This window comes from Columba livia, chromosome 4 (genome assembly GCF_036013475.1).
Source record: "Columba livia isolate bColLiv1 breed racing homer chromosome 4, bColLiv1.pat.W.v2, whole genome shotgun sequence".
Lineage (NCBI taxonomy): Eukaryota > Metazoa > Chordata > Aves > Columbiformes > Columbidae > Columba > Columba livia.
The window spans coordinates 72,038,656-72,505,999 of record NC_088605.1 but is presented as its reverse complement, the minus strand read 5'-3'; the positions used below and the strand labels follow the sequence as shown (position 1 = coordinate 72,505,999).

Below are 467,344 nucleotides of genomic sequence, written 5' to 3'. Positions count from 1 at the left end.
ACTGAATTAACATGAAAACATTAATCAACTGACTGTATAACCTCTTGCCAGCTTAGAATTTCATGTTCTTAAAAGACACACTAAAGTTTTTTTCCCCAAAAAAGACAGAAAATAAAGATTCTTCATAAATGACATACTGTGGCAATGGCAGCGTGCACTTACTGCATTTGTCAAAGTGAGTACAGCGGAAGGGACCGACACAAGGTTTTGTTTCCAGGTTCCGTTCCATGCAGTCACCTCACCTCCCATCAGCACCTCAGCATTAAGTCACTAGGGAGGACTTTCAATAAAGCTTCTTTGTTCTGGAGAAAAGCTGCGCTGGCTTTCCTGCAATAAATTGGAAGGTCAAAACTGCAGGTTTTAATATATTAAAAGGTCAAAACATTGGGTTTAATATATTAATAGTTGGAGATTACCATAACCACCCTGATAAGAGCCTGATTAGTTATGGGAGGACAACCCTGAGCAGAAGAACGATCGTGACAGCAGCCTCCATCACCCTACTCTGTCCTCCAGGGAAAAGACACAAGAGGAGCACCTGCCTCCGATCTCTCTGTACAACCCGTTACGGGTTGTTCCTGCACCTGAGGCGCTGTCGTTGTCTCAAAGACTGCGAAAATCAGAGATCAAGCTTTGCATTGTGAACAGCACATTTAAAGACGTGAAAAAGGATCAACTATAGCTGTCTGCCTCTAAAATTTTACTTGTAAATGTTGAAAGATGAGCCATCAAACGTCCACTGACGCCCCGTTAAATCCCATGCAAATTTATGTGTATAGATCTATAGCTCAAACACCGCATTATCCAAGTTGTCCTGGTACTTAAAACACTTTCTCACCTGTTGTTTTATCGTGCTGTCCTGTTGTCACGCAAGGTTTTATGACTTTTGATTCTTCCACACAAACAAAAAATGGATGAGTAATGCATTGGTGTAAACCTGCACCTTCAGAAAGAAATAAGAGACATTTCAGTGGTAAGTTCCAGTAGTGGTTTGAAAGAACAGAGAGAACATGTCAAACAATGAAGCAAAGTGGACTTTTAATTTTCTGGATAAAGACACAAATAATGCCCTGCTCTACGTCATCACTTTTCCTCAGATTGCTTCCCAAAAGCTTTTAAGAATTAACAACATCTGTCTTTACTCTTAGTAATATTTAACCTCATTCCATCGTGGTGGATTTTTGCCACCTTACTGTTTCCCTGTAATCTGGATATTAAAGGATTCCCCAAGACCCAGGAACAAGGCTCCACTGCCACCGAACCACCTTCTGCAGGAATCACAGACACCTCATCCCCAGAGCAAACGGGCCATCTCTACAGCACCTCTGGACCCAGAAACAACCACATATCATTGTATATACTGTGTGTGGGCACACGCCTGTGTATGGCACCCAATAGGCTGAGGCCAGTATTAGGTGTTTGAGCACGGAGGCCAAGTATTGATCTGACGCACAGAACAAGGACACTCCTCTCTGCGACACAGAGATCCTACTGTCCCCTGAGCACAAGGTACTGCAGCACTTTGCCAGTGATTTTTGTTAACCTTCTACTTTGTGACTTTTTACCTTCTCTTCAGGCCAGGAATAGTCCTCTTCTCCCAGGTTTCTCTTTGTCATGCATTTCAACGGTCCAGTTATGCTTTTAAGTGAAGACAATAACAGGAAGGCTGTCTAAAGGCAAGACATTGGATTAGTAGGATCCAGAAGGGTGTCCAAGAGACACTGTGACTTCCATCCCTCTGAAGTTCTGAGTTAGCTCAGGAAATGTCATCTCACCTCAGTTTCTTGGCCCAGCCAGAGGACAGGAGAAGTTGTGATCCCACGGGGCTCTTCCAAGTTTCTATGTCCAGATAGGGCATTTAGTGTTCTCTCTTAAATACCAAATATGCATAACTCTTGTTAATAGTCTAGGAGATCCCTTTAGTGATGGTGCCTTGGAGTGTATAAACAGGGCTCGAAGATGCTGAAACTGCTCACTAATATGAAACCCCACAACCCTGCAGTGCACAGCAACTGACAGAAAAACCAGGCACCTTTATTGCACGGTTAGAGGTGTCATTACGCTGTCAGCAATTCAGTCACACTCCTGTCATATGCCACTCGTTCTATCCAGCTTATAAAAAGATATTTTAATTGGCTGAACTCTATTACCGAAGGCTGATTCCTAAAACCCAGTGATGTTTAATTACCCACGAGGTGCCCCAGGCAGTTTTGTGGGGTGTTGGGAGACCTCGGCCATCTATCAGTGAGCAGCCCTGGCGCACTCTCACGCTTGCTGGGAAACCCACTGTGAGCTACTCCACCAGCTTTTATTGGAGTAACTTGTTTGCCAAATAAAGATACGTGACTGGGGCTTGAAAAATATTTCCTTAATATGAAAAACAGGCAGAGAAAGGACACGGTACATCGAGGGATGCCTTCACCACCATACGGCATTTGATCAGCTTACGCAGTGGTTAGAGAGCTCGACGCAAATTGTCTGGGTTTTAATATGGCTCAGCCACGGAGCTTCAGGTCCTCAGGCTCTTTCTACCACTGTTCCTCATCTTCCATCCAGCCACCCTGTCCTGGATGCCACTCGGTCCAAAGAGTGCGTTTGGCATCGCAACACAGAACCAATGACTAACCCTCCGCGACTGGCTGGTCCCAACATGGGCAACTCTTCATTTGTCTCTCAAGTTTTGTCAGAGGTATGAGCTGTGCTAATAAAGACATCGGGCAAATTCAAACTTTCACGTTCCCTGATGAAGGTAAGGAGATTTTCCTTTCCCATCAGGCAAGTGTTTCTTCCTACCGAGGGACTCTCAGCAGGATCCACTCCCTACCACGACCTGCACCAGCTGGAATCCGCTGCCTTCTGCAGGTCCAGCTGTGCAGGCAGCAAACTGCACAACTCAAACAGGGCAACGTGCTGAGCATGTGGCAAACACATCTGAACTATGGCCCTTCAAGAGGCAACTACGGGCAAAACCACAGGAGGCATAAAACGGGAATGCAAACAATCCTGCAACTGCACTCACCAGTATGGGACTGCAAAACAACCGGACTCTATTTCTGGCCCTGAAATGCACTGACACGCTTCAGCTGGTGAGTTTTGCAGTGGCTGGACAGCCTGGGACAGCTGGGAACACGGCATCTCCAACCGCAAGGTAATCTTGGGGCAGGCAAAATAATACATGAGGGTGATTTTCAAACCTTGTTATTAAGAACATCCTTGGAATGATGGCTGCATCCTGATACCCCACATGGACAATCCACACATCACATCTCAGTGATGGGCACAACTCCCCAAGGGGATGTGAACGGACTACACGAATGAGCCCTCCCCTAGCCTAGCCTACAAAAGCAGATGGTTAAACGCAGCAGCACAATTAAAAGCCTCCATTATCCAGCATTACTAAATGGGGAAGCTTACCAACAAGTTTAAATTTGTCTATAACTTCCAGAAGCCTGGACCTCTGGCTCTGCCCTTTGGCCACTGCCACAGTCAGGCGAGACACGCTGAAGACAGCGTGTCTTTGGACCCAGCTGCCTTTGGTTTCTGCGGCAGAAGATCAGGCCCTTCATTAACAGCACACAAACCACCTTGCTTCTGATTAAAACGAATCCTCTTAGCTGCTCTGAGAAACACATCTGACTTTCTCTCCTGAAGGAATTGCTGAGCAGGGCGTGTAGAAAGGCCGCTGTACAGAAAGCCGAGAAAACCAAACACATGTTACAAAGGAACTCGGGCAGCCATGGGACAAGCAAGCGGAGCAGGCGCTGATGGAGTCACTGTGCTGCCTGGGCTGTTCCTACGCGATTTATCTCAGGTTTTAATTAATTTTTAACAGGCATTTCCCTCATTCTTTGCCAACCAGTTGGGAAACTCACTGCAGAAGCTGCATGTGCTCCAGTAACATGGAAGCAGCATTTCAAAGCGGAACTAGTAAATGGAGTTCTTACTCCAAGTAAGAACTGCTGTTTAATATCCCGTTTCCCCTGTACTCAAAACAAACTCTCTTGACTACATCAGTCATCTGAAATGCAACATCCCTCCCTTCTCCACCACATTCTGCTTTGTGCTACAGCTTTTATTCTTCCTACCTCGGTACAACATGTCATTCCTATTTCCTATGCAGACCGCTCTATAAGGCTCCAAACAACTGCTACCAACATGCCAAGTCTTTCACAGAGTGAGTTTGCGCCAACACTAAACCAGGGCAGCATCAGGCGAGACAAGGGGAGAACGAGCTCTTACAGCCCCACGTTTCAGCACATCCACAGTGACACCAACCTGTCAAAAGCTCTTCAACAGGTCTACCAGTAATTTTACAAGCACCATACTTGAAATACCAGCACTTCTACCTGCAAAATGCAAACCCTCAAGCCCTCCCTCTGGTTCCAGTAATGGCTGGCAGCTGGGATCCTGAGAGTGGGCACTGGCCTTGCTCCTAAGCACAACAGATTGAGCAGCAAGTAGTTATGGCTGCAAACTGAGAACTGGAGCATTTCTTTATCTTGCCCGTGGTAAGTGTGTGTGTGCTTTGGAGTCGGATGCACCCACCACAGCAAACCACGTGTGGGTACAGCTCCCCACCCCTGCACAGGTCGCTTCCTCTCCCCACCACCTTCTCCTCCTCCTCACACCTCTCAAAGTTTCCCAGCTGCACTTTTTCTCTCACCATCCAGTTGGCTCCAGGACCCCCCGCTTTCTTCTCTCCAGCTCTGTGTTGCTGCTGTGGTCTCGAGCTTTTGGTGAAAACCCGGCTATCAAAGCCTCCATCCTCAGCTGCACACTTTAAGTTTAAGGCCCGGTCTAGCAGGAAGGTTCACGTTAGGTATACAGCACTGCACCTGGCAGCATCTGCCAGGTCCTGCCCAAACAATAATAAAGTTTCTTTGCCTCAGGACCTGCTGAACCCAAAGACTGTTTTCTCTGGCACAAAAGGACAATTTACTCCTCAAGACAAACAGTTTTTTCTACTTCAGGAACTACGAAGCCAAAACTTTCCTGCGGCCACAGTCGCGCCCCTTGTGCCTGCAATGCTGAGCTATTTTTAAGAAATTAATTCCTGTGGTATTTTCCTAATAGCCATAAAGCAGCGGGGCATTTTGTCAGACACACATTGCTATTATTACTCTGTCTATGCCTTGTGACTATGACCTTCCAAATTCAGAAAGATTAGCCGGTTGTCAAAAGAAAAATATATACATCTTTTTTGTAGCCTTTCCTCTATCATTTGTTTTCCCTGGGCAGCAGCTCAGACCTGGCAGGGAACCACCTTTTAGGTCCTGCCCCAAGACTCCATCACATCTTGGAAATGTCCAAGTCCTGAGTGTTGCAATTTGGACCCTCTGCATACTAAAAAAAGAACAGAAAAACTTGTACCTCTTGCCAATGTTTCAACAAGACAAAACCCAAGCGAAGTACTCTGTTGTCCATCCATGTAATAGCGACACTTTCTATACCTGAAAAAATAACATTAGTAACTTAAACCCAAGGGGCGCCAACACCAGCCATTCCAACAGTCATACTGATGACAGGTAAACTGAGTTTGTGACTTTGCTAGTAATTCTAATAAAAGCACAAAGTCCATAATGCGTTATGACACGAAGTCATATCAGCTTGTGGACCTCTTGTTACAACAGCGCTCAGAGACACAGGGCAGTCAGCTCTTCCCTCTCCTCTACTTGTTCCCTGCTGTAAAATACAGAACATTTTTTTCTAAGACTATGTAGAGATAAACAAAGATTAAAATTAGGGCAAATATCTCCTTCCCTTGATTTCTTTGTCTGATCCCTCATTAAACTCCTCCGTAAGCAAGGTCAGACCCCATCTATTTTCTGTTCACACACACAATTGATTTCTGCTTGCCCACAGTCTGTGCCTGGGGAGAACAATCCCAAGTAATGAACCTTTCGCTCCCAGCTCCTGACCCCATTTCTTTTCTCCCATCCTTTTGCATTTTCCAGCCTTCTGGCCATCTCCTAATGGTGAAATCAGCTTTTTGCTGTCTGAGCCCAGAGAAGCAGCAGTGGCAACGTGCCCTTACGGAGAAGAAATTGCCTCTTGTCGCTGCTGCCCTCAGGAGGTGGGAAGCTCTGGAGCAGCTCCTGGTGGCTCCGGTTTGCTTCTTGTCACACTCCCCCCACTACTGCAAATGCACCCCCAGCCAAAAGCCTCTTTCAAGTCAAAACCAAACTTACTGACACACACCAAGTCCGGCAACGGGTCACAGCGGATTTTGAAATTTAAAAAAGTCTTCCCTGCTCGTTAATGCTCTTTTCCCTCTACTTGATGAGTCCACCTTCAAGCTCTGTCCTAGAGAGGTGTTGAAAATAAGATATGGTGAGATACATGCAGGTCACAGCCCATCTGTGCCACCTCCCTCCCAGACTGCAGGGACTAAGCTGAGTGTTACCACTATGATAGGAAAATACATTTACACTAATTCAGCTGATAGCAAAGTTATAATAGATGACTGAGTTCAAAGAGTGGTAAGCTGTTTTGTCAACAGCTGATTTTCTGGCCCATGAATGCCAGCATCATTCATTGACTCAGAAATAATATTTAATTCTCATGTACATCAGAATCACAAAATTTACTGTGCTTTTTCCGCATCAAAATTAAGAAAAAAAAATAGGTGATGAGTTGCAGAGCTCTCTAAAGCTCAACACAAATAATTGCTGGATGAGAAAACAAAGCAACAACCAAAAAGTTATCAACAACTTCTTGCTGATTTCACAGGGCAAAAGGGAAGGACTTCATTCAACAAATAAGGAGCAAAATCCCAAGAGAAAACAGTAAGCATTTTTTCCTCCAATCAATAATGCTTTCAATAATTCTGGTGGTTTATCTAGATTTCTAGACTCTTTATTTGTTCTCCCATACACTGGAAATAAAATCAACTTTCTCGGTCCTCTGAACAAGCTACACTGAAGTGCAAGAGATGACAAGCTGAACGTGACTCTAGCAGGCAGCCAGTTCAAAAGTTCCACCTTTATTTATATAAGAGGAACAACACACATACATAGGTATTTTTAATATATATGGCATGTATATATATTAAAATATATATGCCTGTTTATACATTCAGGTAGCGGGCACTACCTCGGAAAGAACAACCTCCCCTAGTGCCAATTGCTCCCCAGTTCACAGGTGCAAACCCCCAGCAGTTTGTCAGGCTCTGCTTATTTTAACAAAAGCCTTCAGCCTCCTGGCATTTTAAATGGTTCAAAGAAACATAAACACGAGCCAGTGAAAAACAGCACGTGGAGCGTGCGCACACACCCACCCCGCGCTAAGCCAAAACCGCAGAAAGCGAAGTTAGTACAGCCTTATCGCTCATCCTGCCTATCCCCCTTTTCCAACAGGACTCATCTGCTCGGCCGCCTTGCCCAGGCTGCGTCGGAAGCCCACGCTGCAGGACGCTTCCTGACCTCCAGCCACAGAACTTTTGCTTCAGCTAATTTGAAACTTCTCCCCTCAGGAGACCACCCAAAATGTCTTTGTACAGCTCAGGTCATGGCTTAATCACCTGGCCAGACTTAAGTCCTGCAGCTCTTTTGATCTCTCCTGGTTAATCGAACTTCTCAGTGGCTTTGCCCTGGTTGCTGCTGCTCTCAGGGCTCCTCTGACACACAGGGATCAACTCGTATTTCAGAGCTGCAGAGCAGCAGGCAGTGAGTGCAGACAGCGGCGTGTTCCCCCAGCTGACACCGGTAAGAGCAGCGCAATGCTCAGACAGGGCTCACCAGCGCACACAGGAGCCTGTGCCAAGCTCCCCGTTGCTAAACTGCTTCCGAAATTGCAATGAGATAAGGTCTGCGCTGTGTTACAGCATGTTCACATTGGATTCCCCAATCCATTCCCAAACATCAGCTCCGGGTCAGCTGCCTGCTTTGTTCATGGCACACACAACATCCCCTGCAACTGTAAATATCGGAGGGCTTAAGCACACCCAAAGCCGAGCCACACGGGTACAGCCCTGGCTCCCCTTCCAGTCTGTGATCAATCCATTCCCCACAGCCTGAGCTAATCAGAGGCAGGGACTGCTACAGAGAGAAAATGATCAAGAAACAAAGGGCAAATAACAACATCCAGGTAATGCAGATAAACCACCACCAGTCTTCTGGCTCTTTGCTTGGCAAATTCCACACGTCCCATATTTCCCCTAGCCCTGAACAGTTACACAGTGGCATTTTATATTACAAAATAATGTAAACTATGTCACCAGTCCTACTGTATAAAGTGGAGAAGGTTAGAGACTGTGCAGCGAGTAGCCAGGCAATGAGGCCTCCTGTGTGACAGTTCTGCGATATTTTGACACCGTGCGCCAGAGCCCGGCAGCAGCCCTGGATTAGTGCTCTCAGCGATGCCTCTGGGCTGCTCTTCCTACCGCGCGATTCGTCACTGTCCTGCCGTTAGCATCAGCACGCTCTGAGTGCCAAACGCTACGTTTTGGGTCAGGGTGTGTTTCACGCTACCTTTGTGTCGATGCAAAAGTGATGCCACGAAGCGGCGGGAGACGAGGCACCGGGCTCTCGGGCTAGAAAACAGCTAAGGAATTGATGGAGAAAATCCTGGGCCACTGTAAGAGAAAGATTGCTTTTGAGAAGTCATTAGTGCCCAAATAGGTGATGCTATAATAATTAATAAACTTTTACTCCTTGTCCTAGTGATCCACGAGAGGTCTTACACCAGATGCTGCATGAACAGGAAGATTTCTGTTCAGCGGAATCCCACCTATTATGTCATTTGCTTAAACAGACAAAACCCACAGAACAGCGTTTTCATCTCTTCTTCAGGGTCTTTTTCATCTGAACAGATTCCTTTCGGAGAAGGAGTTTTCTATAAAAAGATGACTTAACCCTTGCAATCCCCTCCCGCCAGTGGTGCAGTGCAGTCAGTCATCCCAAAGGAACTCGCCTCTCCGATGGGTTCGCACAGCCCGCTGGCAGCAATGCAGGCGTTGCTCTCTTCATTCCGCATCATAAAATTGTCTCCTGAGTGTAAGAGTTTCATTTCAGGTCCTGCCAAGGCTAATATAAGCAGGATAAATACTCTCCTCACTCACAGCCTAGTGGGAGCTCTCTTAAACACCTCGAGTTCGCCATGTAATACCTAGGGAAATATGACAATCAACATCTTAGAGGATAAATTATGTCAGACTTCAGAATGCAAGCAGGATTTTACTTCATCTACTCCGTTCTTACCCTCCCTCCCATATGAAGTGATCCTTTGTAAGCCTCAGACACTAGGAAAATAAATCAGTATTTCTTATAGGGATTTCTGTGAGCAGAGCTTTAGCTTAACAAGCACTGTCACACCAACCTCCCCCATGGAAAGTTAAGTGCCAGGAACTGAGAAGAAAAACAAAATGGATATATCTTTAATAACAACATTATCACTGCTTATTTTTATTATCACTTTGCCAGGGGAACTTCGGGCCACTTTGAATAGCTCATCTTTTCTCCAAACAAACGGGTAAGTTTTCATAGCAGCTCACGTGGAGTGAAAATGTGGCCTAGTAAAGTACAATGACATTCTGCTGAAATGCAACCTCTGTACATTTTATTTGGCAAAAGGTGGGATCTCCTTCTGGGAATTGTTTGTAATTCAGAAATCTACATACTCTATAAAATGTCTTGGTTACTTAATTAAGCTAATAATGAAAGAGGAGTCGTTCATAGAAATAACCTGTCAAGCCCAGAGCAGAAAATTCCTACCTGAGGAGACACACCAACACATGCATGAAAAGACAATGTGAGTTTATCTTGGTTGGGCTGTATCTGTAGAATTTGTGACAATCTGCAGAGTTTTGCAGTCAGTACAGCTACTGCTGCCTGTGCTACCAAGCCAGAACAGACTAATTAGGTCTAGTTAACTCTGAGTCCTGCCCCAAATGTGTCCAACAAACCTCCAGACAGGTAAGGAAAAACTTGCCCATTTCCATTTTCAGCAACACTATGTGCTAGTGAGACTTGTCAGAGATGCTGACATCTAAATAAGCTTCATGAACTTCTGAGTTTTGACTGCCTCACTGTATTTCCTGAATTCATTATGCCTGCAATCTCCCACCTTCTGAATCACACAGCTCATCCATGTCAAAATAAATTTATCACCTATTAATTTCCATCCTTCTGCTCAGCCACTTACTCCACAGCTCCAGCAGACGAGGGCAATGCAGCGGCAGGGCAGCAGGTGGCTAATCCAACATCAGAGAGGGCGTTACAGCATCTCCCCCTCTGCAGCACTCGGCACTCCTCTGGCTCTAGGTTTCTGGCAAAATATAAACCAGATATCTGTTTTCAGCTTTGAGAGAGCTCTTCCCTGAGCTCATGGACTCGTGTGTCCACTTTACCTCTTTCAATTTAAAGAGAGACGCAGTTTTTCTTGTTCTGCTGTAATCGATGAAGGCTTTTTCCCAAAAAACATTTCGCAGGGAGTTTAAACCTGACATAGAAAACATTTCATAAAGGATGAAAAGCTGTCATCTTTGATAATTCTGTTTTCAAGAGAAAACAACAAAAGAGAAAACAAGCATGTTTGAAAGGCACAAGAGACGATTCTTAAAGGAAACTAAATCCAGGGATCTGACCCAGCAGCGGTACAGCTGGCTAGAGCTCCACTTAGTGACCATCCACATCAAAAATGAGAAAATAAATAAAGAGGTTTTATAGTGTGGAGTAACTCAGTCTCTCAATCTGATTTAAACCACTGCATCTGGTCTCTCGGCCAAATTAAACTCAGTTTTGCTTTAACTGTAATTCTGTTTTATGATGCCTCCTTGTTACAACGAGCATGGGTGTATTTTTCCATGGGGAAGTACTGGCACAACTGCAAAGCAAATGTACTTAGATCACGATTCCACCCTAATGCCTGATTAAAGATAAAAATATATTCATCATTTGAACTACAACAGCATCCAGAAAACCAGCCACAGTAAGACCTCGCGTAAATGTATAGGAAAATACATACCAAATGGCATTATGTGCTAAAGAGTCAGGCAAATCAGGCACACACTGGAGAAAGAAACAAAGATCTAATGAAGTTAGTTGAGCATCCTCAACTCTGTGGCAGAGGCAGGAATGAACTTCCAGTCTCCCCAAACCGGTTTTGTATCCGCATGTTCACATTGTCTGAGCAGTGGTTAAAAGCCAGGGCAGGGAAGCGTGTCCTCCCCAGCCCCGCACAGCCCGAGACACAGGATTCTCACACAAACATCACAGCACATGAGGAAACTTCAACATCGCTCTTTAATGCCCAGTCCATTCAAGTTTTGTGCTCAGATAGCTCTGCCAAAATTGCGGTATCAAATGACAAACTATTGTATCATCCCCTTGACTCGCACTGGAATACACTCCCTGAAACGCATTCAAGAAACGTCACAAATGCGTGAACCCAGAAGTGGCAAAAATAATAACCCAGGAAACACAAAAAGGACGTAAGGGTGGCAGAATTCATTGCAGGATCAGAAGCGTATCAGAACAATGACAGAAAATCGAGTCCTAACAATGTACAGAAGTCATGCTGCTATTATTGTATTGAATTGCAGAAAGGACAGATAAATCACACACTGGAGCACAGTCAGTTTTCCTCCTACAGTTCAATATGGAAGTTTCTGGTCAGAACAATGTTATTTAGTACCAGCTTCAGTATCTCACCTCAGTGTCCATTCAGGGGCAGATCAGATTCAAATGGTTTTCTTTCTAACTGACAATTTTTTACTCACCATGAATCCTAATAAGAGACACATGGAATGAGACACATCCAGAAAAAAAACCCTGATTTATTGCTTCATTTTACTTTTCTTCTTCTGGGTCCAAATCTGCATTGCTGCTCTAGCCAGATGCATTTACCAACAGGAGATCGGGACCAGCCTGGTTCTCAGCTAAAAGTACATAACGATCTTTGCTGAGCAGGGCTATCAGAGTTGCTCCACTGTTTCAGCAGCAGACTGAGCTACTACTGTAGATGTCATCCTTGTTGCAGCTATTCTCTAGCAAGCTGGCTGCATTAATGTCAGATTTCCTACGCTCAGTTTTAACTGTAAAGAAATCATCAGGCCTGATCACAGGCTGAGTGGGAATAACATTGATATCCTCAGAGGTGGTAAAAGGAAAGAGGAAAGATAAAATAACTGGCATGGGACAGAATCTGTGTCACAGGGGAAACCTGGAGACTTGGATCCCCCAGGTTTCTTGTTAGCACCCTGCCTTTCAGCTCCCAGTGAATGCACTGACACTGGGCAACAGTGAAGTCTTGCTCAGGAGTTGTACACAAATCCCAAAGACAGTGATGGAAAGGGCAGGGTATGAAAGCTGTTTAAAACTAAAAACATCAGGCTTGAAAATCATACCCCGGGCTGCCATCATCTGTGATACATCTGGTAAACAGTTACTGGAATAGCCAATGGTTGCAAAAATGGGGGACGAAGAAATGGGAAGAGAGAATCTCCTGTATTACATCAAATAAACGGCTTATTTCTCAGGATAGCCATGTCATGAGTAAGTTATAGTACACTGGTCACATTAAATGACTGTCCACAAGATATAAGTGTATATCTGATAATCGTTTCTTCTGCATGAAATGTTCTGCATGCCACGTTTTGAATGTCTTCCGAGAACTGAGCTGCTCGCTGGATGAGAAGTGCACCTCGTTCACGCATGACTGAGCCTGAGACTTCACAAAGAGGCCAGACCTACCTGTGGGTCTCTGCAAAGCAAACACCAGCTTCAGCAAAGGCAGTAAACACGTGAATTCCTCTTAAACAAATAATTACACTAGCGCAATACTGGGAGAACGGATGCATTCCAGACTTGCACTCAGTCAAGAGTTTCTGAATAACAAATTTGTTCAGCAGCACTTGACATTAATCCCTTTGTTTTCTCTACATATTAAGTTGCTCCCATATGTTTTCTGTAGTTAACAGCTAGACTGTGGGGACTTTCTGTTACCTGCAAGTGCTCCAAATACTGAAAAAAACACACAATTTTTGTTTTTCTTTTAAAATGGTGAGAAACCTTCCATGGTGATAGTACATTCTGAATGCCTACACAAACATTCTATTTGACTTTGTAGGTCTCCCATGTTTCCCATACCCCTTCTTTCACCTCTGAATGGGTCTGAAGTTCAAACTCTTCCAGTAATACCTGACTGTAACTCCCACCTGCATGACCAATATTCTCCAGCTCCACTGATATATCAAGAGGCCCAGTGGGAGCCTGAAGACTCTGGATCTTTTGGATTAAGCTACAGAAAAATATTCATTTTAATTAAGTATAATTTTGTATAATTAATCTCCACAGAAAGCATTAATTTACCTTGCTATCTCAGATTTCCCCAGAGAAAAACTTTACCGTTCAGATGATCCCCACATCTATCGTTGTAAATCATCGTACCTTAATAAGGCAGCCTGCACGTACCAAGAGCTTCCCACACACTCGTTCTAAACAAAACAGAAATGCTGCTGTATACAGCATGCACACGAATTCCAGCCTTCAGCAAAAACAAACCCTGCCACCAGACGCTCTGCAGAGCCGATCTGTCAGCATCGCCGAGGCCTCTCCATTCACAGCACTGCGTGTTTTGCACGTGTCAGCAGCCCAGGAATCATCAGCACAAGCCAAGTCAGCCACAGCCCTGGTGACTAGGCAGTCTAGTCTCCCAGACTTGTCTCCTTTGGAAAACCATTCCCTAAAGTCCTGTTCTTATCTATTAAAATCAAGGCTGCCTCCCACTTTTACTAAGACTGCTCAGGATTTTGCCTGATGCATCAGAGAGGGAGGATAATTCAGAAATATTTAAAATGGGAAGGAAAAACACACCTCAGGCCTCAAGGCCATGCTGGGCACCACACACTTGTGCATTTTTAGGTTGTTTATACCCTGCAGACAAATCTGGGCACATGCGACACAATCACAGGTTTGCATAGCATCACAGGCAATGTTTCCCCAGCAGCTAATCTGTGTGAGCTGTGGACTGGACAGGCATGTCCAGACAGACTATTTTTTGGATAAACAGAAGTGAACTTCTGTCTGTGCTGAACTGCTTCTTTGTTCTTGCCACTTGACTCATCAGTCATGAGTTCTGAATAATGCTATACCATCTTCCCACAAAGTAAGTCTGGTCTATCTTATAGGGCACAGTTGCACAATGAAGTAACTATACCCTGTAGCAATTTTTACTCCCCAAAAGCATAGAAATTGCTGTCAGTTTGATCAGTATTTACTCTTAGTAGCTGCTATTTGTACAGATGAGAGGACGGTGTAAGGCTTGCTGCTTTTAGAGAAGGGCCACAGCCTGCCATCCACAGCCATGCTGCTATAACACAGGGGCAGCTGCATTAGGAAATGTGCAGAAATAGTCTTACACATCGTTACCTGGTTCAGCCAGGACACCAGCGTACCACAGATCAGCAGATTCGCATCTTCAGTTCCTCCAGGAAATGGAGTTCCAGCGCTGAGAGGACAATCCTGAAGAAATGCAGGGAATATAAAGTTCTGATTCCTCCTCTCTCCTTCTCCTGCAAGAGAGTTTCAAATCGCTCTTTGATTTCAGAGAATTTGCCATTTATAGTTAATTGTTGTGTCACCACGTCTGGGAGTAGCCAATTAAAAACAAAATAGTAATCCATTTGGAATAACAGATAACACCATGTACTACGCAGATTTTCTAAAAGCACCACTTGGAAAGTGAGGCAGGAGGAGCAGCAGGAAAAGACACCTGTGTGCATGTGTGATGAGACAACTGGGAGCGTGCAGGGCAGGTCTGAGAAGAAACCAGAGGCTGAGCAATTGGTGAATGATGATTCTTTTCCAAGTCTAAAGATTTTGACTGACTGACAAACCCGGGTAGAATATCTGTTGTACTCAGTACTGCTGTGTTCTGCATCTTCATCTGTTTCACTGACACGAGCTTTCCAAACTTTCAATTATCCTGATGGAAACAATATAAAATCAACTTCCTTAATACTTCGCTTTTAAAAGCTACAATAAAAAATTGCTTTAAGTCCAAATACTGTTTTCTTCTAAATATTCCAAAATGTGCGGTGATAATTCTTACTGCTTGACTGCAAACAAGAACAGCTTTGTACTGGATGTACCTATGCATGAGAAATCCCACGGTTTCCCAGCCTGCATGGTTATCATTTTAAAAACCCAACCACTCAAATAGGTGGTAAAAAAATATTAAAGAAAAAGAGAAGGGGCAGGGGGGGAAAGAAAAAGCACTTCTGGAGTGCATTAAGTACATGTGCATTCACACACAGAACCTGCCTACAGTATGATCCTTTAGGAATTTAATTATGGTTTTGGAGGGTTGTATATGACCAAAGGTTATGAGCCTCTATGCAGTAAGACTTTCCTGCCTCTCCTGTGGAGCTCACCCTGAACTGGCGTGGAGGATGGGGAGGATGATTACTTACTGCTTTGCACTCTAGGTGGGGATTGACAGGCAGGCTTTCAACATCAGCCAAAAAAGTAATCAGCAATTACAAACTGTATTGTGTGATGAAGCCCATGCTGTGCACACGTGGGGCGTGCTGGCTGCACACCCTCTCCTCGCCAAGAGTTAACGAGATAATTTTTCTCCTCGGAGCTACGCCACTGCTCAATCCATGAGAAAAGGCAGCCTTTGCACAAGCAGCACCTCCCATCGAGCAGGCCCCTGAAACAAAACATTACCTAATTGTAAGCTACAGCCAAGACAGGCTCCTCCTCTCTGACAGTAACCGCTCGCCGGTGGGATGTGTTATTTGAGCGTGAGCAGCTCCAGATCGGTGTGTGGACTCCCAGGGCTGTTTACATACCTTCAACACGTCTTTGGTGGGTGGCCTTCCTCCGTTTTGTTTTTTATTGCCTCAACCCTCTCCTTTTTTCCTCAAAGTACCGTCATTATTATTATTATTCTAACTGCTATTCCTTAGCCTGATTAAGGCTCTCTGGCCATAGGAGGTATTTTTAATTTTGGTTCAGTAAAACAAAACAACACAGCAGAGAAGCCTCGGGTCTTTGAGTGGATTCAGGCTTCATGTTTTGATCATCCCTGCTAATTGTTTCTAGCCAGATCAGAATGAAGTATTTAAAGTATTTAGGCCTACACCTAACTCAAAGCTAGGCACCATGACATTATCTTCAACCTGACGGTGCCTCTGATCATCTGCATAAGTATCTTGCTGAATCAGTAGAACAGTGCAGGAAAACAACCCTGCCTGCTAGTATTTGAACTCCTTAAGGTTTCTTATTAAAAAGCACTCCCCTGAAAATTAAATATGAGATAGTGTCAGCAGAGACTTTAAGAGGATTTTGCAGTCAGCCTTGGATTTCATGAGGAAAACAGAGGCAGAAGACAATTTTTTAATGAGTAAGGAAAATCTCAGCAGTGAATGAAACCCCATTTAGACACGTTCTACTGCACAGGCAGAAGGGGTGGTCTGCAAAGCAGGTTGCAAAACTAGAGGGATGGCTCCGCCAGCAGTTCCCATTGAACCCATTTACAGACTGTATGCAAATCCTGGCCCTTATGAGGACAAATTTTCCGAGGTCAAGTCTGAATTATTAAGTGTTTAGCAGTGAGTGTGGAGGCCAGATTTTCAGGAACTTGGGTCCCATTTAGACATTTAACAAAGGGCTCGGATTTTTGCCAGTCCTTTGTGTAAGTAAGTGGAGGCTTATGAATACTGGCTGTGTGTTACAAGAAGCAGCTCCTGTTGCGTGAATTAACCTTCACTTAACTTGGTTCACATCTAGTAGCATAGAGAGAAGTCTGGTGTTTTTCTGCACAAAATTGCAGGAGTCCGGTGCTGTAATAGTCTATCAAGATGTTATACCTCATGAATTTGCAACAGGACAACACAACATTGAAGCAAGTGAACAGGTGTACAGTGGAGATTACCCTAAGCAGTAATTATGCCCATCAAGTGGTTGGGGCAAGCATTCAGCCCTTTCCATCTGCTCCCTACATCACTAATGACAGCCAACTAGGCAAAAATTTACAATAAGGTGAACTCCTTCATGCACTTCAAGCAAATACAGGCTTAAGCCTAGCTCAGCATAAGAGCCTGGGAATCATTATTTGGACTGTCTGCTTGACTTGAGTTTTTGATGTGAATTGACACATGGAATGAAACACAACATGCACTTCCTCAGACAGGGTCAGAACTCCCAGTCCCTCCTGCCCAGCTTCCCACTCAAACTGGTGACCCATCCACTGCTGTGCTTTCATCTAAGTTGCTCGCTATGGATGACCAACCACTCCTGAAAACTGTGTGGGACATAATGCTTGGGGACTTCTCCACATAACTGTGTTCTCTCAATACACGTTTGCTTGTGCTAAAAGACCAAAACCCTGAAAACATCAAGCCAAAATCTGAGAAAAGTTGCTAGGCACATTCTTCTGTAATTTGTAACTTAGAACTAATAAATGCTTTTATTGCTTCAAATACAGTAGTAGTTGAAGGTCAGGATAAAGAAATTAGGGTCCCATATGCTAGTGGCAAAGGGCCAGGGAGGGTACATGCCAACAGCCTTACTCATAGGTAAGAGCTCCTTAGCAGTCTATGGTTCTTTTATGGTTCTTCAGCGATTTTCCTAAGCTCAGACTGAAGTTAACAATAGTTCTGAAAAGTTCAGAATCTGTTACCTTACACAGCACATTCAACAATGGATTTAAGCTCCAGTTCCTGCATTTATTCTGGGTTCAGTCATCAGTTCATTATAAACACTTAAACAAACAAAACAGATAAAGGGCTGCAGTTTAAAGGACTAATGCCTCTATTTTCTTACACTGGCTTCATCCCATTTTTAGGGACTTCTCCTTGGCTATGTGCATGTATATATTATCTTTGATATAGATACATGCCTTAAGTACTTCAAATTCTCAGCAAGTTTGAGGTCTATCCTACTGCAAGCTTAATAAGATTCATCCAGTCCTGGATTCACATGCAGGGGCATCACAGAGATGGGACAAAACGAGAAGCTTTAATAAAGTGGGAAGTGAGGGATGGCTGAGGTTCCTTTTTGCTTTTGGCATTCAGCAGATGCCCACCAGAAACACAGGATATCTCCGAGTTCAGTATAATAAATTCCTAATACCCATGTTCAGGTTATTTGCTACTGTGACCGATTATTGCACAACTTCAATGTGCAGCACATGTCATAGGGGTGATTGACCTTTTTTCACTGCTTGTTGAAAAAAAAAAGGAAGAAAAAGAAAAATAATGGCATCCACCTCGTCTTTGCCACAATGGGAGGTGACAGTTCATGCTGCTGTCTCAGGATGCGATAACCCAAGAGCGGCCCCAGTCCACGAGGGACACTGGTGCTCCTGTAACGAGCTGTGAGCAAGAGGCAGCAGTTTGAAGCACAGCCCTGGGTGTCAGTTGTTCTACCTTGTCAGAAAGAGTAATTAGAGAATAACTCCCTGTTGCCTTCAGCTCTCTCCTGCCACCCCCGCTGGTTCTCATCCATCATCAGGAAGACTTTTCTCCGTGATTCATTATGAGAGGGCTGCCTTTCCAAGGGACACATGCAGAGGAATTTTCCACTTCTCTCCCCGCTCTGCTTTGCAGGGCAGCAATCTCATTGCATTATGAGCTCAGGATCCTCCTGTCAGTGGCTTCGGGCATCTGCTAATAAGGAACAAGCAGTTTCCAGGAACAGAAGACACAATGAGTGCATTAAAAATCTCTTCTGAGAAAGAAAATCCATCACGTGTTTCTGATAGGGATGGTGAGTAAAAGGGGAGGGCCTGTGAAAAGCTGAAAATCCTGGAGGGGAGAAGGGTCTGTAAAGTTCAAGTAAAAGTGCCATCAGGCAGGATGAAAGAGAGTGAAGAACCCTGGGCAACTACTGGTTTACCTACAGGGCATTAAGAAGAAATGTAGGGCAAATATCAACTAGCACATATAGTACCAAGGGGCACAGAGCATTTCAAAAGGAGTGAGTATTCAGAACAACCGAACCCAGACATATTGCAACAGCACTGGGTTCTAACTGCCCAGTTTGCTGGTTTCTCCTTTAAAAGTAATTGCAAAGTTTCTCTCTGAGTGAAACAGCAAGAGGACCTACCTATTTTAGTACAGCACTCAGATCCATGAGTATGTGCATGCACTACATGTCTATATAAATATTGCAAAGGAGGAATTTTCGTTATTCCAGTTCCTTCGAGCTATTCCAGCTAGGTTCAGAGGATCCTCCAAAAAGAGCTGGAAGTTTTTAATAGCCTTGTCCTTTTAAAGAAAGCTGTTTGCTAGCTATATTGTTACAATTACACATATAGCATATAGTAATATGCTAAACTAAAATCTCCATGTCTGTTCTTCCAGGTATATATTGTAAATGGGGCATCTTTCCACACCTGGGGTAGGAGTGTCCCAGTTGCAGAAGAGCTGCCTTGAGGGCATGTAATACTCAAGAGAGCCACCAAGTTCCTCTCTTGAGAACATTATCCTACATCTGATGTCACCTATTTCTTTGAGGCTGGAGAAACAACACTGCTTGAAAAACAGCTTTACTTGAAACAAAGATTTAAAATCAGAGATACCAGCTCATTCAAGTTTCAAAGGGTTTGAGAAAATTTGCATTTAGGGTAGGAACTGAAACGAGGCAAATCAAATTAATTGACATAATGGCAAGAAAGCCAGGCTTTCTGTGAAAGCTGAACGTTGTGCGCTCACTCAAAGTATGTTCTTGAAACTTCAGGTTTGTACAATACTTTAAAATTAATACTTATAATGACACAGCAGAAGATAAGACTGTGCTAATCTTGTGCTCACTGGTGCCAGAACGACGCACTAGCCTCCCAAGCATGATAAAGTCCTCTCTATGGATGTGACTGATGAAAAAGTACAGCTCTGACTTGTTTTGAGTCAGCTTGCTGTGAGAGTGCCAAGTGAGAGAACATTAAGGCTAAAAACCCGTCTTTCAACAGCTGTTAGAACATGTCAGGAATACCCAGAGGATGAATGTATTCTGTTTGTGTAAGAACACTGACAGTCTGAAACTATGGAAAATTGAGTAACAGCAGGGTATCACATGCTAATTTATCTAAAACAAATTTAGCAAAGCCTAAATATCACATGATCGACTCCCTGACATTTAGTTCCAAAATTCTGGTCTAGATTTATCTCTGTTAATACAAATTACTTATTGAGTCCTTTTAATAGAGATCTGAAGTGGAGAAAAGGGGGATGGGATAGGAAGACAGATCCATCCAAAAAGCTCGACACTTGTGGTATTTTAGTGTACCATATAAACACGTCTGTGAGATCAGACCTCCCTGCTATCCTTTCAGAGAGGCCTCAGTGCCTGTATTTCCCTGTTGAGCTGTGAGAAAACTGTCAGCACAAAAAGCAATCTGGCGTTTTACTACTGCTGAGGCAGGCAGAGTTTTTACACCTTAACAAGCCATAACGGGACACAAAAGCACAATGCAAACTGATCTCCTCTTCTACGTGTACCTCCTGTGCACAGAACACAAAGCCACTTGAATTGCTAAAAGAGAAGAAAGAACTGAAAATAAAAAGTAAAAATGCTTTCTTATTATGCTCTGACACCTGCATTGTAAGTGAGGTTAGGATTTTATTGCTGGTTTTACAGGGTTGTAAAGCTTGATATTTGGTTAATTTTATGGCAGGTGTCAATCTTGATCAACATTTTAAAAAATTATGTAAGTATTGTAGTCATTGAAAATACATTATATTTTATTATGCCCTAATTGCACGATTGCTTGATATAGCTAACCGAAATTTATACCAAGCTTTGTAATACAAGGGCTTCTTCCTCACTATTACTATATTCTTGATAGATGCCATGCATTGTTTGTGGGAATGCTAACATTAGTTCATTAATAGCACTTACTAATAAAAGGATTGTCTACAAAATTAGTGATGGAGAACTCACGTTGTCAGGTATCTTTGCCTTCCCAAGGAAACAGCTTGTTCCTAGGAAAGAATCATTTAGTGCAGGGGTGTCAAACTCCTTTCACCAGGGGCCGTGTCAGCCTCACGGTTGCCTTCAAAGGGCTGAGTGTAATTTTATGACTGTATAAATGTAACTACTCCATGGCTCCCAGTGAAAATGAGTTTGACACCCCTGATATAGTGTCTGTGTTGTCCTCATACTCACACATTTTAAGTGGTCACAGTACTCACTATACTTTTTTCCTACACTGAGTAAAATTAGAAAGTGTTATTAGCCTCATTTTAGTGAGGGGAAGTGAGCAACCTAGATTATGCAAGACAGATCAGAAGTTTGTAACAAGGCACGTAGGAATAGCCCAATAACTCAAGCTTCTGCCATAATCACCATATCTCTTAAAACCCCACAATTATTCCATGTACCTGTTCTGTACTCACAGGTCACAGCTCAGCTGGCCAGAGCTGACACCATCAGATGCTACGAGTCTCTAAAATGATGTAATTCCAGATAACCCTAGATGGACAAAGAGACAAATTTAATACTGCTTCAGTTAGGAAATAGTAATTAAAACAGTGATCTACACTTTTTTTTTTTTTCCCCAGGATTGTTCCCACTGAATATGATTACCACATCTATCTCTTAGTTACTCCACTGTAGCTGTTCTTTCACAGAGATTACTGCGTCTGGAAAACTGGTGTCTATGCATTATAGAACATAGCTCCTAAAGCACATAAGGACCTACACCAGGGAGGTAAAACATGTGAATTACAAGAGTGAGTGCACTGGGGTCTTTCTGTCTTTACGTGCAAGACCACTACCAGAGGTTAATCCGAACATGGATTTACATCATGGTTAAACATGTTTTGGGAAAAAGCTTTATGAGAAATACTTAAAAATTGATTCAGTGGTAATAATATTCTACTGAACCTATTTCTTGGTCCAGATTCTTTAAGCTCTGCATAATACTCGTATATTAAATGCTGATACAAGAAGACTGCCACGCTGCGGTATTTAATTATGTTCAACCACATGCTTATGGTAGTACAAGATGAATTTGCCAGCCTCAATTAATGGAATACAGACTGTTGTCAGAGAACACAAACTATTGTCCAACAGGTATTTTGGTGTTACTGTTAACAAACTTCAAGCCTCATTGTTACTTGACAGGCAAACTAAACACTATTTCCAAAACAGAATGCACTTTCTGACATCACTGATCTACTGAGGCTGGAAATCAAAACCAATGACAATACTGGCATTATAGCTTGAAATCCAAAGGAACAGGAAAATCTGTAGTTTTGCTAGTCAAATATACAAATCTCATGTTGGTTCATCCAGCATGGATCAAGTTTCACTACTTGCCCTGGAAAGAAACACTCTTTTGGGAGGAATAATAATTGTTTCAGCCAATCTTTGCAAGTTGGGCCCAGGAGATGGAATTAAAAATAGCAAGATAAGAGTGATGGCAGTAGTTAAGTTTCTATGATAACAGTGGGAGAGGCCACTCTGACCCATCAGCAAAGAGATAACTGGAAATGGGTGATTAAAAGGCCACACTCATTCCCACATAATTCCCAGATGTCCTGGTAACTCAATCTGGACACTATGAAAGCTAAATATATAGCTAGCTTTTATATTAACTAAAAAACAGTTTGATAAGAAGGGATAGTCTAGACAACATTCATGACCTGCAAACAGGAACAGCCGGTATGTCTCAGGCCATAAAGCTAACAGGCTCTCACAGTACCTTTCTGAACAATAACAGGAGTGATGCAGCTGCTGAAGAGCTCATGCAATTTGGGTTGTTTTGTTTTGTGTGTGGTGTAGCTCTGAAGACCAGCTTAGAGATATCCCAATAAGCATCTTCCTTGGCTGGCTACAATAGCAAGGGAAGTCTAGATATTGATATGCAGAAGGTCACAGAAATAACATTGCTGTATTATGCTTACACAGGTTAGGTCTACACAGAGGCACAAAAGGCAATGAATTTAAGTGTAGTGGTCTTGCCAGCCTAATAACAGATTAAATCCTGGAAAAAGAAACAAGGAAAGGATGGTATGGGACTTTAACACCTTACCCACTCTGACAAATGACTCAGCCCTTCACAATTTCAGAGATCATTCAGGAGATTGGAAAAATTAATCACCTAAGCAAATGAGTACATACCCGTCTCTGCTGAGCTGCTATGGTTACTGTTTCTACTTCAGAAATATCAGAAAGACTATCAAATACCTGACTGTATCAAATACCTGAGACTAGTGGTGGGGAGCACCTAGATCTAAAGGGAAAACGCATTCTAAATAAAATAAACAAAGAAAAAGCCCCAAACAACAGCAGCAACAACCCAAACCAACAACCAACAAACAAACAAAACCAGAATTACCTGAAGTGAACCATAATGCTGAAAGCTAAAGTGAAGTAAACACTGCATCTTCTCTTCTTTTTGCTACACAAGGTGAGTTGTTCTCATCCTGAACTGGGAAGGTATCATGGTCACATATGACCTAGACTTAGAGAAACCAGGATGACAAGGGAGACAAGATGGGTCCAGGAAAGGAGGTCTCTAGGACAATGGCAAATAGCCTGAGTTTTTGCTCAAAAAAGTGGACCAAATAGGACAAATACCTACCTGTAAAAAAGCCAGTCAAACAACAACTACACCACCACAAACAATCAAAGCCAACAACAAAATCCCAAGAAACTTAGATGCAAAGTGTAATAAGAACCTCAAAAGACTGTGTCTGAAGGACACTCTAGTTTAACAGGAAATGTTTCACAGTCTGTCACCTTGGCACTGTTAGGTTAATGATTGGATTTGGTGATCTTAAAGGTCTTTTCCAACCTAAATGATTCTGTCACGATCAATAAGTGTGAGATTACCAAAAGAGGGTTTAACACTTTTGCTCTGTTCTTATTAGATGCCCACTTGGGTACCACATGGGGAACCTGTCTTGGGTGGGCAACAGTAGGCACAGGTGGCTCGGGCAGATTCGGGATGTTTTTAAAATATAATGGTAGGAAAAAAACAGACTGGAAGAGGCTGCATTTTCCAGGCCAAACAGTGGGAAATGTTTAGGTGGGACATGTTTCTGCTGGCAGTAGAAGATACTCAGCATGGAAGATGAAGAATTTTTTGGCCCTGCTAGATCTTTATGGACAAGCCATGGTGTAAGAAACGTACATGTTGGGAAAACCTGGCCTCCAGAAATCTTTCAAGAGCTTTAAGAAACCTGATGACTGCTTGCTCCACTAAAGCGGTGCCAGAATTGGTGGGGTAACAGAGCAAATACATTTTGATACTCTTAAATTGGGCAAACACTGCAAAAACTAATGAGAAATTACCACAAAATTCAATAATTTTCCTTGCCCACGGAAAATAAGATTAGAAGACAATTTTGTGACCGAATGCTTGTCCTACATAAGTCAATTAAAATAAACAGGCACAGAATGTCTATCTATAGGCACAGTTTCAAAATTGTTGACTAAAGTAGTAAGTGCAGGTACATCAGCACATCCAGCTGTTTGCTACAGAACCTTCCAGGTACTTCTATTTACATGGGGAAAAAAATCAATACTCTTTAGCAGTTACTGACATTTCCTGCTTTTAGACATCCTCTTTCATGACTTCTCCTGGAAAATATGTGTAAACTTTATCATATAAAGTTTTACTTAATGGCAGTTTTAAGTCTGTCAAAAGTATATCCATATACAAATAGAATACATAGCCTATGAATCTTACTCAGCTAAACCAAAATCAGACTGAACCTGTTAAATATTATTTTTCACGCAAAAGATGACTTCTTTAAGAATTAAAATATCTATAGGAGATATAGAATGCTTCCTACTATAGGAATTAGTGGCTGGGTACACATTATATCCTGTTTTCTCAAAGGCATTCTATTCTTTGTGCTTACAGCCATTCTCTGAGCACCTGTATAAAGAAGAAGTAAACAGCAATCTGGCATTAAACAAATAACATCACCTGAACTTATATTTGGTATAGACCAATATCCACTTTTGAAGGGGAAATGCTTGAAAATACAAGAAACAGGCTGAAGTCTTTCTCCGGTGTATTCTCCCAGCCTCTCTTAAAAACACATCAGAGAAGCCCTGATTTGAATATTGTTTCTCAACCACTGTGGTTAATAGTCAATCAGATGGAGCTCTTCCACAAAGCTGTCTAATCCTTCTTTATGACTATTTTTATGAACTGTTAGCCTCTTCTAGTGACAAACTCTACATTTTAAGGATGTACTTTCTGCAAAAGGCGGATTTCCTATTTTGGCTGCCTCTATTTCCAAACTGAAGAGTTTCAGTCAATATAATTAAAATAATCTTATTTTGACTCTAGTTTATATCCCTTCTAATCCTGTGCATATTTTTCTTTGTACTACAAAGCATCTGTGCTGTGTTCAAAATGTACCATATGGGTTAATTCCCCGATGGCATAACTTGTATTGTTCAGTTCTTTCCCTACAACCACCAATACCTTGTGTGGCTTTCTGGCTACTGTTAGGCATTTGCACTAATGTTTTATCTATTGATGATTTCACTGCTGAATATCATTAAGCCCCATGTGTACCTTTTCATAGTGAATCTCTCTGACACTGAGTGTCACAAGGTCTTTCTCATTCTCTGTGCAGTCAGGCAAAACTTTGATCACAGTAGATGATTTTGTAGTATCAGGAAGCCTGTTATTAACCTCAATGCTCTTCTCCATTTCCAGGTTATTTTTAAAGCCAGCTGAGCACCATGGGCCTCACCAGAGATTGTTATAGGGACCATCTGTTAACAGAGGAACCTGATAATCTGTCCCTAGATTTCATTTCCAATCCCTTACTTGGTCACTCTGCTGAGCATCTTGGATTTTTAAAGTCAAAAACTTCTTGAAAGTTTCAGTATATTATGCTGACCTTCAACCAAAGAAAGCCCATATATATATATATATAAGCATGTTGTAATTCCACAGGATTTTTTTAGCAAATCACAGCTGAGATAAAAGGAGGTAAAAGGTGCTTTTCTTCCCCCATTTTCTTTTCACCTGTCATACTTTTTCCAACACCGTTCTCAAAACCACAGCTGTGGCAACACTAAACCTCCTGGAGATGGCACGTAGTGCTAGAGACAAGCTTCTGAAGATTCAGGACAAGATCTTCTGGTCATTGCACACGTGAGAATGAAGCCTTCCTCTGTCAATGCCTTCCACAAGGTCTCATCTTCCATGGTTTCAGTTCAAAAAGACCTCCCAAAACAATAAAACTCAAAACCCACCACTGCTAAAAAAACACCAGTACACCCTAAAGGAACAAACAAATAAACAACCAAACAAAAAAACAACCCAAAACCAACATAAAAAAATGATCATTTTGCTTGTGATTTATAGAAACTTCACAGCCTTCTCACTGACCTCCCTGTCTCCTCTCACAACTGTCTCAGTTTTGGAAATCTCCTGTGACAGAAGAAACATGAAATAAAGTTAGTTGGTGCAGCTTTCTTTTTGTCAAACTAAAAACTGTTCACATTATAAAATCCTCAACTAAGGCACATGATAACCATATTGAGAGCAAATCCTTGATACCCTAAGAGTGAGCTTGTACTGTGTAAACTACTGTGTCTCAGATGATGCTCTAACAAAGAGCACAGTGCCAAATTCACAACGCAAGCTCATATGCGATTGTAACCAGGTGAACGCATCTTTGGTGTCATTTTGCTCATGTTATAAAACACATTTTAAGCCCCACACTTCAGTGATTATTAAGCCTCATTTCACACCAGTGTTTTCTAAACTTTAAAAATGTAGAAAGAGAAATCAAAAAGTTTCTTGTCTTCTAAAATAAATTCTTCCAAACTCTCATTTAATTTCAGAGCTATACTGTCAATCTTGCATTATTACAACTGGTTTTCCTGGATTCAAGGTACAACTTCAAGTAGCAATCTTGAAGACGGATTGTTTTATTTTCCTAGCTTTACCCCACCCCTTATTTGTAGAATAACAGAGCTGAGCTGCTAGCAAAGCTAACCTTGGATTTTGAGGGGCAGAAATTAGGGTAGGGGCTTCTTCGCATCTCCTGAGAAGTGGTACTTGTCTGATTCAAATTTATTTTTAGCTTCTCAGCAACAGAGATGCTAATTCCTGTTTCTGTTGGGACTTTCAATACTTTTGGCTTCTTTTCCAAAGTAATTTCCACATCTCTATGCACAATTCCCTTGCGCTCTTTGTGGAAGTCCCCTTTTACTCATCTACAGCATTTACATTCAGTTTAGTTTAGAAACAGGTTTGGTGTCTCCATCTGTGAGTTTTAAAGTTCATGTTTAAGAAATACGACTGGAATAAAAATTGACAGCACTAGCTGAAAGCGTAGAGAACCAAAGAGAACTTTGCACCTCCAATTCATACAGGAGCAATTACTCGATAATGTTTTATGTGAAAATTAAAACTGCATTGTTTCTTTCTAAGGCATGAGCTTCTATAATGGAAAAGCACTGTTAGTTGTGGAATGACTGATCTATAGTCATAAGACTTGGTATTGTCAAAAGCCTACCTTCCTGGTAAATGTCATTGTTTCAAAAGTTGTTGTATTTGCTGTGTTTACAGGAATAATGCTAAATTCTCCACAGAGGAGTAGGCTTTCTCCACTTCTGCAGGATATGATACAGTTTGGATTGACTCAGCAGCAGCTCTTACAGTGACTTCAAATCTGGGAGACATCTTTATTTCCAATCCAGATGAAAAAATGCTTTCTCAAAAAGAAAACAGGTCACAAGACACAGCAATTACTCTTTAAAATATTATAGAACACGCTTTTTCACAGGCCACACACAGGGTACAGCTTCGGCTTGCTACTTTCAATATTCACAGTAAAATACTTTTGAAAAATAATCTATTTAAGCGCAGCTCAGAGCCCTCAAGTGCCAGTTTATTTTGTCCTGCAGAAATACTTATGAGATACCAAATGCCAGCTGATTTATTCTTTTTGTGTTCAGACTTGCTCAACCAGTTGTGCACTACATCAGTGCTGAAGAGGCTCCTTGGAAAGCCTGAAGCTTCGCAGTTTTCATGTTTTCCAACTGAAGCTCTACATTAAAGAATAAACGCAAAGCTCCTGTTCTCTAGATCTGCAGGATAAGACACCGATCATCAGGACAGCTTGTATCGTGAAGAGGCTGTAATGCCCTTTGCGTTCAGGATATCCACATTGTATGGTAAGACTTCCCCATCCAGATGGATTGTCCCAAATGTTTACAGTCAGATTTGTGGAGAAGGAACAGTGAGGAGACCAGTCGGTTTGATCTTGTTGATTCCTCCATCCAGGATGCAGACCCTTGGGTACTTGTTTTTCACTAGATGAGCTGCAAACTGAAACAGATATATCATTAGTGCACTGCATATTATAGTCCTTAAATACAAATAACATTGTGTTAAGTAATGAAAGCTAAACAAAAAATTATTGGACCCTAGAAGTTCTTTCTTTGCACCAACTGGTCTAGCACAGGAACCCATGTCTGTGTTGAAACAGCTGGGATGAATTTGGTGGTCATTTTGTTGGTATAGTCACTTGCTTACCTGTCAAAGTTGTCCAACAGGACTTGATTTCACATATGTCAGATATTAATTTGGGGTCTGGCAGCTCCCCTGCATCCCCCCACTCCATATACCCAAGTCCTTCAGAGCTTCTCTCTCCCCAATTAATTCATTCCATAAACCAAACACACGAGTTGTCAGTTTCTGGGTAGCAACTCATCATGAAAAGTTGCTACATGGATGAAGAAACAATATTTTGCGTATCAAAATAATGATAATGATTAAAAAAATTAAAATAACCAATTATGTAGCAAAATATCAAAATTCCAAGCCAAAGGAATATTTTGTGTATCACATGAAAAATTTCCCTTCTAAACACTGATTGCAGTACATGAAAAAGCAAGCCACCAAAATGGATTAATCCGAGAGAAACGACAGTAGTTTTCCCTTATTTCCAATAGCGCTGAGAGAGACTGTCCTGCCATCCCAGTCTGCAGATTGTTGCTTTACACTTGGCTGACAAATTAGTACCAGTTATAAAATCATCGAGTGCTTCAAAATGGGCCACATAAAATGTTCATAATTATCTTTTTGACCACTGAAAATGATGTGTGATACAACTCCAGAACCAGTGCAACCACGATGTCCAAATAAGTAACTTTGCACAAACAACTTAATTACCAACTCAAGAACAGCACTAGGCACCCCATCCAAACTTAGTACATGGGATTTCTTTTTACATTTACATTCCTTCTAATTACCTTTGATAGTATAACAGATACTAAGGCAGAACAAGATGTACTACATGACTACCTTGAAATAATTACTCTCTAATCACTGAGAACTTGCTGAAGCAGAATAAGAGGTCAGTGGATCAGCAAGGACATTTTGGCTGTCATGTTTGTTTTAAGTACTTGCCTAACGAAGACCAAAAGTAAGTTCAAGCATCTCTTATTTGTTGAATACAATGTCCCATGTATCAGCAGAGAGATTCCACTCTCGGTCTACTGATCATTTCAGACTTCTGATAATAAACTGTAAACTCTACTCCAAGTTCTTGGATGCCCTAGGCATAATGTAACTAACCATTCCATGTAATCTGAAATGAAAATATACAAACAATGCTCTGTATTTAGGGTTTGAGCCTGTGTCCCACCGTATTTTAGAACTGCTTTAGATATGGTTGGAAATGTTATTCACTGCATATGACAAGAGGTTCTTTTATAACCGTATGGGGAGGAATCCTTCTCTTTCTCCGGGGCCTCTGCAGAGCACGCAGTGCAGAATCTGGGGCTGTCAGCAAACGACAGGCAGAAAGCACAAGATGATATACCACAAGATGAAGATGAACTGCCTTTTGAATTTGTTTAGAGCTGTCACAGAACTGTCTGCAGTTGTCTACATAGTTTCAGTGAGAAAAGCTGCAAATACAGCTCAAAAAACTGCATCTGGACATCCAGCCAGGGAAAACCCAGTGAGCAGGGAAGATACTCTGATACTTTTGGTAACTCACTGCTGTGGCAATTAGTTGCAAGTCAGGGGCCCAGGGGTATATACATTGCTATAAGCTGAGAGCTGCCATCCAACTCCAAATATTAGCCTCCAACAGCTTTGCACATACACCTGTCTCCACACTGCAAAGAAGAAAAGAGTCAAGGTTTAACTCCTAGGGTAATAGGATTGGATCTGGTTAAAGACATTCCTAGTTTTACCTTAGTGAAAGTAGAAACAGCAATTTTTGGTAAAGAGTAGATTTAGAACTACACATCTTAGTAGCGCTGCAGTCTTCCTAATTAAAGCTTTGAGTTTCTATAGTTCTGTTCCTCAGCACAGGCTTGTTCTTTGCTCTCCCAGACAGAGGAGTTGTCTGTCACAGACAAGAACTTGTTCACCGTGTTTCTGAAATGTTCCAACACCAGCCGGTATCTTTCTCTGCCAAAACCCACTGTATGAAGCCAGTACTTTAAAAACACATGAACGTGTTGTTTCTGGCATGTGCACTGATGGAGGGGCACGACAGGAAGGACTATTTGAAATAGCTACATAGATTTCCTCTCCAGCATGACCTTCATTTATGTTCAAATATCAGTAATTTAAATGCAAGAAATTAAGAAAGACTAAAAAATGTTACCTAAAAACTTGAAAAAAATCAGTGATCCAAAAAAGAGCAAAATTTCATGCATCTAAAAAAAACCAAAGGTGCCCTTCTGAATCGATGCCACAGACTTTCTACAGCAGAAACTGCCACCTTGGACTTCACACATGGGCTCTATTTCCTTTATAAATGCTATCATGAAGTGTCAACTCAAAGTTTAATAACAGGCACCTGAATATGTAATTTCTAGTCCACTAAATAACCTGATTTACAGAGGTGCTCTTAAGACAGGAGATAACACAGTGAGGAGATAAGCAAGTGGGTTAACCTAGTAAAGCACCTACATTTTAAAGAGAGACTTATTGAAACATATAAAGGTAGCGCACAATTAAATTTCCATTATCCTGGTTGATTTAAAACAGAAATGAACCTCTGTCATTTATAAGGTGATTACACTTTCTCAACTTTATCAGAAGCTTGTGTTGATGATACTTCTGAGATGTATCTGTTTCCCCATTTCACCAATGGATCTCAGTCCCCTGCGATGCTTCAGTTTTCCTTTAGACAACACTACTTTGGGGAAATGGAGTTATGCTTTTCTGAGGCAGAGGATTAAAGGGATGCTATAAGACTTCAAGCTTTTTCCTTTCTGCCTTAGGTGGTCTTCCCTCAAAATGTACTTCCCAAGAAGTTCTATCATTTTGTTTTCACTATCTGCATCTAGCACTTAAATTGAACCTCCTCTTGCTATTCTACTTTCACAGCAAATACTATATATGAAAGGATGAATATTGAGCAACTTGTTTAATGCCTACTACGTGATGGCTTTGGTGAGGACCTTGGAAACACTGTTCCTCTGTTAAGTACTGCATCAACACATTTCACATAAAACACCCATTCTGGGGAATATAACTGAGTCAGAAAATTTTCATTTGCATTTGAAAACAGACAGCTAAGCCTCTCTCATGCAGATATAAGAATTCGTGCTTGCAGAGACAGACAAGATCACAGCAAATTCATATCAAAATCTGAGCAAATATTAAACACGCTCCAGGTATCTGCCCTATTCAACATTTTTTTAAACTTCCCTTTTCAGACTTCTTTCTGCCGTGTTTTGTCACACCGATCAAGTTTCCTGACCTGTTTTTCTGCTTTTTAAGCTTTGAACCAATCCAGATAAGCCACATAACTACGTGAAATAATTGATTCTGAAATATACCGTGTCAGGAGCAGAAAGGAACAGGGAAGCTTCTTGTTTCTTCTCTATCCTTCTGAAGTAGGTGGGATTCTTCCAAATCTCAAAAGAAGGTTTGCTTTTAGGGAGAGGTTGCAGTCAGTACTTGCTCTTCTGAAGCAATTTCAAAACTTAAGTCCTGTGATAAATGCCTGATCTCTTGCATACAGATTCATAAATCACAAGTGTTTTTCTGTCACATTGCTGTTGCTCTCAATACAAACAGCACAACAGGACTGCCCCTTTAAGTACCATCAAGAACCTTAATAATCTGCATACTGCAGCATTTATCAAAATGTTCCTACTACCCTGTTCCAAGCAGTAAGATCACAGCTTTCAAGTAGGCACATCACATTCGCAGAGTGTCTACAGCTGAATCTCAGGCTGGAGAGTTGGGCGGGGAATAACCTAATGAAATTTAACAAGGGAAAGTGTAGAGTCCTGCATCTGGGCAGGAACAACCCCAGGTTCCAGTATAGGTTGGGAAATTACATATTAGAGAGCAGTGTAGGGGAAAGGGACCTGGGGGTCCTGGTGGACAACAGGATGACCATGAGCCAGCACTGTGCCCTTGTGGCCAGGAAGGCCAATGGTACCTGGGGTGTATTAGGAGGGGGGTGGCTAGTAGATCGAGAGAGGTTCTCCTTCCCCTCTACTCTGCCCTGGTGAGACCACATCTGGAATATTGTGTCCAGTTGTGGGCCCCTCAGTTCCAGAAGGACAGGGAACTGCTGGAGAGAGTCCAGTGCAGGGCAACCAAGATGATTAAGGGAGTGGAGCACCTCCCTTATGAAGAAAGGCTGAGGGAGCTGGGTCTCTTTAGTTTGGAGAAGAGGAGACTAAGGGGGGACCTCATTAATGTTTATAAATATATAAAGGGTGAGCGCCATGAGGATGGAGCCAGGCTCTTCTCGGTGGGAAACAATGATAGGACAAGGGGTAATGGGATCAAGCTGGAACACAAGAGGTTCCGCTTAAATTTGAGAAGAAACTTCTTCTCAGTGAGGGTGGCAGAGCCTGGACCAGGCTGCCCAGGGAGGTTGTGGAGTCTCCTTCTCTGGAGACATTCAAGACCCACCTGGACATGTTCCTGTGCGACCTCACCTGGGTGTTCCTGCTCCAGCAGGGGGATTGGACTAGATGATCTTTTGAGGTCCCTTCCAATCCCAAACATACTGTGATACTGTGATAACACAACCCAGCTCGAGCAGCATCGTTCCACAGCAGCAGGGTTGCTGTGTACACATCAGCCACTTTAACAGACATTCTTGTGACAGGCTGGAATTAAAGGGCACGTTGGGAGGGAAGGAGGAGCACATACTGTACCAGAATACCAAAAAAGACTCTGCTGCGACAAATGTTACCAGGGCATTAATGTTAAGAGCATACTATGAAAGAGCCAGAAGAAAAGAGATACTTTAGAAGCTGGGGAAGAAATATTAACCAAGCTTCATTGCATTCATCCATTACCTTAAGATCCTTATTAGTTTTTAGTTTGTAAACATCTTATGCAAACCTCTCATGGACCACTGTCTGTTTTGCTGTATGATTTCAGTCAAGAGTTCACTGCTCTGAAAGCACACCATCGTCCAGGTGATGGGTCTACAGCTTTTTAAATAACACTTTCCGTATGCCACAAAGCAGACAAGATTATACTTAGCCATCTACTTTTTATATTAAAAGGTTCCAGATAAACGAAATAGCAATTTAACACCAAGGGAAACACAAGCACCTAAAGCCTCCCATATCAACAAAACAGTGCCTAGTTAATGGTTACAGTATTAGCATAAACTAAATGGAAGTACAAAACACAAGCAGTGAAACTTTGTGCAAACACATACTATGTTAAAAAAACGGAAAAAAAATAGGGTACAAAAAAGAGAGAGCATGCGAAAGAGAGGAAGAGGAAAAAGAGAAAGGAGAAGAGGGAAGAGAGAGAAAGGAAAAGAGGGGAAGAGAGGGGCAAAGAGTGTGAGAGAGAGAGAAAGAAGCATCTTGCTCTAACAAGATCAAGGAAAAGTTCTTCACATGCAGACCTGGCCAAAAAGGAGCACTTTCCATTCCATCAGTACAAAAATACAGCACTAACTTAAAGGACTTGCATGGAAAGATTTGAAAACGAGCCTACACAAATAGGTATTTAATAGCTGATTTCAGAATAAGTTTGACTGAGAAAGAGTAAACACTCAAATTTCGCCAAGTTATAGGTTTCAAACACCTGCATTTTTAGCTGTCCACTTAATAATAATCTATTAAAAGAATACCCAGCTGAGAGTGAGCACTTGAAAATGAAACTCAATTGCAGAGATTTAGCTGTTGCAACCCAGTTAATATATACTGACAAAAATGTATCCAGTGCACCCAGTACAGTTGAATGGATTGCAAAATTAAAATGCAGAAAGCAAACCTAGTTTTGATTCAACAGAAAATAAAAAAGCTGTTAGTGAACAGAAATATGTATTTTTAAAAAATGCCTAAGAGCTGGCTTGAATATAAAAAGCAAGCACGAGTCTTTCTGAAAGATTCTACCCCCTCCAAGTGTAAAGAATGTCCCAGATGTTGAAAAAATGTTCAGAGAAACACTTGGTAGTGAAAAACTTTTTCTTTGTGATTTGCAATGCTTTTTATTAATGCTACCCAAACTGGGGTCTTTTTGTTAACCACAGAGACGGCTGATAAGGAACCCTCTGGTCAATCCATACAGAAACTACCAGATCTTAGATATGATGAGGAACCCTATGGCCAATCCATACAGAAACTACCAGCACTTGGATATTACTGAGGCCATGCCTACCCTGCCAGTTTTGTCCTGTTTCTTAAACTCCAGGACAAAAGTCCTCGGACCTCCCACAGAACAGACATTCCCTCTTGTAGGAATCAAATACAAGCTTGATCTCTTCCTCTTTGAAGGCAACAAAAAGGCTCCTGATGGTTTCAGTAGGCCCTGTATCTGACTGCAGAACAGGGAGTGATGCTGTAACAAAACAAACATGAAAAAAAGCCATTGTGGCCACCATAAGGAGCCCCTCCTTCCCTGCAAGGAGAAAATACCTTCAGTTTTCATTCCGCTCGTTCAATCACTTTTCTGCAGAATATTTCCAAGAAAGTGCAGAATCTAGAAGTTGTATAGTGGATACATATCAAGAAGTTCATTGCCTAATTTCTATTTAACTCCAGCAGTTTCATTTGGCCCTTCTAACTAAACCCATTTATCTTTAGAAGCACGAATGCACCTGCCCTTTAATATTCTCCGCAACACCTTATCTTCAGACACCCTATGAAGTTTCATGGGTATCCATTTGGGTTTTTAGGATGGGTTTATAACAAGAAACCAGCTTCAGCATGCAGGGACTTGCATCTCTGGCAATGTCTTTTTAAAAGGTCTGAGGAAGATGACAACAAAATCACACAAATTCAGTGGTAATTGGACACTTAAGTGTCTCAGCCTTTGTATAAGAAGAAATGCATCTTGGATAGTGTGCTGAGAGAGAAAAAATATTACTTTCACATATGTATGTTTTGGTTTTTTCTTTTTCAGGCTAGGAATACGCTATACAAAAAGAATCTTGAACTTGACCCTCTCCTTCTTGCTTTGAAAAGGGTCAGAAAGATCCCATGGAAAATCAGGGCTGCTTGTCTTTGCTTTGGAGTTAATTCATATCTTTTAATCTGTTAGCTACTGTGATGCAATAAGAATGACTACTTTGCTTCAGTAACTTGCAGAAGTTGTCTAGACAATGTATTTATAGCAACATACCTTACCTAGATAAAAAATAATCAGTGGAACAATCAGAAGTTACAATTTAGAATTTATTACCTTGTGACAAAGACAGATGTTTTTTAAGCTCTGACTACCAGCTTATCTTTTTCCAAGGCAAGAAATACACGAGTTGCTAATTATTAGACAGATGAAAATATCCTGTGTACTTTATTCTGTTATAGCATTCAACTGACAATAAAACACATATATTAAACCATTGGGGAAACATATATATATTAAACAACCACACCTCACAAGTAGAAGCGTGTCACTGTCAAAACTGAGTTGCTGGAGCATGATTTAATATCACATAAGGTATTTCTCCTGTTCTAATTTCAGTCAACACAGCAGCAATACAGAGAAAAAGTTGGGAATGGAAACAGATAATGGCTTAGCACCTCAAAGCTGATTGAAGAAGTAATGTCACCTTTTCAAAAAAATACAAGACACCAAAAAATCCCCTTCCTACACTTGCATAACTATTCTATGATCTGCCTTTGCACTTGCTGGCGTTGAAAGAGACAAACATCAGGAAACATGATATTTGCCATGCACCAAAAAAAGCTACAGCTGAGCGCTCATTGCCTATTGAAGTATCACACTCCCAACTGTAATAATCGCCTGCCCAGACTAGAATTTACAAGGTACTTATCTATGAAGGGATGTGGGAAAGGGGAATTTAATTCAGTTAAGAGATGCTGCCACTTAACATATTTAAAAGTTAAAAATCAAAATAGAATCTGTTTTATTAACTCCAGCATAATGCCTTTTATGTAGATGTCTCCTGCTGTTTTCAGAGACAAACAAGTCTCTGCTCTGTTAACAAGCACCCAGAATCTCCTAGGAGAAGAAAGGCTGGCACCAAGTGAGAACCAATCTATTCATTTAACTTCCAGGGTGGATAAATTAAATGGTTTAACAAGCAGGACTACTCTATTTTAATCCTGTCCTAAGGAAGTTTTCAACTGTGACACCGCTGGCTCCCTTTGCCTCCTCCTGGAACAGGGCTCTGGTGAAGTTCGCAGTTTTCCCTCTTGCCAACCAAGTTCTAGGCAGCATTTTCTTTCCAAATTTATGTTCTATCATCTGGCACCACATCAAATACAAAAGACAGAAACAGAAGTATAAGAAGTGGAAGAGGCTTTTTCTACACGTCTGTTCAGTACACTAAACTTTGCCTTTTTAAAAGAAAAATAAATTAATATATTTAAATGATGCCATGTAGGCTACTAATATGAAATGCAATTGAAAGATTCTACCTTCTGACTACAAACAGCCTCAAAAATAGTCATTGTTTTTCCACGCTTACCCCTACCTCTCTCAGTCCTGCATAAATTTAAACCAAACATCTAACAGTGCCAATCACCATATTTTTAATGGAGTAAATATCAGGGAACACTGCTGGAAAATTCTCCTTTACAGTAGAGGGTACAAGTTGTGGCTCATTCCTTTTCAGCTAGAAACACATAACTCTGTTTAGAAAACATTCATTTTAAGCTGAACATCATCTAACATTTCTTTGGACCAAAATGTTTTTGTTTCCATGCATTCACTTTGCAATTATTCATATGACTGGACTAGCTAGTAACATTTTTAAAGTAATAGCTATTTTCTTGTCAAGCCTCAAGCTGCACAGTTTTGGCTTGGTTAAGTTCAGGAATAGTGGCAGATAGTTCTACGCAGTCATGCAGAGTAAAACTCAAATTTGCCTTAAAAATAATCCACAAAAGGAAGGAGTTCTAAGATTTACCAACAGAGTCAAATTGAGGCTGGTTTCATATGTACTCTAAGGGTGTGACAGAGGTGCTGAGTCCCTACCAGTATTTAGGCTCTAGTATTCAATTAATTTGTGGTCAAACTGGTCAATCCAGTGTTTTGTTGCAATTTAAAGCTCTGCACTCTTTAGTTAGATTTTACAGAACTCTACAGGCAAATCAAGAAGCAAAGCAAGATTTGTCTTTTATGGAAAGCTATAATATCGACAATTCCAGGTAAACAGCGTAAACATTGTCTCAGTTGCAGAAAGTCTGTGTTGGAGGATAAGGCAGCATCCCCTCACATGACTGAAGTACTTCCACTAAGTAAGTACACTGCAAGTTTTCTTTAGCTGCACTGCAGAGGAAACATTCAATTTTCATTTAACAAAACATTTAAAAGCCAAAGCAAATCTAAGTTTGCATGAGAAGCGTCACTACATCACAGGAAAAATTGTATCTTCTCAGCTATGGTGTAACCCACAACCCACACTGTAAAGCCTTTGTCCTTTGTTTCCTTCAGACTCTTGTTTCAGGTAGTTTCTGTGTTCTGCTTTAGACATAATACTTACAGTGTTCCTTTGTTTCAGACAAAACAACTCCCAGAAAATTATTTGGTAGTATGTGGGATACCTCCCATAAAGATACTCATTAGTGAATACCAAAGCGTTTTCTTTTTCCTGTTCCTGTTCCTCAGGACAATAATGAACGGTTATGCTCTTACTGAGAAAAATTGTTATGTTCAGTGTTTTAAAATGTAATTGTTGAAAGAAGCTGCATAACCCACCATCAAACAAGTGAAGTGTCATTTAAATAATATCAATGAGGCTCTTAGCATTTTATGCATTTCACATTTGTTCCTTTGAGGGGGGGGATTAATGCATTCAGCATTTAGTGAGCTATTCTGATTATTCAAGTTCATTCATTTCACGTTGACATACTTATCGTAGACTTACCCGGATCTCATGCACAAACCTAGGTATTCACTGACTGAAACAATGAGATTTGCCATACAGTCTCTTTTATGCCATCTCTTTTACTATTTAAGAGACGTGATAGACATCACAAGCTCATTTTCTAAAAGATGAAATACAGGTTAATTAAAAGGATTTCTCATGCTATTTACAACTCCCTGTAAGTATAAAACACTCCAACATTCGTCATACTGATGCTTCTGCTGTCCATTGTGTCAAGACCTTTTAATGGTCCAAGCCCTCCTTGTCAGACCAGGGTTACAGTTCATGCTTAAGAAACTATGGTGTACTATGTACACCATACTGAAGAGTATGTATTTTTTGGAAAAAGAAAACCAAACCAAAAAAACACTTTCCTGCACCTCAGAGAAAGAATTGTAAAAGAAATACTTTGACTTGTTACTCTGCTGGTTTACAACACCACCAAATATTTAGTTATAAAAACAAATGTGCAAGGTTGAATATTCTCCCCGTCAAGTTAAGGGCACTGACAATAAAAGTATCATATGAAAGTTACTGTTCTCCATAGGAACCATTCTCCAATTCAGTGAGCACAATTGCATGAGCTAAATGATTCTAAAAAAACAATCATTACATTGTTTTTTATTAGCATGAACATGAATTATATCTTATTTCCTTTGGACTTCATAACATAGCTGCCCCCAGCCTACTTACCTTGTGTGTGATTGCTGACACCACCAAAAGTAAACACAAGTCAGTTTTGAAAACTAGATCTCAGTGATGCACATTACAAGTGCTGATGACACTTCTACAATATGACCCGCCCCCCCCCCAAATTAACGCCGAAAAAGGTAATGTTAAATAATTTCATTGCAAAATGTCAACTTTCTCAGTTGTTGATCACTTGAGGAGAAATACGTTTTTGTCTAGAAGCAGAAATGAATAACAACAAAAAAAATCCCCCAAACCCTGTCGTCATACCCAAAGTTACTAATCTGAATTATCCAGACTCCAGCATTTATTTACTACAGTCTGTATTCATGGCATTGGTGTATTTCTAAGTATAACGTATATGTTATAGCAATATACTTACAGCAGCCGTGTTCTTCACTGCATTTCCTACAATCACCACGACTCTTCCTTTAAAGCTCTGGAGCGTGGCTGTTGCCGGGCACTGGACGAGATCCCCTTCCACAGTAAATGCTGATGCAAAGGGGACGTTGATGCTGCCAGAAATGTGGCCACGGTTAAAGCTGAGGAAGATCAGTTAAGGACACTGGAAGGCAGAGAGATCTGTGGTACATGCACAGCTGTAGGATGAACCTGCTCTTCATCCTGGCTGTCATGACACAACAATGTTGGTCTTTTGTGCTTGTATGTTTTGACAAACCTCATTTACTATTTACTCACATGGAGAAAACAACTTCTGACACTACAGAAAAAAAAAAAAGACAGAATGAAGAGTTGTTTGTTTCATAAAGGACATAACACAGCACTACAGAAATCGAACTGCTAAAGGAAACACTTGGTGTTAGGGACCAAATATCAACAGTATACATATTTTTGTGGATTTTACGTCAAATGAGCTTTCATCTGATAACAGGAGCCAAATACTAACAAGCAGCTGGAGCACTTCTTTCTTCCAGAGGACTTTTATGCAAAAGGAACAAAGTACTTGCAATGAGAACCAAAACTAAATAGAGATTACTGGAAAATTTCCCTAAACCTTCTGCCAACCTCCACAAGGCTGCTGCAATTTTGATCCAAACTGAAATTTTAACGTACATGCACTCAAATTCCCAGACAATGAGCATCATGTACATTATCTGCAGTCCCACTTACAATAATTGTGTTTTGGGTATTGAAGAGAAAATAACATCCGAGTGCCAGCAATTCTGAGATACAGTTAGTTGTGCTTCACTTTCGAGGGATGATCATTCAGTGAGGTTTTATGAACAAATATGAATGGAAGTATCTCCAATAAAAATTAAGTTGGACCACTTCTAACCTCGCTTGTTATGAATTTGGAGATGCACCATGACCTTGACAGCCCCCTGAATTACCTTCACAGACTGCACACATGCCTGGAACACTCCCTTTCCCCAGCAATACAGAGGAGCAGCTTTGAAGAGATGGGAAGCAGCTAAATTCTGAAAAAATATACACAATATAAAATATCCAGATTAATCACTCGTTATTACTGTACTTGCAGACAGTTAGTTTACTGTGTAATTAAATTCTGGAATCCTTTTTAATAAAGGAGCTGCCTGAAATTGAGGTAAATTTTAATTGACTTAGGTTAATATTAGCATTCATTTCTCATGATTTATGTAACAGTTTCAGCTTTATGATCATCATTGCTATAGTGTGGGAAAAACATAGCTATATACAAATATTTGGAAGAACAAAAGATGATGACATATCATTCATTAATGTTGTCAGTTTTTTTCTATTTTGAAGGGGAAAATTACGGCACCCATCCTTCACTATTCTGTGCCAACCTTTATAACCACATCACTCTCATTGCTACTAACCAGGGTAAAGGTTCTGAAATGACCATCATTGAGACAGAAAATAACTTTGGACAGATTTAGCTTCTCACACTTATACCACTGAGTATGCTTAACTACTCAGAGAAACCTCACCTAACCTTGTAAGAATTACACATTTGATACCAACATTAGTACCAACTTAGATAGATCCAAACTGCATTTGCTGTCATTCACATTCTCCTTAATCTTAAGTGACCACTAAACAATTAACAAAAGGGCCAAGATTTTGTGCTACAGGCTCAGAGACCATAAGTACGCAGCTATAACTTCCATAACAGGGATGGAAGGCTGCCAGTATTTTTGCTAATACGCTTAATGACCTGAGCCTTAGAGGAATTGCTGGCCAGAGACACTGCTTTGAGTATATTACCTTCTCATTAGAAAGTCCTGTGTTACAAAGCTGTCTATGGGGAAAAAAGGTTGGTGGCTCTTGGTCCTGCAACATGAGCTTTGCTACAAAACAGTGCCTTAGCTTTCAAGTGCATCCTAGTATGAAATATGAAGCATGTTTGACACTTGTTGAAACTCCTCTCATGCTTTTTTTCAAATCCCACTGAAAACAAAGCGAGAGTGAAGTTTATTGTGACAGGCATAGACGACAAGGAACGTTAACAACAAAGCATAAGAAATGCTCGTATTTTTGAAACACCTCCCAGGGGTCTGTCTCATTCTAAACCACATGCCACAGTAACATACACACTGCCTGATCCTACTGTGCAGTTTGTTGAAATTTTGTGGCAAACTCTTCTTCCTTACTGCGAGAATAAACAGGACACTGAACACAGTATTCCTGTGGTTTCCCATGTGTATTCAGAACTGCTGACAGTTTAATAACTTTCTATATACCATACATTTTCTTCTGCAGCTGACATACAAACCAACTCACTCAAGGGGTAATTTTACTGCCTACCAAGCTGCCTTTTTAATGACGACATTCTCTACCTCCTAATACCAGATAGGTATTAGGATTTAAATCCACCCGTTATTTAAAGGACAAGACATTTCAGTCTACCATAAACTCCAACCAGACTGCGACAAGAGCAGCAGTGATCACTGCTCAAACATCAGAGATTTTCTCTCTCCAGCATACCTCTTCATTCAAAAAATATAAATGGCAAGGCTGATTAAAGCTTTCTAATATGAAAGACAACCTCATAAAACCACTTAGCAGTCAAACTGTTTTAATTCTGAATCCACTCTGCTGGAGTAGAACAGGATTAGTACGAGAGTAGAGCAGAACCTATTTATTATCAAGCCATTAGGAAAGCTATAGAAACATTAAAGCAAACACCCTGCCTTTGATCCTGATTATAATATAAATAAATCCATTATTGTACACAGATAAGACTCTTTCAGTGCAATGACCATGGTCTGGGCATTTTATATTACTTGCTCCTCCTCTTCATTTTCCTTGATGATTTCTAGGAAGTAGCTTAAATAATTAATAACTGAAGGATACGTGTAGAAATAGAAACATTATTTAGCTCCGTAGTATCAAAGCTTTCCATGCAGTAACAATAACCTTTTATAGTTTTTAATTCCAGGGACTTCTCTTTTAAACTAGAGTCTAAAAAGTCTTTTGTTATTACTATTTTCTAAATAAAGAGGACCGCATTTTCAACAATGTAGGTCCAGGAGTTAAGAAGCTGCTGGAGTACAGAAAAGAAAGAGTCAAACTAGTCAGAGACATGAATTTCTACTTAATTGGAATCCTTAACTGACGCATCAAATTATAATAATACATGCAAGCGAAAGAAAAAATACTTTTCTGTGTTCCTCTGACCATTGTGTTTTATCTATATAGTAGAATACATTACAGGTTCAAGTTTGGCAGACAATAAAATTATAATTCCTTAAAAATAACAGTTTTAATTTAGAATAGTCCACTTATATGATTCTGTTTACTATGTAAATAATAATTTTACATCTACATAGTAAAAAATAACATTTATTTTTCTGCTTCACCTTACTTTGTCATAAATATTGCTAAATATTTAGTAGAGAAAACTGTCAGTGGCGGTGTTTTTCTGCAAAAACCTTCTGAAAATACCTTTAAAGTGGTATTTAAACAAACTAGATGAAAAAATGAGGTTGAGCCATTATTTATTTAAATTTTACTACATATTTTAGCCCAAATATTGGCATTGATCCACCATTCACTTCATTGTCTCAAATTGACATTTTTCTCATACGCGTGCAGTACGGTAGTAACATCTGTTAGACACTGGAAGATCTTTTCTAATGGTAAAGGTGTTGGGAGCCTGCTGAATCCCTGTCTTCTGAGATCTTTAAGAACAAGCCAGACACACGTAAAAGGAATGATCTTCCTTTTTCAATGTAAAAGGTGGGCTAAAACTTATGATCCTTTTCTTATTTTTCTGTTGAGTATTGTTTGCCCACTAAGAATGATACCTTGTGACTCAAACTAAGATTACATCTACTGCAAAAACCACCACCTTCGTCATCGTTGCTGTTATGAAAGAAGCAATACTTTAAAAAATTATATAAAACAATAAGTATATTCCCAAGTATATTCAGTATAACATTAAGAGTTACCTCTAATAAAATCATGCCATTATTCCAAACTTTAGATGGATGTTGATGAAGACATGTGCTCCTGGCAAAGCACATCTGTACAAAGGACTCACCCGTCCAAAACCCAGACAAACCGAGGCCTGCAACTACTCTGCTTCAGAAAAAGAATACAAAATATTCCACACACAAAGAACTACGTATGTGAAACAGAACAGATGAGGAAGGTGCAGACAGAGTACCAACGCTGATAAAAATATAGCTTCAAAATACCTTCAAGACTTTTCTGATCATAAGCTAACTAGAGGACACAGGACAGCCATACGGCTGCATCACCTGGTAGCTGCAAGAAGACACTCAGTGGGAACTGATTTTCCACAGAGGGATTGGCAAAGCACATGAGCTATCAACTCTCCTCTCTCTCCCCTTCTACTTAATCGGAAAGCCTCACACTTTCAAAATATTGATCATATTAAATGGGGAAGGTCTGCCGACAACACCTGTCATAAAAAAAAGGAGCATTAAAGCACACATGCTACTTGTACAAAGTGGTGTCACTAGACCCACAGCTTAAAATGGGAAGGTAAAAATACATTTGTCCTCCTCTCTGCAAACCAGGCCCCTCCATTAAAAAGAAAACAAATCTGCCTTTGGTACTTCTACTGCACCTCTATCACATCCCTTTCCATTATTTACCATTCTAACATCTCCCTGCCTGCAGACAATGGGGAAGGAATTGATACAAGCATCATTTGGCAAGGCTGGCACTCAGATTTGAAGGATACTCTTCGCTGTTCCGAATGTCCACCACCAGCAGCTTCGGTTTGCTAGATTTTGTTTTCTTTACAGGTGTTTTGGAATGACTGGGCCCTGTCAGCTCACACAAATCAATCAGATCTTCTGCCGAAATTCGTGGGGACACCTCTGCCTTCAGGTCATCCAATTTGATGGAATCCCTAGACTTTAAAAGAAGAAAATTAATGTTAGAGGCGGTAGAATTATAGACATGGTGTTCTTCAAAACTTCTACTTATTTGACAACTTCAAAGTGTAACCCATTCAGATAGAAACAGATCTTCTCCTTATAACCTTGAACTAGTCCAAGTTAAACTATTCATACAGAAACACTCCAGAGCAATGCCAAATGCCTATCTGCCACTTATAGCCCTATTTTCTGTTGAAGTTTTTAAGGAAAAAGAAAAAGTTTGACAATCTGCGCAAACTATTTTAGATTGTGATTTATTAATGAATTATTCACTGTGGCTGACAGGGTCACAACACTCACAGAACATTTCTCAGCAGAAATTAGATGAATTGGCTCAAAAGCACTCTCTGGAAAGAGAAGCTGAAAGGCCTCCATGTTTGGAGCGGGAAAGAAAGGCAGCAGTTGGACCCTTGGCACAAAAACTGTGGGGATGGCTCTGTAGGTTAGAGCGCTATTCTAAACACCAGGTATTACCCCAGCCCAAAGACCAGGCACAAATAAGGACACCAGAAATGTAAGAAAGAGTCCTGTATTATAACCCAGAAAATTTGTTCCTCAGTTTTGGGGGACGGGGATTTTGGGGGACAGAGAAACTGGGTGACCGGATGACACACAATACCAAACACCTGGTAATACTCAAGCAACTAGTTTGGTCACACTTAAGTTGTTTTTCATAAGAGTGCCTTTGCTGTGAATTATCTCACATTCTTAAAAGCTCATGCGTATCTAAATTAACAACAAAAACCCCTCCTTATTTTAGTGAATAACAGAGAATGCAGAAATCCTGTATTTTCATTAGTTACCAACAGATAAAAATCTGTGAAGTGCAGCAGAAAAAACCCCACATGGACACTGTAAGAGTGTTGTGAAATGTTTGAAGCCATCCCTCCACCTTCCTTCAGAGATTGTTTCATACTGCTGAAACTTTCAAGTGCCATTACAACTACACTTTCACCCAAAAGAATTAGTTTGACTCACTCAAAGCATGAGGGAAACCTCCAGCTTGTCCAAGAGGGTCAAACAATAGGCAAAAGGATCTGCAGCCTGTCATTACTTAGAAAAGAGAAGAATTACCAGAAAGATACACACACATTTTCACACACACACCTACACAAGTCTACGCATGCTAAGATGCTGAGCTTACTACTTCACTTGCTTCGCCTGTTTTCCCGCAAAGAAAAGAGAATTATTTAATATATCCTAACTTCAAGCATGACTCTTGCTTTAGAATAGTCAGCTATAAGATGTTGTTCATCAGGGAAGACTGCTTAATCAGCAGGCTGGGAATAGGAAAAAGAGCACTTAAGTTCAAGTCTGGGGTCTGCTTGCCTCCCAGAAGTTTCTCTGACAACACCCTAAATTCTTCAATTTCAAAGTACTTATTCTTCTCACCCCATTAATTTTGAAATAGGTCTGGGAATTGCTAAGCCATATGCATTTACTGCAATTAGTAAGAAGCAACAGGCATTAAGATTTTTTTTTTCTAATATTAGGAATTAAAGCTGCTTAAGTATTCTCAAATTAGAAGTCAAGCATCAGAAAGATTAAACCACTCCAGAGCATCAGGCTGGCAAAATCATAGCTATCTATTTTTTCATTAGCCTGTAATCTCTTACATGCATTTCATCCTGGCTATTAAATGAATATGTGCATTTTTTTGATAAAATAAGCAAGTATCTTTAGTTCCGCTCAACACTCCCATCTGATAAACACAGGAGCTATAAAGCACCTTTTTATCTATGGAAAGTATAGCTTTATCTGAGTAGAAACAGGGTTTCCCTCCTTTTGTCTTTTAAGTTGGCAAAACTTATTGCAGCAAAGTTAATACAGAAGGATCTTCTGTCTGAAAGTCAGTATAGTTAAAATCTGGGGTTCAACCAAATAATCCATTCAAAGTACCAAAGTCCTTCATAAAGAAACGTGCTTCATGGAAGATGTCACCCCATATATTTGGAACTTAATGTTTTGTTTCTGGAATCAGTGTATGCATGTATATCAAGGACTAAGACGACAAAAACATTTTAAAAGCAGCTTAGAAGATAATGGTTTTAAAAGATTTCTGAAGAATTGATCAAACAGAGAAAAAAGCAGAATCAGACAGCAAACACAAACAGATTCAATTCCAAATCGAGGGTCACACTAGTTGGTAACAAGGACATTGCTGTTTGTGCTGGTTTTTACTTTAAATAACCATAATGGAAGAAATCTAATGTATTTTTTTTTACAGTGAATTCCATCTAAATATAATAGTTAATATTATGGTATCATCGTATAAGCTTTGGGATAAATATATTTGTATAGAGTAGCACTGTTTGACATCAATTAAAATACAGCAGTCAGATAGAAAGAACTGGTAGAAGAGGGAGAATAAGCCAGAAGAACAGGACACCTCCAAACAGATTTGTAGGCAAAGTCACTGTTCTTGTGTTTTTATCAATAAAGCCATTTTCATGACAGGTAGAGTCAGTTTTCAGGAAGTATCTGAAAACAGGACCAAATAAGAATATTGGATTTTAGCTGCATAATCTAAAAGGATTTTATGACCAAAACCAAGCATTACCAGTGTGTTTCCACCTAGTATTTTCCATGCAAATGGTTTTGTTTATATCCTTCATAATTAAGTAAATTAAGGTAGGGTGTTTTTCTTTGTTTGCTCTTAGGCAAACAGAATGACTTCCATTGCTCCCTTGACTTCTGATGGTCTGATAATTCTGATGGTTTGATAAGTGAAAAGTATTTAACCCCTGTACCAACTGAGAGAGAATGATGATTAAATCCACTGTTACTGACACAGAGGCCGATAAAAGCAGAGAAGTATTCTAATGATCATAAACAAATAAAAATGAATACAAGTCTTGACACACTCCCTAATCTCCCTTCCTTCTCCGCCTCCCCCCTCATCCTTTTTTAAGGCCATTATTAGGCAAAGGGTCATACAAAAAGTCTTCAATGTTTTCTGATGTTCAAGCAGGACTACTCACAAAGAATGAGCAGCCAAACCTCTGGATTTTAGAAAAGCTCTCTAAGATTTTTCAGACACTTGAGAGCCACTGTTATCTACACAACTTCGCTAGCAAACTCATTCTCACACTTACGATTTAGCCCTCCTTTGCCATCATATTCTGCTTCTCATACTTCCAAGTCGAGACACTGGTGCCTACCTCCTCGATGCTCCTTATCTCCCTCTACTTTCTATTAAGTTTGCTCTGTCTCATTTTGCAAATACATTTTGCAAGCTGTTCTCTTCTACCCCCTCCACCACCCTGACTGCCCCCACATTCGTAAACATCCTCCAAATGTCTTCATACACCATTGCAGGCAGGCTAGGAAAATGTAAGAGAGCTCTGCTTGTCGAAGTAGCTCATTATTACAGAAATCTCTGTTTCTTTCTCCCTAGAATAAGATAATTGTGTGAAGAAGCTGAATCAGTAGAGCAGAAAGGCACGTTATTCCCTGCACACAGCTGAGCAGACACGCTGCAAAGTCTCATTAGTGAGCTTTACATCATATTGTCAACAACCCCATAAATATTTACCAGTGGAATTATTAAAACACAGAGGTGTGTGACTGTTTCCTAACATTCTCCACACATGGGATGTGCATAAACAAAAAAAGGGAGGTGTTTGAAAAGCATCTTATTGCTACTGCTCTTCAGTGAGCCCAAACAAATTCCTCCTTGCTAAAACTTAGTTATAACATAAGGCTTTGCTCCAGCTGTACTTCTGGAAAGAAACATTCATTCAACACCAAGTTTTCAACAACAGAACCACACCAGCTCCTGTATCACAGGGATCACCCACCAGATACCAGGGAGGACAACAGGCATCAATCAGTGCAGACGGAAAAAGCTCCGGTAACGAACAACGTGCCACTTTGCAGAGCCCAGGTTCTATAGCCAGCTATGGCGCACTAACGCTGCCCAGAGTGACTTTGGAAATTCTGGTTTTCCTCCATTTTTCATTGCAATATTCCCATAATTTTCTTGGGCAAGAACTGACCTCAGACTACGTTACCAGTAAAACCATACGCATTTCAGACAGTGTCTTCTAACAGGATACACTACACAGCAGCCAAGATTGGGCATAGAAGGGAAAACCAGGAACTGGCTCAAATCTGAACTATTTAACAGCTGTCGCAAACCTGAATGCACTGGACCGTTGCGTTTACTACTTTATTATGGGTCCTTTCTTTATCTCGTCTCTTGGTAAATTCCACACCTTAAAGGGTGGTGATGACAGCTGCCATACTCATAATACTGCCACAGAGTGCCTCCTGCTTATGACTTTTTAAAGTAATCTTTTCCCCCCCACTAATATGGCAAAACTAGAAAAAAAGATAAAAATGAAACTCATAAGATTTAATTGATCTATCTATTTGATTGGCTATCAAACCACCACCTGATTTTAACACAATTTCCAAATCAGAAAAAAAAAAAAGAACATTCCCACAATAAGCAAACAGACAGAACTGGCTAGATTTTTATGTTTTTTAAATTAAATTTGCAGGTATAATTATCCTCTCCCCCTCCCAAGCACATTTGTTAATCAGTCTTGGAATCCCAATTGCGGGAGGTCAAAAAAGGTCAAAACCACCGAGATTTCAACTTCAAAGTGGGTAAATGGCAAAGGCTGGTGCGGAAGGAGCAGCTGGACAACCAGGCACCTGAGCCCAAGGCTGCAGCAGCGAGGGCTCCGGCTGCTCCCACTGCCACATCCACAGCACACACACGTCCCATGGAGACTCTGAGACCAAGTCTGTACCAAATATATTTACAATCCTGAAATATGAAGTAAATGAGTGTCTAACAGTCTCATCTAAATAATATTTATATTATTATAGTGTTATTAAGGCTCCGGCTGCTCCCACTGCCACATCCACAGCAGCCACACACGACCCATGGAGACTCTGAGACCAAGTCTGTACCAAATATATTTACAATCCTGATATATGAAGTAAACGAGTGTCTAACAGTCTCATCTAAATAATATTTATATTATTATAGTGTTATTCCTTTAATTCTGCCCCAACCAAGAAAAAACACATTTGTTCTAATGAGTTTACATTCAATTAAAATAATTGCTATTCATACTACAACTTAAAAACCAAGCGCAACATTCATTAGAGACTCTTAAATTAACATTTAACATCGGTTATTTCCTAAGCCAATATTTTCCTTGTTTTACCTACTCTGGCAATTGATTTAATGCCTTAATGTCTATCAGAAAAAGTCCTAAAACATAATAAAACACATTCCCATTTTTAAAAGCAAGCAGAGCACAGAAAATCCTAAAAAAGGCTTCCTTCAGCTAATTTAATCTGCAGAACCAAAGTACTGGAAGCAGAGGTTTCCTTACAGTCCCCACCTTTTGGTTGCTGGCTGCCTGGCTCATGAGTGTCAATAAAGCTTTGAAAAGCTAACAGACACATAGAGAACGTTTTTAAGCTTTCAAAAGTCCCCAAAAATAGTTGTCAGAATGTGACGAGCTTATGACATGCCTAATTAAGCAGGGAATTGTTTATTCACTCACAGGAGAGTGACAGAAAATCTATTTTAACCAATTCTTCTCAAAGATTACAAATAACCCAACTCCTCGCTCAAGCTGTTGGCAGCTATGATCAGAAAAACCGAAGCATCAAAGGCACATGCGAAATAAATTAGAAACGGTAACTCAGATCTTGATCAGTTAGTGCTTCACACAACATGAACAAACGACAAATTTGAGGAACGGCTTTTTGTTGAGTAGTGGAACAATGAAGGAAGGAAACAAAAACAAGTTCCCTATAAAAACAGAACACAAAACAAACCTGAAATGGGTCAAGGAAGTCCAGGCAGAAGACCCTTGAGGCAGAATATCTGTAACAACCGTTACGAATAGCACGGACATCGCACCATCGAACATTTCCCAGCTTGTACACTGAACAGAAATGCTGGTATCCACTGCTCGTCACGCTTCTTTTAGAAGAAGAGATGGACTTTACACACCAGTTATTCAAGAGCTTAATATAAACCCAGTCAATACATTTTACATGGACAAATATATCCTAGGTGCACACAGGAGATTAGAAGCAACTGAGCGGTGGCGTATTTATTGCAAATAGGCCTGAATTCCCACCTGTAAGAAGTCTGTCATGCAAGCTATCCTTGATTATATGCAAAGAAAAGTACTATTTAAAAGAAAAATAATAAGGAAAAATACAGACACAAATTTGAGTAGACTGTTACTAAAAGTCAGCAGTGAATTTAAAGGGTTTTTTTCTGTTCTTATTTTTGACATTTTATCTTTCTTAAAAACCCCCCATGCAAAACCACTTAAGATGTGCATTCATTCTCTCTGAAACTATTTCCTCCTTGAGATTTTATCTCAGTAGAAACATGCTTGCTGGCTGAAAGAGTAAAAGATTAAGCAACACATCAGTCCAGGAAGGAAGACAGCACCCAAGTTTCAAAGAGATGCCACTAAAATGAAAACTAAGCAGCACTAATGATAAAGAAGAGTAAAACCAAATTTGCTTTACTGGTTGCTGATTTAGGAAGAAAAGTGCTCACCCAGGGGCAAATACTTCTCACGTTATTATAAACCAAAGCACTGTAATATGCAGATACACACAAATATTTTAGTAGCCAATAAAGAGCACTTAAGAGACTTCTAAACTGAAGCAGCTTAAAAGGAAGATACAAATACAGGAGGAGGAGACAGCTGGTGTTTTGAATTAAATACACTAATCACTTCATGTTTCAAGAAGTCATAATTTACCTTCAGCAGCAAACCCACAACTTTGTTTAGAGAGGAATTGTTTCCTACCCTACTCGCCTTCAAATACAGAGGTGACACACAAATAGAGAACTGGAGATACAAATGCAGTGCAAAGTGCTTATCCAAATAATGACCAACTAAACAGCAAATTAATTTTTTAAGGGCTCGCCTGACCAGCAAGGACACAACAGTGTTTTAGAAAATCCATTAAAAGCTACTGTGTGTGCTAAAGATTGAACTCAAATTCCACTGCTTTCAAGAAGAAAAAAGATTCCCCGTGGCAACAAACAGCAGTAGAGGATATGTCTAAAGAAAGAGATAGAGGGTTCCAGGATTAAGGTTAAAAAAAACTCCAACAACCAATACAAAACCAAACACTTTTGGGTATAAACAGTGTTTTTCAACAATAATTTCAATTTTTTTAGCAATGTTGCTCAAATCCCTGAGAAGTGTCAGCTTACAAAGGCGAATACCCAGAAGCGCAGACCTGGTCAGAGTGAGAGGCAGCTCATCAATGCCCCACGTTACACGGGATTTTCGAAGTCTGAGCTACGGCTCCTGCCAAAACCATAACATACTTGGCTTGGATATATCTGTGTCAAAATCTGACACACAAAAATATAGCACATGAGGGCAAACACATTTGTAGACTGTAACATAACATAGGAATCTGCTTGTCATTCAGATGTCCATGAGGTTAGTTTCCTCTTCACTACAGGAAGAGCATGAATATATTCACATATTTCTGTATAAATCACATAATGCTGGTCTATATGATGAGCTAAAAACCCCCTACAGTAGCACCCAAAAGATCTGATACATTCGGGCTCCAAAAGAAGTTAAACCATCAGTTACACTGCAGCAAATGGAAAGTGCTTTGCTTTTAAGCAGAAAGCAGAAATGAAAGAGAAGGCAAGAGAAGTTCTGGTATTTGTTTTCTCCTCTGTAGCATACCAAAATCATTAGCTTAATTTCTTGGAAACTGTGGGATGTATGAGCCTAGTTACTGACATTATAAACAAACACAGCTTCCAGTATGAAAATAAAATTACTGTGCTTAAAAAAACACCCCCAAATTTCCCAGAAAATGGAAGAACACTGAAAGAAACTTTGGTTGACCCAAAATAATGGATTTTTATCCTTGCTACAAATAGACATCTTTTTTTCTATTTACCAGTTCTGTAGAGCATTGCTGCTTTTTCCTGTCTCCCCTCTGGCTATTTCCAAGTCCCTTCACTCTTGTTTGGACACAGAAAGGAACAAGCACATCCTTAGGACTGAGGATACTTGTGTTTTTACTCTCCTGTCATCATAGTATTAAGAAAACCTAGCACGTATGCAAAAACATGTTCACTATTAGCACTGTCAGGTATCAGACCAGGCTGCCAAGAGAGACTGCATAATCTCCTCCCTTAGAAATTGTCATGACCTGACAGAACAAACCCCTGGGCAACCTCATCTGAATTTAGTATTGGGCTTGTTTTCTGCAGGAATTTGTACCAGAATGACTTGCTAAGGTCCTATCTGAATTATTCCATTAACGTGCAGCCCTTAGCTCCTTCAGAAAGTCTCTCTACATCTGTCCAGAACAGTGCAGCAGCACTTGTGTTGGCTACAAACCCTGTATGACAGCAACCAGTATTCTACTGTCATTTCAGGTTTCTTCCCAATTGCCTCTCTACATCCACCTATTATTTCTTAAGTCCTGTAAGCTCTCTGGAGTTTCCTTTTGTTCTGTATTTGCATATGTAGCACTTGGAATCCTGGATTTACGGCTAAGACTTCCAGAAAATACAGCAACAGAAATAAAATCAACACTAAGTAAAAAACCCAAGAAAATGACTGATTATCAGACTCAGGTTTAAGGACTACTTAAACAGTAAGACACAATTGAGTAACAATACAATTCTTAGATAGACTAAAATTGACCATATAGATATGGCAGGTCTATATATCCTTCCCCTATTCATAGAATGTCCTGAGTTGGAAGGGACCCACAAGGATCATTGGAAAAACCAAACCAAAATAAAACTGTAAGTTTTAAGAGACTGACTACATATACACTGCTGAGAGGAAGGAAAGGAATCTTTTCAAATCACCATTCTTCAGATGGTGTATTTGACAAGAGAAACAACCATTACATTTTACTGGAGAAAGAAGGGAAAAGTGTGTTTGCTAAACCGAGTGTATATTTAATGCAGATATACTCTTAGCCACTAGTTATTCTTTGCCAAGACAAACACAGGCATAACTCACGTAGTACCTCTCAAAATAACTTGAGTCATACCTTTAACCTGAGATGCCAAACTGGAAAACGCAGCCAGAACTGTCTGTATCACCTTCCAGTTACCTATTTCTCACTGGCAAACTGTTCTTTTTACTATTTTTCTCCTGAGATAAAGCCTGTTTGCAGTTCTGCAGGTGAGTTGTGGACACTGGTCTGTTGTGGTAACAAACACCGCAGAACCAAAGGAGCAGGAGTTGGCAGAGGCAGAAATATGGCACAAGAAGAAGTAATTTTCTTGGCATGTACATCAAAGAAGCTGAAGTTCAAAGCAAATGAAACAAAACCCAACAACCTCTCTGTTAATTCTCCTTCACTGCATTGAATTGTTCATTGAAATTAATAATATGGCATAGGCTCTAACACCGTGTACCAGCTGACAAGCAAATCAGAACATCTGATGAATGTGTCAGACCCCTGTGCTTGGAAGTAACAACATAAATGCCCGTAACTGAGGTTTGGCGGGTATTTTCTTCCTGTCTGAATTTTAAAGAGAAAAAGAACCACCTGGGGCAAGAGAAACATTCAATCTGACCAGTTCCCCCCCCTCCAATTCCCAGGTCACTTACCAGGTCACTTCGAGGTGCCTCCTGATAGTCAGCTGAAAAGCAGGACATGGAAGTTCTGGCGCCGTTGCTCTCGCCGGCTGGCCGGGGGGGCTGTGCGTACTGCCGGTACGTAGCGCTCTTCGGGGTCCAGCGGAACAGGTTGATTGACTCACGAACACAACGCTCAATGTCAATCTCTGCTCAGGGATTTAAAGCAAGAACAAGAAACGCAAGCATGAAAAGAAGTCAGTAAAGCAAATGACCCTAGTTATGACATTACTAATTTACGTATAACCATATCTACCTCTGTCTCTCTCTCTCCCCTCCCTTAAAGGGCATGTAGTTTTCAAAATCATTTCCCATTAAACCAAACAAGACTTAGAAATTTTTAAATTAAAAACTAGCACAGACATTTTAAGCATTGATTTTATCCCTAGTTATGTATGGAAATCTGTTTAAGAGAAGTTTGACAGAACTTTAACCAATGCAAAGAGAGGATTACAATTGGCACCTGGTCATTGTAAGGCTTCTTCATTCAATGTCATTGCAAATCAGACTATTGACTCGAATATGAGCACATGCAGCACATCATCGGTACATTTCATGCTGTGTATGGACATGAGGATTTTTGGAATAACCGAGTGTCTCATTTGTCAGTTCAATAGTGCTATGAGCCAGACTGGAAACTTTCAGTTCTCAAACTTTGTGGGGTCTGCCATTTTGACAAAGCTACATGTTATTTGTTTGGTGGAAAATAGGAGTTCTCAACACTAATTTGTGCTTGATGGCAAACACAATGTGTGCATTTGTTTTAGAGCTTAAAAAAATACAGTACAAAACCCAACCAGATATTCCCAGTGAAAGACTCTGGCTGAAGGAGTGAAGTATTACTGCACTTGGGAGGAAAGCAGATACCTATTGAATGGGAAGCATCCTAAAATAAGCTGTGGTCAAATAAAAATTACCATAGCATAATGAAAAACATATGCAAAAGTAAACCTACTACCAATATCATTTTTGCAACACAAAGTATCCCGCATGTATCTGTCTTCTAAAAACCATTTACTTGTGTATTACTATAAAAAGACAAGTTAGTTTTGCATGTCCTGTCTGCAGTCTCATGAAGAGAAAAATCATCCTAGCTCGCATTTTACAACAACCGTAATGTAGCGCATCACATAAACAACAAGTGCTAATGCACTTCTTTCTCGTATCGGTCCCAAGCATCTTTGAGGATATATTACAGCACTCACAATTTAAAAGACTGAAGCATGAGCTTCTATGAAGAAAACGGAGGCACTGTGGCCAAGCTTTATCTGTGTATCTCAAACAGATTTGATGCATTGCCATCCATCATTCACGTCCATCAACAGATTTGATGCATTGCTATCAATCGGGGAGTTACACCAGAAACCTCAATCATTAGCAGGGTGGTGAGTGAAAAAAGCTGAAATTGAAGCTTGGGGCAGAATATCCCAGTTGGATGACATCATTTACTCTGTTTAAAATATGAATGAATGATGTGATCTATTGATCTCCCATTCGAAACGTTGTCTGTATTCAGGTAGGATACAACCTGCAGTATATGCTTTAATTCCATTGAAGCCAACATGCTTATGTGCTATCTTGCTTCTGAAATTCTGAAAAATCTGGGACTAAAACTGTGGTTCCTCTAATTTTAATTCTAGATCCAAAAATCTTTTTTTGTGGACGTGAAAGTAAATCCCAATTCTCCTTAACCCTACCAGGTTCCCCAGCTACTTGGGATAATACTTGCTAGAGATAAATGTACAATGTGATGTCTCAACAGTAAGTTACAACTTTTCATTATGTGATGAAAACATATTACATTTTTCATTTTGTATCTACTGTAATGGAAGGTTGTTATTTAATATCATTCCCAAGGAAAACCCATGCAACTGGAGAATTCTATACCATTTCTAAATTCAGATAAAGACAGCAAATGCCTTTCACTGGTTATTATTCCTAGAGGTCAGAAGAGAGGCTAAAGCACGGTCACTACGGTCACACTTTCTCCACATTTCTGAAGACTCATTTTATTTATAAAAAGTCGAGAATTTCAGTTCAAGGCTGTAGTCCATTTACAGTTTGTTTTTTGGTAAAGAGGCTGCTATAACTATGAGTTACAGCCCTGTCTCCTGAGATTCTGAGCTAAGGAAATGTTGGGAGTATTTTTGTAAAAAGTGAGATGAAAGCAGAATTTAGCCAGTAAAAAGAAAAACAATCTGAACAACAATAATAAATAGCATTAAAACATCCAGTTGTGAGAGGGCATGACAGCTTACAACTGTCTGAAATTGAACACGGATAATTGAAGGCCAGAATAGGAACACTAGGTGCACTAGAAAGCAGAAATTTATATAGACAGAATTACCTACTGAGACAGACTATAAAAACCTTTTTTCCTAGAAACAAGCTCTGTAATTCTAAAAGGAATCCATTTAGAGAATTGGAAAATGCAGCTATGGGTTTTTCCCTAAAAATGATAACCAGTTCTCACACATCACGGTGTAAGTAAAACATTTAGGAGTCTGTTCTGTGATTCTTGGCTGTTGGTTTTTCATTTCTTCCAAGCAGCATTTCAGGAGGACAGTGGCCGTGGCTGAAAACGAAATTCCATAGAACATTTTACATGGTTGGGGAGGGAGGCCATCAAAAGCTTAACACCAGTTTACAGTCTGCTGATTCATTGATCTGCTTCTAAGTAATGCAAAATAAAAATATAATCAGGAGACTGGGGTTTCCACAAATAATAATTAAAACAACCCCATGTATACCCATGTGTGCATATATGTGGAAATTATCAACATTTATCACCCCCAAGGGAGACGAGACTACTGGTAGTGAAAGATTGTATTCACATTCTTTTTAAAAAACAATTAGTTTCAGGATGCTGGAATTTAGGACTGGTGTAAATGTTTACAGAATATTGATTAGTCACATTGCATGAACATGCTTCACACTTGAGGAACCTTCAAGCCAGTGTTCACTCTTGGTTGGAATTTTCGGTTTAAGAAAAATCGTTTCCCGTCAGTAACTAAAACACAATGCAATCTTTTGCAGCCTTGAGGGATAAGATCTTTTCTCCTCCTCTTGGCTAATAAGTAAGAGTCTGCTGTTCTACTTCAATTCCAATTGCTTTCCATGCTCTTTCAAATATATGACAAATGACTCAGTCTCCAATTAATATCCACCTTTTGCTACTGCACCAAGACTTTGCATTCACACAGTATTAGTCCTGCTTGTCCTTTTCCTGCTTCCAAGTGACTGTGTTACAAGCCAGAAAACATTAAAGCTTACACATTATTAAATACATATTTTTGGTATGTCAGAAGTGTAAATACATCAAGTCAGCGCCCAGATTCTTGAGCAAGACTAAGAATAAATGAACAGAGAGTAACTCACCAGAATGTCAGACTATTTGACACGGGCAAACAACTCAGAACATCATCTGCACAAATCTCAAGGTGTCAGCAAGAAGTGAACAGAAACGTTTAGAAAGGACAGGGAGGGCCTGCTCACTCATGGAGATGTACATACAACATCTCTATGCTCTCCAAGATCCCAACACTGGGGTGTTTTATGGTTGCAAAAGCACATGCCTTTTCTTTGTATTCACACAAATTATTTTGCTGGAAAATCTGTAATGAAAACATGCTGACATAACACAGTGTCATTAACTGTGAGGTGTGTATGGAAAAAATTTAAGCCTAACTGTAAATGTAATATGAATAGTATAAAAATAACTTATCGTTTCAAAATTTAGTAGGTCTTCAAGTAGTCTGGTTTTCAAAAAGCACACAGCACCTGCATTTCAAAAAGCCCAAGTACCTATGAACTAAAAATCACGAGTTTCATTTTAAAAACTTGGGTTTAGGAGTTCTGGCTCAACTGAGCTCAAGTACTTCACAGTCAAGCAGCAATCAAGCCTTACGGGAAACAATTTTAAGGCACTGGCTAATTACTCCATTACTTGGACTTTTCCTGGGATATTTAAATACAAAAAAAACTACAGGAATTGAAATAAGCAGAGTAGGGAAGTAAACAAAAAATGATCTAACAGTAATCTGGTTTCGCCATGGCCCCATCCCAATATTAAGCCTATTTAAATATTTTCCTCCTTTTCTGAACAAAACTTCACAGTTGCTTTAAGATGTTATTAATTTTGCTCCGTTCATGCTAAATTATAACTCCCTACCAAGCTGCTGCTTCCCTCTGTCAATAGCTTCAACTGGAAAGGATGGCTCAGCCTGACACAGCTGCTTTTATAGCTACGTATATTTAGTGTTTATTATTATAGAAAAAGGAAAGAACTAGACCACGCTTGAAACAGAGGTTAAAAAGAAAGCATCAGTTTAAAAGCAATACACCTGTGACAAAAACACATAGAATTGTTTATGTTTCCAGTAAAAGCGGAGGTGCACACATTGCTCATAGCAAGTGAAAGCAAATAATGGAGAAAAACATAACATCAATGGTTCTTTCTTAATGAAAATGTACACAGACCAAGTCTTTGTGTGCAGTTAATCAACTCCAGAGCCTTTTCCTTGGGTAACAGGACACCAGTTAAGAAACCTGACCAAAATAAACTGCTTCTGCATTTTGGAAACAGCCCAGCATTATGGGCTTGGTTTGGCCTCTCCGTCACAAATACTTGATTACTACCCTGCCAGGCCACATGGAGCTTTCACCGCACAGCCACAGAAATAGGCCAGCAAACCTCTGTGCTACCAAAGCAGGGACGCTGAATAGGTCCATCAGTTCCATCTCATGATTTCTGCTCTCAGAAGAAACAAAGGCCATAAACGTCTTCTTTTCTGATGACATACAAAAAGATACACTAGGCCTAGGTATTTAAAAGGAGAAATCTAGGAAGATAAGTGACATTTCTATCCAACAACTCTATATATATCTGTATCTATTGCTGCTAGAACGTTACTATAAGAGAAAAGGTCAACACAAAATTATTCTTTTTATAGAATTCATTTCAGACATTATAGGATAGTTGTGTTATTTCACTGTTTTATGGATAGGAATTTGCTCTTATTTACAGACATCGGCATCCCCTTTGGTGCATCTTGCACCAAAATTTCAAAGGCAACACAAGTATCAGTCATTAATTTTAAAACTCTTCAGCTAACAAGATAGAAGTCTTTGTTCTTCTTTCTCCATGGATGCAATGTCTGCATCTTTCAACAGCTGCCAGGAGGACACGTGTTGTCAATCAAGAAGCCATCATATATTTATGTAATACAGCAGGCGTACAGAAGTTGCACTCGGCTAGAAAAACGACTGGATGCAGAAGCAAAGGAACAAACTACAGTCCTGTGCCTTCAGACAGATGGCACGTTGCACAGCTGCAATAAGGATCAATAATTTCAATGCTGCATTGACAGGCTACCTTGTGTGAGAGCACGTTACTCTGCAATTCTTTCAGTATCTTGGAATTAAAGAAAAAATCTGGACAGTTCTCCACAGTTAATATTGTTTACTATCTCTGGACAATATTGCCATTTTCAGTGTACATGCAACAGCTGCCTTGCTGTTGGAAAGACAACAATTTAAGCTATTCTTGAGCCTGAATGCCCACAACCAGCGGTTAGTGTATCAAAAATGAAGCGGTTCAGGCTCTTTCTTGATGAAAAATCAAACATCTGCATCAGAAACACCGGGGAAAAAAGGACTTTTGTTTTTATGTAATGAAATCACACGCAAAGTCTAAAGAGCAGAAAAAGAACTTGTTGGTCTGTTGTCTTAATCCATAAAGGAGATGTTTGAGGACTGAGAAATTTGGAATGTATCCAGGTCAGGAGTTCTATAGTGGAGGGTGTTATGAAGATAATAATTCAAGTGGAAATGACATATCTATGTGAGATACTGACACTTTTGCTGAGAACAGTGTGGATGTTTGCAGCCTGTGTATGAATAGGAGAAACTGAGAGGAGAGTTTTGTGAAGTACAATTCCAACAGTACCTGGAGTTCCGCACTGACCAAAGCAGTGAGCAATAGGGAGAAGCACCATGAGTAATTCCCCGAGCCACTAGACTGCATAAAGGACACACATGGATCCTTCTCTTACTTGTGATTGTAAGAATTGCTCTGTTTGGCAGTTTAGTGAAAAGGTTTCATAAAGATTACCTTCCAGTGTGGGAAAGCGATGTTGTCCTGCACTGATAAAGACAAGCAGGGAAGACACAGAATGATGAACGACAGTACGAAGAGTCAATGTTTACTGTAAGGGAACCACCAAATGCCACATGCTATGGGCATAAAGACTGTAATGTCAGCTGAGCTCTGACATGAAAGCATCTTAAACAGTTTTACAAGGTGCACCAGGGCTGTTTAACAGCAGACATTTCCACAAACTAACAAAATGTTAAAGACATCTGGTCCTGCCCTAACACCAGAATAAGACCCTGGACAATAACAGAAGGATATGGATTCACACTGTGTAATGGAAACGGTCAGATGGAGGCTACTATGCAAAACCTGAGACACACATAATAATAAGGGGAAATAAAGCAGATCTACAGAAGAACGAACATTATTTCATAACTCGATGATGACCATCTACTGAAGATGCACAAAACAACAGGTTTACAAAACTGCAGGGATCAGCTTCGAGGATAAACTTGTTAGAAACAAATGAAGGTGAGGAACTTGTGCCACTAACACCATATCCAACAGCCTCAAATACTAGTGAAACTTAGAAGTAATATGCAACTACTGAGAGCTCAGTATGCATCAGTAAATCCAGCTGAGTGGTAGATAGAACCCACTTCAGCTGTTTCCCAGGCACAACAGGTAGAAAACTGAAAAACCTCTACAACCAGAAACGCCAACCAGCCCAAATGCTGATACAATGGATCAGTCTCTCAACAGCCATAGGTAGAAGGCCTTTGTATTAGCAGAGCTCTCCTCTTGCTAGCCTTTGGGATATTTTTTGAGAAAATACCATGAAGTAGCTTAGAATTGCTGATTTTTGAAATAAGACAAAAATTCAAGTGACCTTGTTGGGTAAAGATTAATATAGATAAAGTAGCTAGATCTGCCTAAAGAGTATCCTGAACCACGTAACACCCACAAACTACCACAGAGCAAGAAACATAATATTGAAGACTGAAATACTGTTAATTTCTCACAAAGACAGCAAGTGTAACCAGGAAGGATAATAAGCATCTTGCTTATGTACCCATGCTTAAACTGCTTTAATTTCTTTAAAAAATGCTCTTGTCATTTGGCACTATACTAAATAACTTACTGAGATGCAGAACTTTCAGCATTTACCATTAGTCAAGTCTATGCTAATGTTTCACAGTGCAAAACTGGTAGCTTTAAGTAACTAACATCAGGTCAACCTTGTCAATATACATTTCTACATTATTTGAAGTTTGCTGCATAATTAACCTACTCGGATGACAAAGAAAAATTGTCCTATTCTTCAAAAAGGCTTTCTAACGTTCCCCCAAATTGAATCTACACATGAAAGTATTTAAGAAATACATTCCTAAATATCATATTTTTATAACAAAAAAACAACCAGCACCAGCCAACCGACTAGAAAAAGACCATCTTTAAGTCATGTTAAGCTTTGTGTTGTTTCAGGGTTACATTCCCAGCAGACAAGTTTCCTGTTTACACCCTATCAGTTTACATGGTTGCTGAGTATGTTTTTTAGATCTACGCTATGCGGGTGAGTAAAAGAAAAAAAGTTTTGTGAGCGTGTGGTTCTTTTGTTTGTGGTTTTTTTCTGTTTGTCTGCTTTTTTAGCATAAGGATTGAAGAACCAGCAAGACTGCCCAGCTCCTTGCCTTGCTCCGAAGCCAAATTCTATGTGACCGGCCTATCCCCTACACATGCTTCTCTAGACTTTTTAAACATTTGCAGTGACAGGTTTCACCTGACACACTCTGATGGGTTCTTAGCCCGTTTATCACCATTTTCAGAATACAGACAACATCCTTCACATGCAATGAGCGTTTCCCAGTTGGGATGCCTGTCCTTCCTGGTTGGGTTTTGCCATTCAACACCAACAATCCAGCCCTGAAATTTATTCCGAGCTTGCAATATCAACGAAGTCTGAGCTTTGGGTACAAACCTGCTCTAGTCCTCCATGTCTAGTATTAGTCTTTCTGTTGATTTCTTCTAAACACCAGCTCTTAATATATTAAGAACCAAGAAGTTTGGATAGACAGAATCTAATGCCTCATGCAGGCTTACAAAGGCAAGAGTTCAAGCTCTTTGAATATGAGAAAGTAGACGAAAGGGAACTGACAGCAAAGCCACTGAGAATTCACTTAAACTGAAACATTTTTCTAGTGCTCAGCCTACACTGCCATTCCAATTCTATATTTAAGCAGTTATGTGTATCTGTATTAACAAGACTGGATATGCACCCCCAAAATATATGTACAATCAGAGAGATCTGCTGCTAATGTACGTTTTAATCAAGGAATTTTAACATTGCAGTATTTGTGCATCTCATTTTAAAATCCTCAATTAACAATTGAAGAACTAAAGATTATTTGGAAGACAATTTACACCCATAAAGGCAGAAAACCACATTCAGCATAACAAAGATATAGACAGATACAACACCAGGCACCTTGCTCTGCCAGCAACATTTTTCCCAAGACACCTTTGTAAAGAGAAAAAAGAATAATTCACCACATCTAGCAGCAAAGCTCAGCTACGAACGGCCTGAATTTTCTCCTTCCTTGCCTAAAAAATATAGTATGTCTGATGGTCTACCTTTATGCATTTTGGTTTTATTCCAGGGTAAAGTACAAAACCCTACACAACTAACAGGTGGATTATTCTATTCTCTGAAGTCTCCTTTTGCTATGAAAAGCACATACAGGCTCCATCAAGAAACAGGAGGCGTAAGCTGTGCTGCACACTGATTTCAAGACATTCACTATGAAAGTTCTACTGATAACTCACTTTTTACCCTTTTTATAAAACACCATCTCTTGAGACAGTCTTTGCTAAAGGATATATATTTCATTTTATTCTGCCAGTAACAACTACAGACAGCAAGCACGCTAATATGAATAAAGGTTTTGGTATTTTTTTTCCTTAGGGTGTCACCCACCACTGCATTTCTCTTTAATGTCAGGATGGTAGAATTGAACCTAAAATTAGAGCTGCATTTTGTTCATGTCACTACAAATGGAAAATCTGAATAATCAAAGAACTCACAGCTTCAAGCAAAGTGACATCAATCTTACTGGGTTTGACACCACCAAACAGCCTTGGTGAACAGGTGTGCCCTAACAAATTGCTCCGCTTCTGTACTAAAGCCAGCTCCCAATGCACAGCTGGCTGCAAGCCATTGGAAAGAAAACATAAAACCCCCACTTACTAGCGGCTATGCAGAATTTCTGCTTCATAACTGCACTATTTAGCAACAATAATCTTCAAGCACTGCATTATAAAATACACCTGCCACTTCCAACTAAAAAGCCATCTAACATAGCAAAGGTGAGAAATATGGTCAGAAAAAGATGTTTCCATAAATATCAGTCAAACATACATCTTTCAAGAAGAGAAAACTAGAAACATGATTTCCTTTTCATTTCTGATGTCTTTGGATATTTCCAATCCAGGTTCTCTGTGTTACAGCACCATTATCATGTGCATCATGCAACAGAAACCAAATTGATGTTTTTCTTCAGATACAGCAGAGTTTGCAAAAGCAGTGCAGCTTCACTAAGTGCAGAACAGATCACCTTGCAGTGTCATCTGCCATGGGGGACAACAGTTTGGAACTTGGGCAAGCTACAGCAAAGCCAAGTGTCAAAATTTCATAGCTGGAGTTATGAAAAAAGTCTCCTTTTAGAAGAGCTATCACGACATATATTCCTCAGAGCCTTAATCTAGGCAACATGACATTTTCAACACTGTATGATAAAAAGTCAAACGCTAATCAAAATAGTAATTACATTTGTTTATCTGCTGCTCATTGGCACACAGAAAACCCCACTATATCACAGTATCACAGTGTGATCATTATCTCTTTCATTCTCTTCAAAGTTGGTGTTTTGATGTTGGAGTTTACATTGTTACCTGGGAAGTGGTGAAACAAATGGGAACAGGCACCAAACACCCACAAACTCAGCACTGGCTTGATGGCCAACTGCATTTCTTCCTCCTACCAAATCTTAATTAACTAAATGCTGAACCACCAGAAATTCTGGCGTGATAAGAGTGTATGAATCATGGATGTGGGCAGACAAAGGATTCTCAGGAATCAAAACAACAGAGAGTAAAATAGTAGCTACCTAGGGTCACATCTAGATGTTCTCTGATGTGCGGCTAATTCTGCTGCTGTCAGCAGAAACACATCATTCAAAACTGCACCAGACAATCTTAGAGGAGACTCTCCACTATTTCTTAATCTTCAGTCTATTTCTGAGCTGGATGTAATTCTTCCAAGCGTTTATATGGCTTTCACCTCCATGGGATTCAGAATTTTGGCATGTCTATAATGGCAACAGGTATAACTGTTTCTCTCACATTCAAGAAACTCTGTTCCTTGGAGAATCAGTGTGGTGTAGTGTTGTTGTTTTTTGTTTCTGTTTTTAACATACATTTTTAGAAATAGCTACTGTAACACCAAGTAATCTTAAAAAAGTGTCTTAAAAAGTTGCAAGATTGCAGTAAAACAGCTTTATCAGTCTGGAAAGCGAGTTGATATAAGCCTGAGATAAGTCATTCCAGTGCAAAGAAACCTCAAGAATAAAGAAAATCTCACCAGAGTTTCAGCCTGCTGAGCAACAATTGATTTTAGATTGAAATTACTGCAGATGTTTTGAACAACACAATCTCTTCCTCGGGGTGACGCAGTTTCAGGTGAAGGTTGGTTGTAAATTACTTTCAGAAAATTCTCAGGCATGGCACACAATATATTTTAACCAAAATAACAGAATTCCCATTTGGAAGACACAGGTGACCAAGAGCATAAGCAGTCAATACTTTTTAACCAGAAATGAGACTCAGGTCAGAAAGAGAAGGCACAAGACAATGATAATTATACATTCAAAGAAGTCACCGCTAGACCAATAACATTTAACTCCTAAGTCACACTAGGATCATCTTCCATCCTCACTTTTTTCCCCCGTAGTAATCAGTATATGATTGGCTTTGGATTAATCTTACAATATTCAGTTGTGCCACTGTTGACATCCAAAATATTGCAGACAACACCAACGTTAAAAAAATAATAATAAATCATTTCAGAAATACCATTCTACCAAAACATTTCCTAACAGAGTATCAGCAAAGTTGTCATAAACTACAATCAGCAGGAAGCACGTACATTATAATACTTCAGATTTCAAGTGGTTTAATTTTATTATATAAACAGACACGTATTATGAGAACTAATGTGTTCTTACCCATGACCTCAGTATAAAGTACTTCAACTGTCAGTAAATCAGCTGGTTCAAGATAAATTGGAATATATAATTTAGAACCACTCAAGGGAAAAAAAGGGGGGGAGAAATGACCGTAGGCAAGAAAATAAGTTAAATATTAATGAGTCTAAATTTAACTAAGACATATAGCTAATAGATGGAGGAGGAAGCAAGGGAGAATCTTTTAGTTTAGCACTGACCTTCAGACCATCTGAATATTTCCAGTTAAATTTAATAAGGGCATTTGAAATGCCTGAGCATATAGACTGAAAATCAAGAAAGCCACACCATAAGGAATGGCCGAATTCAATTCTTATAAATTGAGAAATACAATAGCAATTGCATAGCATATACTCAACTGAAACGTAGCAGAAAAGCGAAATTTCGAAATTGGGACAGATGTTCAAGGGTATGGAGTGAGAGGCAGAATTTGTGACAATCATATTTAGAGAAATCACAGAACTTGAGCTGTGAGAACCCACTGAACTTCTGAGAAACTGATTTATATAAGTATGAACTTAACCTCAGCCTACTCGCTGCGATATCCTCTGTAAATTCAGCAGTTGCAGAGACTGCCACATTTAACAAGAACTTTTAAGCTTAAATGCTCTTCCAAACTCGATTCTCTCATTTGGTTCTTCTGAAAGAGAATTACTTCTGTTTAACTGAATTATGGGTTCTTGAACTGCACACATGGTTTTCAAACTGAGCCCGCTAACTCTATAATTAGCCCAGGAATTAGCCAAAAGTTAAAGTTATCTTAAGAAAGGCCACACAATTAAACCAGTGTCATCTCTTAACCAAGACATACATTATGTTAGTAAGATCCTGGGTGGGAGAGAGGAAATTAATACAAGAACCTAAGTATATTCTTGGTGTAGTAGCCTTCCAATTCAAGTGTTACATTAATATCACGCATCTTTCAGCTAATGGGGCCTACTCAGTTCAAATGCATCCTACTGTCTCAATAGAAACTTGCTCAGACATAAGACCCAAACTTCATGGTTAACTGCAATTTTATAGTGTTTTTTTTTCCCCAAGATCCAACACTTGCTCGTGTGGACAGGTCAACAACTGGACAAGACACCAGAACTTCTGCACAACCACCATGCAACCTCCAATCAGATTTTGAGTGTTCTTTTGAAAGCTTTCCATTTCAAATGGAAACCGACTTGGCACAAAACAATTCTAATACTGCTTTCCCTAATTTTTACATTAATTGCTTTCACAGCAAAAGTTTAATTATTTTTGAAAGGAAAACAGGCGAGTACCAGCATCAAAGGGTAAAAGGACTGTTCAGAACAGCACTATTTTTTTTTTCTACTAAGAAATCCCTATCAACTGGATCGTTTCTATATGTGGCATATCTACAGTCGCTTATTAATCACTCAAAATCATTCTTACCCTCATCTAGAAATACTAACAAGCTCACCCAGCTCTTGCTGATGACAGCAAAAAGACTTCTACTAACTTCATCGAGCTGTAGTTAAGACCTACACACTCTGACAGTGAGTTTGCCTAATCTACCATGCTTTCAAAACACGTCCGATTTGTAGCACCTATTCACATACAAGCACATACTTTCTTTGGCAACACACCTGGGAAGCCAGAAGGAAGAAACAGTTTTTTCTGTACCTGGCAAGTCTGAAAACAGAAGAATGCATTCATTGAATCCATTAGCCAGCAGACGATCCCGCAGTTGTTGAAGTATCGCAACTCCAATGCAGAACGGGAAGGAGGAATTTCCAAGCAGTAACGTATCCCACAAGTGAAAAATTTTGTGCAAAGGAAAGACGTCTGCAGGATGAACAAGCACAATGGAAAGGAAAAGAACGATAAGCACTTCAGTTGATAAAAACACAGACACACATGCACAAACTCTTAAGGAGTTGCCTAGATACTTTTTTCCTTTCCCATCTTAGGGTTGCTTCCTTTTTATTTGGGAGCAAAGGGGACTCAAGCTGTTCAGAAAATGGTTTGTCTTCATATGAATTTTGATTATCCTGGAAATCATCAGATTCTTATTTCATTGTTAAATGCTCAGAAATGTGAAGGTTTTCAGATTTCAAGCTAACATAACACTGGCAATTTATTTTTCTGTTGGTAGGGTACAATTACGCACTAGGACATGCACATCAGTTTTTCTAATACTATGAAGACAGTAATAAGTTAATCAATCAGCTAAACTACTTAAAATTAGACAAGAAAACTAGCAGGATAGACCCAAATTGGCACAATAAAGGAAAGACAAAGAGAAAGGCCTGTTAAAATAAGGAACATATTATACATAAAGTTGAAGGTGGTTCTCCTGAAATAAGCTACCCCTCAACTCAATAACTGCAACATTTTATTGCCGTTCATTGCCAAGGAAACCATCTCCTTGGTTTTCCAAAGGTGGTGATTCTCACGGAAGTTTTAGAATGGACAACTGCAAGAACTGGTGCTTGACAGGCAAGATCTTGCAGTCAGGAATCTCATATTAAATTCTTTGATATTCCAGAGAAACAATCCATCCACTTTTTCCATTCTGCCCCTTTGTTTTAAATTCAAAGCCTGCCAATGTTGAGAGGAAATTAAAAAATAAATCACAGATATCTTTCAGGAAAGAAGATTTTGAATTTCTTTCTAGACTTGCTTTTTAACTTTGTCCTCTTTCATCAAAAGCTCAGCAAATTATAAAGCTCTTTTTGTTCCTAACATCCATGCAACGAATATCATAGTAAACCAGTGCTAGTAGAACAACAGTGTGTCATAATGCAATAAAAATAAGCTTGTTTTGTTGCCCTTCAAAACCAAAGTTACGCTCTTTCTTACATTATCTGGGTGAGGGCAGGGGAAGGTTTGGTGTGGTGGGTTTTGTTTTGTTTTTTTAACTATTATCATATCTTTTTCCAGTAGATAACAGCTTCCTTTGCACACTCCCTAAATCACGCATGGGTAAAATAATCCAGTTAAAATTTGGCACAATATTAAAAAAAAAGTGCCTATTATTGCCAAATAAGGGCAGAAAGTATGTGACAGGAGCTGTTGAGATTCAAATCACAACACACATTCACTGCAAATTACAAGCAACCTACTAAATGTTAGACACATCACACCAATTGCGAAGGCTTTAGCTGAAAATGTGAGCAAAATTAAGACTAAGAAACACAAGAACATTTAATCAGAGCAAAAATAATGCGTACTCACGTGTAAACATTGTAAGGAACCAGGGAATAGCATAAAGCTGCAAAAGGTAGTGGTGGGGGAAGAGAACAAAACCATATTTTATTAAGAGTTAAAGTTGTTTGTGACTATTGCCTACTACATTAAAAATTGCCTAGCTTAGCAGGAATGTGTTTAAAATTGCAAATAACTGCAGTGGCGGAACCACTATCACACAACTTTTAGCTCCTCAGAGAAGCTTTTTCCTCCCCTAGCTCCCCATTCTCATCTCTTTCAAATTACTGGTTTGTGATACTATATTGAAAACAACATCAAAATGAACTACTACACTTAGTAGGGCTTACGTTGGCACAAAATAGCCCCTGAAGTCTTAAAGAAATAAAAAGCTGCTCTATTAAACTGTCACAGTTGTCACTTTACATACATATACGGCTAAGTGAAAATTAACGAAGAATGCCTGAACAAGCATAAACCAACTTGAACCAATATATATTTTGATTATGGAAAAAAAACCCTGGTTCTATCCAAATAATTAAAAGTGCAAATCACAATTTCCAACAGAAAAACTAACCATATCTACCTTTTTCTCCTATGCTGGTATTTAATAAAATGTACACTCGTTAGTGAAAGGCAATAAGAACGGTTTCATTCTGAAAAGCATTTAGTGTTGGTTACCAACACCTTGAGCATTTCTGTTGTTCTCTTGTGACCTTTAAAGGCAGCATCACCTGAAGAATCTGAGGCTGCTTCAGCACTTGTATTACATGAGACTAAAGGTTTGTGCGACGGCTACAGAAAACTTCAGTGGCCACAAACTTTCAGACTTATGACATCACATAGACAAAATTCAGTATGTGTTAGAAAAGCTGAGCATTTATGACACCGTAAGAGCTTCTCAGTTTTCACTGAAGTATTTACTGTGTTGAGGGCAACAGAATCCATTTGCATGAAACATTGAATGGCACAGAAAGTCCCCATGAATTAGAATGCAAGAGTGAGATGGCCGTTGTTAAATTTTACTCAGATCATGTGCTTTGTTTGCCACTTCCGAAGATTTACAGTTAGACATAAAACTTAATATATTACTTTTTAGCTCATAAAAAGTGCAAATTAATCCTCCTATTAAGCTTTCCCTAGAAGTAACCAAATGTGAAGCAGTAAGCATAATCAATATCACGTTAATAAATTACGCCTTACTCCATAAACTCTTAGCAGGGTTATGGCACTGATTCAATGATGTACACATTTGCTGAAAAGCTCCTTAGCACAGCTCTCTAAATTTTATTCCTACATCTTCATCTGAGCATCTGATTGTATCTGCACCATACTGTCCATAAAACTAAAAAAGCTGCAATGCCCAGACTGTTCACCACTTTCAATAGTCAGGAGGGTTTTATAAAGCTTGGCCTCCAACCTGCCAATTGATTTTAAGTGTTCAAAACCAAAACAAATCAATTTCTATCACCATTTTCATCTTCTAATACATTCATGCTGTTTCCCTGAGCCCATCTTTGCCGTGCCTTCAATAGATGGCTCTCTACTGAGTAACGACATAACCTGGAATATTCCTTACAGAGGCTGTGATCAGCCTGGAGATATATATTATGTGGATGTAATTCTGAACTACATTGCTTCCTTCATATTTAAAAGCAATTATTTCCTCCTTTTCATATATTTGATTAGAGTGTTTTACCAAAGCAGATCCACACTTCCTCCTAATTTCACAAACACCTTTCATGCATCTATGCAGAAATACACAGGAAAATACATAACATTTAAAACATTAAATAGATTATTAAAAGGCAACCACAAGGCAAAACACGGCTCTACTCTAAATCATCCTCACCAGACCAATCAATAGTGGCATGAAAAGCAGGTCAAACTATTTAAGTAGAAGATAACGGGCAAGTTTTTATTGAAGGGGTTTTTCCTTCTGATTTTCACAAACATTCCTGAGACAAGGAGGTCTCATTAAACATGAAGAGGTTGTGATTACTGTTAATAAGTGAGCACAGAAAAGCCACAACACTGCTGGTACTATTCCCCCATGCTAAAGAAATGGATAAACACTAACAAAAAGAACTGCACTGATTTGAAGTCCTCCAATAAACAGGCTACCAAATTCTTTTGGTTAAAAGCTTGCACTTTTTCCATATTATTAGTAAATACTGCCCTCTAGCAATGCCCAGCTGGAACATCACTCTGCAGGGCTGCTCTATCAACAAGCTGCTGATACAGAGGTTTTCAACCCTTCACTATCGAACCCCGAAATAGAACGGGGTTGTGTTTTTGATGAACACTCTCTGCAGCTGGGAAGCACACCTAATGGTTAATCAAATTAGTGTTTGAAATGCTGGAATAAGTCACGTTAACATAAGAGCCTGTACACCCAATACTTCATTTTTCAGGGCAAGCTTGAGATCAGCAGTACTGTAATTATCACTTTGCTTTACTAGTAAAATACAAAGCTCTTTTGTGCTTTTAAGTAAGGACTTGGACATTTGTTATATATGAAGAACATAACAGTTCCTTAACATCAGTTACTGTTCGAACAATTGGAATATATCCACGGATTTAAGCTTGTCCTTCAGCTTGGTTTCATTCTCCATGTTTCCATGATCCCTAGCTGAAGCTTCCCTTCCAACAGTGCTCTGCTAGGACAAATTCTGCTGAGTACTTGAGCCTGGAGATGCAGTTCATTGTTTTTCAACGGAGTAAAGGTGTTTACTTGCCACAGATGGGCATATTTTGACTGCATCTCCCATCAGACATTCAAAGCTCTTCGAGATACTGGCTCAAATCTAGATGAAATTCTTTTCCGCAAGGATTTTTGCCTGTTATTGTTGTCTGGATTGGTTCATTATTTGACCATTCCTCTAGAAAATGAAAGCTTTTCAGCCCAATGCTATATAGCAAGTATTTCACCCTATTTTCAGTTGGAGCCCTTCCTTCTCAAAGCTGAAGTGACACTTAGAGGAATACAGGCACTACCACAATCAATGGCACCATGGGCAATTATTCTACATCCAACAGGGAGTAATTTGCTTCAGGAGAACATGTTAAAAACCCTGAAATGGACAGTTGTAAGAGAGCTTGTCTGCCATGCTAACTTGCTTTCTACACGCTTCAGGCAGGCACTAGTTTAAATGACAACAGAAAGGATTCAGAAAAGATATAATATGTTTATTTTCTTATTGAATTGTCCCATAACAATCCCAGCTATTGAAGATCTGTTAAGTACTTCAACTTTTCTTTCCAAGTTTAGTAAGCTAAAAGACCATTTAACACAGCTACACAGAAAGAGGGTCAAACAAAGAATGACCCTCAGCTTAAAGGATGATCCCCAGCTAAAAGGGATCCTCTTTGCTTTTGGAACCCCCCCTTGCATTCCTTTCCTCCCCCCTCCATCATGGTCATCCTCATTACATAGAGTGAACCCCAGCCCTGATCCCCCCAGCGCAGTGCTGCCTCCCAATAAATATAGGAAGGGATTCGCCTGTTAGTGAGGAAATAAACCCCCAAAACTTCAAGGCCCTGCTTGCTTTCTTAAAAGTACTTTAAAGGATAACCTATGTGAATTTTTTGATTACATTTTATATATATATATTTTTACATATTGTTCAGAGGTCCACCGTTTTTAAGTGATCTTGGATTGACCAAAATGGAGCCTTTGAAGCATGGATCTCCCGTTACCCATCTCTGACTTTGTGGTGTAACCTGCCCAAACCATGATCTCAAAGGAGAATAAAACAAATCCTTGTAAAAAAAGAAGACAGAAATGGAAAAAAAAACAAAAATAGAATCTTATTCTGTATCACAGATTGTGGGGTTTATGAGGCGGTAAGGCCAGAGATAAAAGTGTGGCAGTTTTTGTGTTTGTGGTTTTGTTTTTTTCCTTCTATGAAGTTGCTATTATATTTTTCCTTTTGTTTTCAGCCTGTTTGATGTATGTGTGAAACCATCTTTCCCAGCAATAAACCGGAATTTTATTTTGCAAGGCTGCCTCCTAACTGCTGCTTTTCATTTTCATTTCTTAAGAAAATCATTTTGTTCTCTACAGCTTTCTGAGGAGAAGTGAGGAGGGAGGTGCTGATCTCTTCTCCTTGGTATCCAGCAACAGGACATATAGGAGTGGTACAAAGCTGCACCAGGGGAGGTTCAGACTTGACCTTAGGAAGCATTTCTTTACCAAGAGGGTGGTGAAACACTGGAACAGCTTCCTAGAGAGCTGGTTGAAGCCCCAAGCCTGTCAGTGTTCAAGAGGCATTTGCACAATGCTCTTAACAACATGCTCTAACTTTCAGTCAGCCCTGAAGTGGTCAGCTAGTTGGACTAGATGATCATTGTAGGTCCCTTTCAAGTGAAATATTCTAGTCTATAAAACCCTGATCTTGCACCTTCATAATACATAAACACATACGTAGCTTCAAGCCTAAATGGTGCCTAGACAATCATACATTTAAATCTTATGGAAAGGTGAAACAAATCTTTTGATGACCGGTAATGCAAAGACAATGCAGAGTGAGTCCAATATTTAATATTACGTTCTACCCACCTATATGCACCTACACAAACAAAATCTGAAGAATCATCACTCTCCTCACAAGATAAAAATACCAGCAAGAAACCGCTCCCCCAGATTCACCACTAGGTAGTTGTGCAACAGAACGAACAGAGCTAAAGTACTTCCATTGCAGGATTTTTAATTGTCAGTTAGATGAAGCCCTCCTGCATATTGCCGAAGCAAGCTAAGATATCTACCTATGACAGCAGCTCCAGCACGATGATATTAAGTAACTGCAGCCAGACTTTGTCATCTCTGTTAATGGTCGGCTGACAACTGTGCCTAACTTTCATAATTTGCAGCTGAAAGCTCTTTAGAATAATTTATGCCTATAGTTACCCTTTTAGTAATGTAGCATACTTCCTTGTTTTTTCTCAGCTCAAAATGGTCTGCTCTTGATGTCAGAATTACTCAGTAAAATATAGAACATGTTATAAAGCATTATATAGGATGGAGGAGATTATAAACTTCGGGAGAGCAAAGAACTGTAGATTCACTGTATATATCCCTCTATTTACATGTAAATCACATAGCCACAGCAATGTACTTAATCCAGGCACCACATCAGCTAACGATATTCAAAACTATTCAAGCTGCAGCAGTGTTCAATATTCTGAGAGCTACACGACCCCAAGCAAATGGGAAGGGTGCCAGGAAACACAATCTTTCCTGCAGCGGAGCCTGCGTTTCAATGATGAAAGATTAATCAGGGTTTACTTGGATAGGATTAGAACTCAAGCACGAAACTCTGGTTCAGATCTCATTACTACAGTGCATATCCTTCAGCTTGATGGATCCTGTGCTGTCTTGTTACAGGTACAAAAACCACCTCTCTCACTAATCTAAAATGCCAGACAACTTTTATTTTTTCTAAAAAAAGACAATTTGGAAAGGACAACCTCTCTTCAGAGGTTACTGTGAATTTTAGAGCTAGCATTTGTATTCATTGCAAGTTGTTGTTTTTATAAAATATATCTCTGTTTTGTCATTATTTACTGCATTAGCTATCATCATGTCTAGACTGTAACATTGGAGAGGCAAGGCTCACATTTGACTATGTGCTGTCCAATGACTAGCATAACACAGAAACTAAAATATAGCAAACCCGGTGATTTTAAACTATTCCATCTGACTTGCACTTTGAAAGCTTTCAGTGAAGAATTATAACGGTGTAAGCAGACACCAGGAGCTACTGAAAGGTCAGCTAACACCCAAGACGGGTTGTTACAGAGCTCTCATGTAGGTTAGTTGCAGAAACGGGGACCTGTAGAGCGGTCAGTGAAATTACAGCCCTGTCTCCTCAGTGGGAAGCAGTATCCTGGACAAAAGACACAGAGGAATTGCTTTGGTCGTCCACAGCCTTTAACAAATAAATACCAAGTGCATTTACATAGTGATGCTGCAAGACTGATTCTCCCGCAGGAACTTAATGGTGCTGTCACCCACGCCCTTCATCCTCCCAAATATTTTAGGCTTTCTAAAGATTAATGCTCTCCCTTCTCCCCACCTTCATCTTCTTTGCACCCACCCTCTTCAGGTGCGGGTCATCAACAACATGTTGCCTTCTCAAACATCTCTATAATGCAATACATTGGCTTCCTCTTCTGCTCATTTTAATGCCGTAGCATCTTTTAAATTTGTATCATTCTTAGCATTTAAAACAGCTCTACAAATAAAAGCATATATTTGCTTTTCCATTACAGTATTTGTAAACAGTGATAATGAGTATCTGCCAGGCCCAAAGACACTCCACCACAAATGACTTTCAGAGGCTTGACCTTACTCCTTCAACTTAAATCACTTCCTAATAAGCATGTCTTTCCTGATAAAATGAACCTTATATATCAATTTTTCATTTATGAAATTTACATTTCTACATCAACATCACCTGACTTCCGTTTCCTTCTTCCGTTTTGGCCTTTCAGTCATCATCTGTTCTAATGATCAATTTGTAATTACCAAATTTCTAAACATCCAACATATGATGATATAGGCTGTATCAATGAATAATGCTCTCTCTATAGCCTGGCCTAAGTCTACTTTTCAGAAACATCAGTCATAAACTTTGATAATGTTACAGTAGGCATTTTTATAGAGAATTATCTTCCTTTCTGGGCTATACATGCCTCTCTAAACAAAGGGGGAAAGCTTCACTATTTACAGCAATAGCTTAAAGTGCGGCTCCAAAGAATGCCTTGTTTTGTTTTTTCCAACACGGCCCTCCCTGTCTCCTACATTTTGGCTGAGTTCTCCATTTTCATTTTCCTTCATCTTACAGACTTTTTCCAATGAAAGCATAAAACTTAGACACAAGTTATGCACTTGGCCATTGCGTCTGATAGAGTCCAAAACTGACTGCTAAGCATTTTCCAAGGTCTGACGTGCCTACAAATTAACCATCCCTTGCATATATTTTTTGTGCTACTTGCAAATTGATGTGCCTTTTAGCATTTAATTAATTTGTAGAAAACTTGTTATTAATCATTTATGGCCACATTAATTTTTGTATATAAATCCACACTTTTAAAATATAATTATATGCATCTTTTCAGATAAATCTGTAAATTATAATAACTGACTAGTAATTTTTTTTATTCACCATGCCAACAGAACGGGAAGGACTGAGGTACGTAAAACAAAACTTTACCATTTTATCAGCATACTCAGAAAGGTCCATCAATATGAAACTGCTACTGAAACAGCCTGGAAAGGCGTCTCATTCTTACAGCTCTCATTTTCCATTTTTTACTTTGAACAATATGTAAAAGAACCCTCAGCACTTACATCTGGAATAAAACCGATTTCATTAAGGTGGTTACTCAGCTCTGGATCGTGGAATGCAATCATCTGGGAAAACACCGTCAGGTATTCTGAAATTACAAGGAAATTCAAGATCAGTGTCAAAACCACAAACCACCACATGCTGTGAGCTCACAATAGAGCTGCAGAACATGAATAACATAACATAATGATAAACCAGCAAGTGAATACCACTACTGTCCTCCTTGTCACCATTATATTCAATACAGAGGAAGAAAGGTTTAATTTCTCTTCTTTAGTACTTCTCAATTTGGATTTTCAACAATGGTTTACTCGGTTCCTACTTAGGTGGTGATGTATGTTCACCATGCAAAGTTAAAGACTTTTCAGTATGAGTATGAGCCACAAGACATTGATGGAAGCCAATTAGAACAAGACTGCTCCAAAGATTTTTAAGACCCAAACTGTTTTAGTGAGACACAAAGTTTATGCTATTTCAATTATATTCTGTGTGGTTTCTTTTCTACACAGTTAAATTTCGTAATCTGGAAGTTGAAGTTTTAAGGCAATGAGGCTTTAAGGTTACCATCTTAACTTGTATTTTTTGCAACAGATAAGGAGAAATACTTATTGTAAAAGATAAAATTTATTACATCTTTAGCATGGCACATTAGGCTGATGGGTACAATTTCATTAAGTTGCTTAAATAACACTTCCTTTTAATTGGAAGAGAAGCAGACAGCAGAACAGACACTGATAGATTTCTCTCTCTCTGTTCTGCCCCCTCTCAATTTTGTCTGTGCTGTCACATGCTTTGTTAGAAGGAAGATGAAGATGCAATAATATTGCAGTTTTGTAACAGATGGCAATATCTCTTCCTCCATGCTCCTGAGAAGAGAGTAATTAGGACCCAGACTGCTAGTTGAGGGAAGAGGGATAGAGAATGTCAACCCTGCTCCCAGATCAGAATGTGCTGAAATGTCATCGCCGCTGTCCCCAAATATAAGCTCCCAAACACCAAGTCCACACAGCTCTACAAATTAGCCATCCAGAATTGCCACTGCTTCCTTTAAAGTCTGTTGTAAGGAATAGATGCCTCCTACTGTCTCTCTTGGGGACAGCAAATACCTCCCTGTTACTCAGTTTGTCTTCAGTCTTGAAGCGGTGAAATTAAATTCCAGTTCCACTGCTAAGCAGCACAGAAATGGCTCTGCTGGGATAATTCCACACATAGGCACCTTTACTTAAGAACAGAAGTGGGTCCAAACATGCAGTTGTTTAAAGACTCCTATCTTACATACCTTGATTATCTGCACTCAAGTTAGCTCCTCTCGGTTAAGTCAACAAGTTAAGAACAATCAGACTGTAAAATAATTATATTTGGACTTGAAATTTTAAAAGCCGATTCTGCCTCAGGAAAACTAATGAACAATTATCTTACTATAAGAATACAAGGGAAGCAAGCCACAGTCCTACTGCAAACTATACTTGAAAGGATGCTCTGCTCTGCCACAGGCGTCTGGGCAGCGCTCAGCTGGGAGTTCAGTGTCACCAAGACCAAGCTACTTCAGAATTACTCACATATCACACATTTTCTCAGCTTCAAGCTTCATGCATACAAGTTAGGGAGATAACTGAATCCATGCCTTAAATTCATACCACACAACATAATGATTTTTAAAAAGTGTATCTCTAAGGTGCGTGTTACATCAGTTTTATTTCAGGAAACAGCCAGTAATCACAAGTCAGTTATAGCAAACCAGTAATCCTACACATTCAGCCGTATGCTGATGAAACGAATTTCACAGTTAGCTTCCCTGAAGCACATTTATTTTAAAAATGAGGATTCGTGCCCATGATGGTTTTCTACAGATATACTACAGTTCGGTAAATGTCATTTTTATTTGCTTAGCCGGTCTCATGAGACATAATTACAGTGGGGGATTATATGGTTAATTAATGGTCTATAAAGACACACAAATCTTCACAAAAATGTATTGCTTAGGTCCAGCCAATTGCTGTTGGTTGGAATTTTATTATATGAATTTTTGTTTTACATAACTGGGCATTCTATACCCAAACCCCTTCAACTGCTCTTGCTTCCTATTTCCTGTAAGGAAATACATCTGATAAGTTTAAAAAAATGCCTTCATTGTACAGGACAAGCTCAGAAACATGGTATGTTGAACTCTGCAGCTCAAAAGATGCCTCCCATCTACCCTTAGGTGGAAGACACAAAGAAGCTAAAATTGCAGTAGGTAGTTAAATGACACATTGTTAACACTTTCTTCCAACACAACATGGCAGCGAAATTACAAAGAATTTTCTTTTAAAACTGTATTTACATATTGGTATGTAAAGATGACCCTAGAAAGGATTAAATCAGAATACCAAAAGAATCCTAAAGCCTCCAGTCTCCCTGAGTCCTTGATGATGCCAGATGTTGCACAGGAACTTAGGAATGCCTCTACTACTTTGGTTTACAGAATCCTACTGACCTGTATTTCTAACTTTGGCTGATACATATTTTTGTAAAGCCCCTAAGGAATAACATCAGTGAACTCTAGAGAGCAAAAGTATTATTCAACAGAAGACTATACCCCTTTGAGAAAAGTCTTGAAGTCTGAAGTGTCTGTCTCCATCTGGTACAATATACTTACTCTTTTAATCTTTAGACCTTTACTGTCCTTATCTTTTTTTCCAGCAAGCACTTTTTCTTCACAGACTCAAGGATGCAAACAAGTTCTCTTGAACAGTTTTTCCAACTGTTATTTTATATATTCAGCTCACAACACCTCTTGCCCACTGCCCTTCATATGCAAACTCTCCTAACCACTGTGTTCTCTCTGTACGTTAGCTCTCTACCTGTTATCCAGCATGTAACTGCTCTATGTCTGATTATTTTTTGTTAATTAGTTTTTAATTTACTTTTTCCTTTGAAAATAAAAAATGCCAGACACCATTTTTAAGTTGAAAAGTTTCACAAGCTATATACTAAATAACTCCTTTAAAAGAAATACAGCGAGAAGCTGCCACACTGAAATGCAATATTTAATAAACACTCATAACTGCTCGCAATTAAAAGCATTCATTACCACCTGTTTTTTTAAAATACTGATGGGTTTTCAAAGAGCTTCATTTGGTTTTTAAAAACTGTCTGCAAGACAAACTATCTTTCCAACACAGACTGTGCCAAGGTGGCTTTCTAGCTCTAGACAATTTCTTCTTGTTTCCTTGAAATTTACAATTAATCTTCAAGTAAAACAGACATTTACCTCCTAGGTATTATTTTCATTTCCCTGAGCTACCTACACAGTTGTTGAAGACTGAACTACAGACCATTATTCCTCAGGGTTCTCCAACTTCTGTCCTGTATTGAACACCATTATCTTTGTTCAGTAAGAAATTCCCCTCAAATCCTTAACTCTCAGAATAACATAATTTCCATTTTCTGAGGAGTTCCTAGTTTGTACTGTTCCTCTTCATTTCCCCTCATTGTCAAAATAGCTCCTGTAACAGTACGACTTTGATCACCTGAAGGGCAGCTCTTCACAGTCTAACACTGGGAAGAAAGACCTCCTCATTCTACAGCTTTGCATGATCAGCTGGCTCTGACCTCAGATAACACACTGAAGTTTTTGTGTGTGTGTGTGCAACTGTTGTTTTGTTTGTTTTCCTCCTGTCTGAATCTTTCCCTACTTATTTTGTTCCTGTTTTTCTTGCACAGCTGTTGTTCTTATTTACCTAAAAGAAAGCTTTTGAAAGAAATAGATGGGTATTGCTACAGTGTGATTGCATTCCAATTTTACAACCACTTGAAAAAGTGCATTTATATATTCAGAAATAGTTTTACTTCTCTAAGAACTACAAAAAAAAAAAAATAAAGGGACTTGCTTACCTTGAATAACATGAGAATTATCCTTCAGAAAGAAGTTATACAAATACTTGGGGATAAAAGCAGACATGCAGGCATATGCCAGAGCTGAAAGAATTAGAACAGAGGTAGAAACATAAGTACACCTAAAAAGGTTCATTATTAAGCATAATAAGCATAAATAGAGAAGCAGATGATAAGCATTAAATCAACCTATACGCAAAAAAAAAAAAGTAAAACACATAAAAAGGGCACATTACTCATTAAAGAATTATAAAAGCTCACAAAAAGTCTCTTCCTGTCACTGAGTGGTCAATATAAAGCCGGCTGAACCTGATTTGCTCCCATTTTATTTCCATGCTTCGCAGTAACAAAGCAACGAAGTGATGTTTGGAAAGCTAGAGTGAGGTTTGTACCAAGAAGTGAAGGTTCTTGGCTGAATACAATTTTAAAAGACAGTTTCACACAACTGCATTGTTGCCGTCTTCTAGATTTTCTCCTATAGAACTCACACCCAGTTTATGCCCCAGACAACTCGCATCTCCTCTCTTACTTCAGCTCAGAGACTAAACACAATAGAATTCGGAAGAAAAAGCAGAGTGGGATACAACTAAAAATACTCTCTTTTGACAAAAATGGACAAAAACATCTTAAATTTCTCAATGGCTCCTCACATACATATCAAATAGAGATTAGAGGGTAAAAACTTGAATGTTTAACCCCCTGATCAATTCCTGGGAACTTGGTTGAGAGACAATCTATTGTAATACAATTCTTAGTCATGGTGGTAGACCACAGATATAAAAAAGAAATAGGAGTTTGTCATAAATAGTCTAAAGACAATAAAAAACATTTTGGAAGCTTCCAAGCAAAACATCAGATTTACAACAAATATGACATAGGATCATGTTATACACAAATCCTGTGTTACAGTTTTTCTAGCATTGAAACCACTTTTTGAATACCTGAGCTAAATAACTAAGTTCATAAACCAGAACAGAAAGTTTTACATAATTCACTACTACAATATTTTGCTTCAATGGGAAAGAAATCAGGTTTTACAATCAAACTGCATAGGAACATGCCAAACAGCAAGAAGACTGAATGTGCTTCCCCTTCACCCTCAGAAGAAAAAGGTGCTCACCTTCATTGTTAAAATTCAGGTACAGAAACGGTGCACAAAGGGAGTCAAGACCTGAAGAGAGAAGAAATGACATAGAGAGCTCATTTATTGTAAGGCACAAGATCAATTCATTAATTTATCATGAAAAAGTGCATACCTGATACTAATGCTGCAATGTCAGGATTTACATGTAATACTGAAAACAACTGTGAAATTAACACATGAAAACAGAGAGGATTTCAAATTTTTGAACCACAATGCTGAACTGATTATTCTGCAAGGCTTTCAAGAAATGCAATTTACCATCCCAAAAACTCGCTTAGTAACTCCTGCAGTTTTACCTTACCAGTAAGCAGACTTCTTTTTTTAATAAAACGACTGAAACTTAAGGAGAGTAAATCTATAAGAAAGAGTGGGGCGATTCTGCATTACAAATTAAATATCAATGCCTACGATTTCAACTTGCAATAACCCACATATTCATTTTTTAAAAGAAACAGAATGGGAAAAAATAAGCTTACATTGTGGGGGGAAGAAGGAGAGGTATTTTTAAGTCAGCCACAGCTTTCCAGTTAATTATCTGATCTTGCGAACTAGTCAAACTCACCTTGCCAGTACACCAAATCAGGATGGGAAACAACCCAGGCCTTCAATACACGTCTAAACTTCGCGTGACCCTCTGGTGATGACAGCAACTCATCATACTGATGGCAACGAGGAATATCAACTTCAATCTGCACCACAGCCAAGGACAAAAGAGGAAATCAGGATAAATGGGGTGGTACTACAGCAATTTTGCAACACTAGAGATAGAAGTCAGCCAAAGAACATAGGTCAGACTGTCATCATAAACACAATCTGCTTCCTCCATCACTCTCAAAACCAAAACTGAAAGGGTACAGGGGACCCCTAACAGCTCTGTCAAGGATTAAAAATAGGTATTTTTTTCTTTTTCCATATTCATATTTCTAAACACTTGAAAGCAGAGTACAGTTATGGTTTTCTTTCTGACTCAACTTTTGGACTAATTTCAGGTGCTAATATCTCTTTGCTCTAAAGGACAATCAAATTAGAGCTTTCAGAAGATTGTACCCAATCTGATGGAAAATATTTCTTCACCCAGCCAAAAGGAACAGCTGTTGCTTGTGATGTCTTTTTAGATCTGGCAAGACTTCTTGGAGAATCTCGTTGCTCTGGAACCCATTTCTATGAAGCACGGCTCACCTTACAGGATCTCAGGGTACTCAGCACAGGCACAACAAATACTCGATAAAAGAAGGACTTTTAACAATACATCAGTAATATTCTTCACTTCTGCTGCTACAGAAACAGCGATCCTGAAGTAACTGAGGATTACTTGTTACAATTTAACTACTGGTTCCTATCTGTTTGCAAGGTTCTTGCTATAGCATGAATAAGGTTAGAGGATGGGGAAACCCTCTTAGTATTATCAGCCACATCTGCTGTAATAGGCAAATGACTGTGACTGGTAGAGAAGACCTTCGCATTATTTAAAGTGACAATATTTGATAAAACTGGAGGTCTTACCTGTCTGTCAGTTGGAATTGGTGTGTCTTTATCAATAGCATCATATTTTGCTTCAATGGCACCCTAATGTGGAAAAATAGCTGAATTTAGAAAGCCCCTACTAACATAAATGCACATTACAATGTACATGCTGAGAAGTTGACTGGTTTTGTCAGGTGCCCTAGTTAGCAACTTCTTTTTCCTGAAAAAAATCCCAAAGAACAGAAAATTCTAACAGCTGAATTTTAACAAAACCATCTTTATTCTGTTATAATTCAGGACATATAGACCTTTCTGTGACCTCCTCAGTACAATCTGCAGTGATTTTCAGTGTGTATACACCACTTTTAAGTAGCCTGTCCTTGCATGAATCCCAGGATAGACAGGCTAACAAGTCCATCTGAATGTTATGGGACAGGGAACCACTACCCACATTGTAAGCTGATGGAGCATGAGAACTCACACATCTCCCTGACAACCCTGACCAGCCGCTGTTCTTTACCTTCACAATATAACCAAAAAAGCCCTGTACGGCACTCAGTCCTAAGCTAAATATTCTATAATAAATAACCTGGGACGTTTTCTATAAGAACCTCTTTGCTGCACTATTCCAGACTGCAAACAGGGTAGATGCAGAAGCTGGGTAGTCAAGCAATCTCTGGGAGAAATCCTCATTTCTGGCACATTCTTTACTAGCCCTTCCTTTGTCCAAAAGTGTTACATTTAATTTACTAATTCTCTAGTCTTTGGAGGAAGTGCATTGATTGGTGAGAAAAATACATTTTGTGTGTTTCATCCTGTTTTGCCCAACTATTGCTGAGTGGAGCAGAAGCATTCTAACTGCATTTGTTAAAAATATTAAAAGTATTTAAACAGTCTAGCAAAATTTGGCTGCATGGGTAGTATTTTTCCATTGCATAATCAAAATTAAAGGCAGTTAAGTTTACATACTTTCTCTGAAATCACATAATGTTAGAGACAAGAAGAGAGTTTGTCTGAACACTGCCTTTGTTCACACAATTTCATTACTCATTTTGCTTAAAAATCCTGCCAAATCTTCAAATCCATTCCACTTCCCTGTCAATTCCATCCCTACCCCATTCCCACCCCAGTCAGCACTGGTACTTCTGCAAGTGCCCTCCCACTACCCATTACCCATTATCCCTTACCTCAACACCCAACAGGGCAGCCCAGGTCACTCCTCTCAGAAGAGGAGGGATGTCAACCCTGGCTTCTTTCCAAATTTGGTTTTTCTTATATGGGTAGGCCTTCAAAGAGAAGGAATTAACAGCGAAAATTGTTACCATGTAACTGAATCCATTGGAATCCCAATCCTGGGATGGCCTTTCCAAATGCTGGCAGCCTGAACAGTGAAGGCAAGTTTCAGAACAAATGAATTTCATTCCTAACTGGAAAGCCCGGACGGAGGATCAGTGTTTGATGTTACAATATCTGTTCCTTCTCATAAATGTATTTATGTGCTTTGGTATACACTGGATATATAAATTCACAAACCCAGATTTTTATTAAAAGCTTTTTCTTCATTATGTGTTTCTTTTCACAATATGTATCCAACTTTGTTTTACTAAGCATTTCTAGTTTACGCCTTCCCAAGTACTGCACCTAAGGATGTGCATCTCCTCTCATTCTTAAGCTAGTATCCATCTCCCTGCATATCTGTAAATCAGAGACTGGTATTTCCCGCCTGCAGTATAAACCCCGTATTTCTAACATGGCACTGCTACAGTAACGACTGGTATTGTTTCCAAGCACCCTACTGCTTAGAAATGCAGAAATGTTCCCGGCATGTTTATACCTGAAATAGTCTGCTATGAAATACAGGATACAGAAGTATTTTCTGCAGTAAATAGCAGGTATTAGCAGCAGCTCTATTTTCACGTGTGTACTTTAAAATCTACTTTTATATTCATCACTACTAAAAAGACATATTTCTCATATTTTTATTTTCAATCTTCTCATGCTTCTGTAGCATTTTCTTCCCCTTTTCCCACTGTGTTTTTTTGTATCTCTGCCTCCTTTTTCAATTACCCAGTCCTTTAAAAATACTCTAATTAACAGACCAAATCCAATTATCCAGCATCAGAAAGATTCCATACCTTCAACAGCCTGTCAAACAGGACAATTCTATTTAGCTGGTACTCTGTGTCCCTCTCTCGGATGATCAGAGGAAGACTAGCAGCTGCTGACAGCTCATTACTACTATTTGAATGAGGTAAAGCCGACTGGCTGAAAAAAAAGAGTTAGGGTAGTAGTAGTGAGCAGCAAGAAATACAAATCATTGTGAAAAACTGAACATATTGCGATGCATTTCTGAATCAGAAACAAGTGGATAATTTTGAATATTCAAAACAAGAAATAGTTTATTTCCAGAACAGGGAAACAGGCCAGGATCTTCAGAGTGGTAGCAGGGCCTTAAGGCCACCAGTGCAGAGCGCTACCAGCTCTCACTGACTTTAAGAGCCAAACAAGGACATGTTAGGTTTGCTTTCGGAAGACAGTTGTGTCTAGCAGTGCAGTATGCCACTCAAATGAAACTAATAACTCAAAGGTCAGTCCCTTGTACACGCACAAACTTACTCATCTTCAAGCAACGGGTAAAATGCTTCTCCGCCAACATCTTTAAGTCTCTGAAATGAAGAATAATTTGTTATCAGAATGCTGCTCAGAATTCAAGTGGAAATACTTAGTCGAATACGAAAACTATTTATTAGCAATTCATTTGCCAAATTTAGCAGCTTTTCTTGAGACCTAAACATTAGCTCAGTCCTCCATCAGCAAAGAAACATACAGCCTTTAACACTTTTGCTAATACAGGCTTTTTGAGTTGACGGAAATTCTTCTGCCGGAAGGTAACACCCACCTCAATCATAAACCTATTTTCACACAAAAAATAGCTGCTATGGGCCACGGACTAATAGATCAATAGTATGACATAGTTCTTTTTCTCTTCCTCATTTTTGTACATGGACTTCCTATCCAAGTAGCTACAAAGCAACTGCACAACTTGGTTTAACATTTTAAATCAGTTCAAGAGCTACGCAAATTTGATTTCCTTTTAATAGCAGCATCTGAAAGCTGCACAGAAATACAGACGCTCTCTGGAAAGGTGACAGACAAGCATGCCTGGACTTTTGCCTGAAGTTTTCAGACATCTTTGGTGCATTGTGATTAATGTTTAATACCATCCTCCCCGCAGTGCTCTGTTTTGCAGTTCAGTCCCTAACTTAAAGGCATATGGCACACAGCCTGTTTCTCCTGGGACTGACTGAACAGTTCACTCTCAGTTCATTCAGTACTGATCCTCTTTTGATTATAAGCACCATGCTCTGCTCTAGGAAAGGTGTTTGAAGAATTGCAAAAGTCCAAAAATTTATTTCAACTAACACTGCAAGGTTCATGCTTGCATCTTCCCCAAAATAAAGCTTCAGCATATACTTATTTGCTGCTGTATTTATAGAAGGAGGTAGCAATAACCAAAATTACAGATTAAAAAGTTTTTTAAAAGCCTTGAAAGCTCCCTGTTTGTAGGAAGAACAGTAGGAGCTGCAGTGCAGATCTCCTTTAAAATAGCTATTGCATACTCTTAACCTCCACCCCCAGCCCACCAAAGCCCACCAACCAAACAAAATAACCCAGTTCTTTGGTCAGTTTTCATGCATTTGTGTGTAGCAATGCAAAATTCTGCTGAAGAAATAGGTTTACACAGTATTTGCCACATTGCCTCCAAAATTAAGGTAATGCTGGCAGAGATCAGGAGTCACCTTCCTTTCTGTATTAACCCCTGTAATCATCTGGAAAGGTTTTATATAAAGCCCATAACAAAATTGCGTTAGCTACTGTAATAAGCAAGCTGCAAAGAGTGCAGCATAGATTTCTAATTCTACAGTAATAAAGCTCTACATGTGCAAAGACGTGAACAATTAAAATATTACATGCAGTAAATCTTGTACTGATCATTACATCAGGCAAAATTACGAATTCTCATATGTTGATTTTCCCGCTGAAGATGGAAGAAAACTGCATTACAGCATTTTGGTAAAATGCTTTGAAGTGATCTTTTGAACTAGTTGTTAATGGATAAATATTCCAAAGATCTGTAACTAACTGCTGGAAACTTGGTATCCAACTTTAAGGAACTGAACTGAACCAAGCTGATGTTTCTTTTACATATTGTGAGCCCCCTACAGACAGGAATTAAAGAATGCAGGAAGACACTGTCCAGTTACTTTACCAATCGTGGAGATTATCAGGTACTACAGAACTATTTGGGCTATACCAGAACAAAGCAGTTACACAAAAATAAGGAAAGGGAGGGACACAGGAAGGGGATGGAGTGACAGTAAGTTTTTGCAGACAAACCAATTTAATAGCATAAATCAGAATCTGACTCGGAGGCCAATAAGTGTTCTCTTAGAGTCAATAACACCGTCACTTCTAGGAACGGCAGTAGAAGTTGCTGTTCCATATTCCCTTTAAACAATGTTTTTGCAGTGAATACAGAAGAACAAGTGTACAAAATTCTTCTTACGTTTCGGAGCTGGCACAGAGACAAAGTCACAGTTGTGTCATCTAGGAGGGAACTTCTGTCTCGTCCTTGCCCAAAGCTCTCACCGTCTTCTAATAAAAAGCTTCAAAAGGGAGGGAAAAAAAAAAAAATCAAGTTCTTTTATAACATCAGACTTGAGCTGGAAAAACACAGAAAGTTCTTACATCAATCAGTTTCCTCTTCAAAAAAAACTACTAGCTGTTAGAAGTACAATGTATTGACTCTGCATGGTATGAAACCTGCTATCAGGGGAACGTACAATCACCTTCATTTATTCAGATTTTGCTATAAAAAGGGCACATTTCAAGTTTTCTAATGAGATATGGGTATGAGATTAATATTCCCTTTTACTCCTTGATCTGGCACAGTCCAGGACTGCCATTTATTGTGAAAGGCAAATATAAAACATTATTGGCATATGAAAGCCATTTCCCACTATGACAAAAACAAGCAAAAGTCTGAACCAGACCTTTTCTGCTGCACTCCATCGAAGGATACAAATGCATCCGAGAAACAGTATAGATACACAAGTTGGCTATTTAGTGATGTTTTTAAAGCAGACAGCATGAAACTAATTTCCAGAAATGGAGCTAACATTCTCAGTATCACTTAGAAGATGGAGTTAGATTGTATTTTTGAAATTACCACCTCATCTTCAAGGTATTGAGCATGATGAAAAATGTTTTCCCCTCATAATTCAAAAGCACATGCGTTCACCATTGGTACAGAGACAGGCAATCTCCCAAAATCTCACACTAATTTTACCACCAAAATATCACTCAAAATGTGGCTCTAGCTTTTTTCTTTTTTTTCCAAAATATTGCATATTTTGGCTGTACACCGACTTCATGTGTATTTTAAAACCCAGAACCAGCAAACTGATCTATACGAACACATAATTAGGCTTTTTAAGATCAAAATGTAGAATTAAACATAAATGAACCACATAAATTGCAATACGTGCAGGAGTAAGATAAAAGTAAGTATTGGCTAAAATGCTGATACAAAATTATAAGTCACGAAACTATGCATTTAAGAAAAAGTAATCAGTTGATCTACTGAATAATTGGTTTGACCCCTCGGCATTGCTGCTCTGTGAAGGGAATTCAGAATGTGAGAATTTGCCACAGAATGTATAAAATTAAATTACAATTACAAATATGCTGTTGACGTAGTGAGGCGTTTTTGCTTAAAGCTATTGGAAAGTGTTTTAAATTTAAGAACGTCCAGCTCAGTATTTTGCACTTTACTTGCATTTCTTCAAATTTCAGAAAGCAATATAAAGTGCATGTAGGCAACAGACACAAAGCATACAATAATGCCTTAAATCGGGGAAGAGAGGAAGTGACGTGATTTCCTGCTGTTCAAGACCGCTATTTTCAATATTTTTCATACGTATGGGTCTTGAAACTAAAAACCAAAGCAAAACGTTGTCTCAGAATCACTGGTCTTCTCCATCCATCTTTCTTTCCCTTAAAGTGCTTCTCCTTCCTTACTTGGGAAGTGTGCAGACTGGTGGCTTTGATCGAATGATTTCCTTGTTGACAAGTTCTTTCTCCAAGTCTCCTCCAGCCAAACACCAGAGATAATAAACCTCTTCAATTGATCTTTCTGCTAGGTAATCATTCTCTTCATCTATTAGGAGAAACCACATAAAAAAGAGTTACAGGTTTTTAGGCAGCTTGGATTTCTTTTTACCGCTCTAAATACATATTGTTGAAAACAAAAACTGTTGTGCATGAAAGGCCCTACGGCTTAATGTGAAGTTAGAGGAAAAGGGATCTTCCCTTCGCAAGTGCCCTTTAGGAAGATGTAAGGAAAGAACAGATGGGCAGAAGTCAGAAAACAGCAGATACTTCTGCAGTTTGCCTTGGTGCCAGAAAATGGAACCAATCAGCGATACAGGTTGAAGTGTGGGCTTCCTGTGTGTCTTAAAAACCAAAACCAAACAAAAACTAGTGCATTGTAGCGAGTAGTTATAAACTATCTTCCCCTCACACACAATGCCCATACTTACAAGGTATAAAATCTTAGTCTCCAAAAATTGTATAATGAGATTTTCTAAACATGCAGGAATCTCTAAGTTATTCACAAAAAGTCAAGGAGGACTTAAGAATGGTAACACTTTCAGCATACTGTCGTTTTAAAACTTAGAAAAGTTGTCTTTTATTCTAGAATGTGATCTCTTTCACAGGATTTAGTTCTCCAATACTTCCAAAAATCATCTCATGCTACGATCCAGCAGAACCCAGTTACCAATTCACGACAATTTCGTGAAAAACAAACTACCTTGTACATGGACATGTCCAAATTCCAAAGGCAAACAATTATATTGATATTCCGAGCTGGACTTGAATACTAATAGGTGATAATTCCCTGAGGTTGAAGCACAAAATCAAGTTGCCCTCCTTTGACCTGCACACATCCCTCAAAACATGTTTGCCCATATCTCTGCCCATTAAACAACTTATTACAAGAATGTAGTATTATAACATTTAATAGTTTCTCTCCAACAAAGCACCCATAGAAAATGCAAAAAACACTTCAGTTTCCTTCCCCCTCCAATGGCATTTATCCCACTACCTGCTTTTACCTTTACATAATTGACTTATGTCTTCAGGAAGCGTTAAAGTAGCACACCTTGGAGAAGAGGAGAACAGACCAGCAGGTTTGTGGAAGGGAGGATATACTGAGGATACTTCACTGAACAAACTGTCATGTAACAGTTCCTCTGGAGTTGGCCTTGAAAGAAGAAAAGAGAATAAAACAATAAGAGTAAAGTGTTTCCAAAAACATTACACTTCAGTAAGAAATGTCCTTGTCCTCAGTAACAAATTATTTTAAATTGTATTGGATTTCAGAAAGTCTAATAGCAAAAATGTCTACTAGTTTTGTAGTCTACTAGTTTCATGATGCACAACACACCATGCAGTCTGTTTACAGCCCCAGTTCAGATCTCACCTTCATTTAATGTACATAGCAACTATTTTATTAATTCCCCTTTAATTCCTCTAAGCAGAGATGGAAAAAATGCAAATGCAAAGCCTTGATTAAAGAACAGAAGAATACTTCAGTTTTCAAAAGGAAGTTGTGGTGGAAGAAGGAGATTTGAAGAAAGCTGCCTTAATTCTGGCTACAACAGAATTAAAGTAACAACCAGTAACATCCCGACAGGGAATCAGGAAAAGCTGTGAATGTAGAACTACAAACGCCTGAATAGTTTTTCCCCAAAATACTCAGATTCGATATCAAGGTTTTGCACACTTGATTTCCACCCTCCCCAATTCTTCCCTTTAAACACTGAAAAGCAACAAAACCAGGAATTTCTTATAGGTAGCACAAATCAGTATTCCAAAAATGTTCAGCAAACAAGTCTTATAATTTCCTGGTATCACAGCAGCATTTCCTGGGCATTTGAACTGAATACTTGCCTCTTAGAAGGCTGGAATGTAAGGCATTTCTTCAGTAGAGCTACAATATTTTCAGAAAGGTCCTGGAACATAAGAAAAATATGGAGGAATTCAGTTTATTACCATCTTAATTCAGGAAGCCACTTAACTCATGCTTCACTTTTAACATACAGGTTATTCCTTTGAGGGCAATAAAATTTCACACCTACAACTATGAGGTCAGCTGTATGACACCAAAATGATGGGAAGGAGTTCTCGCCCTCCATCCCTGCATTTCCTTTGGGGGGAAAATAATAATAATAATATTAATAAAATATCAAAAAAGTTTGCAATGTAAGCAACTTTTTATTTGTTAATTTAGATGTTCTGTAGCCAGCTTGATATAGCGCAATACCTGGGAACTCCCTTCTGCGAATGGTCAGAATCCTTTTACACGCTGCCTCAGAAATATACAGACACTACAAGTCAGTGATTACTTCTGGGGGTGGGAAGGATTTGAACTGTATAAACCTACTTTATCAGAATGTGTAAAGTGGACCAGACAGAAGAGGAAATTTCCAGAAGAAAAATACTTAAGCCCCCCACACTTCAAAGAAAATTTAGAACTTATTGAACTATTCAGAGAGCATAAATATTTACTGAGACTGACCGTAATTTTAAGAAAGAATGAATATTACCAATACTAGCTATTTGAAAGGATCTTTGATACATAGTTTAGACTTCAATTTGTTTTCCTCATACAACAGGTGACCAAATAAGTTAAAATATAGATATACATGTGAAATACAATGCAACAATAACAAAATGTATTGGATAAGGCAGCATGAAAGAGTAAATTAGTTCCACAAACCTTAATAATATCAAGGCAACCATGTTCTTCAGCCAATACAGTTACAATATCATCTACGCAGCCTTTGAAAAACAAATGGAACAATAAAAGACTATGAACAAATGATACCAATTACACAGGATATCAGATGAAACCCCACTCCAACAAAAACACACTTAACTTTGGCTTTTTATTGACATTGCCAAATTAGAAATAAAAATTATTAGTATCACCTATGCAGACAGAAAACTGAAGTCTAAGAAAGTTAAGCAGCACATCTAAGTGAAGAGTGAAAACCTTTGCAGGCTTAGGAAATCCAGAGCATTAGTCTCTGCCAAATAAATTCTTACCACTTATTAAAAAAATATCCCTGAAAGAACTTAAAAAATATCTGCACATGGAAGCTCAAAGCAGTTTTCACTTTGTTGCTACTTGCAGATAATACTAGCAGTATTTTATAACTTGTTTTCAACACATTATTGAAAAAAATAATCCCCAAGCTGGGACATGAATGTTTTTCAGTGGATAAAGGTTACCAATAACTTGCATTCAATTTGAAGGGGACTGAAATGCTTCAGGAAGCTTTCTTAACAAATCACTTACCAAAACAGTCAGGATTTCAGCACCCAAGCACTAACTTGAATGAAAAAGACGATTCTACTGACAGTAACTAACTTCAACAGTGTTACTATTCTCTCTGGTTTCTAACAATTTACTGATAACGCTTCAAATTGCTAAATCATGCCCTTCCCTTCCATGGTTCATACGTAAACCCCACAAGAAATCACGTTTGAAAAGCCACAAAATAGTCCTGCTTCCAGATTCAATTACATTAAGCAAAAATTCCAAATCTACAGTAATGTTTTATAATTTGTAGGTGGAGCCAGAAACAAAAGGCTGTATCTAGTAAGAGGCTTCTCAGCTCTCTTCTTGTTTTCTGTCTTCCTATTCAAGTCCTGCTTCTCCCTGCTTGGATTTGGTGCACAAGCACAGCCAGTGCGGGACACAGTTTTCTTTAGTGTCACACAATTCCTAACTCATTTCAGAAACCCCCTGCAACACAAACCAACAAATAACCATCCAAATGACTACCTTTCCTGAGCCTGTTTTTTGACAGTTTGCCCTGACTCTAAAATACTCAGAGTTCTTCTGGGAAGTTATTCTTCCTGACACCCACCTCTGTATCTTCTCTAGACAAGTAACCATGCTTCAAATATCTATTTAATTCTAGAGAGGAAAGCTGAAGAAGGTAAAGTGCCTTAGGTCTGAGCATCACAAACTGACTCATCTGTAATGTTCTTATTACAAAACTGCTTGGAAAATTTAAAAACTGATTTTGTGTTACTTACCTAACATAATAATAAATTTCAATCTTTCTGCTATCTCCAAACTCTGGAATAATTTTCTCCCCTAAATGAATAACAAAATCAAATCAACAGTTGAATGGTAATACGTAAAAATATTTAAATAACATACATACCCATCCATATACAAAGACAGTGAAATAAGCTTCTACACATGAAGTTTGGATTTAGAAAAAATTGTTGGAAAACACTATTTACCCCAACTATAGTAGAAATAGTTTCATGCCATCACAAAAAAAAAAAAGCGTGATAACATCTTTTAACCGGAACAAATGAAACCCCCCCCAAAATATGCAACACAAAGCCTCAAGCTGCCTTAGCAAACCTGCAGGTTATTAATTCAGTAATAGGCTTCCAAAAACCTTATTTTTTCCGATTTGAGCATCAACAAAGGTAATTAATTACTAAATACGGTAACCACCATAGCTTGTATTATTGCACAAGGGCTTTTGAAAAGGCATCTGAAAATCCCTTTGAATGTGTTTCAAAAAATAGCACTATCGCATTTTTTTAAAATGTACTTTTTCAAAAGAATAAATAATGATCTGTAAACAGTATGCAAATTTCAAAAAGAGCAGAATATGCAAAAGAAGACTATTTCCGATGCCTTGACCTAATCACTGTATTACTGTATTAGGTTTTGGTTATGCAATTTTCTGACAATTCAGTTATCTTACGTAATGAGACTAAAGATCAATATTGAAGTATTTGCTAGATCACACCTCCCTACAGAACGTTGCTGTCTTCAAATTAAAGAAGACAGCGTTTTTAACGTATATATGAATAGTAAAGATTATGATGTCATAATTTATTTCAACTTCTAGAGTCAAATCAGCATTTTCCAAATAAACCCTTAATTCCGTACAGAAGGTCTTTAAACTCTGGAGAGAAGGCAGATTCTCCCTTCTATTCTTTTCCATGAAACTTGCTTAGATACGCATCATTACCAAGGAGAATGAGGGCATGACAGCAATGCTTATTTCATGTTTAAAAGCGCAATTAGAACAACAAATTATCTAGAGAGACTTCTTAGTTCAGAAGCTATTCCTTGCTAAGAATTTGATCATGTAACCGCATCTCTGTGTCTGAACAGGCAGTTACCCTTCATGGTTAACACACACTCACACCAATATGCATTGTGCTACTTAAATCGCCACCAATCCTGTAGGTAGGAACGCTAACTAACATATTGATATTTGGACTCGGGTGATGGGCAAAGTGTCATTAGCTCCACACTCAAGAGCAATCAAATTAATGTGACGATTCCCCAAGAGTCACAATCAAGAGAATTATCCTCTTACATACCACGCAGAGCTCAAATAATATTATACCAAGAGACCACAGATCTGATTTAGGGCCAGAAGGCAGAGGCTTCTCACACTGAGTATGATCGTTTGGTTTGACTATTCCCTGTGCAATCACTTCAGGTGCCAAATACGATGGGTACCTAGAAAGATGCAGCAACATTAAGTAACATCCTGTCTGTCCAAAACCCCTTTGTTTCAGTTACAAATAATCAAAATAAATTTTACATTCTGAGAAACTAGAATTCATAGCAATGCAGATTGTTCTATTTTATTCAGTCAAAATCTACATGTTGTAGCAAAGTTTCACTCCAATTCCAAAATACATAGTGCTTACTACATAAAAGGTCAAATCCCTCCCTTTTTCACGAGAGGAAATAACAGTAGCTTTCAAAACAGCACACCTACATATCTCAAAGAAAACGTATATTGAGTTTCAGCACTAGTATATCAAACAAATGTATCCTAGGCCCATATTTGGGGGTGCTGGCCATATTCCCCTCCATTGACAGTGTTGCATCAAATAACTTTTGAATTTGTAAAAAAAGTAACAAAAGGTGTTGAGGACACATTTTACCTGCTCCTACCTCATTTTCAAATAACATTGTCACTTTTTCTGTCAACAATTCATTCTAATACTTTAAAAAAATATATCTAAAAATCCCCTTTTGAAGGGACACATCATTATTTATTTTGAGGATGTCTTTAAGAATCAGTTCAGAATTTCCATTGTAAACAACACAACTCCAAAACAAACAAAGAGTGGCAAGGAAACACTCCAACGAAATATGTCACTTTAGCTAGACACCAAGATCACTTGAAAAGAAATCACAAAACGATAAAAAGACAAGAGGCCTACAGTGGTGTGCAACAGTGAAGTACTGATTGTGCTTTTTGCTAAATATGAAATCAGATTGTACCTCCAGAATCCAAGACACAGGCAGCTATTAGCATTTGAAGACAAATTTAGGCAATAAGGGTCAACATCACATAGCTACAGTAACATGTTTGCATGGTCCCAATTCTCTGTCTTTCATTCATTTCACTTAGCCAGATGATAACTTCTTCAGAGACATTATCAGAAGTTTCTGTGTAAGGTGTATATGCAACACATACTAATTAAAGCCACAAGCTGTTAGAACCCTGTGCATACAACATATTTTTAAAGATTATTTCTCAAAACATAAATATATTTCCTGAAAAAATACACCCCCAAGACATTTGTATTGTGTAGCTACATCCTTACCCTATAGGAAAATCAACATCAACACCTTGACCAGTCATATGGTAGAGGCCAAATTTAGCCAATTTGACATGTCCCTGGAAAGGAAAAAATATATAATCAACAGCAGCAGAATCCAATGTTGGAAGAATCTAGGTTTAAATTAAAAAAAAAGGCATTTCAAGTTACATTATCTGTCAGAAGACAGATACCGACAAAATACCTACTGCACAAAAGTCCACTGCAAGTTAATAAGGTGCTTATTTCTAATGCCTTAAGTTTCGAAGAGCATTAAGTATTCACGTTGTTTGGAACACACATGGAAAGCAGTACTTTGCCAGTTACAGCACGTTTTCAGTAAATTAAAATAGAATATTTTTCCTGTTTCAAAACTGTTCAAAATCCTGTTTGAACTCTAGAACTCCATAAGCATCGCCACTATTCCCTCACCTTTTCTGTTTGCCTTGCTCCTCCAATCCTTTCTGTCAACTCATTACTATCTTGCTCTCCTTGACTGTATCAACACTTATTTCAAACAATCAAGTTTTTCAGGCACTGGCTTTTATTCTGAGGAGTCTCCATATATGACATACAAGAGCTTGCTACTTGGTGGCAGCAAGAGGCAAAAGCAAAAACCAAACCAAACCAGATTTATTCCTGAAGCTGTACCTTTCGATCCAAAAGAATATTGCAAGGGGAGAGTGCTCGGTGGACCATTCCATGTTTGTTCATATATTGCAAACCTTGCAAAACCTCATACGCGATGCATAAGATCCTTGAAGAACTGCAGAAAAAACAGAAATATATATATATATATATATATATATAAAAGAATGTGCTATACTGAATACTTTCCTTTTTAATTTGTTAAAATGTAGAGAGAGTTGCACAACTATTCCAAACGAAAGTGAGACATTTATGACTCCAGAACAGTTTAAGAGATAAACAATGAATATGGTAGGATATGTTCAGTGCCGTACACAGCTACTCAATACTCCACAACTACATTTCTTCACCCTGAACTTGTCCTTAAAAAACAGCAGAAAACTGTGACAAAATATAACATATTCTCTGTGTCAGAAACTATGATCTATACCTCAAACAACTGGGAAAAAAAATCCCAACCTTCCCTAATTTTTATTTGTTAAGTCTGATATTGATGTTCATAGAAAAGTTCAACTGAACAAAAGTGTTTGAAACTCAGATGTTAACTGGAGCTTGTCCAGAAGATGGTGTAGAGACTCAGCTACATCACACTTATAGTCTTTGGTCATCTGAAAACTTCACTTTCTGCTTTAGAACCTTGGAAGCATCAACCTTACCATCTTTGGAGAGAAATGACCAAGTTCACCATCCAAACCACTTTGACATAACTATGTATTTTGACAAAAGTTATAATTTACCATAAGAACCGACAGCCCTAGAGAGCAGTTTCTGTGAACAGGAATTTGCATAGAGACCAGCAGTATTAGACTTCCACAGTGCACGCAAAATAAGAACAAAAGGCACAGATGTAGTGTCCCCTCAACGAGATTCTTTTTAACTTTTTATCCCCTTCATTTCCCACCCACTCTTCCTCAGACCACATTTCAGGCCTGACTGGCAACTTTATCTCTGAAGACACTCGTTTACAAAATGTCCAGAAAACAAAGAAATACCAAAATTAATTTCTTTATTAAAGCTTTATTTGCTGCTATTCATACCAGTTTGAATGCCAAAACTTTGTCACAAGAGTAAATAGGTAGATTTTAACAAAAGCCACAATTCCAACAAATTCTGTGGCTAGGGCAACATAGAAATACAGTTCCATTTTCAGAATAGTCTAAGGCCACCGTTAAGTTACCTTACATGGAGCTCATCTGCAGACTCTAACCTTTTTCCTAGGAGAGCCCTGTACTACTTTATACTAGTTGCGAATATACACATTTAAGTTAAATTTTAAGCACAAAGAGAACCTATTCTAACACATTTCCACACTGCTGCATCTCAGCCCACAGGATTTGGAAGCGATTCTCAAGGTCTCAGCAATTCAACCAAAACCACAGGGCTAACAACCACGAAACCAAAGCAAAATCCCACAACTATCACGCTCCTCCCTCACTAGCACTTTTCCTTCCCCATCCCTCCCACTCTCACCACAGCATCAGACACCCCTGGCTCTGTGGCGTTTCCTCCCAGTCATTCTTGGGCAGATTTATAACTGTAGCAAAAAATGTACCTTACAATCCTTTGGTTTCTGCGTATAGGTTTTTTTTTTCCCTGCAATATAATTATTAACAATAATGGTTGCAAACAGAATCCTCTGTCTCTCACTTTTTGCACAGCTTTGCAAAAGAAGACATGAAAAATAAATGATGGAGAAAGAATTCATGTTTCCAGTAAGGCAACAGCTATATGGGAACGAATAGCACATCATGAGGTATTTTAGCCTAAAAAGTGTTTCTTTGTTTTAAAAAATAAAAGTAAATACAAAGTGCAATTTTGTGGCCGATGTGCCTGAGGAGTGCAGTGTGCTCTGGTGGCACTAGGGGCCCTCAGCTACCCATTTATTCTCCATGTTCTCTTACAATTCTTACAGTTTAAGATAAATCCTCCATGGCATTACAACAACCAGCAACACACGAATGATAAGTATTTTTTCATTACACGTAATCCTCAGTTTTCCCAAGCTCTTGATGCCACCCTGCTGGGCAAAGCCTTCAGCCATGAACCTCACCCTCCAGCTGAAGCACAGACACCACCTCCCAGGAGAGAGGGGACTCTGCACAACAACCTCTTCAATACTGCTGCTGCACATTAACTAGTTCTTATTTAATTCATTAGGTAAAACACACTGTTTGTGGTTATTACCCATGAGATTTTCATTTCATTGCCAAGGTCCTGAGAACTTAGCAACACTCATTACTGTTATTGAGCACAAGAGACCTCCTTATGTTAAACTCCCCAGGGCCAAGTTCAGCAGCAGTCCCTTGCATCCCCCTCTCTGGAGATGAGCACCAAGGCTACCCCCTCGCTTTAGTGGGGCTCATCTCTCTCCAAGTTTCTACAGCCACCAGCAATGCTGCAGTTCTCGGCCTCTCAGTTCCAGCAGGACAGGGAACTGCTGGAGAGAGTCCAGCGCAGGGCAATGAAGATGCTGAAGGGAGTGGAGCATCTCCCGTGTGAGGAAAGGCTGAGGGAGCTGGGGCTCTGGAGCTTGGAGAAGAGGAGACTGAGGGGTGACCTCATTAATGGTTATAAATGTGTAAAGGGTGAGCGTCATGAGGATGGAGTCAGGCTCTTCTCGATGACAACCAATAAGACAAGAGTCAATGGTACAAACTGGAACACAGGAGGTTCCATTTACATTTGAGAAGAAACTTCTTCCCAGTGAGGGTGGCAGAGCCTGGACCAGGCTGCCCAGGGGGCTGTGGGGTCTCCTTCTCTGCAGACATTCAAACCCGCCTGGACACCTTCCTGTGTAACCTCATCTGGGTGTTCCTGCTCCAGCAGGGGGGTTGGACTGGGTGAGCTTTCGAGGTCACTTCCAATCCCTGACATTCTGTGATTCTGTGATTGCAGTGGGGTTATGCAAATGAAGAAACTGCGCTCTTGGAGCTGCCTCCAGGCTTCAGGTTAAGCTGAGCTTTAAAAAGAAAAAAAAGAAAAAGAAAACACAGCCCTAAGTAAGGATGAAATTTACACCAACCCATGTTGGCAGGGAGCTCTGAGCAGATTCAGAAACTTTTCCCCTGATTATCTGGAAGTCTGTTTTTCAATAGACTAGCCAGTGTCAAACTATGACAGATTCAGAGGAAAGGTTTAGCCACTGGGGCTCCTGAGCTGCAGAGGCTTCAGCACCCTCATTAACAGGAGGATAAAAACAACAGCAAAAGCCCTAGAAACTACGCAGGAGAAAAGGCAGCAAAATGGAGCCATAGCAGCAGCCATGCTGCACCACTGACTAATGAGATAATGACATTTGTGTGGCACAAAATACCCTGTTCATCTCCGTAGCTGATCATCGTGGTTGTGACTTGAAACTGTTGTGAAGCAAATCATTCCACTGCTCAAGGCAGATACGGGAGGAAGCAGTAAGTGAAACCATGAAAGCGAGATGCACTTGAAGAACTGGCAGATCTGACAGGGCTCTACTTACCTTCGGCTTCCCACATCTCCTAACAAGACAAAGCTTTAAGGCTCTTTTCCTCTTCCCCAACAGGAGAAAGAGGAAACAGGAGTTTCTCTGCAAAAGGAACACTTAGCAGTAAAAAGGCATGATCTCTCTACAACTGCCAACACTCTTTCAAGGACCAGGCTCCATTTTAACCTTCAGTCTGCACACCAAGAAATCTACTTAGCTGTAGCCTACTTAGGTAGGCTTTTGAAAAGGGGTTTTATTTAAGTGAAAGGATTGCACACTGATATAAAATCAAACCAGTTGGATTTAATAATTGTCTAGTTTTTCCTGGATTGGAGAAGAAAAAAGAAGAAGAAGGGGCCATTTTATGTTCCTTCATTCTAGAAACAAAGAATTAAAAGCATATAAGGACTAAAACCAATAGCAAGTTGATATGAGCCAGTTCTGCCAGCTTATAAAACCAGCATGGTTAAGAGAGGCATGTGCGTGGCATTTGTGGGTGGAGGGAGAAGGGAAGATGACTTAAAAACCCACAAAAATGAGGATTGTTTTATTACCTCCAGAATTTTGCAGACCAAAAGCTATACCAGACAAATGACTAATTTCCACACTGTAATAGTACACAGGTGGCTGCATTGTGCCTTCACAAAAACCATTAACTTTTCCACTTAGCAGTCAGCCTGATCTCCAGCCTGTTGAATTCTTACTGGTACGGCCACAAAACTGTTTTCTGGAAGTTTACTTCAAGAATAATGAACCTAACCTGTCAGGAAACAGATGTTTTAGTGGAGTTTCAATCTCTTGTGGTGCTGCAAACCCACTGATGAAATAATCTGATTGCTTAGGACACTTTTGTCATTTTTTGACCAGACAGAGGAAAAAATAATATATTCTTCTTAGTATGCTCGCTAAAATGTTACATCTGACTGAGAACAGCTTCTGGACAGGGTGAAAGGGGAAACTGTACCAAAAGAAACTAGCTTACTGAGAGTCTTACCTTTCTCCAAAAGGAGCAGATATTAACAAAGAGAAAGAGGGGGATAAAAGGTTTTATCATGAACCAAGTAAAGAAAACAAGCCCCTAAAATAGTAGAATGGAGAGCTAAGAGTGAGCATACTCACCCACTAGTGACAGCGCAGTACCTGGGAAAAAACATCAAGAGGGAATTGTCCAAGCCATAGGTCAACATAAGCACAAGATCAAATAATAAAGGCTGGAACCACATTGAGAAATTAGAAAGTTTGACAGAAAGGTGGGGTTCTGAATTTAAAACAAACAAAAAACCTACAAAACTCCCCCAACAAAACAGCAACAAACAAAACACAAAATCCAAACAATAATATTACCTATGTTTTATTCAGTTCGAATGGTTATTTTTTAATTTATTAGTCCTGATTATTAGTTGGAATGATAATTCAGCTGCTTGTAAAAGTAGGAAGCTGGACTCCAAGATAGGATGCTCTAGGAGCAAACCACTTTCTGCAACTGATTCTTTACATTTTAGGTAAAATTACTGGTCTTCTAAACCCTACAAATGGTCATACTAGGTCAGACCAAAAACTATTTGAGATCAGTATCTTGTTTCCAAAAATGATGACAGGCAGATGCCAAGGAGAGAGGGAAAACAGAGCAAGCAAATGCAAATGTTCCCTGATATTCTCCTGGCTTCCAACCTCTTTAATCCAAGCTTGCATCTGGATACAAGAAACAAACAAAAAGTTTGGCTCCTGAGCATCACATCTGATAATGTCAGAATGTAAAGTAATCCCTGCAAGCCTCAACAGCTCTTTTAACAAGATATCAGTTATTCCAAGTCTTTCATTCGTGTTCACAGAATATGACCCATGAGTTACTGCAGAAATTCACAGCCATCAAGTATTCTGTTGGTAAGATCTCATTACTCTTTTATCTCTTCATGGTGGTCTGTGTCTCCAACTTCCAGAAAGCCAACTTTAAATTTCAGTTTCAAGAAAACAATTGCTTAACACCAGAGTAAGAAGTGATTTTGGAAACAATGCATTTGACAGCCAGCAGCAGTAGTCCCTGCATATACCACAAAGTGCTGAAGGGAAAAGAAAAACTACTTGATGCAGAACATCTTGAAGAGGTAAAACAAGAGGACTGTACATCATACAGTTGGAAATTGGAGATGCGTGGGGTCACAAGACTTGACCTATTGAACTGTTTGAATAGAAGAATTCCAACAGGAGAAAACAAACAATGAAGAGAGAATTTCAGCATTTATGCCATTGTCACAGAAGTTACAGGTTCACACAAGTTCCTTTTCCTCCAGTTTAGAGGAAAATTAATGCCAATCTGCACATGAACTCAGGGGATCCATCATCTTTAACAGAACTGCATTAACTGGAAATACATCTTCTCCATGCTTCTTCGGTGGTGCAGGAAACTAGTTTAACATGAAAGAGTAATCAGGTACCTCAAAAGATCTTCCCGCCTGTGTCCTGTCTCTAGCCCTACCCTCTCCTAGACAAAACAATCTCCCTTTTTGATGATTTTGATCCAGGCAGCTGTCGCTATTATAGTGTAGTTAGCCAGAATACAGAGATGTACCTGGACAGCAGCACAGGAGCAAGGAGAACTGGGGCTGGAGGCAAAGTGGAGGCAGCAGTAAAACCCTGGGGAGAGCAGAAGTATTTCTGGTAGTTACAAATGCATTGGTGGTATTTTTAACTGGTTATGGCCAGTCATAAATTTCACTCGCTTTTCCACTATCGTAACAGTCAACATGGAGTACTTAATCCATTTTGTAGAAGGAAGAAAGCTGTGCCTGGAAAGTACAATCGATACTTAATGGGCTATTTTGAATAAGAGTGCTTTATCTAGTGAAACAAACAAAGGCCCCACTGGAAGTCTCATAATCTACTTAACCGTGGACAGCCCTGTCATTTTTCTACCTACTGAAAACATATATGTAGATTAGTGTGGCATATGTAGATCAGTGCAGCATATGTAGATCAGTGCGGCGGCAACTCAAGGCAAGAGGAAATTGATAACAAAAACTGGAACTAGAAATACTTTGAATGCCATCAGGAAGGCAGAGCAACACCAAGCAGGATAAGACTATGCTGATGACAACATGTTCCAGAATTCCTTTCCTCAGGCTTACAACTCATGGGTACACACAAGGAAATGCACGCTTAACCAAGTCCTTAATCAAACTTGTACACCTCGGTCTAACGTTGTATTATTGCTGTAAACAAGTAAACTCTAGAGGACAAGAATCTCGGCAACCAGGAGGCTTAAGAAGCTTATGGCACTGATACACAGGAGCAAAAACACGAGTTCCTCTTCCAAAGAGGAGTGTCAGACAGGGTCTGCCCTGAGGATGCACACCAGAGCAACACAAACCAGCACTGTCATCAATCACTACCCCAGAACCTGGGAAACTAACGCACATTTGGAACTCAGGAAGGAGATTCATCACAAAAAATTGTGTCTGTTCAAAGTGGAACGGAATCAGGTTGTGAACAGATGTAATGTTTCTGACCTCATAAAAGCGACAATATTTCAAGACAAGTAAAACTATAAACCAAAGAAAATGACATTTGCAGTTAGTTCCATTACCGCCAACAATGCAGACAGACTGGGTAGGAGTGGTGTGGCCAAGTGGTTACAGCAATGGATGAAATTTGGGTATAATCCCAGCTGAGACAATCACCACACTACCTCAAGAAAGCCATCTGACCTCCTTATGCCTCAATCAACCAGCTGGAAAACTGGATGAAAAGCAGGACTGGGTTGAAAACCAGATGTGCAGATAAATTGGGTCTTCCTGGGTAAATAAATTACAAAATACCCTATGCAGAACATAAAGAGTTTGATGCAGGTGGGAATGGTTTATTTAGCACTTTATTATGTGTTTGATTAAAAAATGGCACTAGGGACCAAGACTGTAAACACTGCCAATTTACTTGGAAATGCATTCACATTATCAGAATGAAATGAACTGGAAGGGAATGCAACAAGCAGAGAATACAAGACAAAAGAATGAATTTTATAGGCAGAGTCCTCAGGAAGTCTTTAGCTCACGCACAGAGGTATTTCACACAGGATATCTTCAACGAGTTCATATTGCTCATCTGAGGAAACTCAAGAAGTCTTTTCATTCCTTCTTTAAAGTTCTAAGCTGCAAGCATGACTTTAAAAGCAACAGAAATGACGTTACATTTTTATGAAGGTCTCAACTCGTAATGCGTGATAAAAAAGTCCATAAAACAATGGATGAAGCACAGATAAAGAACAACTTCATATACAGAGCAGATTGCACACAAAGATTTTTAATAGACAGGTGATTTTTCAGATCATTATCACTCTGAATGATTTAAGTGTATCTGCTCCTCATAAAGCAAAGTTTAAACATCCCACCTTGAACTCCTTTAAGACATCCAGTATTCGTTCCATTAATTGAGGGAGCAAATGAACAGTCCTTTGGAAAAGTAAGCACACCTTATAAAACACTGTCTTAATGAAACCTCCAGTGCCATCTGGTTTACGCACAGAAGAGGAAAGGCACATGCACATTCCCAGTTTTTGATCTTGCCACTATTTAACTTCTGAAAAGTCATTTTTTGCATCTTAGCCTCAGATGGCTCATATGTAAGAGGTATAATACTAATACATTGCATTACACCAAAAAGTGCGATGAAATAAACAAAACTTAAATCCTCGCATATAAAGATTGGGTAAAGTAGCCTTCATTTAAAACCAGATCATAGAATCTTGCATTCTTATCACAGACTATATGTTCTGAGATAACTAACACAATAGAACTAGATGCACAGGTGTCAAGAAGAGAACAGGATGAAAACCAAGACAATGATCCCAAAATTTAGAATAAAGAATTTAACTTCAATAGCATTATATACATATACCAAACACCACATTGCCAACTTTTCATTAAAGGAAGCAACACATCTCACATTCTACTGTCCATCTCCAAAAGGAGTGAACTGGTAAAATGTAGGAGCAGAATTAAGAACAACTGAAGTCAGGTCTCCAAGTAGCAGCGTTACCAGAGCCTTAAACCACACAATCATTGAAGGAAAAGTGACTTCTAAAGACGCATGATGAATGGTCACACAGTAGGTAGCGCCTATTTTCTTACTTTCCACTGCATTAAAGTAAAATATGTCTCTGAAAAACAATTGCTTTTTGCATGCTGAAATGCCAGCTGGCAACCACAGATCAGTGTCTGGCTCAGAGTCCGTGCTTTGGAAGACACTTAAGTTCCTAAGAAATCTAAAAGTGACTTTTGTAGCAAGCAAACTTTGCTTGCTTCCCAAATCCTACTCTGTCACAATTCTTAGATACTAACAATCTTTTCAGGCTTAAACATCTAATTTTATAAGTTTGAATAGAAAATAGATGACAGAAAACATAATAGACCTAGCAAAGGTCAGTCTTGGATATCTCAGTTCAGAGAGTCAAAGGTAAACTAAATCATAGTTTTGGATTCTTCACCATAACCTTTGTTAGGAAAACAAAACCAACAACTTAATATAATGGGTTCCATTAGAAAAGGTAGATGCCCAATTCAGAATGGCAAATAAATAATAAGACACCAGGTCCACATATTCATGAGGCTGACTTCACAAAAGAACAGTTCTACTACTACAAGGAGGGGGTAGGAACGATGACAAAAGCTCATGGTTACAGCTACATAGGTAAGATTTTTCTCTCACAGATAAAGAAAATTTTCTGAAGTAATCAAATCTAAGTGATCAAACTGTACTAATCTGGCATTTTAAACCCAACAAAATTATAGTCAAAATACAACAGCAAGAGTTGGCAACACTGACTTTGCAGTAAAAAATTACAGAAAGAGAATACTAGGCATTTTTGATCCCTGTAACTCAGTGATGGCACCTTCACTCAGCACATGTGGCAGTATAAGAGGTGGTTACAGACTTGGGAAAGTGAGTATCAAGCACCAAAACAAGGTGCTTCACAAAACATTTTCATTATCACTCACCCGGCTACTCTCCACCTGGCTCAATGCAGCATTGCACTGCTGAGAAATTCTGTTGATGCACTCGACAGATTCAGGATTTTTGCAACGTAGGGAAATCAAATTAGTTGAGAAAAATCTATTTCCTTTTCCTACAATAAAACTCTGAGGAACATAACAGCAAAATGAAGTATACTTGTCGTTTTGCTATCACTTTTACACCAGAAAAGCTAAGATTCACTTAACACACGTTAGCCAACTTCCAGACAAGCAAAAGGCTGTGGAGATCTGGAATCCCCTCATATCTGAGAGCACAGCTGTTGTAAGAGTCAAATCCTTGCAATCTCCCTTTAAACCAACGATCAAAAGGTGAAGTTCTCCTTCATCTGTATGCTTCACACATGCTGTGAAGACATTGTTTCCAATAGCTGAAGTTGGCGTGTTAGACTATCGAATCCAGGTATCAGTCAATGCACTCTCTACACAAAAAAGTATTTTGAGCTGCAGATCTCTATCCAGAATTCACTTAAGAGAACATAACCTGGCCTATTATTCTTTTCTACCAGAACATATGTTTTGAGACTATTACTAACACAAAATGATTACTTCAATTAGACTAAATTTACAGAACACGATACTGCCACATTTTTCCCTCAAAAAATACATTAATGATACAGGAAAAAAAACACCACATTAAAAAAAAAAAAAAAAAAGCTTACATTACATTATGTATTCTCAATTACATAATGTAATATAAGTAAGTTAGGTTTTTGTTTTAAAGTATAATTTTTAAGTATAAGTGTTGACCTTATGTCAACTACGGAAACACTATACTGATCTCAAGTATGTTTAAAGTGCTCTTTCAAAGAGAAGAACATAATAAAAAATCATTTTTATAATCATCACAATCACTCACTATAAAGGTCTTAGAAAATATGATTTCCATTCTCCCTGTTTATAGTCAAGTGATATCTTTAATGATTGCTGAATCCACACTGAGAAACAAAAATGTGCAGGCATTAATTTCTATTTGAACCAGCACAGTTATCAGAAATAATTAACCCAAACTGCCCATCTTGTGTTGTTAGTCCACCCAATGAATCTCTGAAAGTTACTCAAAGCTTTCGATACTACACTTAAAATAAACAGTACCATCTGCTTGTTCAGCAGCAATTCTGTAAAGTCAGCAAGTCTCTACTATTTCCATTAGTCACCCGAAATTACTTCTTTTCAAAGGTTTGCTGACAGGATACTGCTGATTAATTTCATCACTGCTTTTCTGCCTCCTCCCATTAGGAAAAGATGGAATATCGCACAGAGTTCGCTAGTATGGTCTTTGCCAGGAAAAAAGCGAAGCGGGGTGGAAGGGAGGATATTATCAGAACTGCTTTATTCTGCTACAGTTAACTTGGTGCAGCTTCCCTCTATACACCAAGGCCAGAAGGAAAACATTTCCTTAATCAAAGGCACAGCCATGTACATGTGAAAGAATGTATCAATGGGCCACCTCAGACTGTACTTTTGAAGCTCTGTCTTAATAAAACAAATGTTCATGTGCTTGAGGTACGTTATTTTGGGATAGCGAAGTAGCCTCTTTTCGCCCTGAAGTGCTATACCATTCAGGCTTTGCTCAACAGGATGACAGAGGATTTTTCTCCTGCCACCACTGGAGGAATCATTACATCTTGAGATATCACAACTAAGAGGAAGCTTTCTAAGAGGTTTTTGTTTAGAGTGACATTACTCACAAGAATAAAAGTTAAAGATATTTCATTTGGAAACAATGCTTTTGGTTGAGTCTTTCAGCAGGGGCTTTCATTCCTGTATTACATAGTCTTTGATTTATAGCAAATGGATGCATTGAAATAAATGAATTGGGCAATATCCACAAGTCTGCTTTAAGCATTCTCTAAAAAAAAAAAAATAAAAATAATAATATTTTCCTAAAGCCAATAGTTTGCATATTATAAGAACATGTATTTGTGCAGCATACACAGAGCACTATAACAGTGGTTTACAGTGCTAAACATTTTTTTTTCTCCATTAAAAAAAACCCCAATATTTCATTACATTTGTAAATGCCACTCTGGCAAAACAGCTGAACTTGGCTTATACCAGTTGTTTATCATCTTTGATAAAATTACAAGAGCAGAAGAAAAATGGCATTTCAGAAATCACTAGAAAATGAAATCAAAATAACGTTCTCTGCTCAGAATTTGATGGAAATTTTGTACAGAAAGGCACCAAACGGTAGCGATAGCCCAAGCATAGGAAAGAAACACGTCTCCAATGCTCATCTCATTTTTCATTGCCATCATGTTAAGTCTGCAGATCTCTGAAGACTAAAGCGTCTGGAGAGTTAATAATAAAAAAACCAACCTTCAACCCAAGGCCTAGATTTCCCTTAGTGAGCTTTAAACCTGAATGACTGCTTCTGGAGACTACAAATTATTACTGAGAGCAGAGAGGAAAGAATTCACGTGTCTGCTTTTATATTTTATCACAAACTTGCAAACTTCAGGTATGTCTGGAAGCCAAATATAAATTAAGCACAGACCAAGCAGGTACTGCACAATCCAGGGTCTTCCTTATCTTTGAACCTCCCTCAGCTTGGATAGATGTGCCACTTCACTATGCTGGAAGAGAATAAAATAGATGAGATTCTGGAAATCCAGCCTTCATATTCAGGCAACCAAAGCAAGCGGCTCCCAACCATTAAAATACTGCCCAAATTCAGAGATTATGTATTATGAATTACTGCGGAATGTGATTAAGAAAGAGAACGTTAGTAATAATGGGATTCTCAACATCACATCTTCTGCTTCTGAATAAACCCAAGATTTTTTTCCCTTTGTTTGAGAAGTGAAAAAAAACAAGTCCAAAAATCACACTCCAGTACACAAGAAGTTAAAAGAATTCTTAAAACACTCAGGGCAGGAAAAGCCAAAGCTCCTCTTCTTCAAAGACCTAAATGCTGGAGAACTGAGCTCCCCTAAGAATTCAGCTTCTCTGAGCAGAACAATCTTCTCGCGCACACATAATTCAGTGCAAGAGGCAGCCAAGGAATAGTTCCTGCAGACATGAAATATGAGCTTGTGACTATCACTCAAGAGTCCTCAGATGAGGAGAAGGAAGTCTGCACTGAAGGCAGGAATTACCTTTCTGTTAAAAAAAACCAAACACACAGACAAAAAGGTTTTCTAGAGTAGCTAATGGTCAAGAAAATAACACAAGAATAAGTGTTCCGAATTTTAAGAATTTGCATGAGGGCTATTAATGTTATGCCATCTTACTACAGTGGCTCAGAACACAAAAGTGAGAAACCTCACAGGTGCTCTATTTAAAGCTAAAGAATGTGTAGAGATTACTGAGGACATACAGAGGAAAATATTTTTTTTTCCCTCAAAAGTACATGCAAACACAAAAATTCATCCAAGAACCAACCATCCTTATCTTCTTACAGCATCTTACCTCTAATTCAAGGAATATAAAGTAAAGCAAGAACTATATACCACAACTTGTAGCTTTCCTTGTTTCACTCTGCACTGAAACAGTAAACATTCCATCTTTGGAAAAATAATGATATCTGTCAGGAATTCTGAGAAACTAAGATAAAAAGGGGGGAGACTTGACTCTACTTACAGGTTACATAGATAAACAGCAAAGGGGATACATAAGCTACTTACTTAGGATCAGCTCATGGCTTTTCTGCAGCTTATGCAAAACTGATTTTTATTTAAGCTAAATAAATGAGAACAGCAACCTAGAGTTTTGTGTTTGCAACAGCGAGATCAAAGCAACTTAAGGAGTTCTACATTAAGACCTAAGTTCGGATCAGAGCGTACCTTTAAAGCATGCCCTCCTGATCAGCTCCTCCTACCATGCTCAATTCAGAGTGGTTTCAGAGCACACAAACTGGATCCCTTTTATATGAACCAAAACACAGGATCCAGAATCTGCCTATTGCCTTGCAGCTGCTAATGGGCATTTGGTTCAGAGCAGACTGGACCTATATGGACTCGTCACCCTTAAAAGATGTATAGCACACCTTGCTTTACACATCTGTTCCTACTGGATCACATTACTTGCCAATACGGGCATAGCCTGAGAAAGGTCCCTTCTCTTAGTATAGGTCATCCAAGGTTTTCTTTACTTCATTCCGTCCTGAGGTAACCTGTGCTCCTGGTTTCCACAAAGACACTCTAGTACTGTGGGCCAAGGGGAGCACAGCCAGTCTACAAACTGTCCCTGTGACCAAGCCCACCTCAGCCAGCACTCCCTGCAGCAGCCCCTCCGAGCTGCGGCACCAGGAGGCCACAAGCAGAGGCAGAAGTCTGAGCTGCAGCTGTCCACAGCTTCTCCCACCAGTGAGAGCATGTGGTTGACCTCTCAGGGCAGAGGACTCTTGCCCTACTGCAACTGAGGGCCAGGTATTGAGCAGACATTGTAAGATCATAGGGGTGCTTTCTCCCATTTAAGGTTACAATGGACAACTGCATATTTTACTTTATGTTAAGGAAGACCTGTATCTATGGCATGAGAATAGAGTTTTGCTTAATGTTAGCCATGCTTCTTCCCACTGCAACAGAAGTGACGGGTCCCTAACTTCATTATACAAGGACACGGATTCTCTCATTCTTCCCGTGGTGCCCCATGTGAATTAGAAAAATCTCATGAAGAATTTGATAAATTAAATCTTTTAAAAGAAAAGCTGAAAATGAAGTGCAGCTATTAATGCAGTTCACATTATTGCAGCTGTGTGGCAGTACAAACTGAACTGACAGATGTAGAAATCCTGACTAGCTAACAGTAAGTAAAGCCGTCCTTGCAGCCAGACAGGATCGACTTTTTGTTATTAATTTCTCCAGTTCTGTGAAGCACTGCCAGTTATTAAAAAAAAGGAGCAGGGCAGTCTTGTTGGCTACTTCTTGATAGAGTAGCTGCAGATTTAAGACTAGAAGATAATTCACTTTTTAAAAAATAAATTACATTACAAAAAATGAAACTCATTTCAAAGAAACAAGTATAACCACTATACCCACTAAGTACAGATATTAGTAGGAATGACAACTGAGCATGCTTTCTTTTTTATGAGTTACCAGGAGGAAAGGCACCTAGAACTTCATAAAATCACACAAAAGCAATCTCTCTACTAATTTCTCAGCCTTTGAGATAAAGACTGCACTTTAGGCATCTCTGCATCAGAGGATTAAGCATTAGCAACAAGCCACATTCCTAATTAACACTCTGACCTCTCCCCCATTTTATAAAGGTGCAACAGAATTTTTAAGGCTATAAATAAAAGCTGCAACAGTGCACAGCTCTTCTAAACCCAGGCATTCCTGTAAATCAGTAGACTTTGCAACAGTGTTCTTTTAACAAACAAAAAATTCTAAATATCTATGGTTAAAAGCCATACTTAGGTACTCTTTAGTAGTTGGCTCAAAAAAATCTGGATCCCTATATCAACAGTACAGATGCTATTCAAAAGTGAAACAGAGCAGAAAGTTCCAAGAGAAGAACAGTCTGCAAACGCAGGTGATCAAAGGGACTTTGCAACTAGGCCAATAAGCAGCGGTGCTGTTAGGAATTTCATAGCTAACAACCAGTATTCCAAAAGGAATTAGATGTGCATCGCTTTGATCTATATCCCAGTATGTGTCATCACAACAGGCAGGAAACACCTATCAAGAGAGGTAACGATAAACTTAAGTGTAGCCAATGCAGATGCCTGTAACTATAAATTAGGAATGGATTAATCAGCATATAATTAATATTAAACTTCCTTGGAAGTGATATGACAAATGTGATCACCAAAAGGGCAAATAGAGATGGATATAGTTGCATGTAGGAGAAAACCACATAACAAAAGTTGCCAGACAAAAGGACAAGAGAGGCAGACTGTAAACATGCAGGACATACTCCCAAATACACACACAGGATAACTGGTAAAACATAAACCAAAACAAGCCCTGCTGGGTGTACAAGAGACCAGCCCTTGTGGGGGCTGCAGAGTGGTGGTAACATAAAAATATCAGGCATTAGATAATAGTGGAAGAAAGATCAGTTCACACCAGTTCTTACTTCACTTAATAAGCTCTCAAGCCTGATTACAGCTACCACTGTTAACTGTACATCACCAGCTCTGTGGTATTGTATACTCAGAGCTAATTTACAATGTGTTAACGACTAACAGTTTTGTGTACACAGTGATGATTAATAATGTCCACGAGTTTACCTTTAGCAAGGTCTGTGATGTTAATGAACGAAAGTAACAGTTTTAAACCTTACAACTGGCCTGATCTGCCAGCCTTCTAAACACTCCTATCATAGCAGTCTCCAGTACCCTGGTATCTACCTAGCTGTAAACCCATATATTGAATCCCAATCCAAGTTCCTTCTGTCAGCACATGTATCTGTCCATCTGAAGGTCCTTTTGGTTCAGGAGTCAAGCAACTTTATCAACTTAGTGCTGTCCACATGACATGGTGCCCATAAAATTGCAGTGTGGGGAAAAAGATGCTACACAACGTTTCCTGTAACATTATGTTCTATAAATCTATAATTTCAAGGCTGGCACAAGACTGATGTAGGGACAGTATGGGACTAATACAGCTTCTAGGTAGGAAAGCAGTTGGCTTTGAGTGAAGGCACAAGTCTGCGTCTGTGTGCATCATAAAATAAGGAGCTTGAGCCCAAGGATAGAACATCCATACGCACAGAAGAAATTATCTCAAACCACAATGACGTTAGAGATGTTTGCAAGCATATCAATGCATCTACATAGACTGACTGTCTGATCCCTAATTAGTGACAAGAGCCTCCCTGAAGACATTGCTCAGTAGTTCCAAATGTAAGAACATGCTCTTTAAAATTACAATCCATTTTTAGAAGTACACACTGTATAGCAAGTTTAATGAGTGTTAGCTCTGACTTTTTTCCCATCCTAAAAGCAGGATGAAGTGCCAAACACTGTACTAAGTTAGAATAACCATATACTAACCACATCTTGTTCTTGCAAGCCTACAGACAATTTTATTCTAAACACAACTATAATAAATCAACATTAAGATTAATGATGTGGCTTAAATCCGGTTAGATTTGCACAGTACAAATTTGACATTTGGTTTTTCAGCCATTAGCTCATTAGTAGTAGTTTGCTTATTTATGCAGAATGGAATTTTAACACTCGTCCTTACACAGCTCTGCGTAGAAATATCTCAGCAGAACGAAGCCACCCTCCTGCTGAGGACTGCGTCTGGTCTGTTCGAGAGAACCTCAACATCCTGTTTCACAAGATACTGAAAACTCAAAACTCTCCACTGCTTTTGTTCCCAATTAACTTAGCATAACTCATCTTCCGCTCAAGATCCTTAATACTGCTTTTAGCACGGAAATCTGCATGAAGCGTCTACAAGCAACTACAGAAGAAGCACAGAAGAGCAAAATGTTGAAATATAATTACATACTTTTTCCACATTTACAGACTTTATGTTGTATAAAGCTATCATATCTACTTTTTAAGAGCATGATGCAGAGACTATTATAATCTCAAAGAGTAGGATTCCTCTGCTTTTTTCCTAGAAGAGAGGAAGATAAGAAACAATGTGCTCTCACTGTTACGTTTCACATGTAAAGGGAGATGTGGACATGTGTTCCAAGCTGTCTTTCTGCTGCCATCGTACAGTGCAGCCAACTTACACAAGCAAAGAATTTGGTTCTGTACCTAGAAAGGTCACTCAGACATGAAGAGCAATAATGTTCACCTTGACTGCCTCACGAAAGCCATATCCCTTTTCCATTCCAAACAATTGTTTTCTCATTGTGAGGGGAGAGGCAGTCAGAGGAGACAACCTATGCTAAAAGGAATGCTGCAGGAAGATTTGAAGTCAGACTACAAATTACTTATGGAAATAAATACTTCTACATGAAGAAAAGCATCATTGAATGATATATAAACACGTCTGGACTAATGGCTGATCTTTCATCATAGCTTTGGAAGTAAAGCATTGGCAAGAAACTAAGGCAAAACTCTACAGACTCTAAATGCCCAAACTATAGACTCTCACACACGCTTAGGAAAATAAAATAATTCTAAGTTTGTTTATTAACACTACTTCATTTTAGTGCCTCATCATTTATCCTTGCTAAATGCAGCCTCATTATGACATATGGATTTCTCATGTGAAATTCCAACACAGACTTGATTCAAAGCAGAATACACTCAGCCCTTGAAGTGCTGCTCAATATGCAGCTCTTGGAGTCAAATCATGTAAAACCTTCAGCCTTTTGATGACTTTCACCTGTCTCACAATATTTTTGATGAATCCCTGGCTACTCAATAATTGCTTTTTTCCCCCATCTAATAATCTCTTCTATACCGTAGTTTCACTTTGAGTTTGCCAAAAGCGCATTAACAGCAGGGATGGCATAAAGAAATCTAATTCAATCAGTAAGCAGACAACTCTTTAATATAGGCAAATAAAACGCACTCATCTGAATCGGTCAGATCATGTTTTCTCCAAACTAGTAAACAGCTGTACAGTCTGCTTCCCATCAAATGTCCCATGTATAACAAACTATACCTTGTATCTCTGATGGTTCACCGGGAATTTTGCAAAACCATGACTTTCAAAACATATGACAACTGTATTTTATTGAGGAAAGGAGTAGGCTTAGACTGCCCAAGCCACGAATTGAAGACCAATCCAGAAACTCTCCTGTAGGTGCCAAACGTCTGCTGAATGTCAGTATTTGCTGGCATTTTTATTATTATAAATACAAGTGCAGACCGACTTCTTCAAAGAAGAAACACAACCCAAGCATGACACAAAAGGAAAAGCTCACAACTCCTATCATAACAACACAGGAGCAGAGAAAATAACTCCTTTAACACTGTCTGGAAAAGGTATCCCAAAGGAATAGTTGTAAATGTGTTTAAAAGATGGAGAACCTTAAAAACAAATTCACATCTTACATTCTGGTCTGTGGTACCAACAACGCTAAAATAAATACCAACTTTGAAAATCTAGTAAAATTTTGACTGCCACAAACACGAGAACTACCCTAAGTCAGACTACTGAAGTACAAAACTTCTACCACCATCATGTTTTGTGACTTATTTTCAATTCATTCCTAAGAAAAAAAATCCTTGCAGAGCAAGAAGACACAAGGAAGTCAGCCAGACTGAAACACATTTTCAAATCTCTGAACAGCAGTAAACCATTACGAGCTTAAATCAGGTATTCAGTATTTTTGCTTGACTATGTACATATATTCCTACCCCTTTAAAAATTTAACTGATTCCTATACATTCTTCAGAGAGCTGATTTTACACTGATGTGACTGTTATAAAACAAAATAAAGTGCATACTTCCTCTGGCTCATAGTAACAACAAAGAGGACAACAAAGCGGGAATAATCAAAGAGGAAATAATGGCCCAGACTACAGCCTCTCACAGAGAGGACAATGGAGACTGGTCTGGTAAAAACAACAGGACATCAATGCCTAAAATTCTTGTTCTATCCTATCCTAAAACTCTTATCCATAGCCGCAGCCTGAGTTCCCTGTGGCACACAATGCCAGAAGAGCTCCCCCGCTCTTACTGTGATGCCCTGTGGAAGTACAGTAAAGAAAATTGGAATTAATGTCACTCTTTGAAGCATTAATTGAAGTTATGATGTCTACATGTCTATCCCCTGAATAAAACACAGAAAACACTAAAGAACTACATTAAATTTCATTTCTGCATCTGTTTACCGATAGTAAGAATTGCAAAGAGTCAACTCCTTTAATCCACTTGAGAGTTCTTGAAATTTACCTGATAGAGTTCTAACAGCAGCACGTGCTCCTTCTAAGATCCTAAATATGCATCACTCAAAAGAGAAGATAATCTGGCCATAAATTACCAAACACTTATTTGCATCACTCTTTGAAAGGGATGTTGAGCATGTTAACTTCATAATTCCTAGAAACTGCTGTCAAAGTATTGTTAGGCAATGGATGAGTTATTGAATATATCACAAATTCAATTTCTAGAAAAATTCTGGTGGCATACTCAGTAAAACAACTTACTGCACTGTGACACAGCAGATAAGGTAAATGGTTAAAACTCCTATTTCCAGTATTCGGCCCCTATGCGCAACCCATTCACTAGAATTAGAACACTTGGTGAAACGCTCAGGTTAATTGAACAAAGAACTCTGCTACATTTCTTTTTTCAATCTAATTCATACATTAACAAATGTATGCTACACTTGATGCATGACTTCAGGAAAGATTAACTGCAAATAACTACCAAACAGCTGTATGGCCTGCCTTCCAGTATGTATGGGAAGATGGACAGTCCATAATGTAATGGCTTGAATTTCAGCACTAACATAATAGAAGATTTCCTGCTGATTTTACATCAGCTTGTGGTACAGGTGCAAAGGACTTAGATTACTGGCAAGTATAAGGAAAATTAATCTAGAAACCAGAAGGGCAGCTTCTCACATTCCATAAACAGTTTATAAAATTAATTGCAATAGCATATACACCAACTCCGGATGTGTAACCAGCTATGCTATCATTGACCAATACAACAGAATACATGGAAAAAGCCAAATACTTCCCTCCAAAGGTAACTGATATAGACAGATCATGTAACCTATAACTGGGAATTGATCCACCCAAATTATTTCTGGAAATCTATGGGTCTCAAATAAGAACCAAAAATGTCTGTTTGCATTTAAAACAATAAAAGTAAAGGGAAAACGTCGCTCTTGCAAGAAACTTCATTTGAAGTGAACATAATTCATCTTTAGGTACTACTGCAAAAGCTGTAATTTACAGTAGACAAACCACTAATGTCTCTTAAATTTATGAACATACACACAGGCTATATTTTAGCCCTATACCTCAGGTGTTACAGCTTCCTGAAGAAATCCCAATTGGCTCATTAAAAGAAAGATCAGATAGTAGAATAACTTATTTCAGTAAAAACTTTCTCAATTCAAGAGGAAAAAATAAAGCCAGGCTTTATGCATCGACTCTCCACAGAGCCACAGCCCAAATAGCTGAGGTAACTGTTACAAACTAAGTAACTTCTCTCAGCGTGTCAAAAAAACAAAGTTGCACACCTTAGCAAACTATCTAAAAAGGTCTCAAAAATATTTCTGGATGCCACATAGCATAGACAGGCATAACGGATGCACGTACAGACCGCAAAAGTTATTTGAGAAAGTTTTGTTTATAGAATTATGACAGAGAAATACAAATTTCCTACCCCTCAGAAAAGGACAACTTTCCCCTTGCAAATTTGATCAAATTGCAATTGAAGTTGTCAGAAAATCTATGTAAGTATACTGGACAAAGCAATTCAAAGCAAATTAAAATAGCTACACGCACGCTTTTTCAGAAACAGTCAAGAGGCACCAGACAGCCTGGGCTGCTTCTCATCTGACACCAAGACACATATGTGCAAAGAACAGTGTCAGAACTGGATGAAAAAGGAAAGAAAAGAGCTTCTGATGCTTTAACTATTTCTGGAACTTTGCACAATAGGAACCTGGTGCAAAACTGTGAAGGGCTTTAATATACATATCACACAGGAGAAGCCCTTTACACCTAAATATCTCTCTCTAACTTAAGAAAAAATGGAAGCCATATTTGCCTAACATTCCTCAAGCTCTAGCCCTCTGCAACACATAGGCATACAAGCTTAAATTTGCAGAAAGCTAACACACAGGGCATTTTGCATTTAGATTTATTTTAGATTTATCTGTGCCAGACGACACAGCTAGCATCCTATTTAGGAGCTGCGAGGCTCAAAAGGCTACAGATCCAGTATTATTCGCTTTATACAAATTCAATTTGGGACGAGTCACAGGAAGTCTATCTGGATAGTATCTTATCAAACGCAACCCACCTGAGATGCCTAATGTTAACTGCTGTTAACCAGGAAGACACATAAAAAGTTGTCCATTATTTTACTGAGTAATCATCATCTCTGTGCTTGGATGAATATCAAGAGAGACGAAATCTAATGCTTGCTACAAAATTTTCAAAAACTAGAATGAAGATACTTCGGATATCTAAATATGTTTTATATTTATGTATTTGCACGTTCTGGAAACAAGCAGTTAGCCTACAATCCCTTGCTGTTCCAAATGAAAATAATGTTTATCTTCTTCCACTTTTCACATGTTATGCGCTACGCATTCTTTAGCACAAGAAACCACTTCTTTACTCCAAAGGTAACAGTGATAGACTTAAAAATTACAGTTAATGCTTTTAGTAACAATGATGGGGATTTTGTTAATTTGTTTCTTTAAAGATACAGCTCAACTATTCTATACATCCTAATATGAAAGCAAATATTCTTGACATCCAGCCTTTGGACTTGGTTTTGACCAAAGCCCTGCTAAAGGGACTATACTAACCCAAATTCAAATCACTTACTAGCACCCTGGCATATGTATCTGACATCCTGTCCACTTTCTCGTTAATAAATTAATACATTTCCACACATGAAAAACAAAAACCAAATTCTGTCCTATTTAGTAAAGGTTGTATTTCATCATCTGGTACCCATACAATCTTCAAATTAATTCTTAAGAAGATACTTACCCTGTCATAGGCCTGATTTTATTTTTAAGAAGAAAACCCAAAACTACTGTTACAAGACAAACAGGATTTTATGAGTTACAACGTATTTCAGTTGTAAACAAGTTCCCCATAACCCTTCTGGCTTTTAGAATCATGCAGCAATAAGTACTTGCCTCTCAGGCTCGTGTTTTTCTGACAAAAAATGTCTTCAAGTTAAACTTAAACAGAATAAAATTTATATAAAGCAGTACCAGTTTAAAAAAGGTCTGGGACTTTGCCACAGATGATATGTGACATTATGGTGAGTGGATGTAGGCTTAGCTTGCCACCTTACCTGACTGGCTTTCTTTCTCGTAGCAAATCTTCCAGACTCTTTTCACAGTGTTCAGCTGCCACAACCAGTCTCTCTAGTAAAAAACAAAACCACAAACGTGTAAGAGGACTAGAATGAGCCAACGGCAGTAAAGACTTCTCAGTCTACGTATTTGGCAAATATTACTTTGACATATATTGTATGGAAAATTACACAGAATTAAATGTTAAAGATGTACAACTTCTGGATATCGCACCATTTTAATTTATAAGATACAGCAAATTAACTTTTCCTATTTCCTCATGCAAAGAACTGTCAATCCATCCATCCAGTAAGCTCCTATAAATGTTGAACCTCTCAGGTAATGTCAGTCAGATTTTATTTAAGAGTAGGGGTATCAAAGAAGGTAAGCATCTACAAATTTGCAGAAATATGTGGCTGGGTTGATTACTAAAAGTAACACCAGCTTTGAGAAAAGGGACTCAAAGCAAGAACAGACATTTCAGTCCTGAGGGGCCAACTAGTCCATTACTAGCTCTAGTACCTCTTACCCAACAAAAAGCAATAGGACCTGCAGGGGTCCAATACGTTCTGAAGACTGATGGGCTGGCTCTGAACACACAGGAAAATACAAAACACTTGTTGCACTGAAGACAGCGATTATGCAATAGGAAAAGACAATGTTACATGCAGGTGTGAGATAACTCCTAAAGAAGCCAGGCTTTGCTACTTCCACTACTTGTAGAACAGCTAGTGGTGAATGTTCGGACTCAAAACCAAATCAAACTAATCTATTTCAAACATATTTTCACTGTTAGAGTAAGATAAAGGTGGAAAATACTTTGAGGAACACAAGTAATCACATTAAAGCTGGAATGCTTGTTACTTAACTCTTTGTTTCTCCTCTTTGAAATCAAAGGACCACTCAAGATTTCTTTGGAAGAAAAAATTCTGGGATTGCTTTCTATAATACTAGCAGAGATTTACACATGGTTTAATCTTACAAGAAAAAAATCAGTTTGAATGTTTTTCTATTACTTATATATTCCTTTTTCGAAGGTCTTTGGAGGTAATGCATATATCTTGTTTTGTTTTGTTTTCCTCGTCTGCTTTCATATTTCTCTGTGAGGGTAGAAAGTGACATTTGCAAGAAAAATAACATTAAATCACTATGCATAGGACTGACAAGTTAAAAACTCCGTCAGTGTCAGAATGATTAAATTTGCCACATTATTTGAAAGTGATTAACTGCTATTCTGACAACCAGAAACAGAACAGTCTCCTGATTATGTGGTTAGAGATTTTATTTGCCATCCTTCAAGTTACTTCAATTATCAGGAGATATTTTCTCCTTCATGTTCATACACAGTCGTAAACCTTCACGTCATTGACTCTTCATTATAAAAAATTATATGTTTTCCTATTTAACCATATATTTTATGTAATAAATGTTATGTTAGGTAATGTTTCTTAAGCTTTCATCTCAAACTGTATTGCAAGAAAATCCCAGTTTCTATTTCAAGAGGTACTAGCAAAACCAAGATGAAAATGAATAGTTTCTAGATCTCCTGACTGCAGAAAATGAAAAATTTACAAGTTTGGGAGCAAATGAAAACATACAAAGAACCTGCCTCATGGAATACTTCAGCATTTGGAGTGAGCAACATCCTCCTTTTCTAAAAATCTGAAACATCCTATCATATTGCATTCTAAACGAGAAAAAAATGACTTGTTCTACTGTAGATATTCAAACAAATACATACAATGCACTTTTATATAGGAACACTGCTGATTTAAAAGTTAAAGCTGGCAACCACTTCAATTGTCAGAGATGTTGCAGCCTTTTTGCGTAAATTAAGTGCTGTAGTCCTGTTGAGCTTGCAACAGAGTAAAAACATCTGGAGCAGGAAAAAACAACAAGCCTTATCTAAGCCAACCGTAAGTGTGAGAACAGTTACCAAAAAACCCCTCATATCTGTACCAGAACAAAGTAGTTGTTAGTGGAAGAGATCTTAAAGAGCTAGAATAAAAACAAATAATAAGGAAAGCCTGCAGCCAAGACACGAGATGACTGAGACAACAAGAACAACTGCAAATCAAGTACAAGAAACCTAAACATCATGTGAAATGTTCACAACATTAGAACACAGGTGTAGGAGCTCAGCGTCAAAAATACATGTATTTCCATGTCCCCCACAAAGACACGGCACAGTGATCAGGTACAAGAATTTTGCAGCAAGGTATAAAAAGTAAGTTCTTAGCTTTTACACAGCATATCACAAAAAGAGGACAAACAACTGACCTCTGCCTTAACTCTGCAGAGAAAAAACAAAAGCACCAGTACTTCCAGCCACAGCAAAGGCATAGAGCCATTTTGAGACTGAAAACAGCCACCTTCTGGTGCTATAAAGGCAATATTCTGTTCAGTCACCTTTAGATCTGTTGTCACAAAAACATAACTGTAAGCACACATAAAATTTCCTTTTTAAACACATACTCACCATGTTTACCTCGGGTAATGTCAACGTACTGGCAAAGCCTGGGATGGGTGATTGTTTTAAGGATTTGAAATCTCCCCAAAATTTTGATGGAGTTGGGTGTGAGAGGAAGGCCATTACTTCCACAGACATCATGTGGCAGAGCTGAGGCGAAAAAGGTGGAAGCACCCATCTCAGTGTCTTTTAAAGGAAACATCTTCTTCGCACAATCTTAAGCCCTTCAGAGCAATTAGTGTTCCTTTAAATAAAAACATAGAGTAAAAATCTAGCTGTAAAATCTTGTGACTCAGCTTACTAGGTGTTTACTAAAGAATGCAATTAAAGTGGCTTTTTTCTCTGTTATGGGGAAAAGGGAAGTTTTTGCGTAATGAACACAAAATAATAATAATACAGTGCTGCTGCATGATAACACTACACCTCAAGATTAAAATATAGTGATAGTTTTAAGCACAGATTTAATAATTAAATAAAAAGATTTTTAGGAGCAGATAAGTACTTTGATACAGATGATACTCAGATGAGTACTGCAATATAGTAGTTTATTTACTAAAAAAAAAGTAAAGGCACCAAACAGAAAAAACTTCTTCTAAAATACCACCTTGTATCAGCAGACCACAAATCCAGATTTAGTGATAATCCATACACATACTTGTATATCAGGTTACATATACAAGCAGATAAAAAGGCCAGTATTATTTGCTTTTAAGTGAGCTCTGGTCCAGAAGTTTTGATGGTGAAGTAGATGGCACTTCTACTTAACCCGGGACAAGAGGTCGTAGAACAATAAAAGCTTCATTAACAAGCCTATGCAGAAAAGCACCATCCAGCTCACTTCGGAGACATTATGGCACAGAGTCTGGTGGCATCTGCACATACAATCAACAGAAATAGCCCACTGATGTGGAAAGCACATGCAACTCTCTTGTCAGCCACAGAATCGCAACTAGAAGCTCTTAAGAGCAGAAACAGAGATGCAGTTGATCCAGGAAAAGAAGAAGAACCCTCAGGATTTCAAGCCCATAAAAGAAATAATACAAAAAAGATTAAATTATAAAACCAACATAATTCTTTCAAACAAGATGTAATAATTTTTTAACACCTTAGGGGCTTTGTGAAACAAAAATGAAGTAGAACAAGATTATGCAGAGCACTAAGGAAGCTGAGTGCTACTTTTTAATCATTCTTTCAGCAAACATTGACCTGCTGCTCTCATTTATGTTTGGGGTTGTTTTTTGGTTTTGTTTGGTTGGTTTTTGTAGGGTTTTTTTTTTTTGGTTGGTTGTTTTTTTGTTTTGTTTTCCCCTAAAGAAACACGGACATGTGATATGTACATTTAAATTCTAATATACATCATCATATTCAACTTGAATGCATAGCATTAAGGAATCAAACTTAAAAAAAGGAAGAAAATAAATACAAAACAACACTGAACATCAGAATTTTTAGAGTAGTATTTTTGTATTGAAACCCTTATTTGTAAAGATACAATGCTTTCATATCTCTTGGATATTTAGTATTTTATGAAGTAATTAATTTTAGGATGCCAACAATGCAATATACAGTTAAAATATTCCATTGGAAAGACATAAATTGGACTGAGTGCAAACACAAGGATTTATTGGCATGCAGTGAGTTCCAATTGGAAAGCTTTAACGGTGTGTTTATAACATGACCCATATTCCTGTAAAAAACATCAAGTCTGCCAAATGAACTACCCGGCCTCAGAAAGAAAATATTAACCCTAAAGAAAAGGGTCTTCACTTAGAGAATGAATTATAGTCTTTCTTGGCATAACAGTACTCTAATAACTGCTCTACGATAAAAAAATAAAGTTAAAACAATCAGGGTTGAGGGGAAGGTGAGTAAAATTATGCCAAGCAGCAAGATGCATTATGTCTCTAAGAAGTTAAATATGTAGTGCACAACATACTTGCTCAGATGATGAATGTTTTCATTTTTACTGTAGAAAAAATATCTGGTAGATAATGCTTCGCTAATACATTGTATCTGCATTCAGCTGACATTTAGAAAGGAATTTTAATAAAAAGAATTGTTAAATATCATCAATTCAATAATCACTTCAAGAGATTAAACTTTTCTTGTGCTCTAGATCACTTGGCCTACAAGGATGAATTAGACCACCTGCAATGCTCTCAACTAGACAACTGCAGATTTATCACTCACTTCCTCCGGTTAGGAAGCACACAGACAAAACAGATGACATGAGAAAAGCAAACAATATTTCCTGTCTGCACCTAAAGGTATCAATAAGGAATTTTAAAATGTATGCATTAGAATAAATTCTCTTACTATGGAGTTAATTCTGTGGAACCACTAAAGCAATGAAAAAAATGTTCTCTGATGATGGAAAAGAGCTAGTTCTGTCAATATCTGCCTTCGCAATTAAACTGATCTCTGTCCTTTACTCTCAACTTCCATAAATTCCAGGGACTGACTTGAAAATAAACCAAGTAACTCCAAGCCTAAAAACTTAATCCTTTCACCACCTTTAAAATGACCACACATTATAGCTTAACTGAAAGACTGTTTAAGTAGATTATTTCAGTACAGTCATTACTCCTGTAAGTTACTGACATTTCTAAATTCAAACAGAAGGGTTACATATATTTTAAAAATTCATTTGATAATTGTGGGTTCTGTTTTTTTGTTTGTTTGTTTTAAATCCTCATCAAGGTCTGGCACAAATATAAACATAGTGCTACAGATGTCCTCATGTTTAAGGCACACAATTTTACACCTCAAACACATCTCCTGTATATAGAAACAACACGTAATGCATTAATTTTTTTATTTGGAGGAATTATATCCTGCAGAACTTCCCCATATCTTAGGAAATAAAAAGAGGAAGAGAAAAAGAAAGGTTTGTTGTTTTTAACTAACACCAGAAACAGTTACGGCAAATTGAATTTCGGGATTGAATTCTGGAAATTCGATTCAGATAATCCAAACCAGTGAGGATGGAAGAGGAAGTGAAGACTTGTCTTATTAGCGTAATTTAAAATGACTGAGTCATCATTTCCAAAGCACCATTTATTCTGTGTAGGAGAAACTGTCTATCACATCTGCAAATTACGTCTGGCATAAAGATTAGAAGTCTGGAAACAGCTTGTTTTGCATCCCACCCCTGAATGACCTTCCCTCGTCCACCACCCCATCCAAGTCTCCCATAGAAACCTTGACAGTGCACAGAAACACTGACCAACATTCTCAGCAAAATCCACCAAAACCAGAAGACATTTACAAGTGCCTATTTAATATTCAGATTAGCACTATTTTTATTATCTCTCACTCCATAGCTTTCCCATTGCCCAACACTGAGAAATAAAACACAAACGGAAGACCCTCATCTACTGAGCAATTTATTTGTTCATCTGAACACCTGCTGCTCTCAAAGAACAAACTATTTTTCTTCAGAATTTTGCACTTTCTAGCCATCATTTACAGCTTTTTTACCGCAGCAATGCCAAGGCAAGTGAGTCAATGGGCACCAAGAGCTTTGTCCTTAAAGAAAATGAATACTCAAAACATAGAAATTCGACTCTCAAAAGCAAATACTGAGCATACAAACCAACCAACCAGAATGAATCCATCCTGGGGAAACACACCTATGGCTTCTAAAGCATCCACATGCAGAAATAAAGACAACGAACTGTGTGCTAACATCCATTAGTAATTTGAAACTGCTAGTTATTTAATGCCTCCTGAGTATTCAGGTGTAAATGTCACTTGCCTAATGAAGGCAGCTTTTCAGAATTAAAACTTAAATTATAATCAGTATGGGTACTGAATTAAAGCAATTGAGAAAAATTTCAGGAGAGCAGGTGGCCTAAACATCCTGTGCTTACATTGTTTTCCATTAAATCACAGTATTTTCAACAAAGTAGCCCATTTCATAAGAATAAATCATTTCACAAAATACCTTCTGCTCTTAAGTCTTAAAACATTCCTCTTGCAACTATAGCAATTACTAATTTGATAAAGTAACTGAAATAAAAGGTGTAATTTTAGCTAATGTTTCTACTTCACAAAAACACACTATGTGATTTCTCTCCCGCTGTCCACTGTCACTCAGGTATTCCTAAAGTTTATTAAAATGCATAAGAGTAACTGAAGAAAAGCTGAATTCTAATTCTTATGGAATGGAGCACAGAAAATACATAAGAGCTTGTTAGGACAATCACAATAATGAGCTGAGACACAGTCACTTCATAATACTAAAAAAATATTAACTTATCAGCTTAATTTATGCAGAGAGTGGGAGGACTGTGGATTAAATTTAGTTCACCTTACAGATCTTTTTTATCTGCAGTAAACATCTACTATAAACACCACTTGTACTACAGACATTTCATAAGATTTCTTAGAAGTCTAAATGTAAGCAGTATTGTATTTAACCAAATGTTTCCCCCTTGGCATAACATCAAAACATCCACTTCTACAAAATTTCCTAACTTCTGTAACATTAATTGAAGTAAGAAGTATTATACCTATAAATAAAGAACAGCTATGAAATCATGGGAATCATACGGAATCATAATTACAGACCATACACACATAAGGCATAGTTAAAAAAGAAATAAAAGAAAGTTAAAAAAGAAAAAATTAACATTGTTATTCTGTCCAAACTAATAAATTCAGTGCAGAAAAGAAACACTTTGCTTCAGACTCCAGCTACACCAATTCAGCAACAGACAGAATAAAAAAGTGTGCCAAAATTTTCATTATAATACCATTACTCAAGATAAACAAAAAACGCAAACCAGATTTTGACAAGGCTCCAATATAATTATTTTGTCTTCAACGAATACACAAATTCGGGGAAAAAAAAAAAAAAAAGGCAGGTATCATGGTGGTTTTGGCACAGGTAACTGACAAAAAACGTTACTTAATTAAAATGCTAAATAGTAATTCCTTTCCCTACTCATGTAGGGATATTGAGGCACCATTTAACTCAAATGCAATATAAGCATCAGCAAAGATTAAAAAATGCTGTGTCTCAGTAGTATTTGGAAAAATTTGTCATGTATACATGAAAACTTCTGTATTATATGTAGGTATTCGCACAAAAAGAGTTACTGGTGTTGTCTGGAACATTTACAAAGTTACTACATAGATTAAAATGCCGCTCCTTTGAAAGTCAGGCAGAAAAGTCCGTGACGCTTAAGGATATCTCAAGTTTAATATCTGCAGGTAGAACATCTAGCTAGTGGAAAAAAATAGCACTTGGACAGCATGAAGTAAACATACAACCTAATTTTGATAGACCAGGATAGATTTTTAGTGATATTTCTTTTATAAACCTGTTATTTCTTTTACCTGTTTATCAGTGTCTTTTGATTATAGCCTGTCTGCCTGTTCTGCTACGCACACAAGGATGGGGGTTTGCTATCATTTGTTCAATAATTAAACCTAGAAAAGATAAATCAGTTTTAAACCGCTTGCTAAATGACCGCTAGAAATGCTGGTAGCCCCGGGCAACCCCGGTGAGCTCTAAGGCCCCTTACGGGCGCTCCTCACAGCCCCCCAGCCCTGAGGCTCCAGGCCCAGGCCGGCGCTCACACCTAGAGCCCAAAAAGGCGCCAACCGGCCCCGCGCCCCTCACGGCGCTGCCAGGGAGCGCTCGCCCCGCTCCGCCCCGCTCCCGCCGGGCCGACCGCTCCCTCAGCCCCTCCGCTACCCAAAAGCCACCGGCGGGGGCGTCCCTCGGCGGGGGATCCGGGCTAGGAAGGGGAAGGAACGGGGCCGGTTCGGGGGGACCTGCGAGCGCCAGCGCCCCCGCCCGCTCACCGTCGCCCTCGTCCCTCCGCGCTGTCACTGCAGCCCGCCGGACGCCGGTAGGACCCTGGCACAGAGTCGTCTTCCGTAACGCCTGAAGTTTCGTGTTGTTTGGGTCTTTTTTTAAAAAAACAAACCAAAACAATCTTCCCCCGCCCCTCACCGTGTCTCTGTGCGTGTGTATACTCTATACTCTCAGAACGCCTTAGTCTTAAACAGAATGTTCGCCGAGGTTAGTGAGGCTTTCCCAGGCACACCCTCATAAACCTTAGGCGCTCGCTTGGGCAGCCCGGAGAGGGTCCTTTCCCCTCAGCGGACGGAGGCGTGTGGCGGCCGCTCGGTTCATGTGAGTCTCTCGGCGCGGCCCGCGGGGCCCGCCCGGTTCTAACACGGGGCGGCGGCTTCGCCCCCCTCGGCGTCCTCGCAGCTTCATTCGGTTGTCCCTCGCTGCTGGGGGGTTGTTGCATGGCGGTCTAATAGCCGTGCCCCATGGGCCAGGCCGGGGCGGGCAGGCGGAGCGCGGTAGGGCCTGTCGGTGTGTCCCGGGGCGGGGGGGGTTCCCTGCGGACTCGGCGCTGTGGTCGGGAGGCCGCTGTCGTCCCTTAAAGGGGAACTGCCCCGCAGCGGAGGTGTAGGAAGAGTGTCTCGAATTAGAGGAGACTGCGTTATATTCCATGTTGTTTAATCTATATAAGAGATTTAATCACGGGGCTCAATGCGCGCTGCAGCTGTAGGGTGGCATTGCAAATACAGATGCCACACTTTGCAGGGAGAAAGCGTGCAGTTGAAGTGGCTCTGCCGAAATCAATTGTGTTCTTTAATTTAGCCCATCGACTGAAATGACATTTTGAAGTGGCGTAGTGGTGGACTGTTGGAAGGAAATGCTGTAACAGCCTGGAGTGTACAGGCGTGGAGTATCTACTGAGCTTTGCATAGGAATGACTGTTACTAATTGAAAAGTAGATGCTGCCTCAGCTTTGGTAAGGGGTATATATGTTCATTATGCTTTTGCAAAGAAGTCCATAAGTGCAAACCAGTATAACTAAGCATTTGGTCTATTCTCAGTAGAGATAATTGTAAGATTTAACATACAGCACATATTCTGTACAGGGATGCATGGACTGGATAACTGGGATGAGCTTATGAGTTGTTGCTTGTTAGGTTATCTTACAAGTCCACGGCTAAACAGCATATGCCAATGGTACTGGAGTACTGTATACCTTGAGCTAATCAGTAAGTGGTTTTGTGTTGGGTTTAGCAGCTGGTAAAGTGACAAAAAAATGCTACTGCAAAATGAGTAATGCGTGCATTTCCTGTTCTTTCTGTTAGATTCAGAGATATTTTTTTTTTAAATACAGTCATTGCTTTTCACAAATAGTTTTATGATTCAGGATACTTATATGAAATCTGTAGTAAGGTGGGGCACTAGTGATTAAACATAGTGTCCCATTTTTCTTTACCCTTCTTGTTCTATTTTCCAGTTTAAATAGTAATACATTATTTGGCAGACCTATTGGAAAGTAAGCTCAAAATCTGTAAAATAAACCAGAAGTCCTAAAACTTATTTTTTAACAGTGGATACTATTGAAAGGGCTAATGCCTTAGAATTGACTAAAAGATAGAACTTAAGTAAATCTTATAAAATAGTCAGTAAAGTGGAGTGGTTTGGGGTTTTTTTTTTGGATTGATTATTGGTGTGGTTTGGTGGGTTTTTTGTGTGTGTGTGTGTTTCTCTTCCCAGCTACCCTCAAGGATCTTTGCTTGTCAACACAACTTTATCATGATATACTCTTCCCACTGTTTTGCAAATTAACAATGCATTCTTGTTATGGTGATTTTGACTTAAAAGAATTTTAATAAATATATTGGTGAGTTGCTTTCCTGTTTAAGCAGCACAGAATCCTAAAGGTGCAAGACATTGAAGGCAGAATGATTTAAGTCAAAATGGTTCTTAAAACCTTCAGCAAATTTGGGCTCCTGAAAGTCTCTTTCCAGTTGTAAATATGAAGACTGTGCATATTTTATGCATATTTTTGTGCATATATTGCTATACGTTTTATTTATTTCATTTACACCTTTAAATGTAAATAGAGAAGGAAACACTTCTCTTTCCCCAGACTGCAAGCAGTGGACAGTCTGGCAAGAAGTTAATTGTATGCCATGACAGGGAGAAGCAAGCAAGCCCCTAGGACTTCTTATGCTTTGCAGAATCCTTTAAAGCAATTCATAGTGTTTTCTTAAAATTGTTTCTGAAAATCAGTGAAGGGATTCTAGTCTGCTAGAGTCTCGGACTTTCTACTCACCTGGAATTGGTGGGATTCCTCCCTTTCCCTGCTCTTGTTCTTTCTAAAGTTGCCTGCGTATTTTCTTTGGTAGAATCACCTTTTTGAAGAACAGAGTCCTAATTTAGAGAATGTTGAAATAATGTATATTTAATGTTTATCGCTGAAATTCCATGCTATGTGCTTGACACACAGCTTAAACTGAGGGGTCAGTATAGAGGGCAGCTGCTAGGAACATCAGATGTGAGCAAAGTAAATAGTGTCTTTTGTTTCTTGTAGTGATATGAATTATATTATTTCAGTCCAGCAGAGACCCCCAGAAGCCCCTGTTTATTCTTGTTCTAAACAGTTATCTGTATGGTTCTTATTACCGTTGCCAAGAAACATTTCCCTTGTTAGATTTCCTGTCATACTGGGGGCAAGGGGGAAATTGATGTTTAGTTTTCATTTCCATGGTTACATTAGTATTAAACAGTGTAAGGCGTGAAAAAAAGTCTCTAATGGCTTTTTTCCCCCAGTGTGGTGGAAGCCAATCTTACTCATAATTTAATAAGGTCTCATAAAGATTTGGATACTTCTTAAAGAAGCCTTCTGCTTTTATTGTTTTGTGTTTGTTAGTTTTTTTCTTTTGGCAGGGGGTGTGGTGCTTGGGAAAAAGTGCTTTCCTTTCAAAAAAATAATTTAAGAAACACTGAGAAATGGTTTACTGACTAAACTTCATGACCACAGATCAGTAAGTCATCAGTTGAAGTCTTCACAATTTTCTTTTCTCTTGGAGAACAAGAAAATGTAGTACTGACTGTGTTATGATGTTAGAGGTCAATTTCTTCAGAGTGAGTATAAAATTAATAGGTTGGTGTTTTTCTTCACAGATGGTTTATTTATCCTGCCTTCACAGTTAGCAAATCTTTGATGAGTTCTTTTTCTCCCAAATAATTACACTTTAGTATGTGGAAATGTCACAATTGGAAGGGTAGGTTTTATTACATGTTTCTTTAAAGTTAAATAAATGGGAGAGATACAAAAGAGAGAAATATTATTGGTTTTGTAACACTGGGTGTAATGAAAAGACCTTAGCAGAGGAGCAAAACATCTCAAGTTCATTCTCATCTATTATACCTTAATCACCTTTGACAGATATTTGCCTAACCTGTTTTTAAAACCTTCTAGTGATAGATGTTCCACAGTCTCCATAGGCAGCCTGTTCAGTCCTTTAGTCTTACTTGAAAGTTTTCCAAATGTCGAGCTTAAATCTTCCTTGCATTTTCCTGTCTGCAATAGACCTGCTGAACAGTTTAGTCCCATTCTCATACCAACTCCCTCTCTCCCATGTATCTTCTCTTCTATAGACTAAACAGCTACACTCCTTTCAAGCTTTTTGATCTTCTTTGAAGTGTCTTTTAAAAGTCAAGAGACAGGAAAGGAGGATCTGAACAAAAGTAAATCTCTGTGGCAATTGTGGCAGGCCTTGAGTATGCATGAGTGCAATGTGAATATTGCTTGGGAAGCCTCCTGAGCAGCTGAGACAGTGGCCTATAATGTGGCTAGTCAGGCCTTTCCTGACTTGCCTCTCCTTTAGGTTTCCGCCTGCCTCTTCACACTTCTATTCTAGAGAAATTAAAAGTTTGAGGATTTGGGGGTTTTGTGGTTTGTTTTGTTTTGTTCTTTTTTGGTTCTTTTTTTTTGTTTGGTTTTTCCCTCCTTTAAGCTGGAAGGGAGAGGCATGGCAAGGGAATAGACTGCCTGGTGAGAAGTTGTTCTTCTCTATAATGTGTGTGGTGTTGTGTTAACTAATTCATTAGTTAATTGCCCGTATGCTTTTTGAGCCATAAAGTGTTCTAATGGTGAGGTCCGTAACATGTATGAAACATTTTGCAAGCAGGCATTTCCCTCCTGAAAATGTAGCCTGTGGTTTCAGTCAGTTACATAAATCTGACAGACAGAACAAGGGAAAGCACTTTTTGAGCACAATAAAAATGCGCTCATTTGCTTGGGGGGTAGCGTGACGGCTCCAGATGTTTCGAGATTGTCACCATATTCATTTGAGTATTCCTAAACTGCCCAAGTGTACATGCTTATATTTAAATAAAGAAAAGTTCCTTGCCCGTGCATGATCTGTGCTTCTGACAGATGCTTATAAATGCAGTATGGTTAGGAATTTGTAATCAATTGTAACGGTGGTTTTAGGCATGGCATTGCTGGCATTCCCGATGACAAAATTCAGTGTGCCAGATCCCTGTTCAATTTTCTAGGGGACAGTTTTTTGTGATGCGAATAATGGCCTGTCCCTGGGTGATACTCTGTGATTGGCCAACACGGGAAGAGATCAGTTTAATTTGTAGGGTTTTTTCTAGATGCTGTCGGGACTTTTTGTTGTTTCTTGGGGCCTGTTGTTGTTGTGTTTTGGTTTTTGGTTGTTTTGTGTTTGTGGTGAGTGGTTTTTTGTTTATTTGTTTTTTTCCCTCTCTCCCTAAAAATAAACTATTTTTTAAATGGCATACGTTTCAGGACTGGCAGAAGGTGACCAGATCTTAGTGCCCTCTTGCTTTCTTATTGCTGGTTTGTAAAATAGTTTGCAATTTTAGGTTTCAATATCATATTTTCAATGGAAAAACAAGAGGAGTAATTTAGTTGCTCATTTGTTCCTTTGTATGCTATTTATTTTGCTATGGTAATTAATTGACTCTCATAGCAACGACCAAAGAATTTGTTTCTCAGTCATGTATATTCTTCCTTTTGAATGTCTTTGGGTCTTTTTCTCTTCTGTTACTCAACAAGTCTTGTCTCCTACAATGGGATCAGGGCAGGAATGGGGGTATAAAAGTAACTAGGAATATAGGTCAGCATCTGAATAATCTCTTTGAAGCCTGGGAGTAGAGCATCTTCAAGTTGTTCACTTGCACATTTGTGGTTTGTTCTGCTTCGTGCTGTTTTGTCAGAATATTGTCAGTTGGTCAGTGGTCTTCTAGTAGGGGTAGATTACCCATTTTGTCCATAGAAACTGAGGAGGGGATGTTTGGCCAAAAACCCTTAACATTCACACTATGTATGGACAACAGTTAATGAAAGTATTAATCACTTTTAAAGGGTGAGAATCATCTCTGCCTACTGAAATGAAATATAAGGTTTCTCTTAAGTTATATTTACAAATTAGAGTCATGATAGTCTGAAATTAAAAAACAAAAATCTATCTTGATGATTAAATGCATCAATGGGGGTCTGTAACAGCAGCTGTAATCACTTGATGCTGTTTCTAAAGAAAATGGCTTTGATGTCTTACTGAAATGTGAACTGGATAAATTCCTCTTTACCATGTACAATTTTCAGAGAGAAGTTTTGGAAAAGAGATATCTTCTGCTGACCTAGTTTTTGTTACATTCCACAACTTTGTATGCAATCCTTAAATTCTTATGCCACTTTATATAAGTTAACAGCCTAGAAGCTGTTCCTTGACTTCAAAAACTCTAGCAAGGGAAGCTTAAATTAGCATTCATATTAGAAAGCAATATATACTGTATTTAACAATCACCCATTAAGCGTAATTCATGTAGATGAACCCATTCTTCTTAAAATGCTGGGAAAAACCTGACAAAGAATCTATGCTAGATTAGAGGAAAATTGAATTCCTCTCATAACTGCTTCCCTGGTGTGTTGTCTCACATCGTAATTACCTGAAAGGAGAGAGATGCTTTTTACATTTGAAAGCAGCTGGCAATGCAGAAGACATTATCAAAAATTGCCTCGAGTCAGCAAATCTCTTCTTGAGATCATTTGGTACAATCTTTTGGCATAAAGCTGCCCATTATAGAAGACTCTTACTTCCATTTCCTTCTCATCGGGAGCTTTCCCAACATAATTTCAACTGAGTATGAATTAATAGTTTAAAGATTAGTGTCTGACTTCGGGACCCTCTCTCGGAAATGATCTATAGCTATTGGATCTGGTTTCTATCCCGGAGCGTTTCTCAGTTACAGTTGAATATACAGCTTTGTAGTGGCATCTTGTTCCAGACTCCGAAGGTGAGTGAGCAGATGGTTTCGGCAGCTCTGTTGGCCAGGAACTGCTGTTCACACAGGAGTGCAGGGGGCGTGCGAGAGGCACCACGTTTGGCTCGACAGCAGCTGCTCCGGGGTGAAGGCTGTAAGTTCACAATCGTGCTCGTCCATCCTACTGTAAGGTTTGAAACCTTCTATCTGGAGTGTTCTGGTAATTGGTAACAGTCACACACAAAGGAAGTCACCGTTGCCAACTGGGATATGACACTGAATTGTACACTAGGGAAATTAACCTTAGGGGTTGAATTACCCTGCTACATCACAGTGGATAAGTAATTTCACATCCATATGACCATGTATCAAAAAAATTCTAATGATAAGAACTAGGCACAGATTTTTCTTTTTTTCCTTTACATATAGCTTATCATTAAATTTAACTGAGAACTTACCTGCAAATTCACACTTTTTGGAGATGCTAAACCAAGATATTCTAATTGAAAATATTTGGTTTAAAATGGTTGTATTTTTAATAGACTAGTTTGGGACACAAAAAAATCTATAATTTAGCTTGATTTGTCTTCAACTGTGAAAACACAAGAGACTTTGGATCCATAGATGAAGTACAGCTTAGCTGATGTCAGCCCTCTCAATGTCCAAGATGATGCACAGGGGTTGGTTTGTTTGTTTCTCTTTTTTTTCTTTGTACAGGTCTAGTATTCAAAGAGGGGAAAGTCATTTTCATTCCAGCAATTTTGAAAGCAGTGAACCTCAAATGCTTCTTTCTCCATACCACTACAAAGAAGGTTCTGAAAGACAGTTACAAGACTACTTACTTTTTTGGTACCATTAAAAGATACAAAATCACTGTGCATTCTCTCAAGCAGTGCTTAGGTATTTAGAGAAGATGCGATCCAGAAGTTTACGTGGGCTAACGTGCTATTAACTTAGTAACCATGTTGCTATGCTGGACTGTGCCCAAAGGACTACTGACTATACTTGGGTTATCACATGCACATAAAACCAGGTATTTGGTAACAGTGATGTTCCTAACTTAGTTCTTTTCAGTTAACATTTTTGTGAGAAGTTATTAATGAATGTAAGAATGTTAAATTAGCAGAGGGAAGAAGGTGGTGAGGGCTCTGTCCTGTGGCAGCTAGAGTTTTGCAAGGGATGTTAAAAGGTAACCCAAAAAAACTCCTGATGTTCTTCTCTAGTTTAGAATATAGACAATAGCTCAGGCCAAAAATAACCTTTTCAAGATTGCCCTCTTTGGTTTGGGAAGATCATTTCTGTCTGCCAGCCAAAATAACTACAAAAGTATCTTTTGTTTGCATGGGGTTTACCGTTGATTTATCAGTCTTGGCAAATTGATTTGGTTTTCAAAATGTGAAATAAGCTTATAAAATCTGAGCTGTGGTTCTCAGTTAATAAAAATCAAATGATTTTCATTTTAAAAAGAAAAAGACCTGTTAAATATAAGCAGCTATTTGCTGTACATGAAAAAGCGTTGGGGTTTTGTATACAAACGACATTTTTCTGTAAAAAAATATTTTGTTTCAAATCAGTAGAAGATCTGAAATAGCTCCATAATAATATAACCCTTTGGATGTTCATGTCTGTGCAGAAGGAAATCTGGCATTTTGATTTCAAGTAGCTTTTGAATTGTTACTTTATGCACTTTGTTTAGAAATGATCGACAAGTAGTTGCTGTAAAGTCTTGGCTCAGAAGTTAGTTGGCTTAATTTCCTGCTCAGGATAGCAAAGTCTTCATCTACAGAAATGTAAATCTACTGAAAACTCTTTTCTTCAGGGTTCCTTTCTTTTTGTGCCAAAGGGCAAAAAAGTATTCTGCATGTTTCTACCACACAAGTTAAAATCATTGATCCAAAAGGTAGTTAGTTACAATACTTGATAGTTATATCTGGAGATTTTTCCAAGTAGATGAGATGCTTGCTGGGATTTTAAGTCTCTTCACTCTGTACATGGTGAAAGGAAGGACCTGTGTTTTGAGGGTGGTGCCAGAAATATGCAGTGGTAGATAATACCGGCATGTGGTTTTGAAGTGACATGTAACTGCTTCCGACTGCTGAGGGTTAGTTGCTGTCAGCCCACTTCAGATGTAAAAGTTAATTTATGCTTTTCACCCCACAGCTGAATAAATGATTTTCTCTGTGCAGGGTAAGTTAGTATCTGTATAGAAGATTTTCATTAAAATATTGCCCTCCTGTGTTCTGTGAGTAAATTCAATGCTGCAAAGTACAGTTATTTGTGTGATGAATGAAACACGGTCATTAAATGTGCGTGGGAAGGTTTTGCCTGCGTAAATAAGATTCTGCAACTGCAGGCTCAAGGTTCGCCAAGGACTGCTTTTCCCTTTAAGCTTGCTTTGTCAGGTTTGTTGCTCCCTATTAAGAGATGTTTGCCATTATTCTTCGACTGATTACACACAGACGCATGCGCACACAAACACGCAGATTTTCAGGTTTCATTTTCGTCAGCTTTTTTTATTTGGACCACATAAAAGAATACCTAAAGTTTCTGCCTCAGTAAATACCAGCAGTTGTTAATGTGGTTGTAGTTAGAGAACACTGATTCTTTTGCTGTACATCTGCATGTTGTCTGCTGAATGCTTTTGTGAATAAATAAGTTATTTTTAATCTTAGCCCTTGCTTTAACTGAGTGGTTAAATCCTGTTTTCCTTTAGCTGTACTACAAGATGTTACTTTTATATGTAGGAAACCCAGTTTTAATGTAAAAGTAATAAATGCCAAGATTCTTTTTTAGCGCAGTTCAATTATGTAGGATAACTAGTAGGCAGGTTTCAGACATTAAGAATATTGTGAATTAAAACTGAAAAGGGGAGTAAATTTTGATGTGAACTACCTAACTAATACTATTATGTTGCAGACCATTGCTGTCATAAAATACTTATTCTTACGTCCAAACTCTTCAAGTTTCTGAGGAGAAGGTATCTTTAAGATGTTTTTTTAGCAGGTAGGGTTCTTGACAAAGAGTAGTTATCCTTATTGCCCTGACAGACCCAGAAGAAAAATATTGGATTTTGAGAGAAACTTTTAGAATGTATTGTTGTTCTCAAGTGAAGGGGTAAACATTTCTTTCTTCTCTACCTTTTTATAACTGCTGTGCCTGTTCTTAATTAAGGAGGTAGTGTGAATGCTCAATTTTTTTAGAATAAAGTTACAAAATCAATAAAATACCTAAGAAACAGTATTCTACTTGATATCGACAGGTAGAATGCAGCTCTGATTATTCTTCTGCTGTCTGACTTGTGGGTAGTTTACTGTAGTTACAACAGTGATCTAAAGCTTTCACTCCCCAGTAAAACTCCAGAGGGTGAACTGCGGTACAGATTCTTCAAGTTGTTGCTGACCTTGCACGCTTCTCTTGATGTAGATGAGTCTGTTTATATTTCTGAATTTATAGGCATATGTGTGTGTCTGTAATTGTGAAGTCCATCACCTGTCGAGGAACTTTTATGAGGATACTTAGAGGTTTGAGCAGCAGCTGTTTGTTTGTTTGTTTATTCAGTGATAGCTAGTGGATACACCATGGTTTAGAAAATTAAGCTTTGATAAATTAACAAACAGGCAGCCAATTTTTGTTGTAAGCTTTCTGTTCCAAAGAACTGGATGTGTTTTGGATTTGAAAATCAGTGCTTAAGGTCAAAGAAACAAGGTAGCATGTTATGGGTGTTGCATCTTTTCCATTGTAGGATTTATGTGAGAATACCTTCTGCACGTGGAGATGGTTTACCGTAAAACCCTGATAGTACTATTAAAATATGAATGCAGTGGGATCCAAAAGATACACAGTGCTGAAAAAATATATAAGTCTGCCCAACTCTTCTGGGATATGAGCTGCTACTTAAATTTGAAGCTGCACTATAAAGCACAACCAGATGGATCTCTGCGGAGCTTCCAGGGGAGATGGCAGAGGTAGCACTGGGTGTGGAACCTATCGAGGTGTAAGCCAAGCAGTGCAGAGCAGTTGCTCCTCTTAAGCTGTGTTGTGAGCCATCCGTGTCTATTATATTACTGGGCAGCCTTCTCAGATTAATACATCAAGTTACACATCATTTGTATAGAGTCTGTGTTACTGAAAATTTTTGGTAGCTCTGAAGGCAAAGAAATCCAAATTACTTGACTTTTGTCTTAACCTGGACAGAACTCCTTGTAGTCCTGTGTCTGCTTTGTTTAGTCCTTGGGGTGTCTGCTCAAAGGTGGATAAGAGTACAAAGTTAACTCAGAACTGGACTGAGACAAGCATTAGTAGAAACTTCTCCCTGAATGCAAATTTAGCACAAGTTTCCAGCCAAGATAGGAATGAAATTTCAAGTACTCTTAACTTACCTTGACCTTTTGAATGTTGCAGCTGTAGTGTGTTAAGATACGATGCAGTTAATTACTATGTTGTGGTATCTACTAAATCTTGAAAAGCAAAGTTGAACAAAATACTAAATAATTTTCACTTGTGACTGTTAACTTTCTTATGATCTCTACCATACAGATCCATGAGATGCATTTTAATTCAAATTAAGCCTGTGATAATACTCTTAAAGTTTCATGCTTCTATTTTTTTTGTTCTAACATATGTCTGTCTTGCTTCTTCATTCATTGCTTCTCGCAGATTGGATTTTTGCCTGTCTCAATAATGTTGTGACTTACTTGTGACTTTGGTACATTGTTCCCTTTCAAGACAGACTTGTCTTCATGTTTAAAAATAATCTTTACTCAGTAAACTTATGTTGCCTCAAAATTGATACCAGTGGATGGGCCTTTTTTTTGTGCAATGTTCCATCACATTTAAAAAAAAATATATCTTTCATGCTGCAGCGTTTTTCAATATGAAAAAGTTTGGTTGTGTGTGTTTTTACTATTTACAGCCCTTTAAAATAGGGAGGGGTGGGCTCTTAGGACTACTAAAAGGCCTGTCTGCAGCTGGGATTGAGCCTGATTTATCTGGCAGCCAGAAGGGTTGGACTGTAGGCTCCAGAGCTAGCAAATCATTCCTTAAAGTTGGCATTGCTTCTTGGATGGACTGTATCAGACATGTTAGTTGTTTGGAAATCTTGCAAAGCAATTATTCTGACTCTCTCAGTGCAAAAGACGCGAGTTGAAATAACATATGGCAGAAATGTACAACTTTGCCTGATAATTTGATGCATGGCAAATTGCTTTCAATACTTACTACACCGGAGTTTGTAGTTTATGGATACTTTAAAAATTGCATTTAAGTGCTCAAAGAAAAAAAAATCAAAAGAATAGTAATTGGGCTGTTCAACTGTTTAAAGCTCCAGTTGTAGAATCACTTGTTTGGGGAGAATGAGGAAGATAGAATTATGGTTTTTGCAATTTTTAGTCTGCAAAGCTGTATTGCCATACTTTACAATACCGTTGACATTTTAGGCTGTATTTCCATTTTGCTCATATTAAAAAGAGCATTTTTTCTTGAGGAAAATACAAAGATAATAGTTAAAATTTCATTTAGTCTTTTATATAGCTGCGTTTCAAGTACCTGGTAGAGGATCACTGACAGTTTATTTGATAATAATTTGTAGATTTTTACACTTTACCTGCAATTTATCAATATTGCTCAAAAGCTTGACAAAAAATACAGTGTTTTTGTGTTTGGTTTGCCTTTTTTTGGTTTTTAATTGTGTTCTCATTGCTAGCTATTGCTTTTCAAGTGTTTACCATTGTTCTGCCAAAAATATTTTGATAGGTCTCCTTTGCTGTATGCACAGAAGGACCTAAGGCGAGCATATGTACATTTTGATCAGTTACATATATTTTCTTAGGGCTTTAAACCATCTTTTTAGTTCTGCAAACTTGCTTTGACAATGTGAGATTCAGGAAAGCTACATTCTTCCCTTACAGAGCTCACAATATACTTGATTCTGAAAGACAGGTGAACTCAAAGTTAAATCTTACCTGAAATGCACCTGTCTTTTCAACGTGGGTGAAGTGATATTGAAGTGTAATGGGCTGCACTGTGTCTTTTTGCTCTGTTGCAACAAGGAAACGACATCTTCGATTGCGATTAAGTAGTCTCAAGCAAAATTGAACCTAATATGGAAGATACATCTGCTTTCTTATCATTACATTACCGCTTACTGATACTTAGCCTATTTGTATATAGCTTTAAAAGGCATATTTTTTGAGACCTGTTTGTGAACAGCTTTGTGTTTTACACTATTTTACCATTGAGGAATTATGTTTTTCCACAGAAAAAAACTGTGGAAAACCTGTGTTTTTGATAAGTAAATATGATTCTTCTCTGTCTTTTGAAGGCTAGAATTATTTAATCTTTTGAAATTGCATCTCCTGAAAACGAATATTTCAGTGTTGATGCCGTGATTGCATTTAATGATTTGTAACAGGTATAAAACCAGTGAAATGCCCAACCTTTTGTGATAGTGATAGGTAAGTGTATGAAACTTACTGAATATAGCTGATTTCCAAAATGTCCTAGCGATAGAATTGTATCACTGCAAATTTTAAACTGAATGTTGTAGACCGTTACCTCCCTAATGACCAATTGAGAGCTGCTGCTGATCTTCTGTGCTTTAATTAGTGTGAAGTAGGGACATGATCTAGCCAAAACTAATCAGTCATAGGTGTCCTAATTTTTTTTAATAGTTGAAATTTTCATAGTTTTGAAAATTAAACCTTAAATTTTTCTATCAAATATGTGAGACCAAATCAGATATTGTAAATCTTATCTAAAGATGTTGACAGCATCAGGACTAGAGTAGTTTATCAGAAGTTAGAAGAAATGATTTTTAAAACATGAATCCTGATTCTCCAAGACAGGAGAAGATGGGACAAGTTAAAATAATTTTCTAGTTGCACTGATACTTTGGTTTTGCAAAAGATAACGTATCTTTGCTCTTTTCCTTCTGTTTTGATCTGCTCACTACTGTTCCTTACTTTGCAGAATAAAAAAGGTGTTATGTGAGATTCTTAAATCCCATTCACAGTGTTCTGACATTTCACAGAAGTGCAAAGCATAGAAAAGCGGAATCTGGCAAACAGCTGGCATGTTTTTTTGTATTTATGGGGTTTTGTAAGATTGTGTGCCAGAAATGACCATACTTAGAAAAGGTGCTCGGATAGAAGTCTTTGAACATGTCTTGTACAAACCAAGTGATCATCGATACTTTGTGTTTTACTTTGCTATAAAGTTGGCCACAGTCAAGCATCTTGAGGCATCTCATGGATGAAGAAAAAGAGTTTAATTTAAAAGCTTCTTGAGATTTAAGACCAAAAGCTTAGGGAGAGGAATTGCCATTAACTATTTTTTATAGTTTAAATTAATGAATGTTATTTAGCATTGGAGAAATTACCTGTCATCCATAACTTTTAGAATAAGGCTGATTCCACTAGTTCTGCTTCATAATGATAAACTTTTAATTTTAGCTGAGCATCTCAACTGAAAAGCAAACATGTCCTTTTTTATAGACTTTTATTTTCTCCTGTAGTGGCCCCTTACCTGATCTTATGTCTTGCTTGGCAGCTATTCATAAACATGGCATTCTCTGTAAGGTGTGTGTTTATGCTGTCTGGGCCATCTTGTGATTGCTCGTTGCTAAAGATCAGTAGTGTTGGCTTTGCTGTAGAGATACTTGATTCTTCCATAGCTGGCACCAAGCGAGGAGCAGCGATGGGTGGGAGCGAAGCAGCTGTGCAATGAAGAATGCTGCCTTGGGTTGGCGACCTGTGCAAGTTCAGCCTCTCATCGTGGAGGAGTTAGTGTATATGTGGGAGAGGAAGAGAGGAGAAGCAGGCAGTTGTGGTGATTTTCTTTTGGTTTACATCATTTGAGACAAAACTTGGCAATTTTTTGTGTCAACATGTGCCCAGGGTGACCAACGAAAATACGCATGTGTTGCATTAAGGGGCCTGTGGGAAAGAATGAGAGCAAGACGTGAGTTACCTGTCACCTAAGAGAGCAGCAGGGAGCTTTACTGAATTGAAAAAGCTGAAATAAGCTGCGTATCTGCCATAGATGTGCTTGATGTACACATGGAGAACGTGCTGATCTGTGGGCAGCCTGCAGGTCAGATCTCGTGCGGTTACTCATCTTACGTTGTGTGTTGACATTAACAAAGTATTGCAAGAAAAAGCTGAGAACTAAGTACTGAGCTTTTTTAAACATCCAGCTGGAAAAATGAATGCTTACAGCTAGTTATTTTAGATTTTGGGAATCAGTTGGCTTCCAATTCCTGTTTTTTTGATGAAATGATTGCTTTTCCAATGGTGAAAAGTAATTGGTTCCATGTTCGGTCTATGGATAGATTCCAAAAACATTTTTTAGAGTTTAAGTTTTAAATCTTGTCATTAATTGTATAGGGGTTCTTTTGACTTTTTCTTGCTTTTAAAATCAGAGAGTATTAATACTGAAGAATAAGTTACAACAAGGTTAATGTTTTTAGCACCTTCTTGTTTTGTTCACTTTTCGATCTCATATATTCTGATGTCTAGGCCAATGTTGATAAACCAGTATTCGTAAAACATGTTGAAATGTTGGGGCAATTTGTACTAGATGAGAAGTCTTGAATTATTATAGACAGTTTGCCACTTTGTGAACACTTCCACGTTATGTGTTCTTGAGAAGCAAAGTAGAATAATGCCCATTTTCTCCTGTGAGGGGACTGCAGGAGCCTGTGCTTTCTGCTTACAAAATAAAGGTAGGCAACTCTTTTAATGAACAGGTAGAACAATGCGAAATTAAACCACTTCTGTGTGCTGATGGGTAAATTCATGGCTAACTGCAGGACCCGAGTCTTTGGGTTGAAGATTGAGTTCTATTATAGTGGAGCCAACCGCGTTTTGGAGCAGTTCTCAATGTCTTGCAAGCAACAAAGTAGTTTGCAGAGAGCTGAAATTAAACGGTTTCTCTTAGCTGAGCAACCAGCTAACTTCAGCAGCTTATCCTTTGCAGAAGGTCTGAATATATCTACTTCTTCCTTGTTTTTCAGAAGTATTCTTTGTTTAAAGGGAAAGCAGCTTATTAGGCACAATTGTATAAAGTGGCTTGACTTTCACTTGGCCTCTGGAACATTTTCAACAAGAGAGGTCAGAAGGTATCTGTAATAAGATATGATTTTATTTGTTAAATGATGTTATTCATGGTTTTCTTTCCTGTTTTTAGTTTGTGTATCACCAATAGGAGTTGGTTGGTTGAGTTTTTTGGTTGTTTTGTTTTGGGGGAATGTCAGGGTAATAGAAGGCAAAGGAAACAGGGGAAAGGTTGGGACAAAAAAAAGTTAAATGTAACCTATGATTGTTGCAGTGCTAATGTTTTTAAATGTGTTTTCCGTTTCATAATAAAAGGTGGATCTTAAAAAAAAAAGTTATGTGCCCTTTTTAGATGCAGTTTTATCACTCTGCTGTGTGGATTCCTGTACAGCAGTTCATTTCAGCCTGTTGGCTCTTTATGTTACTATCGGAAATACCTATTGCTTTGTGTTATTGTTATAATACGAGGTTTGCAGAAATTTATTTGACAAGTGGGAAAATTTCTACCCATTGTAATAATGTAACTTCATTTCCAGATCTTCAGTTCATTAGCCAACTTGGCTAGAACCTATAAAATGTACCAATTCTATTCACTTTGAAGTTTTAGTAGCATTTCTGTTGTTGTTGGCAAAGTTTCCACTGTTAGTATTGTGTTCCCCTGAGAGAATATGTAGCTTGCAAGAAATCTTACTGGTATGCAGACAGTAATACCCCAGGCTTTTATTATGCTGTGTTGTGCCATAATACTTTTATGTCTATTTCCATTTGACATCTAAATCCATAACTTATTGGCATCACTATTTTCCTTTTTCAAACCCTCTTGTTTTCAGCCTGCACGTGAAAAGAAAATTTTCTTATTAGCAGAGATTAATTTGGATATTAAAATTACTGTAGTTGTCCTGGAGAGATGATTTTACTGCTCTTCTCTCCATGAGTGTCTTTCTTTTAAAAGAAACAATCTGTTGTGGATGGGGGGAAGGTGTGATGGCAGTAATGCTCTTGCATCTTTAAGCAAAGCAGTGTGTGTAAAACAGACTTCAGTTGGATTGGATCGCAAAGGCGGCGAGATGTTTGTTCATTCATCGCTTTTGCAGGAGTAGTATACCCCATGTGTCATCTGACTACTGTATCTCTCTCTCTCTGGCTTTGTGAATTTTACTTTGAGAACTTTTAATTACACTATTCCTGATGCCTTTTTTAAGATATGTAGCTGTGGAGAATCGAGTTCTTTGTAACAGAAAATCACATATAAGTTGGTACTGAGAGAGCAGCAAAGGTGCTGTGTACCACTGGCATGAGCATCATTGTCTCTGTTTACCTCTCAGTTATTCCTAAACCTGTTTTGTCTTCAGTATGGCTTTTGTTAATCCTAATAGACAATATTTGTACGTTAAAAACAGATAGAGGTTGTAGTGTCAGAATAAGCTTGCAGTAAAATGGGAAGTTTTCTGCCAACTTGATAAGAGAAGAGGAATTTTTGGGCTCTGATAAAGTTGAGGACCCAATGCATGCATCTCCATTGCAGTTTTCTTACCAGTTCTTTCCTTGATTTCAGTAGGTGAGCAAATTCACAGGAATTACATCGCTGTTTCCTGTAAATATCCGCAAGGCATCTTTTCTTCCCACCTATAATCGTTTTTCTTTCTTGATTTACAGCTGAGGCAGCTGTTAGTGCATTTACCCTCCAACTCTGTATCTAGATGAAGAAAGAATCAGAATCAGTACTATCTGCTGCAGATATAAGTGACTCTAACTGTATTTCATCATTTTGTTGCTACTATTTAAGCTTTTACGGTTGGACACAAATGTTACAAAGAAGGAAGGAGGCCAGATTTGGTAGCTTTCAAGAAATATGTATATATACAAGGCATAGCTAGTTCCTGGAACGTTAGAGAAACACCGTAAAAGAAGTTAACATTTTAAAAGAAGTTTAGACAGCATTTCTTTGTGCTCTTGCCTTTACTGGTCTTCTGTGTTTCCTGCTTCCTTAGTTTGTTACCTGGATGCCTGGCCTTCTATTTCAGTGGAAACAAAATAAGACAGTTGAAATCAGTGCGAAAATAACTCTGAAGATGTAAACTTGCAATAGAAGTTGTATTAATTCGAGATGAGTAAAAATATTGATGAATTCTGCTTAAAGTAAAATAAGAGTAAATTCTTAATGTATGAAGTATTCAGTATATTCTGAATAAATTTATTTTAAAATTTTGAAAATTTTAGTGGGATGTTTCTGTTTTCTTAATCTCAATAAAATTCTGTGTATGCTTAGTTTTTTTGGCTAAAAGCAGGATACAGGGTTCTCCTGTCCAAACTTTTCCTTTTTCTTTCTTTCCTTTGTGATTTATTCAGACCCTTCTTTCTGAGAAGGTGGAATTTTTTCTGTTTCACGAAGGAAGAACATGTTTTCTGCAGCTGGGAAGAGTAGCTTTTCTTCCAAAGTGCTTGAAAGCAGCTGTCAAACATCAGATTCCATTTAATGTTGCTTTTTGTTTGGGCTTTGTATTAGGAGGTGGGAGCCCAGCCTGTTCACTTAGCAAATTTTCTTATTCAGCAACTGATTTTAGAACTTTATGTGGTAAGAGGTGGCAGCATTTTAACATTATGAAGTATTAATTTAAAAATGTCTGTTATTTGTGTAGGTTTTTAGCCCGTTTCTTGGTAAAGATGGCAGCCAACAATGCAGTGCTGAACAGACTGGAGCAGAAGGGTGCGGAGGCCGAACAGGTTATTGAATACCTCAAGCAACAAGTTGCTTTGCTCAAGGAGAAAGCTAGTAAGTAATTACCTATCTTACGATAAACTTATTAACCAGGTGGTTAACATTAAATACTCATAGGGAAAAATGAGAAAATGGACAACTTCATTGGTGCTGTCAGCCTTTTAACGTGTGTTTCAAGTTCCCCAAGATAAAGTGTGTAATAGTAGCACCGCTTTGGTGTCTTGTGGTTTGTGGGTTTTTTTTGAAGCTGCTTATTCTAAAAAGCTATGAATAGGGAAGGATTAATGACACAAACAGATTATGGAAATTTGATAGGACATGGTTCCATTTGAGAGGAGAAGGGAGTTGGGAAGAATGTGAGACTGTGTATTTGTCTGAATGTGTTGCTCCTTTTTCACCGCTATGGGATTCTCTCAAAACTATCATACATTCAACGTAGATATTTTGTACATGTCTATATCACTCGATTAAGGTGCTCCACATTACAAACGTTCAAACTTTTTCTAATTTGTTTCTTGAAATTTTTTCCTCTGAGTCTATTTAGGGGACTGAGAAGCTAGTATATTGAGATGGGACTTAATTATTACATACTTAAGTATGTAATACTTACATAAGTAATATAAATATGGCTATTTCAACAAAAAAGGATTCCAAAATATTTATTATATACTCCTTGAAAGTTTCCACTTCCTGGTGTTTGGCTTGCTGTGTTTTACTTTTGTCTAAAAACAAAACCTCTGTTTCCCAAATGATGAATGCTAATTGTTGAAGTATGTTGTTTTTAATATGAAGTCAACTCTAGTCTTGCAGGCATCTCTCCAAGAAGAGAAGAAGCTCCGTGTGGAAAATGCTAAACTGAAGAAGGAAATTGAAGGGCTGAAACAGGAGCTGATTCAGGCAGAAATTCGAAATGGAGGTGGGAAAAAAATCCTATCGTCATACAACTTAGTTCTACTTAGTTTGGATCATGTTTTGTGCTATCTCTGGCATGTCTTACAAACTCTGGGTTTCCCTGGTCTCCATGGCTATGACAAGTTACTTACTTCCAACATCTTAGTTAGCTGCAGCAAGTTAGCTGCAGGTACCCTTGCCAAATCTTAATCAGTCGTGGAATTGGTTGTCAATGTGTTTTTGTACAGTGCCTTTCATAAGCCCCAATTTCGACGGATGACAGTAACTCCTTATACTACCTTAGAAACTGCTGAATGTCTAACTTTTCTTGATACTCTGCGTATTTGATCTAGTATGACTGAAAGGTCCCAGTGGAAAATCAAGCCATAGTACAGATGGGCGGTGACTTATTAGAAAATCTGTGGTAATATAAATTAGAAACAATGTGTTTTGAATTTTGATTCCATGCCTTAGTAAGACCAGCCTTTCATGGCACTGTTTTTCTTTCTTTGCACTCCTCCGTGTAGCTCTATACAGCTGGTACCATCATTATATAATTAATGTTAAAATAGAAAGGAGAAAAAAGCAAAGCTGAAATGTTTCAGGTCCAGCATGTGTTCTTTAAAATTATTTCCCAAGAAAGCCTCATCTGCTCTCAACAGCTATTACTATTTTTACCTATACTATCAGTATAGTAAGTTGAGGGAGATATAGCAGTCAACCGTACTGAATGCTTTACTGCTAAAACAACACATTCAGTCTTCAAAAAGACCAGCATTTTTAAATGCAAAGAATCCTTTTTCTCCTTTGTGTATGAATAAAGCCCTTTCATGTACTAAACCAAACAATCAGTTTATATTTCTCCACTATCTGTTAGTTTGCGGCAATTCTTGACAGGTATAGGATTTTTCCCAGGATCTCCGTGATGCTTGAGAGAGAACGAGAATGCTCAAGGTATATAGATTTTTTCCAAGATGGGAAAGGACTATGAAATTAATGTTTGGCTTGACATGTATCTTCCTTTATTTAGCTCGCTTATCTAAAACTTTAGCTTTAAACTGAATGAGGGTAGATCTAGATTAGATATTAAGGAAGAATTTTGAAGATAATGGGAGAATTCGGGGAACAGAAGTGAGGAATCGGACTGTTTTTAGGGCTGCAGATAATTTCTTAGAGTGTGATTATTCAGGCTCAGTTTCTTTAGTTAATCAGAAAAAAAGAGTTGAGGAGTGATCTAACTGCAATATGAAAGTGATTTTCTGTGTAGAAAATCATGAAATAGTCTCCAGCTTGACAAGATCTAGAAACTGAAACTAGACAATCACAAATGAGAAATAAGGAGTTCATGGCAAAGATAGCTAGATGTTGAAATAAACTACAAAAAGTAATGGTATTTGCTTATTTGTTTTCTTGTATTTAGCACTTCCCATTTAAAAAATGTGTAGTCAAGGGCATCATTCTTAGCTGATCAGAATAATCATATATAGATTTGGTTTTGATACATGTTTTGTAATGTTGTGTGTCACTACTCAGGAGTTGTGCTTTAGGTGTTTTAAGCAAAACTGTCAGTTCTCTCTACTTTCTCATTTATGTTTGAAGCTTAAAATGTCACAGTGTTCAAAGTTCTGGTACTTCTTCTAACTTTTGTGGGTTTAATTTCAGTAAAGCAGGTCGCAGTTCCTCCTGGTACAACCATTTCTGCAGCTTCGTTTTCAGATGATGTTTCACAACCTACAGTAGTTGCAACATCGCCTGATTCCAAAGATCAAATTAAAGGTGAAGAAAAGAAAAAGAAGGAAAAAGTAGAAAAAAAAGGTACTTACATTTTCTAAACTGTGGTAGACAGTTAAGGAATTTAGTTTATGCACATGATTTTGCATCATTTGGGGCACATAAAAATCAGTTTGTACAGCTACAGAGGGAAGAGTCATGTGCTATCTATCTCCTAAAATCTTGGAGGTAATTGAAGCTAATGAAGGCCATCTAGTAAGTTATAGGTTCTACGGATTCCTAATTAAATGAGAGATATACCAAATTTCTTTTAACGTGACTGAACTCTTATTGGGGGAAAAAAAAGACACAACAACCCAAGCCCTCAAAGACCCCACAAGAGAAAAAAGCATAAACAAGATACACACACACACAAAAAAAGGAGGGAAGAAAAATGGGAGTGGGGAGAGCAAGAGGAGAAGAGGAGGACACAAATTTTAGAGAAGTTTTTGGCAGACTGGATGGGTTTCTGTTCTGGGGCTTAGTTAGGCTGTTGTTTGGTTGTGGGTTTTTTTTGTTTTGGCCATGGAAACAGTACAAGCAAAAGGCAAAGACCAGCTCAGAAAAATACCTTGCAAGCAATAGTAGCATGACATAATACTAAAGGAAGAGTTCTAAACTGCAGTTTTCTGCATCCTCTAGGTATGCCACCTTTTTATTTTTATTTTTTTTTTTCCTTGGAACATAGTTAGAGGCAGTAGAGTTTCATCAGGATTGGTCATATCTGTCCATGTCAACACTGGTGCAGTTGTGTGGATTAAGGGGAAGGACTGGGTAAAGGGCATAGGCAGATAGTGTCATCTGGTTCTGGCAACAGGGAGGAAATGTAGGAGGAGGATATGTTGGTTTCCCAACACTTTTCTTCCTGTTTTTCATTAATAGCTGTCTGTATTGATTTCTGATGAACAAACTCTCTTAATAGAAGAAAAGACCTGTCTTATACACTTACACAAAAGCACAGGTTCACCTTCAAGGGTCGCTTTGCAATTGTAGCAGTGCAGTTGCAATGACTTGGCCTTGTCCACAGCCAGGAGCTGTTGTTAAGCACTAATAACCTGATGACTTACGATTGTCTAGTTTCTCTTTACTGGTGAAACACCATGGCAAGACTTACTGGTAATTGCTAATTATTAAAACGGTACTCTAAGGCTTATTAACATGACCTTTGGCAGATTATATGTATCACGTATGGGTTAGCTACACTTAACGTTCAGGTTGATCACTTTACAAGCAAAAAGCATTTCTGTCCTAAGGTGGTAATTACTTGTAGTAACAATCTAAATTGGAGCGTATATGATGATTGTCTGCTAGAAACTAGTGATAGAGGTGCGAACTCTTTACTTTTCATTTGTGTTTTACACTTAATTCTGAGATTGTTGCTTGCTTTTCCCTTGCAATAGTCATATACATTATTTAGACTTTTTTCAATGCTTATTTCATGAACTAAACTTTCTTTAATAGGTGAAAAGAAGGAGAAGAAACAGCAGCCAGCTGCTGGAAGTAATGATGCGAAACCTGTAGATGTTTCTTGTCTGGATCTTCGTGTTGGCTGCATTATTACTGCCGAAAAGCATCCAGATGCAGACACTCTGTATGTTGAAGAAGTGGACGTTGGTGAAGCAAATCCAAGGACTGTTGTCAGTGGTTTAGTGAAGCATGTTCCACTGGACCAGGTATTGACAAAATTATTTACTGATAGCCTTTCCCTTCCTGAAGTATCTGAAGACCTTAATCTGTTTATAGGATGAAAAACACATCCTATTCTGCTAAAAGATTTTTACAGTCATTAAAAGAAAAATAAAGTGCAAATGGAAGTAATGCTTAACAAAATTTGCCAGAAAATGGAGAAATACCCTTAATACAAGTCAGTTCCTTTCTGCCTGCAGTGCTTCTATCCTAGGGTCTGGTTCTGACTCCTCTGTGATGCTATTGGTACACAATGGACTCCTAAACCAAACAGATATGACGCTCCCTTTAGGTTTCCTAGTCTGTAGTAGAGAACTGTAGTAAATTTTTGCTGTCATCCAAACTTTTAAAACCTTTGTCTTCCAAGTCTCTTTATAGACAATTGAAGCATTTGCCGTGGAGTAAAGCAAAGAGCATGCAGGTTTAACTTAGCTGGCAGTGAGTGGCTTAAACAACAGTGGAATACAGAATGCAGGTTTTTACTTCCTTGTCCAGAATAGGGTCTGCCTCTGTGCTTTTTCAGTTGATACACTTCTATGTTTGATATGCATGGTTTATGTATGTCTTGGGAACAACCCGAGAATTAAAGAGTGTTTTCCTTTCATGCCTCTTCTAGAGGGTTAGTGGAAAGGAGGAATTGACTGAAGGCTGCTTCAACATTCAAATGCAAGCTTGGCAATTAAAACAGTGTAGTATAGAGCAACTCTAAAACAGGTCATGAAGGAATTGATGTGTCATTGAGACAGACAAACGACACAGACAAAGTTCTTCCAGGATGAAAGTAGTAGATGCCATTTATTGCCACAAGTACATTTTTATACAGTTTTACCAATTTGTGTGTCTCTTCACTATTGGTTACAAGTTACAGCAGTAACATCTCATTGGCTAATTTTGCTATCATCAGTGTGACTCTTCTACTCCCTTCTCTCTCATGGGTACACCTTAATATCTCCAGATACTCCTTTATTCCCATCTTTCTCATGGGTAGGCCTTAATATCTTTGAGGCTAATTTCTGTTCCCATGCCCTCCATCAGGGAATCCACGGACCCACCGTAGTTCCCCACATTGATGTTAGTGGGGAAAAGCTACATTTTCTCAAATGCCCTTTCAGTCCCTATTCACGTTCTGTACCAATGGTAAGACTGCAAATATAGGAGGCGATCAAAATTGTGATTGCAATTTTTATGATACAGAAAGTTATTGAACTGAAAAGAGTTACTGTATGGTAACTACTCTGCACTGATCACCTGGTAGTGTCCAGTTACTGCACAGTTTTAGCAATCCGCTGTCAAGTAAAAGCAAATAAGCCTTTCTTAACAAACTTATGAACATGAAGTGTACAGAACACAGCAGTAGTAGTGGTCTTTTCTCTTTAACCTGCTTTCTCTCTAGGAAAAGTAATCCAAAGTGCTCATTAACAGAGAATTGGGATTATTCTTGCACATTTGTTGGGAACAGTTTGTGTGTCTGGTTTTGGTTTTGGCAAGTCTCTATTAGACCATAAATTCTTAGGGGCAAGCTTCCATCTTTTTGTGAGTGTTTTTGTTTTATTTTCCTAAAGTGTTCAAAAATGCGACTGCATGGTGTGTGACTACTGCCATATATTTAAATGTATACATCAGATCAAGTACTATAGACATAATTCACCAAAAATGCAGCTATTTCTGACTGCAGTGTATGATGTGGTAACTTAATGTTTGATGCTGTAGTATTTGTATAATCTGATTTTACTTTTGGTTAGGAAACACAATGTATATCTTCATTAACGTTCTGGTATGCAGTGCAGGTTATTTATGGGTGTGAAAACTTCTTGCTTCCTCACTTTATATCTGGTACAGTGTGGGGTTTTTTGGTGACTGGTGGTAAAGCCAAGTCAGAAGTTGCACCCTTGGGTATCATACATAGACAAATATGTGTTTCATCGGTGACAGGAATGAGGTACTGAAACATAAAGTGTAGCATGCCAACATTTGGGCCACCGTGTTTGGAGAGAAGGGAATGATCTGGTTTGGTTTTCTTTTGTGTTAGTTTGATGAAGACTATGACTTCCATTTCTGTACTGATGCAGTCTGGTTTTGTCAGGTCCCTGAGGTCTAGAATTTTTTCCAGTTAGTCAAGACCAAAGCTGAGTACCAAATGCAGAAATCTTGTTTATTTTATTCTATATATGTTTGCGAATTGTTATTCAGTGCTAGGTAATGTCTACAACTCGCATTTGAGTCTCACTGACATCTTACAGCAATTTCTTGTGTTTTGGGCTATTTATATCCATAGCAATAACTTGAGAATTTTTCAATCAATGGGGTGCCTTGAAGCTTATGCAAGATCAACTTTTCATTATAACTTCTTCATTTTGGAGGTTTATATTTTTGCATTTTAAAATGTTCTACTTGGAAAACGTGCAGTATTTAGAGTACTTGATCATATGTGTTTCATTAAGTATTAGTCCTGCAGTTTTGTTTAAAGTTTTATTGTAATGCACAGAGACTGAAATACAGAACTAGATATATAGTGCATTAGGATTATGGGAATTAAGGCTTCCATACTTCCTGACTGTCTCCTAAGAATGTTCTGGGTTTAATTTTCATTCAGTTTGGAAGAGTGGCTTGTTTTCTAGGCTGAAGTGTGGCAGTTTCCTCTAACAAGCTGCGTTTTCTCTGGTTTACTATATACAATTTTTACTAAAATAAAACAACAAAGGAAGAAACCTGCTTTTACAATTTTGCTCTAACAAATTGCAGTGCACAGTGTATCAGCCATTTCCAATGGTTAAGCAGAGTTCAAGCATTTGGGTTAAATAAGATAATATTTAAGAATCAAGTGAGCTAAGCTTCCAGTGCACAGATTGAAATTTCAGTCTGTGAGTTGGCCTCAGCTGGAGAGTGGTGTTTGTGGTTTATTATTATTATTATTATTATTATTATTATTATTATTATTATTATTATTATTATTATATGGAAATTGTTTGGTTGATAGTGTTATATTGAAAGTGGGCTGAAGTGATCTGGAACGGGGGTGAAATGCATCGCCTGGTTTTCGGGTTTCTGAATCGCACATTTTGTATTTCCTTTATAAGTATGTTAAAATTTGCCATTTACACCAGTATTCACTGGCCAACTGTTAAGTAGTTTAAATGTTACCTGTTACTGATGTGCATCTGTTGTCCGTGTTAAGGTCTCTTTATTGTAATTATTTTCTTAACCTGAGATAATTGAAGTCCCAGAAACACGTGGCATTAAGTTCTCATCCTTCTGTTTTTCTCCCTTTAGATGCAGAATCGGATGGCAATACTGCTCTGTAACTTGAAGCCTGCAAAGATGAGAGGAGTCGTATCCCAAGCAATGGTGATGTGCGCCAGCTCCCCAGAAAAAGTGGAAATTCTGGCTCCCCCAGCTGGGGCAGTACCTGGCGACAGAATCACTTTTGAAGGTTTTCCTGGTAAGTAGATATTTGGGAAAGTGTAGGGAGCAGGTATGCCAAGGTGACCACTTTCTTTCAGTCTGAATAAGCATATCTGCTTTTGAAATGTATGGACAAATGTATTTGCATTTTGCAAGTTACGATAAATCAATGTTCAGTTTGAGTCCTTGAAATTCAAATAAGACCCAGCTGTTCTTTCTATTTTAGTTTGAAGTCTGAAAGCCTGGAAAGCAACAGAAGCAGCAGGAGCAACACTAAAGCAACCCTAAAACGCACACAGCTGTCTATCAAGCAGCTTGGAATCAAGTTATCTTTAAGCCTATCCTCTCACCATACAAAATATTAATGAGATACATGCTAATTTTGCTTGGATATTTTAGTCAAACAAATGATATCTTGATTCAAACCACTTGAACTTCTTTGTGCAGCTACTTGAGTTTTCCTAGAACCGTCTTGAGTGTCATACAGGAGTGATTTGATAAGGAATGCTGTTGTTTGGAGGAGTGTTCTCTTTTGTTGATTTGATATCTTTGCCCTTAGGGGAACTTCAACACCGTTTTATATTCAAATACATGGAACTAAAAGATGCTTGAATCTTAAATTGCTTTCAGCAACCTGGTCTAGTGGAAGGTGTCCCTGCCCAGGGCAGGGGGCTTAGAACTAGATGATCTTTAAGGTCCCTTCCAACGCAAATCATTCTATGTTTTTGTGATCTGTTTGGCCTTTTTTTGTGCTAAGAACTTCATCAAATTTCTATCCATCTTCAGTGGAAATGGTCCAATTCATAAGCCGTAGAAAAATTATTCCATTGCATGTCTGCAAATACTGTATCCTCCATCACAGCAATTGTTATAAGACAGCAACAGCTCTCAGGGTTTTCGCAGCTAATTGAGAGACCTTGCTTCTAATATCAGTATAATAGACACTTTGGCAAAATTCTTTCAAAAAAAGTGCTAAAACTGGATTGCAGTGGTTAGTCTGTATTTAACGGGTTTCTTTAATGAAAGCTTTGGTGTGTGGTTGCTTTCCATCAGTTGCACAGTTACAATCCACAATGGGCTGAGTGGTGTTACGTTTTTCTAAGGTCACACTTTACCACATCTTTTTGCCCCTTCTTGTGCTGAGATATATTCTTGCAATAGTTAACCAGCTGTAACTGAGTGGAAAAGTTTCTTGCTTATTACAGTTACTTCCTTTGTAATATTTAAACAGCTAGACTGAATGACATGTTTAACAAAAATTGGGTCCTCTTATTTGGTTCTTTTTATATAAAAGAGAGTGGGAAGCTCATTAAACCATTAAAAAATTAAATATATTTTATTTATAGAAAACCTTCTAAAGAATATTTTCTGGGAAGAAGGAATGCAATGAGGACAGCCTAAAGCTCTGGTAGTATTTAAAATCGGTGCCTATGCTAATCTAATCTGAGCTCACCACAGATCCCAAGGGAGTTTGACGCAGGATTCCAAAGGAACTTCTTAATATCCAAAGTGTGTTCTTTATAATAAGAGTCAGGTTTTTTTTCTTACTGAAATAATTCCCTTGCTTTTTCTATTTGAGGAGCGGGAAGGAAATGCACAATGGATCATTTAACATTCTCTTTAATGATTTTATTAGTTCGTGTGCATTCACTTTGGTCTAAATCCAAGTCTGTCTTTGTTCATGAAGTTGAGCATTGACCAGGATTTTTATTCTTCTGAAAATGCACGATTAGTGCTAAATGTTTAAATTATTAATGGTATTACTGATTTTATTATTAAATATTAAATGTGCTGTGGTTGTGAATTAATTCTGCTGCATTATTGAATCTGGCTCTGGCAAGGCTCGCCTGCTTAACAGAGAAATCTGGCCTGGCCGGCGTCTCTTGGTGCAGTTACGTGTATAGAATGTGCAGAAGTTAAACCTGTCTACATGCAGAAGTAACTTACTTCTGCAGTAATTGAGAATGTAAAGAGATTCAACCATTGAAAACATTTTAAAAGAGAAAAACAAGAAGGCAGGCTGGAATGAGAGTAGTTCATTTCCCCACCTGTTGGTCAGCCAGTCAGGAATACACCAAGCAGTAACAAACTGCAACCAGCTACTAGAAACACCTACGATAAAATCCCTGTAGACTTCATAGTTTTTCTCCCTGAACTTTTGGGGACACTGCGTAGTGGAAGATGAGAGCACTTGACATTCAGCTCAGCTGGAGAGCTCCTCATTTGCCTTCAGGAACTCCTGGGTCCTTTGAGATCCGTTGAATAGGATTTGGGTTTTGCTTCTTACTTCTTCTGGAACTTCAGATTTTAATAGTTTGGGCAGAATGTTGCCAATATGCCACTCCAAGCAGCTAAAAAAATACCTCTATAGTGTGTCAACAAGGAAATGGCAAGGGCATTCTTTTCAGCGTTTAAATGTGCTCTAATTATATTTAAAACAAACCTTGTGGGGTTTTTATTTGTCCTTCCTTTGTTACACACAAGAGGTAAAGAGCACCCAACAGCATTATGATTCAATCACTTTCTTAATGAAATCTCTTTATTTCCTTTAAGAGAATCTGCATCGTACTAGAATTAAGAAATTAAATTTACTTGACCTTTGAACAGAAAATAATAGTACAGTGAAATGTTTGTCTTGCTTTATCTAAATTATGGCAGCAGGCAGCTGTTTATTCAGTATTAATCTTTACAGCAAGAGGGCTGCTTTAGTTCAGTTGTTTTGTTCCTGTGCATTGCATTTCATGCCTATTTAAAACCAGGAAAAATATGACTCTGTAATGCTTCACTACTCTATGTTAATAGTATTTCAAAACACTAGTAGAAGAAACCTGCATTTTGTGGTTATTAGAGGTACTTAAATAGTCAGATTTGCTAATACAGTTAGAATGTCAGTACTTGTAGGGGGGTAGGTAGCTTATCATGGTGTATACATAGGGACGGGGAACTGAAGCTTTCACAGGCTGAGGCCATAATTGCTGAAATACAAGCTGACCTCTAATGCTTCAGTTATTTTAGACACCAGAGCTTGTCTTCAAATACTCCAAAAAGCAGCAGAATAGTGTTGAAACTTGGGGCTAAAATTATATGTCTGTACCCCAATTTTGGCCTATTCTTATCTAAATACAATATTTCTCAACTGTAAGGGCACCTGCCAAATTTATTTAATATTAATTTCTTCTAAAATTCATTAATTTCTGAATATAAGATGCCAACAAACCCGTGTCTTGATGAGTAGTGTATTACTGTGGTCCACGTCTACTTAATTCTTAGGAATCCTTTTGGTCTGTAGTAAATTTTGTAAACCAACAACTAGCAATGGTTCGATTTCTTCCTTTTGACAGTATTTGTGGTCTGTTACTTACAACCTTTTTTACCCTGAAAGATCAGCCTTTTGAGAGAGGCTCTGGTGACATTTCCTAGACAATCCCTAATTCCGATTCAAGTTTTAATTTTGAGAATCACAGGTAATGGTGTTTTCCCTTAAGTTGTGCAGCGATGTGACAGATGTGTACATACATAGAGATCTTGCTCTGCCTTCTGTGTTGTGTGCTATTATGTTATTCTTTGTTTTGAAACAGGGGATCCTGAGAAGGAACTTAATCCCAAGAAGAAGATGTGGGAGCAAATCCAACCTGATCTTCATACCAATGACCAGTGTGTTGCTACGTACAAAGGAGTTCCGTTTGAAGTGAAAGGGAAAGGAGTCTGCAGGGCAGAGACCATGGCGAACAGCGGCATTAAATAAATAAGTGGCTCTTAGAAGCTTTTTTAGATGTCGAAATGGAAAGTAATGCAAGCAGAATAAAAAACATGAATATGTTACCCCTCTGAAATGCGTGGCTAATACCTTTTTTGTTTGACTTCTCTTCCAGAGGTACAGTGTGTTACACCTCCAACATTTTCACAATTCTCTTATTCACCATGCTTACTGTCCTTGAGGTTAAGTGTTGTCAGCAGTCATTAACCATTTAGTGCTCAAGACTTAATTGCCAACGCGTGTTCATGGTAGAATTAAAGGCAGGCAAGCATATTTTCTGGACAGCTCAAAGGTTTAGAGGAGCTATGGAGCAAGAGCATCTTGATGCGGATAAACTTCTTCCATGTTCCTGGTGTGCTCACTGCTCTTCAAGAGGTGCAGGACTAGCGGTTGGTCAGTGAAGACCACGATCGTCTTCATTCTTCTAGCCACCTTTTAATAGTTTTTCTCCTCTTGTTTCAAGCAGTTTTCAGATATATTATAAGCCCCTGCAACTTTGTTCTTGGCTGTGTTGTCTCATTAGTCTGCAGACAATTGTAATGGGAAGGCTGAACTATGGCCCTTCATGCCCTCAGATACACAAGTGGATGTACTTCCATGTCCCATGGTTAAGCTGTTAAAATGTCAATAAGATCAAAGCTGTCACTTTGTTAAAATAATTCTTCATCTAGTCCACCTAGATATTTCTTTCCAAATGAGAGATAGTACTAACAAAAAATCAATAACAAATAGGTTGCCGGGGTTAGTCAAATACTACCAGAAAAATATGTTTCCAGTGCCCGAACAGGTATTAAATTGGTTGATTTGTTTGTTTGTTTTAATGTTTTTTTTTGTGCAGTGATATTTTATGCGAAACATGCTTTGGTTTTAACAGAGATAGCTTCTTCAGTTTTTACAATTAGAATTATTCCCTAATAATATAGTATAAGTAGTCATGGTTGCTCTGGTGATAGCCTCAAATCACTTCTTTTAATTCTTGTCTTTTAATAATCTGAAAATAACCATTTTAGATCCATTCACAATAAGCCTTTTAAGTTACTATTTAGAGACACTTCAGATGTTTTGGCATAGAATATTTAATTAACTGGTTACTTTTTAACCACTGGAACAGTAAGTGGGGTTTTTTTAAACACTGAAATAAAAAAAGATTTAGCCACTGAATTTTGAAGGTTTTGAACTTCACCCAGTAAAGTGGGAGAGAAAACAAAATGAAAATGATATAAAATTAAAAGGAACAAGCACAAAAGAAGAGACAAACAGATTTATTTTTCGAATGAGTTTTGTATGTGCCTATAAACTGTTAATTTTTCATGCATCTGGGAATAAGCAATAGTAATTAGTTCTTTTAAATGTGCTGAATAGCGTTAAGCACATGGGAGCTATTTTATCTGCCTTGTAAACTACATTTCCAATAATGTCTTATTAAACAAAGTTCTTGAAGTTCAGAATCTCAATTCTAACTAATCCTGAATCAAAGTAAGGAAACAACAGTAGATATATCTTAGCTTTTACTACTGGGATGCTCTTCACAAACTTTGGGATTCAGAGGAACTTCTGAAAGCTTGAAGAACTGAGCAAAGAGGCTCCCTTGCACTCTGAACTCATATGTGGTTTTTTCCTTTTATTTCTTTTTTCTTCCAGATCTCTGTTCTGTGTGAACTGCAGTATACAGTCTGGTGTAGTGCACAATCTCATTTATGACTACATATATATTAGGAGCATGATCTAGAGCAGTAGCTTGTTCTGATTTTGTCGTTGAAGCTAGGATTTGGGATGCAGCTGTGTGATGTGCTCTATGAAAGGCAAGTAGTTTGATAATCTAGAGACACCAAATACCTTTGAACACACAGTTGGAAGTATGGATGTGGAATTTTCCAGTTGATGGTTTCTACTCTTTTATTTCTGTTAAATTTTACCTACCACAGAAAATAGACAAATGAGCACCTGAAAGTTAATTTTATTCCTTGCTGTGTTTAGGTAGAAGCACTTGGTAATTATTTTTTCTTATAAAATTCAAGAGCTTTCTTAAGACAATAGCTCTTTCCTCTTTAATCACGCTTTTCTGGTTGTCCAGGAAAATGTATTTATGCTGTACTGAGCTCAAAAGTGACAACAGGGTACTTGAGGCGCTGTGCAAGTATGATTCCTCGCTGAATCCAGCCTCTTCTGCCTTGTCTGCATGTGTAAGTAGAACTGCAGTGAAATCCTTCCAGGTGGGACCCAGAAGTTCCTGTAATGAGAAACAAATCCTTAATAGTTATCTTTTCTTGGTCCTTTTCCCTGCTCCCACCTCAGATACCTGTGCATTAACAGACCACTTATGTTCTTTTCCTGGAGTAATCCAGTTCATGCTGTTTGAGTAGCTGAAATTTCTGGGGGTTTTGACCTTCCAAGACATTGACATCCACTTTCTGTGGAAATACGTGCAGTATTGGCAGTTCCGTTACTACAGATGTTCACCAAATTTCTCCAGTTAAAAAATGTCTATGTAAATAAGCAAAAATGGTGGTTTAGCCATGTAAAGTAAAATGCAAGTAGTTTACATCAGTAGTTTCCACATATCCATATTTCTACACCTTCTATAGCTCTTTGAATTTTTCTTTAATTGCCAAGTCACCCTGTGTTGAAAAAAATAAATGACAAATTTCTATGTAATGCCAATTGCAATTGTGGCATTATCCCATAAAGCTGAACTATTAGCGATTCAGGAAAAACACAAATAAATGCATCAACGTAAGTGATGGGCCAGGGAGATTGCGCTTAACTGCTGTGGTTCACTTGATGGAGACAATGCAGAAAACAAGCTGCTTTTTTGCTGATGGGTACAGAAAATTATAATACAAAAAACAGATTGGGCTTTCATTTACAGATATAAATGAAATGACAGCTGTAGTGCAATCATGCTAACTACTGTGTGTGAGAAGAAGCCGACTTTGGTAATAAAGTCCACTTTGCAATGATCTTAACTCTGTAAACTAAATAGCAAGATGTGTGAAACTGCTTTAAAGAGTATCTTTCTGCTGCAAGATAAGCAGGGAGTTAGGATAACCTGGTGTATTGATAGCGATTAATCTGTTTTAAACACTAGGGATGAAAATAAACCTAAACCCATACAAAATTTTGGCATGAGATATTTAAGGAATTGTTTAGTTGTCAGTTTTAGAGAGAGAGAGGACAGTGCCTTGGTTTGCTGAGGACTCAATGTCAATGCTGTTTGTTCTGAAATCAGTATCTGCTACTCTGAATTCATTAGGCTGTGTTACTGAAATTAAAATACTCCAGAGAGATTTAATTGCCAATAGTCTTCTACTGATATACCATCTTCATCGATATGCGGTCTCTAGTTCACAGAGGATTATTGTGAAAACTCCTGATGCTAAAATTAGTCTTCACAATAGTGTCTTCTTGGAGTGACATATTGAAATGTAACTCTTGCTGTTCATATTCCCAGCACCCAGGCAGCTGTCCTGCCCCATTTGTTTGTGGCTGATGAAGTCGTAGCATCTGGTCGTTTAAGGGGAAAATAACTAAAAAGCCAGCCATTATATAAGCCAAGAGGTAGTTGTAATCATTAAACAGAAGTCTTGCTTTCTTATTATTTTTAAACATCCTTCATTTCCTTTCAGGTAGGAGTTTTAAAGCTCCCTTTAAAGAGAAAAGGCATGGCAGCATCTCTTAAGCTTTTAATGTCCGTATGGACTTGATCCAAAACTGTCTCAAACTACAAGCATGGTGATTTTTCATTGACTTAGAGTAAAAATATTTTGAGTAAATACTGCTTTCATTAAATACCATGAAGTATAGAGAAATTGAGAACTGTATTAGAAAGAAGAGTAACGCTGAAAACAAGTATATGTAAACTGACAATGAGTAAGAGTGTCTTGAAATGACAACCAACTCTCAAACTCTACTGGAGAAGTGAGGAGTAACCTACCAGTAGAGAGTAATCAGAAAGAACAGGAGGGTAAATCAAACACATTTTGAAAGCTGTTTTTCTATTCATCTATTTATATATCAGCATATTTTTATCTACATATATATTGTGTATTTATGTAATACCAGTTACAGCAGATAAGAGTTGATGGAGCAGGAAGGTCCCTTCCAGTCCTAAAAATTTTCAGAAAGTTCATTAGTGTAAGACAGATGCAAAATGTGATGTGCAGACTTTGCAAATAACTGAAACCTTTTGTTACTTCATAAATCATACAAACCTGGTTCATTTGATCAGATAGATCAACTGAGGAATATCAATTCTGTCCTCTTTTTTTTTTTTTACCCAAAAATATGTATGCATGGTAATAATAAATTTCCAACTGAAAGGAAAGCCATGCATTTTCAGTGTCTCTCCCCACATATCTTACCTACTTGCAAAAAAAATTTTGCCCTTAGGAGGTTCAAAATCTTTGCTTCAATTCAGTTATGCTGGAAATTTTCCTTAGCTGTAGAAAATTTGTGGCAACTTCCTAGTTATTTTTCTCTTGAACAGACACAACAGTAGTGACAGTGCAGGACAAAGCTGAGCATCCTTGTCCCTGGCCAGTCAGATTTGCTGCATGATTTTGAACCTGTGGCTCTTTGCTTTGGTCTCTATGCGCAGGAGAGTGAGGTAACCTGACTTGCTTGCTTTAAACAGCATTTCTCTTCAACAAGCCAGATCTGTCATGATAAAGCATTAACTGTAAAGAGAAAAGCTTACTTTGATAGGGAAATTTGGTTCCTAAATTCCCTTGTGCCAAGCCTGCATAAGAAAGAGAGCAGTACTGCCTCTCACTTCTTGGGTTGCAGTGTGATAAAAGCCGCAATGGTACCTCATTAATGCTTATAAATATGTAAAGGGTGAGTGTCCTGAGAATGGAGCCAGGCTCTTCTTGATGACAGCCAATGATAGGACAAGGGACAATGGATACAAACTGGAACACAAGAGGTTTCACTTAAATTTGAGAAGAAACTTCTTCTCAGTGAGGGTGACAGACACTGGCCCAGGCTGCCCAGGGAGGTTGTGGATTCTCCTTCTCTGGAGACATTCAAGCCCGCCTGGACACCTTCCTGTGTAACTCCTGGGATGTTCCTGCTCTGGCGGGAGATTGGACTGGATGAGCTTTTGACATCCCTTCCAATCCCTGACTTTCTGCGATATGGTGGTGGAGTTGTGAATGGCATGTTTTAGCTACTGAACTGGGACCCAGTGTTCCAATTTTCAGCTGCACTTCTCTAGTTCACTTTTGCAGTCAATTCTTCCACAGCTACTGTCACCTGAAGACAAGAGTTGCCGTTAGCACAGAGGCTTATATTTATTCATTTATGTATTCATTACCTGGATGAACTGAATTGCATGATGGCTTTCATCCGGACACAGGGGCAGGTCAGCCCTCAGAACCAAGAGAGCGAGATGCAGGCCTTCCTCTCCAAAGTGCTGAGCCAGGGCTGATATCACCATGTCTCTCACCTGCTCTCTGCTCAGACCACTGTGAGGGTAGCTTGGAGTGTCGAGTACTCGGATGCGGAGAGAGAACTCGCAGCCATTTCTTCGTATAATCCCTAAAATGCGGCAGCTGCGTCCAAGGCTGCAGCGGGTAGTCACAGAGCTTGGGGAGAGGCGACTCTCGAAGTCTGAGCTGCCCAGCAGGCTGTTCCCTGCTGCGCTTTTGCCAGCCTGAGTTCTTCCAAGGACAACAAGGTTGATGGTAATCTCGTTGCTGTCTGACATTGTCTAGGCTTTCGTCCATAAACCTGTCACTGAGTGAAGAACAAACAACATGAGCTGTTTCAGCTGACTTAAATCCAGCAAAAATCACAAAATTCAATGTCTTCAAGGAATCACACAGAATCACAGAAAGTCAGGGATTGGAAGGGATGTCAAAAGCTCCTCCAGTCCAATCCCCCTGCCAGAGCAGGAACACCCAGATGAGGTTACACAGGAAGGTGTCCAGGTGGGTTTGAATGTCTGCAGAGAAGGAGGCTCCACAACCTCCCTGGGGAGCCTGTTCCAGTGTCTGTCACCCTCACTTTGAAGGCGTTTCTTCTCAAATTTAAGTAGAACCTTCTGTGTTCCAGTTTGCACCCATTACTCCTTGCCTTACCATTGGTTGTCCCCGAGAAGAGCCTGGCTCCATCCTCCTGACACTCACCCCTTCCGACTGTCCTTCCTTGCCTGGAGTGTTTTAAGGAGTGTGTGGTGTAGCCAGACATTTGGTACAGCACATATACCTCTGTCTGATCCAAGGACGGATCTTTGCCGTCCTTCCCAGTCTGCTGCTGAGAAATAACAAGACCCCATAGAAGGTGTCACAGGTACATGGGCAATCCAACAGGCTGCACTCCTGCACTGGCAGAAACTGAAGAGCTGGAAAAAGCAAAGCAGGTAAAGCTAAGGGAAGGCACCAGAGAAGGGAGGGAAGGGGGAAGTTGGGAAATAACAGTGGAAAACAGCATTGGCATGTAGGGAGAGCAGGTTATGAAAAGGAGGAAAACTAGGGGAGGAAAAAGAGAATGGTGACAAATATGTGCTGCTGTTATTAAGTGACCATGTTTCAGGAAGTAAATATTTGCTCGTTTTTAGGAAAAAAATGGATAGTAAGGGAGAAATAGCTTTCCAAGGAGCACTTTTTCACAGCAGGGGACATCTTGGAATACGTCTTTCATCAGCTGCCACTGGAGTCAAAATAGATGGTAATCGAAAAGGACTTTCTGATACAGGTAAATATAAGAAGTGTGTCATAGTGTAAAAAAGAAGAGCCATAACGGGCTCTAACCCCATGTGAACTCGAGACTTTGGAAGTGTACACTGTACAACCCTTTAGACATATGGCACAATTGGTGGAAAAGAGAAAGCGCAGGCTGCTGGATGGCAAAGGGAGATGCTAAGTATAGTTTCTAGTTACTATAATTGCTCATAAAATAAGCCCCCTCTTTCTCTTTGTACTTTTCTGTAATCCAGTATCTGAAGGGGTTTTGGTGCATTTTAATAGTCCAACAGGAATATTGGCTGATAAATTCAGAGGTGTTGTAGATGGAAAACCATATTGGCAAATAAGTAGTTGATTTTAAGTTAGCAGTGACACCTGAAGTTCAGAAAGACTTTATTTTTTTAAGATACTATATTTAGGTACTCAGAGAGATCATGGTCAATTTTAGAACGGCATTTCCTGTGGTTAATTTATTTACATTCTCGCATGTGCAGTTCAGGCTTTCTCCCTCATATTAAATCCATGCCAAAATCCATCTTTTGAAATGACTTCAGCATAAAGTCAAACATGCAAGACCTGTTAACGTACTAATTTTGTTACAGGCAACACTGAATTCACAATGAGGTTTTCATGGATTTTCCAATGATTGATTTCCTTTTTTTCTAAGAATACCTGTAGAAAAGACATTATGAAATGAATAACTGATGACAACCACCAGTCTACACATGCAGTGTATTCTTTCTCTGTAGCATAATAATATGGTGGACACGCATTTGTGCGTTCCTTTATTAAAATAATGATCTAGCGTAATTTTTTCTGTAAGCAGTCTACAGTTAAATACTAAAATTTATTTCATATTATGTCGCTTACCTTATTTTCCCTTAAATGCTTCTTTCATTCAGACTTCATTAATAAACCACTCGTGCAGTGTAAAAAGTTTGTATGTGACCTTTGAAACTGCCATGGGCACCGTACCATGCTGAGACTGTTACGTACACACTCATCTGGTTAATCTGTTACTGATAAATCCTCATTCAATTGAATATGTTTGGTCGCCAATTTGCCCTGTTGAATTTTTGCAACTTAGTTGTAGGTACAGTTTTTGCAATCACTTTAGTGATTGTATGAAGTTGGTATTTTTGAAATTGATTCGAGTTCTATCAGTAGTTAAATGTGAGAGTAATAATGGCAGTACTGGGATTACTTTGTGTTGCATGTTCTTGAACGTGTGTTCATATGCATGTGAAAAGAATGCGCACGTTTTCTTCTTGCAATAAATTAATAATTGCAATAATTTCAAAGCACAGTGGAAACCATGTGCAGATGAAAAGCTGTTTGCCGAACAAAAATGGATTAAAATAATGAAAAAATGGATTAAAAAAATACAGAAATGATTTGTGAAGCAGAAACAAAACTGAAGGCTTACACTGCTGCCAGTCATGTGCATTAGCTGTTGGCTCAATACGTTGATAGGTTTCTCTTGCAAGCATCACTCTTTGCTGTGCTATAGTAGCATTAAAACCAGGGATGAAGAGATGGTCTAAAAAACAAGTGATTGGTCCTTTCTGGATTTGAACTTTTATGCCTTTGTGAGAAATAAATACAAATCTTTGTTCTAATGGTGAGGTTCTAGTAACAGAATGGAAGAGTGGAGTTCTTCCTACTTGCCTGTTCACAAGGAGAGGTTTAGATAAACCACCCCAGTGGCTGTAAATCCCAGGTGGGTGAAGGCACATGTTCACTCCGAGGGTATTAATATACATGTCATGACAGTGAGAACAAGGATCTGGTATGTAGGCTGGCTGTGGTGGGAGGAAAGGAGGAAGGTGCTTTGCAGAACCCGGTCCTGCTGGGGACATTGTCATCCCATGGGTGTTGGTGTACCGCAGTTCCGGCCCTGTTCTGCCTGCCACAGCAGCGGAGCGAGGCTGAAGTTCCTCCAGAAGCCTATTGTCTGTCTCTGTGGTGCCACAAGCACAGCCAGTGCTTTGGCAGAAGGTAAAGAGCTAATGATGCCTTTGCAGCCTCCTCACATAAATTCACATCGTTCACCGTGATTGAGTCAATGGTTTGTGTTACTCAGCTGTAGACAGCTGCATAATATTTTTGTTGCTGTATGTTTCTAAGAGCCCATAAACAAATTAGTTGCTGTCCCTGCTCTTGAGCCTGCCTGTTCTGGTGAGAGGTGAGACACTAATGTTGTGCACAGCTTTTGTGTCTCAGGGCATATTTATGTGCAAAGTGTATAGCAAGGTTCCTTTGTTTGCTAGTGCATACAAGCTCAAAGACAGGATGGGGGTTGACTCATTTGCAAAGCAAAAGGGTAGGTCAGTCTCGCAAAACTATGGCTGTTATGAAGATAAAATCCAATGTTTCCTTTAATTTGCCCATAGGTCCTGACTTTGGTTAAATTGTCACAGTCTAGCTCTGTACTTTTCACTGGACTATTCCTATGCACTGTAATACCTCCTGTGACATCTGAGGCAGTATATGTCCTTAAAGTCACATCCAGCTGAGCCAGTAGCCTGCCAAGGAGATAATTTAAGCTGTGCAAGGACAAGGATTTAAACTACCAAGAAAGCCAGAATCCTAGAAGGAGTATTGTATGTGAAATACTGCTTGCCCAACTGGATGCAGAACAGGGCTTTTGTGCTGGCAAGGTTAAAAGTGGTGTAAATGAAGCACTGCTTAAATGATATCTAAAACTTGGCTAAGCAAACTTCACCACAAAAATAGGCATTTCTTTCTAGTATTATTCTGAATCTAGTACAGACTGAATTGGGACACATCTGGAAGGTCCTAAAATAGCACGGGCAGAGGATTTTAAGAAGTTGTCTTCCTGGGAGGATATGACAGGGAAAAAAATCAGACTGATTTATGTGACACTTGCCTATGGTCCTCAAAGTATGTGGAAAGAGTCCTCCCCAAGGTGGCAGCATCAGCCTTCTCCACAGGTACTGTGAAGCTCAGCTGGGGTCCCCTTGCTGGAGAGTCCTATGCTGAAAGAAAATACCAGGTAAGAAATCAACTAAAGCATTAGAATAACTATGGGAGTCTTCAAGCATCCCCTGAAATAAGAAATGTAAAAGGTGTTTGTCTCCCCTTTGTCACAAAAAAGATTTATTTATTTATTTGCTTTATATATAAAAGGCAGACAGTACAGCACCTCAATGAATTTGAACAGCAGTAATAGAAAGGCAGCAGTTAAGAAACTGGAGGTGTTTACTGTCTCTTACATGATTCTTTTTCTAATCAAGACCTTTGTTTTCAGTAGCTTTTAAATTGAGTTGGTGACAGTTACAGGGCTTTGGATATGACATCTTAAAATCTACTATCAGGGTATGAATTTGCAAGGAACAAGTTCAGAGTACAAAATTGCCTTGGATGCTTTTTAGCACTGCTCACTGCCGGTGGGTAAGCTAATTTTTTGTTTTCTTCATATAACGATTTTTGAAATGGCAAAGAGAAAACCAGGGCTGAGCCTGTTACAGACTGGCAGGCAGGGAGGTTTTCTGTAACCAATGAAGGAAGCCTTGTACTGCTCCCATAGACATACTGAGCAAGTCTAGTGAGGACAGAACACTGGACCAGGCTGCCCGCAGAGGTTGTGGAGTCTCCTACTCTGGAGGCATTCAAGACCTGCCTGGACACCTTCCTGTGTAACCTCATCTGGGTGTTCCTGCTCCATGGGGGGATTGCACTGGATGAGCTTTTGAGGTCCCTTCCAATCCCTGACATTCTGTGATTCTGTGACTTTTCAAGAATACTCAAGGAAGTAAGGCCCCTAATCTAATTGAAAATAACTGGTGTTTTGGTATCCAGCTTATTGAAAAACCGAGGCTAAAATCATTTGCAAGTAACCATTGGATTTGTGTGTATCTATGGAGTACTTAAAGTAGCAGCAAAAATTAGTCGCCTGTGTCAGCTGCTGTTCTCTTGTGATCCCTGTGATCCCCCAGTTGGTTTGCACGCACCCTAAGCAAGCTCACCGTGATGCTTGTTGGGGTACACCAAGCAGGCTAGATCTCGGAAAATGAAATAGCATTTCTTTTTAGGCACATGACATCTCTTACCATGTGTCATCTTGCAGTTCCCACGCCTTCCCATCCCTTACAGCTTCTTTCCTGATGTGGGCTCGCATTTTAGCCTAGGATGATGCCATAATAAGTAATTTAAGATGTGCTTTGATGAATTTCTCTTACTTAGAGAAAACTGAGTGAGTTTATGGATTGCCACACACAGAGGCGGGCTCTTACCCTTCCCAAACAACACGAGAAATCCAGGAAGGGATGCAGTCCATGGAGTCAGTGTGGCTTCGCTTCTGTTAGATTTGTCATTTGTAGGAAATACCAGGCACGTCACTGCTGAGAGACAGGCCAAGTCTAATGATGCTCTGCTCATTTTGGGCTGCATTCCCAACAAAAGCTTCTGTGCTGAACCTAAAATGCGCTAATGTTTCCTTAAAACATTATTATTTTATATTAATATTTTATTATTTTACTTATTAATTTATTATTATTTTTTTCATTTGCTTAATCCAATCCTTAGTATCTTCAGAATTTTTTGAACAAAAGTAAGCAATTATCCGCCATCTACAAGATGATGTTTCTCTTCGCAGTCTAGGTGGCTGTGTAGGTTATGTGCGTTGCTAAGGAAAAGGAGGTGGGTATAGCTGCAGACTGAGGCTGCAGTTGCACCAGCTTTTGGACAATCTGCTTGTGCAATAGTGGAACCAGCCTCTCAGGTTCACACTGTATTTCTTACAGCAAATTAGGGCTTCAGGGCAATTATTGCCGGCAGAAGGGCAGATCAAGGACCCGCCTTGGGATTGATAGGAGATTGAGCAGAACTATCAGCACAGTGAGAACATCAGATAGACTTTTTTCCCCCCTATACTCCCACTAAATCACCGAGGTTTACAAGATATCCTTTTCCTTCATCCATCCTCTGCAAACAATAGACAACTTCAAATTATAAACCAGTATCTTTGATATGCTGATCTGGTAAGTCTCTGCTGTGGAAGTTTTGTCTGTCTTCACTTGGCAGGAATTGTGTTCTTCCAAGCACGCTGCTTCTCGGGGGACTGAGAACAGAGCTCTGTAACAAGCCACAGGAATACAGTCCACTCTTCCCTGTTAGTATGGCTTGCTGTGACATGGCTTTTCAAAATGCTGGGGGATGCTTTATAAAATAGGGCGTGTCACAATTACTGTCACAGGCTGCCAGTTTCTTAATTCTTTTACTAATCCCCACCTTCTCCATTTTAACTAATGATTTTCCCCATGGCACCATATCAGGTTTTTTCAATAGGCAAGGAATATTTATAGTATACCATGTTGTGCTATACTGTCTCTTGAGCAGATTACTTAGAGATATTTAAACTGTCTTGTTTTCACCCGTGTTGCCAGGATGTGTTTTCTGTAGTGTAAAGTCACAAGTGCACAGGTTGGGCCATAGGACTGTGTTGCAAGGCTGACAAGGTTGTTCCCTGCTTCATGTGAAATATGTAAAATATACAAAGAAATAAAGGTAATACTGCTATTAAGACTACACATACATAAAAAATAGTTTAAAAAATCTGAAACTATAAACTTTTGATTTCAAAGCTTTATATTTGGGAAAGAAACAATAATGAAAAAGTATGAAAATACAGACTTAAGGAAGAACCATTTTTCCCTTACACACACTTAACTGTATGAACTGTGACTGGTCCCACACATCTGTTGTGACAACATGAGTCAGGGTACCATCCTCATTCACCTTCTTGTCATTAACCTCAAAATTCACCTGTGTGTGTAAAAACATTTTGCCCCTGGGGCAAAAGTCCTGTGAATTGAGAACAGATCTGGAAGCTCAGGACACCCAAATCTGGCTGCTATTTCTATAACACTCATTCCCTTATTCTGAGAAGCTGTGCAATTTCTCAGTTTCCTCATCTAAATAGTATGGGGAGTAGTCACCTCTTTTGAAGTGTGTACGGGCATTGAATTATCTGAAGGCAACAGATTTTTGGATTTCAGGTAATAACAGCATTGATTGCCTTAAAAAACAAACAAACAAACCCCAACCACAAAACACTGTTTTTATCATATTGTAAAATTCTCCATCGGGACCTAAATTACTTAAGACTTTCCAAAAATATTCTCATGTTACCTGGAAAGGTTATAGCTGTTGTAACACTGATAACCACAGAACATGCACTGATACACAAGGTTGGACTGGTCACGCTGCTACTCTTATGCACTCGAATCCTTGAGAGATGTTTCTTAGAATGTCAGGAATACAGAGCATATGAAGTTTCAACTCAAGGATGTGTGAAAATGACACCTTGCTAGTCAATAACATGGATATCTGGTGTGAAAATGACACCTTTCTACTCAATAACGTGGATATCTGTGTGTATTCAGAACAGATTCAGTGCTCAGTTCCTTTTTTATTTATTTTTTCAGGTTAGGCAGGGTATTTGTCTTTCTATAGATACAACAAACCTTGAGGACTTCTCTTAAAATAACCAGTAAGTAACAACTTGATATCTTTTATATTCTGATCTTGAATCTTTCCTGTCTTCATATACCTACACTTCAGAGGCAATAGGCTCAGTTGCAAAGAGCATTTCTTAAAAATACAAGTTTAAGAAACTGGAATACTAGTTAGAAATACTATGCTTTCTTCATTTTGATGATCATGATAGCTTGTGGACATCAAGCCTGGAGAGATGCTTTTTATATCTTAAAACATTCCAAACAGGCTGAATCTGAGGACATCTTCCAATGTATTTCATGTCAAGCCATTGAACATGTAGTGTCAGAATTGTGCTGTAAAAGTCATCGGACCAACTAGTGTGGCTTACTTTAGCAATACAATTGTTTAGCAAAGGGGAATTGCTGTAGGTGGTTTATTAAAATTCTGAACATTGTGTATAAGGGAGCAAATCATATAGTTATAAAGCTGGTATGTGGTTTGGTAGTGTGAGCCCCAGACTTGGTAATTAACCCAAATGGTTTAACTTTCCAATACCAACTGTCTCAATATACTGTGAAGTTGGAGCTTTTTAAATCGGTGCCCTTCCTACATGAGTGAACAAAAGGGGCAGGATCCCCAGCCTGCCCTTCACGGCGGAAAGGATTTCAGAAATGGGAATGCCTCCTCTCTTCAGTGCTGTGCGTGTTGCAGCATCCGTAATGTGCTGCGTTCAGGAATGTGGTGCCTCTATTAATAGTGGAATGTGTCTAGGATCGTTCAGGGCTTGAAGTGTGATAGAGTATTTATTACCTTATTCAGTGGTGGGAAATCTGCCCGTTAATGCAAAACACAAATCTGCATCACTGCTTTCTCTCCTGAAACTGAAGTTTTGTAAGTATAGACAAGAAAAGCCTTTGCGAACACTGCAGACCTGAAGCCTGGTCCAGGCGAGCACTGACATGACGAGGATCTGTGGAAGTCACACTTGAGCTTTAGATGCAGCAGGACGCTGAGAAGTTGCAGGTTGATGGGATTTTTCCCTGGGCTCCTCTGTGGCTGTTCCGTCCCCGCTGGCACATTCCATCTGCACACAGGCGGCCTCCTGCCCAGCGTGGCCCCAGCCCTGGCATCCTGCAGAACACACACAAAATGTGAACCCAGTTCCTCCTGCTGTCATACACCCTACCTGGTTAAGTCACCAAAATTTAAAGGCTGGAGATTTTAAGGGTATTAATGATACATGAAGGAGCGAATAAGAACCTGAAGTAACTTTTCAGAAGTCGTTTTACATTGCTTGTGGGTTTTTTGGTTGGGATTTTTGTGGTTTTTGTTTCATTTGTTTTTTCTTCAGGTCTGCAAACCTGTTTGCCACTACAAATTCTATGAATACACTCTGCTCCTCCAAGTTCTCGGAGTGGTGATGAGGATACCTCCTCCCTCCATCTGCCTCCTTCCCTGTCCAGGCTTTGCTTGTTCGCTTCTCCAGCCAGGAACAGCTGGGTATAACTTCCCATCCATTCGATTCCTCAGTTGATAGCAGCCTCTGTGCCACAAAGAAAGTTTGTTTTGATTTGTTTTGGTTTTTTCTTCCTCTATCAGACATCTGGCATCCTAGAAAAAGTTATTTCTTGCTGGTGCTTCCAGATTTGATGCAAATATGGGCTCCTTGTACGGAGGGGGGTAACTGGGGTCTGAAGGAAATGCTAATGATTAGGTGGCCTCACCAGCTCACTGTTAACTTCATGGTCTCTGATTAAGTTAAAAAATGTCTCCCCTTCATGTAGTAAACTGTTTTTTATCCAAATAGCTAAGTCCCTGGCGTATGTTACAGTACAGTGCACTAAACCATGAGAGGAGTTTTAAATGTGGTATCATGCTGTGAATAACTTCCATGGGAGAGATGAGAGTATTCCATTTGTAGCACAATGTAAACGCAACACTGCTGGTGGCAATTCAGCTCTAAGTTACTGTCACCATGTTCAACAGGCCTTTTCTCAGAACAGAGGTGTATGGGGCCAGCCCTGTACCACCAGTGGTGGCTCCCAGTAAGTTAAAGATTTCTGTCTCCAGTTAAATGAACAAGCAGGAATAATTCAGGGCCTAAAGCGAAGTTCAGTTTTGAATTGGAAAAAATAAACTTACCTAGTGAGTTGATTTTTTTCCACTAGCTTCCCTATAGCTCAAGCAGGGCTTGCCCGTTGGCATCAGCTGAGATTTTACTAAACGTTTTTTGAAGTCAGCACTAATTCATCAATGAGCCGTGAAGAACAAACAAAGTACTAATTTCTTTCAGTCTACACCCACAACTCTTTCTTTAGAAATGGTATTTGTGTCAGATGAGGCAATGGATTTTTTTAAATAAAAATAAGGAAACTGTAATGCAGGAACAAAAACTTTCGGCTGTCAGCGTTTCCGTAGCCTCAAAAGACCCAGTTTTCATGTCTTTATTTATAATCTTCATGTAAGAGAAAACATGTTTTTGTTTTTCTTGTTTCAGGTTTGAATAACTGGATGATTATATATAAATTTATGGCATTTGTGTGGAAGATCTGTTGGTTTTAACATCTGTAAGAGAGCCGCATCTTAAATTCCTTTCTGTGATCTTTTGGGTGTTATTTTCTGGCAAATTTGGGACTTTGAACTTGTTTTGAGAATGCTTATTCTAGCAAAAGGATAAATCCATCCTGATTCAAGGAAGAACTCTCTCTTTAGCACGTACGCAATTAGGATTCAGTGGCTACGTGCTCAGTTTCCTTAGAAAAGACAAACCTACCATGAGCACCAGAGTTCCCTGGGCAGCACATGGGGCTGACGGGCTTTGTAAGTGGATGTGTCAGGAAACGTGGATGTCTACCCCGCGTGTTGAGAAAGCATGAGAAATCTTAATATGGAAGCAGTTCACAAAAAAATCTGCTGTAGTCAATGGGAGATTCAGTTGCTTTTATCACAGAATCACAGAATGTCAGGGATTGGAAGGGCCCTGGAAAGCTCATCCAGTGCAATCCCCCCATGGAGCAGGAACACCCAGATGAGGTTACACAGGAAGGTGTCCAGGCGGGTTGGAATGTCTGCAGAGAAGGAGACTCCACAACCCCCTGGGCAGCCTGGGCCAGGCTCTGCCACCCTCACTGAGATGAAGTTTCTTCTCAAATTTAAGTGGAACCTCTTGTGTTCCAGTTTGTGCCCATTACCCCTTGTCCTATCATTGGTTGTCACCAAGAAGAGCCTGGCTCTTATGCACTATATCATACTGACCAGTGCTGCATTGTTTGATGTTAGTCCAGAAAATCTGGCAGGCTGTCTCACTCCCCGTGAAAATCACTGTTACGGATGACTTCACACTGTTTAGAATTTCTGCATTTGAGGAATATTACAGAACTGCTAACAAATTGGGGTTTTTTAATTGTAGCGTCATGTATGCTTTTCGTGTCCCAACATCTCCATGCTTATTCATAGCACACCAAAAGAATCACGGATTCCTTTTTTTCCCTTTGAATACAAATGGTATGGTATTTTCTAGGCATCAAAGAGGATGGAGTCAAAATGACCAATTCAGACACAGAAATCTGAACAGAAATCTAAATATTTGCCTGGTTCATGCCACTTAATGATAACAAGACCATCTATTAAAGAAAACAAAGAAAGGAAAAATAAAGGGAAGAGGGGATTTGCCAACCATTTGTATTTAATCATGGACAAAAACTTGGTAGAAGAATTGTAACTTGGACTGTAATGTGGTGACAATACCCTTTTTTGGACCTTAGTACAAGGATGATGTGGTAATTCAGATTGTAATCTGAATAAGACATATTGTGTACTCAAGTCTGCCCTTGCACGTGAGTGACCTCTATTTATAGTGTTGCACCTTTCCGATTTAATGCGTCTGAATGTACCTAACCTTACTGAAACACAAATGTAGATGTTGGAGTTGCTTAACTGCTGCTATGTCTACAGCGAAACACAGCAAACCAACAGTTTAGAGTATATACCAGAGGGAACTGGAGAGTTGTACAGGCAGGGGGTAATTTCTAATATGGAACATTGCCAAGAAATACCAACTATCTGTTGGCAAAAATGTCATATGAGCATGTTTTTGTTACTCCTCCTTCCCCGATACCAGGTTTACATAGTATAAAACAAAACAAAAAAGAGGCAAACAACCCCCCCCCCAAACTGCAAGGGAAGAGATATATATCGTTGTCTTCTATGAGGGGGGGTCCTGCATGTCTCCAGGCCCAGTGGAAAAGGGCAAAGTGGGGAAAAGCCACCACAAAGTGGAGCAGAAGCTGTTGGACTGAAGGACATTATTAGACTGGGTGATACAGGAGAAGGACTCTGGTTTGTTCATTTGTTGGTTTATTGGTTGGTGGAATCTAAACTGGGCCTAAAGAATATGTAAACATGAGGAAACAGCCTTGGTGAAACAAATAGCAGCTGGAACTTCTGAGGCTTAGGACAAGTCCATCACAGAAGGATGTTCCAAGTGGGCTGCTCCTTCAATATCTTGCCCCCTAAGTAATGTCTCTTATTTCCAGAAGCAGTCAGCATCCAAGAGTTCTCATTGAGTCGGTAGGAAGGGGCAAATGTTGCAGTTTTGAATTAGAATTATGAATTTAAATGCTTAAACATAGATGTGACATGCAAACTGTTTGTCTTCTTCTTTACAAAACAAAACCCCAAGAAAGTCCCATGTCTCCATTCAAGCTGGTCTGAGATAACAGTACGGGGCGGTCTGTGGATGTTGGAACCTGGCTGCAGCTCCAGCAACCTGTGCGTCTTTCCTGTTGGAAGGTTTGCAGAAATGTGTTTCAAAGGGGAGACTTCCTCTGAGTAAAAGGCCATATGATTGCAGGAACCTTGATCCAACTTCCACTGGCACTATTATTAAGCTTATCAAGAAAAAAGCAAATATATTGCTCTTGCAGTGAGCCACTAGAACATGGCAATGGTAAAACGCCAATACAATTAGTTTTATTTCCATGCATAACAGTAACTCATGACTCTTGGCAACAGGGCAGATCAAATTCCTTTCTGCTTTACCCCAGAATAACTCTTTTGGGTTCATTCGGTATAACGGTGCTCTTTTGGTTGGGTGTGCTTATAAATCGTTTGAGTAATGCTGGTTAAAACTGAAATAACATTGATGTAAGTGAGACCTTTCACTTCAAATTGAGATGGCAAAATATGTTCAGCCTCCTGAGAGGAAATGACAGTGAGCTATGACATACTAAAGGAAAGCTGAGCATGTAACTCTTGGGATCACATTGAGAAGCTCTTTGTAAGGCCATGGCCTCTCACTTCGTATTTTCAAATGTCCAAACTGACTTTAATTTTGTTCAAAAGGAGGACACTCCGACTTTTATTTTTCCTGCAAGTTTGCTTTTTCATTCCTTTTGCTTTCACAAAGAACGTTACCTCAGAAACATAAAATGGGAAACATGTGCTTCAGGGCTAATGGTATTGCTGCTTTGTAAGGTCAGCTCCAAAGTCTCAACATAAAGGCTCTGTTAATCTAAAGTGAAATAAAAGCAGCTGTCATAAAGCATGTGATATATAAACTCTCATTTAAAGTTGTATTATATTCCTCTTATTATTTTTAATAGTCTGAATTGAGAGAGAGACCAATATTTATTGAAAGGATAAAAAGCAGCGCTTTTCTAAACTTCTCAAGAGAGGGGAGACAAATAGTTTGTCACTGATAAAAAGACACTATCTCTAAGTGCCTTTCACGCCCCCCCCCCCGCCCTCTGCCCCAGTACTAATTTCTCTTATGTCATGTATTCTGTCTACAAAAGGAGTGTTTCTATTCTGTAACTGAATAGTAGACAAGACAGATAAATTTCATAGCTTTTCCTAATTGATGGAAAAACATTTTTCTTCTTTCTTGTTAAGTTCTCATTCTGCCACTGCCGGTCAGGGATTTAATTGTGATTAGTGGTCCCAAGGCAGGGAATTCTGCCGTGTTCTACTTCATTTATCTGAGAGTTGCAGTTAACATCAAACAAGATCAAGCATTGCCGTTCACATCCTGAGACCGCTGTATGCTGATGAATACTGCTGTTCTCTCACTGCAAGTTTAAGTTGCTTCTGTCTTTTACCGACCCCTCCAATCCCAAGCTTGTATCTCACTAAGACTAGTGCAATTCATGAGGTTGTGTTTTTCCTTGCCACAAATGATAAATCAGTCTTTATTGGAACAACTTGAGGTGTTTGAGCTTGAGGCCCAAAGAAAACGGTTCACATCACAGAAGCTGCATGTTGGGTACGCGATGGGGAAGGTGTTGGCCTTGCTGGGTTGCCTAACAGGCAGTTCCAGCTATGAAATCCACGGATTCTTACCTGTGATCAGCAGTTGCTAGATATGAACAGTTATCCTGACCGTTTTCGTTTTGGGATTGTATCTGTACAGCTTTTAAGAGGCAAAATGTTTTAGTTCTGTATAGATTTTAAGAGAAAAGTTGCTGCTTTTTAAAAAAAGCATGGGTCATTGTGCCCTGTCTCCTTGAAGTTTCCTTTGCAAAGGCACGTATTAAAAGCAGGATGCTCAGACATAACTTGGGAGGCCAAACTATTTCATCAAGAAACTAAAAACTCCTTGACAAAGGTAAACTACAACTGAAAACCAGAACTGTGTGCAAATGCTGGGTATGAACTTTTTCCGAGTCTATAATAATCATTTGGCTATATCGAATTATGCTATGGAAAAGCATACAAATGTGTGAGCAGTTTAAAAGATGTTGGTTTGGAAATGTGCCTTTTAATGTATTTCAGTAAGAAAAGAAATAACTGAAGAAACCTTAAACTACATTTTCTTCACTGCTTTGCTTGTCCTCATCAAAGCTATTACCTTGGCAACCAGAAAAGTTGGAATATCTGTAGGGAAGTTTGGTGGGAGGGCGTTGTGTTTGTTTGTTTTTTAATGTATACGTGTATTTCTCATATGTGTCCTTGATGTTTATTTTTCTCCTCTTGGATGTTTTCTTCCTGGTGCACAATGTGTAACCAAATTGTGATACAGATATGGAGTCTTTGACAGCTTAGTCAGCAAAAATAAAGCAACAATTTTGACACTCTATGGAGAAAAATAAGAATAAAAATGCTATTAGTAGAAAACTAAGCTAACAGTTCTGATTTGTAAGCCACACAGTGCTTTTGCTCTCAGTTTCAGCCGCCTTTTCATTTTTTAACTTCAAAATTAATTTCTGGGTTTCTTATTTAATATCTGTTTAATGCAGTTCATGTTTTCCCTCCCTACCCTCAGTAAATCTTTCTGCATTCATTGTAGGTCTTTTCAACTGAATATAATTTTATAACACTGTAAAAAGCCTTCATTTTCAGTGTACACTTAGAGCTGTGCCTTACAGAACCTATATCCATTTCATAACGTTCACCTTGAGATACTTGTTTTGGTGAACTTTAACTGGAATATCCTCAAATCTCTTTTATAACTTTTGGATATATTTCTTTTGTTCTTTTTTTTGTTTTCTTTCTTTTTTTTGGAAATCACAGTTTCTCTTTTTACAGTTCATCAAGGAATCAAAAACCTTATTAAAAACTGTCAAAATGGAAAAAACATGTTCTGTGAAGCCAGAATATCTAAGTGTTTTTATGGGCCATTCTTCCTTTTACACAAGATCAAAGCATCAAGGGACAAGAAAATAGGGTGAGAAAAGTAAACTCAAGCTTGCAGAAATTATGCTCAGTCCAAATATTTACGCAGTGATTCATCAAAAATGTTGCAAAATGTAGTATTGAATTTTTAATGATCGCAGGTTTCACTGCCAGTTCTTGTAGGACGTCCTGTTCTGGTGCAGTGCTTGAAAGGAAAAACATAAAGTAAATACATTAGGTCAAACCATTATTCAAGGACAAGTGGAAGCCACTAATGGGATGGATATACCTCATTTTGAAGCGGTGGTTTTTAAAAGAATGTAAATACTTACAGTAGTGGTGGTAGAAGACTTGCATTTAATTTGATGGTAGAGAAATTCCTTGTAATTGAACAAGTTCCTGTTGCTGCTCTCAGAATAAAAGGATTCCTCAAGAGTGAGGCAAGTTCAGAAAAGAAGTGGTACAAGCATAGCAAGTCATCTCTCTCCTTTCAGTTCTGCTGAATTAAAAGGTGAAATTTCAGGATTTCAAACCATGCGATGGTGAGCCACAGTTTACTTTTTAAAGGTCACTGATTTAGTTTATAGGGATCCTTGATGTGTGGAACGAAAGGATACACAGGAGAAGCAAACAAACGGTCATCTCTATTGGCACACCAGGCATTGTTGAGCAAGACACAGCGATAGTGGAAAACAGTAGAGAGAATGAGGTAAAGCAGAAAGATGTGAGTAGTATCAAAGAACTTGAAGTACAAAATAGTTGTGAATTCTAGTCAAGGTCTACGTAAGAATTTATCAAGTACAATTGAAAGATGTGTGCACGAAATCTACTGTTTTGCTGAATTTTAACATGTACAAACCACTAATACAACAGGGTTTGTTCCAGCAGTTTTTTCCTACCAGGAATTGCTATATTCTGGCTGCTGCCCTTGTTCCCTCTGGCGGTGGCTATATTTCAGATATAGACCTGTTCCTTTTATGTGAGGAGTAGCACTGCAAGAGGAGCTTAGTCCATGGAGAAGATGACTGGACTTGGGAGGCTTCAGGTCCTGAGGCACTTTCCTGAGTGCCTTTCCATGGTGCTCTGCATAAAAATAAAGCCAGTCTAAACACCACTGTTTTTTCAGCCTAACCACAGGTACTTATTATTGAAAAACCATAGAGACAGCAGAACGCATGTACAACCAAATAACCTATAGATTAATGAGATAAGCCAGTCTAAACACCACTGTTTTTTCAGCCTAACCGCAGGTACTTATTATTGAAAAACCATAGAGACAGCAGAACGCATGTACAACCAAATAACCTATAGATTAATGAGATAAGCATATCAATAGGAAGAGAAGTAGATGCTAAGAGGTAGCTTCAGAAACTCAGGTTTCTGTTTGCAGAAGCAGAACTGCTACTGAAAATAAGTTTTGCTAACAAAGCATATAGGATGCCTGCTCTTCAAACTCTATATAGTGTGTCCATATGAATAGCTCACACTACAATTTATTTTAAAACTGATCCATGGCCTTTTATTCATATGGTTGTCTTAAAAGTGAGAATATGTAGTTCAGTGCAGTGGACCATAGTGTACAACCACATGTAGCCACAAAGGTTATATACTAATGAAGGTATAAAGTAGAGAACAAACTTGGAATGAAGTGCATGGGAAAACTTGGGCTCTCATCCTACACGGAGAAAGGCAAACAGAATTGTCTCTTGTGAAACATGAAGGAAATTATGTAACTGAAATTTTAAACATACAAGTTTCTTGGCTTTTTCTCCTTCCAAGGTTACTGAGGTAATGAAGATGGGACTCTACTTGTACTTTTCAAAATGTTACTAATAGCCTTCCTGATCGCCAATGGAAATATCTCTGCTGACTCCTGATAGACTGTATTAATTTCTTTTGTAAAACGCTGACTGTTCCAAATAATCTTAAAGATGCCCCTTCTCAGTCACTCCAGGAGACATTTTCAAGTGAAAAACAACACAGAGTATACACCCGTGTACGTGTAAGCAAGGAGAAGTGCCCAGCCTCTCTAATGTGACGAGAAATGCAGAGGAATGTGGCGCTCACCCCCTTCTTGGGCAGCATTTTCACACCCATCATAGAAGAGCAATGAGTATTATAGCCAATGTGACATCTTCGTTCTGTTGTTAAAGGCATCAATGCCAGCAAAACGTGCATTTTAAGGAAATGTGAAATTCTTACTTTACCGTAGCTTTCCACATCAGAGAGAATGGAGAAGTATAAGGAAAGTGGCTCAGACTGGGTAACTTGGATGGGAATTGGCGTGCAGGAAGAAGAGGGCTGATTTGCTCTCTTGGGCTAATCCTTAAGACCAAAAAGTGGAGAGAGAGTAGAAAAGATTTCACAGAGAAGGGAACTTGATTCCCACAAGAAAAGCTACAGCATTCTTGCATTGTTTTACTTCAGATCATGTGCCAAGAGGATTCAAGGAAAGGTTGAAGAGTTTTAGAGCTCTGGGAGGAAAGTCCCCCTCTCTTCACATTTTTTTTTTTTTAAATAGTTTTGTTAATACTCTTGCAAATAAAACAGCAGAAAGAAAAGATGTGGTTTGTTTAGAGCAGTGCACAGAGGTATTTATTACAGCTGTAAAGTATCAGCAATGATGCTGTTACCTTTTTGAACCAGCAAAAATGTGGCTGAGTGGTGATTTAGGCTTTGATTCCTACCACCTGTTCTACACAGGTGATCACATCCAAACAGAGGGTGCACCTGTGAGCTGCCCGCGTGCCTTGGGAAGCCTTTGTTCCCTTGTTTGAGGATGTGCGTGGGTGAGTTTAGGTCTGCTCTGCGTGGGATTATCTTTTTCTAAAGAAGCACAGTAGCCATCGATTTACAGTTAGTTATTTTAATTGTTTCACACTGCACATCTAAAAGAGAAGCTGACCTCTGATGAACAGCAGCCTCTGGTTCTCCGCATTGAATAATGGAGGTAAGTGGTGCGCTGCTGGAGTTGAGTGTTGAGGTGTGGGAGTTAATTATTAAGTGATAGGAATAAGGAGTTTTCTAAAAGTAGGTTGGAGAAAAAGAGCATATGGATGGTGATACTGGAGAAGTGGTGGCGCTTGATAGGTTAAGTGGAGGGTGTGTGAATGAAATCCTGTTCCCTGCTTATAGGTGCACAAAAGAATCTATCTCATTATTTATTTCTCAGTACTTGGTGCCTGTGGAGGAGACATTTCTTCCTGTTTATCTTAATATTTCTTTGCCTTTTTGCACCTCTGTTGAATGAGTTGGGATTTAGAGGTCTTACTGCCTTTTTCAGGAGTGTCTGAGGCTCTGAATCTGATTAGTAAAGCTAGTTCTCATCTAGGCTTGGGAGCATTTCGGTAAAGCTCTTTCTGTGCATGTCTAGAAAATTCATTCACTCTCTGATTGCTACCAAATAGCTTCAGTCTCTAGAGATGTGTCTGAACTTGTGAGCTTTCTGGGGAAGCAATTGTCAATTGGGTTATTAGTTGGGCTGCTATGGAGAGATGCAAGTTATTTGAATTTGGATCCCATGTGTATGCGACCGGCCTTCTGGGGGAAAGCTGGAGGAGACAAAAGGTACAAGAAGCAAGAGAGTTTAATGCTTTCTGGAAAGGCTGGTCTACCTGAGAGCCTGGCTGCCATAATGTTGAACTGGGATCAGGTAGAGAGAGTGGAATATGAGTAATAGTGATTTATTCCTCAAGCTTTACAGCATTCTGAGGTCAGTTGTATGTGCTGTGTAGCTTTAAGTCATACACACGTTTTTGTTTGTGGAATCTTGGATAACCTTCCCAATATAATTAAATGCCTTTTCTCAAGTTGTAGTAACCCAGAGATTAATTCAGTCCTGGAGATATGGAGTGGAAAGGGCTTTGTGGTCAGAAGTATCTGTAGCTCTGCAGTGTGTTTTGTATTTGCTGGTGTGTAGGGAAGAGAAATCTGGCTGAGTTGTTGAGAGGAAAGAAGTTAATGGCTGCCACTGTAGTTCTTCTTGGTCTCTGTCTGTCATGGCATCTGGGGAGGTGGAGGAAAGGAACTTGTGTGTGGAGATTAGTACTTTTCAAAGACTTCATCCTTGTCTGTTGGTGCTGATCTTAAAATGCCACATATGAATGGGAAATGGTTAAAGTACTGTATTAACTCCTATATTCAGTACATTTTGAATGTATGCAAATAGGCCAGCCCCATAAGTAGTTTTTCTCACAAGGAAGAAAGAATTTCACCAAGTTTAAAAGAAAAAGAGAAACGTATATGGAAAACTTTAGACTGGAGTGAATTAGTCCAACTGTTGCAATGGTCTTTATTCTGGATGAAGTAGCACCAGCTTGAAGACCAGTGCCAGACACTGGTGAAAGGCAGGTGTGCTGGTGGTTAGACTGTGGATGTGAAGTGTGATTCTGCTGCATTAGTGGATCCCACTGACTCCGGGAGGCAGAGAATTGGCTGGTTTGGGTTTGCCATTGAGACATCCACCTCCAGCTGGCTGGCTGCCTGGCACATGGCTGGGCAGTAACCAGACAGGCAGGATTTAGGGTTACATTAGGAGACAATTTGACACAGAACCGAGCGGGCAGAATGGAAGATGAAACAGAGACTTCTAGAAGAAGGCATAGAGTAAATTACCAAAGCATTTCTCTTTTCCATGTGTTTAATTTGAGGTTAGGCTTCATAATAAGTGATTCCATGTGGTGCTTCCTTAAAGTAATACTTACCTATTGTAATCCTTTAAACATTCTCAGATGCCTGAAGTGTGAGGTCATTTTATTCTATTACCTGGAATTTACTAATCGCATTCAATGAATTTTTGAACTGCTGTTAACTATTTCAGTATCGTTTCCCCTCCTCATTCCGCTACTTCCCCCCGTCCCCTCCCCGTCCTGCCAGAGCTGAAGATATTACTGTTTCTGCAGTAAGCCTGGCATAGATACAGCTGTATCACATGTAACCAGGTTGGTGGTGAATGGTGGTTAAATAGAATATTTTAGCTGAATGTCTATGTTTGGACAATATAAATCAATGGTCTAATATAGTAACTTCTCAGTTCTGGTATTTTTTTTGGAGAAAGCCTGACTATCGGGGTAATTTCTTTCTATTTTTTATTTATTTGTTTTCCTTTTTCTATCAAATTTATTATAGACATAGTGACTTGCTTTTTATCAGACAACTTGTATGGCCTTTGCTTGACTCTTGATAGATGTCTTGAAATCTCACTGGGTTGGTTGTACTCATTTTGGTGATGCGAAATAAAAGGACCAATCTTCCATACGAGGAATAGGACTGAGAATCTGAGGAATGCAGGACTTCTCCAATAAAAACATCGTAGTAATTGCATTAAATGAGTGAATCAAACATGTAATCTTTGAAATATGTTGGCACGGATTTTGTTAAGACTGACTGACTTGGTGCTATTCTATAGAAACATACCGATCTGATCAATAGAATTAAAATATTTAATGACTTTTGATTGGTGAGGCTGTAGTATCTCATTCTCCACACTGATGCATATGCAAAACTGGCACCCTCAAGGACTCTTTCAATTGAGAAGTAAAACTATCACAGAGCTGGCTCCTTTCAAGGCTCCGGGGAAGGCACAGGTACGATAAAATCATAGGCCCTGAAATTTACTGGTTCTCAAGTATTTCTTAAAGTGTATTTATCAAAGGTAGTTCTTAACTGCTGGTCCTCTGTGTATATGGGTCTAGTACTAACTATCAAAACCTCCTTCCTCTTTTCCCCTCAAACCCCAAGTTTTGCTCTAGATACTTTTGACTTGGTGAGATGCATCAAACTATCCTACTGCTGACACTTGGGGAAGGAAGGAAGGACAGTTAAACACATGCCAGTGTAGGTGATTTTGTTTGTGTTGGAGGCTTCTTTACAGTAAACCCCAAAATGTATTCTGATTCTTTATGAATGTGATGGCTATATAGATGCTTCATGGTCATGATACAAGAACATATTCCTTCTGAATCTCCACAACGAACGTGTGGCTAGATTATAGCTTGGGCTGCCTTTGTCCCTTGCAGAGTAAATAATTGCATGTTACAACACATTGAATTGTGGCAGTTATTGCTTATTAACCTTGTTTAGAAACTGAGATTTAGGGTGACTTGCAGCATTTTTAATAAGGTAGAGAGTGTATTTCTTCTTGCACTGTTCTGGTGCCAAGTACTTTATATGGCAGGGTAGTTGTTGGAAATTGTTGCTGTATTTTAGCTGAGGTATGCAGTTGTAGAGCAGGTCAAATCAGGGGTAGTTGTCTGTGAGCTGTCTGCCAATGTTTGGTTCGTGCAAGTACTTACTCACACTGGCTTGGTTCATGGAGTTCCCTGCTCCCTGAATAGTTCAAAGAATTTCAGTGGCTCTCTAAATTGCCTTAAAGAATGCTGGAAAAACATGTCAAAACCCCATGTTAAGTAGATTGTCTTTGTTCTCTAGTCGACATCATGTTGTTTTTAAGTTGTTCTATAGCTATGCAAATAGGTTGGTGCTTAGAAAGGGAAAAAATGATGGGAAAAGTTAACATGACTTTAGCGTTCAGAAAAGATGGACTTTAAACATTTGTCCGAACTCCGCAAAGACTATTCTGCATTCCAGTGAACTGTCCAATAGCGTTTTCCTTATGCTCTTCTGTAACAAATTCTATTTAGATTTTTTCATTTCTAGATATATACAGGAGAATTAATAAGAGATCTGTCTAGTTATGAATAAAGTAAAGCTGGTGAGAGACAAAAAGAAGAAAGTGTAAAAAAAGTGTTTTCCTTCTGAAGTGCCCATGGCTTTGTTTGTCTTGCATAATCAAAACAGGATGTTGGTTTTTTTAATAGGAAATTACGAAAGCAATCAGTGCATAATATGATAAATTGCTTTAGGACATGTTGAGAAATGCCCTAAGAATGGGTGAGGTCTTGTTGCTCTTGAAAAGCAAACAAAAGATCTGTCCCCTCTTGCTCCAGAGAACCAATGCAATCAGTTGCTGAACAATGGAGAGCTAAGATGTCTGTAAATTGTGGATTCACTAAAGAATTCCTATTCCTATAGCTGGGAGATGGAGTAGGACTGCGACAGCCTCCTGAGTGCAATGCGAAAATGAGCATTGCAGTGAACAAGAGGCATAGGAGGGGCACTGGTATTTTTCTGCTGGTCAGACTGGTTCCAGAGTTCTTTGGGCTTTAATATGTGGTAAATTAGTATTTTTTAAGAGAATACTGTCTGGTCATTTTGACCACCCGGAAGGAGAGTGACAAGAATCCTGCAGTTAAGTGGGTTGTGGAGACCAACAGTGAACCTTGAAGAGAGCTTGGTGTTGACCAGCATGCATGAGGGTGGCTTGGAGCTGTGTACAGAGCCCTGGAAGCACTTCTGACCATCTAGTTCCTTGGGGAATGGAAGGACAGAGAAGACAAGATAAAGTTAAGAAAAATGAAATATTAACTGTGCTTGCATTTTACTGTAATGATTCATTGGAAAGTCCTGTTGGACAAAAAGACATCAGCAGAAGTGTGAGCCTTCCTGAGTGGGAGTCGGGGTAATGGTTCCATCAACTTCATCTCTTTGTAAAAAAACACTAATTACATTTGTTTGATAATAATTTTGAGGGGGAAAAGAAAATCCCCAAACTCATATACAGGTCTTCCTCTTTTATTTTATTTTTTAGAATCTTTAAACCAGCCGAACCTCACCCCCAGTAACTTGCATGAATCCAGTTCCTGAAAAAATTAATATAATTGCAAGAAAAAGAGGCTTGTCATTCTTAAATTTGCCGAGCAAATTAGGTCAATGAAAACCTGGCCAGTGTTACACTCTTACATTTAAAACTCGGGGATGTTAAAAGTAAAATGAGCCTTTAAACTATGCCAGATGCAGTATAAAATTATTTTACCAGTTTGGCTGCTAACCTGAAATATCTGAAGTAAATAGGTATATATTTTCAAAGCAGCAGAAGTGTGTTGTGAGAGTGTGTTCTTAGCACTGATACACTGGGCTGTGTGCCGATGTCTTCTGGGGGAAATGCACCTCTAACCTTTTTTCTGGTGGCTGCTATAGAAGGATGGCTTCAAAATGAACACAATTAATTGGATTTTTATCAGAATATAAAACACTACTCAGTTTAATTTTAATTAAGTAAATGAGGTGGCTTTAACTGGTGTGTATTGGTTCAGCAATGAGTTAAAGTGGTGTTGGCTGATGAGCCAACATTTAGTGGAGTGAACTGATCAGGGAAGTTGCAGGTGGTAGAAAGCAGCATCCCATATAGCTGGTGATCACTTAAAGTATTTTTTTACAGCTAGGTTGAGATAGGAATCAGCCTGCTAGCCCACAGCGTATGTACAGGTATGACTCGGTATTATAATGTCTCTCTCATCTAAAAACCACAAAGAACAAATGGATGAGGTCTCCCAGTAGCATTGCCTTGTATAGCAGCATTATGAGTTATGGTGGAACAGCGGGTTCCTACCTAAGAGTCACAGGAGTGTTGTGTTGCTACATGACAGGAATAATTCCTGAGCTTCCACTAAATTCTTGGTCATTGCCACAGGCAAATTCTTCACGTTATCGCATATGAGCTGAACAGACCTTGCTTGTGATCAACCCTGATAATCTGTATAGACTGAGTCCTCGCCACAGGTTTGCTTTCTTGAGGGATTTGTGTGTTCACGGAATACATCCACTCCACCAGAAAGAAAGGAAATGCAACAGATTTTGAAGGATCCAAGCTGCTATTGAGCAGCTTCTAGAAGAAAAGGGTAGCAGCCTGTGAGAAAGAGATGTTTGGAGCTGTTGTAGAAACAGAGACGATGATCAATGCTATTTCAGCAAACTGATCAAGTAAGAGCATGGAAAGGAACCCTACTGTAAATACCGGATCTCTGGGAACTCTCACCACCCTCTGATACTAAGACAAGCTAATTAGTTAGGAAAAACAATGCAATTTTTGATGCGGTTGAAAGCAACTTAATGTCAGTTCCAATGTTGACTATTGAAAAAATCATCATTGGGAATAATATTTTTGCTTTATATTGATAACAAGACGGGTTTAAAAAACAATATAGAATTTAACAGTGGTGGGTGGACAGTTTTAACCACAACTCTTTCTTGAGTTGTTCAGTGGTATAGATTAAAGACTTGCTTTAGCAGCATATGACCTGTAGATGAAAAAGGTTTGCTACTTCAACTGAAATGTTGAGGTGTTACGAATTCTGAATATTACTCTTAACTCTGGTGGCAAATCTACTCATATCCAAGTTTCAAAAGAAATGTATGTCACAAGCAATGTTAATCAAGGCAGTCATAGCCACTTGGAGTCTCATCTGAGTTTAAACAAACAAACAAACCCCCCCACTAAAATGGCATTTTAATTTTGAAAAGCATGAAATATTTCATAGTACTTGGGAGAAGAAAAAGCAAGATGCCAGCTGATTCCAAAAAGACTGTCACAAAGACTTGAGGTTTAGTAAATATAGTGAGTGTTTTCAGCAATGCCTTTGAGGTTCACCCACTAACAGTACTTTTGAAAAATGTCTTTAAAGTCTGCATCTTATTCTTTTGATGGATTACCAGAATCTTAGGCTTATGCCTGAATTTAGCGCAACATAAACTGCAGCAAAGGCAGCGAAGGAGGAAATGAGATGAGAATGCCTGAAGAAACTTTGAATGTCCTTGCTTTGATGTATTTCACAATCTTAGCGTGACTCATAGCTGGCAGTATACAATATATATGAGACTCAAAGAGCCAGCGCAGCACGACAGCCTGAAACAGAATGATGTGTTACGTATCGAGAGAAAAGTGAACTGAAGATGTCAGGAGTAATGGCAAAGTTCAAGTGAATTTGTTATGAAAGTGCTGATTGTGGCTCCATAGTTAGGAGTTGACTTGTTTATCATTTCTGAAGATATTAAGACCCTGTGATATCTAGACAGAATTAGAGCACTTTCACATTGTCTGATTATAGCAAAGGATAAATAAAGGTTCTGTTGCTTTTCTGTATGGTGTGTTTACCTGCCCGGGAGTTCTTGTGCCTTCTGAAATAACATGAGTTACTTATTGTCAGACTTGGGAGATTTATTACTTCATGTACGAACCTCTATATGCAACTTGTAATTAGATCTAAGACTAACTGGAGATTTTGCTAGACAAACATGCTACAGACAGAGATTGTTAGACATCCTAAATATCATAGGAAGGAGAGTAGCCAGCTGTAATTTATCTTGCTATGTGAAAAAGTGAAATTGTTGTGAAATTAATGTTAAACAAGCATTTGGTACTACTTTAGGGGCTTCTTTCAGGCATACATTGCTGTGATGAGCGCCCCAACCAAGTGTTTTGCTAATGAAATTGTACATCAGTAAGCAGTAGTAATGAGCTTTGAATTTATTACATAGCTACCTAATCCTGGGATGGCTGTGGACATTGTGCACTGTGGCCATTTGCTGCCACTGGTAAAGCTGGGGTAGTCATGAAAGGTACTCAGAAAGACTTCTTTGTGACTTGCCTGAAGGGGGAGGGACAGGCAGAGGCGTCACTGCTTCTGCTGCCAAGTTCAGCAGATCCTTGAGTGTTCAGGGTGCCTAAAATTCAGCTGTTTTAAGAGCAATCCTGGCACATCATGCAGATATTGTTTTTCATCTGTACTTAGATCTGATCGCTTCAGTGACAAAAATGTTGATGTTTTAACCACTCTTCTAAAATGTTTGCGAACACTAGAGAACTGGCATTCCTAAGTGGCAAGAAGCGGCTTCTTGACTATCAGTGTCAACTGTTACAAAATCTGTTAGCTTGCTTTTGTGCAATAAGATAAATTCTGGGAGCAGCTTTGGAAATGGAACTAGAAGAAAGGCAAGAATTTGACTAGCAGAATTCTTATTTGGCATATAAGGTGGATGATTATTTTTTTGTTCTTTCTGCTTTCCTGTAAAGCTGACCAGTAGAAAATACAACTTTATTTGGCAACTTTAGAAATCTGCTCTGGGATTCCTGTAGCTTTTTTTACTTTCCTCTGTGTGTGTGTTTGTGCTCAAATGGGTGTTTGCAACTTACCCACCAAGTAGAGAGAAACCTTTTAATGGTAAAGGAAAGTTATGTCTGTCCTGATGACTGAAGTGGGTGCTTCAGTTATACTGAAAAACAAAGGACTGAGATCTCTGCTGGTTTTACTTTATGGCCTATAGTTCTGTTTTGTCTGTATACAATTTGGCTCCAGGAGGGAACGCGCGGTCCTGAAACAGCACAACGCGGTCACCAGCGCAAAGGGCTGAGGCGCGGTCTCAGAGGCAGGTCTGCTATTGCACTGTAAAGCTGGAATCCTCTTTTGCTGAAAGATTAAGATGCTGTCTGTTACCTCTTAGAGCAGCACACTGTGATTTCCAGCCTCTCAGCCAAGTATCTGTTGTCAAAAGCATTCATGACTAAGGTAAAAGAATGAAAGGGTTTTGCCAAACAAATAGTGAAAAATGAAAGACTATCTGTGTTCATTGTTGCTCCAGATGAAGATTATAATAAAGACATGTTTAGGTAGCGTGGTTAAACTTAGCTTTGGTGTTTTATTTTAATTTCAAGTGTGTTTGTGTCTGTAATACAGCTTTTTTAATTAGCTGATTGCACACTATGTTAGTTGTTTAAGAAACAATGTATGATCATTTAAGACAAGTATATGTAACATCTTGAATGAAGCCTCCAGTCCCCTTACTTCAAGGTACTCTAATTCCTTAGGATCCAGTACATATATACTGTTTAGTGGGGGAGATGCTGAGAGATGCACTGATGAGCAAAAAGCTTTCTCTCAAAGTTTAGTCTGATCCATGTTATTCATACTTCCAAATTTATAGCAAAAGTAGGTAGAATAATGTTAAGGTAAAAATGTAGTCACCTGATACACGAGCATGGGCAGATAGTGAAGAGGCCTCGGCCAAAGAGGAATTTCTGTTTCTCAGAGGAAGGAGGCCTTGTTCCCTGAAACACAGGTGTTCCTCGTATTTAAAAATCGTTAAGAATGCACTGAACTCATAGTTTAACACTACTGACTCACCAATTGAAAATCCAGCTTTCTGCACTGTGGCAAATATAGGAAGTGAACTGTGTTCTGGTGGCGAATAGTAGATGTGCCATTCCAAGAGAACATCAGAACAGAGCTCCCTTTTACTTGCTTTCAAAACACATCATAACTAATTCTTCACCTGCATAAAGTCCTCGAACTCTGTTAGGTTTAGTGAATTGTGTGTGATAAGCAAGCAGTGCTGAGGTCTTTTCACGGAGATGAGTTGATTCTGTGGCATTATAAGCTCTTATTCCTCTTTCCCTAGGTTATCTGATCAAGCAGGCAAGCTTGACATCTATGAGGAATGCAGAATTTCTTTCCTGTGCATTTCACAAGTTCATTGAAAAAATTATGCTAATAAAAATTTTTGGATTAATGCAACAAAAGAACTTGACATCCAAAGCAGCCTTTGCTGGAAGTGAGTGAGGCAGGTCTCCCTCCTTTCTGCTTTTGCCTGTACATCTATAGGACTTAAAATACAATTGTTTTGATAATGGACACTGCTGGGTAACTAACATCTGAGAATAAAGTAAATGATTTGATGGATCTGACATGGACTTAGAGTACAGACAAACCTGGGTCCAGCAACCCAATTTTCAGTATAGCATCTCTGGATTCATTTCTTGTCTTGATAGTGTTCATTCTTGCAACTAATTTCTCATAAATGACCATAAATTCCTTCCTGAAACTTTAATGTAAACTAAAATAATACTAGACAATGGTGGCCAATTTGTTGGTTTTGTAACATTTTGCATGTGCAATACTACTTTAGGATTTCCAAACTGACTCAGCATCCTTTGACAAATAAAATGCAGACTTGATAAACGAGCAGCAAATCAAAACAACTATCCTTTCACTCGAACATCCTCTGTTAACTCCTTGGCACTGATGTCAAGTATTTCACTGACCCACTCAATATGAGTAAATGGAATGTGCTCAAAAGAGAGGAAATAATTTTGGAGAAAAGTCCGTGAAAAACTCACGAGAAAGCGTTGAATTATCTGACATGCAGATATGACTTGACTGAAGAGATAAATTAAACAAATGGTTGTGTTATGAATTGATGAAATGTCAGGATACAGTCTAGAGTGGTGGGAAAGAAGGTTTGCATGCACTCTGAGAACTGCTAGTTGCAGTTTACAAACGTCTGTGTGAAGAGCAAAGGGCTGAGATGATCTCGGAGCAGCCTGGTGACTCTGAAGTGATGTGTGTTGGGTCTGGAGAGGCTGTTGAGCGGACGGTCTTGGTATGAGATGCTATACTGCTTTCCAAGTACTAGTAGCTGTGAATGGTGTGCTGGCAGAGAGGGTTTGCAGTGACGGATCCACCAGAGAAAGCAGTGATGCCAAAAGTCAGCTTGGAAAGAGTGCTTGAACCTCTCTGGAAAGTTTGCTGTAAAACTCAGAGTTAAAATACTCTGCAAATTTGGGTCGCTATATTACTATTAGCTTCCCAGCCTTCATCATAATACACCGTTTTGTGCACCTGGAGTGTCTTGTATCATTTCATATGGCTATTTAGTATATATGCCCTCAGTTCATACCTTGACATACCTTTGACATCTCCCTTTCCTCCGTGCTCATACTGTCTGATGTCTTAATCCTGTGTTCTTTCTCTATCAAAATGTAAAACCTCTGGTGGCAGAAAACATGCTGAAAATTGGAATGGGGCATTGTGTGACCCCACATGCAATATTTGGCAGCCTCAGAGTGACTATAATCACAGCTGCTTTCAAACCTGCTTGCTGTCAGAGGATCTCCCATGGGCCCTGCGAAAGCCAACATTAAGACCAGAGCAGGAGCAATAAACTCCTGTCTTCCATGGTTATAGACATCCCAAAGCCTTCTCAATGGTGTCCTTAAACTGTAGCCAAAATCGTCACTTTTCAGTTGGAGTTGCAAAGGTGGAAAAAAATATTTCCCTTGATATTGTTAAAGCATCAGTGTTGAAGAAATCTACGGTGCAGTGATTTACTTACTTGGTCTAGCATCTTTCTTCATAATTCTTGTGCTTGAGAAATACTGATTACAGCTAAGACCCTTTTTCATTCCATTAGAGAACTTTTTGGGAGACCAGAGATTTCTGTCTGTAGATGTTGGGCCCCCTATTTCCATGCTCATACTTTCAAAATTATCAGTGCTGTCACCCTGTAGTAATTTCACCACACAGGAATGTCATTATTAGACCCGTGTATAAGTAGGACTCTTGCAACACATTAAAAATATAAAACAAACCAGTTACTTTATCTGAAGAACTTGTAAAGTGCAGACCAGGTCTTGAGAAATGCGTGCAAATGTTTGTCCTTTTTTATGAGTCTCGTTTTAAAGTTGTTTTCTTTGAAGTAATAATAATAATAATAAAAAACCTAATGAAAAGAGATGTCTTTCTTTACAAGTGGTTTATCCCACTGCTAGAGATGATGTGATCCAGATGACTCTTTCGGGGGATAGGAAGGACTTTTGCCAATATTCCTGTATTGTTGAAAGATTCACCAGGCAAGTCTTCCTAGCTGGGAGAAAATGTATTACTGCATCACTATTAGTTTTACCTCCATCTCCCCCCCTCAATCCCCCTCTCTTAAGTCTTTTGAGAAACAAAAAGGCAGCAAGTGTTCAAGTGAAGACCTTAAAAGGAATTCGTCATTAGTTTTAAAAGGTAGCTTTGCAACCCTCTTGTAAAGTAGTTAACTGAAAAGTAATATTACATCACTAAATGAAAGTAAGTTGTGTAATGATGTGGTGATAGACTGTTGCCATTTTACCAAAATGTGTCTTTAGCAAGAATTCCAATAGTTTTGATTTGAAGAAATAAGTTGTCCAAAGCTAACATTTAATAATAAAGATTTTGAATAGCTGAACTCCTATATTCATGTGATGTTACTTTATGGTTTTTTTTAATGCCCTGATTTTATATTTTTGGCTTTATTTGTTCTGCACATTATTCTAGAGGTTGGAGGGGCCTTGTGGCTTCAGAAATTATACCAGATGTTGCATCTTTCAAAAATCCACCTTTTCTGAATCCCTTTTGTGGTTGCATGAGTTGTTCAAAACATTGTTTTTAGCATCATACCTACTGATTATAAAGCACAGTTTAATCATCAGGCATTTCTTTGCTTGCATTTGATTTATTTATCATTGAGTATTGCCAAATTTTAGTAACACTGTGAAAATGTGCCTGACTAGATCTTCTTCTCTTCGAAATGTAGACTTTAGACTAGTTGAGCAAAATGTGAATTAATACATAAGTAATTTTGATTGCTTCACAAGTCTTTTGCTTCAGAGTTAAAAAAACTAACCAAAACAAATAAAAAACCATTCTGGTATCATTCATTTAAAAAGGAATAACTTCTTTTTACTCCCTGAAAGGATTCTCCTGTGCTAGGTACCTGCTGCCATAACAGTTGACACGTCAACAGTCATCACAGCAGAGTCTTATCCAGCATCTGTTCTAGAAAGACCAGTTCTTTTTGATGTTATCTGTGTAAATCTGGATATTGTGCTTCAAATAATCGGATTTTATTTCATTCATCTTTGTTGTAGTGTGTATGTACTTTCTCATGTTGTATAGCATTCTTTCCCGTGAGCTAATCTGTTGGTTAGCAATTAGTAAAAGTAGTGTTCAAATGAGTGAACACTCATAATCTGGTCCTCTGTGTAGGATTAGCACAGATGCATATTCTCATATGCCCATCTCTCTACAAGTAGGCATTATATGAAGTATAGGAAACAAAAATGTAGCTTTTGAGTGGTTCTCCACAGACATCAAGTAGAGTAGCTGGAAGAGCACTGGCAAATATCTGCTTTCATTCTGCTATAAACTTGCAACAGCTCATGGACTATTTTAGGAACCCCCTTTGTATTGCTGGGGCTGAGTTTCAAATAGTGCTGCAATGTATTGAGTGTTGGCAGGCAGAAAGCTTCTCCAACTTAGAAGTGAAATTACACTAGTATAATAGTGTTACAGCAACAAGGTTAATCAGGTATGGGGAAGGATCATTAAGACATCAATGCTAGAGATGTTCCTGGACTGCACACAGTGTAGACAGCGCTTCACTGAGAAGGAAAGAATGGGAAAGCCTGTTCTTCCTCAGCAACTGGAACACAAAGCACTGCTGCTGTTGTGCTTGTACATCCTTTTTCATTTAGCAGCAAGCTTCTTGCTGAAGATCAGAAAACTCTTCAAACAACCACTTCCTGGTGTGTCCTTGAGTTGCTGATAGCTCAAAGGAGAAGCTTTGTTTTCAAGTGTTAATACGCTATTCTTGATCATGGCTTGTGTGGGACTTTTTGTGGCTGATTAGTATGTATAAAGTGCAAGTAAAAATCTTAATGATTTGGGTATGTACAAAACTGCAACCAAATGCCTTTTTCTGCTTTCAGATGTTGTCATGCACTTAGAAATGACCACCTGCCTTAGAAAGAGACTCTCTTTAGCCCGATAATCTGTATTCATTTGTGACTAATACCAGACTTGAGAGGAAGATACACAAAATTTTGTGTATGCTGAAGTAGTTTCCAGTTCCTGTAATAATTCATAAGTCCTTTTCTCAAAACCTATTCTAAATATATGTTATTTTGAGATATAATACTTTTATTTTGCACAAGGGTGTGTCACTGTTTTATATTAAAAAAATTAAAGCAACTTGTCTTAAGGGACAAAGCTTCATTGGTTAAAAACAGTGGGAATTGAATGTGTGCAGAACTGCTGGCACCACTTCAGCTGAAGTGTCAAAGCACTGGTTTGATAATTTTATCAGGCTCTACCCCTGTGGTTTTTCACCTCTCTGGATGAACAGCTGAGGAAGAACTGTACCTGTAGCACCCATACCCATGCTTGGATGTGTCTGGTTATGGCTGCACTGTTTCTTCCTTGATGAAATTATCCTTCTGTAGTGCTAAAAGTACACCTAAACTGCAGGTCTTTGAGGTGCATTCAAACTACCATGCAACAGCTTGTAGTTGGCTGATTTCAAGTGCATTTGGGGTAGAACGGTACCATCCCTCCTCTCTCCTTTGCATCAGAGAGTCCAGGCACATGGACCAGACTTGAGGCGTATGAAGTGTGTCCAGATTTAGCCTAAAAAAAGTCACAGAATCACAGAATGTCGGGGGTTGGAAGGGACCTGGAAAGCTCATCCAGTGCAATCCCCCCATGGAGCAGGAACACCCAGATGAGGTTACACAGGAAGGCGTCCAGGCGGGTTTGAATGTCTGCACAGAAGGAGACTCCACAACCCCCCTGGGCAGCCTGGGCCAGGCTCTGCCACCCTCATTGAGAAGAAGTTTCTTCTCATATTTAAGTGGAACCTTTTGTGTTCCAGTTTGAACCCATTACCCCTTGTCCTATCATTGGTTGTCCCCAAGAAGAGCCTGGCTCCATCCTTGTGACGCTTGCCCTTTATATATCTGTAAACATGAATGAGGTCACCCCTCAGTCTCCTCTTCTCCAGGCTCCAGAGACCCAGCTCCCTCAGCCTTTCCTCACATGGGAGATGCTCCACTCCCTTCATCATCTTTGTTGCCCTGCACTGGACCCTCTCCAGCAGTTCCCTGTCCTTCTGGAACTGAGGGGCCACAACTGGACACAATATTCCAGGTGTGGTCTCAATCGATATCCTTTCCATGAAATGGGATTTGTGTCATCAATAACAAATAAAAAAAAGTAAATGTAAGCCAATTGCATTGAACTTTTAGCAATCCAGAAAATAAATGCTAATTTCTAACCAGCATTTCTGTTGCTAGCTTGTTAGAATCCCTGACTACTATTGCACGCCAATGTCAGGACCTGCAAAATAGCCAAGCAAGATTGTTTCTTCTTTGCATGGTTGTCAGGTAGCAGGGGAAGATTTAAAAGGGCCATTTCCTTTAAAGAAAAAAATCTGTTGGGTACTGGTTGTCCTACAGAGGCTCCAACAGTCCGTCTGGCAGAGAAGCAGGGAGAGAGACTACAATAAAATTAGCGAGTCATAGAATAAGAGATTAAAGTTGAAGATAAGAATAATTTTCTCATTATAGTTCTTCGGCTTCTTGTTTATCCATTTCGTGTCTCAACTGTAAAACTGTAATATGGTAGTGATAGGGATTTATGTTCTCTGTTAATGTGAGTCGCAGTTAAAACCTCACAAGAGTTGAAGGACAGATATAAAGGAAAACCAAACAAACCAGGAACCTATTAGTTTTCATAATACAGTGGGTCGCTGTAGTACTTGACAGAGGATAAGCAAATGGAAAGCCAGGACTGCTTTCAGCAGACTGAGCATGGGAAGGGTAGAAAGCTACAGGTAACATTGCATTTGATTGTTTTATTCTAAATTTGTGTGTTGGCCAGAATCCCTGGTACAAATTCTTCACACTGGAAAAATGTTTCTCAGGGGAATCTATCTTATTACTTTTTTATTTTTCTTTTTTTTTTTTTTTTCCATTTTGATGAAAAAATAATGATATGAAATGGAAAATGTCAAGTAAAATTAATCTAAATATTGGGCTTGTGTAACACAATAGAAAACACATTTTGCTGTGTGGTGGTGTTATTCATTGAAGACCTCAAGTAGAGGTGTGCCAAACTGTCAGGACAATTTTGTACAATTGATCCATTTTCTTTTGCTAGAAAATGGTTCAGGCCCTAGGGCTTGTTCTCCCATCAGACCATGACCTTTTAAACACTTGCTGCACAAGACCCATCACTCCATTCCTTTTCATACCTATACACAGTCCCAAACGGGGATATTTTCCACCTGCGTAGCATGGCCCTATCACTGCAGTGCCTGAGCATCTCACCTGGACCATTTCTGCTTTCTCAAAGACACCAGTGTGAAAGTGAGGGACTGCCACCATAGAGCTGTGGCGACTGCATTCTAAACACAGACACAGTTTGCTTTTGTTGCAAGTCTACAGCAAATCTGTTCTGTGTGTGGCCTGTCCCCCGCGTCTGGAAGCGGAGCAGGAACCGGAGCACCAGCTGGAGGGATCAGTCAAGTCTGCAGCTGGAGTCTGATGGCTGGGCTCCCTGAGGGGTCCCCGGGGACCTCACTAGAAGAGTTGTTTGTCAATGGGAAGGCTAAGATGCTATTGTTGTACTCCAAAACAGAGGGTTTCTTATTTCGTTAACTGGAAGGTAGAAAGCACATGTGCTGATGGGCTTAGATGCTTCCAAGTTAAGCAACTACTCTTTGATGAAAATTTGATGCTAAATTTGTTACCGAGCTTGATTTTTAGATTTTTTTGAATCCCTTTGGTAATGTAATTCAAGATACACTGGAAACCCTTGTGAGAGCAAGAAATCAAACCCATATTTGCTAGTCTTGGCCAGTTTCCTAAATGCTAGAATGTCCTCCCTATTGGAGTCTATTTTTCTGAAACGGAGCACTCCTAATTATGTGCTGTTTGGATGACAGCTTGAGAAATTTGTAAGAGGAGTGAAGGGTGACCTACTTGCATCTTAATTTTTTTCTGCGTTCTAAGTGAAGATGTTCCACTTTAGTAGTTGATTTTAACTTAGTCACACATTGCCTAAAAGCTCTTTGTACCACAAATAGCTCTTTTCCAAGTACAAATCAAATAATTCTTTAAGTAGAATATGTTTATATGAAAACAATTGTGACTGTGTCCTGCAGTGCTACTTAGCTACTGCTGTTTCTATACAGTTTTCCATTGTTTTGAAGAGCCATCTTGTCTCTGGTCACCTTCAGATCTCACTTAAGCATTTTTTGGCCTTTCACTCTGATGGATATCAGTCTTTCTTAAATTTTGAACTTAATCACATCTATACATACACATATTGATTGGGGTCAATATCAAACATGTATTTTAAGAGTCGAAAATAGCATTGTGGCCAGAGTGGTTGATTCTTTCTGTATTAGAAGTATATGTACTGCTTGTCAGTGAAGTTCTCTGAGGTATCTTTGTTTTGAGGTCCGTGCATTTGTTCATAAATGAACATCTCTATGTTTATTTATCTATGTCTGCAGATTTTGTCTCCCATTGGTGAGAACAGTTGGCTTACCTTCAATACACAACAAGCAATCAGCTTCAATACATCTCAAATTTGCTTCTCTTTCTTGCCGCTAATGAGTAGCAAGTGATTTGCCAGCCCTAGTTATGACATTAATGTGTTTCGAAGAGACATAGAGAGAATAAATGCCATTAAATTCTACAGTGGCTTAAAGCAGTTTGATGTAACTATACGAACAAAATGAAACGCAGCCTCTCTTTATTATGTGTAGTGGCTGCTGAGGTTTTTTTGTATGACAAAAAGCAGGCAAACTGTCCTGCAGGAAGCCAAAGCAGTAGTTTATTTTTATTTGATAATTTTCTTTTACAAGCTCTTCAGAAATGCACATGCCCGCTCTCTGATGGTACATGATGTTCAAGGTTGTGCAATCAACTGAGGGGGCTGTGTAGAAAGTAGAATCAAAATCTGAGGTTCTTTGTTGCCTGTGCTCAAGTTGAGGACCACAAGGAAGTGGGCAAAGGTGAACGTGGGTCTTTTTAGTTGGTTGTTTTTTTTGGTTTGTTGGAGTTTTTTTAACACACCAATGCAAAACCGTACCAACTGACAATCCCATCACCTGCAATTTGGTTACATGGCATGTGAACAATAGCCTGTGTAAGTACAGCAAATCCTTTCAGAGGGCACAGCTGGCTTGAAATGAGCTGCTGGAGAGGATTGTTGTATGGGCTGTTGCATACAAAAGTCTCTTTTCCTCTTTTTATCTCTTCTTTTATTGAAAACATATTATAAGCACTGAGTTTGAGCTTTCCTTGAAAGCTTTAAAAAAACCCTTATGTTCATATAGAGCAACTTATGTTTTCCTTATGTAGCTCCTGGTGCCAGAGGAATTTATAAAGTGCTTTTAGCAACTTAAAAGCCCACAAAGTGTAGGATAATCCCTCTTTGTCTTTAACACAGTCCAGTATCCCTTCATCAGCTGTCCTAGTGGGATGGCTCCTTATGGTAGTAATATGTCTTCTCCACTGTGCAAGTATTCAGGCTTGCAGATAGGTTGAGGCTTGTTCTGACAAATGTATCTTATTTTTTATCTTGCTCTTCCCTCTAGAAGACTGAAATCAAAAGAACTTGTAGGATCTTTGAGACTAACCTGGTAGTACCAGTGTGATAAAGCCATTTGAGCGTACACACCTGTGCGTGGATTCTCCTTCACTTGTCTCCTTTTCTCATGGCAGTTGACAGGCTTATCAAATGCATGATTTGCTGACGTGTACAACACAGAAGTACCAAGTGTGCTGTGCTCCTTTGAGCCAAGAGCAGAGACTCCATCACTCACTTCTTCTACAGGTGATTTTTGCTGCTGGTTCACATTATCTTGGTTTAGCACTTAATTCTCTGTCCCATGCTTAATAGTTCAAATATCTCTAGAAAGCCACATAATTTTTGGTTTTTTTTTCAGTATTTTTCAGTACTATAGTGTGGATGGCCATAGAAGAAGCTAATGGTAGGGTAGAGCCACACTTGAAGCTTCATCTCCATCGGTTTAAAAAAAACCCCTAAGAATAGAGTTTCACAGAAAGTATTTTTCCCAGTCTTGTAGGAGTTTCTTTTGCCTCCTTCTTACATGTTTCTTCCAATTTTCACAGACAGAAAGTAAAGCAGGTAAGGTAAAATCCTGGTCCAGCAAGCCAGGATTATATATATATATATATATATATATGTATATATATATATATATATGTATATAAGTACTGTAAAGTACTTATCTGGATTAGGATGTGAACCCTTAACTCCACTGAAAGTTTGGTACTCGGCCGCCTTTTGAAGATCATGATATGACTGACCTGTCTGAAGATGCTGTTGCTATAGCACCAGGATCAGAAGTTGGAAGATTCTGGTTCATCTGTATCTGTTGACAGTAAATGATAAAATCTCTCCCCTCCCTGAAACTGAATGGTGATGTATTTGTCACTCCATATGGAAAACCCATTTCATGCTTTGTCTTACCGTGTATTCCATACAGTGGCTGGGGAGAGACTTCAGAGTGGAAAATGCAGGAAAACTGGACTCTGATAGTGATCTGAACTGAAAGAGTCAGGAAATACCATATTCTAAGCTTGGTGGGCGCTGACATTTTTTTAAGAGATCCTTAGTCCTTAATATGACTCATATTAAAAAAATATCCTGTTAAATTCATCAGCTGTTCCCCACATGGACTTAAAACACTTTCCAAAAAGGTATCTATGAACGTAACTTTTTGTTTGAACAGATTATTTAGTATTTTCTTTTATACATGTCTCAAAGTTGGATGTTTATCTGGAAAGAAAAAAACCTTCAATAGCAGGTGGTATTCCCAGGTTCAAATAACATCTCTTGATTTGAAACTTTATTCAGCCATGTAAAATATAAGGATATTTACTAGTGTCAGATTTAGTGAATGGAACATTCTCCTTTTCGAAATTTAAGCATAAACCATAATGTCAGGTTTTTGACAAATGAAGTTTCTGTGATTATTTGGAAGCAGTGTGTTCTCCTTTTGTCATGTTCAACACTGATGGAAAAAAATCCAGTTTCTGAAATGAAATCTAGTTTTATTTTAATAAAGGGTTGCATTTCTTTTCTGGCTCAGGAAATCTTTAGGCAACAGATACACTTCAATGGAGTTACCTCCAGTTTACGAAGAAAGTAGTGAGTCATGGCCAAACAAGTTATGCGGCTGCTTTTTCTTACAGCTGTCAGAGGCTAAAAATCAGGAATAAAGCACAAATCTCTCAACTCCTTTGTGTGTCACTAAACCACCGTACTACTGTGTCATCTACAGCATCTTCTCTAGCACCTTCCTTTTCACTGAGCAGGGACATTAACCATTACCTGATCATCTGTTTGGGTGGTCCTTCTACACATGGCAGAGAGATAAACAATGTGAAAGTTTAGCTGGTTCGAGGAACTATATTATGTTACAATGCTTGGTTAGTTTAACTTTGGCACATGATCGAATACAAGGGGTAATTATATTCTGGAGCTATTCAATATTTGAACAGCTTGGAAAGAGCAATCTTCAGGGAGGTGGAGGGCTCAGTTTGATTATGGAGCTGCCTTATTTATGCCTTATGGGACCACATTGTTTTCTGGCTTGTCTCTGATTTGAGGTGCAAAAGAAATAAAATACTGACATAAAGATTGAAGATAGAGTAGCTGAACAGCAATAAGAGTATTTTGTTGCACAATAGGTTTGATGAGTAGTGCTTAGCCAGTTCTGCAACAGAAGGCATGGTCTCGCTGTTCCACATTGTGCAGCTTCCTTATGAGCATGTGTAAGAATAGTGAAAACCGCATACTGGTTTTACATTGAAAAATGATACAAGTGTTCATTCTGAGTGTATTGCCTGCCACTCAAGGTCAGCTTACCATTTCAGCTCCTACTGTCCTACTATGACAACAGTTTGCTGTAGATCTCAGCCTTGATCCATCGCTAGGAATTTATGGCCAGCATTTGACACATCAAACGCATTTGAAAATTAATGAGTTTCTGAATCATCTGGGCATCTCTGAAATCCCTGTTCTTATTGTTTCTGCATTATTCATTATCTTAGATGTTTTAGACGATTAGATGATCCATTATCGAAGATGCTGTAGTGATGAGTGCCCGAGAGCCTAAGATAGATATCTGTCATTATTTGTCTTTCATTTTGCCCACATATGGTACATTGATCTGTTTCTGGAACTGTGTGTAATATGTGGTAATGTTCACTCCACTCTCCCAAGTTCCCTGAGGTAATGCTGTAAAAAAAACAGGTTGTCCCTTAAAAAGCCAAGGCAGATGACTGTTTGAGGGACACCTGAGCCATGTGGTGTGTCCCGCAATGAACATCTGTCTCAAGATTCCCGGCATGCTGGGAATGATTGAGTGTTTTTAAATGTATTTCACTTTAGGAGTATCTGACTGAAACTAAATGACCATCACCTTTTGTTCAAAAGGTCTCACAGCATATTCCTGAGCTCTGAAGTATTTACCTTGTTTTTTTTCTGTCTATCTTCTAGCAACATAGTAATTTGAATATATAAATGCATAGCATAGAGCATTGTTTTTCTCCTTGGGACTTCTGAACACAAACTTTCTGTGGATGTGCAGGCTTGCAGGGAATCATTGAGTATAGAATATGACTTTTCAAGAAGGTCTGACATTATTGAGAAATCAAGAGAAAAATATTAGATCATAATTTGTCCAGGGATCCAGGTTCCCGAGAAAACAGAGAGGTTTCCTGACTTGATTGCAGGTAAATGAGGATTTTCCCAGCACCTGAGCAAGTCACCAGTGTATAGCTATGGACTGCTCTTGATGTGAGGAAGGGGCTCATTGGGGGTGGGTTTGCATGGTGCTGTTGTGCAACCCCAAGGGCCGTATAAGAGGTTAATCTCTCTGGTCTGGTTCCATAACTCTACTACAGATCTTTTAATTCCAGGAGAACGAATTAGCTCTTAAATGCTTCCAGGGATGGAATCCATGTTCTTGCTGTTCTCAGACCCAGTTTTGCTGTAACGCAAGTGTGTGTAAGTGGCCTTAGGCTGCTTGAAATAGAGATGGGTGACGCCAGTTGATATGGCCCAGTTGCTGAACTAGCCATGCGGGACTGGCAGTAGATGGATCCCTTTCCTAAATCCGAGGGCCAAGTCCCATCACTGACACAATGAGGACAACCCTTTCCTCCCAGGTGATGCTTTGTTCTCTACACAGTGGATCCTTTCCCACTGCAGGAGACCTTTCTGTGCTGCACAAATAACATCAAGACTGAGCCATCAAAATCAGCTTAAAGCTCTTAAGCCCAGGATGTCACATCTGCTTTACAGGAATTACAACAGGGAAACAACGTGATTTAAAAAAATAAAAATAATTTCAAAATAAACATTGTAAAAACTTAGTGGAAAAACATCTGCAGTTTTCAGACCATTACAACAGTTGGTCAGGAAGGTCATGGAGAATTTTTGTTTTGTTTTGTTTTCCTTGAATTTATTATTCTTGCTTTCTATTTCTAAATAACATTTCCCACCAAGAAAGGCTTAATTTATGCTGATGTCAGCAACAGCATGTAGCTGTTAGGCAAGGTATACAGGGTGTCTGAAATACTGGGAAGCATGTTTGCAATAATTTGGACAGCACAATCAATATGAAAGAGGCGACATTTACAAGGGTTTGTTGTTGTGAATTGTCTTGGAGGATGGAGATTCAACAACAAAAACAACAAACCCAAAACAAAACACACAACCAAACACACTTTCCAATCTGCTAGAACAGTTATTAGAAGAAGCAGTGTTGCCTTTTTACATGCAAATAAAAATGGCAAACATAGCCACTTTTTGGATCAGAAAAAAAGTGTTGGAAGTGTGGATACTGCCATGTCTAGTATGGGAAAAAATGTAGCCAAAGCTTCCTGGGACTGGGAGAGTTGCATGTGCCAACTAACTATGTAAAGAACCGGAGCTGATCTGATCACACTGAACTTGCCTGCTAATGCTTTCCCCAAACTACTTTTGGACTCGCTTACAAAAACTAACAAGGTGTCGTACCAGAAATGCTGAGCAGGATCACTCGGGTGCTGACACAGCTCATGCAGTTAAATGTTGGCCTGCTCGCTGGCAGGTCTTTGGTCCTGCAGACCTTCCAGAATGCTTTATTTCTTTATGACCTGTTGGCCAGCTCTGCAGATGTGATCGAATGGCTGATTATGTCACCGTTATAACAGAAGTGTCTGCTGTCTCCTTCTTTAATAGATGCACAAAGGGAAAGATTCGGGGAATCTAGGGTTCGCAGAGAAGCCTGAACCAGAAAAGTAAAAGCATAAGTCACCCTTGGTAGAATCTCATGTCCATTCAAAATATGCTTTGTTGTCATTAGCCTTTAAATAGAAATGCTGTTACTGCAGGAGTTGAGTTAGTTGTTAAGAGACAGTGTTGTAGTGACTGGCTTAAATCAAGTCTTTAAACTTACGGTGAAACTGAATGCAACCCTGGCCCCGAATAACATTAAGCAAATCCATCTCTTTAGTTGTGATGTCCTGAAGTATCTGGTGTAACTTCTTATGAAAACACAAAATTTGTCTAATTTCCGGTGCCCAATGTCACATGTGGCTTTTTGTAGCTGACAGAAGGCAGATGCTATTTGTACATCAACTACAAAACTAAACAAGGATTGATTGCAGTGTGAAGGACCATGTAAGCTTTGCGTAGGGCCAGTTTGTGAGGGTGTACTTTGGGATTATCTCCTGGTTCTTCCTCAGATTTCACATGGCAAGTGGAAGGCCTGTAATAAATCTAGTAGGCTGTGCTTTAGTTATTTTGCTGCAAACAAACAAACAAAGAGCTGAGCCATCAATCAAGCAAAACATGTTTGATGCTAGTGTTATATTCTATTGCCCTGTAATCAGCCTACACCCACTGATGCAAAGCTCTGACTTGGCATGTGCAGAACTCGTTCAATATGTATCTGAGAAGTTCCCTTCAATTCAAGAGCAGGTGGGCCTATTGTGTTTGCCCAGAGTTACCCAGGTAATGCAAATGCACTCTGCAAACAGTTTGTGGTAGTCAACTTCCATACCAAGTAATGTAAATTAATGGAAATAGATGGTAGTTCAGTCTGGATAATGCTGCTCAGACACAAAGAAGTTTCTTAGATACTTGCAATATGGCCAAATTCAAGCAATTGCTACCAGTTATTTCATGATTGAGATGCTGAATTTCTCTGTGCGTGAGCAGGGGGGAGTCTGTACTCTGCTATTTAAAGTAGCTATTTAAAATTAAGTTAGGTTAATATATATTTACAATCTGTGAACATGCAAAGATATTTCTTTGGTGGACATGGAGTACTTTATCCATTGTCCTCTTTTCAGGTATATGCTGCAAGCATTTTGCCCCTCTGATTTTATGTACTTGAACCTATTGTTAAGCTAAGTGGAAAACCTGTGATCCACGTTCAGAATGGTGAGTTAGAAATGCTTCCAACCATGCTTAATGCATGGACTCTTTTCTCCTTGTATTAGAACACAAAGTAGCCCCTTGCTGTATGTTGGAGCAGGTGACCTGTGCCACCTGTGAATGCAGTGCCAGTGGGCTGGGGACAGAAAGGCTGTACCATTGTAGGACAGAAAGAATTACCAGCACTGCTTGGTGCTAATGGGAAACTCTGGGGCATTTCCCCGGAGCTGACGAGCAGCTGTTGTTCAGTGACAAACCAGCTGCCGAGAGCCTGGGCGGGATGTGCTGGGACGCAGCAGCAGCCGCGTCCAGACAGGTCTGTCTCCACTTGTAGTGCCAGTAAATTCCGAGGCGGAAGAGCAAGAGGGCAAGTTGATGATATGTGTACATGCATATATGAGAGAGATGCGTATAAAGGCTGATTTTGGATGCTCTGTGTATAGGGACAGACTAAGAACTTGGCTTGTTTGAAGAGTCAGGCAGGAAGGCTGGGAACCTGGTTTTGTTCCTGCTGAAGCTGGGAGAAAGAGCCATTGAGAGGGGGTTGAAAGGAGAAATGGGGAACCAGAGGAAATGAGAACTCACGCATACTCCAAAGTACATATTCATATCATATGTGTGTCTTGGATTGCTGAAAACATTATTGCTTCCAATTAGTTTAACCAGTGTTTACTGGTTTACAGTAAAACATTTAAGTGTCAGTGCCTCAGATATCAAAACCCATCATTGTGGTGTGCATAATGGTACAAGCAAGCTAATGTTGTTATGACTGTGAAGAACTAATGGCCAAACCAACGCAACCAGAGATCCATGTGCAAAGTCAGCAATGCAAACAATCTCTTTCCCAAAATGATCTAGAACTTAAATATTGTGGAAAAATCCCAGAAACTGCACTGAGTTGGTCTAGTTGTCAGGAAATTCTAACACACTTAACAAAATAGTTTTATCTTGATGCTGATAATCACACTCCTGCCAAAGGACAGACAATATGATGTCTATATGGATGAAATTTAATGACAACCCCAAACGGAATAAAATATCACTTCGTGGTAAGTCAGGTGTTGGTGAGATGTGGTTAATCTAATTTACAACCAAGTCTTCTCATTTAGGTAACAGGATTTCCCCTCATACCAATAATGCCCTATTCAATCTCCCCACATCTACTCTCATGTTATTTTTCAATATTTGATATCCAGAGTTTGAATGGTGTAGAAATTGGGAATGGGCATCTGCCAAATTCTCTTCCTTGCTTTTTCTCCTCTTTGCATCTCTTTTGTTCTCTGTCCTGGACCGATAGTGCAATCCACAGTCAGCAGTAGCTTGTCATGTTTTCCATTTCTGTGGTTTGGAAGTTCCCCTTAAAGGGATGTTCTGGAAAAAACACAGTCAAGGAAGAACCTGGAAAGAGTACTTCAGCAGTGTGCTCTTCCGGGGGGTAACAGATGTAGCAAGCTGTAGTGCAGGTGATCTTTGCATCTAGTGATCCATCTGAAGTTGTAGGATGGAACTCTCTTGGTCTCTTTGGGAAGAATCAAATATGCCCTCAGACAGAAAAATCACAGGAACACTCCACAAGTCAAAACTGTTGGAGTTTCCAACCTGCTGTCTGTGAGTTATTCCAAATGGAATGCAGATTCATAAGATTGCAGTTGTTCAGATTTTTTCCACACACAGTTATTCCAGGTCCTTCATAGTACAGATGAAGCTGGGCCACCTGAGAGTATCTACTCAAAGTGAACAGATTCAATAATTGGAAAAAAATGTACTGGAAACAATGCAGCTACTCAGTGTTTCCACAATTTACCTTAAATAAAGCAAACAAACAACATAACAATAATAATAAAAAAAAATCTAAGATCTAATTTATGGTATGGGGGGAATATACCAGGAACAGCATTGGAAGGTTAGTCTTGAGTAACAAAACCATCTGATATTCCACGTTATGTCTTGGGAAAATTATTTCCATGTACTCTGGGTGTAGGGAAATGCTAATATCTTAAGATTCTTTTGTGGGAACTGTGAATCTTTAATTACATTCTCTATGCAAGGCCTATTAGTTGGATCAAGCTTACAGTAGGTGCTCAGAAAAATGTCACAGGGTCCTGGTGAGCTCTTCTTGGGATAGAGGTTATTGAAACCATAAATAACATACTAGCAATGAACTGTACCGCTAGGGACTTGTGATTGTCAGGTTGGGTCTCGGTGCATGAACAGGTCAGCAGAAACAACTTCGAATCCTTTCTTGCCTTGCGAATCTCATCGTTTGTCTCTGGCTGTAGAGCAGTTTCCACATCTGTACTTCTGCAACACGTTGTGCCAAGTCCTGTGCACTCTGCTCGTGTGAGTCATCCCATTGACCTCAGCTGGATGGCTCCTGTGAGTAAAATGAACGCTATTTGGTCCCCTGCCAGCATGAAAACTAATAGCTAGTCACTGTATCTGGACTTCAGTTTCCTTGATATTTCAAGGTATCTTATTCCAGCTGCCAAACATGGAGTATCTGAAACCATGTATGTTTTTACTTGAAGGCCAACAACCAGGCAGTTCTGAGGATGGTTGCACCACAATGGTTGTCCCAGAAAATGTTCCCTATTAGGCAAAGGCCAAATATTCCATGACTTCTGTTGTGGGCTCTGTTTCAAAGTGTGTGTTTTATTTCAAGAAGACTGTGTTTCCTAAGGAAGCTTTTAGTAACATGTTTATTTGTGTCGGTCAAATGAAAGCCACGTGGCACACCTCCCTTTCTGCTGTGGTGAGCCACACAGTGTTTGGTATAATTCCACTATCTTATATGGAGGGAAAAAAAAGCGCCATGTTACACAAGTTACCACAGTGCTCTGTTTTTCTTTTGGAACAATCCTCCCTTCAACTTTTTCCACTCTTTTTTTCTTAGGCATGGGGTTAATCCAGGGCCTTTCTTGAAGTAACTGTATGAAAAGAAGGCATAGGTACCAGGAAAGCCACCTGAATGCCCCGACTGTTCACGTGGCTTCCCATGTTTCTGGGATTAGGTGTACTGACTGGTTACCTGATTTTATACTCTGGAGATACATGAACATGATTTCTGTAAGGGACTGTTCAACTGTTCTCTCCAATATGGGAAAGTCAAAAGTCAAGTAAAATGCCATAGCTCCAAATAAGTACATGAAAAATTAACATAATTAATTGCCTTTAAAAATAAGTATAAGACTTAATCAAAGTTAGCCACTGCCTCTAAAAAGAGAGAATTTGAAGACCTTTGCATTAGCACAGGTAATGAATTAGTTGGGCTATCCAGCTTTGCTTCCCTGCTTCCTTCCTACCAGCAAGAGAACTTAGCACTGAGACAATAAGATCCTTTTTGTGCACATGCAAATACACACATAGTTGTTCTTGTCACCTGGTAGATGCATCTAACAAGCTAATGAAGAAAACTGACAGGACAAGATGCACTGTGATATGCTATGAAACTGGGTAATTGCTGAGCTGATGCTGTTTATCAGCTTGATCTGTTACTGCCTATTTTATTTTTTTTTCATGTGCATATTTAACTAATTCTCTATAAAGTTAGACATTCAGTATACTATTCATAGGGGTGTCGTGGGGGTGATGAGAAGTTCTGAGTGCAGCCAAGTGGCACCAACATGGAAATAAGTTGTTGGGTGAGTAAAACTGACCAGTGAATGTGAAACAAGAGTATCCCAAAATGATGGCTGGTCCAAATGACTAAAATGTAGAGTGAGAGGGGCTTTTTAATGAGAGTAGGAGAAACATGCCAGGCACATGAAGCATAATGTTGGAGAAGTGCATGTACGCAGAGGACAGTGATGCATATGCTGAAGGGGCAGAGAATGTCTGTAGCCTCAACCATCCAAATTGCTCCACTGGTGTCTGTATTGGAGGAACAGCAGGGGAGGAACAAGGCCTGTTTGTGGCCCCACTGCCTAAAGCGTGTGTCACAGAGGGACTGGATGAGCTGGTCAGGCAGGAGTGATGCTTGTAGATGTAGTAGTTTTGGTCACCCCAGAAATCTGCATCTTTCTCTCAGTTATTTCAAACAAATTTCATCATGTTTCAAGCTCTGTACTTCTACAAGTGAGTCCATTTAGTCTTGGGACATAGCACAATATTTATTTCTGTGCAGAATTTGTCCAATGAGGTTTATTTGTAAAATATTTGTTTCAGACTTATTGCTGCCTTGTTTGCAATGGACATCCAAGTCTGAAGCCAGCAGGTAACAGTGCTTGGCAACCTAGGGCACAGATGGAAAGTGCATTTGTTTGACCCACTGCAAAGATGAGTTGGAGTTAGCAAAGAAAGAAGAGCTGTGCCATCCTGGTGCTGGGAGCTTCAGAAGAATCAGATGCAGACAGAGGAACAGGAGAAGGAAAAAGGAGGCAGATCATGGGAACACTGAGATTCTGGTTCTGAATCAAGTCTGTTTTATTTCCTTATTCAAACCATGCCTGAAAACTTGGAAGTTTTCAAGAGAACAAAGAAATTAAGTGAACTTAAATACAGCTGGTACTCTAGGTATCATTGGTGAGACCACATCTGGAATATTGTGTCCAGTTCTGGCCCCTCAGTTCCAGAAGGACAGGGAACTGCTGGAGAGAGTCCAGCGCAGGGCAACAAAGATGCTGAAGGGAGTGGAGCATCTCCTGTGTGAGGAAAGGCTGAGGGAGCTGGGGCTCTGGAGCTTGGAGAAGAGGAGACTGAGGGGTGACCTCATTGATGTTTATAAATATGTAAAGGATGAGTGTCCCGAGGATGGAGCCAGGCTCTTCTCAGTGACAACCAGTGATAGGACAAGGGGTAATGGGTATGAACTGGAATACAGGAGGTTCCACTTAAATATGAGAAGAAACTTCTTCTCAGTGAGGGTGACAGACACTGGACCAGGCTGCCCAGGGGGGTTGTGGAGTCTCCTTCTCTGGAGACATTCAAACCCGCCTGGACACCTTCCTGTGTAACCTCATCTGGGTGTTCCTGCTCCGGCGGGGGGATTGGACTGGATGAGCTTTTGAGGTCCCTTCCAATCCCTGACGTTCTGTGATTCTGTGAATACATTTCAGTCTAATTTGTTATTAAAAAGTGGAGGATGTTTTGTTTGATAGAAAACAGACAAAAAGAGAGAATTAACATCATAAGTGAAAGAAACGTGCCCCATCTTAACCATGGTATTGGGCTCCTGCCCTGTGGACGGGACTGTTGCAGTGTGTGGTGTTCCCTGTCCTGAGCAAGCCCTGGTGAGCTGCCTTACAGCTGACCTTAGAGCCTGGGATTTTGGCGGGAACCGCTGCCTCCCTGACAGGGGATGGGATATGAAGACTGGCCAGGTGACTGCTGCTCTTTAAACATGTTTTCTCATTGTCTTATACCTGCTTAAGCCAGAAATCTTAGGTGGTTAGCAATTTGAAAACACTTTTCTTTATGGTGTTGCTGCTTTCCTGTCCTCTTATCAATCTGCGTAGGCCGCAATAAGTATACTAGTTAGTGCCAGTAAAGTACGCAGTTTTCTTCTTCTGTGAGAAGCAGGTGCTGACACCCTTACAAAGACCTTACCATTAGTTTATAACTGAGCAGCCATGGGCTTGTGCTTTTAGGACTGGGTTTTTTTTTCCCCTTTCTCTACCAGCCCCTTCTGTATGCTTCCTTCATTGGGATTACTCCCTCAGTGGGGCTGTAGGGGGAGGGCACTGTACTGTTTGTGCAAAACTAAGCTATAGGCTGTTTTTTCTATTGAGCTCTACAGGGGTAGAAGTGAGCTGATATAGACCCACTGTAATATTTGAAGTACAGTACTGAGCAGAAAGATAACTTTAAATGTGAACCCGTCACTTGGTCACAGAGCCAGGACATCTCCAGGTGGTTCTGTGGCACTAGTGCCTCATTGTGTGGTTACTAAATGGAGTAAACAAGGTGCACCCACAAGCAAAGTTACCCAAATCAGAGGATTTTTACTATTTTTCAAATTGGAAAGCTACACTGGTGCAAAAATCAAGTGAGAAGATGTTTTATAGTTGGAAACATATCCAGAGCTGGATGACCCAGCAGCTCCATGAAGTCAAAGTTGCTGGTCCAGTTTGGTTAATTCTGGAAATTCCCCCTTTTTTTTTTTTTTTTTTCTTTCCTCCTCCTCTCCTCTCCCTGCACACTTCATCAATTTCTAGTATAAAACCAAAACCATTTCCTTATTTCCATCATCTAATTTGGAACTGGATGTGACTTTTCTCTGTGTCCTCAGAATGAGAAGGGCAGAAAGCTCATTTATCAAAGCTCTGCAACGAACAAAGCCAGAGCGGAGCAGCATAGGCGTAATTAACAAGGAAAAAATGGAGCTTGTGGTTTGGTGTTGATGGATACAGAATGTGCCACAAAGGAAACAAAGCTTTGAGAATGCTTTGAACATAAAGCCATTCTCACAGGATCAAGAATCCCATGCCACAGAGTAAATTCGGGATAAGGTTAAGCTCTACCGATCATGACCAACAGCCATACTGCTGTAGTGGTGGAGGATCTAGGGGTTCCTGGACATGTTTTTGGGGTTACTTGTGGAGGGAGGAGCTGGTTTACTTATTTATTTTCCCTAGGAATGCTCTAGTTGGATTGAACATTATTGTTATTGCTAGATTTATAATGGCAGAAGTGTTTGCCACAAAGAGATTTGTCCATAGTGAAATAGCACATATTTGTCTGAGCTGTCATCGGCTTCTCTCTGTTGAAGACCCCGAAGACAAGACAGATTGGGTTAGAGAGGCTCTGTTTGCTTATATGATCACAAACCTACTGCAGCTTGTCATGCAACTGAGCTCAGTGTTATGGGCAGCACATCTGTCTTCTTACCCCAACGCTCCTTAGGAAAATAAAAAGTAAAAGCAAATTTGGTTTAACCACCTCTATCAAAAACACTTCATAAAGGATCCCAGGAAACAAGCTTTTAAAATGCGTGTCTTTCCCTGGAAAGTGTGTCTTTTACCACATTAATGTTTTTGTTTTCCTGTTGACTTAGATGTCTTTAATACTCAGGTTCTGCAAAAATGTGCTTGTGTATTCCTAACTCTACAGTCAGGTGTTGGACTAACTAGTAACAGAGTTTCAGCACATATAGTGAAAATTATTTTGCATAAGAATGAACAAAACTCCTGTCATGAATAATAGGACAGAAACATGGACCTGCAGAACAGAGCTGGAGAGCAGGTTGCCAGTCCTGGAGCAGCCCTGGCAAGATTGGTCAGGGTTACGATAAACTCCTGTGTTTTAAAGATTGGTGGAAAGATTTAAAGCAACAAAAAGGAAAGGAAATGGATCTGAGTGCTGCATCTATATGAAATACAGGTGAATGGGTTAAATATAGGGCTGTTTCTTAAATGTTGTAAAAGGTGAGGGATTAAATTACCCTACACTGCCTTATTGTTGGTGTCTTATTTTATATGGGTCAAATCAACAAAACAAACATGATTTAATGAGCCTGTTCACATTGTTACGGACAAAAACATTTCATGATAGTGCAAGCTGGTTGTGGGTTGAAATGTGTGTACAGACAATCAGAAGTGATTCTGTTACTGACTTTTTGGGAGTTACTACTACTCAGCAGATTTTTTTCATTGGCCACGTACCTGTTCTTTGGCTAATGTGAAAACAAGCCGATATTAATTAATGGAGTTGTATTTGTAGCATCTTAGGCCAACATATTTAATTCTGCAGTTTCAGTCAACTAAAAATTTCCAACTTAAAGCAGTAACATGGCACATTATGGAACTTTTCCTGCTTCTGAATGCTTCTGAAACAGGATCCATTTTCAAGATAAATTACCGGTCAACTTTTATAAATATTCTAAGCATTACAATGTTTGTGTGTTACACGTGTTGATTTGTAAGTATGTTTACAGATTACATGTGTCATGGAACTCGAATTCTGATTAAATCCCTGAAAGGAGCTTGTGCAGGGCTTGATGATTCACTGAAGTCCAGAAATTTTCTTGATGGCCTTAATGATGTAACTGCGCTGTCTTCCTGCCTTTTTTTTCCATAAATGCCTTTAGGCTTTTCATCTATTATAAATATTTGTGAAACGTAAGCTTTCTGTATTTATTCGCAGCTATCTTGCAATTGCAAATCTGACAGTCTATTTTCTTTTGCCATGTCTCTTTATTTCCAATTCCCATCAACAATTTCTTAAAAATTTCATAATGGTTTTCCTAGTGTTTATTTATGGGTTTTGAGAATCAATGCCAACCATATGTTTCAGTCATGTTATGTGATAGTATTCTCTTCCTTTATACCAAGCCACACAATTTTCAATTTCAGCACATTTCCACAACTAATGCTTTGCTTAAATCTGAATTCTAATTATTATGAGGAATATTCGGAAAATCTAAGCCAGGAAGGTGGGGAGGGGGGGACAGGGAGAGAGGCAAAACCCAAGAGGTAATATCTGTCTGGTCACAGTTATTGTGCAAGCCATGAAATGTGAACTCTTCAGTTTTTCCTTTGCGTGCCTCTGACCTGGGCAGATGACCACCTCTTGGTGAAGGAGATAATTTAATTTCCATTCATGTCAGCTTTCATTTCTCTGTAAAGAAGCAGCAGAGATATGTTTCAGATCCTGTGGGATCATGTGTTTTGCTTTGGCATGGGACTTAGTCTAGACCACCAGGTTTCCTTTGCTTCAGACCCTTGGGTGGGCATGAAGCCAGACAGTGTAACTTAAACCAAGGGGTCTTACCTAGTAAACTGTCCAGGTACTCGCTTAGTTTTCAGTTTGATTCTTTTGTAAATAAAGTAATATAACAAAAGACCTCAGAAACGGTGGGGACTAGAGGAAAGGTGAGCAGGGTGGAAAAGAAAGGGGATGCAGGCTGGGTTTTCTGTATTGTAGTCTATGTGCAAAGGAAAGCACTAAAAATTGCTTATCTTAAAGGCTGGTGTTCAATAACTGGAAGCTGTTCAGAAGTGGTGTATGCTCAACATGATCCTGAAAGAAGTGAGTTAGCTGAAATTTCTTAGGGAAATTAAGATAATTTCATTACCATTCAGAGGTTGCTTGGGGTTTTTTTGTGTGGTGGGTTGTGTTGGTGGGTTTTTTTTGGTTGTGTGTTGTGTTGTTTGCTTGTTTGTTAATCATTAGTCCCTGGAATCAGTAAACCTCGCCAAACTGAAAATACTGCAGGCTTCTCAGCTGAATTGTTGGATTCCTGGAATTAATGTTCATAGCTCCCTCTTCAATAACCTGAGGCTTTGCTTCCCTCACTTAATAAATGTTTTTCTAAGTACGGGGAACTCTGAATTCAGTTTAAGGACTTGAAACCCCTTCCCCATAATAAAAATGTCATTTTCTGCATGAGTATGATTGTCTTAGCGTTAAAACATGCAAATAAATTGCATATCTAGAAACACTGCTATTTCTTCTCAATGAGACCACTGTTCCTCATTGGGCAAGTCACATTTACTTAACTATGATTCTATAATTCTAACTAGTGTGTACTCCTGTACATGTAACTGCAACAGTTCTGAGGACATGGAGTAAACATCCTGCGCTTTGGTCAATATACAAGATATGTGGGGCTTTAGCAGAAGGATAAGTGAATTCCTTACTCAAAGCACCAAGTTTCTGTTGGGGAAGGCAGGAGGAACCCAGAACAAAAAGCCCCAAACAGCAGTTCTGTATTGCCTCCCTGCTTCCCTGACCAGTCCTGCATCTCTGTGGCAATTAGCACATCTGCAGGTGAGAAGGATGAGTGCAACTTTTGGAGCTCACCTACTGCCTCGTAGGTGAGGCTGTAAAGGTGGAGACAGGCTTGACATGTGTAAAATATCAGATGTGGCCATGTGTTGGGCGTCTTGCAAGTGAGCTCAGAGTGGAGATAGAAGTGAAGATATGTCCATGGTCTTCCAGAATAGCTTGGAGATATCTGGTTTGCATTTTCCTCAAACTTAAAACCTATTGCCTTGCAAGAAATATGGGCACTTTTTGATTCGCAAGACAGTTGTCACAAGGTGATAAGCAGTACCTGAATATCAACATTGACAGATACTGCAGCTTTGTTTTGCAGAGCTTTTTGTCTTTAACTGTCACTTCTTTAGAAATAAATGGTTTTCTTATCTCTTGTAGTAGAGTCTTTTCCTTAGAGTCATTCATGTAAAATAATAATCTAATCAGCCTTCAATACATAAATCTCTGGCTATTTTTTATTGTCTTCCTTTCATGAAGCACATTACTTTACCGACTCAAGCACCTATAGGTGCTGTGAGCACATGTCAATGCAGAAGACCAATTTTCCCCAGCAAATAAGCGTCTCCTGATTATCATCTACAGGTACCTTTGGGCTAGTATAGCTCTAATATTCAAGAGTAGTGGAGCACTAGTGAGCATATTGATGCTATATTGTATATCTGATCCTAGAAAATGATGACCTGGGCTAACGGGAACAATAGCCAAATTCTAGTTATGGAAATAAATGTGACTGCTTCACTGTCTCAGCTTTCCATGGGTTCTAAATCTTGAAGGGGATTTTATTGTTACAGAAAACTCTGTAAGGTGACCAAATTGTCATCAGTGTGCAGCTTTATCCTGGGTGAACATTTCAGCCTTCCTGAGAGTTACATAATGTACCCTTAATGCTATATTGACAGTAAGAGGCTGAGGTGCACCTGTGGGTGTTTGGTTTTTGGTTTTTCCCCTCCCTCCCTCCCCCCCACCTCTTTTCTCCCCTGCAAATTTCCTGGGAGTGTCTTGAATGGTAAATTTCTGAAGAGTTCAGAAAATATGTATAAAATCTTATTAAAATGCTGCTGGAGACCTATAACTGCCCCCAGGCACAATGCAAACATACAGATGTATTAGCAATCAGCCAGGAAGCAATAACTTGCTACGTTTGGAATGCACAAATATGCTGAGATCAGGTGTTCAAAGCTCTGGCTGTTGTCTACCACTCCAATTTCTGGCTGTACCTGAACAAGCTTGCTCTGCAGGATCATGTTTTTGAGGGCCCGCTAGTAACTCCAGGGCTGGGACTTCTTGTCCGTATTCACACTGAAGGTCGTGCTGCAAATCAGTGTGGGCATAGCACTGTTCTGTTATTTGGGACAAAGGAGGATTTTATCAGAAAACTCTGCTTTGTACTGGGGAGAGGCTTTTTTTGGCTTTTAGTTTGAGTTAAAGACTTTTACTCCAGCAGTTGTAAGCCACTGTCACTCAGCATTTCTCCTCTACAGGCAGAGGACTCCTAAAAATTGACTTAAGCTTTCTTTGTGTAATGTACAGTCGGGTCACTAAGTCCTGTGAAGTTTTGCTTTCAGAATTGCCACAGAGAGTGACAGCAATACAAATAAGTGCAAGTGGAGTGTTATCTTGGCCTATAGTCCCTCAGAAAGGAAATAACTGATATATAAATTAATTAGGGCTGCCAATACTGAAATTGGTTTAGTGATGTTTCTTTGATTATACAATGGTTTGATCAAAAGATCAGATGTTTTAGTAGCTCAGAGGAATGTAGAAAAAGGATATGAGTGACATTTTGCTTTTGTTAATGTAATTACTGAGTGCCTACTGAAGTTAGGTTTGATCTGTTTTGATACTATTGTAATAATGAACAGAAACTGGAGTTGTCTTATTAACTTTTTAATGAATATAAAGCTGTCAGGCCAGTAATTATTTGGGAAAGATGTCTTCTGCTGAAAATGGCCAATGAGATGCCTGATACTGTATTAGTATCAACATTAGTGTGCAGAGCACATCTAGTTTCACTGACATTTCAAGCTGTTTTTCTCAAACACTAGATAGGTACTCTCTAAGCCTAGGAAACAAATATGTTTTATGGGTTTCTCGTTTTTATGTTTGTTTTTTCATTGGATGTCCTTCCATAATATTATTAAACAATGAAAAGTGTGGGAGCTGTAGCAAGAAGAGTTTGAGATAAAATGATCTAGCCTTGCAAAAGTATTAAGCATGGGACACTTCTGTTGGGCATTTGATCACCTTACTTTGAATTATTGAGGTCCTAGACCCATTGCAAAAAGGTGGGAGTTCCCTCTTTCCCTTCTCCCTCACTCCTGCCAAAAAAAGGACACGTTGCTGAAATACCAGTTACAGCAGGAGGTCAGAAGTACTTGGTGTGTATAAATCCTTCATATTCATCTATGTATTGGGAAATGCAAGGCTGGAGCATAAAACTTTTTAGTGCTGGCCAAGCACGCACAACACCATTGAAGATTACATATTCAGGTGTGGAATCTGCAATAAAGGGGGAAACAAATGCACAAGTAAAACCACATGAGACCGGGCTGTCTGTGCTCCAAGGCTGGCAGGACCGTAACTGCATCAACTGAGCAAGGTGCCTTTTAAGTAGTGGGCTGCCATCCAGGTTAAGATGTAACCCTGTTCTACATTAATTGAAATGTCATATTTTTATGGCATAGAATATTGTAAGACAATCTCCAGGCTAATGACAGAAATGCATCATAGCTGAGAAATGGCATGTTTGTGTGGGTTTTTTGTTTGGTTGGTTTAGTTTGGTTTTATAGTTCTTTGAATTCCACTGGAGTGCACAACATCAGTCCTTTTGTCAGCTCAAGTGGTAGGAAGTTGTTTTGATTTTGGTCTTGTTAAGGCACCAAACACCTTTCTTGCAGTCACTGCCATAGGTTCACTGATTTGGTGCGTTAAAAGCAAATAACTTGGATGGCTTCACTTGCTGGTTCAGTTAGGTGGAGGAAATGGCATGTGCTCCGGAAGAATTGTTAAGGGGTGATTCAAGTCCCCCACTAGGGTGGAGTGGAAGGACTGCAGGACTGGATGTGCTCCTGTGAGCACAGTTCATAGTCATCCTGCTGGCTCTGCAGAAATGTTGGTTAGTGAGCAGTACCCTGGACAGCTTTGGTTCTGCCCAAGTATTCGTTCTCCCATCTTTGTTTAACCATAATATCTTAAAACCCTGAAAAAAAGATCAGTTTAGCAGCTTTTGCTCGTAATCCACATACTTGATTTACTTTGAATATTCTTCCATCTTTTTAACCTGTAAATGAAAACTATTCGGCTACAGCTTGTTAGTGTAGCTACAGCATTACAGTGAATTCATTTTGAAGATGTATGAGTGTGTGTCTACAGTATTGACTGCACAGTAATAAGGTAAATGTATTGTGAAGTTAACTAAAGGGGGATTTCTTAAATTGGCCTGAGGTTTTTTTATACAAGAAAAAAAAATATATCTAAATATCAGCAAACTGTCCTAGTGTGGCAAGGGACTTTCTAAGCAGTATGAAGAAAGATCTCATTGAGACCATACAGGGTCATGTCTTATATCAAAGAGCCTTCCCAGAGCATTTCATCTTGTGAATTGCTCTCCAGACCTCGCAATGTTTCTTGCTGACTGCCTCTCTTATTCCTGCTTGACAATGATGATTGAAGGGTCTGCAGCTTAACTCAGCAAAGAGGGAATTACTTGAGCACAGTAAATTTAAATAATGTACTCCATTTATCTTCTCCCTTCCAGCAGTTTTAGGTTGACTTGTATTTTGATGAAGCCATGTGTATTTTGAGGAAGCACAAAGATAAATTCAAGTACCTAGAGAAACTACTGCAAGCAAGCATGTGTTTGACTGCAAGGTCCTTGGAAGTGATATTTATTTCCGTGTTATTGTAGTTTTGTAGTCCTTAGTAAAATGAATACACAGTGATGTGATGGTGATATAGAACTGATGATGCTCAGTTCACCTTCCATGATTGCTAAGTACAGAGGTGGTTAATAGGGGAGAATAGTAGTGATGTCAATAGAAGTTTTCTTAATTAAGAAATGAGGAATTAGGCTATGCAAATTTGATAAATGTCCTCTTCAATGCTAGTATTATATTGTTTTCACCTGTGATCTAATTACATGACTTCTAAATAGCAAAAAGTGCATTCATTCTCAAGACAAGTGGTGAGCGCAGACTTTCAGAGCCATGGGTGTGTTCATATCTCAACCTTCTTGTCCTATGGAGACAGCAGGGCAGCAAAGGGAATGGCTTTGCAATGGATCCAGGGCAGATTGGGCAACCACCTCAGGTGAGACTGTCCTCCTTTTGAATAAGAAACATAACTTGTGCAGTTCCGTACTCTTACTATAAACACAGGAGTCTGCTGGATTTTTTTTTTCCATCCGTGTTTAAAATTATGGGGCATTGCATGGAGGGGTGTTTTGGAGTTTGGAGTTTTGTTATTTTAAGTTTCTAGGTTGACTTTTGCTCCAGAGGAATTGTGTCTGAGACTTTCAATTATTGAAAAATATTGGGTATTTCTAGTCTGTCCCCTTGGACAAGACAAACGAGATTCTTGCCTCTTTTTTTGTCCATCAGGAAATAAGGCTCTTGAGATTTGTTGCTGTGAAGCTTTTATCTTCTTTTATATTCTCTTCATGGTTTCCATAAGCAGGGATTTGATAATATCCTTCTTCCATCATTGTAAAATTATATTTTTTGTTTTTCTCTATGCTTGCAAAATAAGTCTTCTCAGTAATGCTTTAATGGTTAACCTTAGCAGCAGCAAAGCACACACAAAACCTGGTTTTTAGAACCTGTAGCTCGCGTGTTGCAGCTCTTACAGGGTGTGCTGGCCACTCTTTCCAGTACGAAAGCATAGCTGTGAAGTTCAATTAGTTTTTTGTGGGATGTACTCAAATACATAGATTGTAACCACTTTAGCAGAGTATCTGGCTAATTTCTCAGAGAAAGAATTTTTACAAACCCTCATAAGTAATGAAAGACACTACAGAGAGATCTTTGATAAAAAGTAGCCAATAACAGGTTTCTGAAAAATTTAGTGGAATTGACTTTAAAAATATTCACAGGGCATGCTACAATTTCTTGTCAATGTCACAAGCACTGTTTCTTCATTACTCTGAAACGATGTCTCTGTCCCTCCTGCAGCTGCTTATATGGAGTCAAAACCCAAATGGCTCGAGCTTAATGGTAACTTGAGGTCTAAAGAAAGATGCACTATTAGGTTTTCTGGCAACTCCTAGCCAGTCCTGCCATCCTCAGAGCTGGGAACAGGGTAGCTGTTTTCCACTGGCTGCTTCATTTTAATTCCTGAGCTAAGCCTGGGAACCAAATAACCAGTTGAAGCTGTTTTTTATGTCTAACACCTGATATGTATGTCATGCATTTTCCTCAGGGGTAATGGCTGCTTCTTATTTACTGCTTAGGAGTGGATAATTAATTAACAGGGGTGAGAATGTGCACGCTCGACTAGACACTTAAAAATCACATAGGTGATCCTTGGGATTGAATAACATTTTTTTAGTGTCATGAAACAGCCTTGAACTGGAAAAGTTCTACTGTCAAAAGTATGTGCTAAAAGTTTTGTGTATGCCATAATTTATTTTTATTACAAATAGTGCTTCTCTTGCTCTATTAAGAAGGATATTGAATGTCTACCAATAAAACAGAATAAAATCTATGTTTATTGATGGCACTTTATTGCATTGAATTGTTGTTTTCTCACAAGTTCTCTTAGTAACTAGTTTAGGTGTGTGGAGTTAGGTACATGAATAGATGTTAAATGCCTTTTGTTTTACTAACTCTTGTAAGAAGATCTTGCTGAAGTGTGTGGCTATTTAGCCAAGTGGACAAGGCCATCGGTGGTGTTCCCTTTGGACTTACAAGAGGTTAAAGTTGACTATATTTAAAATATGGGTACTAGAGCATTTATTGTTTACCAGCAGAATCATTGTCTTAATTTATAAGTAAGGCATCTTATGACTGACCGACTTCTTATTTTATTTGGTAGAATGCTTTGGTGATGTTTAACTTGAAAGCTACTGTATGGGAAATCAATGGAGGGTCTTTCTGTGACTGCAAGGCTCCTTATCCTGAGCAAATTCACAAGCTACCGGTAATTGTTAATTAATATCCAAGACTCAGGAAGTCAGAGTCTGTGGCTGAAGGCTAGAGTTCCACCAGAACACTGCGAATGTTGGTTTTAGTTAATTAAGCATAGTAAAATGTTGGTTTTAAACCTCACTGTTCTTGCGTGATCATGTTTCACTGTTGCACTCTCGAAACATTCTCCAGAGAGCTGTATAGTGAGAGCTCGTCTGTGACACTTCTCTGGCTGCGTGTTTCCAAACAGCCTGCTTGAGCACGCATAAAAAAGCCGGGGCAAGCTTGCAGGGCAGTAGGTCAAGCACCATCAGTCGTGGACTTCTGATGCGAGAGTGCTCTCTGGGTTTGATGGTTCACGTGTTGGGTTCCAAAAGGATCTGTCGCAGATGTTGCAATGGTGTTTATGACATAATATTTCTTCCCAACGCAGTCAGATCACTGAAAGTGGCCATCAGTAAGCGTATGTGTGGGGAACACTTGCATGTGTGATTTCATGAGGGAGGCAAGTCAACCATCACATACCGGAGGAACTTGGCCAAAGTAATATACATAAAACTGGACTATGTCTCGGTGCTGTCCCAAGAGGAACTGTATGCAGATGTTAGTGGGGCATTTGCAAAATGAAATCCCATCGAAGAGAACTAAATCAAAGCTGGACTGCTGAGACATGAAGCTCAAGTTCTTTGTGGCACGGTTTCCTCAAGCAGTTTTTATAAACACTTCCTAAACATTTTATGAGCTATGAAAACAGTTGGGGAAACTGTGGAGCCACAGAAAGGTCACATGCTAAGTACATTGCTGGAAAATGTTTAGTAATGTTTGAGAACCAGCAATTCACTGATGTTATGGACCTCTGACAAACTTCTCTGCATTGCCTTCTGCTTAACTATCTTTATTAAGACTTATCTATTGGTAATAATTTCTTCAAAAAACAATGCTTCACTTGATACGCACTTACCTTTATTTCAAGTTCTTTTAATTTGACACCATAAAATGTTCTGAATGAGAAGGTGAAAACTGATAGGTTTCTGTCTGTGCCAGTATATGGTCTAGATTGAGGAAGTATGGTTTATTAATAAATAACTGATTTTTTTTAAGTGCTACTTTCTGTATTTGATTTATGCTTGCAATTTCCGTAAATGCCAACAGCTTATATTGTGGTCTCCCACTCTTTAAGTTACTGCAGTTTCTGCTGGCGTCTTTTGCTTTGCCTGTGAATATTCTTTGATGTAACTGTACAGAATTTATTCAGTGTGCCAAAGCCTTCTATGTGCTCAAACTTTGCTACTTTTCTCTGCTGAACAGGTGTCTTCTTCTAGACATCTCACTGATGGTCTGCCCATATCAGACAGGTCCAGTTCATTGAACTATGGACAAAGCTGTACCAATATATCTCAGAAGACTGCAATGCTTGGAGGCTTCCAGCTTGATATCTTATTGCAGTGCTGTCTGTACAGCGAACCTTGGCAAACCAAGCCAGCTCACCCTAAGCATAAACTGAACTTAGCGTTATTTTATGTGTCACATTTTATTTTAATAGAGAATAACTTAAAAGCATCCAAAGCTAAGTACTAAACAGAGAGAACAGACTATGTGCTCATCTGCCCTGTTTTCTTGAAGATAAGGCTTTGAAGTGGTGGTAAGTAAACTAATGATAAATCATCAGATGTTGGCAGCTTCAGGAGCAGCGGCTGTTAATTGTAATTTTAAGAATGCTTTATATTCATGAAAAAAGTTTATACTGTGAAGCTTGTGTGGTTAGCCATCACTTTCTCTTCTAATTTTTGGCCTTACTGCAGAAGCAGTGATGTTAGTTGTGGTCTTTCTTCACCTACAAAAAAAAGGGAAAGCTGGAGGAGGGCAAGTAAACTGTCTTTTGGAGTGATGTGAGGGGAAGTGTAATCATCTTCAGATCCCCACATAGCTTGGTGACTGCTATGTCAGCCTGTTAGTGATTAGGACAGACCCCACTTGACATGCAGGATAGCTTTGGAGTGCCTGCTCCCCACCCCTGAGGAGAGCCGGCGTGGGGCCTGACGGATGCACAGCCACTCTACTGGATCTTTCTCTGAAGTTCAGATCACAATAGAGGAAATATTTGGGAAGGGAGGGGGCAGAGCCCTTCTCATAACATCTCTGAGGCAAAAATGCTGTCAAAGAACTATGCGCAGCTATTCAGGAAGTCATATATTTTAGACAGCTTGGTCTCAATATTAAGCCCAAACAATACTGAATTTTTCAATAAGCAACTTCTGAAAGAGTCTTGTCACACCGAGGAGAAAGATGACTATACAACAAAGGCAAACTGAGTAGAGAGACTTAATTCCCTTTAATGCATAAACCCTATCTTTTTCTTTGATTATTCTCAAACGTGCATATGTGTGAGAAAGAAGGGATATTTGGTCAATATGCTCATAGTTGCCTTGTTCCCTGTATGCTTCCTTTGTTCACTTTCCAGATATTGTAGTCCTTGAGACTTTTACTCTCTGAACAAGCAGCAAATGTCACATACTGAAACAAATGCAAGTGTATTTATGATATCCTCTGACTTTCTCCAAGATGTTCAGGCTTTACTTCAGCTCTTGCCTATTGGAGAGACTCATAAATCAAAGGAAATAAGACACTCAGTGGAACCTTGCTGAGTGGTTGGAAATCTCTAGGTGAATGCATGTGGGACTGAGGCATTTGGGAAAATGATTTTTGAAGCTGTGACTGTTGAACAGAAATTGAATATTGAAGATGTGCACTTGCACTTAACTTGGTCTTCAGCATCTCCGTAAAATCAATCCATTCCAAATCATCCCTTTTGGGCCATGAGGCACCACCGATACAAACTTTTGAGAGCCCAACTGTGCTTCAGCAAAAGTTGATGGGAGAAAAGATCCTTAATCCACATTTTCAGTGCAATTAATAGGTATTGATGGGAACACATGCTAGCAGGATTTACAGAGTTCTGTAATCCTACCCAAGGAGGTTATATACCTGATTTCTTCTGAAATCAATGAGGGATTATGTATTCATGTCCTTAAATGTTTTTGGAGGATCTGAAAAGACCCCCTCCTGTAGCTGTGGGTATCTTAGTGTCTTTGAATGAAGTTCTTAAAACCATAAGGAGAATTTATAGAAGCTCTCACAAATATTTATGGACTCTGTCTCCTGCCATGTCCACAGGCGGCTTACAGTTTGAATGTGCTACCACTACTTTTGCAAGTATGAGGGAAATGAAGAAAATGAGCAAATCCCGTAGTGGCAGAAACCACCCCTGGCAAGTCCTGCTCTTCTCTAGAGTCACATAAAATTAAAATCATGCACAAGTCTGTGTGTATCTATAAAGAGCTTGGCTGCTTGGATCCCACCACACAGGGAGAGGCAGGAAGCTGACAAACATGAGAATGATTTAGTGACAATGGAGCTGTTCACTTTTATAGAGAGGGTAAAGGGGAACACAAAAACTACTGCTTGAACACTTCGCTTCATATTTGACCTAAATTGAGGCTTGAATGTGCTCCCATTGACGTCAGTGAGTGTTTTATCATTGGCTTCCCTGGGAGCAGGATAGTGTCTCCTGTTTACGTGAAGTGTGGAGATGTTTCTCCTCACTTTATAAGGTTTCTTTGTGGTCCTTCCCATAGCAGTCTGAGCAGCTCCATCAATGCGACTGGAGTGGTTCCTGTGCTGTGCCTGTGAGTCAGATGTGGTGATCTGACACTTCAGAAGATGTGAAGTGAGGCACAGAAGGTTTGTGATTCTGTCTCCAGTAGACTGCACAGAAGGGGCCTGACTGGCTCCACTTGCCCTTTTGCAGATCAAAATTGGCAGATTACTATAGTTATCCTCAGTGGAATTTAAATGTGAAAGCTGAACTTGGAGGTGAGAAGCCCCGAATATTTTCTGTGGTAAACTCTGGACTGTTCGCTTCATTGCTTAACTGCTGACTTCATTGCATAAGGAACTCACTCCAACTGAACCAGGATTTCTCCCTAAAGATTTTGTTCTAAGCCCATTGAAAGAGATTTTTGGTCTGTTCAATTAAATGTGGGTCCAAAAACCCAATTTCATTTATTAGTTGGTTATGCTGTTTGTGCTCAGGCTGACATTTGCTTCAGTATATATAGTCTATATATATATATAGTATATCTTAAATTGAAAAGCAGCTTGTACTTCGAACTTTATTTGAGGCATCTAATTGAGGTCACTGAGACCTGGTGGCTTGGATAGGAGAATGCGAATTCGAAGACCCAGGCTTCGATTTTAGATTTTGCTCCTTGTTTTAGACCTATAGAGAAGTTAACTTCAGATTGTTTTCTCTTCTGTAAACATTGTAAGGTGAGAGTTAAGCTTGATGCAAGTGTTGTTTTGATGGCATTTCCTTTCTCCCTGATCACTTATTTTTGTTGTGGTCTCCTCAGTAGGAAAAGGCACTTGGCTCTTTTGAAGTTCAAATCCTTATAAAGCATTTAGCAAGACTCAAAGGTCTAATCTCAGCTCCGAGAAGGTGTTTCATTGCTAATGGCTGTTGGAGTGTGTATTCACGCAGGAGATTCAGACCGTAGAAGAAAGTAATAGTTTTAGGTGCTTTGCAGAGTTCTAGATCTCAAGAGACTGAGCCACAGTGGGAATATTTCGGCATTTCCTGGTTTCCATAAAGTCAACCATAACACAAGGGGCAGTCTCTTTTTGTGACTGATTTACAAAAGGTGTTTCAAAGAATATGGACCCAGTGGCCAAGAGGTATACAGGGTATTTCAAAAACATGGACCCAATTTGAAATCACTGTATCTCTGCAACCACGAATTGCCCGTGAATGGAACGCCTGCCACTTGAAAGGGGAGGGCATAGAGGTTCAATTGATTACCTCTAGATGCCCCTCCCAGTGCACAGACAGCCCTTAGCTTCAGGCATTCGCAAGATGGCAACCCCACAGCTGCTTTGAAATTGGGTCCATCTTTTTGGAACACCCTGTACTTCAACTTCTGGGGGAAAACAGTAATCCACAACCACATGAAAATGGCTGGAAAAGATGAACAAGCTACTTTGATGTTTGTGGGGTTTGGAGAATAGAGAGGGAGATATCTTGGATTTTGTTTCATTGCTAGATGAAGAGTCTTTATCCTACTTGCTTGTTTTGGCTGAAGGGTCTATAATTTTTTATTTGTTTAGTATTTTTAATACCTTGGAAAGCACTGTGGCAAGACTTAATGCTCATTGGATGTATGGTCGAATAGAATGCATATATGGCAATGCTTTACAGCTCCTTCGTGTCTATCTTGACGTGAAACATTTATGACCTTTATTTACAGCTCGTAGTTAGTTGGTGTTCCAGACTCGTAATTCAATTTATCTGAGTGTGAATCAGAAATCACAATTCACCACTGCTCAGTTCTTTTTGCCTGGTTTTTCTTTTGCCAGGAAGCGTCATTGCTGAACGGTCCTTGCCAAACCCTGGTAGCTGCAGAGAAGCTGTTTGGGTCAATTGAAGGGTTGTCTGGTATAATGTTGGATGGGGTTATTTTGTGTGCATGGGGATATTTTAACTAAAAATATTTACAATTGGTGCAACCAATATTCTTAGCCAGTTGGTGTGGTTGTGGGTGTTCTTTTTTTGTGTGTGTGTTTGGTTTTGTTTCCCCCCTCCCCCAGTAAGAAATGGGTGCAAAGTAGAGGCCTTATAAATTCCTTGCCCTTTTATATGGGCTTTGAATGCTTTACAGCCCATGTGGGAAAGTAAAAAGTGTTAAGATATCAGGATAGTAAAAAGTATTAAGACAAAGCATCTAGTTGCTCTCCAGCCCTTCCATGAAAGAAATATTGTGGTTTTCCATCTGAATGTGAGATTTTTCAGCTACCATAAACTATCAAGAATGTCAACACTTGTTTGTTTTTTAAAAACAAATCACTGCAAATGTAATTTTTAAATGACTTTGAAGTATCAAATAACAGACACCCCCACCTCTCTCAATACAGTTATTGATTTTTACTAGGGAATTCTTTGGTTGTTGCCATATATATATATATATATATATATATATAATTTTACTTTTAAGCAGAGAGCAAGCTCACCTATCCTAATCTTGACTTTTTTAACATGTTGGCCAATTAATCTCTTAATTGAAAGAAGACATTACACAGAATTCATCACAATATTATATTCACATAAGTTATAACATATGCTGAATTAGTAACAGTTTTGAGTGAACACTTTCAACTCTTAAAAGCATTTAACACTTAAATTAACAGTGTCTCCAACATAATCCTGCCTTATCCACAGTATTAGAAGTTTTTTCTTACAAAACCATACCCTGTTTAAGATAGAGACACCATCTGTGGTCTAGTCTACTTGGGTAACTTTAAAAATAACGAACAGGTTTATTAATATTGACTTTAATTATATGAAAGCAAAAAATATCTAGATATTTGCCTGTATTCCTGAAGAAAAGGGATTTTCCTCTGTGTTCTGATGCTCATCTCACATTGATTGAAAGACAGAATAATTCCACCACTATCAGCAGAAATGCCTCAGTATAAACTTGGTGCAAGTCTCAAACTGGACCTTAAATCTTTGAATCAGATGTTTCATCTAAAACCAGAAGACACTTTTTAGAAGTCATTTATGTAAGACAGGTATGGTGAGGTAAGGGTCAAGTGCATTCTTTTTTTGAAGTGAAAACTGTTCCGTGTCATACATGTCAGCTGAGCTGAAACACACTCATTTTTTGGTAATTATTCCCAAAATAAACACCAAAACATGATGAAACACAGCCTTAAATAGGTTTTTCTCAAGCTTGACAAAACAGTGAACACTCGCTATCAAAATCCCCCGTGAACTGAGATGTTGTCATTGCCATCTGTAGCAGAGGAACAGAAAAGAAGGAATTCCCCAGTGGGAATTGGCTGGTTCCTAAAAAATGATTGAGAAAGATGAGCAATCAGACAAACGATGAAAACTTGCAAAGACACTGGGCACAGATGTTCGTGGTGTGTTTTAGAAACCGTGTGTCGTTCTTATTGCCTACCTGTGAGACTGTTAGTGAGAGCTGGTCTCCTGAAAGCTCTATCTATCAATACAAACATGCAAGGGTAAATGTCACTGTAACTAGGAAGGAAATTCTGCAGATGAATGTTTTGGCAGAATGCCTTATGAAGAAGGTATTAGCTGAAATATTAGTCTATAGAACTTCCTTTCCTCAGCTGTGTTCAGCCTGTTAAAGTCACTGTTCAGAAAATATCCAACCCACGATTCGCTGAAATCGGATCTGGAGACCTGGTAGTTCTATCTGAGTGGGTGCGGGGGGTGGAAGCTTTAAAGACTTGAAGAAAATGGAGGATCATGTTGACTTGCTTAAGAAAAATTAGTTTTCCACAATGAAGAGCAAACTTGGATTACTTAAAGGAAGCCAGAAGCAGTAATAGAAGTGTTTTAAAGACATGCTGGGAAAGTGAAAACTAAAGACTGACCCAGTCGTAAGACAGAACCTAGGAATAATGGTCAAGTTTACTTGCTAACTTTGCTGCATTCGACTTTGTTGATAGCTAACACAAAACCTGAGAAAACAAATGTTAGGAAATTCAACATTTCCAAGAAAATGCTGTGACATTGTAATATTCTCCCATCCCCTACTTCAAGAGACTAGTTAGAACAGAATAGTGGTGACCCTGGGGACTCTTGGTTGCTCCCAGCTCCGACAGTGTACATCGTCACTCTTCTTACGGTACAGCTGGGTTTCTGAAAGCTCAGACAAAGATATTAGAGGAATAAATGATTGCTGGTTAGGTTCAGAGGTTAATTTGCAGGATCATACCATTTCCTTAACCATAAGAGAAATCATTAGCATGGAATGCTTTCCAAAGGAACCTCCCCTTCTTTGTGCCTGTAACACCACATGCCTCTTCAATACCCCCTGTATGGGATTTCGTTCAAGCCTCCTCCCCATTATCTATTAATAGCCTATCTTTAAAACCATTGAATACCAAGCTAATTATTTTACTGCACCCGTGGCCCACACAATCTGAAGGATAAAGGGCAAAGGGAAAGCGGGGTGGGGGGGGGAAAGGAAATCCTACCAGGACTGTGGTTACGAGAATGTTTGCAAAGGTCTTAATAACTGCACTGACATAAAGCATTCTCTCTGCACTCACTGCAGGTGCAGCGTTCCTGCTCCCCAGAGAAGCCTGTCTTGAAGTCTTTTCTCCTTGAGTCTTTCCACTCAAGTGAGAGGTGGGAGGGACAGACTGAAAGTGTTTTCCCTTAAGATTCCCCCCCAAAGGTACCAAAAATGTTCTGTCTTCATGTTTGTCAGATGTTTTCCTTGGGCTCTTCCTTAGCAAGTTAACTGTAAGGTAGGACACCTGTTACTATGTAGAATAGCAATATATCAGAAGGTACACAAAGTGTAATGGAAAGGGGGAGGAAATGAAAGAAGATTTGGTTTGTCATCCTGAATAACTGATGGAGGGGAGTCAGTTGATTTCCCTCTCTAGAAACAGGGCTTTTAGTAGGAAAGGGACTATTTGTCCCTTTAAACTCTGACCTTCTAAACTTCCTGTACTAGATGAACTTTGCCAGATCTTGGCACTCTCCTGTGGATCCTTTTTTTTGCCGCCCACCCCCCAGCTCTTTAGTACCAAAAATTAACAGAACTCTTCCTACTCCAGGAAAGGCAGTGGGCATGGAAAAAACTTGTACAAAGGAGTAATATATCTTACAAGATGCAGAATTCTTATGATGACTTGTTAATGACAGTTTTCCCCCTGATTACTCCTTGTCTACCACAATAGCACCCCCTTTGTGAGACGATTTTTAGAATGAATCTTCATGCCTTTTTTCCCCTTAATAATACAGAACTGCAGAAAAACTTTGTCTTGTTGAGTAAGAGTTCCTGATCTGTTTGCAGATTGCCTTAAACAATGTGAGAAATGAATGGAGAAAGATAAGTTAAAGCAGAAGATTTCCTGTAACCTTTGGTCACTGCAGACATGAGAAAAGAAAAAGGGGCTTAATGATTAATCCAGGAAATCACTAGTTTTTCACTGGATATTGTACATATTTATAAAAGTTCTCATATTTAGTGATGATATTAGATCACTGGGAATTCCGCCATGGGGAATTTATCCCTAATTTCTGTAAGCTACTCATTAACTGCTACCTTTAAGGAACAAACTTCACACCTTTCATCTTTTTATTTGTTTGTTTGTTGTTTTGTTTTGTTTTACCTCTCAGTAGAATATAAATAATTTCACTGTTCGCTTGCATGTTTAATCCTCTTTTTGTTTTATCAACCTTCAGACCCCTTTTTAAATTATTATTGATTAATCTGTTTTAAAAGAATATGCTGAGTTCTTTTGCTTTGTACCCCGAATAACCTGCCTATAAATACAGCCCTCAATACCAAGCTGATTGCAATCCTGAGTGTCTCCTTAACCTGTCCATACGCGTGTGGTGAAAAACTCTTGCAGAGAAGGATTTAGGAAAACCTCATGCAGAAAACATGAGACACAATGGGCAACATTTTGGAAGCTGCCTCTGTGATTTCATAGGTGCTAACTTGTTCTGCATGGTATGTTTATTTTTAAGAAAAATTGCTTGGATTAAAAGTACTGGTTTCCTGCGTGGTGTGTATCAGTATCTCCAGTAGAATACACCTGTGCAGTTAAAAGGAGGGTCATTATAGTGCAAGAGACTTTGTAGTGGTATGAACCTGTTAGTAGTGTTTTCCTCCCTTGTGGAAGTAGAGCACAGAGAATAAGGAAGGTGTTTTCCTCCCCTCCCTGCTCTGACTGATGCTCATGCCCTGTTGCCATCGGCAGCTTTCATGAACTACAGAAAGCGGGTTAGCCTTGAAGTACATCTCCTCATTCCTGGAACAGCAATCTTTCTCTTTGCTGTCGTTTGGCAGGTTACTTCGTGGTCTTGCAGGCTAGAGGGTTTTGCTATCCATTCTGTGGTATCAAGACTTAGAAGGCGAAGTATTTGAACACTTTAGCTTACAATCTTTAGATCTCTGAGGTATTTATATACTTATTTTTAAAGAATACTGGTAAATAGATAGGAACAATTATAGAAGTACTTGAGGCAGAGTTGGTAGGAACTCCAAATAGACAGCAGTGATGTTAAATTGCAGCTGGGATGGATTTCTAACAAGTGTGGAAGTATCAGATGAGGATTATCTTTCACTGGACTATTAACCACTTGCTTGCTTTCTTGTGTCATAGACTGCAACACCTCATTTGTTTCGACTCACTTATCCCTGCCAGGATACAGGTACTCTGTGTCTCTGCTGCCTGACATGCAGTAGATAGCATTAGGACTCCTTTTGTAAGGTGACAACAAGCAAACAGGTGAAAAGCGAAACAGTTAATGAGCACTGATGTCCCTGGAAAACAGGATAGTGAGCACAGCTCACCGTAAGTTTTATCCAGTTAAAGCTGTGCGTGGCCTTCTGAGCTACTTGCATCCCCGGAGGCTGCAGATGCAGGTTCCCCGGCCAGAGACACGGCACAGTGAGGTTAGCCAAGCCCCCCACCGCTCGCCCTGGCTCTGCTGCCTGGCTTTGTACCGGCTTTCGCTTTCACAGCTTCACGCTGATTGGGGATGAGTGAGTTTTAAATGCTGCCAGCCTAGTAATCTGTTTTCCTTCTTTGCTTTCAGCCTTTTTTTTTTTCCTCCCCAGTATAACAATAGCTCCACACAGCAAATGCTCAGAAAGTGCATCATGCTGACACTTCAGTGGGTCTTTTCCAGGGTTCCTACATTTCTACAACAAACCGAAGACAAGGGTGACAGGGCTTCAGGATGCTGTGACAAAGGCTCTAGGTCTTGCTGGCCATCCAAGCGTGTGTGCAGCACCACGAGCTTCTGAGCCTTTAGAGCCCTGCACTGAAGTCCATGCTGCTGAGTAGTCGGTGCAGCTGCTAACTAGATCAAGTTATTGCAGCAGCAAATTCTATACTCATCCTTCTGTTTGTCTGTATACAGAGTGGAAAATAATATTCAAGAGAGACGCAGCGTGCTATGCCATGGTCGTGACATTAATTTCTACTGGTGCCATTTCATTTCCAAATATGAGATTTTCTTCAAAGAGTTGTTATAGTCTCAGCAAATCCATAAAATATCTGTAAATTTTTTTTAACATGGACAATAACAGCAGCCAAAGAGATTATCTTCCCATGCTGAAGGAGACATTCTGAATAAATTTATGCCGGAATAGCCCAGCTGTTTCCGAAAGTAAGTTGCAAGGAAAAAAAACAGGGGTAAAATAAAACAAAAACCACAAACAAAACAGCACCGCCACCAAAAAAAAACCCAACTGACTTTGGATGTTTGTGAACTGGAGTAAAATTCATGACTTATGTACAATTAACCTGTGCTTTTTTTAACGTGTATCTAGTTAAAATTTTCTTTTTAAAGAAAAGGAGGAAGTAAATTCTTTTGTTTATTTATTTTTATTGCTAGTGTATTCCTACATTCTATAAGCTTTTCTTGCATGATTGAGAACCCTGCCATTCTTCAGACTTTTCAATCTTAAAGTAAACGTTAATGCTTTATATTTCTTTATCCAAATTATATAACTTGGATAACATTCCATGTATTTGGAAATGGGTCATTCTTCAATTTCTGCCTTAAAAATGACATTGGGTGCACTTTTGGAGCAGAATAAAAGTTGATAGCAGGGTGACATTTTGAGGCACAGGACTGGAGCATAGAGCCTTCTGGATGTCTTGAAGGGGGTAATTCAGAGAAAGGCAAGTTAATATTTTAAAAATATGGTAAAAGCCAAAATGTACATATTAAACCTTGTTCTTGCTGCATTGAGCTCTCAGCACTGTAGCAAGTGATTCATTCCTCAAGCTGCTGGAGCCCGTCTGCTCCAGCCCCAGGTCTGTGCCCTGTGTTGTGTCTCAGCCACTTCTTACCTGTTGCGCACACCCACCACCAGCAGCTCCTGATAGAAAACATGTGGTGGTGGCTGTGTCCTTGCTGAGCTAGCTCATTATACTTGCTCACAGCAGTTAATGTGGGCATCTTGTGCTCTGACCACCGTTGTTTTGGCCTCCTCTGTAAAAACAAAGAGGAAAAGCAACCAATAACCCTGTTCCTGAGCCAGGCACTGGCAGATATTTCTGGGTGATTTCTTTGGTGTTCCTTGGCCCCCAGGGATCTCCAAGGCTGTGTCCTCCTGTTTGCTGTGTACCTGTGCCAGAATGGTGGAAGTCTGGGGAGTTACATGTTTACCTCAGGACATGTTTGTCCACAAACACTTGAGCCTTCAGAAAGTCTGTTGGGACTGTTGTCCTTTTGGACTCCTGTGCCAGCAGAGTCTTCATACCCGATACTACTGTGTAAACTTTATCAAGGGATAGGGAGCTATAGGCTAAAGAACTGCCTCTGCTTACTCTTGTGCATACCCAGAAAGTCTGGAATTCTCCCCTCACCCCCCAGTTGCTGCCCCCTCAACAGAGTCTTCAAATAGGGCACTTGCCTGACAACGTAAATTCAGAGTGTCAACTTGTTTTTCATTTTTACTGTTGACATGTGGAAGTTTCATTCCAAAGCTTAAAAACACATCATTCTGAGGTCACATAGGTATCCTTTCCAAAAATATTTCTTACTGACATTAATACTTCTACCTGCATTTTTGGAGTCTCAAGATACTTCCATTATTTATTAATTAATGTTGTACTGGGATGTAATGCTTCTTGTATATCTCCCTGGCTTTCCCTCCTCCCTAAGTTCATGTAAATCTTGATGTTTTATAACTTGGGAGAATTAAATCTGCTATTGAAATAGGCTTCCATCCACCCCTAGGAGTGCCATAAAATTTCAATGTCTTTATTATTTAGTGTGCTGTATAAGTCAGGAATGATTTTCTGTTTTTCACAACACTGGACAATTTCTTCAGCTCTGTAGGATCCCTACTCCCTACAGTGCTCCCATCTCCCCTAAATAAACTGTTGCTGTCTTGTGGCTACAAAGCTATGCTTCTGGAGACAGACAGTTTCACGAAGTACACAGTGTGTGTGGTTAATATTCATGGCACATACTTCATTCATAATTTATCATTAACTTATTTTAATTTCTTCCCAGTGGGGTCTGTAACACACCAGTGTTATCCAGTTTCTTTTCCCTTTAGCTCTGGCCATCTGGAACAGTCTTGCTGCATGTCTTCACCTCCATTACACTTTCCCATTTCTTAAAACATGTCAATAAAAATTATCAGACATAGAGTCCTAGAATTAGATACCAAATAAAAATGGATTAGGTTTCAGAGTGAAGGCACTCCTGAAGTTATCATTGAAATCCATAAACCTGCCATGAAGTCCAGCAAGCAGTGAAGATGAAAGCTGCATATCTTGTGGCCTGGAGGTTTTAAGCCCTAAAGAAGGCTTAAGTTGATGCTTGTCTGTGCTTAACATTTCCACTAGTGCATTAGCAAGCCTTGAAGTGCACACCTTGCTCATCTGCACTTAAAACACAATGGTGCACTTTGTGGAACAGTCTGACAGCATATGAGCTGGATTTCCTTCAGATGCAACTAAACCAAAAAATGTACTCCAACCTGCTCCTGGGCATTCAGTGCACTGGACCAGACTGCTGGGAGTCACAAGTAAAAGCCCCTGAATGCCCAAAAGTTGGAATATCTCATCTTCACTACCAGCTGCCTCACTCGATGGATGTATTTTTACTGTGCTGCACCACTTGCTAAGGTATTCTTAGTCTATATTCTTATTCCTACTATGAATACCTTTCAATAGAGCTTTGAACACTGAAGAAAACTTGGAGAAAAATATTTAACTCCCTCTTTGCTCATCTAGCTAAAATAATCCATGTTGGTGCCAAGAGTGTTTAGCTTTAAAGCAGTACAATTTCTGCTTGCCTTCAGAGTGTGTTTGTTCAGCACATCTTTCCTGATTTTCCTGTCAGCAGGACTAATTAAAGGGCACTTGATTTCTCCTCAGCTGGTAGAATGACCAGTCTGATGACAGTGTCTTAAAGCTATTTTCAATTTCTGCCTTAAAAATGACATTGGTTGCACTTTTGGAGCAGAATAAAAGTTAAAGTCCTCACTTCTGGCAGGGGACCTAGAAGAAAAAAAGATGTATCAGAAACATGTTATGAAGGATAACCGTGCTTTGGCTTAGTAAAGCCTATGACAAGGTGCTGCACTTCTTCACCATCTGTAAAGCGTATCTGGTTATGCAATTACATGTTTTGCTAAACTTTCTCTATGCAATTTGATAATTACATTTGGTTCCTCAAGATCTTCCTAGGTACACGTGTGTAAATCCTACTAGGAGTTGATGCCACCGCACCTGTGCTAGTTCAAAACACCCCAAAGACTGCTTGCTTTTCCTGCATGGCTCACCCTGCCTGGGTTTCCTCCCAGCCCTCCTGTCACATAGATGGACTCCAGGTCTTTCCTCCCCAGGTCTGCAGAACAAAAGATTTTCACAGACATCGCGTTGTTGAAAGTCCTGTAGTGGGACCTGAAAAGGCACAGTCACAACGCTTCTTCAAGACGAAATAAAGACTTGTTTGGATGTGTTTAGGAATGCTCTTGTAATATTGGCCAGGAGATTTCATTCTTGAACCTCTGAAATATACCCTGGACTTTCCTTCAGTGGCTAGTAACACTATTCATAAGTTGTGCATAACTACCTTTTGTTTTCTCTTGCTGGCTATAATTTTGTCAGCATAGGATCTCTATTTTAGGGCTGTTTTTTTGCACATGTGGAACTTTATTGGATGATGACACATCTGGGGCACACTTTGCAGTGTTTCTGTATTTTTTTTGTAAAAATAGAGGTAAAAATAAAGGTCTCTAAAAATGAGAAAAGGAGACTTTTTCTCTCCTACCGAATTGGAAGTAGGAAAAGAGGATTTTAATTAAAAATTTTGCATGACTGTTTTTTTGAAATGTGATGTGTTTCATTTTTAAGGCACTTAAAATGTGATGTTGCAAAGGTACAGAAGAAAGGGAGTGTACTTGCAAAGGCTATTTCAGCCAATACAGGCAAGGGAATGCTTCAGGGATGCTGAGTAATTGTGGACCATGGAGCAGCTGGTATTTTCAAAGCATCTTCAATGCAAGTTTCCTTTCAAATTATTCAATGGAACAAGTGAAGGAGGTTGTCCCAGGGAGCGACCACACGCTGCTGTATGAAGACACCCTGAATGATCCCATTTAGTTAATGCAGTTTAGCCAGAACAGGACCAGAGTACCTAGGCAGGAAGAGGATGGGAGCAGTTATTCGAAACCTGGGGGAGGATACAGCATTAGAAAGAGAAACGATCAAACGGTGTTGATGGTACACAAATAGGAGAGAAAAACGGATGACGTATAAATGCCAAGCTGTAGCCAGAGGAGGTCCTCAGAGACTAGTAAGAGCAGTTGAGGCAGCATAAGGAAGAACTATAGTGGAGTTGCTCTTCTCGGATTTCAGCCTTCTAGTAATGACTTAGGCATTAGGTTAGTCTGCAGAGGAAAAGACGACCCTCTGCAAGTGGGATTAGGACTGTTTTTTAAGAGGGAGAGTTGTGGTTGCAGCTGGAAGAGGAAGTGCAATGGTTACTGGCTGCTCATCACATCCTTCCTCCCAGAGGTTTTCATCCTCTCGCATCTGCCAGCTGAGTTGGTCATGTAGATGACCCCACATCTGGCTAAGCAAAAAGGATCTAGGGCGGGTTAATTAGTTTAAATTGCATGTCTTTGGTAACCTGTCTCATGTTGATTGAAAGTAGCTGGAGAATGCTCCTACAGGCTGATCAGCGGGAGGATAACTTCTAGCAGCAGCAGGCTGGAGGAAACAGTAACCTCTTCAGGTGCAGTGCTGCTAAAAATCCCAAGCAACTAAATGGATCAACAGCTGCATGGATGTTTATAGGCAAAGCAAAAGAGATGAGTTACTAGGGCAGGCAGGGGATGTAAAGAACTTTTTAGGGTAGTGTGAGACAAGAGTCATTAAGGGAAGAAAACAGAGGTTAAAAGTGGGGAAATCAACCTGTGTTCTACCAGTGTGGGGTTTTGTTGTGTCCTCTGCAGGGACAGCTGTGAAAACTAGGATGTTCTTGTGACTCATTGTAGATACACATATAAATTATTTTCCTTTTTGAACTTGTTATATTAACGTTGTCAATACTAGCATGACAATTGAAAACACTTAAAGACTTGCTTGAAAATGCCATCAGATTTACCTGCTGTCATCATCTGAAAACTCAAGTTCCAGATCAACTTCTCAGCATTTGACTGTTACTGTTACATTGCTGTCTACCTGCTCTCTTTGCTAGTTGTGGGAAGCTGTTTCTCATCCTTCGCCTGTTCTGCAAAGCCATCCTCTGTTGTAAAAAGGCACGTAATGTCATAAGCCACCTATCTAGTCATGGCTGCTCAAGAGTTAATTAACTCTCAAATATAATGAGCCAAAAAGGGGAGCCAGCACTGCTTTGCTCCATGTGCACACCTTGGTGGGTTTGAATCATTGCAGCGCATCACAGGGGAAATGAGCAAAGAGCTGAACGAACCTTTTCTCTAAAGCTACAAATCTTCTGTAAAGTTTTAATCAATTTCTGTTCTGTGTTTTCCCCTCCAAATACCTTATGCACTAATGGGACCTATTGTATTTATTCAAATTGGACATTTTTACAAGAAAAGCTATTAAGGGGAAGGACTCAAACTCAGTCCAATTTACCGTGTATCCAGAGGCTTAACCAAAACTATTACATGAAAGAAGGGAGGAAATTAAGAACAGGGCCTTCGGAATACCAAATGCCAGTACAATTTTTTTTCCTTAATTTTCTTTCTGTCTAATTAACTCTGTCAGGAATTTGAAAACAATTAGGCACTGCAAAGGAAAGCGGGTAAAATACTCTTACCTAACTCTTTTGTGCGTGTTAAACACTTCCATGCTGCATTGCAGGTATCTTCTGGATTGAAATAAAGTAATTAAAAAATGGCTAACATGAACTGTAGTGGTGATTCTGGAAAAATGCTGTCCTCAGTTACTGAAAGGTATGATGAGAGCCTTTTAGATAATAACATAGACCACGGCAAAGGTTAAGGAATGATCTGGTTTAGATGGTACTACTCTGAAGAATACAGGCTTAAAAAAGAAATACTTGTTTGGGTGATTTTTTTCCCATGGGTGAGAAATGTTTTTAAGAGACCTAGGGTATTCTCTTTTGAAAGATTAAGCAAAAGTAAATTACATTAGATAGAAATGATAGTATCTAGAGAGCAGCTAACCTCTGTGTCAATTGGTTACTAATAACCTGGTTTACTTGGTAGTTCTGTTGTGATTTTCCTCCAGACCCTATGCCATATTTGCAGTCCGTGCCTCATACAATCTCAACATCTGCACCCACTTCGATCATAGCATAAAGATTGTGGACTTAATCTAATTTAGTGAAATTGTAGGGACTTTTGTGTAGATAATTATGAGAGCTGGTTAAAGAAAAGACTGTATGTTATCCAGGAGCCAAAACCGTGCAGTCTGTTTGAACGCCCCTGTTTTTAAGCTTGATATAGTATGTGAAAAATCTCATTTCTAGCAAGATTTTAATTACCTAATGAAAATTTGTCTCTTTGTATGAAGTTCCAGCTGGATATTGAAAAGCACAGTCACAACTGCATAGTTCAGAGGCAGTGCATTTAAATTTGCTTGTAACCCTGTGCTTATTCCTTTACCGCAAGAGCAACTGAATATTTCCATCAAGACATATATGTCTCTCTTCTAAATAAGGTCCAGTGACCTCTGTGCCAGAATGCTTCCTATAGCAAGCTTTTTCTGCTACTGTTTTCTGGAGCGCTTGTGTGAGGTTCTGGCACGTGGCCTTGAGGACAAAGGAAAGTGTCAAATGTATTAGTGTTTACCTGTCAACAGAACTTCTCTTTTTCTCTACATGTTGAATAGCATCTCGAGTATACTTGACACAAATATGACACTTTATTTTTTGCTGCTTACAAGCTCTGTTTTTTTTTGCCTTTGGCTGTTAATTTGGAGTATTATTAGTATTCTATTTTGGCTGGGTTCAACCTGCTGTTCCCAGGCCACAGTGGGTTGAAGGTTTACTGAGAAGAATTCTAGGGAAAATACGAAAGATTACAAATTGCCTCAGCTGGCAACCTAACAAGAGCAAGCGAAATGTGATGGTAAGTCTCATTGCAATGTCACTGTGTGTTGAGTGCAGTCATTTTCGTCTCACTGGATGTCTTTTTCTACACACCTGCTTTTTTTGTGTCAGGAAGACTGTAAAGCTTTGCTTCTTGGACTCATTTCTACAAAGTCTTTTTATAATGTTATGGACTGAGAATGTGCCCTGAATAGATGATGCACTATGAAACGAAACAGAGCGGCATCACCACAAGGGTCACCATGTGGACCCAGTGTCTTTGCTGGGTTTGGTGTAAAGGTCCTGACCCATGTAGTTTTTTCTCTGTTATAATGAGTCTTTATTTTGATTCTGCCTCATGGCACGTCAGAGTTATGAATTTTGCTAAGCTCTTAATAAAATTAAGAGGATGGCATTCATTTCATTCCCTGAAGGGTTTTACAGCCTAAATGGGAGAGATAAACAAAGGGAGGGATAGGAGATAGAAATCAAAAGCAGATTGATGGGATGTTGACAATCATGGGAGCTCCACGATTGTTCTCTTTTAATGTTTTGGTTTTCAAGTTTTGTACGTTTTGTGTGTTAGGCTGAGGGTTAGAGCAGAAAAGCAGAAATTTGGGGGAGATGAAGGGGAACTGCTCAGTTCTAATACTTTATTCTTTGGCTGAGACGTGCTGAGAAAGGCTCTCCAGCTAATTAAATAGCTAATGAGAAATGTTTATCCTGTGCTTCCACTTCAGAACACGTACGATATCAACCATCTGCATATGTTTGACTTGGAAATTTATTTCAGGCTTGTGATTACAGCACAACTGTAATCTTCAGCACAACAAGCTATTACTGCTTGGACTTGCTTTTGGTGCATTTCCTTTGACAGTGGAGTCCTGAAAAATCCTCTGCCAAGAATAGATTCACCTAGCAGTAAAACATAGTCTTTGAATAAAACCAAATAAAATCCAAAACCGAACAGAAATGTCCAGCTCAGGGTGTACAAACATGCAGTGTTTAAATACATTACCTCAAAATTATTGCCTACAGCTACACACCCTTCATTAATTCAGAACTAGAACCTGGTAGCAGAATGAAGAGTGGAGATCAATGATCTTATGAGCAAATCCCTTTTAAAAATAATATCTTAAGGTAACATGGTCCTTGACAGTAACCAGTTTTCCTTCTGTTTTGGTAGAATCTTTGTTTTGGCTTAGCAAATAAGTATTTAAAACAGTATTTTTCCATCTTCTTCATGTTTGGCAAATAGAGTGTTAGTACATTATTTACATGAGAGAGTTTGGTTTGCTTAACAGAATAAATGTGATCCTGAGTGAACATTGCTATTTAAATGTCAACAATCTTCATCTAAGTTTGAATAATAAAAGAAAGATACTGACAATTCTTAATTGTCTGGTAAGCTGTACATTTTCCTTTATTGTCCAGTAACATTTTTATTGCTGTTTTAGTGATCAGTTTATTAATACAGTCCATCAAACTGAGAGCAGTGCTTTTCTGTTGTGAGGTCTTTGCTGACTCAAAAGCAAAGCCTCCTTACAGATTTTCCCACTCTTCTCTCTTCCCTGTATGTTGTTTGGAGCTTGCCCTTTGAAATTTCAACTGTACATGTTAGTAGCCCATATGTCTAACAGGTTGATCTACGCTTTTTGAAAAATAAGGAGAAATGGTAAAAATAAACAATCAAATAGGCTCAAGAATTAAGAGAGTCTGTTATGAACCCATAGTGCTTCTCAGCCGATGAAGTCAGTCATTACCGTCCTTTAACTGTTAAACTATCCGTGCTTTATGGAAAGGAAAATCTTGTCGTCTTGAAGTATTTGCACATCCACATAATATGTGAAGGTTCAAAGTATATTGCCGAATTTACGATGTACCTCCAGTATCTGTTTCAAAACTGTCACAAAAAAATCTTTGCTCTTGTGGTTAGTATCCAAATAAAAAGTACAGTAACGTTTATCACCAAACCGTCATTATTTTCATGGTCTATAATGTTCCAGATTAAGATGATTTAAGGTTCTTGGAAGAAGGTCGTCATTATTGTGGCTTCTACAGTAATAATATTTATTGCATGAATTCCTAGATTTGATTCCTAAAACATTTTAGAAACTTGCCAAATCAGCTTGGGGTGGAGGGAAGCTTTCTTACTACATCAGTTCCAGCTGAAAGCTATGGGTCAAAGAATAGAGGGACACCAAGGATCAATTATTGATGCCTGAATTGGATTTTAATTATCTTTGCATCTGAATGTGGACTAATTTCTTAGTCCTCTGTACAGATATTTTCGTTGGCTGCTAAACAACACTGATTTAATTTATGAAAGGTCGTAAAAAATTGTAGCAAAGAGGTCACAAAATGCTTCTGCAGCTAATTGAATAAAAAAATATTGTCCTTTCTCAAGGTATATCTGGGAAAGGTATGTTGCAACATTTAGTCTTTTAAAAGTATATGAATATATATGAATATATACAGTAGTGTGCATTGTGAAAATCTTCATACATCTCACTTAGCATATGTGATTTGGATGACTTATCTATGTGCGTGATGTGATATAGATTGATGTGTGAGCTCCGTAAAAAGATACAAAGGGATAAAGTGAAACTCACAATAGCCAAAAGTCTTCCTGAGTGGTTATGTGTAGAAACACATCCAATAGACTTCATTTTGCTCAGTTTCATCACCAGTACTTCTAAAAAATAGATCAAGGATAAATAGTGTATGCCAGTGAGGATGAATTTGAGGTATTTTTTTTTAAATTTACTCAGGCGGGTATTTCTCGAGAATAGGGATTGTGTGTGTTCTGACCCGTAGGGAGGAAAATGTGTGTTCTGTAAAATACTCAAAAGTATGAAAATTTCTGTTTTCCTCCCAGTTCTGCATGCTGGATTGCTCTAGCATATTTTGTACCCCCTTTCTCTAAATAATCTCCATTTTCATCAATACATTTACTCAGTAAAAGGAGACCAGGAGAACCCAGGAGAGTGCACGTCGCGATTAACATTTGCCTTTTTTCCCCCAGAGCTGAAATGGGTTACTAATGAAGTCCTATCAAGTTATTCCAACTTAGAGGTTCCTTTTCACTGTGTCCCCATACATAGAAAAATAATTTAGATGCGGGTCTAATAATTTGTGCTGATATTTTTACAATAATCACAATCTGATTGCAAAGGACCCTGCTCAAAATCTGAAATACAGAAAGCCATTCTGATCCACAAATCAGAACGTAAATATGTAATCTCCTTCTTTTGTCCTGGTAGAAAGCGCTCAGCAGCTCCTACTAAATTATTTGTCAAGTAGGTTGTTGGTTTCCTTTAAAAATACCTGCTGGCTTGGGTAAATTAGCAATGAGCTTTTGAACACATACTGAAGTTCTTCACTGTATTTGCTATTTTAAAATATTTCCTCAAGAGCTCTCATGACGGAGTGAAATTATTTCAAATATTTTCTCTAGGAACACTTGGTTTATTTTCCCCGGCAGGCAGAGTTCAGGGGTTTACCTTGCATTAAAGTGATAGCGTAAAGCATTGATGTGATACTGTATTTTTGAAAAATAGAGGAGTCATGCCAAGTGTCGGGATGAGGGACAGAAAGTTCCTCAACCAGAATTCATCAACTGGAAAATAAACTCTGTCTGAGCAGCTCTAATGGAGAAACAATCCTTAAAAATGGAAAATAGTCTTTGTTCTTTTATTGCATTTAGTTTACAAGATGAACAAGAACCAACAGAGCAAATAAGAACTCTTAAGCGATTCCATTTGCTTTATATTTATAGTTCTGTAAAAAATACAAATCCCTTTTGGAGGATTTACATAGCCTCTTGCCATCCCTTGGGCAGCTATAATATATTACACACTATCTTACCCTTTCTTGGCAAAATTTGCTCTGCCTTAGTCCAACAATAAAACAAAGGGTAAAAGCAAAAGGAGTGATTTCTAGAGAATTTTATTCTGCAATTAATAAAGTCTTATTCTTTTAAAAAGCCTCCAAAATTTAGAACTCCCACTCTGAAATCAGAACTAAATCTCATGTTAGATATTAATTTCCACTGAAGTTAGGTTTTATTGTTTCTGGGGATTACAGATCCATATTTTCCAGTTTTTTCAACAAACTTACTTATGGATTCAACTTCTTTATTCTTTCTGCCAATGACATAACTGCAGGAATTCCACTGTTTTGAGATTTTTTAATTGGCAACACCTGATGTGTGGTATAAAATCCTGGCAAAATGGTAAACCGCCTTTGACTTACTGAGCAGGGGCTGAGTTTTGAGGTGCTAGGTCTGGCCATGTTCTCTTGGTGAAATAACTTCACAGGTGCTGTGTGGGATGACTGCCCACCCTGTTTTAAGGAGGCTGGAAAAATCTGATAATGATGTTTAGCCCCAAACAAAGCAAAGGTGGTGCAAAGAAGACATGGGTAGGCTGACCTCTCTGTTTCAGGCCCTGACATTTGTTCAGACGTGTAGCCTTGAGGAGTTCATGAGGCCCTTTCTGCTGTAGCTTGAATGTGTTGGAAACAGCATCATTTCTTTACCATTGTTCACAGTTGAAACTGGCCAGGAGACTGGTGGTTTCTCTTAGGTGTGGATCTTGTTACTGTGATCCATATGTATGATACCTTAAGACAAGATAACTCCATGTAGAACATAACCATAAACCTCTCCAAATATGAACTGGTAGTGGTACAGTTTATGAGCACCATATGTTAATGGTGCTCTGTGATATGTGTCATCTGCCTGGGGTTTGAGTGCTGTTTGATTTGGTGCTTTGTATTGATTTAAAATCCATCGCTTTTGAAATATCACTGTTTCTGAGGCTGTAAAGCTGCAAAAAAGTTTGTGTCAAAAGTTTTACTCCTCTCAGGATCATGTTCTTTGTACTGTTGTAGATTAAATACTCTGACTCATTGAAAACACTCTTGCTCCTTCTCCAAGGAAGAATTAATCTGAATTTGACAAACCAGTGAGCGTGTTATATTTAGGAAATTGTTGCATCCCAGTCACAGAATAGGTTCCTTGAATCGCCACCAATTTGTCACATTGTTATAGGCAAAAAGGATATATCTTATATGCAAAGCCAAGAATTTACCATTAGTATGATTGAAATGTTAGTTTTCTAATTAAAGGATTATTATTATCATAGTTACAACAATACTGACACATACTTCAAAGTAAATACAACTAAAATGATGCATACATGTATTTTCTGTTATGTACCCCTTTCTCTATCGTTTTACTTCCCCTTACACTGGCACTCGGGGTCTGGAGGGTCAGTGTTTGCCCGCTGGGTGGAAGGTGAAGTTTCTGGTGAGTTGTGTGCAGCCTGAGTATTCGGGGGAGTTTTCCCTCCTCACTTCAGGATCTGTTTACAAGCATTTCTGTGTTTGCTAACATGGTCTGTACAAATCTCGTTCTTCAGTGGTCTGTAATTCCGCATTAAATTTGAATTTACTATATATGGTGGTTTTGCTGTTTGATTGAGACTTGTTCTTTGCCCTCTTGGTTACCCCTATAGCTGGTTTTACCCAGTTTCCAAGGACTCATCCCTCTCCTGGCTGGTCACTGACCACTGGTTGCCAGCAGCTTATAGTCCTGGGACCTCATTCTGTGTCTATACTGACAAGGCCCCCCTGCTGTCCTGCGGCCTCCGTGTTGCTTTTTGGTTTAGGATCCCGAGCAGTACCTGCTATTGTTGTCTACTCCCTAAAAGTAAGCCTTGTACTGTGCAGTTGTACAAAGCTAAGCTACAGACTAAAGGCAAAGCAAAGTAGGTAATAGTCATGTAATAGTTGTTAGGTAATTGCTCTTACAACTAAACAAGCTCAAACACAGCTCCAGGCAGGCCCACACGGACATGTCCCCAGGTAGCATAGTGCAAAACCAAGGGTAATGCTTCACCTGTTACAAGCAACGGTAACACCGTATTTACTGGGCAACAGGGCTACAACAGAGTTAAGAAAAGACAGAAGCCGTGGTGTTTGGGATTGCTGAGAGGGAAAGCTGGGTCAGGTGAGGAAGGAGAAGTATGGGGCTGATTCAGCATGTGAGGGGTGACCATGGTATGAGGAAAGAAATAAGGCATATAGCTTCAGATGTGAAAGTATAAAGATGTAAGCAAGCATCATCTTAGAGCAGAAGCTTTTCTGGTATGACCTTGGCTTTAGAAAACAGGGGTTTTGATGTGTCTCAGTTACAGGACTGTGGGTTAGCGAGATATGGACCAAATACAGCTGGTTCCAGAAGTTTTTAAATACTGCCTTCAGCATGGCTTGTCACCACCCAGTGCTTCTTGGAGAGCCTCCCCTTTGTGTTTTCTGTAGGAGACAATAGCAGGTCTGTGATCTGCTGAGACTTCATCCCATCTAGGCAAGGAAAATGATCCCCACGAGTCCTGTCCCATCGATTACACCAGAAAGCATGCTTTGCTTAACAGAAATACTTTAACCAAAGCAATCACCAAGGGGCTGAGACTCTCAAAAGTACTGTAGGTCTTTATGACCTCGGAGTATTATTGCTCTTCACCTGTTTTTTTCATTTTATTATATTTTGATCATAATACCAATTCCACTGAAAATTTGGTTAATATTTGTAGCAAATTGAAATATTTTCCTTGAAGTAGCTTGTCCACCATCTCTTGGGTGAAAAAATCTGAAAACCCGTTCACCATATTGGGTAGGGAAATCTCTTCAGCAGTGTTGCCACTGGTTTAATCAGTCCTAGTTTCCAGAACAGCTTCAGCCAGAATGTGGTTAGCCTGAAGTTCTTTCTATTGCAATAGTAAACCCTATTGCAATAGAAAAGGGTTGTCGGTAGTTTGAAGAGCAGCTTGGTATTTAGGAGACCAGGCTAAAACTCCCTGTTCTACCACAGACTTCCAAAGTGCCTCAGTTCCCTATCTGTAATGTATGAGAAACTGTACTTTTTTTACAACAATTTTTCTTGTAGGGAAAAATAAAATTATTAAATATTCTGAAAACTGGGGTGGGAAAAGAAACCGTAAAACATATTTGATTGGAATAGCTTTCCTTTTTTTTAATTTAAAAAAAGAAAAAAACACACCAAAAAGCACAAAAACTCACCAAACGAAACAAAATATCATCAACAACAAAACAAACAAACCAACCCACCAAAAAAACCCAGAAGAAAACAACAGCTTCTGATGAAATTAGTAGTGCTGCTTCTTTTTCTTGGTGCTTCTTTTTTCCCCTCCCTCTCAACCAGTCATTACGTCAATAGAGTTATGGCCAAACTTGGACCCACTAAGAAGAAACTAGTAGGATGGTGGAGTTGAATTTTTTTTTAGAAAACCAGGACCTGGAATTCATCATCACTAAATTATAACCCTTTCAAGAAATACTTTGAGAAACATGGGAACTGATGAGGCTGTTCTTTAATGAAGAAAATCAAAGATGACGAGTTCTATAGGCAGTATTGAGCTAGTTGTCAGTAATTAGCTTCAGATGAGATAGTTGTCTTTAATGTGTCTTGACTATTCTTGGATGAGTTGGAACATACGATGAAAGTGTAATTACAGCCTTTGATATTTTGTTGGATGTGCCAGTGCTTCCTGGAAATAGTCCAACAGGTTGTTTGACCAAGTGGTTTATGGAGTAGCCAGTTGCCTATACAAATAAAGGAAGAAAGGGAAAACGGTTTAATTGTTCGTGCAGTAAATGGTGTCCTCACATACATTTTATGATGTGGTATTTAAATGCATCTAAGGAAAAGTCAATCTAATGAAAGAACAAATGCTTTTTGTCTTTTATGTGGATTGTGTTACTTGTATGCTTATTGTCTTTTGAAAGTTCAGGCTTTTTAATGCTAATTATTAAAACAATAAGTTCAGTGTGTCTGGAGTGGGGAAAATGAACGTTTTGAAGAACACAGTATGTGAAAGTGGATTCTAATTGGATGTATGTTGGTTTTGTGCTGGTGTAAGGACTGCTACTCTGGGATTACATCAGTATATTGCAAATATGAATCAAGGCTCTAGTGTTTTAAAAAGAATTATATATAATTTCAATCAATGTTTACAGTTTAGTGAAACTTTAAGCAGTTTTAAAACAAGGTCTTGAACTTAGAGTCACTTATAATTTTTAATTTCTCTGTCAGATTCACATTTAATGAGACTTCAAATAGGATATCAATTGGAAAGTGTGGACTAGGTCTAGTAAGCTGTAGAAAGAGAAAAAATATTTCAGAAACTGGGAAAGATAGTAGCAGATGTAATACACAAATAGCCTTGTATCTGCTGTGATTGGGTGGAAAGGAGCAGGGAGTATCGTCCCAGATTCTCTTCTACAGAAGATCTACAAAGGCACAGAAGATATAAGAAATGTCTCCCCTGGGTGAGCTACCTTAGAACAGCATAAAAATACTTGGGATGTAGATGTCCCCACTGAAACACTCAGTTGGCAGACATCACCTCGTTGTGAAGGGCAACCTCAGCTCTTCAGGGGTCAGTAGATGGACATCTGGAGAAAAACCCAAAACTTAGTTATAATTAAGGTACAGTAAGTGGGAACTGTGAACCCACCTGATGCCAACATGTTTGAAACGGCATTCTGGAGACCTTTACTCATGACATGTTTTTCTTATGCTTTGCTGAATGTCTGTGGAGTAGATGGAGTGAAGGTTGTCTGGTGCAGGCTGTTTTGGGGCTTTCACGGGTACGCTTCTTGTAATACCCAACACATACAGACAAGCGTGCCTTGCACATTCATCTCTCCTCACTTTCTCTGGTGGCCACACCTTACACATCTTCGCACTTGTACAGAAAGAATAGTCAAATGCTGAAGCAACGTGTTTAACCTGCGTCATGTAATGAAAATTTCTGCTCCTTGTTGCAATAAGCAGCTTAATCTTTGTGATAAAGCCCTTGTCAATAGAATTAGTGTTGCTGTTTTGAATTATGCCTGTTTAAAACAGTTGTCCCCTAATACTTGAAGTCTAGGTCAATAAGTCCTAGAGGTTTATTTTTACAACATAAAATTTAGACAATTTTTCTTTGTCGATTTGAACAAAATTGGGTGACCTCATGGGAATCAATCATAAGCCTTAATTTCATCTGTGATTAACTACATTTTCTTTTCACAGTACCTTTTGATAATTGACATACCTGAGCTATTTGGAACAGCAGATCCCTTCCCACAGCAATTCCCACTTCCATCTTGCAATTCAGGGGGAGAGTGCAGCACCGCGCATTCCTCACATTATATTTGCAGGTGGCAGTTTGTAGCTTCAGGAGTACGGATGAGTATCTGGGGTCAACAGCTCATGGTTACATTTTCCATTCTAAAAAGGTCAGAATTTTTCCAGGTCTGTTTGGTAAGGGAATTTACCTAGGGTGGATTTGTGGTAATGGTTACTATTTTAATATTTTTTTTAAAGGATTTCTCTTTCATTTCAAAAACTACATCATGCTACTTTCATTGGGCAACATCTTGTTTCTTGCAGTAATTGCCCAGGCACGGGGGAAAGAAAGAGGGAGAAGGGTTTGTACCTGGAAATCTTAGCAGAAAATGGAATTTCATGTGGACTTAAGCTCAGCACGTCTTCTCTTCCTTCACTTCTCTACCTCTTATTTTTCAGATAAGTTTTGAATACAGTATTTTGGAAAATCTGTGCCCAGTATGTGCATAGCTCTGAAATGAATTATCTTTGGGTTTATGTTTCTTAGATATTTGAAGTTGTCATTTCCTCAAACCGACCCCAAATCTGAAACTTTTTGTCTGTGGGTAAGAATGACAAATCTAAAAGCATTCAGATAAGATGCAGAGGGAAGAAATAGGGAGAACAATCTACAACTCAGTTTTATCTGTAGAGGCTGAATCAGCGAAACGTGTCAAATGTCACTTGTATAGGAAGAAATCTGTAAAGTTCTAAAAAAACCTCTGAGATGCCATTTTCAAGCATTGCACTTCAATTGACATGGGGAATGAAGTGAGAAATGAAAATGAAGTTAATAGTTGTAACATTTTTGTAAATATTTCAGCTAATGAAAATAGGAAAGTGTTCTATATGTTTTGCTAATTATGCTTATTGGATCTTTTGTTAAATAACATCATGTAACCATGGATAAATGTGTACTATTATATTTTTGTTTGCTCATAACTTTACTTTTCCTGTACACATGAAACAAGTTTGTTTGAGCACACAAGTTTGCTGATGAATGAAAGACCTCTAAACTCGAATTAGTGATGAAATCAAACAGACAAAGCAATTTAAAAGATAAGACCTTACAGTATGTATAATAGTTTAATTCACAGCAAAAAGAAATTCTGACAGTAGGAGTAGTCATCAACGTTACATTTGTCTTTGGATGGGACTGGGAGGTCTAATAAATGAGTAACTATCTGTTTTTTCTTAGCCATGTATATGGTGGTGTCTGTGCTGGATGCCTTTCATTTTTCTTCCTTCTTGGACTGGAAGATGATAAATAATGCACCCTCTTGTATGAATTTCTATTTCTGTGTATTTGGCACAGCATAGGAATCTTAGAAATGAGTGATCATTTTTCACACGTCTGGAACGTGTCTAAATTATCACCAATAATGTCCCCACTAGAAATGGCCCAACAAGACAGTAAGGCACTGTGCCAAATTTGGTCTAATTCCTTCTGCTGTTAAATGAACAACCACCAAAAAACTGAAGTAGTTACTGTTCCTAAAGTCCTATTTAAAAACAAAGCAACCAAATTTGGAATAATGGCTAGATTTTAGCTATAAGTTGGCTTGATTTTAAATTGGTTTCAAGAGAGCCTTATCCCCTGTGCTCAAGTCCATACATAACAGATTACGTATTCTGTAATAACAGCAGCATTTATACCCTGGTGTTGTTTTGCTAAAATGTGTCTGAGATCTCATGGCTGTGCTTAGTTGAAGTCATTCAGTCCATGGACTTGCTTAGAGACAAAAACATATTCCCATCTCCAGAAGCACAGAACCATGCCTAGTGTTCCTCCTACCCTGCGAGCAGGTGGCCAGCACATTGGTGCAAAATGTCCAGCCACACTGCTGTCTTCAATTAGGATCTGCTCAAAAATGACTCATCTGTTACTATGAGGCTCTTGTCAACCTGGCTGCTTTCAACCCGCAAGTGTTAATGTGTATTTACCGCAGTGCGGTTGTCCATCATTCACACCGACACCCTCATGGCAAGGATTTGCTCCATAGGGTTAGCAGTGGTGCTGTGGGGATGGGACTGCCTCATCCAACCTGGAAAACTGAGGGCCACTGTTTTGTTTTGTGCATCTGTTCCTTTTATTTTCTGTGGACTGAGTAACAGTTTACCACCCAAAGAGATGAAGGGGTATATCCCATGCCTGTTGTGTTTGGATACCAGCACAAAGATGAGATGGTCTGTGGTGAAGTCTTGTGGTTTAGGAAATTGTACTGCCTATTTTATTTTTCCAGCAGGGTAAATCAAAGAAATAAATAGAAAATAAGTTGTTATTTTTTCAAAAAATTCATTTTCCGTAACCAAGGTCATACTTGGAGTAATTAATGAGCATTCTGTAATACTATGCCCTCCACTCCCTCTGAGGTTTGCTGCTCTGTCTCATTTTTAAGGAACAGAGAAATAGGGGCTGGTTGATTTTGTGGACTTAAACCCATTCTCTGGAAGCCTTTTTACTACTGCTAGCACCCCCTCTTTCTGGTATAGATTCATCACAGCTGTTTGTGGCACAGCATCAGCCGCTGCTCAGCCCCTGCGGTTGAAAGCATGCCCTTCTGCAGCCCAAAGGCAAATTAGTCCATCAGCTTAATTCTTATGGGATTGTGGCTCTTGATTACTGGGCTCCTGCCACAGAGGTGATTTAATATCTTTTGAGTCTATGTGGACCAGGGTTGATGGAAGGTCATATCCCAGCTCAGTGAGAAACATGTTTTTTTTCCTTTCTCCCCCCAGTTTCAGGCTCTGGTGACACTGATGCAATCCTCACCTTTTATTTTCCCTTCCTGTTCCCCACTTCTGGCTCTTGTAGCTTTGCCTAGACTACAGATATGGATGGTGTGGGAATAATGGGCAAGCGTGCATGTGCATGCATGCACACATTTTGTGTCCTATAAACTTTGTATTACCTATGTGAAGTACTCCTGCCTGAATGAATAGCGTTAAATCAAAACAGGCTGTGAGAGGGGAACAACAGGAAATGAAAGAATGGCTGAGATAAGGTATTCAGCTGCATCAACTCATTTAATAAAAATGTCGCTGGTACCTCTCTCCATATATGCTTTGCCTTGCTTCTATCCTCAGCTCATCACAACTAGGACAATGCGGTGACTTCAAAGCACATTGGGAGGTGGATTTAGGGGGAGGGGGTTGCACAGCGAAGGAAATGTTACCTAAGCAAGTCTCTCAACCTACTGAACCCCTCAGAAACACCATGGCCCGTAGCTGCCTGCTGTGCCTTTATGCCCAAGTGTCATTTTTACTTCAGCACAAGTGCTCATTGTGGCTTTGCAGGAAGAGGGACTCACCACAGACAACGTGAAACGGCCTGTGGGCCACCACTGTGTGCTCCGTGCTGCTGCTGCTGCTGAGAGCGCAGGGTTGGCCAGTTGGTGCAACAGGGTTATTCACCTGCTGAAAACAACCAGCGGTTTTTCTGCTGGCTTCGAGGGCTTGTCCATAGCCCTGGTTTCATTTCTATGACACCTTTCCTTTACTGACTGCATAAGAAATAGCATTCAGATAATTTTCACCTTGCTAGATCACTTGTGCACATGCGCACACAGACAATATTGTCTTCTCATTTTCATTTTCCATAGTATCTGCCATGATTATGCTCCTGTAGGTCTAGGTCTCTCAGAGACATAGCAAGTGAGATAATCTAGTGACTCCCAATTAAACAGACAAGCTATTTTCAAACCCAGAATTTTTAGTGGTTTATACTTAGATTAAGGCATGTGCTTCAAATACAATTTCACAGGAATGTGAAACTTTCATAAGCCTCTGCATTTCTGTTGCAAAGTTAAAACGCATTTCTTCAGCTGGTTTTGTCTTCTGCATTGTGTGCAAGGGTGGGAAAAACCAAATCCTGCTAACACAAAACATACCCTACACACTCACTTGTTCCCCTGGCAGCAGGATGAGAGTATGAACTGCACATGACTGGTATTAGTCACACTGATTACTGTGTCCTACTGGAAGGTATATTGCTCTGAAGAGGCCATGGAATTACACCCGCACAGAGCAGGGCTGCTCACCCCAAAATATGAGGAATTTTGCCCAGTCTAAGAGAAACAGTAGTAGAACCAAACTAGTAAGAGCAGAGTAGTTAGGACTGATGGACAAAAATAAAAATGTTTGTAAGTTTTACTAGGTGCTTATGCTGGGCTTCCATTAGTTGCCTTCTCCACTTCCACTGTTCTTCTTTCAGTAGAGCATCTCTCTACGGCTGCTTCTTTACTTATTTTTTTCTAGAGTTTGCCTCTCTGTTTGGATCTGCTTTATCCCAGTGTAAATTATTATTGTTTAACTGCTCTCTCTGATTTTCTGCAGTGCTAGTTTCTGTCCAGAGCCATTTTTACTCTGTTAGTAGAATGCCTTGCACAGTGGGGTCCTCTCTAGTAGTGGGGCTCCAGGGCTCAGTGGTAATGAAAATAATAATGGCATGATACTTCATCATCATTTGCTTTTATGTTGTTGTCAGTAGCAGGGCAGTGTACTGAGCAAAAAAAGTAGACCAATTGCCATGTTTTGATGCTTCGAGTCTGGTTTGTAACAATTATCTGGCAAAATAGCTTTATTAATGCAGGTTATGTGGAAACCACTTGGCTGACAATATTATCAGACCCAAAGAAGCCAACCTAATGGTACCCAGATGCTCCACAAAATCATTGGGCGATCTGAGTATGATTATACAATAATTTCTTCCATCTTAACTAGCCTGTGACCGAATATACTCTTCGGTGATCTTCCTTGTGGCACGGCTACATAAAAATTCCTGGAGTCTGAAAAGTTTTTCCCTTGGTGTAGGAATAAATCACGCACAAGTGGGGCATTATCGTGCTGTAGGTGAGGCTGCCAGGCTGGATTCTTTACTGTGGTCTGGTTGACTTGCCACAGCTCAGTGTTGTCAAACCAACTCTTCACATGGTTGTAGCCAGGTGACCTGAGAGAGGTTTATGGCTGCCTTGTGCCCCCAAAGTGCTGTAAATCAGGCATAGTGAACTAATATAGTAGTGAATCTAACATGAAATTTAAAAAGAGACCACACCTGTTGTTCCACCTGCTCAGAACTGAGTTCAGGTTTTTGATTAAACTGGCTAAGAATACCAAGCTTACACTACTATAGGTGGTAATTATACTAAAAGCTGTCAGATGAGAACAAACATCAACATGGTTATGGTCAACATTTTGTCATGCTGTGGGGTTTGCGGTGGTTTTATTTTTTTGTGAAACGTAACCATGTTGATGTTTGTTCTCATCTGACAGCTTTTAGTATAATTACCACCTATAGTAGTGTAAGCTTGGTATTCTTAGCCAGTTAAATCAAAAACCTGAACTCAGTTCTGAGCAGGTGGAACAACAGGTGAATTGATTTTAATTACAGGGCTTTTCAGTTTCATTTAGGTTTCACTATTCAGACGTTATTTACGGTCCTTTAGGTCATATTTAGATTTTTAAGCAACTAATCTAGAATAGTTGATTAGTCAGAGATCTAAATGTAATCCAAGTTTACTTCTAATTTTTAGAAATCTCTTAATCTCTGTGGCACTGCAATTTGGAGGGGTATTTTATTTTAGAGTTTATTATATCATCTGGGTTAAAACAAACTTTGTTTTAGGTAACTATGAAAGTATATGAACATGTGAGTGACTTGAAAGTGTGCATTAGTTGGTCATGTCTTTCCATCATTCTGCACTGGTATTCCCCAAAGATTTCATTTAGAAATTGGTGTCTTGGGGGGTCTCCATTGACTCACTAAATCTTTGTTTTCATGAGTGCTTAAACTGTCAGTGCGTACATGGAACTGTTTACTTATTTGAGTAAAGGCTCAAAAAATAGTTGGCTGTAGGTGTTATTCTGTTTTGAAAATGAAGAAAAAACAATCACAGTTTTGTCAGACGCCATATAAAAAACTAGTATATACTATTGAATTTCTTCTGCATCCCTTTGGGCATCTGAACCTGCTACTAAATGAGTAGAGTATCATATGAGAAAAGACTGCAAAATGAGATTCCATGTATTAGGGCTAGATAGATATAATAAGAATAAAACACAGGGAACATAAAAAGAAATGGGAGGGGCAGGATGTTACGGTCCAAAAGGGAAAAAATGCTTGCATTTCTTTAGGGCCTGACAGGACAAACTTTCCTGAGCCTAAAATGTAGAATGATAAAAAAGCAATCAAAGTAGAGCTGTTTTGTGGGTTTATCTCTAGCTGTGCTAGTCGGATGTGAAACGGATTGACAGAACATGAGGAAATCCCAGAAGACTTCCTGAAGGTGCACAGTTTTCTTCCCAGCAGGATCTCTACCACTTTCTTACCTGGACTATGATTACGTGGTCTTTCTGCTGTTTGTTTTTTTTTTTTTTACAACAAGGATGGTGAGACACTGGAATAGGTTGCCCAGAGAAGTTGTAGATGCCCCATAATTAGACATGTTCAAGGTCAGACTGGAGGGGGCTTTGAGCAACATAATGTATTGAAAGACGTCCCTACCCATGGGACATTTGCTGGCTCCATAAAGATGAGGACAGAGTTACATACCAGGTACAAGGTAGCAGGTTCTTCAGAAACCTGCATCTTTTCCATGCCTTTTTTTTGGCAAGCTGTTCTTAATATTTAGTAGCCTGCAGGCGATGCGAGTAGCTGAGGTTCCCGTTATGCCCATGAAGGATGTGGGCTCGCTGGTTTGGCCAGGTGAGGCTGAGTTACCAGCCCTGCGCTGGCCTGAGGCAACTGAAGGAAAAATGTTCATATGGGAGTGGGATATTTTTTAAGTAAGCTGGATAAACCACCCTGTTTTTTGACATCCTCACTCTATGTTCTCTTATTTGTTCTGGTAGCTCTGTTCTGGTTTAAATAAATGTTTTATGAGCTTGCCTGACTGTAATTGTACGCAGTCTTCCAAAAGAGGCCTTGTTAGTGTTTTGTACCCAGACACAAATGTTTGTGCCTGCTGGAAATTCCTCAAGGCGCATCCAGAGTTAGATGGCATAAACCCATGAGATTCACCCTGTGTTTGCAAAATGTAGCCAGATCATTCTGCCCTCTGCCATTTCAATCTGTGCAGCTATCACAGTAGAAATCTAGTTATCCTGTTCCTGATTTTCTGCTTTTTTGCCTTTTTTTTTTTAATCTTGTCTATCCTGCACCTATGCTGCTAGAAGGCTCGCTAGTCAATCATTCCTGTTTGTGAAAATGTCACTATATGAAACCAATCAACTCTAAGACTGAACTCTTGGGGAGTTGTACTAGGAACTTCCTTTTGGCCTCATAGTTTCAATACTTGACAATTAGTAGTCAAGTCCACTATCTCTTTTACAGTGCTAATCTCCACTTTTACCAGCTGAATTAGTAACTTCCCCAATGGCACCATATCAAATGCTTCCGTGAAGTCCAGTGGATTAGATTTTCTGTGTCTCTTTTGTCTAGAAAATGAATTACCTTATCAGATAAGATAAAGTGCACTAGCTGTCTGAAACGTTTGTGAGCTTGGCTGAGGAGCCACAGGGACGGTGCTACCACCTGTGGGATTACGACTTACTGATTTTGGAGACTTCTTACTGTTTTTTTGGATAAGAACTGTCTTCAAGGAAAATACTTTGCATTTTTGTTATTGCTATTGCCTAAACATTACCTGTAATCTGCTTTTATTACATTGTTAATTTTTTACCCTTACTAATATTGGTTAACCCCTTGAGTTCATTTTCATGGAGTTTTATCTACTCCATGTTAAAATTGGATATCCAGTGGCAATATGATAGCAACTGCTGCTCGAGTGGAGGAAAAATACGCAAAAGGTTTAGAAGAGTTTCTCTTAGTTTACTATGCGATAGGAAATAGTCTTTATTGTTATTACTTAGACTATAAAATAACTACTGAAAACTACTTGACTCCATCGTTCTGGTTTAGTTTCTCTGATACTCTTTCTAAAAAGAAGATCTGCATTGTTACTTCTGTATCATCTGGTCTAGTCATCATACCCTACTATTTACTATTTACACTGAAGTGTTTATCAAGGGGCACATTAGTTATTTGTCCTAAGGCTGCACAGTCTTGGCTCTCAGTCCTTTAACAGGGAATATCAGTCTGGTAGGTCTCAGTAACAGAGACAAACTTCTATGCAAAATAAAAAGAAATTATTTCCACTGTATAGCTGGGATTCCTTAGTAGTTGTTTGCAATTATCAGCTTGGCAGTAACCAAGGATCACACTGCTTATTCTTTGAAAAACAAGTGTTTATTCATAAAGGTCTGAACAGAGTTGCATCAGTGTAATGCGTGCAAATAATGGAAATACTGCAAGTATATTGAGCCTTCCTTCCAGGGATTGATAAAAACAGTATTAACCAAAAAATCCCAGAAAACATCCTATCACACTTCAGTGAACAAAACAAGAATTCCTTTGAATAAGTGACCATCAGATAAATTATCTATTATACCAATAAAACCACAAATTGAAGTGGCCTCTGTCACTATGATTTTTCTGAAGAAGAATGGAGCCAATTGTTATATTGGTGCAAATTAGGCTGGAGAAATTAGATTTCAGTGATCATGTCTCATTTTTTCATCCAGGATGAAGTGCTATAGTGTTGTCCGAGCTGCGAAATCCATTTTCAAAAGATTGTTACATTCTCCAACATCTTTCCAATTTGTTTTTTCCTTTTAAGATCCACATTTTCCTGGGAAAACACTAATGGTTTGTGCAGAGAACTAAAACTGGATGCGATAGAATTCTTGCAAATACAGCACTTACCTCTCCATGTGCATCAGCTTCAACAATGGGAGCATTGAAAGCTCCTTGTACAAGTGTTAAGTGTGAAAACCTACTTGGCTTTTGCAGAAGGTCCCCCCTACATCCACCTCCTGAGATTCAGAAGCTGACATCTGGTTTGGTTCCTTGACGGAGTATTTGGTTGAGATACAATCAGTAAAGAATATCATTCTTTATCATTTTTTCCTTGTGGTAGTTTGCTGAATACAAAAGCACATGCAGTCGTCTGTATGACTGAATGCTAAAATAGTTAAATATTGAACCACAGAGAATCATTAAACATGAGCAGATGTAATACCTAGAGGTAGACCTGCATATTTGAGGCTGGAAGGTATCTCCTTGTGTGGATGTGGACGTATGTTTGTTGCGGGGAGGCAAGTTGTACTTCTCTGGACAGGCTCCTTACCAGATGTTTCTTACTACATCAGATGATTGAGGAACCAAAGTACATCTGGCTATTAAAATATTTTTATATGGTTACATGATTTATTCAGAAAACATGGTTGAAACTAGTAAGATTACAGCCATGTGAATAGCTCTTACCAGTATCTGGATAGAGATAGTATGCTTTGGAACTTAAATTAGACAACAGTGCTGTTCTGTGCTTACTTACGAGTCATGTTTGTTTATTTTTAAGTTTATTACATTCAGGCAGCCTTCTACGTACTTATGCTATTTTGGTATTTTTGCTGGGAGTCAAGAGACTTAAATAAACCCAGAGTCTCTATGGATTATAGTTATGTACTGTTTTGTACATGCTGGAAAGCCATAAGCCTTCAGGCTGAGATAACTGCATAATAAACATATATTTTATGAAATAATACCTTTAACACATGTTGCTTAAAAAAAAACAGAAGAAGAAGAGGAAGGGGAAGACAGTTCATCTCTGTCTGCCACAACAGGCTTCTCTCAAGAATAAATGTACAAGAGTTCCAGTTGTTCTCCTGGTTTTGGAAAAGAGATGGTTTTACTTGAGGCTTCCATAAGGTAGCAAGGAGCGCTTTTGAGTACATTTGTCAAGCCCAATGACACTGTGAGATCCAAATTCGAACAAGCTGTCACTCAAAGGGGAAAGAGGAGGTGTCATTGGGAACACAGAAAGGATGCTTTGCATTTAAGACTTTGCATTTTACCTGTCAGTGATTGCCACTGATGAAGCATCAGGTATTACTGGATTTTGTGTTTGCAAGGATGTAATGTAATTCAGTATTCTGGCACAATTAGTGGGCAAGTATTTGATCAACAGTTAATGATCATTAACAGAGTGGCTGTAAAGATGGTTCAGTGCTCCGTTTGCTCTGAAATACTCACTGCTTCAGTTGCCAACTCTGGACTTGCAGATGTTCAACTTCCTCAGCTTTGCTCAGTCTGTTTGAAAGGAAAATGCCAAGTCCTCGTCACCCCCTCTGAGCAATTTCAAATATTGTTCCCTTTCTGATATCCCTACACTATCAACAAAATAGCCTATAGTAATTATATATAGCATATCGCAGCTTGTGTGGCCTCGTATATAACAGCATTGTTGCAGCTGCAAGGGTGTTATTTTGCCTGTCTCCAGTAAATAATTAAATGAAAATGTTGACTTTTACGTTATTGGTCATCTTAGCTAAAATTCATCAAAATGAGTCACTAAAGTTTGCTTTTCAGAGCTTAGTTTCTCTGACAGATTCAGGTAAATCTCAGTGGGGCTGTTCAAATTGAGATTTTCCTTTAAAGTGCTTGATTATAAACATAATGGCCTGCAACAACTCCTTTTCTAGATGCTGGCTTAAATATTGAAGGAAAAAACTCACTTCTTTTTTGACCTTATTTGCTTTTGATATTATATTTAGCCTTTGGCATTAATATTCACTTGCATTTCTTTCCTTCTTTCATCTTGATATGGTTTTAAGAAATTCTAAGTTTTGAAGCAGATTTCCTGTCCCGCAGATTAAATTCTACTGAGTAACTTAAGAGGTAATCTTTTCCTGAAAGAAAGGTGAGATTTTACTCTTCTGAATCAAAATTTCCTTTAGCTCATATAACATGGCCTCCAACACAGTCAATCTACAACTATAGGAAGTAATTCAGTCTGTCCAAAAAAAATGAAGTTTGTCATTTTATTGCCAAAAGAGAAAATAAAATAACAAAGCTGAGAATATTTCATGTTTTGACTAATAGATTTTTCTGAAATAATGCCCAATTCGCAAGTGGAAAAAAATACTTTGGCTATTTCATGCTCTCTTCTCCTTTATGGATTTGGTTTCTTGGTCATACTACAAAATTCATGATAAATCAGGGCCATTCTTCTTGGTGAGAGGAACAGATGTATCATGAGCCACACAGCCCAGCCTGGAGAGGAGTACGGTTGGTACCTTCCGCAAGGCACAGTTACATATATATGAACAAATATAGATTTGCTTCTTGATTTTCATTTGTTATGTGTTCTAGACCTATCAGTATCTTCCCTGGAAAGATGATGGTTTTTACAGAACTGTGTCCATTACTTGGAAAACCAAACTTTTGTCAGTGAGACTTTTAAGGCTGAATGAATGCTTTTCCATAAGAAATGTTGGTCTTTTGGAGTCAGTATACTAAAGCAGATAGCTACATTTTATGCTGGCTGGAGCTTCTCTATACAGGTAGTCCCAATGAAGGCATAAGGCTAACATATATTCACACAGATCCACCTTGATCTATAGCTTTCACAGCCCTCTCCAACTAAACAAACATTACATTTAATGTAGGATTTTCTTAGTTTTAGTGAATGTTAGACTTTCATGATTTATTTTTTTAAGTGGCTTTTTATGGTCTTATTATTTTGTTTGGTTTATCTGGATATACAATTTTTCTGTTAGTTTGGGTTAGCAATTAAGATGCGTGTTTAACAAAAACAGAATTTGAGATGCGTGCAAAAACCTGTGGTCAGATGGTATTGAGACATCCAGAATTGTACACATTGCCATTGCATCTCTGTGGCTTTTTGGCAAAGTGATTTCAGAGTGGAAAATGCTTTACGCTGAAATCTAGACTTTATAATCTGTGTATTTTTTCTAAAAATGCACTTTGATTGACATAAAGAAAATAGACACCACAACCTGTTAGTTTCTGCTTGTTTCTTTAAACTGTCCTTTTTCTCTTTAAGCATTTTTTACTGAAATTTTATTTACCTCAGTGTTCTAATGTCATCTTGATTCCTGGCATAGCAGCTCTGTATGATCACGCTCTAGACCTGCATGCATGAGCATAACCAAAGACCATATTATCCCAGGCTATCATTACTATGGAATTGTACATACTCATTCCATTCCTATTTACCATGGGCATCTTGCACTTGAAGTTGTTTTTTGGGTTTTGTTTTGTTTTTCTTATTTCTTAATGGTGTAGCAATGTTACCAGTTTTGGTTCCTTTTATGGGAAGGGAAAGGAAGGACTAGCTGGACTCATACAAACATCTGTGCAGGAAAGCAACAAAAAAGTTGCTCTTCAAATTTGTATAGCTATGTATATCCCAACTCTCCTGATGTATGAATATATTTATGCATGCATACTGAACATTTGGCCTTTTTTTTGCACAGGAGGAAACATTTGCTGCCGGTGCCACCACTGTATCTTACAAAGTTATTTCAACTCCACTGGTGAAGAGCAACTTGGTTGCCAGTATAATGAACTATTGGCATAGTACATCCCTAAGCTCATTAACTTTGCTTGGAAAACATTTTATGTAGACCAGGTTTCAGATGCGTAAACATTTTGTGATTGTGTGTATTAAAAAACAACAAACAACACACACACACAAAAACCAAAACAAACAAACAAACCGACCTCAAAATCCAACCCCACGCAACCCTACTGGTTAAGATGTATTAAAATGGCTGTAAAAATGCAAAGTATGAATGAGGGCTAGGTAGTGTTATGAAATGCTGGAAATACTTAGTAAAGTACAAATTCCGTGAAGCTGCTTTAGCTCCTTTTACAGTATTTACGTCCACATGGGGTGGCTACTTATTGAAACACTCCTATTTTGATTGGGCTGAAAAAATGATGGGCCCAGACAGACTGTCAATAGCCACGGGGAGGAGATATTTGCACCTCAGCTCTGCACTGATGGCTTTGCCAGGAAGGCCTGGATGATGACAACTGACCTCCTCTTCCCCACTGGTGCCCCCTTAGAAGGGACCCCGGCTTTCAGCATCCAGCCATTGCCTTTGCAATGCAGTGTTGTCTTCTCCGCTCTGAGTTTTAACCTCTTGGGACTGGAGAAACATCACACGGCGCGCAGGCGTGGGCTCAATTTAAACAGTCCATTCATTTTGCATTGTAATAACCTGCTCGTGCCCTTGACATTTGCAGTGAATAGAGAATTGGGACATTTGCAGTGACTAGCAAGGATGAAAGGAAATACTTCACCTCAGCTGTGGAAGCACCAGCATCTGTTATATTTTAGCTGTTATCTTTGGCCGGGGGACCTATAACTGATACCACAGCTGAGACAGGAACCATATGCATAAAGAAACTCATTTTAACCCTCTCCTCACCTGTCACTCATGGGTGCTCACTGCATGTGTTAATGTGAGAGCCATTAACCCTTCCTTCATCAGGAAATGCCACCTAATAGGCAAAGGGTTAATGACTAAATACAGTATTTCTAGTGATGATGCAGGAAGAGATGTGATCACACATCTGTATGTGATCACACAGCAGTTCGACTGAAAGATCTCATTTGAATTAGTCAGGTATCTGACATATGCTACACCTGCTTCTTCCCAGCTCTGTCTATAGTTTCACCTGATGTTTCTTCTACTCTGAGGACCAATAGTAGTCAATGAATTGACCTGTTTAAGGGAAATTTGGGTGAAAGGCGATTTGTCAGTTTTAATGCTACATTGGTGGTTTAGCAGGTGGCTGATGTGTTGATAAATTGGCAAAGTGTTTTAAATATAAGAAAATCCATGATTTTCTGAAAGCCACAAATGTTGTTAGCAATACGTTGATGTTGCTAGTAATTTCTATATGCTGTGACTGTCAAATGAGCTGTGAAATTAAAAAATGAAAGCAAAACATCACAACACTTTCCAGTTAGACTCGAGTTTGTATGGTTTTGTACTCCCATTCTGTTTATCATTTCCCACACCATATAAGCAAACAAATAGAATCTACTCACCTCAAAATTACCTTGTAATTGTCAGTCAAGGAGTTTTCTTTAGCTTTAACTTGATGTAGCCGAAGCTAACAAACCAGCTCTACTAGAGATGCTGCCAAGAATTCATTTGGGAAAAAGAGAAGGGGGGAAAACCAGAACCAAACCAAACCACCTGAAAGCTCTTTACAGGGCAAACCTGATTAGCGTTGATGGGATTTTGTTTCTTTCCGTTGTAGTTTGAGAGCAGCGTTGCACGCTGGCTTGAGGCGACTCTGTACAAGTCTGTCTTAAATGGTCAGGGAAAACAAAAACAAAAGCCTAAGGCAAGCCAAAGTAAATATTAATTTTGAAACTATGAACTGATATCCACAATGAAGTAACTTCTTTGGCAAACACCTGCGGTTTTGCTTATAGTGTTCATGCTTGTAGTGAATAGGGAAAGAAAGGATATTTGATAATTGGGATGAGAAGCAGTGATATGAAACACACTGTAAAGAGTTTTCATGTGCAGTGAATTAAAAAGTAAACTTGTTATATTTCCAGTATTATGATTGACACATTCTTTGGCTTGAGTGTGTAATCTCTATTTGTACGAACACTGGATTAGATACCTTCTTTGTGAATGTTTGTAGCGCTTTGCTAGCTCTCACAGCTCTAAGAAAAAATTGCAATGCCAATGGGTAAAGTTGTTTCATTTAGAGAGTAATACCAAGCATTTCCAATATATTGTTTCTTCATGTGGCTCGAGAAAATATCATTAAAATTGTAAACATTGTACAGCCTATGAAACTAGTGCTAGATAAAGCAATAGCCTATGCATTGCACTAATTTTTTTAAGTTAAAGCTTAAGGCAAAATGTGCTTTCCAGGTGTGTTCCTAGTAAAGCAATAGAGCACACTATGTGGCATGCTAAATTGCTTTTTGATGATTGAAATTCATCACCAGTTCCTAGCATTTAGGAAATAAATTAGGCAGTTTCAAATGGTACAAAAGAATTCTGCTCCTGACATTCCTAGTGTGATGTTAACAGTAGTAGGGAGATGTGCCTGCCTTTCAAATAGGCTGTTCATAGCCAGTTTCTGCGCACAAGACAATAACCACATGAGAAAATGATTATTTAAAGTTACGTTTCAGTATCGGCCATATGTGAAATGTAGTGTGTCAAAGAAAACTTAATTTCTTAAAATCCTACAGGTATTGTGGATTCAGGGAAAGGAAAGATGCAGAATCTGAGGAAAATAAAACAAAACACATAAATAGCCTAAATAACCAGTTTTCTGCTTCTCTCTTTCAGTTTGAATAGGCAAGGAGGAACAGGCTGCCCAGGGCAGTGGTGGAGTCACCATCCCTGGAGGTGTTTAAAAGGCGTTTAGACGATGTTCTTAGGGACGTGGTTTAGTGCTGAAATTAGGTTGGGTTATAGTTGGACTCAATGATCTTGAAGTTCTTTTCCAAACTGAATGATTCTATGATTCCTGTTAGAACATCCTTTTGGTAGAGACTCTTTGCTATACTTAAGACTTCTGAGTTGACATTCCCAACCTGTTCCTCATTTGTGACCTTCCAGCCTCCTTTCTCAAGAAAAAAAAAAAATCAGGAAAACTAATTCATTTGTTCCAAAACTTAATTCAAGATTTTCAAGACTGAATGTTTTCAAGGTTGAATTAAGGTAAAACACAGTATTTACTTTTGTTAAAATGACTGATTCAGCTGCCAACCAAGCTGCTGAGAAGGATGATCTTTTGAGAAACTACCAGACATAAAAAATGAAAGCAGAACTAGCAAACATTTGCTCTGCTGACACCCAGGCAGTCTGGCAGAGAAGATGGAAACTGCTGTACTGAAGCCCAGACAAGTCAGGGGGCAGATAGAGACAGAGTCTCTGGATAGCAAGAATATTCCTTCTAAAGATTATTTTTAAATGACAGGAAATTTTAATGTGCATTTGTAATTCAGCAAGGGAAAGGGGCTGCTGTGTAGAGGTATCAGTGTTACATCATGTTATTGCAAACCTTCGTTATTCTTGCCACTATAAATAACTTTTAGAAATTGATCTTACGTAATTAAAAAGAGACTCTGAGATACTGAGCACAAAGGCTAAGGTTCAATTGTAGAAGGTACCCAATACCTTTGAAATCAATGACAGGTATTTCCAATTCACACTTGTGTCCCACCCTGATTAGTCCTAGAATTGTACCAAGGGAACAGACAAGGATTTAATTTCAGCTTATATTAAAACTAAATGAAAAATGTAACTATTATTTTCAGATAAGTTTGTTTCCTTTGTTCACTGTGCCAATATATAGCTCAGCTAAGCCTTAGGATTAAAATAAGTGATCCATGATGCTAATTAACAGATTTATAAATCATTCGGTATGATCAAGCCATTCATAATCTTCCTGTCATATGTGGGAAAGCATGTGCAGTTGCCAGAAATGTATTACAAGCGTAATGAAAACAAATAGTCCAAAATGCTGAGAAATCAAACAAAGTCTTATTAAAAATAACTTCAGTCATGGATCTAAAAAAGTAATACTTTGTGCAGTTCCTATACCCCACAACACCTGAAAATTAGGTAATGTTTAACATATGTCAGATTGTAGGCCCAAACCCAAAGTCAATTGTTGAAGTCTTTGCCCTGGAGGTAAACCATAAATCAGACAGGATATGAGAAATGGCGACTGACTTAATGGTGCTCAAGGATCAGGACAGACTGAGGTGTTTCTAGCTGGTAAACTTGGCAAAGTGAGTTGGTCAAAAGTCTTCTGTAGAAGTGGCTCCACCACTCGTAGCATAAATGTCACGGTGAGTATGTGCACTTGTATACAGAGAAACGATCAGGCTTTAGAGCGAGGTTTGGATTTCTTAAAAAAAATTAATAAAATTGTTAACTCAAAATAATCTCTTGCTGAAATTCAGCCTATTGCATTTGAAACAGTTCTCCAGGGGTAAGTTCATTAAAGGGCTGAAATATTTTAAACTGTTTCAGTGGGAATTTTTTGCAGTTGTTCTCTGTGATTCTCGCTTTGAAGCTAGTGACCCTCGATGTTGGAACTGCTAGATTGCTTTTGAGGCGAAGATTGAAAGAAACAACTTTACTCAGCACTCATTACACCACATCTGGAGTACTTGTGTCCTCCTTTGGGGCTTTGGGACAAGAAAGATGTTAATAGACTAGAGCAAGTTCAGCTGAGAGCCACCAGGATGATGGGAGCACTGGGGCAGGTGCTCTGGGAGTGGCAGCAGAGGGACCTGGGCTTGTTGAGCCTGGAAGAGGGGCAGCCCTGGAGAACCCCATAGCAGCCAGTGCCTACAAGGAAGCTACTGAGAAAATGCCACCAGTCTCGTGAAGGAGGTGCTTGAGGAGGAGAGACAGTGAGCATAAATTGAAACAGGACAGGTTCCCATTTGCCACAGAAAAAAGGCTTTTACTATGAGAGTCAAGCACTTGACCAGAGATGCCATGTGGTCTCCGTCCTTAGAGGAGACTGAGTTGGAGAAAGCCTTGGGCAATGTGATGTTAATTCAGAGCTGGCACTGCTTTGTGCAGGAGGGTGACCTCCCAAAGTCCTTGCCAGACTGAAAGGCTCTCTGATCCTAAATGAGGACAGCAGAAGAGAGAGGGACAGCAATTACGGGGTGAACAAAATGACTAGTAAAACTTATGTACCTCATTAAAACCAAGTAGTTTGATCTGTTTATTTTACTTAATAACCAAAAGTACAGAGTGACATGATTGATTCTGACCATGACAATCCCCAGGCTACCACAAAAATTGCAGCTCAACAAAGTTTTGCAGTATGTAATGTTGTAACGCCTTGCACTTGTGCAGAACTCCTATCCAGTGATCTCTAATCCTCTACAAACTCGACTAATGAAGACTCAGCGCAGTCCTTTGAGGCAAAGAATATATTGCTGCTAATTTCATTTCTGCAGATGCAGCTTGGAGAAAGTTATCTTGACTGAGATTGTACTGGGTTTGACTGTAAATTTTTGTGGGGTCAGGGGAACTGGAACACATTAGATGTACTGAGAGCACAAAGCAATGGTCAACTCTCCACTTAGCAGGCATGGAATACATTTCTTTTTCTGTCTGTCCTGGAGCAGCTAGTAAATTGACATTGAGCTTTGTTTTACTGGTGAATGAGTAGTGAATACAAAGTGTGGGTCTCTCAGCTTCCTGCCCACTGTACTTGCAGTTGGAAATAATGGGTATAACCTTAGCGTATTTCTCAGTGATGCTTGACACAGGCTGGCTGGTGCTGCGCAGAACAGGTGGAATTACGTCTCCTTTTCCTTTGGAGTCAAAGAAAGGAACCAGTGCAGTTTAATCTGCAGAAAGATAACGCCAGACCACACTTTCTAGATGTGAGCTTTTACTTTAAGAACAACTTGTGCATTACTTGGGCAACAGCAAGTGAATGTTTTTATCTTTATCCACACTTTCTGTATAACAAAGACATCTACTTCAGGTATTAGTAGTTTGAGGATTTATAATCTCATGATCTGTTTAGGTTATTTTATGTATATCAAATTACTACACCATCTCTTTACATTATGACAGATTGTTTAACCACTTTGGGAAATCTTTTGCTTAGTCCAGTGTACCCACCTCCACCCAAAAATATAGTATTGTGAAAAAGCATAAAATACTTATGAAATATCTTCTGTTTAACTATGAAAAGACTTTAGGTACTTTGTTAATATTTGCCTGATAAACACAATTTGAATCTCATCTCGCTTGGCTTTCTTGTTAGGCTTAAAAGAAAAGTCCAGGAAAAAGATATTCCTGATTCATCCCCTGCAAAAGCAATGGGTGCATCGTGACAGGTCTTCCTCTGCTGGCATGCTCTTCCTCCATGCAACCTACCAACATTAAAAGAAGCACAACTCAAGCAGGCGTTCCCCACCATTCAGAGATACAGGTCCCCACAGACAGGCATGTGAGCCCACCCAAGAGACCACTGAGGTTTGGGTTTGGTTTAGTTTTTGTGTCTTAGCTAATCTGACTTTATTAAGCGGGGGAGGTATCATTAGATGAGCTAATAAGGTTGGAAGAAACAAACAGTCCTCCTGGGTGCACAGTCTATTCTCAGAGGCCAAGGTTGATGATAGAGGTCAAGGTTAAAGCAGAAAAGTGAAAAGTAACTGACTGAAGAGCAGCGCTTTTTTTGATCCCAATTTAAAATGCGCAGAAGGCAATAACAGCCTTGGCATTTGCTGAAGTTAAGGATGTAATAGTGCTGTTTACCTCTTCTCTTGCACCAAGCAGGAGACAACATGGGCTGTGTTTTGACTCAGCTCTCATGGACGGAATTTCTTTTGTGACTTCAGAGTCTGAGTGATTCTGATCTTGCTGAAATTACCTTGTGCTCCAGTTTCAGCTTTGTCAACCATTACATTAAAATTATATTGCTATTTGGCCTGGAAAAGGCCTAAAGATGAACACAGAATCCATTTGCTTTGTTTTTTGAAGAATAAGACTGACTTTAAATGTGTAGCTATGTAGATACAGGGTGAGCATAGCTCCATTTCCTGCTGATCCTTCTGGTTATCTCAGGCAGATTGCTGCTTCTGAAGCTGGATCAACCCTAAGTAGGCAGTGCATGGAGCTGAAATTTGCTGTTTCACACCTCAAGTTACTGTCCTAACCACCAACCTATTAGATTCAGTTCATTTTGAAATACAAAACCTTAAATGAGCAATGTCCATTTTGTACGTGACTAAATGAAATTTACACAGAAATGTTCCAACTAGCGCTATTCATTGAATGATAACGCTGTGTAACCAGATTATGAAATGCTGGCTGTCCCCCTAAACTGACAATGAGAAGGCGAATAAAATCACTTAATGGCTCTTTTATTTCCCCAGTCAACTTCCATTCCCTGAAAACAGCTAAGCGGTTTGGGGAACTTTTTCTTAGAGCTGCAACTACCTTTTTAGAACATGGCTTGGGTGCTTGCTTGTTGTCTTAGTTATTTTTGTGATCCTCCTTGAGTAGGAAAATAAATCAAGCATTTAATACAGTTTTAAAATTTCATTTATTTTATAGACGTGTTGTGATTTGCCTCAGTTTCCTTTTATATATAGAAGGGTGTAATCCACGGAAGACAATGTAACAGTCCTCAAGTCTTATATTAATAAAACAGTGTTAAGCCCGAGTAAAGCCAGACTGGTGGTTTCTGTGGGTGGGCTGGCTGAAGCCTGTGCTGGTGCAATGGGGGCAGAAGTCTTTGGGGCTGTTCCAGCCGAGAGCTGTAGCTGTGTTCCCATCTTGTTTCCTTCCTCTTGCTTGCCCAATTATTAGGCTTAGTCTTAGGCCTTTGAGAATAACCCTCACTCTCAGCACAAGAGCATGGTGCAGTACTCTCGCAGGGAATGTTACCATCTGGTGTCAGCAATTCTTGTTGTCCCAACTCGTGGAGCAATTCATATTTTCCGGACACACGGGTGGCAGGGTTTTCTGTGGCGGATTTCTTTTGTCTCTTTAAACTCTCGTTCTTCATTGCGAGCCTCACGGGCAGCGGGCTCGCCAGCCAAAGCGCATAAACGTGGAGGGGGACTTTTCCACTAGTAAGCTTTTTACAATAGATGTCTATTATTCAAAATAAGGAAGGCAGTTTTATAAGGCCTGTGAGTGCACATTTCCCAGTCTGCTGCTTCTTAAATTACCAGGAATGCAAAAATAACCAATAGTTTGACCTCTTAAATCACAAATTGGATAGGCTTACCATTAAAGGACATTGTAAATGTGTTTCCCATTATTTAGTTCATTTGGTGTGTTCAGCAGTGAGCTTTTGGATGTTTTGGGGTTTTTGTTAATTCTTTACAGAAATCATATGATAACTTTCTTTCCTGGAGTTTGATTAGGTCCTATGGACCTACAATAAGAGAAACTGAAGACTTTATAATGAAGGTTGGGTGGAGTTATAATATACTTGCTATAAAAACTGATAGGTGCATGTTATAAAGTATGGTTATCATGAATATAGCGACCTTCATAAATAAGCTCTACATATCTTTCATATTTGGTGACTGGAGACAAAGATTATACCAGAGAACTGTCCCAAATTGAGACGTACCATACACAGTTTACCAGTTTGCCTAGGAAAGAAATAATTTTCTGGGAAGTTTCTGCAGAAGGTGGGATCTGTAAAAATTCTGCATGTCGGTCTGATCTTGTTCCCAATTTAAATTGATGATGATATTGTGCACTCCCTGTGGAAGTCCTGTCTGAGCAATGCAAGTATGTATCTGTTTTATTGCATCCTGTAAAGTTCCTGTTTGTCATCCTTGTGTCTCTTCTCATTTTTATTCACTGATTAAGTTTTATCTTTTAGTAGATCTTCATAAGTCATGATTAGCTTCTTAAGAAGCAGAGGTCCATTCATTGCGGACATTGCAGTATGGAAGTAATGAAAGTGAGGGCATTGTCCGGTTTTATAAAGTGTTTGCAAAAAGCTTTTTATAAGAGTGTTTACAAAATTTTTCTGTCTGACACTGGGCTTGTTTGGAAATATTTTCATTATTTTTATCTTTTAAATCTTTTTGCTACTTTTATTTAGAATTTTCCTATCTGCAACTGTAATTAATTGCAAATGGAACAGGAAGGAATTTTACTGGAACAATAAAGTTTCAAATATGTTATTAAAATAAAATTCCTGTACTTCATTTCAGATTTATCAGGCTCCATATAAGGAGAGAAAATGTGTGTCTTCTAAGTCATATCTGTATTCGGGGTGTGACTTGGGAGGAAATAAAGGTCTGTGTATTGTTCAAACTGTGGTAGGCTTGGTCCTGTGCACACTGCCTGTGGGTAGATTGTGATCACGTTTTGCCTGTAGTCAGCCCTGATCCTGCAAAACCTCGAGTAGTTGCCTTTGGTTAGTTAGACACGTGCTAAAGCATTTGCAAAGTTAGAACCTGATGTCATACTTGTCTTTCTTGCAACTCTGTGTTGGTTGAGAGGGTAGGTATGAGGTTCCCAACTGACAAGGATGGTGACCTTCCTTACCATTGCACCCCTCACATGGAAGAGATGTGGCCAGCAGCTCTTAGGCTTGAAAGGAAATAGGTGGCGACATCACAGCCATGACTACACTTTAAAAATATTTAACTTATGTAGCTTAATTGCTACCCAGTTGTCTAGAGGGGCATCAGTGCAAAAGGTGACCTTCTGTTGGTTGATCAGGCTTTGAAAGTCCAGTGCATAGGAACATACAGAAAATTGAGTCCTGATTTTAAAGGATGAAAACAGTTTACCTTTATTTTTCTTCTTGGGGGCATATGGAGTGGCCTGCTGTCAGGCAGAGGAAATGAAAGAAGGATGAGATAGACAACTGGAAGTGCAGGTGGTTTTATGGCTTTTGTGGTGAAATTGTCTCCTGCCTTTGATTCTTGTAAGGGGAGCACGCAGCACAGCAAACCCCTACTTGATTTCAGTGCATGCAAAGGTAAAACGTGTTTCATTAAAATGCGCCTCTAAATGTGTTTCATTAAAATAAGATTTTGAAAAATACTTAGAGGATGACGACTAGATTCTCAAAATTGGTTAAAGAAACGTGCAAAGCATTCTGTGAACAGATAAAATGTCATCTGCAATTTTTTTGATATACTGCCTGTAATATGCACTGTCATCCTCTGGTTTAAGTCTTATCAGTAAAACATATAGAATAAAATTGTTATCAGTAACAGAACATTGTTCTAAAATGGCTTTGTCTGTCGAATGAAAGCCAGGACCAGAAATAGATAATATTTAATGGTGCAGCTGCTTTTAATGGAGATATGCAAGCAAAACTCACATAATCAATGTTCCTGAAATTTTGTTGGGCTGTTCCTAACTTTTTTAAGAGAACATATTTGTAGAAGTTGTAGCATAGATAAACCTAAAGATTCAGGATTCCACCTTAAGTGGTTCCATAGGTTGAAAAGCTACTGATATCTTATGGAGTAGACAACTCTATATAACAGATCTGTGACCAATTCAGTCTAAGATACTGGATAGAGGAGGCAAATCTCTGAGGTGCATTAAGGAAAACAGCAGTTTATATTCATATACAACACAAATAAAGGAGTTTTGCTGTCACAGCCTTCTGACTGGGTTTTCTCTATGTGTTTTTTAGTCAAACAACTTGAATTTTCTATTTGTTAGTAATTCATTTGGCCTGTACACCCTAGTTACTCAATGTGTTCCCATTGCTTGAAGTACAGCAAAATACAAACCAAAAAGACAGTCTGTGACTCTAAGATCTTATCACCTTTGGAAAAGGCAAGGAAAAATGTATGTACACAGTAGAGGAGAGTAATAAAAGCATATTTGTCTAAAGGACAGCAAGTGGTCTCAGCATGCAAGCAACTTAACCCTTGTCAGATTATTTTGGAAGAGTCATCTGTAAAAGAGGGATATGAGCCTTGTGATATGCATATGCTGAAATCCTGTGTTGGAAATACCAAGGTTTCAATGCAGCCTGGCTACTCAGGTAATAAATCTCACTGGAACACCTTTTTTAGCCTATAATAGCTCTGCCAATGAGTAGAACTAGAGTTTGCTGGCAGCTGCTGAGGACAAGTCTGTTGAAACTAATGACACATGGTTAATTAATGCCAGATATGTGCATTGATTCAAATTAATCACACAAGCCTGTAGCTGTATTTATATTAGGATGTATTTGTTGTTTTGAAACTATTTTCTCTTTATAGGATCATTGCCTATGGGAGCTTGTGACATACCTGTCTGTGCCCAGTTACACTGCGTTTCAAACAATAAGGAAAGTTATGCAGCAGGGTCCTCACCAAGCTGGTTTCCATGCAGAAGGAAAATGGTGAGCAATGTAAAACTGAATGTGCATATGTTGTTAAAATCACATTTCATTAGGGTATTGGCTAAATATCTCCAGAAATGTTTGTGGTTTTTTGTTTGTTTGTTTGTTTAAAAAAAGCATTGAGGCAAATATTGCAAAAATAATTAGGGTGGTGGGAGGAGGGCCAGGGCTGGAATTTACAGTAGGGAGCCCTAAATAAAGGCATTGGGAATTAGGTTATTGCAGCATCCAAAAGAAGGACAAATGGAAATGAGTTCTTATGGCCGCAACAGGTAAGTGCACTTCAAAGCATGGCACTGATTATGGAAAGAGTAAAAAAGGCAGGCTGAAGGTTGTCTGGTGAAGTAGAGAATTCCCATTTCAGCCTGAGGAGACCCTTTCTGGTAATATCCCTGGTGGCCTCTGAAGCTTCTCTGTCAGTGGAAATGACAAGAGAGGTGAATGACCTACAGCATCACCTGCCTTTGCTTTCAGTAACAGATGCTAATGCACAGCATCTTGGTGGATAGAGGGAGGTGTAATTCACACTTCTGCCTCCCAAAGTGATTTTAGCCAAATGTCTGTCATTATCAATACAGCTGTCACACTGATCCTTGTGGGTAAGAGCTAATGGTGGGTCTTCGTTTGCTTTATGGAACTTGTGGGGGTTTTACTGCTATGTTTGTTTTTTATTTTTTAAAGAGACTACTCAACAATTCCCTTTATAGCCAAGCAGCACATTAGTGTGTAGAGTAATAGTGCAATCAAATCCTTCTATGAGGCAGAGGAAAGCAATGCTGCTTTTTTCTAGGAATTTAGCAGCATCCAGTAATCACAGTGATATATGCAAGGTTCATACGTTCTCCCAGGGAGATAAGCAAGGGAATAATAACAGATGCTAGGCTGGGTATCAGTCTCTTGTGATAATAAAAACAACATTGAAGATTTCAAGTGGGGAAGGTCTAAATGCAGCAAGTGTTGGAAGATCTGGTTGAAGATTAGTCTTAAACCTTGCGTGGGGGAAAGGGAGGTGAAGTCTTTTTCATAAATCATCCAGATACTTAATTCGATATCAAACATGAACCTTAACATGTGTCATATAATCTGGTTTAATACACATGGGTCTTATTAAAATAGTGTGAGCCAAGGACTGTGCTGATTTACACAAGTTTGAACAAGTCCTTTGCAAGGCAGAAAATGTACCTTAATCTAGAGTGCTTTCATTTAGAGATAGAACGTAGGATGTTTTTAGAAATTCTAGTAGTTTTCCACATTAAGGGGCTGATCCAGTGCCTGATGGTGTTGTTGGAAAGATTCCTATTGCTTCGCAAAGGGAAACTCATCCCCTGAGAAGCGGGTGGTTATCTGAGGCATGGCGATTAGGCAGAAAGAGAAGCACTGACAGAGCACCTGAGATCCCTGAGTCCAAACCTGGAGCTGCTTAATACTGGGGTATAAAGCTGGATGCTGTGAAACCCTGTCCCTTTCTTCCCTGTCCCTTTCTTCCCTGTCCCTTTCTTCCCTGTCCCTTTCTTCCCTGTCCCTTTCTTCCCTGTCCCTTTCTTCCCTGTCCCTTTCTTCCCTGTCCCTTTCTTCCCTGTCCCTTTCTTCCCTGTCCCTTTCTTCCCTGTCCCTTTCTTCCCTGTCCCTTTCTTCCCTGTCCCTTTCTTCCCTGTCCCTTTCTTCCCTCTTTTTCTTTTCTTCCCTTCCCCTTCCCCCCCCACCGCCTGCTTTGCCCTCTGCTTTGCCCTCTGCTTTGCCCTCTGCTTTGCCCTCTGCTTTGCCCTCTGCTTTGCCCTTTTTTTCCTTTTCCTTTTTCTTTCTTTTTCTTTTTTCTTGTTTCAAGCCAGATGTCAAGGGTTTGGTTCTGAGTAGAGACAAAGAGTTGATGCTTGGAGTAAGCACACCAGTTGTGTTGTAGGTTTGTGACTGGTACCAAAAATCAGCAAGCCGAGCAGAGCCCCTCCATGGAATGAGTCTCCTTGGTCAGGATTATCAACCCCACTTCTCCTGCTGTGCACTCAGGGTGGGCTCTAGGCTCTGCTTCATCAGTACATCATTAGCTGTCACTGGAAAGATACCAGTAACTACAGTGTGCTTAATAGGCTGGCAGAGGAACAGCAACACACAACGAAAGTGAAGGAGGCAGGCAGCAAAGCATGGTTTGAACTATCAGCTATCAGGCAAGCCTTAAAATAGCAAGAAGAGTAACTAAATCAACGTATACAAAGAGTCCATTTTTATCTTACTGAATTTACATTGGTTTTCTTGCAGCAAATTTGGTATCATTATCCATGATTTATATGGTGTCAGTTAGATCATACTTAAGTCCACTGTGAGATGTGGTGGTTGGGGTTTTTTCCAGTTAAATAGCTCAAAAGTGTATTTGGGAAGCTAAACAAATAGGCATGCAAGAAGACGTGAGAAACTTCTGAGGCTGAGTGAAAGGGGAGGATTCAATCTGCAGAACGTTCTGAAGCACAAAATGCATGTAAAGTATTTGTGAAGATATGTCAGTTCATAAAATAGTATCTGTAACAGCTTAAAAATGAAGTGAAATTAAGGAATACAGGATCTGCAGGAATTCCTTCAGGAAGAGGATTGCTGGTTGTGGTTGAATTTAGGAATTTTCAAGCTGCTCTGCTCCACTCAAAGGACAGAAATAAACTTTCGTTATACTCTGACATTTTACAGAATTCCTACAGGAATGCTCATTTAAGCAAACAACAAAAAAAAAGAAGAATGGATGATGATTCTGGCACACTAGAAAAATCTTAATCTGACCTATGAGAAAAGATTCCTGAAGAAAGCTGGAAATGACAAAGATCTTAATTTAAATGCAGGAAAATTCTGAACTTCTGTGACCGAGGCAGAGGGAACTCAACACTTTTTAAACCATTTCTGTGTTAAAAATACGGATGATTTATTGCCGTTGTTAGACATACAGAAACTTTAATCTTCTGGGATACCAGATCTTTGTTTCTGATTAACCAAAACAAATACATAAAAATAAGGTTGTGTCTGTATGATATACCTGATCAGCAGTATCTTTGTTCTGTTTAAACCTTCATTTTTTATTTAACTCCGTACATCTTGAAAGTATTTCACTGCTTTGTACAAATTTTTATGGCACTGAGAGAGTTGTGTTTCCCAAGTGTTAATCATAGTGAATAATTTGTCTTGTGACAGGATATGATCCCACACTTAACCTAAGGAAAGGGTGCAATTTCATGGAATTTTGCTCCAGCTGAATCAGGCTCAAAGCATTGCAAAATTGAACCTTCAGCAAACACCTCACAGTGGCTTTGAACTGGGAGAAAAATAACAGCTATATTCTGGTATCTTTCCTCCAGCAGAACAGTTTTCTTTACTCCACAAAACGTGGCTTTAATGAGACTTTCCATAAAGCGAAGTATTAACATCAGGATTATAACAATGTCTCATAAATTTGATCAAAACATACACACAGAACAAAGGTGTGTGTGTTTTTTTCAGATTTAAAAACAAAGCCTTAATTGTTCTACAAAAGGGCTGGAACTGCTTTAATCATATCAGTTACTATCGCAGGGAGTCTCGCAAACATCATTCATGTGTGGCTCAAAAAGGCCTGAATGGTACCATTTGGGTAGAGCTAATTTTTCGCCATTTCTTTCTGCTTAAGTATTTTCATTGAAATGGCAACAAAACTAAGTGTACTGTATTTAGCTGGAAGGTCACTGCCTCAAATAGCTGATTAAACAATCAGTGTTTTCCACCAAAGAGACTGAAGATGAAAATGTCAGAACACGAGCATAATAGATTAGGACACATTAATTTTAGAAACTTCATTTCTTTTGAGTTAGTAAAAAGTGGGAGGAATTACAAGTTCTCCTAAGTAGGAGAGAACATCCATGTAGTACAGGGGTGTCAAACTCATTTTCACCTGATTTCACCCTGATAGAGTAGATTGACCTTTTAAGCAAAATTAAAACTCAATATAGCTTGCGTAGTTTCCTTGATTGAAGGAGAAATACAGCAGGTGACTTTTCCCTCAGCTCCGTGGCTCCTTCATTGAACCTAGTGTGCTGCCTGCTCTCTTTCTGTGTCTGCATCCCTGTCCAAAATATGTGCAACCCCCTTCTCTTTAATTCCTTCACAAATACTCTATTCAATGTTAGTATATAACTCCCACTCCGAGTCACTTTACCTGAGAGGCTTTTCAGAGACCTTTTTTGAAGGGGTGGGATACGTGCTTGCAGTTTTGCTTTAGAGGCTTAAATTTTCTGAAAATGCTTAATGCTTTTCCTTATCTGGAAGCAAAGCAATCTTTACACACAGCAAGATCAATGGGAGAACTTTGGTGAAAGCACAGAAAATGCAAACATTTGGAAAAAATAAAGCAAAAAATAGACTGAGAAGACATAATAATATTTAATATTGTCTTAGAAGTTCTTTATTTTTAATAGAGGATTTGTAGTACACATTATTTCCAATACCTCTAATTCAGCTTCTGAGAGGTGTTTTTGGTTTTAGGAGGAGTGTTAAGGCTCTTTTAGTAATTATTGTCTTTGTAATATCAAGCTCAGCAACTGGTGAAATCTTGTCTAATGAATATTACATATGAACATGAAAATATATGACAGCTAACAGTTGTAATTAAGGCTCAGTAATTTTTTTTCCACTTCCATTCCACAGTTAAACATAAAAAGAAACAAATACGATGCTGAAGGTATTCTATTTTATGGTGGCTGTTAAAGAGCAGGGAACCTTGCAGATTTTGTTTCATGGGATGAGAAGACTCAACAGCAGTGATTGCCCGTTTGCAAATAGTGTGTTCAGACACTGGTCTTGGTTATTTATTCATGTTGATTGTGTACCCAGTTAGGTCTGTTCAGAGGATTAATTCTTAATTTTTATGAGTGTAAATATCTGAAGAATCAGATCCACTGAATAATATTTTTACTTTCCTAAAACTGATTTCATTGGTGACAGAGTTTAGTTTATCTAGGTGATTAATTTCACTATTGGTTGAGGGAGAGAAAACAGCTATATAGTAAAAGTACAAGCTGATCTCAATTGATCTGACTCTTATTCTTACAGAATACCTTGCACAGGAATTTGATTTGTGTAGAAATTCTGTATTTTCCTGAATGTTTAAATTAATTCTAAATACGTTTCTCTTTCCTTGTATTTTGAAAGGAGTAATTATGTGCTTAATGTAATGCCCATGCTTAGTTGCACTAAATCCACATACTTCAGCTGACTATAATTTTAAGCAGTAAGAAATATTACTCAAAAATTCTTTATTTCAATATATCACTGAAAAAGTGATCTATAGGAAAATATTTTAAGTGGTTTACTGTGCGATTTCTACAAGTCCATTATGTTACAACTGTTACTTACCACCCTAATCATGCTGTAATGAAACTTGACAAAAATAGCAGAGAAAAAACAGTCCAGTCTTTAAAGATGCTCACTGTCCTAAGTGTAAAGATTTTCTATTTATAAATCCACAGAGTTACCATTTTGTACTTATTTCACATTCAAATATCTAACTTTCAGACCTTGCAATTCTCAGGCAAAATCTCATCAGTTAAAAAATCTTTGGCTACAAAATACATTAAATCTGTACATATACTTTGGGTGTTTATGTGTAAAAACTACTACAAACACACATACTCATACAAAGAAAATAATGCATAACTTGGGGAGTCATACTATAGAAGCCATTCAAAAAATGTAGGTCCTTTCTTGAAAGAAAAAAAGGTTACAAAATGTAAGTTATTCTGGAAGTCTAAGTTCTAGGACGGGGGAGCAGAGAAATTGCTTCTTGTGGATTTATTTTTCTTAATTTGCGTTCACTGTTGAAGTATTTGTCAAATATAAAGTCTAGATAACTCAGGAATTTTATAGCAGAGTAGTAATCTCATTGCATTTTTATTAGTGTTTCTTACTAATGCTGAAATTAAGGCATATTAATGTTGACTTAGTAAGAATCTGCATATGATATTTTAAGAGATATAATACATTCAAAATACAAAGCTAAATAATTTGGTTTATTTTAATATTTTTTGTTACACATAATCAAAATTCCTCTCCATAATTATACTCTTGAACACTTCTTTTATACGCTTAAATGGTTGCTGGAGAGATTTAGGTTTGTTACTTATATTCTACATACTTTTCCTGAATTGTTTGTCTAAATTATGTTAGATGCAGTTTAATATTTTCAGTGGGGTAAGCTGTGGCATATATATATATATATATCATCAATTCAGTAAAGTTAACAGTTACTTTGTTGGTTTCACAGTGGTTCAGCATGCAGACTAGAGAACACTAGTTTAAAGCACAATTTTACCATGAATGTGAGCAGCTAAAGTCTTTATCACATAAATCAATTGCGCACCTTCGGAGCTCATGCTTCAGCCTCTTTTCCCACTCCAGCAACAGTTTTATTCCTGCTTCTAATCCTAAACTGAACCTCCGTTGATGGTTGATTGTTGGAATTTTTATTTCGCTTAAAATTATCATGTTGGGGGAATATTGTCAGTTTACATGAGCTTAAATGTTAACCTGTGGTTTATGTCCCAGTGTTACTACTTTTGCTTGAGGCGTAGAGCTGAGGATTAGAAAGGCCTCAACTGGGAGGGAAGAACATTCCTTTGGACAAGTAGGTTGTCCGTCTTTCTGCTTCTCTTATTTAACTTGCAAAAATGTGTTTGAAAGCACTTAACTCTCAAACTCTTTTCAAATAGCACTGTATTAAAACATTACTTTTAAAAATGCAGCATTGAATCCATTTGGGCTCTGGACGTCGAGCCGGCCAGCAGTTCTGCAGCAGGGCTTTGCTACGAAGCCTTCCTTTACATACGTTATGTTGCAGCACAAATGAAGCTTTGCATAACCATCCATTGGTATATATAGCAGCACAGAGCACTGAAATAAACTTTTCTCTAAACTTGGTAAGGCAGTAAAAAATACTTTTCCTGTAGCTGCTTCTGCGTTGGAGGCATTTGTAAATTTGGAACAAAAAGCTTCCTTAGGATTAGATCCAAACAGATAACAGATTATAATGTTGCTTAAAAAAAACAAACCCATTTGTAGCACAGTTGCCAAGTCTGAGAAAGAGCCCAGTTAAACCTATTTAAGTCCTCTCTCATATATCATTAGAGATTTCCCATTCAGAATCTCTCCATTAATGTTATTTATGGACCATTCAAAGTAATATTATTTTATGTTTGGGGGAAATAAAACTTTGGGGATTAAATATTTTACTTGTCAGTGTTCATTACAGTAAATGTATTTTTCCCTACCTAAATCCTAGAGTTCTTAAGATAATAGCTTGCACTTGTAAATACTTGTATCTGTGACCCTGATCTCTCTTTTCTCATCAAAAATGAAATAATTACATTTCACAAATAGGTCAGCCAGCCAACCTTTGCTACATTGTCCCACCATTTCTGTTTCAGTTTTGCTGTAACCCGAAGCTGACATTTTATAGTAAAAATCAAGAACACAGCTATGAAGAATTGACTCCTGCTAGCAAGTTGCTGGCTATGACTTTATAAAAGCAGACTTAGATTTGATTCAGTTACATGCCACTCACACTCGATCAGATCCTGTTGGAGCACAGGTTCACTCGTGGGTGGGACTGGTACTACTGAACACAGTTTCTCCTGGTCTTCACAGATTTCAGAGCAGAGTGGCTGGCCCGGCTCCAGGAGTCATCATCCAGCTCAGTGTTTTTGTAGGGAAAATCAGTTCTTCCAGCTCGAGCCCTTTCAGTTATGGTTACCTCTGTTAGGGATTGAGTGACAGTTTTTGTGTGGGTTTTTTTTTTGCCTGTTATGTATCATCATTTTTTCTTTCTGTCAGAGACACCCTGAACAGAAATGTAGGTGCTTGTGGTGTGGGGGACAACACCAGCAACCTTTGTGTGTCTGATGTACGTAAGAGTTATTGTATATGCATGACTTTGTACATGCAGATCATCCCTGCAGGGTATTTCTGATGAGTCCAACAAATCCAGCGTGGGACTGAGTCTCTTGTCACTGTGTGGGGTTGGTGTTGGCGTACGGAGGAGCCTCAGCACACGCGGTGTGTGCTGCACTCCCTGCACGGTGCATCGCGCCCGTGCGTGGTCCATGGTGCTGGGCTGTTTGTGAGCAGCAGGGATTTCTTTAGGGCTCAGTCTGACAGCGGAGAGCCAGCTGAGCAACAATGTGCCTCCAGTTTCAAGTTCAATTTTTTGTCCATTCTGTAGTACAACACATTTATCAAATAACAAGTAATGAATGGGGCAGAAAAGCCTTTCCAAACTACATATGCAAGCAGAGAAAGCAGGTATGTTTAATCCCACGATTAATCATTCAATGCAAAGAACCTGTGCTCAAAAACCAACAAAGTGCACGTTGCTTTATTGATGTGAAGTAGATTTGTGACGGTGCACAGTTCAGGAACAGATAAATATAAATTCTAGATTGATTTTACATTATGCAGGTTACTGGGAGGAAAAACTATTTGAGCTGGATAGAGATCTTTCATCTGTTATGTTACTATATATAAGACTTTTTTTTCCTTTGCATACTGTGAATGTATTTTGCATCATGACATAATACATTTGCGTTACTATGGAAACACAATAATGTTATTTTCGTCGTCCTAGGAAACACAGAAACAACACCTGACAGCAGCTGTCATACCAGTTTGGATGAATGATTGTTTTCTCTTCTGTCCAACAAAATCTTCCATTCCCAACCATACCTGAAATAGCAGAAGTTCTTGTGACTATTATCATTACCTTTAAGTATCCATTCACACAAAATGGGACATGCATTTTATGCATGAAAATAGTCTCTACCATAAGGGCTTTTCAGTTTATGGCACTGGTCCAGCAAGTCACTTTTGCCCTTGCTTAACATCAAACCTGTGAGAAGTCCCACGGAAATCCATGGGACAGCTCATGTGCTTAAGCTTAACTACACACATAAGTGCTTTGCTGGACTGCTGCCGAACTAAGAGTAAATGACTGGTCCGTGGTTCAGAATGCATGTTTGAGATCTGAGAAATCTTGCGGCTATTGGTTTTGCTTTTAAAATGAGAGACGATGTATTAGCTATCTGTGAGCTTCCATGTTTCGAACAATGTAGTAGTGAAGGAAAGTTTTATCATTTGGGGGTGAAAAAAGAGTTAGAAAGTAAAGCTGAGGGGCAGTTGTACACAGGGCAACAGGATGCCCTATACCATGGGAATAATGTGTGCGTGTTTGTGGGGTTGTGGTGGTTGTTGTCTGGGTGTTTTGGCAATAGTTCAGCTTTTGTCTTTTCTGCTGCTGTTCTGTGAAAAGGGAAGCAACAGGCTAACGTTATTATGTTATTGATTATCAGTCTAGTTCCATGTGTAATTTCTAGCTTTTTGACAGTGTGCAAAGGTATAGACAGAGCTTTGATTTTTTTGTTGCGTGTATCCCTATAAAATGTTTTCATGGAATCTGATCAGTGAATAATTATCCTAATTTTATAAAGAAACTTGGATTGATTTTATAATAACGTGTGCAAATGTCGAATGTGTAAATATAACTTCTCAGTAAAATCAGGTTCATACTCTGTTACACCTGGTTAGGAAACAATTTCTTTACTTGGACCATAGATCTGTCTCTCATATACTCTTGCTCATATGTCCATATACACTTATGTTCATTCTCTTATGACTGTATTTGAATGCCTGTGGCAAAAACAAAAGTCAAGCATTTCAGCATGTAAGAATACCTTTAGTCTGTATTTATATATGGACCAAAGCTCCTGGAAGAAAAAGTTGATAGGTTCAACCATGAGTCCAATATAATGATAAATTTTGACTCCTTATAGATTACTTAGTGCTGAAAGAAAAAATACCCTGGAATCCTGCTGACCTTTTTCCCAAGGGGCCTGGCCCCAGTTACTCCCAGTTACTAGCTCCATATAGTACTGTCAGGAAGAATAACTGCTTTTTATTCTGTGCAAAGCTTTGCAGTTTACCCAAAGTAAAGTCTGTGTGTGTGAAATAGAAGCAGGCAGCAGGGAGAGGGAGCGAAGAGGAGCGGCGGGACTTGCACTTCAATAAATGGTTTCTTTTTCTTCCTAGAAGTCACTTCTTCCCTTATTATTGTTCCAGTTGTTCTTTCCCCACAACCATCGTAATTTCTTGCTTACTCTAAGATGAGCTGTGTGCGAAACAAAAGATGGACCCATGCAGTAGCCTGAGTGTAATTCTTGGAAAAAATGTTAAGTGTTTTCAAGAATAAGTATTTTTCATTTGAAACAGCGTTTGGTGGGGCCTTCATTCAGGTGAACTGACCTTGAAAGGGAAGAAAGGAGAAATGGAGAAAGCGGTTAATAAAACCTGTAATTCTTACATGTTTTATGCAGTGGAGGAAGGGCATAGTTGTCTAATTTTTCAGAGGTGGCTTGGGTGTGGTGGACGCTTCTGGCTTCATTCTTGGTGGATGCAGTGTTGGGTGTCCATAGCACGCAGAGCAGCACATCTGCATTTTCTGGCCCGGGATAGTTTATTTCATGACTACATCCATTTGGGGGGAGTAGAGAGAGTGTGAATCTGCTCTTTGAGGGTGGGAATTCAATGAAACACTCGTGCCAGAGTTGTTCTGCACTGAGCACACAAGCTGCATAATGCTCGAACCATATAACTGAGAGCTGACTGCAGTTCTCTTCCATATTAATTTATGTAGGTTTCTTCATTAATGCGTTTTAATTTCTTTTTTTTTTGGGGGGGGGGGTTGATTCTGGATGACGTTTCCTAGTGTGGACTGAGCAGTTTGCCAGCAAGGCTAAATCCATTGTTAGGCTTATGATGCATGTACCGAAGTGGAAATCCTGACAGCCCTGAAGCTAAGGGCAAAATTATTGGGCTTCAGTCTATGCTTCAGTTACACTGAGACGAATTTAATCTCCTGTTAACTTCAAGGGGCTTGGGGAACACATCCCTAGAGATTATTTACTTGCTTTTCCCTGCTGACTGTCAGTAACTTCTGATATGTTTTCTCTCTTGTGTAGCTTAACATCATTACTGCGCTGTCCCACAGGATTCCAGCACTTTCAGTTTATCAAGAAACAAGGAACTCCCTTTGTGTCATTCAAACCTCTCCTTGAAACAACTTTCTTCTATACAAAACTTCCACAGTAAATCTGTTTTCATCTGTGGTCTTATACTCCTACTTTTTCAGGGTTTCTTTGCATGTTTATCTAGTGAGTGAGATGTGACAGCAGTTTCGATTGTAGTGTCTTGAGACATAAGTCTCTATCTTGCCTCTTGTTGAAATACTAGGTACAGTTACATTTCTCTGCTCTTTTTATTTCTTGTTTCTTTGATTTTCCATAAAAGCAACTCCCAGTGTCAAATCATGATGACAATCAACACATAGTCTATAAAAAAATATATCCTAAGAAAGGGTTGATTTCCATTGTAATCAAAGGAAGTCTTTAGTGCCTTGTATGGGCATGAATCAAGATTTTTATGATCTATAACCTTTATAATAGTGATAGAGGGTGTCAAAAATACCATTTTATCCTCTGTAACATTTTGCTTTTGTTTTTCTTTTTTGAGTGGATGACAAAGACTATAACATTGAGGACAACGTAAGCATAAAACTGAAAAAAAAACATCTTTTTAATGGATAACCAACACCTGACACATAGTTCTGAGCTGCTGCTGTCAGAAAAGTGTCAGAAAATTTGGTAGTTGTATTTTGTTCACCAAAATTACTGTACACCTATATCATACTTAAGTGCATGCTGGTATCTTCTTTGGCTTCATGAAAAGGTGTGTTTCCTTTGTGGGTATTTATTTGTCCTTGAAGTAGTGAAAACGAAGAGTGCCTCTTGGGTAACTGATTTTTAGCAACTGTGATCTTACTCCCTTGCAAGGTTCCTCCCATCTCTGTTTCTTTTCACACTGCCAAGTAGCGTGTCCAGTGGAAGTGGACTTGTAGAACAAACCAGTGCTGAGGATCTGATGGCCACAGTTTAGGGGTCAGAGTTACTGTGAACAAGCTCTAATTGGCTCCTATAGACTGACTGCCCATTTGCTGCTGGAGTACATCTGCCACTTCACTGTCATCCAAAAGGAGTCCAGGTTGTTCTCAGATGTGAACTGAAACACAGGTAAATGCTTCAAAAGCCCGCTCCTGAGTCAGACCATGTAATGGATGTGTGTATGAAAACTATGCAGACACACCACTTTTTGCCTTAGAGAAGTACCTTCTGGTAGGATTTCTTTACTTCCATCCTGTCTCTTTCTCTTCCCATCCCCACCTCCCGTGGTCTTTTCTCAACCCATTTGGGTAAGAACTTTATCCTTTATCATAAAAAAGGAGGCATTTGTAATGTATGGCAGAAGATACATGATCTGTTACATCATTGTTGCTCATGCAAACACATATTTCTAGTCTGTAAATTGACCTTCTCAATTAGAAAATCATCTGTTTCCATTTGCATGTGTTCACTGAATTTTTTTTGCTATTAAGATCACCATTAATCCATACCAGAACTTGACTAGGTATTATATTGATGAAATACAATCAATTTACAGGCACTTAAGTCTCATCCTTATTGAGGACAAGGTTCTGTTATGATCATAAAGAAGGTGGATGTGTTTGCTAGGTAAATGGATAGGAGTACAAGACACCCTAAAACTTTGTTGGATATTTATTAAAATTGATGAAGTGAGTAACATAACATATTATTAAAATAGTTTATTAACCTTAATGTCGTTTAATATCTTATGCATTTATTATCTAGAAATTAACATAACACAATATATTAACATAGTTTATTAAACTATCATATATTTTATGTAGTTTATATAGTCTAACTGTGAGCACAATACAGAGCAAAAAGCAAGTCTGCAATAAAATTTAATGGTGGTAAGCAAAAGGACAAGTTTAAATGAAGTAAAACATTATGATTTGCACATGTAGAAGTGAAGTAATATGTTCGGTGATCAGAGAATATGAAGGACAGCTTAGAAAAGTGCTGTTGCTGAAAGAAAACTTAAGCAAACCAACAGACCCCAGTGCCTCAAGCCTGAGATTGATGGGAGAGCTGCAGCTTGTCTTCATTTTCTCTGGCTATCTCTTTCTTTTACAAGGTCGTGTTTTCTTCTGTCCCTCCCGCACGTTGGGAGTTAGTAAATGAAGTATCAGCTTGCCCAAGGGAGAAGCAACCTGACATATCTAAAATGAAGAAGAGGGGATCCTGGATGAATTAGCAGTGGTGAGCTGAAGGCATAGTTCTTCCAGATGAGTTTAACATTTGGGCTACTTACCAGCCTGGATGTGCATTTACAGAAATGCAGCTAGAGGCATGATCACCTGGGGACTTAACGGGGTTTTACTCATAGAAGTTTGGACTGACAACAGGTTGATTTGGGTCAAGTGTTTGTCTTGCAGGTCATACAGGTAACTCATCAGAGTGACAATGACCAGGCTTGCTAATTGGAAAGTTCCAAATATGGCAAAGTGTGTGAAGGCATGGGTCTTGCCATCCTCCTGTCTCAGGGTACCCATCTTCGTGCTTTGGGGTACCTTGCTGGTCTCCACCTAATAGCCAGGAAGTAGCTATTAGCTTATCATTATAATGAATAAACAATACACTGTGGGACCCATTATTTGTCTTCCAGATGCAGGAGGTGAAGAAAATTTGGGAGTTACTGTTTACCTTACAAATACTTGTATTCTAATGGCCACAGTCCAGGCCCTGACTAATGTTTTTGAAATGCTGAGGACAGAAGTTAAACAGGCATCTAGATCCTGGACCCCACTAGGGAACCCCTGATTAGCACGTGGAGGGCAAAAAACAAGGGAAGCGCTGAAAATTGAAACCTGGCCAAGAGCATAAAACCCACAGGACTTGTGGCTCTTGCAGGTACTAACAAAGGGATGGTGTCTGTAGGAGGGTAAAAGAGACAGTTGAGAGAAGGCCAAGTCAAGAAAGCAGAAGACTGAGGGGGCGGATAGAGGGGTCTGGCACGGGTGGGTTTGCTGCATGTTTCAGTCCTGGCTTAGGGAAGGCGGATGGCTGAGCGATGGATCTGCACTGAGACTCGCTGATACCGGCACCTCAAGCATTGCTGTGTAGAACCATGCAGGAGAACGATGGTTGATGCAAATGGAAGCCCTGGAAAGCCGTAACTGCCTGTTCAGAAAGCTAATGGGTGAGAACATTACAAAACCTGGCAAATGCTGCTCAGAGTTTGTTTTACAGCTTTACTGAATGAAGTTTCCCAGGTTTCCAGAATGCTGTGCTCTTCATTATATTATGCGTCTTCCAGAGATTTCTCCAACCATCTGGCAAACTCTGGTGACTTTTGGGCAAAAGCTCTGTAGCACTCTACTAATCCTTGACTTTACTCCACATATCTTAAAAAGCAGGTTATTTTAAAGTTTCTGTAGTAGAATAATATGCGTATCCCCAGCAGAGCTGAGATCATCTGAGGTGTTGCTATAATTGTATCACAAAGATTGTATGGATCTTTGTGTAATTATTCAGTGTAAAAACACCAGAGAGCAACAACATGCAGGAGTTTGGGACAAGTGAAAATCTGGGTTGTATTCTATTTTTTTAGGTTTGTAAGAAACCCAAGTATTTTAACTGTACTATCTGAGTAGTAAGGAGAAATTCAAAGAGAAAAGGTAGTAAACCTCAAAAATTGAAGCGTCTTACTAGGCCAGGAGTGAAGAATTACAGCATGTGTTAGGAGTATAGACAGCTCTCCCATTTAAGTCAAATGACTAATGGTATGAATTTGCTACGTGGTGAGACCACAATACTTTCTGTCGGAGCTCAGCTTGAGAAAATATCTCATCACTGTCAAAAAGTCCTGGAGAGAAATTTTTCTTGCTTTTCTTCTTGCAGAGGTTTTGCTGATTGTGTTATTTATGAGAAACCAGCTGAAGTCAGGCACAGTTTGGTGGATACTGTACAAGTGGTAGGGGAAGAGGCCATCTCGCTACCTTGAAGAGACAGTATATAAATAGGGGAAGGGAAGGGAAGGGAAGGGAAGGGAAGGGAAGGGAAGGGAAGGGAAGGGAAGGGAAGGGAAGGGAAGGGAAGGGAAGGGAAGGGAAGGGAAGGGAAGGGAGAGGGCTGGTGCGTAGCTGTCAATGTTGAGATGATAAATAACATGTTAATTCTCTCTTTTTGGCAGAGGAATATTATTCAGGGATTGGAAAGACAAGGAAAAAGGGAGATTTGTGGGAAACAATAGGGGAGGAGAGGAAGAGAAGAAGGGCAGCTGTGGAGCACAGCAGAGGTGAAGGGGCTGAGATGAGAGTAGAACAAGCCAGTTGTCAAAGGCTGTTTAAGTACAGTCAGAATCAAGAAAGTATTTTCAGTATCAGCCATCCCTGCTTTGGCTTTTCCTACAGCTGCTTTGCTGGTGTCAGTGCCTGATTGTTACTCCATTGCAGTTTCTTTCCCAAAGCTTGTGTGGCTGGAGTCAGAGGAGATCATCTCTGTGGGATATGTGTTGTATCTTGCACTTGAGTAAAATGAGTGGCATGGTATGCAGGACTTGTAAGTGTTACAAAAGTAAATGGACTCTTTTTATATGCAGCGTGTCAGAAGCTTATAAATGGGATTTAAATTTGAATTGTAATTCTGAATGTATGCTTACTAATGACATGAGAGATGCAAGTGTTGTGACAGCAATGTAACAGTCACAGCAGTCATAAGAAGAATCTATTTTATGTAAATTGTTGAAAAAGTCAACTCAAAAGCCAGAAAAATTGTTAAAAAGTCAACATCTCTGAAAATCTCCCTTGATTTGTCCTCATTAATCATCTTATTCTAAGGCAAATGAAAAGTGTTGCCATTTTAGGACTGGCAGCTTAGGGCTTTTGAATATATATTAGTAAATTAAGAGTTTTGTCTCTGCCAAGCACTTATAATGTAGAAATTAATACTGGGAAATTTGTTTATTTTCCTAGAATTGTAAATTCAGTTAAATCATTACAGTCATTTTAATGTGATCTCATTCAGAGGCAAGATTAGTTCAACTTACTACATATACAGAAAAAAGCCACAGTAGAAATATAGACCTTAACATTTGATATATGAGGTTAAATTAATTTAAATGCTTAAGATTTTTTATTAAGTTCAGAATACAGATAATCGATTGGTAGATCTGTATTTTTTAGATTCTGGCCAAGAATGTGCCTTGCTTGAGAACAGCTATGTAGCAGATCTTTCTTTGCCTTGCATATTGTCTAGTGTATTCTAAAAATATTTGAATGTATAATGTTGAAATGGTTGTCTTTCCCTTCACTCTCTTCACCACCCCAGCACTGACCTTCCCAGGTCATGAGTCTAAACACCCCTTCCCTTTCCGCTGAGGAATCAACCAGACAGCAGGGAAAAAACTTGTCTTTGAAGCAAAGCAACTCTTCAAAACCCAAAAATAAAGCCATTTCAGGGAGTGACGTGATAGTTTGTTGAGACTTCTCTGGTCTTTATGGTTTGTTACTGGATGATAAAGGAAACACTGATAATGTTAGGAAGAAGGGGGAGGGATGTTATTATTCTACTTAGAAAACAAAACAAGCAAAAAGAACCCAACAAAACAAAAACCACAAACAACCAACAAAAAACAACCAAACAACTAAATAAACCAAAAAACCAAACATGACAGTCTTATACAAAAGATGTTTCCCTGTCCAACTCGATAATCATTTTATGCTCAAAAGACATATAGTGTTCACTAATTGATGAGTAGCAAGTATTAGTTTTCTTTAGGTCTTATTAGATTTCATATAATGTAATGAGTTCCTGTATTATAGATCTTATTTTGACTTATTTCCTTTTCCTGAGTTGGTGGATGAACAGCTCTTAGTAACCACATGAATCAGCAGTAGGTGTCATGGCATCGGTCAACAGTGCCCAGTGTGCCCACCCTCCGTGGGTTTATCCAGACTCACACCCATGTGGGTCTGTCAGTGTCAGAGTTGTCCCTGTCTGAGCAGGGAGACACATGGCCATAACCTCTTCTGCATGCGGCAGGCACTTGCTCTTCTCCCCACGCCACGCAGTTCATCCACCAAGTGTCCTTCAGGGCTGCCTTGCTTTGGCTATGAAGGAAAACTCTTCACCTTTCCACATGGGATGCACTGTGCTCCAGGGGGCCTGGTCAGGGTTTTTTTTAAGACTGCAGGACCTCTTCTCCAGCTTATTTCCACCTCAGGCCTCATAATGACAAAACAAGGATTGCCAGTTGGACCCAAAGCTGAGCTGAGCTGGGAACTCTACTTCTTGTAATAGGTCCAAGACCACCAACCACCATGTGTGGAGAGCATTTTACCATCACATCATCAGGACAAGCCGGAGTCCCCTTGGCGATGGCTGAACTTGGACCGGGGTGCTTCGGGTGAAAGGTCAGGGGTTTTAAAACTGGCTTGACAAAGTGCCCCATTCTTCCCCCCTTCTTAATTAACAGTCCTGTCTAGACCCATCTCACCATCAACTCCTTCACCTCCTTAGCTGGCCAAAGCCTGCGCCTGTCCTCACGCCCCTTAGGAGGCTGTTTTTAATTCACAGCCCTGAAATCTGACTTCCATCAGTCCAGCACTAGGTTGCTGCATTTTCCAGGCAATAGATAAAAAAATAAGATTGAAAAATGAGTTTAGCATATGACTGTCACGCATCATTTATTTAAAAAAAGAAAAAGTTAAATGCAAGGTCCATCTACTGCTTGTTTGCCTTGCCCATCTGGGAAATGGAATTTAAATTACGGCATCAGTTTAGGAGCAGTTTGTAATCCCAGTATAGTGAAGTCATACATTTTTCATGCGATGGGAACAGCAGATCATAAGAGTTTCTGCAGTTAGCGTGATATCAAGTGTGATGGCAAGGTATGCTTTAAAGTATTGTTGTCATAGCTGGAAATGCACAGCCACAGCAACAGCAGCTCTGCTGTGTCTGGGAGAAGACACTGAGGCGCTGTCATCCGCTTGCTTGCATTTGCAGCTTGAAAAGATGGAATAACTTCCCAGAGCCTGTAACAGGCTCATTGTTACACAGAGTGTGTGGGTTTTCAGTCTTGGTTTCATACAGAATTTTTCTATCCTCTCTTTGATTTGTAAACTCCTATTTTTTTCCCACCTTACTGATAACAGGTATGCTTTCTAGTTTAAGCTCTCTGAACATGGGGGTTCCACGGACCACATGCTAAAAACTGTTTTGTGAGGCAGGACAGTGCTGTGTTTTCTTCTTGCTTTTGTGTGACGCTGATAACAAACAGAAGAAGGAACATTACAATCTGTTTCTCATTGCCAGTGTCACCCTCCTAAGAATGGGAAACCATTTCTGTGATGGAAGCTTAGACAGGGAGGGCTGCAGTCTACACTTCTCGCTATGGCCTGAGGACATTTTCTAAATATCAAGGCTGCGTTGTTATTATTATTATTATTATTATTATTATTATTATTATTATTATTATTATTATTATTATTATTATTATTATTATTATTATTGTTGTTGTTGTTGTTGTTATTATTATTATTATTATTATTATTATTATTATTATTATTATTATTATTATTATTATTATTATTATTATTATTATTATTATTATTATTATTATTATTATTATTATTTGCAAAAAAGATGCAGCACTAATAGTGAACGCTTTGCTATTATAAAATATATATTTTATCTAGACCTGACAAAACATTAAAAAAAAATGACAAAAACTATTTTCTACCCTCAAATAGAAGCAGAGAAAGAAAACTAAACAAATGTTTCCACGGGTGTTCCTACCAGCTTTAGTTCTGATGAGCTTTAAACTACAGCATTTATTTGTGTGTCTCCACAGGTACTAATTTAAATGTCAACAGAGCTGATACAGGCATTTAACTGCTGAGCACTTTAGCAGTTACTGTGTCTGTCCCCAAGTCCCAAACACTCCCATCAATTCCCCTGGATGCAAAAGCCCCATGTGTCCCTAGTACAGCTGTCAGAAACCTCCTGCTTCTTCTCACAGGCTGTTCTATAATGCTAACAAGTGCTTTCAGCAAAAAAGACCGCGATACAAAGGCTGATAAGAAGACTGAAAAGCTTTCAGTGTAGAAATAGCTTGATGAGGAGCAATTAGTAGGTACTAGAGGTCTCCTTCATCTGCCAAGGAAAAAAAAAAGATAAGCCAGATATATTTAAATATGGAACATGCCATTTCAAATTCAGATTACTTGGAGGGAAATATTTAATGTCAGGCAAGTGTTGGAGACTGTGTTAAAAAGGGCTAAAGTGGGTAAAATACAGTAGTTCACTATGCACAGGAGAACTGTGATGACCTACCAGTTTCTTTCTGATACGAAGAATTTTACATTTTTGCATCAGTTTACCTTCTCTCAAGCTCTCATTATTTTATAGTACTTCATCATCACCTTCACAGTCATCTTCTTTCTAAAATAGCCAACAAACCCTCAACCCCTGAACCAGCACTCTGTTAATCTCTTCCTGCACCTGTTTCCCATTCCTGCAGTGTTGGCACTGTTGATCTCTGAAGTCTTTTCAGTCCTTCATTGAGTGTTTTCTGGTTTTGCTTTTATTTTCAAGGAAAGGTGACCTGTGCCACACAGCGACACAAGGACATTTGATAACCTGCTGCCACTGACTTCTGTAGGACTTTCTGCCTATTGGATCGTGTGCAAATCAGCATCTATAAACTCCAAGTGTTCATGTTTCAAAGAGATATTTAGGAAATACGTAACTGTACTGAAAGAAGCAGGAATTTAAACATTTATTTCAACCTGTTGCAAAGTTCATCTCATGTTTCCTTGATAGTTTGTCTACACGATTTGTTAGTGCTCAGTAGATATTACAAACAACTGTTCAGTTCTGCTTTCTTTTACATTTCATACGATTACTTTGATCTAAATTCTGCAACTGGGCAGTTAAGAGGTGGAATATTTCTGAAAGAGTCTGCAAATTCTAGCAGTCTATTTTTAAACAGGCAGAAGTGTGAATTAATAACCTAAAACAGAATTAGATTTGAATTCCTGAATGAAAACCAATTTCCTGTGTTGTTTCTAGGACATCTAAAATTACTCTGATAACACAGCTGAGGAGTTCATGAAATGCTTTTTGTCATGTACCAATGAACCTCTTCAGATGGGGAAGACAACACTAGGGGATCTGCCCCTTATTAAAGGTAAGACACAAGTAATTCCATCTTTTGTTAAAACGTGCATGCAAAACGTGATTTCTTCATGTGACTGTCTTCCTGTTTGCTTATTCAGAGAAACAGTGTCACCAGTGGTGCTAAGGACCATCAATATAGAAATTATACAGCCAGATTGATGGCACCATGATGGAAATAGCCTGTTTATAAACACTTTTTTTTTTTTCAATAAGTAATTATCACAATGCATTTGGGGTGAAATCCTATTGCTGCACATGCTGAAAGGTATAGAGCAGTGCAATGTGGAGCCTGATGACAATATTGTAGTGTTGCTCAAGCATTGAGGTGAGTTCTACTGAAGCACTTACGTATTTTTAGTTTGAATCATTAAGATAACAATACCTGTGCCACACAAGTGGAGTGCTAAATGATTGCGCTCTGTTGTGGGTGACTTTTAGTCTTCAGCATTAAACTTTAGAGAGAAAATTTCTTCTGTACTTATTCCGTGCATCGCATAATATGGTAAGTAATTGCAATTGTATAATCGTGTAATTCTACAAGAGTTTTTAATAAGTGAATCTCAAAATATTTGAAAGTCGGTACTTAAATAAACACAATGAATTTTGGATCCTGCTTCAAAGCTTCTGAACCTTTTGAATGTATGCTTTGAGCTGCAAATCTCATAAAATCAACCTCTGCAATGGGAATTATTATTGTAAGATTCTATTTGTTGTCAGGCAGCAGATAGTGTGAGAGGCATTTCCCTACCTTACTATGGCAGAACTAAAAATCCAGAAGTGCAGAGAAATGACAATTAATCTGATAAATTCATAGGTTTTGGTACATCTTTCGATCTCACTGGATGCCGCGGTAGCAGAGGAAAGGTCGCTTGCTTTACAATTATTGACAGTTATCCTGATGGATTTCTAATGGAGATCGTTTAAGGCTTGCAGACTGTTCCTCCCATAAACATTGATCTCCATGCAGGTTAGAAGGCAGCTCCAGGATAAAGAGCACTAGATTCCAAGTAATGATGATGTTTTTATAACTTAATCCCGTAGTTCTCTAAATTCAATATTCGCCAGTTAACAGTGTGCTGCATTGGGAAAGGCAGCATCACCCTCTTCTGAACTTAACAGAAGAGTTAAATATTACTTGAAACAGAAGAGTCAGCTGTTCCTTGTGAGCACATAGATGAGGATTTTATTTTGTCCTCCATTATTCTAAAGTAGCATTGCTACGATATCCTTAACTGCTCAGATAGAGACACAAAGACTTTGCCCAAATAATTTGGGGTGGATTTTTCTAACGCTTTGGGTGGTCATTGGATTCATTAATGTGATGCATTCCAAAATTCCTGGCAAATTTATTCTAGAACCATATCATTCCTGACATTGTATATATCTATATACCTTGATGGCTCCATTAAAAATTACTGTCATTAAGGAAAGAAACAATATCTGTGAGCACTATTCTTACTATCGTACAGTATTATTGAAGGTTTGATTAATTTTTCTTTTAAGTTTGCAAACCTATTGTGTGAATATTGATGAATAACTTGCTCTCAGAAATAAAGAATAATAAATAATATAAATATATATTTAATATAAATATAAATATAATAAAGAATAGCTTATAAGGAATAGAAAACAAGAATATACATGCCACAGCAGCCCCACAGGTATATGTTTCTGATTTGTTGACTACTCTTTGGCCAACTTTGATAACAGCAGTTGAGAATTATGGCATGAGTTTTGACAAAGACTAAGTAAGATTTGTGTCAGGAAATCTTTTTGTATTAATTATGTATTTTTCCTTCTCCTTTTCTAAAGTTTTTTCCTAAAGAGAGAAGAGGAAGAGAAGAGGAAGAGAAGAGGAAGAGAAGAGGAAGAGAAGAGGAAGAGAAGAGGAAGAGAAGAGGAAGAGAAGAGGAAGAGAAGAGAAGAGAAGAGGAAGAGAAGAAGAAAAGCCTGTATGTTTTAAAATGTTATTTTCCTCTAAAAATTATTTCCTCTGTTTCAGGAAGTTGGTGTGCAGCAAACCACTTCTAAATCAAGTTGCAAGCTGGTACCATAAAAAACAAACACTTTATTGGTACCAGACGTTTGTAAATAAGTAATTGACACTCATACTCTAACAATAAGCAATTCCACAAAAAAACCAGGGAGCTGCCAGAATAAACAGGTTTGCAATGATCTCCATCCAATGCTGCCTATCCATCGGGGTCAGCCCCATCAGTGGTGGTCGCAATAACAGCTCTGGGGCCAGCTGCAGTTCTCCTGCTTTTGTCTCTTCCTTCTTTCTCTGCAGATACCAGTGGGATCCCATGCATGGGCAGGCTGTGAGCTACGGCCGTGTGGTCTGAACAGCATCTGAGGGCTGGCGACAAAACCAAAAGCCTCTGGAATTACTGTGGTTTGGATGCACAGAGGACCAAGGTGAGAGGCACGCTGCTGCCAGGGGGACGCAGGCTCAGTGCTTTGGCTTTTGGGGGACCAGAATCACTGAGTCAGGTCTCCCCCTTTGGGTCAATGCTGTGGGGATGTGGCTCGGAAGCACCCAGAGCACGTTTGCCCTTCCTCCATTCTTGGTAATTGGGTGGGACACAATGAACATTAATGGTTTTTGCAATGGCATCTTATTACATTTTTGAGGTAGATTACTCCCTCTTTCCATCATTTCAAGCTGGTTCTCTCCAGTCCACCCTTCTCACCCCACCAGTTCTTGTGCTTTACCCCCTGCATCGATGCCTTGAGCAGCTGACAGAGCAGTACGTTCAGAGGGGACATTTGCCACAGTTCAGCAACTGATAAGTCAAGTACAGTGGAAGACAAAACACGAGGTAAGAATGGGTGTAGCATCTGTGTTGAACTGTGAGCACACTTTGGTAGTGGTGGGCATGTTAAAATCTGTACTGGAGAATAAGGCACTTGGGCAGAAGGTTTCTGTTCATCTCAGTGAGGTGTTATGATTTAAATGAGGGAGTGGAGACCTCTAGGGTAACTCTGGTCCTTCAGTCCTGTCTCATGCAGCTTCAGAGGCCATATATCAGACTGGTGAGCTGGGTAAGGAAGCAGAACTCTATTATTAGTGTGATTTAAAACCAAAATTAATGATGGTTTTGTGTGAAGTGAAACTGTGCCTAGTGCAAAAAAAACCCTGCCTTCTCTTTCTGAGGGACTACAGTTTAGGTTGGGGGTGGGGTGGGGGTGTTTTTTTTGTTACTCCTACACACACCCCGTGGACAGTTATTGACTGACAATCCAAAGAGCTAGGTTTATTTTTTGTAAATGCGGTCATATTATCTATTTAAACCTCTTAGTAATGAGGTTTTTGAAAGTTAGCGGAAATACATCTCAAGACTCCTAAAAGCCTTGGCCTAGAGTAGCTGCTACATGAATTTCTGCTGGCTTTGACCTTCAGGATATCTTTTTTTTTAAATGGCTTTCCTAGAAAGAAACAAAACTTGAGAAGGGGCAAAAAAAATACACATTTTCTTTGATAGCATTTACCTTTCCTGTTGGGGTTGATAATGCAGGGCTTGGGAGCAAAACCAGAGAGGGCTGGTGAGTTGGTGATAAAGAAGTATTTAGTAATGTATCATCTTCTCAGCCTCTCCCCAAGACAGTTCATGGTGTTTGGTGGGTTGGTTTGTTTGTTTGTTTTTGCTGTTGTTGAGACAATGAGCAGGAATGTCGGAGCACACAGAAGATGGCTTGAATTCCAGTGATTTGTGTTTTAGGTGTCAGATGTATGCTGTTGAAAGTGTTGTTATATAAGTAAATGCATATATCTATTATTTCATTTGCTTTCTTTAAAAAATTGTTGAAAGTCATAAATATCATAGTTTGTAAGCAAAAAATAGCAAATAACAAATAGTACAGTAATAGATATTTGATATAATTTGATATTGATATAATTTGATATTGTACATCAAAGATATGCTGTTATAGAGTAGAAATTCATTATTTTTAGGAAAGTTAATAATTATTTCCAAAGAGATGTTCATTGCTGAGGCTATTCTAGAGTAATAGGAAGAGTATTTGAATTGTTCAGCAGTGATCTCTTCAGTACTTGTGTCATGACAGATTTCTGAAATGTTACTGAGCCAAAGTCACTCTTCATTCCCTTGATGAGTGAGACAGTGAGAGCAATTCTCCCCAAATTTAGCTGTTCTTTTATTCTCAGTGATGTATATTTTCCCAAAATATTAACTGAATGGCTTCTAAACCATCAAACTTCAGTCTTGCGAAACTCTTTGCATGCAATTCAGTTCAGCTGTGTTGCTCAGTGTTTGTGGTGTGCAACGAAGTGCCTATTGTTTTCATCCCCAGATTAAATCGCCGAAGGCTTTGGCAGTCTTGAGCTCTGTTGAAGTTGTTGCAATCTGAAGATGCTCACAATTATTATGGTGCTGGTAAAAGTTAGAATTTTCAAAGGCCTACCCACCAGATGTTGCATATAACAGTAGCAAAACCTTTTAATTTTGTACAAACACTAGTACAACTTAGAGACAATTCCGTCCTCCCAATGTACATCTGGTTGAGCAAAGGGTTACTAGAAAGAAGACACAAGGTTATTGAGACCCTTGCTCAATAACCACAGCCATTATTTTGCAATATTTATTGAGCTCTGCAGTGGTTTTCCTGGGATCAGAACTTGGCTGGTTTTAGTAGCAATATTTTCAGTTGTGTCATAGGGATTGTTCAATGTTATTAGAGCTGAATACTTTGATCTGCCATTTCAGAATTGCTAGTTATAGATCTTGCAGCTATGCATTTGTACACTGTAACCTATAGCAAAATGTCATGTAATTTGAATACCAGCTTCACCCCCAGTGAGTCCCTCTGGTTTGTATCACCATCCAGAAAATGTGTCTGGGCACCATCCCTGTTTAACCTGGTTGACTGAACAGTATGTACATCCATATAAACTTGTTCCTGAACGTTTAGGCGTAAACTGTCTCAAGAGAAACATATGGATAATTGCCACTTAAACCAGCTTTGCAGAAATAACACATGGGGATTTTAAGATGAACTTTCACTCAGCCTACATAGTGCTTTGACACACAAGTGTACAATCAGATGCTTTTTCTTGTACAGCTAAAATATATGTTTGGCTTTTTTTCCCAATAGATTTGCATATCTTTCCAGAAAGAACTACTCTTCTTAAGCAGCAGGTAAGGAGAATAATATGGATAAAATATTGGGGGAGGAATGGGAAAAAACATTTAATATATTTCATCTTATTATACATTTTTCTACATTGAAGTCAACAGGCTGCAAATATATTCTGCTACAAAGCTTTGTGTAAGAAATTTCTCTATAAGAAAATACATCTCATTAAACATTTCCTGTAAATAAATTATCCCAAATAACTGTTTTGCAAGAGGAAAATGAGGGGTTAGCCCAATGCTAAGAAGAGTTAAAAACAGCCGAGAGCCCCTTTCTGTAACTCACCTGCTCAGACCAGGTATCATTTTCTTTAATATAGAGCCACAATGAGAGCAATAGTGTTCCTCTGCTGACTATGTGCTGTGTCAGTGTACGTAACACTTGGAAAGCTGGTTCCTGTATTATTATATCTTGAAATTATGCTATTTCTGAGCCTTATTCCTGTTTTGGTGACACTGGAAAAACTCTGAAATAAGCAGAGTTGGTATGACAGGACTGCAAGATAAAACTCTGACTTTTTAATAAACAGAAGACCCTGTCTGTGAGCAATCTCTCTGGGTCAATAAACACTAATTCCAGCAGGGAAAGAGGCATATGAAATACTCATGTAGACTCTTACAAAAGATAAAGGCAGCATAATTGAGGTCTGTGTTCTAATAAGGAAGTCTGAGTCAGGTGGTGTGGCTAAGCTTTTAACCACTGCTGGAAACACGTAAGGGGAGAAAGGTGTCTTAGGTAAGGGTGACGTGGTCTTCAAAGTTAAGCTACATACTGGTATACCCGCATTGTTCAGAACTGATTAAACAGATAAGTCGTGTGTATTACAAAACATGAAAATGGGTAATTACAACTTAGCAGTAGATCAATTATAGAATCAGACTTTAAAGAAATAGCAGTCTCTTTACCAATGTCTATACAAAAGAATACTTGCAAATAAGTAAAATGAAACAAGTTTGAAAAGACCTGGGAGATGAGTGAAGGGATAGAGCCTGTCCATTTTTTAACAACTACACAAACGATGTAGAGTTTTGAGCTGTTCCCACAGTCCATGTACCTCCATCATTCCTGGCAGAACAGGCTGGCCTGAGAGGACACTGAGTTCAGGCTGAATCCCAGCTGAGGCTGGTATGCTGTGACATCCCGTGGTGTTTAACAACCCACTTGCGGCCGTACCGTCTTCTTACCTCCTTTTCTGCAGGAGAGGAGGTGCTCCGAAGAGCCAACTGCTTTTTCTTTGCTGCCTCTAAGAAACAAATCCGTTATACTTGTGCAGAGTGCCAGCAGTAGCCAGTTGCTACTAATAAAATGTCAACATTTGAGTTTGTAGCACTATGCTCTAAACACCTCAACAACTGTCTACCTCATCTAACAGCAATAATGACCCAACTTCATAGTTCTCTGTGTTAGTCACTCTGCTGTTTCTTTTGGAAACATCTATAATACAAGTCTGCTTAGGCAAAGAAAGTATATTTAGGACTAATGAGCAACTGCCTGTACATAATTCTGGATTCAGCATACACATATTTGCTTCATCTGTTCAACCCAATGTATACTAGCAGTAAACTGAGGCAAATACAAGCGATTAAGAGCCATACTATGACATTGAACTACATAAAGCATTTCAATTTACCTATGTATAGGAAACAAAATCCTGTTTAAATGCCTCCTCTTACAGAAAGTGACGCTTTCTTGAAATTGTGAGATGGGAAGTTTCCACCTGTCTTACGAGGGCTGCAAAACGTGGCACTCTTGTCCTGCAGGAGTGCTTTCTTTGCTGAAGTGTCAGCCCAGAATGACAAGGGCATGTGGACATTCACAGTAACTTCATTTCCATTTCTCACACCTGCAATGTGGCCAAAGGTGTTAACAGATGGGTCTTCCTGGCATGCACTGCTTGCTATAGGAGTACAATGTATACAATTTATTTAGCAGTCATTACCATGCTGGAAAACCCCTGCAGCCCTAACACTGAACCCCTGAAACATCACGGGGCAATGCAGCAAGGTAAGTGACATTAATTTCCACTGGACTTGTTTGCATACTAGCATTTGCCACAAAGTGTAGAAGTTATTTACAGAAGAGCTGCACAGTAGGAGAACTCCAGCTGCACTTGTTTTTACCACCATCTCAAAAAGAAATGCATTTGGTGTGACTTCTACTCCCACCCTGTTACCTTAGCCATTCTGCTTTCATCTACAGTCCGCATTTCCCACCGTGCCATAATGCATTAAATACACAAAGCCGCAGTCACTTAATACTATTTTCCCAATCCTCGTTCAGATTTTCTGGCACACGTGAAGTCTTGATTTAGAAGAGGAGGTTGCGTCTTTCCATACTTTGCAAGACAGCCCCTTGGCACAGTCACATCGTTGGAAAATCTCCAGTCCATGGGAGCCTTTCTTGCGCTGTTTGGTGCACACCTCCCCCTGATGCAACACAGGCTTGCAAATTTTGGTCCAGAAATGGCGAGCACAGCAGTGTCCCTCAATACAGTCTGATGACCGTAGGCAGGGGTCGCCTTCGTGTCCTAAAAAGAGCAACCAAACTATTTTACCTCATGGAAAAAATGTGAAAGCACAGATTCAATGCAGATTGATGCAAATGAAGCTCTGAAAAAGTAGAGATGGTTTTTGCATCTGTGGCTATTTGAAGGATGTAAACACAAGGGAGGTTATGAATGAGGCAGGTTCAAGGGGGTAATTAGTGACACCTGCCATAAGACTTAGTAAGCAGAAATTCAGCTACGGGATTTTAAGTAGAAATACAATGCTTAATTAAATGACTGTTACAAGAGGAGGATGTGTGCAATCTTGCACAACTGAAAAATGGATTGTCAGTCCACTTCTGATACAGAGAAAAAAGTAGATGCTATTTCAATCACAGGAACTATTGGTTGATGTTACATCACTTTCTGAGTCATGCTGTGAATTCTCATGACAGACATCCACTCCCTGTAAAACTACCACCTATTTCTGGTTTGCATTGCTGTATCTTAACAGCAATAACATGATTCATAGGATCATTTAGGTTGGAAAAGACCATTAAGATCATCAAGTCCAACTATAAACCATTTATAACATCAAGGAACAAAGCAATGTAATGCAAACATGAGCTTACCTTTTAGGTGTGACAGCTTGGAGCGTGGCCTCCCCAGGTTTTGCCATCCCAAATCCTTGCTGGCATAATGACTGTTCTTCTTGTTGCGTGGTCCTTCCAGAGCAGGGATGTGAGGTGTAAGGATGCTTTCAGTTACTGGTATGCAAATACCTGCAAGGCAAAGACAGTCAGGGATTTGAACAAGAGGAAGAGCAACCAAGAGACATACACAGATCAGGATCAGGACGGTGGAAGTGCTGAGGCTTGGCCCCAATTCACACCTCCATCCCTGATCCTTGGCACTGAACTGCACCGCAGCTCTGATTCACTCATGGTCAGACTGTCTTGCTGTCCCTCTGGCTTTATCATCTGACCCCCCCCCCCCCGCCTTGTTGACATTTCTCTCTCTGCATTCTCCAGAGGGGAGTAGGGGAATGCAAGCATGATGGTTATAACACCCTCAGGCAGAATAGATTGATTCATGAAGTCTCTTTTGCTTCCTTAAAAATGTGGGTTCTGTGCGGTCTTCCAGTGAGTCAAACCACACTGAATGTAGTGCTGTGAGTTCAGGCAGCAGCATTTTTAGGTCTCCCCACCCCAAAAATCAGAAAATGTCTGGTAGTACACAAGCCTTAAGAACAGAAATATTATTAAAGAAAATGAAGTGGAGTGGAATGAAGTAGAAAATGATGTTTTCTTGGCTTACAAAAACAATGCAGCCACCCAGAAAAAAAATACTGTTGCTGGGAACACTCAGAGAAACAGATGCTATCAAAATGCTGATTTTTATGAAGGAAAACTAAGAAACGCCTGACGTACCATTGTTGCAGCGGTTCCCGGGGCAGCACATGCCATCCCTGTGGCAACGCTTCTTCTTTCTCCTGCACAGCATGCATGCAGACATTGCTTGATGAGGACTGTGACAGTATCGCCCAACTTCACATTCTTTATCATTGGTACAAGGATAGGCCTGGTGGGTAAAAGAAAGGTTTAGAGCGAAGCACTGCTTTGTACAAGGTGTGTATGCAGCCTATTAAAAAACATACCACAAAACACCCTAACCAACCAATCAAATAAACAGCAACCAACACCACTACCATCAAAATCTTCAAACAAACAGAGAAACAGAGTTGAGATGCCGTTCACCAGGGCCAGGAGGTGCAGGCAGGGACGCTTCACTGCAGCCATATAGCAATTTTAAAGCTGTGTCTGCTTAAAGAATCAGGGAGATACAACCAGCTCCCTGGCAGTTTGATCTTTTCTTGCCTCAAACATATATTGGTACAAAAGAACGCGTATTTTTGTGGGTTAAGGCTTCTGAGTCATAGACAAGAGCTTAAAACTTCACAGTGAAAAATCATCAGAGCCAGTAAAAATAATCAGAGACAGTAAAAATTGTGAAACACACCCCGCAATAGGTAACATTTTAGTTTGAACTCCAAGGAGGCATTTTCCTTTGATAGTTGTCAAACACACTGATGGATAATAAGTTCAGTGTTCTCAGGGTGAATATTTACACCACACTGGTACAAGTTCCTCTGCAATTGCACCACTCCCCACACCAGTCAGACTCCTTGGAAGTGAACTAATATCCTGGTCAGTATTTCACTTTGATAACCTTCGCTTACAGGCTTTATTATACACTTTAAACTTGCCACTTGCTAAACACCACCCTACATTATGCAGTACAGAATATATTATAAAGCACAAACTGTCTTGTGCATATAATTCCCTATAAGCAGAGGCACACATACACAAATTCTCTTATATTCATCAAAACCAGCATTCTCTTCCAGGAAAAGGGGTTTTTAAAGGAAGGGAGTGAAAGCACTGTGTCCTCCCATAACGAGGGAGAAAGAAGAGCTTATTCCTACAAAAAGACAGGACTCGATGCTTTAAGGAGACAAAAACACAAACTGCCACATTCCAGGATCCTTTCTGCTGACTCCCACACAGCTACAACTACGCTCCCTGTCTGCATCTAATTTTACTGCCTATTAAATTAATCATAGATTTTTTTTCATTCCACAAAATTATACTTGAGGTATTTCTTTAGATAAAAAGATGAGAATAAATTTGGTGCATTTTCTGGAAAATCATGTTTACACTTCCTCAACTAATTTTCTCCAGCATTTTCAATAAATCAAAGTATTGCTTTTACGGTTTTCAAAATTACTCTTGCAGCTAATTATTCACCACAAACAAAAATCTCAACTGACTAATTTTCAATGTAGGCTGCTTGCTTTACTAGTAATATTTTAAATCAAAGCTTGATTATACTGTTCTCGAAAAACAAGCAAACAAACCAACCCCACCAAACTTGGAGGCTATTGAGAATTTGCTCTGAAAATTGTTCTTTAGATGGAGAACTTGTTTCTCTGTGCCATTCTGTTGAGAATTGCAGAAGAAACAAGAGGTCTGATAATAAAATGATACAAGTTTCTCTAGTGCCATTACTGGGAGGAAGGACCATTCCATTTCCCATGTGATTTTATTACTTGTTTTCTTTGTCAAAAATTACTTTACAGTGCCAAAAGTGCTGGCTGGATATTCCCAAGTGCTGCTGTCCCATTACTTCTGCCCTCTGAATACGTGTCTTTGAAGAATGATTCCAGAGTGCAGCTGTTTGGAGTAACCTGACGTATGTGTAAGTCTTTCTCCTTTAAGAATAAACATTTCCTCTTGAGTTCAACCTCAAGAGGATGAACATCAAAGGCTGCCAGATCTTTTAAGCAGGAGCAGCAATAAGAACAAATGCAAGAGCTGCCCTGTTCGGTATTCTTAAATGGTTTCTACCTGTTCTAGCAAAGTGGAACTAAAGCCTTCCCTCCTCAATCACATCACTTCTTTCCCTCATTGTTCCAGCAAGAAATCATTAACGCTGACTTATGATTCATGATATAGTCACCATAAAAGTAAGGCTTCCCTGACTTAAATGACACCTCACTAAACTAAGGATCTTACAATACAGAAAAGTGATTTTATATAGACCTGTGCATGGTAATACTGAGTTTGGAAAATACTAACACTACTAGCTGGGGGAAATGCAAATAAAAAACAGATGAACTAGCTAAAACCTGGAGATGAAGGCATTTTAGACCCTTGTCTGTCATCAAGACCTTCACAACCGCATCTTTTTTCCAATATGGGCATGTGGTATACACCTGCAACTTGTCAGCAAGAAGCCTACTTGCAGTTTTCTTTTGGTTCCTCAAATAGTTCTTAAAAAAAAGAGTTCCTTGATCCTGAATGGTGCTAATGAATGCTCTCACATACTATTTCTAGCGTATGTTTTACTTTTGGCTTTTAGGCTGAGTGATATGTAAAAGATATTTTAAGATATGCATCTAATTGCCAGCTCTCAGCTCTGTCTTTAAGAACAGTAAAAGCAACCAAAGACAATTTGACATGAAAAATTGGCAAGGAAAGTGACGTAACTCAGCCTTTATTCCCACTCTAGACACTCATCCAAATAAAGATGACACTTTTGAAAGGAAAAAATACACCAAAACATTCACCTACCTAAGGCAAATGACTGTATCACATCACATTGTGTTACATGGATCTCAAACAACAACTGGCAAATCCAATCAAAACCCCAAAAGACCAGCTGCCAGACAGCTATATGAAAAACCCTCTTGCAAATGCCTGATGCTGCCAATTGCCTTGATCTTTCTTCCAAAACCACCATCCATTTGATATCCTAGCTATCAATCACAGAGAGCTTGAAATGAAAGTGCCTACATTGCTTTGTGTCTGCCTCGAAGTCACTAGACATTCATTGCAAGAACTCCTGCGCCCAGTAATTTCTATTACTGCACAGCATTTAGTGTTAAAACACAAAAATAACATCATGTGTACATAGCCCTGGCTAACAGGAAGGAAAATGTTCTCATGTTTGTCCCATTGTTGGCACCAATCTATGTATAAATATGTGTATATTTTCAAAATACAGGATAAAGAAAAGAGACTTGTAAAAATGTACATGTTAACAATTGCCTATGCTTGAGTCAAGGTTTTCAAAGTCTCTTCCACTGCAGTGCCTGAAACACAGTCCTTACATTTGGAGAATTGCAAAGAACATTTCCTATATACAATGCAAAGACACAAATCAGTCCCAGATGGAGAGGGGAAAAGCAAGCTGTAAACCAGCTCCACTTCCCCAGCAATGATAACTAATTCTACAAGGCACATCATCCCTTCACATTCTTCAGCTATACATATCATTTTCTGGTCGTAAATCTTTATCCACTAAACACAGCTTTGATATTATGGGAAACCAGATGAAACCAAGATAAAATATGTAGCACTCCCTGAAGCTGCATTTAAACAATCTTATTTAATTTTTTTATCCCAGATTATGGGATAAAGTCACCCATAGCATGACAGAAACTAGATTTGCCTGTGATAATGAGTTGCATTTTCAGAATTCATTGTCTGATTAAGAGCATTGCTTGCTGGGATGTTTTTCTTCTCAGTCGTTCCAGTTACTTTTGTACCCTTGTTGAATGCATGTCCAAAAATATACAGCAAATATGCAATTTTTTCACAATATTGGAGGATTTGGGCTAGATGTTCAGATGAGTGCTGCTCATGCTGTGCCAGGATGTTCCCTGCATCAGTCCACCAAGACTAACCTTGGCCAGCCAAGTCACAGCATCATCTAAATCTTAAACTTATCTTTTTGGGAGAGAGAATATGAACCTCCGTTCCTGCCCTTCCTGAATTTACACTGAAAATGACGAGAGTGCATGATAAAAATACTCAAGGAAAATGATACGGATGATAGAGAAGAAAAGCTGGGGGGGGGGTTATAGTTGAACAAGCCCTTCCAGGAATACTATGGAAGCTCTTCCTTTTGTATTAACTTCACAGTGAGGCTGAGGAAGGGGCAGACTCTCAACTGTTTTAAGTGGCTAATTCCACTCCCTTGATTTGAGGAGTGTAGAGGAATGAATTTTATTTCTACCTTTGTTTTCCATTTTTGGCAGAGGAGATCTAACTTAGCAACTTTTCTTGGTGTAACTAGGTTTTCTTAATATTTCTGCTGGAGTCATTTACTATCCCGCATATTTTATACAGTCAACCTGACCCACAGAGCTTCACCGCAAGCTGGAGCCACTCTAAGTGATAGGACTGTTGTGCTATGGAGTCAGAGTCTCTCTGTCTGGCACAATAAAACATATTGGAGAAGCACTCCAGTGGAAGGGTGAGACAGATGCTATAATGTGCTGAAGGCTGAGCAAGTAGACTGATGGCAGACACACTTCATTGAGCTTTGGGAAATAAGGGCTTGAGTTTCACCACAGCCTTCAGCAAATACTTGAAGACAATATTCCCGGCAAGTGCCTTAGTCGCTAGGCTCTCATTTACTCATATTATCATGTGTCACTCGGTTTTATGCTGAAGCTACTCCACGCCGTACTAGCTACGTCAGAGAAAGACAGGAAGAGCCACTGGCATTTTCGCCAAGGCTGTGTCATCACTTACCCAGCACAAGCCGTCCTAGAAACTGCTGGCTGCAGACTCACCTTCAACGCTGAGAGGAGCTGTGTCTAAATAGATGGTTTGGTGGGATATCAGTAGTGACTCCCCCAGAAGCAGCTAACTGTTTTTTTTTTTAAAAAGAAAACACATCATAAGGTCCAAGTGCAGAGTCAATCCTGGCAGGAGATCATGGCTACTACCACTCCCAGCAGAAGAAACAGCATGGAGGTTATTCATTACCCTTGCACTGTGGATTCTGAGCAGCACTCAAGAAGAGAACGGAAGTCTCACATACCACATAAATGATAATATCACTGCGGTTCCTGTACTGGACACTTGGCCAGCTTCTGTCCCATACAATGGAGACTGAGCTGGAGAACAGAACAAAAGCCACAGTCAGCTGTACAGCCAGGAAGTAAGAGCATGGTGGAGCTACCAGGTCAGTCTTTCATCGCTCACTCTCACCTGGCAAAGAGGCAGTAGCTATTGCAAAGGTGAGACAAGTGTCTCAAGAAAATGGACACGTATGTTGCCCCAGAAATGGTCTTGTTTCCTAGGTACCGGTGTGTTAGAAATCAAATTTAGGCTACTGCTCACAGTCTTGTACATACAGAATCCTTAGTTATTAATATCCTATGCAAATACCTGTGCCACTAGGTCATGCTATCACATCCAGTAGAAACATCTGTTTCTGCTGTCCAAGGACTTCCCTTTGAAATCACACCTTTGTAATCTTTCATGTTCACACCATGCCTGTGAGACAGCTTACCATCAATGAATTGGCACTACAACTCAGTTTATTACTCACTACATACAGAAAAAGGTTATTTTCTCTATTTTAATTAATTATACTTTCATAGATTTTAAACTGAGGAGGTGGAAGCTGACATCTCTATGGCCTGTGTGCTAACTACATCAAAACTGGCCTGAACTATAGGCAAGGGGACAGGAGTTTCCACCCTCCACATCAGAGATGAACAATAGAGCTTGTTTGCCCTTTAGTCTTGGGACTGAGCATATTGCTTAATATTCCACAGCCATCAGGCACGATGAAGCAACCAACTGGCTCAGTCATGGTGAGAGCCTCTCCTTCCCATCATCCGGCTTTGGACAGCACAAAACTATCGTTCTGAGCAAGGACTGGGTCCCCATAGAGCAAACATATGAAATAGCCACAGGGGTGCCAGGTCTGCTTTTGCTTTTCTCTCTCTCTGAAGAATTAGTTAATCCAAAGTAAAAGCATGCCAATAAATTAGGAAATGCAAACATATGCTTTAAGCAAATAGCCTGCTGTCAAGACTAATTACAAAGAACGCAAGTCATTGTTTGGCTCCTTGTTTGGGCCTGATTCTGAGCTGGGATCACAAATTTGTTTTGGCTTTTAGAAGATCAACATTGGTGGGACAATTGCATGCAACATGTGCCTGTAGAGCTAGATGAATACATCACATGTGGGATTTGTTCCACTCGCCTCTTTGGAGACAGAATGAAGATTCTCTCTGTGAAAGTCAAGAAGAACTAACATCATCTCACAGGACACAGACCTTCGTAACAATGGAAATAAGAGCTCTTCATTCAGAACCACATAAATGTGATATGGCAAAATGGAAGGGGGAGGGGGAAAGGCAAAGCTTTTTAACAATCGAACAAACAAGCTCCCAACTCTTCGTGTTTTTTACTTTCTGATAGCTTCTCGAGTGTATTCAGACAAATCCATGTCTAACTGGCAAACTTCAGCTTGGCTTTCTCCTAGCAAACACATACATTAAGATGTGGATGGGAAATGACTGTCATTTACCACTACTTTGCTTTTAATCGCAAATGAGAAAAGAGTTTATCAGCAGCCATCTGGAGCAATGCAGTTTTCCCACAGCACTGCTGATGTTGCTTTTTTCTATTCTTAGCTCGACACAAGCATAGATGATAGCGAGGGGTCTCACTGTGCACAAGCAGAAAGCCATGGTTAATTTATCCCATGGAGGAAATCATGCTGTGCTCTCAGACAGCTCCAGACATGGATCCTGTCTCAGACTGATCTCACCAGAAACTCTCAACTCTCAGTGACTGCTGTGGCACAGACCATTCCTGAAAGGAAAATTCACAGTAGTTGCAATGAAACAGATTTATTCTGTTCAGTTGCCATGACAAGTTTAACGATTCAATTTTTCTCACCAAGCCTCCTACTTGTTAAAATAATACATTTCTGACCCATTTCTCTGCCAGACACAGAGAAAAGCAGCATCTTCCACCTCTAGATTAAGCACAGGCACTTTCTTCTAGCAATAACTTATTTTTAACTCTTCAATCTAAACCACTGCTGTTCATGAGCTCTGATTCACAGAGTGCTACATTGTGGATATGTATCCTGCAATCTCCAAAGATCATGCATTCAAACTGTGCGGCTATTAGCCCCAGAAGCCTGCATTATTGAGACAATAAATACTCGTGTTTCAAAGTAATACTCAATCCACTGCTAGACCACCAGGGGAAGAACATTTCTAAAACGTGCAACAGTCCAGCTCTCTTGATTCGCTAGAGCCAAAGAAACCTCAGATCTTAACAACCAAAGAACAAACCTCAATGAGGTTTGTTTCACCCCTCAAACCGACAAGGCTGCAGGACTCATGTGGGTCCTGAGTCAGGCTTTCCTCATCCCAACAAAAATGTAACGGAAAACGGCTTCCTGTTCTGTAGGCTTAGTGCTGGATTTGAATGAGCATTTTAGGTCTACTGCAGAACATCTTCTTCAATAGCTTACAATTCAACACCTTTTCTCACAGAACTACCTACATTTTGTGTCCTACTGGAAGGAGGCAGTGTCTCTTTAAAGCTGGCCTTGGCTTCAGGAGGACATACAGAGAAAGGAATCTGAAAGACTGCATGTGGATCAATTAAATTCCTAGGTAGGCACTGTTATCCGAACTAAATTTGCATTAACTTAGTGCATTTTACATGTGTTATGAAAGTATAAACTCAAAAGTTTAAGGTGCTTAAAGTAATCCATCCTTACGAGTTCATCCAACTTGATTCACCTTCTATTCCTCATCTAGCTAAAACCCAGAATGAGTTATATTTCCAACCAAATGACTTAAAGGATAGCACACTCTGCTCAAAATACACACAGACGTATGTTGTTGATACCACAGAACGGCACAAAAGTATCACTAGGACACAACATTTACATTGTAGTTCCCAAGGCGGCACAGCTACTGGTGTCCCTGTACTATCACACCTTTAAGGCACATTATCAACCTGAGATCTGTATTGGTGTCACTCTCCTGAATCCTGCCATTTCCAAGGAAGCTTGTTATGCTTCCTGCCCCATGCACACTGTGCACACATGGGTGTCAAGTTTTCCCTCCCCACCTCTTATCGTGGCCATGGGATTACACAGCAGAGCTTCATTCTCAATATTTGGACATACCATGAATCTCCTACACTGCTTGATTTTGAAGGAGGTTTCCCTGCTCCATAGACCTGGTGCCTTACAGAAAATGTTTAAAGAAGGTTCAAAAGTTTGGTGAACAGTCAGTTTGACCCCAAAATTTTATGGACTTTGTGTCAATGTATATGATTCATATTGTCTGGTGAACTATCAGCAGCAGCACTACAACAGAGAGCACCAAAACAATGTTAGGTAATCTTTGAAGTCGACAATGTAGTAATAAATCAATGTGACAGGAAGCCTCTAGGTCTTGATTTTATGTCATTTTTGAATGCATCACCAAAGACTGCTCAAAGAATAAAGGTTTGTTAACATGCACTTTGTTCTATGTCCAGCCTTTTCAGCAGACTGTTCTTGCCCTTTTATCTCTGCCTTTTCCCCACCCCTTTTCTGATGGTCTAGCTTTTTAGTTTTGTCTCAAATTGGCTATTTATCTTCTGTTCCGAGTAAGATTCTTCTGGCTTTTTGACCAACATGTTTACTGCAATGGATGAATAGTGAGTTACCAAAATCGGTTTGCCCTCTGAATCTGTTAACTCTAGATGTAAGAGGGTTTTGTGGGTTTTTTTTAATCTACGAATACTATCCAGATGGAAACAGCCAGCAGATCCTATGGCTCACACAGCACCAAGCATAAAACCACAGGTAGACACTCAAATATTGTGGTTTGGAGTAGAATAACACTACTGGGAACTGGCAGTAAGTTACTGTTCTAACACCTGGGGCTGAACACCCCCAAATCATGACACACTTTCAAGGTGGGGCTTCTATTGGGAACCATCTCTGCAAGCTTGTATTCACAGCAAGAAAAATGAGATGACAGCTTTACCTTCTGTAGTGTAGCCACTAAGGAAGTAAATTTCCTTTGCTTTTAAACATTCACAAAATCTAGAAAAAGGGGCAAACCCTGTCTTATTGAAGTCAGTGCAAAACCTCCCTTTTGTCTGCTACAGCGCCTGGAGAGAGGACGCTTCCAGGTTATAAACATTTGCAGTCCTCACCCTGGAAATTACTCTAAGGTATTCATTGCAGGATATGCTTTGCATTGCAGAATACAAAGCATTTAAGACTCTGGCCCTCATGTTTAAAAGGACAGCCCTGAAAACATGAGTTCGTGTCAGCCGGAGAGACAGCCAGATGTCGTATGTCTGAGAAGGATGAACCACAGTCTCCACCTCAGCAGACTGCCGGCTCCAATCTAACATTGTTACCGAATGTCAGCATTATTGTCTGTCTCCCTGATGGTCATTTATGTGAGAACACCTGGCTCATACCGCTCTTTTAATCCCCAGTTCTTTCTCCAGGCATCAGAAACCACCACTGTCATCCGATATTTAAAACACTTCCCTTCTTTTCCTGCTCTACGTGAGCCCCTCTGCAGCGTGACGGCTGTGACTGATCCATTGCAAGGGAAACTGAGAAGGACCAAGTCCTTTCAATTCCAAAGCACCTACAGAATATTGTAATCAAACAAAATCAGCCAGCCCAGCTTTAATATCAGAACAAATAATGCCAGGGCACCTGCACCAGCTTGCGCCTCCCAGTCTCATGCACCACAGAGAATTCGGAGTCATGAACACAAAAGTTCACGAGTTTTAAGGACAAACGACAGGAAGAATTACAATATGAGAGAACAGCACCTCATCCTGACTCATTGTAGGTGCAGTGATGATTGTACAAGGAGCCAGTGATGCTGATGCAGCGGGACCACCTGCAAGAGAGCAGCTGTTCTGGGAAAGGGTTGGTCACAGCCCCCTGAGGGCACGGGCAACCTCTGTAAAGTGGTTAGATTCATATTGCTATTCAGCTGATTCCTCGGTAAAAGGAAAAATTATAACAGTAGGTTATTAAGGCAAATTATCACACTTTACTCAAAGAAGGTCAAAAATGACATAAAAGAAAGGACCCCTAACAGCATCATTAAAAAAGTCATTGTACTTTTATTATATGATTAAGTTAGAGCTGCCTTCCCAACTTCAGTCTGTGGTAAATAACGTAGCAATCAAGGTTTCAACACTATTTACCCCCTTTTTTTTTTCTTTTTCTTTTAAAATGCTCCTGGTTAATTTTGCACAAACAAGACAACAGGACCAACACAGCAAGGCAAGAATAACTTGTGAGTAAAACCAGATGAACGCTAATATATTTACATAGTGTAATGACTCCACTATTAATTCCAACGAACCCAGGCCCCAATTCTCAGAAGAATGAGCTGAACACATGCAGTCCAGGAGGCAAGAACAGGGTGGCTTCACACTACATTTGTGTCTGCAGCCCTGAGCTAGCAGGGACTGCTCTTAGTTTTAGTCTGCAATAGCCATGGAGGGACCATCTCTCATTCCAGACGTCATACTCCAACTACACCCTCTTCTCAATCTTATGAGCCCCTTTCCACTTTCAAGCAAGACTTCCTTCAGTGCTAGTCACCATAACACTGAAAAGACAACAGGATTTCCAAAAATATCTAATTCATAGGAAAAACAAACCAAACCAACAAACACAACAACCCAACTTAATGTCATAGAAATGAGAGAAAAAAAAGAGAGGGGAATAAAATCCAGACTCAGGCACACTACCCATAGTGGACAGTCATTTCTTGATAAACGCACCAAGAAAAAAATAAAAGGCCAAAGAAACAGGAATAATCCTTTACAATTTCTGATTCAAGCCAAAATGGACATTGTGTTGTTCTAGTCTTTGTCAGCATGCAATTACCTAGGATTCTGGCATTTAACACTGAATTAACTATAAATCCGTTCTCCACCTTCATAGTAAGCTGTTCTGCATCTGAGACTTGTATTTATCCTCTTCCCTGCTACGTTTTACCATATCTTCTGAACTTATATTTTCAAGCACTCTCTTCTTGTCTGAAAATAATATTCTTTATGTGGAGTTACAGAACTTCTTCTTTGTTCCTAGATGTCTTGGATGTTGATCAACAAAAAGTCATTAAAAAGTTTAATCCTCTGTGCTTGGCACTACATCAGTCTGGGAGCAGTGGCTTTGTAACAGCCTTTGGAATAAATAGCCATTAAAGATTTTATTTTTCCTTATACGGGTCACCCACACTTTATAGTGGGTGGCCCTTTCATTTATCCCATTACCGTATTTCCACTTCTAAAGATAGGCCAGATGCAGCAACCTGATACTACTTTTTAGTTCATGCAACTTTACTGCAATGAAAACTTCAGTGTATATCTGATCCTTGTCAGGAAAGCAAAAAAACCAGGAACCATGGTAATATTGCACCACCTTCTTGACAACTTTTATTCTGCACGAGTTGGATTCTCCAGGATGCTCCATGCTTCGTCAGCAAGCATTTCTCACATAGTCAACGCATATCTGAACTCCTCTTCTTGGTATTATATCATTTGCACTATAACCATGCCCAGAGGCAGTGTCTAGGTGCTATGCTTTCTTATAATGCTGCATGATCAGTTCCTTAACTGCCAGACAGGCTACATAAGCAAGACCGAACAAGGGCAGAAAATATTTTAAGGGTTTTGGTTGGTAGGTTTTTCTTTTAAACAGATGGACACAAGCTAGTGGAGATTAAATGACTTGGCTATTCCAAAGCCAAATAAGAAGTCCAGAGTACACAAGTCATTTTCTTCAATCTTCAGCAATTTAACTGTATGTCTTTCCTTTTTCTGAACTTGTGCCCTTCCTTTCAGATGTCCTAATTGTGACTGTGTCTTTAAGCATTACCTCCTTTATACAGGGCAACAAACACAAACCAAGGCGGCCACATTTACCAGACAAGCATGAACAAATACAGTCCTGTTTTCTATTCACACTCGTGGAAGCATATTTTACATAAATAAATAGATTGCCTAAAGCATGTTTTACAGATGAACTTAGCCTATTTACCAACAGCCAAACAATTCTTAGAGCATGGATATGTGAAAAACTCTCCTTAAACCCCATGCTGAAACCAATAATTGAGCGTGGCTATGTGATGATAATGGCAAAGGAAGGTTTCCTTCCTTACCTTTTTGGTAGAGCATTTGCTGGAAGATGAAAAGGAGGTGTCATTTATTGTTTTCCCTTTACTTCAGGAAGGAAGCTTTAATTAGGCATCTAAATATATTTATAACTAAGTCTCAGGTAGTTCAACTAGCAGCGGTGGAATTATTCTAATTCTTGATGTTATTTATATGTTTATGCTTCTGAGAATATAAGCATATTAGTAATAGTTTACTGTACACAAAGCACAATTTACCTCTTAGGCAACAGATTATTTTCCTGGTTACATCGTAAGGAGGCAGAAAAGCAGACTCAACTGACATGAAAGAACAGTACTTCATCACAGAAAAGTCATATGGAAACATTAGATGGCTTTCCTCAGTCAGGAGGAGGGGATTTCCCAAGTCACCCAATTCTTTTCCATTTTCCAGCTCTTCAAATTCACCAGGAGACAGGACTGAGCGCTTGGAACAAGTGAGACAGCGCATCTCCCCAGCTGGGAGCCCTCTGCACCGTGTCTGTAGCTCTGTGCTCTGCAGAGCACTCGGGCTCAAGGATTCCGCTCCACCTGCACTGAACCAACAGCTACGACAGTGCTGACCAAACACCTACTCTGCCGAAAGAGCTGCAAAAACCACGAGGTCGCTCTTTGCATATGCAAGTGTCTAAGTTTACCTGCCTCATTCCTTCAGGATTTTAGCTTCCTTAGAGTCATGCAAAATGGTCACCAGAGTACAACAGATAGGGGCTAAATGTCAGGTTTTGCCATAATTTCCTAAGCCAGTCCGTTGCCAGCCTTCCTACAGGCATAGGAAGGGAAGAGAGGAGAGAGTACAAGGCCTCTGTACTTTGTTACTGCGACTTCACATTTTAACCCCACCCCTCTCTGGAAACGCTGAAATACCATTTTCATTGCTATTGGCTTTCCCTGGTATCAGTGGCACAGAAGGCAAGAAAGTGCTCTACCTTAAAAGGTCAACAATTAGGATTTATACTGTAGAGAGGTAAGCTCTGTCACTAAAGGAAAAGCATACATTTTCATCAGCATCATTAAAATGGTCAGTCAAAATTCTTGTTTTGAGGGTGTCGGGCTATCTTGAGCTGTAACAACAGGCCAAACGAATTACTTAATACTTAGTTTAAGTTTTGGATAGCACATAGTTTACCTACAAAGATTTCCTTTAGTTTAAGTACCTTTATCCAGGTTTATTCAATAGAAGACATTTTTTTCTCAGTTAAGCCAATGCAATCATGCTGAAGCCTACAGGTTGAACGTGTAAAAGAGCACTGGGATCACTGATATCACTGTAGACACTGAGAGAGTCCCTCAGTAAGACGTATCATACAGGTACTGCTCGTCAGTTGAGCCTCTGTGTACTTCAGAATATTACTGGAATGTGCAAATACAACTACATTGTTATTTTGACATTTTTCTAGAACAACCTGAGAGAACATAACCACTCTGTTCCAAAACATCCTTCTCCAAACCGTTTTGCATTTTTCATCATCTTCTTAATAAGATTTGCTATGCTTGATCATGAGATCTGGAAAAATAAGGGAAGAAGTACATGCTAATGCAGTTTGCCCATTTTTGTTTGAAACAAAGGACAAGACTGTCTACACACACACACCTTTGCAATCGTAGACCTCACTATTTCTCTTTTGTATTTTTAAGTTCTCATTATAAAACTCAGTGAATGGCAATTGAAGGCACTGACAAATATCAGCATTAGCAGCAGTGCAACAATCTGTTACACCAAGAAAACCCAGCTGTTTGCAGAGCGATGGCCAGTAGGGACTGTGTGCTAGGAGCAAAATACAAACGTCTGGATCCTCCCCAGCACCTCTTCTAGCTATTCATGCAAACCTTTGCCAACCTTCTTTCCTCCTTCCTTTTCAGAGTCAGCTTCTTTTTACTCACAGCTAAGCCACAGTTGTTTAGCATATACCAAAAAGTTCAAGTTAATTTTCTTAAAGTCTTCAAGTCAAAGTACATCTGGATTGGAAATGAGAGTCTGTCTTAGGCCCATCTTTCATGTAAATACACACACACATCTGAATGGAAAAGTGCCCGCGTGTAACAGATTTACTGAGGAACGTGCAGTAGTACCATTATCATTCCTATCGGGTGTCAGTCAAGAAAGACTCTTGAAAAGTTCAAAAGAAAGCAGCAAACTGTTGTTTTAATGAGACTCCATTAGGCAGAACTCTGTTCGTGCCTCTCCCAGATCATTGTTTTCATTATCGAGATACGTGAATAACAGCAAAGCTATTTGTGGGGCGCTGGTTGCTCGGGTGCGGGCTCCCGCTCTGCCAGAGGGCTGGCTGTTAGATGTTCCATCCAGCACTGCTGTTATCTGCTCCGGGAGAAAAGAAACTGATGCAAATGAATGGAAATGTTGTGGCTAGCCAACAAAAGAGCTTCCCCAGCCAAAATCAGAACAAAGGCTTTAATTTATTTAGGAAATCAAAAGGCTAAAAAGGCATGATCTTGCAATCTCTCCCTAATGTGAGTAGTCCTCGCTGTGATAAAGAATCTGATGGTTTCACTGAGCTTCACAACCGATCTACTCACTAAAGACTTAGAACATGAGTAAAGACTTGAAGAGCAGGTCATCGATACACGACAGCATTGAAATATTATTAAATGTAAATTGTGCATTGGTTGGGAGCATTCACTTTAAGTCGTTTTAGAGCAACTTGGACAAAGTCTTGAAAAGAGGCATATAAATGGTCTGGTTTGTTCACAGAAAAGCTAAGACTGTGTGTCAATTTTTTTGAAACATCTCACCCACCCATTTACACACAGAGTAATATCATGGTCTGACAATGCTGTCAAAAATCAATTTTGTACGTCTGAAATGAAACTCTTTCAAAGCTTAAATAATCTGCTTTTGTAAACTAACCAGGTCTATAAATATTTAAGTCATTAGACACATTTGCAAATCTAACAATACTTTAAAAACCATTACTGCATTCAGAAAAAGCAGCTGCAGCAGAGCACTCCATAAATCTACTTTTTCTGCTTCCTCTGAGCAAAACCTGTTCCAATTCCAGAGTTAAGACTTCAGTTCAATACTACAGAACAAACACATGTGAGAGAACAAACCAGATTACTTTTTGATCCCAAGCCTCTTTCCACATGTAACTATGGCTTAGACGGCTCTTACATTTAGGCTTCTCCACACAGCCACCAAACCTGCTCTAGAAAACAATCTAAGTACCTATAAAGTGACCTGTACATGCATGGCCCCATCAGTTCTGATGGGATTACTGGTGGCGGGTTTTGTCCTAAATGAGGGAATATAGGAGCTCTATACTTCGAATATTAGGCTGCTTGTAGTGAAACAGAAAGGACCCACGGGTTTGTAGTCAAGCCCCAGCTGAGAAGGGTGGTGGGTCTCTGCCACCTAATGTCAGCTCTAACTTCAGCACACGGTGTCTAGTCCCTGCTGGATGCCTTCCCATGGATCACACAGGAAGTCTGGACTACAAACCTTTTAGTTCTCCATCTTCTACCTAAGTTTTGTCCAAAAAAAAAAAGGAGGCCTAAAGTGACTGGTAAAACTTCTGCCATTGTTTGAGAAGAGTTAAATCTATGCTTTTCCCCAACAGGAGCTCTGGGGCTCACGCTGGCAGGTGGCACCTCCCAAACATGCACACAGCAAACAAACATTGCTAAAAACACCTCATTTCCCCAAAAGTGAAAAGCTGTGGGTAAGGTACAATGACTCTTCCTTGCTGCCTTTCAATTAAATGCTGAATCCCATTTTCAAAATTCAGGAACTAACACACTTCAGAAGACAAATATATATTTTAAAAACCACACTGCTTCTTACCAAAGAATTTGCAAGAAGCAGCGCCACTGAAAGGCTACCAACAGTCCCATGTGGAGTCTTGGAGGAGAACCACCAAGCAGCACTAGCAGGAAAAAAGTTGTGGTTTTTTGTGGGTTTTTTTGGTTGAGGTTTTTGTTTTTAAAGGAAAACCACAACAAAAAGTGCTAAGAAGCAGATTTGGGTACCATTTAGAGACTGGTGTGCATCTGCAACCAGGACTAGTGACTACCATGAGGCAGGCCATCACAGATTCTATATGAATTCTGCCACGTTCAGGATTTTAAGAGAAGGTGACACACGCTTTCATGCTTGAAAACTGTACTGCCTACTTACACCACATACACAGGCTAAAACCTATACAGAGTTGCACTGATGATTTAATTTTTAAAATCCTTCCGCTTACCTAGATATATGTCACATAGCTGTATAGCAGAGATACAACATGGGACCATGCTGGCATATGGCAAATGATAATAGAATATAAGAAACAACTACATCATTTGCAAGTATTGTTATAACAATGTTACATACGATTTTCTTCTACCAAGAGGCAGCAGAGGAACCTCGGTTACAGACAAAACCTGCATTGTTCTAAGCAAGGCAGAAATAGGAATTCCAGTGTAAATGCCAGAAGGGTTCAAATCCAGCTCTGTAGTGGATTTACAAAGGGCTGAATGAGGTCCAAAGTCTTTTAGGATATGTCAACAAATCAAATCGAAAACACAGCTATTCCAACAAGGGATCTGTACGTACTTACATACCTGCCATGTAAGAACTGGGTTTAGTTAACATAGTTAGGAAACTCTTCATTTAAGTTTTATTTGCTTCTCCCTTTTGAAAACAGCTTACTATTTTCTTTTTTTCTTTCATGGGCCACCAAATTACATGTGACCAAATGTACCTATTTAGTGAAAATGGGTTCCATTAGTATGTAATCTTATCCTTGCATTGTTTTCTTCTGAAGAAAAATAATGGAGAACAGGTGGTGATGCTTAGCATCAAGCTCTTGTTTCTAGAATTACAATCTACTGGGAGCCACCAGCAATCTCTGAAAGCTGTCATAAGCGCTCAGGAACTAGTATGATCCAGAGCACACTCAATACATTAAAGCGTCTTTTTGAAAATTTAAGTAGGTGTGACAGGAGAAAACTGGCTGAATGGCGCAGGGATTCTAACGTGTCCCTGCAAAGGGTCGTGATTTCCTTCTGCAGCCCACAATAAATAACTCAAGCTGGCCTCCATTTCCACAGCAGAAATTAGACATTTAAAAAATTCAAATAGGTACCATATGTACTATAAACCTTTCTGGTTTAGCATTCAAATGTAGCCGCATTCACGTTGTTGGAAAATATGGCATTTGAATTCTCCTAGAAGGACATTAAAAAGTTGTTCCTTTACACTTATTTATTCTTTTCTCAGTGTCACACACAAAAAATTGCAGTGTTGATAAATATCTCCTTGATGTAGTTTGAAAACATACTGATGTCACACCATATGAACAGTTTTATCCAGCAAGTCACAAACACCACAATTCAAATGGATATTTCTTTGTTTCCTCATCTCACCTTTACCTTACCAAGTAGGAAGATGTTTAGAACTAATTCTATATAACCGGCAACCGTGTTTCTCAATGCATTCTCATGATGAACAGGAGACAGAAACAACAGAAGCCAACAGACCTATAGAAGCAAACAAGCCTTATGGCTGTTTTAAAATTTGGCTCCAAACTGAGGAGTATGACAAAGACAAAATATATTTATATGGCAATTTTAACTGGCATAAAATTTGACAGAACTGAAGGCTGGCTGATATCCCGAACTACTGGTTTGTGCCAGATATGCCAAGACAGACACACAAGGAAATAGTTAATGCAAGTTTGTTTTGTGGCATTATATTTCAAGAAGGATAAGAATTAAAAGATTAAGTTATTTGCAGGGCCAGATTTTCTGTTGGTGGAAATTGGCAATCTCCCACTGATTTCCACAGGAATGTGTCAAGTTGCACCATGTAGTAAGATGCTACTTCACATTCCAGATTTCTTGCACAGCTATTTGAGATCAATGTTTCTCTTATTATTACTTGGGTTATTTCTTTTGGGAGATCTTAGTCAAAGTGGTCCCTGCAAGTTGAAATCAGTTGACACAAGGTGAACTTCTACAAGCTTTGGGGCAGAGTATACATATTTTAGCCACCTTCAGTCTCACCTGTGTTGACTTTCCTCTAAAACAGCAGCCAGTGCAATAAGCTGCAATTCTATAGAAATGATATTCTGACTCCACAGTGCTCAAGAAATTATTTTACTGCTTCTGGTTTTCATCAAAGTCTTAATGCAGAGAAAATGCCCAACTCCAACGAGTCTCGTGTGTCCCTCCACTTGAAGCCCTGTGGCTATGACAAAGAAAATGAGAAGCCGCCCAGTGCTGTGAAGATGGTACAGAAGGAACTCCACCTTACAGGGGCAAGACAAGCCCAGCCCACAACACTGGGAGACATCACAAGAAAAAAGTATTAGGGGAAAGATACTGGCAAATATTATTTTTTCTTTTTGCCGTCATACTAATAACAAAGTTGTTCTAAGATGAAAAGCACAACTGTTAACACAGGTTTGTTTTTTTGGTTGGTTGTGGGTTTTTTTAACCTAACACTGTTTTTTTGCACTACAAAAACTCTTACTCTTAATTAGACTTTCCACTTGAAATCACGTTGCTGAAGTAAGGGATTGTGTTAGATTATCCCATCCAATCCATATAGAACCATCTGGTTCCTGAATTTCCTTCCTACAGTAAATATTTCCCCCCATTTATCACTCTTGTTAACTGGGATCCAGCTAAAACAACCGAGAGAGGAAAAATTCTTGAGCAAAAGCATTTTAGCGATGAGTGAACCAGAAAAAGTACACAGCCCGATCCCAGCAAAGGTTTCATCTCCAACAGATAAAATCATCCTCATCCTATTTGTGAACGGACTACATTTAAATATTGGAAAACAATACACATGAAAGTGCACTGTGCCACTTTTAAGGAATTTGTTTCACAATAATTTTACTTTAATTCTGAATTTCACACTTATCTCCAAAAGATATTTAGAAAAGGACATTTTATATGCTTTCAGCAGTGAATAAGATGGAATAAGGAAAAACAGAATAATTAATAATTTCATTTTGAAGCAACCTAATTTCTGGAAGGTTTTTTTCCCCTAAAAAGAAATGAAGGTTTTGTGTGTTTATCAAAATTTCTCAAGAAAATGTTATTTTATGACATTTTCCCTTTTCCTGGTACTAGAGATTGCAAAGAAGTTCTAAGATCAAAATGTTGGTTAAAAACCAACAAATTATAACTTTCCTGCTTAACTGACATACTAAAAGTCATAGTATTTATAGGCATACGTGTGCAGATATATAAATCAGACACATTTAAAAATAACATGCAGGTCCACATTAGGATATACTATTAAAGTAAGAAAGCCAGAGACATTCTCCTTACTATATCATCCCTCAAATTATGCCATTGGCCAAAATCCTGAAAGGACTTTAAAGGCAGAAATGCTTTAGTTACTTTCTGGAAATCCTTCTCCACAGCCTGACTTGCTAAGCTGATTGCAGCACAAATTCACCTTAGCCTGGAGCTCAAAGATTTTGGATTTAACTCTTGCAAGTATCACAAGCAAGTATTGTATTGCTGAAATTTCCTTTCAACTCAGAGGACTTGCACAGGGGGAACAAAATCAGTGCAACTCAGGGAGAATGAGGTTTTCCAAGTTACAGCAGGTTACAGCGATTATTCTATTCAGAAAGAGAACCTTGGATTTCAAATACACACTGTTGCTTGAAGAGTCAGCAGAGTTATAACACTGCATTTTAATAGGATAACTGGCCATTAAGTCCCTACATTTCTTTCCTTTCTTCCATGCTTGGATAACTTACTACTGCTACTAAACTTAGCACCATAGTAGAAGCAAACTATTTTCCATGTGAAAGTAGACTATTAAGGCAATGATGATTAATTTAACCAAGGAACAACTATGTTAGATCAAAAGATAAACAGGCAACTGAATGCTTGATTTTCTCAAAAGTCTCATTTTGTGCTCTATTTTTGTTTCCTTCTAGACATAATGTTTTTTACCATCTTTCTTCAAAGAACAGAAAGCTTCATTTTCAAAAGAATGTGTTGCCAGATGAATCTGTCCTGAATTGTCTCATTCTGAACTACCTGGGAGCTGGTACATATACATGAATTGTATATATTACATGAGGGATAGTATTCATGGCACCGTGATTCCAACAGTTCACTGATAAACAAACTATTTACTTTTTGTCCAGACTGCACTTCTCCGTAAGCAGAACATTAGTACCTTGGGGCAACACACTTTGCAGACAAACTGCATTGCCCTGCATTTGACACAGTTGTTCACCCTTCTCAGTTTGTAAAATCTGGATCCAATTTTCAAATGAAAGATCACTTTGCTCAACATTTATTTTTCCTGTGGAATTACTTTGCCAATGTTTGGTGAATAGGCTCTTTTCAACCTTTGGGGTTATTTATTTAGATTTTTATTCTCTTCAAAATGTTGGTGGAAAATGTTTGTCTGCTGGAGGGGCACCACATGCTTCTGATCTGAAGGTCAACTGACTTCCACTGCCTAAAAATCAACGAGTCAGCAAGTACAAATGCAGACAGGAGGTTAAACCATCATTAAGTATCTAAATGAACTGGAAATTACAGCCTCAGTTTCAAAAGTCTGTCAGATGAATTGAGTTCCAGCCTAATTCAGAGTGCTGGAAACTTAGATTTCTATACATTCGAGAGTTTACTAAGCTGAACAATATAATATCGCAAGGAGATAGATAAACGAGCACGAAAGCCAAGAAGGATCAAAATGAATGCAGCAGCAACCTGCTGACTCAAGAGCAAATGGAGGTTGCCAAAGCAAATACTTTTCCTATCTGTAATAAATGGTGATATTTTTCTGCTTAGAAATTGTACAAATTGTGACTAAAGCACTTATTTTTCACTGAAGGATTAAAAAGAATAAAGCAGTGTTTTATTTCAAGGATTTTTATGGGAAAATGGAGCAGTCCTAGTGAAATCTTGTAGAGTCCATTACATTTTTTTTAATTCTCAAGCAGTAAAAGCACTAAGTTCTAATGTTTCCAGGAATTCTACAATCAAGGTAGTCTGTCAAAAAATGGAGTTCCAAAAGCAGAAAATATGTTGGATGTGCAGCTTTTCAAAACAAATATTTCTAAGGCAGGTTTAGAAAAAACACTGTTTAAAGGAATATTGATTTGAACAGTATCATTTTCAACCTATGTACTTCCTTTTAAACTTCATGACATTTAGCACCATTCCAGATTGACTGCATTTGTCTTTTTTCTCTGAAAATACTCCGCATTGTATAGATGTTTGCATTTATTATCTTCCAAATGTTTTGAGTTCCTTGAAATATCATCTAGTTGTTTCAGAGAGGAGTATTTCCACACAATGGGGAAACTCAGATGACATACAATGACCGTTTTTTGGAATCAACGCCATAAAGGTTTAGCGTTAACTGATGACTCATCAGACCAAACATTAGACTAAAAATGGCAGGTTCCCACTCACGGGTGAACCAAGTGGTTCCTTCACGCTTTTGAATGAGACATTAATTTATTGAATAAAGCTCTTACAGCAAGTTTCACTGCATTCAGTTTAATTTACACCTACATAACAGTGGACCATCTTGGGAAGGTAATCTCCACTCTTTCTTCAATACTTTGTGCACTTGGAGTTTTTGGAATGACTTGGTCCTTCTATTTCACTTTTAACTTCTGCTTATGCACCCTTTAATACTAATAATACAATGCTCTGAGGCTAATACAATACTCTGAAGGCAAGAAGAAATATTTTAACTATGCAGGAAGTCTTGATGAATCATAAGGAGAGACTTAGACAAGCCTGGATACATACCAGATAGATAGATGTCTTTGGGAAAAATAGAGGCGGGATTCTGCTCCAAATGCAGGGAAATTTAGTGCCTACTTCCTATTTCAGATTCTGCATCATAAAACCATACCTAAATTGTCTTTTTTTAAGCAAAGAAATGCAAACCCAAAACCTATCTCAAAAAAAAAAAACCAAGCAAAACCAAACCCAAACACACAAACACAAACCCAATATGAAAACAAATCTCAAACAAACAAACAAAAAAACCCACCAAACTCGAAAAACCCCCAAATCTATATTGTGCTCAGCAGTGCATTTCTATCAGCAACAGCAACGCCATGGCCTCGAGGTGCAAGTAGCAAACCTATGTTTTTATTATCCACGTCCAGCAAACCTCTATTAGTTTGGGTGGCTGATAGTGCCCAGGCTAGAAACACGGGGAACTTCTCCATTCATGAGCATATCAATATAGACGAGATACTTTATTTTTTATTAGATATCTAATACAAACCATGATTTTTTTCTTGAATGTATTTGCGTAGTGTTGGTCCACACTACTGGACTGGACTTGGCCATATCTATCAAAAAACATGTACTGCATTAGACATAAATGTTTCAAGACTCATCATGCCAGTCAACTAGTCACAAGATGTCACATCTTGCTCTCAAGGGCTGTGGAGAGGCAGCAGCTCTGCCAGGCTCTGAACTGAGACTGGGTGGTTTGGAATCCAGATTTGAATGTCAAAGCATTTTAAACATTTGTACGGACCGTGGCTTTTAAAGAGTTGGGAGCTTGCAGCTGGAAGAGGAGGTCAAAGGAGTGTTCTTAAAGATTTTTTTAATGACAACGATATTCCTGAAACAGAGCTGGTATCCACAGACTGAAGCTAGGGGGAGCAGCAGAGGGAACACAACATTTTTAGACTCTGTAAATTCCTACTTTTGCCTGTTGTGGAGGGAGATTTGAGGAAAGACACCCTCCCCGCCCCTTCCCCAGCACTTGTAACACCATGACTTTTATTTAGGCTCCCTAAAATCTCTGGTCAAATAGATCTGAAAGTTAAAGCAGGAGATTCTTGGGTTGACTGTAGTGCTGAGTTGCCTTTTGTTCTTAGCTGTCTGTATATATTTGCACATGGAGCTAACCAACCCTGTTTTTCTCTGATGTGAGAGTAGTTTCCATCAAAACTGCATCAACTTTGGAAATGTTAGACTTTTCAAAAAGCTGTAAGGTTGTTCTAACAGCAGAAGTGATAAATATAATTTCCACTAGTAAAGTGTTCTATTAACGCATCACTGAAATACAGAGTATATTTAAAGGAGAAAAATCTCACTTTTGTCTTTCAGATTAATGTATTTTCATCAGCTTGGGACAGACTTCACCAGGAGTTGGTACCAACTGCTGCTGTTATGAACTCGCAAGGAAGTGACACCAACTCAGCTGTGAAGTCCAAGCTTGCTGACCTTGCCTATGGTGAACTCTGCCTCCAAAGACATCTGTGCATACAGAGGGGCTGAGCAGGAAAAAGAAGGCAGATTCTGAAGGTAAATTTAAGTCAGTTCACAGAGTTTACCGTAGAAGCTCACTACAAAATCACAGAATGTATTTATGATGTTTCTACAAAGTAGAAATACACAGCCTGATATATAACGATAATTTGGGAGGGAAGGATTTACTCAGGAGCAGAAGTAAGCCTGAGGAAGTAACAAAGGAAAGCAAAAAGACCCCTCAAAACCAAAAACCTTCATTCAGAGTGATGAATGACTTGAAAATCTGACCGTTTTTTGAAAGTATTTACTAAATGGTAGCAAAATTCTTTGAAAAGTCTCCCCTGACTTGTGCGTGCTACATACTTTGTAAATCTGTCCTGAGCCTCTTTGTCTATTTCTTCGTTTTTCCATTTCCTTTTCATTATAGTCATGTTTTCCATTTGCCGCAGCAATCTCTTTGGGATATTTAACATTTTGCCTAGAAACCTCTCTGAATAACAAACCCACACTGAAGTTCCTGAGAGTATTCACACTGATTTCAATGGGCATTGGAGAGAATATGAAAATCCATGCCCACTGTCACAGACCCAAAGATTGAGTCCAGCAAAGTACTGAAATATTTGCCTAATATTTATATATGCACATCCTAACTGAGGTAAGCAAGATAACAAGACTGCTTATGTTGAACTACATGTGCTTAAGATTTCTGATAAACTGAGGTAACAAGCTGGGTTATTATTGATTATACTGATAAAATATAATTTAATAGTCATTTATTATGTTGATAAAAATAATAAGTTATTGATAAACTACGTAAGTACACAAAAGTTGCCATAATGCAAAGTGGCCAGTGTCCTGCTAGTTGCAAATTCTCCAAGGAGTAAGAAAATAGTCAAGCACAGAAGGATTTCTCATTTCTCCCAGCTACATTCTCCCAGATTCAGCAAACAGCAGATCAGACACATGTGAAGCTGAAAGTTCCACCACTGTTTAGTACCTACCAGGGCAGCGTCTCGTCTCTGCGTCGCTCTCATCTCCTCTGAGCAGTTCCATATGGCTCCCACAGCATCGTGGGGAAATGAGCTATACAAATGAAAAAAATAGTGCCTGGCTGTCTGATGATTTCACACTGTTTGCTCTTGACTCTTCTTCTAGGGCAAATACTGAATGATTGCTCCCCACTAGCCCTTTGTTATTTCATATATTTCTGACCTGTTCTCTCACAAACATCCCTTTTCCAAAGTGTCCTATTTAGTTTCTTCTGTGTTAAAGCAGTTCTGCTGCTCTGATTGTTCCTGCTGTCCTCGTTCTCCATCTAATCTTGACTGCTTCTACAGCCTTTTAGCAGGTATTCAGGATGAGCAGCACCATGAAATTAGACGCAGTGTAAAAATGCCCCGTTTTGTTCTCAGTTCCTAATATTCTGCTTGGCTTATTTTTTCTTCCTCCTCTCTCTGCTGCTGCTTCAACATTAACTGATAGCTAAAGTGACTCTAGTTTAGAAGTTATCACTCTATGTGCCTAACTGCCGTCACATTATGCCACGTACATTGCTTTATACCTAAAGAAACTGAATTTTACTTGTGGGTTTTATTTCTCAGGTGCTCAGTATACAGAGATTTGCTGCAATTCTTTGTGGTCCATTTAAGTTCTTCCTGTTCTGAATACATTTCATTAAAAACTTCTGTGCCTCAGTAATACCCAGACAATTTACCAATAAGTTGAACAGCATCAGCCTCTAGAAGATTTGTGTGAAACTTTGCTTATAGCCTCCCTGCATTATGAAAGCTGGACATTTAATCCTGCTTATTTTTTCTGTCTACTGATCAGTTATTGGTTATTCTAATCAGTTATGAAATGGGTTACCCCTTGGCAACTCAGTTACTTTAACGTTACTTGAGCTATAGCTCCATTCACAAACATCTGAAGAGCAGTGGTAAATTACTTGCCAGAAATGCTGCTGTTTGATTTTGTTCTGTCATTAGCCTGGTAAGAAAGGGCTGGTTTAAAACATTAACCTTAATATTATCTTTACAAATATGATTAAGGCTGAGTATTGAGAGAGGGTTTTGTGAGGCAGGCTGGAAGGAAGAGAGAAGCCTCAGCCTCACACATGTTATCAGGACAGCACAGCATTGAGGTTTTTTGTTCTGGAAGATATTCAGGTGGACACACTGTGAAAATAAACTTTAGAAGAAGCAAATGTTCACAAAATGTCTTCCAGTAGCTACTGGTTAAATTAATTTCCTGCCAATAGGCTCATTTAGGACCGAGTGGGATCAAAAGTAAAAGCAGTGTGAAATTTTACTAACAAGTGGTCAAAGTTTTCCCAGCATATGATCCCAAAGACTTCCAGTGAAATCAACAGCACCAGAGCTCCGCGTCCTGCAGTAGCACAGACACGTGTTGTGCGACCAACAGCACACAGACCGTGTTCGTGGCTGGTCCCATCTGCTCGTCCTGTTTCGGCAGCACAGATCACCTTGGATGAAGTTCAGCCCCATGCCACTCAAACAGCCCTTCAGGCCCCCCAGCTGGTATCTCGCAGAAACTGGTCTGCCCTTCAGTCAACAGGTAAAACTCCAATTTAAGGTGCTGCATCACTGAAGTCTTACATTTAAAAAACACCCAAACCACACAACTCCCCCCAAACCCCAAATAAAAACCACCCCACACACGCAAACTCTACAACTTGAGAACCGAATACTGACCAACAGCCAGAGGGAGCACGGAGGGTCAAACCAGGGCAAGAGAGGAAATCAAATCCAGAAACTGAGTGTCAGTCTCTGTTGTGCAATCTGTTTTCACAGAGTCAGCTAAATCTGAATTAGTGAATTCCACTTCAGCTTTTGCTCCTACCGCTGCTCTATTCACCGTATCTGGGAAACGACTTAGACACATCTCTGGAGAACAGCATGGGTCCGGTGCTTCCAAAAGGCCAAAGTCAGTACATTCATGTGTCAGATACATGTGCCAGGGTAGCCATCCCAGCTGCACAACACATGATGTGTCAACTGCCTTACACAGGGTGGGTCAGGAAGAAGTTCATTAAAGAAAAAGGCTACAGCTCTGCTTGCAACATCTCTGCATCCCTGTCCAGTTTTACACTGAAAAAGAATTACACTGCTTTAAGAAAAGGGTTGCTCTGGATGGAAACCAAAACCCATACAGAAGGGCTAGAGGAACTGTGTCTGGTACATTAGATACAGATCTGTCACCAATTTTTCATATCGTTATTTCATCGTTGAGGGAATAACTTACATTATTTTAACTTGTTCTGTAATAATAATTATAACAAAGTATTCTGATGACCACATTCTGACTGTCTTACACAGGTGACCAAAGAAAAGAGATCTTCTTGTCCCTGAGCATGCTTGGCAGCAAGGGAGTCTGAGCTGAACTATTTCCTTGGAGCTGAATTTCTCTCCTGCATGAAAAAGGCCATGATCCCACTCCCTAAAGGCTTGTAGAACCTAGTTCCCACTGAAAACATTCCAGAGTTAGGTACATAAATACCCTTCAAATTAATCCTGACTGTAAAATAGGGCCTAACCTTTGACATGGCTTTCTGCACAGTAGCGTGTGGCACCTCCTGGGTAAGACAGACAAGACAGCACATTTTGCAGAGCGAGGAGCTGAAGTATGGCATTTCTGGGCTGCGTGAACTTGCATCTGCAGCCACATTTTTTGGTGCATCTGCTGGGAAACAGTGCTGGATGGGAGTGACTTAGATCACTTCTTTGGGTACTGAATTGTCACCACCATTATGGATGTTTCCCTCACTGGACCTGAAAGCTGTTCCTAAATGAGTGGAGAAATCATCACATGGCTGCTACAGAAGACAACAGGTTTTCTCTCATTTTTCCTCATCCTTGACCCTTCCATTCTGGCCTTTTAGCTATAAAACAGAGTTCAGTCCCACCAAATTCGAGAGTGACAACTGCACCCCAGACCTGGAATTCATACACTGCTTATCATACTTGTTCGTACAATGTGTGCACTGGCTTCTATTCATGTCAAATCTTTAAAGCAGAGGTCAGGCAGTGCTATGCTACTCTTCGTCTGTGTGTTCCTATTGGAGGGGGATTTTGTGGGTAACTCACTGAGACAAGAGCCTGAAAGTGGATTCCCCCTCCAGTGTTGAATGGCATCTCGGCTAGACGAGCCTGTCCATGGGACATGCGGGCTCAGATAAACGAAAGATTTTCGCAGTGCTAATCCTTGTTACACAGACAATCTGCAGCCCATTTGCTATTTCTTTTTGGCTTTATTTTTAACAGGGCCTTAAAACATATTTTTCCTTAAAATGACAACATTCTTTTCTGCCCTCTTTGTTCCTGGGGCTCTGTGTGCTCATAAACAGTTTAAGAGTTCCCTTCACACCTGCGGTGCACATGTGTGCCTGTAGTGAAGACTCTCTTATCTATCCTTTGCTGATAACTTAAGAGGACAGTGTTTAAGAAAAGGCACCATCCTTGCAACTGTAATGAACAAACCCAAATCCCAAACCTACAGCAGTGACAGTAAGGCCAGTGTGCCTGCGGAAGGAGGACACAAGCATCTAATTAGAAACCTGCTTTCCCAAGAACTGAGGAGTGTCTCTGGTTTTGCTGTCCAGTATTTAAACCCTCCATAACCTGAGTTCATTCAAGCGCACCGATAACAGACATTGCATTTCAAATTAACATCTTCTGCCTATCAGGCATCTCCACGCATGAAGGTCTTTCAACATTTTACAAATGTTTGTTGATAAAGCCATTGAAAATCCCTGTCAAGCACAGGGCCAAATATGTACTTCCCAGTTTGGCAAACCAGGAAAGCAAGCAGGGAAAAGCTAGACACAAAACTCTGACTTTCAAGCTTATTCTTCCAACCACCCGATAGCCGCCCCCCTACAGTGCTCCAGACAGTTGTTTCTTCTACACTTCCAATGAAATCAAATGATAAAAAAAGCTGTTGCATTTTCAATAATAATAATGATAATATAATGCATTTTAATTTATTATCTCTCTACCTCTGTTGTTGAGATACTCAAACCAAGATTTTCCTATGCATATAGACAAATGTAGGCTAAGAAAGACTGAGTTCCTCTGAAATCCTTAGAAAATTTTTCACTATCCAGTACATTTTATGTATGTGTGCAATACCAGAACTTAGAAGCTCCTATTTCCCACATAATAAAAGACGCATCTTTTTTTCCCATTCTAGTCACTTCTCTAGAGCAATAAAGGGACAGAGTCTTCTTTATCCTCCATGCTGGCCCTGACCTTGGAGCAGAGAGGCTGAGTCACCTTTCTAGCTGGCAAACCCTGCTCAAAGACACAAGGAGACAGCCTGTACCATCCCATGGTTTTGCTCCATCCTTCCTTGGCCTCCCTGGGCTCCGCGTTGCTTGTTTGGAAAATTGTGCTAAAAATGCTTGCCAATTAGCACAATCTGAGCTATGCTAAAGCTATGCTGCTACTCAACAAACAACTTGCTCAGAAAATGCCCCCCCGGAGACTTGTTTACGCAGCAGGGAGTGGATCAGCACGCATTAGACTGCAGGGCTGAGACTTCTCGGCTGCCTCGTGCTGGTTTTACTCTGCTTGCGCTGACTTCGCTGGCCGGGGCCCGGCACTGAGGTCTCAGTGGAAGGAAAACCTTAAGCCAGCCTAACCACAGGACAGTTTGGGATAAGCACGACTTTCCCAGCCTTGTTCAGCTTAAGCACTGGTACGAAGTCTGAGACACATTTCCCTCCACAGAGAAAACCTTAATCTTCTGGTTAGACAACACCACACACTACAATTTGATACTTAATAAATTGTCATGAAGCTATAATACAAATATTCACTTGGTCACTTATCCTTTTAGCAATAAAAAACAACTGGGACTGAAGTTTGGTTGCAATTTATTGCAGCTGCTGTGGCAAGGACCCCCTCAGAAAGCAATTTCCAGAGGATTCTCCCTGTTAAAAAGCCATTTCCTTGGCGAGGAGTGGGATGTCTGGAAGATAGCAATGGGGAAAAACCAAGCACAGAAGTTTACAAGCATTCCTGAAAAGCCTTTTTAAAACCCTGTATTTATTCAAACAATTACAACAACATTTTATACAGCTAAGCAGTTTAGCCACTCCAGCAAAATATAAAGTACACTTTTCAGCCTAACTTTTGATAGGCAGCTTTCCTCATTAGCCCTAAGACAACACATGAGGCAGCACCAACACCTGGCTCCCCCCTAGACAAAGTGTGGAGAGAGGATGACAACCTCCTCATTTCACAGTATCACAGTATGTTTGGGATTGGAAGGTACCTCAAAACATCATCCAGTCCAATCCCCCTGCTGGAGCAGGAACGCCTAGGTGAGGTCGCACATGAACATGTCCAGGTGGGTCTTGAATGTCTCCAGCAAAGACATCTCCGGCCCATCCACAGCTCCCAGGATTTTCGTTCTTCAGCTCTGACCCACACCCACTCTCCCCACCACAGGAGGTTGTTGAACTACTTGGTTATGAATAATATACATAATATACATTGCAAATTTAGCTGTGTTGGGAGAATCAGGAACTGAGAGGGCCTGGAAGAACAACTTCCAGTCTCTCTGGGCAACCCCATAGTGTTCAGCTCACACATGTGGTTGGTGATGTGGGTCAGATGGTATCATTATTACTACCTGAGTGGATGTTAAACTGAAATTTGAGAATGACAAGTCTGCTAAAACTTACAGGCTACACTAAATATGTGAAACAGGCTTCACATTTACTTGGTGGCTCCCATCATCCCAGGGAGTTGAGATAATCCTCTCGCAAAGAGAAGACTAATGATGCCAGTTTGTTTATCTCTGTGAACTTTCACGAATTTATCATCAGATAACACACCAGCCATGTCACCTTCTCTAGGCTGCCAAGTGGTCACCCTGTTCCCTGATGCAAACACAGGATAGTAGCCAGCCTTTTCTTCCCTTCTGCTTCTTCCATTATTATTTCTTCATGTTACACACCATATGGTCTCTCTCTATGTAAAAACTCTATGTTAACTATTTAATCACAATTTGTAACTCCTTGGTAAGGAATGCAACTGTCTCATCTACCTCTAAAAGAGGAAACGGCCCTTTGACACCTCTCTCCTTCCCTCCTACCTGAAGAATGACAGGGAGATTGTGTTTGAAAAAGAAAGTGTCTACCCAGTACTCCTGCCAAAGAGGAGGAGGAGGAGACTCACAGCTCAGTCTCTATGTCCTGGACAACCTAATGCCCCACAAGACAGAGAGAAACACAAATTTTTCTTTTTTGAGGTAGAAAACGGTATACTGAGTCTCTCAGGAAATTCATGATGTACTGGGGCACAGGCTCTGCTCTCTTGTTTTCAAGCCAAAAGAGAAGGCACAAAGAAATATGGCAAGTTCTGCAGGTCAGGCCAACAGAAGCTTCAATTGGCCATTTCTCACTCAGCTGCTACTGAAGACATGCTGCAAAGACAAACCGTCTGCCAAGGCCGAGGCTCCCTAACACCATCACTTGCTTGCAGCTCTATATCATATTGGACAGAGCTTTTTCTCCTTTTAAACCCATGCTTTATAAACACTCACCCTGAACAGCGACCCTATAAGGCAAAGTACCACTGTGTTACACTCCACGTGAACACACCCAGGGTAAGAAAATCACAAAATCCCTCAGGTACACCAGTAAATCCAGCCATAAAAGCAGGTGGAGCCTTCCTTAGAATTTGCAGCATTGGGAAGCCCAAAAATCTATTTTTAGTAGTGGCTTCAGAAAACAATCTAAGTTATTTGAGATGGGACCCAAGGCCCAGTTAAACACAGGCTTCTTTTGAGTTGACATGGATAATTAGCACTGGCCATCCAAAGTACCATTGCTGTACTTCATGAAACACTAGAGTTTTGCTGTAAAAATACTAAAAGGAGGGGATAAAGTCCCATGAAAGCAAAAATGTGAAATGGAAGATGGCAGCACATCCATCAGTACCTTTTTTTTTGGCACAGCCTAAATCTATCAAGACACTTCTGAAAATGAATTGAACTAACTTAACCCCAACAAAATTAGTTAGGCTTAGCATTTTGTCTTTCTGTTAGTGGTTTTACATACGGTTATCTCCCCTGCCTTCCAGAAACCTTGTTTTACAGCAAAAGGTCCACCGTGAGGATCTTTTCAGACTGTCAAGAAGAGGTGCACTATTTTCTGTAGGAATACATAGCAAAATAATAAATTCTGGAAACTACCCTGCTCTATACAAAAGGAAAAATAAAGGAGCTTTTCCTCAATCAGATGCATTACTTTTGCTGATGCCGTTCTATAGTTAAGAATGAGATTCCAAGAAGAAAAGTTTCCTGCTGCAACATAAACATATTCTGTTTGCAATTCCTTTTAAGAGATCTCTACTTCAGGCATTTCAGACGTGCGAGAAGAGATCACACTGACAGCAAGTCACTGCTTCGCTCAACGCACGCTGCCAAAACACGTAGATCTGAACCTTGTCCTCTCTTTCACTGGACCGATAAATACGCGTTTAAAAGCATGCACAGCCTGGTTCACACTTACATGATGCACAGAGAATGAGGCAGAGGGCTGTCAGAGTGAAGCAACACCTCATTCCCGAGCATGTGCAGAACAGTCCACCTTCGCTTGCTGCTAAAAATGCTAAACCCCTGCCATTTGCGCTACATATGTGCAACTTGCATGTCTCCAAGATTCATTACTGAGCATAGGAAAATTCAGTCGTATCAAAGTTTAGCTTTAAGAAAGTCCCAAGGGGCTGAACCGTGTGATTGTGTGCTTCGATGGGGAAAAAAACAACTCGTTTTTTCCTTTTTTTGTAGCATTGCCCCAGTCTTTCCTTTAGTAAGAAGAAAATAGCTGCTAAATGAGTGAACCCCACATTCCTACTGTGGACTTATAGCCATTCATTTTCATAACTCAAGTTTTGTGTGAACACAAATATATAAATCAGGGATGGATTTAGGGTTGATCCTAAGAAAACTGTAACTAAGATGAACAAAAATCACTATTTTATTTGAAAATTGCTGTGCTTTGGTCATTTAGTATGACCACATCTGTCCTTCTGTGCCTCTAACAATCTTTTCTGTAGCTCATTCAAGAGCAAAGGATTCTACAATGAGCCTGGAAGTATAATGAATTTACCTATTTTCACACTTCATTGCAATTTGAAAATTGCTTTGTGTTCATGAAATTTTCCATTAAAATAAATCTGCCCTTCAATGAAAAAGGCAAAAAGTATCCTGAAGAAAAGTGACAGTTTGGGGACACAAATGGGCATTGCACGTCCTAGACTTGATCAAAAAAGAAGAGATAAACGTCCATGTTCTCTAATGAAAATAAAGACTTTTGCAGGCAGAAAAAGTAACAACAACAACAAAGTAACAAAACAAACCTCCTGCTCTTCTTGGCTTTGGTATGGGCCTTTCACATCCATGGATATCAAGATCACAGAAGCTAGTTTCGACTTAAAGGTACCAGAAACACAGCCTAGAACATAGCACTGAAAGACAAGGATTTCCAGAGAATTATCCTCAGCTCTCTAAAAAATAATATCTAAATAGACTTGGATTTTTATCGGTGCAGGAAAAAAGAGGCGGCTTCATGGGCTCCAAGTCTGGCCCATGGTGCCCTGACCCTTGCCAACCATGACCAGTGTGTTGGCAGGAATTCCCCAAGCCAAGTAGCAAGGGAGGGTCTCTGCTTTGAAGGTGTTCTCCAAATTAACTCTTTTACATATATATAAAGCTTGTTTGGATATACTTTTAAAAAATCCTCAGATACACAGAACCTGAAGAGGAAAGCAAAGCTTGAAACAAACAGAAGCAGGAGCTTCACGGGACTACTTTTCAGAGTTAAATTCCTCCTGCACAACATTTGCAGGGTGAGGCATTTGTAAGTACAACTGTAAAAGGACCAAAGGCTCGACTGACAAACCATGAGATATGAAGTGCTTGCAAGATACATCCGGTGTTGAGATAATTAAAATCAAAATTAAGCTTGTGCTATATTTGCATCTGCAAAGCATCAGTTAATCAAACATAATGAGTTAATCAGACTCCTTTTTTTTCTGAGGGCAAAATGTAATCATCCTTCATCATCTTTTGTCTTGTCCTTAGATTCTGACAGACTTTCCAGACTCTTCCAAAGTATGTGCACACCCAATAGCAAATCAGAGTCCTGGAAGTTTTCTAGGCATTGTTGCAACATTAATAGGAAATTGTTGTAGTAAAGCCACTTCATAGGAGCTTTTGCTCTATATTAAGAAGTCAAATAATAATTACAAATTGAAGAGGACACCGAGCACAACCCAGGAAGGAGATAATACTCTGCATCCCATTTTTGCAATCGAGAGACAAGCCACTTGGCTATTTTGCAAGACTGCTGCCAGTAAACCAGTGTGTCTCCCAGATTCCTTACAGCAAGAGCAAAGAATACATTCTCTGGTAACCTCTGAAGATTTAGCAATTCTGTACTTACTATTTATTTCATTAAAAAAAAAAAAAAAAGAAGGCAGCTGTTGCTGGATGTAATTTCTAGGTATTGTAATTAATTTATTTTCAATCACATGGAAAAATAATTTACGCTGTTTTGGTTGCTAGCTATTTGAGATATTGTGGTTACATTTTTGGTGTCTTTTGTACATTTTATTGTAACATTCTCAGGGCATTGCAGTCAATTACTACAGCTCATGCTGTTTTACTTCTACAAAGCATCATCCAAGCATTTTCTAGCAAGTCCTTGCGGGTAACTGTGTCTTGTTCAAGAAACACATGCATGTCCCTGCACTGACAGGTATGAGATCAGTGTCAACTGAGCCATTTGGATTAATACCTTTTAGTTTGGCTTCTGTGGTCTGAAGCCTCTTAGCTCAAGCCGGAGTTTAAAAAAAAAAGGATAAAAATGCATCAAATACATCTGGAAAACAAAGGCTTATCTGAGATGTGTCTATTGTGCCTCTGCAGTGCTAAAACTTGTTGCAGCTTTTCGCTCCTCTATGTCTTTTCCAGACCTCATTATCTCTTCTTCAGCCCCCCAGTTGTGCCGGTCCCCTCTCTTGGCTGTCCCAGTTCTTCCCTGCGTTGCTGCTGCTCCTGTTGTGCGTGTCGGGGAAGAGGGAGGGATTGTCCCAGCGGGGAGCACAAACCCAACCAGCTACACAGCAGCGAAGGGAATGAGAGACACGTCTTACTGGGGAGAGAGCCAAAGCAAAGGCTTGTGGCCAGGACTCGGAAAGGGCAGAAGATAATAGCGCCCACAGATTAAAGAATGAAAATGGCTGGCAATAAAGTTTGGTAGGTCTCAGCCTACCAGGTTGTTCAAGGTGGTTGGTGTGAAGGAGTGCAAACCCCAGCACTAAAGGAGAGGACAAGCCTCAGAGAAGAGAGTGGACTATAATAACCTAGAGGCAAGAAGTCAAAAAGACAGTGAAGTAAAGAGGCTACAGATCCATCACGCAGGAATCTATGGAATAGCTATGCCTTTCAATCACAGCTACCATACATGGGATTTTCCCTTTTAAGTTGCATCTCTATAGTTGAGTGAGAGCACTCATGTGGGAGAGCTTGCTCTACCACAGTGGAAGCCATAGCTAACACGCCGAAAAATTAATTCACCGTCACTGCTAATCTGGCTTTTTTCATTTACGACTCTATTCACTGTGTTGTATTTATTTAGAGAGGTGACATATTCAAAACAATTTCCCAGAGAGGCTACAGTACTGAGGTATTAGTTGTTCATAGAAGCCATTTTTTAAAATCAGGTTTTGAAAGGAAATCGATGGCAGACAGTATATAGTACTGACCCCCCAAAAAGTAACCCAGTCTAGCATGCACTGCGTAGTCCTATTTCTGAGCATATTTTCCCATTGCACAAATGCTGTAGATACTTTCCGACTCCCTGTGAAAATGGGAAAACATTACCAGTCTGCAGAAAGGGGAAAACAGGAGTGACAGTGAAGACAGTGAAATCTCACCGATTTAGCACGTCAGTGTTTCTCATTCTCTGCTGATCCAAGGCAGTAAAGGGAATAAGAACAGAAAATAAATAATGTTCCTCAGAAAGACATAAAAATGTAAGTCTTACTAAGATCCACGTTTGCCCCGCCAGTCCCTCCAGGAGCCGATCAGCTTGCTTTGCTCATGTGAGTATTCTCATTAATTTGAACTGGAACTTTGCCTGACAAAGGAGCGCTGGATCTTCCCTTTCTGGGCAGAAGCACTGTAACTACCAGCTGAAATACATCAACACTCTAGATAAGCCATGAACTATTGTATCCGTTGATTTATTGCTGATTAAAGACTCCCAAGTTGCTGCTAGTCCCGAGAATTAACATAATTGAAAGTGTTGCATTAACATATTGGAGAAATATGCTCAAAGTGCATTAGTTTACCAAGCTGAATAAGCAAATATGTTGCTGGCTGATAGTCCTTTCATCAGTTTTGGTGAGAGCCCCCTGATTTCTACTACATACATCTGCAGAGAGCTGAATGAACAGCTTAGAACAATCACAACAGTAAAATTCTATTAATTTTCCTTTAAGTTACCTATCCTTAGTCCTTACTAAGATTGTTTTCTAGTTGTAAACAAGACACTCAACTCACAATTTAATGTTACCAAGACATAAAAAGCACTCCTACTTCTGACACATCATAAGTTCCATTAATGCAACAGATTACTTTAGAAAGAAAAGCACAGGCCTATTTTTTTAGCAAATAACATGCAAAACCTCAGCACAAAGTCCCATTATCTAAACAAATCAAGTACTAACCTAACAAGAGAGTACTTTAAAAAATTATGAAAATGTTATGTCTTCATTGGTTGAGATGTGTGACGCTGCTGTTAAAAACCGTAGCAGCTTATCAATCCTGCAACAGGAACTATCACCAAAGATAAAGCATTATCACAAAAGTCACATTTCTTTTTATTGCGATTCTGTGTTAATTGTGTTGCTTAAGGCAGATGGTTGAAAGTAGAATCTACAATTATTGATAGCAAAGCTGAGCCATTTTGAGGGACTACATCTTTATGCGACTGTGCAGGAGCCAGGGATGGAGTCCCAGGGAGAGAGGGCGAAATCAGCACCGACAGCACTGACAGGAGGTCCAGATTTGCTCCCTGGAAGCCAAAGTCATTGATTCTCCAGGGATCTTTGCTTGTCCTACAAAGAGGACGTCTTAATGTGCATGCCATCTCTGCTGCCATCACAGATACATACACTGTTGTCTCTAACTTGAAACGTACCTTGTGAGTTCATGCCATTAACTAGATGTCCCCAGTCAACAATCCAGGTTGGCAAGTAAGGGGCAAATCTTACAAATGCAACCAGTGGACAGTGCAATTTGTTTTCCAGGAACTGGGCGAGTTATAATCAATCATTCTCAACATTGCACAGAATATACATTGAAGTGCTAAGGATGTTGTACATAGGGAAATGTGGCAAGACTTCCCCAAAAGGCAAAAACTGTATATTGTGTTTGGGGCTGTACAGCGCAGCCCCACAAGTACCTGCACTGAAACTCATGAGACTGAGATAACGCTCAGTGGGAAAATAGGTCCTATATATTGCCTTTTTGCAAACCCAAGGAGAACATAATAAGAATATCAGCGCTCCTATATTTCCTCAAGGTGATTTAACATAGTAATTATTACAATGTGCAGTAGGAAAGAGCACAGTACTTCAGTAATATGAAACTTCAGCACAGCATCTGTTACTAAACTTTGCTCAGAGGTGAGGAGAGGCGACCAAATTCTGGGTAAATTATAAAACAATTGAATGGCTAGAGAAAGAAAGCTTGGAGAAGTTTAAAACCAAATTTCTCACACGCAAAAACCAAAACTACCACCACTGTTATTATGCCCACATGCAAAACCAAATTATAACATTCAATTATTAGGAAGCTGATATGAAACACTTGAGCAAATTCAGTGCTTAGCAAATTTCAATTGCTTGAAATAGCAGTTTCTCTGCTGCTTTAAGAAAAATGTAGGGAAGATACAGACCCTTCAGGCTCTGGGCTTTTGCCTTTTTAGTGCTAAATGGTGGTAGCTCCCTTGCTGCTATGCTGTTTGTTGCTTATGAAAAACAGCTGTATTTGGAGGTACTAATAATACACAACAGTATAAAATCTATATTTTCTGAAGAAGTCTGCCTCTTTCAACACCACAACACACAACATTCATACCATCTGAGACTTGATAGGGAAGTAAAGGACTGATGGCTTAAAATGCTGCTTTACAGTTTACAACAAAGATAGTTAAATAAGTACAATTTTCTATAAGACTTTGAGGTTTCCAAGCAGGATGGAGAGGAAAGAAGACTGCATATGTAAGTCAGGGTCCTTTTTTTGTAAAATATCTATGACCTTTTCTTTCTTCCTTGCACTCAAACTTCATATTCAGGGCTGTTACTCCCAGCTTATCTCAACTGGATGTAACCAAAACTTCCACAACCACTGGAGCATATTCTGGACAAGAAACCTCGATTTTCTTTTCTGTCATATTAAGCAAATGAATGTGCCTTAAACTATGCCACTGGGACAGAATGCTTTTTTATCCTCACCATGGATAAAGATATCAGAGATCAACTTGCTAGGTGTGATTTTTAAAACCAAGTTTGTTTCACGGCTGTAAACACAGTTTTCACTTCAGGCTCAGATTTTCCTCCCTTATTCAAATTCAATTCATTTAATGTCTGAGAGTTAACAAGAAATTTCTTCCTTTATTTCTAGCAGCCCTCTGAAGAAGTCAAACAAAGAAATGCTGAAGATGATATATTTTTACTCTTTCATCCACCACTTATTAATCCTTCAGAGAAAAATGAAGTGTTTAAAACTTTCCAACTCCCACTTGCACAATTCTTAACACCAATTATGAGATGACATTGTCCCAGACAGCCCTGATGAAGTAAATTAATTAATTAAACACAGTACAGCTTTGAACACAATATGTGGGGAAGACTAGCAATTATTTGCATGTAACATGCAGACGGACAGACACTCAAGCAATGAATGAAGCGGCGTCCTACCTCTCCTTGGCGGTGATAGTGCTTGGGAGGCTTTTTTCCCATCTGCACTAGCATTTTGCCCTTCTTACTGCTAGCAAGAGTCAGTCCCTGGTGGATGCCTGCGGATCTGTTGGTTGCCTGAGTTGGAGCCTCCCCCATCAGGGTGGACTTGATGGAGTTCACCTTGGAGCTGGCGCTGTCTAGCTGGGAGCTCTCCACGATCAGGACCGCGGCTAGTAAGAGGAGACAGCAGGAGCACTTATTCCACATCAGCACGATCATCTCCCCTCCCCCCAAAAAGAATTGTCTTTTTTCTTTTTTAAGGCAAAGAAAACAAAAGGGGGGGGGGAAGTTTTAAAAAATATCTCCCAAAGTTGTTAACAAATCAATGGATTTCAATGCCACACACTCAAGGAGCTGCTGTTCTGAGAAACACGGGAGAAAAATAATTTAAAAAAGAATCCCCTAGACAAAAAAAAGATGTCAAGTCTAGAGGCACTGAGCATCTATCGGGTCTGTGAAGTCTCCTCCGCGTCCTCGAGAAGTCCAGGCAGTTCTTTAGTAACTGAGAGCAATAAGCTACGAGACAACTGCAGCCGGGGCAGCTCCCCAGCAGCACGTTTCCCCAGCTTCAGAGGCAGAGCGAGTGAGTTACTTCCCCCCACTCCTCCTCTCTTGCTGCACAAGCCAGCAGAAAGGAAACTCAAACCAGATCCAATCCAAGCAGCACCGGCAAAAGCTGGGCTTAGTTTTCATTCACTCTCTCCCCCCTCTTTACTTTATATTCCCCTCCTCCTTTTTCTGTCTTTTGCCTCAGCCCCTGCAGCCAGAAGGAGTGAAAGCGCCCGGTCTCCTCCTCCTCCAGCCCGGCCAGAGGGGCAGACCCCGCGATGGGCTTCCCCCGCTGCTCCCCTTGCACTCGGGGGTCCCCAGCAGCCTCTCGCTGCCTCTATTATAATTTATTTTTATTATTATTATAGCTGTTGGCAGCGCGTGTCCCTTCGCCCGCCCCAGCCCCACAGAGGGACATGCTGTGCAGCGACTCTCGCCCGCTCTACCCCCCACCTCTTCGGGGCCACTCTCTCCCCAGCCTGGAGGGGATATCCATGTTCTGTCCCTCCGGCCGGGCCACGCACAGCCCTGGACACGCGTGCCACGCTTTGGACCGTCCCTCGCTGCTGCTCCGGTGTCCAGCCCGCAGAGGGAGGTTAAGTCTCACCAAAGGGGACAGGGACCGCAGGCTTGCACACAGGCTCCCCAAATTGCACTGCCAAACTGAAGCATGTGTCAAGGCGCTCCAGCTCCCCGAAACACTCAGAAGTGGAAAGCACATTAGTCCTGCAGTGCTGTGAAAGTATGGGGCTGACACACAAATCCTGCCAAATGTTATGCCTGAGCCTCCACATCCCACTGCCCAGGCAAAGAGCAAGTTCAGCCACTAGTGCTGCACCACACTAGTCCTAAACGTGACACTTCTGAGTGCCACAGTGCCACTAGCAACCCGAGAGACTTGTTTTGTATTCATCTTCTCAATTTCCTTGGCACAGGCACACATCAAATTGCTGTGAAACATCCAGGTGCCACTAACTACACCCACGCTCCGAGGTACTTCCAGCTCCCTGCTGCAGCACCAAAACACTGTGCTTCAGAAAACAGAAGGTAAACAGGGCCACAGAATGCAAAATCAGCAGAACTGGGGTAACCCCAGCCCTTCTCTTTTCTCTGTTACCTGCAGAAGATTTAGTGCAGAGAGTATCACCATGGGGCACTGCAGTGCAGCAGCTGCAAGCCCTTTTCCTTCCCCTGGACACGTTAAAGTGGGCTGAAAGGAACAAAATGGGGTGAGAGGAGCAGCCTTCTTGCAGTCCCACATGTTCTTGTACAACTGCTACCTTGTCAGGGAAGATAAGAGAGAATTTTCACGTTTCTCCCCTCTGTCCTGAAGGGTCCCTCCTCTGAGTTACCAATCCTTTCCAGTTATTCTACCTCTTTACACAGCAGAAGGGGTGAAGAAGAAATGCATACTTGAAATTTCATCTTTTAAACTAACAGCTGTGCAAAAGGAAGTAGCTAAAGCAAAAAATACCAGGGAGGAGTAGCATGCTTTTTGTCCCCCAGCGCTCCCAGTCCCAGTGAGCAGAAGCCTTCCTGGGACACAGGAGCTCTCTGCAGGGAATACCCTGTGGACCACACCACCTCGGATAAGCTCTTTTAAATATTGTGTATCGACATGTGGCTGATAGCAGTGTGTCCTCTACTGTATTAAACAGAGCATCTTGCAAAGAGTGGATTAACTTAAATAGTTTTCCACAGCAAAAACCTTAGACTTGTTTGGGAGGATTTAATCTCATCTCACAGGGAAGGTTGGTTTTGGCTGTTGTTGTTTACTGTGTTTGTTTTATTAACAACTGAAATGACACATCAGCCCCCAAGACTGGATTTTAAACTGTTCTACAGAGCATGGCATTTGCTCTGACTTGTGTTCCAGATGAGTTCATGTTTACTGATCTTGAAGTTGGAAGCAGTTTTAGTAGCACTTAATTTCAGCCTTAATTTTACACAGCCTTAAATGGATTTAAATTATATTTCTGTCTTCATCCCTGAGAATTCCTGAAGACATTTCTAAGGAATTGCTAAAAGATCAGAAAGCAATCTGCTATTTCACAAGAAGCTGCTAAAAGGCAGTTCTCTTTGATTGCTTTGAACACTGAACTCCTCATGGTGTTTCATCGCTCCTGAACCCAAGAGCAAACAGCTATCAGGAACACAGGGAAAGCTCTAACAGCTCATTTCATAGAAAACTGGCAGAAAGCCATATTAACACCACATACACAGAGAAAATGGGTAAAATCACAGCCATGGAGAAACACACTATCCCCTCAGATGTTATACACAGTGAACAACCCCAGGTTCCAGTATAGGTTGGGAAATTACATATTAGAGAGCAGTGTAGGGGAAAGGGACCTGGGGGTCCTGGTGGACAACAGGGTGACCATGAGCCAGCACTGTGCCCTTGTGGCCAGGAAGGCCAATGGTACCTGGGGTGTATTAGAAGGGGGGTGGCTAGTAGATCGAGAGAGGTCCTCCTTCCCCTCTACTCCACCCTGGTGAGACCACATCTAGAATATTGTGTCCAGTTCTGGGCCCCTCAGTTCAAGAAGGACAGGGAACTGCTGGAGAGGGTCCAGCGCAGGGCAACAAAGATGATTAAGGGAGTGGAGCACCTCCCTTATGAAGAAAGGCTGAGGGAGCTGGGGCTCTTTAGTTTGGAGAAGAGGAGACTGAGGGGTGACCTTATTAATGTTTATAAATACATAAAGGGTGAGTGTCAGGAGGATGGAGCCAGGCTCTTCTCAGTGGCAAACAATGATAGGACAAGGGGTAATGGGTTCAAACTAGAACACAAGAGGTTCCACTTAAATTTGAGAAGAAACTTCTTCTCAGTGAGGGTGGCAGAGCCTGGACCAGGCTGCCCAGGGGGGTTGTGGAGTCTCCTTCTCTGGAGACATTCAAAACCCGCCTGGACATGTTCCTGTGCGACCTCACCTAGGCATTCCTGCTCCAGCAGGGGGATTGGACTGGATGATCTTTTGAGGTCCCTTCCAATCCCAAACATACTGTGATACTGTGATGTGCATGGGCAGCCTGATGCACAAACACAGGAGGGCTGACGTCCACCCACCCGTTCACATCGGATCAAGCTGAGATGGAGAATCACAAACTGGTAACAGCTCCCTGATTTCTAATAAGAAGTCAATGCTGTGTTGCCTTTTCCTACTACCATGGGCTGCCCTTGTCACATTTTGTTTGCTTGCTGGGGATAAATACCCTGCAGAGAACACTGAAGTTACAAATTCACAGCTCTCTTCCTGGTATTTTCCATTAACGCCACCAAGAAGCCCAAGCTCTGATCTGTCCTACTTCATGGATGGTACCAAATTTGTAAAAACATCAGGTCAGCAGGTTTTGAAAGATTACCACAAAAATTGCACAAGCAAAATGTCATTTTCTCACCCATAAGAGACTGGATAAAATTATAGCTGGGCCTGGACTGTTGGTCAAAATATAGGGGAGGCTGCATTAATTCACACTTCAAACAGCCCCCTTCTGCAAAATGCTTTATACAACTCAGAATTTACAGTCTATTTAATTGGGCTCTGATTCTATCAACTGACTTGCTTGTTAACTTTGGTGACAGCAAGAGCAACCCCCACTCAGTGATAACTTATCTCTCGTGTGCAACGAAGAAATACCTTCACCCGCCTGGCTTTTCCTTCACTGCGGGCTATAAGATGACATGTTGTGTTAGTATTCGGCTATGACAGATACTCTTTAAAAAAGCCCACAGAAAATACCCACCTGTGTTTCTCTTACACAGGAAGGAACAGAAATGTATAAGTCATTAATGGAGTATTCTCCACCAGAGTTGCTTTGAATAAGGGGTGATTACAAAGCGAACAAAATAAACTGATGATACATGCAAAGAGAATCCATGGCAATAAAATACACAATATGATGATTTCACGTGAATATCATTCAGCTCTTCTTGAAATAGATGGGCATGTGTAGCATTAAAGACAGACACACAGCACCTAAAGGACCAGATTGTAAGTAGACTCTATCTAAATTAATTAACTGTATATCTATTAAAATATTGTTAGAATAATTACTTACTAAATGTAAAAAGCAAGCCACATTCTAAGCCCTTTAACATAAATAAGTCCCCACGTATTCATAACCTCTAGAAATTTGAAGAAAACTAAGGAGGAATGCTCAAAGCTTTTCAGATATTTAAGCGTAGATGCCCAAACTCATTGTTTAAGATCAGTCTGGATTCAGCTAATATGAAGTTCATCAGTCAGCTGGATTCAACTAAGTTTCCAGACATTAATTTCAATTTGGTGGGAGTAGAATTGGATATCGTTCCAACAGGGCAAGACCGACCTTGTCACTCACTGAACTAAAGGAAAGACAGTCTGCAGCATCTCTGAGGAAATGGAAACAGGTTTTGCTTTGCTTCCCTGACAGATGTTTCTCTCCAAAGGAAGCAACAACCCCCTTCACTGCAGGGCAACTGCTGCCAGATCAACCTGCTGCTCCAGACAAATGAAATCTGAAGCAGAGGGACAGAACACTAAACGTCTGTTGGGGAGGTGATTTAAAAAACCAAAACACCTTATTTAAATAATCATGATACAATGATATACTTCTAGAGAAAAAAGATATTTGGTATTTTTTTGGTTGGTTGTGGGTTTTTTTGCGTGATGCTTTGTAGTTTGTTTTGGTTTGTGTTTTGTTGTCACTGTGGGGTTTTTGTTTGTAGTGTATTTGTTTGTTTGTTTTGTTTTTTCTTTGCGCCCTTCAAACTGATCAAACACAGACTTCCAAACCTAGGTGCAGATTTCCTACGCTCCTCATTGCAGCAACTCTTAGGTCCTTTAAAAACACATATTTACTTCACAACAGACGGTATGGAGGCAAAACCACCAGGAATCATCTCTGGTTTTCAGATTTATGACTGTGCCACTGCAACCTGGATGTTGAAAGACACCAAGAACTTCTAAAACACTTAAGTGCCATGGGGCATCTAACAGAGGAACCAGCTACAAAACGCAGTGGTTGTTAAGTGCTTGTAAGCAGAGGCTGTCACACTGCTCGAGATCAGGCAGAAACAGAGTTGACCACTAAGTTCACCACTATGTTTGGGTGCCCAGTTTGGAGAAGCTAAGTCAAACATTTCAGAGCAATACAGTATTTAGCAGCTAACCATGCAGAATAATGGAAGAAGAATTACCCCAAAAACCACAGTCGCTGGCAAATGCCACCTAACACATGGGGTGCTCAGTAGAAATCTCTTGAGTACCATATTGCAGTGACCAAACCTGTTCCAACCCACACACACACCAAGCACCACAGTCAAGAAGACAAATGCTCATTAAACACCAGTGAGACCTCCAGCTGTAAACACTGAGAACTACACCAGTGAGCCGCAAGTACTCAGTCCTCATTTCATCTTTAAAATATATGTATTTCAATAGAGAAATATACATCTCTTTGGGTCTAAGTTAGCATGCTTCATGTAAAAACAAGTAGGTTTTTCTTTTGTGTTACTTGCACTCATAAAGAGGGGACACACAACAGAATAACTTGTATTGATTTCTAAATCAGGTTTCACAAATGTTGGACGTTTAAGTGCTCCGAACACAAATTTCTGTTTTACAAATTCTTTGGCCAAAAAAAATCAATTTGTCAGTATTTTAATGGAAAAATATCAACATTTTAATTTATTTTCTACTATCTCTTTATTTTTCTATCTACACTCCCCCCTTATATTCTTTGACAGGGAGTTCCATTAGATTAATTGTAGCCCTTTTTTATTTGTCTTGGAGGAGAGGGGATTTTATGGAGGCAGGAAAGGCATGGAAGAGTAACCTTTTTTATCTTGCCTTTTTTGTTTTCCCCTTTGTCTCTGAAATGGAACTGTTTGGAAAAGCCAGAGGCCAGCAGAAATCAAGAAAAAAGGCAAGAAATAAAGGAACACAAGACATTAATATGAAAAATTTAAGCACAAAAAAGCCAATACAATGCAAATGGGGAGATGCTTCACGTAACTTTCTCCAAAAGGCCACAATTACATACTGTAAATGCAAAATATTATGGAGCAGATTACAATCCTGTGTATTTTACAGCATCTATTAAGCCCCTTGACTTCAGTTGAGCCGTTTTTGATTTATACCAGCTTTAGTCCAGTCTAATCTCCTATGTTTTTCTTTCCCTTAAATAAACAAAATTACCTGTTCTGCAAATTAAATCTGTTTTTAATTCTATATAAAGCATTTTAGGATACTTGTTGTATGAACGACTTTCTATAACACAGAGGTGTATTGGGTTTAGCTATTATTTTTTAAGTTCACCAGCTGCACTGAATTTCCATTGCCCTTTACAGCAACTCTTACAACTTGGATATGACCAAATCTCCCTTAGTGCTGCCCCTGGGGCCTACTCTGCATTTATTTAAATTCTGACCAAAAACATTCAATCAGGTCCATCAAGCAATACCTAGTTCTGCTACGGTTGCAGCTCAACAATACAGCATTTTCTTATAAAAAAGCATATTTAAGGAGTTCCTTCCTCCCTTCTGTCCTCCAGTTCTCTATAGGGACACACTTTGGATTAGCTTCTTTCCTTTGTCACCATTTTTGCATTCATCTCACATCCAAACCCCCTCAACCAACTTCTCCCACCAGCACAGAGAAGGCTTTACGTGGCGGCACAAGGGCAAGAGAGTTCAGGCACTGCTTGTAGGATGGGGACAAAGAACAAGGGAATCCCCTCACTCCAGCATTTCCACCAAATGCTTCATGTCCTGGGGCGGTGGTCCCAGCAAAGCACCCAGAGGACAGGTTGGGGGATGTGATACCCAAAATCAAAACAGGCGTGTGTCAGCTCCAGAAGTCCACACTGAGGCAGCCTACAGGCACCGCAGAACTCTCTGCACAGGTAATATTTCTACGTTACCAGCAGAACCACTCAAAAGAGCTTATGCCATGTTTCTACCAGCACTAAAGTCTGTAGGCGTGACCGCTGCCCCAAGAGCTGGACACGTGAAAGTCGCAGCCTTACCCCTGTGACCCAAAAGTGTCAGACACCCCTTGCTACAGCTGCTGGGGGGGGCTGCCAGGTGTGTAAGGCTCTTCCTCCTCCTCAGCCTTCATCCCTGCGTGCTGTGGGACATGCTGCCAGCACAGCGTGGGATGGCGCAGCATCGCTCCTGGGGACCGCACATCCCCTGCAACCAGAGCCAGCCAGCACCACGCTCGCCACAAACAGCCCTGCCAGGAGTCTGGCGCTGGCTGCAGAGCATCCCCGCGCTGACATCGCGCCTGCGTAGCCCGGCCACATCAAGACGTTCCAGCCCACCTCTCCCTCTAAAGGTTTCCCTCTCCCCAAAACTGTCAGCAGGCACAGCCGCTGCTGTAATTGCCGCCTGGCCCGGCTGAGCCGCCACGGGCGGCACGACCGCAGCGCAGGGAGAGGCAGGATCGCAGCGGGCAACGCGGCCATGGAGACAGGAGAAGAAATATCACATCCTTTGATTTCTGTTTTTGGGTCTAGTTCCTAATGCCATGCTCCCTCATGAGCAGGAAGACAAATGATGGAATAAAACTGTTTTGAAATCCATATTTATGATTTTTCTCCTGCTGAATTTTTTTTTTTTCAAAAAGAGTACTGAATGTTTGTGTTATTTGTCATAAATAACTCCTTTTCCTGATTAAAACAGTGCAGGATGGTGTCACAGTTAATTAACAACACAGTGTGCTTCAAATGGCTTGGTTGCTCATAGTTCACGATTTGAATCAGCCCCTCTGACAACAATTAACCCTTCAGAGTGGGAATCACCTGCTGCTCAAGAAGACGACAAAAGCAAAGGGAAACACACCTAGCCCACCAAAATTAATAACCACTGACAAACATTGCTTCAAAAGCCAAACACAATAATCAGTAAATTTAAATTACTCTAAGACACTTCATTATTTTCTATGAAACATCCTCACTGTGCCACTGAACTGAACTCAGTTCAAAACATGAATATGCGGCAGCCCAGAAGGATGGCTGACTTGATATGGAAATAGCTGGAATTTCAGCCTCCCTCCCCCAGCTGCCTATGGTGAAAAGTTGTTAAAACAATAAAAGTATTTATAATTAGCAAGTCTACATACACCCATTTTCTTTGCAATATTCTTGGCAATATTGGAGCCAAGTTACTCAAACTTTCCAAAGAAAAATAACCGTAAGGAAAATTCCCTTCTCAGGAATGAAAGCAGCAGAAAATTATGAGGCTGAAAAGGGAGTTAGAATGGAAACCATTGTGCAACCTTAGCTATAATAAGTACTGAAAAAGCTGATTGCTGTTTATTACATTTATCTTGTGTTTTCTGATAAATGCTGTCACATCTGAAGAATGTATAAAATAGCAAATATAAAAATGTTTTAAAGCCATTTGCTTTGGTTTGCAAACCTACCTTAAACAAATGGAGCTACGATGGTGTATCTACAGGCTGTGATAAATACTCCACTCTCAGAAAAGGAGTAGATCCTCTCTTTGCAAAAAAGGGAGTTAGGGAGGTTGTTTCCTTCACTATATGATTCCTCAATTCTATTCCCTGCCTTTATTTAAGAAAACAACTAAAAGACAAGGAGGTAAGTCTTCTAGAACAAAACCCCCCACACCAGTGGGTTTTTTAACACAAGTATATTGTTATAGAATCAGGAGATAATACAATATGGCAAAAATTCCTTATCCACAATCTAAGAATATAAGCTGAATAATTTGTTTATTACATAGAGTCAAAATCTATCTTACTAATAGGCTAATATAAGTGCATTTGATAAAACAAGAATCTGGTATTGATCACCTAGGACCTGGCTCTCCAATTGAGTTGTGTGCTAAAAAAAACCCAAAACTGTAAACTTCATAAATAATTGTCCAAAAGAAGGGACATCACACTTCTCTTCTCAACGAAATAATGTTTAGAATGTGGTTTCTGATCAACTCAGTCCTTTCATTCCAATGTGCTTGCTTGTTCCTTTAAAAAGGAACATTTTGGTTTTCAAATGGATTTCATTTCTGGGACTTTTTTTTCTAATTCTGTTTTGTTTCAATTGAAACAGTTTTTCCATTGAAAAGCCAACTGAATGACTGCTTTCTGAGCGCCCACAAAGGTGTGCTGTGCAGGGGACATGAGATTTGTTGTGAAAGAAGAAAAATGACATTCCATATGCATTTTTCGTAAAAGTGGGAAGAGAACAAATTAGTATCCCCAGTCTTGCATAGTGGAGAAGAAGAACCTCAAGCTAGCACCAAAGATCCTCTCTCTCTTTGCTCAATCTGTTGTTGAAAGCTAACAGAAAAAAAGAGGATCAACCCATATTGTTTTAAATACATTGCCTACATGACTGCTAAGCAAAGTAGGAACAAAATCTGGAGTTATGGGTCTTTCCACCCCCCGCTAAAAATCTTAAACTTAGGATAGCCATTCCACAAGCTATGCAGGCTGCATTCCTGGCTATGTGTACAGGTGATGGAGAGCAAGTGTGAAGCTCAATAGTTACAGGCAAGAACAATGTGTTGGAGTTTTCCTCTTGTAGATGAATGTTCACATGCTGTTCCCTGGTTGCAGTTGTTTCCCCATTTTTCTCTCAGTGTAAGAAGATGACAAAAATGACCAGAAGGAGAAGGAAGGGGAGGGAGAAGGGAGCTTGCTTCCCTGCTCAACACACAAATACCCCAGTGAGCATCTGAATTTACTCCCATTTTGCCATTTGGTAACTCAGCCCCACTCTGGCCTTTGGTAATTCAAAGCCAATAACTATGTAAACCTCAGTTTCCTTCCCAAAGCCTGGCTTTTCCTAGCACTGTGCTCCAGGGCCTGCTGGAAGAGTTAATCAGACCTATTTGCCAGCCTTACTCAGCAGAACTTTTCTGGGAAGAAGTTACCACTTGAACCTCAAGTGGTGGCTCAAAGACCCCTGTCAAATGAATTCCTGCTTTAAGTCCATTGACACTGATGGAGTTACATGAGGAACAGAACTGGTCCTTCGCCTTTTTTGCTGTTATCCACAATAGGCAACACTATTTTTCTGCATAACAAGTCCCAGAATACTGAATCTACTGGCTGCCAAGAAATGCAGAACAAACAGAATTACATGTTTTTCCCTTTATTTCCATCATCTGACCTTTGCTTTTTATGTCTTAGGAGTGAGCTGCAACTTTATTTACATGTATAATCTAGATGAAATGCTAGTTCGTGTGCAGAAAGCTATGTGGACTTTGATCTTTGAATTTGATTTTCCATTTTTTTCAAAGCAAACCATAATGAATTAATGGAAACATGGAAATGTTAGGTTTTAGAATGGTTCTCATTTCATGTTTCCGATTCTTTCAGCCCCGGCTAGATCTTTCAGGCTTCCCTAGAGGCTTGACGCTTTAGTTCATAGTCCAAAATTGTAACTTGCATCCTGAAATAGTAGGTACTGAAATCACTCATATTGCCCAATTCAATAATGACTTTGAATCCTTACTGAATTACTTGACTGCAACAAAAGGTGCTACTAGCCACCGTAAAATTGTATAAAGTACCAGCAGTAAGTGAAAGAATTGTTAAATTATTAAAACAGTGGAATTCAAATTATGAGAAAGAAAGCAAACAATAACAGGGAAAGGGAGCAGATACTAAGGGAGTCAACAGGAAGATGTAAACCAGATAATAATCTAGGAATATTTTATGGCTATTTTTTAATAGGTTTTAACTCAAGGTTCCAAACCTGCGACTTACTTCATTGACTGTTTGTTCATTCACCAGTCTGGTCAATTTTAAACATCACATTTATACTTTAAAATCTCAATATTTTTACTTCTGTGTATCTGTCTAGACTTGGTGCTGATTGCCAATGTGCAAAGATTACCTCGCTTCTACCCCATACTGTATGTTTGGGACATGCAATCTTCCTAATTTTATATTCCCCAGGAAAATAAGTTGTTACTGATATGTGCTAAATCTTAATCTTTCTTGGTCAGGAATTTTTCACAAAAATACAGTAAATAGTCTGCAATATTGAGATGGATGGAAATGAAGAAGAAAGGAAAACTGCCAACTTCTATGTGTGGGTTCTTATTAAAGAAAAGCATTGCTTCTGCTATTTATTTGAAAATTCTGTATAAATTTACTAAAAAACATATTTCTATATTCATGTGTCCATGCATCCCAAGAATACTATTGCGATAATACCATAACGCTTTATCTAAAGCTCTAAGTGAGAGAAGGTTCTTCACAGGCATTCTGTAAGGAATCAAAGGGAAATTAATATGGGATTACTGTTACAATATCTGCTTTATTTTTTTAACATAACAAAAAAGACGTAGTGAGACAATATGTATCTGTGTCCCCACTGGTTTACAGATGATCATGAACAGCATCACCGGGGCAGGAGTATCTTTGTGGAAATAACCCCCTCCCAAGGTGCACGGTACTATTTTGTGAGCCAGTTAAAGCCTAGGAGACTCTTCTTTTTATTTGCCACCACACACAACCCACATTGTCAGTACCAAGCCACCAGAGCAATCCAGAAGGTTACTATCAGAGCTGGGTATTCTTCATGAAGATAAAATACTAAATAAAAATAAAAGGAGTGAGAATTTTGGACACCATCTACAGCTCAAAAGTTTCCTACTGGAGCAATGGTGAAAATAACAATTAACTGTAAGGCAAGTGCCCAACGCAAAGCAGCTGGGAGGTGGAGTTCTGCTGCTTCAGTGAAAGCCGCTGCCTGTTACCATACATTCGTTATCAAAGAGACAAAATTCCCTCCCGAAAAGAAAAAGATCAAGACAATGAGAAGCTCACTCACACACACATGCTCCCTCTCTCACTCCAACTTTAGTGTTATAAAAATTACTACTCAGTTACTAAACATTGAATTTACAGATGACCAGCCAATCACACCAGCATTTGATAGCTTTTTAATCCTATGACAACATGGATGCCATGCCTGGTTTTGGCTTGGAGGTTGTGTTATTTTTTTTTTATTGTATTGATTAAACTGAGAATAAACTTCATGTATTCTAGTTCTAATCCTTCATATAATCTTAGGAAATAGGGCTGCTTTGTCAAGACTGTTTTAAATTAGCTCTAGAGGACATACATTCCTACTGTTCTATTGTTCTTTTCCTATTCCACTGTCCTTTTCAAGGTGGGGAAGATGATTAATGTTTCCAGGAGACAAGTGGGGCAGCTGGCGATGTTTTTACAGCAGAAATTACAGTTCAGAAATTAACTTGTTTTCCAAAATGCTCCTGGGACGAGGAGAGCAGCCTCAAAAAGCAGCTCCCTCTCAAAACGGAGGGACAGAAGCGTATGTCCCTGCATCTTCTAAAACCTCTCAGAATTGTTGAACAGACCCCCTGTCAATCTGTCAGATACCAAACTTCCCAAGACAAATGAAACTCTCTCTGTTTCACAGAACTTGTAAAGCAAGAACGTATGTAACCCGCTTTCTCAAAACACACGTGCTGCAAATAAAGATATCAAGTGTACTGACATTTCAGCATTACAGCTTAAAATAACATCCTGTGTGATGCCTATATGCTGTGCTGTTAGGTCAGTTTGGGATTTTCTAAACACTGGGTTTGCTTTCAAAGAATAACGCTCTGGTTCCTGTACAATACATGAGTATATTGGCTCTTCAGCTGGGAAAAAAAGTTAAGAATGTGTGGGGTTTGGCTTCAAAATTAGCCATGCTTTAGTGATCTAGTATGCTAAACTGTTTCTTATTAGTGTATCATGCAAATACTCTCCAGTCCTCCCACAAGTCTGACACTTTCCCAACATATCAATAGCAAATGTTCTGTGAAATGCAACTTTTCTGATGTAGGCCACCCTGACTTTCAGAGTGATCTCAACCTACCATCCAGATCTTCATGGCAGATGGAGAATGGGGCTCTTCTTTAATAAGGGAAGCAATACTAAAAATAATAATAATAATTTAAGAAAAATCTTGCTAGTTTGATGCATCAAGTTTGTTTTTCTTCAGTAAAGAGCCAGCTGCCTTTTTTTTTTTTACCTTTTTCTATTTTCCCCCCAATTATGGCTGAACAGAGTTAAGTGTGTTGTGATTACTCAGTCAGAATGTATGGTAATCTAGGGGGTTGGTTGGTATCAGTCCCTTATTAATGCAACTATTTAAAATTCAATTTTGAAGTCCCCCAGCTGTGTTCACTCTTAATGCAGATAAGACAGAGAATGTACCCAGGGACTTATGCTACATGACAAATGAGCTTTGCAGAGGCTCTGTGACAACTGTCCCCATCTCCCAGAGGAGGGTTTTATCTAATGTTGCTAAGTCACCTGGCAGCACTGGCCAGGTTCACGTCCCTTCTCCAGAGGGTGGATGTGACTAAACAAACACAGGGTAGCATCATATCAAGCTACAAGAGCTATTTTTAAGCGAGTTGTTTGCGTGCTGGCTGCAGAAGACAGCAGGTTAACCTGCCCTGCAATTCAAGCGGTTTCGGGGCTTGCCCTGTGCTGACAGCTGCCCCCTCCATTGCTGCCAGCACCAGAGAGACACTAATGTTCACCATTTCAAAGCCACCCCCGCACACTAGACTGCAATCTGCAACACAGACATCATCGTAGCTTCTGGCCCAAACAGTTAAAACTGCATGTGAAGTGTAATGGAGGAGTATATAGCCATTTATGTTTAGTTTTCATATACTTGGGTTTTACATCTCTTGCACTTAATTAAGCCATAGTGTTATCTAGCATCCTCTGTGCCTCAGCCATATAATCCTTCGGAGGCTTTTTATAGGCACAGTTGCAAAAGAGAACCTTGAGGAATGATTAAGAAGCATAACTTCTTCTCATTTTTAGCTACTATATGCCCAATGTGCAGCTTTCTACCTCTTTCTGTTTTGAAAATTATCTGCATACACATACTACATTTTTACACCATAAAACATACAGTTATCAGTTCCCAAAGGGAATACTGACAATGCAGGAGAGAAAAGCCATGTGAGCTGCACAAGGGCTGATCGAGGGTGTCTCAGTGGCTGAGAAGAGGAGCAAGCTCAGAGAAATAAAGGTACAAGCATCAGGGGTGGGATGCAAAGCGAAAAGCTCTGGTAGCTCAGGTGGGGCTTGATGCTGACCAGACACTGGTGCCCGGAGCACGCAAGTGAAAAACTGAAAGCAATGACACAATTGGTGACATGAGTCGGGGAGGAAAACTCAGCAGATGTGATTCAACTGAACTACATGCCCGAGAGGACCTGGCAGGTTCCAGCGGCCATTTATGGACCACACAAACATTTCACTTCTTGCCTCTTTAGACATGGATGAAAGATGCAACAAATGACCTTAACAAATAGTGAAGTTACAGAGTCCCTCTGGGGCTCATCACTGCCAACTCCAAGAGAATTTCTGCACTTATTATTATTATTATTATTATTATTAATTATTATTTTGCTTTGCTCTCTTAGATGTAGCTCTTGGAGGTAGGAGATCATGAAGAACGATGCTTAGGAAAAAAACAAGCTACTGCTCAACCAAATTCTATTTGTACCAGTAAGAGTTAGAACTAAATCAAAATCTAAGTAAAGAAGTCTGGAATTTGGCCCAGGACTCCCAAAGCAATGTCTTCTGCCACATTTCATTCATCATCTATTCTTAACCAACCACTACTATACCTGCGTCCTCTCACTTCAGCAAACACAAAGTTGTTACACAGCTGTAAGTCACATAAATGGCTTTGCACTCAGGCATGATATGAGACATGATGAAAAAATAAGGGGGGCACCAGTTTTGCCAGATTTATTTGGATTCTGCATTTTTTTAACCCCAAAATTGAAAGCAACTGGAAATACTTAGGAAATTCAGGAGATTTAGGGGTTGTTTATATAGCACATGAAAACAACTGACCTGAATGCCTCTATATTTTAAAGCTCCAAGGTAGGGGAATACTTTATATATTAAAAATAACCAGGTCCTCTAGGTTCTATTGCCTACAGAAAACTTAAGTCTAAAATAATTGTTTTTTAAAATTGATTTCCTTTAACATGTGTACAAGATTAACTGGTTACAAATAGAAATGCTAGATATTCTGAAATAATTTATTGTGAATGGCTGAGTTGCTTATACTGGCAGCTTCCATAAGAAAGGATCAGTACAGTACCTATATTTTTTTTCCCCACAGAAGCCTTAAGAAAAAACAGTAAGAACAAAGAAGTTATTAAAAAGGAATCCAGAGTAAATTACAGAGCATACCTCTCTGCCTCAGTTCCCTTGTAAAGAAAAGGCACTATATGCACACCACAAGACTAAGCTAGACTTCGTTTGCAAACAACGTACTTGAATGAACAACTGAAATAAATGGACTGCAAGTCTAACATTTTCTATTTGCAAAGCAGCTATATCTGATTTATACCTTTTTTTCCTCTCTCTCTCTTAAATCAGAATTTCTGTATCTTTGGGATTATTATGCACTGCCACAGGCCCTCTAGTGAGCTACACAGCAACTGCATCTTGCTAGGTGAGGAACTATCATCTTATTTAAGAAATGCTTCTTTACACTACCACGTGCTATTTTTCTCTCAAAGGTATTCAATGTGTTTTGAACTCAAGCCTTCCCAATCGTTTAGTTCCCTGGGAGTCTTTATTTTGAGGACCAGAAATGAAATGTCCTGAATTAGGGAACACAAATACTCGGTCCAGTGAGCAATATTTAAGGCTAAACTTTGGAACTACAAAAATCCTGTTGCTCCAGCTAAGTATCAAAGGCTCAGTGTATGACGAACATTTTCATTAGAGTTTTCATATTGCTTGAGAAAAAGAAATCCTAACATGAGAAATACATGCAGAATGTTACTGATTCAGAAGCTGGAATAATTATACTATTACACACTCTACTGTTAACGGCTTGGATGTGCTTTTCTGCATTTTGGAAATAAGCTCACTCTACCTCCACACCACTGAGTGAAGTGGACTGAGACACATCTCCCAGCATGAGGCCCTGGGGAAGGATCTTCTGTATCATGCCCTTTTAGACTGGATCATCTATCCACTTTTAGGCAGTAGATATTTGGAAAGTGAGCCACAGGCTGGCAGCACCTGCTTTAAAGCAACGCTCTCATTCAGGTCTCAGTCAACAGCTTCACCATTAACACGAGTGAAGTTTAACGCAGACTTAAAGCTTTACAGGGTTGGATTCCAACACAACGTTACTCGAAGCTTGACACAGTTACTTTTTGCTCATTTGTGCCCCTCCCACAATGCATCTTTACCCACATCCTTAAAGAGACTGACTCTGTCATAATACGTAGTGTTTGGCCTGATAATCATCAAACCTGATTCATATGAAAAGAATAATCATGGTTGTTGCTGTTGCTAATGGTAATAATGAAGCATCCTATTCACTTTGTACAAATTACAGATGCACAGAACATGTGATTCCTATTTTATGATAATGATTATAATTCTCCATAATTAATAAAAATTACACTACGATTATTCTGAAAGTAACAGCAAAAAATAGAGAGAAGTTTAGTATGAATCCTGTTTAGATACACTCCAAAAATGGCATAACACATCAGGAAAAATAGCCGCTTACATACAAATTAAATATTAGATTTGGAATGCCAGTCTCATCTGAAAAGTATAAAATAGCTTTTTGACATTTTAATTGAATTTTTTGTGACAAATGAGGAACTGTTGTGTTCAGGTTACGCGCTGTGACTGCTTTGCTATACCATCAGCTTTAAAACCAAAAAGCAGTATAGCAAATATATTTTCCAATCATTAGGCTTTGGCATATTTTCCAGCCAATAACTCTTGACCCTTACACTTCCATGAAGTCCTTCTTCAGCTATGCTAGGGTCAGCTGTGCGCTTAAGCTGGTGGCTTAAATGTATTGCAGCCTGATTTTATGGGCTCACCTACCTAAAGAGACACATTGGTCCTGAAATCTCCTTTCCATAGGGAATAGCTGCAGATTAGAAATATGTTTTTAATGTAAGTCTATCTCCTCTATGTAGGAGTTTATGTAGGAGTTACTACTTTCTGAAAACCTCATCATCGCAACTGGAATAGTAGTTTGAATTTGGATATGTTGGGCAACAACAAACGATCTTCATATGAAGATTCTTATCTGGATGCAGCAAGGTAGTTATTCCAGGGGAAACTGTGGCTGACAACATAACAGAGTCTGGTTAGTAATCCACGTGACATCTTGGAATATGTAAAAGATTAAGTAAAAATGCCTGGACTGGACCAGATCAAGATAAATCAGACTCCAGTGGGAACTTCAGTGGCTAAAAAAGCACTGAATAATCTCAGGAATCCACCTAAAGATTCAAGATAAAACAACACCATTCATTCGCTTATATCCCCTTGGTCTGGTTCATAGTTTTGTTGTTGCTGGATGCCTATGTCTTTAGCCAATGTCTAGCCTGGATTGTTAGCCAATAGTTTATAGCAATAAAATATATTATTTATAAGAATAAAATCTATTTGTTAGAAACAAAGCCTGATTCTTACCAAATATGGTCTCCTTTCTTTGTGTAGCCCATCATGGGTCATAACCAAATGAAAAAAACCCACAAAGTTTTACTGTTCACATTAGAACTCTTCATAATGGATGAATGTTTATTTCCAAAGCTTTCACCCAGAAGTAGAGATCAGAATGTGTGTGGGGGAGCTTCAGCTATGTTTATACTTGGGAAGAATGAGAACCAACTCTTCTGTATTGACAGTGGTCTGTGGAATTTCCTTACCTACCAGGTATCCCTACCAAACTAGAAAGTTCAAGATCCTAAGATAACTCAGTGCATTTGGAAATCTTGTCAAGAAGGCCTCGATCTGGTGTATACACACATCGTTTTTATGAATATGTATTTATTTTTAAAATCTTGCTGTCTCACCTTTGCACCTAAGTGAGAAGAGCAGCTCTGGCATTTGTCACTATGTCCTTATTAACTCTCTGAACATATTCTTCCCATGCTAATAAGGCTTTACTCAGGACAATAATCTCACCTAAACCTTCAATGAAGCAACATAATATGGCAAAATAACTAATTTGTAAACTACTAAATAAAACAGCACAGCAACTACCATTCATCTCTCTGCCCTCTAAAACCTTGTACCCCAGCCTTTCTCATTAATTTAATGTTTAGTAATCTGCTAGCACCATCTCCCCACCACTGCAAAATACTTTTAGGGATGATAATTCTCAAATACCCTGAGCCCAGTAAGCATAATCATCTTGGTAACTAAGATAACTTGGACTCGACTTTCAAAAAACCCCAGATAGATACTTCCTCTGAATTATTGTGGTATTTTTGTCCATGCCCAAACTTAAAGAATGGTGCATGGAGGTTTCAGAGCTCCTGAGGAAGCTCAACCTGCCTTCAAGAAGGTCTTTCCATAGCTCTGACATAAACACATCAGAGAAGAGCAATAATAATAGTGAATCTGAGTGAAGGTTACAATTGGAGTTCCAGCAGAAGACAGAACTTACAGCTCATCCTTTCCTGAGATGACTAAATTATGTTGCAGCCTGCGGTCAAATCTGTACGTATTTAAACTGCTTGAAAGTGGACAGGGGTTTGTGGATCTTATGGACCATCACTTGGTCTGTAAAAGAGACATTTTCTGAAAAACTAAGGGAAATATTAGAACCTTTGTCCCCTCCATCAACTCTTTCAGGAACTGTTGTCCTGATTAGAGATGACGCTGGCACAGGCTCTCATGCTGTGTTCTGGATAAGAGAGATCATAAGGGCAGATCCTGAGCATCTCTGAATTCGGTCTCAATAGCAGTCCTACCAAAGTCTCACAGTATAGGACAGGAAAGTTTCTGAAAACACCCTCCCAGGCAATAAATGATAATCAAACATACTTCAAAAGAAGTTAAGCAGAGCTCTGAAGACGGAACAAGAAAGCAGTCTACATACACAGAATTTGTATTGTGTCATAAATCTCATCTATGTCTCTCATTCAGAATTAACTGCCCTGCTCTTGCTCTAATGAAGTACAAGGCCAACATATTCTACCCACCTTCACTGAAAGTCAGTAATAAAGCTGTGTGTGTCTCTGTGCAGCATCAAAACAGATTTCACATGATTGTTTTAAATAGCAAGAGGACTGCATGGAAAGATGTCTGTATTTTCTTAATAGCTGTAACCACACTACATAGCACATGTCAAAATTCTGAAAAGAGAACAGATTCCCAATGCTTTGTACGATGTATATAGTTTCTTTGCTTTGATGTCTGCTTCTTTATTGTATTAAATTATCTGGATTTAAAAAGACAAAAAAAAAAAAAGGTTGTCTTTTGTCTTATTACTCAACTGTCAAACATCATTTGAGCTAAGAGAACAGCCAGGGCCTCCAGAATAATTTGGGGAATGGAGGAAGGAAGAAGGAATGTTGTTAAGTATCCTGCCTATTTGCACCGTTAGGTTTTTCAGCAGCAGAGATTGCAGGGAGACTACATTGTTCTAAAAGTTACTGTGACTTGTAAAACCGACACAAAAATGGATCTACCCTATTACTCCTTAGGGGAGTCCTGTGTCCCTTTCCCACTTCCTTTTGCTGCAGTTTTCCTGTGTTCTCCAGAGGGGCTTTTGCACTGCAGGATGGAGCAGCGATGGCAAGTGTGCCTGCTCATTGCCCTGAGGATGGAGGTGAGATTTCTTCGTGCTTTTTCTTCTAACAAATAAGCCTGACAGAGAGAAAAGATCCATTTCTCTTTTTTTAATATCTAGGGGAAAATGTCTGCCAATAAGAATCATATTCCTTCCACTGGCCTTTTTTTTTCTTTACCTGGAGCATCTTTAAAATCAATACCAGCTGTTGCAGAGAAGGATTTTGATGCCCTAAACAGAGATTTATGACTTCAGGAGAAGGAATAAGAAGAGGAACACAGGAATCTCATAGAGAAAAGATACTGATGCCATGGCAGAGAGCTGTACATCAAATAGAACTGTTTCTGCAGAGGAGCTGAAAAAGTGCTCCTTCAAATCACCCATGCGATTGCAGACCTGGCTAAGAAGTGTGGCCCTTTGAAGTCAAAGGCAAAACTCCAGACGCATTTAGTCTGGCCACAGTTTCAGCTTTTGACTCATAGAATCATAGAACGTCCTCAGTTGGAAGTGACCCACAAGTATCACTGAGTCCAATGCCTGTCCCTGCATCTGACAACTCAAATTTGAATGTAAATTTAACAAATCACCAAGCATAACATGGTTCCAGTTATATTATAAAATAGATGCAGGAGAGAGAACTGTGGCAGATGAGCATCCAATGTGCTGGAGTGGACACTTCCCTTGCCCTTTGCTCTGGCTGATTCAGTGGGAATTTCCACATGCTCTTCTTGCTGCGTAGCTCAATAGAGGCACAAATCCCAGCCCGTAACCCTAAAAATACGAGTCAGCTTTCATTGAACTGAATGGTTCCATTTGTAAAAAGAGCCCCTAAAGTTCACATTCAAGGATCTGGGAGACTGGGATCTGCTGACCTGGCTTGAGATCACCTAAGCCCTGGACATGCACAATTTTCTGTCTGTAACAACAGAAATGTTCAAATGCTAGCAGATTGCGATAAATCACTACTTCAGGTCACAAGAGGGAGAATTAAGAGTTTAAATGAAAAAGTGTTAGTGGAAGTGATGTTAACTTACAGGTCTGCAACTGATCTTTATTAAATAAAGGTTGCTCACGTTTCTTGATCTAGAGCCAATGGCTAATAAGAGCGTGAAGAAATGTGAGCTTCTCCACCCTCCATGTGCTGCTTCTGAGCCATAAACAAGGTCTAACAAAGAGTGGAAATGGATAAGGCCAATATTTAGTCCTGTAGCACAAGCCCAACACAGGGTGTAGGCCAGAGAGTGCAATTTCTTGGGGCAGTGCAGGGTGAGTCAGTTCCCAGAGGGCTCCACACAGCAATGGCTGGACTGCTTCTTATAGCTCAGGTACGTTCAGCTGCTCTCCTCAGTGCAGACAAAGCATACATTTGTTTTCTAGCTTCTTATGTAAAATCATTGATATGTAAAATAAATAAACCTAGAAAGATGACCTCTAGGCAACAATATCCAGGAAGCTCTAGAATTTTTTCCTTTGAGTTCCAGTACTTACAAGAGTTTCACTCAAGATAGGGAATTCACATATAAAAATCATAAGAATGTAAACCAATTTTATGTTTTATATGCTCTACTTTAATGTCTACAAGCAGAGTAGAAATGTCATTAATAACAGTTGGAAATTAGCTCAGATCACACATGAGACAGAGGAAGTCACCGAATGTTGGTGGGCCAAAGCTGGAACAAGGAAATTGGAAATTGTGACCTATACACCCAAGCTCCAGTTCCAGCCTTTCATAGGTTATTATCAAGGCCAGTTTAGGCAACTCTTTCCTCTTGCTCCTTTCTTCCTGTGCCACCTCTCAGCTGAGCTGAGCTTGGTTAGCTCTCCATAGGACCACACGGAAAAACAGAGGAAGGAATTAGTCTTACACAAATATAAACATGCACAAATGTTTACAAAAGTAATCTTAGACAAATGAAAGCAAAAGGGGTTACTTGCACCCAGAGCTGGCCAGTCATAGCACTTGCAATGCCACACAACAGCAGTTCTGTGGACCAGCATGGAACTGGAACAAACTATTGAGTCTGAAGGACAAGCAATGGGTGGCACAGAGAGGGCTGTCTGTAACCAGGGGCTCTCAGAAAGTTAATACTTGTTTCCCATTGATAAATCAAGTCCCATGCACACCACTGACAGCAGAGCTGGGAGTGCTGTGAAGGTCTGATGTTGGGCACTGCTTAGAAATCACAAAAGATACCTTAAAAGATGAACATTCTCAGCTCTGACTTTAAGAGGTGATGGCCAGTGATGGTTCCTCACTCTGGTAGCAACTCTGACTGCACCTATTACATGCTTCAGTGTATCAGATCCCAGTCACAGCTGCATGTATAGACTAATACTACATTTAATCCATTATAGAAAAAAAAATCAAGGTAGGAAAAAGGTTTAAATGCATTTCTAAAGGTGTGTTAGACTTGCACCAGAACTGACAATATACCTGAGAGCTACCATTTGCCAGGTTGGAATTATGAATAATTTTGGAGCCTGCTTTAGCGTAGGAACAATTTTGCCAACAGTAAGTGCATTATTTAAATACTGTGAAAACAGAATGACTTGACTAGACTTCCTTCTAATGAGACCAAGAATTATATAATTTCTCTTAGTGAGAAGCCTAATTAAACAGAGGCTGGAAAAAGGTACACGTTTTTCCTAATCTTCTTTTAAATTATTTTGCCTTCTTATTTGCTGAAGCCCCTACAATCTAATGTAAAAAGATCTGTTTCTATGCAAAGAGTAACACTTGCGAGGTCTCAACTTTACTTGGTATCAGAATGAAGTCACCAATAGATCCATTCATGTTAAGAAGTCACATAAGTACTGCCTCATAATTCCACATGTAACTTCAGTCTAACTTGTGGTTTAACAAGCACTTCATTTGCCATGGAAAATTGAAGGATAGCGTATGGCAGCTCACACAGTGTCTATCACCTGAATATACATATGACACAAAAAACGCTTGGCCAAAGCAGCAAGAATTTGCTCAGCAATCAGATGGTGGTGCATCATTTCGATGTCCTGAAGCCGAGTTCACAGCAACAGCCCTTAACAAAAGCAATTGCTGAGACAAACACTTTTCTTCTGCCGTACATAGGAGATGGACACAATAGCCGTGGGGAAATTCCAAGCTGGAAAATCACCCCTCGTGGTTTTGGCCTCAGCCACATCCTGCCCCAAGGTATAGGATGGGGGCTGAATGCTTTTGTAGAGGGGAAAGCAGGACACAGCTGGGGAACATACCATCTTTTCTAACAGGGAGGAGGAAAACCAGAAGTGACACCACATGGCATGTTCTACCATGCATGTAGGTAAACTGGTTGTTTTTTAATGTACAAACAGAAAAACAGCACAACAACTGCCTCTGTAATTTCAAATATCAGGAAAGAAACCAAAAATGAATTGTCTTTGTGTCTCATGATTCGTGAAATTGCGACAGTAGCAATACCAGCAATTTTGCCCAGAGCTCAGCTCCAGTTTATGACAGGATGTACGCAACTGTGGGAGCTCATCTCTTCAGGAACTGGAGGTGGAATGCATGAGCCATCTCTTTAACCAAACAAAGCAACACACGGCATCTTCCCATCCTCCCATCCATCCCCAGGCTTAGTAACCTCAACATCTAACACTCTAGCATAATGGGGAGAGACACTAGGAACACATTTGTTTACTTTTTGAAGTATCTTCAATATCAAATGTTGCCTCATGCTTAATGCCTGAGACAAAACCATTACCCTGAGCTGCAGACTGGAAAACCGACAAGGGAAAATTTGAATTCCATTCACTAAAGTGATGAATTAAAATCTTATTAACTGTCGACTAGTAACCCTCGCCAAATCTAATACCTACAGAAGCTCTCTCTTCCCAGCAGGATCTACCAATGAACACTTTCTGCCTACCACAGTGACCTTTCAGAAGAGGGTTTTTACCTTTTAAACTGACTTGTTTTTTTCTTTGGTGATGAGTTCTGCACAAAAAACCATCACTTAGGCAACATTATTTAAAGCAACGTCTAACTTACATCTCTTACTTGAAATCTCCTCTCTTTACAGGAAACACCTATCTTACGCTGCAGTAAGGATCTCCATATGATAAATGTCTGTCCTATTCCTACTCAGTTATTTGTACTCCCACTGTTCATGCTCTGCAGTCCTCTTCAATAAATACTTCCATCAGATATGGATTAAATGCATACATTCTTTTTTAAAGGGAAGCGGCAACACATATCATTATATGAAGAGTGCACACAGAAGTCTTTCCTACCTATTAAGATCTTCCCATATTTTTTTTTCTTAGCTTTATCTCTTCTTGCCTATTTGATTCTGCCTGCAGTTGTACTTATTGAAACAGTGTCAATGCCCTGACTTGTTTGTGTTCATTCTACTCTGTTACATCTCACCTGCAAAACACATCTCTCTGTGACAGCTTAACTCCCATTTTGGGACTCAGAGAGCTACCTTACCCACAATATTATCCTCTATCTTGCTCTGAGCTTCCATCTATTATTGTGACTGTGTTTTCATGCAGCATGATGGAGAAACATGACCTGAAATATGAATGCAAATGTGACAAACAGTCTTAATTACACCATGTAGATTAAAATCTAATTATTGGGACTTTGCACACATTTTATAACAAGACTACCTACAGAGGAGCTACGCAAGAGCTATGCCCCCAAAAGAAGGCATGCATTGCTAGCATCAAACTTTGGATTGAAAGGGTTTCTCAGATTTCTGTGGCAGGTTTCATTTGATCACAAAAATGCAAATACACACCTCAGGTTTAGCTCAACACACTTTCAGAACAGCCTAGGAATGTCACATTCTGAAACCAAGGTAATTGTGTAAAGTTAGGACTTGACAGCTGAGCGTTTGTAGAGCTGTTTTCAATTATAACATTAAGTCCAACAGTTTAAAGCCAAGACTCCTAATTTACAACAGTACTTGTTAATTTACAACACTGAGCTTGTATAACATTTAAGTAAACACTGCACTTCTGGATGACAGAAAGCTAAACAACGAAATAAAACTTCAGAAACATATCTATTCCTGCAGTTTTCAAAGAGCTTCCAGTTCTCCAAAAACAAACAGCTCCCAGCTGCCCAGCATTTATACACATGCATCTTGTACCACTAAATATGTAGAGAGAAAGGGACCGACAGCCTCCACGTTTCTCATTCAGAAGATCCATCAAATCAGATTTTAAAGGTAAATTCTGCTTTCACCCACTGTATTTAGTTTTGTTTTGTGAAGGGAGGGAAATGTGGAGGAGAAAATAAATAGTAAGGATAAACACAAAATGTACTTTATTTTTACAACTGAAAAGCTAACATAGTCCTCAAGTTTCTTCTAAGTTAAACCCTAGTGTTTTTAACAAGCCTTCTAGCTGAAGACGGCTTCCTCACATTTCAGCCTTTTGCGGCTGCTGAAACAAGGCAAATTGCAAGCTCTTCTTTTAACCATCCATTGCCTCACCTCCTTTCCACTGAACATGTTTCAGTTGCCATTTTTTTCCCCTGCAAAATGCCACTCTCCTTTTCTCACTCTTACCAAGACCTCATTACTAGGGTTGATCAAATAAGCAGAAGCTGTACAGAATGTGAATTTTTCACAAAAATTCTTCAACAGATTTGTCTAAAAGCCCAAAGTGAGATGGCACTGGAAACACACTATTTTTCAATGAATTATTGCCATTTTCTTTTCATTTAAACAACCATTTAACTGATAATTTAAAAGTTGATTGGTTTGGTTTTTGTTACTAAATCATTCCAAAAGCCTGCTGTTTCAAAAACTGCTGAGGATGATCCCCTTTAATGTCCTACTTGGTTTTCCCTTCAAGTCTATAAAATCAGAGCTTTCAGAAGTTTTGAGCTTTATACCCAAAAAAAGCAGTTTGGAGAACATTTCAATATGGAAGCCCTCGAAGGGGCAAGAATGCAGAAAATGTGTTTCACAACAGTCTTCCATGGTACAGAGTATGAAGAAAGGACTCCGAGACTGGAAAAGCTGAGGCATGTTCAAAGAAGTTGAGAGCCTGAGGGCTGGTTTTGCAAAGCCTAAGCAGTGACTTCAATAACACTGGTGAGCCACGGAATAGGACTAAGACCATCAAAGGCTCTTAAAGAGAAATGGGATAGGACAGTGGCTGACAGTAGTTTTGTGAATATGCACTATTCAGGATCTATAAGACCACAGCAAGTTAAAAAGTGTTTAATAGACACCATTCTTTGGGGGTGGGTGGGAGGGTATGTCACGTTACCAACAACATTTAGTCCTTTGGGAGTATTTTGCATATTTGTGAGCAAAACATTGTGTAACAGCCTAGGAAAATGCCCTCTAGACTCTTTGCCAGGTCTCTGGAGCAATCCAGCAAGAAACATATACAGCATGGTCTAGAGAAAGGCTGAGAGCGATAATTCCCTCTCAAATTAGCGGGAGTTTTGAGCATTCAGCATCCAACAGTTGGCTAAGTCCTTTATGTAACAGTAATTGCAGACAGATCTCTGACTCGGATGGGGAGAGAAACTTGGGGTCGACAACCTGAGCAGCACTGCCCAAGTGGCCATTCAGCTACTATCTTAAGACAGAAAAATCCTGACATCAATTGCTTGTTCATTTTTGAAGGCAAAATTCCCAATGACGCTAGTGAGATACTGACTGCTTTAGCAAGGACTTCAGGCTTTGAATTATTACTGATTATTACCAATAAAGACATCAAAAATAGCAGGGGTACTCCGCAGAAAGATCAAATATCACATGTACAGCTTTAAACTTTGAGAGCTTTGTCTTTTTTAGGGTCTAGAACATAGATGAAGATATATTGCATTGAAGTTCCCTCACAAAGAGCTGAAACTCATATTCTGTTATAACTCTGCAAGTAATAAATGCTTTCAACATAGTAACATGAGACAAAGTCAATCCCTACCAAGAAAAAAGGCAAAACTAAAACAAAACAAAAACCACCCCACAACCTAGAAACACGATAGGAAGAATATTAGCTCATCACAACACTTGAACAAGAATGAAAAGCAAGCACCGAGAGCTAAAACAAATAGGGGAGATGAGAAGGTTGAAGCAGAAAGCTTAACCTGCACTGGAGAAAAAGAGGGAAAAGTTAGTATTTTACAGAAATAAATTAGACTACAAGATAAGTACAAGTCACATCACTATTATAACAGGATACGTGCCTTGTAGATAGTAGAGATGCAATAAATGTCGCACAGTTTGAGCAGAGCAAGTCTATTAATACTGTCTCTCCCTTGACATTTTCATAAGCCCCCTGGGGAGACAAAGACTAGATGAAACACTGTATTCAAGGAGTTGTAATTAATAGCTTACTAACTGGACGTACATATAAACATATGTGTATGTATATACAGACATTCACAAGGAGTCTGTCCTTCAGATAGGTATTTCCAGTATTTTTAATTCATAGCTTCAATTATAATACTATCCAGGGAATTAAATAAATGCTCTAAGCAGAAAAGGGCTGCAAGTACAATGAAGACAACAGTAACTTTTCATAATAATGCTGATAACACTGAGAAATAATCCATGTTAATAAAATAAAACAGTCAAGTAGACTTGTAACAAAATGCATATTAATATGCTTTTTTTTTGATTTAGCAGAAATAGAAGGCACATGAAAGAAAATACAGCTATCAAATCTACCCACAGTGAGACCACACAATGTAAAGAGCCTAAAAAGAATTGCCAGAAAAATATATCATATTTTTAATTAGTGAGAAGTTGTAGCAACCCCTGGGGTTTAAGTGGGACTAGAGAAACACAAATGTGAAAGCATAAGTTACAGCTAAAATTATACAAATAAAACAGGCATAAAAAAATACGTCTGCACTCTTTTTCTCTTCCTTGTTTTTACGTCTTGCAAGTTCAGGAAGAAACCGTATCATCCAGCTCCAGTTACATTTCGCCCAGGATTGCCCCAAGATCACGCAAAACAGAGTGGTGTTGGCGAAGAGTTGGGAACAGATAACACAACATCGTGTAGGGATGCCACTAGCAAAACAGCAGAGGCTCGGCATGAAAGCGCGGCACAGCAAATTCCACTGCTCCTGGGTGCCGTCCACCCGTCTCTCCGCACGTGCCCTCCCCACTGGGCTCAAATGCCCTGTCAGTGCGCACGTTCCACATTCCTCCAGCCTATCAAAGAGATATTAATACATTCCTAGCATGGCATTCAGGGGAAAAAGTATGCCCCAGAGATGTAACTATACTCTCAACTCTGTCAAAGTGCTATACGGCCCATTGCTATGAGGAGATACAGGAAACACATAGGAAGAAACATATTAACGGGGAATAAAGACAAGGTGTGGCTCATGAAACTGGAACTGAACGTGGTTTGTTTCAATGGCTGTTTTTAATTTACACCTCCTGAAAGGACCAATAATCTTTGGAGACATGCACCAGTGCCGAATCCCATGGACGTCAATGGGACTGGAAGTGCGTACAGGGCTCACCCAGGCTGCACGCTCGGAGACTAAAGCACGCCTGAGTGTCTGGCTGCATCAAGCACCTGCGGACCTTTAGTTTATACTAATTGACAGAAGAATGTCCTCTTGCAGTAAATCAAAATGCGGTTTGTATCACTTAGTAGATAACTTGGTTATCGAGTATTGGACACCGGCCCAGACATTGCACTGAGAGCTAAGTAGCGCAAGGGTTTGTCATCACAGTTTTCAGAGAAGCCATAAATCTGCTGAATTGCTCTATGACTCTAATAACACCAAACCAAAGTGGACTGCATATCCTAGCAAAATAAAGCAGTTCATACAGATTACTTTTACAGTGTGTTGCCCTATGTTGCAATTTGCACAATGAATACCAAATTTTGCTGTTCTATAAAGCCGTGTAGGAAGGTTGGAGGTCATACCCAGAAATGCATAAAAACTGGTTTAAGAAAGAGGATTAAACGCCACAGGCTATGAAATAAGGCTCTGATATGGTACATTCAAAATCTTCAGGAGTTCTGCTGTTGGACATAGTACAAATAGGATTTGGACTTGAATGAGGGGATTTTCTACAACACCTGTGGATGCTTTTAATTCCTGCAACACATGTTATGTCCCCAGACTGCATCTGGCAGTGGTCAGAAGGATTCTTCCTTTCCTGTCTCACTAGTTTCTTTGGTAGTAACTGCTGGATCATACTGACTTTCCATTGATATTTCCAGATAACACAGTGTGATAGAGGTTCCCACATCAGACACCTCATGCATCTTTCCCTTTTCATACAAAAGAAGTTTATTCTAGACTGCAATAACAGCCTTTTTTTAATAGAATGTAACATGTTTCTTAGAAAACACAAATACAGAAAATGGCTCAAAAAGTGCAGTATAAAAAAAAAGATAGAAATTGATAAAACTGATGTGACTATGATGTATCTTTCCTGTTTCAATATTTCATAACTGATTGGAAAAGCCTGCTTGACAAGAGCAGTTGTTCTAAAAACATACAATATTTACAAGTTAACAAGCATATAAATAAAAGAACTAGAGATCTTTACAAGCAAGCTTTTGACTTTGTGGATTCTTTAGTTGTTTTCTAATATTTAAAATAAATAAATACATAAATAGAACTACTGACCAGTGGTTAACTCTTCTTTAAAGAAAAGTAATAGCATTCAAACCACATAAATACAACACCCTTCTCATCTATGAAAACATACTCCAGACATATTCCCTATCAAAATATACTCTAGTATATACTTTAACATACACTGTATGAAACAGCACAGCTGCTTGTTCCGTTTATTAATTTTGAGTAAACGTTAAGAAGATAATGGGGAAAGTGGGAAAAAAGGCACAGAGAGCCAATGGAGAAAGTAGGCGTATATGATATGACACTAGTCCACTCATTTATTTAAATGCATCCCAGTCTGCATGAGAAAAGCCTTCTGAGGCTCCACAAACAAAACTTTGTGTGATTTCTCACTCAGAATACCCTCGGTGCTACGAATCAAGCCTTGCAATGTGACCCAAAGGACAACAAAGAAAATTGTTGGCAAAATGATAAAAGAATCAATTTCCATAGCTATGGCCCTCTAACTGAGTATGTCCCTTTTCCATTAAACCAACTATGAGATCATCTCCAGCGGAGAGCAAACAACTGCTATATTGTCATGCCAGGAGTATGTTGCTGTTTGCACTAAGGCAGGAAGACTTTCTACTTAACACCTAATTTATTTTTATTTAAACATTACATAGCTGTAACATAAAGCAACAAGAACCTGGTGCTGCTGGGTGTGATGATCTCTGCACTCCTGTGCTCCACATCCAAAATGGCTTTTGGTTCTTTCAGGCATACGTAACAAACGTGGTCACTCCACTAAAGGAATGAGGTGATTTCTCAGACTATTATTCCCAAAGTATTCAAAACTAGTTGCACAGAAAATTTGCACTTAGTTCCCAGAATCAATTCTTTTTCATGCTTTTTGTTATCTTAAGATCTCCCTAGGATAGATATTTCTGAATAAGAGTGTCTTATTTTTTAATAAAGGGGTTTATATAGAATATGTGTTGAAGTTTTCTTGCTTTCTGCTAAGAGACTGGCATAGGAGATAGTATAACAGTCATTCAAGAAATCACCCAAGTCAGTTGTATAGATGTAAGGAAGAATGTGCTTCACAATCAAAACCATGACTAGTTGAGTAGGGAAAAGCTAAAGACTTGATGTCTTAAACAGAACAGAAGATATAATGTGAATGTACCTGGACTAACTTATTCTTCTATATTCTTCCAGTGCTACGTACACATCAGCAAATCAAGTGTGATATGATATAAGAAACATAATAACCATTTTTCCTACTGCTTATTTCCAAGAAATAGTGCTACTGGTTCACAAAATGAGGCAGCAGCAATCCAAAGAAATAGTTATACATTTAAAACCCTATCATTTCTTAACTTGGTATCTGCTGTTAGATCTACATTTTACAGAAGGGCTAGAGAATCTCTGTTTCATTATACTGTTTTTTTCATTAATTTTAATCCCAAGTCTTAAAAAATATCCTTGTCCACCTCAAAGTATGTCTGAAGCAAAGGCACAGGCATCTATGAGAGGTTGTGTAATAAATGTTTCCAGTGAATGTTCTCAGAGTTGCTACCCACTAACCCTATTGCAAAGTTGTGTGAATGGAAATGGATTTAGCAAACAATTTGCTCTAACAGACATCTGTACCCTTAATATGGATAAAGAATATTTGTCTCCTTCCAGAATGTTTTTTTTTCTTAAACTTGTAATCACCAGCTATCCCTCTACAATGTAAGAAATGCAACTTCAACTAAGAGCAAACTGCAGGTGAGAACCTAGAGGAGTATCCAAATCACTGGACCTCTTACACCTCAGCTTCTATGGGATTTACATTGGAAAATTTAAAGCCATGACACCTTTCACTTTGAAGAAGAACACACCAATATTAAGATTCTGTTCAAGTGCACTAAGTGTCCTACAGCTGAAAAAAAACCAGTTTGTGATCCAGTTATGAGAGGGGAATAACAGATATTACAACTTGCCCAACTCCACAGAGCAGGAATGCAGCAGTATGGAAATAGCTTCCAGGCCACGATCAGGCACCAGATCTTGAGCAGCTTGTGTCAGGTACCCTGAATAAAGTTTTGATTGCCTAAGAGTGACTGACAGGCCTTTGATGACTTGAAATATATGCTGCCTCATCAGTGTTTAATACCATTTCCAAATAACAAAGCAAAGGAGGAGAATCAAAGCCGAAGAGGAATTGAAAGGGGACCAGTGATGATGTCAGTGTTACTAACTGCAGTATATTTTTATTTGATCCCTTTCCCATAAGTAATTTGGGCTGGCACAGAAAAGTTTTGTCGTATTTCAAGTTGTGGTACTTCAAAGCTCTGTGCAGCAGCAACCGGAGAGCATAAAACCAGTAACTTAGATCAGTAGCTTCAGCTCAGGATGACAAACTGGTTGCCAGCGACGTGCATCAATGGGGGCTGACCCCAGCAACTACCTTCACCCTTGCATGAAAAGCCCCTTCCCAATGGCCTGAGCTCCTGCAGATGTCCTTTAGAAAAGTCTGCCAAGATGAAAATTGGTTCTAATTCTTGTTTTAATGGTGCTTTTTCTTGCAGATTACCTGGTGTCTGTGAAAAGACATTAATCTAATTATTCTACTTAGCACCCACTCCTTTGGATTGACCGCTGAATTAATCACATACAAATGTTAAATACTATTGCTAAAGCAAAATGCAAAAGATGGAAGTCTTTAATCAAAGCCTCACAAATCAGTAAAAGAAATGAGAAAGTAAAAACTTCAGTTGCAAATATTCCTCTTCCAAGTGTTAGCTGTAACTCATTTGAAGTGCATGTTAGAAAGAAATGTATCATCTTGTTAACTACGACCTCAAAGACAGAATGAATGGCTCCTGAAAGGGTGATGCTCAGAGATAGCCAGTAATTCTCTGTTTTAATCCATCAATGACGAGAAATGTACTAGAATAGTCATCTCTCCCTTTTACTCATTACTTTTCATTAAATGGACTGCACAGCTTAAACCAAATATTGTGCTGGTTCCCATTAGCAAACAGAAGCATGTCTAAGGATGCTCTCTGTGTAATTAATTTGATATGAAGTTTGGAAAGTTTCTTTGTGTTTTTAAATTAGGGCTATTTTGCTTTCAGAAAAAGACTGTAAGACAAATATTGAATATACCCTTAAGCCAGACCTATAAATCAATATATAACAATTTTGAGCTGGTTTTGAAAGCTTGGCCCTGTGGACATTTGTTCCAAAGGACAGCAGGAGTCAGGATATTGCCTATGTGAAACTTCTGTGTGATAATGCTCCCACCTGGCTGCAGCTACTACTCCTCACTATCGTTTCCATCCTACACCATTCCTACATTAACAACTTTGAAGCATCATAACATGAATTACCATGTAACATTTTGCTGCCACCCTGGATTACTTATGGGAAAAGAACCCAGTAAAATTTGCGCTTCTATACATGGCCCACATGTTCTCTGTGAATGTTTTATAACAACCAATGGTTTTTTGTATTCTGATATTTTAATCTATATTATTTCCAGTTAACAATATGAACCAAAAAGACAGTGACTTTTTTTTAAGAGGTTCAAGGCTCATATGCAAAGGAGCTTCACAATTTTGCATCTAACTTTGTATGGAATATGCCTTCCAAAAAATATGACAATAGATCAAGAGTTAAAAAGATGGATGAAAACCTTTGAGAAAAATACTTGTAACCACAGGTTACTACAATTCAGGTGTGAGATTACTTTCTTCTCAATATAGGTCACTGTTAGGTCACAGTGAAAAACAAGTATTAATGTATTTGTATGAATCAAATAGTAAGTTAACCACCTCCATGTTTAACTTCTGGTACTTGCTCTTTCTTGATTAGAAGTAAAAGTAATTATAAAGTATATTTTACTAATAAAAAGATCCATAGAGGACGGATTTTACTGAAACAATGCTATGCATTTTTGCACAGTGTAAATAAGTATTCAACTATAAAATAAAGAAAATGTGAAAATCCAAACATCACGTGTTGGCTCCACATCATATGTTGAAATTCAATGTACGTGTTCCCAAACTGGTTGGAAGGAGCAGAGTCATGCAAAACCAGACACATACACTCCTCACGGATGAAACATAACATTTTCCAAGTGCACAGGCTAAAGATAATAGACATTTAGGTCTTTTTCTCCACATACTTATTTGGACACCAAATGTACAATTTTGCTTCACGCAAAGAAAGCAAATACCTCTATCTTATGGGGAACTGACCCTTAATTTCCCCAACAGTGTCTTCATTCTGTAATTTTATTTTTGGTTGGTTTTTTTTTAGTTCTTTAAATAGGAATATATTATAGAAGCCAGTGGGTTTGTTTCAAATTTTGGCTCTTTTAGGACTGCAAAGCTCTCTCACAGCTGTTGCATGTCTCTCATTGGGTCTGGTTTACCTTACTTTGGCCTATCTGCCAAAGGATCACCATGCCTGGCACTTTCTCCAATCCTCCCCAAACCTTTTCCTGCACTGAGGAAGCAGCCAGGATCTGGTGTTACCAGTGGCTCTCATTGGCTTCACTTGATGAGACTTGTAGCTCTCAAATTTTTCTGCTCTGCAGAAGGGCAGAGGGATGCCGCTTTTTTATTACACATCAGATGGAAGCTATGCTTATTCCATATATTATCAGAAGATCTCAGCGTGATCACCACAGTAGGTCCAAATCCTCATCCAAAACATGAGAAACCAACTTTTTAATCACCAGGAAGCTCCATTGAGAGAAGGGGTGTTGTCCTGCCACGCTTCTGGCCCGGGAGCACTAGTGCTTGTGCACAGTAAACACTGGCATCTGGTGGCAGCCGGGCGAATCACAGCTCTGCCTTCCTGTAGGAAACGTAAATCCAGCTATTTATTTAAAGACAGTAGCATTTGCGTGAATTGATACTCAGTAGAAAGGTGTTGGTCTCTTCTCCCAAGGAGCAAGTGATAGGACAAGAGGAAATGGCCTCAAGTTCCACCAGGGGAGGTTTAGCTTGGATATTAGGAAAAAATTCTTCACGGAAAGGGTTGTGAGGTATTGGAACAGGCTGCCCAGGGCAGTGGTGGAGTCACCATCCCTGGAGGGGTTTAAAAGGTGTTTAGATGAGGTTCTTAGGGACGTGGTTTAGTGCTGGAGTTTGGTGGGTTAGGGTTGGACTCAATCATCCTGTGGGTCTCTTCCAACCAAAACAATTCTATGATTCTATCAGCTATAACAACAGCCTTACAAGCCCATCATGATAATTTATTTATATTCCTGGCAGGAAGCTTGATTCAGTTCAGCAAGTTTCTAGTACAAATTTGATACAAATTATTGACCTGAACTTCAGGGGAAAAGCTCTAAAGACAGTACAGGTGAACAGGGCTTCTGCACGTGGAAAACTGGATGCTGGAATTTGGACGACACTGCAACTTCCCCTAGATCAGTCTTAGACCAAAGCCAAGCCATTTGACTGACTTCATATCATCAGTATAAAGCTATTTTGTTAACACAGATTTAGGCAGTAAACAAGTGCTCACAGATTAGTACATGCCTTTTCAATTAATTCCTAGCCAGCACTTAAAACAACTCTTCGTTTCTCTTTCAATATGCCCCAAGCCTTGCAAAATGTTACCTGGTCTCAAATGCTGGTAGTGAATACAGAAGCCATCAGGACCTAAACCTTGCACAACAGGTACTATTCTCCTTGTTAAAAAGAAGTACATGGTTTGAGTGTGCAACTGTTGTCATTCCCATATATTTTGTTGTCTGCTTCAGTATCTTGTATTATATCTGCTGCAATATCAGGAAGCTTTTTTCCTGCAGGGCCTAAATGGATTCTGCATACTTGAAATAGCATGAGGAGTTTAGAATGATGTTTATTTATGAGTCTGGAGTTTTATGTCCCTATCTGAACTAAACTGCTTGTGCTTCTGAGTGTCACTCATTGTTGCTCACCAGAAAGTTGTCTCTCCAGACAAGGCACATTGCTCCCAATTTAGAAGAGTGAGCAAACACATCTTAAGTGTAACAAAATTGGAAGGGGCTGACAAAACAAGTTCAAGAATGATTCAAGGTCTCACTTAAATTCAGTTAACTTGCTTTCTTCAAAAGGAAGATTAGAGAGGAGGAGATTGATACCATTGCATGCCTATCTGAGAAGAAAAGGAGACTGATAAAGGCTGTTGAAACCAAGCAGATAAAATACAAGATCCAATGGCTGAATCTGTAAAAATTCAGTTTAGAAATCAGAAGTGTATTTCTTGTGAGTGAAGGTTAACCATTCAACCAGCCAACACAGAGCTATCATTGACTGTCCATCACTTGAGACCTTTAATTCAAGGTTGGTTGTTCTTCAAAAGTAAATATTCTGTCCCAGACAGCTCCTGAGGCACTGTAGAAAACATGGATTAATGATCTACAGCCTAAATTGTGTAAAGAGCCTGACTACGTAATTTTAACAACATTTGGCCTTCAAAATTTACTAATATTCAGGATCAAGTTAAGCAGGTGAATAATTCCTTCTCTATTTGCTAATTTCAGTGACTTCGACAGGACAACTGAATGTCTTAGATTTGAGCATGAGATTACATGTAATACTGACACAGACTGCAATTTGAATCTGTTGGAGGTAACAGATGTCTCTCTAAATAAAGTTGATCATGCAGCAGCTACATATCCTATCGCATTTTCAAGAATAAGGAGCATTTCCCAGTTGTCACTGACCTTTTTTGTCCCTTCTCAGGAAAGTCTCCTTAGAGATTTGGATCTGCTTGTAGCTGAGAGTCAACTACACTTTACGGAATCTGTTATAATAGAATATTTAAAATACTTTAAAAGTAAAAGAAACTTGGAAAGTTAAATTATGTTTCTATTCATCTGACTTCATTCCAAGTCTGTAATGCCTATTACACATCAACTGGGTTATACTTTGAGACTAAGCAGTAAGCAATGTTCTGGAGGTCTATATAATTTTTGACCTGATGCATCATAAAAGGGAGATTTATAAACAATATTGACAAGCTCATACCTAAGAGATCACATCAGAACTATGCCACGCTTTCTCAAATTCATTCTTGCTTTCTTAAAGTCTTTAAAAGAGTACATAATTTTATGCTAGATAAGTTTCTCATTAAGAGCCTTGGAGCCTTTTACAGGTTTTCCAGATTCTCCAAAAATTTCTCCCATAAGTAGGAACTAACCTGCCTCAGGCTGGGGTCCAAGTACCATGTTTCATACACCACATCTTGCAGGTGAGTCCCACATTTGACACAATGGCTTTCTGTGCATAGTACCACAATCTGAATTGTCTGTCCTTTTAGCACACTGCACACTGTATGAAATGACCTGCAACTGCCAAAAAAAAGCCACTGCAAAGTTAAACCCAAGTGCACACTTAAAAGTCACTTCACCAAGAAAACACAGTTTTCAACCATGTGTCTTGTTTTTTTAAATGCTTCATCATGCAGTTTACAGCACCTTCCAGGAGGTACAGGAACAGCAGGAAGGCAAGACAGTGAATATGGCGGGTATATGCATGTGCATGTATTTAAATATATAAAATCCTCACACCAAAAATGTCAGGAAGGCTGAGAAAGGCCTTCAAGTCTTCTTTGTAAGCGAAGCGTGAAGAAAATACTTCAGTCACCTCATAGAAAGATCCTGCCTAGTAGTACAGTATCAGAGGTGGATTTCACATTCAAAGCAAGAATTCAAATTCTTTGCCTTATATACATATACAGGCACGTATATACATGCCTTATATACATATACAGGCATGTGGGTGCATGAGTGCATATAACACATACACATTATGTGTGCTTTCTTTGCACTCTCAAGGTGTTGTACATGGATTTTCTGCTCTCCTTGCCCAAAAGCTGACAAGACACCTGGGAGCCTCTACACTGACCTCAGCAAACGCTGCTCCGGCATCTCAAAAAGCAGCAGGGGGGGCAATCTGAACTGCAGTTACATTGATTCCAGTGGCTTCCAGGAAGGCAAACGAGAAACTTTTTTCTTTTTCCTGAATGCAGAGCCTTCTGAACCTTTCGGGGAAGCCTTTGAACTTCCATTAAACGAGATCTGTTTAATGTTTGGGTCTGTTTAAGGAGAGGCAGTCAGATAAACCAGGCCAATGTTGAATTTACTTGCTTCCAACACCTCTACAAATAATCACATCTCCCTGAACACCTCTGTAGATAATTATTGAATTAGACATTCAAAGAGATGACTGACAAAGAGAAATAAGGCAAATAAAGACAATCTATCCTTTTTCTAGACAAATATAAAACAAAGGAGCTTTATGTGTTCCGTTGCCTACCATAAGCATTAGACTCTTCATGGCTGACATGTCTCTGGAGCTGAAAACTGTTGGCAAAACATTGCTTTCCTTTTTACTTTTTTTGTCTCAGTCTAAGAAAATGAGATATGGTTTCTGTATTAAAGTGCTTTGAAATGAGTCACCTACAGCAGAGTAATCTGCCATATCCATTTGGTAACAATAGAAGATACATCAATTTTCATTCTTATCAGAAGTCACCAGTCCGTAAGTATTAGTGGCGCCTACTGAATTTTATCCAGAGACCTAACAGAAAACATCTGTTCTTTTACTTCACAGCAAATCAATAGATTAAATCAACATTCTCTTTTCTCCTTTATTCTGTTCATTAAAGGCATAAGTTTTGTTTCATTTTTCTTCTATTTCTTTTAATAACTCACTTCTTCTTGCAAGTAAAATCCTAGTATATTACAGAGATTTCTATGTCTCTTTCTAGGCTTACCTGGGGAGACATATATCTATGCTCTAGCAAAAGACAAGCAGAATTATTTTTGAGGCACATATTTACAAAGATTTTGGTAAAATTATACCTAGTATTTGGACTGAAGCCCAGCAATACTTTAAAAAAAGGTATTAAACCAAAAACATACTAGGACAGACAATGCTTATTGCCTTTTTCCAAGACTATAACTCATGCTACAAAATCTGGTGCTATTACTAAAAAAATCCATCTCTGACCTCATACATTTCACCAATGTGCTATAACATCACAACTGCCATGTACAATGTGCTTTGTGGAGTCACCCACATTATGATACTGGCTTAGACAACTCACGACTAGATTCACAACTGAACTGTATTTGTACACATTGTATCATCTCACCCGTACTGTACAATACAGCTTAATATCTAGTCTAATGTGCTTATAAATGAAAAGCACTCTTTGCTTAGAATCATAGAAGCATAGGATCATTTTGGTTGGAAGAGACCCTCAGGACCATCAAGTCCAACCATAACCTAACCCAACCTAACTTGAGAACTAAACCGTGTCCCTAAGAACCTCATCTAAACGCCTTTTAAACCCCTCCAGGGATGGTGACTCCACCACTGCTCTGGGCAGCCTGTTCCAATGCCTGATAGTGCTTTCTGTGAAGAATTTTTTCCTAATATCCAAGCTAAACCTCCCCTAGTGCAACTTGAGGCCATTTCCTCTTGTCCCATCACTCGCTACTATGTGTACGCATAACATCCACAGCCTTTTCCTCATCTACTAGGTAGGTCACCTTGTCGTAGGAGGACATCAGGGGTTCAACTTAAATAGTAGACAAAATTAGGCACTCCTGGACTAAAACAGAGAGATATTAAGGTAGAAGTGATCAAAAAACAAAGGCAGAAACTGTCTTTCTGCTATACACAGCAGAATTGGTATAGAAAGTTATTACCAAAATAGCAGAACTAAAAATTTTTTCTACTTGTGTTGGCGTTAAATATGCATAAATGTAGCCTGAGTATTACAATATTTTCCCTGAAAAGACAGCTCCATGTAAGGATCTTTATAATTAAGCTGAGAACAAGTTTGAGTACACAGCTTGCACCTTTTTCTCTTACCTGTTCAGATTCCACAATGCTTATGCAGTCTAATATGAAGCTGAAATATGATTAAATGTAAGTGATCACATCTACTTTTCCTTCTGATAGGTAGATGTAAAAGAGGCATGTTCAACTTGAGTTGAAATTATGTTATATTCATGATATGCATATCATAGGTGATAGTTTTATTTCCTTATGTATGAGAAGTTCATAAAAATAAACACAGCCAGTCTATAATAAGGCAATATATATAAGTATATAAAATGCTTTACATCATCCAGCAAAGATAAATCACTGGCTGATCTAGATAGCAAGTGTTCTGCTAGAAAACTTCATAGTACATTGCATATGTACTACAACCTGGCAGCAGCTCCTACATAAAACCAGTGACACGGAACAGGGTAGGACAGCATCCGCTGCCTTACAATTATTTGGATCAAGCTTTTTGCCCCATGTCGTGACTGAGTTAAGCCACAATAAATCAAATTTGGTTTCGGCTTTGTGACTTTGAAACAAGCAATATAGCAAACCCAGAAACACATCATTTCAAATTTTTCCTTCAATTTAGTGCAGCACCATGAGAGCCTTGCCAGTGCCAGTGAACTGAACTCCCCACAGCTTGAGGTAAGGGTTACGAGAGTTTTGGTTGAGGAAAAGAAATTAGTGGAAATTAATTGAATATGGTGTCAAGGCAAAAAGAGATGGAAATAAAGAAACACCTCTTAGGGCAAGAGAAGAGGCAGACAAAGGTGAAAAAACCACCAGTGAAGTGCCAGCTCACAGCCAAGCAAATGATAGTCTGGAATGGTGCAATGGCTGAGCACCCCAGACTTGGGATATCTTGTCAGCCAGGAAGGGAACCGATTTAACTGTCGTCTGATGAATGACAGAACAGCAAAGTCAGTCTACAAGTGGGATATTGTTGCTTTCTATCTCAGTTCCCATGAACAAAGCAGATTTTTTTCATTTGAGATTTCTCTTTGTTAGCTATTAAAATAATAATGCATCACTTGCTACTGAATAAAAACAATAAGAAACGGGAGGACCCATAACAACTGAAATAAAACTCTGTAAAATAATTAAACCTCAGACCTACCCAAATGCTGACATCAAATGTATAAAAGTCATTGATAGTTCTTTGTCTCATTATGGGAAACAGAGATTGATGAAACACAGCTGTGTTCACAGCAATTGATGGCATACATCATCATTTCCACAACATTCACATTAAATTACTTAGCAGCTATAGTGCCAGTATAGATTATGGGATAACCCAGTCTTTACTTTTAATCTCAGGCATCTGGAATTTTGGGGTCAGATGAACCTTTTTTCCTTCCTCTTTTTTTTTAGGCAAGATAGACAAAAAATACTGAAGACATGAGAATACCAAGTCTCATCTAAGGAATATGTATTCTCATCATGCTCAAAAATAACTTCTGAAGTAATTCTTAAATTTTAACAGCTGGATATATTAGTATCCAACTGCAGGAGCACAGGAAAAGTGAGAGATGCTTAGACTAACAAGAAATTTTTAAAATCTTTTAAAAGTATATGAACTACAGCTGTGTGACTTGCCCATTTTCATTGCATTAGATGAACTAGGAGCATCGTACTCTCAGAAACACAGCTGAAGTCACAGAAGGTCCAAATGCTCCCTTCTAACCAAAACTAGATGGTACTTAAATGCAAGACCATTCTAGACCATATTAAGTTGATCCTGGAATCACAACCGAGATGCCTAAACACAGGAACTTTGAGCACTGAGGGATCCAGCTGAAATCCAGCTGATGCGATTAAAACTGGGCAAGTGCTTTATTTGCCAGTTCAAGGATTCATAGGCAGGTTCTGTACCTAAAGGAACTTTTATTTTGAAAGTAGACTGTGATACTACTGTGTTAAAAACAAAAGGCAGCAAATGAATGTGCGTTTAAACAGGAGGGCAGACTAATAATGAGAAAACCCTGTATTTGCAAGTTATTGTTCTCCAAAATTAAACTCACCATCATATCTAATAGAGCAATAACACAAGGAAACAGCAAGGTAAAGAGAATGTCTTCTAATACTGGCAAATGGTAGTTTAGACTAAACCACGGTGTAAAGTGTGAATAATAAAAATAAGAAATTTGGGATCTCTGGTGGACTAATCTCTATAAAAAAAGCAATAGCCCCAGGAAACCATAAGAGTAAAACCACTTGACCATGTTATTGATTTTATGAAAATATGTTCCAGAAAACCCCCAACTCAGACATGTACACATTTTCGTGCCATAAAGATCCTTTATGTTCTACAAAATTTGACTTTCCCACCATTTCATTTTACTAAACTTTGAGGTGATTGTTACATTACAGCTTTTTTTCCTGGTGTGGGTCCTTGGGGTTGTTATCAGCTCCATTTACAATCCCATTTTTATAAACTTCTTAGCAAATGTTATAAAAACCCTAATAGAACTACTGGCAAGTTGAGTAACAAAGAACTAACACAATTTCACCTAAAGCAAGTTAAAATTATCAAGGTCATTAAAGCTGCTTAGCACTCAAAGTAGATACTGGTTTGTTGTTTGGTCATTGTATTTCTGTAAAGGCAGTTCAGATTTATGAGCTTCATAACAATATCTTAAAAAACCACAACTCAGCTGGACCAAACAAACAAACAAAAATCTCTATCTATGTATCTCCTATTTCTATAAAACTTTCCACTGCTATTGATGATAGTAAATGTCTGTGGCCTACCTGGATACAGGTTGTGTTATATTTGTTTCCACTAAAAATAAAAACCTGTGCATACCACAGCTACTATTTTAATCAGAGCAGAGCCAAGCTGCTCTGTTTGCACAACATCCCATCCAAGTGTTCATTCTGAACTAAGAACACTTAGGTGCTCCAGTACATCAGCTAGAAAGATGCAACAATTAATCCAACACAAGGGGATGATATTCCACCTCAAAGCATATCCCAGCAAACACCCCTTCCAGCCTGCTGGGAAGACATGGCCAGACAGCACCTCCTTTGCAGAAGTCATCACCTCCCATAGCAACACTGATTGTAACAGGACAGAACCAGGTAGCAAATAAGAACAGACATAGAGGAGCAAGAATTGAACATTGTCTTCTAGGATCTCTCAGAGACAAGTGAATAGAACCATTGAGCACATGTCATTTATTCCCTTTAGTCAATCTTGCATAGCAAACTACTGTAAAACGGAAGGACTACTCAGGGAGAAACAACAAGTGATTCTTTCACGCCAGCTGAGATTTTTCTCCATGTAGCAAGACATTGCCTACCTGGAAAGTACTCTGAATGTTCTGTTGTTTTTTTGGTTTTCAGTCTTAAATACTTAAACAAAATCATATGCTGCAACTAATAAACTCAAGGCAATGCTTCATCTGCTTTAGCCTAAGTCTCAGTCGTCCCAGGACGTTCACGAACCCAAATAATCTAGGGCAGCCAAAACATACCATTGAGCAGATCATTCCATCATTTCTTGAGGAAAAAAAATGGACTCATTAACCTATTGTATATATTTGTAGACAGAGAAAAATACAGCTGTGCAGAGATTTCCTCAGAGAGTGGAGAAGCAGCCCAGACCATTTTCCAGGCTGGGTGCTAAGATTTCACACTCCCCAGTTTTGGCAGTTTGCTACATGTCACAATGACATCTCTGTTTTCTGTCAAGGCCAGATCCTATTTTTTTTTCCCCTTTCTTCTGTATTTTCTATGTTTGGGGAAACACCTCTCTATCCTATGAACTTTATCTACAAATACTTCCCTACCTCAAGTATTTGTCCTACCTGAAAAAGCACTTTGCAAGTCCCTTAATCCCCATTCTAATTAGGGGTCCCACGGTCTGATTTTTGCAACAGTAACTGAGCCATACTGCACTGTGACAAAGCCACTCAGTAGTCATACAACTCTGTAGCAGCCTAGTATATGGCTGGTTTTAATGTGATTGCTTGTTCCATTGGCCAGATGCAATTGCAGAGCCTGGGGAACAGTGATGTATGGCAGTAGACTATATTTTCATTTTACTTCATTTTTGATCCTCTGGTGAGCTGTAGTAGAACGTGTATTTGCTGCTTTAGCTAGGTTGGGCTGGAATCTAACGTGACACACATTGATAAGTAAGGACAAATTCTGTTCTGCATTCACTTTTGCTGTGCTCTCATGTACAGTTGAAAACAACAGAATAAAAATGCGGCATAATTGCTGGTATTTTATGCCTCAGAGTAATTTCTCCATGCCTTGCATCTTCACCACTGTTATTCTAAAGGCTGAAATCACTGCCACCAATTCAACCTACATTTGAACACCCTGGCAGAAAACTCCTTTAAAGATCTGCACAAAAGCTGCCAGGCAAATTACAAAGGCTGTTGCCTTTCCTCTCTCATAGCACCAGTCACAGTGCCTCTCCATGCTCCCCACAATCAAGTACATCTCTAAGAGCTTACTGTATTTCTTAAATAGCTATATTTTTAACTCCATCTGCCTACATCATATTCTTACCGTGTTACATATCTACATACATCAGATGAGTGACTCAGTACCTCCTGCCCTCCTGCTGTCCACAACAGAGCATGAAAAAGGGTTATCTCCTTGTTGATCACCATTGCTATGAGCAACCACAAGTAGCAAATATTCTCTCCTGACCCCATATTCTTGCATACCCCAAGCTGTGTCTGTGACAAGTGAGCCATTCAGGGTTTCAAGTGTGTCTTGTTCTTCCTTCTTAAAAAGCGCTCTGTCAGTGCAGAAGCAGGTGACACCTTACAAGAGTATTTTTGATGTGTAAATGGCTGCAGGGGCTGCTCTCTGGGTGGGCTGTTTCCGAGACAGGAAAATCCCCAAGACTAGCTCTGCAGAGGCCAGCAGCGCTTACACAGAGAGCAAGACAGCAGCAATGGATATCACAGTAACTGCGCTGGCAAATTCCTCCCTCCTCCCCGAGCATCTGTTCTACATGTGTTGAACAGATATTCTTTGTCTCTTGTCCAGCAAACATGCGAGTGAACCCGAGTTCCCCCAGGGAATGAAGGGATACAGGAGAAGTCAGCATAAAGATTTGTGCTGGAAGGATAAAAGATAACAGCCTGCCAAACTGTAGACCTTTAAAGCTTAACACTTTCTTTCAAATTTGCTCTCACACTGCTATCCACTGCCAAAATATAAGAAGTTTGTGACCCCAACTTACGTTTACTGCTTCTTATCAAGACATTTCTGATGAAAGGAAAATGGAAAAAGTACAGCGTATAAACAGAAAAATCTAATTGGTAGCTATTTGTATCTTAAAATCACAGAGAGATCTATTCAACTTTTAGCAATCACAACTGTGCAAGATAACCTACAGACTCAGGCTAACATTTTCTTTGCACAGGTGACTTCATTACGTCCCACACATACACACACACCCCCTTCCTTCATCCTCCTTGAAAAGTTTCAGTTCATATTTTAATCCTGATAAACTCAAAATGCCAAGACATCAGATCTTGTGTAGTTGAATGCCCAAGACACCAAATCATAAGAACTTAATATAACTTCATGTAGAATCAAAGAGTAATACAAGATCACCCAAAAAAGCACGAACTAAAATGCTGGGGGAGGGTTTAGCTTAGGACACCCCATTAAAGCATTGTGCAAAGGTTTTCAAGCTCCCCACAACAGCGCTGGATTCAGAGAAGTACAGTTAAGTCAGAGGAGGACAATCCCTGGGGGAAAACAAACATTGACAACTAAAACATATCAGCATAGTATGATAACAAGACCATGCTGTTTTCATGTCCCAAGTCCCTAGATAAGATATTTAGTTGGTAACATCTGTCAATACTGGTCATTCTGGAGTCAGGCCCATGCTTCAAATTCACAATGTAGACAAATTTGCCTCAGTTTTCAGACTGCAGCACATGTTAAAACACTAGTATTTTAGACTTTGAATAATTCACACATTTTACGAAAAGAATTTCCATTAGAGGAAGAAAAGATGGCCTGAAAACCATTATTTTGTTGCTCCCTGAACAGAAAGACTGCAAATGATCATCCTGAGGGATATAAACCACGTGCTGAGGTAAAAATCTTCAGGTACTTCACAAAAGAATTTGGGAAACTGGTACAGGTGCCTGAGGTATAAAAATGATGGCCCAAATTGTTAACAAATGAATTGAGTCAATGAATATTTTAAATTTTGCTCTGTAGTACTGCTGTCAAAAAATGCTGACCTACTCTCCTCTCAGGAAGCAACTTAGAAGACCATGAGACAGGATGAACATTATTTTAGAGACTGAGAGGCACCTCACTTGGATATTTTGGAATGGTATTTACTTAAAGGTAAAACAAATGATCAATACAGGAAGCAGACAACAAAAGCAAAAAAGTGAGGGGCAGTGGAGACAATGGGGAAATTTGGGACAAAGACCATTTGTAGAGCTGAGATGGCAGGTCCTGCTTCCATAGAGAGGCAGGAGGAGGAAGCTCTACCTGATTGCTGCACCAGGGAAGCTCTATTCCCTCCATACTCCTATTTCTAGCTGCCTCTAGATGCTCTAACATCAACTTCAGGGTTTCCATGGGCCTAGTGCAGGCAGATAAGACACAGTGGAAGTTGCTGGAAGTCATCCCATGCCTTGTCTGCACCTGGAGCCAGCCCTGCACAAGCTGGATGAGAGACAAGACAGTCGGCTGCTTCTTCACACCCCCATTTTTGGCAGAGAGGGATGTAGTACAGTAGCACCACTTCCTACAAAACAACCTGTGACCCCCTGGTCCACCTACAGAAGAGCATGCAGCAAGTGTCAGAGATCACCTGGATCTCCATCCTTCAGCCTGTGCGTTTGCTCATTACAACTCTCTTCTCACAAAGGCCACCCAGGAGCTGACTAAGAGGAAAATCCACTAGCTGCTGCTCACCTGGTCTGAATTTTAAAAGGTGGACAAAGAGGGTTCATATCCTATTATGAATCCCCCATGCTCTCCTTCCCCACAGTCTATTCCATTGTTGCATTTCTTGTTGAGTACAGATCCACATTTTGACATTGTGCATGGTGGAAAGTCTCTTGGTTTTCTGGAATTCATTACAACCTTGATCCATTCCAAGCATACTGGAAAGCATGAAACAATAGAAAGGGCCTTCCAACTGTCACCTTGGATTTGTCATAAAACGTGGAATATTATGGGAAAACTTATAAGAGGTGAAATATATCCCTTACAAACTGGCAAAATAAGCAAAACAACACTTCATCATGTTTAACTGGCTCTCAGGTGTTTCCCTATACCTTTTAGCTGCCATTGAGTGGAAGTTACCTACAGTAATTCTGGGTTTTAAGCTTTAGCAAGGGTCAAAACCATGCAAACAAAAATTCCAATCACTTAAATATTATTACAGTGTGATAAAAGATATATTTTAGCAGTAAGACTCTACTGCCTGGGTATATGCCATACATTCATCCCACGGTGCATTTTTTAATACACTATAGACAATTAAATTATTGAACTGTATCAGCTCATTTCTAAGTACAAATTCACTGCACACCATCAATGAGATCTGTAGAACAGAAACTCTCGGGTCTGTTGGTCCATCTATGCAAAAACCTACTGTGATTCCTCCACAGTACTATCAAGACTGCTCTCTGAAAACTCAAAACACAGCCATTGACTTCTGCTCTGAAGCAAAACAAAACATAGGCATTGCTGCAATTTAAAATGCCTTAGTTAATAATATTTTCTTCTGTGTTTTAATGCAGCAGAGTGTGGGTTGGATGAAACCCAACAGGGAGTTTTTGACAACTTCTGAACAGTTTGAATCACCTGAACAATTGTAAGTGATCTGTATGATCAGTTGAATAAAATTGGTAATAGAGGAGCTACACAAAATAGTCAAGAATTGATTCAGCAACTGTTCCTCATGTAGTCATTTTTGTCATTTAAAACAAACAAACAAAACAACTTAAAAATTAATGCTACAGGCCTTCTGCTGTTGGCTGTTTTTCCTCAGTATAAAAGCACTAAAATCCACATATCCACGTATTAATACTATAACATTTGACGATTCTGAATCTCAACTAAAATGAGTCCATCTGTTGTGCTCAGAGTAAGATATTCCCATAAAATACAGATGCAATGAGAGATGTACACTTGCAGTCTCATGCTTTGGTGTTTAGGAAAAAAAGCTAAACCTTCTGTCTTAAAGAAAAAATATCTAAGGCAAACCAACTAAGCACAAATGGCTTCGTCTTTTGATGTTGCTGGATCAAGCATTCTTTGCTGGCATGTTCAGAATCAAAAGAAACATCCTGATAATGAGACATAGTGGTTTTGTGATCTTTTTTGATTTCCTGTATTAACATTAATGAAATAAAGAAGGCAACATCTGAACTCTAAGGTCTTCATACTTGCTTAGCACATAAAAAAAAAGGTCCTTTGTGGCCAAAAGAGAATAAAAAAACGTTACTTATACATACCTTAGACAAATACCATATAAACTTGTTTTGTGATATGCAAACATATTTCTCATTAAGTTTTATGTTCTCTTCTCACGTTCCTCATCTGTTTGCTCATGCTCCAATTATGTGAAAATTCACATAAACGTTCAGGCCACTCACATTGCTTATATCCCCAAAACAGGGTTTCCCTGAAACTACCATGGCACATGGGTACATACTTGGCCTATACATGGCAGGAATTTCACCTGCTGCTTGTGTATTTGTGATCCTCCTACAGAAGGAAGACTTAACAACACACTCACTCCCTGGCTTCCCACTATAACAACAGTGAAAATAACCTTCCCTCAAGTAGAATAGCGTTGGAATACAACTTTGGCAAGTCCCACTGCTCTGTGCACCACCTCTGAACTAATTTCATGGGAGTCTTTGTTTCTGTTGTCTGTTCATTCCTGACATGATGAAAATACAACAGTTCCAATTTAAAATACAGAAACTAAACACTAGCAATTTAAAAAATGTTCTAACTATATGTTTTTAGAAATATTGAAAATTTTGAGTTCACTGAGTTGTTTAAACATGTACATAACTTAAAGGATATGAGTTGATTGTATTGGCTCCAAACAAGATTATCCCCAAACTGGAATTTTAGGTATATATAGATTTTCTCTGCTGTGAGTTAGAAAAACACCTTGTTTGCCTCTGATTTAGTAAAGTATAGCAAATATGTGCTTAGGGATGATAGTTTCTCAGTTTGTCAAAGAAAGTAAAGTCAGCCATAGCAAAGAAGCATTCCTCATTGTTTAAGCTGCTTACCTGTGCTGTATAAAGACATCTCTGCTTTGTATGGAGCTTTGAGAACAAGAGTCTTGGGTGAAAAAATGGTGCCATGAGCACATTCCAAGAGTGATTTCACCTGTTCTGTCAGGAAATTAAACCCACCAGGGCAAAGTTACCCTCTCCAAATACATTTCAGCTAGCAAAATCATTCAGGACCAGTTAGATCCTTCATTGTGCTTACCAATGGCATATTTGAGCTTGCCCTGGGCATCCTGAAATTGGATTTGCCATTTTATTTAAACAAACCTCATTTTGACTTCTCCTTGGCCTCCTATATATGTCAGTTCTGCAGCACAGACAATCTTCGTAACACTCAAATTGGGGAGGGGGGTGGGGAAGAGTTCCCCTTACATTGTGTTATGACTATACAAAAAGTTACCTCCACATAGGTTTTCGTATTGAGGCACAGGAGAAATTAGGTATGATAATCGATGTTAGTTACAATTATTTCATTGAACTTGAAAAATAAGACAAAGCACTTTTAAAGCATCTGCAATTTTTTCATGTTATATTCACTACAAAAAGTATCCTTCACTTAGATATCAAAATAGTTACAGCAGTAATTCTGAGTGGGCCAGAACATGCTGAAAAAGAGCCTCATTCTTTGGACTTTCAGTTTAGTTACTTCATCGTTCCTATTAAAGCCTTATTTTTGGGTATCTGATTTCTCAAAGCTTATGCCTGCATAAACATTTAAGCTTCTTATTAATATAGCTGAGCTTATTTCTTTTTATCTTAATATATTCAGTACCTCAGAAGGCGCCACAGCTGGAATGCAGCTCTTGGATATGATCATAAGTGCTTCAAAGGGAACGGGAGAGGTCAGCATGCCTGAAAGAAAAGATATTGCCACTGCCAAGGACCAAAGAGGTTGTGACAAGATGCGAATACAGAAGTTAATATAGAAAAGGAAAGACAGCTAAGAATACCAGGGATAGAACCATCAGGTTCTAGTGGTAGGGAAGTTAAAACACTTTGCTTTCTGAGAAACAACAACAGAGTAAATTCAACAAACAAAAAAAAAGCCTTCACAAGAGGCAAGTGAAGGCTGATAACCCAGTGCAGGGCTAAGAAAGAGAGATTCCTTACAGAAACCTGAATCAACTTAGGTAAAACAAAAGCACTCTAGAAATCTGTATTATTTCTGAAAAACAGTCCACACTTTTTGTCAAGCTAAAACATTGTGAGGTTCTCACATATTTGATAAGTTAATTTGGCTGTTTGTGTGTGCACATACACACACATACACATCTTTAATTTCTGGCTTTCAGCCATACTGGAAGTAGTAAAGTACTGGAGGAAAATGCTTGTTGCAAATGAAACAAATGTATCAGTTTTGCTCAAAGTAATATTAGTAATCAGTGTAACTGAAATCAGCTTTTGCCCCTGGTTGGCTTAGAGGGAGCAAAGTTCTAAACTTATTAAGAAACTTCAAAGGAAATATGAAATGGAAAAGGTCTAATGAAAAGGGACATTTATATTGACTTTCAAGTAGTTTGTGCCCATATACAAATATTTGTTCAGGAATGATTTCTAATGAAAATTCTTCTTACTCAGTTCAGGCTTCATAGCATCTTTCAATTTTCCAAAGCTAGCCACATCCAGCACAACAAGCCCTACAGATGTTGTAATGTTTTTATGATGCAGACAGATGTGCTGTAGGTAAGCTCACCTCAACCATTTCAGTTGTGTATGTTTTGAGCCTCGTTGTTCTTGTGCCATTTGTTTCCCTACACGCAAGAATTTGAGCTCCTATCTCCTCTCAGGTATACGGTGCAAAGCAAAAAAGAAAACCCCAGATTTCACACATTCATACTTTACATGGTCCAAATATCCAAGCACTCCCACATTAACTCACCATCCTCAGCATGTGCAAAAACAACTCTCACACCTCTGTAAAAACTCCAGCTAACAAATGCTACATTTGATAGCCAAGTGCAATGACAAGCTGACAATGATTGGTGAAGGACAGACAAGACAAGAGTCACTTTGTCCACTGAATTAATCAGGATAGCATCAGTCGAGAGGGTTTAACACATGCATGAACCTGCAACTGACACCTTCAGTGGTCCAGACTCGACAGTAAATTTAATCGTTTTTATAGGAAAAAAAACCCAAAAAGCTGTAGGAGAAACAGGGTAGAGACTGAAATTCCAGAAGACTAAATATTCTACTTTCCCCATTGTCTCACTAGTGTAGTCTTTAAATGGGTCTATGGTACATCATCCTCCAACTGTAGGTATGTTGTTGTTCTACATGAAATTGTTCATTTCCTACAGATTAGCAATTGCAGCTACAGATTCCTTGGGTTAGAGACCCGTAATAGCAACATAAAAATGTATACACTCAAAACACCTCTTTTACAACAGGTCTTAATAGCTGTTAAATATTACTTATTCTGGGATGTCCATCTCCAATAGTGACGCACTGGTGGCAAAGCAGTCCCACACATACTCCAGATTCAGGACAAATCCAAAGTTTCTGGCAAAGTTCTTTGCCTCATGACAACTCAATACTTGCTACTCGCATCATGACACCAGAGACACTGAATGGACACGTTTACCCTTTATCCTGCTAAGAGAAAGAAACTACAGTCTGAGCAAAACTCAGACACAGCTACGTGGTAAACAAAGACTGGAAAGAATCTACACTATAGATGATACAGATATTACCAGCAATGGTTACTTGTGCCTCGTTACTGTCTTGTAGAGGATGGTAACTATTGGAACAGGCACCGAACCATCGCAACAGATGAAGTCTGGAAACAGCTCCATCAGTGATCTCAGTCAGCCCATGCAGATCACGCTCCTGCACACAATTTCTGTGGGCAGAATTCTCCAAGGGCCACAAGTTCATGGTCCAGGTCCCTCTGAACTCCGTGACTGGTAAAATGAATCTGATCTTTTACAATAGTATATTTAATTTGTTTTTCCCTTTCTAGGTTTTGAACCTGAAGATAACTGGAAAATGCAAGTCTCATTTGTCATTTATGCCACAGACCAAATTTTTCCTACAATATATCTTGAATTGCCTTTTTAAAAAACAACTCTAAAGGCTGAGGGTTAAAAACTAGTCTCACTAAATATCACAGTATTTAGCATAAAAATTGCAAGGGTTACCAATCTTTGTTTTGAATGAATTCAGACAAAGTAATTCAGCTTTGGTGTTACAGTTTTTATAGGTTTGGTGTTAAAAGTTTTTTACACGCTCTTAAACAAAAATTTGCAAAGCAACAGTTTTAGTTTATTTTATTTCAATTAATTGTAACCTAGAAGCCTATATTATTAATCATTTGGGAGGGCCCACAAACAGCAAAATCCCTCCAAACCTCTGACTCTCACACTGAGAATCAATACATCTATGCTCTTTCTTGACACACTAAAACTGTCTGGTTATCGTATTACAGTTACTATCATAGTTCTGAAGCCAGGTTTAGTAAATAAGAAAGACTGCTGTGAACAAACTTGCATCCTCTAGTTATAAGCACTCAGTTGCTTCATGAAAGAAAGAGCCCCTGACAGCAGAGTGCCTTCTAGCACAACAGCGGAGCAAAAAGTTGACTTGCAGATGGTCTAACGTCCTCTACTCATTCATTAGAAACACTTTTTGCAGCATTTGAGTTTTTCTTGATGACTCTTCACCTACGTATTGATCACAGTTGACTCCACTTAGTTCACAGGAGGTTGATCATATAATGTGCTCAAACTATCCCTCTACTGGTCTGCAGTTTAACATACAGAATGATAACCTATTTGAATTGACAATTCCTTTGTAAATTAAGCCAAAACACAAGACCAGAACACTGTGACTGCCTAGAAGGGCAACAAGTGACATGGGTTATTTACTGATTGATACCTCCCTATAGTACTAACACAAGCTTCTATTGGAGAACATCTGGAAACATTACAGCGTGATAGTTCTTTAAAAATAATGAGGTCTATCAATCATTCGCATGACCACTGAATATAAAAGAGCTTCATGTTGTCTATAAAACAAGCAGACTTGATGCTACTCACTCATGACTGGTGATTTCACTTTGGCCAGGACAAATAGGTATCTGCAGAGCAGCTGCTGTAGCTGCAATATAGAGTATCTTCTCTGAATGGATTCGTGTGCCAAGACTGGGGAGTGGATGATGTAGAAAATAGCTCACCAAAGGAAAGAACAAAGCCACAACTACAAAGGTAAATAAGTCAGAGAGACTTGGCTCAATAAGATTTATAGGAGTTACCAAATCTTGACATGACTTCAACCATCCAAATGGTAACAAAAATCAGAGCCATCGGTTGTTTAATTTTTTTTTTCATTGTGTCACTTCAGAAAAATAGTATAAACTAGGTAATACTAATGTGTAAGAGGGACATGTTATCATACAGGGTAAGCAAATACAGACCTGGAAAAACAGAGGTGGAATTTGGTTTCATAAGAATTTACTGCTCACTAGCGGCAGTGTGATTTCAGAAAAGCCAGCCCAAATGCTTACACGAGTGACATGCGCTATTTGTTAGAATGTCGCTTAGTTCTGCAAACCCAAGCAAACTGCACTGTCAAGTCTTCCCAGCTGTTTCTACTCTCTGGTGTTGCACAACTGGTCAATCCCACATGTCCTGCTGACTGTACACGCTGCAATGCATTCTGGTGAGCACGAGCAGTGCGTGAATGAGAAACCGTAGAAAGGGAGAAGAGGAGGAAACAGCACAGATAACAAGGGGGAGAAAATGCATTGCTTGAGGTGAGTAGAATACACTTGGGTTTTTTAGTTTGAGAATTTTCTAACATCTGCCAAAAGACAGGGATTCAATCTCAGCTTTCACAGATCAAATCCTTAATCCAAAATACTAAAACCTGGGCAACTAACATTACACACCTCTATCTGCATGAAGGCATCAAATCAAATATCTGAATTTCCTTTACAGCTCCCACCAAGTGGAATTATTTCAAATCACTGGAAGTAAATGTATACAGAAAAGCAGTTACTTAAATCTGAAATATGACTTACTGCCTCTTTCAAAACATTTTTCCCAGGAAAAGTTACTTAAGGCAAGTAATTCTCGTTTACTATCTAAATCATCATTTCAGGAGAACATTTTGCTTGGAACCTTGAGTTCAGACAACTTGCAAGTTTGGTGTAAAGCCCTTTACTATTTCAATAGTATTTCCACTACTGTTCAGCTGCTACTTGTTTCACTAGCTTTTCCTTTCTTTGTTTTCATCTCTTTTTCTAGGTGGAAAGAATTGGCTAGCCAGCCACATTTTCAAAATAAAGGTAACAGAAGCAGAGAAATCAAAGCTGAGGGAGAAATGCATTGACTTCTCTCCTATCAAGCACCAATCTACTCTTGCAGCAACATTGCTGTCACACTGCTTCCCTCACTACCCCAGTCATTTAGTGCTTTCTTTTTAAAAGTTATTCTGAGAGGGCCATAGAAGTAAGTGAAAGAGTTGTATAGAACAGTACAAAGTACAAGTGATTAATGAAGATGTGGAGAATATAGGAACCTCCTAGATGTGCAGGAGGCCAAAGCATTACCCATGTTACTACGAGTAAACAAAGTCTGATTGTCAATTTCTCTATTTTTTTTTCAGTTTGGAGGTGAAAGAAAGATCTGCTGTCATCTCTTTATACTGATAATATATGATACTACTGCGCTACTACTACCTTAGGGAAATCTAGCCAGGACCATGACATGATGTATCTTCTGATACAGAACAGGCAGCACTCTGTGAGGCACAGCCTGGCTTACACAAAAACCAGCTCTGGACAAGGTATGGAAATCAGAGTAAGAGCAGCCCAGAAAGAAGAGGTTTTGAATCACGGTGTTTCCTGGCTACTGTCAAGCAACACAAGGGCTCATTGCCATTATCCAAAGCCTATGCTTTCTGAAGACTTTATTTCTGAGACTCTCTTTGTGGGAAACCTTGATGTAATACATGCCTTCTTGCACTGACCAGAGCGTGATCACTGTCCCCTTTTACTTCAACCAGAGCAGAAATGACACTAAAAAGACTCTCATTTAACACCAGATGAACTTGCAGCAGGACCCAAGCTTATACCACCCCGTGGAAGACTCAGTTACCCTAATGTCAAGCATAATCAGTAAAGAAGGGCAACAAGAGTTTGCAAAAGAAGGGTTGGTAATAAATCTGTTTCTCGAGCAAGTACCTGCTATACAAGTATATGCACTACAACTCAGTACTTGGAAAACAGCTATTTATAATCATAGAGAGGGATTAGGCTCATTTTTCACATTCAGTACAAGACAGTTTCTCAAAACCAGACTGATGAAAAGGGTGAATGCTGAGTGTGAGGCCAGATGGAATACTGCCCTTTCAGATCAATGTAGAAAAATGGTCTTTTGCCAAACAAATAAACAGAGGGGAAAAAAAGAAAGCAAGCCTAATTATAATAACCTTTCTAAGAAACATTTCCAAAAATACTTATTGGCCTTATCTGGAGTGGAAAGTTTCAGAAGGAGCACCAGAGGTGTTTTATTTTAGCTTGGCATGAGTAGGGAAATTATAGGAATTATTCCTAAGTGTGGCAAATGCAGCTGCTTCTCATAGACACAGTTTAAGGGTTCTACATAAAGCCATAAAACCCTTGAGAGACTTGTAAAGAGCTGGCATGCTTTCATTTGAATTTAAGAACTTTTTTTGTTTTTAAAGAACCAGTTGGATTCTGTTGTAAGAGAGCTCAAAGCAACACCATTAAGACAATAGTGGGAATAAAGTGATCAGTTGCTCCAAAGAATCACTAGGCCTATTAAAATTACAACAATCCAAAGATTTCAAGTAATGAGAAAATTTGCCAAGGATTATAGCCTTCATTACTTTTAGCAAATCACAGTTACCGTACAGAAACAGAGAGAAACAATTCAGAAGAAGAAAAAAGTTAAATGCCTCATTAAAGCTTGTCAGACTCATCTTGTGACTACAGAAAACATTCCTGTTGTGTGTGAACTTTGGGTGGGAAGAGAGAGATACGAAGGCACAAAAAGAGCTTTGAACCAGGCAGAAGTAACTTTTCCCTTTGGGGGGTCATACCAGCCAGGGAAGGAATGGGAGGAAATGCTAATACACAAGCAGGAAGTTTCTCAGTTTCAGCATGAAATTCTTCATAAAATATAAAAAGGGAGGAATGAAAAATTGATAAATCCATTGCTGAAAATTTATTTGTCATTTGTGACGCTGACACAACCAACGACCGCACCAGCCGGTGCAGTAATATACCAGTTTCCTATGAAAGCTGGGTTTTGACTGGATAAACCACAAACTTGTGCTTTAGGTGGAAATCTTTGTGTGTTTGCTTTCTATATTTTTGAAAGGCAGAGGTTTTCCAGGAAAAGAAGATTTATTTCACCTAAATACTTTTACAAACAAGACGCAGGCTGGAAAGCAGCAGTAGGGCTACAGGGGTCATTCTGGCTCTGGGATAAGTGCTGGGAGCTTTACCTGACCAGACACCAGGTACATTGTAGACTCACGCTCAGGAAGCCAAGGTTCCTTTGGACCCTTTGGTTCATCTCATGGCTCACACCAAACAGGCACATAACTTCTCTTTCTCCTTCATCCATTTCTTTCCACTGCCTCACAGGAAAGCAGATCTGTCACAAGTTTGTTTAGGTCCATTCGGCAGATCTACAAAGTGCTTGCATCAAGGATAATGGATGAGTATTTAGCATTTGAGACACTGCTGAAGATGGGACTTCCCCAAGGTTCATTCAGTGATTACCTCACATACTTCAAAAATCTCAGTTCCTTCCCTTTAAACTTCGGCATATATTTTAAATTTCACTTCCAGTGTGCGTATACCCCACGTTTATGATTTACTAGGAAAATTCCAACATAGTATTCAGTAAGAATATCATTTTATGTTCTATGTATCATTCTTATAAAACCTTGTTGACTGTAGTTGCATTTTCCAAGACTGCAGGAACTATTCTGTATAGTGCTAATCTAAAGCTGCAAACATAGTTCATCAAGAAAACATAAAAGGAGGCTCCATACATTTTAGAGATCTATCCCAAGCCAGAACCTCTGCATAATGCCGTTGAACCATTCATCCTAATATTTCATACAAAGATGAAACACTACAGTTTCAGCAAAGTGTGAATGTCAATAAATGGCATCCCTGGCAGGCAGGAAATCATAGCTCTTGAACATAGGATATTTCACTTAAAATACTCTCTTCTGTATAAAGCAAGGATATTTTAGTTCAAGTATGTCAAACAAGCACTAAAATCATCGCATTTTTGCACAAGGGTTGTGAAATGACCAATAAAATCAAGCCACTTTCACCCCGTACAGATTAAAAGAAGCACTTCAGACAGGAATGAAAAATTGATAAATTGATAAATTCAGCAATAAATTATGAAATAAGCACAGCATGTGGAAATGGAGCTTTTATCAGTAGCAAATGTTATCAAGATGAAGAATTAATATTTTACAGCTATATTGTCAGGTACATTTCAAATGTCCTTCACTTTGCATCAGGTCTTTAGGCAAGGAGTTCGCTGTTCCAACAACAGATTCACAACACCGGTCATCAGCTGATTCTGAATATAAACAGTTTGAATCATCACATGTGATAATATGAGAACAGAGTGTAAATATCCTTAGAGCACTACGACTCTGCCACTTCTCACTATTTGCAGCTCTTTGGTTTCAGCAGGCACTGGAACTGGCTTGAAGTTATGGGGAGCCACTGACTGTCTTTATTTTAAGAAAGCCTATGATTTCCTTACTCTACAGCAACACAACACTATATAATAATCAAAAGAATAATCTGCATCCCACCTCATTTTTTCTTAAAAGTAGAGGAAAAAAGATAAATTAACCGTTGATGAATTTGAAAGCATATATTTCAGTGGTAAGGATGATGATTAACTCAGATTAGGCATATCAACTGCTAAACTTGTCTATTGTAACCCCAATGGGCATGCTGAGTCTTTTACTTTTAATAACAAGTATGTGATTTTCCCCTTAAAATTGTGTTTCTAGAGATAGAGGACAAGCAGTCTAACTATATTTTACGCTAACACTCAACCCCCAAGTCACTGGTTTTATTTTCAGCCTATTGGTTGGAGACTTAACCCTCTCCTGTTTTTCTTCAGAACAGATAATAAGTAACTGTTCATACAATAGTGGTAATGACAACCAATTTCTCAGAGTCTACCAAAATGAAATATGTCTGCAATTTCCTATTTTCTGGGTACCCTTTTTCTTCTGTCTATCCAAAGCATCAGCATCAGCTTTATTCACTGCTTTGTTTTACAGCTGAGACTCTGCCAAGATTCATCATTTCCTGCTTACACAGCAATCTAAACCAGACCTTTTAATCAGATTCTCTATTGTGAATCTTTTTCCTTTTCACTTTTACCTAAGACTCATGAGCCCTGAGAATTAGAGAAGTGATGGTTTGTTTCCATCTTCTCCTCTCATTTCCTTTCTTTTATCACATATTCAAACATGATTTAAAAGGTGAATATACACAAAAATACAGAGATTGTATCTGAACTCATACCATATTTTATGCTGAGGCCACCAACTAAATCTAAGACAGCTTACATCCACAAATTTCTAGGCAAGAATCAGTTCAAGCCATCAGTTTAATATAGAACCTTTCAGCTACAGAACTCAAACCAAAAGACCAATATTTCATGTACAAGTATTTTAAAACCTGGGCCCACACTTTTTAGAGAGCATTTTTCCCAAATTATTACTCCTTTGCAATTAAGAAAAGACCAAGGAATATGATTTCCCCATAATTTAATTGTTACAAGAATTATCAAAAAAGAACAGGAAACTAAATACAGTTATTCCAAACCATAAGTATCACGTTTTCTTAGGAAAGAGGAAAGCAGTTTTCTGTATTTAACGTATAGCAGTTCTAATGCAAACAAAATAAGAAAAAAGTCATTGGAATACACCCTCCCCCGATCTCTTATGTAGGTTCATATTATCCACAGTAAAACACTGTAACAGTTTTACTGACAGTTTATGTCTTACATTACTGATAAACAGATATCTATTCAAATAAGCTTGCTAACACTACATGTATCACAGTAGTAGAATCTTTATTAAGCAGAAACTGGTATACCTGTCATTAGCTCACCGGGGGTGGTAGATACGATTTTTTACCACTAGGATGTTAGTCCGCAAGTTTATAACTAGTCATTTTGTTAACTACAGGCAACATAGGTTAACAGAAAAGTCCTCTAACAGCCTTCATTTTCTACAGTTACATGTTGGCAACTCCATCTCCTATTAACTTCTAAAAACTCAAAATCATTTCAAAACTTCTTTCATTAAAGATATGAGTGATTGAGTGGCTCATGGAATTGGCTAGAGCCCAGTGTACAGTCCCTTCAATTCAGAACAACCCTACCTCCTCGCTCAGAGTATTTGTTACTTGAAGGTTAACTTCCTTGTGGCACGGTCTGGTGGACTAAAAGCCCTAGCACAAAATGGGCTGAGAGCAAATTCACACTGCATTCAGGATCAGACTACATTCCATATACAAACTACCAAACTAACAAATATCCATTCTTCGAGCTGCATGATCAGGAGCAGGATGCTAGACCCAACCAACAAGCTGGGCAAACGGTTTGGAGGTATCTCAGACTGTTACAGTGGGAAATGACGAGCTCACGGGTTGTTGTTATCTTTATATTTTGCAATAAAGCAAAACTATTCCTTACATCTCTTATTCTTGTTAATTAGTTAATTCCTGTTAACTGTGTAACTGTTTCAATCTTCTATCATTTTAAAAATATGATGTCCCTATCCTTCACTTGCGAGTTTCACAGATATTTTTTATACTTTTTTTCAACTTTGCTATTAGAAGAACTCCATGGTCAGAAGACGAGCATTTGCAAGGATCTGGAGCCTAAATTATTTGTATTCCTCTCACAGCTCAGGTTTCTGGAGGAAGCTTGGAAGAGGTGGTGCTTGTTAAATGCTAAATGCTACAGAGAAGGCTTCTAGGACTCTCTTTCACTGGCACCACAGTCATTTCTAAACACAGAAAAACCTTGTGTATCACAGACTCAATTCTCTATTTTCATACTTCACTCCCTATCTCACCAGAGAAAGAAAACATGATAATAACTCTACATTTTCAAAACCAATTTTGCTTAATACTTTCATTGTGTGTGTATGAATAAGCAATACTTTTTGCATTGAAACATCTCAAGCTTCTGTTCTATGTCTACTGAATGCTCTTTGAACTATGGCCTTTTTGTTCATAATAATTTTGGTAAAGCACAAAAATACTGACTATGGGTTTTGTCCTCACCCTCTCCCCCACAGATTATTACCAATTAGTATTTTAAACAATGTGCATTTCTATGGTATGTTGTAGTAGCATTCTGCATCTGACCCCATAATACAATGCACAGTATGTTCCCAGGGGCCTGGCAGGGACATGAGACCAAAAAAGGGAGGAGTTGGTCACTGGAAAGCTGATAAATATACTGGCAAACATTATAAAAATATACGAACTATATTAATTATAGAGCTGTTCTTACGAGTGCATAGCTCCTTGCTCTTTTAAAAACACCCAAACTCCTCAAGACTTGCTCACAAGAGTGGAAAGGAACTAGTCCTTTCTGAAACATCTGGCTTTCCCAGCTGTTGGAATTGAATCGTCCATTTCTGCTACTCATTTGCCCTCACGGTTTCTTGTGTTCCTTCAGTGCTCTTTGGACATCACAAATGGAAAAGCACTACTTTGAAGGAAATAATAAAGCAATAGGACATAAACAGTTAAACTAAAAGTTCTTATCTACATCTAAATATGACTTTTGTAAGAGAAAGGAGATTTCAAAATATTATTGTCAAACTGAATTATTTTTCCAGGTTTCCCTTTAAGTGACAGAGACCTTCTTATGGTAGTTGGAGAATTAAATAGATCAACATACAAGATTAGTGTCAGGATATATATTCTTTATAATAAAGTATCACATCATAAATATACTAAATGGGTACAAAAAGGTGAATGATCCTTAGAAGTATATTTTCTTTTTCATATCAAAGTCCAATATACTCTGTTCAGTGATGAAACTATTTAAATTCGCTTAAGCAGACAATGATTTAAAAACAGTCTCTTCCACAGCTCTAGCCCTGTTGTCAGCTTGGGCTGGAGGTGGAAGATCTTATGAAGAGATCAGCACAGAATGAATATGTTCTCCATGTGAGTCTTTTTCTATAAAAAGGTAGTGTTGATGGTGCTCCAATCTACACGATGTCAGACAGATCGCCATGTTCATACAGCTCCCAAAGAGACTAACACAGGGCAAAACTTGGTCACGCAACTGCATTTTATTTCGCCTACAAGAGGCTTCAGAAAAGACACGCAATAAGGGAGGCTGTCCAGAAGTTGCCTGCAGATAAGCTGGATAAATAATTTGATTAGGTATTAACAACTGCTAAAGAAAAGTACAGAAAGCCAAAGAAAGTTCAGTATCTCTGGGAAAAGTACCACCTGAATCTCTCCTATCTTGATCAATGTGAGCTCATAGGCTCACAGATTTATGACTTCTTTGTTGTAATAAAAATAACTTAGTATGAACATATTGCACATATGAACAGCAACAATTACAATGGAAGCTGATACTTGAATTCCTTAAAAAAAAAATAAGGTATTAAAGAAATAAGGCTGCAAGAGTACCTAGGCTTTGACAGGCTCCCATATTGCATCCTTCCTCTAACTCCTGTGGGTACAATACACACTCAAAGTAATGTTCTCCACCATAAGTGATCCAAATTAGGAAAGATGAAGGAGTGAGTGGAAGGAACTAGAAACAGATTTGCAACACCAAGCAGTATGGCAAAGCTAAGCTGGAGGCAAAACTCTAGTCCCTATTCAATGACAAACATTTCTGTGGCATAGATTCCCTTCTGAGATCTCATCCAAGGAAGGTCCTTGAGATAACCTCATCATTTTAGGAAACTTTCTTTCAGAACCCTATGCCTGCTGGATAATCTGCATCTTTTTTTTTATTCTGGGCCATTTAATTCTTTGGAGGGCATTGCATCTGTAACCAGCCAGATGTTAAAACTGGCTTCACACAGGATTCAAACACCATTTGTCTTTACTTACTATGCTGCAGTATTTTTGAGAAAGTCCCTAGAGAATGTGAAATCATCGCAAATACTTTGGGATTTGTTCTCAGAAAGAGAGAGTTGTTTCAGCCCAGCTTAGCTCACAGTCTTTGACCCTGGTCAACAAAACCACCTCCCATCATATAAGCATGCCTGCATTTTCTCTCTTCCTGCTGAAAGTATTTTGTTGAATCTCCTCTAGTCTCTCTTACAACATCTGGCTTCTTTGTTCTGCCTTTATTAATTTTCCACTACTTCAAACCTCCTGCCTGCAGATAGGAAGAAAAAAAACCCCTGGCTTTCTCAGCCCGTTGTCACAAGCTATTTCCATTCTCAACAACTAACTTCCACAAGGTATCCCTGGTCTGCAAGGAATGTGGTGAAGCCCTGGTCAGCAGCATGAGAAACACATTTGAAAGGGATTTTTTGAAAATTAAAGAGTCTCATAACTCCATGAAGTCATCCAGAACATATCAGCTACACACAGATTCTGCAAAGTTATCAAAATCACAAATACTTGTCGTATGTGGGAAAGTTCAGCCCCTTGGGAAATGCCACTGATTTCCCTCCCAAACTTTATAGAAGCTTCATCCATGTGGGCATGAATAAGCACCAATTCCTGAACAATGAATACGCAAAGACAACCTAAATAAGTTTTTGCAAACCACTTACGAGCCAAAAGTTTTTGTTTGAAATGCTCTCTCAGCAATTTCAAAACAAGGAACAAATTCATAAAAATCTAGGTCTTGCACTTAAATAGACCGCAAACTGAAAAAGGGCAACATTTGCATGTATTATTTACTAGAAATGGACCATCCTTGTCTTGACAAAACTCTTAGGATAAACTGACCTTTTGTGCCTTTTCAGCTTCTTCCTCCATTTTACAGAACAAGGGAACATTTGTTCATGCTTCAAGGAAAAACCACTAAGGACCAGATTCCAAAAAGAATGCTGAAAACCCAGGCTGTGTGCATACAGACAGAATGCATATATGCAGAATACCTTTAAGGTAGGTTGCTCAACGGTCTGCTAAGTAGAAACAGATACACGTCTGTAGGTACACACCTGTGCTCATGCCAGCGTGACATCAAACTAGAGATATATGTACCTCACTTGGTTTCAGCATAGTATGGCCATAGGAAACAGCCAAATCAGGCACATGTGCCTGGCTGTGGCACTGGAATGTGGACAGTGATGAATTCTGATGTATAAAGTGTCCATTCAGCTCCCCAAATATGCATGTGGAAGAAATATGTATTTAAAATCTAATATATTATTGTTGTATATTAAAAACATATTTCCAGCATTTACAATATATTGTAACTATAATCAACCTGCCACTTTTAAATAATATGAATAATGTATGAGACAACGCTATATGGCACACATGCTTCCTAGAAATGAAAACAAAATAGGTTGGACAAACTGGCTTAACTGTCTTCCTATTCTCTCACTACCGGGCCAAGTAATGATTGAAACTGATAGGAGAGGATTGGGCCAAAAATAGCAGTATGTAGGTAACAGTACCTAGGTATATGCAGGTAACAGCATGAAAAAAAGCAAGCAGAACATACACCCCTTGTTGCAAGAATTACATGGGTACTCAATAATATTAATGTAATTGTCAAAATGTATGACTACATACAAATATTCTGACTATACCTACAGTACTTAGTATTGACAGTGTATACATTTTAGCAAAAGGAGACTCTGAAACAAAAATTTCTGTGCTTTTCAAGAAAATCCCCTATAAATACAAATCTATAGAAATGTGATATTCCTATTTCTTCTCTTATAGGAGAAAAAGACAACCCCAGAAAAAAAAAAAAAAAAGCTATATACATTTTTTCTGGAACAGTGGGAAAACTATTTGGGGCAGAGCCTACTTTTATAAAGATGAATGAAAGAGTGGAGAATGAAGTGTAAAACAGATTAAAAATTTTATAAGGAACATAAGGCAGACAAAGGAATACGCTCTGAATGATAAAGACCATACAGTCCACCACCACTTCTGTTAGTACTGAGAGAATATTTGAAGGAGGAAATATTGGGAATCGTATCATTGGCGTGGTAAACTACACCTTATAATCCACATTATTAAGTAATGATTAAAAATACGTGTGAAGAGCAAAAGTTGAGCACCAGTTATGATGCACTATTTACATCCGCATCTTTGTAAGCTCCATGTATTCTTGTTCATTAAAGAACTTGTTTCTTTTAGGAACCAGCTGCAGCTGGTTGCTTGTAAAAGTAAGAATAAAAATTGCTAAGTAAACTCTTCTTCCACTTTTTAGAAAGAAATTATTTTCTGATTGTCAACATTATTTTTATGTGCCAAGTTTTCTATCATTTTATATCATTGACATTTCTGATGGGTTTTTTTGCTTTGCAACCTACCCAATGACCTAAAGTAAACAAAACAACAACAAGAAATACAACACTAAAATGGATGAAGACTGGAATACAGACAAAAACTGGAAAACAAATAACTTGGTTTTTTTTAGAGGAGATGAGAAAGAATAAGAACTGTTGGTCAGATATAATTAAATAAAAAAAGGCAGAATCCCTGCTATACTTTTCCCATCTTGGAACACACCATTTTCTTCATTAACATTTAGATTTGAAGAACCAAGCCAAAATGAACTGGATGATAAGCTCATCAAAAATAAAGCATTACTTGCTGAATATTCTGCACCAAAGCGTGAATTTTGGCATGGGCTTTTTTTTTCCCCACTTGATTTCCTGCTGAGCTGGTGCACAATTAGAAATTCTGAACTCTGACTACGAATCGTGGGCACAAGCTTGTCCACACTGCTCTTGATGAATCTACAACATGCTCTTTATCAGCAAAGCTCAGAGGCTGACAACACAGAGCTAATCTTGGGCAAGCACAGATAGCCAAACAAGTTTATTTGAAAGAATTTGACGTATAATGTGCAACAGGATCGTCCAGATAAAATATCTGAAGTTTTGCATTTCGTTTCTTTAGAGGAATATGGTCATAAGATTATGTGTTATCATGCACGACTGTGTAACTGCTACATCGTTGTACCAATTACACTGTGTCAATGCTATTTTTCACGTAAACAGTGTTGACAGAAATGTATACTGCAGCCCTGAGGCTGCAGAAATGTGCAAACTCCCAAATGGAGCTTTTATTTTATCCACATTGCTGTTTGATAACTCTGCTATTTGGTTCTTTTGTTCTCTGTCTCTAGCCTGTATTTGTGCTTAAAGTACAACCCTGGCCATTAAGGAATATTGTTACACAAGAGAATTATCATCTCAGGGAGGAAGATGATTATACAAAAGACGTCATTGTTGTAAACTGAAGAGTCTGATTGAAGGTGTTTTATTAATACAGCTAGGAGTCCTAATTTTCATAGCTTAAGGCTAACTCTAAAAAATTAATAAATCTAGGAAAATATAATAAGAAAACAGAATCTCAATTCACCTTCTTTTCACTGTTGCCTTGTCCATGATGCAGGAAGCCTAACAAACAAGTATCTATTAAATCATTCATCTCTGTAATTGCTTTTGCGTTTCTGTGAGACTGGAAAATGTTATAATCGGGATTTGATTTTCTTTTTAATTTGGAAAACTATGTAATTTTTTCTTATTACTGTAGACCTAGGTCCTGCAACTATCTCTGAAACCAATGAAATACTATAAGTACATTGAATGTTGGATCAGGACTCACATCAAGGACTCACATCAAGGACTTCACCTTCTTTGATTTACATTAAGAGGAAACAATTGGCTTATGACTTCAGTGTCATAGTATTTGAACATCAAAATGCTAACTTAAGTGATAGTGCAGCATATACCTAGCAGGTAACTTTGGAATGAAGGATCAGTCCCAAGATCCAGCAGATCAGTATCCTAACATTTACAGTTACCAGCACCTGACACAGCAGAGTGGGGAAACTTTCCTTAAACCCACTCATTAAACTAAGAGGATTCAAACTTATACTTCCTACCCTCCAGCAAAGCATCATAACACCTGCATTGGGAGACACTGGGAGAAAAAGTGCCATTCAGCATCCTTTTGAAGCTGGACCTCTGTCCAGTAAAGAATGCATCCAGAAAGTTGGTATACAAAAAGGAAAAACAATCGCTGGGCATATAGACAGCAGCACTGTATCCTGGTCTAGGTTCATGCTCCCAGGATTTTTTCATCCATTTACTGTTTCATACAGAACTGTAAACAATCTTTAGAACAGGGAACAGAACCTTTACAATTACTGAAATCAGTTCAGATAACTCTAAGTCATTTTGTTGTCTACATAAGACATGCCCATTCTTTTTTGACTCTCCACTTCTGATTTCCATGACTTATTATGGTAGAGTTCCCAGTCCAACCACACATTTTGCTGGTATTTCTTTTCATCAGTTCTGAATTTGCTTCCTTGAAATTTCATGAATATGCCCTTGTTGCACTACCCTCTCAGAAACCTTCTTTCATTGTTTTATTGTAGCTATTTCCCTTTTGTTTAAGGCAAACAATTCTAGCCTTTTCATTTTCATTTCTTTTACTTGCATGAGTAATTTTCCACAGGATAACTAGCACAAAGCATTATTCTAAATGATACAGCGTAGTAGATTTCTATAAAGACATTTAATATTTTCCATATGATCCTTCACCCTTTTACATTCTAGCGTATAGCTTACATTTTCAAACACAGCTGCATAATAAACTGTCTATTGTGACATCTTGACGTCCCTGGACCAATCAACACAAGCTATTAATACATATATTGAATGCAGTATTTTTGAACCCAGTATTTTATCAGATTCATTAATTAATCCATTCATGCCTAAATTTCTTACATTTTTCAGGTTTTCTCCATCTCTCCAGTAATTCATTTTTACCAGTCTATATAGTACCACTATACTCCGCCTGTTGATCCCTGTCATCAAATTGAATTGGAAAACCAAACTGTCAGCTCACTATATTGAATATAAATCCATTAGGAGGTGTAAATGGAAAGGGAAGGGCAGTCACTTAATCCTCTTCTATGTCTAGGTTGCAAATTTCTGATTTAAAGCAGAAGCTTGCTATGGAATAAAGCTGCTCCGGGAAACAGAATAGCTCGATTGCAGAATAGAACTGTGTTCCTTTTGCACTGGAAGCACACAGACTACGAGCACGCAAGGGATGAAAGAGCATGGTTTGTGTCACTCGGGAATTATTCCATCGTCAAAGAAATTCCTCAGGAGCCACTGCCATTGTGTTCACAGACCCTCTGTGACAGGACAACTAAACAAGGAATCAGTCTAATAAATTATGTAAAACGCATTCAGCTGAAATTGCATGTTCAAAGATATAGGAAAAACACAGACTCACACATTTGATAGAAAACAATGAATGATGTGAAATTCAGTACAAACAGGGAAGACCCACATGTTCCTCAGCTGTTTTTACCTGCAAAACTCATTTGAAAAGGGTTTCTGATCTAATATCGAGGAGGTGTAAAATAAGGATATATTCCTACGGTTCAGAAAAAAAGAATCAGAAAGAACTAGTGCTGAGTCTGCCCTTCTGAGTGATGGACCACCATGCAATAAACACCTTACACAAAGATCAAAACGTGCCCTACGTTGCACTGCCTGCTGTGTCCATAGGTGGTGATCAATGAGAGTTCTGGGCTGAATTTGTAACTGTGAAATAAACATGTGTGTATTATTGCAACAGCTATTTTTACAACTGTTGGTGGAAAAGCTTTGAAGAAAGTGAGAGATCTGCAGGTCTCACTCCAGCTGCTAATACCAGTTCGCAAAATACCAGTTGGCCAGAGCCAGAATTTTACAGAGGATGTACCAGTCCTGCGAGAAGCCAGAATTTTAACCATTAACCATGTATACTATTTTAATATACTCTCAAAAACAGCAATAAAGTTTTTGTTTGCAACTAATTTTTGCAATAATATGCACTCAAGACAGTGCCCAACAAGCCTGTATAATTAGAATAGCCATCATACATGAGAATTTTCTAAACTCTCTGTGCAAGATGAAGTGCCTTATATATTCCTGACCTACCAGAAGAATTGTGAGCTCTCTGAAAATTTATGGGAAAGATGTGTAAAAGAAAAGTATACAGCCAACTGGTGGAATTTACAGAGCTATAAATGCTCTTGAACTTAGTAAAATGAGAACCTCAAACTGCTACACTTCAGAACAGTACATGTGCTGCTTTGGATCCTAAAGAAATCATTGATACAGAATAACAGTGAGAATTGTTGGAAACGCATTACTTGGGTAAATTGCTGAAACCAGATTCTATCTTTGTTATTTTCTATGTGGAGTGTTTAGTCATGTGACATATAGACAAGCTATTCCACAAATTAATATATGAAACAACTGAAAAACACCAATGTAAGAAAAACAAGCCTAAGGGGCCCAGAAAGATAAACCAAAGAGAACACACTCAGATAAATGCCTAGACATGGTACAAGACCATGTTCAATTTTACCTGAGCTACTCAACAACAATTTGGCTGGGATAGAGTTAATTTTCTTTATAGTAGCTAGTACGTGTTTTGGATTTGTACAGAAAACAGTGTGGCTAATACAGAGGTGTTTCCGTTATTGCTGAGCAGGGTTTACACAGAGTCAAGGCCTTTTCTGCCTCTCACACCACCCACCAGCAAGTGGGCTGGGGGTGCACAAGAAGCTGGGAGGGTACACAGCTGAGACATCCGATCCCAACGGACCAAAGGGATATTCCACACCATATGACATCATGGTCACATATAAAGATGGGGAAAGAAGGAGGAAGGATGGGACATTCAGAGTGACAGCCTTTGCCTTCCAAAGTGACCATTATGCATGATGGAGCCCAGCTTTCCTGGAGGTGGCTGAACCCCACCTGCTGATTGGGAAGTGGTGAATTAATTCCTTGTTTTGCTTTGATTCTGTGTGCAGCTTTTGCTTTACTTATTAAACTGCCTTTATGGAAACCCATGATATTTCTCATGTTAACTCTCTTGATTCTTTCCCCCATCCACCAGGAGGAGCAAGTGAGTGGCTGCGTGGTGCTTAGCTACCCGTTGGGGTTCAACCATGACAAAGGGACATAAAAAAATTATTCCCTAACAGATGTACTTATTAATGCAATAGGAAGAGTGTGGCAGCACAAGCAATCGGGGATAACTCGAGACTCGAAAATTATCCAAGAGTGACACATACTGGTATGTAACCCTATATTTTCTCCCTGAAGTGAATTTCCCACTGACCTCAAGGACAGATTTTTCCCTGAATAAGAGGGAGAACCTCCTATAAGAAAGATCCTTTGTTGAATGATTTCTCTAGGGACTGAGATGTTAACAAAGGTTCCCCATGAGACCTCACCCAAATAATACATCTCTGATATTTTAGCCCTAAGTAAATACCATACATACTTTGAGAAACAGGAGCCCTGTGATATTACTGAGTTACTTTTTAAATAAAAATTTTGAAACAAATGCTATTTAGCATTCAAAATTATGGCTACTTACATTACAGGACTAGCAAGAACATAAAATAGTATACTAACACACAGGGTTAAGTCATAACTTTCAAAGATGACCAATTATTGTGAAGTGTTTATTGTGACATACTTAAAGCATGCATGAAAAATCAAGCAAGAAAAATACCTAACCCTGAACATCATAAAACTAGCATGAAAAAGCTCTCCCTCAAACTAGCATCAAACCCAGTCTGCCAGGCAAGGATCTCCAAAAGCAGAGTAACACCCCAAATTATTTCTGAAAGTCTTTGCCTGAGTGATCTTCCTCTGCTAGAATTAAAGAAAACACTTTAACGCATCAGAATCTGTAACAAAACATGCTGAACACCAACACTTAAGCAATTTTAGCAGGAAAAGAAGTGACAGCACCTGACAGGAGGAGCAAAGTCCATTGCTGCCTTGAGATATTTGATATGTACTTCACGTAGGTGTGAAAGTAGGCCTGGGTAGTTTGTACACTCAAGTCACATTCTTGTCTCTTCTGTTTTCAGCCTGATCACCTCCTTATGGACCTTTAAGTTGGCCATGCATTTTACATTTAACACAGCCTGGACTGTTCCTATGTTGTCCCATTTAACAAAACAGTGTGCAATACCCTGTGATAAAACACCAGAGGTTATAAAACTTACTCATGCTTTCTAAATATAAGGGATGTTAATCTGGTGGAAGAGGCTCCTATCCAGAATGCGACCCCTAATGAAATTGTTTTAAAATCAATTTACAATGCAAAGCTCATGTCAAAGAAGCAAAAGGACAAAGAAAACCTGTCATTATCAACAAAAAAATAAATAAAAAAAAGACAACTCACCACCATCCATCGCTTGGTTTCCAGGTGTTGTTTCCTTTCCTGTTGAAACAAAAATGTCACAATGTCAGACACCTGACTTGACTGCTACACAAAGCATTCAATGGTTAAACACGTCTTGCTATTGATCTGTTTCCAATTTATTGTACTGCTTCTGTCCAGATTATTCTAAAAGAGCTACAGAAGAGTGTTGTCATCTGTTGGCAAACAGTGGACAAAGCCAATAGAGCTGAAGACATGATCAACCAGTATCCTCAGATAAGCATTTCCAGTTCCATCTCTTTCATTCAGTCTTCACATGGAGCACCCTCAGATCTTTCTTGCAAGCTTTCTTGTAAAAAGAGTTCTTTCTTAGTACTGCACTGTTGACAGAATGACAGAGCCTAATAAGTTTTTATTACAATTTGAGCATTTTCACCTAATGAATTCTGTGCAGCAACACAGAAGATTGGTGATGCCACGCTGTGTTCTTTGTCTGCCATCTTAATTAATACAGAAGACCAACAAGCTAGAAATAATAATAGGAAAATTATGGGTCTTTTTATGCTATAGGACTCTAGTCCACTGCCCTATCTGTGGCCACAGAAACAAAAGAAATTGGTTTGTTTACTTGCTTGGTTTGTGTTTTTACCCTGACAGACGTTTCACATACAATAAAAATTCCTTGTAGAAATGTGCTGGTAGAATAATTCTTGTAGTCTTGGTTAAACACCAACTGTTCAAACTCAAATGCAGATCTGCACACCCCACCCCTCATTGTACAAACTACCAAGCTTTTTACATTGTTTTACATTTCCTTTATAGTTTTCTATCATTATTTGTTCAAACTTCTACAGCCCTTAATTATCCTATTTTTCACAGGCATCTCAACAGAATATTCTGAGGAAAATATATACCCAGATACACAGCTGGAGATCTGGGTTCATAGAGTGGATTCAATTGAAATTTTTGGTCACAAACATGATTGAAAACTGAATTGGAGTGCAGAATATAGGTATTAGTAACAAGCCAGTTCATTAAGAAGTATATTTAGCTCAGCATTATCTTTGCTGACAATTGCATCAATGCATTTCAAGACACGGGAAAACTTTCAAGTGAAAAAATTCAAGCCTAGAGAGAGAAAACCTGCTCTACAGTGTGATTCATGAAACACAAATGAAAATTGAATTCTGACAAGTGCAGACCAGAATAAGAAAGGTCACTGGCATCTATAGTTGTCAATACTACCTGGCCTACGAGGTTATTTTTGCATGAGCGAGGAGGATAGCACATAGAGCTGAGACAGGTTAAAACAGCTGCACATTTCCATCCCTGAAGGTTTTAAAGAACTGTCCGGGTCTGTAACAAATGCTTTAAATAGAGCTAACCCTAGAATCATGGAATCATTTCGATTGGAAATCACCACCCATAAGAACTAAGCCCCTTGCTTGTCACCAGTAGGATGACCCAGCTGATACTCCCAGGACCCTCCTGGCACACCCAGACTGGTATCTTGCCTGAAGTTGATATTTCCCTGTCACCACCACATTGTGTTTTCCCCAAACACGTCATACTTCAATACCTGCAAGACTACAAGAAATAAGTGGTTCTGCTACCGCTGATCAAACCTTCCTACCCTGGGTAGGAAGCTTGGAGGAAGGTAGGAAGCTTGAGCAGACCCTGGCACCCAAGGAGCAATCCTGCCCTGCTGAAGAGCTCTAGCTGCAGTTCTTCAGCATCTGCAGCCCATTCACAGTATTCCCAGAATCACGATGAAACTAGAAAACTCACACCACTTTCAACAAGTCTCCCTGGAGCAATTATATAAAAAAACCAGCAACGCACAAGATAAACAGTGCCCAGTTCAATTCCTGAACAATTACCATTGCAATAATGGAATAGTAGAACTGAGATTTATGAACAATAATATTCAAGTCCCAGGAGAAAAAGAGGAGGAAAACATCAGATAAGTGCATTAGACTCTTTCCCTACACTCAGGGAAGCACCCACATTTGTTCTTGGCTTTTCATTAATCATATGCTCTGATGTATTCTCATCCAAGTAGATTTTGTTCTGAATATAGCATTTTTTAATGGAAAAGCAGAGACATTCTTAATAAGTGAGGTTTCACTTCTTCCTGAATCTTCAAGTGTTATATTTGCACATAGAACGTTCTTTGAAAAAAGGAAATGGAGCGAAACAACAGCTGCCAGGAAAATGAAAACTTTTGGAGTTAAGCCATTGCAATGTCTTTATTTTCCTAAAAATCTTTTGATGAATCATTACTAGTTTTAATTGGCAGTGGCACTGATAAAAATTATGTACTTTGAACAGCAAAGTATATCTAGAGTCTTCCATCAGGGACCAGGTGTTTTAAAATATATTCAAGGTGTATCCCATATGTAAGCTGTTTGCTGTAGCTTAATAAAAGCATTCAAGGGGTAAAGGTAGGCAAGCACTATAGTGCTAAGAGACTATTTTTAAAAAAATAAGAAATTGTAATTTCCACACACTTATGGTGGTGTTCAATCAAACTGTAACATCATTTAATCCAACATAGTAATATAAATCAGTCAAAGCAGTTGTCAGGCAGTTGTGGATCTAGTCACTTAAGTAATCAAGGTCATTTGACCCAGGAAACCTTAGAACAAGAAAATTATTAATAGATTACTTTGTTTCAACTAAAAGGACAGTAAGCCTGATCATTTTCTGTACTGCAGGTTAAAACAGTTTCTTAAAAATACAAATGGATTCTTCTTCTTTCATGGAATTATGTAATATTATTTATTTAAAAAAAACAAAGGATAAGAGATTCAAACTATTCAAACTATAGAAGAAAGGACTCTGGTATCATGTGATTGTAAAACCTCATGTGGGCACTGTTTTGACTTCGTTTTTCATCACATTGTATGTTGCACATGGGTATTCACAGATATAAATTTTCATCTACAAAAATATTCTAAGTTACCTTTTCTACCTATAGGATTTATTTGTAGGCTCATATAACTGCCCAAAGATATCCAACCAAGAAAATAAGGTCATCTCATTAATTCTAAAATTCATATGAAGCAGTTCACACTCTGATGAGTGAAAATCCACAAAGAGAAATGAGAGCCAAACATGACAGTGGGAAAGACATGCTTAGCTCTTGCTTTTAAAGTTCTGAAACACATGAATTGGCCGTTTATCTTCCAAAACTCTTCATAGAACACCAGAAGACTCTTAAATTACTTGAAGCACTACTTCCATGTTTTCCATTTGGGCTCTCTACAGAGTATAATACCAAACATGCACAGATTCATATATGCAAGCAAGGAAAAATAAAGTCATCCCAAAACTGTCTGCACTCATGTTTGAAAGTCCTAAAGTAGGCAGCTACAGTAAGAAAGAACAAAATAAAAGAGGCAACAAGTTGTCCCTTTTAATGAACTCAAGATCCTTCCCACTGAGTATTCAGGCTCTTTTTTCCGCTACAGCTTCAGTTCCAGCAGAGAGGAGAGAATCAGAAGTAGGAGAAAGGACCACCATCCTGAAAGCTGGAATGAGACGAAAGATTGGAAAAGGGAAGAGGAGCAGAGCAGCTCCTGAGTCAATGGCTATGGTGGCAGAAGTTTAGACTCTTGATTTTCATTTCACAGGCATAAAATCTTTACTTCCTTCCTTAAGTCCATGTTTTAGACATTGTATTCAAAGGGTAAAAACTAACATTGCTATATTTTACGTAAGAGGAAACAGTGTCTAGAAGAGAATCCGAGAAGCAGAAAAGGTCTCCTCCTGGCTCTGAAGCAGAATAGCCTTTGTACCACTGTGCTATAATACAATCCTTTGACTTTCCCTCTCTTTGAAGCCTTACTGTGTCTCTGTGACAGCATATGAATGCTGCAGGTATTAATCTGGAATTTGGCATTTAAAAATTATTGTGCATAATTTGCATATTGCCTCCTGCATTATTAGCAGAGCTACCATAGAATATTACAGGAGCCAAGCTATACCAAGAGAGAGCTTCTGGAAATAACCTCCCTAAGGGACCACATGTAACACTGTTATCAGTTCACAGGGCTAGACCATCCTAAAAGAAGCAGACCCATTATTCCACACATTGTGGGTTCATTTTTCAAGTCGGTTTAGTTACGGATCACACAAATCCTCAGCTTTACCAAGTCCCCACGACATCTATCTATGCTGTTGCTTTCTCCTACAGGGAGAAAAGAGAAGACAGCCAAGGAGTGAAACTGATATGGCTCTGAGCTACCACCCTTAGAATTGCTTTGGTCCCATTCCCTGCTCTCCTAGTCTCTCATGAACTCTCTGCACCTCTTCGCCTTCTTCATGAGATTAAGTAGCAAAAATAACACCTCATTATCTCCAGGCATGCTTGGGAGGACAAACATACTAAAGGCTGCATGGTAATTAATAAAGCATTGGGAACCAAAAGGTTCCAGGCTGGCTGCTCTGTATTTCATAACAGTGGGCTAAACTCTGTATGGATTTCGTCTTACCCTAAGGAGGTTGTTTCAAATACCTACACCCTACAACAGGCAGCAGAGAGGATGTCTCTGGGTTTGCTCCTAATCGCACTTGTGTGTTCTGGAGAACAATGGTTGTGAAATGTTTTCTTAGTAATACTTTCCATTTGATCTGCCACTGTTAATAGAGGGACCTACTATTTCGTTACGATTCCCTCCCTGGCAGCCTGCTCAGTAATGGCACACAGTAGCTAGAGACAAGTGGACTAGCGGTTCTGGAATTGTGAACAGGAAAGATGAACGATTTGTAAATTAATCTCTTCTTCTTGTGGTAACAAACAACTAAACTATTTATAAAAAAGCAGTTCTACACCAGTTCCATTTTGATGCACACTGAATAATGTCAACCTATTATGAAAGGTTTTGTACTATTCAAATAGTAAATGAGCTCCAGCTCCTTCCTGGAGTTCATTAGTCCATAAACTTGACTTTCATGGAGGTCCAAAGGAAAATAAAAAGATTTTTGAGGAAGCAATGCCAATTTCAGCTGGAGATTAATGTGCTTTATTCCTATTGTAAATGACACTGGAGAAGGAACTCCTAGATTAATTCCAAAATGTGGTTTGTTAGTGAGGTTGCACTGCTTACAGTATGTAGCATGAAAGTCATGCCTGTGAGAGGGAAAAAAAATATAACCCACAAAATGTGGACACAGAAACTGTTTTTCCTTACTATAAATGTCAATCCTATTATTTCCATGACAGCTACTTATTTTTCTTTTGTTTTCCTGAACCAAATCTTCAGAAAGAGAATACTACTGATGTTTATGTGCAGGTGTCCTTTTATTGTTTGTTTTCCTAACAGAATAAAGCTCTCATGTTAAAATGCAGAAACTAGTTCTCACTTCAGCATCCATATCAGTAGGTGGGTTAATACATGTGAGGTGCCAAGCTCTTCAGAAAAGCCAAGTCAGATAGGCAGCACAAAAGTCCTTTGCAGAAGAAGAAGAGAAGAGATGGTATCTTAAGGAAAAGACTGATGGTATCTTAAAAAACAAAACAAACAGTAAAATAAACCTGCTTCTTATTGTTTTAAGCATCCTATTTGAGCACAAAATAATATGCATTTTTATCAGTGTTTAAACCTTGACAGAATAAAGGACCAGCAATACAAAAGAAAGTACTCCAAACGTGAGCCGTAAGGCATAGAGTGTTCTGGATAAAGGCAATCAGCTCTTCCTCTCTCCAAGACTCCATAATTGGACCCCTGTTACAGCTTTCTAAAAGGCAGAAATTTAATCTTTAATAGTACTTTTTTTTTCTTCAGCATTTGGCTGAAAGATCTATCTATAGGCATATGAAACTATACCTTCAGTTACTTAAAAGAAAACCAGTGCATGGTGTAAAGAATTAGGATGCTATTTGTGCTTGAGTGTTACGCAGGTTTCATGCAACCTGGAACCCCTAAACATCTACAAAGTGATAAATCACAACAAAAACATTTAATTTTTGATCTTGTAAATATGCTAAGAACAGGTTGGAACTCAGGTCAATGTATCCCCAATTGTGCAAGATTTCCTCCATACACATTCTATTTTTTACAACCATTATTAAAAAAAAAAAAAAGGAAACCTCAGATGATGGGGTTTAATCAGGAGAAACTATTCCACAGTATAATATATCTCACCATCAGGAAGTTTTTCTCCACCCAGATATTTTGGCTTGAATTTTTCAATTCCACTATTCCCAGTTATGGTTCTCTTTTTTTCCAACACTGAGTTCCTTGCCCTCTCTGGAATTTCCATGTAATAAATACAAAGCCATCATGATCTGTCTTGGAAATTGTTTGGCCAAACTCCCATGTTTCATTGCTTTTATCTTAGTATGTTCTTCCAGCCCCTTGAACATGTTTAATTCTTGATGGGTTGAGATAAAAAAATGCAAGGAAGAAAGATGGTCTAAGATAACATCAAATTTTTTCCAGCTAAGTCTATAATTAGAACTTGTTCAAAACTGTCCTAGAATAAAGTTTTCTTAGATAGGAAACCATTGGTTATGAAGAACAACAACCAATATAAAACAAAGCAATTTATCCCTTTTGTTTGAAGCACTTCATCCTAACTACTTCAGGTGATTTCTACATAGGAAACCTATGACGTACGTGCTGGCTCTAAAGGACTGTGTGATGGAGAGAGCCAAGGAAAGGGTCAGCACCACAGCAGTGAGAACTGGTATCTTAAAGATGGAACGCATAGTAATAGTTATTCATGAGACAGAGGAAGAGCACATATCTTGAAGGCAGAACAAATTATTTGTAGGGGGGGAACATTAAAAGAACTAAACCTCAAGGATAAGTCCAGTCTTCAGTGTTGTAAGGATTAATACAATATTAAGAGTTTATAACATAGAAACTTCAAAACTACATGTCAATGCTGTGTTGTGACAGATGTATTTTAGATGTCCCTGAAGCAGTCAGCTTTATCCTAGCCAGGGTAGCAAAGCATAACGATACAGCAGACCGATAAAACCCCAGCATATATTCAGCATGGTTCAAATATGTAACTCTGAGCCATGGAGTTTCAGATCCAAATCTGGATCCAGATACTTCATTTGGGGAAGTGGGTGCAGTAAACAAGAGGATTCAGAGCTCTAACGTGCAGCAATATGGGTAGTAGTTATGAAACTAACATGAATTTCATGCGAACAAAGAAAGAAAACAGGTATATTTACATTAAAACTAAGGAATAATAATTTTGATCACTTTAACAAAAGAGAAGAACTTCAGAGCAATGCTGTACAGGTGCCAGGTGTGTTCTTAGAAGAGCCATCTGTTTAGACTCAGACCTGGATCACCTGTGAAAACTGCTCTTTCAATCAACTCCCAGTAAAATCACAACACACCCTTTGTGTACTGGTGGGCACAAGCAACATTCATATACTGTGGTTCATTTCCTTGAATGCAGGGATTTCTGCTTCCTACACCTGAACTGGGCATCTCTTAGAAATGCTTAGACTACCAGGAAGAAACCTGCACATTATGCATTTCTTACACAGTAATACATTAGGCAAACATGATGTAGGACTGTTTTACAAGACGGCAGAATTTCTTTCCAGTGTAACGGGCCACATTACACTGTTAACCTAAGGCAGAGCCAACGTTTGCAAAACATGAAGCCTCAGCATGATCATTCTTATTCCTTTTTCCAACCTGTTATCTACATTAAAAGAAGTAACAAGAGATAAGAGGACTGTACCTAGGAATATACAATATAGTATGTTTTTAAAAAGCAAGTTCTTTTGAATACTATTCATCTTAAGTTTCCCTCTCTCTGGGCACCAGTCTTGGAGGTTCAGCACTGTGACAAGGATTACTTATGCTGAAGCAGCAGTCCATAAAGATAAGTGAACTTGAAGTCTTCATGACTAATTTTTTAATGGTGAGTTCCTGAATTTGATCTACTGATATACTGATACATTACAGACACAGTCTCAAATACATTAACTGAAGTTTCTTTCTCACCTGGAATATATGTTAAGAATTGGCAGAGTGTATTAATTCAGTATTTTAGCCAGTTTATTAATTGGCTAAAGCAGAAACCAGTGTTACAAAGTAAGGCAGAGGAATAATTTCAATATAGTATACGATCTGCAGTCCCATGAAGCAGTAAAAATGTCTCTAAATTTCTGCAGTGCCAGAATTAGGACCATCAGCAGGAGAAACACATGGGATCTGAGTCAGGAATACAGTCTTACACAGGAACTAATCAGATACATAAATAAAACAGGTGAGATTTGTGAAGATCAGAACATAGACAATATGCTTATTTACCAAGAACTATTATAGAAAAACACTTTAGAAGGAAATATGCTACTAAATACACGGCCATGGGGATACTCTGACTTATCACATCAGGCTGTTGTTTTTAAGAGCCAAGACACAGCCCTGTAAAACCATCACAATACTTGAATGCAGTTACTGGCAGGAGCAAAGAGATTCAGGATATAACCTGGAGTTGAAAAATATCCCTATAAATTTACAGAATGCTTTTAGCACCTTTTTACATACTGGGGTGGTATGCAGGACCGTAGTGTTACGGGTACATTTGAAAAACCTTTTTAGTGCCACTCAAAGGTCCTTATCACTGGACATAATATCTTCTACCAGTTCTTTATTGAAGAGCTGTACATGAAACGGCCTTGAAGTCAACTTGCACCTCCCTTTCTATTATTGGAGTCATTTGCTAAAAAAATACCAGTGTCAAAAAACCTAAAGACCACCCTATTATACAACCTGTGCAACTTTCCCCCTCCTCCCTAACACCTCCCCAGTGTCTGGTGGCATATTACAAGATCAGACAAGCCCAGTGAAGGATCCATAAAACAAACATAACGTGTCTTGTGCAGCAGTGTGAAGCCATTCAGTAAAAGCAGAGGCATCAATAACATAAATGTGGCTGTTTGACAAAATAAGACAGATTTTTCTCCTTTCTGACCTGTTAGTTTTACCTGCCAAAAGATAAAGCATTGTAAAGCACCCAAAGAACTAATGGACACAGCTAATCAAGAAAATGATAAAAGGACAGAGCAGGTCCACTTGCATACACAGAACTGCAAGTAGAACACTAGAGAACCAAGAGCCTTTTCTCAAAACTGAGCTGAAGCTGTGACTAGCATAAAGACTTCTTAATGTAAGTTTTTCTGTATTAATGAGATCCAGCCTAATTTCAGCAAAACTTGGTGTGTTGTGTTTTTTTTTCTTAGTGTAACTTTGATTCAAAGAAATTGGAAAAAACACTGTGGTTTCTAGAGCTATTTAGTCTAACCAAATGTGGGCAGATCCTGCTGATAAAGGAATGATTTAACTGGAGTGAATTTCTATAATCAAAAATAAACTAGGCTAGAGAGCTCCAGAGCGGTCTGAATTAAAGAAAAGCTCAAAAACATCAATTATTTGTTGCCGCACAGTTAAATATTAATGCATCCTCTTTAAACTCTGTCCAGTCAATCATTTAAAAAATGACAAAACATGTGGTTAGAAGGGAAATACAATGTAACGTCTGGCTAACTTCCCCTCTGTGTTCTGTCTAAACATCGAAAAGGCCCAAATAATTCACACAGATGTAAGAGGACAGAACCCATACACAGAGAAGCCCAAGTTTAGTCCCTTTTTGTGCTATCCTGCTGCGGCAAGTCTTAAAGACAACTTTTTAATTTGGTTCCATGGTACAAAAAAAACACAGCCACCTTTCTGTCACCCCCCAAGGATCACAGGAGAAGTAAACCAAAGCAAAAATAAACCTCAACAAACCTCTCTCAGCATGCTCATGAAGACTCTCCTCACAACTCAGCTTCCACACCACACTGCTGGCTGCAGCTGCTCACAGCTGAAAGCTGTGAAATGAGATGGGGAACACCTGGTCCCCCCTCCCCAGCTGAAACCTATCCAGCATTACCCAAAAGGTGCCCTGCAGGGCATTGGTTGCTGTCCTGTAAGCATTTTAGATGCTCTTTGCATGTTCAGACTAAGGTATTTTCCCCCTTTCCTAACCAAACTTTCAAGTTCTGGGAGTTAGTCATTCCCAACAGTGGGGAGATTGAGTAGAAGGGTTAAACAGGTCACTGTGAGAAGGTAGTCTTCCAGTATTACCTGATGGGAGGTATCACATCACTCTTACGGTCCAGAAACCTCAAGAGTTTCTTAGAGCTGTTTGTTTGTAATTTGGTCAGCCTACTTCAGCTTCCTGGTTACATCACGTTTGCAGGAGAAAATATCTTCAAAGCATTCCTTACCCTGTGAGCTATTTGGCAACAGGAGAATGATGACAACTCTTCTTTCTCTAGCTCATCTGGGAAAGCCTCTGTTTCCTTTGCTCTTTAGATGTTCTGACAGAAAAAAAAAAAAAAAACAAAACAAAACTAATTGTTCCAAACTTCTCTTCTTTCACCTGCAAAATTATGGTAAAATCTAAAGTCTATGAAGACATTAACAAGACATTTTCAAATACATGTTTTCACATATGTAAGATAACATCTTCTAAATACATGTATTGCACAGATTACCCTATACTTTCCCAGTTTTTATGTGCAGGATCATGTGTCTCAGCAATGTTCCCATTAACTGCCACTACCCCAGAAATCCTCCCACAAATGCAGCAGCCAGCTTGTCCTTCCACAGGCAAGTCAGAGGAAAGGCAGCAGCTGTGCCACGAGCTTTTTGCTACCCCATGCATCTCTCGCTTTCAGCAAATTCCTGTTGTCCATGTACGTACTTCTGAGAGGCAAATGTAGGCAGCAGGTACCTCAAGCTAACTCAGAGGCCATCCTTTTTCCTTAATCAAGAAAAACACTTCAATTCTTGTCTTCTGTCTGTCTTTGGCCACTGGGACAAGCTTCAATTTTCTTCTACAAAGCATACAGCAGTGTGCCTGCACCAAATGGCCAGGGATGCATCCGGGCTGCCAACTACAGTAACAACATAACGGGATTTTTACCTCCATCCGCTACCTTGAGCAGTATTGTCCTCACAGAAACCACTGCCTGCCTCGTCCTTTGCTGCCTCACAAAATGGAAAGGGAACACTTTTCCCTGATGTACGTCTCTGACTACCATTGTAATAGCATCTCCAAGACCCAAACAGATGCTCTAGAATAAAGGAAAATATCATTTAAAAGTGTGCAGAAATACCAAGCAATGCAAGAAGAAAGGAATAAATTAAAAGTAAAGATGCCTGAAAGAGGTCAAGTGTTCCTCCATGTGCAGTAAGAATCCTTGGACTAGACCATTGAAACAGGACCTGCAGTGCAGTGGAAATATCTGTTCTATTTTTTCACAGACTAAAGTTTCCTGAGTCAGCATATATATTCAGTTTTCCATGGCCATTTGCAAGCAATAAACATCCCCTTATCCTGAAGACTCTTCTGACATAAGAATTTCATTTCTTGAATCTCAGTTAACACCCAGGATGAATTTGCCTTCCTGATCACATTGAAATTGTGATTTCCTTCATTTGAAACAATGTAAGAGTAAAACATTCTTCCCTAAATACCATTTCTAGAAAATTACATATTTTTTCCAAAACAAACAAACACTTGAGCAATATTCTCACATTAAGCAGTGAGGACTAGTTAGGTCCTTATAGATACACAGGTGCTCACTAAGAAAGGAGTAATTATCTTCTATGTTTCTAATGTCATCTATCATCCTTAATGATTTTTCCCAAAACCATTTTTGTGCAGATGTTACCATTAATTATAAGTGTCCTCCTAGCACAGTTTCCCAGAATGCAAAGCCATTTATCTACATGTCATTAACACAGGAGACTACATTGGTGTATAAAATTGGAGCTGATCTCAGCTGACTTTGGGCTTATCATTTCAGTGACATTTTCCTGCACCAGACTAAAGGGCTGTTTTACATTAGCAGTAAGAGCTCCTGCTCTATTTTGAGTAAAAAAAAAAACAAGTAGCCTCCTCATAATGTTGTGCTGTCTCAGCACAGACTCTTAACAGTGCGTTTTGTGGAATGATTTATTCATTTATAATTGGATGTTGCAGCCAGTTGTAAATTTTTGACTGAAATCTTTATTGTGTTGATTATTATGAAAAAATTTCCTTTGGGGATTTTAACTTTTTTTTTTTTATTAACTTGGAATTGTTTAAGCTATTTATTTCACACTCTTTTCAAATATCACAGCAAACATAAAACATCCTCAGATACAAATGTCTACACTTTTCCAATATGTAAAATCAGTCTTACAGTACAGTCCATGCAACACATCGACAGTTTAATAATTTTTGCCTCATTTCTTCAATGTCCACAACTTACATGTTACAGTAAGGCAGTTCTGTTGTTATTTCTTTCCATAATATGCATACACCTCCACATTCATTCCTATCAGATGCAACAAAACAAACATACCTCCATTTATGGCCAGTTTACCATATTTATTAGTCACAACCGACACAGTCACCATAATGCTAACATCTATTAAGTGCTTTGAACAAGATAAACCTCGTTCCCGGTCTACCTGCCCCAAGTCTTCAGATGCGTTTTCCTTTCTTGTAGTTAACTGTCATTTCGACGTCAATTTTCTTAGTGTAAAACAGAAGCAAAACTGATTCTCCCTGGCTTCTCAAAAGAACAACCTGCTAGCAACGAATATGAAGTATGTCAGGCAACAGTGCATTGAATGTAACAGATGCACAGAAATCCCACCTTGCTTCAACCGGGGGGTTGGTCTCAGGACTCTCTCTGGAGCCTGAGACTGTGCCTTATTCCTTGGACTATAGTGCTGCTCAGCAGGAGCTTCTGCTGTCAATGACAAAGCCAGAGGACAACCAAACTTGAAGAACAGTTTACAACATGACATACGAGTCTTCATTTCCCTATGTTACACATTCTTCCACGTATATTTTAATAATGCAACAAGAGCAGGACTGTCACCCACTTTTGATCACAAGAAAGGATTGGTTTGGGGTCAACTCAGCTAAAGATGCAGTATTAGTCCTAGCAAAGCCAGAATCTTTCAAGGTCTTAAAGTTCAAAAGAAAATTAGCAGGAAGATAAGACTTCCAAGTTTCTTACTGTTGAGATTACTGATTATTTTATTCATCTTCATTGAAAGTTCTATTAAAAGATAAAAAGTGCTGTCTCATAGAAGAATCATAGAAGAGTTTGGGTTGGATGGGACCTTCAAATGTCATGTAGTCCAACATGCTTGTCTTTAATGGGAGGAATTTCAAAGCTTCCTCCTAAATAAGTTAGAGACAATGACCTTGCCGAGAGAGAATAGTGAGGAGACTGAAAGTACATGATGCGTTCAAATAACTTTGAGAAAAAAGAGCTGCTATGAAACCTCAGTATTTTACCAGGAAGGGCTGCTTTCTGAGAAGCTCAACCTGAGCGACACAAAATCAAGGGAAAGAGAATTGCTGACTACTTACATCAATCCGTTCAAATTAAAAAGACAATTCATAGGTTTTATTGTAGTGCAAAATACTTGAGATTTTCTTATATTCCTTAGCCTAAATATTCTATAAAAATCTTTACTTGTGTTGTCTCTTTTAAATATTCTGCTTGCATATTACTGTATCATAGTTTGACTTAAAAATAATGGGATAATAACCATTTGTTCTTCAACCTGTGGTATGGCAGATGTCAAAAGAGGTGAAGCAGGACCTATTAACAAGTGTTCAGCTCCCCTCCACATCATCCTAGCCTGTCCAAAACCTGTAGTAGCCTGTAACATAATAGTATCTGTACAGACTGATTGTAGAGCTGGTATCCCAAGAGTCATATGCAGAAAAATAATTTTCTAGTGACCAGCAATATTCAAGAAAGCCAATGAGCACATGGCAGAGATGTGAAGCACACCTGATCCTATGGACTCAAAAGGAAATTTGTAACATTTGAATTCTTGGGACCAAGGAGACCTCCAGGTCAGATGTCGTAAAACCATTTTTTTCCACAACTTGGACTGTGAAAGACTCTGTGGGAAAAATTCTACTGCCTTACAAATCACTGAGGAATACAGGACCTACTTGGGTTCCTGTCATTACAAGAGCCTCAAATATTGCTCTTTTCTGCCTTGAGTTAATCTCCTGCTCAGTCTGAAATGCATTATATGAAGTACTCGGTCTTGAAAAGGGATATTTGGGTGAGTACATCTCCTGCGATACACCAGATTTATGTCAAAATATTCTAAAATTTCCTTCTGAGGTGGGACCTTCTGAAATCCAAGCTACCCAATATGAATCCATGAGGCTATATAGAGCACTAAGTCTCCTCATCTTGCTCTCTCCAGGTTGCTGCCAAATTGTGATTCTACCTTTCTTCAGCCATAGCATGTGCCCAGAATTGTTGTTGTTCTGAGATGGCAGAGATCCATATAAACAGCTCGAAGTACTATTGTAGTAGGTAGTCCTAAGAAAGGATCATGGTCACTAGTTATTTAGAAGAATGGAATAATCTGGGAATGCAGCCTGTGTGCCAGCACTTGCCCTGAATATATCCTACCTGAATGTTCTAGGTTAACTTATGTTGAAATCATTTAGATAATATTACAGAGTTAAAAATGAAGCTGTTTGATAAAACCCTGCTAGCTTAAAATAAAAACAAATAAAATAATGGACTTGTTTCACACTGTTTGACAGTGGAACAATTTCTGTGCAATTGTTTTCTTAGATAGTATGGATGCTTTACACTTCCTCAAAACCCTGATAGCTTAATGGTTTAAGCATTATTCATTCCTTTCTGGATTGGGCTGGTAACAACCTTGGAATGTGAGATCTATTAAGATTCTCGAAAAAATCCTGGATTTTGCTTTGTTCAAACTCTTCATTATGTATTCATTTGGGCTGAATAATATCCATGATATGCTTGGAGATTTTGCTGTGGAAAATCCTTTTAATAAAAATCAACATCTGAGATCTTAAAATATGCAAAAATATTTTTGCAGTCCCCAGAGTACAGAAAGCCTTGAATGCTTACCAAAGAGGGTGATGCACGTCTATTCCATCTCCTAAAAACAATTCTTCTTTCAGATTTACAGTCACTAAGAACACAGAGCAATTTTGATCAAAGCAGCAGCAGCTGTAAGGGAAAAGTGTTCATTTCTGATTGCCTCATCTGGACTAGTAGTGGGTAATATTGTAATTTTATTACACCAGATGCAGTGAAAGGCTTTATTTCCTTTAGTCTGGAGAACAGAGGAATTTGTCACATAGAGAAAATGAAAATAATCTTGTTCTTGTAGCCACCATCCAGGCATGACGGTTATTGTCTGAGTCCACAGAAGAAGCTGGAGTATATGATGACTATTTACTAACTTTCTTCTGCATCACTGTCCTAAGAGAGCTGGTATTCTTTTATGCTCCAGAGACATCTTCTGTTGAAAAGTTATTCTTGTTTGGTATTTGGTGAAAAGCATTTGTTCTGGGAATGTCTGCTTCTGAGATTTGTGACAGGCTTGAAGTTTCAACGCCACACCATAGCATACTATTTGTTCCTTGGTACAGGCTTTATATTGAAGTTGGAATTTATTAACAGTTATTCTTAGAACCTTCTGTATGCTGAAGCCATTCTCGACTGGTGATGCACACTAAGAAACAATGGCCACAGATGTTTGGGTTTGGGGTTTTTTTACTCTGCATCCTTTCAGAGATAGTATATATATCATGTCATTTATTTGTTTGAACTTAGTTTTGAGGTTTGTGTATTCTGTAATTATATTTAAAACATTAATTCAATATTATGGTTCTGGGTGAAGTCCTTTTTGAGCAGGAGATTTGAGCATAGTTAAAAGATATGATCCATCCATTACCCATTTTTTTGGCAAATATATTTTAAATGCCACTGTTTCTGACATGTTAACATATCATGACTTCTTAGGACAAGGGACAATATCTATAAAGAGTGGAAAGCAGGGGATAATTAAGCCCAGTACTTATCAATGAAGGAAGTCTGGGCAAAAGTATTAAGTGTGTTTTTTAGAATACAGAAAAGGAAAAGCAAAAGTTATTAATTCTTTTTTCCCCTAAAAGTAGAATGATAAGTAATAACTTGTTTTCAATGGACTGGCAGGTCCATTAACATATATTTGGCCCACAATGCACCCAGGAAATTAAGATCCAGATCATGTCCCTTCAAGTAGACTGTCCAATGTCATGATACCAGGTTGCTCCCATTCCAAGTCACAAGAGAGAACATGGCGGGCAAGTACATCAAAGTTAGACATAAAAATACAGTTGTGTGTCTCCGGTCTAAAAGTACACAGACATTAACTGACAGACAATAGACAACTTTCTGGAAGAAAAACAGACTTTATGAAGATGAGTGTGTAATGGCCATAAATGGTTCTCATGCAGAATCAATGACACAATGCTAGGAGAAAAGAAGAAGGATTTTGCCAGACAGGCAATCTAGCAGTTAGACACTTGCCTCAGTTCAGCTCTGTCACCCATCAGCAGAAACTCTCTTAGTACTCAGTATGTTTCTAGGACATGTTCCTCCTGTTTTCTGGTGTCTTGACTATGGGACTAGAAACAAGCACTAGTGATAGAAATCACACGTAAACCACCCTCATACAGACACTCACAAAACATGGCGAGGCATAACTCTTTCCAACACCTCTTTATATCTCAATTTGCAAGAACAATCCTGCTTCAATGTACTACTTATGGTATAGCTGGAATCCCACTTGTTATTATGGCTAGTGACATAAGAGCCACTTCACCTTTGGTATCTTCATAGCACTTACATTCTTCCCAATCTATTTAGTTTCCAAGGCCACAGAGGTGAACTTTGATTACAGGGGCTTCATAAGTATTCGGACAGGAGGGACGTTTGATGGCCCCATAATGATCAAATATCACTTGAAATCCCATCCTGTCAGTGTTTTTGTCATTGACTCTGCTTGCAAGTTTTATTTTTAGACCCAGAAAGATAACATCCTCTTCACCCTTTTTCACTGAAATTTCTAATTTCATTCTCCTAGGGTGTCTCTATTATTATAGAATTAACTCTTTATCACTAGTTACTATTTGAAAGAAACAGAACATCTATATAGAAAGATGAGAGGGGTTAACAAAAGCACTGGGAGGCACTGGCTGCTAGTTCAGATAACAGAAAAATACAAAACAAACAGCTTCTGAAATATCCATCTCTGCTTGGAAGGGGCTCTCCCAGGGCTGTGATGCGCAAGTTCCCATGCCTCTAATTAGTCACATCACTCAGTGAGAGCAAAGAAGTGAAAATGATTGACATTCGAGAGAATAAGCAGTAGACTGAGACAGGATTTTCCAGTGGTTCTACAAGCAGCAGAAAGCAGCTGATGATAAATAGTTTTAAACACTGGAAAAAACCTGGAAGAAGCAACTGTGGAATAATTTTGAATTTGCCAATTGATATACTCATAGTTCTTTAATCTATGGTGAGCAGGCTAGTGCCTGAGCACAAATGCTGACTCACTGCCATTTCCCTGTAGGCAAAGGTAATACAGTAAGACATGGCCACAATGTAAAAACAATTCCCAATCAGAGAGGCAGAATTCTATCCCCTCACTTTGTGTTTTCACCTCAGATCCTCTTCTGAGAACGGAAGAACCACGTACACCTTGTTTCAGTCTCCTACCCATGGATAAACTTCATTCTGTGAAAACATAAAAATGACAATGAGTAACACAAACCTGCCCAGCAAATTTGCCTTCTATGCTATGCACGTAGAAGCTACTTCCCCGGTTGCCTTGGAAAGAGTTGTTTGTCCTTCCTTATAGGCTCTGAAGAAAATACATATTTGGCTAATTTTTCTCCAGACCAAAAAGATAGATCGTCAATCCTCAGGGAGTGAGCAGTGGTGGCTCTGACTAATGACAGCAGACCTGAGGAACTAGAGGTTCTACCTGCTGGAGAGCTCTTCCAGCAAACCACTCACGGATACAGCAGATGCTTAAAGCTTTACAGCCACATTAGTTCTCCGTCCAGCAGCAAACTCACACAGCGTGCAGGTCTGGAGAACAATGGGGCACTGATACGTGAAGAGCGCACAGGATACCATAAAGGATGTCCAAAGTCCTGCTGATGTGCTACTCAGCGCCACGCTCAGCCCAGCCTTCTGCACACTCAGCAGTTTCATGGCCGCACACCGAGAGAAACACACTAAAGAAATGCAATTGTTGCTTATTTTTCATTAATTTAACCAAGGAACTAATTACCATTCACTGTTTTTCAGCACTGATTGTGTTTTATGTTTCTGAAAATGCCTTAAACACTTGCAAAGTAAGGTTTTGGTAGATGAGCTGCATTTATGCTACCTTACACAACTTCACAGCTAGAACATTTAAAAGCTTTACAAGATAGGAAGGTGAGAGAGTCTAAAAACACAGACCCTGCATTACGGTCACTGGAAAACAAAGTGCACAATTTCTTAATGATATTTGAGTTCTATTAGTTTTAGGTGCATTTGTGTCATCTTCTTCACAACTCACTTTCCATTGATACTCTAGCAAAACGTTTAATGGCAGACAGCCACCAAAACAAGGATTTCCAAAAAAGAAGTACAGAAAGTACACCTACCATATTTTAAAGTGGCAGTTCCAAACATCAGTGCTGAAAAATTTATTCTAGAGTTTGTTCTGAATACCACTAAAGTCTGTGGAGATCATGATGGAGGGTTTGAAGTCAAGCTATAGAAATAATATCATGATTCGTGCTATTAATTTGCATCACACTAACACTTAGAGGCCTTGTTGGTGATCCATGAACTTTTTGGAGTAAGGTATCATACACAAAGAACAAAATTTGATCCCCATATTAACATCAAATAATCTTCATTTGAAGTACATTTTGAATACTGACTACAAATTGCTTCCGAATAAACTACAAGCCAAACTACTCTGCAGACACTGTTTGGTGAATAATGCTGAATAATGAATAAATTCTAGAAAATTGTTAGCAGAAAGGCACAGCACAGACCAGATAATTTTTTCCTCATGCTTTCTTCATCCATCTCTCCTCAGCAGGTACTTCTGGGGCAAGTTGCCATGTGTGGTGTTGATTTATTTGATTAATAAATGTCTGTTCACTTCCTAAGCAACCAACGAAATAAATTCTCCCTGCAATAAAAGTATTTTATGTATTATAGTGAATTAAATGGGGTCTTTCAATGCCTCAAACAGTAATATATTTTTAGTAATCATGTTCCCATCACATAATTTTAGTGTAACTAGTTCCATCTTCAATAATTTCTAAAATAAAATGAGATAGAAGTATAATGTGCTACAGCTGGTAAAAGAAAAGTTATTCTGTTCCTCCCATACTAGGTCAGTACTTTCAGGGCTTGAAGCATGATACAGGGCAATACTCCATATCAGCTAAGCATGATACAGAAGTCAAGCCATAAATCCAGTGCAATAGTTTGTTTTAGCATCAAAAGCACTTCCAGGTTTATTGTGAACCACAATAAACTTTAGCAAAGTCATCTCAAAATCTTCCACTTTTAAGTGCTCTTTTAATAAAAATACAGTGGGATGTTGCAGATCGGAGATTAAATACACATCAACATTTTAAAATCAAAACATTTTAAAGAAGGAAAGCTGTATAGAAAATAATTTGTTACACATGTTTTACACATACAACACAAAAAGGGGTTTCTACAACAACATATGGAAAGTATCTGAATCATAAGACAATGACCTTCATAAATCACTCCAGGTTTCAACTTTAAATTATGTCTTGTTCACTCTCTCATGGGATATTCATTGCATCTCATACAAACTCATAGTTATGTGTACACAGTATTCCTAGATTGATAGGGAATGATGTCATATCAACACATACAGGGTATGTAAAATGAAGAGTAAACACATTTTTACATGACCCTGACCAGATGAACCCACATACTCCACTCTACCACTTCCCTTTGCCTTAAGGGATTTTTTTTTCTTTGTACGTGATTTATTAAATGGACTCACCAAAACTTTTGGGGTTTCCTCTTTAGATTTTATTTATGTAACAGCACACTGTGGGTGGCAATGGCCAAGAATAATGTGGGACAGAAACCCCATCTCCCTAACCCCAGGTATGCGAAGGCTTCAGGCTCATGCAAGCCAAAATACAATTGCCCATGAATAAAATGAGGATTTATGGGATTTTGATCAAAAGCACGTTACAATTCAGTTAAGACAGTTGCTTGTGGCTAGTCTTACCTTTCCCTTCTGGTCACAGACACTTTTACTGCACAAATGTAGTCTATAGTATTAGCCTTTTGTTTTGTCTTCAAAAGCTACAACCAGCCATGTTCCTCTCCTAAAAAGAATGTAAAAAGACAGTATATAACTATGTTTTCAGTAAATGTCTACCTGTTCATCCTGTTTGCATAGTGTCAAATGACCACCTCACACTAGCACAACTTTGCCCAGTGATTTTAGATAATGACAATGTAGGTTTAATTGCCTGTTCAGAATGCTCTATTTCTTCCCTAGAGTTTTCTTGTCCATAAAGATCTCCACAGAAAACTTGTAGTAATTTTAGTCAGTGATAAAGCAGTCAAGTTGTTGGAACTTAGAGAAATGAGGTGCCAGTCTGCAGTACACAGATTATTCTGGTGTCTAACCTGAGACCAGAGATTCTCATAAAATAGCATTTGTCCTCCCTTTCAAACCATATTCCCAGAAAAAGCAAAGAATATCAAATACCAAACAAAAAGAAAGCATGATATTCAGAATCAAATCAAGATATATTCCGGATGCACAGTATATAGGCGAAGCACAGCCACACTGCAATAAAGACAAATTAATAAACCACAAGTATACAGTGCAGGTAGCTGTGAAGAGAAAGAAAATACTACCAGTGCTATTTCTTAAGATAGAGTATTTTTTACTTTACTGGTGGCAGACAATTTTCCTCCAAGGGTGGCAGGATGCATCTCTTATTTTCAGAAACACAGATCAACTTTCTGGAAGTAACCAACAGAGCTTCGGTGGAAATGTTGTGCCCTCTCCCAATAGGTGAGCGGACAAACACTATGAACAACTGGTGGATGCAAAACTAGCCACTTGGAAACAAAAATTCTTGTTCATGCAGGTGGGTGTTAATGATGTTCTGAAGCATAGCTTTGAAATTCACGTTGCAGGTCTGCCTCTCTGCTTTTCTCTATGCAGAGCCAAGTTTAATCCCTTGGAAAACTCCCTTGGCCTCAATAAACCATAGAGAATGAAGTAAGAAACAATTTTCCTCTTTTTAACCTAACACAGATGAATTTTTCTATATATATCACTCAGTTAAATATATACACTGATTAAATAGCCAAAATGTAGAAGCTGGATTTACATTGCTAAAGGGTGTATATATATATATGTAAGATCATATTTTTTTAAAATGCATTTAAGTTAATGGATCTAGAAGATTCTTCTTTGAGATTCATCAGGACTAAATAAGGCAGTTCTCCCTTTCTGATGTCTGTTTCCCTTCACTGAGACAAGTCACATGAACACCACCAAATTTATCCCTTCTTCTTGGAATGTCTCATTTGTATCCTCTACTGCTCATGCATGTGCCAGAACAATGGGATCAGGAGTTTCCCCATCAGCTTCTGCACCGACTTCCTCCCCTAATGTGAAGGGAGCAGAAAAATTCCTGAATGTAACTACTAGTAAAAACCCTTTCCAACACACTATAGTGAGCCCATGCCAAGAATGGGGAAAGAAAAGGAATGGGGAAAGGAAAGGGAAATGGAAAGGGTGCATTTTGACTTAAAACATCTCCTGTCTAGATAATATTCAGAGGATATTTACTGCAAAGTAATCAGACGAATCATTTTTTAATTACGAAACAATGAGAAATCTGGAAGCTTGGAGGTGGGGGGTAGGGGGGTGGTGTTTGAAAATTATAGTCTCTTTTCTCCCCCCTACCACCCTCTATTCAAAGGCTAAAGAACTTCAGAGATTAAAAACTTTCTATGTAAACCAGTCCTCAATGAGCACAAAGGACTATTTCCAACAGAACGAATGATTTGGATATATGTGAAACAATCAGCACAGGGAACAAGAGCTTCCCTGACATAACTGACAAAAGTTACAGTCTTTACCATGCTTTATGTAGACTTCTCATATTTGTGTCTTACCCATCTACACTTTATCTTCAAGGACATGTTTACTTACAAAAACAGTAGCGTGTTTGGTCTGTACAGCAGCAGGTCAACACCTGCATCACTTAAATGGCAACAATTTGGATATGCACCAGCTTTGAAAAAATACTGTTGGTTGTGTTTTTAGGAGCCTAAATTCAGGCAAGTGATCTGTTAACTTTTTATTATGCAAGTAAATCATAGCATATAACCAGCAGCTCAACTTGTAAATCTGTCACAGATTCTTTTTTTTTTTTTTGCCCTCAGGACTCAGAGATGGTTCAAGTGACCAAAACCACATTTACAGCGTGAAGTAGCGCAAGTTCTACAGCTTTCTCACAAACCGGCAGGGCAGTTACCACATGTTTGGAATTCTCTGAACAGTGGGTGTGGTCAGAAGGATCTGGACCCATAAATACAAACTCTTCTTTCCCAGTGAGCACCAACCACCACTGCCAACAACTTCAATGCCTCCACCAGCTAGGAAGTCCTGGTAGGGAGAATATTTTCTTAAACTATAGACATCCAGAAGTAAAACTGCTGTCCTATAGACCTTTTTAGTTCTTCTGGACTGTCCAATGGCATGTGGTCTGTAGTGCTGAAGAGGAACCAATGAAAATGGATCGGATGATCATCAGTCATTTTCTCAAAAAAAACACCAAACAATTTTTCTTCTAAAAACAACAACCCAAAACAATCAGGGGCTCTCCTAAAACAAATGTGCAACGTGAAATATCACATTGCACATCCCAAAAATAACCTCCTTACTTTAGTATTTCTACCCTGCTTCAGGCTATTGACAAGTACCCTCATAAAGCACCACTTGCCGGCAGCATCTGGCAATTTTTAAAGTTCTGTAATAAAAACAAGAAAGGGTTGATCAATTTACTTGACACTTCAAAATAAATCTAATTTAGCCAGGGATTAACAGCATAATTTTTAGGCCAAATAATTTGCCAGCAAGAGTTATACAGGAATAAATACTGACAAGTCAGATTTCTAATGAACTCCTGGTCCTAATTTTCATCTTACAGAAACTACAATATCTAAATAACACAGATTTCCTTGAGTGTCATAGAATCAAAAATAATTTCTTCTATGGGTGGGTGCTTTAGGGACCCTGAGTTCTGACCATGTGCAATTTATTTTAGGCTGGTTTTAAGCACAGGTTTTGCCAAAAAGTTAAAAGCCTCATTAGTTAGGCATGAAACCTGCTTACAGAAGTTGCAGGCTTCACAGGTCATGCCAGAAAAGCTGGCAAACCTCTGTGAGGCCTACAATACTTTTTTTGCTCATGCTGGTTAGAAACTTGTGAGGTCCTGAAAACTATAAATGGTGCCTTATGGGACACTACCACTCTTGACAGCCTTTTGGAGAGCTGTCAGTTTCAGGCGAACTTCTGATACAATGGAAATCTCCCTAAACCTAGAACTGCAAACTGTTCAGTCATTTTTACCATTTTAGTAAAGATAAAGGCTTTTCTTAATAAAAATGCTTACGTAAAACTGAATTAAAGCTGGTGATACATTTTCCTTTAAAACACATATCTCTTACATGTCAGATAATCTGGAGATTTGTAGGTAAGCTCCTTATCTCTGATCCTGTAACTTCACTGTTCTTCTTTCTCAAACCGTTTATGCTCAAGAAGTGGGACCATGCAAGACTCATGAGGTTCCACAAGGCCAAGTGCAAAGTCCTGCACCTGGGTCGGGGCAACCCCTAGTACTAATGCAGGCTGACGGATGAAGGGATTGAGAGCAGCCCAACAGAGAAGGACTGGGGGGTACTGGTGGATGAAACATTGTTCATGAGCCAACAATGTGCGCTTGTAGCCCAGAAGGCCAATTGTATCTTGGGCTGCATCAAAAGGAGCGTGGCCAGCAGGTCAAGGGAGGTGATTCTGCTCCTCTGCTCTGCTCTGGTGAGGCTCTACCTGGAGTCCTGCATCCAGCTCTGGAGCCCTCAGGACAGGACAGACATGGACCTGTTGGAGGGGGTCCAGAGGAGCCACAAAAGTGATCAGAAGGCTGGAACACCTCTGCTATGAGGACAGGCTGAGAGAGTTGGGGTTGTTCAGCCTGGAGAAGAGAAGGTTCCAAGGAGACCTTATTGTGGCCTTTCAGTACTTAAAAGGAGTCTAGAAGAAAGATGGGGACAGACTTTTTAGCAGGGCCTATTGCGATAGGACAAGGGGTAATGGTTTTAAACTGAAAGAGGGGAGATTCAGGTTAGCCATGAGGAACAGATTTTTTACAATGAGGGTGGTAAAGTACTGGAATGGATTACCCAGGGAGGTGATAGATGCCCCATCCCTGGAAACATTCATGGCCAGGCTGGATGGGGCTCTGAGCAACCTGCAGTTGGAGATGTTCCTGCTCATGGCAGGGGGGTTGGACCAGATGACCTATAAAGGGCACTTCCAAACCAACTATTCTATGATTCTATGTCTACTCTCTCTGCTATACAGACCCACAGCATCTGACTTTCACATTGGATTGCAGATTACTCTCCTTTGGTGCCTTCAAATATTGAAGGGAGTGTGATGTCTAAAGGCAGACTTCCCCTGGTGGAACAAGTATGGATGAGAACAGACTACAGTTTGACATTGGACTCTCAGTTTGAAGACACAGGTTTCTGCTGAACTTCCTTAACTGCAGGCATAAAGCATTTTCAAAGAGATGAAGAGTAAATCTCTGCTCAGACTGCTTGGATATCTTGATCTACATGTCAAGAGACTTCAGAGCCAATAAGAAAAAACATTCCAGAGTTAAATTGAAATGAAACTGGCTACATTACTTGAGTAGCTTTTACATTTCTCTCTCGCTGTCTTGCTGCTGATTGCTACCATTTGGTTTCAGCTGCTCCATCCAGTTCAAAATTAATTCTCACAGTGGCCAAAAAACTTAGACTTCTTCAGTAGTGGGGTCCCCAGTCTGTTTCAAGAGATCCCATAGGCTCAGATCAGCATCTGCACTTTTTACTGCTATCCAAACTAGAACAAACCTTTGAATATTTTGAGATTCACACATCACCACTGTACTATTATTTCTTAGACACTCAGTGTTGTAAGTAGAAATTAAACAAGCTTTGTAACCTATAGTTATGGCTATCCTTGAAATACACAACATCAAGTACAATGCAGGGAATACAGATGCACTCACTTTAGTTCTACAGGTCTACACATTTTTGGCAGATTCTGTGAACTCCAATTACACTGAAATACCTCTCCTCTTGTTCATGGTCAGAAGTCTTCCCCTATGTGCATTTGTTCCTGTAATACACTGCACCTAGGGGATAGAAGGAGGATGACTGTCCCAAGGGCGGAACGATGGCTCATATCATACTGCAAACAGCAGTTTTATGGAAACAGGGTGACCCCCTAGCCTAGTAGTAACACACTATTCACCTGAGGTTTCTCAGCTAGAAAGACTAAATCCAAAAGCATCCAACAAGAACCTGTTCATTTTCTACTATTTTCCCACACTGGGAACAACTTTCTGGTTGACATGTGGGACATGATACTAGACATCTTCGGCAAGAAATGTTACACACATAAGCACCAAGCAAAATGTGATGAGTAAGTAGGACATAGATCTTGATCTGGTGTGGGGAAAGCAGAGCTGAATAGCCATCAGGTTACTCTTGTCTCAAAACCAGAACAAGACCCCAGCAGGGAGCACAGCTATTAACTTCCTAAGCTGATCATGTTGTCTTTCACCTACTAACCACCACACTTCTAACTCGGCTTTTGAGAATAATGCCAAGGGAAAAGAAAGGGGTTCCAGCTACTTACAAAACTCACCAGCTCTGAAACACAATGGCTTAAATCACGGAAGGCTGGTCACCACCCAAAAGCACTAAAATTGTCCTCCCAACATCTTCCCTCTTGCATGTAGAAGCAAGGTGCACCGGGAACCAGCAGAGGTTATGGTTTGTCCCATTCCCTGCTGTTGAGGGGACAGTTTGTGGAGCGATGTGGGTAGCAAGACTGGGAACCATGCACATGTGCTTGGGTCAGAGACCACCCAAAAGCTTGTTCTCACACCGCAGGCAGGTAGAGAGCAGCCAGTACCTGACATGGGCCTGATGAACACTTCTGAAGTAAACCAGCAATTTAAAAAGGGATGGGAGAGCTCTTTTGGAATAGGGATTTTTTTTTTTTTTTGGTGGGTTAATGTATTTTAAAATGACACTTCATATATAGAAAGCAATAATTTCCTATTCTTGTATTAAAGAAAATGGCCTAGATCTGTTGACTTCAAAGCAGCAGCATCAGTTTACATTGACCAAGAACTATTTAAACTGTTTGTATTAAAACTGTAATAGTTTGAGCTACAGACTTCCTCATTTTTCCTGTGATCTTGTTCTAATTGCTCACTGATTGCTAATTTAAAGTGTTACCAGTCTGGGTTTTGTTACTCTCTTTCCATTTCCAATCAACATGATAAAAGCAACTGCAGTTGAGGAGAATATTTTTACAGTAAGGAAATGCAAAAGGCTCTGAAAGGCTCTAAAAAAAGCCTTTCTAAAAAATGAGGTAGACATTTCTCTATCATTTAAAGTACTCATGGCTCAGAAGTTGACATATTTTTATGTGTTACCTTATTGGATCAGACATGGAAGCTATTGTTAAAGAAAGTGGAAGCAGATTGTGGGAAAGAATGTCATAACTGCAGACAAAAAGCACATTTCACTCTCACTGAAGTTTGTGGTAGTGATTGGTCTGACCCCAGGGTGTTGCATGTACAGTAAAAGTGGACTGAAAGCATCTCAGACTGGTTTATACCTAAAAAAAATAGGAGATCTTCACTGGACCAGAAAAAAAATAAAGAACGAGCCTGAACCTTATTGTGAAGGGAACATAACGCAATTATCATTACCTTATACTAACTTCATGCAGATTTCACAAGCCAGTATCTTGTATTGATTTTTCAGCAAAATTAAATGCACAATTAATAAAAAGACACTTTGAGGCACTTGTATTATTTCATGGATCTATACATTAACAGCATCTGAAAAAAAGACAATTTCTGGTTGTAATTCATCCTATGAAAGCAAAATTCAACCATTTATAGGATTAGCATAGCTTTTTCTCAACTTCTCATATGATCTGTGATAATAAGAATAACAAATCTTACCCTCATTTTCTTTTGCTCCTCTAAAATAAGGGAAGGCATTACATCAGCCTCCTCCTGAACTCTGTAGCTGGTGAAAAATAACCCAGGAGACATCCCTAAAATTTCTTTCCTTACAACTGGTGCACCAATAGTACTTCTGCGGTTGTAATAAACTGTTTTGACTGAGACAGTTTTAATAAGAATAGATCTCCTTCCAATTTTCTTGTGGTTAGTGTAAAGAAAAACTCTCTCATTCTATACAAATGAGGTTTTTATAATGAAGAAACTCAAGGCTCCATGAAGAAAGGAAGGCACATTCTTCCACATAGTCACAAGACTGAAGTTTTGGAACAATATCCAAATAAAACTGGAAACATCTATTTCTAAAGGAAATTTATAGATACAAATGAATCTGCACCATCTGAATTACTTATGCATTCTGTATGATCTGTGTCTAATTTAAAACATAAAAATCACTAGTACTCCAACTCAGCTTTTTTTTTCTATTCCATTTAATGTAGTGTCCTGCTCAACTAGTCTGAAACTCAGCAGAGGCAAATAACAGTGACTCATTAATGATTTCTAAGACATACCTGGCAAAAAAATTTTGAAAAATAAATTTAAAACATTAAAAATCACAGCAAAAGTCATTGTCAGAGGTAGACGCAAGAATTCTTGTTGGTTTCAGAAAGCTGTTGTTCATACTAAATCTCCTTCACCAAAAGATTTGTTCCTTTCCCCCTCTTCTGGGTAAAACACTCATTAGAACCAATATTTTTTTCACAGTATGTACTTACATAAAAAGAAATCATTTCACAAAATGCAGGAAAAGGTGAAAAACTTTCCAATTTTGACTCCTTCAGTGTGTAAGCGGCCTGGAAAAGACATGACATGGACTTGATTGCCTGAAAATGAGAAAAGAAATCAGATTCTTCTACATGTCTCACATTGGAAACTTGTGGACTCTTTTAGCAAGACATTCAAAATCACTAGTCACTTTGGCAAATCAATGAGCCCCTCTAGAGTAAAACCATAAGACAAGCCAGTGCAACCGCAATCAAACTGAGACATCATGATGGCTCTTTTCAAGTTGCAACCTTTCCATCCAAGTTCCTAAGCGGGATTTTTTCATGAGGATGGATGCAATCATTTTTCACTCTTGGATTGCAACAACCTGACAAACACTCCATGGTGCCTACATAGCCAGGTATTTATCTGCAGTATAATGACACAGAAATTCTAAATCTGTCCCTTTGCATTCTAAGAGATGCAGCAGATTCACTCACAGGAAGAAAACAATAAATGAAAATAACTTTGGGCATTTGAATTTTTTTTTTTTATGTTTAGTTACCGGGGATATTACTTTTTATTTACATACATATCTCCAGAATATTAAAAAAAACACTAAGAGGGTCATTTTGTCATAGGAGATCAGGTTGGTCAAACAGGACCTGCGTTTCATAAACCCATGCTGAGTGGGCCTGATTGCCTGGCTGTCATAGACTCTGTTTATTACCCAAGCCAACAAAAATAGTAAGTAAACTTTATGACTTCCAATATGAAAAGAAAATAAAAACTGCCACTATAAGCTTTGTTAATAGCATTAGCAACAACTGCTCCATCTCATTCACTGAAGAATCACAAGTTTCCAGATTTCTTTTTTCCCCCTGTACTCATAGAACAACTGTTTTCTTAGTCTTTAAATAATCTAACCTTGAACTAGATAAAATCAAAAAGTAAGACCCCTGAAAACAACACAGTGTACAATGTCATTTGTCCCATTTGAGAAAAAATGGCCACTGTTTCTGCAAACATGTTATTTCATACCCATTTGTGAAAGAGAAAACAGGTTACCTGAGTATCTCAAGCATATTTCTGTTATGACACTTGGGTAATGAATAAAATAAAACTTTAACCTCGCACCACACAGGGTATGAGAAGACAGGCAGCTTTTCCCTGTATTTCCAGCTCAGCAACTGCTTTATGGATTGGCTCTATTCCCAAAAATTGAACATTTCCAATAAGAACACTCAAAAAAGGATTTTCCCTTCTCAAATCAAAGGTGATTTTTGCACAAGTACGGTTTACCTTTAAGACTAAGCCATTATGAGGCATGGATCACAGCATCACCCATGGTTAGAGTTGCCTCTCTGTCTGCACTATGACTGTTGAATACAGCTGGATTGCAAGGGAACAGCTACCAAAATGAAGTTGCTTCTGCAAGCAGGTACCAGCAAGCTCTTTTAAGAAGTGAGATCTTCCTGAGAAACTCTCATGACAGAGATGATGACTAAGAGGAAAACTCATGAGATACCACAGACAATGCCACACTTCTGCCATCCACCATTTGCTTCCATTTTCACAGGTGGTCTAGAATATGAAACAAAATAATTCACAATGATCGCTTCTCATCCATCTTGTTGACAACGGCTGTAAGGAAGGGGACCTATCACATTACCTCTGCCCTCCATGCAAAAGACTAATAAAGATAAAGAAGAAAAAACAATTGCACTACTCCACAAAACATACTTTTATAGCTTTCTACAAAGGCAAATCTGGGAGAATAAATGCATATGCTAGCTATACAATGCATGATCTCGTTTGCAGTGCATTAGAGAAAATATGCCCAGCAGCATATTGTTTGGACATATGGGTCACATTTACTTTTTGGCTGCTTAGCATTAAATGCCAAACATGGGCATGCAGAATAACATTTGCTGCTTTTATTTTTCATCTAATGAAAACCATTTCCTATAGGTACTTAAAATATAAGGATCTTAAGGAACACTAAAGGTTTCTCCTACTGCAGGATCTTCTTTTAAATGTTCTTTTTTTTCCCTAAAAGGCCTGATTCCTGACATCAAGAAAGCAGCAGAAAAAAGAACAGAGGCCTCATTTCTGATTAAAGATGATAAATTGTCTGGGGTTTAACAAAGACAGCCCTATTTTCTAGATTAATTTTTAGTCTCTAGAGTGGACAGATTTTGCAACATAAAATAGAAAATGCTGGTTGCAGATCATATGCACTGTTTGGCATCATTTTTTCCAACCTATGGCCTGACTTGTGTTAGGATATGCCATTATGCCAGTGCATTCAAACAGGATAAGAGGCAATTCTTGCCATTTTTAAGCTTCTCTGATATTCTCTTTTGAGCCTGTTACCTTTCAATTTCATTATCTGTGAACAGAAATATGTTCATATAATACTGGTGGTCTTCCAAAGAATACACCCAGTGCTTTCAATATGTAGCACAGATTCCAAAGATAGTCAAATGAAAGGGAGATATGATGGTTCCTGTTTATTCCTGCCCAGTTGAAGGAAGCAGGAGTGACTGCAGTCCAGCTCTTCACGTTACATGTTTCTTCTTGTTGGCTCAGTTTCTGACATTTAAGGAGAATTATTATTATTTTTACCATGCCTTAATTTACAGAACAGGCCATTTATGACAGTTTTCTACATATTACAATGAATTCATGTTGGTAAACACATTTATTGTAATAAATGAGTTATGACTAAGAACTTCAGAATGAACTGGTAATACTATGTAAGACTTTCTTCTTCAAAGCACAACCCTTTATTACTCCAGCTAATGGAGAATCCCCGTAGCCTCTGACAGCTACACAGTTACAGCTGAATCCAGCCATAATCTCCTCCTGTTTAATAGGATTTCAGTCTCAAATATCACTGATGCTGTGCCTTTATGGACATGATAAAACAGATTTAATTAGTCATATAAGAAAACTTTTGGGCTTTTGCTCAACATAAAAATAACTTCCAAGCCTGTCTCAGGGTATTTAATAAGGATCTAAGCAATTAAGTTTAGATATTTAGTGCAGGAAGATCCTGTATTTTCTTTAGATTCATTTGCATCGTCTTTCCAACCGACTTTAGTCAAATTACAACATCAAACTTTTTATCCCTCAGACCCCTCCCCATTCTAAGAAAAACACTATCAGGTTAGTTGGCTGTGACCTACATTTAGTAAACCCATTTTATACTTAATTCCATACTCCACTTGCCTTCAAATTATTCTTTCCTTTGGAATTTGTTCCAAAGTCTTGAATAGTATTGAAATGAAGCTCATAATCATCTCAAGTTTCCTTTCTGCCTTGCCTTAAATATGCATACTATCTGAGATTTTCTTGAGGTAGAACCAGACTAGATAGACATACTAAAAATATTTGGTATTAATGTTTATAAATATATAAAGGGTGAGTGCCATGAGGATGGAGCCAGGCTCTTCTCGGTGGCAAACAATGATAGGACAAGGGGTAATGGGATCAAGCTGGAACACAAGAGGTTCCGCTTAAATTTGAGAAAAAACTTCTCAGTAAGGGTGACAGACACTGGACCAGGCTGCCCAGGGAGGTTGTGGAGTCTCCTTCTCTGGAGACATTCAAACCCGCCTGGACATGTTCCTGTGCGACCTCACCCAGGCATTCCTGCTCCAGCAGGGGGATTGGACTAGATAATCTTTTGAGGTCCCTTCCAATCCCAAACATACTGTGATACTGTGATACTGTATTGTACCTATAGTTTTAGAATCATATAATCATTTCAGTTGGAAGAGACCCTCAGGATCATCGAGTCCAACCATAACCCAACTGAACTCCAGCACTAAACCATGTCCCTAAGAACCTCGTCTAAACGCCTTTTAAACCCCTCCAGGGATGGTGACTCCACCACTGCCATGGGCAGCCTGTTCCAATGCCCAACAACCCTTTCCAGGAAGAATTTTTTCCTAATATCCAATTTAAACCTCCCCTGGCACAACTTGAGGCCATTTCCTCTTGTCCTATCACTTGCTACTTGACAGAAGAGACCAACACCCTCCATGCTTTTAACATGAGCTTTTTCAGAACTCCGTGAAACATACAATCTAATTCTCCTCTTGGTTCATTAAGACCTGAATTTCGCTTTTCTTTAATTATTGGAGCTTCTATATCCTCAATTCTATTTTCTTTCTTGCTTTTATCCCTTTGTTTCACCTGAATTTTGATGCAAGCTAAGAAAAGTATACTCTTGGGAAATTCACCCATAATATCTGTTAAACTCCTCCTCTACCTCCTTTGCACAGATACGCAGATGTTGGGAAATTTATGATGCTGGTAGAACGTAAGAGCAGCCATATGGGGTCACATCAACAGTCCATTGAGCTCTCGACCCTTTCTCCGAAAGTGGTCAAGTCCATGTTGAGAGAACAGCACAAGAACACAGCAAGCAGCTGGGGACACTGTTCCAGAGTATGCTTTCAGCTGCTAACATCCCTCAACTTGAGAGACTTCACAGACAGTGTCTTCATAGTATGTTAAATTACTGTTTGCAGTAAATGATGAAGGACCACTGACCCTGTTGACTAATACAACAATCTGCTCTGTGACCATGCCAAGAAAAATGTTGTCCTGTATAACTTACATGGTACAGACTTCACAGATTTGGATTTGATGTAGCTTCTTCCATATTAAGAGGGTAAAGTTACTCTCAGGAACATAACCACCAACCTAAATGACATCCTAAGCAAGTCTCTATTACTGTAATCAGAAGTTTTCCAGGAAGCAGAAGAAAAATAAAAGCCAGAACTACATAAAGTATCACAGTGGATAAGAATGTTTTATATCTCCATTTTATATTTTATAATCTGTCTTTGAACTTGCTAACAACAACAAAGAAAAAATCTAAGATTATATTGATCTGGGATATATTCTGAACTTCATTAACAACAGAGAAATCATTTACAAAAGACTTAGCGGGGTTGTAAATGATGACATAAATACAGAAGGGGGGAGAGGGATGAAAGCTAACATCATACAGTTGGAGTAAAACTAACTGGAAGAAGAACGTATTGTCAAAGACAGTTACTATTATTATCTATTGCTATTGCAACAGTGCCTGGAAGACCTGCTGAGAACACAACCCTACTGTTTCAGTTGTCTAAAAATGAGAACAAAACCAAACCAAAACAAGCAGCTCACATCCAGTCCCCAAAGACTTCTGTCTCTGACGGCAAATCAAGAAAGCATGGCTTCAAGTTACATCATGTCATGGACCAAAGAGGTGGTCCTCCACTGTTAATTATGTATCAAGTCGCAGCTGTTAACCATGCACACTTACACTGTGCCCTTAACAGTTACACTACTAGAAAAATATGATTAAACGGGAAAGAAATGTAAATATGAGAATTACAAATAATTTGGGGCTAATTCATATTGAAAAATTCAGAGTGCTAAACAGTAAGAGTAGAGTATGATTAAAAGGTCTCTTCCAACACTGACAGTGAAAACTTGGAAATTTGAATGGAAATAAATTTCCGAAGTACTTTTGAATGGTAGAGAGAAAACAGTTAATGTATTATTCATGTGAATAGACTGTCACCCTCAAGGGCAAACATCTACAGTACTAGGATGCCACGAAGCCATTAGGTTGTTTCTCCTTGAGTAACAAGATCAACTGCTTCATATCCAAGAGTAGGAAATTCTAACTGCCTTAGCAGATAGGGAGCAATGACTTCATCATTGAAAAAAAAAAAAAAAAAAAGGAAAAAAAAATCACCAAATGTTACAGAATCTGCCTCAATTCTGCATGACATCAAGCAAAAATTGGCTTACGTTAATAGAAAATTGCATTTTTCAACCCATACTATAGATCCCTTCCAGTATATTTATGTATATTAAAGCAGATCATGTGAAGCTTTGCTATTAGCTGTCTATTATGCAAATGATGCAGTATAACTTAATGCTTAAGTAGCTTTGAGTCACTTTGCAATGAGGTATTTGGGTTTGGAATTTTGCTGATCATAGGTTTGGAAACCAATTTAAAGAGAGATGTTTCTCTTGACTTTTACTGCTGTGGCAGTTCTCAGCCCTTTTAAGCTAGGCCTTATTTATTCCTGCCAAAACGTGCAGTTACATGATAACTAGCAGAATCTGCCTTAGACTTGTATCCTCAGTGCTGACTTCCCAAGTGGCTATCACAAATAGGCACTGGAGGATGATTAAACCAACAACATTGCAGCGAGTGGAAAGCTTGCTTATCTTGTACTTGTCAGCATGTATATAACACAGCTTTCCTCTCTGCCAGAAGCCCCTAAAGCTCTGCAAAATTGGAACCTCCTGCTTCAGCTGATTGTTTGGCAAATTGTTCTTGTGCTACAGCTGAGCGCACTTTTTTGTTGTTGTTGTTTGCCACAGACTATTTTTACAATATTTTTAAAACACAAACCACTGACATAGAATTTTTTAAACATGCCGTTTTTGTGCAGTGTTGGCTAGTTTTGTGTCTTTATGCAAAGGCCATTCCAAGAAAAAGAACACTGTTTACTCCAATGGTTTGGATGTGGACTGAATGAAAATATTTATTTTCTGAATCACCAATCATTCAAAACCCTTCAGTGAGGTCCATCCACTGCTACAATCTTTCATTAATATTATGAATTATGCAAAAGAAGCTGTAATGCTGTTGCAGGCCAGCTTTTTAAAGAAAAATCTGTTAGAACCAACTCTAAAGTCAGTATCAAAGACAAGGGAAGATATTTTTAAATGTTGAATTAAATCACAAAAAATGTCTCATCCTCTGATCTTCACTCAAAGAAACTTCAGTGGAAGTTTTGCCTGAGAAAGCAGTTCAGGATTTGGTTTATTATTGGTCTTAGGATCCATATAAAGTTAAAAACTAGTGGGGATTATCTGCCTTGTCTCAAACACTGACAACACTATTTATGGCTTTCTGGTGCTGCAGTCAGCTTTCTGAACAGATTTTTAATACCTGATAAACTTTCAGATTCTTAAATGGTATCTGCTTTTCATGTCCTTTATTAATACTATAAATCAGTAATTATTAGGCAAACGGATTAGAAAGCAAAGGATCTGGCATCTATCCTCACCTTCAACTGTTTGCTACGTATCATCAGTAAATCACCTCTTTTCCTCTATTTCCCACTCATTCACTTCAACTGTTAAGGAATACTGAAGAATGTAAAGAACTGTTTACTACTTTAAAATATGTTTGTATGATAGGGTTTTAGTTTTGCTCTGGTCATCTGCATTGTACTATTACACAGTGAAAGTGCTCAAGATCTCTGTATTTGCATCATGTTCACAATTTCTCTGCTTAAACAAGAGCAAATGTAGCCCAAATAACCTCATATTCCAACGTGTCAGTGAAGACCCCTGGTTAGGTTTGAAGACCCCTGGTTAGGTTTGAAGACCCCTGGTTAGGTTAGGTCTGCATTTAGGTACAGTGATTGCAGGTTTATGTTTTTAATTAGATACTCTGAATAAACACATATATTAGGAAGCTATACTGAGATAAATATACCTGATATGTGCAGCAATACTCTCACAATGGTTTTGATCTAATCATAAAATCATTATTGGTGGAAGAGACTCTCAAGATCATCTAATAATGCAATTTTTCATGTCACTGGCTTGTAATGGCCACCAGATACAACAACAAGATGGCAAATCAGGTGGGAGATATATTCACTAAGAAACTTAAATTTTCTAAAAAATAACAAAAGCATTGTTAACAATAGGGGTCAACATCACTGCGAAATTTATATTGACCCTCATAAACTAACAACCAACTACTGTCAGTGGAAAACCTCCAGTAAATTCAAAATACATTTCTGAAGATAGGCAAGATACCACAGAAATCTTGTTTTGACACCAGTACCGCAGTTTCCCATCCCTCTTAAACCTTTCCAAGCCAAGATTAGTAGTGCTTCAGGCATATTAGGGAACTTCTTTTTTCTCTATGCTGCCTAGTACCATGTTTGTTCCCCAAAACTGTCCCTGAGGAACATCATACACTCTGAAGGTTGTAGGGATTCAAGATGAAAGAGAGGGCTGAGCCTGTGCCCCTTAGGGATACGCAACCCCCTACTTTGACACAACTCCCACCAGCAGAACTGCACTGACCACACTAATGGAGCAGTTCTACTCCGAGTCTTTGCCAAAGAGAGAGGAGCTATACCAGCTGTGGCTGTAAAAAGAAACATGTAAAATATCAACACACATCGTTTTGGGAGGGTTTTGGCATAAGCACAGAGAGGAGTAGGGGCATAATAGGGCTAAACCAAGCTCTAGAAAGCAAAATGTGTTGTAAATACTGTACTATTACACAGCTACTACATTAAAGCCACAATACCACTGTGATACTGATGCACTATTCATCACTAGTTTGAACTTGACAATCCTGTATATTTAGTGAAATAGAATATAGAAGAGTTAAAAATTACTGAGGAGGCAGGAATAGTATAGTCATTTATCCTCTGCATTAGCTTTGCCAGATGTGTCTTTTAATTCAATGACATTAAGTGATGATCATTTGTATTACAGCATTCAGTAGTAGCTACAGAAAAGTGGGGTCACGCCCACACTGAAAACTCAGCATTTAAATAGGGAGGAAAAGATTCCTTCTAGACAGAGGATGAAGAGACAGATAATGCAAGGCTAGGAACAACGAAACAAGTAGGAGATAGATGCCTAAGGAGGGATGGGTTCACCAGCACGGCAGAAGCAATAGCTGTGGTAGGACAGAGCACGTCCCGTGGGACAGCTGTATTCCACTCAACCAGGCACCTCTGAACATCTGGCCACACTGCCTTGCTCCAGGTCACATGCAAAAGAGGCAGCGAAGCCAAATCCATTTCTTTCAAGATCCAGCCTGGTTCTTAATCATAAGACAGCCGTTCTTTTGGGGGTTGACTTTAATATGTTTAGAATAAGAACAGTGTACCCAGAACGCTGAGACAAAAATTACACAGGAATCCTAGGACACATATGTACTTTTTTTCCTCTTGAAGCAGTTGCAATTGCAGTCAAAAGGTTTAGGGTTCTTTCGTTTCAGGACTGTTGTTTGGCTGGGGAGAGGGAGGCTGAAGGGGTGAGTGGGAGTTGTTAATTTGTATTTTAACTAATGCATCTGATCTGAAGTTTTCAGCCATTAAAAGGTACAGTAAGCTAGTTCCAGACTTATTTCCTATGCCACAAATAACAAATGATACTTGTTATCAACAAGTAACCCACACCAAACAAAAAAAGCACTGTAGAAGGACCAGTTCTGGTGGATACACAAGACATTCAGAGACATTACACAGACAAAACCCCAAACCATTCAGGCACTTGATGCAAACTCTTCATAGGGTTTAACATTCATTGTCCAACAAATAGGTTACTAATTTATCAATATAGATCGTGCCAGTTGCACAAAATCTCCTGTAACTATAACTTGGACAATAACTTTATGAACTATATGATTCATTAAATTCTGTCTGTTTTTTCATGTAATAATCCTCCATATCACTTCCAAAGTAACAGGGTACTCGGTGTGACTGATGATGACAGTGCCTTGCTCTTAGCAGAAAAATAATCTTTCCATTAAATTGAAGGGGTTTGGAAATGATAGGTTTCCTAGCGAAATGCAAAACCAAATGGTTTGATCCATGTCCTCCTGAAATTCACCGTGGAACAAGTGAGAGATTTTGCCAGATGAGCTGAATAACTTCATTTGGACTGATCTGAAAAACTTGTTGACATGAATCTGTATGTCACTACTCAGGAGATTATCTACTTTTCTCACTTCCCCCATTCCCTGAGCTTTCTTGCCTGTAAGCCATATTGAAAAGTTTATCAGCATAACTTCTACATTTAGATCCTTCTCCACCAGCAGCATGCTTTCAGTCTCCGCAATCTCCTCTCAGTAAAATGGTGGTTAAAATTGCAGCAGGATTCACAAGTTGTTCTCATTGGTTCCTTCCTTAATGCCAGAACAACTGATAGCTGAAGTACCATATTCTCAGTCTTCATATGTAACATGAATTTAGTTTTGCCTTCCTTTAAATATGCCAAAAGCTGAACAGGTGGTTTCAATCCATTACACAATTTATACTTTGGCTCACTCAGACAAAATTCAAACAGAAATGTAATGGACATGGTATATTAAAATACTCAATATTAGGAAGCAACAGCCAAACCAAGAGTAAAAATATTTCGCAAATTAACTAAACTTTTCTCTAAGCTTTAAGATAGTTTCAAGCATGACCCTGGCCCCCTTATTTCAGCATAAGCCTAACTGGGTATTTGTCACAGAACAAAGTTTAGGCCTCACTTGCATCCAGCTTGCTTACTATCTACAAAAAAAGAGCAAGTTGTACATTTTCATTGCTAATTAAAAAAACAAAGTGTTCACAAGTCTTTGAAATAAATATTGTTCAAATGAGTCAGATAAATTCACACTAAGAACTAAATTAGTACTGTTCATGGTATTTTCTTAATTGTTTTTCTGTGTGAATACTTTCCAGGTTCCACCCAACTTCAGGATCTGGCAAAGATATTGAAATAAAGCCAGGAAGGACACTTTCATGCTTTTTCCAGCTCCCACCAAGCTCCTGGCATGTAACCTTTTCAGCTGTCTGTGGGATGAGAAGGAAAAAGTAGCAGTGAAAAGAGAATATGCATGACAGCAATTAATCAAAGTCAGCCCAATGAGCCCAGTTATGACATTCAAAGTAACAGGAATAAGTGGAAGAGAAAAACACATCCTAATCCAGTGCAGTCATCCTAAAATGTGATCTTTCTAACTTGCCCGTTGTTCTATAACATCAGCTGGGACAAGACCTAAGCCTTTGGCTGCTTTGTGCAACAAATGTGTCTGTAATTGACATTTTGAAGACACATTTGCAAAGGTTTATTTTATATACCTTCATAAAGCTGATTCTGCATAATGTTGAGTGCTTTAGCCACCCTTGAGTTCATCAGAAATCAAAAATATCCAGTGCTGCTTTGGATGAGATGCTCTTAAGAAACTCAACAAGAGCTAAGAATTTGGTTGAAAACAGGTAGTAGCCTGACATAGCTGCTATGTAACAGCTCATTAGTGTTTTCTGACTGCTCCAAGACAAGCTGGTAGATATTTATTTGGAATGGACACATGTGGAGACAATAGAATCATAAAAAACGTCAAGAGAAAAATTAAATAATAAAACCTTGTGCATACAGTTGTCTAACACAGTTGTGCTCTGGTACAAAATACACTTGATGTTCCCTTTCCTGTAAAAATAAGAATATAGGTGACAGGAGTTATTTCTCTTCTTTACATTCCTGAATACAATAAATTTCTAGTGGAAAACAAGTAGCAAAATATTCATTACTTTTTTTGACTTAGAGGTGCAGAAGAAACTCAGCTGTCCAACAACCAAAGTAAAATCCTCCTCAAATTCAGATTCCTTTCTCTGCCCACAAACCGAGATGATAGTTTAATGTCCATTTTTCCTCTTCATAGGAACTGTACAGTGCCCTCTAGCAAGCTTCTCTTTACGGAAAAAGCTCATGCCAAGAGAAACTGGATTTATGCCTAAACCCTCTGTGACAGACAAGATGATGGGTTTTTTTCCTAACATTTCATTGCTCATCTAAGAAATCAGGTGGACAACATGGGGAGAGATGCAAAAGACTCTGCTTGGCAAACACAGGGCAAGATTGAAGGAAGAACGCCAGAGGGATTACAAGATGTGGCAGGTCAAAGAGTTGCATGAGGAAGCTTCGTATAGGGGACAGAGTCACTGAACGGACAAGGGTCAGGATGAGCCTGCAAAAATAGAGCAGGCAGGAGATTTGGGAGGGAGTGCAAGCAGGAGAATCTTTAAACCTGTCATGCTTCTCCCTATCAATCAGTTTTAATTTACTCAAAAAGTTAATGATTCTATTTTTTTTATTGTAGTAAAACTGAGTCTTAAGCTTAAAACCATTTGAGTCCATTTTATGGAAATCCTAGGTCTAAGGCATGCCAACACTGAGCAACATTTGGCCTCAAAGCCTTTTCCTACAGTTTGCATGGATAACTTTCTTTCCTAAAGTAAGAGAAGACTACAGTGAGTAAACAATTAACAGCATTTTTTTCCTTAGCTTTTCCTGAAGTTCACCTTTTCTTCCTTTCCTTTTATTTTTGCCTTTTATCCCCTCCCTTTTTTTGCCACCTGAGGACACAGATTAACAGAGATGGTAACGCCCATGGAACAGATGTTCTTCCACAGCTGAGGAAGGTGATACAGTACAAAGATAAATAATTCTGTTGTCTTATAAGATGGGGAAAAAAATCATACATGTATTTTTGTTAGAAAAACAGAATCAATTATTTTTACTCCAAAACATATCCCTCAAAGTGTCCAAATTTTCTTCCATGGGTCAGTTGTAAAACTGCAACAAGCAGTTTTCATAAGAGCAAAATATTATTTTCTTTTCCTAAATAAACCCTTTTGTTCTTCCCTCTTCACCCCCAGGGTTCCTAGAATAATCTGGGTTAGAAGGGACCTCTGGAACTCATCTGGCTCAGCCTCCCTGTTCAAAACAGGTTACTCAGGATCTTGTCCAGTTGAGTTTCAAATACCCTCAAGGATGGAAATTTCACCTCCTCTCTGGGCAACCTCTTCTACTATTTGACTACCCTTGCTATGAATTTGCTTCTTCTAACAACAATTTCATTTGTTGGCACTTGTGTTTCTTGCCTAAATACCTCCAAGAAGAGTCTGTCTTCACCTCCTCTCAACCCTCCCATTAGGTGGCTGCAGACAGACACAAGGTCTCCCTTTTGCCTCCTCAAAGGCTGAACACAACCAGCTCTCTCACCCTTCTCTGGTGCTTCACGTGTTCCAGTTCTCTGATGATCCCGGGCTTGCTCCAGGATGTCAATGCATGGCCACAGTGCCTCATGTCCTTCTTGTCTCCTAGGAATTCCAGGTCCTTTGGGGCATATTTGTCCCAGATCTTAACCCTAAAGCAAAAAAATTAGTTAATATTAATAATTTTAAGTAGGCATTCTAGTGAAAGATCCTAGTGTTCTACTTTACCAGGGTTTTAGAACTCTATTGGTTCTCTTCCTGAAGAGATTGGATTCAGTCTTAAATTGTGAAAAGACGACTGGGCAAAGATTTACAGTTTGTTACAAATGTCCTTAGGATATAAAAACTACAATTATAGCACTCTTGTATGTGTTATTGGGGCTATTCTGCCATAACCTTGCATGATGAATAATGAATCAGGTATCTTTACTTCTCAGTCCCACATTGCATCTTAATAAATAATTTTTATGGAAAAAGGAATTGACTCAATGTGAATAACAAATAAAAGCAATAATTGCATTTTCTTCATTTACAAATAACTTTGGGCTGAAATGAAACTATTTAAACTGTTGTTTAAAAAGGTTACCTAACCAATATTTATTGCAGCTAAGGGACTCTTAGCTTACATAATACCAAGACACAGGACGAATTTATGAAGAAATTCTTTTGAAAGAAAGGCCTTCTGGGCAAAGAATTTTGCTGTCCTCATCATACCAAAAAAAAAAAAAAAAAAGTCACTATTATTAGCAGCCTTTACAACATATTTTTAAAACATTTTAATTTTCTGAAAGCCCTGTATCAGAGAAGACTACTTGTAGCAAAAATAATGGATCCTAGTGGTGTTTGTGTAAATCTCTGACCTTCTCCCACAATTATATCTAGCATTACTTATCAAGACTAATCAGATGACCCCCCCAGACCTTGTTCTTGGGGTAAATAACAGTACAGTTTTCTTTCAAGCATGGAAAGAGGATAGAAATACTTCAGCAGACTGCTTCCCAGTTAAATACACAGCATGCATTTCAGCAGGCATGTGCAATGTATGCCAGCAATAAAACAGCCATTGAGATATCTACAATTCCTATCACCCTCAACAATCTGACGTAATAACAGCACACTTTGTACCATAAGATTATAAAATGTTATCTTCAGATGTCAATTTAAAAACAAAAATAGATACAATAGTCTGTATGCTCTGAATGGACTTGCCAGTATATTGAGTACAGACATGAGAAGTATTAAGTTCATGTACTTCAAATGTATACAACAGTTTATGTGTATTTTTATAGAGATTTTTAGAGAGATTTTATGTAGATTTTTTTCAGATCTTTTAACGTAGATTTTTAGATGTATCCTAATAGTCTACATTTCTAACACTCTGTGGCAAAATAAGGTTTTTTCAGAATTAACAGCACATTTAAACAATTACAGTATTCTATACAGGACAGTTGATATCAATTTGTGTGCGAGACAACTATATAGTGGGCAGTAATCTGACACATAACATCCATTTGATATGAATATCAATGGGATTTTATACATATTTCATTTTTAGCCTGCTAATGATCCAGCCTTCAGATGGCAACTCTGTGATGATGAGTGTGTGCCTGTATGTCTGAATACAAGTACATACAAACGCCTTGAAACCATCTGAAAAATGGCCACCTTCAACCTTGGGTGTTTTTTGACTTCACTCCCCCCTGGACTTTCTCCTTTGTACGTATTAGTAGCACTAATGGCAACATCCAAATTCATACTTCAGAACACTCAGGATTTTGATGAAAGGTTGTAACTGAGGGTTTATTCAAAGTACAGTGGTGGGTTAGCAATGGAAATACTTCAATTCTTTGTAAACAGTGCTCGCAGTACAGAGTTTTTGCTTCAATCAGACCAGAAAGGTATTCTGACCACAGCAGGAACAGGAGTTCTTTTATTTCCCATCTCTGTCTCCTTGCACATACTCTCTGTGTAACAAACAGTAGCATCATACTGACATAAGAGTACATAGGGTAGAGGATTTATATATATACACAATTATTTACATTCTACAATTTTTCCTACCACCAGATAACAAAATGACCTTGGTAGGGGCTGGAGTATGTGGTTACAACAAGCCTGCTGCTCCAAAAGAACTATGGATGTACACACATAACTTGGGTTACTCCTTTCAAAAGCGAAGTAACTTACCACGAGGCAACAGAAGCAAGAACTTGCACACACAGGCAGTTTCCAGAGGGCAGCTTGCTCTCTCGCTGCCAATATCACTGCTTTCCACTACCAGTTTGTGAGTTTGCACCGTTGACCTCTGTGGGTGAATCAGCCCTTTCCTCTTGAAGACACTTCGTATAATACAAGTTGTCATGCAGCAGTTCCACTTAAAAACATTAGTAAGAAGAATATGCTAAGAGGAAGAGTCACACTACTTGATATAAAACACTCAAGGATTTTTATTCTTCTTTCAACCACAGCAAATAATAATTCGCAGTTTATGAGCAAGAATTTTCCAAAAATGAAGAGTTCCAGCCCTCTCCCAGCAAGAAAAATCACAGCAATCAGGGCTGGCAGCTGGCATGCTAAATTTCAGCTGGGTAAAATTAGAAATGCCTCACATGTGGGAGCTTAGGAATTGAATTTGCCCAACAAAAATGCAACAAATCTGCATACAAACACTTCTGTTCTAAGAGGGTTTAAAGTCTCTCAGTACAACATATGTTTATTTCCATCTTTATAAACGACAATGCTACTTTTTGTACAAGGCTTGTATTAATATCCTGTTACAAAAAAAAAAGAATTGTCCTAAAGTATTTTTTTCTTTGCTATTACAACTTCTGTTAGGATTAGGTAAACATCTAAACTAAAAGTACCTTCCATCTTCATACATTTCCTGCTGAAATAAAGGAATGCCTCTCCTAGGTACTCTTGTTCATCTGACATTCACAGTAAATGGTTGCTGACACCAGCCACTGGAAACTGGCAAAAAAAATGCAGGTGATTAACTTTCAACGCATAGCCAAAGCAGTGTATTAGAACCATCCATACATGTGCATTTCACACTTGCCAAACAGAAATGCAGAGTGGATAATACTGGTTAATAATAAACATATTTTCAAACTTTTAATAAGCTATTACTAACAACGGTGGGTAAACAAAAATTTAAACTTGACAATAGTGAGCAGCATTGTTTTTGAAAGAAGTCTAAAGAGCTAAAACAAAGTTTAGCAGTTTTAATCATGAAATGAGTTCTCACTAGAACTGCCTGCCTGCCTTCCTGCTGTTTATGATTTCCATATTCCAAGAGATTTTCTGCAATGAAGCCGCAAAACCACCAGGCATTTACCCCTATTGGCTCTTCTGGAGTTCAGAGATCCACCAAGCGGCACATTCAGGAAATACGTTGTTCCTCTTCTGACATCATTGCCCTGCTTATGTTCCCCTCAGCCTTAAAAGGAAGAAGAATCTGGTGACAGCTAAACACTTCTGCAAGTCACATTCCTCTGTCACTGCAGTCAGAGCACCATATGCAATCTGGGAACATCTTGTTCAGGGCAACTTATAGTGTAGATGAACATATTGTGGAGAGGGCCCTTCCTGTGGATCAGCTGTATACCTTTGTACAGCTCCTCCACTTACCTATGGTATTTCACCTGGATACTTCTACATCATGCCCAGTTTTGCCTACAGCACCTTTCAAAGGCATATGGCCTTTTTATGAAGTAAGAAGAAGAGAAACTGTCGCATCTCTAGGTAGTTTCTCCCAACAGGTAATCAGCTCACTACAAAATCCAGCCTTATTTCTCATCTGAATTTCTTCAACCAGCCACTCTGTAGATCAAGGATCTCTGTTCCTCCACAACTTTAACCTAACTTGGGCATTCTCAGTTTCTTTTTGAATTAATTGAACGAATGGAGCACTTCAAATGTCTTTCTGTAAAATGTTTACCGTTCTAAGTTTATTTTTATCTTACTCTGTTTTGGTTGGTTGGTTGGTTTCGGTTTGGTTTTGGTTGTTTTTGTATTCTTCCCTCCTGTGCTGACCTAAGATACACTCTGATGCCAGTCGTCCCAGGTCCGTAGAACAACAGAATCCCACACCCCATCCTATTGTTGCTCCTGTTTATAAAAATCAAGAACCACAATAGCCATATAGTCTCATTGCAAATAAAGTTTCAACATTTTTCTCACTGCAATGCCATGATCCCTTTTAGCACTTGCACCCTACAGAATTTGCATGCTGTATTGATCTTTCAATTGTTTGAACCACAGCCCCTATAAGAAATAAATGATTAATGTACTGGCTCACAAGAAAAAACAAATGTACAAAGACACCAGAAAAACCAACCCAAACATCAAAAAGACCCCATAAGATGAGCCTCAGAGAAGGTTTAAAGAAAGTTCACTGCTCCTCCTGAATTTGGTAACTATCAATTATGAAGCATTAAGGGCTATTAAAGAGTCATTTCCTGAAACATAAGAATCCTGCATTTTGTCATGGCTCTATAGAGAAGGTAGATCAGCTTTATTTTTAGAAGGTAAAAATCTAAACAAGGGCAATGAAATAATTTAGTAGAGCTCATAGTTTTGCATTGCAGTACGGCCACCTTCCAAGGCTCACCTTGTAAGTTATATTTCATTTATTCTAAGACAAAAATCACATCAGCTCTCAATGAAGCTACATGTTGATACTGTGGTCAACTAGAAGACACACTACAGCAATGGTGTTTAAAAAAGAAACCCAAACCACCACACTAAGTCTCTGATTCCCTTCCCTATAATTTTTAGCAATAGGAATAGAATTAGTATCTTCTAATCAGACCCCTATTCTGTAGTCTTGAGCAGTACAGGGACCCAAAATGCAAATGAAACTTAGAGTTCATACATGCTTTCAGAGGTCATGTGTTTTGGGGGTTGTTCTTTTTTTCTTATTTCTAGTAATCTACAAGACTCCTGGCTATAAATTGTTCCTTCTAGCAACCACATGCCATGATTTTGCTGGCTATTTTTATTCATTAATACCAGCTGCTTCACAGTGCCTGGAGGTAACAGAAAAAATATGCATATGTGTTTTAACCATGTGGTAAAAACTGATGAACGCCTTTTATGTAGGATAACCCATATACCCGGGGTAAAATTCACTCTTATGGAAAGACCTGGCTAAAAGGCCTGTTCTCCATTTGAACCTTCAAGGACCAAATCAGTTCAAGTTTCCAAGCCAAATCCAACTGTGTAAGTTTGCATTTGCTCCCATGAAGTCAGTAGAGTAACAGCCATTTCCATCAGTGCAGATCTTATGACCAAGTGGTAAGCAAGTCTCTATTAGCCCACCGTACAGGGACGGATTTTACCATTGTGCCTAAAGCCAGAGAAGCATAAGAGTCCTTCTAACAGCCATTAGTCATGCTCCACTTTGGTTCCGAAAGTGTTCTGTTGCTACCATTGCTAAACAAATAAGGTTTTCTCTATCAAGTTTAACATATAGACAAAAATTAAAATGGGGATGAGAAAGCTGCAGAAATAATGTATTCAAATGACATGTTGTAATCATCAAAAGTATTAAATAAAATCAAGGACATTAAGTGCTAGCACATAATCAAGTGCAGAAGGCTTTACTTTGGCACATAGTAAGCTTGTGCACAATAACAAGTTTCATACTTCTTAACCACAATAGTCCCAAACACAGAATCATAGAGCACATCAGAACGGAATACAACAAGATTAAAATATAGAGGGAAGTGGGGTTGACAGAAGAGTAACAACAAAAGCAGGTGGAAAAGAGTAATGGATGGATTTATCCAGGGGTACTATTAGGACCCCAAATTAAACAAATTCCAGGAAACAATCTTGATTTCTTTTTCTAGAGGTTACAGACTATTCTATGTGACCCTTTTTCTTCCAGGATGATCTGCCAGTTCAGTTAATGGATTATTTCTAATTCATGACATTTCTGTTACATAGCAATAAAACAGGCTTTTTTTTTTAAAAAAAAAAAAAAGACTACATACAATTGTGAATTTTCTTTCGTATCAGTCTCCTATTTTCTCCTTTACTACTGCTTTCAGGTATGAAACATTTTCTTGTTAATGTTGCCAGCACATTCTCTGGCATAAGAGAAAAGGGCAATGAAGTCCTATGAAATCTTGAGCACTCATTTGTGCTGCAACCTGATTAAAAAAGTGGACACAGAGAAAAATACCCTTATATCACCAGGGACACAATGTCTTCAAGATTTGCCATTGGCTTAAATAGAAAAAAATTCTTAAGTGTGGGAAACTTATACCTCCTTAGAAACTTAATTCTCACAGGACTCATCAGTGTTATAAAGAAGAATTAATCCTTAAAATGACACCAAACTGAATTTTACCAAGCAATTCTCTCTGTGATATTAACTATTCTTTCTTTCACATTGTACATGCATCATTAAGTTAAAACAAAGCATTGCAAAACCAAAAGGAGCGCGCTTCTCTGAGAAGGGAGGACACCACCTTGAGTTCTAAAAACCTTCCCTGTGTGTTGTATATTGACTTTGTTCTCTAAAGACAATATTAAGAAGCCTGGGAGGTATGTTCAGGTAACTTTGACAACTGAAGTAACCTGGAAGTGCTTACATAATATTCTGTATAATCCCTTCATCTGCAAGAAGTATTCCAACACTGGAAAAGATACTGTTTGCTCTTCCTGATTTTCATACTGCTGATTTTCAATATGCAAAGCTTGGTTGTATAGCATATACCTTTTTCCCAATTGCCAGCAGAGAAAGAATGACAGGATTTGAAAAATAACGTTGTATTATTTCTGCCAGAAGCTAAGCATCTATCCTCTGCACAAATTACGCAGACTAACCAACCACTTGGCTGATTAAACAATATGCATCCAGCTCATTCTTCCATATCTGTATTAGTCTGCAGCCCCAACAGGGATAATTATGTGTCTTTGTCGCTGAAGAAAACAGATTAAACTCAATAGAAACATATGTTGTGGTTAAGATACTTTCTCTTTTCATATCTCTCTGTATATTTATCTATACATATGTATATACACTTAAAAATACCTTAGTATCTCTTGAATGTGAACAACATTGAACAAAAGAAATATACCTCCCAATTGCCACTTCATCATCCAAATATATTGCAGGCAGAGTTTTATGTGTTTCCTAATAAATAACACTTAGCACTAGAACTCTACAGAACCAATTCAGAAAGCCAGAAAGGATTGGTAACAAACTTGCCCCTTGATTATAAGTTGGGATAAAGCTCATCTAGTTATAGAATTTCACCCCCCTGAGTACACCCTGCTCACCTGTCAGAAAACTTAGAACTTAAAACTTAGATTGAACTTGTTAAGTCACAAGTAAAAAAGTCTGGTTTATGGGTGATAAAGACAAGTATAGTTTAGTATAAATCCAGAAAAACCAAGACACCAAAAGTGACAGAAGTTAGATTTGGCAAGCTCTTCTGAGAAGCAATGAAAAGCCCTGTCAAACAGTACAAACATGAATCTAGTCTATGTGTATACCCCTCGCACTTGGATGAATAAGAATTCTTAAAGATGAAACTGAACCCTATAGAACTACATACCCCAGAAATGAATATGCAAATATTATTGCTTAGGACCTACAGTGAGAGAAAAAAATTATAATTTAATCCATTATTTTCTTTATGACAGAAGTAGCTTGATGTCATTACACTAAATGTAGGCTTCCATAAGAAAGAAACAAAACAAAGCAAAAAAACAACAAACCAAACATCAGTAGGTATCTCTTTCTTAAAAAGAGAAAATGGACAGCAGAAAGGACCATGTTTCAAAGTTCTCCTTGGATAAATACATACTCCACAACTGTCTGCGTAAAAGAAAGCTTGAATAAGCTTGTAATTAAATCCTATTCAGTTCCTGCTTTTTATTTGGGCAAAAGATCAGAGCAAATGCAAATAAGTGTGTCACATATGAACAGCAGGTCTGGCTGGTATTTAATTCCGAGGAAGACCAATGCAGTCCTGTTTGTTCAGCAGAACTCTGCAAAGGGAAGACTTTTTATTCTTCTACACTTATTTACAGAGAATGTTCAATTTTACCAAATAGGACAGAAGAGGAAAAAGAAATCCCTCGGCAACCGCTGAAGCTTTCGACAATATTCCAGTCTTCCAATTAAGTCATTCGAATATACAAGACCGCAAGGCCTGTTCAGCAGTGTCAGGAAAAGCTCAAGTACCGACTCCTGCAGTGAAACCGCAATGCCCTTTTTTTGCACTTACAAAATGACTTTTCCAGGGATGAGATTCACCTCTGAACATAAGAGGGCATCTGCCAGCACTGACTGCCACAGAAAGAAGGTCCAAGTGGCTTGAAAGTTTACCAAGGCAAGAACTTGCTAAGCCAGCTGTTCCATAGCAGCCTGTTCTCACATAAGTCTGTAGCCTTTTGCACTGCATCCATGAAATCAGTCCCAGAGCACAAACAGCAAGGACAGATCTGCTCTTATCCCACGGGGAATGACACCTTCTAATTAGTGCAAAGTCAATAGACCACAGAGCGGCTGTTACAGAGCTCACAGACCAGCTCATGTGGAATAAGTATCAATCTGCAGATTCAGCTTTATATTTTCAGGCTGGGCTGAAAACACTCATGGTACCAGAGACAAGGGAAAAAAATCTAAAACATCAAGAAACTTGTGACTTTCCAAGTGTGCTTTTCTGCCTGCCTGTGGTTTAAAAGTACTATTGATTAAAACAAATTTAGCAGCTCTTGGATAATGGAAAGTCAGTTTAAAAACAAGAAATGGCAACAGTCAGTTCTTTGGACAAGCTTAATCTTGCAGCTTTGATTCAATGAGCTGTTCTGTAAAGCACCCTGCTTAAGACCAAGATCAGTGAAAACACTAAATTCCTTTAGTATTTTTCCTGTGCTGATTTGAAGTTTTAATATTCACCATTCCCCCACTCAAGGCAGGATGGGTATGTTTCAACTCGGAGAAAATTGGGCTTCCCTTCTGCTCTTTCTTTCAAATGAAGCCTGTAACAAATACGCCTTTTTGATTATTACCCAGTCCGTGCATCAGTACCATGGATGGTGTTACAACAGTTCCGTGAATATTCTGCAAATGAAGCGCTACCAGATGCAGCTTGTCATACTGCAAACATGGAGGTTTTCCTCACTACCATAATTATATACCATTTTACCTCGAAATACTGAAGAATCATGGCCTTTATGTCATATTGGTAGCAACCAAGGTTTAATCTCTTTGGTTCTATACTGGTCATCATGGAAGCATAGAGAAAACAAAACATAGAACAATGGAGAGATAAGGTCAAAAGATTAAGTATGTATTATTAAGATACATGAAGAGAAAAAGGTAATTCAGAGCTCCTCACTTTCTTAATTTCAGTTCAGAATTTCAGTTGTTTCCATGTTGCTTAAGTTTGTGCTGTTTTTCCTCATTTTTGAGGAGAAACCATTCTGATTGATGTAATAACAAAGTGATATATCATGGCAAGAACAAAAAAACTCCTACAAATAACTGCAGTAGTCTACTGCCAGATCTGGCACAAAACCTTCCAGCAGGCTTCAAACTTACACTGCTACTTAGTGTTCCATAGATAGAAACAGAAGTAGAAGCATGTGGAAGTAGAGCAGTTACAAGCAATTGCAACTATCTTTACAACCTTTCCGGCTACATCAATATCTGCCCAATACGGAAAAAAGAATCTCAGGATTTCTGAAGCTGCAGCTGCTCCAGCCTTCACAGCACAGAACCAAAGGGTTACTGGGTTTGGTTGGGATGGGGTTAACTTTCTTTACAGCAGCACATATGGTTTTGGATTTGCGACTAAAACAGCATTGGTAACACATCAATGTTTTGGCTATTGCTGGACAGTGCTTGCACAATATCAAGGCCTTCTGTTTCTCAGCAACTAGGCTGTTGACTAGAAGCTGTAACATCACAAGAAGCAGCATAGAGACATGGTGAACTAGAACAACTTCGTTCATACTAATGTAACTGTTGCTTTCAGCTCCGCAAATATGAGGGAGGAGAGAAACAGACAAACAAACAATAAACAACCACCAAAAAACCCCACAGCCCCAAAACCACAGACAATGAAAACATGCTCCAGAGACAGTAAAAATAGCAAAGCTCACTGAAAAGCACACTTAGGAAACCCCAAAAATGGCTGTGAAAAAGATATGCATCTTCCATCAAGAGAAAACAGCTGAGTCCAAAGAGAACCAACTCCTGCAGCCTATAAAGATATATAGAGACAAAGATATAGCTTTATAAAGATAGCTAGAGGCCAGGTAAACCCTGAAAAGCTGTCAGGCCCAAGGAAAAAATCCCACAGCAGCCAAGGTTAAGGCAGCAACCACATGGCAGACAATGCTTGCTTTGCTAGTGAGAAAAGCAAGTGGAAGAACCTTAGTACTATACTTGATTTCTTCTTACATTGACAAGGCTCAACATTCTGTGTACACAAGACTCTTCTAGTTGAACATTCTACCAGGTAAAGTAGTGGTAGCTGTCTTGGCTCCAACTCCACATCTAAGGTACAAGAGATCCAGCCCCAAATTCAGAGTCTTGGGTTCCCTTTTGCTCCACTTTAACAGGAAGACAAGAGTCATCTTTCCCTTGACACTTGTCTTCTAAGCCTCGGTTGGTTTGGAGCTGTTGTCTTGGCTTTCACTGGGTTCTTACCTGCATTTGTGGTAATGTACAAACCCAGAGAGCCAATATATTCCAACAACTTTATTGTTCGTGGTGGATGTAAAACGGAGTTTGGCATAAATGGGAACATGCTAATTCACTCAAATACTGCCTACTCCATTTATAATCATCTTTTATTCTTTCAATTTCTTTTTATTCTTGTTCCTTCAAATGCTTCTGTACTTCGTAATTTTATATAGACAAAGTGCATGAAAACTTATTAACTACTGTTCTAGAGCAATGGTTTTAAATTTGTGAGCTGCAGTTTCCAGAAAGGCTCACAGACTAGCATTAAAAGAACCTCAGAAGATAACTAAACAGTAACAAGCTTACAGGTTGACTAATGCTTACTAAAACAAAAAACAGCCAACCAACCAAAACCCTACACACCTGTAGTAGTCTGCAAACCAAAATGAGATTGGAGGCCCCTGTCATACTGGCCCTGAACAAAATCAGAAACTCCATTGTCACAGAACACTCTCCAGCCCCTTCTCTCACAGTTTTCACGGCTGAGCAGTGAAACCGTAGACTGCAACGCTTCTCTCGGCACATCCAAGTCAAAAAAATGTTCAGCCTGAAACAGTAAACGAAGTATTTTATGAGAAAAGGAAGAAAAAGATACAAGAGCGGAATGTACTATGAGCACATACTTTACTAAAACTAAGGAGACATTGAAAATTCCACAGGAACCAAGATATGCATAATAAATTAATACTGCATAACATCCTCTTTGATGCTGGAATTTTTTGCAGTAGTGGTAGCCTCCCTGGGGATATACACAGGCACAAATCCCTGGGTTTTAGTGGACAGGCCTTCTTTAATTTGTACTGATCATTTCATACGCCACTAGCTAAAAAGTTCCTAGTTTACATTTTTGTCTTTATTTGGCTAGTCAAGATAACCCAATTTGTTTGGAAACCCCCATTGCGTCACACTTAGGAGAACAGTGATTTAACTCTTTTCTATCAAAATAAAAGGCTCTGTGTATTCCAACATTCAGTCACAGACTTGAAGAGAGAACTTAGCACACAGTCTTCAGGCTGCTAATACAATCACATGCATTTCTCCATAGGCAAACAAATCTTTCTTCAAGTTCACACTGATGAACATCAATGATGTCTTCCAGTTATTGCCACAAAAATCAATGACGAAATGCACCTAGTTCCTTAGCATTAGTTTCAAGATCTACAGACAATAATCAAAGCAAAAATGGGTGAAGAGGTTTAAATTTGTTTCCTTAGTTACATGGTTATGTAGAAAAATCTGAAATGAGGAATTGTTGCAAGTTATATACACGTGAAAAAAGTTAATTATGTCTAAATGAAAAGATGTTCGCTTGTTCGAAACTGTCTAGTGTATGACTGGTCTAGATAACCACAATTTTCAGTTCATTGCTAATATTCAGCAAATATTCAAACTGAAGGGAATGCAACGGTTTGAATAAGAGAGAGAAAACATGTTGGTCCTCCCTCAAGACACATCTTTAAGTATGGAAATAGAAAGATCAGGATGTTTATGTTTCATTTTTCAAGTATGTCAAAAGTGTGAAAAGGAAGCTTTTTTTTCCAGAAAAAACACTGACTGAAGAACGTTCATTTCTTTCTGCACATCTTCTAGGCAGTACATGCTGCTTTGAACTTGCATTTATATGCCAACTATGATTATAGAAAAGGCACAATATTCTTTAGAAAGAATTACATATTACAAGATGTGATCTATCGTCAGTGCTTGAGTGGGGCTACCCTGGAACTCTTCACCATCAACTCACCATCTTTCAATACACTTTTCTCCAGCACATGAAGTACTTCACAAGAAATCCTCACAACACAAATGAAGGGCATCTCTGAACCAAAGGTTTGTATGAGAATGAAGCCAGCTATACGTTTAAATAGTTGATGAAAATTCCGTACCTAATCTCTACATAAGATTGACCTTTATGAGACTGTTTTTTAATTTGTAGAGAGGAAAAAAAATGACCAAACTACTATAAGTAAAATAGTCAGGAATGTTTATAAAGAAAAAAAATTAAACCTTTCATTTCCTTTGCAAAGCCATTTCATTGTGAAGCTCAGAAGTGTGCATGTATTTAAAAATACTCACAGCAAAGCAGTAAAAGCTCTGAAGAACCACTGCCATTTTGAGTGTCTCTTAACTACCAAGTAAGGCAAACAGATTTTCAGTTTTCAGAAAGCAGCAGTATTTTCCCTTGAAGAAATAACAGGAGTTATAAATAACCGTCTCTAACAAAGAAGTGCCAACAATACTTCGCATTTTGCACTGTATCTGATGTTGACTCTTGATGGCACATTTATTGCTCTGCTCTCACATAGTATGATAGGAAATTTTTGCTCATACAATTGTAATACTGGACCTTTCAGAGTTTATTCTAGTTTAAATATAAACAAGGATAGTGCTAAACTTTTTCCTAGTGGAAAGTTATGCTTAAACATGATCTTGTCTCGCGATCGTCTTCACTGTCTGGAAACAATTGAATCAAATTATCAAAATACTGGTTTTCACAGGTGGTAGGTGAAGTAGAAACAAGTCAGGACTCCATGACACAGGAGCAATCCTGCAAACTTTCATGGACTATCCAGCTGCAGTTTTCCATTCTACAGCAGGCAACCCATTTAAACCCAAGCTTTAAGGGTCAAGGACTCTCTTCTTATTTCATTTAAGCCTTTGAGAAAGCTGTTGAGGAAATGAAATTCATAGTACAAAAGCCTAAACATTTTCTCTTTCTCTGAGGAACACTCCCAAAATCAGAGAAATACTTTTATGTTAGAGTGCCTTAGTGCAGTTTCCAGGAGGATGTGCTTCACGATCTTGCCAGGCACAGCAGTGGGACTGACTGGCTGTTGCTCCACAGGTCTTCCTTTTTGCCCTTTTTAAAAGTGGGGGTTGTGTTTCCCCTTTCCCAGTCAGTGGGAACGTCACCAGACTGCTACAGCTTCTCAAATACAATGAATAGTGGCTTAGCAACTTAATCTGACAGTTGCCTCAGGACCTGTAGAAGCATCTCATCAGGTCCCATGGACTTGTGCACCTTCATCTTCCTTAGATGGTCTCAAACTCAATCTTCTCCTACAATGGGTGGTTCTTCATTTTCCCAGTCCCTGCATTTGCCTTCTGCAACTTGGGTGGTGTGGCTCGTTTCTGAGCTTGAAGGAGGAGATCCTAGAATATTAACCAGATTTCTTGGGCCACTCTCCCCTCCAGTGCTTTATCCTATGGTAGCTACTAAGCAGATCTCTGAAGAAGCCAAAGTCTGCTCTCCTCAAGTTCAGGGTAGTAAGCTTGTGGTGCGCCCTCCTCGGTTCCCTAAGGACCCTTAACTCCACCATTTCATGGTCACTGCAGCCATGGCTGCCCTTGAGCTTCACATTCCCCACCAGCCCTTCCCTGTTGGTGAGAACAAACCCAGCATAGCACCTCTCCTTGTTGGTTCCTATCACTTGGAGAAGAAAGTTATCATCAACACATTCTATGAACCTCCTGGATTGCTTGGGCCCTGCTGTGTTGTTGCTCCAACAGACATCAGAGTGGTTGAAGTTCCCCATGAGGACCAGGGCTTGTGAACATGAGGCTACAGAAGGCCTCATCCACTTGGTCTCCCTGGTCAGGTGAGCTATAGCAGACCCCCCCACTATAATGTCATCTGTTCCTGCCCTCTCTTTAATCCTGGGCCATAAGCTCTCAGTCAGAGCTCCACGTGCTCCTGCTGGTCATTGATACAGAGGGCAACAAACCCACCATGTCTCCCCTGCCTGTCCTTCCTGAAAGAGCCTGATATGGCCAAAATGTTTGTATTCTTCTCATACAATTCTATTTAGAAGGATGAGTGTAGGACTCCTCAGACCAAACAGCTTTGTTTGCAGAGGATAAGAGCAAGATTTGGGCACTATTTACACCTTGCTGGAGTTTATACTGAAATGGATATGGTTTTTTTTTTCTCCTTTAATTCATAGGCAAGTAGCATTCTGACTACAATCATACTTCAAAGCATTGTGTAGCTGGATTTTAACATGAGGGTCGGGTGACAGTCCTCATACTAAATCCAAGCCTCCTTAAGTTTTATGGCACATCAAGATCTCTGTATTCTCTGTTTTAAGTTGGAGCCATTTACTGTCTAAGAATTCCACATGTGGAAGCAGTGTTTTCTAGCATGCAGTGTAGTTGCCTTCCCCCCAAACTTCAAAATGATATCAAGATGAGGTTTCTACGGCAAACAGCTCTGGAAGTGCTGAAGGCATGATTCTGGCTCAGGCACATATATACTCTCCCATAAAGAAGAAAAAGGTAATTTTAATAAAGACTAAATAATGAAAAGGGATACAGGTTAAAAGAACCAAAATCCTAATACCAAAAGAGCAAATACAGAGCTTGCAGGAGACACAAAGAAAGCCCTTCAATGGACACTTCAGAAGCCTGGTAAAAATCCAGCTACATTAATAATCAAAAAGTTTTTGCAAATGAGAAAGCAAATTTGAAAGAGGCCCTGCTAGTCCCACCCTCAGGCTTTCTTCAAGGTAAAATAGCCCAACTGAGCAGAAACCTCAGCACAATCTTCCTTCAAATGACATGTTTACCTGACACCTGTTTGGCTGCTAGCAAGGAATTCTCATATCTAATGAGCTGGCTATTGAAGGCTTTAAACTTACCCTTGGCAAACTAGCTTCTCAGCTCCAACTTGTCAAAAACTCTAAACATGAAAAAAATTGAATGAGTGTCACTCTCCTCTTCAACAGCATCAAAATCAGGAGTTTTGGCAAATAAGTTTTTCAGACCAATTAAAAAAGAACAACAAAATATTATTTCTGAGCTATCAGTTGCTTTCATTCTAGTACTTAATTTGGCAAACTCACACCAGGCTGAAGTCCCTATTATTTTCCCTATTGTTTTATGTGTGGTGGTGAAGGATTCTGTGCCAGGTTTGAGGAGTAGAGTACCATTCCTCTGTATTTCATACTAGCATTCAAGCACCACAGTAAATCCTATTCCTATAGATGGATAAACAGACATGCATGCAAGTTTAAATGGAGATCCAGTTTCTATCTTATTTCCTGTGGATTCTCTTATATTAAGTGAAGAAATAGTTTTCCCTTTCCCTCTCTTTGGAGATGGTGCCATAGACATAGCAAACTTATCTTCTGACTCACATAGAAGCAGAGGTGAGAGCTTTTTTCTGTGTTCTTACAGTGTCTAGCATAAAAGTTTAAAGGTTCATGACCAGCAGTACCAGGGATGCCATGTATGTAAATACCAAAAGTGACACCCACACACACTTGTTGTTGTAGCTGGCATTGTTTACAGGGAAAGGGACTAATACATTGATTAGCACCTTTAATCCATCACGAAGGGAAAAGGATCTGGACTACACTGTTAGTATTTGGTTAGGATGCTCAAAGTAGCTTCTATTCTTTTGTAGGCTGGAAAGGCAGTAAGTTTAACCTGCTGTGTGACCCACCTGTGGAACTTTTTGAAATTAAGGAAATATGAAATGCAAGGGAGGTCCAAACTCAAGCCAATTACAGTATTGGCTACACAGCTCATGGTAGCCCTGTTCTATTTCCACCACCACCATCACCATCAAGCCAAGACATCCACTCATTTCCTCCCTCTCCTGACTTCTACTGAATTATTCCAGATGTAGAACCTTTGTTAGCTCCAAGTTACATCTAAAAAAGCCCCGTGACCTAGTCCACGTTTTCCATTTCACATCTGATATATTACTGAGTTGTTAGTGCTCAGATCTCCTATTGAAAGAAAAAAAATCAGACAGAAGTCAGCATCCTCAGCTTGCATCTACTGCTTTTCCATCGCAACTCATAGATCCTTACTTGAGCAGTTACCCTGAATACTCATGTTAGACTAAAACAGGCATATGGGAGCTCACATAGGTAAACAGAATTCTCAGCCATCAGGTTATTTACAAAAAAACTTGCCTTTTTCTTAAGTTGCTTCTAAGTATTGCAGGAATCAAAGTCATCTGGAATTAATCATTTCACCTGGGAGAGGTAGTAATTTTGTGTCATTTATTTAACCCAAGGATTAGGTTTTGGTAATCTCTACCAACCTCATCAGTCCTTGTATTTTGGAAAACTGGGTCCAGATTGTCCTTCTATCAGTCATATGGATCAAAGGTGTTGTTACTTTCATACATCACATGCCAAACACATCAGAATGATCAGCTACAAGTGAGTAATCGTCCTGAGACTACAAAAAGCACAGGATAGTAGCCATATATTATCCTGTGCAAGAGTAGCAGGTAAAGAACCATTTATAAGGTCAATCTCTGTAGAGGCAGAATAAACACTTTTTGACATTCTTCATCATAATGAACAGAGTTAAACTCCTCTTGATTGTTAAAGCAAAATGACCTTTGGAAAAGGTCCATACTTGGAACTTTGATTTTGCTGTTCTTTGTAAGAAAAGAACACACCTATCTAACTGCCTAGATTAATGATTCATGTACATATTGGTATTTTTCTGGTAAAGAAGAGTTGTGTTAGACACTGAAGAAATGAGACAATGGAGCTTTTTATGTTCCTATTTGGAAAGTTAGGTCCTGCTTATAATCACGTCCATCATATGGTTATAGAGTATTAGTACTTTTGTACGGTATATTTCTGAGGTCCTTGTTTGTTGGTGACAGAGTGGGAGTGTAAAGACAGGTGTGGGGTGCAACAACCATTACCTCCTGAGTCCTGTTGCTGCCTCCTGGAAGACACACAACTGTTGTCTCAGAAAAGCCTCAAATGGTACAGCATTCCTACTGAAGCTGAACCTACTGTTAAAAACATAATGTTAGGACTGGCCGACTGACGATGCTACCCACTGAAATAAGGCAGAGAAAAGCTACAGAGACACTAACAAAATTGTAATTTCTGGGGGAGCCCTTTCCTGTAAGCACAGCTTCCATTTAAGGCAGCTGTAGACAAGAGGAAAAATTTGAACTCTACAATGAAAACTCATATGCTACAGGAAAACATTGTTTCATAGAGCAAGTCCTGCCCACAAATTGACCAGATGCTCATGTTCCCAATCAGCATTATGCTGGGAACGCCGTGGCTGTTGGCTTGAAGTTAGAATAAACCTGAAAGCTTCTATAATGCAGAGCCTTGCAAGGAATGCTTTCCAGAAGCACTACAGTAACAGGGCCTCAGTATCAAACCAGCTACGTACAAAAACTAGATCTGCTTGTTATCACTGTATTAATTTGCTTGAAGGCATTCCTGCTTCTAAATTAACTTTACAGGATGATTCACGTTCATGCTCACCACTACCGCTTATTTTCCGCGCTTCATTCAGCGTATGTAGTGTTTTTAAAACATTAACTTTTGTAGACTTTCACCTGTGTTCGCTATTCTGCCAAAACATTTTTATTATCTTTCATCATAGCCAGCAGAAGAATCAAACCTGGCAACAAAGAGTCCAAACTCCAACTTCCAACAGCGAATCCCATTTTAGCAGCTGATAATTCCTGTTCACCTTCATAGTTAAACTTGAAGTTTTGCATGAACAGCTGCATATAGATGAACTGACTTTTTCTTCTGGATTTTGCACATCCTGTGTATTTATACAATCTAAAAAAAAAAAGCCAAGTTTGAAGAAAATCTGTTCAGCAATTCTGAAGAAATAAGTTTTACACTACCAAAACACAGGCTCAAGTAATTGTT

General features: G+C 39.1%; 4 protein-coding genes and 1 long non-coding RNA gene across 33 annotated transcripts; 2 read left to right on the top strand and 3 right to left on the bottom strand.

Annotated features, from left to right (window-relative positions):
- Positions 1-27,587: 27,587 nt before the first annotated feature.
- On the bottom strand, positions 27,588-126,434 carry TBCK (TBC1 domain containing kinase). Of its 5 annotated transcripts, none has more exons than XM_065062790.1 (27): positions 126,304-126,390; positions 125,833-125,925; positions 120,499-120,733; positions 118,019-118,091; positions 95,676-95,790; positions 95,031-95,104; positions 93,786-93,927; positions 92,466-92,526; positions 91,138-91,199; positions 90,309-90,370; positions 89,471-89,619; positions 88,374-88,512; positions 86,860-86,959; positions 84,909-84,958; positions 84,428-84,557; positions 83,480-83,578; positions 82,332-82,394; positions 81,391-81,517; positions 80,805-80,855; positions 79,685-79,768; positions 75,811-75,896; positions 68,487-68,523; positions 66,933-67,094; positions 53,880-54,055; positions 44,073-44,248; positions 39,297-39,456; positions 27,588-28,260 (listed from the first exon to the last, which is right to left on the bottom strand). In XM_065062790.1, exons 3-27 carry the CDS (start codon positions 120,689-120,691, stop codon positions 28,150-28,152), a joined length of 2,682 nt encoding a protein of 893 aa, XP_064918862.1. In that variant the 5' UTR covers positions 120,692-120,733; positions 125,833-125,925; positions 126,304-126,390; the 3' UTR covers positions 27,588-28,149. The 5 variants fall into 5 exon arrangements, 4 of the variants coding, with proteins under 4 accessions (XP_064918862.1, XP_064918860.1, XP_064918861.1 ...); XM_065062788.1 differs by having other exon boundaries at positions 126,194-126,347; XM_065062789.1 differs by lacking the exon at positions 125,833-125,925 and having other exon boundaries at positions 126,304-126,434.
- Positions 126,435-126,502: 68 nt separating this feature from the next.
- AIMP1 (aminoacyl tRNA synthetase complex interacting multifunctional protein 1) lies at positions 126,503-155,910 on the top strand. Of its 5 annotated transcripts, none has more exons than XM_065062818.1 (8): positions 126,588-126,637; positions 127,118-127,271; positions 144,249-144,382; positions 145,131-145,244; positions 146,882-147,034; positions 148,451-148,662; positions 151,946-152,114; positions 155,656-155,910. In XM_065062818.1, the coding sequence occupies exons 2-8, from the start codon at positions 127,255-127,257 to the stop codon at positions 155,820-155,822; spliced, it is 966 nt and encodes a 321-aa protein (XP_064918890.1). In that variant the 5' UTR covers positions 126,588-126,637; positions 127,118-127,254; the 3' UTR covers positions 155,823-155,910. The 5 variants fall into 5 exon arrangements, with proteins under 5 accessions (XP_064918892.1, XP_064918890.1, XP_064918893.1 ...); XM_065062816.1 differs by lacking the exon at positions 126,588-126,637 and adding an exon at positions 126,657-126,813; XM_065062819.1 differs by lacking the exon at positions 126,588-126,637 and adding an exon at positions 126,689-126,727.
- Positions 155,911-157,080: 1,170 nt separating this feature from the next.
- On the bottom strand, positions 157,081-163,482 carry GIMD1 (GIMAP family P-loop NTPase domain containing 1). Its single transcript, XM_005515226.3, has 3 exons — positions 163,391-163,482; positions 161,149-161,570; positions 157,081-158,064 (listed from the first exon to the last, which is right to left on the bottom strand). Exons 2-3 carry the CDS (start codon positions 161,539-161,541, stop codon positions 157,792-157,794), a joined length of 666 nt encoding a protein of 221 aa, XP_005515283.2. The 5' UTR covers positions 161,542-161,570; positions 163,391-163,482; the 3' UTR covers positions 157,081-157,791.
- Positions 163,483-179,035: 15,553 nt separating this feature from the next.
- Positions 179,036-333,633, top strand: LOC110356335 (uncharacterized). Of its 14 annotated transcripts, none has more exons than XR_010472559.1 (10): positions 179,036-179,543; positions 270,253-270,374; positions 290,414-290,531; positions 292,334-292,473; positions 292,812-292,939; positions 293,187-293,343; positions 295,637-295,680; positions 301,300-301,418; positions 322,777-325,494; positions 326,256-333,633. It is a non-coding gene; the product is annotated as an uncharacterized LOC110356335 (long non-coding RNA). The 14 variants fall into 14 exon arrangements; XR_010472563.1 differs by lacking the exon at positions 326,256-333,633 and adding an exon at positions 294,836-294,912 and having other exon boundaries at positions 293,223-293,343; positions 322,777-325,831; XR_010472568.1 differs by lacking the exon at positions 326,256-333,633 and having other exon boundaries at positions 322,777-322,974; positions 325,245-325,831.
- DKK2 (dickkopf WNT signaling pathway inhibitor 2) lies at positions 295,707-451,311 on the bottom strand. Of its 8 annotated transcripts, XM_065062783.1 has the most exons (13): positions 451,166-451,311; positions 448,986-449,130; positions 436,160-436,267; positions 435,126-435,257; positions 428,327-428,426; positions 427,095-427,234; positions 419,118-425,772; positions 418,417-418,509; positions 408,186-408,224; positions 337,941-338,152; positions 299,591-299,741; positions 298,793-298,942; positions 295,707-298,202 (listed from the first exon to the last, which is right to left on the bottom strand). In XM_065062783.1, the coding sequence occupies exons 9-13, from the start codon at positions 408,193-408,195 to the stop codon at positions 297,952-297,954; spliced, it is 774 nt and encodes a 257-aa protein (XP_064918855.1). In that variant the 5' UTR covers positions 408,196-408,224; positions 418,417-418,509; positions 419,118-425,772; positions 427,095-427,234; positions 428,327-428,426; positions 435,126-435,257; positions 436,160-436,267; positions 448,986-449,130; positions 451,166-451,311; the 3' UTR covers positions 295,707-297,951. The 8 variants fall into 8 exon arrangements, with proteins under 8 accessions (XP_064918855.1, XP_021138737.2, XP_064918857.1 ...); XM_021283062.2 differs by lacking the exon at positions 418,417-418,509 and having other exon boundaries at positions 425,686-425,772; XM_065062785.1 differs by lacking the exons at positions 337,941-338,152; positions 418,417-418,509 and having other exon boundaries at positions 425,699-425,772.
- Between the last annotated feature and the right edge of the window lie 16,033 nt (positions 451,312-467,344).

What these genes read in the sequence shown, in the direction of transcription:
- TBCK (XM_065062789.1), bottom strand. Translation starts at nt 120,691, where the DNA reads ATGTTTCCTTTAAAAGACACTGAGATGGGTGCTTCCACCTTTTTCGCC. An exon ending in CTGCCCTGTTGGGTGTTGAG is followed by an intron (nt 82,395 to 83,479) that starts GTAAGGGATAAT and finishes TTTCCACATTAG; the next exon opens with GGTGCCATTGAAGCAAAATA. An exon ending in GACATTCGGAACAGCGAAGA is followed by an intron (nt 39,457 to 44,072) that starts GTATCCTTCAAA and finishes GATCTTCCTCAG; the next exon opens with CTTTAACCGTGGCCACATTT.
- AIMP1 (XM_065062818.1), top strand. An exon ending in GGCAGAAATTCGAAATGGAG is followed by an intron (nt 145,245 to 146,881) that starts GTGGGAAAAAAA and finishes GTTTAATTTCAG; the next exon opens with TAAAGCAGGTCGCAGTTCCT. An exon ending in GGAAAAAGTAGAAAAAAAAG is followed by an intron (nt 147,035 to 148,450) that starts GTACTTACATTT and finishes TTTCTTTAATAG; the next exon opens with GTGAAAAGAAGGAGAAGAAA.
- GIMD1 (XM_005515226.3), bottom strand. Translation starts at nt 161,541, where the DNA reads ATGTCAGACAGCAACGAGATTACCATCAACCTTGTTGTCCTTGGAAGA. An exon ending in ATGCAATTCAGTTCATCCAG is followed by an intron (nt 158,065 to 161,148) that starts GTAATGAATACA and finishes TTCTCATTACAG; the next exon opens with GAACTTCTGGGTCCCACCTG.
- DKK2 (XM_021283062.2), bottom strand. Translation starts at nt 425,758, where the DNA reads ATGGGTAGGAGACTGAAACAAGGTGTACGTGGTTCTTCCGTTCTCAGA. An exon ending in ACTATCACCGCCAAGGAGAG is followed by an intron (nt 299,742 to 337,940) that starts GTAGGACGCCGC and finishes TTTACCCACCAG; the next exon opens with GCCTATCCTTGTACCAATGA. An exon ending in CGGGAACCGCTGCAACAATG is followed by an intron (nt 298,943 to 299,590) that starts GTACGTCAGGCG and finishes TTTGCCTTGCAG; the next exon opens with GTATTTGCATACCAGTAACT.